General features: G+C 39.1%; 16 protein-coding genes and 1 long non-coding RNA gene across 39 annotated transcripts; 8 read left to right on the top strand and 9 right to left on the bottom strand.

Moving 5' to 3' along the window:
- Positions 1–269: 269 nt before the first annotated feature.
- On the bottom strand, positions 270–16,947 carry ago2 (argonaute RISC catalytic component 2). The gene is made up of 20 exons (XM_084739295.1): positions 16,709–16,947; positions 14,794–14,841; positions 12,821–13,001; positions 12,617–12,737; positions 12,305–12,486; positions 11,632–11,768; positions 11,407–11,541; positions 10,935–11,022; positions 10,361–10,508; positions 10,124–10,243; positions 7,753–7,875; positions 7,469–7,602; positions 6,560–6,744; positions 5,709–5,868; positions 5,505–5,595; positions 4,778–4,972; positions 4,524–4,658; positions 4,082–4,183; positions 3,663–3,862; positions 270–3,457 (listed from the first exon to the last, which is right to left on the bottom strand). Exons 1-20 carry the CDS (start codon positions 16,725–16,727, stop codon positions 3,349–3,351), a joined length of 2,613 nt encoding a protein of 870 aa, XP_084595421.1. The 5' UTR covers positions 16,728–16,947; the 3' UTR covers positions 270–3,348.
- Positions 16,948–19,450: 2,503 nt separating this feature from the next.
- Positions 19,451–21,717, top strand: dlx5a (distal-less homeobox 5a). The gene is made up of 3 exons (XM_084739296.1): positions 19,451–20,374; positions 20,789–20,973; positions 21,190–21,717. The coding sequence occupies exons 1-3, from the start codon at positions 20,002–20,004 to the stop codon at positions 21,502–21,504; spliced, it is 873 nt and encodes a 290-aa protein (XP_084595422.1). The 5' UTR covers positions 19,451–20,001; the 3' UTR covers positions 21,505–21,717.
- A 5,002-nt stretch (positions 21,718–26,719) lies between these two features.
- Positions 26,720–29,304, bottom strand: dlx6a (distal-less homeobox 6a). Its single transcript, XM_084738737.1, has 3 exons — positions 28,487–29,304; positions 27,669–27,862; positions 26,720–27,480 (listed from the first exon to the last, which is right to left on the bottom strand). Exons 1-3 carry the CDS (start codon positions 28,791–28,793, stop codon positions 27,241–27,243), a joined length of 741 nt encoding a protein of 246 aa, XP_084594863.1. The 5' UTR covers positions 28,794–29,304; the 3' UTR covers positions 26,720–27,240.
- Positions 29,305–77,111: 47,807 nt separating this feature from the next.
- Positions 77,112–79,961, top strand: sem1 (SEM1 26S proteasome subunit). Its single transcript, XM_084739874.1, has 3 exons — positions 77,112–77,271; positions 77,904–77,997; positions 79,759–79,961. Exons 1-3 carry the CDS (start codon positions 77,196–77,198, stop codon positions 79,799–79,801), a joined length of 213 nt encoding a protein of 70 aa, XP_084596000.1. The 5' UTR covers positions 77,112–77,195; the 3' UTR covers positions 79,802–79,961.
- A 19,646-nt stretch (positions 79,962–99,607) lies between these two features.
- On the top strand, positions 99,608–167,258 carry slc25a13 (solute carrier family 25 member 13). Its single transcript, XM_084739447.1, has 18 exons — positions 99,608–99,675; positions 101,576–101,629; positions 101,792–101,934; positions 108,260–108,375; positions 113,036–113,175; positions 120,596–120,742; positions 124,727–124,865; positions 132,363–132,456; positions 133,597–133,681; positions 138,413–138,497; positions 140,680–140,838; positions 144,090–144,142; positions 144,786–144,866; positions 151,130–151,270; positions 156,507–156,645; positions 161,401–161,559; positions 163,773–163,863; positions 165,727–167,258. Exons 1-18 carry the CDS (start codon positions 99,664–99,666, stop codon positions 165,938–165,940), a joined length of 2,052 nt encoding a protein of 683 aa, XP_084595573.1. The 5' UTR covers positions 99,608–99,663; the 3' UTR covers positions 165,941–167,258.
- A 545-nt stretch (positions 167,259–167,803) lies between these two features.
- On the bottom strand, positions 167,804–241,023 carry dync1i1a (dynein cytoplasmic 1 intermediate chain 1a). 12 transcript variants are annotated; one of them, XM_084738999.1, is made up of 18 exons: positions 240,488–241,023; positions 238,681–238,814; positions 238,306–238,420; positions 236,466–236,604; positions 234,377–234,418; positions 232,296–232,355; positions 231,873–231,988; positions 212,027–212,119; positions 208,316–208,487; positions 206,891–206,990; positions 206,107–206,232; positions 189,020–189,166; positions 186,627–186,740; positions 186,288–186,421; positions 183,992–184,136; positions 176,810–176,950; positions 173,230–173,355; positions 167,804–168,623 (listed from the first exon to the last, which is right to left on the bottom strand). In XM_084738999.1, the coding sequence occupies exons 2-18, from the start codon at positions 238,798–238,800 to the stop codon at positions 168,513–168,515; spliced, it is 2,001 nt and encodes a 666-aa protein (XP_084595125.1). In that variant the 5' UTR covers positions 238,801–238,814; positions 240,488–241,023; the 3' UTR covers positions 167,804–168,512. The 12 variants fall into 12 exon arrangements, with proteins under 12 accessions (XP_084595125.1, XP_084595126.1, XP_084595124.1 ...); XM_084739000.1 differs by having other exon boundaries at positions 212,027–212,122; positions 238,693–238,814; positions 240,488–241,022; XM_084738998.1 differs by having other exon boundaries at positions 212,027–212,122; positions 240,488–241,022.
- A 5,952-nt stretch (positions 241,024–246,975) lies between these two features.
- On the top strand, positions 246,976–260,563 carry pdk4 (pyruvate dehydrogenase kinase, isozyme 4). 2 transcript variants are annotated; one of them, XM_084738471.1, is made up of 12 exons: positions 246,976–247,337; positions 248,699–248,840; positions 252,190–252,261; positions 252,771–252,955; positions 253,223–253,312; positions 253,662–253,739; positions 255,774–255,850; positions 255,948–256,046; positions 256,239–256,352; positions 256,714–256,827; positions 257,277–257,397; positions 260,070–260,563. In XM_084738471.1, exons 1-12 carry the CDS (start codon positions 247,220–247,222, stop codon positions 260,105–260,107), a joined length of 1,248 nt encoding a protein of 415 aa, XP_084594597.1. In that variant the 5' UTR covers positions 246,976–247,219; the 3' UTR covers positions 260,108–260,563. The 2 variants fall into 2 exon arrangements, with proteins under 2 accessions (XP_084594597.1, XP_084594598.1); XM_084738472.1 differs by lacking the exon at positions 260,070–260,563 and having other exon boundaries at positions 257,277–257,577.
- A 4,359-nt stretch (positions 260,564–264,922) lies between these two features.
- On the bottom strand, positions 264,923–269,291 carry asb4 (ankyrin repeat and SOCS box containing 4). Its single transcript, XM_084739063.1, has 6 exons — positions 268,563–269,291; positions 266,979–267,278; positions 266,645–266,887; positions 266,300–266,547; positions 266,036–266,149; positions 264,923–265,363 (listed from the first exon to the last, which is right to left on the bottom strand). The coding sequence occupies exons 1-6, from the start codon at positions 268,873–268,875 to the stop codon at positions 265,175–265,177; spliced, it is 1,407 nt and encodes a 468-aa protein (XP_084595189.1). The 5' UTR covers positions 268,876–269,291; the 3' UTR covers positions 264,923–265,174.
- A 1,240-nt stretch (positions 269,292–270,531) lies between these two features.
- ppp1r9a (protein phosphatase 1, regulatory subunit 9A) lies at positions 270,532–345,830 on the bottom strand. Of its 6 annotated transcripts, XM_084739962.1 has the most exons (21): positions 337,756–338,213; positions 334,832–336,341; positions 314,567–314,699; positions 311,808–311,928; positions 306,592–306,696; positions 299,743–299,878; positions 293,502–293,654; positions 289,350–289,403; positions 287,864–288,093; positions 285,700–285,796; positions 284,041–284,176; positions 281,168–281,247; positions 279,829–279,991; positions 278,714–278,765; positions 277,811–277,858; positions 277,623–277,671; positions 277,392–277,436; positions 275,470–275,589; positions 274,811–274,834; positions 274,346–274,528; positions 270,532–273,622 (listed from the first exon to the last, which is right to left on the bottom strand). In XM_084739962.1, the coding sequence occupies exons 2-21, from the start codon at positions 336,197–336,199 to the stop codon at positions 273,440–273,442; spliced, it is 3,480 nt and encodes a 1,159-aa protein (XP_084596088.1). In that variant the 5' UTR covers positions 336,200–336,341; positions 337,756–338,213; the 3' UTR covers positions 270,532–273,439. The 6 variants fall into 6 exon arrangements, with proteins under 6 accessions (XP_084596088.1, XP_084596083.1, XP_084596082.1 ...); XM_084739957.1 differs by lacking the exons at positions 277,392–277,436; positions 337,756–338,213 and adding an exon at positions 345,341–345,830 and having other exon boundaries at positions 277,614–277,671; XM_084739956.1 differs by lacking the exon at positions 277,392–277,436 and having other exon boundaries at positions 277,614–277,671.
- sgce (sarcoglycan, epsilon) lies at positions 343,046–361,339 on the top strand. 6 transcript variants are annotated; one of them, XM_084739968.1, is made up of 12 exons: positions 343,046–343,265; positions 350,450–350,572; positions 351,566–351,735; positions 352,255–352,327; positions 353,461–353,659; positions 355,062–355,224; positions 355,854–356,068; positions 356,539–356,565; positions 357,015–357,203; positions 358,251–358,294; positions 359,553–359,590; positions 359,731–361,339. In XM_084739968.1, exons 1-12 carry the CDS (start codon positions 343,217–343,219, stop codon positions 359,779–359,781), a joined length of 1,341 nt encoding a protein of 446 aa, XP_084596094.1. In that variant the 5' UTR covers positions 343,046–343,216; the 3' UTR covers positions 359,782–361,339. The 6 variants fall into 6 exon arrangements, with proteins under 6 accessions (XP_084596094.1, XP_084596091.1, XP_084596089.1 ...); XM_084739967.1 differs by having other exon boundaries at positions 343,058–343,265; positions 351,578–351,735; XM_084739963.1 differs by lacking the exon at positions 359,553–359,590 and having other exon boundaries at positions 343,056–343,265.
- Positions 361,340–363,079: 1,740 nt separating this feature from the next.
- Positions 363,080–376,658, bottom strand: casd1 (CAS1 domain sialic acid O acetyltransferase 1). Its single transcript, XM_084739969.1, has 18 exons — positions 376,302–376,658; positions 374,033–374,129; positions 373,103–373,223; positions 372,132–372,176; positions 371,983–372,045; positions 371,847–371,891; positions 371,606–371,729; positions 370,861–371,075; positions 370,295–370,714; positions 369,485–369,574; positions 369,262–369,381; positions 368,566–368,722; positions 367,861–367,940; positions 367,271–367,372; positions 366,964–367,104; positions 366,380–366,457; positions 365,227–365,319; positions 363,080–363,551 (listed from the first exon to the last, which is right to left on the bottom strand). Exons 1-18 carry the CDS (start codon positions 376,543–376,545, stop codon positions 363,282–363,284), a joined length of 2,505 nt encoding a protein of 834 aa, XP_084596095.1. The 5' UTR covers positions 376,546–376,658; the 3' UTR covers positions 363,080–363,281.
- Positions 376,659–380,612: 3,954 nt separating this feature from the next.
- Positions 380,613–403,621, bottom strand: col1a2 (collagen, type I, alpha 2). The gene is made up of 50 exons (XM_084739970.1): positions 403,423–403,621; positions 402,020–402,031; positions 400,213–400,253; positions 399,702–399,785; positions 398,973–399,029; positions 398,546–398,590; positions 398,365–398,418; positions 398,144–398,197; positions 397,958–398,011; positions 397,791–397,844; positions 397,197–397,250; positions 396,679–396,723; positions 396,403–396,501; positions 396,047–396,100; positions 395,661–395,759; positions 395,359–395,403; positions 395,031–395,129; positions 394,846–394,899; positions 394,646–394,753; positions 394,473–394,526; positions 394,232–394,330; positions 393,597–393,650; positions 393,371–393,469; positions 393,200–393,253; positions 393,046–393,099; positions 392,855–392,908; positions 392,172–392,225; positions 391,860–391,904; positions 390,740–390,838; positions 390,514–390,621; positions 390,358–390,411; positions 390,216–390,269; positions 388,741–388,794; positions 388,554–388,607; positions 388,297–388,404; positions 388,041–388,094; positions 386,847–386,900; positions 386,545–386,706; positions 386,275–386,382; positions 385,678–385,785; positions 385,040–385,093; positions 384,839–384,946; positions 384,654–384,707; positions 384,223–384,330; positions 383,701–383,754; positions 383,312–383,419; positions 382,693–382,936; positions 382,315–382,499; positions 381,972–382,214; positions 380,613–381,683 (listed from the first exon to the last, which is right to left on the bottom strand). Exons 1-50 carry the CDS (start codon positions 403,490–403,492, stop codon positions 381,537–381,539), a joined length of 4,071 nt encoding a protein of 1,356 aa, XP_084596096.1. The 5' UTR covers positions 403,493–403,621; the 3' UTR covers positions 380,613–381,536.
- Positions 401,439–410,062, top strand: LOC146312886 (uncharacterized). Its single transcript, XR_014772123.1, has 4 exons — positions 401,439–401,540; positions 402,536–402,673; positions 407,217–407,410; positions 409,159–410,062. It is a non-coding gene; the product is annotated as an uncharacterized LOC146312886 (long non-coding RNA).
- A 62,717-nt stretch (positions 410,063–472,779) lies between these two features.
- Positions 472,780–476,329, top strand: bet1 (Bet1 golgi vesicular membrane trafficking protein). The gene is made up of 4 exons (XM_084738535.1): positions 472,780–472,953; positions 473,155–473,261; positions 473,499–473,555; positions 475,810–476,329. The coding sequence occupies exons 1-4, from the start codon at positions 472,935–472,937 to the stop codon at positions 475,963–475,965; spliced, it is 339 nt and encodes a 112-aa protein (XP_084594661.1). The 5' UTR covers positions 472,780–472,934; the 3' UTR covers positions 475,966–476,329.
- A 752-nt stretch (positions 476,330–477,081) lies between these two features.
- LOC146312888 (putative acyl-CoA dehydrogenase 6) lies at positions 477,082–499,731 on the bottom strand. Its single transcript, XM_084738537.1, has 9 exons — positions 499,499–499,731; positions 490,864–490,984; positions 484,402–484,531; positions 482,491–482,597; positions 481,725–481,892; positions 481,262–481,435; positions 480,196–480,357; positions 478,285–478,435; positions 477,082–477,223 (listed from the first exon to the last, which is right to left on the bottom strand). Exons 1-9 carry the CDS (start codon positions 499,697–499,699, stop codon positions 477,133–477,135), a joined length of 1,305 nt encoding a protein of 434 aa, XP_084594663.1. The 5' UTR covers positions 499,700–499,731; the 3' UTR covers positions 477,082–477,132.
- Positions 499,732–501,214: 1,483 nt separating this feature from the next.
- On the bottom strand, positions 501,215–502,953 carry gngt1 (guanine nucleotide binding protein (G protein), gamma transducing activity polypeptide 1). Its single transcript, XM_084738880.1, has 3 exons — positions 502,808–502,953; positions 501,903–502,001; positions 501,215–501,673 (listed from the first exon to the last, which is right to left on the bottom strand). Exons 2-3 carry the CDS (start codon positions 501,996–501,998, stop codon positions 501,548–501,550), a joined length of 222 nt encoding a protein of 73 aa, XP_084595006.1. The 5' UTR covers positions 501,999–502,001; positions 502,808–502,953; the 3' UTR covers positions 501,215–501,547.
- A 1,377-nt stretch (positions 502,954–504,330) lies between these two features.
- On the top strand, positions 504,331–507,594 carry tfpi2 (tissue factor pathway inhibitor 2). Its single transcript, XM_084738536.1, has 5 exons — positions 504,331–504,767; positions 504,880–505,050; positions 505,859–506,038; positions 506,588–506,761; positions 507,151–507,594. Exons 1-5 carry the CDS (start codon positions 504,650–504,652, stop codon positions 507,231–507,233), a joined length of 726 nt encoding a protein of 241 aa, XP_084594662.1. The 5' UTR covers positions 504,331–504,649; the 3' UTR covers positions 507,234–507,594.
- Positions 507,595–539,273: the final 31,679 nt, after the last annotated feature.

Below are 539,273 nucleotides of genomic sequence, written 5' to 3' on the forward strand. Positions count from 1 at the left end.
GAAAATTTAAATGACATAAAACCAATAAACTGTTTTTTTTTTTGTTTTTTTTTACAAATCAGGACTTGATAGTCAAACAATGGCATGGCAAATTTTGTCAAATATGGTTTAAAATAAAAAAGCTGAATTGAATCGTGATCAAAAGTTTAAAATCGTGGATTTGGAGAATCGCGGCACCCCTAATTTCAATGCATGATGACATAGGAATACAAATGACAATGTTCTGTAGTGAAATGTAACTGATTAAAGGCCTTGCTGAATTAGAAATCTTATGATTTTAATGTGTGCTTATTTTTTTTCTTTTTGTACTGTTTTTAACTTGCAAGCAACTATAACAGTCTGACAGACAGCAACACTCAGGTGCATTTACAATTTCTCAGATCGAATCAAGGATATGCACTGAACACATCTGATGTGGGCTTTGCATTTGTTGTTAAACTGCTAAGGTGGAAAATCAAGGTGTCAAAATAAAGGTCTGTCATTTCACTGGTGCATAGAATAAAAAGGAAATAAACAAGGGAAAGCTGTGTGTGAATACAAAACACACTTCAAGAATTTGGTCATACAGCTCAATGCTCAAAACCACTGAAAGAAAAAAAAAACACATTCTCTCTTATCAGTTTGAGTAAAACTCTAAAAAAAAATTTAAAAAAATCACACAACTACATAGACTGAGAAAGCGCGTTCACCATCATGCACACCAAGCGTTTAAAAACCCTACTGTCAATGCAAAGACTCAAACAATGCCAATTAGATAGATAGCAGGGGTAATTATACAGAAATGGCCAGCAGTGTGATGTTACCATAACACTTTAAACAGGTAACAAGAGGTAGAACACACGGCCATTTCCATACAATTACACCAGTGTCGCGCAAATATGGCCAAGCCTCCTGCTTCGATTGAGGAACAAACATCTTAAACAAGTCATACCAACGCTCTGCTATCAAAAGTGCATCCAAATTTACATGTTGTGAGACCAGCACCGATAAGAACAATATTGACATCATAACAGTAAATATCAAGTACATGATTTTTCAGAATGCCCCACAAACACAGTCAGTCGGATTTCTAGTTGCTTTACAGGTAAATGAGTAAAAAGGGTTAACACAGAGAGGTCGTCATAGGGAAAGAGAAAAGATCTTATTAAAATACAAGTAAAAAGCCTTATTGACCAGTCCAGTGAGGAATTAAGGTGGTTTACAGTGAAAACTTCTAGCACCTAGATTCAAAGATGTCCTTTTGTGCTTCTTTTACGCTTATGTCTTTTGAATATTATTCATCATGTAAAAGTTTGTAATCTTGTTTGGCTAAGAAAGATTGTGTGTTTACAAAGGATACACCCAATTTTCAGGCTATAAAATCTACAATGTTACTTACAAATGACCACATAAATACTTCATCCCCTTAAAAAAGGCATGAAGATGTTGATAAGCACTAAGAAACGCTACTAAATGCGACATGCTAAAAAACAATAACAAAAAAAGAACCAAAAGCCCTGATTATCTACCTCTAGAAATGACCCAAATTCATGTGAGATACTCCCACTGCTAAATCTCTTGGTTAAAAATGATGCATAGTTAGAAAACGTAGACTACGTGCCTCCAATCAAGACTATGAGAACATTCGCCAGCGTAACTTAGTAGTAAAACTCAGGTGGGATGTTAGGAAATGTCTAGAATTATTATTAGTAAGACTGTAACAGTCTTAGAAGGCAAGAGAATATTTGCAGTTTAAAATCTGTATACAAATAGACAGTGTTAATTTAGACTACATGTGGGCCGGTTATTTTTTAAAAAACAATCTCTAGAATATTATCAGCAGCCTCCACTGAAAGCTTATTCAAAATATACCTTATTACCAACATTACTATATAGTATAAAGACTCAAAAAGTCATTTGCATAAAACCCAAGCTTTTGTGCGACGACTTGCTCCCAATTCCTGGAGCAAACACTAGATTTTTTTTTTAGGGAATTTCAATCAGTTAAACTCTAAAAATGTTGCAGCTTTCACTCCACTGTACCGAATGCCTGGATATTGAGACACCACAGAAATATCCCGCTCTGACAAAGACGCGGCAGAAAAAACTATCCTGCTGCTATATACATTAAAAACATAGAAGTAGGGTTATGGTGTATAAAGGAAGCAATAAAACAAGTATCTCAAATGCCTAAATGTCTAAAACATGAGTCAGCTACATGCATATTCATTACAAAAATGATTGAAATTAAATTAGACTATAAAAACTGAAGGGTCAAAAAGATTTCATCAAGTTCCCCTCTATGTTGATTTCTACATCATGTGTCTTTTATCAACACGGCTCAGAGTACATAAGAAAGGTGTCCTTGTTGGGAACCAGTCCCAATACAATATTTCTTAGCTTGGGAATTAGGTTACTGGTGCAGCTCTTTCAGAGAGGCAGAGGAGGATAAAACTGCTGTTCTTTCAATCTCTATTTGAACACTAAAAGCTCTCATCTAGAATAAACTAAGTGTTGGTTCAAGGGTTGGTAACAAATCTGATGCACACAAAGAATCCTTTAGTAAGCTGTCACCAGATTTGGCATAAAACGGTCATCAGTGTTAATCAAGGACAAATACTGAACATCCAGCAGATGTGGGCCTAATGATTCATAGTTTTACACAGAAATGACAACAGAAAGGTGGTCTCAAATGGCACTTTTTCATCACATAGTGCCCTATGTGAAAAATCACACGCAACCCCTTAATATATTAAGTACTTTTGTCCTGATTGAAGTACCCTTTCTGGTCAGTGCACTTTGCTTTGATTGGCTGATAAATAATGTTTGTCAGAGGAGCAAATCTTTAGGCATATAAACAGTGAACAGGCCCCCTCATCTTTTGATGAATTTGATCCTTCTCCCTTCAAGCACCAAGACCCTAACAAACAATAGAAACAGGAGAAGGAGGGTGAACAGCTTCTTCGAAATTATATAAATCACCCCAATGTGTAATTATACTGCCCACTAGTTTAGAAATGGTGGATTTCATCTGTCAGTGTACAAACATCTTCTCATACTTTGCAATATATTCCCCTACAACATATACAAACACACACTAATGTACAACATGTAAATAAAACCTCTTCCAGCTCAAACCCCAACAAAGAGGGATTCTTTAGCACGTTACAGTCTAATAGCTGGCTTGGTTTGGGGGGGTCGAGGGCTGAAGTACAATTGTAGACATGTGGGTAACTGACAGGCCTGTTAGGTAGGGAGATCACGGCGTGAAACCACTGTGATGCTATCTACAGCTGACAGTGAGACAGCGAGGGGTTGTGTGTTTCATCAGTGGGGTCTCACCCACCCCCAGCCTGGGGTTGTGTGCTCTCAGGCAAAGTACATGGTGCGCAGGGTGTCCTGGTGGATCTGAACAGCCTTGGCCAAGGCCTGTTGGTCACGCCCGTTACTCTGGCCTGATGTGTGACTGCCCTCCGCACTGAAAAGACAACATCAGAGAATTACATGGGGGTTTTCATAAACATTTCATTAAGACTACAGAAATCACTGCAGAAATCATGTGAAGTGGACACTTTGCTGCAATATATAATACATATGTGGAATCTAGATTTAAAGAGGAATTAAGATTAAGATTGGTGGAATATAGTAAAATATAACAGGTACACATGGCTCTGAGCCCTTACCTGTCATGCTCTTTGTCCACTAAGTGATAGCGAGCCCGGAAAGCCACCAAATGGGCGTAGTAAGCTGGTGCTGGGATGGAAACTGACCGGGTGCAGCGCACATAGGTGTGGCATAGCTGGTAGGTGAGGACCTGCAGTTCGTCTGAAGAGAAGTGGTTGTCGTCCCAGAGCACGTGGTAATGAGACGGCCTGCTGGTACCCTGCAAGAAGGGTTAATAGAGGAGGACAGGTGATGCTTTTGTCTCCACAGGGTGTGTGTGTGTGTGTGTGTGTGTGTGTGTGATGACACTTTCTTCACCATCAACAGTGCATGCATAGTCAAATTTCAAAAAATCTGCCTCTAAATAGTTTATTCCCTTTTCTATAGTACTTGTTTAACTTGACAGTTAAATTCCAGTTGATCCTAGTTCAGCTCTTACCTGAATGCCAGCGTGACTGCAAAGGTAGAAGTCAAATTCTGATGGGTGAGTGATTTTGGTGTCCACTGTGGTGCCTGCAGGAATGTTGCCACTCTTTCCAACCTGCAAAAATCATCACCAAAATGCTTTAGTGAGAGAGGATGGCTGTTATATGTTTGGTCAGTCTAAGTAAAAGTAAAAATTACCAACTGACAAAATGACTGAAGTTAAGTCAATCAACACTTGTAGCAGCTGAATTGGTGTCTGTGCATTTCTTTCGCTTTGCTGCATCCCAAACACATTTTCCTACTGGGGTTTTTCTTTAAGACGGTAACGACAATTAAGTATAGAAATTTTTATTTCAACATTTTATCCAAAACTCATGTATTCTTTCTCATTTTCTAGTGAAGTTGGTTACAAAACCAACAAAATTCCCACCTCATACCAATGACACAATACTGACCCTCTCGTTTCTGTCCATACAGAACAATCTTGTGTGGTGTCTCTTCTGCACAACGACAAAGGTAATACCAGGCTGGTAGTCCTTCTCTAGTTTTATGCAGGCCTCACGGATCGCCAGCAGCTCATGCTGAAGGACCTGCATGGATTCCAGTTGAAAGATATTTACGGTTAAGGGGTAAAAAGTCTTGTCTTGTCTTGTATTGACTTGTCTACATGTAATAGTTTATCCTGTATTATCCCTGATGTATTTATCACCTGGTTAAATTGGCCCTCAGAGATGCCATCACGGTAGTAGATGATTCTTGTGGGCTTGAAGCGGGTGGACTTGTAGAACTGGATAAGCAGCTCCCTCACCATGGTGGCCAGGTCCTGGATGATGTCCTGACGGTGCTGCTGCACCCGCACTGTGGCACAGTATCTGCTGGGATGGGCATCCATACTACCAACAACCTAAAAAAAGACAATTTTCAATATGAAATGTCATAAATGACCTATAATACAATATTAACAATGGGTGGATTTTCTTTTTGCCTTAAAAACAAAAAAAGTCTTAATGTACACTTTAAGGACCAATGCATTCTCAATGGAGAATGTTTATGATTATTCTTTGTTAGACTAGAACAAATATTTCATTTAAAATTTTATCTCACTGTAGAATTATTTGTATTACTGCATTAATTGATTTTGGGCTACTAGGAAGCTACTATCATATCACAAACTCAAAGTCTGTCTATATGCAGCTTTGCAATAAGTAGGTTTTTTGCTAGGAGCTGCTGCCTGTGGGGGATGCTGGGAGCAAGTGAGACTCAGCCATACAATAAATGTGCCACCCATAAAACCAAAACAATGAGTTGAAAGAGGCTTAACGGCTGCAGAGATGGTTGATGAGTTTCTGTGATTTTGGCACTTTCATTACACCCCATTCAAGTATTTCTTAAAGAGTAGACACTCATGCTGTGTTGTGTGGTGTGATGTTACTCACAGCAGCAATGGAAGGCTTTTTTCCATCTCCTGCAGGCGGATGAGTCACATCTGCACCAAGGAAGATCACTGGCTGCTGGAACACCAATGGCCTGCAGTGTAGACACAGGAGAAATTCATCTCAAAATGTGATATTTTCCAGTTTTGATATGTGTCACATTTGAAAGATATACACACTAATTTATTTCAGGATTCCATCACTAACCTGCCCTGTGGGAGGAGGATGTTATTGACACCACCCAGCTTGACGTTGATCTTCAGACAGAGGTTGGAGAGGGTCTGAGGCGTTGTCTTTTGAACATTCTTCACCTGCACACACTGCGTGGCCATGCCAAGTACCGTGTCCCCGACACGTTTCACCTCAGCTACAACACACAGCCAGACAATAAGGAAACATCAATCAATTAAACAGGATAAGGTGCAACACATCAAGTGTAAATAGGTACACTGACCAATCACAGCCACCCAGGACTGAAAGCATGATTTGTAATATAAATGCATTTTACATACAGGGGTAAAATTCTTTAATTTGGTTGTTATCTTGAAATAGATGGGATAACAGTTTGACTGTCTGTATTCTGGTTCTTCCTAGCCACTTTCCCATTTGCTTCCCAACTCACTATGTAGCTTAAAAACTTAAACTTACATTTCAAAATCTGTATACAAATAGACTTACTCAGCAGGCAATGAAGCAGCAGGCATGTTAAGATACACCAGACCAACTGCCAGAGCTTCAAATATAACACTCTCTAATCACATAAATCCTCACTGATTTGAAGACGTGTTTGTTGCCATGGTAAAAACATTTGCTTTAAACAACTAGAGTTTGTGATGTCAATTAGTGCAACACATCCGTCTTAAAAACTAATCTGTCAAACCCTAGTTGCATGCTGTCGTGGAATTATTACATGGTCAAATGTTATTTATTTTTGGCTTGACAAAAATGCACTGATGTCATGCAGAGAAAGTCAAACGTATGTACAAAAAAGATAAATGTAAATATTTTTCCTCACTAACTGACACTAGAACAGCAGATTGCATGAGTGGATCCCTCACCGTAAACGGGCGTCTTCCCCGGTAGGATGACAACCACCAGCTGGAGGCCCTGGTAGGTGTACTTGAGGTGCCTGAACATGGGCTCCACGCTGTCCGCTCCCTGGGCATACTTACAGAAGCAAGGCTGACCCTGGATGGGCATGCCTGCGTCCCTAGAGATCTTCCTCAGCTGATCTGTGAAAGCTCTGAGAAACATAAGGAACACAGTTTCACAGCTCAGTGAGGTTTAGCAGTTTGGCTTGCCCAAGAAAATGATGACAAATGACAGAGCAAAATCAAGAACAAGTCTAGCAGTTACAAAAAATGTTACAAAAATTTCGGACATAATGACCAGTGTAATATTGCCCCTGAGCTAGCTTTTGTATCTTGACTCAAACCAATAAATTCTACTTACATTTTTTTTTACAAATTTGAAAACAATATGTTTATGGTGAACCACAACAAAATCTTGAACATGCTATCCTTCATATCAAACACATATCAACACTAACATAAAGCTTATAAGCACACAAACAACAAAATCTAACAAAAATGAATGGCACAGCCGTACATACTCAAAATGCACTCCTACACCCCTGTAGAGCTAAAATACCTCAGTCCTCAGGGGGGCAACAGAGCAAAAGACTCGGGGAAAGTGGGCTGTCATGACAGTTGTGAAAGACCCAACAGAGGCACGAATCAAATAAGACAGCTTTGTGCTGTTCTGTGACTGCAACATTAGAAACTGCAGCTCACAGCTCAGTGTATCCTTGTGTCTGTGTACTGCTGTGGGGTGTGTTTAAGGCCCTATGCTATACTCACAAATTTTGAATACCAGCCCCTTCATTAAGGGCTGCCTGCCATCAACTCAACAAAAGGCTCACAATGACATGAAAATAAATTTGCAGCATGCTGAAGCACTTCACTTACTTGAGCAGGAGTTCAGTGCACTGCCTCTGTGGTGCAAAGCAGGCAATGGCCCAGACTTTGATCTCAATGCCAGTGTGGAACTGCTTGTTCCTCATGTCCCATACTCCCTGGATTGGTGTGGCTATTGCTTTGTTCTGCAAACATTAAGGAGGGATACCTATTAGTGCTAGTCACTGCACAAAAGACAAAGTTATTCCAATAAAACTCAATATCAGTTAATGAATTGTGTTGCAGCTGCATGCATGAAAAGTGTAATGACTCCAGAGAACTGCTGATCAACATACCCTGCCTCCATACAGAATGGAAGGTGCTTGTAGGACACGGCCATTCACTTCTGTCATCTCGTCCCTCACCATGACTCCAAATTCACGAACGTAAGGGTCAGTGTTGAAGTTGGCACTTCTCATCTGAAAAACAAAACACAGAAGTTGAATTAGATGCAAGTATCTCAGCCTGTCACTTAACCCAAATGCCTGCAAGATTTCGGTGAAGATTTTCAAACCGTTCTTCATATGTAGCCATGATAAACCCACGACTGCAGCCCCTGACATGGGGAGAACTCTATTGTGAAGCTTGTGGATGACACCACCATCAGCTGAATTTCAAACAACAATGAGGCTTCATATCAGGAGGAAATCAACAGTTTGAAAGAATGGTGCACAAAAAACAATCTACTGCTCAGTGTCAGCAAAACCAAGGAGGTGGTTGTTGATTTTAGGAAAAAGGAGGTCTAGATCAGTGGAGCTGAGGGGGGCAAGTGAACAGATTTAGGTTCCTGGGAATCAACATCACAGAGAACCTGTCACAGACATCACTCATCTCCAATCTAAGATGCTCAGAAATGGCTCTGTTTCTTTAAGAAACTTAAGAAGGCAACACTCCCATGCCACAGCCTTGTCAACTTTTACAGCAGAGCAATAGAAAGCATCCTGACAGGAAACATCACAGACTGGCATGGGATGTGCACAGAACAGAACTGGCAGACTTTTCAGAAGGTGATAAAAAATCTCCCAGAGCATCACTGGTGCCAATCTACCCAGCATCTGCCTTACCACCAGACTGAAGAGCAGCTTCTTCCCTTGGACTGTGAGACTGCTCAATTCATCCTCAGCACTCCTCCATGTAAACAGTTTGTTTTATTTTTACCTCTTCAGCCAATCAACTGTATATAATGTTAACATGTTTTTAATTGATTAGCAAAGAGGGAACTATATTTAAATCTAGCTATGCAACCCTGTTGTATAATGACACATAAATCTATGATGTATCTTGATATGTACAGAAAATATAACAATTTGCACACTGTGTGTTTACAGCTTCTAATAAATCATGAATTAAAAACATATATAAATTAACCTACTTATAATATGAACCATCTGTATATTACTAGCAAAGACTGACTCAATAATGACCGAAATTACACCAGCACTCTATGGTAAAAAAGTCATATTGTGACTATTTAACTGAAACTGTAATTGTGTTATGATTAGTGAGAATGATCATTTTTCCTGAAAAAATAAGCTAAAATAAAATCATGATGATGTGATATTTCTTCGAGTCTGTACAAAACAAACATGTTTCTTTCATCTCAAGAACAAGATTTGTAGGCCAGGGCATTGCTATGTCCCCGTCCTATTTGTTGAAATATGAATCTACTTCAGACTCCGTAAGGTGGGACAAGTGCAATGTGCATGAACATCTAAGCTATCTTAGGGTCTTTGCAAGGGTGACCGTGTAGCTGAGAGACTGGCTGCCACAGCAGCTCCCTGCTATTTCTCCAGAGTTTTAAACCTTAGATTCATGGCTCACACATCCGACTCCCAGTTTCTCATCTCCATCTCCCTTATGCGCAAAGTTAAGTGACACAATGACAATCAACAAAAGAAAGAACAGATGAGCCTACAGCACTTCATTCAGTACTACATATTGCAATAAATCGTGCAGCCCTGATCAAAATCATGAACCCTCGTCTCCAGTAGCCAATCAGCAAATACTACTGAGCCAGTTCTTGGTGTCAAACTGAAAACTTGGCCTCAAGGGCAGACACTTTTTCTTATATCATCTCTACAGTCATCTAAAACTGAGAATAAGTCAAGAAAACAGGCCACACAGCCACTAAATCTTGTTACATTTTTAAACCACATTTTTCTTCTTTTCTTTTGTCGCTACCAATTTAATTTTTCTTGAATCCTGACTCTTGCCTGATTATTGGAGAACAGTGTATGTGATGGTGACATGACTAAAAATAAGACTACCAACAACTGGTTGGTAAGAGAATTTGTTGGCTGGAGTTGCTGGCATGTGTGCCACGTTCCAAAGTTTCCTGTTGCGGGGAGTCACATGTCAGGGGCCAGCTACAACCATCAATGTTACAAGCTTTTGTTCTTTGTTTGTTTCTTTGTAGCATTTCCAGCTTTGGCCTGACCGGAGCAGTGAGTTCCTGAGTTCAAAATCTTTGCAGGGCATGCTTTTGGCATTATTGATAAATCCTGTCATGTTGAGACTTAACATTTTTATTGTTTATCATCTTCCACTGTTGCAGTGTCAAGCTTGTGGAAATGGTTTTGACAACTGGTTTAAGGTTTTTCCTTTTTTTCAGGCACAGGTATAACTTCAGCTTTGTATTCAGTTAATATTTATCTCACAATGACTTACCAATTTACTTATTTCATCCTGACGGTCTGGTGCCGATCGGGCTGTGGCACGGATCATAGTGGAGGTCTGATTGTCTGTCAGCTTTTTAATGCAGCGCTGTCCTGCCACTATGTTACACACCTTGACCAGACACAAATAAAACAACAACAGGATTAGAGGAAAATCAATAGTGGATCTGTTGACTTTTCAAAATAAATAAATAAATAAAAATAAAAACATTAGGCTGGTGATGCTTACCTCTAGAGGTAGGTAGGTGTGCTTCTGCTCCTGTCCCACCTGTAGACACGGGAGGTGGGGGTATCTCAGGATGAGCTTGTACTTGTCTTTGAAGTACTGTGCTACTGTGCATTCAATAGTTTGGCCATTCTCCTGCTGCAGGGGGAACCTGAGAGAAGTGCACACCAGAACAAAAAAAAGGAAGAAAAATACATAGGTTTGATAAAGTCTTTCACACCATCTGCATGTACAAGTTTTATGAAACAACTCTTTTATTATTGCTGGCCTGCAGATGATGTACATCAGCAACAGTGCAATTAGCACAGACTGGGGTGCAACGATTTTCCAAATCCATGACTGATTTAAACATTATTTCAGCACTGATGGCTACATAGTCTTGATTTGTAAAGATCAACAGATTATTAGTTGTATGCCCTGATAACTGTCATTTATATTTTTAAATCATTGATTCTGTTTCTTTTCAGCTACTGAAATTGAAAACTCATTTCAATCGATTTTCAATTTGATATTGATATTGTGACACCCCTAACAAGGATACAAGATGAACAAAGATGAGATAGAAGAGCTCTCTTACGTTTGGTGGCTGGCTGGTCTTCTGGTCACATTGCACACTCTGTACTTCCTCTTCATCTGCCCACAGTGGGTGATCTCCACTTTCAAGCCTTGATGGACACATCATGATAAAGAACAGAATTTAAAAAATACCCAAAAACTAAACTAAAACAAAGAGGCGAGGCCATGGATAACAACTTCTTACATGATGGAGAAAAAAAATAAGAGGAACAAACAAATCTTTAAAATTGTTCCAACTATAAGATCTGGGAGACTTTAGAATAAAAGGTTCTTCTATGACTCTAAAATAAACACTGAATCAGGTCTAAAATTAGAATCATGAATATAGAAACTGAATTTAATCTTTGCATTTCCAGCCTCATTATAAATACATTTCAAGAAATAACTCACTATAATCTAAAATAAAATCTTGTCTCACTGACAAACTAAGACATCAACAGCCACTACTGAATGAGCTCCTGAGCTTCACTTACCTTTGATTTCCTTTGTAAACTTCACTCGTTGAGAGTCTGTTAAGGGCTTCTGTTGTTCTTCAATGCTTTTGAAATCCAAGACCTCACACATGAACTCAATTACAGGCTGAGCTTTGTAGAATGCAGTGGCTGAAACTGCAAACAAAACCAGTACACGGAGATGAGATTCGTAGAAACAACTAGCTTTACTTCATAAAACTTGTGCACAATTGATGTGAAAATTACCATCAATGTTGAGCATCATTTTCCAGAGGGAAGGCCTGACAGACTGGTGGAAGCCAAACCACACCTCTCTGCCACCACCGAGGGGATTCGAACATCCTTCTGAGGGAGTGAAGAAAGAGCGGCCCACTGGGGTATACCTGTAACAGATGACAGTCGGATTAACGTGTTCTGAGAATCAGAAGTGATTCAATGAACTGGTCAACAGACGCTTAATAAAGAAACAGACAGAAAAAAGATCTGAGATACAGGGAACATGAAGACACTTTGGATCATAACAAGGTTTCTATTCACCAAGAATATCATGACAGATGACCCATTTCATTTAAGTTTCAAGCCTCTACCAGTTTATTATCACACCATACTGAAAGAAATGCAACTCAATCTCTGCTTGCATGTGTGATATACAGGTTGTGTGACGCTTTTCTATCATGTTATGTTTATTCCTTTTGGCTTGTTTGCCTTTATCAGTTTGGTACCTGAATTTGTTGTTGAATGCTTTAGAAGAATAAAAGTATATGCAATTAGTGCTAACACATGCAAAACCGCCTTGGTGATCGTTTGACAACAATAATCATAAAGTTCTTTTTATGAAACATTTAAAGGAAAGCACAACCTATAAAGTGTCTATGTCTATCATCCATAAATGATTCAATGTCCAGCAATAAAAACCCACCTCATAGAGGGCAAATGTCTCATGACCACATCCAAGGCTTGGACGGTCTCGAAGGGGACGCTGGGTAGCCGTCCTGATAGTGCCTCATGCAGAGCTTGTAGGCTGACACACGACACCCACTTGATGGATACTTTGAAGCTGCGGTCTTTGCCTTCACCAGGAATGGTGACCTCAAGCTCCACCTGTGTGGCAGACAGGCAAGAAAAGAAAAAGACCATGATAATGATGTGATATTCATGCATTTTTTTAAAAAATGTATGTGCAATAAAAGTAAAGATCTTATTGTTGCAGGATGTCCTGAAAAACACATACTTTGTCTCTGCCTATAGGCAAGGGCATGGCAGTGTAGAGATTCTTCCTCCCGTCATACACAGGCTTTCGATCACCAAAGATTTGTGTTTTAAAGTGCTGGACCATGTGCTCCACAATTTCACTGAGAACAAAATGAGAACAAATAAATAACCCAATGCTCAGGACATTCCAACAACTACTGATAGAGCATAAACGTGTACACACCGATTGACCCTCCTGGGACATTTCTCAGGCTTGATGTCAATGTCATAATGGTAGACCTCCAATTTGGGGATTTCCATCTCGAAGAAGTTGGCCTGGAGCTTGATTGTCCTGCCCATGGTGCCAAAGTCTGGCCGTGATGGTGGCTTGAACACATATTCTGGCACTGGGGATGATGGGGGTTCTAAAACAGGCAAAGTAGCAAAGTCAATAATTAGGATCACAATACACAGACATCAGACTTTACCCACAATCCAGATCCAAAGCCAAATTTTTTGACCCAAAAAGGAATATTCACACATATGATTACAGTGTCACTAAAGAGTTAAAAATAAAGTACTGTGTGTTTCTTATCTTCTCAAATTCAGAAAACATTAGAAATAATTAATATAAGAATAAGCGAAGAATTTTCATATGTTGTATGCCAGATTAGAGATGTAAAAAGCCTCAAAAGAGAAAAAAACAGGGGGGTCTTTTCTGTCTTTATTCACAGGACAGCTGAAAATATGAAAGGAAAGGGGAAGAAAGAGTGGGAGAATGACATGCAGCAATGGGCCATAGATGAACCACAGCCGCTGCAGACTCACATAAAGTACATGGGGTGAACGCTCTACCAACTAAGCAACAAGGCCACCACAAAACAGAGGCTCTTTCTTTTTTACCTCTTTTACCTTTGTTACCTTAGCAAATATTATTTGGGACGTTTAATATGACATGTCTCAACCAGTTCTGAACAACATGCTAAGCCATATCGATTAGTAAGTCTCCATGTGCTGGGTCATTAAAACTGTGATGATGAAACGAGCTCAGATGAGATCTATTTAACACACACACTATTTTGGGATACCATAACCTATAATTTTTAAGGCAGTCATCATCCTAGATTTGATGGGCAAGTTATTATATCAAAAGGGTCATTTTGTTTAAGCTTTGTACAACAAATGTGTGATCATGGTCAACAGCTTTTTACAATTTTATTTCATGGCAGGTGTTTGCTCTTTTCTACTGAGGCTTTATCATAAACCGATAATCTTTATCATTTAATAAAGGACAAATGACACCTGTAGAATAAATCTATTTTGTAAGGAATCTGAGGTTAAACATGAATGCATTGTTTTAGAGTTTAGTCTCCTTTTACATCTGCAGCACCAAGCCTGAAGTGGTTGTTCACAGGTTATGGAAATATTAAGATGCAGTGAGTCAAGTCATCATTCAACACCATTGTTTAATTCACTGATTGTTTTGGCTTCCAGCTGGTGCACTCATTTGATTCTTTGAATATATATATTACAGATTAACATCATCTTGTGAGTATTAAGCTTGTGAGTTGGCTGACATCAATGTGGCTGCCAAAACTCAAACTGTCAGCTACTGATAAGCTATTTGAGCATCTGGACCTTATTCTTATACCCTGAAAGTTTTTTTTTGAGGTGTCATCTTCTCTTTTTAATATCCTGGAGAAGATCCACCAAGCTTTCATCATCTGTAGACCTGAACCAAAAAAAAAAAAAAAAACATATCTGCAACTTCAGATATTACACTGAGACTGTCAGGGCACACTCTCCATTCCCCTCAGTGCCTTATCTTTGTGCTGCAGCTCTGTTCATTTGAACAAAATAACACCCATAAAACCTAGTTATATATGGTGGGCACTATTAAATAACCTTTAGAGAGTATGAGTGCAGTGCCATTCAGAGCACAAAATGAGGTGCATTTAGAGGAAATTGACTATCTAGAACAACACTGTCTTCCTTAGAATCTCACCTATAGCACCAAAGCACCTGTGTCCTATTTCCCAGACAATTTCATTATTCTGTCAGAAAGTTATATTGTACTTCAGATGAGTACATACTGTGATGTCTGAAGGATGTTAAAAAAAAAAAAAAAAACAGCATAATGTTGCCGTTTACACTGGACCAATGCTCAATGCTGGGGCCAGTCCAAAGCTCTAAAGGCCAAATATGGGAAAATCTTACCAGAGCTTGCTGAACCAGAGGAACGGGGTCCCTCAAGCATCTCAGAAGCTAAAGAGGACAAAAATGACATGTTATGAAAGCTCAACAATGCATTTGATCTGTTACATACAGAAAACATGTGTGTCCCTTAACACAGGACAGAAATCTAGGTTTATTGTTTAACAATTTAACATCAACTATTTCTTTGTGTAGCAGGAGACAAGAAGAGGCAAAGTACAGATCTTTACTTGTATATTTCCTTTGCAAACACCCACTTCTTGCCCTCTTATCACTTCCACAACGCCATCGTCAACAATCAAGGAGAACTTTTTCAAAACTCTTATCAACATGCACACAGAAGGAATCAAGCAAGCTGGCAATCTAGCTCTGCTGAAGCCGCCCATTCACCTGGAAATAGCCTAATGCTACAAGCCAACTCATATTTTAGTACTACAAAGATGCCTCCTATAACTAAATCTGAGACGGGGTTTGTACACCATTTCCAAAACTAAACTGAAGGACTTTAAGAATTTTCAAGGTGCATTTTCAAGCTTTCTCAGCACTTTATAGCAGTGGTAAATTACATGTTTATATCGCAAAAGGAGACTACTTCACTTCCTTATCAAATGAAAAAAGGAGTTATAGTGCTATAAACAACCAAAATTATGCTTCATGATGGCATTCTACAGGAAGGTGACGGATTAAAGGAAAACACAACAAAGTTTCAGGTTTCAAAATGTGTCATCTGTCTGTAAGTAGACTTGGCAACCTGGCTGAGCAATATCTGTCTTATTTTGTTACATTATCTAAAATGTGAAGTATTCAACCAAGTATCAAATTATTATGAAAATAATGGTGTTACAATTATGGATCAGTTTCAAGCACTTTCTCCAAAACCCAAGCACTTTTTAAAATTTTAAAAGACCACATTATAATTCAAGTGTTTCAGGATTTGCAGCACCTGCAGGAGCTCCATTGAGGGAAATACATTATAGAGCTGTTTTGCTGTTTGAGGCTTAAGTTAAACATACCAATGAAAGACAGACGAGACACACACCATGTATCTCAGGGTGCAAAATAAACTTTTTCTCTATGGATCACAGGGCTTTTGACTGCTAAAATTTAGCCATTGGTTTTTTTTGGCTGATGAATGAAGCAAATCTACCAGCCACTTGCACTTTCTACCAGCATTTGTCTGGTTTTTATTTAGGCCCTGCAACAAATGCTACAATACTACCAACATTATACAATAATAGACTATATACTTGCCAAATGACTGTCAACTGTATCTACTATCAGTCAAATTTCACATGCACAATTCCCATTTAACCTTTATATGGTCAATGTCATAAAATACATGTGACATTGAGTATCTGAAAATATATCTCGCTGACAAAAAACATGTAATATAAGTAAATGTAACCTACCAAATTCAAATTGGAGAGTTAGCTAACCATAGCTAAGATTGGGGATGAGATTAAATAGCATGGTCGGCCGCTAAATATTGCTTAAACTCTGTACTTGGTGTTATGGGGTCCGAGACACCCAAAACGATTATCTATATGTTTATAAACACATAATTTATTAAGTAAAATACACGACAACCCATCCTACGTCGCGAAATTGCATTGGGAAGCTAACTAACAACAACTTCGGGAGCGAGTTACCGTTGAAGCTAACTTGGCTAACAGCAAGCAGCTTCTTGTTGTTGCACGCTAGCTAAGCTACTACTAATGCGTCCACTTAAGGCTGGGACGACATGTTCTTCATCAAAGCATTTGTTCAGTTTTATCACAAATCGCTAAATGAAACACAAATCGAGGCTGTCTTTCAGCAATAGCTCGATGCAATGTAGCAGAAAAATGCTGCAACTACTGTGTTAATTTCTGGCTAGCTGCATCACTTAGCCGATGCTAACGTTAGCTGTACCACTTACCTCCAGCAGAGGAATACATTTTGTCGACTTTTTAAGCGTGTGTCGTGGACGTACAGATACTCCACTTTATTTGGGCCAAATTCCACCCAAACTCATGCGTGGTCGAAAGGTTTTTATATCTACAAGAGCAACGGAGGAAGCCCAGTTAGGAAATAAAGATATTTAGTTAGCCAAGTGGTAAATATTTGGAGTGTCTCATCCTCGGCACGGCCCCATCCCCCCAACACACAAAACGGGAGACGAGAGAAAAGATAGCACAGAAAAGACCCATGCAGGCCAAGATGGTTCACTCCCATCTACTTCCGTCCCTGGTCACTTCCCATTAAGCAGTCTAAACCTTTATATTTCTACATTTTTGTTGTAGTTTTATTTCGCAGTAGATACATTTATCCATCCAGCGAAATAATTTCAGTTGTTGAACTGCTAATATCCGTATCTATCGAAGCGTGACACTTCTGTAAAAAAAAAAGTAAAAAATAAAATATTACAACCGGTACAACATGTACCATTTCTTGTATGAATTATTACGATAGCCTAACCTTTTATATACATTCGTGCTATTAACTTGCGAATCATTTTTGTAGCCTTAAACTATTTTGTGTCTTAAGACCGACAGTTGACCAACGGTTGACATAGATGTGAATAGGAGGGGAACTATCTTGCTATTAGAACTCTTCAGTGACGTCAGACGCACGCTGCGCGCTCTCAGCCTTGACCCGAATTCAAACTGAAGAACCGCAGCAAAGGTAGTTTTCTTCTTTTAAAAACAAAAAAGCACGGCCCTATATCGTGCGGGTAAAAATACAGACCAGGCTTAAGAAAATATTATTTAAGGACCACAAACCGAGTGAGTGAAAACTTGTCAACAAGCAAGATACCACACAGGAAGAAATTCGTGGCCTCGGTGGAGGAAGTGTTTCCGGGGTACCACAGTCAGGTAAGCCATGTGATACCAAACAAGATGTAAACACCTAAGCTTAAATTTACTTATTTGGTTCTGCTACTGCTTTAAGAAAAAAAATATAACAGTGAGTACAGAAGATTCAGCAATACTGGGTAGCCTATTTTTAGGTTACATGACGGCCTGAAGCTAAGCTTAACAAAAACACATAAGTTCAAGTATATTTTAAGACTTTTTTTTTCCCCCAACAGCCATTTTGACATGAAATAGTATGGTCACAGGTGCTACCAGTGATACAAATTAATGTTCAGTTTCACTGAGGTCAAACAGAACCATTATGCTGCTATTGTGCGTGGTGGCTCAATGGAAAGACTCTCCTACATAAATATGGAATGGGACCCCATCATTGGTAAAAACCTGTTTTCACTCTACTTGGCCACTATGGAAAATGGTCGCTAGTAGGTCCACCTTTGAAGAAAATCATTGGGCTTGAAGGCATATATTTAAAAACAAATCTTCAATTATGTGGAAACAATGTAGTAACAAAACAGCAATGAAAATATGTAGTAAAATAAGTAATTATTATAGTTATAAGTAGCCTATACACCATACAGGCTAGTTTGTTTGTGTGAATATTTTTAATTTTTAATTGTTTGTTTATCCAAGTTATTGTCCATGCATACATGTGTATTATCAATATTATTATCTGTACAATACATTATCAATCAATCTATCTAGCTAGCTATCTAGCTAGCTAGCTAGCTAGCTAGCTTCCTCCACCGAGGCCCAGTTGAAGCACAGGGCCTGACTTGACCATTAGTGGATTTTTGGGACAGATGTTGTTACTTATATCTTAAACCTGGATTAAGAAAAAAAAGGACAACATATATGCCGATGCTAATATAGCTTTGATAGGCCAATATGTGGCCAATAATATTGGTGGAGTTCTACTGGATAAAGAAAACATTACGCATGTTGCAAATGTAAACTGAATACAGTTTAAAAAGCGTTATCTGGTCTACTCAGTGCAGTATCGCTTCCTTTTACTATAAACTGTGTGTATGATACTGGATACACTGTATCCAGTGTGATTATGGCATTGGATACAGTGTAATACTAAATGCAATGTATCCAATATTGGTGATTTCTATCCTCACACTTGTTGCGATATAATGCTTTTTGAACAGTTTGGTCTGTTTATTTCAGTTTACGTTTAAAAGCTTTGCTTTTGATTCACTGCATGCTACGTGTCTTTTTTAGTGGCCCAATACCTGTTTTGGGTGTGACTAAATTTATCATTTATTTGGTCAAAATATTTCTTTGTGCGTTTTTCCACTAAGGCTGATCTTGGCATGTAGTTCCTGAGTTCATCCACTGGTCGGCGCTGTTCACCACTTAATGTGTAGACTGGAAGGCTGAGTGTTCATTTAGCATGCTCAGCTCGGGTGCAGTTTTAAGATGAGATGAGATAAGGTGAATCTTAAATGACCCCTTGCTGGAAGGTGGTCAATTTTGGCATTATTATTATACATGCCAATCAAAGAGCTGTTTGACTGATCTGAAAAATTGCTTATGTGGGAGAGTAGCTATTTTTAGTTCTGGAATATTTTTATATAGTGCATTAAATATATTGGATATGATGACAAAATACTGTATAAATTGGACATTTAACAGTCTGTCAGGTGTTAAACTATATTTATTTGGAATGGTCTACATAGAATATTTAGGTTAAGCCAAAGTGACTGTTTAAAATAGATAATAACCAATGAGCTCAATGATAAAATTAAATAATTCTATTTGATGTATTATTTCTCTTTAATGTGGTATGATTAAAACATTTGATTCCATGCTGTCATTTTGAGGTTGTTTGGGTTTATAAAGTTAATAGAGTTACACTGAGTCTGTTTTAATAAAATGGACAAATAGAGAATAATGAAGACAGTCGTAATAATCGGCCAGTCTTACAGCAGGAGGCCTTTTTGGTAATGAGGTTTTGTCCCTCTAATTTCTCCTTCTGAAAACGTCGATTGGCCACATGGCCAACACTTTAATTGCTCCCATTGATTGATAGTATAAAAACACAACAATGCAGCCACATAGCCCGGGTGGTTTCCCCCCCTATAAGAAAGCTGGCGGAGTGAATTGGGTGTAGCTGTGTCTGTGTGCGCCTTGGCCAATGGAACCAGATCCTCCCTGCAGTGCGTAAGAGCGCGATTTAGGATTTAACCAAGTCTTTGCTGCGGGGCTGGCTGCAGTCTTCACCAGAGCCCGACGGCCTGAGAGCCTTTCAACAATGCCAGTGTAGCTTTCTCACCACTTTGGACTCAAGACTGCCTCGTTTTTTTTATTTGCTAATTAAATAAAAACAAACCCACGCGTTATTTCTCGAAGTATGACTGGAGTATTCGACCGGAGGATCCCGAGTGTGAAACCCGCAGACTTCCAGAGTTCCTTTCAACTCTCCACCATGCACCATCCGTCTCAGGAATCTCCTACTTTACCCGAGTCCACCGCCACGGATTCTGGCTATTACAGTCCCGCCGCCGCTGCTGCAGCAGCTGGAGTCACTCACGGCTATTGCTCGCCCAGCTCCACCTCGTACGGGAAGCCGCTCAATGCCTACCAGTACCAGTACCCGGGTGTCAATGGATCCGCTGGAAATTACTCGACAAAATCCTACACTGATTACAGCTCGTACACGACCCCCGCCTACCACCAGTATGCAGGGACTTACAGCAGAGTGCAAGCCCAGCCGAGTCCACAAGGTACGGCACACATTTTTTTTGCATTATGATAACAGCAGGTTATGTTTGGATGTCACCTTAACTTATTAAATAATTTAACTCAGATTTTCATGCTATTTTATCATTTTCTTTCCATTTTTCCTGGCTGTTCTTTGTGCGTAAAATTTAGAAAAATGTGCAATCTGATGCTAAATGAATAAATGAGGAAAAATACTTTTTTATTTGAAACCATGTGATTCACTATGATTTCAATCATTATGGGACTACATATACTTTCCTTTTATTGCAAGCCTGGAATTAATTTGGTTTATGAAATTGGATTTTCTTGAAATTTAAGGGACATAGGCGACGAAACTCCATCAAAAACGATATTAGAAAGACTGTGCAGTTTGTAATAAGTACATGTGCTTATTTTTATAATGATTACGTCCACAGAAAAAGAGATAAGCGAGCCTGAGGTGAGGATGGTGAACGGCAAGCCGAAGAAAGTGAGGAAACCCCGAACGATCTACTCCAGCTTTCAGCTGGCCGCCCTGCAGAGGCGGTTTCAGAACACACAGTACCTGGCGTTGCCGGAGAGAGCCGAGCTGGCTGCCTCGCTGGGACTCACACAAACACAGGTGTGATTTTAGATTTAAATTCATTCTTACCTCAATTTCGTTGTTTTAAATGTTTTAATGTCTCTTTGTCGAAAAAAATAATATAGTAAAATAATGACAGTTTTGGTAACATTTTGGTCGTTTCTGTGCGCCTTTACGCACAGCGCCTCCTCTAAATCTATTGTTTATATAGTTATAAGATATTAATGCTCCTGTCTTTCGTTTTTTTTTTTTCAGGTCAAAATTTGGTTCCAGAACAGGAGATCAAAATTGAAGAAGATCATGAAAAACGGCGAGCTTCCACCCGAACACAGCCCCAGCTCCAGCGACCCAATGGCGTGCAACTCTCCACAGTCCCCGGCCGTCTGGGACACACAGGGCCCCTCCAGGCCGCACAGCCTACAGCCACAAAACATCAACACGACGGCGTCTAACTTTTTGGAAACCTCGGGGTCATGGTACACCTCAGCTGGCAGCTCCATGCCCTCCCACCTGCAGACCCCCAACTCAATACAGCACTCGTTGGCTCTTGGAGCGGGGACGTTATATTGAAAAAAAAACAAACAAAAAAAAAACCCTGTTGTTCATTTCAAATCTTTTTTCATCTCCTCCTTCTATGGGACTCGTGTTCAAATTTCAGAGGAATATGCAATGTATTTGATGACAGTCATAGAAGAAACGTGTAAAATGTGTAAATGTGTGCATGTAATTTATTGCATTTTTGGAAGACTATTAAACGTTTAAATGGACAATGGATCTTTGAAACTTCCGGCCTCACTGAAGTCTCTTTTTGTTATTTTAAACCCTCTGTTATTTAAACACTGAAAATCACGACAAAGACTCACACACATAAATAATGGTGTGAGCCTCAGGTGACGTTTCAACATCGGGTTGTAAATCACGGCTGCTTAGTGCTGAGATAGAAAATATCGTAAATCTAACCTTCAGACGTTTTAATTTGCCATAAATCTGTTTAATCCGTGATTTTTGATTTTTATTTTTATTGAGGACATTACGCAGACAAACTCATACTCGTCTTGCAAATGGGAATGAAAAAATGCCTTTTGTGAGAAATTCGCCTTAATTTTTCTTTGTCATCAGGCTCATTTAACCTTCATTTACAATGATAGGAAATAAGTGCAAATTTGTGACTTTATTAAACAGACAGACAGCAAAAAATCTGTTATTGTAAATATATTTTTAAGGAAAACTGTCTACCGTGTATCACGATGAGCTTTAACGTATCATAATAATTATACTTATCATAATTGAATGACATTTTCTTAACTGGATTGATTTGTCCTATAATAGTTTATCATCATCATAATAGTCTTAAAGATTTTATGGAGACTAATATTGTGTCTGTGGAAGTCAGTGGCAAATTTATTTGATAGTACACTAATTTCAGTGATTTATGCTTATGTTATAGGCTTTCTATCCTGTTATAGGCTTTCTATCATTTCTAATAATCCATATTTTTTAAATAATCCAAATTGTAACTGGGCTAATTTATCCTATAAGATTACTGTTGTGAATACCATTATAATAGTCTTACAATATTTTATGGAAAACAACTTTGTGTCTTTGGAAGTCATAGTGGATTGTTTCTTTGATAATATGTTTGATTTAGTCTGATTTTGTGGTGATATTATATGGTTTGTATCCTGTTATTTTTATTATAATCCATTTGTTATATTCCAAATTATAATAGTATTTTGTTAGTATTTTGTTAGTATTTAATATTCTGAAATGTTGGAATTATTATTATTATTATTGTTATTATTATTATTATTATTATTATTATTATTATTATTATTATTATTATTATTATATTCACTAGTGTCTCTGATCACCTTTTTATCCATCATATTGCACTTTAGAGGTAGAACCTGATTGAGCCTCTCTGTATAGAGAGAATGCCTGCCTGCTCCTCTCTGCAGCAGCAGACAGTCTGCAGTCGCTCTCGCTTTGTGTCCCCTACAATTAGCTGCTTTGAATGGCAGAGAGGAGGCGAGGGGGGCGGCACGAAGATCTGAGACAATCCGCATTCCTGTGGGGGTAGACCGGCTCCAGAGCTCTGCCACTCCCGGCCGCAGCAGCCCACCTTCCGGGTAAAATAAAAAAGTAAGAAAAAAAAAAAGGAAAAAGAAAAGAAAAATCCTCCACAGTTTCACCATGTTATTAGCAGGCAGTAATACCAGCGCTGCCGCTGCAAAACCACTAAACAAACCGCCGCCACTGGTGGGAGAAACACTGAGGATATGAAAATTGATCTAATTGAATTTGTCCAACCATATGCACCAAGATCATACAAGTAAGTTTTTATTAAAAAAAAAAAAAAATGTCGCACACATACGCACTGCTGCATCTGACCCACACATTGACCCATGCATGTCACATCTCCACCTTACACTGAATCCACTTCTTACTCCTGATTGCAGCCTATACTTCACATATGCTGCAGAAAACATACGGCCCGCGAGCCAAAACCGGCCTACCAAAGGATCAAGTCCGGCCTACTGGATGACTGGCAGAAAAATGGCAGAAATGTCATTCAAATTTTCAAATAACATGCACTGCTATTCCTGATTTATATGTTGAAATTGCACTTACTTTTCTTAAAGATAGAATCAGTATGATTTATAAATGCACCAGAAAGATAGTTGACTGTTGAGTCTCATTCCCAGGACATCAAATGCTGACGTTTTGTGTTACAAAATAATGAGAAAATAAGGAAATAAAGGTAGAGGGCAGTGTCTCTGCAGAAACAGCCAACACCACACACTTCTAGTGGATCATAAGTGATGATTGAAAGGAATAATATTTACATGAGTCTGTAGTCCATTTTTAATGTTGCATATTTTGCCTTTAAGACATGTTAGACTGTTTATCGTCTGTTTTGTCAAGCATGTCCCCATATTTACAGATTGTTTTACTTCTTTTGGAAGGGACACTTTGGAGGTATTATTTGTATAATGCAATAGTTTTACTGGTCCAAATCAGCCTGTATGTGGCTCATGAACTAAAGTGAGTTTGACATCCTTGTGTGTTTCTTCGTGTTGTTGTTTTCAGCCCTAATAGTGTAAACTGCAGTCCCATAATTACAATTTGTGCACAGGTCACTCAAGAAATTTGGGATTTTGTCACACCGTTTCGTGCACGGACGCACACACAGGCCTTTATATTCTCTCTCTCTCTCTCTCTCTCTCTCTCTCTCTCTCTCTCTCTCTCTCTCTCTCTCTCTCTCTCTACCTCTCTCTCTACCTCTCTCTCCCTCTCTCTCTCACACACACACACACACCACAACTGTATGTCCCCCACTACCATCTCTCTCACTCTCTCTCCCCCTCTGTCCCTACACACACACACTCATACACACACACACACACACTAGTGGGTGCCATTATATCGAGAGCCCCCGTTTATTTCCAACCGAACATTTTCCACTCAGCTAGTTTCCCCCCGTTTTGCAAATCGAGTCTAAATAATGACAGTTAGCTTTACTGGACAGCTTCAACTGTAACACTCCACAATAATTATTCTCCAGGATTAGGGCCTCCATTATCATAATCTGGACATTGACAATTACCTATAATTTACAAAGATGCGCTTGGTTCTTGATTGCAGAGGGCTTTTTTTCAAGCTCGCCATCACTAAACAGTGACAGTAATAACAGCTAATTTTGCAGGCAATATATAAGAGCTTACCGGGGTGTGCAAACACTTTCCCACCTGGATTTGCTTATTCAACCAGCAGCAGTAAAACCGTGCAGCGCGTTTTTTGGTTAGTCTGAGTTATAGAGAAGCGGAGGAAGGTAAGGATGAGTCTTCTATTTTATGTCCTGTGGTTATTCCGGATCTTAGAGAAGGCTGTGACATTCCTGACTGAGAATTACCCTTCAGGGAGCTCTAAGATTAATAGCTCAGTCCGAACTATAAGAGGTAAATGGAAGAAATGATGCTTTTTCCTAAAATCTGATTTATTTGCTTTTATTGTGTTTGTTGGACTGGATGTTTAGATCGTGGATGTCTTTATGAGGGGTGGTTCAGGCGCTGTAATGTGGTGGTGTCGTGTGGAATCTTGTCAGGTGCTGTAGGAGCTTTTATATGAGAAGCCTGTTGTATAGTGTATCAGCTAGAGAGCAAGAAGTGACACATCCCTCCCTGCATCCCCCACCCCCATATCTGTCAATCTGCTGCACTTAACCTTATCTATCTATCTATCTATCTATCTATCTATCTATCTATCAAATAATGTCTCAACATTTTTAGGCTTTTCTCTGCTTTTCTATAGGATATATATCTCGATATACACATTTTCTCTAAGTTAACACCTTAAATATATGAGGATCTTGTAGAAGATGATGCATTGCTGTTGCTTAAATTACCCAACAGTGCATGAAGTAGTAAAATTAGCTCAGCTTTAAGCATCTACAGTTGTAAAATGCAACATGAACATTATTGCAGCACTAATATTAATCCAAAAACATAATATATAATATTAGAACATGCTGGACATGTGGATAAAATCAAATATCGTAATATTTTTTGACGAAATACCTTGATATCGATTTTCAGCAGTATTGTAGGGATTACTATTTGTGCTTTGCTAAAATACTAACACATTGAGATTTTTAATAAATAATCCCCAGTAATGTAGATATTGTCTATCTATCTATCTATCTATCTATCTATCTATCTATCTATCTATCTATCTATCTATCTATCTATCTATCTATCAGTGATTTCCCTCATCAAAGCCTTTCACCTCATTTGAAAGCATGATGAAACGTGTCACTTCTCGCAGCTGAATAACACAGTTGTGCATTGTGTATTTCAGAGCTTTGTTGATGTTTACTCTGCCTGCTGCTGCTTCAGGCTCCCTGCAGCCTGCAGATCAGGGTGCACATGGCCCCAGGAGCAGCAGCGGCACAGATAGGCCCCCAGTCATCCAGTTGGGGCCCAGGTATATAGGCTGAATGTGCGCCAGTGGGACATCCGCAGACTTGACAGCTGCATGAAGCTTTTCAGCGTTGTAATTTCAGATAATATCCCGAGCGCTCACTCTTCTCGGCAATTTGTATATGAATAACCGAATAATTTTCCCTTTTGTTCCATCTGTGCTACCTCAAATCCAAATAAAGATGCCTTTTAGTATTAAAAGTGGTAGAAAATTACAGGTAATTATCTTTGACGGTAAAAACGCTGTAATCAGCGGGCTACATCAAAAATTACCCTAATTATGCCTGCATTTATGAGAATGGAAAAAAAGCCTCACTTGGATAAAAACCCACAAATTGTCCCAAATATCTCCTTCATATTGAACGCCGCTGCAGCTGGCTGCTTTGTTCAACATCGATCCCGCGGAGCTTGGCATTTAACGGCCTGCATTAGGACGGAGAGAAGGGAGAAAACATTTTGTCAATACTTCTAATAATTGAGGGTGAAAATGACAAGATAAGCTGGACCTGGAGCAAATGTCTTTTTCGAGGTGAATGTAGACAGCAGCGGGGCAGGGTAAGTTAATTTCCTCCGGTGTTGAGTGCATTTGATAAATCTATATACTGTCTTCATCAGCCTACTGAGAAGCTTTTTGGATTTATTTAAAATGTTTACTCTGATGAAATGGGCTTTTCACTGAGCACTGTGTCATTAACTTATGTTCTGTGTGGCTTGTGCGCACCAGGGTGACGGGAAATAGGGCCTGTTAGGATGTGATGTTGGCCCAATATGAAGCTTTTTTTTTTAAAATCATGCAACAGCAGGCATCTGTTTTGAGTCACGGTTTACTCAATCTGACAAAACATAAAAAGTGTATGTACAACTAAAATCGCAGATTATATTTACAGACAGACAATTTGCTTGGTTTTGCATGTTGGAAAAACAACCAAAAAGAAAAGAACAGGAGTTCAGTCCACCATGGCTAAAAGGTTCTGGGCGCCGCAGCGCGTAAAGTGTGTGCGCAGTCTTTTGCCCCCAAAAGTGGCCAAAATGTCACTGATAATATTTGGTATATTGACGTTCAGATTCAGATGTTGACATGAATGAAAGCATAACAAATATGCGAGCCCACTGAACAGCCATGTAACGCTTTAAAAAATGGTTAGTTCCCTTGTTTGTGTCATCACACCGAGGCTTGGCTGCAGGTTTATCCTTCAGCTGAGGAGGAGCAGCGGAGGGGTTTTTCTCCTCTCTGCGCTGACACAAATTGTAGGCTACGTTGGAAACTGCGTGGCGGAGATCCGGAGGCCTCCAGACATACAGACAGCTCGCTGACCCTTTCTTCAGTCTATCTCTGCATTGAGTCTTGATGTGGGGAGGAATACCAGTGAGAGTAGCCGGGCATGTAGCTGTTGGCCGGCATGTTTACTCCTTTGGAAGAGGCCGAGACGTCCCAAATCGGAGGGATGGTCGGGGAGCGTGGGGAGAGTGACATGGAGCCCGGGATGGGGTCGCTTTCGTGCGGGTTGCCGCCTTGCTTCAGCAGCTTCTTGAACTTTGACCTCTTGTTCTGGAACCAGATCTTTACCTGCAGGGGAGAGGACAAGACGCGTGCATGAAATAGATAAAGAGCTTGAATTTCTGCAGGAAAAAATCCCAATCATAACAAAAACAAAATCAAATAATAGTAATTCTAATATTCTAATAGTTATTAGAATTGTAAAAATGATTATCTGGAATTTAAAAGACAAATGCAGGGTAAATTCTTCCTCATACCTGTGTTTGTGTCAGTCCTAGAGAGGCAGCCAGCTCGGCGCGCTCCGGTAAAGCGAGGTACTGTGTCTGCTGGAAACGGTGGTTCAGCGCTTGAAGCTGCAAACTGGAATAAATTGTCCGAGGTTTGCGAATCTTCTTGCCTTTCCCATTAAAACGAATTTCCCCGTTTTCAATCACCGTCGTCTTCTGCTGCTCTGCAACAAAAACAGTCAATGTTATTATTCAAAACCACACACACAACCCCGCGTGTCCTCTATCATTTCAGACTGAAATGTGGAGATAAATATCTGGAGATAAATTCCGAATGAAATCTGTGTATAAATGGTAAAAAAAAAATCAGCTTGGTAAACGTTTACATCTCGCATTGCCTTTAAGCGCCGCGGCAGCCACAATCCTCATACTACCGCTGTCATATTTAGGATATTGCTGGTAATGACATGTCAATTAAATGCTAATTACAACATTCAAGGCGTGCGGGCTGCCTAATTTTCACGAGTAGTTGGTGAGGATTGCGCGGCCGTGATGATCACACCCCGGGCATTAAAACAGGTTTTGTGGGATTGGAGGGGAAACGGGACAGCAGAAGGTAATAAGAGGCTGGATCTCAGTACCATTTTACGCATGATTTTTCGTCTTGAAATCGCCCTCCTACAATTGAAAGATCACCGAAGTTGGAGCGGTCGTGCGCGGCGACTTTGGGCATGACACCAACAAACACCGGCAGGGAGAAATCCCCCACCTGAGGGCCACCCAGATTTAAAAAAAAGAAGAGACGCGTTTAAAGGCACGGTGAGGGCGCCGGGGACGGGGTGTCTTACCTGTGCCGTCTAACCTTGTCTGTCCTCCGGTGTTGTTGTGATAGGATGGCAGGTACGGGCTGTGGTGCGCGTGGCTCACGTAGGGGTAGGGTAACGACCTGTTGTAGGTGTTGCTCCCGGTGTACGGGGTGTTGTCGTGCTGGTGGTGAGCGTGTGAGCCGGAGTGGAGACAGTGCAGCGGGTAGTGGCCGCCGGCCATCGACGGGGAGCTCTGCTGTGAGTGCGACTGCTGCCCAAACTCCATGAACGCAGACTTGGACGAGTCCTGAGCCTCCAGACCGTCAGCCATCGTAGTCATGGTCATCATCGAATTTTCTGCCTTGAGAGCACTCACCCCCCTCTCTCTCAAGACCAAATCGCTTTTTCTCTCTCCTCTCGCTGCGCTGCTGTTGTCTCTCCCCCCCTTCGCTCTCCGAGCAGATATTGTCCTATTAACACCCGAAATTTTCCACAAGCGTCTTTATTTCCCCCCCTTCGTCCTGTGATATTCTCACTCAAAGAAGTGTCGGAAAGGTAGGCATAAGTTAAGGGAGAGATTTTTAGGTGGATTCTGTTAAAATTGAGCCCTTGCTTCCAGACTTGATGCAGACACTACAAGTAAAATGGTTTGTCTCCAAAGGGCAGCGCCTCCCGATTGGTCATCCAACCCAACGTCATCAGTGCTCCGCGCTTCACGGAGACTTGAGCTGGAGTTAACCCACCTTACCAGCTCCCACCACCACCACAACTACGAAGAGGAAATAATATATGGTGGGAAAAAGACGCATAATTCCTACAGACAATCTTCACACGCAAAACCAGCGGGTCGATTTTGTTTTTTAACCCAAACCCCCAAATTACGCACGACGCGCCAATATATAGTGCGCACTTTGATTTTAAAGCCTGATGAGTCTATATGTGCCTCTTTTTCTCTCTCAGCGTTTAACTCCTCCTCTCCACAGGCATTAATTACTTATAGAAAAGCATCACAAACATCCTTTTAAAGAATTTTAAATTGATTTTAAAACAAAAACATATTTACAAGATGGAAAAATATCCATCTAAACATGTCATATATCATCGTTTGGAATAATTAAATGTCTTTTAAAATCTAATTTATAAATATTTACAAATGAGTGTGGTCGTTTTAAGATTTTTTAAGATTTTTTCTTATTTATACAGGAGAAGTGATCTGTTTTATGTCAAGGAAACCCCTGAAACAGATGGAACAGCCTTGGAAATAAGAAAAAGAAATAGGCCTTCAGCTCTCCTGATATTTTTTTAACTTACAAATTAGAACTTTTCCATTTATTCCCCACAAAGAAGACCTGATTATTAAATAACTTATTCTCAGTGTAGCTACTACCTGCTTTGGTGTCGCCCTAATGAGCAGCCCCCTCTTTAAGCCCCCCTCCGCTCTAGAAAGTAACATATATTATAACTGTTCGTTCCTCCTGGGGGCTACTGACCATATGATTAAGGATCTTCAGACAATTCAAAATACAGCACATGTGACACATCAAATAACAATATGCCTGAGGTACAATAGGTTATTTTGCAGATAGAAGGGTGGATACCGAGATAAACTGACAGTGTCTTTTATCCCTGTTGTAATATGAGGCCTGATAGGGTCCTCAATATATGTAAATTATACAGTTTCAGCCTCTGAGGGCTGCGATGTTCCGAATAAAATTCTGTCTCCGCTTATAGGTATTCAAATCATGTTTTTGCACAACATTTCTTTGCCGCAATGTTCAGCGATTTCACCCAAAAAAGAAGAGGAAAAAAAGGAGATGAAAAATAATTATGGTTGCAATCAAGTTACTACGAAAACCTATTTGATTAGCGGCCACACTTTACTCAAATTGCAGCTATAAAATTAAGAACAATTCGCCTGTAATGATTATGGACTGGATTTATTTTGGGAGGGTGGAATAAAAGTGGATATAGCATAAATTATCCCCTAATTATACGCCAGTGTCGCCTCAATTATCCTCTTATCAAAAATGGTTGTCTAAATGCAGCGTTTAGTTTCAATTTTCTCCTTTTCTGTAACAAGAACTTGGTACCTTGCTATTATCGTCAAGCTACGGTTGTTATTTACTTTGTGGGGATTTAAAAAGTGCACAACCCAGCCCGGATAATCATTTTACAGCAGCGGACCAAGAGAGGAGCACTGAGGCAGGAGATGAGAGCCACACGGATTGGTTTTATTCCTCCACACTCTGATAGATTAATTTAAAAAATTTCTTTAAAATTCAGAGAGCTTCTTTTATCGCCAGGAAGGCTGCAGGTAAGAGCTTCTTTGGTGCTCACTGACACTGATGAATGATTTTATTGCCTCTGATAATTCAGTGTTTTACGCACAGGAGCCAGCAGCACACCTTGGTCACCCCTCAGTGATCTAACATAGTGGCCAATTCCCCTGCATGCCCGTGTTCCACTTGGACACGCAGAAGAGAAACCAGATCCTATACCTTTTCTAATCGCCTTTGAGAGCCACTACAAAGACATACATGCTCTGTCTGCTTGCAGCGATGTTGCTTAGTCGCTTCCACGCGGTTTAAAAAAAAAAATCTCTAGACTGGATGAGATGTCTTCATTCTTGTGCAGCATCATCAGACCGCGTGCCACCGCAGGATTATTAAGTTGCGGGGTGATGTCAAAGTCCTGGTGTCCCGCAAGGCGTGTTGGGGGGGGGCTTTTCTAGGCACACTGAGATTAAGTGAAGTGGTGAAAGAGCGGATTTGTTTGAATAGAGAGAACATGACACACTCGACCTTGCTGCTTTTGAGATATTTAAGATGCTGACAACCGTGTCTGATTGCAAGAAGGCATGCGAAGAAGAAGCTACCGGCCTGTATAGGATGCATTTACAAACGATCAGTTAGTTTTGTTTAAAATCACTTTGTGCGAAACGTTTTAAAGGTAGAATCAGTAGAATTTGTCCGAGCTGTTCGTAAACGCACGAGAAAGATAATTAATTGTCGATTCTCGATTCCAGGACGTTAAATACTGACGTTTTGGTGTGGTAAAGAGTCCTGAGCACAGCACAATAATGAGAAAATAAGGAAATACAGACACCACCACACACTTGTAGTGGGTCATCTGTGATGATTGAAAAGGATTATGTTTATATGAGTCTACACATTATTTTATTTTATTTTTTTTTTAGGAAAATGATGCACATTATGCCTTTAACATTCCAGAAATGAGACCCCACGCCTTTAACAGCACCTGCTGCATCATACCTCCGTCCTATTAGGAGTTCATAGCCTCATTCTGGAGTGAAATTATTTTATATTTCACTTCGTCCAAATGTCAATCACAAAATGAACAGCGAAATCACTTTGTCCCTAAGTAGATGATTGACCTTCAGCACAATCAATGGCCGTGGTGGTTTAACAGAAGTGGTCTTTATTTCCAGCTGTCTTATAAACGCTGATGAATGACTCTCTAAAATCACTCCAGGCCTGGGATTTCCCTGACATCCACTGTCTGATACATCACGGGAAACTGAGAATATTTTTACACCGCGTTTGTAAAGGTGTAACCTGGCGTTATTTCATGGTTAACACAGTCACTGTCTGTTTAAATATTATTAAGGCGGGAGAGGCTGGGATTTTAATTGTATATCAGTACGCGCTTGGGTGAGGTCCTTTTGTGCACATAATTTTTAAAAACTATGTGTTTTTAAACACGATATTTCTTGGTACTGTCCCATAGATAGAAGTGATGATGAAAGGGTGGATGGCAGTGCTGGAGGATAAAAGATGAAGCTGTGGGTGAAAGTAGCATGCAACATACTGCAAAGCTGCAATGATTAACCGATTATCAATTAATTATTAAATTACTCGCCATCTATTTTATAATTGATTAATTGGTTTGAGTATTTTTTTTAAAGAAATATTGTCAAAATTCTCTTATTACAGCTTCTTAAATGTGAATATTTTCTATACTCTTTTATGACAATAAACTGAATATCAGGATGTGGCCAAAACAAGACATTTGAGGACGTCACCTTGAGCTTTGGGAAACAGAGAACATATTTTTTCACCATTTTCTTGCATGTTATAGATGGAACGACTAATTGAGAAAATTATCCACAGATTATTAAACAATGAAAGTAATCGTTAGTTGCAGCCCTAACTTACTGGCAGGAGAGGGACAGGAAAGTAAAGGGAATCTATACAGGTGACAACATTTGGATGTATATTTAAAGCTACTACAAAGTGTTTTTAACTGGTTATGAAACAGCCTCAATTTAATACTGATGCCTCTATATGACGTACATTAGCAAACGAGACCACCAACAAGAGGACGGGATATTTCAGTTATTCTTAATGTCTGCCATCTAGTCAGATTCTCCTTGAAATCAGATTAAATGATTTATGGCATGAAAACAGGAAGTGCCTTTGTTTACATTTACCCAGGGAAAGTTCCTTGAGCCAGTTTAAAAGAAGCAGGAGGAGATTTTTCTTTAGATAATTTTTATTTTAGACATTATATTTTGTGGTTATTACGGTGGAAACACTACCTCTTTTGTCCACAGGAGTATCCAAAGTCAACCTAATATGAAAGTAGTTTTAAAAGAATTTAAGAGAAATATTTTAACAGCTTGACTGTGTGTTTGTTGAACTTGGCCCAATAAACAAAGTAAAAAAAAAAAGAAAACATAGCGTAAGGTTGAGTGCCACTAGATCACTTAAAGCTACTACTAGGAACTTTAATATTTTGTTGATTTTGGAGGCCCCATGCACAAAACCCAGAGCGTTCCCACCTTAATAACCACATCCATAACTTCAAAAATAAAATGATCTAATCTCAGCATAAATTTGTCCTGGGGAAAATGTAAACAGGCTTCTTCCATCTGGTTTCAAGACTCCTACCCGGTGGCAGGCATTAAGAATAACTATATCGAAATAGCCAATCTTCTCTCTGATGTTGTTCATTGCTTATACAGACCCTATAAGGCATCAGTATTAATTAGAGACTGTTCCACAATCAGTTAAAAAGTCCTTGTAGTATCTTTAAATAAAGATGCAAACTGTTCCCTCGCCTCTCCTCTCTGAATGTGGCTGCTTTAACACCACCCGTCTCTTCTGGTCTATCTGGCCACATGTGTTAATCATATCTGAGCGTTAACACGGACTTCCAGAGACACACAGGTCATAATTGTAGCGAGCGGCTGGGCGTTTTGCGGTCGGTCCCTCTAACAGCTATTGACTGGCTCGCATGGAAAGAAGCCACCTCCTTGGCTTGGTTGGATGGGGACGCTGCTGAGGCTTGTGTCGCTGCAGAGAAAGAGACAAGGGAGGCACTTAAAAACATGTCTCCCTTCTTCTTCTTCTTCTTCTCCACAACGCAAAGCCACTGGCGCTGCACAGACAGCCAGCCAGGCGTCGACGGCCTCTCCATCTCTGCGGCGCGAAGGGCGGGAATGCAGATGCATGCTACACACAGCTGTCAGTATAACACGGTTCATTGTAACTAGATTCAGCGGGAGCAACCCCCCTCAGCTCCAAACTATCACCCATCAGCCTTTAATGCTCCAGTCGAATTCATTCGTGCCCGCTTTTACGCACATAAATTGCGCACGGCGTCCTAATGCAAACCCACTTATGCAAAAGCTTTGATGTGTTTTGTAACAGCGTGCAACTACACCAAGAAAAATTAGTGCGGTTTTGTCATAAAGCAAACCACGCTGCTCCCCAGGCAGGCAGACACACGACTGTTTACAATAAGTTTTGCATCATAAATTAGGATTGCATTATCTCTCGAGTAAATAGCAAAATTGGCATATGCATGGCCCCAGGTGCTGGCGAGGAGGGCCTTCAGACGGACCCAGTGTAGCGTGATGCTATAGTGGAGCTGCTAAATGACCACAAATAAGCAAAAGGCCCTGCACCGACGAGTCTTCACTGCAGCCTCTCACAGGCTAATGGATTTAATTTGGCACGGCTGAAGCTGCACTGGTCCCACTCAGGGCCCGGCTCCTAATTAAGACTGCTTGTTTCTCTTGTCGCCTTCTCTCGCTGCATATTTAGCTCCACCTGAGTGATTGCACTGCGCCACGCATATGGTTTTTATATTTTTCTCGTTTGTTTCTGAAATGGTTAAAAGAAAGGAGGCCAAAAAAACTGGAATTCAGTCATTTTTTGTTAAGTATGACAGTGGAATATGGATGAAAACAGCAGGGTTCTATGAAAATGGCCACAGTGTCATTAAAGGCATAATATGCAACATTTTCCAATTTAAAGAAACAAAACAAACTGTTTGTATAATATATGATGACATATATAATTTGTGACCCACTAGAGGTGATGTCTGTATCTGCAGAGACCCTGCCCTCTACTTAAATATTGTCTCATCATCTTGCTGTTTTTGGATGACTTTAACCACCCAGAAAGGTCATATTTGGCGTCCTAGTAAAGAGACTCAACAAATCAACTATCTTTTTGCTGCGTTTATGAACAGCTCATACAAATCCTTGTGGTTTTACCTTTAAATTTCTGGCCATGCTACCAATATTATTGAGACAACACTAGAGCCTGACCGATATATTGGTCAACCGATTATCAGCCCAATATTAAGGACCCAATATTGACCAATCACATCTATACTGATGTGTACTGATATCAGCACTGTCTGATATACACCTATACGAAAACCTTTTTTTCAATACAACATAATGCAGATTGATTTGATACTTTTTCTTGATGCAGTTTTAATATATACGTATACTTTACTCTAGTTGTGTTTTTATTTATACTTATTCATAATTGTCAAAAACACTGCTCAAAGTTTCCTGTTTCAGGCCCTGATATTATTTTGAACAATGAAGCTCATTGTCGAACTGCAAAATATCCTGCCTCGATTAGATATTTTTGCCACATTGGATAACCACTCTTGAGCGATCACTGTAAAAAAAAAAATATGTTTTTATATATATTCTATATTCTGTATGTTCTGTATGTTCTAAAGAATACCCCGAAATATATCAATATCATGATTTTTTTTTACTTCCTAATATTGGCAGAACTGTAATATCTTTATTGTCATTGCACAAGTACAATTATATTACGTATGGGACTTCCTTTCTATGTTATGACAACAATAAATGAATAAAACAGTATGAGAATAAAATAGATAAAATAAAATAGCAATAAAGTGACAAAGTATGAGTGGTATGCACAGTATAAACAGTGACTGGCATTAGTCAACAGTGCAACAACTCAGGTCAGCTCCTTAATACCAGTAACAGCATGGGCCTCAAAAATCCAGTATCACTAGGACCCCAACTATTTTCATTTGCTGAAGTGTATTGAGCAAAAACAGCAGAAGTGTATGGAAACAGCCAGTGTGTGATTAAATTTCTGGCCCTTATATTAATATTATAACAGTAGAAGGAGAAACAGCTGAGGAGGAATACATATGGATTTTAATGGTAGAATCAGTAGGATTTGTTCGAGTTGTCCATAAATGCACCAGAAAGATAATTGATTGTTGAGTCTCTTTCCCAGTATGTCAAATACTGACATTGTAGATTGATAAAAGGATCCAAGCATAGTAACATAATGAGGAAATAAGGAAATACAGGCAAAGAAGATAGGACTGCAACGATTAGTCGATTAATTGATTAGTCAGCTGAAACAAAATTAATTGCCTACTATTTAGATAATTGATTAATCATCTCAGTCATTTTTTTTAAAAAAAAGCAAAAATGTCAAATATTTGCTGCTTCCAGCTTCTTAAATGTAAAGATTTGCTGCTTTTCATTGTAATTTATTGAGGTAAATTTTGGTTTGGGACTGTTGGTTAGACCAAAGAAGCAATCTGAAGATGTTACTTTGGACTCAATCAATCGTGAAAATAATCAACAGATTAATTGTTAGTGAAAATAGTCATGAATTGTAGCCTTAACCACCACACACTTCTAATGGGATTGAAAGAGATTATGTTGATATGAGTCTATACATAGTTTTTAAGGAAAACATTGCATAGTATGCCTTTAAGCACAATTATATCCATATTGCTCATTTTTAGCTGTTTACGCTCAGGACATGGCAAGTCTAACTCTATGATCCTGGATACCAAGTCAGTAACAAAGGAGCTATATCCAAAAAGTTGATCTGAATTTTATGTTGGTGACAAATAAGACCAGGGTCGGGCATTGGTGCCCCCTTTTTTCCCTCTCTCGACTTAATACGCGACATTATTAGGTCTGACAGCACAGTGGTCGGTCTTGAAGGAGAGGATTTGGTCGATAGATGACAGACAGGAAGGCCAGCAATCATGGGCTCTTTTTTTTTATCAGAATGTACTGTTCGATGCCGTTTATCCTTGATGATAGAAAATTGCTCTGTTGCCAGGACGCAGCCGCTGAAATAGAGGGCAGGAGCAACATTTCCATTTTCCAGTTTGAAAGCCATTGAAATGAATTAGTAAAAAATGGAAAAAAGAGGAAAAATGAGAAAGAATCCCCTGGTAAACAAAGGGGAGCAAACAAAGATACCATTTTCTTTTGCCGAGAATCCACCCTCCTCATTTCCTCCGTGTTTTATTTTTTTCATTTCTGTCCTGCAGCAGCAGCAGCAGCAGAGTGAGGGGTTTTTACTTCAACAGTTGCAAATCACATGGTTGGCTTCTAATGTAGTCCGAGGCCCGGGCCTACTTCAAAGACAATCATTTATTTCCCAACCTCCTGGAATAATTAGAGCGCCTTTTCATCTGTCGTGACAGAGAGGGGGGAAAAGAGACAGAAAGAGGGAGAAATTAAGAAAGAATAGTTGACAACGAACTCAGGAAATATTTAACCATTAAGCAAACGAACAGTAACCTGTCACAGTGGGGTAAAAGCGTCATATTGAGGGAAGAAAACTGGTTTAATGACAATATAGGATACTTGTGTAAAAGGTTAATCACATAAAACATCGCCGATTATTGTACGTAGTTGCTTTTAATACGTGTTATCCTCACCGATTTTGCGCATTACTAACATTATTATTATTATTATCATTATTATGATTATTATTATTATTAGTAGTAGTAGTAGTGTTATTATTATTATTATTATTATTATTATTATTATTATTATTATTATTATTATTGTTGGGCTATTATTCTTGTTTGTGTTTCGATGTTCTCGCCATAATCATCATATTTGTTGTTTAAAGTATTTAAATCTTGTATTTGATATCGTGCTGCACAATCTCATCAAAACACCCTAATTTAACTTATTAAGTATTTAAAATAAAATAAAACTAAATATAACAGAAATATCACTGTAGGAGGTTTAAAAAAAAAACAAGCGTAATGTCTATATGGCGTATATATTGAGGCCTCTTGCGGGCATTTTTCGTTAAGGGAACATAATTAGCTGTAATCTGGGGATTATTTATCAGTGACACAGACAGATCCTGTGGCGAGGCCATCATCAGTATACTGCAGGAAGAGGAGGGTGGGCTGGGGGGGTGGGGTTGGGGTGGCTTACTGTCTGTGTCCGAGCAGGCAGGTGGTTTAAAAACCCTCTTACAGGCTCTGAGCGCGCCTCCAGTGCGCGCCACACGCTGCATGGAGCCTGATAGAGGCAGTGGATTATAGCGAAGCCTTAAGAACGGATATAATAAATTGTGGAAGGATACTAAAATGTCACCGATACCTGTGTCAGTCCTTGCAGGAGCCATGCTGTTAGAGTGATAACATTATTACTGGAACAATGTCGTTTTTCGGTTGAGAACTAATTAAAATGATTGGATTCTTAATGCAGTTTGGTGTTGAGGGAACCTACAGTGATAAAGGGATATTTTTTTTACTGAATAACTGAGAAATGAATGAGACCTAGTAGATCAACACAGGTCTTTGTTTCATACCACACATGTATCCTGTAATACTGTAGGAAAACATCACACCTTATAAATTGAGTTGTGAGGCCTGCATGGACTGATGTGTGAGTAATCACACACGTAGAGCTAATCTTTATTGGTTAATAATGACAGTGGGACTTAAAATGTGGAGCATGTGCAGGATAAATAAAGCCATAACTGACCAATTGAAAGGCTCAATTAAGAGGATCATCTGCAAATGGAACCAGATGAACCTCGTAAAAAAGAAATAAACACACAGAAAGAGTACTAAACTTTCCATTAAGTGCTTCAAAGAGAAACTACAGAAAATAAACTGCTTTTGACATAAACATTTGATCTTATACATGATTAAGAAAAATCCTGTTAGTGGGTAGGGGTGGGCAATATGGGCAAAATGAAATATCACAATATTTTTGACCAAATACATTCATACCGATATTGTTATAGTTTTGTAAGGACTATCAGTGCTTTCGGTATTAACACAATGACAAATAATCATCATTATATAGCACCAAATCATAACAGAAGTCATCTCAGGGCACTTTTCACATAGAGCAGGTTAAGATTTATCTTATTATTTACAGATACAATGACTAAGCGGGTAAAATCAAATAATAGAAGCGCTAGAACAGTTTGTTAAGTTCAGAAAATGACGTCACTTTACTGTAAGGCAGCCTTTAAAACCAGGAAAAGGAACCACTTATGCCATATCATGATGTAACAATATTCAAAATCTAAGACAATATCTAGTGTTATATCTTGATATCGATTTATTTTGTTAGTGGGAATAGTTTGTAGATGTATTTCTCACAATAAAATACCTAAACACAGAGAAATGTCCTCCATGAACACAACAGTAAAAAAACAAATCATAACAAAGTGTGTGTGCTCCAACAGGGAAGTCCTGACTCTCATATAGGAATGAATGCCCCACTGGAGGAAGTGTTGCACACAATGGCCCAACACTGACTGCAAAATAAAAGAGCTTGAAATTTAAGAGCACGATGTGAACTGAAGTGGAAAGAAAGTGAAGAGAAAAAGGAGTCACACCTGGTGAAATATGGTGTGGTGGGCGAGCGCGTCTCGTTCTCAGAGAGCTGTGGGATGAAGGAGTTTGTCAGGTGATAGCTGTGGACCTTTGTCTGCTGCACCTCAAGACACTCCTACCTGAAACTGCATTTCACATCAGGCTGGGTTTTGGTTTGTGCTCTGCCCTCTTAAGTCATCGTCTCTCACACACAGTAAAGTTGTAGTAAGTGAGTAAATGAGGTGTGTGAAAAGCTGCATTTTCACCAAGAATGGGCCTGAAATCCAAAGTTCAAATTCAGAGACTCCACGTTCATTTCTGGTTTGTTTGCACTGAAAAAAACAAGCAAACATTCCTCCTCAGGCTGGCAAATATCTAGTGCAAAGGTGCAAAGACCTAATAAATGATATGATTCAAAACATATCTTCTTTAAGACACATCTAATCACATTGTAAAATGGTTTTATTTGTTCCACAATTTAATTCTACCCTGCAAAAAGATGTTAAAGCTATTATATAAGCTTTTGTGCACACTTATTGCTGTTTACCTGCATTTAACATATATTTTATACATAAAAACAATTAAATAACTTATTTCTTCTCACAGCTCCTCCTGCATTATATCACCGCCATCATTATTGTAGTACTATCATTACTATTATTATTATTATTAGATGACTCTTGATGTTTATTTTGGTGCTTCTCTTCTTGCTCTTGCCGCTATTATCATCATAATCATCATTATCATTACATTAATATAATGCCAGTTCATTTAAATCTCGTATTTGCTATTATACTGCAGCTAATCTTTAAAACAATTTTTCAATAATGGCAAACGATAGAGAAGGAAAATCAAAAATATGAGCAACAGAGGTATTATTGGAGGAGGTTAAAAAAAATTGTATAATATCAAAAAATACTCATTGCTGAGTACATTTAAAATACCTTAAATAATGTTACAGGACTATATAGAAAACTGTGTTGGCTATACTGTGCTGCACATATAATACAGAGAAATATGACTTCTTTTCAGGAACTTTGAATCATAGTCTCATAGCTGGAATACCTTATAATAAAATGATCATTCTTCTTACAAATGCTCAGAACAACCTTGTGATCATTTGTGGAGGAAATAAACAATGCAAATTATTGAGAAACAGCAGGGGAAAATGCATCTGTTCAGTGGCTTTTCAGGTTTAGTGAAATGCAGCATTATGACAAATGTTTAATTCTTGAAATTAAAAAGGCTGCATTTATGAATCAAACCATATAAACATCACTTTGGCCTTGAAAATTAAAACATGATCTTTCTGTTAGTAGGACAGTCCAGGGTCCACTGAGTTAGCACAGAAAAGATCACAGATCATCTTAATGATTTGGCCAAAAGATCATGTCTATAGCCAGCCTCATAATATCATAGTTATTAATTTGTTGCCTGGAAAGCCCTCAGAGCCTTTATTTTCATTTTGCTCTGAACTGTCAGACTCAAGTGGAGGGATTTTTTAGGACTTTGTCCATTTTGGTGAAGTGAAGGTAGCCAATTATTGTCATCATTGCCCTTGAAAATGCATTACGCCTCACCTGAGGGCTCACTCAATCAAAGAGACTGAAGGGGCGATTAACAGATGACTTCTGACCTTAATCCATCGCAAAATCACCCAAAAGAGCCAGACAGCAATCAACGTTTCTCACTCAACTTTCATGTTGCAAACTTTCTTACTGTTGACATCTCACCTTGGGCATCATAGTGGCATTTCTGGGTTTGGACCTTGAACGTTGTTTTTCATTTTTGTTTGGATGGATTTGTGAGCGAATCAAACAGAACAATTTCAGGTTGTCAATCTCTTTGCTTAATTTTGATGAAAAATGTGTAAATTTGAGATTTAATTGGTAACACTTTACTTGAAGTCCCAATATTTAGCATTTATTATTTACTATAAACATGTAATAAATGGTGTATAACAAACATTTCTGACATCTTGTGGAACAAACAGCAAAGTGATTAATTAAGAAGATAATCTGCAGATTAATTGAGAATGAAAATTATCATTAGTTGTAGCCCTGCTTTCTTTTTTGTTTTGAGTCAGTACATCAATTTTATGTGAAATTTTACAGAATGAATGCAAAAGGCTGTATTTCATGGTGTTAAATATAAATATTGTAGAGGGAAAAAAGGCTTATGACAGTATCATGTAGTTGTAAGCATATATAAAGACATTTTTAAGTGTTGATTAATAAAATGAAAAATAAAGTTGAGCTTGAACTTTGTTTTTGCTGCAGTCATATGAGTGCAGTTATAGTTAATAAAAAATATATTAACAAGCACAAATATATCTCTCTCCTTAAAACTACATTATACTGCATTTATAAACCATTTATTAAATGTTTACATCGTGGTTATGAATGCTAAATGGAAGAACTTAGAGTAATGTGTTTCTGCTTAAGGTTAGTTCAGATTATTTAAAATAAGCTTAATTAAATAAAGTTGAAAACTTGCAATAGCCATAATACGGATAATTTTTGCTGCATCACAATTTTCATTTCAACTGAAAAAAGAATTATTTGAAATCATGATGATGTGACATTTGTTGGGGTCTGCACCAGACCAACATGTTTTTCTTTTTTAACATCTGGAGAACAACAGGCCAGGAGAGCATCTCTACAGCACTGCGGTGCTTTATTATAATGCTGTTTTGACCCACATTTGACCTTTATCAAAAAATTGCAACTTCTGCGATTTGGATATTGCACTTGGCCATACTGCGATAATATTTTGTTTAATTGTGCAGCCCAATTTCTAATTCAATTTAAACAAGCTCATTGTGCCTTCTGTCAAGCTCTCTCTGGTGTATTGGGGGCCTGGTATTAGCTTCCTCACCTGGGGAACTTGAACGATGAAGATGAGTCAGGCATCATGTCCTGGTGATTGCCTTTTCACTGATTTCTTTCCCCCCACCTGAATAATTAAAATGAGCACTAAGCCAGTGAATATACTGTGTAATTTTTAATTTAAGCAAAAGGTGAAATTGAATTTTTTCAGAAAATGCTTATGAATAACTTTTTTTTCCCTCTTTGTCTCCCTGTTTCCCCCTCTCCAATATCTCTCCCTGGCTTTTCCATCACGCCCACCTTCCTCTCATGTTCTCCAACCCCACCCCCACCCCCCCATGCATGTCCAGCCACTGGTCTCCAACTCTCCTCCATCCCGTCCCCTTCTCTCCTCTCCATATTCCTCTTCATACCCACTCTACCCCTCTCTTCCTCTCCCCTCAACCTCACTCCCTCTCCCTAACCCCCGCACTTCTCTACCTCTCCCCCTTCTCCTTCTCTCACCCCCCCCATAGGTACGCCTCCATCCCCTCTTGGCAGCTCCATCTCCTCCTCGCCTGCCTCCCCCCCTCTCCGTCTCTCCTCCCTCTCCCTGGTTGGTTTCCACAGCTGTGGTGAGTGAGGGGCAGATGACCGGAGAATTGGCCCCTGGGAGAGCGCTGAGCCATCCTGGTGCTATTAGGCTCGTGGCTAATAATAGGTGTTTCAGACCAGGGGAAGATCAATCAGGGGGAATCATGGGGAATGTTCGGAGCAGCGCTTTTTACACATCGGCCCAGATGGATGAAATTACACTTGTCAGTTTTTAGTTGCATTACTCCCAAATTGGTTGTCTACTCTTTTTTTTTTTCTCCCTGCCTCCCTCCCTCTCTCCTCTCCTTTCTCTCTCTTTGCCCTCATTCATGTGTCAGTGGCCCGCTAAAGGGATTCGATGGTGAAATCCCTGTCATTTTTGTCTTTTCCCTGTTTAGCCCTCAGCCAGCAACTCTGCTGCCTGCATATGCACTTAGGAGAAATCAGTTTAAGATGTTGTCTTATGGCTTGGGCAATTTCCATGTTAAAGGCAAGTGTGCAGCTGACATCCTGTATGTGTTCTGCATGTGTAATAAAACATTTTCATTGACTCAAGCATGCAGGACAGAGAATTAGAATGCACCTATTTTGATAATCCATTAATTGTTTCACTGATTTTTCAAGCCAAAATGCCACATGTTCACTGGTTTGCAGCTTTTCCAGTGTGAGTATTTGCTGCTTTTGTCTGTTTTATATAAGTGTAAATTTAATATTTCGGTGTTTCAAGACATTTGAGAATGTAACCCTGGGCTCTGCTTTTTTATTTTTTATTTTTATTTATTAATTTTTTTGATTGAGTTTACTAAACATTCAATTAGACAATAATCTGTCCTAGTCCTTGTTCTGAGTGTAAAATAAAGGCTTTGAATTATAATGCATTTCTAATATTAAGTTGATTTACACAAATTTGTACTTAAATTAATAAATGTATTAATAATTTTATTGTGACTGCAGAAAAATCTTGTCTGTTATTAAATGCAAATGACTCTTTCAGGCTGTATCTCAGTGTTTGAAACTGAATAAAATCCACCTCACAATACTGACTCTCTCTGGTGTTTATTTTAAAGTCCCCCAGACGTATTTTAAAGTATGTAAAAAATAAATACTCTGCTATGATTAATATTTTGTTTAACATGGTTATTTCACACTCTGAAATATGGCTGGAAGCACATCTACTCCCTCACTGAGTGCCACAGGAGTAAGTCCTGAAACCCACAAATGAGTTTACTAGCACCTTTGGTTCCCATGTCTAGAAGTCAGTGGGTTTTTTTGAATGGATTATGGGTTACTTGAGATGTTTGCAGTTTGTTCTATGACATAAAATACTGCAATAAATACCACATATGTTTTTTGCAGCTTTTACATGCCTTAAAAAGTCATGTTGCAGTTGCTTACAAGTGGTTAAATGAGAGAATATAGGTTGTCAGGAATATCATCACCCCGAACACCAGTCATTTAGTGCTGGTGATGTTAAAGTCGTGCAGCCATGGTGTGGTTCATTTGTAGCCGTTATCTTCAGAAATGATAATAGTGGTCTTTATTTGTGAAGATTAAGTCTAAGTCTAAGTCTTGTGAACTTTTAAGAGTTTATTTTCTGCACTAATCCAAAATTCAATGCAGAAATGAAACTGGCTTTTTGTGGAGGGAACCAGAGCCATGTGAACTCCCATACTGGCCCACAAAAATGCATCATCTCTGCAGCGCTCTATTGAGTCAATGTGGCCTTGTGCCCCGCCCCCCTCCACTGCTTGCACTATAGGTGACAGAGTTTGAGCCTCAGTCAAACTCGGAGTGAGGAGTCTGTTGTGCACCAAAATCAGTGAATAGCAAACAAATCATAATGGGAAATGCAGTTAGCATCTTGTATTGGTTTTTGTTGTTTGTTAGCTTGTTAGCTTGTAACTGGCAGTGGCTAACACAGCTAATGCTAACTCTAACTTTCTGTACTAACAAATCCGCTATGGACTGGGCTAAGACTAGGGATGTGGTCAATTAAACATTGCTACCCTCGCTAATATGCAACAGAAATATTAGTCAGTAAAATTAATTATTAATATTTTACCAATGTACAATGCTGGTTAACTGTTGCATTTGTGTACTCAACTACCCATTACTTTTCGATGAGTGAACTACTCCAAATTTAAATGTCTGTTTAATTGTCAGGGAAATCAGTTGTTAGGAACATATCCTAGCACAGACGTCTTCAGTAGTAGTGACAAAATTTGCATAGATAGAAGTTAGTATAGTCAAGGTCAGACATTTTATGCAACATAAATATAAGAAAAACATTTCTGAGTGGAGGCGATCTTTAAATATATGACGCCCTACACCCGAAGTTGTTACAGACATATTTAAATGAAGCACATGAACAAAGATTTTCAGGTGAACAAGAAGAACGATGAAATGTTTCTGCAGGAGGTTTACATCAGGCATGAATCAAGGATTTAAGCAGTACAATGCTTCTTCACTAGGCCCTCTCTAATACTAGGAACTCCTCTTGTGACTGATTGATTTAGACTCAAAAAATGTGAAAAAGTTTCACCAATGAGGCAGCTCAGAATATGACAGCGGAGCCGGAGATAATTGAATGACCTGAGCTGCAGTTTCTGTGCAGTGTGTAGGGACACATCGAGCTCAGTAAGGTGAAAGAGGTTTACGCCTGGCAGTGCACGCAAGCCATACAGCATATCATCTAAACCCCCTTAAGCTCCTGATGTGTTACATTATAACTAGCACAGCGTGTCAGTCGGAAAGGTGACTATGGAGGCTGAGAGGGATCATTTTGTGGCAGCCACACAACAGCTATTTGTTTCAGTGATTTCCCCTCCTGACTAGGCGTTGACAGACTAAAATGTTCAGTGTTTACAATGCTTTCCTTGCAGCTTGTCCTCGCATTAGCAATTTCCCTTTGATGTGGCTACCAGCTAAGCCTCCAACTCAAAGAGGGGGGTATGGTATTGATATATTAAAGTGCTTGCTTGTGTTACTCCGGTGTAAGACAAGCGGCTACTACACCCTGCCATCAAAACACTGGCATGACAATCACAGCAGAAGATTGGCTCCGTGCTAAAGTAGCTGCTCTGAATAGCTCGCTGGGGAGACACCCCCCCCCCCCCCCATACAACTGGAAATCAATACAGCCCCCAGATGTTGCGGGTCTCCCGGTCCACGGAGCAGCCTGATGCGGAGATGTTCCTCAATGTCTGATTGCACGACGGAGAAGACTGGAAACAGAAAGGCTTCTTTGACTGAAAGCGCGGTGACCATGGGGGAGGGAACCAGGGCCTCTGCGAGAGAGAGTCTCCTTAGCAACGGGAAGAAAATTAACATTGACATCCTGACTTCCCAGCAAAACTCGTCCCAGGGCTTCTGCTGGATATTTCCATGGGGCGCGCAAAAAAAAAAAAAAGAAGAGATGTTCAAAAGCTGATATAAAGACACACACTCCCTGCTTGTCATCCATTTATATTGAAATGAGTTTTCCCCCTCAGCTCAGCTTGTGTGTAGTGAATACAGAGAGTCCTAATGTATGTATTTTGCTCATTTTACTGTGTCTGGCGTTTCCGCGCCTCTCCACTGTGACTCTGTGTTTGCCTCCTGCTGTGGTAAACACAACATTGCTATGATAGCACATGCATTTCAGAAAGCTCAAAACACCGCAGAGGAGCCGAAACATTCATTCTCTCTCTCCCCTCTCAATCTCTTTCCCCCTCCATCGGTCCTCTCCCTCACTTCCAGCCAAGGTATTCAGCTCCCATGATTGCAAACACGCATAATGACAGCATCTCCCGGGGGCCAGCGGAGGTACCCCACTGATGCTGAGAGACTCTATCCTGTCGTCACATTGCAGGAAATTTGTCGGCAGTGCACATTGGAGCCTGGTGAGCTTTGGCAAGGCACCGCCAGAAGCTGGGCTGGCTGTTTTTTGTTAATAAAATGAAGTGCAAATTGTGCCGGGCTCGTATGCATTGGAACAGCTCACTGCTTCCTCCCATTACGAGGCCAGGGCGAGCGCCATGGAAGCATAAGCGTGAATACATTATAAAGTAATGAGGAAACATCCAGGAGAGGGTCACGGGGGGCGTCAAGCGGCTCCAGAGGCCTCACCAAGAGCTTTCAGTGTGCTCCGTGATGGATTAGTCATTCGCGTTTGAAGAGCGAGCGAGAGGTGGAGTTCAACAATGTTACACATAGCAACAGTTGCTAAGAGTTGCAGCAAGCGAGGCCTATTCAGTTTGTGAATATGTACAGTCGCCACTGAGCAGGAATATAGGTGAATAGAGATAGAGCTGTTTTGTGTATCAATGATGATGATGGTGACATTTGCAACAATGCCAACTAATATTCATGAACATGGAAACTCTGCAAGGAACCATGTAGTAGTGGAGGGCATAATAACGTAAACCATTCATACCATGGCAGCAGGAGAGTGGCTGGGACTAAATGTCACCGATATCTGGGATCTGAAGCACATCAGGCTTTGTGGATGTAAAAATTAAATCCTGTTTCTTGACATGGCTACAGCTGGAGCACATGAGGCAAAATCATGGATGTACAAATGAGAATTGGTAGCAGCATGAGAGCTCCTTAGTGCTACATAAAGCCAACTTCCAAGTTGGAGCTTTTGCATTAACTTCCGCATTGCCCATGGAGCAAGAGCAGTGGAGACTTCTTTCGGTCACGTGGCTAACCTCGAGTTTAGCCCTCTGTTAACTTGAATGAGGTTAAAATGATTTAACTGTATGACTCTTTGAGACTTTCCAAATGTTACTGGACTGAATGAGCCAAATACTGATACTGAAATGAGTTATTTTGCAGCAGGTGTCACACTCCAAAGCATGTATCCACTATAGAGCATCACATGCCATTGTCATTACACAATTTAGTGTCAGAAGCAAAGAACAAGCAAGACATGTTGCTTGTATGACTACATCCTGGTATGAAAACAGATAGACATCATAGCATCAGTGGCTAACATTAGCTATTAGTGTCATGATGTTACTTACACAACTTCTGTGTGTATAGTATTTATAATTATATATGTTCACAGTCTTATACTTAAACAGTTTTATAGCCTGACTCACCGCATATAGTCTGTGGGTATCAGCCTGCCATTAAATGACTTTTTCAGGCAGCATTGTGGCATCACCCTCAGCGCATATTAACATACATACATGTAAACAAGCTAGCACCAGTTACCATTTCCTTTGTGGTGGTTTAGATATTTTAATGCCGGGGCTTCCCTCCTAATGTGCAAATGTTTCACCATAACAAATTACCCTCCAACATTATTTTGCAGAGACACTGCTTTGCACCACCCAAGATGATTGTGATTGGTTTAGAGAAATACGAACAAGCTGGAGTGTTTTTCCTCTGTAGCAGAATGATACTGTGTGGACTTTCTTGACTTGTACAGTTATCTCTTAAATTGACAAATATCATGTGTATTTATGGCGCTACTCAAAGAGCATCAAAAAATGATTTGTCTCTCGCTGTTAACTACAGTTCTAGTTTTTTTTTTCCTGAAATAAGGTGTTGGTCCATCGGAAGGGGAGGGATTTTGCCTTTATATATCATCCTGAAGGACCCCCCCCCCCCCTCCTATGATTCTTGTAATGCCCAGAATTGGATGCATTAAAAGAAAACATGCAAATCCCTCTGCTCACCAGCAAATCATCCACCTAACAGGAATTATGAGGCTGTATTTTAAACCCAACTCTCTGCAATATTGCATAGAAAACGTTGAATTTGCAGTGACACACTTAACCGACAAAGCCAGCCTTGAGTGCATTATATATGGACTCTCCCTGTCAATCACGCATCACACAAACAGGTCACATTCTATACATTCCCGTAGGCTGGGGTGGGTGGCAGCCAGGAGAAGGCGGAGGGGAGGAGGGGGTGGAGGCTGGTTTGAGCCCAGTGCTTTAGAGCCACTTTCGGTTTCTCCGCGGCACAAACGCCCTCCCATTGGCATTCAGTCTCTGATGAGCCCGCCGAGCCGCAATGGAGTCGCCTGATGGAACGCCATGGCAACGGCCGACACCTGGCAAGAGTTCATCCCACCTCCTCTCGCTCTCTCCTCCATCATCCCCCTTTCCCTCCCTCTCCTCCCCCCAGATGCTGGAACATATTTCCCTCAGACTGACTGAAAGCCCCTGTGAACAAATAATGGGTGCACGCCAGTCTAAATAAAGTGCGGTTTATGAGTTGTGGTCAGAAACGTCTCCCTCTGCCCCTCTCTCTCTTGCTCTCTTTTTAATGTTCTGCACAAAAAACAGTTGCCAACATTTTTTTTCCTTTTTTTGGGGCCATATGGCTGGTTGGTGATTATACAAAGCCATTTTTTCCTTTCTCACAGTGAGGCACATAGTCAAATAAAAGAGAGCGGCTCCACACCAGTAGTCTGCAAACCCATTTCGTAGAATGGAACAAGGCTCCCAAGCCAAAACAAACCAATGTGTCCCTTTGCCATTTTTCAGCCTCAGCTTTCAATAATATGTTAGACCTTAGTGTTGAATAAATCTTCCGCAGCGTGCCTCAACTTGGCTGTGTTATCAATTAATCAAATTAATCAAGACTGGGGGGAATTTCGCAAGTCCCTTGCATTTCATTGAGAGGTTGCGTAAATATTCGAGTAAACCACTGTTTGATGGAAACCCCAGAAGTATTAATCACATAAACCAAACTCACTGATGATGGAAGATCCTGTAATGTTGTTTCAGAGTTCTTCACACAAAGTCAAGTTTAAGTCTTTGTAATGGGCGGTTCAGCATTTGGCAGCTACACTTATCTTTCCGAGAGTGACCTGAGAAGACAGATATGAATTTCAGGTCTTCTATGGAGCTGGAGTCAAAACATGTTTAGCCAAGCTGGAGACAGCTAGCTTGGCTCTCTCCAAAGTGAAAAATAAGTCTACCAAGAACTCAAAAGCTGACTAATGAACACATTGTATCATTGTACATTTAACCTGTAAATAAAATTAAAGAATGACAATTTGTGGTTTCAGGGGAGAGTTATACGCTGAAGGTTTGCTAACAACAACAGAGAAAACTAGCAATTTTTGTTAAATGGATAATCATAACATCAAATCATCTGAGAAGTAATGTGTGGAAGAAATTTGAATTTTACACCACAAGCAGAACAATTCACCATATTCACACGATGGCCAGGCATCATGGTCAGGATGGGAAGCTTGAACACTATCAAGTACAATTGATAAATGGCTGAATGAATTTGCCGGGATTCCCAAAAAGATTTTTTAAAAAAGGACACAGCAACTGGACTGAAACTTATATTCACAATGTTGAAGGTGAGACCTGTTGAATGTAAGGGTACTGGAAACACTGTAATGTTAGGCTAGCAGGCATGAAGCTCACAGTTAACATCCATATTAGCGCACCTGGAAGCAAGTGACATACTACAAAGAACAGTAAACAGTCTAAGCTAATTGGTTATGTTGTTTAACCTTGAAATATGTCCCAGTGTCCCACCAATCATCTTTTAGCTGCTGATCAATCAGGAAGTGTTGCAAGGATAATCTTTGTCAGACTCCCTATTTTACGACTTGCAACCTTGAACACAGCTGGGCGAAATTATCCTTTTGCTAACAGCATTTGAGTGTCTCACCCTGAGGCTGTGTGGAAAAGTTTGCCCTCAGGGCTTTCTGCCAGAAATCTATCTGTATCATGGTTTGGGTCAGCAAGATTTCTGCCAAGAGGTCCAACTTCTTATTATCTGTCTGCTATTTATCTATCTCTATCTGCTGTCTGTTGAGTTTGTAAAACTCACAATAACACATTAGCTGAACAGAACTTCATTAGCAGTGCAGTGGTGAAACTTAGTAGCATGCTAAGTCAAAAAGCAGGTGGGGCACGGCAGAGTAACAGCATGGACACTAGAGTTGTAAGAAAACTGCAATATCTTTTGTCTTTACCCTCCATTAATAATGTTTTTACTCACTGCTGTGAAGTTGCACAAATTCAGATTCAATCCTGCTTTATCTTTTGAATAGTTGACAGCCCCAGTTACCAAAAAGAGACCAAAACCTTTGCTGACTGAGAGGATCTGGCCTCTTAGACTATAGCCAAAAAAATATGAAATTTCTCAGAGCTATACTGGCAGATAAACTGTTGTTTTGTAAAAACCTGACTCTCCCTAAAATCACAAACCATTTCTGTTCATGTACAGATTTAAAAAAAAAAACAAGACACCATTCAAATAAGACACCTTTAGAGTTCTTGGTGGTTATATTGTTCCAAGTTTGGACAGTGCCAGGCTAACTGTTTCTTCTGCTTCCAGTTATGCTGAACTAGGTAAACACGGTGTAGCTCCATACCTAAAACAAAGACAGAAGACTGATATCAACTTTCTCATCTCAATCTTGGAAAGAAAGCAAAGAAGCACATATCCTTAAATGTTTAACTATTCCCTTCAGATGGAAATCTTCATGGTTTTGAAGAATGCTGAGCTCTCAAATTAATTGAGAACACTACCACTCTTATTTTTGATATCATGTAACATGGGTGATGCGTCACAAGGTACACCTGATACACCATCAAACATAAAGCATCACTGACAACTGACACGATGAATCTCTGTGTTACATCATAAAAAATGGGCAGAGGAGGTAGATGGTAACTGACTATTTTCACTTATAGCCCCCTGGTGATTTTTCGCGTTCATAAATACACCAGCTATCAAGACTTGGTTTAGTAACCTGTGATTAGGGTCTGGGTCAGTGCTCTGATTTGGTGAAACCCTCATAGTCTCAGTTTCTTAGGGTCTGGCATCAGTTACAGGCCTCATTCTGTACTCCAAACCCAGTCTGTGAAGGCCAAATCATGCCAGTAGAAAAACCAAGATGGCTACTGCTATAAAATCAAGGGGAAAAAAAAGGTCTGAGGTTTTAGCAAGGAGAATGGCATGAAGAATCATAAATGTAACACGTCAACCAGAAATTATGTCCTCTGTTTCAACAACTCCCCGTTAGAGTTAGTGACCAGCATATAGAGCTTTCTTTCCATCTTTCTAATGTTTCTGCAGTGAAGCATGTGGCCATCACTAAATTATTTATGCTAAATTGCCAGAGCCAAGGAGGTATGAAGTTAAAGTGGAACGGAGAAACCAGGAGAAAAACATTGAATGGTGGCTCATAAAATTATGAGACAGAGTAATAATTTTAAATAGTGTAATAGAGCTATGTTTAATTCTACTAGGTGATCATGCTGCTCTCACCATAATCACATTTATTCATGCACGCAAGGTGGAAAATACCTATTAGTAAGTCTATTACGACAGTACTGTACTAACTATCACTGCATGAGCCTAACAACAGTGATATTTTTCTCAAATCCCAGTAATAACAAGCTATTGTAGCTTTGGAAAGTGTGGTAAACTTAATAGAACAAAAAGAAATATTTTAACAGCTCTTAATGAAGCTCTGCTTTCAGTCTGTCTGTGAAAAATTGTGCTTAATGTGTAATGTAATGTGTTTTGAGTATTTAAATCCTTTATATATATGGCAGTAGCAACACGCTAACTCCATGTTTATGGAGGCTTAAAAGGCTCTGGATAATATCTAAATATTGTGGCACTCAGTTGTGTCACAATGATACAAACACTTACTTATGTGTCAAAAGATTTCATGTAAAAAATAACACCGTTTTGGAATTTATCTTTCTGATGCACGTTTTTTTCTGGAATGCACACTGTTCTAATCTCTTATATTTCGGGTACTGAGAGGAGCCAAAACTGTTAACGAGCATTAAAAAGCTCTTAAAGTGTAATCATCACCGTGGTCCCTTGCTCTGAGGTAATACCTATCACATGGCCTCTGTTGGCACCCTCGCTCCTAACCACAACCCGTTCTTCTCCAGGCCAAGAATCATGAAACTAGAACCCTTGAAACCACCAGATCACACTACGATGGTGCAAGAGCTTTCACAGACGTGCAGTTCTCTACTTGCTCACTGTAGTGTAACGTACATCCGTTTTAAGAGCCGCATGTTTCTATACTTTCTGTCAATGCTATAGTAATGTTAGCTTCACCTACAAACAGTGACTTTCGTCCTTAAGTTAGTCACTCAAGTTTTCACAGTTAGCTTTTGGAAATAGTTTTTTGAGTTTTTGGTGGGCCTAATCACCTCAGTTTCTTAGTTCCGCGGTTCTCAACCTGGGGGTCGAGACCCACAAAATGGTTGTGAGATTTTTTCTTGGGGTCGCCAGATGGTTGTGAGATTAATGTGTAAATAATAAATGTAACAGCCACCTTACTAATGGTTAAAAATATAAACAGTGCAAGAATTAGCAACATATAGTACCATGTTCTGAACAGGCACAAACATTGTTTTCTGAGGAATCGTTTGTCATTTCCTTTCCTGTACCGGTGATACAGTTTGCCTTAGAATACATTTTATTTACCTTGTTTGTGACAGTCAGTGTATTTGTGCATATGAGTTCTGACTGGACACGCGCAAAACAATTTTTTCATTTTGGCACTTTTGTGACACAATAATAAGAAGCCTGTTTTGGTAGCTATCATATGTCCACCATCAACTGGGAAATGCAAGACTCCGGCATTTCCAACAGAGCCCTGAGCGTCGCAATTCTAAAAGGTTGAGAACCACTGTGTGAACTAAATAACTTAAAGCTACTACAAGGAACATTCACATTTTGTTGATTTTGAAGGCACCTGTGGACAAAAATGAGTGTTTCCGCCGCAATAACGACAAGATATGACAACAAAAATAAAATTATCTCAATAGAAATGTCCTCCTACTTCTTTTTAATTTGCTAGCATTCTACTCACTGTGACTTTGCCTTTGAAAATGTAAATAGTCTCGTTTCATCCGATTTCAAGGAGAATCTGACCCAGTGGCAGGTGTGAAAAATACCTGTAGAGAAATCCTCTTGTGGATGTTCTTGTTAACTTATGTAGGTCATATTCAGGCATCAGTAATCAATTGAGACTGTGTTATAACCAGTTAAAAATGATTTGTAGTAGCTTTAAATATGTAAAATCACTAAGCTTGGAGATGAAGCTATCTTTACTACACGTTGACAGATACTAAACAGACATGCAGCTCTCACTACACATCACACTACATTGTACAAGTAGAGAACATGGTGGGAAAAATCAAAATGGACCTAGAATATTATTAGTTTGTTTTGATTCTATTGATACTATTTAGCACAAAAATCTATTCTCAGGTATGCTCAGATGTGAGAATTCAGCTTAACGTCAAAGTCATTCATGGGAAGAACACATCTGGATTGTTCATGAATCTGTCTTTGTGGGAACAATTATTAGGTAGTTGGTCTTTTGTATAAATTGGACAATCACGTATTTGTCCATTCACTGGGAAAATGAGTGCAGTTCACAGAAAAAAATGACCCTCCCTTCACGCTGTTGAATGGACAGGCTGGGATAGATGTGAATGACAGGTGTGAAGTGGCCAAAATACGCCACACACATCCAAAAACAATAGTCTTTGTGTTTGCTGAAGGAAGACAAACAGGTGACAAAGAGTTTGTGTGAGACATGCTACATCAATGTCACATTGAAGGGTCTGAAAAAAGTGGCGGATGTTTGTTTTTCCTCGGATGGACTACCTCTTTCTGGAGTTCCACTTAGGAGGGAAAGAAAATGAAAAGTGAATACTCTTGTGTTTTACATGAGCCAAACGGCCATCAAAAAGAGACTGAAAAAGAATCATTTCCATCAAAATAGTGGGGCTTGGTTATTTTTTTTATAGGAAATGTTCTGTGCTCTGCACTTGAGGCTTGTTTACGAAGGAAACCTGTTCACATGAAATTAGCTTGTTAATAGTTAGCTTACATTAGCTGGTCAGTAAGTCTCATTCAATATTTTGGCACATTATATGGGACACATAATGTTAGCATGACTGGATATAGTGCAAAGTAAAAGTAGTGACGTACATTACTTGTACAAAAATAAAATGTTATGTCTTACAGAACCACACCATCACAGTGAAATACCAAGTTTTTAGGGAGTTGTGTCCATATATATATATATATATATGCTATGGCATTGTGGCAATATACTTGTCACTCCTCTGCTGTGTGCATATGATTGCAAACAGGAAACCTGTCTATACTGTGGCCAATCACTCTACATACCTCCTCTGCTGAAATAAATATATGAAGTGGAATATATAATTTCAGCACACACTGATACTAAATGTCTTTCACTTGTAAATTGTATCAACACCTACTGGGTGTAACAAATTTTTGTCACTACAAACAGTAACACTAACTCACACTACCTCTGGGATTTATTAGCTTTCAGTGCAAAATTAAACAAGTCTGCTTTACATAACCACCTCAAAATGGGCATCGTAAATTATCACATGCTAACAGGCGCTTCTGGTGTGTAACAGTTTTGTACCTCTGCTGTAAGAGGAGTAATGTACAGCAAGCACTAGGGGACAAACATTGCTCTGTCCGCTTGATTACAACAAATAAATACTACTAGGAGAGGGATACATCTTCCATGAGAGTTTATATGGAGCACAGCACCGGGACGTATTTATGAATCGGAGCAAAGAAACTTGAAATGTCAATCTCTCCATGAGCAGCAGGGTAGCGATGGTTGGTTACAGAACATTTTCTGACTCACTCATTCAAATTTTGTTTTACAGCGCCGACACGCACTCATGACAAGCAGCTAAAATGCTGCCTAATAAATATCGCCTCCGTTTTTATGCCTGCTTTGAGGTAGCCCTAATTAACCAGGCACTACACGCGCTCCCCGGTGACATATGTCCCAGCCCGAGCCAAAAATAACACTGCCCCGAGGGAGGACGGAGGATGACGGAGGAGAAGGCGAGTGCTTTGTTGGGCGTCTAAGTTGCGTGCGTAGGTATCTGTGTTACATACTGTGTGTGTGAGTCTGTTGTGTGAAAAAAAAAAATAAAAATGTTCCAACGGCCACAGTCTCTCAGATTTTCAACTCAAGTGTGGCTGCACATTTGCATTAAGAGTGCAGGACTGGATCTCTGGTGGAATCTCCCAGAGGAGTGCTTCAGAGGCCGAGGCCCCGGGCGATGAGAAGAGCCTGCTTCCATGTGAGCGAGGCCGGGCACCAGCCACCTGCGAGAAGGTTGAGGAGGAGGAGGAGGAGGGAGGAAGGGAAAGGAGAAGTGGAGAGAGGAAGATATATAAATACAATAAAGACAGAGCAGGAAAGAAAAATAATTTCCTCTGTGTTATATTTGTCAGCTCATCTATACATATGGATGTCCGTCACTGTGTTTGCAGAGGTGTAGGTGAAGCTGTGTGATCATAGACAGCAGAGGAGGGCTGAGGGGGTCCTATGAACCCTTATGACTGTGCAGTGAGCTGAGGAAACAAGCAATAAGTTATCACAGGGGTTTCAGCACATAAAGAGCGGTGTGTGTGTGTGTGTCTGCACACCTGTAACAACCTTTCTGCTAAATAGTTGTTTGCTTTGCATCTTCTCTTCAACCTTCTCACTCTACTTTCCACTTTCAGTCACCTTAATTTTCTTATTTAAATATGTTAGCCTGCTTGCCTCACACTCAGTTTTTTACCTTGTGCATTCATAAATTTCCAAAGAAATTACAGAAAACGCAATCGGAAAATTGCAAATATTACACATTGTACATACAGTTAAGTGTCCAATAGTGAAACAAATGTAACTCTGTCTCTAAGTGGACACACAGAGTTGACATCATGCAGAAAATAATTAACATTTCTGAGCTCTGGTAAGTTTTTCCAAACCTTCATGGTTAGAAAAATTGTGTAACACAAAGAGAAATAATTAACGTTGTGTGATGTTAAAGGTGTCCTTTTAACATTTTTCCACCTGTCTTTTACAATCTGTAAAGAAAATGCCTTTCTTCTGATATTCATCTCTTAATACGTTGTTCCTAAAAAGATTTCTTGCAATAGAATCTCCATAAAGATTATGCCCACAATGCCTAAAGTTACTACTAACAAATAAAGAAATAATGCAAAGTAGAATTAAATAGATTTTAAAGCTGCTGTAATTCATTTTTGGCTACTGGGACAACACAGTTACAGTGACATATTTGCACCCCATTAAATTGATATGATGAACACATTAGCAAACAGTTTTCTGTTTACCCAGTTACAGAACAGCATTAGCATTCATAGTTGTTTCTGTACACCTTGCAAATACAAGTCCAGTATTCACTCTGATTTAACCTCTGTTTTGGTCACTACCAGTCAGAGTCCATTGGCTATCATCTAACAACAACACGATTGTGGAGATGAGACTGTGCAGGGTTTTTTGTAGTCTGAGGGGAAGGCAGGATTTCCCCTGTCTGCAACAGTCTTGTTGACCTTAACAGGTGTATTGAAAAAGTTTCCTCAGGTTAGTTATACTTGTTGGTACCAGAACACTTTAGATAACAAAAACGTGTCTCTTGCCCACAGATTCTGAGATATCTGAGCATTTTTTCTGAAAACAGCTGCCTGCTAGCAGCTGGAAATATGGCCGATGGAAGCAGTGAGACTGAAACCTGGAAAGAAAAAACAAAACACAGAGCTGAAAGATGTTAAAATGCTGAGTAGAGCTAAGGGGAACTGACAAATCGGCTGACAATTCTCTGTTTTTTCATCAGTGTAAGCAACACCTTTAATGGCAGACTCCTCCTCCATTAATTATACATAAAATGGGCCTATACATTACTGTAGCTTCAACAGTAGCTGTGCTAGTGCTGCTGTCATGTTTTTCAGGGTTTAATACAATTTGTTTCATAAAACTACTGTTTTCAATCCATTTGACAGTAATGACAGAGAACTTTATTGGAAAAATGGTTGAAATATAGACTCCATAAATTCAAATGTACCCGATTCCTCAAACTAATTGTAACTGTGCACTGTTAGATTAATATGGCACTGTGCTGCTGAATCCAAACCCCGACAACAAGAGCCAAGATTTGAAGAGCTGATCCCTTTAATCCAAGAGTGATAATTGTTTGCATCAAGTCTGGATACAAAAGTGTGGTTTCAAGAAACAGCTGTTTCTTATACATCAACGACCCAAAAAAAAATTTAACATTTGCACCTATATGTGCCCCTTAATGTTCTCTAAGAGCCAGAACCTCAGATCCAAAACGTAAACTGCATTTTTGTAGCCAAGAGCTAATTGATCTTTTTCCACAAACAGCATCCAGTAAAGTTCTCTAATGGCCTTAAATCTTAATCATTGCAGTTGCTGTAGACTAGACATGACATCATGGCAACAGGTAGCCCAGTTTGTTCCACGGGTCTTTAATCATCTAGATTGCCATCATAATGGCTGAGTGGGCCACTGGTTCACAAAAGAAGGCCTCTCTGTGTGTTAGGAGGAGTCACGTAAGGTATGTCTCTGCTTTAAACAGCCTGGAAACAGAACAGAGGAGAACAGTGTTGCCTTTATTTTGATGATCAGATGATAAGATGATACTCCAAAATGGTTCCGTTTATGAATACCTGGAAGTTACAATAATCAGCCAAAATGGAAGTGAACATAACATAATTTCATAGAGGAATGAAGATGCTTTCTAAACATAGTGCAGTGGATTAAACAACCACAGATGGCTCTCGGATTTTGGATAATCAGATTCAAACCATCACCAATGATAACCAGACCCTTGCCAAAACACAATCAACTCCCTGTCAACACATTCACTGCAGTCTTTCCTCTTTTCTCTCTTCTCTTCCCATCTCTTCTCCTTTGCTCTGCACACTTAAAGATAAAGGGTGCAAAGGGCTTCTTCCTGAGGGGCTGAAGTTCTACCCAGAACCATTTGCTTCTGAAGAACCTTTTTTGGAGAAAGGGTTCATCAAGGGTACTCTAAGGATTCTGGTAAGAACCCTCTTCATCTAGAATACCCTTTTTTAAAGAAAAAGTTCTTCAAGAATTGTTGATTTTTCTTTTGATGAACTCTTTGGTTTCCCAAGGGTTCTTTGTACCATAATATGTTCTTGGTAAAGCCCAATGGAAGAGTTCTAGATAAAAACCCTTACAATCTGTATAGAACCTTCAGATAGGCCTTTTTCCACCAACATGGAATTGACTGTGTTCCAGTTTAGACACTCTTTTTGAACCATTTGGAGCAGTTATCCCAAAAACTAAGTGGCTCAGACCCTGAAAAGTTGGTTCCCAGCTAGAACCAAAAATATAGCAGTTAGTTGTTAATGACATCCTTGATTACAGTGGTTCCACACAAAACTGGAAACGTGGGTTGGTCCATTTGATAGAACTTACATTCTAAGGATCTTGATTGGAACCAGTTCAAGAACCAGAGCTAATTGGGTGGAAAAGGACCCTAAAAGGGTTCCAAGAGGAACATTTAGAAAAGGTTGTACCAGGAACCAATGAGGGTTATCCTCTGGGGACAAGCCAAAGAACCCTTTATGGTTCTAGTTAGCACCTTTATTTCTAAGAGCATGCATGTTGGATGCCTCAGTGTCAGCCACACCAGTTATTCCCCTAATCCTAAACAGATTGGCTTCCGCCACAGAAGAAAACCCTCAGTCTGGCCGTCTCCTCGGCGCTCGCTCCGCAGAAACCCCATTAATCGGCAGCACATGGCGATAGGTTATGGAATGGATTATGGGCCTTGCAACGTATGTGGTCCGCTGGCTGCTCCGATGGTTGCACGGCGGTGTTCGGGGACACCCTCCCTAACGAGGAGACAGAATTGATCGGCGCTGTTCTCACTTTTACAGCCTCCACGACCGAAGGGGGTGGGGGACAGTTGTCAGTCATTCCTAATAGTTGCTCCCCTCAACAGCGGAGTCAATGGCTTTCTCCCTGATGTGAACACTGCATAGAAACTCATGCGGCGGGCTGAACGTGTAATTATCAAACTTGGAGCTGCTTATTAAGATGAGAAAGAGGACAAGGCGATTGTGTTTCTTTTATTTTTTGTTTCTCGGCACAATGGAGTAAGTGGAGGTCTGTGAAATCATGGCGAGGAAGAGGGATCTGAGAGGAGGAGGACAAGAGCGGGAGAGGGAGGGGGCAGCGAGAGGGAGAGAAAGACATGGGGAGAACGAGATAAAGGAGAAAGAGACAATCAAACACACACATACATGAACACACATGTACACACACACGCACAATAGTCACAGAACATAATAGTGAGGTAACCGCAGTTCTCTTTTTTTCTACTGCTGTGCCAGTAGGTGGTATGTGTGAACAATGTGTGTGTGTGTGTGTGTGCGTGTGTGTATAGATGTGTACCTCTTTAGGGGGTGGGTGAGGTCTCAGAAACACAGCTGCAAGGCCTGCTCTGCCTCTGTCATTTGTACAGCACTAGTCTGCCAAGGGTGAAAAGTGACCAAAATTATCCAAGAATCCAGGGTGAGCGGTGTGTGTGTGTGTGTGTGTGTGTGTGTGTAGTAGGGGGTGTCCTAATTCAGGAGGAAAGGGTGAAAATTACACCTCTGCACACATGTCCAGAGAGTGGATCATACACCGGGTGGTTCGCAAAGCCTTCTGAGAGAGGGAGGACAGTGTGAAAGTGTTTGTGTGTGTGTGAGTGTGTGGGTTGCACGATGGATCAGATCGTGTCACTTTATTCATTTGTTGGTTTGTCAACATGATACCTCAGATTTTGGCCTAATATGAGAGTGAGACTCTCATAAAGTGCTTTGAGTTCCCAAAACATAAAAATCTTAATCATGCTTCAGTTACTGGAGTGATTACTGTGGGCAATGGAAATGAAATATAGTGACTGAACTTTGTGCAGACGTATTCAGTATGAACATCTCGTGAACAGTTTGCACATACATTCAAAATAATCAGTTCCTCATCATGTTGACAAGAGCAAATATAATTACATGTATTTTATTTCTTATTTCTTGTTGCAGGTCATTTACATTTCACGTTTCATGTAGCTTACTGTGTTGGGCATTAATACATAGGGTACCATACAGTACAATATGACACGATATGAATGATATCATATAATACTATACAATACGAAATAAGACAAAGCAATACAGAAAGTGACGACTTGTCAGTATACACTGAAATTCATTGCATCCTTGGCCATCTCCATTCAAGAGATTATTCAGTAATGTGTTACATTGAAGTCATAATTTACCAATTTAATATAATTTAAGATTCTTGGATGCACAAGTTACTATTTAGAAAATTAACATTAATACATCACTTATGGGATACAACATTTATGGGAGTCAGTTCTTGTCCTAGCAGGCCTGTGTGGGAGGTTGACTTTAAAGGTGACCGGTGGAGTTGCTGACCACAGGTAGTAGGGCTGGATGATATGGACAGAATCAAGTATTATATCATATTATATAATATTTTTGAAAAAAGACCTCAACGTCTTTATTTTTTTGGTATGGCACCACTATCGTAGGGATGACTATTGGTGCTTTCACAACATATTAACAATGAGCAATAAGATTTTTTGATAGTGGGTGGCACGGTATACATCACTGCCAGTGTTTTTTTTTGCTATTCAAGTGCGTAGACATGAGTTTGATGTCACTGTTTTGCGCTGTGTAAGAAAAATATGCAGGCATCTATAAAAGGAACAGATAAGCTTGGAGGCATACAATACCGATGGATCGGGCAATTACCACCCCATTCTTGATTCCCCTCCTATTCCCTTTACAGGCCATCTTTAATTCAACTAGCTTCTACCAAAAGAGGAGATATGTGTAACAAGTAAACTCAAAGTTGTCTTGGTAAAGCCACATCCATGAATCACCTGTTATTTTCAGAGCTGGTGGGTGTGTGAAGCTGTAGCTTAAACTAGCTGTTGATGGTAAGTAAATACCCTCAAACTGTCAGCTGGATACTTGTAAATTGACAATGTGTCCCTTTCTGTGTCTATGCATGGTGGTGCAAAAAAATTTGATGTGTGGGTGTGGAGACTTTGGAGTTCGGATACTTAAGTCATCTGTGATGGATCCATGCAGAGTAACAGAATGTAACTTACTTACTTTTGTAAATTATTTATTCATTCGAACCTATATTTAAACCATTGATGTTTCCCTCATTTGCAGTTATGTTGAGATACAAAGAAATATGCTGAGTCTAAAAGGAAATCATTAAAAACAACTGCAACACTGAGGTTATTTGAGACCACCATCTTGAACACTTCAAAGCGACATAGTGTGTTAATCTTGAGAATATGTTGTAGATAATTTCACATGTTTGGAGCACAAAAACCAAAGATTGGACAGATTTTCCAAGTTCTGAATAAAGCCGCAAGACTAAAACAGTACGACGAGTCTTTGAGGGTCCTGTGGTCCAGTCCAATAGGTGTTATATGGGCTGGTGAATGCCCATTAAGGGATTTACTGATGAAAAGATCCCAGAATGCAATGATGAGTGTCAGAGCAGTCTCTAGTAACGAAAGTAATGTCTTTATCTTTTTTTTTAAATGAGTATGAAGACATGGACAATTGATTCGATGTGCAAGTAACTTGAACACACTGCTTACATACATTTAGTTCAGAATTATATTTCACTGAATTGAATTTGTGTGTAGACTTGGTGCCAAGCTGTATGTGCAAGCACACGTGACTGGCCATTATGTGTGTCCCTGTGTGTGTGTGTGTGTATGTGTGTGTGTGTGTAGGCCTATGTCTGCGCATGTAAAGCTGTAAACAATGGGACCGGTTCATAGACGCCACTGCAAGCGGCCCAAGGCCAGAAGGACGTCGGCTCAACAACAGCTCATACAGACGACTCCTTGGCTTCTCGCCCATTATCTTCCCCCAACCGGCCAGCCAGAACCACTCTGTGTTCTCTGGCCTTTTACAAAGGCTAATGAATAGAAAAACTTGAGGATGATCACAAAGATATCATCACGCTCAGAGTCTGAAATTGACAGCCTACCCTGCAAGTGAAAATACTTGGTGCTATAAACCCCTCTTTGTAGATGATAGCCCACTTTTATTTTAAAGTTATTCACTGTTCTGGCCCACTCAAAGAAAGATGAACAGGTCAACATTTGACAGATAAACATGCAAAGTCTCTATCAAAGCTCAGTGACGTTGTTAGCCTTTATGGCCTTTATTGTGAAGTAATCAGGCATGATTCAGGTTGCTGTAGTTTTTAATTTCATATGATGTTATTACAATCCAGAATCAGCTGTGTTTTATTTCATTAGAGCCTGGAGCTAACCTCTTCACACTGCTTCTGTGTACAGCATGCAGTTTTACTGGTGATATTACCTGGTACATGTTTTTTATGCTTATTATTCTGAGCTGTGGATGTTCACATAATGGAAGAGAAGAGGTGTTTCACTGAACAGGTCAACTCAAAGTTAAATCGTTTTAAACTCTTTATCGTCTCTTCACAGAGTTAAAAGCATTTAAAAAGTGTGCACTTTATTGCATGAGAGGATTTTTTGGGAAACGCTGGAAAACACCTGCATGCACATGGCTGTGTGGTTGTGTGTTGTGGGAAAATTGATTCTGCAGCCTTTTAAAAGAAACTGCAACAAAAAATGTCAAAATGTCAATGATTGTGGATTTTTTTAGGCATGTCAACATACTCAGTTAAAATTTAACACAACAACACACATTAAATGTTTATTTATCTCCAAATTTGTTGTGTTTGTGAGCACTTCTCCTTTGCCAAGATAATCCATCCACCTGATGGATGAGGCGTATAGAAATGCTGATTGTTGCACAGGTGTGGACTGGACCTTGGACTGATTACAACCCAAAAATGTGCCATTTGATCTGTATGCAGTGAACTATGGCTATTACAAATTGGGCTACCAAATTTTTCTAGCCAGGAGGGCTAGCCAACCACTTCTCAGGCCTAAATCTAACCAGCCCAACCTAGGAAGACAAAGAGTACTAGACAATCAGAGGCAGAGTAGGGTGGGTCCTGCTGGAAAAGAAGACATCTGTAGCTCTATGTGAGATGGGACTCCCTAAAAACCTGCCTTACATCCTGCATCAGAGTGTTGTGTGTCTGATGTGCATTCTTGTCAGCTTGCTATGGGTTGTCTTCTCATTGTTTGGACAAACCAGCATAACCATAACATAAAAGTTGTCTTTTAAATATCACGTTCTTAGGGAGTCCCTATGTGAAATGCACATTTTAGAGTGGCCTTTCACAAACACCAGTCCAAGGCACATCTGTGCAGTAATCATCTCTATGTCCTACCTGTCAAATGGCAGTGGAGAGTTGCTCACAACACAGATTTTAACAAATTTGTGAACAACATTTGAGAGAAATAAAACTTTTTTTGTGAACAGAACAAGTCTTAGATCTTTTATTTCAACTCATGAACGTGGGACCAACAACAAAAGTGTGGTGTTTATGTTTGCTGAGTGCATATTCTCTGAAACTAGTGGCTACAAATGTTTTTTGCACAAAAATGTTTCTCACTGGAAATTAGTTGGAATGTTTAGCTGCAGAACAAATATGTTGATGTTGATTAATTGACTCATTTTGGATCAAAAGACCACGTTATCCTCTCCAACCATCTTTTCTAGGCAGGTGGGTGGGTCCCATTAACTTCTTTGCTAATAATGAGCTGTAATCTTACTCTAAAATTACTTCAGCACAAATTGAACTTTTAGGAAAATCTCATTATCTTCTGCAATGACGGTGGAAAGGATCCAGTGCAACCCTGAACTGCCCTGCGTTTCCCCTTTGCGTGCGTTTGGATCTGAGAACCTCCCACACAATGCTGGACTGCCTTGTTCCTGATCAAAGGTACAGTGTGTTATTCAGAGAGCATGAAACTATATGATAAAGGGGCTCCTGTTCCAATTAGTGGGAAGTTGTACATTTTTCTCCTCCCCTGTCCACGTCTTGTGGACGTGTTGGTTGGACGATTGTAGATATGAGAGCATCAGCTCTGACCTCTGTTTGACTGTAATGATCGCGTCATGACCCCAAAGCTTTTTTGTCTAAGTGATGATGACCCTGCTGTACGTTGCTGAGGCATGACTAAGGAAGACCCAAGGCAGATGTTGGCGTGATATGGTATACAACACACCATTTGTATGACTACTAACTGGATGGCTAAACAGTTATGGAGTTGATGGAGTTTTACTAACCCTAACCCATGCTGATCAACAAATAACTATTTGTCATGACTAGAAATTTATGTCCGTGTTGACTGAAGAAGAATTGAGAAGAAATTTTCAAATAAAAATAATTTGGATTTTCTTGATATTTATCCAGTTGTACATAACCATACATGCTCAATATGCTGACAATATTAATTTGAACCAACAGCTCCTCAGTACCACTGACGAATATTTAGAACGTTTAACATTTAATATAATTTATCAAATTTTAACTGATGATGGTGGGAGATGGTGTGGACTAAATTCACTAACCTTTTCTTCATGTTTAACTTTTTTACTGTATTTAAAATGTGGGTAATCCACTAAAAATAAGTGATTGACCCTTTTTCTACTGCCGGTAGACCCCTTTCTGATTTTTTTGTTGTTGTTTTTTTTGTTCCTGATGTGCGCGGGAAACCTGAGACTCAACTCATGTCATGTCATGAGATTTTTAAGTGTCTTCGGTGCTCATTATGTCTGTAGCCTCTACCTGAATCTCTGTATCTCTCTCTCGCTTTCAGCTGATAAGAGTCATGTTAAGTTACTGCTGATGAAACCCCAACATTTCCTGATTTTGCAGCTCCACAATGAAACATTTTAGATAGCAAAATAATGGGAGACTTTTATTGGAAGTAAAATACTTACCCACTGTTCAGCTGCTGGAGTAAAGACAAATGCTCCATCATTACACACAAGTCAAATCAAAGTCAAGCAGCACTTGAGCATGAAAAAGGAGCAAAAGAGTTGCAGAAGTTACTGATGGAGGCCACAAGCCTTTATTGCCTCCACGAAAAGGAGTGAAATTCATTGTATCGACCCAGTTATCGTGTTTCCATCATTGGTGATCAAAACAAACAAGTTTTCATCATATTTTTTTTCTTCAGACTGTACAAATGAAGGGTTTCGGAAGAATTTCAAACAATGCATGCTGGGAAGTCTGCTAATACACTGATAATGTGTCTTTAAAAACTTAATTTAATGAGTTGATTGAACTCTGTACAGTAGAATCATTCAACTCATCATTTCAAGTCAAAAGGCTGCCAATGAGAAGAATTCATGTTTATACGGTCTGGAGTGTTCTGAAAATAAATGCTAGACATTTTAAGTTTAATTAACTTGAATAAATAAAACTTCCATTCCAACTTCAATTCCACTAAATTCCTGTAGGATTTTCTTTTACAGTGTAGAGTGTGTTCACCTTCTCAACTTTACCTACGTGGACTAAAGGACTCTTTAAACTAGCAGCTGCAGTTCAAATCTCATATGCCGGTGCATGCATGGGAACTTGTCCTTTTTCCCCTGCAGTCCCCCCTCCTTGCACCCCCCCCCATCCACTTCCTGCTATCTCCAGGGCCAATCTAAAGCTGCGCTATTACGATTCCTGTACTCGGTGTGTTGGCGGCCGATTTAGAACATCAACACCATCAATCAACCCGCCGATGGGGCCAACCAGCTGGCTGAACCGTCCTGTCCCACTGCCGGACAATTTGTCATCCGACGAGGCCAAGTTGCGTTCATGTAACTACACCCAAACCTTTCTCCTCTCTGTCTCTCCCCTTGCTAAAAACCTCTTCTGATGACTTTTTGACTCGCCCTTTCAACTACATCTCAACTCACAGCAGCCTCTTTACCAAAAGCTTTGCAACTGTTTTCTTTCTGTCCCTCCACATGAGGATAATTATAAAGACTTACACACATCCATGGGACAAAGCTCACTTTGGTTTCTCTTGACTGATGGTTTTGTTTCTGCAGCAGCCTGTTTTATTCACTGTTTTGGCGATTACGTTTGCTGGAAAAATAAGCTGAGCAGTGGCCATTACAAATGTTTCCCCTTTTGCTTTATGTGGTTCACTGCGGTGGGTCATTATCCAGCAAAATATATGGTCAACAAATAAACAAACAAATAAACATGCAATGGAGAAACCGTGAGTCATACTTCTATAAAACCTTGTATATGGCCATCCTGCTCACATAAACTACACAAATATTTGATTTTTATGCATGCTTCCTGTATACTGTAGCGATAATAACAGAGTAGACCAGACTTTATACGTCCATAAAAGTCATAGACAGTCGATAAAAAGGAAGGTTTTCCCAAACTAATAAACCAGAAGCAAGATTTATCTTCTAAATTCATCAATTAATATGCAAAAACAACTTTGTCGGATTGAATTGCTGCTCATTATTTGGTAAATTCCAATTAAAAATCTGAAATGCTGCAGCTATACATGACAAATGGCTTTTATAAACTCCCTGTAACAATGATGTCATAGATTCCCCATCGCCCCATAGCTCACAACACACACACTTGCAGACACACACACACACACACACACACACACACACACACACACACACTTCCCCTCTTAATTGCTCAGTGTTCACTGCTTTGCCTTATTTCTTGGTTGCTCTCACTCTCCAGGCCAGCTGAGAGGCCCCTGGGGGCACTGTGGAGGCCTTAGAGTTGTCCAAACACCCCAAATGAAGGTCTGGGGAAGTTCCTTGCTCTTTTGTCTCTGCCGTCTCTGCCAGGGAAACAAGTGCAGCACAGTGTGCAGACTTGGGAGTGTGTCTGCTGGGGTCATGATATGGCTGCTCAGTGGTCCCTCACAGTCACGCTACCATTTCTCCCCTTAGCTCCCCACTGCCCTGGCCAGGCGAGACAGCGGGCCGCAGCTGCACAACTGGCTGCCCTTTACCAGTTCAATCAGCCAAGGTCACCAACAATCAACCAGTGATGATGCACATCTGTGTGTCTGACTGTGTGTGTGCGGGCTGGAAGGTATCAAGCAGTGTGCCTCCTTTAAATTCTTTAAATAAAATGTATCTCCAGCACTTTTACACACAAACAAGAAAGTGCATACGCACAAAAAATCGTGTTGTTGCTGTCTGCAGAGGGTGAGAGCTGTGTTAAATTAGATGATCAACTTTCAAGTGTGTGCAAGGGATTAACAAGAGTCTGCAGCAAATCACAGTCGACGCTTCCAAATTTGGGAGTGAAAATGATTTCTGCTAAACAGAACCATACACCGAAAACTGGGCGGCTTTTTACATGGTCGCACGCAACTTTTATTTGCCTGTAAATAATTTTCCAACATCCCATTCAAGAATTGGAGCGTTTGATTTCGTTTTTATGAGAGCATGTTTTACAAATGCTACACGAGCCAAGAGAAACTGTACCTGGCAGTCACAGTGAAAAAGGCTTTCCTCACCTTCTCTTGGTATTAATGAGCCCAGAAACAGCTTGGACTCAAAGCCAAAGTAGATTACATACAGTGTGAGGCAGTTGCTAAACACACTGCATGACAGAGATCAGTGCAAATGCTGCTGAAAAGATGTTGAGCTAGACTCCAACTGGCTATAAACTATTAGACTAGGTTGCACACACCATCGAAGATAAATAAATAGCAAAACTAGATTTAAAATGTGTAAATTAAGATTTAAAATTAAGTGTCAAATCACAGAAAGATGTGTTATTATCCACCCAGGCAAATTGAAATTATTTTTAAAAAATCACTAAGTATAGAAATTTGTTTTCAAAATCATGAAAAAATTTGTAATTTGTGTCCACTCTGCTGTCTCAGTGACAAACACCACTATGAACAGAAAATAGTCTAGAACACGATGCCTAGCAGCTATATTGGAGGATCATTGCTCCGCCACATTACCAAGCCATATTTCTCCAAATAAAACACCTGAACACAGAAATTGTGAACAACAGTTTAACGGTCAAACTCCAGTATTCAGATCTACATAGTTCCCAGTGTTTCACATGTTTCTAGCAAACATGTTCTTACATGTAGAACGTGTTTAGCAGAAAAACTCTTTTTCTTTTACATGGATTTTTAAATAAAGAAAGAATAAATCTGACTGCTGTTTTGACCTAGTAAATATAAAATGGGGGCACCATTAACTTTCAGCTGGTCTGCATTGTTAACAAATCTTTACATTCTTTTCTAGAGAGCTAAAAGATTAACTAAACGTTACATTGTTTGTTAGCTAGCTAAGAAGTTAGTTAGCCTACTCATGATGGCAAGGCAGAGAATCTCTAATTTCTCCTCCTTTGAGAAAAACTTCTTTTTTCCTTTGGTGCAACATAATTTACTGTTTAACCATGATTTAATCAGGTTTAAAAGTCAGTCCTTGTTGTTAAAAAAAAGTAGAAAATTTATAGCAACATTATAAAAACATTTCTGGTGTTGTGAGAAATGTGATATTTTAGCATTTAATCAAATACTTCCAGTTGTAACGTGTGTGGCGTGCTTTGGATACCTGAAAGAAGAAAAATGTTTTTCAGTGCATGGGGGAGCGACTGGGTGAAATTATAACAAGCATAAATTGGACCCTTGGCGTTGGCCTTTCTTTGAAAAGTCTTAATGACAAATCACCACTTTCCCTTTCACCTCCTAGAGTTTCATCTGGGCCCTACCCAGGGTGCTCTGCTCCCATCCAGAGCGCCACATCATTGGCTGAGCCACTTAAGCCTCGCCCATGGCCATATTCTCAAGCAAACATTTCTGGTTTTATGCCTGCCTGGACTTCTGCTAAACTAACTTTTACTGTTACCATGGGCTGTTACCACAGTTTGAAAATGCAGACTAGCAAAGTATGTGGGAACTGTGGTGTTTTGTTGTGGTGCAAGGATTGATTCAGTCTCATTAATGCTACTTGCACATAATCTGCACGTCTTTATCATTTTATACCTTCTCTAAATTTGGAATATATGAATGAGAACAAAAGTAAGCCTTTTCTCTCTGCTTAATTTAAGATGTTTATTTTTTCTTTTTCTGCCTGAAACTTGTAAAAGTGATGATGAAAAGGCACACTGTGCATCTTTGTTTAAAATTCATTCAAGGAGAAGAAACAATTAAGAAACAATAATGACTACACCAAAGGGGTGCCTACTCTTGCATATCTGTCTCTCTGTTTTATCATTAACTCCCTCAATACAAATAACAATATGAAGATGCTTAATTAAAAATTTAGACTTCATATTGTCCTGTTTTGTAGATAAATTGTTATCATCCAAATTAAAAAACCAGAGAGCATGGATTCTTGGTTGTTTTGGTAAAGTGTTAGTAATTACATCTTCTTACCTGACCATGCTGAACCAACTCACAACCCTTGACCTCGATGCAGAAGAGAGGATTGTGTCCCATTCATAACATGAAACCACAGTCAGACCTCCAGACCTGACTGATGGCTGAAGGATGCCAAAGCTAAATCCAAACCCAGGTGACCACCAGCGGTCCCTGTCTGTAGCCTCGTCTTGAGGGTCTAACTACTTAATAAGTGGCTGTCCCAGGTTTCCTGGACATAGTCCAGACCCGCAGAGGCCCCCTTCGAACGGACGCCCAAAAGCATAAGGAGGGCTTCATTTATCAATCAGACCAATCACAGACTTTTCCGGGACTAGGGACGGCCACATGTTGGGGATTAAGCGCACGGAATTCAGTACAACCAAATTGTGGAGAGTTAGTCAGTTAGAGATTATAGCAAATCAACATTGAAAAGAGTTGGATTACACTACAGTTGCAGCTGGATCAATGTGGTCTGAGTCTCACCTATCAATGTAAATACGATTCTTTAAAATTAACTATGTCATTTTTGCTAAATAGCAACCACTGTGACCACAAATGACAATACAGCATAATGATTAACTCATGTTTAACCTTAGGCTAAAATGCTCTGCTATTGTTACAGTAGTATAGAAAAGTAGAAATGAGTCATAAAGTCAGAGAACTGGTCAAACATGGACCACAGTGGCTGCATATACCTGTGCGTGAAGGCTGCCTCACTGAACTGCTGCAGCAGGCATACCTGTGGTGTTCACACAGACAGCGTTGCTGCTGCGGTGCTGCTGTTGCCAGCCCTATCTTCATCTATCTACACTGAATTTACAGGGGAAAAACTGAAACAATCTCATGTTTGCTAATTCACATTGCTTACAGTAAAGAAGTGGTGTTACAATACAATACTTGTATCAACATTCCTACCATGAGCCTCGGTTCATAACAGAGCAAATAATATATGGCTGCAACAGCAAATCCCCTGAGTGTACTGAATTGAGCACTGGTGCATTTCATTAAAGACGGCTTTTAATTTGTAAGAGGAAAAGTTATTTCTTCACTCAAAAGTCACATATACTGGTTTTATACATCTATAGGCTTGAATTATATATCTGGCAGCATACATTGCAGCAATATAGTTGCAGTTACGATGATCAAACATCTGCAGACAGACAGTTCGTGTTTCTAACATCCACAGCATTGCAACTCAAGTGTCTAAGTGGTGTGACATCACTGCATTACAAATAAGGTTCATCTGAAAGCTCAGAGTAGATAATTATTGTGACCCAGCACACGAGCTGTGAGCTGTGCAGCTGATTTAGAAGCTGGCGGAGAAAGACAAGCCGTCACCGTCACCTCTGGCATGTTGTGTCACTCCTGCTCATTTCCATCCCTGCACACAGATGACAAACGACGCTCTGACAGGTGTCAGGGAAGAGCAGAGCAGGTCCTGTCACTCATGCACCAAACCCCCCACCGTGTGGGTCACGCACACTTCGATATAGCATGACTATAACTAGAGAGAGAAGGAGGTGTGTCTGTTTCAGTGTGATAGATAGAAAAATAGAAAATGACTGGGCAGATGAGAAGTGGCAGAAGAAGAGATACATGGGTGATGATAGATATGGATGCAACAAACAATATGTAATGATCCTCTTAAAATATCTAGCAGACAAAAAAAAAAACTGAAGGAGTATATAAAGTCTGGATGAGGAAAGACGTATTTGTTTGGCACACAAAGATGTTTTTAAGCAAAAATCCAGGTCGCCAGGATTTCCTCATGGACATGTGACATGTGTCGTCTCTCACAAAGCCTTTTTGTGGCACCGATCTTGGGACACGTCACAGCACAATAGATCCACCTCAGGCCTAAATTAGTAAAGGCTCAATAAGTATGAAGGAGAGTGAACATGTACACTGTAAAAGATCAATCCAGGAATTTAGTGGACTGAACTAATTATTTCATATTAACTTGACGTAAATGTACAAAATCTATTTGTTCAAGTTAATTAAGCTTGAAATTTCTAGTATTTATTTTCACAGAACTTCAGCACAACACAAGTTCTTCTAACTTGAAGTCTTTTGACCTGAGTTGAATGAATGTACTGTACAAAGTTCAATCAACCCATTCAATTAAGTTCCCGAAGAAACATTATCAACATATTAGCAGACTTCCCAGCATGCACTGTTTGACAATAAAAACTCTCTGGACCCCCTGCTTCTGTGTTTGAGGAAAATATATGGGATGGAAACTTGTTGTGTGTCTCTAATGTACTTTAAGATAAGTCATGGTAGTTTGCTTTTGCAGTAATGGAAAAAACTGCGACCCATGATTAAGGATAGCATTGAATTTAATGCTGTTTGCACCTCCTTCGCTCTTGCAGCTGACCTGAGCCTCCTCACATCTGGGAAGGAGGGGGTGGGGGAAACAACTCGCTTCAACCATAGACTGTATATTTAACAGGATTTCAACCTATTTATACCTAAATTATTACTATATTGTCATTAAAGTGTTTTATTTTTTCAACAAAAAACCCAAACATTTTTCAAGTGGAATTCTGAAACATCAGAGAGCTGAGTAATTAGAATATATGCATACTTGTATATGCCTTGTGCAGCATATATGTGTAATCTATTATATCTGTGGGTTCCACTACTTCATTTCTCTATAATTCATTTGCAGCAGTCAATGAAAATATGTGTCAATTCACCATGCACCACTGCCAAAGAAATTAACAGTGATTTTACACAGAGGACAGCTTAAGCTAATGACTTAGTGTCAGCATGAGGATAGACTTTTGCAGATAATGGGTACTTCCAATAAGAGTGCTTTTCACAGAGGGGGTTATCACCTATGGTAAGAGTGTATAAGTGCTTTTCACGTACAGTATAGGTCCATGGCATTGGACCATGGACACAGAGGTAGTACACTATTAGCGCACATTACTGGAAATAAATTAGCATGTAATTTTATGATTTTATTAAATGATATTTTGGAGGTCTAAAAGTACAGCAGCCGTAATTGTGATTGAAAAGCGTTTTGAGCCGCAGGATTATCATGCATTTATGCAAAGAAATTTAAAAACTATGTGGAATTTGTACCCCTTCAGTGCTGGCAATGATATTAAATAGGATAAGCAAAGAACTGTTATTAGTATTTTGAGTAATATGCTGTTTATTCCAACCCTATACACGGTCTGGCTCCACCAATAGAGGTGTCATTGTTCCTCAACTCTAGATTTGAACTAGGGGGCTCAGGCAGAATGGAGCTGGACCCCCCATATTTCATTTCTCCCTCGCTGATAGCATTTATCAGCAGTGTCCTGATAAAAACAAAATATGCAACTTAAGCCCGAGCAGGGCTAAGCCGCCGAGGTGGACAGGATTACCTGGAGGCTAGCCGGGACAGGCATCAGATTGTACTGTCATAAAGGGCCATTAGCCTCTTGGCAAACTGTACCTCAAGCCCAAGATGACAGAGTTTTTCAAGACGGACAGGGAGGAAAATATGAAACTTAAATTCGTCATGACAGACGTCTCAATGAATGAGACCCCCGGAAAAATGACTCTGTAAAGCAAAACAAACAGAACAGTCCTTTCTTTTTTTCATTTTTATGTTCATCTGACACCTATGGGAATTTAACCGATTGTATTTTCTGCATGAATTAATCAATTTACACTGTTCTCCACTGAATCTTAGAATTTATATGAGGGATTTGGTTTTCCACACAACACACAATGGAGTAGACTTACTGACTGGCTGGGATTAAATTTAATACAGCATCTTGACAGACATATCCTGGAAGCAGATCGCTCTCTCTGCAGATTTCCGAGGAGCAAAGCTTACATGTTTTTTTCTTGGATTTGCCTCATTAATTGGCTAGTTAAGTCCCCTTAATCCATGATGATCACTTTCTTGTATGTCTTAGGGCATTTCTTTAAGCTCATATATCCCGCTGATTTTCTCGTCTTGATGCTCCACAGCTTTGACAGCAAGATGAAGCTCAAACTTTCCGAGGCATGTGGACTCTCAGTTCTGAGTGGCACCATAGGAAGCCTCCATTTTGAGGCAGGGAAAATGACAATTCAAAGTATAATTATTGGGAGGGGGGTGTCTAGACAAAGCGTCCGCAGGTAGAGCGAGTACACGGCTAGACGACACAGCAGACAGCCAGTCTTCCTATGCACTGTCACTTTCTCTGACATGTGGAAGAAGAGGTCTTGTCTGTTATCTTTGGGAGGTGATCTAGATTATTCGGTGACACACACACAATTCTCCACCCATTTTCATCCATCTGCCTCTCACTGTGCACCGCCTCTAGGCCATATCATGAGCCGGCCTGTGATAAAAGGCCAGGCAATGGTGGCGGGGGTGGAGGGGAGGGGGCGCAGACCGTCAGACTGGCCAGGCAGGCTTCAGCTGGAGTCTTCCCCTGTCTGCCCTGTCTGTCTCTTTCAGTGTACTTATAGCGGCTGCCGACCTGTCCTTTCCCAGAGGGCTTTGTGAAAGGACAGAAATGTGATGCTGCTACTCAGACGCAAGTTATGGTGGAGTCTGTCTGCAGTGGCCATGCTGCATCCCCCCCCCCTCCACCTCCTCCTATTTTACCTGAGCAGAGAGACTCCAGGCGCCAGGCGCGGTGTAACTACAGTCTCAGGTATGCTGGGCGGACGGAGCAGCAACTTCCCAGGGCTTCACCTGCACATGAGACTGAGTGACGTGGGCTATACATCAGGGAGGACAGCTCAAAGGAAAACGGTTTATTATTCACAAATCAAATTCTCCAACTGAAGATGTGAATGACATTTCCTTTCAGTTGTCATTTCATGGCTTACAACAGTAGCTCTTAAACTTATTTCAATAATGTACCTCCTGACCAGCACAAAACAACACACAACAATTTTTTAAAAAGCCTATATAAGAACGTACAATACAGCACTGTGCCATCAGTGTCAGCTTGTTGAGGTAAATCCTACTAAACATATAGAGCTCGACAGTCAGGATCTGGAAGTGAGAATCTCATTCATATTCTGAATACAGGATTCACGTTATCAGCCATTATGTCATAACCATCCAAGGCAGACTAACTAAAAGCTATGAGATTGTTTATCTTAACACCCTGTTTTAACACTTACTCCTTGTTTAATAAAGCTCACAACAAATGAAAACAGTAATCTTTAGATATGTATGTACATTTATTCTAATTTGTGTTCAGATATAATCATCTGTTTTAAATGTCCTTTAAAAACTAAAACCTTTGGTTTTAAGTATGCGTGGAATGAGGCTATTTAAACACAGTGGCATTTACTTCCTGCACTTTCTCTCCATGTCTTGTTCCTCCTTCCTCCAATTGCTGTGGCATTGTCATGTGCAAAGGCTTAGGATGATTACAAAATAATTTGAAAATAGAATAAGTACGTTGAGCCTAAGTTGAGGTTTGCTCCATCTGTCAACATATGACAGCTGTAGAGCAATTTTCATTGTGGTCCAAGTGGTTTTGTGGTAAATGTGCGCTCTCATTTATCTAAAATACATCCTAAGCTGTGGCTGCCGCTTCATTATTTGAGCAGGCCACACGGGTTACAATGTGCATTTGTTCCTAAATGAAAAATCTTTGCTGAAATTTGACTGACTTGTGTGCATATGTTTTGAGGGAAGAGGACTGCTTTGTGGTGCTGTGGAAGAGTCTGTGTGTGTGTGTGTGTGTGTGTGTGTGTGTATGTGTATGTGTGTGTGTGTGTATGTGTGTCTGGGAAGAGAGAGAAGCATACAGGGAGAAATTCAGAGGAGCGGAGAGAAAGACTTCTGTTTTCCCAAATATTCCCAAGTATTTTCTAAGCTTTGCTCCACCCTTTCAATGTCGAACCACTGTTATTCAAAACCATTCATGCTGAAAACACGGAAACAAGGAAACAGATGCTTTACAATAGCCCTGGCTTTAAATGCAGGGAGCAACACTGATGAAGGTTTGCATGCTTTTTAAAATGCCTTTATCCAGGTACCATTCTTTGTCACGCTCGTAGAGTTTGACAGTAAAATGGTGAAATTAGAATTTGGAGACTGTCCATTCAGATTTATGATTTCAGCTTGAATGATTAGCAAAATAATTATGCAAGACATGTTCACTTCAGCACAACACACCACAAGACACAACATCACATCAACTACATTAATCTGCACATTTTAGTATCCACTTTGCTATTGCTGAAACTCAAAATGGGTGCGAAGACAGTGAAAAAAATAGGTTTTCCTTTTATAAAAATCTTTTTATGAAATTAATTGATGGATAGTTTACAACATGAGCCTTTCAAAATTACATGAAACCACAACCATGTGGACTGGGGTATGGATTAGTTTTGTATATTGTTGTATCTGCTGATTTTGAGAAGCCTGTTCACACTCTGTTAACCCGGATGCCATCAGGCAAGAGATACAGAGGTAACCACTGCCATACCAACAGACTGCACCACAGCTTCTTCCTACAGCCGATGAAACCGCTTAATTCATCCTGCAGTTATCCATGTAAATTATTTAGTTTTATTTTTTAACTCTTAAGCCAAATTTACCTATGTTGTTTTTAAGCAGCAGAGAGGAAGAGAGTACTACAGCAAAATCTCATGATACAACCCAGTAATGGTGAATAAATCTATTGTATCTATTTTGCATCTTGATTCTTCTCTTTTATTGTTACTTCTACAGTTTGACAAGCCAGTAAACTGCATTGGCGAATATCAGCTATTGGATGTTCAATACTATTTTACCATTAAAGATACTTGTAGTCATACAGATGAATGATGTATTCACACTTAAAAGTCATTTTGTCTCTGGAATATAATTTACACATTGTGCAAGTCAGGAACCTCAGTTATTTTGGACCCAGTAACACCTGGGGCAGCTTTATAACTTGAAACATATATAAAAGAGTATTTAAATCCCAATCTGATTCTGAGAAAAATGCTGGGTTTTGCGAGGCCCTCTTTGAAAACCTTTCTATTTTATTAAGCTTATAATTAGTTACTATATTATTTACTGATTCTGTCTGTTTGTGTCAGTGCTGTCTGACCTGTAAATGTGGGTTTATTGTCCCTGGGTGAGTGAATATGTATAATATAAAGTTATGTTGAACTGGTCGTAAAGCCGTATGCTTTGCCGTGTCATGCAGAGCATGGCGACTGCTGCGCTTCCCTGCGCAGTTTACGCAATCTTTACCCGCACGAACAGCATCAGCGTCTCAGCAGTCCTGCGCTGAGGAGCCATTCATTTAGAAACAGCAACACAGCGGCAGCACAGCCAACATGTCAGACAAGAAACAGACTGTGGATCTGGGCTTACTGGAGGAGGATGATGAGTTTGAAGAATTCCCAGCCGAGGGTAAATAATAATACAGCTAATATTTAAAGTCAAATTGTTCTCGTTTTCTTTTTATTGTCCATCGGTAACTGTTGGGGCTTTTCTGTGTCGGGCCCTGCAACAGTGACTCAGCTAGCCTACGTCAAGTAGCGTTAGCATTAGCCAGCGAATTTACTCGTAACACACCACAACCAGCTATACTATGTAATTTCAACAAATCAGTCAACTAATAGAGCTCTCTGTCTTCTCGTTTCACACTCAGAGTGCATTAGTTAACATTTCCTTTTTAGTTATTATTCTAGCGTGTATACTGTAGCTTCTAAGCTAACGCTTGCTTGCTCGCTATAATACGGTCGTGTCTAGAAGGGAACCCCTTATTTGCAAACGTCACGCGAGAATTTTGCGCGCGTTGTCATGGTTTAGGTCAATATAATAACTCTCGCGAGATTTGTCACGGGTCTAGGGTTCCCTTGTAGACACGACCTTAGATAACCAAATGCGAGCCGAGTCACAAAGTGTTAGCCGTTCAGGTGAACCGTGAACTACAGCGTTGTTTGTGTTTTACTGGTTTATTTTGCCTGACAGTTTGAGTCAAAGCTGTTGTGGAAGACTTGTTTTCTAACGTTGGTGATATCCCACTGTTTGAATCCTAGACTGGACGGGCCTGGATGAAGATGAGGATGCTCATGTTTGGGAAGACAACTGGGATGATGACAACGTAGAAGATGATTTCTCAAATCAGCTGAGGTAAACGGAACATTAAACTAATTTGACCATGGTTAGCTACACTCCCTTATACCCTATCAATGTGTCTAGTCCAGCAGGTCAAGGTAAGATGCTGGGCACAGTTGGATTGACTGATTTTTTTCAAATGCCACGACTTTATCAGGGCACTAAGTTACTGGAGTCATTCTTGATGCAAAGTTCTTATATTTGATTACATACTTAATCTTAGGTGAAATACAGTACAGAGACACACCTCTTGATTAATGGTCGTCTTGGTATTACCTATAGATAAACCCGCCTTTCCTCCAATAATATGCTCTATATTGTAAGTATGTATGATTAACTACTTTGGATACTTGTGTTAACTATTATTTTTGTTGACCTATATGCATTGTGAAGCAGGGCCTGCACAATATTCTAAAGAAAAATTTCATTTGCAGTTATTGTGACAGGTATTGTGATTTCATTCTGATTCACAGTTAGTGGGAATTGTGATTTTTGCATCATAATTTTTATTTTCACTGAAAACATTATTTAAGTCATGATGATACGACATTTGTTGGGGACTGTATCAAACAAACTTGTTTTCTTACATCTGAAGGAAAAGATTTGTAGACAGAGACATTTCTGAGATTTAAATATTGCACTAATTGCCATATTGCAGTATCGATAATATTTAAATTAATTTAGCAGCCCTTCTGTGATGGATTACTGTATTACAAACTAAGGGGACATGCTTGATTAGTCTTCAGATCTCATTGAAATGTGTGTTATAACGAAATTTGGTATGGCAACATTTAGGCCTATATTTATGCAAATTCTACAAATTAAATTGCTTAAAATAGAATTAAAAATTCTGGCAGGACCAGTGATCCTGTGGTTTGTTAAAACCAGGCCTGAGCTCTTTGTTTTACAGCACCAAAACTGTTTTATTCTTTTATTCAAGGTGTATATCATTTTTGTTTTTACATGCATAGGAGTTAAAGGCATACTAAACCAAATGTTTATCTTGGAATATACAAAGTTCTTGCAATACACTCCAAGTGAAACTGGAAACTTAAAATTCAGTACACAGCTTATAATCATTGTAAGATGAAGAAAATGTTTCTCTAATGTAGCTTGAATTATAGGTCAAGAACTTGCAGCACCAAATGTCTTTTAGTGAGCTGCTTATTTTCAGATTGCTTTTTGATCAATATTAATCTCTTTGTTTGTTATTTTGCAACCATCGTGCAGCTCCTCTTCAAATAGCTTAGGTTGTTGTTAATTACATTATTCTGCTGCATGTCGCACTGATGAAATTGTGCCTTAAACACCTTGAAAACAAACAACCTCTTTAACTATGGTGAGTTTTACAATGTTACTCTTTTAACAAAGTTGTGGATTACACATCAAAGTTATAAGATCAGTCCTTCTTTCATTCATGGCTTACACTCACACGTATTGAATAATCAATAACAGTTGGTAGATAAGTGGCTGGTCTGTTTTTATATGAGTACACTTTAGACAGTAATATGCTATTGTTTTATTTGGGCCAATTATGATAGCCATGCTATTAAGTCGTTTCTTAAAGATATCATTATTGTTAAAGGGCACAGCTGCCATATATATGTAATCATCAAATCCATAGCTGCACGCATTATGCAATATTTATATATTTTTTCACTCCCATCTCTTAATGGTTCTTACAATCAATAGCAGAGGGTACTTATGTCTCAGCCACCCACCTGTAATCATCTCTACTGACTTGATCTTTCTGTTTTTCCTTTTCCCTCTCAACAGAGCTGAGCTGGAAAAGCATGGTTACAAGATGGAGACGTCATAACGGCTGACACGGCCTCTCAGTGTTTGATGACATTGAACATGGACATTTATATTTGAATATTACCGGTTAACCACACACCGCTGGAGGATATTTGAGGATGTTAAATTTGTTTCTTTTTTTGTAAGAAATATTGATGGAAGTAAAATGTTTAGAGAAAACAGTTCCTTTGAGTGTTGTTACTGACCAACAATACTGCAAATGTTTATACAATGACATTTATGTGCATTTTGAAATTATTTACACACTACAAACCTCAATTCCAAAAAAGTTAGGGAACCGTGTAAAATTATTGAATACAGTACATAGACACAATATTTAATATTTTTTTATTTTTAAACCACTAAACCATATATGTTCCCAAAAAGTTGGTACAGAGGCATGTTTATTACTGTATTCCATCACCTTTTCTTCCAACAACAGTCAGTAAGCATTTGGGAACTGAGGACACTAAATATTGAAGTTTTGAAAGCGAAATTCTTTCTGATTTTTGCTTGATACACTATTTAAAGTGCTCAGTAGTCCAGGGTCTGTGTCACGTTTTGCACTTCACAAGCCTCACACATTTTCAAGGGGAGACAGGCCTGGACTGCAGGCAGGACAAGTCTAGTACCCAAACTCTTTTACTATGATTTTCTTGCTGAAATAAGTAGAGGTGCCTGTGAAAAAGACATCTGGATGGCAGCATATGTTGCTCCAAAACTTGGATATAACTCTCAGTGTTAATGGTGCCTTCACAGATGTGACATTACCAGAAATCAAGCCTGTGTCCTTCAGTTTCGCCTACTACTTTTATTCTTTGTTACATCACCTAAAACTACCCTTGAAGTTTGTAGTTTTTGTATGGAAGATGACTCAGGGTTTAGCTAAAATATCCACAAATTACAGTCTTTGTAAGAGCTGTTGATCTCCTCAGAGACACACCTGCCAAGTCAACCCAATCTACCTGTAATGGACGGCTTGTTATTGCCCTCTGACACATTCTGCATTTATTTTGGACTAACATGAATTTTGAATGATATTACTCAAGTTCAAGTGCTCAACAGAATTCATCTGAGATATTCGTGATCATTTTGTGGCAGCCGTACTTTTATCTAAGGCTCTGTTTATTGAAACTGTCAAAGTGATGAGAGAGGAAGAGAGGAAAAAGTGTACACGGGGAAATGGAGATGTACATAAGCAGTGCACTGTGGAAGTACACACAATGCAAACAAGTGTGTGTAAGTGTGTCTGTGGTGCATGCTGCACACATACAGAGGCAGTTCCTCTGCACTGTGCTGTATAACAGCCCCCTTCCCTCTCAGCCCCACAGCGCTGGGCCGAGTCCCTGAAGGAGAGATTATCCACTGCCGTGTTTGTCAGAGGCAGGGAGGGGGTCTCAGCATGGGGCCTCCCAGCCTGCCTTGCCTGGGCCTGCCCCTACTGCCAGCCAGGCCCTTCTCTTCCGCTTGGCACAGCGGGGACTCTCGTACTGAACCAGAGGCCAATTTATCCCCGCCACACTCCCCCGGCAAAATGATTTCTCTCAGTGTTTTGTCGACTCTCAGTCCCAGGGTCCTAATGAGGTGAAATGGATGCCAGTAAGACCAAGGCTGCAAGAGCAGCTTTCATCCTGAAAAACATCCATCCTCTGCCTCTAGAAGTGGAAAGTAACCTAACTACATTTACTCAAGTACTGTATTTATGTATAATTTTACACTAGTATTTTCTTTTTGTGGAACTTTTACTAATTTGAGATGAATATGTGTTTTTAATCCACTATGTCCAATTTATGTCACTGCTTGTTCCTTTAAATAATCTGATTTTATTTATAAAACATTCAGTAAGCTCCCTGTGTTGTGCAACAGGAATGTTGGCTTCACTTATGTGTTCATACACAACTTGAAGTCCTGAAAATCTATTTCCCCCCCTAAATTAAGTGTAAAAATATGCAAATACAGTGAGATATTTCAGATCTGTTCAATACAACCAACTGAGCATGAAGACACCAGAAAAGTCTTTCTGTAGATCACATACAGGTGCTTTTTTGATACTTCAGGTGAACTATACTATATACTGTTACATCTTATGAAGGGCTCATTTCATGGGTGAAACATCATCTCAGTAACAAATTTACAATGCAGGTCTCCTTCCAAAACAGTCCAAGACACACAATAGGGTTTATGCAAAATTTAAATGCCTTTAGACGAAAATAAAACAAACAATGTGTTGGCATATCCACAAATTAATATAGGATTTTTAAATTTGTGACTTGGATCTTTCCTCAATGCCATTACTTTAATTATTACTAATTATTGGCCCTATCCTTGATGAGCACCTTACTTTTTTTTTTTTTTTTACATTTTTTACAGTTCCAACGGTACTCATTTTTACCAGTGCAGCACTCCCTATATGTCCTCATTTTATATGCCTTTATCTTACATGGCAATATGCATTTAAAATGACTAACACAGGTCTTTATCAGGTTCATCAACAGCAGTTTATCTTTACTGGTCATTGTAAATACCAAACTACCATGTAAAAGAAAGACATTTCTGGATATTTTATTGAGGCTGTATTTCACGTCTAGCACCTGTTTAAGAATTAGCGCTAGAATCGTGAAAAATGAAACTTGATTTAGCAAAATACCTGAAAAAAGTAAAGTAAGTAAACGGTATTAATTTAATGAATAATAAAATAATATTTAGGATACTATTTGTTTAGGCTGTAATGATTGTTGTGAGAAAGGTTAGTGTAACTGCTGCATGTAATATTGTAGGGTGAACCGATAATCAGTTTCACGATAAACCGTGAAAAAATTCCCAACAATTATTATTATTGTTTCAAATTTTAATTATTAATACCCATGTTTGATAACCACACTTTGAAAAACTCACCAGGAGACACCAGTCTCCTACACACAGGTGCAGCAGGAACCTGGGTTTGGCTCACAGAGGGCATGATGACATTTCAAAACGCTGATGTCAAAATAAGACTTGGGGAAATGTTTCCGGTGTGTGTGCGTATTAGTACTTATTGAACATTTTAAGCACATCTCTGTGTGTCCTTTCGCATTACGTTCTGCTTCCAAAGGATACAGAAAGTGCTTCTATCAAGTGATTAGACCAGTTAGGAAATTACAAGTCAGTTGTTAATGCGAGTGTAAGACTGATTCGGAATGAGTTATGACATTTTCTAATATTAAATTCTTGTAAACTTTAAATCAATTAAAACTTGAATGCAGCGGGGCTTTTTAGTAAGTATTGTTCCATTGTGATATTGATCGTTTCTGCCACATTTATAATATTTTTTCCACCACTGCCATCTGTCTATGGGTGGTCATTCCTCTGAGCTTTTGTTAGTTTCCTCTTGTGGATCTGATTTAACGGCACTCTTTGCTGTTTATACGTGGAAAGAGTCAATCTGCACTTCAAAGTGTTACACTCAGATTTTGGCACTAAAGGCTGGAAAAGGTGGAAGTGGAAATCTGTTAGCTCAGGTCAAGCGTTTAAATGTTGGCAACTGAAAGCATGCTGACAAGCATCTGACAGTCTCTTGTTCTCTTCTGGGAAAATACGAAATCCCTGTTTACTACCAGTTATTATCCCAATCAGCTGCATATCACAGTCGAACAGCCCTCCTGAGTACGCACTCCATATTGTGATTGAAAGACAACGCTCCTGCTGCTACTGATATACATGTCAATAAAGAAAATAAATATTTTGGTGGCACGTACTGCAGGAAATAAAGCAAGGTCACATGTTCATGAAGTGAACTCGAAGAGCTCTGATTCATATATGCGTGATACTCCGATCTGTTTATGCCCTTGAAACTAAGGGCCCTGGGCCTGATGATTATTCTAAGGGTTGGGAAGTCAGTGAAGTGAGAGAATCGGTAAGTGAGAGCAACAGAGGAGGACCTGTGACCATTTTGTTTGTGCTGAGAGCATGAGATTGGTCCCTTGTGTTTGACGCCATGAGGGCCTCGATGGGCCCTCAATATTCAACCTCACGCAGGCTTTTCAGTGTCTCTGCTCTGGTTCTTGTTTGATCCCATTTATCCTGACTTTAATTTGTGCAAGCATTTTTGTTGTTCCTTTGTGACCCACATGATTCACCTTGACATGTATGAGAAGGCTCACTGTCGCTGAGATTGACTAGAGAGACTTCAGTAACTATCTGCCGGGTGAATATTTGCATTTTAAAGGAGAAATCTCTAATATATTTACTATACTAAATCATACAATGATAAGTCATCAGAGATTAAAGAAACATGCTAAATTGAAATACTGACGTCTCTGACAATGATGCTACAGCCACCTGAGTTCTCCTTTGAAGTTTCCATTTTTGTTTGCCTGTTTCACAGTAATTAGAGTTAAAATTAATGCTGAATATTTGCAGAATGAGTTAGTATTAGTAAATGTTTCTAACGGTTAAACTACATAATATGTTACTGGAGTTTGGCAGACAGTAAAGCAGGCAGTCACTGTACACAAACTCCAGAGTGTGTATTTTCAGAGCAGTGGGCTTTTGCTTTCAGGATGATTCAGGACAATTGACAGTTATAAATCAAGTTGATCAAGTTACAGTGTAGTACTCGTTGCCTGTCATCGTCAAAGTATAATGTTGCAGTCATCTTCTACTTAATGAAGGTTCATGTCCTTGCAGCCTGCAGGCAGCCTGCCTGAGCTTTGAGTCTGTGGAGGAGGTGGCAGTGGGAAACCAGTCCTTCAGTCAAAGCTCAGATACTAAATAGGGGATCGACCTATCTAATATATCTGACTCATTGGATATACACTGTGGGTATAAGCCTGCCACTGGCCACTTGTTTCACACAGCATCCACTACCTGCACTTTTAGAGTCGCCAGGACACAATAACATCCGAAACAGCAACCTACACACTGAAAATGTCAAATTAATACCTGGATCGGTTACAGTACGAACTCCAGGCATTTAAACATTTTAATGCCAGGGGTCACCTCCTGACGTGCAATGTTCCACCAAAACAAGCTCCCCCCAACATTATTTTGCAGGGGCACCATCTGTCGCTGCATCCTGGCCATAGCACCAAAGACGATTGTGATTTATTTAGATAAATACAAAGCCAGAACGTTTTCTCCCCTGTAGCAGAATGATAATGTGTGGAGCCGGACCTTTCTCCAGCGCTGAGGTCTAGCTATGCAAGACTAATGAACCAACTCACTATTTGGACTGCAGTACTCATTTTTGAACGCGAGGGTTTTACTTATTGCTCCTCTGAATCTTGTAAACAATGGATAACTTATTTAAAAGGGCAGCTCTCTATCCTTGATTTAGTGGTGGCAAAGTTTAGTCTGCATACAGAAATTCGAGCCGTGTGTAATACTTTCACTAGATTACATTCTGGACCGCTCTATGGGAACTACTGAATGCTGCAAATTCTGTAAACTGAATCTTAAAGACTAGAATCTTCAAAACAGTATTTTCTTATTTGCAAATCGTTTTCCCTCGGCCCACGCAGTTCTGAGACCACATGACTTCATGCGAGAGAGCAGCCAATGGAACTGTGGCGAGGACTATTTCATAACACTTCATGTTGGGAGATGGCAGATCCATTGTTCTCAAGGCCCACAAGCCTGTGGGCGAGAGTCCCTGCTGTGTCTACACTGAGGAAACACACCAGCCTCCCAGGCTATATTTTCCTCTCTTTTCTGCAGACACTGGAGGCTACTGTGACCATTCCAGCTCTCTCCCCACCGCTGCAGCAGGCCCTGCTCTTCTCCCCTCTCCAATCCCCTCGCCACTGAGCCAGGGAGAAGACGGAGCTGTCGCTGCACAGCTAGGAAGCATGCAGCTGCTACTATAATAGCCCTAATTGCACGTTTCTTTTGTTGAGCTGAAATTAGCGGCGGGGCTACAATACTACTACTAAAACCCCCAAAAACCTCCAAGTAAAGATGGAGGGGAGACAGTTAAAAAAAAAAAGACACTCGGGGTGCGTTCACCAGTGAAACTGCCAACCCACTGTCGAATGGCCCACACCTGCACGCTCGCACCCCCGCTAAAGTAAACACAGATAATAAGGTATAATTACTTTAGAAAATAATAACGAGGAGCAACCCTTCAGACCCCCCTACTCCCAGTGACAAAGGGCCGCCTGTTTATTGTGGGGGGTGAAGCAGCCCCAAAGGACGCTGGCGAATGCCCTATCAAAAGACCTGAGGGCCCTACTGAGGGTCCCTTATAGGACAGCCATCAGTGTCAAGGAGGACTGGGGCTTTTAAGTCGCTTCTACCCTAACTGCCCCAATTAACCAGTATGGATTGACCACAGGCTACTTTTTCAGCTCCATTCATTCTCATCAAAACAATCCTGTCTTGTCTTGAATTTTTCCCCTTTCTATGGGATCAGAGGAAATATAGAATATGATTCATCTAAAAAAATACCATTCATTTCATGTGCAAACTAACATTTGATTCATTGTAAAGGTGCGAATATATGTATGTGGTATATGACAAAGACAAGAATGTCAGAATATAAAGACAGGATTTACTGCATATATGTATGCAAATGTACAAAATGAGAATTATGCAATGCATGTAGCACTACAAAGGGCCCATTCTTATGAAAAGAAAATAATGCATATATGTGCAATGGGTTCTAGCTCATTTCTGATCATATATAATCTCTCAGATGTCTTAAAATACAGAAAACAGCCTTTCAAAGGGGGTTAGAATGTAAGGATGACTGTACCTTAAGCCAGAAATCCTTGATATAAGGTGCAGTACTGTGTACAGTTTTATTGATGATGCCACAGGAAACGTAGTCTAGTAGGAGGAATAGGTTCCGATTAAAGCCAGAACAATTCTGGGTTTTCAGGGCCGATGCTGATACCGATATTGAGGAGTAAATAAATTCTGACATAAATATATCAGCTGATATTCTTTATATTGAATATAATAAACAGTATATTGAGTAAACTAGAGCTGGACAGTATGGCTTAAAATTAATATCATAATATTTTTCAGGTACACCACATTATATGATGTATATCTTGATATATGCATTTTTTCTAAAATAACATACACAACAGTAATATAGTGATGACTATTGGTGCTTTCACAAAATATTAACACAATGGGATTTTTCATAAATAATCATCGGTAATGAAAATATAATGACCAAGTGGGTTAAAAGCAAATAATAGAACTGCTACAATCTGGAAGTTCATTAAATTATATTACTTTACTGTAACGCAGTCTTAAAAATCAGGAAAAGACAACACCTGTGCCATATCATGATATAACAATATCCAAAATATAAGATGATATTTAGCTCCATATCATGAATCAATATAATATCAATAAATTGACCAGCTCTAGAATAAACACACATTTTTTTTACACTGATCCCTCAAATGTAGTTATTTACTCTTGTGACAAATATATGTAATTGAGGCAGTTCAACAATAATTTTTACTGTCATATTATTTTTTTCTATTTTAAAAAGAAGTTTTCATATCAGACAACATATGTGGTGATACCAGTATGGGCTAATATAGTTGTGATAGGTCAATATCGGGCCAATCATATTGGTCGACTGATATATAATTCGGTTTCTATGCAACTAAATGTAATTTTTCGTACCCTTTTTTCTTTGGGACCCTAACAGAGTTAGGAATAATTGATTTTGCCATGGTCAACTAATGTACCGTGGGGTTTGTTTGTGACCATCTTATATTATATATACTACACTATTTCTTTATATATATATATATATATATATATATATATATATATATATATATATATATATATATATATATATATATATATATATATACAAATATAGTGAAAATCACAGATTTTCAGAACTCCACAACCAGACGACATACAAAGATAAATGAACCCAGTTTTTAATATAATATTTGCACAAGGACTCACAAGCACTCATTGTGCTAAACTAAGCTAACTGGCGGATGGCTGAAGCTTTACATATATATATATAAAAAACAGCTTGTATTAATCTTCTGTAAATAACTGCAGTTCCTAGAATGCCAAAATATTCCAAACTACCTTTCTGTAGTGTGTGGTATAATGTCCTTCCTCTCACAATGTAAAATGAACTAATACAGTATTATAAACATGGCTGCAACACAAATCCAGCTCTGTCAGTGCAGATTCAGCATCATTCCAAACTTAAGCCACAAAAAGCATGAAATTGCCTTTTAATCTAAGAAATAGCATATGTTGACACTACTATTACTTTGATCTTTAGAAAGCTAAGTCTTCACTACAGTGAGTATCAAGCATACTCTGACCCAAAATTTCATACTTGTGGTTATGGGGAACATAAATATCTAAAATGGAAATATTTTACCCCACCTAGTTACACATACAACTAACAGATACAATATCTGGATTATATTTCATGCTTTGCTCCAAAACCTCGCTGTGTTTTATGAGAGTCATCACAGCTCAACTGAAAATGTGGATAAACTCATTCGAGCATGTGAACATGACACTGGATAGTTGAGACAGTATGGGATCACGCCACGGCCTCACTGTCACTTAAACCCGTCCGGATTTTAACCCGATCTGACGTGTTGGCACACAGAAAGAAACAGATGGGTATGTTTCAGTTTAACGCTATCCCTGGTGGTTGGATCACTATGAAAACACAAGACTTTGGTTTGATGTCAGGGCGGATTATGAGAGCCCTGTTTCAGACGTGCAGTTTATGACATGATCCATCTTGCAGGTCTTTGACAGATATATGTATAATTTCACAAATGCAAAGAGCAGAGCACAGAGAATGTATGTAGAGGTCCATTCATACATAGGTTCTACATTTTTCTCAAGAGATAGAAATAGAACTAAATAGATTTCTCTCTCTGTTTGGGACATCTAAATTTGGAATAACTACAAAACAGAGATAAAAAAACAGACTGCCCTAGTTACGGCTAGCAGCTAAGCTAGCTGTAGCTAAAGCTAATTTGCTCACTTTTTTCTTGTTTCTCTCATTTCCTGTGATTGAAAAATCAATTTTGATGCTCTGGCATCTTAGTAATCGAGTTTGTCACACTGCATACATAAAGCCATGGCAAAATCTAATCATACCGGAGTAAAAAAAGAACATGAGTTAAATGAGTGTTGCTAAAAGTGAACTAGCCTAGCTGAGCAGAGTAACAGTGATTGCTGTCTTTTCTGCCTCTGACACCAGTGAAATTCACATGACTTGAGGTGGTTGGGGTTACCTGTAAATCACATAAAAGTTTTGTTTTTCAGATTTTATGTATGTGACAATGATTAAATACACAATATATAAATTCTGCTGCTAGGAGTCTCTCTCACCTCAAAACAATAACAAAAGAGGTAGTCTGATGACACGAAGTGGTGAGGGATCATGGGAGCTGTTTTCTTTATTCTTTAACAACTACCAAAAGCTGATAAAAATTGATCTAACATGACTTTGGCAGAAATCATGTTCATGGAAGAAGTTTTGTTCATGTAACATTTAGTCACACTGCAGACTTCCTTCCTCACTCTGTTAAGTATCCAATACACCCTGTTTTCTTGGAAGTTATAGCAACTAGCAGCTAGCTAGTAACGGCTAGCATGAAACGCACCGCTACCTCAAATAAATTATAGATTTCTTTGCATTTGGACATTACTGGAAACATCTGGAATAATGAAAGTACACAAATCAATAAAATATATAACAAATGACAAGTGTTTTTAGACACTTTAAATGTTAGGTATTGTAGCTTTAATAAGCAGTGCAAAATGCAGCAAACTACAGTTTCCAAACTTTTATATCTGTTACACAATTTGGCTTTGAGCCTTCAAAATCTTTAACATTTTTTCTTAAATTCACTGTTTCCATAGTTACTGCTCTCTGGTTTTGTAAGGCTGTAAATGTATGAGTTATGTGATCAGCATCTGTGAAATATGACACATTATGGACTTTGGTAATATCCCAAAAACCAATATTGCTTATTTCCAGGCTGATAGTAGCCCACAGCCTGCCTACGCTGTGAAATAACACACATCACTGAAGTAGAAATTCTCACTGTGTAAATGTTTTGCATCAATTTAACACAAGTCTTAGTGGAGTCCAGTACTTTTTATCAACACAAAGGGGAGATAATAGCTGCTGTGATTAAGAGTTTAATGTAAAGTGAATCAGTGTTGCATGTGAGTCATCCTCATGCCATCATTAAACCACAATGTGCAACCGAGCCAAATGGCCCTGCGAGGATGGCAGCGTGTTTTTAACTGTGACGTCCGTGGCAACAACACCCCCTGCTGCGTATCCTTCCCGTATGCCCATGATACCTGGCAATTAGGGAGTTTGTTTTCTATTTTTGCTCCCGGTTTTTTACCCCCATCCCCTCCCAAACCTCCAATATTTGAACACACCGGATCAGCCAATCCACCTGTCCTGCTGCACTTAAAAGCATTGGACAGTGAAGGAAGAGAAATTAACAGGGGGGACAATTTAGACACCGGAGAGGCTTTTTCCGCCAGAGCAATAAAGCACACTTGATGTTATTATCATCTCTGGTGAATTATCAGGCCTCTGATAATTGTAATTAATCAATCATCAGGCTCACTCATGCACTCCCATGAAACCCGGCATCACCGTAGATCAACCTGAGCAGTGTTGACCTATGAGAAATCAATGTGCAGCCATGATTCGAGGCAACAGCTAGCGCATCTTTCAGTTGGATCAAGTAATTAGTGCATGGTTAATTACATGTCACAGTATCTGCATCACAACCAACTGCACAAGGGAGGGAAACAATCACAGGAAAAAGTCCATTAAAGACCTTTAACATTGCACAATCTAGTTCGAGTGAACATAAAAAGGTTGCAGGACAAATCGGCCCCTGAATTCACATCGATCATTTTCACCACATTTGACCAAAAAACCCTCACCACTTCACTGTGTGGCCACGTTCAAAACAATAGCACATGTTTAAAAAGGGAATTCAATGACAGACAAACTCATAAAAGAGGACATAACATTCTCTCTCCGTCTTTTACTGACTTTGCCTTTCATCACTCTCTTTCGTTCTCTCTCTCTCTCACACACACACACAACACCCACGTCTGGTAAGACTGGGTGGGAGGCCTTGGCCCAGCCACAGTCAACTGGTCCCAGTCCCAACAAGGAAACAATTAATCATGTGTGAGCGGCTGTCTGAGTGTCTGCTCTCTGGACAACAACAACACTCAGCCATTTATCTCCCCTCAAGGCAGGACAGCCAGCCAGCACACCACGCAGGCATGCACTCTCTCATCCTCTCTCTCTCACACACACACACACACACACACACACGCTCACAGATGTTGAAGAAGAACACATACTTCCAAATATACTCAAATCTACAACAATGTACAAAAAACAGATTAATACAAGCACATGGACACATTCTGCAGCAGATGAGAATGACATTTGATGATGCACGACACACACACACAAACACACACACACTCCTCCACAGGTGCTTGCTGTTTTGTCATCCTAATCAGATAGATGTCAGCACTTCCTAATGGTCATGATGACATATACAGGAGCTACACATTGCTGGCTCGCTACAAATCTCCGAGATCAAAGACAGACTAAAACAACTCAACTTTCTCTCATAATTCATTCAAGAGCGATGCCTTTTACCACACTTGCCTTTGATATTTCAAACTATGTTTGCTGTTCATTACCCCGAAAAACAGAATGGAAGGACTGGGGTACTTTTCTTGCACTCTTCTGAGATGATGGAGCAAAGTTGAGCTGACAGTCATTTCATTTCAGGAAATTTAGTCCTCTCTAATTTAACTCTTGGTCTTCCGACGTGGCAAGGCAAGTTAGGAGTGAGCTAAAACAGGCGAGACTTAGTGCAGTGAAAAAGGAAATTTGTCGTTTATTCCTCATTGCTGCATCTACCTCAGACAGGGGGTGGTTTGTGAGAGTGGGTGTGTGCACTTGAGTGACCATGTTGGTTTCAAAGTGTGTATTTGCTCTTGTGAATTGGTATACACTGTAAAAAAAAAAAAAAAAAAAAGTGAGAAAACATAATTTCAAGGCAACTGTCTTCATTAGCTTTTCGAGTTTTTGAAACAAATTCTTTTTCTTGGCAACCTGTAATAACTTATTTGTTTGTTTCTTTGTTATAATTTACTTTTCTTCCTTAGATAAACTTGAATCTTTGAGTTTTGGAAACCTAAAAACATCTGTATTTCAGAAATTGTTGACAATGAGCTGTGAACCTGATTTGTCATTATATGGGTCATTGAAAATATGAAAATACGAACCATTATTCACTTTCACTTCAATAAGTTTACTCGACAGATTTCTTTAATTAACATAATATTTTTGGGGTTTCTAAAGCTCAAAGATTTAAGTTAATCTAAAGAAGAAAAATATAATATGTTAACAAAGCGTTATTAGGTTGGTAAAACTAAGACTTTGAACTTGGCTCAAAACTCAAAAAATCAATCCAGCTGAGTTAACCGTAGGGCTTTTCACACTGTATATTCTTAGCCCTGGGCTATCTTTAACCGTGGACTAAGAGATAACCTTGGGCTAACTTAGCCCCTTTCACACACATATTGTTAAACTGGGGTTAATTTAAGCACAGAACTATATGATTCACACTGCACTTCTACTAGTCCTGCAGGATTACATGTCGGTTAGTACAATGTTCCATGACTATTCCTTTGTTTTAGCTCTGTTTCACACTGACATTTTCTAGTCCTGGGTTTGGTAGATTTTTGGGGGATAGCCCCACAAACTAAGGGCTAACCCTGCTCTGGAGCAGGGCCAGCATGGCCCAGGCTAAAGTTGGGATTAGCCCACTTTGGAATGGGCCAGAATTGTGGTAGTGTGAAAGCTCTCTTAGCCCCAGGTTCAGAGAGTTCTTGGCCAGGGGCTAACAGCTCTCTTAGCCTGGGGCTACGTGCAATGTGAAAAGTCCTCTTGAAATTTAGAGTATTCTTAACTTTTTTGTTTTTACAGTGTAAGCGTGTGCGCATCTGTATATGTGTTAGTGCATGTCCAACGTGGTGAAAAAAAAGGACCCTAAACCTCAAGTGGAGCAAACAAAGAGGCCGGTGTGTGTTTCAGGATGGGGCATCTGGATGGCATCAGGGGAGCCTGGCAGATTGGTAGTGACACAGGTTACTCCTGAGGTCCCTGGTGAGAAACACATCGCTGCCGTCTGCAGTGGAAAAGGAGCTTTGAAGCGCCACCGAAGAACGCATCTGCATTCCAATGTTTTTGTGCAGCTAGTTTGTTTTTTATTACGCCACCCACCTCTGGTTGAAGATAAGGTTGCGTTTTGCAGGTGGACCACTGGCAAGAGTTAGATTGCAAATGACAAACAAGTTAAAATCAGTCAAGAAAAGAAAGCGAAGACGTGTATACAGTGAATTCCATGCCACAAACACTGAATGAAAATCCCCACTGTTGTATTATATGGGAAGTCATATATTTACCTCCTACAAGGATGCTATCTGTGCTGTCTGTTTGTCTGTTTGTCTGCTTGTCCACTTGTCCACAGAAATCTGGAAAAAAAATACTGGCCTGATTTTCATGGTGGAAGGGTGCACCTTGGGCCAAGGAGAAACCTATTATGGTGGGAGGTCTGTGCTGTCTGAGAACCCTTCCAGTTTTTAGGTGTATGCATGATTAATCAATTATATGTGTTGTATTTTGTGTATAGCATGAAGGAGCAGAAATCTAAGTTTGCTGCACAGCGCTGTGTTGTATAATGATAGTAAATGACCTTCAATCCTTGATTCAGTGCTGTTGAGAGACGAAACGGCACTTTGAGAACATGTGTGATAGTTGAGAGAACTGATACCACTCTTATGTTTGTATGGTGAAACCAACACTAGCAGGTGGCTGGCTCATAAAGAGTATAGTCAAGACCTGCTCTATATGAAAAGTGCCCTGAGATAACTTCTGTTATGATTTGGTGCTGTACAAATAAATTTGACTTGACTTGATCTTGATAAAGAGCCTGGATCTACTCAAGGTTTTTGTCTGTTAAAAGGAAGTATTCTTAGGTGGCAACCTTCAGCAGACTGACACCTTAGTGTCGTGGTTAATGTGACAAACAGCTAACCCACATCTATAAAAGAAATGTACTCTTCAAATGATACATTGTAAAACTTCCTGCACCAACTTGAATTCAGTGAAGTCATTTAGACAAATGCCACCATCATTCACTGCCTCCTTTCTTCTCTCTCAGTCCAGGTGGCAGCTTGACAGGAAGAGGAACAGGAAAGGACTTAAAGATTTGCCGCTGCTCTCGTTCTCCTTCAAAGACAAATGCCCCTCTGATAATTTACCACAATGCTCCTTGCACGGAGGCCTCTGTGATCAGCGGTTATGAGAAATCACAGGAATCTGACAGATAACTGCCTCAACCAGGGGCAGAAGAAAAAAAAGAGGTATGCCTCCTCTTTTTCTGTCTCTACCACCTACACCCCCGCCCTCGTTCCCTCAGCCTGGTCGGTCTGCCTTTGCGGGAAGCATCTGGGTTCATTTATCCCAGCACAGGCAGGCTGGAGGACCCCTGTGCCCTCTCGGGTTGCAGGGTCTGAGCGTGCTTCAGTGTGGGTCCTTGTTGTTGTGGAAGAGAGGAGCTCACTAGCCTGTCTGGACCATCTCAAAGCTCCCATCCACCCCTTCCCTTACTTCGCCAGGCCCCCGGCCTATCCCAGATGCCCTGAAGCATGGTTAGTGTAGCGCTTCATCTGAACTGAAAGATGCTAAACAGATTCATCCAGAAGCTACGGTGAAGACAGCCCGACTTAGGAGAGTTTCATGGCAGATGGAAAAGAGTCTGCGGCGGAAGCAACGCTGGTGCTTCAAATAAATGTGCATGCGTGGGTGAGGTTGATGTTAACTTTACGTGTCTCACATGTTTATGAATGCACACGTCAACATTTGCATAATGAGACAAGCGGATGTACACTACATCCGCAATGCGTGTGCAGGAAATGCGCTCCCATGTCTCAAGAAGACCGCAGGTGAAATGACTGAGAGGTCCATTCAGCCCTTCTGTTTGGTATAATCCGCAGTCCAGTCCGTGCCAGACGTCAGTGTGGGTTATCAGGCTGCACAGCTGAATGGAAGCAGAGTGAGTCTGGCTGGTTACTTAAAGTCATTGAGAAGTTATTCAAACACCCAGTTATTATGGTGTAAACAAAGGCGGCTTGTCACACGCTATTACAGATATGGTGTTTACAAGAATGCCACTTTAATGCAGTGCATGTTATGTATGATGATTAAGGATAGTGTTTGACAACCGACTGATTGGAGAAATGAAAGTAGATCATAAGAGGCATTGTTTTGTTGTTAGACAGACAGCAGAGACTATGCAAACAGACTCAACTCTATTATTTTGCTAATAGGCTCCCTATATGACTGATAAAGAAAGGACATAATAGCTTTTATGTGTTAGAACAAATACTGTTTTTCTTATGGAAGAAGCAGTACAACATAAAGAAGCTTGAAACATGTCAAAATGTACGAGAAGCACTTCTTAGTCTTGTGCACAGAGCATATTAGATGGATTAGAAGGCTGGTTTCTCCTATCATTTCTCTTCTCACCACCTTCTCATCCTTTATGCACAACAGATTTGTCTGAGTCGTCCTACACTATCTGAGCAGGCGGTCTGCTGTGCGGTTCTGGTGACACTTCTAAGTCATATAAAATCCCCACTTTGGCAAATGTGAAGTTTGCAATGGTTTGTCATTGCACAATGGGTGTTTTCATCTCTGAATGTGCATTTTTCAAATGCTGAGCACAACTAGACCGACTCTGGCATCAATCTTGGTTAAGATTGATTAATATTATCAGCTGAAGTTGTACAAAACAAAAAAAGTGACTCTCGGAAGATTTAAAATGTGGTTATATTAGGGACACCAAATTGGGGACATAAAATTTGTTTTTCCCAATGTGATGGGAGAAAAACCCATTTATCTCTATTTTTTACTATTTCTTTTTTTTACTTTAGTTAAATAAATCAAAGTACCAGACAAGAAGTCATAATCCTTTCTGTTCAGCACATTAAATGACCAATAAACATAATTGTTCCTGTTTGCCTGAAGCTAAATTTAACACAGCTGTGCATGCCAGGGCATTTATATGAACAACCTTTACATTTTTGACTACACCTGCCATTTTTCACTGATACTTAAAAAGATAAATATGATATTATTTAACAGTATTCCTGTTGCAAACCAATCCCTTGAAAAATTAAAAATATGTTTGTATTATTATTATTATTATTATTATTATTATTATTATTATTATTATTAGTAGTAGTAGTAGTAGTAGTAGTAGTATTAATATTATTAGTTGTAGTAGTAAAATCTACAGTAGCATGTGAGGTGTACTCTCAAAAATAGATAAACTCTTCCACCTTAAACATTTACAGTAGGGCAATGCATTGCAACAATATAATATAGTGCAACTTGCCATCGATCCATGCTCTTGATCAACCCTTGGAAACGCTGTTTTGGCAGTAAGTGACAGATCAATATATTCCTGAGATGTTTCCACATTTTAACTCTTTTTTGGCTTTGTGTCTTCACCTCATATATTTAAAAAAGACACTGGGAATAGTGAGTGACTGTGAAACAGTATTCTTGAGTTGTGGAAAACAGGACAAAGCCATTGCCACGAGCGGCCTCTTTTTTCAGGTCAGAAATGTCTTACAAATTTGAATCTCATTACCATGTCATGAATACGTCTTTGGGAATCCATTAGGCATTTCCTGCCTAAAAACTACAATGAGAATTCACATTCAAGCAAAAAAAAAAAAAAAAAAAAAAAAGAAAAAGAAAAGAAAGAATGGGGGAATGAGAATAAAGCCCCAGCGAGAACATTACTATAAAGCTGTTTTAGCTCTTTCAGTCCACTTAAGAAGAGGCAGAACAAAAAAAGAGAAAAAGATGTGAGTGACTGACAGATGATAGCAATAAAAGTAAGAACAAACTGGCCATTTTACTGCGGTAGGGACATTTGAGAAGGGATTATTAACTTGTCAGCATTTCAAACTGAGACACAACTTTTTCTCCTCCAAAACACATCCCCATGTCTCTGTTACTTTTATTAGAAAGTCTTTAAACCTTTTGACCCCAGAGGGCCTCCGTTATTGGCTGTTAATAGGGACGTGCTGGTCAGTGGGGAGACCCTAAGTGCCCTATTAATCATTTGTTTAGAACTATTTTGGAGGCTCTGTGTTTAGTCGTGGGTTAAAAATAGGAGGAGGCGGATCGAGACAGCCGTCCGCCGCTCATTGCTCAAGCTGTCAGGACGCGTGGGCCCTTGGGGACATGGGCAGGAGACCCCTCAAGCCACTGAAGTTCAAAGGTCGCAAGTTTTATCATTATTACCCACTCACTCTGTGGCACTTGACAGCATCATTGTTGGTTTGATCACTAAAAATAGAGGCTGTTCTAAAAAAAACGCTGCTCTAAAAAAGCAAAATCATCTCCCCGCAGGTAATTTTTAAAGAATTTTGTCACATAAACAGTCAAGAGTTTCATGTCAACGCTGCTAGACGCTGTAGTTTACATGTCTCAAATAAATTTTGCAGTTCATGAATAATACACGAGCAAAGCAAAATGCTGCTACATGCTTCCTACACCAAATGCCACAAGTAAGTGAGTTGTTTGCTGGCAGATTGACAGTGATGGGAAATAAAATGTCATGGGATCAAATCATTAATCTTGTCAAATATTGTCATATGACAGGGGAAAATACAGGTGTGGAGATTGCATCGGCTGATAAAACATTACTTACAGCCATTTTTCCAATAAGCAATGGACTCAGTGCTGTCAATATTTGGAGGGGATGTGAGGTATGCCCTAGCGAAGGCCATTTTGCGAGGAGCAGAGAGCCTGCTGGGAAAAATACAGTGGTTCATGCTGGGTCTCCGGGAAGCTGAAAAGCCACCGGCAAAAAGCTATGAATTATTTTGAGCGCAAAATACATTTTCTTTGAAGACTGTCGGGCCATTAGAGCCCTTTTGCTCCCTTTTAAATTGTTTTTATGCTGTGAGTAATGTTAACCTTTGCTTTTGTAGTCATGAAATTCTCTCTGCACCTTTTTCCCTCCTGGCACAAAGCACAGATGGGCTGGAAAAGCTGGAAATAAAGTATAGGAACCATTTACTGCGAGGAAAGAATAGGTGTGAGGAAGGAACTATGGCTTTTATTTTGACGTCTACAGACCTCTGTTCCTTAGTACAGTCAAGATTCAATGTGCATAGGAATAAACCCACACAGTTATTTCTGTGTTTTCGTGCTTAATATGTAATAAAGCAGGAGTGAATATCACAGCAGAAACTTTTAAATACTTTGCTGCTACTGGAGGCAAAAAATCATATCACCGTAATACCACTGGAAGTAAGCTTCATAAGATATGAACTGGTGAGAGTGAGGAAGGAAGTGGTCCAGTTGTTTACATCATCACTGTGGCTGGATTATGACCTAATGGGCCCCAGGGCACAGACATGTAAAAGACCCCATCTCTTAATGCCAGTGTAATCCCCCACATTGTTAGCGGTCGCTTTGCATGTCCTCCGCAATATTTGACAAGTCAAATGTTAAGGGTATAGTTCACCCTAAAATCAGAAATATATGTTTCCTCTGCCTGTCATGCTGTTTATCCATCTAAATTGTTTTGGTGTGAGTTGCCGAGTTTTAGAGATATCGGTCATAGAGATGTCTGTCTTCTCTTGAATACGCAGGAACTTGAAGGCGCTCTGCTTGTGGTGCTTAAAGTGCCAAAACTCTCCATGAGTAGGTGCATGCTTCTTTCTGCATGGTCATACAGCTGGCAAGTGTAGTTTGGTAGAAAGAAAATACTTTGTACATGAAACTGCTCAAACAATACCTGTGGATTATTTTGAGCAACCGGGTCATGATTTCTGTAAAGACACATTGCTGTTGAATTTCTCAGATGTCCTTTTTGAGCACCACAAGTCATTATATTTAAGAGACAACTGACTCTCTATGACTGCTACCACCAAAACTTGTAAACTCACACCAAAACAATCTAGATGGATAAATAGCACTACAAGTGAGATATCTTGGTCACAAATCACAGGTGATATTGATCAAATAGCAGGTGATTGTCATTAAATAACAACCACGGCCAATGAGCTGTGGTATGATATTATTTGACAGTATTCATTCAGTAAACATAATGCTGGTTGTTTTTATTTACTAGCTTTATAGGCTGCATTTTATGTATATATGATAATTTCTTAGATTTTTTATTTTAAATTTGTCAGTGTTTGACTAGCACATTTGAGGGATAATTGCAGAAAAATGTGTGTATATGTGTATATATTCCATAATGTTTTCTGTAGAAAGAATATTGCCAATATATTGATAATCTAATTCTTTAACTCCCTGATAATGGACCCAAGAATCAAGTATAAGTCAGACCCTAACTAGACTACTGTGAGTATGTGATTTGCAGTTAACTACTTACATGATTCAAAGCAGTTAACTACTGAAAAAAAGCTCTTGAGATCTGAATGTACTCAAACCACAAACTGCATTGCAAGACTGTATAAATCTTTCCCTCAGTAGGATAGATTATGTGGCATTCTAATTGAATTAGTCAAGTTTAATACTGGGCACGTGGGCAGGAAAAGAAATTCTGTCTCTCACTCAAAGACACATACATATTAGCGGATCAATGAATCTATGTGGCAAGCAGAAGCCACTGACCAGGTGACCTCTCGTATCCCTGCACCACGTGCACAGCTGATCCTCTTTCATCCTGCTCTCACTGCACCGGCGCGTGATGATCTCCATGGCAACGTCGTCACGCAGGAGGAAGTGAACGGGACTGTTTGACAGTGAGCTTGTTTAGCATGGCAGGAAAGGTAAGCTGGACACTTTTAACCGTCACTTTCTCCTCTCTCTGGGCAGCTGTCGGTGATGTGCTCTGTCCCGGGAGCGTCTCCTCCGGACGAGTCCGCCTCACAGGGTGTCTTTCTGCCCGGAGGGCTCGTTAACTGCCCGTTAGCCTGCTAAGAGGATGTGCTAGAGGTGAACACTGGCCATACGGCAATGACATTGAGGCTTTACTGTAGCCGGTTAGCGTTAGCTAGTTAAAGCTAACTTAATGTACACTTGGCTAACGGTTCCTCAGCCAAAGTGACTGAGGTGTCGTTTCAACAATGATGTAACACTCAGTAATGATACTGCTGCTGCTTTTTAATCCACTCTGCTCCTTTCAGGCCCCGTCTCCGGCTTACTGGTCTGTTTCTGCTAAAATGCCTGCTGTAGTCACTTTTAACCTTGATTAGCATCACGCTAGATGTTGTGGAAACACTGTCATGAACTACTTACAGGTGCCAGAAGTTTCTACAGACTTGATGAGAGGTTTCAACACGTTTGCACTGTCATAGTTTGTATACAACCAGCTTCTACAGAAAATGGTGTGATTTGCACGTGACACCAGCTTCCAATCTGCATAATAAAACTTTTTCATGGCAGACATTTTTTTACATATTATAGCAAGAAAAGCACAAGTGTATTCAATAACATTAATGATGTCTGCATTCCACTCAGGGGACGTCCTGGTTTCATGCATGCTGGGTCACTGGAATAGCTTACAGGGAAACTTAATGGAACAGAGCTATCATTAATGTTATTAAGTCCACCTGTGGTTTTCCTGCTATGACAAGTCAAAAACTCTGAGAAAAAGGCTTATTGAATCGTTCTTTGCTGTACTTTTTAAAATATCCCACCAGCAAGATCATCATTACACAGTGGTTCCCAACCAGGTTTTTGTGACCCTCCAAGCAGTCGCAATATAACTGTGGTTTGTTTTTGGATAATTTAAATACAGATGAAAAAGAAAATTGTTTTAACCCTTTTAGATCAGTTCTCTTGTCATATTGTGCACATCTTTAAAGGTTCAGTATGTAAGATTTATGGAGATCTATTGGAAGAGCATGGGAAAAAATGGAATATAATATCCATAAGTATGTTTTCATTAGTGTATAATCACCTGAAAATACGAATTGTGTCTTTATTATCTTAGAGGGGTACATTTACATGTTTTTACAGATGCCCTGAATGGATAAATCTAACTAACTAAAAGAAATTTGTTTCTTTTAGTGGCAGCACAGTGACATGTCCACTTTTAAACATTTAAATCAAATTTCTCCCAATGTTATTTCCCATCTTCCTATCCTAATTCACTTGGTAATACATGATACAGAAGCTAGATACTCTTGAAATGCTGTTTCATCTAGAGTTTGAGGACAGGATGGCATTACAAGAAAACAAACATACTACTACTTTCTGATAAAATGTTCAACAAGTCAAAGTTCACTAACTGATTCTTCCTAGCACCTTTTAAATCTACTGCCCTTTTCTATGAACTTGCTCAGGTGTCATCGCATGACCCAAAAACGGACATTTACGTGATTACACCTGGGCAAGTTCTACAAAGGGATACAGTCAAAAGCTTCATAAAAAGCTGGTAAATGAACCTTGAATTTAGAACGTAGACGAGATGGGCATTCTCAAGGTAGAGAATGAATCTTGTGGCTCAAAATTATGTTTAATCTGTCTGCGTTTTTTGTAATCTTTCTCTTTGATTGTGAATTACAGGACATGTTTACATCTTCAGGCCACTAAAAGTATTCAAATCAAACAATCTGAACCACAGCTTTACAACGTTGCTCAGACGATGCGCAATGCAAAGTGGGCCATTGTGTTCACTTGGTGTGTATGAAAGTTGTATTCATAAATGTTCACATTGTCTTGCAGGCAGTTCTGCCTAGGAGGGCCGACCCCGCTGAGTTGAAAGCCATTTTTGAAAAGGTAGGATTTTTACCTATGTATTTTTTTGTTTTTATCCTTTGTGTTTACCTCTTATGAAAGAAGCTTTTTCAGTTATCATTCGATTTATGTTGGTTTCTTTTTGATCAAATTCTAAAGCTCAGCGTGCGTCCTTGTGTCTTGCATCTGTTTTTCTCTTTACAGTACGCCACCGTCAAGAAGAATGACGAGTGCTTCATGTCACCGCAGGACTTTGTAAGCCGTTTCCTGCATGCCCACACAGACATCCGGCTGTCGGATGAGGCCACAAAGCTGCTGGCTGGAGTGGTGGATCAGAAGAAAGATGGGTTGGTGTTCTGAGGTTTCTCTTTTAACATGAAATGATCTGATGTTTCATTAAATTAAGGTGCTCAGAATTCATTAGATAATAGTTGCACCTTGGTGGGTATTACTTATGGAATAACTGCTATTGGAAGTGGAATGATGTGTGATACAAAATGCAACAACTAGAGGGCAAATACAGCTACAGATTTTTTACAAAGTGATGAAAATAGAGGATCAACAACAGAGTGTCTCATGAGGATTGGCATCATTACTATTTTAAAATATCTGTGGCAGAACTTGCTGATTTGACTGTGAAACTGCTGTGCTGAGTCTCTCTTTAAGCCACAAATTTATCTCCTCTCATTAATATCGAGCCAACTGCTAAGTAGTAAGCTTATGAAAGACTCTTATCAAAGCTATCAGTGCATGTATTATGTATCCCTTTGATCTTGTGTGACTACCTCTCTAGTGTTATTTTGCATTTTATAAACAAACCTATGACTGAATCCTTTGGTGTAAAAAATTCACAGAGGGATGTTCATACTTGAATTATATAGCAAAGAGACATCAAACCACCAAAGGCCCCTTTCAGGTGTTTCCTTCTTTGTAGATATACCCCCAATTTCACACTTACTCCTCCCCCTATCCCCATCACCCCTGTTTTTTACATTAATATGTATGTATTTAATGATACATAATGATGGGTAATAAAATGTTAGGGTAAGTCAAAAAAAAGATAAAAAAAGCCACATTGCCATGGTAACCACCTGGGCTTCTACAAAGAGCAAAGTGCACATGGCTGCGTAGTTTCATGTTATTACATCTGCTTTAAGGTGTGTGTGACTGTGTGTGTGTGTGTGTGTGTGTGTGCACAGAGGACGGTGAGATGGAGTAGTGGGGGTTTTGGAATTGGAAAAAAGAGAGAGCAAGGCACCCACACGCGCACACACACATAGACATAAAAAACACACTCATGCACTGTAATTGCCCATGCTATTCAGGAGCACTCCGTTGCATTGTGCGGCTTTGGAGCAGGATAAATGGTGGCCGTGGCATCAGGGTAAATCTATTAGGAACCCATGGCCCAGGCTTTGTATCTAAACCTCATTTTGGTTTTGTGGAGGGGAATGGAAATGATATGGGGGCAAAACAGGGGGGAAAAAAGTCTGTTTAGACCTTGGTTCAGATGTGATTCATTTTTTTACAGTTGACATTGTAAAGGCCTTATGATGCTCATACTTTGTGATGTGTTATTTTCCTCCTGAACTTTGATAGAGAAATGATTTGATGAGACACAGTCTAGATGATTATTCTGCAGACCTGTGTCTCATGAACACAAAACAAATGGATATAGAAAAGTAGATGCGGCAGCGTCAACGCTAGCTGGGAACACAAATACATTGTTTTTCAAGCGCTCATCTGCTCAAACCTTATGAAAAGAACACGCACAAGACAAAACAAACCACTTTAGTGGCTGTATTTCATCCGGCTTGCCCGATCTCATGCAAATGTGTTTGTGAACAATAAGTTTTGGTTGGTATATGAGTGTAGTATATTTGAAGCTAGTGCGCCTGCTGCTGTTTTCGCCAGGTAGGACTCCATTTCAACAAGATGAGTCAGGGGTAATAGATTTCGCAGGGGGTCGGATGGCAGGCAGCATGCTCGCTTACTTTTCTGTTGGAGTGTGTCTGTGTGAGAGAAATTTTACTTAGATGCCAGTGTGTATTTGAGTGTGTCTGTGAGTGTGTGTGTGGGGATGTAAACAGTGAAAATGCATTTGTCTGCCTCCCCCTCTGCGACTGTGTAAATCAGGGGATATAGTGACAGTCGTAACAATCTGTTATGTGGAAATCACTTTTCTCCCTCTTATTCTCGCTGCTCCCAGTGAGACAGAGAGACAGATGGATAGATAGATAAAGAGAGAAAGAAAGAGAGACAGGGCTTTGGCAGCGTGGAAATGTCTCAATTTTCAGGAATCAAATGTTTTGTGTGTGTCTGCACTGACATAGAGAACTACAAGGTGCTTTGAAGATGCACCCGACTTATTTATGTCCCCTTTTCTTGGACTTTCTTTGCATTCCTCTGCTAGTCTCATCATCCCTTTCTTTACACTCTTGCACATACCATAATGCAGTCTGAGGTACCTCCATTTCATTTTGGCTCTCTCTGACTCCCTACCTATTCCTTTTCCCTCTGATATTTTGACAGAAGCCTCTGTTCAAGTGTGAAAAACCCCCACTTCCCCCATAGACTCTTTGAGGTTTAAAAAAAAAAGAGGGGGAGAAAAAAAAAACTTTGTTAAGGGAGCGTGCTGGGAAAATAGCAGTCTGCCAGCTGCTGTGGACATTCTGGACTTGGACTGGTGGGTGTCCACTCTTAGAAACCGAACAGATACTGGCAGCTAGCACTCACCTGGGTGTGTGTGTGTGTGTGTGTTTTTGGGTTGTGTCTGTGCAAGCACGCTCTCGGTGGGTGGAAGGCTGTCAGTAACAATGCCAAGATGCCAGGGACAGGGGATTATTGAAGCCCCTCTAGGCCCCTCTCTCCCACTACTATCAACGAAGGAGAGCTGTCTTTCTATCAGCCGGGCCTAACCAACACCATGCATTTATGTTACTTGTAAACAATGTTTCCAAGCCTGGTTTTTGGTTCAGAGGAGTGTATTTAGATGCCCGCTGAGAGGAGACAGAGATAAAAGCTGGGTGACGAAGATAAGATAAAAAACAAACAAAAATATATGGAATATGGCGTGGAGTTTTCATGCCGGACAGATGTATTGCAGACAGTTTAAATTGCATTGTATCGGCACCCTAACAAAAACATCATTCAGCTGTCATCTACATGCTAGAATCAAGTCTTTGTTTATATCTTGTGCGTTACATCTCTCGTCTGATACATGTCACGGATATGTCTGTGCCTGTTTAAAGATTTAACAAAATCCTGCGGAGTAAAGTAAGTACACAGCACACTGGGAAGATGCCATGCTACAGTATCACATTAGCCCTGTCTCCGAAGTTCATCCAGGGCTGCCTACATGGATCGGGCAGCTCTGGACACATGCCACAGTAGTTGATGGTTGGGAGATGCTGTCGGTTGATTTGATTATTGAGTGTCTCGTTGGGGATGGGTCTGCATAGGGAAAGACGATGGCCTCCCCCTCTCGTGGTAATCATTTTGCAGCCGTCATGGCGCTGCTAATCAACCATCATAAGCTTCATCCCCAGCTACAGAGCTGTGTGTAAATGCTTACGAGTATGTGGAATGTGTGTTATGGAGATGCCCCCTGGATCTTGTCCTGACTCCCTGGTCTAAACCATGGTCCAATCCCTTCATGATCAACAGCCCTCTCAGTTACACTAATATGCTGATTATCCACGTCTGGGAAAACACAGACAGGACGGCCGGCGTGCATGTAAACTGATGCGTGTGAAAAAGAAGAGATCAGGCTTTTTCCCTCGGTTTTGCTTGGGAACAGTGGTGCTCTCAGAGTCTTTGCTCTGCAGCCTGTTATAAACCTCCTTAAACTCCTTTATTCACCTCTCCGAGGTAATTTCAGAGTGTACTATACATCTGTCACAAAAGAATGATCATTATTGGGGAGTTTGATAATATTCCAGCAGCGTCTGCAGCGATGGTATTGGCTTTGTTTTTAACAGTGGATCCACGGTCGCAGCAGTGTGCTTTTGTGCCCCCTTCCACCTACTTGCCATCAGCAGGGCCCAGCTCTTAAGAACTACCTGCTTAGTTAATAAAACAATTTGTCTTGCCTTTGAAACAATGACAGCTGATTTGATTTGCCGCTGAGGAGAGCTGTATGCTCAATTTTATTCCCTCTCCATACTTCTCATAGTTCCTCTGTAATTCTCTCTTCAACTCCAAACCTGTGTATGGGCAAGAATCTGGCAATATGAAACATATCACGACACAGGGTTTACAATTCAGTATATTACGATATATTGCAATACTGTAACCAAGGTGATATATTGCCATTTTTTAAATCTTATTTTAGAAAGATAAACAGACAGAAGAAGAGAGTACACAGCAACATATGCATAAAATTTGAGTTTGAAAAGTGTATGTTTTTAGAGCCATGAAGATAGACACAACAGCACTGCTATCTAGCAGTTGTGGATCTAAACATAACAAAATGGACCACTACCATAAGTATTTGCACATAGGATGCAGTATACAGGATTTTGGGCCAATGCTGATACCAATACTAGGGAGGAAAAAATATATATCAGCCGATATTCTTTAGAGTGGTTACATTTGTGACAAAGATATATAATGGAGACAGAATAGTCTAACAATAAATATTGTCAAAATTTATATCAGGACACAGAAACAGGAAACTTGAACATTAATCTTTAATAATTATATGTAATAAACTATAAATAAAAACAACACTAATAGAGCAAAATGATGGAAAAAATACAGAAAATGATGACTATAAAGCTCACAAATAAAAGCAATCTGTATTATGTTCTGTCTAAAAAAACAAAGTTTTCATAATGGCAAATATCGGACAGTATATATGCTGAAACCAATATAGAGCGATAAAGCTGTGAGCTGCCAGTATCAGGCCAATAATATAGGTCGACTGATAATATTGGTTGGGCTCTAATCAGTGTCACAGTATAGTGTTTTGAGAATTGATACAGTATCACAAAACAATGGGATACTTTATTGCTATTTTTTTACACCCCTATTTGTCACACTCTCTTCTTTTCTTGTATTAGGGCTGGGTGATATGGCTTATAAATAATGTCTTGATATTTATAGGCTATGCTGCGCCTGCAATATAAAATATATATCTTGATATACACTTAATTTGTCTAAAATAATATACTGGAAATTCAAAAATAGTGCAAACATAGAACATCTTTCACAATATGATGCATTGCTGTAGATTAGGGCTTTCTTAGGGTTTTCTTTTGCATGGACGGTTGGAAGACTACATTTTTGCAGACTCCATTCAAAAGAAGCCAGTAATCTAAACATCTTTTTCACCCTCTATCTCTGGCACACACCAGTTTTAAGAATATTTCCCTATTCCTGCTTTTTAGTTTCATAACCAATACTTTTGTCAGTGCACACCTCTTCTCCTTCTCAGTGTATGTTATCTATCTAGTATTTTTTCTACATACAAGGTTGCACATAAATAAGTAAATATAAGGATGCACATAAGCACCCACATGCAAACCTAAAACACTCTGAGTCCAAACAAACACTTCTAAATTTCATCAGTACCATAATTAATTACAGCAAACAGGAAAATGTAATCATTGCAGCCCCCCCCCCCATCCTTCTCCATACTCCCTCTTTGGAAATTGAAATAGGTTTAATAGATGGATGCTCGGGGACGGCTCATTAGCACTGACCCCTCCTGTAATTATCAGAGCCATTTGTGAAATTCATAATGGACTTGTGGCAACTGTGAACCAGGGCCTAAATAAAGGCTAGACTGCGTGGTCCAGTTCCCCACAGCAGGATTCTCCCATGGGGGCTCTCAGTGGGTCCACACAATATTGGTGTTTATATTTTTTTATTTCTTCTTGATGCTGCATTTGGGCATTTGTGTTACAATGCAGAGATATGAGATAAACTAGTATTTAAACTGGGAAAGAGGGGAAGTGATATAAAGGGAAAACTAATCTGATGCAGACAAATCAATTTCCATCACTGAATTTTTTTTTCCACCTTGGCTCCTCTTGATTTTCACTCTAAACCGCATATTGTCTGACGTTTATATTGAGTGTAATTATATTTCCTTAACTGGCTCCTAGCTCTCTCCTTGCCTGTCTACTTGTTTAAAATGGCACACTAAAATATAAAACTTCATATTTAATACTTTCTTCTTTTTTCTGTTGGTGTAAAAGTTGGCCCTCCCTATGCCAGCTGCCAGCTCAGACTGAGAACACACACTGAGCTTTTTAAAATGTTTTATTTTCTCACTGTCACACTCGATGAGTTTATGACATTACATATGGAATAACAGACTACTGGATAAAAGGCCGCTTGAATTACGCACAGCAGAGATTGATAGGTTGTCTAAGTGTGCTGGTTTGCCACTGTGTGGCAGTAATTACAATGGAGTTTGTAGTTTAATGCAGTGTTAAAAAAGCTTGTTTTTTTAATTTAATATTTCATCTTATTAGTGTAACTTAGTTTAAGCCTTTATTAAGTATTGTATGACCAAAGAGACTCAGTGTCTCACATGTGTAGCTGATTAAGTATGTATGCAGGGAACTTGAAAGATGAATACCACATTAATAAATGAACTCAAATGACAGCATGTACCAGTCTTTTATAGTCTTACCTGTCCTCTTTTCTTCTGTTCTCTCTCAGGTTGATCTCCTTCCCAGAGTTTGTAGCGTTTGAGTCGGTGCTGTGTGCTCCAGACTCCCTCTTCATGGTTGCCTTCCTGCTGTTTGATAAAGAAGGCAATGGAGTGACCACTTTTGGTAAGAAACTCTGCCCCTGATTTACAGGTTATATAAAATACTAATTTAGTCAAGTTTGAACAGCTACTCACTCAACCATTAGCATGCACAGTGTACAGCAAGTGCTATAGTGTGCTTTACAAGAGACCTGAAATTATGCATTGACCCTTGAAAAGTACAAAGAAACATGGCGGTTCAACATAGTGGGCTTTGTGGAAGAGGACACGCACCTTCTATAGATATAAACAGCTCATTGAAAGATAACAAAAACACAACAGTTCTTATCTTCAGGTGATTATACACAAATGACATCAGTCTTATGAGTATTATATTAAATATTTACAATATTCTACCAATAAATCCTTGTAAGTCTTACACACTGTACCTTTAAATAGATTAAAAGTGGTTAAAAAAGGGTTTTTCATTTCATCTGGACTTAAATCATCTTGCAACCCCTCAGTTTCATAATGTGAACACTTGGAGGGTCCCAAGCCCCTGTTTGGGAACCAACATGTTTAAATATTGATTATGAATATTATAATAAATTTCTGCCATATTCTGTCAATAAATGCCCCTAAATCTTATATACTGGTCCTTTAAAAAGAAAGTTGTTAGTCGTGAAGGTTTATAAAGATTAATAACTGTAATGTAAATTATGTAACTTGAAATAAAAGTTCAAGCCTCAACACTTTACATTTGACATTTAGCAAAGACTTAGTCAGCCAGTCCTAACAGAGAGCATGTTGCTCTTAAATGGACCACTGAGGAAGTTTTCATACAAACTCCTCTTTTATTTATGTGAGGTCTGACCTCCAGTCGTCTTTTCTTTGTTATGGCCACATCCACAAACAAAAATACTGTCCGTGGTCCTGTATCTTGTCTGTAAAGCAGATAAGGTTAGGTTTGGAGGTGGAGAGGGCTGGTGGCAACTAAAGGATGGAGATGAAGATGGGAGGAGGGGGTGAGTAGCTCTCTCCTGTGTGTGTGTATGTGTGTATGATTGGCACCATTACTCTGATGCCTGGAAGCTCCGAGGTGAAAAGGGAAGACATTTGTACTCGTTGCTTATTTCACATTTGCCTAATTGATTTAAACAAGTCTAATGCCAGCCTTCTGTAGGTGTGCGAGGCGTTAGCGCATTAGGCTTGATTTGAAATGCAGTGCACACATCCCCACTCGCAAAACAGGGAAGAGTAAGTGAATTTCATTTTAATTGTTGCTGTCGACAGGGTGCAAGATCATTGCGGGTGATTATATATGCACATATGTAAATTTTCATATTTAAAAGGATCAATTAGAGTGACGTTGTCTTGGTGGCAATTAAAAGGTCTGCTGTTTTTCTGCGTCTCCCAAAGGTTAATGAATATCCCAATGCCTGTGAGTTATGAGACTCACATACAAGTGGAAAATTGCATGAAAAACATAACACACATCACGCCATGCACAAACACTGACTGCAGTGTCTGCCACTTGCATCGGGCTAACATTTCACCAAAAGCAAATAACTTGTGACTCAGATTATAGACTTGTCAAAGTTGCTTTATTGTGATGCATTACAGAATTCTCCCTTTTTTTCTCCACTGCTCTCCTTTTTCTCTTTGCCGTTCATTAGATTAAAGAGGCACCAAATAAAGAACTCCCTTCTTTATTACCTATTAAAAACATTAATAGTTGCAGCTTACATAGCATTAAAGGCCCGTTTGTTTTGCCATGCAATAAACGTCTGTGCTCTGATTTCTTTTTATTTCATTTTTCTATAAACCCATTTTTATTTGATAATAACCTGAGTAATTTCTGTTAAGTACAGGCGGCGCAGTGCTCTGAATTTTTAGCACTTGAAAAATAAATGCGTAATTTGGTGGAATGTCGAGTTCATAAACGTAACACAGCATATGAAATGCAGTTGTGCCTCAGCCAGAAAAGACAAAAAAAAGAGAGAACTAAAGAGGACTGAGTGTTGACAGGTCTATAAAAGCTGATAATATAAACGTCGGGCTGTGAGGCGGCCTCTCCTTTAAAGAGTTAAAGGCTGTATATTTATTGCCTCATTAAAGTGTAAAAAAAACAATGCACAAGCTGTCTTCCTTCAGAAGGTAAGGCTGAGCTGAAGTAAATATCACCTTTCTCTCCTCTTTTTCCCTCCCTTTCTGTCTTTATAAAAAAAAATTGTTTCTTTCCTCCTTTTCCTTTCTCCACTCGTTCAGCGCGGCTTGTTTGGTAATAAGAAACAGGTCGCTCTATTGGTTTGTTTTTGTTTCTTTAGTAAGGCTGTAATTTAGGACTCATGTTCAGTGTCTCTCCACTCCACTGGCTGTAGAGGCTTAGAGGGTTCAGGCAGAGGAACACAAGTGAGAAGAAAAGGCTTTCCTTCTGAATACAGAGCCTACACAGCTCAAACAAGTTCTGCCATGTGTCATTCAAGACTGATTTAGAGTCGACAAACTTAAATCTCAATCAGAGCAGAATTGTGTTCTGGAGATTGACGTTGACATTTTGTCACAAACAGTCACAGACGCTTTTTTTCTCCCCCCCAAAATCAAATAATTACTAATGTTAACCACAAAATAGGAAACAGATGCTATTTGTTAAGAGCTGACTCATAAGACTTTGTAGCAACAGATTTTATGCCGTTATTAGAGTAAACTAAAAACTTAAGACGGAAGAAGAATTTGATAATTGTTTGTTATGAAAACATGAATATACAGAACAGAGAATATGGAGATGATTTTGATGGTGTGAGGGCCTCGTACAGTACATGGTTAATGTGTGGTCATTAGCCTTAAAAGTGGTGTGTAATCTGTAAAACCTAAACACATCTGTTATTCTATCATTGTAACGGATTTGAAGACAAACTGTTTTGCGTTAGCCTCATTGCTTACTGATTTTTGTTTAAATTGTGTATATTTTACATATGTCAACACAGGAAGTAGTGGAACGTACAGTAAGTAAGTATAGCATTATAGCATTTACTCAAGTGGTTAAATACAATTTTGACATACTTGTATTTTACTTGAGTGCTTCCATTTCTTGTTCGTTTATACATTCTAGTCCACTGTGTTTCAAGAGGAAATATTTAACTTTTTACTCCTACATTTATTTGAGAGGTGTAGTTGCTTTGTAATTAAACTTTTACACAGAACACATTTGATTGGCTTATAAAATATGCCACATTGTTGTACTTATATTCTATTTTGGGTTATTATACTTTGTATCCCTTTTTATTTATAAAGGTGCATGTCTTGTATCCTTTTTTTTCTTTTAAGACTGTTTAGTATCAAGATCCGTTTCGTTATGTTAGCTTTGTCAAATTTTCTTCATTGACTTACTTTGTTGTATTATGCTGCATTATGCTGTTTATAAAATGCTAAACATAATAAAATACACATTATGACCACTTAGGCTACTGAAGAGTATATAATATGGTCAAAATTAGCTCCAGCTAGGGCAGCTGGGTAAAATGTTACTTACCTGTTGATGTAAAAAGGCCCCCTTAGTAATAATAATTGATGGTATAATAATCACTCAGGCTGTTTCTGGATAACAAATACATTTAATTTTGATACTCATATACTATATTTAGCTAATAATACTTCTGTTCGTTTGCTTTTTTGAATGCAGGAGTTTTACTAGTGTGGTAATATTTTTTACACTACTAAGGTTGTCCTGATACCAATACCAGTGTTGGAAAATACCTCAGGGGTATAATGTAGAAAATGTTCTTCTATCATTCCATCATCATAAAGGATTTAAAGATAAAATGCTTTGCTTTTGCCTCAAGACATGGAATCAGTGGTGGAATATACAGTTATTATTCAAGAAGTTCCATAAAATTATACAAATATTTGGTTAATACAGATATACAGTCAATATAGTTAAGTAGTTAAGTACAATTTTGAGACTTGTATTTTACTTGAGTACTTTACACACAATCATAGTTTAAACTACCCGAGAGTGTATAATGTATTTAAAATTAGCTCCATCTTGACTGGCAGTTAAATGTTACTTACACAATGGTATCAAAGTGTAAAGTAATCCAATGGTATAATATATAATAATGACATGGGTTGTTTGTCTGTATAATAAATGCATTTATTTTGATATATTTTTAGTACATTTTGTCAATAATATGCTGTTCATTTAGTTTTTGAATCCAAGACTTTTACTTGTGATGGAGTTTATTTAGTAGGGTTTGATCGGATACTGATAGTAGTAAATATGGTATTGGTGACTGAGAGTCTACGCACTGATCCAATAACGTGTAATTTATTAACCTCAAAACAGGACCTTGCAACTTCCCAGGAGTGTCCCATATGCTTTTTTTCCCCCAGGGTGTCAATATGGCATTAATTCTCTGTATGTATTTGTTTTACAAAGGGTTCAACCTGATTCTGACTATGCAACAGTGTTAACAATCATATCACATCCATACAGGAATTAGGAGTATACAGCAGTTAAAAATAATGTTAATGTATTAAGACAGAAAAAAATTGCATCAGAAAATTTCTAATTTTTACACTGTTGTGTACTTAAACTAAGTAAAATACTTCCTCCACCACTGCAGACAATGCTGGTACACTTTCGTACTGAGTTGTTGCATCTTGTTATTAGGCTGTCAACAGCAACTTGTCATCATTCATTCATAATTAAAGCAGCTTGTCTGTTTTTTTTGTCTCTGTTGCAGAGGATGTGAAGCAGGTCTTCAACCAGACCACCATTCACCAACACATCCCCTTCAACTGGGACTGCGAGTTCATACGGCTGCACTTTGGCACACAGAGGGACAAGAAGCTCAGCTATGGAGAGTTCACCCAGTTTCTCCTGGTAGGTTATTGTGTAGATCTCCTGGTCTCCCTCCATTTCCACCGTCCAGTGACCATCAGTGGCAGTCATTCAATCTTTATCATATCCTTATTCTCACTTATTGTTTACGTGCTGTTCATACAGTCCTGCCAGATACTTCTCTCAGCTTGGCCAGATGAATGTGTTCATATACAGACACGCAGGTTTTGTTTTGTTCTGTTCCTTCCCCGCTCAAACACAGCCCGCCATATTGACCAGATTAGTCATTAATGAAACACTGAGGTTATATATTTGGGACATTTTCTGCATTTGTTTTCCATTAGCTGACGTACACATAGCATAACTCCGCTCCACCTTCTCTGAAGCAGGTAGAGACGCGGTTCTACCTCCATAAATAGTATAGCTGGAATATTCCTAGTGTATTTGTGGTGTGTGAGCCATTTTCCAATATGATGTCTAGACTTAAATCAGGCCTAAGCAGGGAGAGGTGGTGGAGGGGGTGGGAGAGAGGGCCTGAGTCGTGCCAAGTTTGCATCCACACTCACCATGTATCTGAATGAGCTTTTTATATTACACTTAACTTAGACCAGATGGCTTACACGCAGTGGGCAGCAGCACATGGATATTGGGACATTGTTATATGCGCGTCTGTGTATGTGTTTTGTACAGTATGTGTGTCTATACATATGCATGCTCTATGTGTGTGTGTGTGTTTATCTTACCTATCTGCTTTACTGTACGTGTAAGCAGTGGCATGCGAGCTTTGTGCATCTGTATTTATGTCTGTGTTTGTGCTTGTTTTTGTCCGTGTGTGTGTCTGTGGCGTTGTGGCCGGTGGACGCTGTACTTTTGCATTGACAGTGTGCCCGGTTCTCTCCCAGTCAGTCACTCAGTGGTTTCCAGCTCCTCACAGCAGCAGGCCAGCAGCCAGCCGCACTCATTGCTCAATATGAAATGCACATTTCCTGCTTATGCTCTCTGTATGTGATCATTTCTCATAGCTTTTGATTCATGCCTTAACAAATGACAAGGGAGAGCAAACTTCACATTACTGCAGGATGCCTCTCTGTGTAGGTAAGGGTGAGGGATGTTCAACAGAGGATTTATTTTACATGTTGTAAATATCTCTCCATTTCATCCTTTAGCACTTGCTTCACTGGTCTACTGATACTCATAAAATAAAAATATTGTAAAGAATGTTCTAAATATTTTAACACCAGAGGTCCAATGGTATTGAAGGATGTCAGAAGTATCGATACCTAAATACTTTTCTGACTTTTCTGACTGACTCTTTAAAAAATATTTATTTGCACAATAAAACAAGGCAGCAGAAAGAGAAAGACAAGAAACAAATTGTGCAGGTGAGATTTTAAAAAACCCTAGAGGCTTATAGAAGGAATTACACCTCATTAAGCATTGTACAACATTGTAAAAATACAAAAGTGATTTAATTGTTATGTTCAGCACACTCCTTAAGAAACGTCAGATAGGCCCTAAGCCTGTATTTGAAATTCCTGAGTAAATTAAACTGAGATACAATATGAATACAGTGTTCCATAGTTGAGCCCCACTATGTCTAACAGAGAACTGCCAGAGCCCAGTATGAAACACTGGGAGGTGTAACCAGTTGGTTACAAAATTACAAAATTCTACAAACAAAAACACAAGTTTGGGATTTATTTATGTTAAAGATTGATAGAATATTGAACATGTTTAACATGGTTAAAACACTACATTACCTGTTTATTTTAGTATCAAAAGTGCTGAAGGTTTAGGTAAATGATCTACATGCTCATTCAGCACCTCAGCTCAGTTTAGGTTTTTATTGCCCTGAAATTTTGGTAGTAAATAAATAAGAAAATAAAATGTCATTTTTGTATGCCAAAGACTTTTTTTTACCCTTGAAAGAGGTATTGAGTATCGTGATGTGTGCTGCAACTAATGATTATTTTCATTATCGATAAATCTGCCGGTTATTTTCTCAATTAATTGATTGGTTGCTTGGTCTGTAAAATTTTGGAAAAATATTGATCAGTATTTCCCAGAGCTCAAGGTGATATCCTCAAATGTTTTGTTTTGCCCACAGCACAATGATAATTAGTTTCTGGTCATAAAGGAGTATAGGAACTAGAAAATATCATGTTTAAAAATTAATTTAATAATATTCATAATTGATTCATTGATTAGTCCTTGCAGCCCTAACTAGTATTGTAATTTTGGTATTGTGACAACTCAGATGTATCATGGGTTCTATTAAACAGAGTTTCTGCCGGTGCATTAAGAAATCTTCAGAAGTATGAAGTCCAATAATCTGAATATTAGGCCTTAAAATGCCTTAAATACAATTTTGAAAGGTCTTAAAAATTGATTGAATTGTGAAGTTAACTTTTAACTTCAGTCTTGCTTTCAAATGTGTTTTTGGGAATTTCTTTTTATTTATCACGCTGAAATAACTACAAGACAAAACTAACATTGAACCAGTAAACACAAATGCAAATTGTGCATGTACTTTTGCTGGTATGGATGTGAAATAGTTTTTAAATTACATACATAATCATCTTAAAGGTCTTAAATTTAACTTGTTTAAACCTGCAGAAACCTTGATTCATGTGTGGCACAATAATAAGACACATTAATATCACTGAGGTACAGGTACAATTCAGGTATTCACAGTGTGTTATCAGCTGCTCCAGTGATTGATGAAAGGGCAATTAGAACAGGTACAGCAACATTTCCTGAATCAGAATTTAAACCTGTGTAATTACCAACCACTTTGTGATTGCACTGCTACCCAACACTGTTATGATACTTTTATTAACACACAGAGCATTCGTAAATGTCAGCCACTCCGCTGCTATAAAAGTTCTCAGAGTTGTGAAAAGCAACACACACACTCACACTCACAAACACCATTTTCTAAATATTTTTCAGTTATTTTTATAATTCCCTACCACCCAGCGTTCCCTCCTGAAGAATGTTCCCATCCTTTATTTCCCCCTCTTCCTGCCATACATGCATGTGTTTATTGTGTTTTTCTGCCATTGTAACCACGCCGCTGCCAGATGCTCACAAGATGGGATTATCGGGGAAAACGTTTGCACCGCATATTTCTCACAAGGGCTCTCTCTGGCCAATTACTGTCTTGATGGAAGCCAGAGATTCTCACCAATTACATGCATTTTTCCCGTCTCACGCGTGGACGCCGGCCAAGGCTCGGCTCGCACTGTCAGTGTGGTGTTGTCTCTGGCAATGGTATTACCGGTGTCCAGAGAAGTGGCACATAGTGGCACATAGTAGCCCATATTATAAATCCTGGCAAGTAAAGGGCCTGAATTACATGGAGGGGGACACCACATGTCCCACTTCTTTCCTGAAAGTGAATTGTTGGCATTGCTCAGATTTTAAAAGTCCCAATTATATGTTTGACTCTCCCAAGAATCAGTGGGCAGCCCTTAACGTCACTGTGTAGAGGGCTCACTGGCACACATGTAAATAGCAGTTGTGCTTAGGCTTCTCCTTGTAATAGCTTTAGCCCTGTGCTGATGAGAAGCAGAGATTTGGGGAAAAGAGAAAAAATCCTGCTCCCCTCATATCTCTTGTTTAAGTTTTGAAGAGAGGAGGGGAATCACAGCCGTTGAAAACAAACAGAGGTGGCTCATCATGTGTTTTTATTCTCGTCCAAGGACAATTAAAGTGACTGCAAATGCCTTGGTGGTTGTTGGCTGTCTTAAGCCCCCAGCTTTATGTCTCCTGCCTCCTTCACTCCCCTCCCAAATAAAAACCATGTCCCTGCAACGCTCATACAGTTGCAACAAGTTAAGGTTTTAAGAGGCTGAGACTATAAACTGCTCCATCCCTTTGGACCACAGTTGTTTTGTTGCTCTGTGTGGTTGGTGTGTGTGGCTTTTCAGAGAATCTAATGTTCTTTTCTTCATTTCAGAGGTGGGAAGTAATGAAGTACAAATATGTCTTTGCTGTACTTAAGTAGAGTTTTCAGGTATCTGTACTTTCAGTATTTTTGGAAAGCTTTTTACTTTTACTCCCTATATTTTAACTCATGTATCTGTACTTTTTACTCCTTACATTTTCAAAACAGTCTCAATACCTTAGTTTTAATGCATTTCAGCAGAATTATTGATTATTTTTATTTTGCATCATTGTGCCAAGTCATCCCAAAATCAAGACTGATTTCAACTTAAATGAATGGGACAATAATACGTAGAAAAGATCATTCCTTGGTGTATCCACCAGCATATCACACAAAACAGATGTAACGAAACCAATACAAAAGACATAACAAGATGAAAAAGAAAAAAAAGATGTAAAAGATGTAACAAGACTGAACTGGTGTAACAAGATGTAGCAAGACATAATAAGACGAAAACTATGTAAAAGACGTAACAAGACAAAAAACGACTTAAAAGATGTAAATGCAGTAAAAGATTTAACAAGACAAATGTGTAGTAAGATGTAATGAGATGAAATTGACATAAAAGACATAACAAGACAAAACTGGCATAACAAGACGAATCAAAGTGTAATAAAATGAAAACTGCGTAAAAGTTGTAACAAGACAGAGGCAATGTAACAAGATGAAAACAACATAAAAGACAAAAGAATACAAAAATGATGTAAAAAGACAAAAATGACATAATAAGATGAAAACAGCATAAAAGACAAAAGAATACAAAAGTGATGTAAAAGATATATGGTGAGGTTCAGTTAGCTGTGCACAGAAAACTGGTAGAAATGTACTTCAGAGGGCTACTTTTTACTTTAATAGTTTCCCTTGTATTTGAGTAAAGAAGTTGAATCAGTGCTTTTCCTTTTACTGGAGTCTTTTTTACAGAAGTACCTGTACTTTTGCCCCCTCTGCTTCATTTACAGATGGACACACACTGATAAGTGCTTACACATATTTTTGAGCATGCACACAGTCACGCTTGCAAAACATCATCTTCTTCTTTTTTGTTTTGACTTTAAAATATTCATGCTCTCCTCCTCCCTCCTGTCCTCTTCCCAGTTTATTTCACACCAAAGTGTTTTGACCTACTCACAACCGACCGGAGAAGTGAGTCACGACACTCAGGATGCTGACACCAAAATATCTCACCTTATTTACTTTGGGAGTGTTTACGTGTGTCAATCTCTCTCCGTTTCCTCGCCTTCCTTTCACTTATACACTCTCCGGAGCCCCTGCTGTGCTCATAGGTGATACTGACACATTGGCTGCTACATTTGCTGTTTTTGCAAATCTGGCTCTTTTGTTGCAATGTCTATTCTTACTCCCCTCCGGTCTCCACTCAGCTTTGTGTAAATGTCACTCTTCCCCAGTCGTTTCTCTTGGGCGCCGCAAATTTAGAGTTCGATCAGTTATGCTGTCAGTGAAATATCACTCAAATTCAACACAACAATAAGTCATAGCCTCATAGGGTTTTGTGTTGTGGTAATACCACTTTTTTGAGTTCCATTTAACATCTGAATCAATCAATTGAATAATGCCATGCATGTTCAAGATTTAATCATTCCCCCTTCAGCATTTTTTTTTGTCCGACGTGTGTGGCTTGAAAAAGAATGTCCATTCTTCTTGAACAAATTGATAATAATTTATTTTGAACAGAATTGCTAACTTTCTTATTGTACTAAAACAACTAGCCAGTACATATTTTAAGAAACGTCATTTACAAACATTTTCCTTGACACGATTCTGCTTTTACACAAATTTTGACACGTTTAATTGTTTAGACTAGTATTATTATTATTCTTTAAGTGAACTATTTTGATAGTCGATTAATCATTTTTCAAGGAAAATGTCAGTTGGTTCCAGCTTCTTAAATGTAAGGATTTGCTGTTTTTCCCTGTTATTTATGTTGGTAAATGAAGAGTCTTTGGGTTTTAGACAGCTGTCTGGAAAAAAGAAACAATTTGAAGAAATCAAAATGGGCTTTGGAAATTGTGATTAGCAATTTAATTTACTTTTTTTTTTTTTGACATTTTGTAGACAAAAAACTGATTAATGTTGAAATTAATCTCCGGATTCAGCAATAATGTAATTTATCGTTAATTGCAGCCTTTTTAATATGTCTTCCTATTGAATATAATCTTTTTTTAGTTTTAGGATATTTATGGGATTATGTAAAAAGAAATGTATATCATATTCAAATTAAATGGTGCCTTTTGAAATAGAAAAATATTTCATAGACTAACACAACATGCATGTAGGGCTACAACAATTACTGTCATTATCAATAAACTGCTAATAATTTTTCCAATCAATTGATTAATCGTTTGTTTTTTTAAATATCAGAAAACAGCGCAAAATTCCCTTTACAATTACTCATCATGCAAGTTGAGTTATTTGATTGCCCTGTTTTATCCAACCAACAGTCCAAAACTCAAATATATTCAGTTTACTATCACAGAATCCAAAGAAAAGCAACAAAGAGAATTTAGTCATGTTTGTTAGATGAATCAAAAATAGACATTGTTTCAGATTAAATCCATTAAATGACTGACTGTTTCAGCCCACTGAATTGCAGAATTCAGAAAAGCTCTTAAAAATTCTTGCATGAGTGTTTCAGTGGGGTAAACACATTGATATGTACGTAAAAGTAACTAAGCTTGAATTGGTCACCGAGGTTGATGGTTTTGTGTTACCATATGCAAGAAACCTTGTGAATAAAAACACATTTTTGACCTATAAAGGGTATGATACACTGCAAGTGAGTCAGCAGCCAAGCCAACTAGTTCTAGCTCACCGTCTTCAAGCTTATATTTCACAGTGACTCTTTGTGGATGATTATTGTTCTGATATCCCTGGCTTTGGCTGTAACTGAGTTTCTTGTCATAAGACACAGGAAGCACCGGTGGCAGCGGTTTGTTTACAGCCACCCTCTGAAGACTTGTGGTTACAGGTACCGATAATGGCTGCTAATTTCAAAGGCCTTGTGGGATCTGTCCCCACCACAGCCTGCTCACGTCCCTGCGGACCTTTTGTGTGTACGTGTGCGCAAGAAGAGAGACAAAGTGAGCAGTTGGATGATTAGCCGCCTTGCCTGTGTGTGCATGTCAGTGTGCGTGTGTGTGTGTATGTTTGTATGTTTCTCCCTCAAGTGGGTTTAATGGGGATTTGGGGAGGGTGTGAAAAGCCCAAGCGACGCCTCGCAGTAGGCAAGCTGCTGTTGGGAGAGGAGGTGAGAGTAAAGCCTGGCCAAAAACGAGCTCCCCTGTAACCGAGAGGGGGAGACGGCACCAGGGGGCCCATCAAAGCAACGCTGTGTTTTTATGCACATGTGTTTATATGAGTGACTTTATGTGGATTTTAATTTACGAAGGCAACTTAAGGAGGTGTATGACCCACATATGTGCACAATAATATGCATTTACTGTATGATTTAACACCTAAACTTCCCTCTTCTCTCCTCTCCAATCCCTTCCACAGGAGATGCAGCTGGAACATGCACGGCAGGCTTTCATCCAGCGGGACCAAGCCCACACCGGCTCTGTGTCAGCCCTGGACTTCAGGGACATCATGGTCACCATCCGGCCGCACATGCTCACACCCTTCGTGGAGGAATGCCTCGTGGCGGTGGGTTTCTGTTTGACTCTAAGGTTTTCTCTTCCATTTGTTTTACTGTCAGCCACAAGAACCAAGTCACTCTGGTTAAAAAAATAGCAAGATGGGTCACCGCTGTGCACCTGGGAGTTATTGTGCTTTGTCAGAATATTATATGTTAAGAAACTTTTGTGGTACAAATTTGGTGTTCTTTATTTAGCAGCACCCAAATGATAAATTAGGTCAGTGCAAGATTTAATTTCATGCCTTTTTCATAATGTTGAATGTACATCTATGTTGATCATGTGTTTGCAATGTTTCATATCTCAGTCATAGTGACCAAAATTGTCATGGTTATCATAATTATTGGGTATTTCTAAAATGTGCTGAAAATATTTAAAAAGCACTGATACACACACTGAAATCGTTTGACCAACTGAAAACCTCTAAATGATTTGAAATGGCATCATGCCATTTGTGATGTCAGTGTTTTCATTGACACAAAATAAACCCATATTGCTGCTGTGCCTGCATCTAGGAGGCTGTTGCTAACTCTGATGAACAGTGAGATTTTCATAGCACATTAATCAACCGTGGTTATCACAATAATTAAAGCTACTACAATGAGTTTTTAAGCAGTTATGAAACAGTGTCATTGTAATAGTCATGCCTCTATATGACTAACATTAGTGAACATAAGTTAACAAGACCATCAGCTAAAAGATTTTGACATTCCTGTATGGTTATTCTCAATGCCTGCCACCGGGTCGGACTCTCCCTTAAATCCGATGAAACAAGTCTGTTGTCTATCAGTTTCACGATAAACCATGATAAAATTCCTGTTGATTAGTATTACCATTTCATGTTTTAATTATTATAATAAAAAACCATCTTTGATTACAGTACTTTGAAAAACTTCCTGTAAATACTCTCCAGCATCAACCAAAATCAGTAAAAGTTTCTCAGACACAGGTGCAGTGGCTACAAAGGACATGATGCCATTTAAGATCTTTGAGATGTTTTCAATATAAAACTTGTTTCACTGTGTGTATCAGTACCTTTTGAACATTTTCAGCACATTATAATTGGGGCCCAACCAATACTGGATTTTTAGGGCAATATCGCCGTTATGGAGGAAAACAATTCCAATATTGATATATGGGCCGATATTCTTTGTACGAAATATACAGATTATATATAAAATATATAAAGATTATACATAAATGCACATTTTTTGCACTGATATCTCAAAAGTGGTTGACACTTTTACACACTCAGTTTAATGATGAACTTTATTGTCCAAAATAATGTCAAGCACTGAAACAGTACTCTCACTGGTATTTTTAATCATTCTAAACAACTAAAAAAACAGCAACACACAAACAGAGCAAAATATATGTATATATTAAACCTGAATTAAAACAAGGATCAAATATACATAAAATGATGCCTATAAAGCTAGCAAATGCTAGCTAGCAGTGTATATATAATAAGCAATGGTTGCCACTATTTCAGTTGCTAATGCCAGCTAGAAATGCTAGCAGCCTAATGTTATTCTGTTCTCCATAAAAGAGTTAAAAGCAACAGTTTTCTTTATTTTCTTGTCGTTTCTCCTCTCTGTGTTCACTTCTTTCTCTCACACCCCCACAACAAACACCGTGGCTTTCTCGTTCCCTCCAGCTGTCCATCTCTCCTTCTTTTTTCTTCCTCTTTACTTCTTGTCACCTCTCATCGTCCTCTCTCTCTCTCTCTCTCTCTCTCTCTCTCTCTCTGTGCCTCCCTTCATTTTTTTTCTCCCTCCCTCTCTCTTCTCCCTTAGCCTCCCCTCCCTCGCTTCGTCCCTCCCTCCCCCGTGTCTCTGTCTCTCTCCCAACATGTCATTAAGTCTAACCTCTCTGGCAGTGTCAAAGCCAAGCAGGCCAGCTGAATGGGGAGATAGAGACAGAGATAGATGGCGACTGGAGCTTTACAGTCCATCATCTTTGCCTGCGTGTGTGTGTTTGTGTGTGAGCAGCTGTGCGCGTGTGCTCTTATTTGTTTTGAACTCTGGGATGTTTGTCTTTTTTGTGTCCTGTCTTTTCTTTATGTGTGTCAGTGTTTTTGTTGCGCGTGTGTGCGCCTTGTGTCTGTGTCCATGTCTTGCCCCATTTCATAAACACCTTGTAGACTCTGTCATTTTCTCCGCTGTGTTTACCTCACCAACCAGACATCTTGGTGTGCTGTTAGTAAACTCTCTCACACACACATGCACGCTTGTGCAAACACACACACAAACATATCAAAACCCCCATAAACACCACAGACACATTAAAGGCAGTATTGTGCCAGAAAACAGTGAAACAACAACCTTTAATTCACTCACCACACATGGTAAATGATCAGCGCCACACTCTTTTCACCCCAATATTGTTCTCCTCTCCCCTTCTGTGAAAGACCCTGTGTTGGTTGTGGTGGGAAGATCCATGTCTATAGACTCATAGATATGAACAGATACAAAAGTGTCTCTCTGTTAGGACAGTTTCACCCAAGCCAGAGCTTCCACACCTTGCTGCAAACACAGTGAGCTGCAAGCAGCCTTCCCGAATGTGTCTGTAAAGCAAACAGTGCCATCTAGTGAAAGCAATGAATGTCTCAACCCTCAGTGCTGTTAAGAGCTACAAACCCTCAAGGCTCATCTGACACTCTGGCCTAAGCTACCCCAAAACAGGCAACAGCATTTATGAAAGGTACTCGAGCACACATTTGTAAACAGACAGCAGTTAGAGCTGCTCCTCTAAGAGCTTTGAGAGCCTGATGTGATAAAGATGGGACACTGGTTCACATAAAAGAGTTTGTATGCTGGCTGGAATGTCCTCAAGAGGCCAGCATCTATTTTTAATCCATTACCTTTTTTTCTATTTTCTGTTCCTTTACCACTTCCTCCACCTCATAAAGAAAGTTAATTAAACTCCCTGAGAGTGTTGCTTGTGTGATGGAAAAAGTAGTGGTCGAAATAGGTTTACTTCTCCCCGTAGAGCGATGATAAAGAGGAAAGTTGATGATTAACCTCTAGTGTTTGTCAAGATTTCCTCTTGACGCATGATATTTTAGCATGTCTCTCCTGGGTGTACTTTAGAGCTGTAACAATTAGTCGGGAAATTGATTAGTTCATCGAAAGCAAATGTATCATTTGCTGGTTCCAGCCTTTGAAATGGAATGATTTGCTGCTTTTCTTTGTCATTTATAATAGTGAATGAAGAGTCTTTAGGTTTTAGAGTCTTGGTTGGATAAATTGAGCAATTTAAAAATGTCACTCCTGAGAAATTATTTTTCTCCTTTTGACATTTTATAGACTAAGCAATTAATTAGTTAATCTACAAAATAATCAGCTGATTAATCGATAAGGACAAATTGTTAGCCATAGCTAGGGCTGTCACAATTTTGACATGAAATTTAAAATCGATCGATATGAGCTTTCCATTTCAGTAATCAAAATCAGGAAAAGCAGAATTGTTTTTACACTCCCCCTGCCATGTCTGGTGCATGTTGGAAGGAAAAAAAAGAACACTTTTGACTGTCCCCCGCTGTCCATCATTGCTACAGTTGTCTAGCAGCTAGCTGAGCGTTTCAGCTGGTGACATTTGTCAGTGCTAAAAAGCATTTCACACATCTTTGCTGTGAAGCATGTAGGAGGATGCTGTCGTAAAATTGCATGAATGGGGACTTTTTATTTCTCTTCTGTGACGGCAAACATGATACATGGCCATTCAGTAACTATTATATACTTATCCAGCAATGTTACGGCTAACTTAAGTAACTCTGTAGACCAAAACCAAGACAAGACAGTCTCATAATGGCATAGCTGTCAGTGCTAAAAAAAGTCAAATTGTCAAATTGTGTACTTACACATGATCATTATATCTAGATGCATCTTTCAAGCATTTATTCAGCTTGGAGGGTTGTGTGATTGTCTGTGTATAAGTGAGTTGTTGTAAGATTTTATTGCATGTCAAAATACATGTCTCCATCCTTTTCCAGGTTGCGGGTGGCAGCACATCTCACCAGGTCAGCTTCTCGTACTTCAATGGCTTCAACTCGCTCCTCAACAACATGGAGCTGATCAGAAAGATCTTCAGCACCCTGGCTGGCCACCGCCGAGATGTGGAAGCCACCAAAGGTAATCAACTTGGGAAAAAAAATCCACATGAGCATACACCTAAACAATATTAAATTAACACTCACTCACTCAAGGCAATCACAATTACAGTACAGTGCTGCAGGGATGATGTATTTTTGTAGGCTGACCTAGACGTTAGCTTCGCTATGCTTCCCTCCACAAAAACCCAAATGGATTTTTCTATTGCAGTGCAGAAAATAAGCTCTGTAGCAAAGAGAAGTTTATGATCCTTTTGTTCAACATGACAATCTTCACAAATGAACTAACGCAACTGCTTTTTTAAGACATGTAAAAGCTTCAATACTCACATGCAATGTCCTCTACATGTATGCAGTGCAAGACGACAGATAGCACACACAGCACACTCACAGAACAAATGTGAGCATGCACTGTATGTGTGCACTGATACAATCCTTTCACTACAGGCAGCATTGAATGTGTTTTCCAGATAATGTATTTACGTCTGTGTGTGTTGAGGGGAGGGTTGAAACTTGTTTTGTTTGGTTTTCTTCCTTCCCGGTGGCATTTAAATGGGCATGCTGGATCCGACCCAGCACACGTACTGCATACCCACAATCCCTGATGGAGCCTGTCTTGTCTATTAGACATCCTGGCACTGATCTGAGGATCACTTTATTTGTCCTGGGGAGTTTCTGGTTGATAATGAGATTTTTAATTCCTCAGAAAAACAGACAAAAAAGAGGAACGCTTGCTTTGTCAAAATCATGTACTCCTTTTGCAGATGAGGCCTGTAGTGTCATTAGATAGTTAAAACCATTTTATAAGCTTGTTCTTAACTCTTAAATCATATAAATTGTCTAAATTACTGTAAGAGCAAACATGAAAAAGCTACAAGGTGATGAAAATGACATATTTTTATCTATTGATCCAACAGCCTCTCTCTTTTTCAGACATTTTCTCTATGTCTCTCTCTCTTGCCCATGGTTAGTTTCTCTCAATCCTTGTCTGTCTCACTTGCTTGCCCCACTTGCTGTCTCTCATTCCTTTCCTCAGTACTTGGCAGGAAGCCTAGTTTGCTTTCTCTTTCTTTCTTTCTTTCTTTCTTTCTTTCTTTCTTTCTTTCTTTCTCTGTCTCTTTCTTTCTGACTCCTTCTCTCTTGCTCTGGTCGTTTTTAAAAAAACAATTCTGACCTCCACATTGCCCAGGGCCACTTGTGCAGTCGTATGATGCTATCTGAAGCCTTATCAGGGGTGTGGGCCATAGCCGACCCAGACCAAGAGCCCATGCGCTCCCCAGGCTGTTCCCACCATGGGTACACCGAGGCTGGGCTTTGCTCGACCAGGGGTGGCTTGTAGCCAGCCAGATCTCCACAGCCACCACCCATCCACCCTCCACCCCCTGAGTCATTAAGGCCTCCTTAGGGAGTACTACTGGCTGGCTGACAAATACATACTGTACACACACACACACACACGAATGTATCATTTGTGTGTGTATTTTGCAAGACACTATTTCGAACATTTCTCACGTACACACAAGCATTCAGATACATTAACACAGCCAAGCGTGCACACATGCGTAATAATCTTGATTGATTCCGTATGTGCAACAAGGCCACTGTTTTGCCTCGGGGACGCCATTACAGAACTTAACGCCTACACAAAAGGGAGTGCACACGTGTGTGTGTGTGAGCGTTGGTGCATGTACATGTGCAGGAGACCTTTTATTGAGCCAGCAGTGTGCACCACCATGCAAATCATGACTGTGCATGTTTGTGAACAGGTTAAAATCAGCTGGGTGATAATGGGTGTATGTTAACACATAATGCTGTGAATGCATCTTTTGTAGACAGATCCAGAACTGATGATATATGAGCCTTGGGCTCATCACCAGTGATTGTTCTAAAACGTAAATTGCAGTGATCAGGTTTTTGGTAACAGAGTTTTTTGACCATGTCACAATTGCTGTTTATTTTTTGTATGGTATTTTTAAGTGGTATAGCTCTATGGATGGCTGATGATGAAGGCTGCAGACAGCGATGCTCTGTCTTTTTGTCTAGCACCACCATGACATTTAGGGTTTTGAATCAAATTTCTGAACAACTATTAGATTGATTACTGAAATGTTCATGTTTCCCTGAGGATAAATTTTTACATTTTTCATGGTCCCCTCACTTGTCATTTAGCATCATCATCAGATCAAAAGTTTGATAAGTCCAATGCTTTGGTTTAAGTTCACAGTGTTGAGCAAGTTTACACTTCAAAAGAGCTAGTTCAAAGTTCAGTTGACAGAAATTAAAATTAAGTAGTTCACCTTCATATTTCATAATTTTGAATTTTTAACTAAAGTCATGGTCCCAAAAATGAGCTAGTTCAAATTCATTTCTTCCATTTCTTCTTAAATTTAAAGTAGTAATACTTAGCAATTTTGCATGCAAAAATAGATTGAAATCCTGTTTCATATACTATCTCGGGGAAGCTCAGGCAGGATGAGTGCCACAATACAAAGAAGAGGCCTATACTGTAAGTTGATCAGCTGTTTGTAGCTGTCAATTATCTGTCAATTTCAAGTTAAGCTCATTAACCTGAAAACAAAAACCCGCTACTATGGATATACACTCTGAACTTTGAATTAACTATTCTACAAGATTATTAATGATTTCTTACAACCCATAAACAGACACTTGCTCATTTGGTGAACATCAAAGAAAGTTTTTGGCATTTCTGTCCATATCCATTTTGATATCTCTGTCTCTCATACTCTCTGCTACAAGTTCATATCAGACCTTTTTTTGACAGGATGTGAGCGTTGTTAACTCTCTCAGGAGTAAACAAAAGATCATGTTCATTAGTTGCAAGCTGTTGAGTTCACATTCACCAAAACATGATCATGTCAAATGAATGACACCCTTTTAGCATGCCCATATATATGTATATCCAAGTATCTGCAAAACTAATGAAAATTCAATTCATCATCAGCTGTACTTTGTGTTTGGTGCCAATTAGCAAATGTTAGCATGCCAACATGCTAAACTAAGACAGTGAACATGATTATATATTATATCTGCTAACATACAGCATGTTAACAGCCTCACAGATCTGATAGCATGGTTGTAGACTGATAAAGTGTTTTTGATTTCTTCTCTCTTTTTTAAAAAATCCATTTGCAATGCGCTTCGTGATTGTTTTCAGAAGTGCTGTATAAATAAAAAATTATTATAATACTTTGAAGAGACCTCCATTAAGCACTCATTAACAACAGAGCCCCAATTGCCTTAACAAAGGAGGGTAAGAAGAGTTTAATTTGAATAATTCTGTAATATTTAGCTGTTTAAATGCTCGTAATCTCAGTTGTGTCATTACGTAAGTAAGTGCCAGTCTGGAAATGTTAGCAGCTTTGTCAAGCTGGCCCAGTGCTCAATGACGTAGGCTCCTTCGCAAAAAGGCAGGTGATTATAGAATGTGTAAGAGGCCAGTCAAGTCTGTGTGTTTGTGTGTGCATGCATGTGTGTGCTTGTGACTATAGGCTGTAGACAGGCTATCAGTATTGTGATCTCTGATCTCTCCACACAGAAGTCTGTCTTTGCCTGACTGTGTATGTGAGTCTGTGTGTGTGAGGGGGAGAGAGAGAGAGAATTTATTTGTGTGTAAGTATGCTTACCTGCATGAACCCATGGATATGAGTGTGTGTGTGTGTGTGTGTGTGTGTGTGTGTGTGTGTGTGTGTGTGTGTGTGTGTGTGTGTGTGTGTGTGTGTGTGTGTGTGTGTGTGAGACCGAGAGAAAGAAAGAGAGCATGCCTCAGAGGTAAGCTGAGACTTGGCGGGGTGAATGGCTCCAGTGTAGGACGACTTTGTCACAACCCCAGCCTGCTGCTCTTTGAATAAACGGGTCAAACAATGCTGACTCCTCCACTGTAAGCCAGCCTACAGTCAACCTGTTCTTTATTCCACCAACAATAGACCAGGTCTTAAGTTACAGCATACTAAAGCTGCCTCAGAAGAACTCTTGAAGTCTATAACGCTCCATGGCCATATTTTCTATTCTATGTTCTTATGATGAATTCAACATGCTTTGACAATTCTCATTTGTAAGTTATAACCAAATCACAGAAGGTAACAGGTGTGAGTGACAGAACTTTAGGAGAAATTCACAATAAATCAGTGTGACATTTAAAACAGGTACTGGCAATAGGTCTTGCATGCTGAGGCAGGGTCATTTTATCAATCGAATTTTACATGCCTTTATGCATAATAAATACTACTCTATACTGACTGGAGCAAAATGAAAGAGTTGTGGTGAAAAGCTTAGTTATATTGTGAACATTGATGAAAACCGTTGCAGGCTAATTATACCTGATAAATCTTACTGATATTTGGCATTTTGTGGCATCAATAACAAGCCTCCAACATGAACAGCAATGGAGAGTGGGGTTCTAAAATTATAATATAGCTCAATAGCTATAAAGTGAAAACAGAAGTATGACAGAATTTACATCACAGTGTAAAGCCCTTTGCCCTGGCTCCCCAATAGAATGATCACATCATTTCTCCTTGGCCTATTAACACATCTGTTTAAGGTGTTTCTCATATGACACTGCATACCACTGTTCTTCTTTCTATTATCACTGACAACATAATCCTTATATCCAAATATTTTTTTGGACTAGCCCCCTCCATGATATCTATCTTGTGTTGGCTCTGCTGATCTGCCTAGAAAAATGCAAAATGTCATTTTGCCTCTCGGTCATCTGTCTCAGTCTAAGTCAAGTCCAGTCTTGTATCAGTGTTAGCCAAGCAAGTCTCAAGTGCTCAAATTTGTGACTTAGTCCCTCGCCCCTTTTGAATGCAGAAACAGTGCCTCTCACTTTGTACTTATTCCACATGATAAGAGCAGGAAATGTGCAAATGAACATTTTATCATATTATGGGAGTCCATTGTATGTAACAATATCAATTGGTGATACTGAGTCTATGATGCAGTATCATAAAAGCTTAATAAAATAATAATAGAGACGTCAATCTCCGTTGTCAGTCACAGAAAACTCTTGAACAGATTTTGGCTTAAGGTGATTCATTCAGCACAGTACTCATATTTTGAGTCATTTTCATGTTGGCAATTAGCCTGGTATCACCAGACTAATTGACAAATACAAATTAGTCTTGATTCTCTCAGTTCATTTTTAATTTCTAAGGGGCATTATCAACAGATGCAAAACAAAATTGGGTAGACCTACAACCAATCAGAGCAACAAAACGTGTGATGTCAGTGTTAGCGACACATGCAAGTTAGGGTGGAGCTTGGTCTATATTCAAGCAGGAAAGAAGAAACTTTATCAAATTTTAGCTAAACAATACACCAAAATGTGTTTTTCAAAACACGAGGTGAGCAATAAGTAATGCAGGAAAAAGAATCTTCATTCATAGTTAATAAGCGCTGCCTACTTGATAGTTTTAAGTTAGTTTCGTGAGCCTGATGTGTTGTGCTTCAAACAAGTAACATCATGGATATGTGACCTTTCAAATCTGAACTGGTGATGCTCCTCCCCATTGTATCAAACAATGGCTCAAAGAGATCCAGGAAATGGATGGAAATCTCTGCGAATGGGAGAGTGGCCAGACGTATCTGCCAGAGCAAATGAAGCATGAGCTTGCAGATCTGTCTGGTTCCCAGGCTATGTTACAATGGCTGTGTGTAAAATATCACACATTAATGAAGATATATCAGCACAAAATGAACATATTGACCACAGACAGGCATTAAAAATTATGTGTGCCTACACTTTTCTGACAAGTTGCTGTTTATGAACTGACAAAATATTTAAACATTTATGTTTACTTCAGGTCAGATTTTTGCTGTTTTATACCAAAACCCTGACCCAACTAAAGTGGATGAATGCATTGTCAAGTTCCTTTACCATGGAAAAAATAAATAAATAAAAATAAATGAATTATTATGAATAATTTTAAGGTACAGAAATCTGTTGAACTTAAACTGAAAAAATACTGAATTAAAGCATCTTTTATTATGGAGCCTTAGATTTAGGAGGAGCATTGCATATTCTTTCCTGGTTGTGAAACAGTGGAACAGCTTTCCACCCTTGCATGGAAACTGCTGCTACAGAATGTGGTGCCAGTCCTTGTGTAACTGCACTGAGAGTGTGTCTGCACTCTCTGCAGTAGGTCAGACATGCTCTCAGTGGGCTTTGGGATCCATCAGGCTGTTCCTCGTCACCTATTCTGTTTGTAATTCCCATGGACAGAATTTCAAACCACAGCCAAGGAGTTAAGGGGATCCAGTTTGGTGACACTGCAATTGCATCACTATTTGCTGATGATGTAGTTCTGTTGGCTCCATCGGGGCATGACCTCCAGCATGCACTGGGGCAGCCAGTGCATGCAGCCAGCCATGTACAGCTGCTAGGATCATTGTCAGCACCTCCAAATTTTAGGCTGGAAAAAGACAAATTGCCCAGTTTGAGTTAAGTCATAGTTGTTGCCTTGAATTAAGGAGTTGGAGATATGAAATTGCAAGCAAGGGCATGTATAAAGGAAATGAACAGCCAGATTGGTGCCCAGTCCACAGTCTTGTGGCTGTTGTTCCCTTGTACTCTCATGGTAACATGGGAACTGAGCCAGAAAGCAAGGTTCTTGAGATAACTGTCGACCTGTGTTCCTATACTAGTGGTCTTGAGCATTGAGTTGGGATCTTAGATTGTGGCTCCTTTTTATTGAAAGGAGGCCTACCCTAAGGAAAAGTTCCCACCACTTAATGAACTTGTGACAACACCAGTGCTACCAGTTACACCAGACATTTTATGAGAAAAGATATTCACTGATTATGCTCAAAATCTGTAGAGCACTTATTTTGATCTTTCTTTTTTCTTAAAGATGCTTTGTTGGGCTTATGTGAAATCCGACTCCTGCTACTCTGTGTTGCACCTCTGCTTTAATTTATAATTGTAGCGTCCATTAAGCATCAAGAGTCGAGAGGTTTTTTTTGAAGAACATGGACGTTGATATACAAAAATGAAGTAAATGGGTTTTCTTTCGTTCTTTTTTTAAATTAAGTGATGGTGGGGGAGGAGGGCAAGTCCTGTAATTGAAGTATCAGTTGGTGTATGCCCAAACACTATGCAACAACGGTAACACTGACTACCACGGCAAATACCCGTCAAATCTGATGATGCTCCCTGGCTTGTCGTGGAGGTCCGCAGACCCCGAACATGCTGGAGGAATTATATATCCCATCTGGCCAGGGAATACCTCAGAATCCTCCACATCGAGGTAGAGGCTGAAGATGTAAAGAGAAAAACATCTCAACTCAGTTCTGTTTGTACAGTTTTCTGCCACCATGACCTGGAAAACAGCAGTGGAAATGGATGATCTGAAACTGAGATATTCTATGATGACATATTATTGTGCTTCCCCAGTTTTAAATCTATGTGCATATTTGTTGGCTAGATAATGGTTATATCTTAAGGAGTGGTGCTCATCATTTTAGTAAAAGCTAAATGAAAATCTCTCATGTTTTGTAGAGGAGTTCATTATGGCAGCACAGAGGTTTGGTCAGGTGACACCCATGGAGGTCGACATCCTTTTTCAGCTGGCTGACCTGTCAGAGCCCCGCGGGTAAGACAAACACAAACACACACACACAGACAAAAACATCCTTAAAGCTTTAAATGAATAAATAAATAAAAGCCGCACAAATATCCTGCTAATTTTGATTTAATACCTCAGTTTTGATCATATACCAGTGTTTTGGGTATAACTTTCTATTGGGGTACATAATATGATCTCTGAGGGAATAATCATTAGTAATGCTTATTGCATGTTTCGCTGATAACAGTAAAGCAGGCAGTAATGGAGGAATACCATCTTACAAATGAATCCATACCCAAGTCATTTCACATTTTCCTCAGTCAGGGAGTTATACAGAGTAAGTCTATCCCACACTTGCCCCCCAAAGCGCACCTTTAGCCCCGGGGTCCATACCTCAGAGAGACGAATGCTTTCTTCCCTCTCAAACTTCTCTGCAAAGGATCAAAAGAATCAGACATTACTACATCAGTGCCAGAGAATCCTCTTTCAGTCCAAACCCAATCCAAACTCCCATTCATCTTAAAAAAGGGCAATTCCAGTCCCTATGATCCGTGGCACACAACAACTGTATGCGTCTCACATTCCCCCACTTCCTTTGCGTCTGCCTCGCGGCCCGACCAGTGCACTCATAATTTCTAACCCCGGCCTGAGACACCACCTGATTATTATTTCTGAGCAATGGGATACTTTAATAGCTCTCTCTACTCCCCTTGATTGGAGATGCGGGAGATAATAGCCCCAATATTCAGAGGAAAGGGGTGGAGGGGGGATTTGGCGTTCCCTCTTCCCTCAGCCTGGGAATCTGGGACCGTCATAGATGCAATGGAAAAGACTCAGAGAGGCAGTAGTTTTACATCCAAAGGTTAAACATCTTTGTTATACTTGGATGAAGGGATCAAGGAGTGGGAGTTGTCAGCTCCTATAGATCGGTTGTGTTACTCAATTAATGCCAAGCATAGGTCTGGAGTTTTGAATGCTGCAGTATTTTCACATGGAACGATGGCAAAGTATCCGTAAACTTTGAGTAACTTCAGACTGACTGACGGTGCTTCCAAAGGTCACAGACTCTGTGATTCATTGATGAAATATTATAATCCTCTGAGAGTTTTTACAAGAGTTGAAAGTTACTTGAAACCTCTCACACTCTTTATTCTCCCTCCTCATCAGACGTGTTGGTTTAGTGGACATTGAGAACATCGCTCCACTGGAGGAAGGCGCCCTGCCCTACAACTTGGCTGAGGTCCAGAGACAGGTACAGAATATGAAGACTTGTTGATGTGTTTGGTTTCCTCTTCCACACTGGCAGCACTTTTTTGTCTCAGCACATTCTCCAGGGCTAGATGTCACCATGGAGATGACTAAGATTAATAATATAATTAAGGATAATGATATCTCCTGTTCACAAGTAATTAATCCTTCAAAACAAAGCATCTGTTTGATTTGTGATTCGGTTAAGAATTACACAATTAATTAATTCATTGAGACATTGTCTCAGAGTCAGATGTAAGCTTGGGCACAGATCCTTGGGGTGATACACGGGATGAGTGAAAAACATGAAGTTGTCTATAAATAATTTCCACATAAATTATTAGCTGCGACCAGCAGTTCTATAGGTTGCTTGCTCGGTCAGACAGACAAAATTTGGACTTTTTGGCAGTCAAAGTTTTTACCATAGGAGGCTGAAATGGAAATTACATGGATGGCAAGTGTGTGTGTGTGTGTGTGTGTGTGTGTGTCTGTGTCTGTGTGTGTGTGTGTGTGTGTGTGAGAGAGAGTGTATGAAGGCTAAAAGGGGGCGTGGTGTTGACAGTGACCTATCGCAAAAAAACACATAACTTCCAATTGAATTCACAGATTAACACAAAATTTTGCTCATGAATCAAAGGAAATCTGATTAACTGTTTGTGCCAACTGGCAAAAAAGGGCCTTTCATAACTTATGAACTGTTTGTCACAGAGCCTTGCAGCAGGCATTGTTGAATTTAGCGAGTTTTCGAGAGTTTTTTTCCACTTCTTATACTTTACTCATGGAGGGCAGGTGGTTCTGTATGTGTGAATGCATCCACATATGGATGCATGTGCATACATACGTAGCAATAGCCGGTTGCAGCTATTTAAAGCTATCTAGAAAACATCACCTTCAAACTGTGAAACAAATATTCTACACCCATGAAGGAAGAAATACATAGGCCACAACATGACTTAGTTATACCACTGTTTCTTTTTATTTTAATTTTTTTCACGCAGAGAACTTTTAGCAGCTTTTTTGAGTGGTCAGGACCATTCAAACTAATACATTTTGCTCAATGTTTAGTTAAGCATATATAATATAGGATAATGGATCGTATTGGATTATACTTTTACTTTTATTTTCCTGATATCCGATCCAGTTATTTTGGCTGATATTGGACCAATACGATACATCCCTATTTAGGTCCTCCCAATTTGTCCTCCTCAGTGGTTTGAACGGTATACGTCACTTTCATGGAGTGAAATTAAGTGTTGTAAACATAGTGGGCCAGTCAGTACATGTACGTCTGTGGTGAACACATCGACACAGTTTAGTTAATAATATTACTGAATAAATCTGTGCAGATTGTGCCTGTAGATTCTAGTGGATCACAAAACAGTCTTAGTGATGGTGTAACTAAAGTTTTTACTGTGAAAAATGCAGCCGTTCCATAAAACACTTGCTTTCAGAATGGATTTTGATTTAACAGTCTGTCCACCGTGAAGACCACCAGGAGCAGACGGTTTTTAACGTTCATAATTCACAAAAATTGAGCTGATCCACCTTTTAATAAGTCTTGCAAAACAGCATAAACTAACATTGGAAAACAGACCTGTTTTCTACTTGTGTCACTCGTACTAGCCTGAAAGATCGCGTAATAAGCACAAATGGCTATCAAAATAGAGACAGCGGTTCTACAATGCCCCCCCCCCCAGTTTGAAAGGGATCTGTGCCCTTGGGGGAAACGAGTTTTGTCTGATATAAAGTGGAAAGTTTGCCCCCAAAATGCCAGTTGGCCAGTAATCAGCAGTCCTGCTCATTTTCAAAAGTTCATACCAAGGTTCAGACCAAAGTTGTGTCCAAGTAACTTCCCATCACAGACTTAAACTTCAAGGAACTTTCTTGAGAGAAAACACCACTAGACCTCTCCGTGACATGTGGCTGATGTCTTAAAAAAACATACACACCAATCTTACAAATCCAGAGAAATAAAGACAAGCAGAGCTATCCCCAAGACGTGATGAACCTCAAACATGCTTCAAGTTGCAAATAATAGTTGTGAAGAGACATTGCAGCGGCAAACAAGAGCAATTTGTAATGAAGAAGAGGAAGACGAACGTATGGGCAGCCAGACAGATGAGCAGAGGACTGTTTTCCTTCCCGAGCCTGTTTGGTCAGAGCTGTGTTGCCTGGTGGGTTCCAGCGCTACAGTGAAGGCTTGGCCAGGCCATACTGGAGCAGGCGGGGGCCAAAGGGGAGAAAGCAAAGGGGCCCAGCACTACACAGACGCCAGTCCCACCACAATGAGCCACTTTAGGCCCTTGTGGTTTGGCCTCTGGGGCTGGCCGCCAGCTAGCTGGAGCTCTCTCTCATCTTTTGCTAGTTCTCTTCTATTTCCTTTTTTGATCTACTTCTCTCTGTCTCTCTCTCTCATGCTTGTCGGTTCGATTTTCTCCCTTTATATCCTGTTAACTTGTTCCCTCTTTCTCTCCCTCAAACATCCTGACAGTATGTATTGCCAGGTTTTACCAGTCCTCAGGCAGACAGAGCTGAGGAGGGTGGTAGAAGTGGAGGAGGTTGTGTTTAAAGGAGACATTTGGGCTGGAGGAAAGCTCTGGGGATGAATTGTACAAAGTCTGAGAGTTTTCTCTGACAGGTGGACCTGTTCTAGAGACTCCCATCCCCCTCATACAGATGCATACATACATACTTACAACACTCCACCCCCTCCCCCTCTCCCCAGGGTTGAGAGGCCAGGACTGGGCAGACCAAACAAGGCAACAGGTACCTCAGGTGGAGGGGCGAGCGGGGCTAATGTTACTGTGTGGCTGCTGCTGGCTACTAACACTTTTCTGCTCTTTGCATAGTCTGGAGATAATCACATGGGTGTACTAAGATAACTGATTCCAGATGTATTTGACAAACACACTGGTGTAGATCTGATGTGGTGTGAGGCATGATGAGGCAAAGAGAAAGATAATCAAATATGTCAACAGGTGATATGAACTGCTTTGTGTACATCTTTAGTTAATCATAAATTAAATGTGAAGGAGACAGTTTAATGTTAAAGCTATAATATGTTACATTGTGCATTAAAATGTATGAAAAAAGCGAGACGTGTTATATATTTTGTTGAGATGAGTACTTACATTATCCCAAATGTTTCCAACAATGTTCAAACGCAGAGAAATCCAAAATGTATTCAGGGTAAATGTGTTTCCTGCTAGCTGTTGCTAGCTAGTTGCAAGTTGCTATACCTTCTGGGAAAACACAGGATCTGTTGGATACATGAGAGAGTGAGGAAGGAAGTCGGTGAACATGACTCGACTGATGATGATTTCACGTCAGATACATTTTCGTCAACTATGGTGGTTGTTTAAAAGTAAAGGTAAAAACTCCCACAATCCCATGCTACTTCACAAGGTCATCAAACTACGTCTCCTGGTATTGTTTAAGAATTAGACTAGAAATGTAAAAAAAATGAAGGTGTAATTACATCTGAGATTAACTTGTACATGAACATGTACATTCAAATATAACATTATCACTTAAAGCAATAAGACAGGATAGGAGAGTGAAAGGTAATCCAATTGTTTTATAAGCTCAGTGCAATGAAAGAGCCATAGATATTAGTTTGTAGTTAATAGTTTAACAGTGTTAGATGCAATAGTCTTTTGCTGATTTCATAACCTAGATAATGCTTGATATCTTGATATCTTCTGTATTTCTAACCATAATTCAAGGGACATTACGCTTCTCCTGCTGTAGACACCTAGATTGAAATTTCATTAATAGTTGCTTCATTAATAGTTTCAAGCTAACCTCCAAAAAATTTAACTCACTTTTGCAGGGCTTTGCGTTGTTTTCACCAGCTATTTTTTATTTAGTGCTGAAATGATGAATGAATCTGTTAAACAAACAGAAAAAAATCATTTAAACTTTAATTGGTAAAGGAGATCATCCTTAATTGCCCATGATTTTATCTGCATATATTACAGATCTAATCAAATACTGAATGTCTTGAATGCATATTAAGACATTTTTGTATTCTATGACTCTCATGAATTGAAAACATTTACTTACTCTTTTATTCAAGTTTCTTCCGATGCCCCTTCTAATTAACAGAATTTTATTAAATTATACTGTATACCAAGTAGAGCCAGACTGATATATTGGTTGGCCCTTATTATCTGAACCTAGCTATCTATATCAGTAATGGGGTATATGTTGTACGATATTTTTTTTTTTTGTCTATTTTTTTTACGGAACATAATGGAGATTATTTTAATTTAGCATTTTAGTTTTAGTCTTGTTTAAATGCATTCCTTTTTAATTTGCATTTATAGTTATGTGTAATAAACATAACAGTGAAAATGTGCTTTTTCAGTGTCCTGGTTTGATTTTGGATTTTTCTATATGTAATTAAAGAATATTGGTTGTTATGTTTTTTTTACTCCCTACTATTGGTATTGGCATCGGTCCTAAAAATCCAATATCTTCTCTAATACCAATGTCCGTCATATAATTAGGATTTGCTGTCAAGCACCACAGAGGCAGGTGTGACAATGATTGATATAATAACCTGTAATTGAGCTTGCAGGGTGGTGGAATTAGATGTGTGGCATGCAACATTTAATGAGAAACAGTATTGATCAAGGTCTGTAACATGAGTCATGTCTGTCTCAGTTTTAATTTGTTGCGTCTCACTTCCGCACTAATGCCTTCATTGTCTCTTTGTCCATTGTGCGAACAGCAGTCGGGAAGTGACGGCTCCCGCCCCATCCTCATCCAGGTGGCAGAGTCGGCCTACAGGTTCACCCTTGGCTCAGTGGCAGGGGGTAAGAGTCATGCCCCATTGGCTCCCTGCATACCTTCACCCCACCACCCACCTACCTGCTTATGTGCCTACCTGCCCCCCATCCCCCCCGCCCTGAGCTGTCCTCATAAGAAAAGGGTGAGAGACAGAGAGGACAATGCCCCCTCTATTGCCCTCTCCCTTGCTTACAAGAGCAACAGTCGCTCCCCTGCTTAAAAAGAATTGCTCCCTCTCTGTCTCGCTCAATCTCTCTATCTCTATCTCTTTCCCGCTGCTCGCCGTCCCTCTGTCTCGCTCTGTCCTGTCTCTCGCCTCTCTGCGTGCCATGGGAAAACCCTCCTGTGTGTGATTCTTTTGTACCTATGTGACTGATCAGAAGAGGGAGGATGAGAGTGGGGGTGAAGGGCGGTGCCTGGGCCTTATGTTTGGCTTCAGACACCCCACTGTTTTTCCTACTCCTCCTCCTGCTCCCTTCCTTCATTCCTCCCTTCTCCTCCTCCTTCTGTCCCAAGGGAGACAGCTTAATAAGGAGGTATGGGTCTGCTGTCCCTTCTTCTCTCCCGGTTCCTCTCTAATTAAGTCTGTCGCCTTGGGTCGGTTCGTTTTGTTTGTGTCCGTCTGACGGGCCGAAGACACTAGGACTCAAAACACTTCAACGTATTTTTTAACATTACCCCCACAAACTTCCCCTTCCTCCTCCGCCTTTTTTTCTCCTCTACCTTTTAAATGGTCACTACACCACTATCATAAAGACATAATTTGTCACCTATCTGCAGCGCTATTTAGGAAAGTAGTGTTAGTTTTCCACAGTATAATGGAGGTAAATGGAATTTCTTCTCCTCCGTACTTCATTCTGTGATGTTTGTTTGCTCCATTTTGCATTACTAAACTCTCTTAAAGGAATAGTATGTTCACTGCTACTGTTCCCATCAGACAGCCTTTTACGACAGGAATCCACTGTCATATAAGCCAAATATTGCTCTCCTCAAACCAGCCAGACTCAGTTTGTGAAATCAGTAATTTTACCTCGCAGAACATGGGATTTGCTGGGCTACCACATTTTGCTGTTGACCTTGTACATAGCAGTACATTGCGTAGCTTCCATGTTTGTACTCCTCTCTGCCTCTCCAAACTGGGAGATATACAGAATATCAATCAAATACAGACCCTCCCCAGGTAATCCAAATCATCTCTGTAACTGCACAAACTTGTCACAAATTGCAAATTTCAATCTGATGAATGCTACCTGCTCATGAGTGTTGTGAACAGGTAGCAGGTTATGTTACCGAAAAATGAGGAGAAAAAATTCCTGCTGTTGTAAACCAGCAGATGAAAACAGAACAGATTTAGCAGTGTCAGTTGAAACAGCCTTCAATGACTTGTTATCAGAGCAGCGCTGTGACAAGAATAAAGAGAGAGTGGTGTGACATGAAGTCACAGAGTTGGAGAGAGAACTGCAAACAGTAGGTGATGTTACTGTCAGGTTTGGAGACTTTTTGCTTTTGGAGTGAGAGAATTTTCAAACAACCACTTAACTGTATAAGATTTCAAAGATGATTTTAGCATCACATAAAAACTCCAAATTCATTAAGATTAAGGCATTACAATTCTTAAGCCGAGCAAGTGTTTGTTTTCTGTACGTGACACTTAAGTCAGGCCTGGAACACTCGTGAATTGATTCATACCAAAGAAAAAATTTCCGAGTGCAAGAAAATAGATCAGGTCCCTTAAATCATTATAAGAATCTATTGGTATGATTGGTTCTTGCATAGCTGATAGTCTCTCTTAACCTAACAATGTCTGCAGTGTTTTTCTACTCAAGAATTACTGTAATCCCTTTGAAACTCGTTGTTATCAAACCGAGCACTTAATCTACACGTCTAGCTGCACTTCACACACATCATTCCTAGTAGTTTCAAAAGTAACTTAACCTTAACAACAAAGTTTTTCTCTTTATTCCTACTCATCTATGACTGTAGTGTTTTGCACCATTTTTTATTACTGTTGTCTTTACTCACAAAACACAAATATGTACTATAGACCGAGGATGGGATTCAGATGCTGGTTAAGGCAAAGGGAGGACAATGGTGGTGCAGTCATAACAGTAAATCACTTAAGTCAATATATGTATTAAAATAAACAAACAGTACCCTCATAGCATGTGACCAGTATCTAAATAAGTGTTTTTTTTTCTTTCCCTGTAGCTGTGGGTGCTACAGCAGTGTACCCCATTGATCTGGTGAAGACGCGCATGCAAAACCAGCGGAGCAGTGGCTCCCTGGTGGGAGAGCTCATGTACAAGAACAGCTTCGACTGCTTCAAGAAGGTGGTGCGCTATGAGGGCTTCTTTGGCCTTTACCGAGGTCAGTAAGCATGAATACAGATTTAAAGCTGTATTTAATAGTGGAATGTCAAATATACAAATAATGTTAATTCTGCAAATGTATAGCAGTTGCAATGGTATTTTTAATTTATAATAATGAAGCATGTAATGTTTTTAACAAACTTTCTGAAGTACTACAAATGACACAATTGTCTTTTATTCTCATAGCGACCTCTCTGACATCCCTGAAGTTCTCAATCAGGAACTCATTAAAGGGATAGTTCAACCAAAATTCAGTTATCATCTACTCACCCTTGTGCTGATTGAAGGTTGGGTTTAGTTTTTTTTGTCTACAAAACACTGCTGGAGTTTCACAGGAAAACAGCATTGCAGAATCTCCAGGAATCTTCACTGTAGATCCTTAGCTTGGAGCCACGTCCACATGCATGTGCACACTGTCTGAACTGGGTGTGTGTGAAGTGTGCAAGTGTCAGGGCTTTAGGAAACTTGGATTATACCAGACAAGTATGGAGGCATTTTATGTTTTGTTTTATTTATTTATTTTATTGGTTGTTTTTTTACATTTGAAAACAGGTCAGCATGCACCATTCTCAGTACATAGAAAACTCTCTAACAACAGTACTTCCAAGATCATGGTGGTTACCACGGTTATGCTAAAGAGCAATGCAGGTTTAACATACAATACATGTCATTAAGTCAAAACTAAAATAAAATGGCCAGACATACATCCTCAAATTTGTATTTACAGACAGCTTTCAGGAAATAAAACTTAGAGGAAGTCAAATCCACAAAACATGTTTTGGAGGAAAAAAAGGAGCTGAATGGAGAGAGAAGAAAGAAGAAGCGAGTTCTAGGGACAATAAAAGAGAAGGGAGAGGAGACGAGAGGAGAAGAAAAGTGTAGGGTGGACGGAGGGCGGTGTGAGGTCACCTCTCTGTTGACCTGTCTCCTTTGAAGTGATTACCGGCTGGCTTGGGACTTTCAGAGCAGGACAATGAACATCACACGCAAGGCCACATACCTTTAAGCCTGTGTCATGATGTGGTGATGTCGCACGTCTGGACCTACACACTCATACAAACACATACATAGACACTGAGCAGACCCACAAGTATGTAGGCATGCAAGCGACTTTGTGGGCATGCAGGTAGACACATACCAGGGCATGACATCCCTAATGACTACCTGCCCTGTCTTCAGAAACTGGGGTTAGGGTGTCTCTGTCGCTATTGTTGAGGTCAGATTGAAAAAAAAAGGTGCCCTGGAATGGTGGCAGGGGCCTTTTTAAAATCCCATGATTTTGATTGACAGCACTGGTCTCCTGAGAGGAAACTTGAATGCTTGAATTTCAGTGAAAAACACAAAGGCCATCAAGAGTGGAATGGCTTCCCAGACAGAGGCAGAAGGGTCCGGCTCCAGATAGATGGCCAGACAGGTACCCTGACAGCCACACTATAGTTATGTAATATAAGTTGAAAGTGCCTTTGTTGGAAAGCTTGCAAAAATCTGCTTAAGAATGTGGAATCAGCAAATTGCCGCTATCACTAATGTAGTATGATGCTGGGGTCTCTTGTAAACAAAACAGCACAAGAGAAACAGGATTGTCTTTCCAGGGTTTTTCTATGGGGATGGTTTTATCAAAATAAGATAGATATATTTTCTAGGGCTGCCTCCTGAATTCGAATGATCAAAGAATCAAATCACCAGTCAGAGACCCCTCAGTCAACTGAGATTCCAGCAGTCTTCTTTTTCAGTTAGTATGTATTTCAGTAACGGGATAAAACAGACAGAAGCTTACAAAATTGCAAAGGGATAACATTTCAATATAGACTTGAATAATAAATAAGGGGAATCAAATATATATTTTTAGATTTTTTTATATGGTGCAATTATTAAAAAAAATAACTTGTGACAACATGTGTCAGTGATTAACTGATGAGAATGGGTAAGAAGTGGCACACAGGTGATGTGCTGTCAGCCTCTACATCCTACTGCAATGCAGAGTGTGCAGGGCAGGTGACGCTTGCTCGTTTGCTTGTGCTTGTTTTTGCGACCGACAGGCTCAGATTGTTATTATAATTATCTGACAGCATTATGGAAAGGATCACTGTAGTGAGAGACCTTCCTTTTTTGACCAGAAACAGCTGTTTTATTGCTCTTACCAAACTCACCAGACTCCCTTTGCAAAACTGTAATTTTAACATCATCATCAGCTTCGTTCAAACTCAACAGAAACAAAATAAAAACATACTTGTTTGTCTTTCTACTGCTCCGAAAGTCCGAGTGTGCATGGCAGGTGACACTGGACAACTGCTGCTTTAGCTCTGCAACCAAGGAGAGATGCTATGAGATGCACTGACTTTATAACTGAACTATAGGAGGCTGCACACTTTTACTTTCTCTATCTGTGATATAGAAATGTTGTTTTGTTTTCACATCACATATTATGAAAAAAAGGCATGACATGTAGGCTCATGTAGGCTGACATTGGAATTTGGTGTGGCACACCAAACAAATTGTTGAATATTTGTATTAAACAGCCAAATCTGATTCGACTGAAAAAATCAGGTACAGCCCTAGTATTTTTTTGGTATCATGTCCTTTTGTGTCATTAACTGTATGGACATATATTGTGCACTGAAGAGTGTCAGCATTTGAAAAAAAACGTTCAAAAATGATCAGATTTTCTTTTTTCTTCCAGGCAGGTTCTTTTGCCAAGCTCCAAATTGGGTGTATGATTACTTGTGTGTGGCCTTGTTACACACAAACTACTGTAGATTATTAACCGTGTTTGTTACTTTGAAGAAATGTGTGTGTTTTTGTGTATGTGCGTGTGTGTGTGCTTCTTGCCTAGGGGCTGGGTAGGGGGCCAAGTTTCATTGTGCTCTGTTGTGATTATTTTGTTTATTTTTATCCTGCTCTGGGTTGTAATTGAGGTCTGCGTAAACTTTTGGTTGGTTTGTTTTATACTCTGCCCTTTTTCCTATTCTGGGAAGCAGTTTCTCTTTCTTCATCCTCTCTTTACCCCTCTCTTACTCTCTCTCTTGCTACTCTGATGTCCCCACACTCCACATCAATAGATTTCATTAGTGTCTGGAGGATCTAGCAGGGTCGGACGCATGCGGCGGAAAGCCACACATCATGTGGCGTGTGTGGAAGTGGTATATGTATATGCATGCGTGTGTGTGTGTGTTTGTATGTGTGTGTGAGTGAGTAGGGGTACCACAGCACTCGTTTTTTTCTAATCATCTCGTCGTTTTCTAATGATAGGTCTTGTACCACAGCTACTGGGTGTGGCGCCCGAGAAAGCCATAAAGCTCACAGTAAGTCACTGCGTTAAGGAAGCACACAGACCCATGCATGCTTATTCACACACACACACGCACGCACGCACGCACACACACACACACACACACACACACACACACACACACGCACACACACACACACAGATCCACAAGCTTCTTCTATCACTTCAGTCTTTTGGATTGATTTTATATTATTTGGTACTATACACATAAAGCACAGTATAGTGGACTTACTGTACTGTACAGTTCTACATGCACATGATTTGCTTAATCTACCTGTATTCTTGGATTTGTTAACTGTCAGTCAAGAATCTTTGTAAATAACATTTGTAGCATTTAATATTTGAGGTACAAACAGCAGCATTACTTTTACAAGATATATCTGCTATGCATCAGCTGATTCGTGCCATATGTTTGTCAATACCACATATGTAAAGTTATAAACTCTAGTTGTGGATTAAAACAAAGTTATCCCACAGTGAAAACATTGCCAATATTAACACATGGTGTAATATGTGTTGTATCAATTTTCTACATTTTCAGGCCCCACATAAAATATTATATTCTGTATATTTACTGTATATTCATATTGTGTTCCACCATACCAGCCTCAGAAATCCTCAGTCTTTGCCTGATATTATAACCTCTGTGTTTCCAGGTGAATGACTTCGTACGAGGAAAGACCAGACAGAAAGATGGCACAGTCCCACTAGCAGCTGAGATCCTGGCTGGTGGATGTGTAAGTCTCAAGTCAGCTGTTACTTTGTTACATTTCATTTTTAGAACGTATTTGCTCATTTGCAAAGAAAGTGTAGGACTAGGTCAGTGTTAACAACCTGGACCAAATTTAAGACATCCAGGTCATTTTTTCTAGCCCAGACACATTTAAATTGTGCATTTATCAGTGTACAATACCATATTGTTCAGTGTGATCAAAAATGTGCCTGAATGTTGTGACTGATTTATGTCATGACTGCATACAGCAGCAGCAAGTTTGACTGAAAGTGAAAGAAATAGGGAGAAATATGTGGAATGTATAGAGGTGAAATAAAAAACGATATTGAGAAGCCTAAATGTTTCTAAATTATTTTGTCAAAGCATTAGGTTGCTCTCAGTATTTATTAAAGATTTGAAAATACTTGACAGAGACTATATATAATTATAGTGTCTGGTTCTATATGTGAATTCTGAATGAGTAAAGCAGCAATGCTGAGGATTTTTCTTGATCAAGTGAGTGTCTAATCATATGTAACAGTCACACCTCTTCACCAAGGTGAAGGTTCCTCTCAGCTCATCACTCACAGGCACTCTGAGAACCCAAATCTCTCCAATGAGTTCTATGAGAGTGTTATCTGTGTGAATATGGCCACAGATATTCAGCCTGTTTGCAGGTACTTTGTTCAAACACAGTCAGCATTACATATTTCACTGTTCACCTTTTTTTTTTCCATCACTCTCTCCCCCTTCATCATCCTGCCTCTTCAAAGTGCACTGTGCTGAAATGATGCTGTACAGTACACACACACAGTGTATACAGTACTAAGGCAGCATACATCTCATAACTATGTTTACCTGTTTTCTGAGTGCAGCCCCTCTGACAGTTGAGCAGACAGACACGAACCTGTTTGGATGCCAGAAGTCGGCGTTCGTTGATAGAACGTGTAATAATCACACATGAAAGAGCAAATGTCCATACTGTACATGCTAGCAGGCGTGTGTGCACTGTAAAAAAAAGAAAAAGAAAAAGAAAACTCACAATTTCAAGGCAACTGTTTTAAGGTTTAAATTGAACTGATGCTCTTAAGTTTTTAAATAAACTTGGCAAACTTGACACGACAAATTGGGTTCAGTTTTCTAAATACAGAATTTTTTGGGTTTCCAAGTAAAGAAGAAAAGTAAATTAAAAGTAAATTGTCTGAACAAAAGAATATTGGTTGGCAAAGCTTGTTTTAATTTCTATCAAAATTTAAGAGTTTGAATTTTGCTTAGAACTCAGAAATTTTGTGAAGCCAGTGGCCTTGAAATTATGAGCCTTATCAAAAATATTGTTTTACAGTGTGCATACATGACAAACAGAAGAGCATACAGGTGCGCGCACACACACACACACACACACACGCACACACGCACGCACAGAGACGAAGATTGACAGCGGCTGCTACCTGAGCCTCCCCTCCACCACCACCGCCAGTCTGTTACCTGCTCCCTTCCCATCATAGGTTTTGATCACTGAGCTGTCACAGTCTACCCCCAATGTATGTGCACACACAAACACACACACACACACACACACACACACACACACACACACACACACTGCGCGTCCACCAAGGCTAGTAGCTGTAGCCGGAGCAAATGAAAGAAGGTCTTTCACTCAACCCTCTTTTGATGCTGATCACTAAAGCAAAGTATTTCAGGATACACAAGTCATTATGGGTTTAGCTCCAGTCAGGCATATTCAATTGACCTATTAGTTCTAGGAATATGTTTAAGAAATGTTTCAGCATGGCACATTTGCTGCACCTTCAATTTAGCGTTTCATTTTGGATAGCAATTTTGAGAAAAATAAAAAAAAGTATAGCATCTACAAGAGAGCAAATGTACTGAAGAAATGTTCTGGGTGTGAAAAGTAGTGGTTGCCATTTCTTTATACAACCCATATGGATTGAGAAGCAGAACCATAACAGACGCACAGGGAGAGGAGAGGATAAATGTAGAGGAGAGGAGCGTGGATGGATGGATTTTTCCTCTTTTCCTCCGCGAGCCGTCGTGACAGCTCCTTTCATCCTGGCTGAGGCCCCGGTGTTAGTGCTGGCACTGCACTCTGCCTGCCACTTTATCTTACACACGCACACACACACACACACACACACACACACACACACACACACAGAAGTCGAACCCTCCTGAACCCTGTTTTAGTGAGGCTCCAGCCGCAGCACATGAAATCTGTTTATATCATTTGGTAGCTGTGAAAGTGTTGGTTTGGACCACAGTGTTAGCCTCAGGTCCACAGTCTATAAAGCAAAATACAGAAAGAGACAGGGTTTCTGCAGGTCCTTAAAAAGTCTAAAATCCAGTAATCTGAATTTTAGGCCCTAAAATGTCTTAAAGGGACATTTCCTCAAGTTGTGGAGATATCAGCCATAGAGATGTCTGCCTTCCCTTAACATATAATGGGACTAAATGGCACTCGGCTTGTGCTAAAAGCGCCCACAAAATACATTTGAAAAACTGCAATATAGAAGCATCAGTTTTAAACTGAGACTGTTTTATAACCAGTTAAAAACTCCTTGTAGTAGCTTTAAGTTGGATAATATTAGCAAATGCTAGCTATAAAGCTAGCTTGTCTACATCCATCATTAGATAACTACTTAGCTAATGTTTTGCTAATATGAGCTAGCTAGTTAGCTAGTGTTTGTTCGTTAGTTAAATTAAGATGTGACTTTATATTTCCCTTTTACAGGAAAAGGAGAATGTTGACCGTGGTATCAAAATGTTATTGGAGAACAAAGTAAAAAGGGGCGGGACTTAGAAAGGGTCAGTTGGATTCATAATGGTCTTGAAGGCATCTTTAATAGTCATAAATGTAACTTGTTGAGACCTGCAGAAACCCTAAAAGAAAAAGAGAACAGGGGAGTAATCCAAAACATATCTATAGCAATTTCTTTATCTCCTCTAATGTGCTGTTTTGCCTTTGTTTCTTTCCTCTTCTCACCTCCTCCTTTTGCTCCCTCCTCTAAACCCTGTGGCTCAGCACCATTAAGCTCCAGTGCAGGCTGCCAGTTTCTAATGATTATTTGCTAAGAATGGCATGCTCCGTTGACTGAGCTGGCTGGATGCTTATCTGGCAGTTACTGGCCTGCATTTTAGGACTTAAGTTACACAAAATACTTACTGGGTCATTGCTGAGAGGAGGACTTAAAATACAGTAATACTTTGTTTGTGTTCTCTGTGAATGTATCACAGTTTGCATGGCTGCTTTATGTCTTTGTAACGGGTTTCTTATTCAGGCCTGATGTGAATTATGAAATCATTATCAGATAATCTAATAGGCCTGCACATGTAGCATGAAGGGTGTTAAGTGCAAATGAAAGTGTGCTTGTTATTTATGGATAGTGGCAAATGTTTTCAGTGGGTGTTAATCTGTTGTATGGCCATAATTGAGTGGTTGGTGGGTATATTTGTGTTGCAGGTGAAGGGGGGGGGGGTTCCTCAAACTTTACTAAGCTTTTTCTGCAGCACTCACACACATACACATAGCCAGGAGCTGCGATGCGTGCATAAGGTGCTGACGTCCCAGGTTTCTAAGGATCACCTTGCCTTGTAATTACCTGGGAATCATGAGAGAGCCGCCGACGCTGTCACTCCATAATCACAACCCTGAACCTCTCTCCGCCTCAACCTCGACCTTCCTTCACTTCTCTTGTTTTGACTACTCCTCTTTCTGTTTCTGTCTCCCCGTCTTTGTCTCTCTCATTAGCTCACTCTGTTTATTTGTCCGATTCGCTCTTTCCTACTCTCTTAGAAGTAAAGGCTTCAAAAGGGCTCTTCCTGGTGGGCTTAGGTTCTACCCATGAGCATTTACTTCTGAATAAACCCTTTTTGAGAGAAAAGGTTCGTCAAGGGTTCCTTGTAAGACTAAGGCTCCTATTTAGAAACATTTTTTGGAAGAAAGAGGTTTTCAAAGGTTGTTGAAATCCTTTAAGAACTCTATCAGTAAGGGTTCTGTGTACCATAATATAAAAGGGTTCTCGGTAGGGTGTTTTCTACATAAAACCCATGAAATATAAAAGTGCTCTTGGTGTATTCTTGGAGTATAAAAAGATTAGGTTCTAGATAAAACCCTTGGAATTTAAAGGGTTTCTTGAAAGAACCTCCTGGGTGGTTTCCAGATAAAACCCTCTGTTCTCGGTAGAACCCCTTTGGTGGTTTCTTGTTAGTACCCTTTGAAGATGTAAAGGTCGAATCCTCAGAGAGGGTCTTGGGTGGAACATTACACCATAGAGGGTTCTTTGTAAAACCTCTCATTGGGGGTTTTGTGTGAAACCTTTCACAGATGGTTCTAGGTATAACCCTTTATGTTGAGTACTATGTAGAACTCACTGAAAGTGTTCCAAGTTGAACCTTTATGAAAGGTCCTACCAATAAGGGTTCTCATATGGGGACAAACATAAGAACCCTTTATGGTTCTCATTAATGTATTTATTTCCAAGAGTGTACTTGTCTTCCCCTCCTCTATCCGGGATGTTCAAAGTTTTCGAGTGATTTGCCTCAGTTAAGTATGGATGTGGGACGGCAGAGCGAGACAAAAAGCTCTGCGTTGTCACTCCTTTTATCTCATGTTGTCACGTCTAATTGTCAGCTCGTCTCTCTGAACAATGTTGTTGTTTACTCTCCTTTAGTAAACAACATCTCCATCTCCTCCATCTCCAGTCTCATTAGGATCCAATTGAAGCAGCCAACACTGCTAGGGGCCGGAGCCAATAGCCTCTTAATGCTTGCGCTATTAGCCAGCATGTAATCAACTAGGTTATTTCCATAAAACAAGTCATAAAGAGTTAGCTGTGAGATGTAGCAGCTTCGGAGCAGCAGCCCTCCTGCTATTCACAGCCTCTCGTTGGGTCTGGAAGGGAAGCAGTAGCCACTATAGCGGCTGCACACACCTTCAATGAGACTATTATGATCTCTGTCTCTCCCTCCTCTCCCCTCGTCTCTTCTCTTAGGCAGTATATGCTAACACTTAAAACTGAGGAACATTTAGCAAAAAAAAAGGGAAAGAAATGCCCATGTTGCAGATTGGAGCTTGATGCTTTCCTGTAAGGCAGGAGGCGACAAGCACAATCCATCATTCATAACGAAGGGAATGAAGGAGGGGGAGACGAGGAGAGAAACGACAACAAACAGACCAGGCCTATTTAAGACAGAAACGGCACCATGGCAACCGATTGCTATCTAATTGCGATGTACCACCCTTTTGCGTGTAGCTACAGTAACCACTGGCAACCGTAGCGAGAGTGAGACAATATTAGAGAAGATGAGAGAGATCGTTTGAGAGGAGGTCAGAGAGAGACAATACTGGTACAGAGAGTGAGAGAAACAATTCAAGGAAAAAGGAAGAAACAGAAGTCAGAAAAAGCAACACTTTCCAGATTAAAAAAAAAAAAAAAGTGGTGTAAACATTTCTCAGCACCAAGAAGCATTTTGGAAACGCCGTCATGTTCCTTGACAAGACACAGTTAACCATTTGTCTTGCCACAGCTCTACCACAGCAGCTACATTTTATACTTAAAAAGCCCAGCCGACCTGAAAGGCACAGAGGCCAGTCTGGACTTGCTGCAGTATTGTTGCCCTCCCCTCACAAGTACAGGTTTGGAGAATGGTGTGAAGTGAGAGGTTAGAGAGCAAAGGAGAAGTCAGAGTCCCCGCAGGGTCTGCGTGATGAAGACAAACAGCTGACAGACTCGGCTGCATCAGCTGGATTTCCCGGTACTCTCCTGGACTCTCCTCCTCTCCTCATGTTTGTTTTGCAGCTGGTTGCTGAGGCAGCACTTTTGTTGAGTTGCATCAGTTGCTGCAATTGGTCCCAAGCAAGATAATAATTACATTTTCAACCCTGATTATATTACAATGGTTTTCTTTATTTTATGCAGTCAGTGTGTTATGTTGAAATTAACACAGCATCTCTAGTGGAATCAAGTCACTCAGTCTTAAAGTAACCATTGGTACAACTAATGTTGAAATTGGTGTCATGTTTATCTTAAGTTTCTACTTCTGTAACGAATGTCTTTTTTTACATTCAAAGCTATTTATGACTTCATCAACCTAAATTAAAGAAAAAAAAATTATTAGCTAAATCCTCAGTTTGAATAAAGTGATTCTTCACACTAAGTGAGTTAGCCTTTTTTTTTTTTAAATCAACTGTCTTTTATGAATTAAACTCATCAGTTTTGTCAAAATTAATGTAATTCTAATGATTTGTCTGTCTTTCTGTTCCTCCAGGCTGGTGGTTCCCAGGTGATCTTCACCAACCCTCTGGAAATCGTAAAGATCCGTCTGCAGGTGGCGGGAGAGATCACCACGGGGCCGAGGGTCAGTGCCCTGTCCGTCATCAGGGACCTCGGCTTCTTTGGACTTTACAAGGTGAGAAATGTCGTTGGGGTCAGAGGTGCATGTATAGAGGAATACCCATGATGCAAATAGACACTAAAAGCTCTTGTCTAGCTGTTGTAGTTCAGTTCGTATTGCACAAACGTCTTAATTTGCAGATCCGGTCAAAAGTTTGGAAGTCATGGTACTCAGGGTTAGGACCTGATTTAAGAAAAAAGCAATTCAGATCAACATTTCCTAATTACACAACTATCCTAATTTCTGAAATCTGAATAAACTCTCTTAACTTTAAGATAACCGTTAAACTAACTTTCAGTTTTCCACGAGGCAGTGTTAGCTAACAGTAGGTAACAGGACTATTGGCCTGTTAAAAAAAAACAACACTTACAACATTGTGTAGCCAGATGAGATGAGAAAAATATATGGGTAACAAGCATGTTGTATTGAGTATTTAGGACTTCATAACCTGAGATAAATAGGATTCCTTTAGTTGTTTAGGATTTGCTTCTATAACACCATATTTTAGACTCATCCTGTCTCAAATTAAGACTTGAGATAAGAAGCCTCTGTAATATGACCATTTCAAAAAAGACAATATTCTCTGTCCTCTGATATTTTCTTCCTTCTTGCTCAAATGCCAGTATGATCAGTGTGCATTGTAGTGTGAAATAATTCTAGGATGCTTATGCATAAAATTCACTTTTTGTCATTCTGTTCTACAGTAAAATTGTCATCATCACAACTTCTCACCTACCCTCAATGCCAACATCTCATGGAAATGTGTTGTGGTTTTCAGCGTATTTGGGGTCATGGTATAATTTGTTGATGAGAACGTCTGGCAACCTCTTGGTCTCCTGCCCTGACACACACAAACCCACTTTTTCATTTTGTCTCATTCTCAACTAATTTGTAATACAACATTACACAAGAAAGGGTTTTCCCTCCTGTCCCATCCCAATCCCATGACAGAGTAAAAAAAAAAATCCTGTCCTGCCCTATCCAGTTCACAAACTTGTAACCAACCAACAACTGGGCACAAGGGGAAAGGACAAAAATAGTTCTCATTCTTTTCAGAATTGTATATTTATATAGACAACAGTCACATGATAAATAATGAAATTGAATCCTATCCCAAAGGAATCCCACAGGACCCACAGGATTCCACATGTAAGCCTCTAACGTATAAGTGTGTAGCTCACTAATTGTTCACTTGTTCCAGGAGTGACAGTGTTTCACTTTTCATTTTGAAATAATCAAGTCATGCTTCTGAAAAGGCTGAAGAAATGAACTTTGAGACGTTAAACATCAGTTTACTACACATCAGTGAGAGGATATTGACTGCTTTGATGACAGAACTCTTGGAATGAAAACAAAACTTCATACAAATTGATTTCCAGTTTGATTGCATTTATCTTTAAATGAGAGGTAAAGTAAAGTAAAGTAAGCCTGAAGCCAATTTTATTTAACAATAAATCCAAGTAAGATTTATTACTACTACATTAATTGGAAAATAGTTGCCACACATCCAGTATCCATTCTATTGTGTTTTCATCAGCCTCACAGTTTCATAACAGTCTATTATTCTTCATTACTGTTATGACTAAATCACGTGTGATTTTTCTATTAACTGTTGCACAACTATACATATTACCTCAGCCCTTATCAGCTATCATTTAAATCAACAATTCCATGTGGTCCTCCGTTCAAGAACAAGAAAAGGCACAATTTATGCTAAAAGCTGTATTTAACCTTAATTGCCATAATTGGTATTTTTCAGTGGCATGGGGCTAAAAATTACAGTGCACTGTTTGAACATATTGGAGTTGTATGATATTATGTCCCCAACACATTGTAAAGCAAGAGTAGAAAGATTACAGTGTCAGAGGAAGGTGATAAAATGCTTGTGTTAGTGTGTTTCAAGGATATTTTCTGTATTTTCATAATCATTATTCTTACAAATATTATGACTTCTCACATCATTCTGATGGTACCAGTGAGTTGCATTGACATAGAGTAGAATAGGAATCAGTGGATGAGCTGTGGCTATTACTAACACGAGCAGCTTAACTGTTTGGGTGAGGACATTAGTCCTCAAGGTAAAACAGAGAATGCCTAATTAAATTACATAAATAAGTCCTAATGGAGCTTGGCAGGGGAGATTCTGCTTCAACTGTAAACACAATCAACTGAAAATGTCAATCTCATACCTGTGGTTGTATTAATTTGCAAGTAAGATGATGGCACTTGTTCCAAGTAGTAAACTAATTTTCAATGAAAATCTAACCTTCTTTTTACTGGACTTTACTTTTTAAAAAATCTTAATTTAGCAGGCAGTCTCGTTGAGATTAAGAGCTAACGGGAACAACACAAACACACAGTAAATGAGGAATTAATAAAAAAAACAGTTACGAGAATCACAGAAAACATCAGATAATAAAGTTTTAAAATCTCCAAGGGGAATGTAAGCCTCTGGTTTGAGGGAAGTTTGCAGTTCATTCCGTTTAAAAGGCAAACTAAAGTTATGTGGTTACTGGATCTAGTACTGTAGCCAGTAGATTTAAATGAGAAAAGAGATGTGAGGTGGTTTGTAAGCTTTATAAATGAATAACATGAGATGGCTGTTTCTTCTTGACTGTAAGGGTCTGTCTAACTGTGTGATGCAGAGAACAATGATGGGCACAAAACTGGTCATTTGTAATCAGTGTTGGGACGGTTACTTTTAAAATCTATTCCACTACAGATGACTGAATACATACCCTGCAAATGTAATTTGTAGAGCAGACAAGCAGCAGATTACACAATTTAAGTAACCAGGTCTAAATAGATTTAGATTTAGATTACTTTTGGAACACTTGAAACTCGTCTTGCTGAGCCCATTAGTCTGAGTCACTCTGAAAGTAATTAACACTTGCTTCTGGGAACGGCCTCACTGGAGACATCCCTTAACTGTTCTCATTAGGTCACATAGAGCACTAATGTTACTAAATAAAGGCAGGCACTGCTAGCCACAAACAGCAACAGTAGAGAAGCTTAAGTCAAAACGTCAAACTTCAAGTGTCAAACGAATACAACGTACATTGTGTTGAATAAACTAACACTCTCTGTCCTTAACATTAGACCATCATAAGCGTGACAGAGCACACTAGCATGACAAAAAAAATTCCTGAAGTTACCGTGTGGAGGTGCTTCCTCAAGTTAGATGTGGAGACTTTTGATGCACTGTAACATTAAGATGATTAGTTTGTTGGGGTTTTTTTTTGTTGTTAGTTTGGCTGGTAAAAAGACAGATGAATATTTGGTTGATGAATGTCCATTATCACACATAGAAGTACATACAAGTTGCCAGTAACATCTGACCAAAAGTGCTTAAGAAGGAGAGAGTTGTAGTGATAGCCTTTGCGAAGTGGTATGTGACAGATGCTTACATAAATTGTTTTACTTTATTTTTTGAATCTGTTGAAGGGAAATGCGTTTCTCATATTAATTTTAGAGCAAACAAATAATCTGTTCAAGTAATCTATTTTTAAAGACAGTAACTGTATTCAGAATTCCACCAATTTACACTTTAATGGAATACAGTTACTCATAATTTGTATTTTATATATGTAACAGCATTACTTACATTTTTTTAGTCAAAAAGTGACTTGACTGCTAGTCTGCTGGTTATTTACTACACCGGACGTCATCTCACCACACGTTTCCCAGTTTTGTCTGTGCTGTTTTCTCTCTGTCTGCTGATGTGACCACCTGTCAGCACAGACAATTCAGTTCATGTAAACCTTTTACTTCTGTTAACAAGGCTGTAACAGACTGTGGAGCCTCATCTTGTCTCTGTCTACCTGCCCTGATTTATGACTCTGTGAGTGTGGTTGTCCACGTAGCTGCTGTCTCCATTCAACTGTCTGTGGAAATGCTGCATTCCCTTAAATGAGTGCATGTAACTGTGTGCATGCTCGTGCACATGCGTCATTGTGTCCTGGTCTGCGCATAGAGAGGAGACAAAGTGCACAGAGAAAGCAGTAGCGGTGTTGTTGGTGGTGGTGGTGGTGGAGGGGAAGGTTGGGAGGAGGAGACGAGCTCCAGCCTGCAAGCCCCAGACGGGCTGGCTCCGGAGGGGCTGCACCCAGGCACAGAGCTGCCTTTGTCAGGGTAATTATCCTGACGCTCACCCTCTGCTGGTGGAGCTACCGGTTGGTAGGGTGGCTAACGCACTAGCGCCACCAGTCATCACTGGAGGAAAGTTGTCAGTGTTGGAAAACCCAGACGATGTTTCATGTTTATGGACTTGGCATTGTTTTTAAGTTTTTTTTTTTTTTTAATTGTATGCTGGCATTTTCCTACTCAACTTTAATCGCATTTCATCTTGGTGTTTTCTAAGTTTTCTATACACACACACTTTCTCGGCTGCTGCTCAGCCAGTGCATTACCCAGCGTTCACTGCCCTAATATTAAGGCTTCTTGTCCCAGTCCCTGTGACGCTGCCTGTCTGTCCTGCCTCGATAGAATCTCCCAGCTTTCAGCAGCTGCTCGGGCCCCAGCCAGCCAGCAGGAGGGACAGGCAGACAAGAAGTGCCAGAGGAAAGAGAGGGAAAGAGATAGCCCAGGTATCTGCCGATCCTCTCTCTGTTTGTGTGTGTGTGTGTGTGCGTGTGTCTGTGTAGGAACCAAAGGATTATCCCATAGGAGTTAAATGAAGCCTGTCCAAAACCGGGAGCCTCAGCTCAGCTCTTTAAACGCCTTCTGTTGACTGTACTTGCTGTATCAAGAAGGTGGCAGCGGGCCAATAGGCTTGAAATACAGCAGGAAACTCAATAGGCTTGATGATATAGTGTTGTTTACAGTGGCAGACAAGGAGTCATCTTTGTCAGCCAGTCTGTCTTTCTCTGCTTTTCCCACTCTTTTTTTTTCTGTCAGCTTTGCTTGTGAAGCTGCCTCCCTCACCTGCTGCCCAGATCGTTTGCATATGGAGAGACATTTGTCTGACATCTTGTGGTCTGCCATAAGGAGTCTTTTGGAAGTAGTTTCTTTGGCGGTAATAGCTTATGCTTGAATAGCTGGTTTGCGAACAGACAGTTGATGTTACATATCGTGGCTGCGTAAAAACACTATCCATCTATACAGACCTGAGCCAGAAGTCAAGGCTTGGAGCCCCATCACTCTGTCTCTGCTCTCCTTTCTGTTCATCCTTGTCTTTGTTTGCTCTTTCTGAGAGTTTAACGCTTAACCCAATATTATGAGCTAAGCCATCCCTCTGACTGTCTTTCTCCAGGGTGCCAAGGCCTGTTTCCTGCGGGACATCCCCTTCTCAGCCATCTACTTCCCCTGTTACGCCCATACCAAGGCTTACCTCTCTGAGGAGGACGGGCAGATAGGGCCAGGGAAGATGCTGTTTGCTGGAGCGCTTGCAGGTAAAATTCTGTCATCCCTCTACTTATACTCATAACAGAAAAAAAAGAGAACAGTATCAAGAGTAGAGGCAAAAGTTAGTTAACTTACCAGGTAACACTAATAAAACAGTTTCTGCAAGAGTCATACCTGCAGGGTTCTGTGTTAACGGTCAGAAGCACCATGAGCGCTCTCCAGGCTGCTGGTCTTAATGTCACGAACACACTGTATATGTTCACATGAGTATGTGATTGTAATTTGCCTCTTATTTTGTCTGTGGTAAAAATGATTTTTATTCTGAATTGGTGGTGTAACTCATCTGGTAGGCAGCAAAAACAAGCCGTAAACCACTGATCTATTATCACTGATATATTACCACTTTATGAAGTTGACATGGTGGACTTGAGCAAACACGTGGTTACACATCAAAGTAGTTACAGAGCAACATTACGATTCATTTTGGCCACATTCAAACACAATCAGGCACCTGGGGAAAACAGCAGCTACCTCCTTCATTTTGAAGAGTTGTGTGTTTTCATGTGGTGGAAAAGTTGGAATAGAGTCAACTTTTGGAAAAATACAACCCGATGTCATGCTGCGATGGCCAACCACAAGCTGACTGTCCGACTGCCCTACAGCCGACCTGAAGTATCACTGAACCTGGGTGCAAACCAGGGCAGAGTTCATGGACCAAACAGTAATCTCTCAGTTGTGTCCTTGCTTTGCTTACTTTGTGTAACTAGCTTTGACATTTGGGTTTGCAAAATGGCATTATCAAGAAGCTTCCTTTGGTTTGTGTAGATTTTTTTGAGAGAGAAAGAGAGAGAGAGAGCATGCAGCTGTGGTCATACTGAGCTGGTCGCACACAGTGAATTTGTAGAGCTTTTGCTGAGGTCAAAACAACACTAATGAACGAAAATGAATGAAAACAGTAAGCTAAAAGTAGAGCCTGATCGATATTTGTTTTTTGGGGCTGATGTTGATACTGATATTAAAAATAGTACAAAAAAAATTCTCAAATGGATATATTGGCTGTTCTTTTTACAGAATATAATATACAGAATATGCACATAAACATTTTTGTACTTGTGACAGATATATCTAATGGAGGCAGGATATTTTATAGTTTAAGAATAAAATTCATGGTTCAAAATGATATCAAGCAAGTCAAAACAGTAAACTGTCATCAGTATTTGTCATAATTATAAATGACTAAAAATAAAAAGATCAAATATACATTAAATGCTGCCTCTACAGCTAAGAAATAAATATATGGCTTCATATTAGCACATTTCGGACACCAGCATGCAAATAACAATTTAAACTGACAGAGCTGTAAAAGAGCAATATCAGCCTGATAATATTGGTTGGCTGTAGCAGAAAGACATTAAAATGCATTTTAGAACTAAAAGAAACAGCAGAGTCGGGTTATAATCCTTTGGTGGGTTCATCACTACAAGCAAACTCCTTTCACATACAAGCAGTTACATTATCCATTAATATAAAAATATCAATTGCAGCAGTTTTAAAATAGAATTCTATTTTGGGATCAGCCCTGGTGAGACTTTGTCAACTAATGGAAAAAGTCACTTAAATCTGTTAGAATACAACATTTTATTAGCTGTCATCATTGTTACTATGAGTGGATCTCATGATGCCTGGTGTAATCATCTATTACGTGGTTTCTTTGGCATTCATTTGTCTGGACTCTACAATCCCATGTTTTAATAGCTTAGCCTTTTCGAGTGTGTCTTTAACTCTAAAAACAATTTTGTGTTGTAAAAATGTGACCCAGAGCCAGAGGGCTAAAAAGCTGACCCCGAGGCAACACATAGAGCATTAAAGTTTATGAAATGAAATCTTCGGTCAGGTCCAGTTTTGAACAAACTGTGTGAGCAGGTCTCACTCTGCTCTCGCCTCAGTAACAGTAGCAGAGCTCAGAGTTTGGAAGCCAGGCAGCCTCTGACCGCAGGCTCCATGGCGGTAGCTGCTAATTAGAGCGCTGCTCAGTGATTGGGGACTGGGGTTTTGGAGCTCTGCAGCAGGGAAGCGCCTCAGATGCCTGCCAACCAGGCCGGCAAGGAGGCTTTCCAATCCTAATAACATTGTACATGCACACACACACGTGAAGGCAAACATGCCTGTGCATACTTTATGCGTGTTCACCCTGCAAGAATGCATCCAGTTCAGTCTGTAGGTTAGTCATAACAGTGAGGCACCAACATCCACTGATGACTTAACAACTTTATCCTCCGCATGAAAATATGATCTACCCAGAGCAGAGTTTTAATATTGGATTCATCCCTAAAGAAAACAGTAATAACAGACCAGCACTCCCCTGCCAAGTTAAAAGCCTTTACATTTGCATAAAAGACTTAATATTTGTTTTGAATCCTCCGAGATGTGTCAGCAGCACTCTCGTTTTGACGCAGAGGCACAGCACAACACGGAAAAATCATAAATCCTGCCTCGCTCCTCCATTTTTACTCTGGTTTCTCACCACAAGACTGGCAGCCACGGCCCACAGACTCCGAGCTGAAACGAGCCTCATGATTTCTTTATTTTTTTCGTTACTCCGACACATTTATCATCCTTCTTTCACATATATTTATCAGCGGTCGCAGCATTCTGGCAATTAGTGTTTTACAGTCAGCACAGGAAATTGAATTACACGCTCAGTTTGCACAGCATTATTTAGCTAGGCATTACTCTGGTCTGTGAAGAACATGGTGTTGGCCATCTCTAACTCGCATTAGCTCTGCATGTAAGGAAGAGTTATTGAGGGAGTTTTTGGCTTTATTCACTGAGGGGATGTAAGGAATATCCATGTTGTTCAATCCGACTGTTCGTCAATATCCAGACAACTACTGGCCAGATCAGCATGAGATCTGGCATTAATATTAATCGCCTCCAGAGAATGATTGATTTTTGATGAACCATTTACTCCAGCCCAGGGGCCAGGTTAAATATTTTTGTCCATGACAGAGTTAAGACTCATTTACATGTTTCAACTGTACATAGTCGTGTTTAGTTGGAACAGATCTATTAATGATAAACTGATTGGCAGAAAATGAATCTGCAACTATTCTGATACTCAATGTAGGTGTTAAATGTGCACTGGGAGTTTTTGACCACTAGTCTCACAATTGAGTAATGTTTTTTATGAATGTGGGCGACAAGATTCACATCCTGCCTTTGCTTTTAAGCTGTTGCAATGTGTGACAGCTGGTCGCAGTAAGGCCAGAGGTATACTTACTTTTTAACCACACATTTGCGTCGACAATTGGCTGCGTCGTGAATGAAATTGTGCACATACTCGTCAATGTATTACATGTGTTACTGAAGGATTCCACTAGAGGGCACACCAGAGAACTGGGAGTGTATAAGCTAGATGTAAAACATTTACTGTATTATTTTGTGGAAAACTGGTGTCAGTGGACTGGTATTGATAACATTTCTTTAGTAGCTCAGGCATCTGATGGCTGGTGGATTAAAGATGTCATTGGCATGGTCCCCAGTGGTTTTTCCATAATGGTCTATAGACTGGTTTCCATTTAGCTTGTCTTCAAAATCTTCCCCCATTGTTGTTGCTGCTGACATGTCTACTGACCCCTGACAACATCACATCCTCATACTGCCTCTATACTGCCCCTACTGTTAATGTGAGTATTGCATCTTGCAGACATGTATTTATTTGTGAGGATGTGCACAACCAACGCTCCAAACTGATGCAGAATATGGATGCAGCCATCATGTGCACACGAACATGTAGTTCAAAGAGAGTTTATCTCTGGCCTAATGCATCAAGAAATGCAGCACTGCACCAATACTGGAAATGATGAAGGAGGCTACTGGTGAGAAAACAGGAATAAAACATGATATAAAATACTTTTGGATTTGTGATACTGGGCTTTATAGAAAAAAATGACATTATATTCACAAAACAATCTACTGATTAAGAAATGTTTTTGGGGGGTCAGAGTTTCTACATCATCTCTACCTTGTTTCCCTTGTTCTTAAACTTTCCTTTGAAGACCTCTCCTCTCCTCTCCTCTCCTCTCCTCTCCTCTCCTCTCCTCTCCTCTCCTCTCCTCTCCTCTCCTCTCCTCAGTTCAGTGCAGGTGGTCAGTCTCCACCGGGTGCCAGTCTGCTACCTAATGCTGAGTTGATTAGGCTTGCTGAATAGCTCGTTTGGCCGTTACAAAAACCAAGAAGTCAGAGTAAATCGTCAAGAGGGCAGTTGATGGTAATGACCGAGCCATCAATGATTGAGTTCATTCATGGCTGAAGTGGCTGGAGAGGGGGTTCTGCAGTCCCTCCCCTCAGTCAGCCAGTCACTCTCACCGGCACACGGGGCACAGTGTGCATTGCTCTCATTACCGTCCATTGTCTGGCCCTTTTCAAATGGCTGTAAGGAAAGTGGGAGCGAGAGGAAAGGAAGAAAAAGGGTAGAGATTAAATAATGGCCTCGCTGGCGGTATGGATTGGTTGATGGTGAAGTGATAGGAACTGGCCCCTACTTGTGTGCAGTGTATGTATGCGGCAGACTTTGCTGCAGGATGGTCAAGATCCAAAGATGACGTGTTTTAGAGGAGGGAACAAAGAACACTAAAACCACTCGATCATGGTGACACAAGATTTCACTGGCCTGCTGATGGCTGCTTTCTACAATCTCATCTCATTTGTTTGGAACTGATTTTTAAATTTGTGCTTATTTAGAATCAAACACATCTGACGGCGTCATGTGACTAAACAGCTCTTGCGTTTTTTCCCCCCAGGTATGCCAGCGGCCTCTCTGGTGACCCCAGCTGACGTGATCAAGACCAGGCTACAGGTGGCTGCACGCGCCGGTCAGACCACCTACAGCGGCCTGATGGACTGTTTCTGGAAAATTCTCAGAGAAGAAGGACCCCGGGCGTTCTGGAAAGGAGCTGGAGGTAAATGATCACTAAGGCCAACATCATGGGTATCTAGAGCCAGCAATAAACTGGCACCGGCTCTTCATTGGTCACTGCTGAAATACAGATAAACTCCTGGATAAAAAATATCGGTATACGTGTTAATGATAACTTGCATAAACAGCTGACTGAGCTGTGTGTGGACTCACTTGACTACATTTTAAGAAAATGCAGCTAAATACAATAACCCAGGAAAGAAGTTAATTTGTTATTTCTATAAACAATTAATAAGATAACAGTTGAATCTTTCCACATCATTTCTTGTCACATCTTATTATGTCATGCATTTCACCTCTCAGGCTACATACTGGTTTCCTTGCCTTACTGGTGGAGGTTATTGTCCCATATGAAGAGAAAGATCACATAAACTGAAAAAACTGTTAAAAAAATAAGATTTCCAGCATCTCTTCAAAGTTTTTGGAGAAACAAAAAATTCAACACCAATCAAAGACAAGGCAGCAAATGACTGCACTCTTTGTTTTAACATAATTTGGTAAAAATTAATTTGGTAACAGAGAGAGTGTCAGTGTGGAGGAGAAAAAACAGATTTATTCAATGTGCATCTCACTGATAAAGAAAAAGGATTGTATTTTGTTTTTTTATGTTCTTTTTTACTGGGAGCTATGTAATACTCACATATGTTTTCACACCTGTAGTTCAGTTCATTTGGTTCAGACCAAGGAAAAGAATGATACATTATTGCATTTTAATTCTGGTCCGGTTCCTGTTCACACTGGACATTTTACAAACAAACCAAGAGGAGTAAACATGAATTTATACAAACTAACGGGTAACTCGTCGACTGAACAGTTTTGACAGTTGACATCGTGCATCATCATCAGGACTTAGGTGTGGAGGTCAAATTCCAGAGGCTGACAGAAGTTTGTGCAGCACTTTATTGCATCTAATGTGTTTATGTTCTTCATGAAGAAATAACTGCTTACAAGCATTATCAGTATTATTAGACTGCAAATCAACCGCATGTTATGAATACTGTAATGACTAACAGGTAGAGGCGGGACGAAAGGAGGTGTCTTGTACAGTAATGATTCAGGGCTTATTACTGTAGCATCTCTGTCTCACACTTTATAATTGACTTAATGAAATGATACAGTACGAAGAATAGGATACAAGAACAGCAATTTGAACAGCTTTTGACCTGTTAGTCTTAATGATTTGCATAAATATATACATGGCTTATAGTACAGATCAATTCTAAGGTTGCTTGCTGAACAGATTTCATGATCATCAGATGGGTTCATTTGTCGTTAAGCTTTTGAAACCAGGCTAAAATCACATACCTGCTATCATAAAATCCTGTGGTCGGTTCGTTAACACTACGTGCACCAGAGTCCGCTCGGAAGCGTACCGAGTCCTAAACGATCTTGGTCCAGTTGTTTTGTCTGCACTTGGATTCAAATGTCAGCTTTCACACGAATGAACTGCACCTACCTGGTAAACACACCGGAGTTCATATTAACCAAACCAAACAGGTTAGGTGCAAAGGCACTCTTAATTAGATAAAGAGATGAGGACAAAATCTCTTTATCAGGATACGCTTTAGCCGTGTAGCATTTCTTTTCATTCTGTGTTTCAGTGCACAATTTATTCAAATGAAGTATGTAGAAGTACAAAGTGTTATTTTAATTTGCTTATGTATGTGTGTAACTTGATGTTGCATGTCATCGTTCTGTGTTATGCTTAAAAAATAGCAGTGTATTGTAATCCCAAGTGGGATGAGCCAAATTTTTGATTTTATTTTATATAGGTTCAAAAGTCAGTAACTAAATGCTTCACGCAACAGAGACTGAGGACAGCTGAAGTCTGTAGCGTGGCCCTTTATATTGGGGCTGTGCAGAAGTCGTGCTTATTACTGAGGAGAATGGAGGTGAGAGCATCATATCCTGTAAGCCGCGTCCTTGAAAAATATAAAGGATGTACGTTTGTAAGTGACTGGACTTAAGTGACGACCTTGCAGTCAGAAATCCTCAGACGATCTGTAGGCAGTGACATCTCTGGTTGTCTGGTATCGTTAGACTAAGATTCATGTAAACATACAGACATTAACTTCATTAACTGTTTTGTTGGTGCCTCTGACTTGACGTCTCCTCTGGAATTAAAGTTTGATTATACATTTTTGTAGATTAGCGTCCATATAAATCTAAGTAAACACATTTGTTCCCTTCCTGCAGCTCGTGTGTTCAGATCCTCGCCTCAGTTTGGAGTGACCTTGGTGACCTATGAACTCCTGCAGCGCTGGTTCTACATCGACTTTGGAGGACAGTAAGTCTCATTCTTTCTTACCAACCTTCCAACAAGAGTAGTTACCTCTTTTACTTTGTTTTTACAGTCATTACAAAACTCTACACCGCCTCTCCCCCCAATCTACCAGTGAAACAATACAAAACACATATTTCTTCTTGCTGCTTTGTTTTTTTTAAAGAATACTGCAGCTAGTTCATCCTATTATCATCCTGTGTCTCCTTCTAGAACAATAGGGTTAATTTCATTTAGCTGCTGCTGGTGCGTGTCCTCCCTCCTCTACTGGAGTGAAAGAAATGCCACAAGACCAAAAATAATTTCTGTGCACATTAGACTGAAGCCCTCACTCGAAGCTCTGGATGTGCCAATTTTCTCAAACTCGAGAGTTTTCCTGCACGGTGATAAGGGCAGGCAGCAGCACCCATTTGACTTGTACATGTACTTTCATATGTACTTTTACATTTTTCACTTCTGGGAGTGAAACGGCTCATTTTCCTCCTCAAAATAGGTCACTCTCAGGAATAATTCAGTCCTTTTTCTGAAGTTAAAAAGGTCCAGTGGGTAAAGAGAGGTGATGAACCTCTCCAAATGACTGAGAAAAAGGCTTCTTTTAATGGACAGCTGCGTTGCACATGCATGTTTTCACTGGATGGCTCACGACTTTTACATGAAGCTGCTTCTCTCCCAAAGACTGGTACTGAAACAAAATCAACTGCAGATCCCGTGAAGATATGTTGTGGTTTAAAGTGAGTTGATCTGTCCGTGTTGGCAGTGAATCAGAAATCAACAAGGGATTTGATTTAGTTCTGCTCTATTGTACCAATGTTTAACTTTAGATTCTTTAGATTTTAATAAAATAATAAAACTTGTGTCTGTGCACGCTCCCTTTCTCTTCGGTTTGGTTGAATATTTTGTTCTGTGTTTATGTTGTTTAACTTTTCTAAACCGCACCAACAAAGATAAATTTAATCTAAGATTAGTTCTACTCAGAGTTTAGCAGAACTAAAAGTAAAAGTATTAAAACTTAAAAACTTTAAAACTAAGCACTAACTGAGCTCTGTTGCACTAAACTCAGTTTGGATCCAAGTTTATTAAACCAAAATTAAATAGAGTTTAATCAACATGCAGATGATTGTTTATCCAAATTAAAATAAATAAATAACTGAATATTTGAGTACTGTTGGAAACTAGTAATTATAGAAGAGCTGGGAAAACAGTTAACTTTTGGCTGCTCTGTATTCCTCAACGAAACATTCAATTGTAATGTTAACTAAGAAGTTAACAAAATGTTACCTTATTTGCTAGCTAACATTAGCAAAAAAGTTAACACTATGTAATTGATTGTTAGCTAACATTAGCTAAAAGTTAAGAAAATAATAACGTTGTTAATTGTTAAATGTTAAAAATTGTTGAGCTCGCTAATAAGATAGTTAGCCTGGTTAGCCTACTCATGATGGCTCGGCAGAGAAGCTCTAGTGTCTCCTCTGTTGAGAAAAACATTTTAAACTTTGAACTTAAAGGAGTAACTTGATTATTTTGTCCATCCATTGCAAAAAGGAAGCTATTTTAAAAGTTAAACCTCCTGGATCTCATTTTAAATTGGAGTTTAAAGTTTTGGTGCAACAGAATTAAATCTAATCTAGATTTAGAGTCAAAACAAAACTGAGGTTTAAATCCCATCTTTCTTAATTTTAAGCTAGTTTAAAAGTTGGTGCAACATAATTTAAAGTTAAATCAAGAGGGTTTAAAAATGAGTTCTTTATAGTGTAACCCAGTCTTAATCTGCCACTCTCACCTTTCTCTCCCTCTTTCCCTCCTCTCTCTCTCTCTCTCTGCCTCTGGCTTCCTCCCCCGTCTTTCTTTCTCTCTCACTCCACACCGCAGAAAGCCGGCTGGCTCGGAGCCCACCCCCAAGTCTCGGATCAGCCTGCCGGCGCCCAACCCCGACCACATCGGAGGCTTCAGGTTGGCCGTGGCCACGTTCGCTGGCATCGAGAGCAAGTTTGGACTCCATCTCCCACGCTACACGGTGGCGGCGGCGGCGGCAGCAGCAGCAGCAACAGAAGTGGCAGGCCCCTCCAAAGTGAGCACCCCCTGAACCTCCACATGTGTGTGGAGGGGAAAGTTAAGAGAGGGCTTGAATGTTTTCCATCAAGTCATTGTTTGTAGTATTTTAAGTTAAAATTTTTCTTCTTATAATCATATATATGGTAGTCGATATGCAGCCATATGGATTAGTGAGCCAATTAGCACGGGTACTCGTGCACTATTTATTTTACCTTTGACGTTGTATAGAGTTGTATTATAATGTGGTTTTGTTTCATACAGTTCAGCTGGTACAGTATATGCACACAGGCAGCAGGAGAGCTGGCAGTAGTTTAAAGGAATAGTTCAGATTTTCTGAGACGGGGTTCAGTGGGATACCTACTGAAACATAAGAGTATTACCTACAATAGACAGGGGATGGCACGCTCCCAGTTTGGAGAATCAGTGGGAGTACTGGTGCAGGAAGCAAAGCATTGAACTGCTGTGGACAGAGTCAACATCAGTTTAAGAGTTTGCAATACTTAGAATGTTTCCACTGTTTTATTTTGCCATCAGACATCCTTCCCTGATGGGAAACTGCTGTTATATAAGCTAAATATCACTTTCTCCAAAACAACCAGACTCCTTTGGCAAAAGCAGTCATTTTACCTTGTAGAACCAAGAGTTGCTGGTGTACCGCTGCCTCGATCTGTTTGTTCTGTCTGTAGTTAGTGTTATTGTGTAATTTTACTGGAAGTTTTAAGCCACACAGTAATACAAACAAACTAACTGGTAGAGACAGCACTTATATGCAAAATAACACAGTGAAAATATTGAAACCCCACTTCAAATAATCTGAACTGTTTATTTAGCTGCTTACTGTTTTGGGGGAAAAAACTACACAAATTTGCAGCTTTTTCCAGTGTCTTCCTTTTGTTGCTTTACAATCGAAAGCACATTCCTCATATGATCACATAGCTGGCTAAAAAAAACAAACTAATTATAAATGTTGCACTTCTGTATATATGAGAAATCCAGATACATATTTTCATATATATATGGCTATTTTTGTCCTGAGTTGCAATAGTGTGCTGATTTGATTGTCCACAAGAATATGACCAAAAAGTACTTGAATGTAAAGACACTGACTGTACACGATGTTTACTGTTGTAAGATGTTTGGTTTCAGGTTTAAATGTAAGCAGATGTGTAAATATGTGAGGGACAGCTGGCACCAGCTGCACCTCTGCGGCGTGTCACGACTGAGTATTTAAGTCTGTACAGAGCAGAGAATGTAGGCATTACATATGGTGTGTAATAACGTGCCTTACTGTACGTATGGCAGCAACATGTGTTCTGAGAGTAAAAATAAACTTATATTAGTAAACTGAGCGTGTGCTGGAGTTTTTATTTTCATTTCCATTTGAACAGAGGTGACACACGTACACACATTCTTTACTCAAGTAGTAGTAGCGATACTAAAGTAGAAGCACTGATTCAACTTACTTACTCAAGTACAAGTCAAAGTGGCCCTGTGAAGGACATTTCTACTTGCTGTTTTTGTTTGTGTTGTCGTTTTCATTTTGTTAAGCCTTTTAGGTTGTTTTCGTCATTTTTTTGGCTCAAGTCCATCAGTTTACATCGTTACATCAGTTTTGTTTTGTTACATATTTTACGTTGTTTTTGTTTTGCTACACCTTATACGCTGTTTTTATGTCATTTGCGTAGTTTTTGTTATGTCTGTCCTGGCAAATACACCAAGGAATCATCTTTTCTCTGCGTTATTGTCCCAGGCTGAAACCAGTTTTGATATTGAGAAAGTGGCGTGTAATAGATACAGACTTTGAGTTAAAATATAGGTTGTGAAAGAAAAAAACTTGTCAAAAAAAGTTCCATCTCTGCAGTTGAATGCTGCCAGGAAAAAAGCAAAACAAGAGTTCATCAGCTACGCTTTAATAGCAAACATAGCCAGTTTGACAGCGAGCAGTCTGCAGTACAATATACCTCTTGATAATTGTTACAGTTCATTAAAGAATATACAGTTGTTGCTCTCGTTCAGAACAAATAACAAAGTGCCAATACCACACTGGATTCAGTTTCTGACACCCTGAAACACTGACATAAAGCAGCCACAAAGCCCCACGTGTGAAAACGTCACCATAACAACTCCCATGTTTTTATGCATCTGGAATATTTCAGTAATGTGTCGCATGCAGGCATAATACAGAGAAAAGAAGCACAACATAAAGTGAACATGACGTTTTGTAAACAATACATGACTAGTCTATGGACCCTGCTTTCATTTTACGGTAGTGCAAAGCATCGTTACAGTACACATATCTTCATAAGGCTATAAGACTGCCACTTTGTATATACTGTAGGCTCACGAGTCGCAAGCAACACATCACCGTAAACCTTTAAACAAATAAATAAGGGCGGACAAATCAGTAGAGGTCAACAGTTTACCCATTAATAGACAGTTTGCATTTACAGGAGAGCAAATGCAAAAAATACAGTTTGGACCAGACAGGAGCTGTACATGAAGGTGAAGAAACGAAACAAAACTGAGTGCACATGCTGCTACAGTGACACCGATAAAAGCACACCAGGTCTTTGATCCCCTCCACTTTGGTTTGGAGTCCTGCTCTATGAAGCCAGCTCCATAGGCCCCTCCTCCTCGCCGTCCGCCCGGTTAGCACGGATCTCCATCAGGGTACGAGCGAAGCGTCCCCAGTCATCGGTGTGAGCCACCGACAGCTGCAACAAACATCAGAGAAACACGGGTACATCAAGAGCTGGGTGGACACATCTGCATGTATATAATCGCCACATCTGGATGTCTGTTTGGTAAGTTGGAATTTGAGCGTTCCAGTCTGAAATTTCAGCTGAAATGCGCCCTCAATTTGATTTTCGAATTGAGGAAAGTAAGAAGAACCTCGTCAACCCTGAACTCAAGATCTACTCTGAGCATCAACAGTATGTGAAAACTGAAGTAATACACTGTTTTTGGCACTTCTGTCTTTTGTGTCTCACTAAATCAGTCACACACACAGTACTGTACATTTCTATCTGCAAACATGCTGCTATGGTGTACATCTGCGCAAAATACCGTAAGGTTAATAGAATGTATTGCCAAGTGTGTTAACCAAATTTCATGGAAATTTATCTATTAGTTGTCAATACATTTCACTCCAAAACAGAAAAGTTGGGTTTCCTGTCTACTGTATATCAAATTTACTACCGTTGTGCAGTTATTACGTGCTGACTCATCAGGATAAGCAGTAGGTGGTGCCAGTTCTCAGTCAGAAAACTATCATACCATCGCAGAGGAAGAGGACACAACAGGACGACATGATTAAAAGAGCGCCATTCAAACGTCAAATGGTGAAAAACAATGTCTAAATCATGATGGAAATGTGACATGCTCTGTTTGACTCATGTATTAATGTGAGTAAGGTTTCATCAGATCTGTGTGGATGCGATGAGGAAACAGCTGATCAGTCACATGAGTCATGAGTTAAAAATTCACTAAGTCAGAAAAAGCATCTCGATCGCCCTCTGTTGGCCGTCTTCAGTATAAATCATAAACACAGCCCCCTCTATTTTAACAGATAGGATGTGGGCTAAACCAAAACATCAAAGTACACGTCAAATAAATTTCTCTCAAGATCGTCTCTGTCATTTCACATAGTTCATTTCACACTGACGTATACTTAAGTATACATTTTTCTGGTCAGTTTGGTTTTAATTAGTTATTTGATACTATAAAAGTGCGCAAAACTACCGCGCAGACTCCAAATGACGTCACCAGAGCAAGATGACAGCGCTTGTATCTGGAATATTTTGATTTCAGTGGGAGGAGTCGGAGCTGCATCATCATCCATCTTTATTTGCAGTCAGTGGCTGCCAACAATGTGACCCAGCATCCTGGGTTCATCTAACTGGGCAGGTTTGATAAGAAAATAACAAACAGGATATGGAGACGTAACGTAACAGCTTCTGTTTTTTTTTTCCCTCCTACATGTCAAAAATGGAATTCTGCCAACACCTCCTGTCTTACAGAAACTCAGGACACACCACACTACACACTTACGATGGTAGAGGCCTCAGTGATCGATGACTGTCAGCCATCAGACGAGGCAAAAAATTCCTTTGAACTGCACTATAATGGGGCTGTTCTAATACAGCGTGACTGAAGTGAACATAGTTCCCCTTTAAAAGTCGAGTTCGAGTCGTGCACTGTGGGAGTCACAATGAGTGGGACAGAATCCGCGGCCGCCACCCAAGCTGTCTGCAACCGCTTTGCATGACCAGGCTGTAATTAAACAGGAACCAGGAGGAGGGAAGCAACCATTTTGAACCCCCTTCACCACCCCCAAACCCCCCACAGAGCTGGGCTGGCCGCAGCGGGGGGCTCTGCCACAGCATCATGTATATGGTGCCTGAGTGACTTCAGCATAAGCAGCGTTTTAACAGACGACAAGAGGCTCGAGTGTCAGTGGAACGCTGTTGGACTTTTGTATTGTCAGGCTTTTAAAAGCAGCGGGAACAAAACATTAAGCCACTGACCCTGATCTGCTCAAGTTTTGTCTCATGGACGCCATCTGAGAGTCTTTTTGTTTTATGATTTGGACTTTCCACTCAGAGCAACACCAGTAGACGACGAATCAAAACAGTCCTAATCCCTGCTGATAAATTACACAAAACCAATTTGTAGTGAGTAAAATAATACTGAAATATAAGTATTTTGCTTTCCTGGAAACGTCTCAAGGGTCTCTGTTGGTTTGGAACTGCTGGCATGTCTTTTTTTTTTTTTCATATGCTGTTCCTAGTTTTAGCGATGTGGGGGGAGTTCCTCGTGAAGTAAATACCCGCATCACCACCACCACACACACATACACACACTCGTCTTTGGAGTCGTAAAAACCTTTTCAACCCGGCTCATTTTTATTGATGACTCTTCGTTACCATCAACCCAGCGCGGAGGCCACCAGCTCAGCCCGAGCCTCCATCCAACTCACCACACAACAAAAAGACACTAAAATTAGCCGCGCGGCTAGGCTAACGCGCCCTCACATGGGGATCCTAACCAGAGCCCTCCAAACATGAGAGAACATAACGGGCTCAGGCAGGGGTGGTTGGCCGCTTTGTGGTGATGGCAGAGTCATGTGGAGGCCGTTTTACAGGGACACGAAAGAGGGAGGGGAGAATAAAAAAAAAAAAAATCACACACACACATCCATGCCAACGCTGACAGTTGGGTAAACATACAGGCTCAAAAGACCTAAAATGGTTGGCTGTGGTGTTTATGGAGGTTTGACTGTGAAAAAATGCACTTTTTTCAGCTCTTATAGTACATACCTTGCACCAAAGTCAATTTATAGTTTGTATATATTTGTAGAGTCGTGATTCAGTGACAGTGATTTCACTATTTGCAGCAGTTCTTCCCACCACATGACTTTGGTACAAGCAGTCAAGAGGGAGGCAATACTGATGTTTCAGTTAGCAATGTCAGTAACTCAGATTTCAGGCACTAAAATCTCTCAATCTACTGTAGTACAACTTAATTGCAATGGTGCAATAAATTTTGGTCATTGTAGTTCACTCATGCTTTTGGCACCTAGGGTGTAATTAAATCTTGATTGTCTGAAAACGAAACCCATGAGAACCAGCAGCTGCATGCATCACAACGCTCAAAGTGAATCCAACAACAATGTGCTCGAAAGATTTTTTTTTTTTAAACCAGAGCAGGCTGCCAAAATATTAACATTATATGAGAAACACCCGAGTACAACACTGTTTAAAATGTCACAGTTATTAATTCTCTAATGATTAAGATTATAACTGGAAAAATAAGTGAGTGCTCACTCTGCCTTTATTTCTGAGTACCAAAGAAACAGATTCTGCTCAGTCATGTTTTTGCTTTACAGCATTTTACTTTTAATAGTTTCTACACATTTTCCATTTCAAAATTCCACACTTTTCCAGACTCAGATTTTCAGACTACATTTGACATATCTGAGTACAAACAGCTAATTTATTCAGTTCCTCCAGGATTTTGCAGGATTTTGTGTCCTACAATGTTTGGTTCACAGTAGTTGTGATGCATATTTTGAGGTTGTCAGATTGAGATTATAGTATCGTGAAAAATGCAAAAAAAAAAACAAAAAAAACAAAAAAACAAAAAGCAGTGATTTTTTTTTGTTTTGATTTTTTTTGTTTGTTTGTTTGTTTTTTTGAGTGTTCTAAATTACCTTTGCAAAAAGCCTCAGGATTACAAAAATCCAAACAAAATATGCTGTATTTCTAAATGAAGAAGTGCACCAGAGAAGCAAAATCTCTTTTTTTGGCTCAAACTGAGTCAAAACAGCAAAACAATACAAACTAGAAGTGCATGGATATAGTTATAGTTATAGATACAGACACAGACAGATGTCCATAATAAGGACAAACCTTGTGTTATTTTCAGTGCCTATAATTCAATAAAAAATAAACAGTGTGTTCATTGAGACTTGCATGTATGAGGTTTGCATGGGGGACTGCTAAGGTTAGTGCAACTCAGGAAACTATGATGACTGGTTAAATTTTAGCAAAAGTTGCAGTGATTGGACAAAATTGCTTGGTCACAGAATTCACAGGGATTAGCTGACTTTGCCTTAACTGTTGCGATCACAACTTCCTGTAAGGATTGTTATGTAAATGCATAGTTTTGAAAACCTACTGTTAACATGTATGTTACATTCTGACACCATATGCTATTTTGTTGTTAAATAATTGCCAGAAGATTGTAGCTCACACAAATTAATTACCCCTACATAAAAGCTGTACGACAACCCACTGTCAAACATCTCTGCCCAAAGAGGAAGTCAACTAACCAGTGCTACCTATACTCATATTGTTTTCGTATAACATGATAAATAAGAACCAAAAATGAGTTGAACAAAATGAAATAATTAAATCTTTATGGCGCCTGTGCAGCCTCATTTATTCACTGTGTCCCTGGAAATGACGATGACCTATAAAGGTACAGTTTCCTTACGCAGAAATCTACTTACTGTTAAGACAAGCTTAATATTTGGTCATTTGTGATGCTTGGTATAAATGTAATTCAGATATTGGGGCATTTTCTTTCAAACTGACTTTTGGATGTCTGGATTTAGTACATTTTAAGGCAATGATCAATGTATTTTTAGAAGCTCTGAATTTTATGTTTTAGAAAACAGAATAAGGGCAACAGTCTGTAAACATAAATATTTTTCTCACACTCATACACATAAATACGCATAAACTGCTAAAAATCAAATTCCATACTTTTCCATACTGCACAGGAAGTCTGTTTGAAATACATGATCATCATGGGTACCTCTCCAGTGTCGTAGATCCAGACTCTGCCCTCCGAGTCGCCCACGGCCACCTCCTTCCCTCCTGACGACCAGCGGACCCTGTTGAGGGCCGACGCGCCCTCAATGGTCACACTGGCGGTCGGTACCTGGCGGACATCCATAAAGTATTCAAGCATTTAGTATTAGTATCCAAATGTTATTATGTGATACTGTAAACTTCTCATCTACCACAAACACATTTCAGTTTCAATCCAGTTCAGTTTAAATTTATTCTCAAAGCAGTTAATGTACATTTCGTTATCAAGATTTGAAAAAAAAAACTGACCATGAACACTACTTCATGGTCGGAAGACCAGCGTAAACACTGGTTAAATAAACTTATAGTCATGCAAATAAGACGTCTACATGTAAACTGTGATGTTTAGTAAACAACATATTGAGACAAGGAGCTGGCAGCTCCAGAGGACCTACAGCACACTGGACAGTGTGGGAAAGAAGTTAAATACTATGTGAGCCTCTAAAGAGGCACATAAACCTTTAATACATCCATCCAAATCACAATACCTCCAGTCTGCCGCCTTCAGGCAACTGGTGATAAAACTATTTTTTTCAATCAGTTAGTTGCAGCTATTTGTGTTTGAATTTGAAATTTTATATTTTCCTTTCATTGATGAATACAACCTGCTGAATGTAAATGAGTGAGTTTATAAGTTCCTCACCAGCTTCCTGGATACTAAATTTCTTCTATTTCTGAATAAAACTCACTGAAATAAAGATTTACATTTACACCACGTCTCTTGAGTCCTCATTTCTTTTTATTTCATGACCCTAATTGCAGCTCAACTTATTCCTCTTAATGTTTATTGTAAAATGGGAGCATTATACCATTACAGTCTAATTTACAGAACAAGTTGACTACATTAAACACAACTTTATCCAAATACTCTGGAGGTTAGACAAACATAGCTGTCAAATTTACAGCTTCTCATTCAAATGTGGACACACACGAGGCTATTTACTGTATAATAACAGCATTCATGTTTGCTGTTGTGGGCGAACCAACAATCTTTTTCAGTAAACAGCAGCGCTCGCGTTGCACCTTTAAAAACCTAAAACCATCTGCAGTGTTTCCATAAACTGTTCCTGACATGTGGCAGGCGAGTCTGACACATGTCACCAGTGGAGACAGAGGCCTTGGCATCATGTCGCCTCACACACCGAGCTGCTGCGTATTTAAAGCAGCGCTAACCACAGACTGACTGCCATTAGCCTGCTAGCTTCCACCGCTCCGCCCGAGTAGATCTGAACTGAGCGCTTTAAATTGGCTGTATGTGTGTGTCTGTGTGTGTGTGTGTGTGTGTGTGTGCTGGAAATGAGAACCAGGCGTGCTCCACTGCTCCGTTAGTGTTGTTATGACTGTGTGTTTTTAATATGACGGCAACAATGGAAGTCTGTTGCTATTAGACTGACTGTGTATGAGTGAGTGTGTGTCCATGTGTTTGGTACATCCGTCCATGTGTTTGTGTGTGTGTGTGTGTGAGTAAATGTTTCTCATAAAGCACATTGTTAGCCGAGTCAGGCCGTCAATAATGAACTCTTCCTCTGTCGGTGAAAAGGCTGCTGTTGGGGGAACCATGGGAAACATGTCATCTGTGCAGCAGAGGGAGAAGACGGCGGCGAGTGTTGGGGTTAAAAGACGAGACGTGATGACGGAGTTGTAACATAAAATCCTGAGGGATGAGTTGTGAATTTTATATATGGACTGCGAGGTAGAAGAAGAGTGAAAGATTATCATGAAAGAGGGAGGAGAGTATCTGTAGAGACTTGTATTAAGGTTGAAGGCACTGTGGGTGTTGTCTCCATGGAAACCAAGAGTGAAGGAGAATGGAGGATCCTTTTATCACTACTTTTACCTGAGTGATCAAAGGCTTGGTCCCCACTATCAGAGTTGTAAAAAAGTATGGTTTTCAGACTCACGGCTCAAGATGTTTTTTCCCCATAATGCAACTTTTTCTTCCTTAAAGGAGTAGTTGAATGTTTTGGAAAATACGCTTTCTTGTCGCATGAGAACTAAATGTGAAGCTACAGCCAGAAGATGGTTAGCTTAGTTTAGTATGTCTCTATCTGAAGTTAAAATATACGTCTACCAACAACTCTGATTGTTTCCATTATTTAAAAGACCAGTTTGTGGGATTCAGTGGCATCTAGCGGTGAGCTTGCAAACTGCAAACACCTCGCCTCACCCTCCCCTTCCAAGCGAGTAAGAGAACCTCTTATGAGTGCAATACTTGTGCAAAACATGAGAGGCCGTATTTACAGCCTTGTTGGATTTGTCTAGTCTGGACTACTGTAGAAACATGGCGGTGCAACATGGCAGTGTCCATGGAAGAGGACCCGCACCATTCTACGGTAACAAAAAAGATTCTTATTTTCAGGTGACTATACACTAATAAAAACACACTTCTGAATATTATATTCTGTTTCTGATGTACTTTGCCAACAGATCCCTGCAAGGCTTTCACACTGGACCTTTAAAAGAATAGGTAAACATTAACCTGTTATTATTAATTTGTTTAATCCATACAAAGGTGTAAAAACTTTAGAGGTGCCAGTATGTGGATTTTGTTTCCTTTTTTTTTTCCTTTTTTAACACTATTTATATTGTGCTATTAACAGTTGAAACTTGTAAAACTCAACCCTCCACATGACATACCATACAAAGTATTAGATTTAGAATTATACATTTAACAACATGTCTTAAAATACAAATGTACAGTACACAGTCTTACTAACAAAGAAAATAAAATCTGGTATCAATCTTCTTATCTAATTTTTAGCAGGAAAGCTTCACTTATTTCTCAAAATGTCAAACTATTCCTCTAATCAATAAGAAAATATGCATGATAATTCAGTTGAGATTTCTAATCTTTTGGGAAAATGTGTGTAATTTATTTTGTTTCACACTGTATATTTATTAGACTTTATTCAATATTTCATAACTTTAATTGAACAATAAGATGACGTTTCCCTCACTGGCCTCAAATGCTCTCCTCTGAAAATAAATGTCACCCCACAGCAGTGAGAAACTCAACCCCTGAACTTTCTCCTTTTTACGACTTTCATCTCCAGCATGGGACTGTGGACTGAGGGCTCGCGGTCTCCTGCACATCTGTGTACTTCACTGATGGGACAGCGTGTGGGAGGCAGATGAGAGGAGGCGGTGGGGTCCTGAGGTTGCCTCAACGTTGGACAGAGGTTGCAGGAATGTTCGTGGGACGTCTGGGTGGGAGCCGCGGATGAGGAGATGACACTAAAATCTGATTTAAAGCGAGGGCTGTGGGAAACGCCCACAGGGGAATCTTGAATTTTGTGTCTGTGTGTGTGTGTGTAGGGAGGGATGTGGAGGGGTTGGTGGTGGTGGTGGTGGGGGGGGGGGGGGGGGGGGGGGGGGTTGATGGGAGGGAAAAGGCTTGGGTGTTTGGTTGTGCGGTTCGGGCTCTGACCCAGGAACAGGCCCTGAGGACACCAAACACACACGCACATCAACACACAAAGAGACGAGCAGAAAACACGCCCAGAATGACCTATATTCACACACACCTCAGTGTCGTTGTTGAGGTTCCACAGGTCCAAGCGACCCATGCCATCCACAGCGGCGAAGATCGCGGGGTGCACAGGCGACCACATGACGTCATACACATAGTCGGCGTTGTCCTCAAATGAGTACAGAGGTTTGTTGTGCTGCAAGAGAGAAAGAGGATAGTTATATAAGAGTGTACGTCTGAGATGGTGTGAACAAGAGAAAAAGACAGAGTGCGTTAGGGATTACAGTAGATGACACACCAGAGATAGAAAGAAAGGAAAGACAGAGAGAGAAGGAATGGAGAGAGGGAGTGTGTGAGCTTCAGACAGAGTGGCGCTGCCTCAGCCTTGGGGCCTGTCTGGGTGCAGAGCCTAATTAAAAAGCCTCGCACATTCACACAGCACCATAAAAACCGCTGGGAGAGATGAAAGGGAGGGCCCCTCCACAAGGTGTACTGTAACCTCAACACAACAGCTGTCTGAGGCAGAGACACAGGGAGAGATGGGAAGAGATGGAAATGGGAGAAAAAGAAGGGGCGGACAATGGACGGAGAGAGGAAGGGGTGCTAGAAGTGGGATTTGTGCGTGTGTGTGTGTGTTTGTGCTGAGCTCAATCGACAGTGGGTGATTTTTAGGCCTATACTGATATCAATATTTCAGAGTAAAAAAGGAAATCTGGCGATATATGAGTGGATATTTACAATGGGGTATTATAGCCACATGAAGGGTAAAAAAAAAGAGAGACCAAGAGAAAGACTTAACTTTTAGTGTTAAACAATAATCAGAGGAGGAATATATATATATTTTTTTTTTTTTGCATCATGAGAATGAAGTGGAAATGTTGAGAATAAAGTTGAACATATTAGTTGAATTTAATCTGAAGAGGAAGATGTTTGTTTTAATTTTGCATTATGAGAATGCTGAAAAGTTGAGAGTTAGTTAAATACATTGTCACGAATTAAGTCAAAATAGTATTTTAATTTTATTTTCAACGTTCGTGAATTTCTCTCTGGGGATTACATTACAAGGTTTATCTTATTTTGACTTTATTTTCCAACATTGTGACCTTATTTTGAAAATTCTAAATAATAAAACAATCATTTTTTTTCCCCTCCTGACAGGCCCTAGTACTCTTCTGAAGATATTCACCTTATAATATAAACAAACATCCTTTCAAATTTGATTTTAAGATATGTATTAAGCAGGATGTTTGATTGCTCTAGTGGACAAATTATTTAAAGATGATCTAATTCATGTTTTTGGCATTTTTTTTTATTGCAGTTTCAGTTATTTACAGACCAAAATATACATCAGATACCAATATATCTGTGATAATCTAATACTAAACAGTTTGTGCTATGTCTTTGTTTTGTATTTCTATAGTTCCACCTCTTTTTGTTAAGTATGTTTTATTGAAGAAGGGTTTAGTGATATAAGACAAAAGAAGTTCATCCCAAGTTTTGCTAAAAACAAATAAAAACAAAATGTGAAAAGTAATAATGGACAGTCGAGTTCCTACTTATGTAAAAGACAAGGAGCAGCCGGATCTTATTAAATTATGACTCTTCTTCAGAGAGAACCTTATTTTTATTTTTCAAGGTAGGGAGTACAAATGTCCTCAAAAGCAGCGCAGGATTATAAAAACTCATAAAAGTGGTTAAAGCATTCAAATTATTAATTCTTCAGACATTTTAGATTATGGTCAGAGGTTAGGGAACACATGGCCTTCTGAAGTACACCAAAAATGTGCATGTTACTGTAAAAATACAGCTTTTGCACCCAAACTCGCCATTATTGTGTATGTGGCCTGATTGTTTTTACTTGGTGATATCTGAGCCACACTGATTTGGCTGAAGACTACGTCTAGTACTGTGATAAAAGATGGAGGATTAATTAAATAGGGCTGCAACTAATGATTATTTTCCTTATCGAGTCCAAAGTGACATCTTGAAATTTCTTCTTTTGTTCAACCAACAGTCCAAAACCCAAAGACTTTTCATTTACTGTGTGTGTTTGTGTTTGTCTCAGTCTCTCAGACCGGCTGCTTGGATTCCAGAGGCTTACAAACTGCATTCCTGACAGGTAGAGTGGGAGGAGTGGAGGAGAGGAGACAGGTTGGCTGGAAGAACAAATGAAAGAATGTAGTCCCCCCTCTCTCTCTCTCTCTCTCTCTCTCTATCTTTCTCCTCCTCCTCCTCTCATTCTTTCTCTTTTTCTCCATCACCTTTACTCTTTCACTCCACGGTTGTTCTGAAAGGCTGTGAGACCTGCAGATAGATAGTAGCTCACACATACACACAAACACAAACAAACAGAGCCGAGCCAATTTCAAGCCTCGATTGAACCTGTTTTCCAGCCGGCGGGGTGACAGCAGAGGTCATTTTACTCCATCTCACAGTTTCAGTATTCGATCAGCTGAGCGATTCCTGTTTATATGTTGTATCTCTCTCTTAACCTCTCCTTGTTTTAGTCCATGTCGCCATCACTTTGTAACTATAGTCCTTTTCTCATCTAAGTCTTGGGTATTTCACATCACCAAACTGCATTTAATACATCATTTTATTTTCACGTACGCCTTTGCTGAATAATGTGTCTCACTGCAACTTCAAGCCATCTTTCTTAAACACGTCCTTGATGATGTATTTGGCCATATACACATCACATTACAGAGATGAGTAAAGTCTTCCTTGTATCTACTGACTATTCAAGATGTAAACTACTATTTTACTGTAGTCTGTCCATAATCTTCCTATCTTAAATAAGGCGATTTGGAGCAACAAGTCTTAAAACTAATCTTTAAATGAAGCTTAATCCTTGTGGCGCCGCACATGAAGCAACCGCTTGTCATTATCTTTCCTTTGCTGAGAAGCTAAGGAGCTTCTAGCACGTTTCAACTGGAAAACTATCACTGAAACACTGGATACTGACAGTTTATATCACAATGTGATCCCAGTTTATTGACATAATGCAGTTTAGAAAAAGACTGGATGCAAGTTGAGTATTTAATACTTTACATGTTGATGTGTCTTCTAACCTTGGCTTTGATATCCGTACTGATAAAAATCCACCTAAAATTAAACAATCAGTGAGGTGACTTTTCTACAGTGGAGTAATAAGGTCAGGTATAAGGTAGACAAAATAAGAGGAAGAGGATTTTTTTTAATTTTAAGTTTTGAGAATAAGGTGGAAATGTCATGAAGAAAGTTGAAATTTCCAGAATAAAGCTGAATAGTCAAAAATAAAGTTGGATGTCGAGAGTAATTCCGAAATGTTGAGAATAAAGTCGACATATCAAGAATGAAGTTGAAATATCGAGAATGAAATTAAATAGTCAAGAATAAATCTCAAATGCTGAGAAGACAGTTGCAATGTCCAGAATAAGTCAAGAATAAAGTCGAAATGTTGAGACTAAATTTGAAATGTCCAGAATGAAGTTGTATAGTCAAAAATGTCCAGGATAACAAAATGTCATGAATAAAGTTAAAATGTTGAGAATAACCTTGAAATGTTGAGAATAAAGTTGAAATACTATTTTGACTTCATTCTCAAAATATTATTTTAATTTTATTCTACAAAAATCTTCCTTCTCAGATTTAATTTTTGGTCTGCCTAGGACTATTTCCACCTTTATTCTGTCAACATTTTGACTTAATTCCTGACATTTCAACTTTATTCCTTAGGTGCAAAATTTTAAAAAAAACTTCCTCCTCTCTCTCTTTTCCCCTTATGCCTGGGCTTAATACTCATCTGTACTTCTTACAATCACTCACACTCACTATGACAGAGTCTTTCAGAAAACCTTTCATCACTTGGACTTCCAGAGGGATCCAAACCATCTCGTCTCTGTAGTAGTCATATAATTTCGCCGGTTCCATCCTGACTGCACATGCATCACACTAGCTTGGCAGCTTCACACCAGATTTAATGCCTGCACACTGAGGGCACTGAGATGTTGTCCTCAAATTAGAAAATATTTCGCAAACGGCAATAAAACAGAAAACCGCAACACAATCTTTGACCGAAGATCAAGATCTCATTTTCACTTCATAGACTCTTGTTAACAATCAACCTGAACTGACAGAGATGTGGGCCTTTAATTAACTTCTTCAGAGAGCAAAAGTGGAATGATTATGCTACATCCAATCACTTGGTAGGTGCTGGTTTTGGGGTCAAGAGAGCAAGAAGGGTTCAAGTTATGCACAGTCACAAACCCACTCCCAGCTGTCGCAACGTCTTCACACTCTGGCCGGCTAAATGCTTTCACTAACCACAATATTTGCACCGCTGAGTGTAAAAACATCAGCAGACTTCTGTGCGACAGCCTTTTTGAACCATGAGGGCAAACATACGTGTGAATGCAAAGAGAATTCGCTGTGAATATATGTATGTGTGTGTGTTATAACAGTTGGGTTGAAGGCGAACCCCGAGGGGATTTTAGGTAAGCAAAGGCAGCTTGCTTAAGGTGCACGTGAGGCGCGAGTGGTGCGTCTATATTTGCACACACACACAAACTCAGGTATTCTGTCTGCCCACACACAAATATGGGTTATGTGGGATAAGAGACAGACGCACATTCCTGCGGTGCCCCTCAAAGGAAAGGGAATTCCCAAATCCTGAAAAATAACACACTCTTCTGATGAAAATCCACAGAAATGTTTTAATATGTGTCACGGGACCCTTCGCATAAGACTTATGGACTGGCTGCATGCAAACATGAGCTAAAATTCATCAGAGTGCTTTACTGCCTGTCACAGCCAAGTATGAAAGCTGTAACTGGATCTTGCATAAAGCTGAAGGAATTATGCAATATGCATTATGTATTTTTCCTCATATTGAATAGGTCTCTCTTTGATTCCTGGCTGTGTTTGCTGTTTGACGCCCTGCTCATGTTGATCCCTCTGTCCCTCCATGTTAGCGTCACCTCCGCTATTAAATATTAAATTTTTTTGTCTTTAAAGTGCCTCCTGGCTCTTTTCCCCTCACTCTTTCCTGCTGACTGTTCTGTTCAGTTTCCTCTTTCGCACCATTTTCTTTCTTTCTATATTCCTGTGTGCATTCTGCATCACCTGTACTGCTACATCTATATGCTTTCCATCTTGGTCAGACGTCATTCTTAATTTCTGACCATCTTCAATCTCTCATTTGCTTCTTTATTCTAACAAATCCTTCCTCATTTCCACTCCACTCATTTGTGTGAATTTAACAATGAAATCTTATCCTGTAATTCTGTTTTCATCACAGAATTTCCACTGTCTGTACCTCTGTGTCTCTCCACCAACCCCCACAGAAGTGCCTTTGAATGTATTAGCTAACTTTTCTATTCTCCAACACTCACTCTGACAGAAACAGTGACAGTTTGCTTTTTACTGCCACTGAAATGGAATTCGTCACATTGGTTTGAAAGGAGAACAAATGCCCTTAGTGGACGAGGTCACTCAAAAACCAGCGAGAGGAGGAGTGCCCACCTCTGGAGTGTGCCTGAGTTACATCAACTGAGTGCACGTCAGTGAATCGAACACTCACTGAGGCGCACAGTGTTTAAAGCTGGGGTAGGCAGCTTATTTTTGGTGTCATTGGGCAAATCTGCCACAAAAACCTTTAAGCATAATGAAATTCAAGTGTTCTGTGAGAAAAATAGACTTCTGTTCCTCCTAGTTTTCAGTTTTTTTTCGGTAAAACAGTTGATTTCTGAATCTCAATCCCAAAAGTCAGTATTTCACAAATCAACACAACTGGAAGACTCAACAATCAACTAACTTCAAGCCACCAGTCCAAAGCTTCCATAATCTGATGACCTGGAAATGAGACTCAACCATTAACTAGCTCTCTCCTTTACAGGAACTATATGTTAGATTAACACGAATAAGATGTTGTCTCAAATTTCTATATCTACGTCAGTTAGCATGCTAACCAGCTAGCCCTGGGCCATCCTGTTTCATAACACTACTTTGTACCTCAAGGAGGTAATAGTGAGTCACTGTAGCATCCAGTCTGTACTTAAGAGGATGCAGAAGTAGCACTGCGCCGGCGGCACAAAAATTACATTTGGTCACAAAGACAGAATCGATAGAAACAGAATCAAAACAGGAGTTAACATTGGGATTACTTTCCACAACTGTAGACAGCTCTTGGTGAGTCTGATGATGAACTCACAACATTGCTTCAGGACCGGTAAGCATAATGTAACTGACAGTGTTAATATGTTTGCAAAGGTTGTTGAAAGACAGACCTGCGGGAGGCACTGTGCATTTCTTTGTTTCATACAATAAGGGTGAACACCTCAACTTTTTAGCAATATGATGCCACCAATTTCTCTGAAGTTTGTTTCGTCTTTACTAATGTCCTCTTTGATGGTTGCCAGGATACTATAATATTGACTCTTGCAGAGTGAATGAACACGATTTGTCTTCAAAAGATGACAACTCTTGTTACAGAGTGCTGGATTTTCTTAACTCCTTTTGACTTGTTGAAGTTTGCGAACAGCAGTAGCAAGTCATCAATATCCATTTTCCCAAGCTGCTGGCACAGAGTAAGCGTGCAGCATGTTCCTGGCAACACTGTTTACAGAGCGTTATTGTTCATCGGTGTGGATGTTCATATCATTATTGTCACATTCATTGTTCTGGGTGTGGAGTTTTTAGGCCTTACAGGCAAACCTTCTTCTGGTGTTGCAAAGACATTCACCCTGCTTCTGTCATATTGTCTGTACACCTGTTCTGTTCCAGCTATAAAAGTACAGCATTTCATTAATTGATCTTTCAGGGGGGCAGCGCACAGCCTGGGAGGAAACTTCCTGACAGGCTAAATTCAGGTCAAAATAATCAGGGTACCAAAACAATTTGTGGCGCAATAGGAGCAGCTTGTCAAAGACCCTAATTGTGTCACTCTACTATTGAATACTTTCACTACACACCCACACAGTATCCATACAGCCAGTAACACAACTTATCCAGCGTATTATCACACACATACACACAGAAGTAGTGAAAGAAAGACTGATTTTCAAAGAAGTTGCTCCCCTACAGGACTCAGCTTCTCCCCCTCACTAACTGGTTCATTCTCCCACACACACACATTTTCTCTCTACAATCTCTACAATCAACCCCCCACACATCTTCTCTCTCTCCTGCTCTCTTGTGCACACGCACACATGCACATGCAGGCACACACACGTGTACACACACACACACACACGCATACCTTGGTGCTCCAGAGTTTGACGGTCCAGTCAAAGGAGGACGTGATGAAGAGGTGGGAAAAGTCGACGGCGCCCACTGCGCTGTGGCAGCTGATGCCCGTCACGGGCCCCTGGTGGCCCTCGAACATCTCACAGATACCGGCCTTACTGAGGAGGGGATACACAGGTGGTTCAGGTACGTGAGGTTTTAGTGGCCTGAACTTGTTTAAATTTAAAGCTGTGAAGTTGTTGGCGCCTTACTGAGGACGCTGATGTTCAAAATATATTTGCAGCACAGTAAGGGAGCTTTGATTAAAAGTGAAACAATTACCTCCTTAAATTGAGAGAAAATAATCAATTTATTTTTTCTAAAACAATTCTAGCCCAACTTCTAATTTAAGAAGTTCCACTTGTTTCATTACTTCCAAGGCAACAAGCAAAAACACAAAACCTCAGTGTTTTTTGATTATCAAAATGTATATTTTTTCCAGAATTATTTTACTCTGATCTAAAATAATTCTAACTGTATTAAGGCTGGGCAATATATTATATCAATATTGTGATATGAGACAAGAAATTGTTGTTACATTGTGATATGACATAAATCTTTTCCTGGTTTTAAAGGCTGCAGTACAGTAATGTGATGTAATTTCTGAACATAAGAGGCTGTTCTAGCCGTTCTATTATTTGTCTTTACCCACCTGGTCATTATAGCCACAATGCTGATGATTATTTATCAAAAATCGCATTGTGTTCATACACTGCCTGGCCGAAAAAAGACACACTTGAACATTTCGTTGGACTGCCTGTAGCTTTGATTACAGCACACATTCACCATGGCATCATTTCAATAAGCTAAGTCGCAACATTTATTTCTGTCCAGAGTTGCATCAATTTTTCACCAAGATCTTGTATTGATGATGGGAGAGTCGGGCAACTGCGTTAAGTCTTCTCCAGCACATCCCAAAGACTCTCAGTGGGGTTAAGGTCTGGACTTTGTGGTGGCCAATCCATGTGTGAAAATGATGTCTCATGCTCCCTGAACCATTCTTTCACTATTTGACCTCATGAATCCTGGCACTGTCATCTTGGAATATGCCCATGCAATCTGGGAAAAAAAATCCATTGATGGAAAAACCTGCTCATTCAGTATATTCAGATGAGCTGACCTCATTTTTTTGGCCACATAACTTCGCTGAACCTCGACCTGAGCAACTGAAGCGACCCCAGATCATAACACTGCCCCCACAGGCTTGTATGTTAGGCACTAGGCATGATGGGAGCATCACTTCATCCGCCTCTCTTCTTACCCTGATGTACCCATCACTCTGGAACAGGGTAAATCTGGACTCATCAGACCACATGACCTTCTTCCATCGCTCCAGAGTCCAATCTTTATGCTCTCTAGCAAACTGAAGCCTTTTTTTCTGATTAGCCTCACTGATAAGTGGTTTTCTTAAGGCTACACAGCTGCTTAGTTCCAAGCCCTTGAGTTCTCTTCACATTGTGGGCGTGGAAATGCTCTTCCTTTCACTAATAAATATAGCGAGTGAGTTCTACTGTTGATTTTTTACGATTTGATTTCACCAAAAGTTTAAGTGATCCCCAATCACGATCATTCAACATTTTTTTCCAACCACATTTCTTCCTCAAAGATAATGGTTCACCACTATCCTTCCAGGTTTTAATAATGCGTTGGACAGTTTTTAACCCAGTTTTAGTAGTTTCATCAATCTCCTTAGCTGTTTTCTTTGCTTGATGCAGGCCAATAATTTGACCCTTCTGAAACAGAGTAACATCTTTTAAACGACCACAAGATATGTCCTCTGACATGGTCGTTTAAGAAATGAGCAGCTACTCACTGCATTAGTTAGGCTTAAATAACTTGTTATTGTTATACTTGTGAGAGCACAAGCATGTTCATAGTTGATACTGAGGTATTTGGGCAAAAATATTGTGATATGTGATTTGGTCAATATTGCCCAGCACTAGCTCCACTACAAAGCATTATAGCTGCAGTGTTTAATTATTATATATGTGATGTTTTTGAATTAATTTTATGTCTAGGTAAGCATTTACTGCCGTAGATGTTTAGGGTTGAGTTTATTTTAACTACTTTACATGCATGTCAGGCAGTTTAATCTACAGCACTGTATCATATCCTATAATATCCTCATATGCTTTAAAAATTTATGGTATGTTATTTTCGAGAAAATGTGTATCGAGATACACATAAGAACTGCATTAAGACTTAAACAAAACATGTTGGATCACTTATGTTTGCTTTGACTGGTGCATTGCGTGTGTGTGTCCACGAACCTGCCATGTCTGGATGCAGTGTACACAGTGCCCTCCTCACTCCCGACCACATAGTTGTTAACATCTCCTGTGGGAAAAGCCATGCCTGTCACCGCCACAGGTTTGGATTTATTGTACACCAGCTCCATGGTCTCCTACAGACACACGCAGAGTGAAGCATTAATGTGAGCCTATATACACACATCAGAACAGTGACAGAAATAACATTCCACTCTCCGTTTTAACAAATCATTTTATCTAGCATTGAGTCACAAAATCCGCTTCAACTCAACACTTGACTCGCTTAGTATTTTCGAGCTGTCAGCAGGTTGTGTGGACTGTGTGCGGATGTGTGTGTACCTGTGGCTGGGAGAGCATGTCCAGACTCCAGGAGCACATCCTGCCGTCTGTGGACACAGTGATCAGGTTGTTGGCATTCTGGGTGCCGACCACGTTCACGCAGTACACTGGGTGCTACACACACACAAAGAGATAAAGACACACAGGGATGCAAAATGGATCAGATGGGCGGAGATACACATTTGCACAATACAAGAGACAACATTTTCAATATCTCATAATTTACCTCAACTCTATGATGCTCATCTAATTCTCTACACATTTTGCATCTTGTATATTTGGATAATTTCTGACTCTAGTAGATTGTCAGGGACATATTTCAAAAATTTGATACGCTAATATTATAAAATTAGATTTTAAAGTGGTCCTGAAATGCTAATGTAATTTAACCCTTAAACACATGACATCATCAGATACTGTGTGGACCAGTGCGCTCACAGACAGCTCACATGCCAGTGAGCAGTCGTTCCTTCCGTTTGGGACGTGCGCTCCTGCTGCAAATCCACAGCAGTGAAGGCATTATGTCATTACTGGGCAGTAATTGATTTGTGTGTCTGCAGTACAAAGAACCCATTCAGCAATCAGCACCAAGCTAGCTGGCTGGACACACTGACTGGAGAGGACGAGAGCAACGGCCTCATAATTGGGGTTTAAACCTAGTGCATTGCATGAAGTGCAATGCTCCAGGGTGGGGGTACGTGTACATGTCTTCTGTGTCAGTGATTATGTGCAGCCCCTTGAGATATTGCTGGTGTATATTGGTCAGTAATTTGTTAGGGTCCTTGAGCTCACTGGAGCATCTAAACTGAGCGGTTACTGATGTCTAGAGTGAGTGTGTGTGTGTGTGTGTGTGTGTGTGTGTGTGTGTGTGTGTGTGTGTTTGTGTGTGTGTGTGTGTGTGCGTGTGTGTACGTGTGTTTCAACTGTGGAAAAATAATCAGTCTCAAAGCTACAAGGACATGTCATTATCATGTGAAAAATGTAATGCTGCCCTACCAACAACAGTATGATGTGATATAATTTCGTATCTGTACATCAGGATGTTTATATGGCATGTTTTTAAACCTTTAACTCTCTGCTGGAATGTTCCTACTGAATATATTTTTTTTTTTAATAATTGTTTTATGTAACAATCAAAGCACAACAGGGGGCTGTTTCATTTAGGTCAGAGCTTATTTCACCAGGGCTGCAACTAACAGTTGTTTTCATTATTGAATAAACATGTGAGGATTATTTCATAAATCAATTAATAGTTCAGTCTATAAAAAATGTCAGAAAATGTTGAAAAATGTCACATTATAATTTCCCATAGCCCATGGTGACTGTCCAGAATCAACTTATCAACAAAAACTAAATGTATTCATAGAAAACCAGGAAAATTAGGATAGCTTCAGATTTTAAGAGCTGGCACTAGCACATAATTGGCATTTCTGCTTATTGATTGACTTAACAGATTAACTTATTATCAAAATGTGATATTTTGTCTTGAAAATATTTTATATGTTTTTTGTAAATGTGTCAAAACTGAAAATATTAGCTGTTTACTGCAACTCAGACTAGGCATACAAGTTCATACTAGGCTTTTTATTTGGTGGTCAATAAGGCTGCTAATATTACAGACTTTTGACTGTGTAAAACAACTACCGGGCAGTTTTAAACTTAATTTCTTTGTCCTTTCCTCATCTAATCATATATAATAAAACAAAAGGTTAAATGTTAATTTAACATGCTAGATTTATATTCCCAGATTGCCAATTACTGTCAATCTTGTAAGACACTGTTTAATTCAGCTGTACATATGTGCAGAGAGCAACAAACTTCAACACTGAATAGAAAATAACCACAAATAATTTACTTTAAATATTTTAAATCTTTAATAGGGTCTAGTTCGCCTCTTTTAGAGCTGCATGATTTAATAGATCAACTGATTGTTAATTGCTTATTAAATTAATTGTCAACTATTTTGAAAACTGATTTGAGTCATTTTTTTTTAAGAAAAAAGTCAAAATATATTTAGCTTTCTCTACTCCGTTATGACAGTAAATTGAATATCTTTGGGTTGTGGACAAAACAAAACTAAACTAAACAGGACATTTTATAGACCAAACAACTATTAATCAATTAATTGAGAAAATAATCAACTGATTAATCAACTATAAAAATAATCCTTAGTCGCGGCCCTAGCATGTTTTCTATTGTATATTTTGTCTGTTGATATTTTCAACTGGTGGACAACTACACGTGATACTGTCAAAAAAACGACATATGCAGGCTTACGTAAACCCTGCTGCAGCTTTACCGATGAGTGTTGCAAGTTCACAGTCGAGTCCCTGCTCAGAATTGTTGTACTGGACTTTAACTGTATGTCATATTGATACCGGAGCCAGCCTTACAGTGTGTGCAGCAGCGGACAGGGGAGTCCTCTGGACAGGGGTTCGACGGTGACTGCGGTTGTCCCACAGGACGATCTGTCCCGAGTAAGTCCCCCCCACCACCAGGTTGGGATGGAACCTGGCGAAGCCCACAGACACTACAGGAGACTGAGAAAACAGAAAGAGAGAGAAGAGGGTAAGATAGCAGAAGCATAATATATATTATTCTGGTGTGAAGTTTTATGGGAAAAAGACATATTATCATGAACCAACAATGAACATGTTGGGAATCGAAATGGTTGGTCAGATGAAATGTGGAGATTAAACAGCAGACGGTGAGAAAAGAGCAGACTAAGAAAGATATGAAGTGAAAACTGTAACGCTAGACGAAGCATGAGTGAGAATGAGTGATCAAGGCGGCGTGATGGGTGGCAGACGTGGGGAGATAGACGGCGAGGGAGATGATGAGTCTGGCTACGGTGAGGGTCCGCCGAGGAGACTAGAGAGGGGTGACGCTGGGGCGGAGACCAGACAAAGAGGGGAATTGTAGTCCTCTTTGCCCCAGCCGTTTCACATTACAGCATCAAAACCCCAGCAGCCACTGGAGCGCTCACTGTAGCCTCCATCATGACAAGCGCACCCTTGAACTCCCTCCCTCCCCAGTGCCGTGTTTATTGAGTTTTGGTTCCTCTTCAGTGCTTGTCCCATATGGGCTTCTGCATGCAGCAGCTAGCCTCCCTTGACCCTGAGCCAATGGAGCATCTGTGCCATGGAGTTATGAGAAAATGTTTCAGCATCGTGGTGCTACAGGCGAGTAAGTGGTGTCACAAATTCATCCCTCCATCCATCCATCTAGTAAAGCAGCATGATCATGTTGAGGGGAACGATAATTTACAGGCAAGACGGGGCCAAGAGAGCATTAAACAAGAAGCTCAGAGACACGCAGCACAATTAAAAACAGTCAAACTATAACAACATGCAGGGTGCATTTCGCAAAAACATTGTTGCCTAATATGGTTGTAAATTTTGTCAGAAGAACTGTCAGTGACAGTTTTAGTGTTCCTGAAAACAGTACGTCAGACGTTTTATTGTTGAAACAACAGCTCTGAGACCATGTTTAGGAGCAAAGCTTGTTATTAATTATCAGAATTCCCCCAAATAAATCACTGTATTAACAAGGCAATAAGATTTATGCTAATATATTCACAGTACATACACAGTACAAATGTTTTAAATGGTTGGTGGTCTAAAGCCCAATGATACTACTACTGTAAAGACAGTAAAACTATAATGAATATGATTCTAAGAAATTAAGGGAAATTCCAAATTAATTAATGACCACTATAACAGTCCTTCTAGTAAACAGCTTTAGCTTACATGAATCCCCTCATGGGAATGACCTCTTTTAAAACACAGATATTATCCAATTTATAATAGAGTACCACAAACAACAAACACTGTGGTGTATTAATAAACTACTGAGGCTGTAGGGTGCCACTTGTCTAACTGTAGATAAGCATAGCTATACAGTTATTCCAGAGTAATTACATCATTGTAAAGTTTTGTTTTGTAAGTTTTACATCACACGCACATTCAACGTAGTCATGGCAGTACTGGGGCGGAGACATTACTACATAGGTAGGAAAATTAGTTTCTATTTAAGAAAAGTACCTCAGGTTGCCAATAATCCAAAAAATAGACATTGCCTACAAACAGTAGCACCTTTTAACTGGTGACTTTAATGTTCACCACCACTGACATATTGCTCAAAAAGAGAGACTATGCAACCTTTCCTGAACAGCAGAGATTCTGACCCACTAGCTGTATAAAGACGGACAACACATCTACACTTCCTCCTGCTGTTCAAAAATTAAGCCAAAATTTGTGGATACGAGTGCTGCCATCCTGTGCTGATGCTGATGATGTCATTGTCTGCACAGTCGCAGTCAGATGAGGAGCCGTGCTTTCCAGTTTCTGCCCAAACAGGCTCACCTTTCAATCATGACATGGCACCTTCTTTTTATAGAGTCAAATAACTAATTAAAACCAAACTCATAAGAAAAATGAACAGTGGTGGCTGGTCAACTGAAGTCCTAGAAGTTCGGTGAATAAGATTGAATTACTTTGAAATATTTACTGTGTACTATTTTACATGAGCAAAGATGATATTGTGTAGTTGGTGAGTAAAATGTCTAATCTTGAATCTAAAATGATTTACATTGTTTTTTGCCTACTGACTCTTGTTATAAGTTGCATATGCGCAGTTCGATCCTCTTAACACAAGAGATAGGAGCTTGGTGGAGCGCACATTAGCTGCGCCCTCAGCATTCAGTTTAACACTGTTGATTTACACACAATCACCCTCTGGGTGGCTCAATCTACATCAAGCATTAAATATGACAAAGTGAGATGTGTGATAATCGGAGGAGTCATGAGCATCAGCTGCTAGAATGACATAAAAATTATGTGAAATCACTATAAATAAGGTGTTTTGAGAGGAGAACATTACAGGAGAAGCTTGGAATTAAAGAAGCTGGACCTGATCAGCACAAAATCATGAACCAACAACAATCAGCGGAAGATGATAAACTCTGTGGAGAGCATAGTTACAGTGTAACTCAGCAGCAGCTGAACAACACACACCTCAAACTGGGACCATATGATCTTCAGAGAGGTGACCTGTGCCGGATGAACTATTCTGATCCTTTACTTCAGTAAAAGCACTAATACCATGCTGTGAAAATACTCCACTACAACTAATAGCCCTGTATTCAAAACCTTATTTGAGTAAAATTATGTAAGTATCATCAGCTGTTATCAGCATGAAAAGTAAAAGTAACCACTGTGCAGAAAAATGCTCCATGTCAGTAACTTGTGAGTAAACCTGTCAGGCAAATGTAGTAGAGAAAAAAGTTGAGCAGAACTATAAAGAAACATAAAATTGATGTAATTTGAAATTCTACTTAAGTACAGTACTTGAGTAAATGTACTTAGTAACATTCCTCCACCAGACCTGTCAAACACATTTAACCACAGAGTCACTCAGAAATTTACATTTCTCAGGGAGAATTTATGTACAAAAAGTAAATTCTGCCACATGATGGCAATTTTCAATTTTCAAACTAAAATTTTCTTAAATTTTAATATTGTTTAATAGGTTTTAGAGAGTTCATGAGTTCATTTTGTGGTATTGGATTTCTTTCATTCTTATTGAGGTATTTTTGTTTACCTTTTAGCATAACAAATTATATCACAAAAGCTGATTTCAATACAGGATTTGCACCAACTGATATACTTTAACTTAGCAAGCTCCATTAGGCTAAAAAATGTTCATTCAGCTCAGCAAATACAAATTAAGGCCTTTTAGTATATTCAAATACACCATACAGCTATTGCTGCTACATTCTAGATAAAGCTTGCTAATATTAGTCAACATTAACCAGCAACATCTACTGGCCATACCAGTAAGGCTGCAGTACAAAAACCCCTAACTGGATTGAATTAAGCATCTGTGAGTTTTTTTGCTTACAAATTGTGGTATTTATTTGTAAGATTGTGTAACTTCTGAAATTAGAAATGACAACAGTCTTGGTTTAATACCATAAAGGTCAAATGACTGCTGTATTGAATTTCACATTTGGAAAGTCTCAGCCATCATGACTTTCTTTCACAAGTTTCTTATAAATCAAAATGTATTAAATGTGATGGAGGAAATATTACCGAACAACAGCAAATCAATTCATTGGAAACACTGAAATGTAACAGTGCAAAGGTAGCATCAAACAAAGAGTTCACTTATAGTCACAACATTTGTTCTTGCTTACAGTAGCTCAATAAGAAGATCCTACTGAACTGACTTAACCTACAAGTCTTCAATAGTATAACATTTGTCTTGTTTTTCATGTCTCTCCCTTGTGATCCCCTCTCTTTCTCTCCGTCTCCACCACCACACCATGTGCAAAGCAGCCAACTCCAAACCCCAGTTCATTTTGAAAGGAGACTGGAAAACAAACCAGAGGGAAAGAAAACACTGCACACTCTTTCTCCTTCTTTTTTGTTTCTTCTGAGGCGTCACGGCCTCCAGACGAAAGGCTTGGGAGTCGCTTCAGATGTCAAGACTCAAAATAAACTGAACTTTGGTGGTTAAAAATAAAGTCGCTCGTCAGCCGGCAAGGAGGCACGCTCCGAAAAGGTCATCTACACAGTCAAGATTAAAAAAAGATAAAAGGTTTTTTAGCAGGCATTAGCACACAAGATTTGATTGTCATAGGCAATTTGCACATTAAAATGTGCGTAAATTGCAAGTGTTGCACCATCTAATTTAATTTGGACAAAATATTCCTAACTTGGCCTATGTGTTTAAGTACTAAAACAAGGTTTTTTAACAGGAAACTTCAGCTGGAATGTTAGGACTAAAGCACTCATACTCAAAGCACTCAAATACGCATGGACAAGACTGCCTTCAACTAGATCACTTTTAATATCCTACAGTTTTGAGATGACCTTTACACTCCGTGGTCGTCTGACAGGCTGCTGTCTGAGGTTTGCTCCCCCTCCATCACTGGGCTAATGAACCCAAGCCCTACCCTGTCATCTCTGTACACAAACATACACATCCAATAAGAAGTATGCACACACGCACACGTGATTCCACCACCACAGCCATTTATCAGCCTCTTTAAAAAGTCGGGAAACTACAAATTATGTTAAACCTCTGGAAGAAACAGGAAAGCAGAGAGAAGGAAGTATAAACAACATCTAAAAGTTATATTTCTATTAAACTTTGATTTAATAGAAAGCAAGATTTGCTTTCTTGCTGATTGTTAGGTGATAAGTCAATACAAGTCTCACATGATGTCAATTAAATCTAAGACTACTGGCAACAGCTTAGCTTAGCATGAAGACTGGAAACATGGGGGAAACAGCTAACTCAGCTAATTCACCTACAAGAATGTACAAAATGTGCTATATCTTGTTTGTTGAAAAAAAGTGTAAAAACAGCAGTAAAGCGTCATCAAGTCATCAAGGCAGGCGAGCATTATCCGGGAACTGTTATTCCTTTACACTGAGCTAAAATTAATAAAGAATTGTTGAATTTAACAAGGCAATGAGCCCCGAATCCCCACAGAACTTTGAGCTAGACTAAATGAAATTTAGTCCTAAAAGGAAATCAATAAGCATGTAATCAAATCAATCAACGTACACAACCAATATTCACCTTGGCAGCCAGACATTACAGGATGGTGTATTTTCAGGTGTCTTTTCAAATTGGTTGTGTTTTTTCCTGCACATCTTTAATCCACAAGTCGATCTTTCAGTTTGAAAACAAGAGAAAATTGTCAACAGACAGGTTGTCTCTCCTCCTTCGTTTCTGTTCTTTCATTTCTTCCGACCTGACAAGCCGCCGGCAAAGACAAGGTATGCACATTTCAAGCTATCTAGATTAATAAGTGTCTTGATATGTCTGATTACTGGTGATCTAATTAGGTTGTCCTAAACCAAGTATTTCATCTCATCTTTCCTCATCAGGGCAAAACGAACAGAGATTATTTCTTTCACTTATGTCCTCACAATTTAGTCACGAAATTAAAGAAAATTTTCAGTGGTAATCCTCTCATCAAACTCAAAAATTGCTTGAAATTTTTGGAGACACAATTCAGTTTTCCTCCATCTTTATTTTTAAATAGATAGAAACCATGAGACTGCTATAAAGTGCCATTTACCATTAGAATTTTAAATATCTTTGTTAAATTGGAGCAATCTGGAGTACAACATAGGCTGTATACCACCTCAGAATATTAATAAGATTATCTTTAAACTTATTACAGAGCCTTCATCTCTTTGATCTTTCCAGTAAAGACCAACATATGACCCTACTTTTACGATTAACACCATCAAAAATGAAAAATAAACACACAAATCCACAAGCAAATAGAAAACATCCCTGCTCTCTACTCTTTCTTGTCGTTCTCCCACCAGTTATCACTCTAAGTAAACATCTCTACCCCACATGTGTAATGACAAAGAAGCCAAATCAAATCAAGAGCCCCCTCTATTTGCTCCATATGTTAGTTTAACTCCTAAGCCCTATCAGTGTCCCCATCTTAAGAGGAAAAATCCTGACTAAACTCTGAATCCCCTCTTTCAGAAACCACAGGTTATGCCATCATTCCCCTCATGTACTGTCAGGCTTAGTGAAAGAGCTACTGAAAATTAGCCCGACTTTGTCCCGAAAGTGCACTTTGAGGCGCCTGCCAGCAGCGACTTGGACTTAACATGAAAGCCATCCTCCCTAAATGCTTCTAATCAAATGTCACATCAGCACATATGTTTTAGAGTTATATGCCTTTTGAATGTACTGTATGTTATTTGGTGCTGAAATAGGATCAATTTGTCCCACACTATAAGGAAGTTTATGATTTAAGCTCAAGGGGAATTGCTTGACACTCTAAAGCAGATTCTCAATTTGGATGTCATGTAGGAAATTAATTATGAATTATGGAGAGCTTGATTTTGTTTCAGCTGTATTTCTGTAGTCTTGTCTACTTTTTATTCATTCATAAGCCTTTGCCATCAATGACTAAAATACTGCTTTTTCATAAATTAGAGGAAACACATTTCACAGTCTATAAACTGTATAAAAAATTTGTGTGTAAAGCTAATGTTCTGAATTAAAGGAGAAGTTTGCTGCATATTCGCTTTCTGGCTGAGACTTAAAGGCAAAGATTGATACAGCTCTCACGCCTGTATGGTAAATATGAAGCTGCTGCCAATTATATAAAAATTCACCCCCCACGCAGTTGTCATGAATGGGTAAATTAGCTGTAAAGACCAAAACCATTTTATGCACCAGGCTGTAAACATGTTTATTTCTGCTGTAATGTTGGGCACTTTAATATGAGAGCCTATGGGGACTGTAGCCTCAAACAAGTAGGTCTATCTTTGGATTCAGAGTACCTACAAGACATGCCTATTATACAATACACACCACAAAACAAATAAGTTTTCTCTCGTCTCCAGTCTTTGTGCTGCACTAAGTTAGCCTGTTGCTGGCAAAATGATTTATTGGCATCTGTTGGTAGAAAATTAAATATTATATCATGAGTGTATTTTACATGTGCATAATCACATGAAAATAAGAACAGTTGTGTTTTTGTTATCTTGGAATGAGCTGTTTCTATCTACAGAGGGTGTGGGTCCTCCTCAGAGTCTGACATGTTGCACTACCATTACTATTTTTCCCCTAGTCCTCCGCGTCCTGCCTGCAGTGGCTCTGCGACCCCCAGGGGAGCCCGCCATCCAGTTTGAGAACCAATGTTCCAAACTCTTGGAAGAGGAGAATGAGACAAGGTGTTTGCAATCTGCACACTCACTGCTAGATGCCACTATATCCTACACACTGGTCCTTTAATTGCTTTATGGGGCTTTTTCATTGAAAAAAATAACAGGACTTTTATTGTGAAGCGCTTATAGGAAATTAAGATCACTGTTTTCTTTACAGTCACTCAACTTGAGCTAAGCTAGTCTTCAGTTAAAAGACACACCAAGAAAATCTGCTGTAGTGGAAATGAAAATCCCTGCCGTGCTTGGCTGATGTGCAAGTCAAACCAAGTCAAGCCAGGCCAGCACATGTGTATGAAAAAGGGGTATCAGAGGTACAGTTAGCTCCGTGTCTTTGGTCAAAGTGAGGCTAGCAGTTATCCCCCCGTTTCAAATCTTTTTGCTTAGCTAAGTAAGCCTGTTGCTGGCTGTAGACTGGCATTCAGACTCATCTAACTCCCGGTAAAGCAAATAAGCACATTTTCCCAAAAAGTCGAACTTTTCCTTTTAAATCAAATGCAGCCACACTCCACCCATCCCCTGCCACTCTTCTTCATTTCAGATTCATAAGTCTGGACATACCAGTCACATGAGCACCACATCTGTCTAAATAACACCTCAACAACTCTCGTGTCGGCAATACTCCCGCTATGATTGCATCTCCATATCAGGGCTGACTGGATACCGAGCCTGACATTTCATTTCCAAATGCAGAGTGGCTGTGTGGATGGTTCTCATCTCACATGCAGCGCGGGTCAGACACCTGCCAAGTCATCTCCTGCCAGCCCAGACGGAGAGGATGTAGGGAGTGACAGCTCCCGGAAGAAAAAGCAGCAGAGAGAGTCACTTTGGTATATTGGGCCTGAGATGAATTGTGGAAGTTTTACAGGGAGACACTCTCGCAGTCAGAACAGCGGGTTTCATTTCTCTCCTCGGGCAAGGTCTGTTGTGTGTTTCTGTGTGTATGTGCATGAGGGAGAAACTCACTCACACACACACAAAGTATCATCTACCGTATCTCACACAGGCTCACAAGGCTAAGTGCTTCTGGCAGCCCTTATTATATTAATGGGAAGTGTTCTGTAGAGGATAATACACACATGGTAGGCCGTGATGAAAGATGGCACCCAGCAAGGGATTAGGGAGGTTCGGAGGAATGACAGAAAGAGAAAGAAAGCTAGAGAGAGGCGAACACTCCCCCCTTTGTTGCCTCCTCCTCTCTTTCGTTCTTTCCTCGGGCAACAAACTGTTGCTTAAGTCGGCTTGGGAAGGCAGAAATGGAGCAAGAGTGCCATGGTGAGAAGAAAAAGGGAAGTGGGGGGGCTGATAGGGCAAGCCAGACAGTATATCCTCCCAAGTAGATCCACGCTCCATGCCCCCACACACCCCCCCAGCCTTCCCTCGCTCACCGCACTCATCTGTTTTCCACTCTGCCTTATCAGGACCAGATGGATCCGACTGTCTCCTCTCGCATCCTCGCTTCTCAACCTCCCCCCTTCTCCCGACCACCTTTCTCCTCCCTTTCTCCCCCTGGCTTTGCTCGTTTATGACACCCCACGGATTTTGTCACTCTGTGGTTTCTGGCGAGGAGAGAGAAATACCAAGCCGAGTCTCAATTTCACCAGGCAAAGAATGAGGGTTTGACGGAGTAAGAGCACAAGGAGGCTCCGGGAACATAAGCAGGCCTTTCTCTGCCTCCTACAGCTCCTTTCCCTTTATTTTTCATATCTTGTTTGTGGCTTTAATGTTGGGATTCCTGTTGTAAATATAATGTATCTGTTCTATCCTGATATATAGCATATAGATGCTATAAGTTCCTCCTCAGGTCTGTTGTATGATTTACAGCAATTGCAGTTTAAGAATAATATAGCCATGTTCGCCAAACTTAACCGTAACTGAATAGTTTTAAAGGATGTTAATTACATAAAATAACATGAAATGTAGCTGTCTTGGACTTTTTTAATTCCTGTTGTACACTTACTGTAATTGTATGGCTGGGTATTGACATTTGTTAATATGGGTGATTCTGTATTGATACCAGAAAAAATACTTATTTTAATATGGAGAGTGTCTTTTAAAAGGAACAGGAAATATACTAATTTACTTTCTTGCCAAGAGTTACAGGGACTCTGCAACTCTGGTTGTGGTAGTTGCCTGGCAACACCAGAAGACACCAGGACGAAACTGTCACGTGTTAATTATTGAGCTTAAGAGGAGCTGGTATGTAGATTTTGGATAGCTGTTTCGTCATTTCCAGATGTCCAAGCACTTTTTTGTCATTTACAAAATATGCAAAACTACTGAATGCATGTGCATTAAATAAACAACACAACAACAATTCCTTGTTTCTTGAACCAAAAGAAATTGATTCATAACTTGAAGCTACATTATGATACTGAATAGTTTTCCATACTTGTGGATACTTTTCATGTGGTACTTAAAATATTTTCTTAGTTCTTTGTTCTTCTCACACAACGAGTAACACTTGACAGGTTGACTGTCTTTAGTTTCCCCATATAACACCACTAATAATCCCTAAGAGACGATCAAACTGTTCATTGACAAGAAGAGTTTTTGTCAGTGGATCCAATGACGAGTATCTGTCCAGGGAAAACAAAGACATGGCAGGTTAGAAGACTGGAGAGCGTGAAAGTTTGTATGAGTTAATTTGTCACCCATCATGGTGATAAGTAATGTGTTTTTGTGAAGGTGGAAGTTATTTATTCCTGTTTTTAATAGGAGTGTGAGGCTATACTGTGTTAAAATAAATTCACAAACTTCTCTGTCTCCTTGCTGGTTGTTCCAATACATCCGCCATTGTTGTGGACCTGCAGCTCACTTCATGCAACTGCTAGTGGACTAATAGCCTGAACTAATAACAACCAGTCAACTAGCCTAGGAAAATCTTAAGTCGGGGGCAGCACTTAAAACAACCTCTGATTAGCAAAGTCAAAATTACAAAAAAAAATCCAACTCTTTTTGCCAGCCAGGAGCTTCATCTGTTTAGTGTGCCACACATCAAATACAGTCACTCTGTCTAAACTCATGGTCTGAAAGCACTTAGAAGATTTCTCTGCTAAGATTTCTGAACACAATGCAGCTTCATCCTCCAGTGAAATTTCACGAGTTCCAACATAGACAATGTATTTGCATAATCCTGTTGCACTGTTCTGTCTCTCTAACTCTCTCAACCTTCTCTCTCACTCCAGCTCTCTTCTCCTCCTGCTCTGCTTCTCTTACTCAACCTTCCTGGAAGTGCCAAATACCCAGGGACCGATGCAAGGCAGCAAGATATTAATAAAAATATGACTGAGTCCAATGGGATTTGACAGTAGCGGCGGGGGTTGTTACAGGGAGGCATGTGGTTTGGGGGGTTCAGCAGAGGTTTTAAGTCAAACGGGCCCTTTAATGTGGTGTGACTTTGCCCACTTGAGAGGCTGGTGTGAAGTTACAAGATTGGACCCAACTGGGACGAGGCGATGATGGGTCCGACTGCTTGGACGCCCGTGATGAGGGGAGGCACGCTCAACTGGTACCAGAATCCACAGCGGTGGCAGCCCCTTTCCTAAAGTACAGATCCAACCCACGCACTGATGGATCACACACTTCCTCCACTATATTACAGATCAATGGCTCCTCAAGTGGGGTCATGAAACTGCCACAGGCCATTAGGGGGAACGTAAAACTCTCAGTAGTATACAGAGGTACTGACTGATTTCAGATATAGTTATTCACTAAAATTAAGCAGAATTACAGACCATTGGTATGTTTCACTTGTACGGTGCAGTACACAATAATAAAAGACATGCTATATAAACCAAAAGTACATAATAACACGACAATAACTGAATGAAAGAAAAACAAAATTAATCAGATGTAATGTATAAATATGTGCTAATATAAAACTGGATCTATGTATGAAAACTATTAATAAAACAGACAGTTCTAGTGCTTGATTATGACTGGCTAAGCTGCGTTCAAAGCCATAAACACACATTTGTGACTGCATCACATCAGTATTCTTTCAAAATGTTTGTTGTAAATTTTGATTTACTTGGTGGGCTAAGCATGAATGAGTGGAAAGAGGTGGATAGGGTAGAGGAGGAAGATAAAGGAATGAGACAAGCTCAGATAAATGATAGAGAAACTGAGAAATTCCACTGACTGGAGAAGTAAAGAAATGAAGCCAGGACCATTAAACAGACTATATGATGTGTTCACTGTTCAGATGTGTGCTGAGAAAGATCGGAGTGCTGAACGGACCTAAACCAGGGTGTCTGTCAGTTTTATTCCATTTTGAAAAATAGGAAAAGTGAGCTCTACGATTTCAGCAGTTATATTGGCCTATGTGTGGGGCTGAAACTAAACCAATGATGGTAAGTTAATAATGTAACTTCAGTTAGCTTGAACTTTTTATTTATAGCCTATTAGTGCATAACAATGCCTATAAAATGACATTGTGCATTCAATTGCTTTTAATAGCTTAGTTTTAATCCTGAGAGCTAAACAAACTCAAATTTCAATATAAAACTTATAAGCATCTAACCAAGCAACCAATGACAACAAGCTTAAGGGCCCAAGTATTCCTGTGAGTGTTTGTGATAAAGAGGTGTGAGGTAAATAAATAAAAGCTTTAAGACTGAAGGAAAGCATAGAGAAGAGAAAGAGGTGGAACATTGACTATAGAGCCTGACCGATTTTATCAGCTGATACTGACCTATCACAGATATATCAGTATTGACATACATGTTGCCAAATATGTGCCAGAACATAATAGAGAAAAGATGGTTGGATGGTTATTTATAGTTATTTTCAGGTGTGTAAATTCCCAGTGAAGTTTACTGTTTCTATGCATTGCTTTAATTTTAGACAATAAAGTTTATTATTAAACTATAAAATATCTCACCTTCATTACTTTTTTTGTCAAAAGTGTTGAGAGATCATTGCAAAAAAAGGATTTATTAGTATAGGCCCCAAAAATCCAGTATCGGTTGGGTTCTAACTGAATACATAACTGTCAGATTTGTTTAGTCCACAAGGGAACATCGTTTGTCAAACCAGGACAGGTCTGTCTAACTATTGCATTACAATAGAATGCAATATTACAACACTGGTGCATATTGCCAAAAATGTTAGTGCACAATCCCCACATTGCACTTGTCAGACTAAAACTGAAACTCCTCCCAGAAACAAACCAACACCAGCTCTTCAACAACACTACTGCAAAGCAAATCTGTAGCTAACTGAAAAAATAAAAAGATCATTATAACAATGGATAATTTGTATCAAAATACTACTATAAAAAGCACAGAGTCAATTAAAACTGCAAAAACAACAAGAAATGTTTCCCTTGTTAAGGCAAAAACACTGAATCCCAGAATATGAGGTAAAACGTTGTTAAGAAAGAACAGTTTTTACGTTGCTAAGCCAGACAAGAAATATAGGAGCCTGACCTCACCAAAACCCCATCTGAAACATGAAGCCGTCTATAAGCCATGGCCTTATACAATAAAGCTCCTGCTGAACCAGACCTCAACCACAAACCCCAACCCTCCGATAGTGATCCAGCACTGTCATTCTTTTGTATCCTCCACACACACACACACAGCCTTTACACATGTGCACAATACTCACATATGCAACATGTGCATACACACACATAGTATTCAGCCATCTACCTATCCATCTGCTGCTTCTGTGGGAAACAAAAATGGCTGAAATTCAGTTAAACCATCTGCCAGCAGTAGCAGTGAAGACCAACCCATGTATATGAGTGTGTGTATGCGTGTAAACAGTGAGTGTATATGATTACAGATCCAAGGAGAAAGCATATGAACAGCTTGTCGCTCTACTCCTTTAGGTAAGGATGGGAGATGGAAGGTGAAAAGAAAAGTTGGAGAAAGTAGAGACAGAGAGGGGAAGAGGCACCCAGCCCTGTGGTTTTGGGGGGTTAAACGGCAGAACATGCTCGCACATTAAGAGCCACCTGATCCGCGTCTAACTAGAGAATTGCAACGCTGTTTGCAAAAGGCCCCGTAGAAAGAAAGAAAGAGCTGGAAAAAATAACGTCTCTCACTCTTGACCAACTGCTACTGTGCTCCTTTCATCTGAATCCAAAAGAGACAGGAGAAGTCATGGCCTGGCCCTAAAAGACTTGCAACCTCTTCCTTCCTTCTCTCTCCACTCCATTTTATCTTCTACTGTTTATATGTGCACTCCATTTCTCAGTCCTCACTCATTTGTTCACAATTCAATCTTTCTTTCTATAGCCCCTTTCACACATGCACTCCAACTCTGCACTTATCCAGACATTACCCAGAGGAGCTGCTTATGTGAATGCAAATGTCTGTGAAATGTGCCTCTCAATGAAGAATGACAGACAAGATCTCCTAAAAAATCCAGCTGAAATCTCAAATCAAGTGAGCAAGTCCTTTGTTAGGGTTTTGCTTTTTAACTATGCATGATCACTGACTTCATTAGACCAACTACATCAAACATACTGTCTCATTTTAATATCATGACTCTGACAACACTAAACAGCTTGCTTTAACAAATTTTGTTTGTTCATAACATGAAAAATTGTGAAACATCACTTCCCAAGATTGACAGAACAGAAAAATTCTAATTATCTGGAAAAATATTAATCCCTAGTTAGAGCATGAATGGGCATGTTGATGACATTGCACAGTCTGTGGATGCTTCATACTCTTTTTGGGTTATTGCTCATTGATCATTTCATTTTCATAAAAGACTATCTGCAAATCATTATCAGCCTACATTAGCCTCATTTTTTCCCCCTACATTTTAATGCATTTCTTCACCATCTGTGATGTGAAAACATCAGATTTCCACACAGTCAGAGAAAGTAAAAGTGTCTTCCCTGTCGAGCAGGCAGACTGGAGTCACACAGTCTTCTGTTTCTATCACTCCTCTCTGCTTCCATCACAGATAATTCTGAGACTCCGTTTGTATGTATATCAACAGAAAAACAGTCATCCCTCTAGATGAATCCTCCTCCTCCTACTGCAAGCTTGGCAGGCATAATGCATAATGCCTCACCTAAACCTTACAGAGTATTTCCAACATGTGAGAGTATGTCTTATGCAGGCAATCTCCTGTTGTGTCATACAAGTGTGAAAGGGAAAATTTGAACAATGGGCCTCATGCAAGAACCACTCGTACAAACAGATTTGTTCTTAAGTGGTGCGCACAAATGATTATTTATACGGTTTTCTGAAGTAACAAGTGTTGAATCTGACGTTGCGTGTTCACACGAGCCTTTCGTGTGAAAAAACATACGAGAAATTTAAGATAAGAATACGAAAATGTTCTTGCATGAGGCCCAATGTCCCAAAACAAATCTCATCACATTGTTTGGAGCTCATATATAAAAACGGCTTATGTTTCTCTGTGTATCTTATCTTATTCCCCTCATGAAAAGACCATGGCACAGTCCCAGGCCATCACTAACTCACTGACTAATATTGGGGGGGGGTAGGTTAGGAAAGTGGGGCACTTGGGAGTTTCTGTTCTCTCTCAGCTTTTCTTCTGTCTTCTCTCCATCTGATATCACTTCATTTAATGCACATCTTTCCAGTAAACACCCACTTAAAACAAATCTCATGCATGTGAACAAATCTGTGTTTGTAGAAGTGGTTTGTACAGTACGTGGCGGACAATCAAAGACAATGGCAAAACTTTGTTACATTACAGATAACAATTTCTCACAATTTCATTTCAGTGATCACATTTCCATTTCAGCTTGAATACGTTTCACTTCTGCTGCATACATTTGCAGCTGATTGCCCTCTTTTGATAAACTGAACATTTTATCAGCTGCTTACACAAATATCCTTGTTCCCAAATGTCTAATAATCAAACACTGATGATTCACAGATCAGCATGCTCAAAAAACCACACTGTTCATAAAGTCAGATGTACTGAACATATTTCCTGAGAGAGCCACATGGAAAAACTACTGAATCCTACAGCTACAAGATGCATAGCTGTAATCTATCCGTAAGACCACATGGATTTCAGCAGCAGCATAAATTATGGTGCAGTGAAAGAATGGAGTGCTTTAAAAATCCATTATGGAGCTGGTCTTATATGGCAAGCTTCATATCGAAATATTTGCACGCAGCGTGCGGTCTGCAGGAATATGTGGTTCTGTGTGAGAGAGAAAATCTATTTCCCTTGTCTGAATGGAGCTTGAGATTATGTGTGTGCATTTTTGACATTATTTCTAAGCAGCAGTGAGGTGAATGTCTGTGACATTAATACCATCACAGGTGTATTTCCACGTTTCCAGTGATGTGTATGAGGAAGACTTGTCAATTATTGGGAAACACAGCACTGCTGACATTAGACGCAGCATCAATGTGGGTGGGCTAACACACACATGTGGCAGCGACGGATTAGGAAGTGGTAGGCCACATCATATTACTACCAAGACGTCTCTATATGGCCTCTCCTGTCTCGTGGGAGCCATGAAGCACTCACACCCAATCCTTCCATCCCTCCTCTCCCCCCTCCCTTCTTCCACCGTTTTCTCAGTGTCATTTGCTATTAGCATCACACCCATCAGTGGGTTTCTTTCCCACCGAAACCTAAGTTTCTTGCATTAAAACTAGCCTCCAGCGGCAGCCTTCAGCTATAATCCAATCTAGAGGGTCAAATGAATGCATGTGGAGCTGCCTTTCATTTCCCTTTCCTTCACTCACTCATTTTCCAGTCACAACAGTGCTGCCATTATAGAGTAGGAAAAAGGAAGAAGCTGTAGATCACTAGGGGTGATCAAATGATCTGAACTGATGCATCAATTCAGTGATCAACAATAAAAAAAATCATTGCAAAGGAAAAAACATCAGTCCACATCATTGCCCTAAGGTGCGCCTTTATTTTGAAATTCCCACAGTATGTCTGCATCACCATTTCTTTCCAAGTGCACCTCCTTCCTAAACATTAAAACAGTCCTAGGGCCAAGCAGATAATGGCGAGCAGCCAAGAAAAAGATAATATCCCGTCTTGGTAATAAATCAAGTATTATGGAAATATACAGAAACAAAAGATAAAATAATATGATGAGCCTGGCTGGACATCCATTCTGCTAACTTGTTCCAATTACTGTGGCAATATTAGCTGCTCTGTTTCATCCGTGTTAGGCTGAAAAACATGCATGTTGGCTGCAATTCATCCATGGTTTTCTGTTGGAAGATGCAGTGACTTAAAACAGCAGTGAAATCCCTAACCTAAACCTAATCATGATGCCCAGCAAAAACAACTATTTTGGCAATGAACCTTGATAGTTATTACTGAGCCTAGTTTAATACTTATGTTAAATGTTCTTGTTAAACCATGTTTCTCATATTGTCTCATATCGACTGCAGGCACCTGAATCAAATCAAAATTGTATTGTGGCAGATGTTGTGAAATCACCTGTCTAAAGAATCAATACAATATTGTATTGTGATGAAGCTTATGATTTACACCCCTACAGATTACTAGACTAACCGATAGTTGGGTTGCCAGATAAGGCGTGATACATAAAGCAGAAGAACGTTGAATTCTAAGAGACAAACAAGAAGATGAGAGGAAGATGGAAGATGTGTGCTTTTTTCAGCATGTAGCTCTGTGGCAGTTGTTCATTCTTGTAAATAACCACTCACAGAGCAAAAAACAACAAAAAGAGCTAAACTAACTTCCTCCCTACAGCAACCTGCAATCATGACTCACATCATATTCTATAGTTGTGGAAATAAGTGTGAGGTTTGATAAGTACAAAGTACCTGACAGTGAAAGATGTACTCTGGTGTGGCCTTCTTAAATTTGATGTTCCATACTAGAGCAACGCCGTCTGGTTCATGAGGAGCATCTTCATTATTGTTATAGGAGGCAACCAGCAGCTCGGGATACTGAGAAACAGAGAGGAAAGGAGAAGGACAAAAGGAGGAGAGAGGGATGTCCATGAAACACAAAAACAATACAACAATGAGGAGAAAAAGCTGATCCCAAACATTAATTCCAAACTTTAAAAAGCATCTGACAATAGTGATACTTAACACCTGCATAATTGGTGTTAAGACTTCAAATTTGGGTTTCTTCAGGGTTAATACAGATTTTCAAGCACTGTCACAGTCATCACATCTAAGTTGTTAATATAGAATAAAGTAAAAATTATTTTATACCCAATGTAATCATATCATATTGTCACTATATTTACTAGCTGTTCATATTAGCTTTAAATTAGCTTTGAATGTTTTGATCATGAATATTTTAATGCTTGCTAATTTCCACAGTAAGGTATCAACTGAGGATTTATCTAATTATGAATGACAAATATGATGAAGGGACTGTTTCATTTCAAATATTAAAATATTTAGGTTTACAAAAGTGATTGTGTAAATGCAATAACAGATTGTGTTAAAACTCAAGCATTTTTAAAGACCATATTCAATTTCAAGCATATTCCTAACCTTGAAAACATAACAGTTAAAATTAAGCATTTTTAAAACTTTCAAGACTTTATATGAAACCTGAAAATACACAAATACACAAGTCTGCAGGCCTCACCTGAGGGGACCAGTCAAGGCAGGTGATTACACGATGTTTTGACCAGTGTTCATCATAGAAGAGTCTACTGAAGGACAGGCTGGAGCCGCTACCCAAGTCTCTGAGAAAAGACAGCAGAGATAACGGTCAGAGGTTATTTTGTGATCAAACCTGAAGACAACGGTTTTGTTGCAGTTGTAAAAGAAGTACTTCAAACATAACTGGTACCTGCCAAGAAAAAAATGGCTTCTTTCTACAGGGGTCATTTATGATCACGGCTAAGGTAACTTCAACCCGGATGTTCACAAACTGTAGTAGAAATAGCAAGAATAGAGGAAATGCAGGAACTTTTTAACCTTAAAGCATAATAGATAGGATCTTTAAAGGGGTAGCGCTCCCAAAACTGAATATTCAGTCATCATCTGCTCACCATCGCGTCGACTTCACAAAACATTGCTGGAGTTTCACAGGAAAATATCCTTGCAGAACCTCCCAAACAATGGAAGTGAATGGTGACCGGTTTTAATGTTGACAACTGGCTGTCTATGTTGCCTAAAGTTTTTGAGACGTGTTTTTCATCTCTAGCTTGATTCAGCATATTGACTTGACATCGTAGGAATTTAGTGAGAGAACTGTCTGAACCCTGTTCACCCTTGTTGGGTCAGTAATTTCAGCCAACATGTCGCCTGTGGCCAAACGTCCTATGCTGAATGTTATGTAATTAGCCACTTCAGAAAGTTGAATCACCAGTTTCCAGACTTCAGCTGTAGGTAGAATCCTGTTTGAGTGGTAATTACAACAAATTCTACACAACACTAATGAGTGTAAATGACCCACTTTGTCTGCAATACTATGTATGAATGAATAGTGATGAAAAAAAGAGTGAAATGTATATTATGTTGTTACAACTTCACAAACAGCACCTCCATGGAAAAATAAAAGACGACTGATGTTAGCACTGGGCCATGGCCTGTTTTAGACATAATCTCTATTTGACCACAGGCTCGATGCTCCTCTGAGGCTGCAGTGGTCAAAGTTGAAGTGAGCTGGTAAAAGCAGCATTCTTCTATAATAGCACAGCAGTATACTAAAACAGCTTTGCACTCATGACTCTTATAACTTCAACCAACACTTTGATAACCTCCATTTGGAGGCAACCCTTCAGATGGCAATACAATGCTGTTTAAGACATGATGGTTCTCAGTTCAGAGGAGCATTTAACCCCCTGAGAGTGTGACATCAGCAGGAAGACATGTATTTTGAAGAACAAAGCAGCTTCCAGGCCCCTGGAGTGACACAGTGGGCATGAGTCAGTCTGAGCACATTTCTTAGATTGAGGCATGCAAGTAAACACTCACATGTGCTCTCTAACATCCAAACACAGACTCTTTTCCTCCCTCCCTCCCCTCTCCTGCTGCTTTTCGCTCTCGCCTCCTCCCCACTCACCCCTCTTTGTCCTCCAGGTCCCGGCCACTGTAGTCGAAGAAGATGTCGCTGTCTTCGGCCAGAGCTCTCTCCATCACCCGGATGCTGCAGTCAAAGAAGCTCTGAAACTCAGAGGAGTGCAGGATCTGCTGCCTCTCCTCCTCTGTCAGCTCCCGCAGCACTGGAAATGAGCCTGGTGGAAGGAGCATTATCATTGATAAAGATATGAGCACACACTGTGCACAAGTTTACAACAACTGTGTTAATTATTCTAACATTTTAATATTTTCTCCCCTACTTTTTGTTCTATAAAATGACAGTGAATAACGACCATCACACTTTCCTAAAGCCCAAGGCGATGTCTTAAAATTTCTTCTAATGTCCAAATCCCGGTGACGTTACAATATAATTATAATTGTCCTGGGGACAATAAAAATAGCATGTGAGACACAAAGACACATTGTCTGGGACAATTCTGGGACAGAGGAGAAACTTATCATAACAAATTAAATTATTAGATTTATGTGTTATATACTATAATTTATTTCAATTGCTACAAGATCGAATTTGAGAAAAGAGAGAAAAGAAAAAGCTGCTACATCACATGCAGGCTTATATACTGCTGCAGTGTTTAAAATAAAACTAAGGAGTTTATTACACAGGGTTTTCTGCAAATCAAATCAAATTTAAGACTTTAAGACTTCTAAAGACCACTATGAATGTATTTTAAGATCTATTTCACATCAACACCGGCAAAAAAAATAACAAGTAAACTTTGCATTAGTGGTTACTGAGTAAATGTTGGTTTCGTTTTGTAGTTGAAACAGGTTTGTAGTTGCTCTACAGTTTGATGTAATGCATTTATTGATCAAACACATAAAAAAGACAGTATCAGTGACTAAAAGAATTATGAAAACTGTTTGTGCCCAAACAGGGTGATTTAAATTTTTTAGCAAAATAAGGTGGAAATCATGAATGAATGTGAAAAAAAATTTTTTTTAGGCTGATCTGTCCAGTAGTAATCATGTGATTAACAGCAGACATGATGAAGGTCCATTGATCATGTACGCACATGTGCACACACATAAATGATCCCACGATCCCCTAGTGGGGATAATAATAATGATGAACCAAAAAAAAAAAAACTTCAGTCAGCAACAATGGTTGTTAGGTTTAGGATATTTGAAACTAGAATGTGGGATAGAAGGTTAACTGCTTAGATGGCTAACCTGCAAAAGTTTCTTATATATAATGAATAATACAACAAACAGTAATAGACATACTCTAAGCTGTTATTTATTCTTTTGAGTGGCATCTTTATCCTTTTCCTATTTTTAATTTAAAATATACAGTATATTATACTATACTAATACATATTGTACAGTACTACACTATTACATTGCACACCATGTACCCTATCTTTATTATTTATCCATATTAACAAATAATCAATAATGCATTTATTCTCTAATCAATATGGCCACAGATCATTTTAGAAAATATCTTTCCGGCTACAAAGTGTAATAAATTTAGATTCAATGAAATTACAAGATATCTATTATTTTTAGGCATTTGTGACAATTAAATATGGCATCTAAAATCGAGAGCCTCAAACTGAGAAATGTCTATTTATTCTATTCACCTGATGTCGTGACGTTCTACTTTTAATTACTGACAATGCTACAGATACCTTACTGTGTCTGATTGGACGCAGGACTGTCATGTCTGTTGCGGTAAAAACTATAAAGAGTACATGGTGTGCTTCGGCTGTCAGATTAACATTCACTTCATCTCTCTATCAAAACCAGAATCACATCCAGAACATAATAAACTACAAACAGCTCCTAATGCATCTTTTCTAATAAAACCCTACAGTAAGAACTTCATAAACAAGAGAAAAACAAAGCCCTCTGAGCGACCCGCCTCCCTTTGAACGTAATGGCTGCACAGCACGGCGTCCGGTTTTTGAAGTCACTGTCCCCAAGCACACACGTGATTTTTACACACACAAGCACGCACAGACACACATGTATCGACCTTTACCCTGCCTCTTGACTTTGATCCCCCACATCCCTTTGTATTTCTTACGAGTTGTCAGAAAAGACCCAGTGAATCGAGTGGCAGAGATCAAAGGCCAGACCTTCTAATAGGCCAGGATGGAGAGGAGACAGATGACTGTGTGTTTATGAGTGCGTGTGTGCATGTATCTGTCTGTGTGTGTCTATTTGACTCACACTCAGTGCAGTCAGGATTGTGTGTGCAAGTGAATATGAATGTCTATCCATGTACGGTTCCATCATGTGTTGAGTTTTGATCCACTCAAGGCCTTCTCCCTATTTTACTACATGAAGCCTCCACACACACACACATACACACACACTTCTCCATTCCTCTCCACTTTGAAGTGTGGTCAGGGGGTCAAGTGACAGGTTTTTAATCAGCGCTGACCCCCACATGCCATGGAGCTGATACGCTGGACGCGCCTCAACCCCGACCATAACCCATCCCCACCCTTCCATCTGATACACCCACCGCCTGGATATGGGTGTCACACGCAAAGTGACCATGTTTCGTGACAGTTTGACCAACAACATGTGAGAAGTCAAGAGAAGAAGGAGATCGGAGGATAAAGACTGGGAAGTTTTATGTTTGTGGTAAATGGGGGTAGAACTGCTACATAAATTAAGTTAAAGGATCAGTGTGTGAGATTTAGTGGGATCTACTGGCAGAATATGGTAGGAATGGAATCTAATATTTGCCAACGCATTTTCATTAGTGTATAATCACCTGAAAAAAAAAACTGTTAGAATGAGCCCTTTGTAGATACAGTACAGAAAATATTGTGATTGAAATCACCAAGTGACATCAGCACTGTATAACTTTATGGACAATAATGCAGCCTTAAATGCACAAAATATTAATTTTGTCTCTCTTACATTAAAACAATAACAAAAGACGTAGTTTGATGATGTTGTGAAGTGATGTATGATCATGGGAGTTGTTATCTTCGCTTGTAAACAATGACCATAGCTGATGAAAATCTTGACTAAAGTAGAAATCATGTTTATGGACGAAGTAAAAGTTTTTTTCATGTTATGTTCAGCCATATTCGCCAACTTCCTTACTCACTGACTGATATATCCGACGTAACACTTGTTTTCCCAGAGGTTATAGCAGCTAGCTAGCAACTACCAGCGGGAAACACCTTGAATAAACTACAGATTTTTCTGTGTTGAACTTTGTTGGAACAATCTGGGATAATGTAAGAACAACAAAATATATTCAACAAAATATATGCCTAGGATTTTTAGGCACTTTATGTGGAAATGTCATATATTGTAGCTTTAAAAAGCAAATAATACAGTAAACTTTATTATTACTCAAACTAATGGCCTCTTTGCAGTTGTATGTTTCAGGGTTATGTTTTTATTTTACTTGTGTATATATAAAGAAAAGAAAAACTAAAGTGATTTAAAAAAGAGAGATTGAGCACTTTATATTTGCAGAATCTTTAAGACCTGTCAAATCAGATTTAGAGACATTTTAAGGCATTTCAAGGCCTGAAATTCAGATTGATGGATTTTAGACTAAGACTTTTTGAGACCCCAAGGGAAATTTACTGACTCCAAGAGAACTTCAATTAATGAGTCGGTTGTGGATCATTAAAACGATAAGATTTCTTTTTTTTTTCTTTACATTTTTACTCTTCCATCATCCATCCAGCCTGTGTACCTTCTTTGGTTTCCCTGTTGTCGTCTTCATCCTGCTGCTCTGACTCTGGGCCCGGCTTTGCCTCCATCATCTCCTCATCTTCCTCTTCTTCCTCTACTGAGAGAGCGTAAAAAAAAAAGAGAGAAAGAAAGAGAGAGAGCACTCATGTTAATCAACAGCTGTTCCAATTTTCCTCGACCTCCCGCTGAGCGCTGCCTACCCCCCTTCTTACCAAAGTAATCATTCCCAGACATGCACCGGTACACCTGACTAACTAACATTTGGTCCAAATGGGTTTCATTTACAAACACACGCACTCATATTTGCATTTTTTTTTTTTTCAGAAAACAGAAAAATGTGAAGCATAAATGCTGCAGAATCTCCATTACTGTTGCACATATATATTAAGTATACATTGTCTTGGGAAAGGGATTATGACAGGAAACAAGCCTGCGCCCATTTCCGTGTTGTAGCTGTAGCTGAGCTCACATGGTCCACATGTGTGGACATACTGGTCACTGTGCACGCAAATCACACTTACACACACGCAGACAGCAGGAAATGTCAGAGTTGTATGCGCTCTCCTCTTTTTCTCTCACCTTTGACCCCAAACAAAAAGATCCAGTGATGTGTGTGTGCGTGTGTGTGTGTAAAAGGGGATTCCCTCTGCATTCCCTCCAATCAGGCTCCGCAATTACGCTCGACTCCTCAGGATTTATTGTAAGTGTGTGCAGTGTGAGTGTGTTTAGGAGGAGGTGGGGTTCAAGTATGAGGGGTTACTGTCAACATAGGCACCTGCTTGTCAGCTACTGACCCCCCCTTACAGGGCCCCCACACCCCTCAGGGTATGTGTTGGTAACCCTCGCCAACCTCTCCTCCTCTTTTATGCCGCTCCCTCCCTCCAAAAACAGATGCTGACAGTTGTGGGGAGGGGGGGGGGCTCTCAGAAGACCTCTTAACACCCTGACACCGTGACCAGACACCTGTGGTCTGCCAACACACACGCTACACACACACAATCTGTCTTTTCTCTCTTTCTCAAACACACGCACCCAGGGCCCTTGCCTGCGGTGCCAGGGGTGGCGAGGGGTTAACTGGCGCAGGGTCAAGCTGACAACAGTCGCTCAGTCCAGTGGGAGGAAGTGACTACATCACACCCTAAGACGTGTCATGTCTCTCGCTCTCGCACACACACACACACACGGAAACACACACACATACACGTCAGGGTATGTTTAACTCAGCTGGAGTATGGCCTGGGGCACTGTTAAAACCACTTGCTCAAGGGCCACTCTTGCATCGGATGAACTGTCCATTTATCACTTGGACTCGCCTGAGCTTTTGATGAACTCACTGCCGCTCTTCAAAAAGGTACAAATGTTATTATAATTGGTGGAACACTTCAGTGATTTTATTATGATTACAATCATTTCTGGGCTTATTTTATTCATTCAAACACAAGGCACTGAGTGAAAGACAAGGTACTGTGTGAACGGCAATATGGTTTGGGATATGGTGAAGGACATAAAAAGCAATAGAAAATGAAGAATATGCAGTGGGTGTATTCCTTAACTGTTAAAAAAGCATTTGCAGTTAACCATAACTTATTACTAAAGAAATTACAAAAGTTTGGCATTAGAGGGTTAGCATTTTGTTGCAGTACCTTGAAGAAAAAGTTTCAATATATCCAAATAAATAACTGTGATTCACATCTACTGAAGATTACTTGTGGGGTTCTCCAAGGCTTAGTGTTGGGCCCATTGCTGTTTATTTTGTGTATTAATAATATATGTGGGGTTTCCAAAACATTAAAAAATATATGATTTGCAGATGAGACACATTTATTTTACTGTTTTAAGAATTTAAAACAACTTTTGGATACAGTGGTAAAACAACTGTAAATCTGAAAAGATGGTATGGTTGTTATATAAAATTTAATTTTTTTCTTTCAAATCATGCCTCATTGTATACTTTATAGTGGTCCTCTGTAGTCCAGTACATAATTTACAGTGTGTAAGCGTGGGAAATACATGCAAAACAAATTCTAATCTAATCTTCATATTTCAAAAGACAGCCATAAGAATTGTTAACAAAACTACTAACAGGTACTTTTATGTTAAAAAAAAAACATTCATAAGAACCAATGCAAAATTATGTTGTATCTTAAGTAGGCTTAAAAAAATAAAATAAATAAATAAATAAAAAAAAATATATATATATTTATTTATTTTATTTATTTATTTTTCTGAAAAAATATGAAAATGGAAGATCAAATAGTAACACAGTATACAGGAACTTACAGGAAGTTTCTTTTTACAAGTTTCTTGTTTTTTGTGTCACGCTGTTTGGTCTTTGTCATTGTTTATTTGCCTGCTTTTTGTGTATTTTGTTGTTTGATCTCCCCCTGTTAAATATGCAGTGTGAAAATATGATGTGGCTTCATAATCTGCAGCATCAGCCTGTACCTTTTTCGGACTGCAGAAGCATTTAAATTATGTGAAATTATTTTAATCTGATGTTTTTTACTTCATTATTTACATATCTGCCATTTTTAAGAGGCTATATATTTATGAATATGAAGAAAAGATTTACACATAAATTCATTTGTATTTGCTGACTGAAAAGAAATTTAAAAAAAAAATACTGAAAAATTATACTCGTGGTGCATCCTTCTCTCAGCCTTTGTGTATTCTTTTCCTTTTTAGTCCCAAGTTAAAGTTTTTGATATATGACTTTAATTTTCATAGTGTGTGTGTGTATATAATAAATGACTAAGCTAAATCAAACACATGGCGGTGAGGCCCAGTCCAAGTCGGTGGTTAACAGCCAGCTGTAGTGATCCAAACACCAGTGACCCACCAGTATGGAGGAGAGACCAGAGAGGACGAGACAGGCAGACTGCCAGACGAGCTTCGTGTCTAAGCTGCCAAAACAGGCGAGCTTCAGGTCCTTTTGTCTCTCCCTCAACGCTTTCTCTCTCTCTGATGTTTTTGTCATCCATCAGTCATTCATCTGCGCGGGATTCAGGTTTTAAACAGCAAATGGGGTTCTGCTAACCAGCATTGGAAAAGATGCATTAACCATAACTTTTATTCTATCCTCTTCTATTTTATTCTATTTTCTTGACCTTACGTGACCGGTCCGGTGGTTGGAATGTGTGGCGATGGGGACGGGAGGAGCGTGAGTGGAGGAGAGAGACCACATTGAGGAGCGGTCATACTGTCAACCCCCGGGACCACAGGACTCTGGAGCAAGGCAGTGTGATTCATGGCCTATGGGTTACCTCACTGAGAGGAGACGGTCCAATTCCCGCATGAAGATACTGCTGATGTTCTTGCCAGTGGCCATGCATCAAGTTGTTCTGTCAAAGCCATGCACCAAAAATATCCCAGATATTTCCTCTGAATGGAAATTTTCAGAGATACATTTCTGTGTGTGCTCGAAGCAAAGCAAAAGCTATATTGCGGTAAATGATACTGGAAAGTAAGACTCATGGGTTTGAAATGATAATATAAAACTTTATGTAAAACGTACATGGAAAGGCACACAGGGGCACTACAGGGTTTCCCGTTGAGTTGCAAAAGAAGCAGGAAAGGGAAATCAAAAGAGACAATCTTCCACAGTTTGAGCATGCCTGCCTGCTACCCTGTAAGTATCCGCACACTTTCTTGTTTCCACCTCATTCTAGTCACGGGATGCTTTCTCTTTCCACCTGCCGCTTAATACCGCTCCTCGCTGCAGGACAACAGGTTAACTGGTATCCTCCCCCTCGCCACAGATGGGGGTCCACCTTGATGAAACTCCGCTTGGGGGCTCCCGTTTTGGCCGGCTACACACCCGGGGTAATGATATCCTCGGTAGCCCGGGGCCGCCGCATCTGGCTGCCTCAATCTTCCCCCGGCTGCTTACTCATGCTGACCGGGCCCAGTCAATTCAGTACAGCCCAGCAGGTATGTAGACACACAGATGCGCAGTGTGGAGATACAAACACAAGTACACACAAACGTGTAAAGGTGTTTGTAAATGCATATGCACACACACGCACACACACACAGGCATATACACACGTATCTGAATTTGTGAAATTGTTTGGAAGCAGAAAAATATTACACTCTGCAAACAAGAATGAAAGTAACAACACAATCTAACATAGCCTTTGGTATGCTTTGTCAGACTCTTCATACTGTAAGTATGATGACAAACATGAGTCCAGAACCCTTATATATCTGGAATCCACCGATCCATATCAGCGACTCTCAGCCACAATCTTTCTTTGTCAATAACACTATAAAATTCACTGTTGTATTTGGTCAAAAAGCCAACTCAGATTTCAGGTTACTTAACAGCCACCTCAATTATTGAGTGGTTTTTTTGTATATCATTTTGTAGCTTCCCAGTAATGTTCCTCATGCATTTAAATCAATCAAATTTTGGTTGAAGTACGTATGTTTTAGCGTCAAAATGCTATTCTCCAACTGTCACATTCCAACTAACTATTACTATCATAGAGGACTAAGAAAAACAGTAAATATTCACATTACAGAAGCTGGATGCAGTGAATCTTTCTCAGATTCATGTTTACTTTAATAACTGCGTGATTATAAAAATAGTTGTGGATGTTCTTTCGATCAAGTAATGAATTAAGTGCTTTACAATATTGTGCATAACAGTGGAACACGGGTAACTGTCATTCTGCTGTGTCTTGAAAAATATACTTATTTTTTAACAATATCTACTGTGAAAACTATAGTAATGTAGTCTGACTTCTCTTTTCTCCTCCGTTTCACTTCTCCATTCTTACATCATTTTTGTATCGCAAATATCCTTTAAGGTTAAACACTGTTCTCTTTTGTTATTTATGTAACTCAATAATATTTGCTCCGAAGCAAAATATTAAAAAAAATAATAAATTATAATCTAACATGATCTTAAGCTTTGACAGGACTTGTTTCTGCACCACAGATCGTGCTGAACCCTCTCAAACACCCAAGAACGATAGCTAGTAATTTTAATCCAACTAACTGCTGTATTAGGGCTAATTAACACTTTATTATCATGAATTGTGTGCATGAGGCTCTTGTTAGCCAGTATGAGTATCATTATTGCTTTTATGGACTTACAAAAGAGTGAAATAGTTCAGGTGAGAGTAATGAGCTGATCTGTTTGTGGAATAAAGAAAACATAGTCTTAATGAAGCCTGATACACCGCTGAGAGTTTCATTAGCTTAAACATCTTGTATTATTTCACAGTAGGCAGCTACTATCGCACATGTGGAGAAAAGAGATTTAAAGATACTGACAGCATATAAAAGATGTCTTCTGTACTGTCCCCTTCAGCTAGTACATAAAGCACAATGGCATGGTGTGTCATGGCAATAATGTGCTAGCATGTGTTCCGTTTGGTAAGGATCAAAGCGTCAGCTAACCTTTTATTCTGAACCCAATCCACAGTAAGTGCTAGTGTGCTGAAATGTGTTAGCGCATGCTTGGAGCGATTGGCATAGTTATCAAAGAGAGCTGTGGGTGTGTGTGTGTGGAGGGGAGGATGAGACCGGGCCCCAAGTTTGTCATCGACTGCATTATGGGAGTGGGGCTGCAGACTTATCATAGCAGTATGGAGGTGAGTCACACACAATCAAAGTTGACAGTACTCATAATTTTTATGGATTTCTATTGTATTAATCACAAAGAAAGAGAGGCACTGATGTGAAAGAAAAGAGTTGTCGGAAATGCAAGACAAATACAGCAGGATTTTGGGGGATCCCACGCACTTGGAATAACCCCACAACATTATATACACATTCATACGGGCACACACAGACACAGAGTTCGCAGGGGTTCTGGGAGGTTGGCTGCTGAGCAGACCACAACACAAGCGCTATGCAGAGGAGGGGTAGGAGGAGACCGACATGACTTGAAAGGCCCCTCTAATGTGGCCCTGGCACGACACACACAAGGAGACACACACACACACACACTCACATGCATTAACTTCACTGAGAACAACTCTTATTGTTAGAGAAAGACTCAACACACTCACACACACACACACACACACACACACACACACACACACACACACACACACACACACACACACACACACACTAGATCCACTTCACCTCTACATAAATTACAAATGACCTGAGGCATCAGGGGAATTTTCTCACTTGTATTTGTCCCACCTCCAGTCATATAATCCATGTTATCTAAAGTATAAAAGAGACAAGATAAATAAAATGTGATACGCCAGGCCTACAGGAAATATTTCTTGCCAGTCAAAATATTGTTTTGGCACCGACCATGAACATTTTGTAAGAGATACAAATCTATAGGATAATTCTACACAAAACGTGTCATCAGTGTTGCATGTACCTGACAAACTCAACTGTCTGTATTACAGTCTACATTATCCGACTTAAACTAATGTAAATGTCTGTGGACAACTGTACTATTACAGGTATTTTGAACAATACAACTTGTATAAAAACCTTATGTAGCCCCTTCTGCAGAAAAAACAACTCAGCACTATTGGACTGCAAAAGCAATTAATCTCATTACTCTACAAAGGTTTAATTAGTAATTGCAATATGAAAAAAAAAAAAAAAAATATATATATATATATATATATATATATATATATATATACAATTGGTAAAGATTACAGATCAGTACTTAGCATCCGTGTACCAATACAATATTGCCACATGACCTATGGCAATACTGTGCTATATCACCCTTGCTGCTCAACCTTTTTTTCATGCTCTTGACAGTGAGACCAGTCGAGGTCTTTGAAAGCCATGTACCCATTCACACACGTCCTGGTGAGCTAAGGCAGAGCATGAGGTTTTGTTAATACTCAGCTGCTGGGCTTGCTCAAAACTCTCATTTCTGAACACGGCGAAACACTGCTAACGTTTTAGGGGCCTCAGTTTTAGTCAGGTTGGACAGCAAATTGATGGTTTAGAGCCAGCCACGCAGTAAAGTCGAACAGATCTTTTGCTGAGAGGTGAGAGGGCGGTGCAACCCCGCTGAAGAATCTCACTGATCTGTAGATGGTCAAGACAGACAGGACACACTGTAGAGAGAAGTGCAAGTGTGAGTCCATAGTCGCAACTTCTTTCAACTAAATTGTTTTCCTGCAAAGTAAGATTGTCCAGAGTATTGAAGTACTGATACTTTTTTAATACTACATGTTTAAAACAATATGATATCCCTTAATTATAATATCAAAATTCCAGTAAGCTATAAAAACATGATCCAAGTGCTCATTCAAGACCACAGTTCAGTTTTGTCTTTATTGTCCAAACATGCACCAGCATTGTGTACAGGATGTTAATAATAACAATAATAACAATAATAACAATAACAAGAAGAAGAAGAAGAAGAAGAAGAAGAAGAATGATTTGGGTACTATTTTTCATGCTAGTATTGTACTGAAATCTAAAATTCTGGTATCATGTCAACTCCACTATAATGTCAATCAAATGTTGAGTAATTGCTTGTGAAATACTTAGCCCAAGATTTTATTTAAATTAAGGACAAAGTGAAAATGCATAAAATGTCGGGCAATGATAATCCTCTAAACCCTTTCACTCCAGTTTGTTAATTTTATTCTGGGCATTTTTTGTTTTAATAGAAAATAATGTTTAAAATTCATCATGGTTCATCAAGTCATGATTACCACAGTAGGGGTAAAAGTATTCACCACATACACACACACACACATTAGCAGCAGGTCTGATGTAAAACTGGTGAGGCTAAAACCCGCAAGATGATTTAGATTAATTCATTTCTTCACCACACTTCCACACACTGATCAAACATTGTGCACGTGTGTGTGTGTGTGTGTGTGTGTGTCTGTGTGTATGTGTGGGTATGCAAGTCTATGTTCACTCAAGTCTACACAGTATGCACACATGCATGCCCACACATAATCAGCTTTCGTTAATGCAGCCCATTCAGGCCTTTGGGGGTCTGCGGCCAGCTCTGCTGTGTGCTTTGGGTGCAGTCTGAGTAGATTCTCTCCCCATCTCTTTCAGTTGCCCCCCACCCCCCCTCCTTCTAGCAGTGCCACCCAGGCTTGGCCCAGACCCAGACCCACATCTTTAAACTGAGCCATCATGCCACGCCACGCCATACTCTGAGCCCGGCCGCAAGGCCCTGATTAAAACCCATGACTTCAAACTTTCCAAACTGTCAAAAACCCAGTCAGAGAGAGAGAGAGAGAGAGAGAGAGAGAGAGAAAGAGAGAGAGAGAGAAAGACCAAGAGAAAGAAAAAGTCTTACATAAAATCACCGCTGTGGCATCGACTCAATTTTCAACGCGTCATCTGAGCTGGGATTTGTGTCACTCAGAAACACGGCTGTGTGCATCTGTGTGTGGCTCAGATGGCGATTGGAGGTCTGTGTTTGCCACTTTGATGATGATGGTGTTTCATTTTGTTTTAATGAGGGATGGATGGATGGACAGATGGGACAAACAGTTTTTATAGGCCAGCTAAATGTTGATTCTTGGGGTTGCATCCTTCTGAATTGCACTAAAATAGATAAAATTATTCACAGCACCTCAGCAACACTGTTGAATAAATATACAAACCCTTATTCTCCACTAGTGGGGTTTAGTCAAACAAATTAAGACTTTAAGAGCCACGACATGTTTGATATTAATTGTAAAACTATTATTTTAAAATACCATTATTTAATTTCATCTGATAAAAATCTCTTCCATTGTTGGTTGGTGAGACTTTGAGGGAGCCCTTGAGTATATGTGCCAAGAGTGCTCCCTGCTGGAGAGTTGTAGAATAGCATACTATTGCAGCCAAACAGAAAACCAGCAGGGTTGTCAAATCTCACTTCAATCAGCTGTCAAGCCGTAAACTGTGATAATGATCTGGAAATTTAAGATTTGAATAGGCTGCAACAAGAAAAAAACTGAGCTGATTTGAAACACTGTTGAATATGATTGCTTCAGGGCTGACTGAAGAATAAATGAAAACAAACTTATTTAGTTTAAACTAAGATTTATTTTGACTTGAGAAATAATGTTTGGGGTTTATGTGGTTAACTGGCTGCCTGTCTTAAACTGTTTGGTCTGTTAAAAGCAGCGGTGGCAAAAAGTATTCTCATTCTTTACTCAAGGAAAAAAAAAAACAAATACGAAGGACATTTCTACCAGCTGTCCAATAATTCCCCTAAAATGCATTAAAACTAAAATAATGATCCTGTTTTGAAACTGTAAGGATTAGAAAGTACAGATATTTGTGTTAAAATAAAGGGAGTACCAGTAATTTGTCATGAAAGTAAATACTCAAGTAAAGTACAGACACCTGAAAACTCAACTTAAGTACAGTAACTGATAATTTGTACTACATTACTTCCCACCTCTGCTTATGAGGTACCATTTTTTTTAAACACAGAGAATAAACCAGTCAAGAGGCACAAACATGACAAAGGGTTAACAAACATCAAACTGAAACAACTATAGTCAAGCAGGGCTATGAGCTGCAGGCTAGCTGTGGCAGTGAACCGCTACCCTCTCAAATGAAAATCCCTGGAGAGGCAAAGGGATCTCAGCGTACAAGGGAGACCACCCAGGCAACGTTCAGGACCCACTGTTGTTTTACACACGTATAAAAAATGCAACAGGGAGGGGGGGAAGGGTGGGGCACAAATGTCAAAAAGTCAAGTTCAACAAAATGCGAAGAGCGAAAAAGGAGAAAAAAGAAAACAGTTGAAAAGAGAAAAAGGGGACACATGTAACTGTATTCCTACTCATCTCAAGCACTCATCAGATGGCAAATATTATTTTGGATGATGGCCATTTTGCCAAAGAGAGACAGAAAGCCGGAGGGAGGGAGATGAAGAAGGGGTTCATGTACCTTATTATACGGTGGTCATAGGGGAAAATTGCAATCATCTGTGACTCACTTGGAATACCTTACGCACTGTGAAAGACATTATTTTTCTCTAATATCAAGGGTTTTCGCTGGGTTTTGACTGCCGTGGCCATTTTGACAGAAACCGCTTGGGACCCCGCATCAATTTTGGGAGTGAAACAGGAGTGAAGGCTGCGCCCTTTTGAGGGCGATGATGATGAAAGCCAAACTCAGAGTTGTTTTATGAAGAGAGAAAGTGAGAAGCGTTGGCCGATTATGTGCGTCTGCAGGGAAAAGACGAGGGGAGATCAAAATGGCAAAGCCCGAGTCTGATCCGAAGTGTGAGTTTGTGTGTGAACATGCACGTACAGCACATTCATACTTGGTTTAAATAGTATCTCTAGAAGCTGATACCTCGAGGCAATCAATCTTCCAAATGTCCAGAAGTCACAAAACATAAAAAGACAATTTTGAAATGCACTTTCAATGGAACAAATTCAAAGTAAAACAACTGAGTACATTTTGTTCAGAGTCCTCTGGGTACACTCACTGTGGTTATTCTTTATTTGCCTTGAATTTTGCCTTTAGAAAACACACACAATCACACACACATACCCATACACCCTCTGGTCTGCTCAGTCTGTTGTAGCCGCCTGGCTGGAACAACAACAATGTATGAGACAAGCACTTCCATATGTGGCTTCATACACATATATACGCAGACACATACAGAAACATATAAGTGCCTAACCACGCAAAACACACACTCATGCAACCACATTCCTGCCTCCAGGACCTTGAGGACTGCCCACAAAACCCCTCAGTCATGTCAGCTTCGTATAGACTGGGAGTGTGTTACAGTTACTGTTTTTATTTGAATGCATCAGTGCTTCACCGGATTGTAAAAAATGCCAAAGACAGAAACAAGATAAACTGGCTGAGGGAACTTAAAGGACCTCAAACTCATGAGTTATGAGTGTTTTGCTGTGAGCCTCAGACTGCTGTCCAACACCATGAGACTTTCCCTCCTCATGATGCGCTGCAGGAGAAACAAGACCAAACAGCTACAATTAAGTATTATGTTACATGAGTAGAACTATGTGACAACGTCCAATAAAAAAAACCCAAAACATGTCACTTAGGAGTGCGCAATATTGTATTGCTCCCAATACATAAATATAAGTTTTTACACAATAAATAAAAACTCATATTGTGATAATGACAATATTTCAACTTGCTGATATAATAATGTCATACTGTTACACACAGCCTCAACAACCATGGCTCAGAGTAAAAGTAACATTGCTACCGGCTCCATGGTGGAGAAGTTAGATTCAAAATGGGGACATCTGTGTGGAAGTGGTTTGGTTACAAAAGATCAGATCAGATGTAAAACAAACTACAGCAAAATGGAGCAATACAACAAGCTAATTTCATAACCTCAAGGAAAAGCACACCTGAGGAGAGCTCAACAGCTACTGTAAGCTCTAAAGTAAAAATTATTTTTCTTGTATATTTTCATATAGTCAAGAACATCATTATCGCAGAACACCCTGAAATACTGTAATTTATTTAGGGCCATGTCGCCCACTCTGTCATTATGCTGTTTACAAAACATTAAACTTTATATGTGGTTACTACATTTACTGTTGGTGAACACTCACAACTTCAACACACAAATTCTTTGACAGTTTACAGCATATGTTCTGTGACTTGTTTATCAATTAAACTTAAATAGACCACACTAGGGCTGTGCCATATCAAACTGTCCATAATAACACTGGTATAAAATTTTACGTGATAAAATACGTGTCATTTCGTGATATCAATGATATAGAGTCGCGTTCCCTAGCGCACACAACAAAAACACAAGCCCAAAAGTGTCTACATCTTGACGCTTGCAGTCCGAACTTGTTTCGATTTTGGAGCGTAAAATGAGGACCAGAGCTTTTATACTGCAGCTGTAGTTCGTGTTTGGGGAGAGCTAAATGAAATAATCAAGGCGTGGATGTGAGGAGCGAGTGCTGATGGAGCTGCAGCTCCACCTGTAACCAGGTAAAAGAAAAAAAAATGACCTGCAGCAATACGAACAGATGCGCCAACTTGATATAAAAACTTTTTATGACCATGAATCATAATATTATTGTACACTTCTGTGGTGTGTGATTTTTCTTTTACTCCAAGTCCAAATTGTGTACTTTTAAACACTTAAGTACTTCATGCCAATTAATCAGAACTGCGAGGGAGGAGAGAGAGACAGCAGAGAGGAAGAGAGAGTGTGTTTATGAAGTGCCGACGAATATCAAAACTTTTTTTGATGTTAAATCCTGATGTTACTGTGCAATTCTGTGACTAAAATAACTGTGTCAGTAACAGACAAACGCTCGTCCCCACCATGAAACGTCTGTCACTTCGTTGCATTATTGTAAATCATGATGAAGTGTCCAGACGCTGTCTCTCCCTCTTCATCTCCTCGGTGTGTTGGTGTTCAGTTTACTGTCTGCTGTGATCTAAAACATCCTCACTGATATAAACTGAGTGACACTGATGTAAATTATCCTGCTTCCTTAATACAAAAACAGGAATATCGTGCACGGTTTACTCATTATATAGAATAACCGGAAAAAAAATTGAGGATTGTTTTCCCCTGAGAGGACAATATTTGATTAAGGTAATAAACTATTATTAACAATAATAATACTAAAGAACTAAAAAGACACATATAAATAGCGACCTTTTCCTAAAATACTGCTGGTTCTATGGTGTTGAAATTTAAAATCTGAAGCCTGCAGTGCGTCACAGAGTGCGGTTTGGATTTTAAATGTTTACTTGCACAGCTCCAGCACTGACATTCTAACTAACCTCATTGCTTGGTATATCCATTTCATGTTTACAAATGAAATTAGCGGCAATTCCACAGATTCTGCACTGATATTCTACCTCATTTGATAGTAATCCAAAAATAAGATAGTGTTATTTAAGTTTTGACAGCTTTTTTATTTTATTTTTATAAGCATTGAGTGTTTACATTTTGACTGAAGGTTTGTATGGATTGCTGCTGTAAAATCTGAGGTCAGTTTTATTAGGTGACAACATTGTGCAGGCGCCTGAAGAGTTACAAGGTTAAGCTACTGTCATCAATGACAGTAATGAAATATCGTGATATAATTTTGAGTCTATATCACTCACCCCTGGTCCACATATGTGATTGAGGACTGGGTAGCGTTTCAATTTGGTGCTATTAGCGCCAATACAATGTACAATCGTTTTTTAGGCTATAATATGAAAAATTAACCTTTGACCTTTCGGATATGAAATGTCATCACGTCATCATTTTATCCTATTAGACATTTGTGTGAAATGTTGCCATGAGTAGCATATCAATTCTTGAGTTATGGCCAAAGACGTTTTGTGTGGTAACAGTGACCTTCACCTTTGATGACAAAATTCTATTGATTTCAGCCTCGACTTCAAGTTGGTGTTTGTATTGAATCTGATCCCCCATCATGTATGCCTCCACACCACAGCCGTTACTGGTGCAGAAGAGATTTTATGGTCCGTTAAGTGTAACCAGGACTGGCAATATGGTTGAAATCAATATCTCAATGTTAATATGAAATTTTCCCTGATGTTGATATATACCAGAGCAAAATCAGATTAAAGAGTAAACTGACGTTCAATCCAGTGAACCGTGTTCCTCTGTTACTCAGCACATCAGAGGAACTCATCACATGTGTGGTACAAAAACTTCAATAACTTAGTGCTATAAACTATTAAACTCATGTAGTAATGAGTTTCAGACAGACTCTGATACTTTTGATGCCAATTTAAAATCATGATTAAATCCTGGCGGACATTTTTTTTACAACTGTTAATAAATATCTACCAGGTCAAGACCTCTTGAACCATATTAAATATATTTAGAAGTTTGTAGAAAAATATACAAAAGTAAACACTCTAATTGGACCAATGTGCTGCCAATAGTCAGGATCACTTCATAAATTTGCAGTTTGGTTTCTTAACTGCCCCATTATGGGATTATGTAGAGCTCAGGTGACATTATGTACGTGCACGTGCATGTGTGTGTGTGTGTGTGTGCCTGTGCGTGTGTGGCCACTTTGCTCGTATGCTGCTTTGTATATTTCCGCTGGTGTGTGTGCATGCTTGTTTATTCTCATGTATGTTAGTCTGCACTAGTGTGTTTACATTTATGAATCTGTGTGCTCATGTGCATGTGTGTGAGTACCTTCACAAAAATGTGAGTGGGTCTTTTCAGATTAGTGCTTGGAAACAGGGTTTCTCTTGCAATTAGAGGCCATTACCAGTCCACCACATGTCAAAAGAAAGCCTCTTATTGCAGTAAATATACTTAAGGAGTGAATTACTGACCAACTATATACTCAGGCTGTACAGACGCTGAAAACTAATGGGCCAGAAAATACACGAGGGGGGGAGTCATGCACAGACTTTTGCATACGGATGCACAAACATTAACACACACTCTTGACCCTGTGAACTTTTAACCCAAAAAATGGGGTTTTCCAAAGTTGCAACATTAAATTATACACAAACACACACGGAGCTGTATTTTTGAAGGTCTATTTGCGGTTCACTGCAAACAATTACTGCTGTAATATCATAACTGCTGCAATATCCCTCAGTGGCCTCCGCTGCTTCCCCTCCAGTTGTTTCTCTCTTGTTCTTTATCCTACATCACTCTGTTTAGTCTGCGATATCCAAAGATACCTCTTCAACTTTTACGTTCTCTTTCTCCCTCCCCTCCGTTTTCTTTCTATTTCTTGGGCTAAGTTTCCACTGTGGCCTATTATGGATCTTTTAAGGCTCCACTGAGCGAAACCAATTTATTACAAACTGGGTCAAGCTTACACTACACCCCATGCCAACCTGCACACATGTATACGAGCACAAGCACACGCACAAAATGCCTTGACCTTTCCTGTTCTTGCCAACATCTCAAGTAAGCACACACACACATACACACTGATAGTTATCTTCAGATTGGGATCAGTAAAGTAAAAAGAGTGGGTTTGTCAGAGTACTGGCATTCACTCTGTTCATGGTCAAGTGGGATTGGCCGGTCCAGAGGAGGGATGCAGGGTGAAACAAAGAGAGGGACAGAAAGGTTGCCCAAATTTTCCTGAAACTATGTGCAATCTCACCCCCTCCTCCCATGTAGTGTATTTAAAACTTGGCTCTATGTAATATTTTCAGACCTGAGGAAAACAAAGGTAGAACATTTTAAATGCTGTGGTAGACATGAGACAGGGTTCAAGAATAATAATTACACTTTTTAAGAAGGTAAGAACAAAATGCAGCACAATTTTCAATGAGCAATTCAGAGTTAAGCCTAAAAACTGGCAAGATGGTAAGGCTCAAGACAGAGGTATGAAACACCAGCGACCCAACACACACTTCGTTTGACCTCAGTAGGTTAGGTTAGTATCACACACCACATTAGGCCTCACTTTATTTCCCTGCTATGTCGTTAGACAAAGCGTCCATCCCTCACGACAAGCATGTCCATTCATACCCATTAGGCAGTAAATAGCCGGAGCCAACCGTGACTGGGGCTAATCCGATTGCCTGACACAATGGACACTCAGGACAGACAGATCAGTGAGCAGCCAATGGGAAAAGGAGCATACATAGACCAGCTACACACCATGATTATAGGAAAGTAATTGGTCACGGAAATGAAAAGCCATATCATTCACTGGTTTAAATGAGAGTCACACACACACACAAACTCCATGGGAGCTTTAAAACACAAACTCTTGTGTAGAAGATGAACACACACAGAGTCAGATCAAATCAATGAGTCCAATTTGATAAAGCTGTATTCAGCCTCCAACTCACGCACTCCTATAAAGCATATTCGCGTCATACACACACAGCCAGCCTCCCTGGGCATAAGGGCAGATGTGAGGACTGGGGAGGTCAGAAGTTCATGAGGAAAAGGAGCCATGAGAGAATCCCTGAGTCATCCATCAACAATTTAAAGTGATTATGATGAGACTACACTCATCCTTCCTTTCACACACACTTGATATTAATATCACAGTTTTAATGTGAAACCATCTCTTACATTAAGAGTCATTAAGTAAATTTAGACCATAATAAGATTTGATAAAGATAACAATGAATCTAGTCATAGAGATGATATCTGGAACATAAAAAGCACCCACTGTTGTGTTATGTGTCATGTATTACAGGAAGAAAACATGATTGAATTTTGTTCTAAAAATACAAAGAAATAGATTTTTTTTTTTGCATATATTTGTTAAATAGGTGCACAAAGAGAATGGGAATGTGACTTCAACAACGGCATGCTGGACCTTTTTGACCTGCAACATTACTGCAAGACAATGAATGGTTTGGGTGTCAGCTGCAAGCCGGGGATAACGCGTGCTCTAACCATAGTTTTACTGATCAAGTATTTAACACAACTTTACTGACTGTCAGGGCACAAAATTAGCACCTAGCACCAGCCAAATACTAGTAAAATGCATGTGCCTGGTGCCTGGTTACTCATCAGTCAAAAAAAAAAAGTAATCCTTTGATCATATGTCACTGACACAGCACTGTGGAAACAACTTTAGGTCTAGCTATGCCAGACTATGTCTACCAATTAGTAAGGATTAATATCATTAACTTGTAATATAGAGCTTCCCTTTATGTGAGCATTTGCCTTTAGAGCATACTTCATTCACTTCTGTTGATAAATGATTGACAGATGACAGATGACAAATCTTCAATGACAGTGACAAATAATAACAGCTACTAAAACTATCCTTCAAAAATGGCGGCACCGCCACAGAATGCGATTCTCATTCTTATATGACAGGGGACGTGATCTCAAATGGTTAATATGCATTTTTAATATAATCTAAACTTCAACATGTTTTTAGCTACGTGCATTATTTAGGTTTAACTATTAGATAAATCATTTCAAATGTGATAATGAAAAAAAAAAAGTAGAGTTAGCCTGTTTATCTGACAAAAAGAAGAAAAAATCAAGCATATCAAATCCCAAACTAAAACTTACTATCTTTGGTTCAGAGTTACTGCAGTGTTACAGTCGAAAGCTAATGGAAACACTAAACATCTGCATGTGAAAATCAGCAAGAGCTTCAAGGTGGGCTCACTGGATCACTTAGCCTAAAGCTACATAGACACCATTGACCTGCAGAGATGTACAGAGGGAGCAAACACACACAAATACACACTGAACACACACCAGCTTTTCATATGTTATATCTAATCCTACAGAGGGCCCAGGTTGCAACCTTACAGTTGGTTTCAATAATCATTTATTATGTGTGACTCGTTTTGCATTCCTTAACAAATCCACTGAGGATTAGCATTATTTTAAGTACTTGGGATACAGTTATAAATAAATTAATATTAAACAATGAACAGTCCAAGATCCAACAGAAAGCAGTAACGAGCTTTGATTGGCTGGTCCAGGCCTAAATAATTATCTACACAACCTGTAGCTGCAACCTGAAAATGAGCTGCATGTTGTGTGCGTGTTCAGTTCAGTAATCAACAAAAGGAACTGGCCTGAACAAACATACAGCCAGAAGTGCAGGCAGGTGCTACCATCGGCCTCTTTCCCTCGTTCTCCAGACACACAAGCTTTGTAGTAGTCTGCAAAGGAAGGGTCTCCTAAGGCCAGGGTCACCTCCCTGTAGACCACCACACAGCTCTGCTCTGGCTCCCAGATGTTCTCACACACACACACACACACACACACACACACACACACACACACACACATACACACATACACGCCTCTACAGGGACCTCTAGAAAATGCTGTTGGAAGCTGAAAATAAACAAACTTAAATGGACCGACATATAGCATCGCTACAGGCGATAACCAGCCACAGAGTGTGTATTTGTTTGCATGTATACACAGACTGCTTGACCTGTATGTAAAAGCAAAGGCAAGTTTATTTATATAGCACCATTCAGACACAAGGCAATTCAAGGTGCTTTACAAGAACTTTGAAATACATTAAAATAAAACATTAAAAGAACATTAAATTGTGTTTGAAGTCACTAAAACAAAACCAAAAAAGCAAGACAAAAAATAGATGAAAAACATTACAGAAAAATGCATTTAAAAAGCAAACATAAAGCAAAAGCAACAGCAGACAAATATAAAAACAATAGCTATAGATTATCCTAACAGAAGTTTACATATCTACTTCACTGGTAAGCTGCAGGAAACAGTAGTGTTTTAAGCCGTGCTTTAAATGAACTGACAGTTTCAGCCGACCTCAGATATTCTGGAAGTTTGTTCCACAGGTGGGGAGCATAGAAACTAAGGGCTGCTTCACCTTGCTTGGTTTTGATCCTGGGAACACTGGATAAACCAGTTCCAGATGATCAGAGGGGTCTTGGTGCTTCATAACATACAAGTAAATCAGAGATGAATTTAGGCCCGAGACCATTTAGTACTTTAAAGACAAGTAACAAGATTTTAAATCTATCCTTTGACACACAGGAAGCCGGTGCAGTAACTCCTGCATGTTTATTTGTTTGGATGTTTAATTGTTAGTCTTTATCTCTCTACCTAATTGGTCTGTCCAATTTATACCAGTTGTGTGTGTGTTTTGGCACTCCACGTAGGCACACTGACGGCCTTTGACAACACGAATGCTTGTATGTAGGAGCAGAACTGGCCAAAAAACCTGATTCTGGTGTGTGTGTGCGTGTGTGTGTGCGTGTTTGAATAAGCATGTGTATGGCTCCAAGTGCACATGTGTGAGTCAGTGCCTGTGCACTTGTTGAATAAATGATCTATTCCTGGGTCTGTCAAGGAAATAGGGGGAGTTGAGGCGGGCCGTTTGGATGCTGATCAGTAAAGACGTGTGTGTGTGTGTTTGTGTGTGTGTGTGTGTGTATCTGCGTAGTGGTGGTGGTTGCTGGTGGAGGAGGGCAGTGGAATCCACACCAGACCATCTATTATAATGACAGGAAGCAGGAAGTACAACCCCTTCACAGTCACATGGCTGCCAGCTGTCTTGGCAGCTAAAAGAAGGAAGATAGAGAAGATGATAGAGAGCATGTGTGTGTGTGCGCGTGTGTTTATTATATATACACACATATATGTCTGACAGTCGGTTTGCATGGAGAGTGTGTAGGCGTAGTAGTATTTGTACATTCCTACATGTGAAGATGACAAACTTTATATCTGCAATTGCAATAAGAACAAAAACAGAAATCTCATTTTAGTGAAGCAACTGCAGCTGGCATCCATCCAAATGTCCACTGTCTTTCTCCTCCAATAGAAAAATAATTAATTGTAAATGCCTTAAGTATACAAATGCCAACACCGTGCCAAATCCAGTGCAGGACTAACCATCATTTTCACCATATGGATGTGTTTAGTGACTGCAGCTCAGTCTACATGTGCACGCCCACTTACAGAAACACATGTATGCACATTCATACACACACACACGCACAAAAACACACTTTTCTCTGAATGACAGCTCTTCCTATTCAGGAATACTAAGCAGTCAGGTAAATAAGATATGCAAGCAAAAGCTAAAAACCTAATCATTTAGAGAATATGTAAACACACACAAATATATATATTTGAGTGCACACAGCACATATACATACAGTGATGCTCTAAGAACCATATGGAATCATCTTGGCTAACTTTCATCTGTCAGCCTTTAAATCACTCCAGGTCTATGGGTTGTGAACTGGCTAACCAAAGGAGTATCACATTCAACCGCACAACGATGCCAGTCACTGCATCATGAAACCTTTTGTTTTTTCTTGTGACCTTTGTTGCCCCATTAACCCTAAAATCTGCTTGAATCTCAGACTATGGATAATATGGCATGTCAGGCGGAGTCACTCATGCGCACACACACACACACACACACACACACACACACACACACACACACACACACACACACACACACACACACACATAAACTCACCTTCAGACAGGTGGGCGTTGACCGGCGTCTGTGTCTCCTTGCTATAAGAGACCACCTCTTTGGGAAGGAAGTCTACCTGTGTGATCTTGGAGGCCCCCAGCCTCTGCATCCTGCGCCTGGGTAACAGAGGCAAGATGTTCCTATTAGCACAGTCATATTGTATATAAACCCACACTGTCCCTCATACTGTACAACATATTTCTATTTGTTTCAAAGTTTAAAGCAATAGATAACATGTAGAGCTACTTGTCTGTAGCTCAATACTCAAAAGACTTTAAGTGAACAACTAAATTAAACTAGGCCTATTTGATTACATTTTTAAAAAGGCCAGATTCGAAAAAACACAGTATTTTACTGAAATAAGGTGTACCACAGTGTCATTTTTTTGTCAGACAGTGAAGAAGGAAGGTAAGAGAGATGTACCCGAGCTCAGAATCTGCCTGCAGCTGCAGCACAGAGGGGTCTGTGTCCCACTGCAGCGTCCTGATGCCACCAACAGGGGGGGAAAGAGAGGACATGCATGTTTACAAACACACACATTACAACAAACACCTAAACACTGGCCCACATGTATGCACACACCCACAGACCACTTATCTAGAAAATAGCTTAACAAGGGAATTCCCACTGAATTTCATGCAGGCATTGTTAATAGAAACATGTTTAGATAAGTGGATATAGCGTGGGCAGGCTATACATTAGGGTGACATTATACTTTATTATACTTCAAAGTCATCTATATAACCTATCTATTACTATATATACTATACTATACTACTATACTTATTTTAGGATTTCTGCTCATCTCGTGTAATAGATCTCTTAGGCTTCTGCCAGGAATATACAAGTTGAAAAAAACATACATTTCTGAACAAAAAAATGTCCAACAGATTTGATTGCTTTCAGTGCAAAAACAATTTGACAAGACAATTTTAAATGCAGGAAAGTTCTGCAGAAATATATATTTGGATTTTTGGGTTGCACTAACAAAGGTTAATTTAATCTAAGGTATGTTCTAATCAGAGTTTAGCAAAACTAAGTTTAAAATGAATAAATCTACTTTTAAAGAGCTCTGTTGCACAATTAAAAACTTATCTCTGTTTAGTGAATCCAAGTATATGGATATACACCAAAATTAAATGATATTTAATCAATATGAACATGTTTACTTATAACAATAATAATAATAATAATAATAATAATAATAATAATAATAATAATAATAATAATAATAATAACACATTTGAATGCGGTTGATGTTTATATGTTTGCAAGCTTGCTAAAAAGTTAAGTTAGTGAAAAGAAGGAATAGCCGCATCAGAAAACTCAATAGGATTGAGTTTGTCCCTTAACTTTCTTTGAGGATCTTAAATCATCTCAAAAAGACAGCAATTTTATCACATCACATTTTAAATTGCAGTTTAAAGTTTCAGTGCAACAGAAATACATTTGATCTAGGTTTGAAGACAGAGGTTTAAATTAAATATTTCCTAATTTTAATATAGCTTACAGGTTTAGCTAAACCATGAATTAACTGGGTTTAAAAAATAATCCTTGTTGGTGCAACCCAGACTTAATTATCTAGAGCAACTAATTTGAGCAACATGTATGACATTCATCTTTTCACTTTACTTTTGTGTGACATTCTGTGTCTTGATGTTTCATATTCAAGTTTGTGCCAAATCATGTGTAAAAGCCATGAGCCATGTATCCAGCAAGATGATTTCCATCTCAGACACACAGCACAACATACATCATCTAAGTACTCACTCACTAACATTCAGCATAAAAAAATCAATTAAAAAAATAAATAAATAAATAATAACATTTGTAAATATTTAGCTTGCTCGACATACATGACAAGATACTTGTCATGTATGATCAATGGGTTTGACAAACCATGAGGAACTTTCTGAGCTCATTCAGTGCATTTGTTTGGTTATATTGGGGAGGTAGGAATCACTTGCCTACATAGAAATCAAACGGCAAGTGAAACCTAGAGAGTTTTATGGCAACTTGGTTGAAATCTACCGGCTGTGAAAGGATAATGCTTCCAGCATCACTACACTTTTTGATGATACCTTTTAGGGCCAGCGAACACGCCCATTAGACCTTCAGCTCGTGCCACACGGCACCAGGTGAGAGTGGCAAGGCATTCCTTTAGCCTGACAGACCGGCTGTTTTACAGTAACGGCGATGACACTTTAAGCAGCAGATTGTCAACTCTGTGAAGGCTGAAATGACTTCTGTGGCTCAACTCATGCGAGCAGAAATCTTTCGAGGGAGACAGTAGGGCTTCAGACAGGAAGTCACAAGGGGGAGAGCCGAGGAACGAAGGGAAGAGGGGCACTGCGCTGTTTTGATCTTGTAAATCATGATGGGAACACATTGCTAAGACCACTGACAACACTTTGGGTGGCTCTCTGTTCACATGAGGGCAAACTCAACTAAAGAAAAGAGGAGTGGGGGGGGGGGATTCCTGGGTTTGACGTGAAAATGCTTACCTTGAGCTCTGTGCTTGGGACTTGTTTTTAGAGAAACCTGACCTATGAGGGGACACACATACACAGCCACAAATGGAGAAGCTCAAAATGGCATGCCATCATCCAGGGTGGATTTGGGGGAAAAAAAATACTCCATTCCAGGCACTAACTCACCAATTTGTAAAATCCAATTTGTAAAAGCTAAAAAGAAACGAAAAGTCTTACACACTATAAGAGAATTTAATTCAGCTAGGAACTTTAATGAGTTCTCAGACATTCTTCATCCCCAATTCCACCCCTGGCCATACCACAACAACACATCACTAATGACCCCTGAGGGCATCACTCACACCGGACCTCTATAGTCAGCTGCCATTAAAAAGCAAATGGAAAGCGCTTGATGACCACTCTCTTCTCAACTGCAGGTTTAATTCACCAGAACAGCCATGTGCAGAACTTAGAAGTGCTCCACTGGTCTGGTGTGACATGGATATATAAGCACATAAATAAATGCTGCAGTGGCAGGAGCGTGTATGACAGATGAGCTAGGAAGCACTGTGAATACACCCTTACAGAATGGTGAGAAACAAGGAGTTTACATTTTGTCACTTGTTCTCAAATCAGCTACTTGCCTTACAGCAAATTTAAGGTTTGTGCTTATAGGCTCCATATTCAAAATAGCCTATATTCTATATATTATATTTTTAACTAATTGACAACCAAGAAATATTCAATTCAAACCTATCTTAAAAGTTAAAAGAAAAGATTTGTATTTAAAATGTGACCCATATTAGGTTTAACCTTACACTTGAGGAGGTTTTGCTTTTAAAATAGCTGCCAATTTGAGATGGACTGAGCAAAATAATCCTCAAGTATTATGATGTGTCTCTTTTTCCTTTCACTCTAGTTGATCCATTTAAACAGTCAGTTGTTGCCAGGTGGTTTCTGTTTTCCTTATTATAATGTCTATAATCCTCTGTAATTTGGCCAAAACCTCCATTGACCTGGCAAACAAATTTTTCTCAAAGGAGGAGAAATTTCGAGCCATCATGAGTAGGCTTACTAACTTAACTAACAAAATATTAGCTAGCTCACAAACAGCGCAATGTTTTGTCAATCTTTAACCTAGCTAGCAAACTGTGAGAAGGGTTGGTAACTTTTATATAGCAGTTTAACATTAGCTAACAAACAATGCAATGTCTTAACTTTTGAGCTAGCTAGCAAACAATGTACCCTTTATTTTTTTATTTATTCATTTACTTTAATTTGGATTTAGTATCTCCACATTGATTAAACTTTAATATCAGTTTCCATCAATTTACAAACTTGGATTTACTAAACTGAGATTCGTTTTTCATTGCACAACAGAGCTACACTTAATTTCAAATCTGGACTTACTCAGAACTAATCGGAGTTTCACAAAACTAGGTTTAGTCTTTGTTGGTACAACTGAGTCGAAGGCTGCTTTCTTAAAGTTGCCCAAAAATAGATAATATCTTTACATTTGCATCTGTCAGTATTTTCAACCTAACAACTAACAGACATGCCTAAAGATCCTGCTAAACTTCTCAGACTGAGAAACAACAAACTGTACAGTGGTCATCAAAACACCAGATGCCATGACAAGTGACAGATACCACACTCAAAACCTAACAAGGCACCACAACCTAACAATTAGTGACACTCATCCTTACCTAAACCTGTTGTGCCATTGACAAGAAAAGAGACAGAATATATGTCAAAAGTATCAAATGTCCACAGCCCAAAGCAACTTCACATTTTCATTGTTTTTAGGCCACATGAATCTTTCAAGTTTACACTCGGGGATGACATACAATTTATTGGTAAGCTCTTGAAGAGTGAGCCTGGTAAAAACGAGTAAAACCTTCTGGAACAAAATTTAAAAACAGTGACATTTCTTTCACATGAGCATTTAGCAGGTTTTTAGATGAACTTAAAGTAAATATTTACTGCCGTATTTTATATGAGCTTTGGAAATTTTAAAAGGATCTTTCTATACACAAGCCCCTTGAAATAGATATGAAAAGAGACTCATGAATCTAGGAAAACTCACTGAACTTTGGTATGAAGTGCATGATTTTTGCCCTACCTGCTTGCCGCTCCTCCATCAGCTGAGTCCTGACTCCCCGTCTCACTGGGCGTGCTCACTGATTTGGAGGGGGACACAGGGGTCGGGACTAAATAATGAAAATAACATGAATCTAACATTAAAGGCTGCAACGAATGGACTGCTCAAAGAAATTGGGATGAAAAGCAAGTAGTAAAATAAGTGATGGACAAAGAAAATAAGTGATTAAAAGAAAGGAGAGGGAAGGCAGGGCATCAAATGCATTGCTGATTTTGTATTTATGATTTATTTGTACTCTGCTTCATTTGAAGATGCATTATAAATGACTTAAGCTAATAATAACAGGCATAGCAATGACCCACGTTTGAGGTGGTGAGAGTGTTGTTACAATTTCAGACCACTAGAGAACAGTGCTTTCAAACGCTTGCCGAAGTGACAGAGATGCTTGAGATTCCATCAATCAGGTTTGCGCACAAGTGGAAGATATTTTTTTGAGCAGCATGTTTTCCTAAATTCATGTGGGCTAATTACAGATAATTACATGATTTCTAATCTTTTTTTTTGCTTTATATTCTTAATTTGACAGGATAGCTGTGGAGAGACAGTAGATGGGGGAGACACACCCCCAAGAGCCACAGGTTGTAATCGAACCTAAATCGCTGGAGGACTCAACCCCAGTACATGGGGCGCATACTCCAACAGGTCAGCTACCAGGTCACCCCGTAATCAATTATTTCAATCTCATTTCAGATTAGAAATGGCATTTATGTGCAAATATGATATTATTTATACTTATCTACACATAAAACACTCAAGGTACACGGCACAACAGTCAAAGATGATAAAAGGGAGCTGTTATAAAGTGACACATCAAACTAATGAAAAAATGTTCAGCACAGTTCAAACACAACATGCATAACGAATCATGGACTGAACTTACATTTAAAAAATAAATAAATAAAAAGACGGTGTTATCTAACTGAAACCTAAATGTTACTATTTTTGTAGAAAAGAAGCAAAGCAACTAAAAGCAAAAGCAAAAAAGAAAATGACAACAACAAAAAATAAACAGACAGAATCATGCAGAATCATGACAACACAGATAATCCTATTTTAGTTATTTGAGGAGTTCATTATCAGTTAGGTATGACTGGCCTGACAATATTCAGCATATTACCATTACAGTAAATTGCTGTGTGTCTGGTGTAAGTCTAGAACCATTTAGGTAGGTTTTACTGTATCAGGCTGTCCCTGTGTATTATCTCTTCTAAGTAAATACATATATGACAAAATGACAATAACTGGCTGAGTTAAAGAACATTTGTCAAAATGTATTTGTCCGTAAGGATAGTAATAACTACTATATCCAACAAGCACAGTCTGAAATGAGACTATATCAAGGTAGAATTCCCAGTTCGTATCCTAAAAGTCATTTAAGACCACTGAATTAATATTGTAGTTGTGTTTTAAAGTTTATACACAGCTTTTAAATGAAGAGGTACATATGACCCTGTCTCATTTAGCCCACAGACAGAAATATTAGTGGAGTTGTACATTTTCTCCGTAATGTTTCCTACACATTATTCAACTAATATTGAATTTATATTCTGAATAAGGAATGTGCAAGGTACCGAGCAATACGAATCACCAATTCATTTTGCGCTTGGAGTGAATTTTGGACCATGGTTACAGCATTTATTAAAAAAATATTTAAGAATTTCCCAATCAGAATTTAAGACATTTTACGAAACAGTCGTCACCATGTGAATGTGTTGTAACATTTTGCAGCACAATCACAAGAGAACAGTGAAAGAACATTTGAGGTTTCATTCATTGTTTAGGGTGTAAGAGTAAAACGCACCTAGAGGAGGCTCTGGTGAGATGCCAATACTCTGTAGCAGGGCCTCCGTCTCCCTGCGCTTACGGTCTAAGTCTGAATCCTCTGGGGTCATCTCCCTCTTCTGCTGGCTCTCTGACTGCTCAGGATACAGAGAGAGAAATGTCAGCTCATCAATCATGAGTAAAAGTACAAGTTTAAACACGCACGTGCATGCACATTTTGATCAAAAATTCCAACACCAACCTTCTGCACACACATAGATGTTTGTATGCACGCATGGACACACACAACCTCAGCCTTTAATGTGTCACGGCCTGACGAAAAGCAATCGAACACACAAACAATACACACTAGAGTGTGATACGGTATGAGTGTCAGTTGTGCGACTTTACTCACTTTTTTCCTTACCTCTTTCTTCTTCCTCTCCTCCTCCTTTCTCTTTTTTTCTTCCCTGATTTGGGCGAGGCGCTGCTTCTTGCGCTCCAGCTCTGCTTTTAAGTCGCTTTTGTCCGACATGGTGTCCTACAGGGCTTCAAGGAGGGAAGAGGAATCGAACAGGAATGAGCTACATATGGCACTGTCACAATATGCTCTGGTTTCATTGTTACATGATATAGGACAGAGGAGTATAGGTTTATCCAGTGAGCCTTCAGTGATGCTTCAAAAAACCCTCTGGGTGTGGCAGCTACAAGGACATGATATTGGTGAAACAGCTGGCGATACTAGGTCAAACTGAGCTGAGAGGGATTTTAACATTGGTGCAACACTTGTGCCTTTTCCTGCAGAATGAGTCCAGAGTATGAAAGCTATATTTAGGCAGCCACTTCTTCTGTTCAGTTCCTTAGCCAAATTAACATAGTTATGTCTGCATAATATGAAATAAACTAAATAGACAGAAATAAAAAGTAAAAATCATATTGCAATTGTTTTGACAAACATTGCGTGATTAGTGACAATGATCATTTTCATACCAATTTTCATTTTCACTTTCACTTAAAAGAACCATTAAAATCATGATGTCTCACTTTCTGATGGCACTGCTGTCCCTTCTCCATGGTTCTGACTCTGATCATAGGAATGCTCTCACTGACTTTATTTCTTGGTGTAATGACAACGTCTCGGATTTAAATGCATCAAAAACCAAGAAAGTAATTACTGATCTTGGCTGTAACAGGGATGCAGCTAAAGAAGTGCATCATACAGGATGAGAAAATGGTGGAAATTGTTACATCATACCAATACCTGGGTACTATTTCTGATGACGACCTCAAATTTGTTGTGAACCCAAAGGCTATTGCGAAGAGGAGGTAACAGAAAATTCACCTTCTCCGTAAACTAAACTGTTCTTCTTTGTCATTCTTATTCATCCTCTATTGAGAGTCTGAGTGAAAACAAAGAAATTTAAGTTCTTTTTGCAATCAACAAATTCTCAGAATAGCAGCAAGGATATTGGCTGCTTCTGGACATGCAAGTGAGTATTTTACCCGCCAGTAAAAGTAATCACCATTTCAATCCGTCTACAAAATGCCCCATGGGTCTTTTTAACCATTATGCTTTAGCAACTTTAATTATTGGTATTATTTATATATTCCATTTCACCTTTAGCTTCCTGATGATTTGTCAGTCTGTATGTTATTGTGTGCTTTTTATCTATGGCAGGACGCCACAGATATAATCCCCTTGTGGAATTAATAAAGTTGTATTTAACTGAATATAAGATCTTGTTTCATGCTCACTGACAGTGCTTTGAGTTATTTCATACCTAGACTACCTAGTTATAGCAGTCTACACCCTGATCACTAATTTGCTGGGTATCAGGCCAGTATCACATCCCCCAGACATGGCAAATGAATAGAGGACATGAATAGAAAAGAGAGGTATATATCATATAACATAAAAATAACGGAGCAAATAAAAACACAGTGTTAGCATGACAAAAGACACAAGTCACAAAGATAAATATGCATACAGGGAGGTGAAAATTAATCCATTCATGTGCTCTTTAACTATGTGAGGTTAGCAGGGCATAAATGTATTAGCAGCTAGCTAATCACACATTTGACATCATTTGCACTCACGTCGATGCGTTTAAGGCCTTGTCATAATCACTACTGTGAATTATGGCTACGAGTAGCTGACAACAAGGGGAATATTTTGTCATATTTAACCGTGTAATGCAGCAATGTTATTGTTTCACTCGTACCTTGTCCACTCGTACTGATAATGATGTGTCACCCGGCAAAGCAAAGATGCTGTCTCACTGCTGCACCCCGAAAGCAGACAATCAATCGAGGCCTCTCGGGTACCACCGAACAGGTCGTCTCAACCTTATCGTGTGGCTATTGATGACACTGGTTAAAACAGAGCATTTCAGCGGTCGATGACCCAAATAATACATAAAACAGGTGCACGGCACGCCGATACATTCCTGGGAGGAGTAGAATGATGCTGAGCAGGAGGAGGAGAGGAAATCCCACCTCCTTTGACTCGCACCGTCATCGTCTCACGGCTTCTGCAACGCCGCCATCTTCTGGCTGTTTGGAGAAGTGCGTCGAATAAACCAAAACTGAGCAATAAACAAATGTTGTTGTTGTTGTTGTTGTTGTTGTTGCATTTTTCAGGACAGATAAAAAGGCTTTAACTCGGTTGAACGTCCGGTGAGTTTTAGTCGGCAGTCCATTAATATTTAGCCAGGTTAGCTAAACAAGTGAAGCAGCTGCTGGTGAAACGGTTGATTGAATACGATGCAACGTCAGTTTCAAGTATCTCTAATGAAGATCCGGGTTGTATCAGAAATCTCCGTCTGTTAGCTGGTTAATAACGGCAAGTGTTTAAAAATTAAAATAATGTAATCAGGGTTTGTTGTAAAATAGGAATCGCTTGTTAGACGACTCCATGGATGTAATCTTGGGTCGTATCTAGAAGGGAACCCTAGACCCGCGAAAGATCTCGCGTGAGTGCTCATTTCAACCCAAATCGTGATCTGTTACGAACCATAACCAAATATATAAAATTTCCCTAAATATACCAACATCTTATTAAGAACGATGTCACATCATAAAACGTAATTAGTTTTGACAATGTGCACAGTGCAGGAGCGATACGTACAAGCCTCGCGAGAGTTTCGCAAATCAAGGCTTCCCTTCCAGTATTTGGATCTTCACATATACATTATGGTAAAAAAAAAAAAAAAGTCAGATATTGCAAGTGCAGTATGGTTCACAGTTAATGTGAATGATAATTTTTGCACCACAATTTTCACTTTCAGTGGAAAAAAATCATGTTGATGTGACATTGGTTGGAGTCTGTACCAAACAAAACATCTGGAAAACAAGATCTGTAGGCCAAGACATCTCTGCAGCACTACAGTACTTAATGCTGTTCTGTCACACATTTTACCTTAAACAAAAATGTTGCTTTATTGTTATTTCAATAACATTTTTGTTTAATTCCACATCCCTACTCTGTAGCCTATATTTACATCCCTTATAATGTTAAAACTCACCCACTAAATCTGCACTTTTATTTCTTGTCTTAATTTTAAGTAACTCCAAATCTACCACTACCACTATCCAGAGTTTCTAGTAACAACACAGAGATTATAGGCCATATTTACACATACATTTTTGGTTGGGTGTCTATTTCAACGACCTTTCAGATTCATCCAGTACACTATAGCAAATTTCAATCTTTTTCACAACATTGTTACTGTAAAATAAAGAAAGCCTTACCGCCTAATATTTAAAAAGAAATATCTGTAGTTTTTACAACATGATTGCAGTAAAATGAAGACATGCTTTCTGTATAAGATTTATACAGTAAGTTCCTGTATACTTATAATTGGTGGCAGAATTTTAAATTTAAAACACAAACAGTTTCTAATTTTGTTATCAAGAAGGCAGAAGAGGACTTGAATTTCCTTCAGTCCAGATAAGTGTCACAAATGATGGGAATATACGGTTTTGTGTTGGCCACCTGCTTTTCTCCATGTAATTTTATTGCAAGAGTGTCTGAATTCATCACTTTCTTCAGCCTTTGACTCCACCAAGGTAACATAAATCATTATTTTTTAAGTGTATGTTAGTTTAGCACAGCTCTCATAACGTTATCAGGTTGGTGTAGGAGTAACAACACAGGATTTAAGTTACATCAGAATCATGTGTTTGTGCTAATGTTTGATTTGGACCCACAGATGTTTCTAGCTTTACTTAAAATAAATATATAGAGCGACAAGATATAAGTTGTTACTTATGCTGTTTTATTTTTGTCATCTGTCTTGTCCAATAGAGGCAAAAGCCTCTAAATCTGAACAACTCTTTAAATAGGATCCCTAATTATTAATTATTTTTCAGAATCTGAGCAGACAGTTAGAGCGACTCTTTGCACAGGAAGTTAAGGGAACTTGGGATCTTAGTATCATTTTGTGCCTTAACTATACAATGCATTATGTGTGTCCTTTTGGCTCATGGCTCAACATTAAGTTTCAGTTTTGGCTTTTGAAGGTAAAAAGAGCAGTGAGCACAAGTTAAACCTGCCTGTTTTAAGTCCAACAGCAGCTCTAATCCTCCATCTTGCAACCGAGAACAGGGTAAATATGATAATTATAAGATAAAACTGTGCAATTCACTTTGAATTAAGACACTTTAAAAAGGTACTAGTTATGGCACTAGTTCTGGGCCCTGTAATGTTTATTAATTTTATGTGATATTATTAGTGCTTGTTTATTAACTGACCCCTGACATCCTATTATTTTACAAACTGGCCCTCAGGCAAAACAAACTGAGTGTCCCTGGTTTACAAACTGTTAAGACTGTCTCAAAAAATGAGTCAAAACGATTGAGAAAAGCTGGAAATAATTAGCTATTATTTTGTAGTTGTTCATCATGAAGATGAATGAGTCATTAGTCAGCTAAAATATGGAAGTAAAAGATTTATAAGTGAAAAAGAATAATAAAGAATAAAATAATAAAATAGAATGTTTAAAAAGAAATAAAGGAGAATAAAAAATAATAAAATAAATATAAAATGATAAAGAAATTAAGATATTTAATATCTGGTATTTGCTTTATTTAAATTCTTTATGCAGAAATATAATGACGTTTTATTTCTTATGAATTACATATATTTTCTTAGCTTTCTTTAGCTCTATTTTCTAGTCATTTCCTTGTAATGCTTCTGAAAAGTTGGTGATATTGAACTTGGCATGTGGCACACAAAGGCCTTTTTGAGCAGCATCCAGATTTCAAAGTGACCTGTTCCAGATGATCAATTTCAGGCAGATTTCTTTTGATTTGATTAATTCTTAATTTTTACATTGATTTTAGGTTGCCAAATTTACATCCGGTCAATAAAAAACTAGCCTTTTGGCTAATTCTGACATATTTGCAGTACTGTTTATTAATATGCACTGTCCCTGGGAATTAATTTGAATCAATTAACCCCACGCCCCTGTCACCTGTCCATCCTGACAACCAATCACTTTTCGAGTAGTCCGCCCACCTTATTTCCTTTAAAGTGAAGGTAAAAGTCACGTAATGGCGTCTGAACGCCTGCGGGTGAAGTCAAGTCAGTCCCCCGAAAAGTGCAAATATCTAGGGATGCACCGATACCGAAACCAGCATCGGGTATCGGTCCGATACTGTCCTCACGAAAAGTAGCTGCTCGATACAAGTGAACATATAAAGAACCAACATGATGCAGAGTTCAAGATGTTTATTGATCCTTACCCTCTTTTTGGACGCGCCGTCATCATCAGGGAGATACTTGCTGTCCTCAACGTCATCCACTAATGACCACAGCGACTGGACACTGTCCGTAAAACTCCATGTAAGTTCATGTAAAACTGAAATAAATGTACAGAGTCCACCTGCAGACCGCAGCCAGCTACTGTCCAATCAGTCCTGGCGGGTGGAAACTAGCCGATGCCTCGTCAAATTAATCCAAAGACGAAGAAAAAACACCGCCGCCACCAGTCTGCAACCGTCCTTTCTTCATAATAAGCTGCTACAACTTCTCTTTGTTTACTTATTCTTCACCAAAACAGCCTGACAGCTCAGGACACGCACCTTCACTCTTTGAGGTTCACAGCAGGGTCAATAAAACTGTTGCACACATGGCACCACACTCATACCTGTCCCCCCCTAAACAATGACAGGTAGGAACTAATTAGCTCTCAGACAAGAGGGACATGAAGAAGAAACTTAAATACTACACATGTAAATGTGAGAATTAAATAATTATCATATATAACACCATTTATAATAGTAAACTTAATAATGTTGTGAAATTATTATCACATACACAGAAAACTGCTCAGCTTAATAAGGAACACAAAATCAGTGAAGTAACTTACCACAAATAACCTAAAAATGTAATGTGTATAGTAACTATGGTTACGCTTGTAGCAGGAAACAGCAACAATGATTTTGTTATATTTAGAAAGTGAGCATCTAATGAATATAAAACATGTTTTAAAAGTTATTGTAAGAACTTCAATGGCATTACTAAGTACTTGTATCGTATTCGGTATTGGCAAGTACCCAAATGTAAGTGCTGGTACTTGTACTCGGTCTGAAAAAAAGTGGTATCAGTGCATCCCTGCGAATATCAGAACCAGCCGATCAGTAAACTCCCTCCACGACACGGTGAGTCGTCACTTTCCCCTTTATTGCTGTTTATTCTCTTCTTTCACAAAATTCTAGGGTTTGTTTTTCTGTTTGAGAGAGAACTGAACTATTATCAAATCTAGAAGGGAAATTGCAAAATTATGAGCAGGGGTGGAAATGATGACTGACAACCATTCACACTACCATGATCACATCTTTTCATAGATGAGGATTCATGACTTTTTAACCACAATGTCAAATGTAGTTACCCACATCCATCTTTTCAGACATGTTTTCTTACATTATCTAGGTCTACTGACCTACATTTTCTTTTCTCTCGGTTGATCTGTGCTGCAGAGTGTCAGTTCATCACTCCTGAATCTTTTGGGCCTCTTCTTCTTCAGCAGTCATCACAGGTAGTTTTTAATAGTATGAACCAGGGTTATGAGACATTTCTGAAAATAATTACTATTATTGTGATTAGCATCATTTTCAAACCCTTATGTGCAATCTGTGTAGTCAATCCTTATTTATTTTTTTTACTTCAGTAGTAGTTCACTCAGTAGTTCAGTAGTAGTTTTGCTTTTTTAATGCATAGTTATTTATAATTATTAAAAAAAAAAATAATTATGGTTTCATTGCCCTGATATCATTTGGAACAATAAAGTAAAATATAATGCCTCCATTACTGGACATGACTGTTAACTACTTTTGAGGAACCATTGCAAAAAATGTGTTTATGTATATATGCTTTTCAAAGAATATCAGCTGAGACATTGCTATAATTGTAGAAGACATGAAATAATGATATGGAGGGCAGGATGAATTGATTAGAACTGTATTATGTGTGCTATTACAGTGGATGTATACATATATTTCCTGTGACTATTATTTAACTTTTAAACTTTTAAATTCCATACTGCTCGTCTAGTGTAACCCAAGTCTCCTACAGCCCCAACATGCCAAGTTGAATAAAAAAAAAAGTTACTTACACCATGTTTTTAGCCTGAATCTTAGCTGTAGATCCTTAGCTTGGAGGCACATTCATGAGCACATGCACACTGTCTGAACTCTGTGTGTGTGGCATGACGGTGTGCACTTTATGTGACATTTAGATTACACTAGATGAGCTGCATGGAGGCATTTTATATTGTTTTGCCACTTGTTTTTTCTGTTTGAAAACTGGTCACCATTCACTTAGATTGTTTGGGAGATTGTGCAAAACTGTTTTCCTGTGAAACTCCAGCAGTGTTTTGTGGGCTAACAAAATAATGATGTCCTACGATGAATGATATTATCCTCTTTACTGTTAAAGGTGGGTCTCTTTGCTGTTGTTTTAATACCTTCTCTAACAATAAAATAAGATTAATGATGAGGATTAAGAATTTATGTGGTCATAATACCATTAATCTGATTCAGCTACTTATCATTGTCTTCCATAGTTTTCCCACCCCTGTCCACCTTAGTCATTGATGCATGAATGCTTTTTTTATTATTATTATTTATTTTATTTTTTTTATTATTTATTATTTAGATAAGACTGGATAATGGCTCCTATGGTTCCTTCTTGGTATATGCTCCCCCAACTTTGTTCTTGTATTCTTCAAGAATGGTCAGTTATATTGTCTTGCAAGGATAATAATTACTATCAATAACCACATTTGAGAGGCTGTAACCATGACATAGTTTTTAGCATGATTGATTATAAAAAAAAAAAAAAAGTTTCCAATTAATTTTCTTTCAATAATTATTTCAGCTGTACTTGTAGACCTTTATACTGTTGGGCAGTTTGATATATAAAGCATCATATTTAACTAAATAAACTCTTTGGATTTTGTTTGCCAGAATATTGATGTGGAAAGTAACTAAAGCTGTCAGATAATTGTAGCAAAGTACAAGAAAATATATAAAGTACTTTTGTCAAATTTGCATCACTTTTTGAGTAAATATTCTTAGTTACAGTCTCAGTTCTCACTTCCACCACATACGCCAGTGTCAGGAAACTCTCGGCTGTCATTGGTTGATTTTACCGTCAATCCCTCCTCCTCCCCGCCCAACAACAACAACACTCGGTTCTGCGCTGGAAGTTGCATTTGAAGGACAGACAGCAACAACTTGGCAACATGGAAGAAAACTGCTCCAGAAAAAACAATGATGGGGAACTCGTAACCAGCATCCTTTAATATGTTAATTTAACGGTTTTTTTTATTATACGACGCCGAGCTGCAGCCCTGCTAGCTTAACAGTGGTCAAACTGGAGCGTGCCGAAGACAGAAAGGACAGTTTGTCCCTGGTCCACTGACAGTTTTGGTCTGTAGAGGACAGGAATAATGAAGTTCGCCCAGTTTCTGCTGAAAAATGGCTCCGTTGCTGGGATACCGAAGCAAGTGGAGAGGTTTTCTAAGTTTTCTCCTTCTCCCCTGTCCATGAAGCAGTTCATTGACTTTGGTAAGTGTTAAGAAGTAGGATCGACTGTCTCGGACGTTTGTCTTTACCACACTCACATGGCAGTTGCACAACTCACGTTAATCCCTTTGTGTTCGCTGACAGCTGACTTTGCCGTACAGAGATCACTGACAGTAATACAGACGCAGACAGATGTTAACGCAGCTTCAGGTGTTTCTCACATGTTTGGCTGCGTATTTTACTGAACATGACTGTGAAATTACCACATTGAAAAAACGCAAAACCTTTTTGGCTTTGAAGACAAACCTGATATCATGTAATAATTATAAAATATATTGAACTATTATAATGTAGTAATTATATAATGACATTAGGGCTGCAACTAATGATTATTTTTAGTTATTTATTAATCAGCCAATTTTTTTGTAAGTAATCAATTAATCATTTTGTCTGTAAAATGGCAAAAGTTGTGAAAAATGCTCATCAGTTTCCCAGAAACCAAACTGATGTTTTCAAATTGTTTCTTTTGTCCAACCAACAGTCCAAAACACAAAGAGAACCAGCAATTGTAATAATTAATCAATAACAAATTGTCAAAATAGTTGGCAACTAATTTTCTGTCAGGTGATTAATTGACTAATCATTAAAGCTCTAAAGTTGTGAGTACAGCTGAACCCTCTAGGAACCAACAGGAGAAACACTAAACACCTGATGTGGTTTATCTCTGCATTGACATTAGAGCTGCAACAATAAGTTGATGAATCTATTGTAAACTATTAAATTAATTGCCCACTGTTTTGATAATCCATGAATCGTTTTGAGTCAGTTTTCAATAGGAAATTGTCTAGTTTCAGCTTCTCAAATGTGAATATATTTTGCTTTCTTTGGTCCTCTCAAGTAATCAATTAATCCAGAAAATGATTGTCAGATAATGAAAATAATTATTAGCTGCAGCCCTATTTGATATACTCAATCTTCCATGTTTTTGGTACCTCAGCAAAAAATTATAAATAGTTAAATTAAAAATCCAGATATTTTCAATCAGTCTGAAATTCTTTGATGATCCCCTGGGAAATTAGTCACATTACAGATGCTACCCTTCAAGATAGAAAAATATATTAGCATCGAAAAAATGATAAGGAAGTGAAAACAGTTTGAAGTATGAAAAAATATGTCCTGTACTGCAATGTATAACCAAATAACATAACAATAGTATAACAGACATGTATACAAACAAGATAATATGGGCTTTATTCTTCAATATGTAACAGCAATATGTATGATTTATGGAAAGACTGTTGCCGTTTTTTACCGTCACTGTTACTGTCTGACAGGACTGGGTCAAAGTTGCATGGTAGATCTGTCATTTTTTTCCCCCGTCTGTGTCCCTCATGTGACTACAGGCTCGGCCAATGCGTGTGAGAAGACCTCCTTTGTGTTCCTGCGACAGGAGCTTCCTGTCAGGCTGGCCAACATCATGAAGGAAATTGATTTCCTCCCTGACAAGCTCCTCGGCACTCCATCCTTAAAGCTCCTCACCAGCTGGTAGGATCCATAGACTACACTACATGCTAAAAAATATGTTGTAGCAAAATCATTGTTACTATTAGCTTAAATGTATAGAATAATGAATATGCAGAGTTTGACACAAGGAGGATGTTTTCACATTTGTCTGCTGAAAGTGGAACGTTTCTCTGTGCTTTATGGAAATAACATCGGAGGCACATTATTCTTCCAAGCATACTATTTGAATTTATGTCAAAGTACATGTCTTGAGGGGATCTTTAGGTCAAGTTGTCCTGCACCTCTGTGGAACAGTACTGAAGCAATAATGAGGAGAGGAACACTAAGGTTTCTAAAAGGAGAAGAGTGAGCGTCTTACTGTATGTGTGTTGTCATTGTTTTCTGGTTCCCCAGGTACAAGGTCATGCAGGGACTGGTTCTCATGTCAGCAGGGGATGGTTATGAAACTGCAGTGTCTGGGCCATTTAAGTCCTTCCCTCTTTATCTCTCAAAGCGTGTATTCAAGCCTTCTGATATTTAGCTTCAAATATAAAACAGATCCACTCTATATGCACTTTGTCTCCTGTAGTTTTGGTTCATCTGGCTTAAAGCTACGAACTAATGAAAACATGGCTGTTGGTGTTGCCAGGGGTCGTGTGAGGTTTTGTCACTTCCCTCCAGCCTCAGCCAGCTGTTCTCTGTACTCTCGCTGGTCATTGATCTCGGAAGGGATACGCTTTATGATCTTCGTCATTCTTATGTAACAGACCTTAATAGATTATGTACAGTATTTTATATAGTACCATAAAGATGCAGCACAGATTTTTGAATTGTGAGGAATGCATGCTACTTTCCACCATAATCACCTTTTTATGTTTGTGGTCACAACTCTCATACAGGTAGAGGTATACCAGCATGAAACTGTGCCCACACATTCATTTCAATGTACAACGTGTGCATGTTCCTAAGAGTGAAAGGTTGTAAACCTTGAGGGTTCACCCAAGTACAGGTGTGTATATGTAATGATAATCATGCAATAGGTCGTGTATGTGATAAATGGGACTGGTGCTACTGTCCGCAGCTAAATCTCACATTTTACTAGACCTGTCAGCCTAATATTTCTTCTGCACATTTATGACTGTATGCTTTTTTATTGACTGCCCTGTTTTATACCGATTGCTGACCCGTCAGTCCCCTTAACTGGCCAGTGGGAGCCACAAGTCTTCAACAACTGCTAGGGTAAAAACAAGGTTTACCTGCTGCTAGTTGCAGGTCATGTTATGGCCTTTGTTGTAGCTCAAAAACTGACATGCATGGACACGTTTTATTTCATCTTAAACCAGAGCATCTGCAGATTGATTTCATTCCTTATATGTTATAATCCACTAAAGTGAGGCACGATACGAGATGAATAAATTCCCATTTTGTTAGCTTCACCAGCATCTCCACGGTGCGTTTGCACGGTTGCCATATTGGTGTGTTCAAGGTCCGCTAGTAAACAAATGAGGAATGCAGACCTCTTATAAAAATCAACTGTAACTCTAATTCTGCACCGATTTTCATGAAATTTTGTTATTAACCTGAAGATAGTGGTTATATGTTGGAATTAAATTCAGTTAGTGGGGGTAATCTAATCAGCTCTATGCCAAAACAGTAACCTTCTGAATAGCCACAACTTGCATTGGGACATGCAGGCTCCAACCAACATCAAGTGTAAATTATTTAGAATTTCAGCTTTTGTGACTCAAACACTTGCAGAAAACTTTGCACACATTAATATATAACACAAAAAACTTCAGAACTTGAGAACTTTGCAGATTTCAGCTGGTTGCATGTGGCAGTTGAGGTGACATTGCAGTAGGTGCTTCACTATCTGTTACCTGGTGGAGATCTACTGAATGCACTCTTCTGTCTGTTTTAGGTTTTCAGATGTTCTGTCTGGATGCATGTGAGTGAATGATGGGCTGTACCACATTCCTCTGCCTCTTATCCCCAGTTTGTTACTGTACAGTAAACAGCTACAGCAAATGATAAGTGCTAAAGATACAGGCTAGTTGTAGGAGAACTCCCAGTCCTGTCTCTGGGTTATCTTGTTTTCCACTACAGCTGCTACTTCCTGTTAGCATCATGTTAACTCGATTGATATACAAGTCACATTCATACATGTTATCAACAAGTTCATTACCCCACCCCCAACTTTTCTTATAGGAGCCATGCTAATGTCAATATTTGGTCATGCACCTCCCAGACTGCGGCTTTCTCTTCCTGCTACTGCAGAGCACTTTGGATTGTCAGCAGAAGAGTTGATCTATCACATGGAAATGTTGTTGACCAGGGGGAGAGAGTTGATGCCTTGATATTTCCTGGCAAGCTTGCGCAAATGCAAGCTGCAGAATGGTCTATTTCAAGATGTACATCTGTTTGCATGACGGGACCCGATCCAAAATTAAAGAGCTGAAGGTCAGCTGAGGGACAAACCGAGCATGTACATAGAAATCACAGTGCTGTCACACTGTTGTTCACCTTTCACCCAGTTTTTCCTACTGTGAGACTGCGCCAGAGAGGGTATGACTCAGTGAGCTCAGTACTCAAGTCTTCTTCATCCTCTGGCCTATAGATAAAGTCTGTGATAAAACAGACCACTGTTATTTAAAGTCTCTACGCCTAATTACGTTTAAATCCACCGTTTGACCTAAGTGTAATTGTGAGATAGAAGTTTTTCTTTCCATTACATTGGAGTTTCTTTGTCATTCTTTTATACAGTAAATCAACTAGAATGTAGTGTAATTTCGGCCTGCACCAACAGATTAATTTAATCCAAGATTACTTCTAATCAGAGTTGCATGGTTTGCTAGCTGGCTAAAAAGTTAGAAAAAACAGTATATTGATTGCAATTTACCTAAAAAGTTAACAAAATGTTACATTGTTTAGTAGCTAGCTAAAAAGTAAAAAAAACAACAAAAGTTTTATTGTTAGATTGCTAAAAACTTAGTTAGCCTACTCATGATGGTTCAGCAGTAAAGCTCTAGTTTCTCCTCCTTTGAGGAAAGCCGTTCACTGAATTATCAACTGAACTGAAAGAAAGAAGAGAAGCAGTATAAAGCTCAATTAGGATGAGTCTGTCCCTTAACTTTTTTCAAGGAAATTGGTTATTTTGCTGAGTCCACCTCAAAAAGACAGCCATTTGCAACCCTAACCTCCTTAAGTGTAGGTTTAAGTTTAATACTGGATCACATTTCAGATTGGAGTTTAAGTTTTGTTGCAACAGAATTCAATTTAATCTAGGTTTAGAGTAAAACACTGAGGTTAAATGACCGGTTTGAATTTAATGTTAAATCTGAACATAGTGAGTGAATTTTCTTTTCATACCTTTCCTTTTGTTGTTCACCAGGTATTCACAGAGTTTGTTGGAGCTTGTAGATTTTTTAGAAAAAGATCCAGACAATCGGGATGTCCTGACAAGGTAAGTCATTTACAGACACTTTCCAGCTTTTATGTATTTCTTGTTCAGGTATAATGTCTCTGTCTGGTTTAATCAGACAGTGTTGGTCAACAGGCTCCTTTACGTTAATGCCCCACACTCCTCTTAGTGCTGTGCTTCATCGAAATCCAACGTGTTCCAGGACAGAGGAGACTTTAATACACTTCAATGACTGCAATAATTCCTTTTGAGCAATTTATCCTGTGTATTCAGGACACATCTCAACATTTGCTACTTGAATGTGGACTTTCTTTCAGGTTTCATCTGTTAGAAGTTGTTTTCGTGCTTTCTTCAAATTGATGATGATGGAATTATGAGATGTCAAATATCAGCAGATAGGCCTGTGGTCACTGTTATAGTCATGTTGTCATTTGAATGTGCAACAATGTGCTATGTTTAGCAGGCATGTGTGACCTATGCCAGTATGCGAGTAAACATGATGCAACAGCTGACCTCTCATACTAACATGTCCATCACGGCTTTACCCTCAGCTTCACACAGACTCTAGTGAACGTCCGTAATCGGCACAACAACGTGGTGCCCACCATGGCTCAGGGAGTCGTGGAGTACAAAGAGGCCTTTGGCGTGGATCCCGTCACCAACCAGAACGTTCAGTACTTCCTGGACCGCTTCTACATGAGCCGCATCTCCACACGCATGCTCATGAACCAGCACAGTCAGTATAGCACTCGGTGACTGACTGTGAGTTAATCAACACAGTTGCTCACACACAATGCTCATGTCATTAAATTCAACTCAAGGTGCTGTTAATGACTGAGAGCTAGCATTTAGCTGTTAGCGCTATATGTTTTCAACTGCAAAGAACTCCTTCAGCTTTTACTTTATTTTTGATTAAATATTCACACATTTACATCCATTGACAGTGAATTGTGTGCACACACTTGTGTTGGGTCACCCACATTTGTTGCTTTGTGTCCTGCAGCATTAATCTTCAATGGCAGTGTGAACCCAGCCCACCCCAAACATATTGGGAGCATCGACCCCAGCTGTGATGTTGTGGAGGTGGTAAAAGGTAATGAATGATCTTCCTCAGCTCCAGTAATGATGTCTGTACACACATACACACATGCTGGATGTGTTATCTATTTTACACCAGTGTCTGTTTGTACAGACTCATGGACTGTTTGACCTTTTATTATCTGATAGTTCTAGGGTCAGTCTAGGAGTGGGAAGGGAAAACCTCAGTCATGATATGCATGGCTGGAATACACCCAGCTTTGAATCTCGTGCGAACTGTTAACTAAAGCAGAGAAAGCGTGATGTCTTCTAGTGTTGTTCTCTGTTGCAGCAAGAGTTTTCAGTCTCTGTGGTTTTCTGTCAGAAAAGTAACCACAGATGTTTTTCTTTGTTTCACTTTGTAGATGCCTTTGAGACTTCAAAGATGCTCTGTGAGCAGTATTACCTGACCTCTCCTGATATGGAGATCACGGAAGTCAACTGTAAGTCATACAAAAACAACCATAATGTTTGTATGTGGAGATATTTTTATGAGTTCTTCTCCCTTTTTTAACAGCTGCCTATACTGTAGACTGTAAAAATCATACAGGAATTTAGTGGACTCAACTAATCTTTTCTCAATAACCTAATGTAAATGTACATGTTAATTTATTCAATTCAATTAAACTTTAAATTTCTAGCTTTTATTTGCAGAACACTTATTACCTTTAGAAACATGAGCTCTTGTAAGTTGAAGTCTTTTGACTTGAAATGATTGGTTGAATGATCAATTCATTAAATTAAGTTGCTAAAGAAACATGATCAGCATATTAGCAGAATTCCCAGCATGCATTTTTGAGAATTAAAACTTTACTGAGACCTTTCTTTTTTTATAGTTTGAAGAAAACATGATGGAAACTTGCAGTGTGTCACTAATAAACTTTAAGATGAGTCATGGTTGCTTGTTTTCACAATAATGAAAACACTGTGAACTATGATGATGATTAGTATTGAATTCAATTCCTACACCCTTACATACATTTTAATCTGAATAAATTCACTGGAAGGTGTTTCACATATTGTGTTTGTGCCGATGTGGAACAAAGAAGCTTCAACAGGGGTAGATACAGCTCTACAGTTCTTCAAGAGAACTTAGAAACTGAGAAACAACAAACTCAAGTTTGTTCTTAATGTTTGTCAGTATGACTGAAGAGTCATTGGTTAATATTTTAAGCTCTCTGAACATCTTTTCTCAAGTGCAGCTGAATTAATATAAAGTTAATTTGACTATAAAAGTTTGTTTCTTTTGAATAATTACAAAATTACCTCAAAAGCCTAGACACTAACTTTATAAGTTAAAACAAATATTTTATATTTTCATTGCATGTTTATTGTTTCTCCTGGATATTTTCTGCTGTTTTCTCCTGAACTTCAGCTGGACCCTGCAGAGTGAATCTTTGTTGGTTTAAGTGAGGCCCTGTGTGTCTGGTCTTGCCAGCTGGGCCTGCCAAGAGCTAGCGTCACCATGAGACACTCCTCCATTAAGAATGTTTGAGAAACCTAAACAGAAATAAACCAGGAGCCCCACAAACAAAAGAGAAATGTGAGGCTGAAATGAACACGGACATATCACTAGACACCAGGAGGGAACTTTGTAGGGAGGCATATTTAATGACCAAATCTAATACTTGGAGGAGTTTAAATGAAAAGTTATAACAAGATACTTCCAGACCCCACAAATAGACTCTCATCTAGTGCAGACAAGTGCTGGAGAAAATGTGGACCATAAACTGGAAACCACACTCATTTTTTTTGCCTTTCTCCCCTGCTTTTATTTTATTTATTTAGTTTTTCATTCTTTTTTATGTATATGTACTGGTATGAATACATAGATTTTTACTACTTTTTGTTTTTGCCTCCTTGGATTTTTTGTACTTCCCATTGTATCTGAACATTTTGTTTTTCTAAAGCTGGATACATATCAAGGCAGCTGGAAATGTTGGACAGACAATGATGGACAGTGAAATGAGGTCAAAATTGTACTGAGTGTTTGGAATGCTTGGGTTAAAACAAAAAATAAGTTAAAAATCAAAGACATAGACATAGAAAAAGACTGATTACACAGTATAAATAGGCCTAATACGCCATATACATTAAGAAAATATGTAGTTTATTCAAAAAATGTGGTAGTTATTACTACAATATGCTCTTAAATTGAATCCATACACCGATTCCTGTTGCAGTACATCAATCAGAACATGTACTAAGGCTTTAAACATGACCTGTTTGTACTTCGCCAGCTTGTTCTTGCCAGATAATGTCTTGATAATATAAATCAAAATGATGAATGTCTCATTCCTTGCATAATTTGGCCGCAGTGACTCTAATCTTTTTCCAGGGTCAGAGTTAATACGCAGTTTTGCAAAGCACGCAGTTGTCCCAGAGGTCTGCATGCACAGCTTACAGCTGCACACTCACGTGTGTTCTTTTCAGTCAGAGGTTTTCCATGTGATCAATTTGATTATACTTTTTCTCAGCCAAAAACCCTGGCCAGCCCCTCCACATTGTCTATGTGCCATCCCATCTCTACCATATGCTGTTTGAGCTTTTCAAGGTACAGTGCCCAACAAACCTGAAAATCATATGTATATTATTCTTCACTACATTTTAACTTGCTTATTTTGTTGTTCACTGTGTGTGTCCTTTCTCAGAATGCCATGAGAGCTACAGTAGAGACCCATGAGACAAGCCCCACGTTGCCACCGATCAAAGTGCGAGTTTCACTGGGCAGTGAGGACCTTACTATCAAGGTAGATGAGGACACAGAGAGTTAAGATAGACCGCCGCTTTTGTAGGAAATCATGCAGAAACCAGTGTTAAGATTATACTAACAAAGAAGTGACGATAATGACGAAGAGCTGATGAGTTCACTGGACTTCGGCCTACTGCCAGAACAATGAGAGGACCCTGGAGAGTCTAACACACCTCTGCTTTATTTTTAGATGTCTGACAGAGGAGGTGGAGTCCCTCTGAGGAAGATTGAGCGTCTGTTCAGCTACATGTACTCCACGGCTCCCAGTCCAGTCCATGTAGACAACTCTCGCAACGCACCTCTGGTGAGACTGAACCTGCTGAACTTTATTATTGGTGCTGAGGAATGTCTTAGTCAGGGCACAGTGGACTACAAGCTTGTGTTTGCATTTTAAACAGAAGATACAGATTAACAAAAGCTCCCAGTTCTTTTTTTTTTTAAACTGGGATTAAAAATAAACTAAATTATGACTCCCTGTGCTAAACTGAGTCTGGCACAGCTGAGCATGGTTGCAAATTAGCTTGTTGCAAAGAGGAAATTGGGGGGGGGCTGCTACAGAGCAAAGCCTCTACAGTGTTAATGTTGTTATATTTTAGCAACTGGCCTACATAGGCTAATCTGTACTGTAATCCTTTTATTTCTCTTGCTGCCCCTCCTTCCTTCAGGCTGGTTTTGGTTATGGCCTGCCAATATCCCGTCTGTATGCCAAGTACTTCCAGGGAGACCTGCAGCTCTACTCTATGGAGGGTTACGGCACCTCAGCTGTCATATACTTGAAGGTGAGACCAGCACTACATCCTCACGCTGACTATGAACTTAAAAGCCAAGTTGGTGTTCGGTTAGATGGTGGCTAAAAACATGTTTTGGCAATAATCTAAAATCCAAGCAGTTCATTCTTGTATCCAAGTGGATGTTTGTACCGAAAAATCCCCTCAAGCCTTCCGGAGATTGCAGTGATCTTTGACCACCAAAATTTAATCAGTTCAGTCTTGTGCTAAGTTTGAGCAGCATCTCTCACTTGTGCAGACCATTACATTAGCAAAATAAAATGACAAAAAAACGTCCCCAAAAAACAACCAACGGGCGATGGACTCACCCAGTCACTAGTAGGCAGTTTATTCGTCCAGTCGTCCAACTGTAGTCGGTGTCAATTTTGCAGGAAAGCCTGAAGAGAAAAAAACCTGGATGTGACCCCAGGCTAATGAGTTCCTTCTGTTGTGTATCACAGGCCCTGTCCTCAGAGTCAGTGGAGAGACTTCCTGTTTTCAACAAGTCAGCCTTGCGGCATTACCAGGCAACCTCAGAGGCCGATGACTGGTGCATGCCGAGCAAGGACCCAAAGAAACTGGGCAAGTATGACGAGAGGACTCGGTGATGGTGGGCCGAGGGAGGAAGTGGAGGACACTTGGAAATAAATAGAATAAAAGAATAATAGGATTAAGGAGAAGAGGGTCCACATTGGAAGAAATGGATAAATGTTCACTGTAAGCGGGAGAAAATACTTTCAGATGTTGCTGGACCTGGACTTGTGTGATGGGGATTCCTTTTCTCTCAAAAGAGAGAATTGTAGATGGAGAAAAACATCAAAAATCAGATAAATGCAACTGAACTAATACCTTCCAGCATCCATGCAATTTTACCCTCGCTACATTTAATTTTATTATATGTTAATTACAGGCTGCTAACAGTAACGGAACAAGTCACTCAACCATTACACTCACTTTTTTTTTAGTTATTCAGCTGCATGATAACTGTTTGTGTTTGTGCCACCTTTATTCCTTTAAAACATATAATTTTACAATCTAAAGACAAATGCTCTTTGGTTAATTAGATAAACAGGGAAGCATTTTGTTTTTGCATTAAACGTCTCTGTGCCTCAAAAACCCTCGCCAGAGCCAGTGACAGTGACAGTGACAGTGACAGTGGGGTCAACAGGGGTAAACGAAATGGAAACATGTTCCGTGACTCCAGGGAGCAAAGTTCCTCCACTTTTGTTCATGTAGGCATTTTTTCAGTCCCTGCAGCAGCATTGCTTCATACACACAACTTCTGCATTTCATGGCAGTTCTCATACAATTACAGCTATAAGAATTTGTTCTGGTTATGCATGTTATGAAATTACATTATTTTATTATTGTTCTATTTTTAGTCTTTTAGCTTCTTTAATATAAGATGTAAACAAAATATGATCCTTTTTAATGGAGGATTCTGCTTGTCGATGAACTGCCTATTTTGTGCCTTAGCATTTAACACATGCAGACTGATGTAATTTTAAATGTTTTGAGTGAACAATGTATTAAGACGTGTGTGCATGCTACCATAGAGCTTTGGCGAAGTGGAATTGATGACACATAGCATTGCAGCATATTTAAAGTTAATATGTATGGTTAAACTGTAAATAATTGTAATGACTGCCAAGATAACCTCAACCTTGAGTATAATTTTCCTCTACTGAACCTGGTATGAAGTTATTTAGCAGTAGGAGCCAAAATGCACACCTCTTAAACCTTTTCCAGGAGAACATTTCAGTGTTTGTCAGTGTTTCGTAATGGTGGGTGTGAAATGTTAAATATTGCATTGCAGAAAATTGTACCTCAGCTTTCTGTTGCGTGATATACTGTAACCCATTGTGGTCAGATTAGTGTAGCACATTCGGATGATACACACAAGCAGCAGGGTTGGGTAATAACAGATGACATGTAATTGGGATTATGTAATCAGATTACAAAATAAAAACTTTTTGAAAAAAAATTTCATGAGAACCAACACTCTTTTAACTCAAAAGTGAGTCTGACACACGGGGTTAGTTAGACAAATGTTCCACAAAAAAGAACCCTATGCAAAAATGCACTTTATTTGCACTGGAAATCTTTTGAGATGTTTTAAAAGAAAATGAATACTGTGGAGCTCAAATTTTTCAGTTTTTAAATACAAGCTGCAGTATTTTCAGTAGTAATCCAATGGATTACGTTACTAATGACAAAAATTGCCATGCAATTAGCATTCAGTAACTGACAACTTTCAAAGCAATCTGGCCCAACCCTGACAAGCAGACACATAGGAACACCACAGGTGCTAAGACAGTACAAGCTGTATTGATTGTAATAGTTATTGGCTCATCTGTGTGTAATCATTTCACGGATTTTGTGTTCTCATCGCATGCCAGGCTTACACTGTTCAGTCTTTGCCAGTTTTTTTTTGATTGATATATTAATTCACTCATTTTAGATTTTTATGACTTTACATTGTATAAGTTTCTCTCTCAAAGGCCAAGTGTTACTGCACTGAAACTGTGTGTTGTCACTAAAAGGACCAGTGAATGTAGCAAATAAAACTCTCATCTAACTCCTTAATACATAATTTTTCATGTTTTTTCATGTTTTCATGTTATGAACTCAACCCTGTGTTTCTATTTGTCCTCAGTTACTTGTCAGTCTTTCCAGGGTTTAATTTTTTCTGATTGTTCCCACCTAAAATGCCAGATGCCTGATCACGGCAGCTTGTCTAAAAAAATTGTGATGCATGTTGCGATGTCTTTAGGCTTTTATTTTCCAATTAAAATGCAGGAAGTATAATAATAATTTTGTATACTTCATTAAAGATCAAAGACAGCTTTTTCCTGGGAGAATAAAATCACACTCTGTTCAGAGTGTTCTAATTAACCTTAATAAAAAAGGCTCTGCATTACCAAAATTCCACAAAGAAGCATTGTATTCTTCTCAGTGCCTATGACTAAAAGATAAAAATAAATAATAATAATAAAACATTGAGTCGGTTCTTTGAGATGTACATATCTGCTTTTGTGGCAGACTGCTGTGTTGTGGTAAGCTGCGGTGATTGGTCAAAACTGCAAGGTCATGCAGATTTCAGAGGGATGATTTTGCACGAATTATTTTCTTCCTGGAGGGACTGACTTGTTAGGACCGCAAGGAGTAAGAAATTAAACTTTTTCTAGCTGATTCCCTGTCAGTCCACAGCTTGTTTTAGGAAACTTTACTCTGTTTTTCTGTCACCCTCACAGACACAGTCCAGTGGCTTTTCGTGGACAGCTGCCAATAGGGGTTGAGAACAGGCTGTGCTGCTCTTGTTTTGCCCCTTCATTAGTGTGCCCACATGTCGTGCTCTATTCTGCTTGTGTTACTTCTCTCTGTCTCTTTCAATTCTGTTTTCCAGTTCATTGGTGCATTATTGGCACGGCAGCAATAAAAATGCAGTATTATGTAGGCTCAGTCTGAAAGATGAGAGAATTAAAAAGTAAAAAGTTCATTGCGATTTCAGAATCACTGCATCAGAAAAGTTCAACTAAATGTGAAACCCTTCATAATGCATGGTTTAAGATTGTAATCTCCTTCTGTCAGACATTAACTGGTTTATTTGAAGAGTGCAGGGAGTCCAGTCTGACCCTTTAGTCATCCAGACAGTGTTCCCTCTACAGAAGACAGAAGATGACAAGTTCAAAGACACAACAGATTTGGATCCATGTTCTTTGTTCCAGGCTTTCATTAAATTATAAAAACAGTTAATCTGCTGCTTTCTCTCTCTTGTGCTAATATAAATAAAATATTGTAGATATGTTTTAGTAAATATTTAAACTACAGCTTACCCATGTGTTGTTTTATGCTAAGTAAACCCTTGTCAGTTTGCTGTCTAGGCTCGTGGGTATTATTGCGCTCTGTTGCACCTGCAGGGCTTTCCAGAGAGTTCATTTAAGGCCTCCAAAGACCTGATCGTGTCACTGCGCTGCACCAACTTACCAGATTAGTTCATGCATGTTTACATACAGTAGAACTGCAGCAGGAGGAGAGCCATTTTTATCACCACAATAAATTTGTCATGGCCGCAAAACATATTTGAGCCTAAATGAAGTGAACACAGCCTTAAGTCTGAATGAGCCTGTCAACATTACTAATAGGTCTAAATGAGCATTCATTAATGATTCTCCACCGTCGTCTATTTATGATTATTTGGTACTTTAACTTTCCATTACAAAAATATTATGTTTTGCTGCATTTATGAAATTAAAGATAGAACCACTGTGAAAAAAAATAACTGTTTACATGATTTATTATTTTAATTGGGGGAATGCTATTACCAACAAAGCACAAAACTAAACATTTGTGGAGAAGAAATACAAGTATGGCATGTGTAGCTTTACTTTGAAATAAAAAAGCTATAAAGAGCTGTGCAGGCCTGCTTTGAATCCTCCCTGTATTTGTGCAAAAAAAGAATACAATAAAAAAACTACTTTGATAATAAACAAAATATATGAACATAGTAATTTTTTGTCAGAGCCAGAGGGGGTCACTGGAGCTGCTCTGGAGCCGTGGGTCACTGACCCCTGAGCTACACAAACATAGCAACAACTATCAGAGTCAAAATGACTGTAGTACTGACACACACCGTATGTTCACTTATTAGATTAAGGGCATGTTTGCTTTCAGACCCGTGACAGTAGGACTTAAAGCTGCAGTATGAATCTGCTTTCAAATGTATAAAGTTTAATATAAGCAACAAAAATCCACTGATAAATACAATAACTAAGTCTTTAAGCCTCGACTCTGTCACAGCACAGACACACCTGTGACCTTTGGACTGCCATAAGGTTTCTAATGATAACACCAACAGTACAACACAGTTACTAACAACTATTGTAAGACAATTTAAAGTTCAACTTTATTGTCATGTGTATAAAAAAATACAATAAAAGTCTTGTGCTCTGGCTCTCCCTGCCTTGACATAACGCACAGCGTGAACATAAACGCACAATGACCATAAACACAACAATGTGAGTGAGCATGTGCGCAAGATTAGCTCATGAAGGGACATTTAATTATTTTGTATGAATAGGTATGATGCTGTATTTGCAGCAGTGCAGACCCTCATATTTATACTGGGGTTCAAAGATTGGGACCTGAAAATATTTCAGCTAAAACTCAAAAGAGACATGTCCTTAGTCATTCTTTGAAATGTTCACTGGAAAAAACTACGATCATTTGTCATCGTCATACCTTTTTACTGATACTTAAACATCCATGTTTGCCATTAGAGTTGTTGTAATATCTCGCCATTGACGATAACCATTGTAAGTAAAAAATGAAATGCTGATGTCATGTTCATTATACACATAATATAATATGGTTTAAATAATCCAGTGCTTCTTGTATGCCCTTAAATAACTGCTTCTTTCCCTTCTCACTTTGTCACAAATGTCCTTTAACTATCCATTAAGCGTAGTTGCTGTTTTTGTATGTTTTTACACAACTGTAGTAGCCTTGTTTTCAGCCTTGCTGATGTTTTCAATTCATTGTCTTCTCTTTCTCCTCTTTTACAGAGACACTAATAGTTCAGCAGCGCCTCTGTCTCTCTCCAGGCAGCAGCCTCAGTCTCATGAGTGCTTCTCTCTATAGTACACTGACATTATCTCCCCGTGTTAAATCAGACTTAACGCCTGGATAAAATAGACCGACATGCTCACACCATTAGTGCATGTTGGTGTGACTGGGATGATCGGCCCGGGTCGCGCTCTGTTCACAATTAAAGGTCCACGTGAGACTTTTCAAAGTGGTTTAGTGGTCTTCTTCCTTTAGGTGCGAATCTGCAATCTTACTGCTGAGAGTAACTTTAAAAGAAGACCTCAGGATGGAAAGCAGTTCAAATATAACATCTGCTCTTCATATGATATATTCTTTTCATGTCACTGTCTACATCCACTCCAATAAATTTCAGAGGTAAATATTGTACTTTTTATTTACATTACTGTTTATCTGTTTTATCTGATTTTGCACACGAGATAACTTAAAAATATGTTTTCTTATAAATTAAATTATCCAACAGTTTGTACAAGAAATGCTGAAATGATTGGTCGATTGACAGAAAATTAATCAGCTATTATTTTAAATAATTTTTTCACACAAAAACATTTCATAGCTTCAGCTTCTCAAATGTGAGATTTGTTTTTCTTTTGAATTATTTTAATATTAATAATATAACAATTCTTTTAGTTGGACGAAACAAACATGATGAAGTTTAACTCTGTGCTGTAGTTGTGATGGTATTTATCACATTTTGATTAATGGAAAATCAGTACATGAATCCAAAATGATAATAATCAAAAAAAAAAAAAAAGCCCAGATATTTACACCGATCAGGCATAACATTATGACCACCTGCCTAATATTGTCTTGCTGCCTAAACAGCCCTGACCCATCGAGGCATGGACTCCACTAGACCCCTGAAGGTGTGCTGTGGTATCTGGCACCAAGATGTTAGCAGCAGGTCCTTTAAGTCCTGTAAGTTGCGAGGTGGGGCCTCCATGGATCGGACTTGTTTGTCCAGCACATCCCACAGATGCTCGATTGGATTGAGATCTGGGGAATCAGGAGGCCAAGTCAACACCTCAAACTCGTTGTGCTCCTCAAACCATTCCTGAATGCATTATCCTGCTGAAAGAGGCCACAGCCATCAGGGAATACTGTTTCCTTGAAGGGGTGTACATGGTCTGCAACAATGCTTAGGTAGGTGGTTTGTGTCAAAGTAACATCCACATGGATGGCAGGACCCAAGGTTTCCCAGCAGAACATTACCCAAAGCATCACATTGCCTCAGCCAGCTTGCCTTCTTCCCATAGTGCATCCTGGTGCCATGTGTTCCCCAGGTAAGTGACGCACACGCACACGGCCATCCACGTTATGTAAAAGAAAACGTGATTCATCAGACCAGGCTACCTTCTTCCATTGCTCCGTGGTCCAGTTCTGATGCTCATGTACCCATTGTTGGCGCTTTTCGCGGTGCACAGGGGTCAGCATGAGCACCCTGACTGGTCCCATACACAACAAACTGTGATACACTGTGTATTGTGACACCTTTCTATCAGAACCAGCATTAACTTCTTCAGCAATTTGAGCAACAGTAGCTCGTCTGTTGGATCGGATCACACGGGCCAGCCTTCGCTCCCCACGTCCAACAATGAGCCTTGGCTGCCAATGACCCTGGCGCCAGTTCACCACTGATCCTTTCTTGGACTACTTTTGATAGATACTGACCACTGCAGACCGGGAACACCCACAAGAGCTGCAGTTTTGAAGATGCTCTGACCCAGTCGTCTAGCCATCACAATTTGGCCCTTGTCAAACTCACTCAAATCCTCACGCTTGTCCATTTTTCCTGCTTCTAATGTTCACTTGCTGCCTAATATATCCCACCCACTAACAGGTGCCATGATGAAGAGATAATCAGTGTTATTCACTTCACCTGTCAGTGGTCATAATGTTATGCCTGATCGGTGTATAGGGGTCAACAAACTCAATCCAACGCCATCAAGGTGGTTAATAGAGAGGAAAAGAACCTTAATATTACTGAATGTTTTTACAGTGTAGCATAAGTATTAGTGTTAGATCAGAATACTATGTAAACAAAAACTTGGTCCATGAACTTGGCTTCATGTGCAGTCCACTGGAAAATCAAACACTTGTTGTGGAGTGCTTTGTCAAGTGTTTGTTCTGCAAATAGTGTCATAAGAGCATGAGCTTGAGAGTGAACGTTGAGGCAGGTTGCCGGGTAGATTTGGAGTATGAGGCTGCACTGTAAGTGAGAGACGTGTTGGTGGAAAATAACTCCAGAAAAGATAAATGACACTTACTGACACTCATGTCACTTTGAATGAGACAAATAGGGTGTCTGTGGAAGGCGAAAGATATAAATAATACAAGGATTGCAGAAAGAGAGGTTGTGGGGAGAAGATGGTGGCTCCATATGACCCAGGAGACAAAAATCCTCAGTAAATCATCAGTGAATTGCTGTTTTGTCACCTGTCCCTCAAACCTCTGCATATTGATGGTTGGACAGCTGTAATGAGTTGGATGACATGAGCCTTAATCCACCTTCATAAAAAAGTTTTATAGTAGTCAAAGACAACTTGAATGTGGTTTCGTCTGTACTGTCAAAAGAAAGAGAGGGTTATCTTATGTTCCAGACAAAAGCCTCTGGGAATGGTGTGTATGGCTAAAATATAAAAGCACTTTCACTCTGCACAGTCTGCAGACATGCAGTGAAATCGTCAAGTATTAGCCTACATATTAGTGTATTGTCCTGCACAGTAGTTGGATTTTATGAACAACAGTCTCTTCATCAGTACAGTATCCCCTCAGGTTCCAGTAATAGATATGTCTTCAGGCGGGATGGCAGAGGCAGCTTTCTTACACCTCTGTGACAGAAGCCGCCCAGGCTGGATCTGACGGCACATCTGGTCAGGTGAAACAGGCTGCGAGGTGTGTTGGTGCAAACAGCAAACAAAGAGTCGTAGAAGTCTTTATGTCGCTGAGGAAGCAAAGAAAAACAGACCATTGTAGTATAAATTGTAATAACAAGACAAGGAGAGTATTTTTTTTTACCATTTACATTTATTTAAACTGTTTTTTAGTGGCACTCTTTACTATTTAGTTGATGCTACGCTGAACACAAGACACACGTCATACTGTTCACAGGTTAGGTTGCATCAGTATTAGTTTTTAAATCCAGTTAAATAATGCTTTAAATTGCACAAAACTTTTAAACTTAAAATGAAGCGGGATTAAATTTAAACCTGTATGCCTATACCTCAGTTTAGTTTTTACTCCAGATCTTGATTAAATTTAATTCTGTTGCATCAAAACTTTAAACTCCAATTTAAGATGTGATCCAGTATTAACTTTAAAATTGCACTTGAGGAGTTTTCACTTTGAATATGTTACATTTTTGGGATGGATTGAACACTTTTAAATCACATTTCTTTTAACATTACATTTTATGAAGAAATGCATATTACATTTTTTGTATTATATTTTATTATAATCTTGTATCTCACATATAAACTGACTTTTAAAAGTCATTTGAAGTACTTTTTCTAAGTAGCTTAAATTTCTCCGTAGTGTAGCTTTGCTGTTCAGCTCGCAAAGCTATTCTTTCATAGCTTCCCCAACACTGACTTTGTACATTATGTCATTTTACTACCTTGTAGCAGTCATCAGGAATTGCTGTTCTCCACTTCTTTGTGGGCTTTAAACGTTCGTAGGAGTTGACCAGAACTTCTACTGCTCTGGGGTAATCATGGCAGGACTGCAACACCTGCACAAAACAACACATAGCAGCCATTATACAGCACAAGAATCTTGTAAGGACCTCTTGCTACAGCATCATCATATACAGTAATTTGTCATAGATAGTGTTGTTAAAGGGTAAAATATTATCTAATAACGTCAGTCCACATCACTGTACCTTGTGGAACTGTGGCGGGTAGATCCGTGCCGCGTTACAGTTGAGCAGCAGCTGATAGCAGCGCTCAGGTATGGCCAGGGGCCTGATATCAGTCACTTTGAGGACATACTGAATGGGGGCACAGCCGTTGATGTCCATTGCTCGTGTATTTGCTCCAGCCTCCAGCAGCATCTCCATCAGGACGTGATCACAGTTCCAGGCTGCCTTGTGAAGAGCTGTTTTGTGGTCCTCTTCTTGAAGGTTTGGATCTGGAACAGAAAGACAATGATGTAGTCTCAATGGCACACAACAATGACAATGTGAGTAAAAATGTTAAAGTCATGTATAGGCAGTCCAAAAACTCACCTGCCTGGTGGTCCAGTAGGAGGCGACAGACCAAATGGTGGTCTGGGCTGTACGTTTGCTCTTTAGTGTCAAAAGCCCAGAAGGCTGCAGTCATCAGGGGCGTCTCCTGCGCAGAGTTGACTGCATCCACAGACGCTCCATGGGCCAAATAGAGAGCCAACAGCTCCGGGACACCAAATCTGGCTGCTATGTGTAAAGGTGTTTCCTCATCATGGCTGTGGCTGGCCGTGTTGATATTAGCACCTTTATAAGGGAAAAACACAAGAGCGATTTAGCTGTTTTGAATGTTTTGCCTGTATATGCACTTTTCATCCATCTAGTGATGTTTTCCGACCTTTGAGGATGAGCTGCTTGGCACAGTCCACGGACTCCCTGGTGGTGCAGTAGTGCAGTGGTGTGTGTCCGCTCAGTGACAGGCTGTTGACCTTTGCCCCGTGAGCCAAAAGCAAGGCAACACAGTCGCTATTGGAGACCACACAGGCCACGTGCAGTGGCGTCTTCCCATTGGGCATCCGGTTGATGGCTGCACCTTCCTGAATGAGCACCAGTGCTGTTTCCAGAGCGTTGTACATCACACACACATGAATACCCATTGCCCAGGACTTCTCCAGTTTATATTCTGGCAGCCAATAACCTGTAGCAGATAAGATAAGGTTTTTGATGAAATTATGAAGGCAAATGATATGGTAGTGCAAAATGTAAAACTAGACTTTGCTGTTTCATTTTTAACTACTTAAGATTTCATAAAACTCATTTTTACAAAATGAACCAAAGCACTGGTTTGAAGTTTGAGTTAGAATCAAACACTATTTCTGTGTTTATTTACCAGATATTGATAGATGTTGATCCATAGAGGAAACCATAAAGTGCATCTTTGGATGGAAAAGCATCACTAATATTTCGTCAAATTTGAACAGTTGCGGTTATTTCATGTGACACACTGTAAAAATAAAGCATTTGTTTTAAATTTAAAATGTTAGATTGAAGACTGCCTTAAAATTTTAAGTTGAGTCGATTTGAAAAGACAAAGCTGAGGTAATTTTGTAATGATTCAAAACAAATAACCCGTTTTATTCAAATAAACTTGATATTACTGCAGTTGTACTTGAGAAAACATGTTCAGCAAGTTTTAAGATATTAAGTTTAGTAAACAACTCAAAGTGAAACTGCAGAACATTTAATATCTATTATGTTTTTTTTTATTACTGGTTTGTGGTTCAGGGTCTCAGAAGATTTTTATCTCTCACACAATGCATGCTGCAAAGAAATTTAATAAATTATTTCAATAAATAAAGCTTGTATATTTATGTGAAGTTAATGACAAAAGATTAGTTGATTAAACTAAATTCCTCTATGATGTTTTACAGTGCAAATCTCTGTTTGTGCTGTTTCTTTCTGGTTTGAAATGAGTAGGGCCGAGTTAAAAAAAAAAAAAAAGAGGCCATAGAGAAACATTTGAAACCAAGTTTTCAGTGAAAATATAAAAGTAAAAATATAAAATGTGTTTGTATCATTTCTGACTAACAGTAGATTTACATCTCATAATGGCTTTGTTCATATATTGCAGTATACTTATGCATTATTTATGAGTATGTTATTGTCACTCACTGTCTGCCTTAACCAGACAGTGTTTCTTTTCATATCCAACTTCAGAAATCATGGGGCTTTAACACCATCTAGTGGACAAACTACAGAACTAATACCATAACCATGACATTTGGGATTTTTTAACCTTCTATTTTGAATCATTTTTCAAATCATCCTATTTATACATGCATTGTGGAAACATATGATCTAATTGTAATCATGTGATATTTCATACTTCTGGGCCTAATTTCTTGAGATATGATGACAAACAGTAAAGCACAATTCAGTTTATTGCTGCTGGTGAAATGTGGATCAGTCCCTTCTTCTTTACCTTGTTTGTATGAGGCCAGCACCATGCCGGGGTCTTCCACCTCCAGCACAGTGTCAATGTCTAGTCTCCCGTTGTGCAGAATCCGCAGGACCTCCTGAGCGTTGTTGGCCTCCAGGGCCTCCAGAAACTGGTGCTTCAGCTGTTTGACAGCCTGTTGTCTGGGGCTCAACTCCTCCATGAACTCCCTAAAGGAAGGACCTTGCTCCCTGTATGGCACTGCCAAACCAGCTTGCACGGACGCTAATGTTTTCCACACAGCATGGAGGAGATTGTAAATAAAAGCACAAATGCTGATAAAGATGGTGTCAATCATACCCACGGTGGAAGGCCTCCATGAGCCCAGTCATCAGATACGGGGGGTGTATGAGGAAGGAGGACGGAAATGAAGTAGAATAAGAGGGGCAACAAGTGACAGGAGAGAGTTGTCAGAGGGTAAAAATAGCCCTGGAGTGAAATTAGGCTGAATATAAATAGAAAGGAGAGACTAACTGTGGGTGACTCTGGGTCAGTCTGCTCAGATGTCCACTGAGAGAGGCCATCGTGCAAAATAACCATCATAGCCATCTGAATGTGGCATGAGGAGGACTGTTTGGAGAGAAAGCTATTTATTCTCTTCCGTTCTATTCTTCTGTCTTAATATGACTGAATTGAATCCATATTTATTTGATTTTTACTTCTAACTTTGGACTGCATAGGACACAGATTTCTGTCTTTGGCACCAAATGACCATCAAACCCCAACAAATTTAATCTAATATGAGTTAAGCAAAACGGTTTAAAATGAGTCATTCCAGAATTCAAATTAAGCAGAGCTCTGCTACATAAGTTAAAACTACCATCAGTTTAGTAAATCCAAGTTTGCAGACTGTTGCTATGAAGAACAGACCGTTGCTTTGGACACAAAATATATTTTGTGTTAAACTGCAGATTTTTTTTATAACCATGCAATATGTGGCATAATGTACAGTGAGCAGGTCACTATTCAAGACTCCTGACGGGGTTTATTTCACAATAATGACCTACTCACTGTACATTATTATTTACTTAAACTAGTTTAAAACATTGGTGTAACATAGTAACCCAATCAGGTCAAAAGTGGTGAAAAAAGAAGAAACAAAAGCAAACTACGGACAGTGACTGCACATTTTATTCAGTGTGACAGGTAGCTGCCCTTTCAAACTTTTCAGAATGCGAAAAAAGAGAGCAAGGTTATGACAAAAAAGGAGGAGGAGGGGGAGAATAAGCACAGCTTTTTAAAAGAGTGAAAGCATGGCTAGCAGTTTGTGGTGATTATCTTTTGCTGTTCATTACGTACATGACAAGACAAACCCTTCCAGACATGACTTAGTGTTTTTCGCCTGCCAGGAGCACCAGGGTCTCATCATCCATACGTTGGTTTCATCATGCCAGGCAGGCAAGCTCAGTCGAGCACATAGAAAAGATCAGGAGTCACAATTTTGGCCTCAGGTCTGACCTTTTTTTTTTAGCCTCCTCAGCCCTCAGACAAACTGTGCACACACACTGACACAATAGAAAACAAGGCTTCTTTAGGATTCTTACAGCGTATTGCTCTCAGTGTTTTACTATACATACAAAAGAGTCAAAAGAGTGCAGTCGGCTGACTGTCTTGACAGGGGAGGGGGGAGGTATTCACAGAAAGGTTCAAGTGTTACAAAATATTTCATAAGAACACATCATGAGCAGTTTATTGGAGTAGCACTGGAGCAGCACTATGGTTGTATCGGAGGAAAACCACAAGCACGATGGGAGAGTATTACTGTGTTTTTGGAAACACTTTCTGTGAATATCATATCTATAACGCATTATAAGCATATTTATAAGCATTATAATGAAAACTCTTATCAAGCAGGACAACTTATAACAAGGTATTAGAAGTGCTGGACATAATAAATCATACGTTCAGCATTCATAATGCTTTATAACAACATACCAAAGAAAAAACAGTGTTACACAGCACATTATTACCACCATGACTTTTAACAGTTATAAAGACACATTGAGAACAATTCTAATGTGTTATAACAGATTAGAAAGTCAAAGTATCTGAAAAGGAAAAGTGTCATACAAACATCATAAAATTGCTTATAGCCTGATACAGTTCTGTCACTTTACTTAAAGATCACATCGAGTCATTCTGTGGCGTATTATTGATGTTTATAAGACACTATTCCATTTCAGAATTTATAATTTGTTATTATATGTTATAACAGTTCTCTATGTGTCTTTTTAACAGGCTTAAATTATGAACGTTACAATGTGCTGTGTAACCCAGGACTTGAAGACCATTCATAGTATGTGGGAGCATTCACAGTGAATTCTACTCCACTCATAATGCTTTATGACTGCACTTTAAAACACATATACTGCTTTCTGATGCATTATATAAAACATTATGGATGTGACTTAAATTAATTATAAATGTATATGTGTCTTTTGGATGCCCTTGATTAGTTATAAACTAGATGTTGACTGATTGGGCTTATAATGCATTATGAGTACCTATACTCACCTATGCACACCTAAATGATCACCTGTAGTAAGAACTCATAGTATAGTATGTAGTGTCATAAGTTATCATTATATGTGTTAGGTAAAGTGAAGAACATATTGATGCATCTATAATAATACATGCTTCATGTGTTTTTGAGTGTAGTCACAAATCTTACACAATTCAATTTCATTCCATTTATAATGCATTATGAATGCTTATAATACACTATAACTGTCCACATAATGCACTATAGATGTGGTCTTCATAGAGTGTATGTAGATTATGTTTCAAACTGTTGTCACTTTGGCACAGAGCTATAAAATACTATAAAAGCCGAGCTTATATAATGAATTATGTCCACTAGTTTTAATACTCTATAAACCTTGTTATAATTTCTCATGCATGATTATCACCATTTATAAAAGAGTTTCATAAAGCCTTATGAATGTGCTTATCATGCATTATAGACATGAAACTCATAGAGAGTGTTGCCATATTTTCTTTAAATCCTTCATTTGACAACCATTTGAATCTAAATCATTTTTAACGAACAGTTTTAATTACGTTTTGGCAAAAGGAAGTAATCATACAATTCTGGATAAATCATTATTAGGTGTTAATAATACTCTTATTTTGTATAAGTTATCATAAACAGTAGTCAGTTGCTTCATTAAATACAGAAATAAATAAATAATAACATCAACAGAGATCAGTGATACCTGTATTACTGTGGCATTACTTGGAGGTATCTGTAACTCCTACTATTCTTCTTGTTCTTAACCTGCTATCAGTGCACCAGGCAGGGCCCTTAAGACAAAAAGGGAATCATAATAACCAGAGCTGCCTTCATTTCTATCACGGTGACACTGGCGTCTCTATATTTAATGTAAACCTACGGAATGATTCTCGGGAATGATACAGAAGTAACACAGGGAACATGTCTCTCAGTGAGCTTCGTAATCCTAAAACAAAGAATTGCATAAAATACATATGTCAAAATAATTTCAAAGGTATATAGTTTTTAATCTAACAAGTAAATCAAAATGTTTCTTACAGAACCAGTTTCATAAGAAAAATTAAAACTATATTGCATCTATCAGGTGCAATTTCCAGTGTATCAGGTACGATGATCTGGACTCACTGCATCTGTCCTTCCTTATGGCAGCATTCCTAAATATTATTCCAAAGTCATTTGCACGGTGATCTTTGACCTGTAATTCTTATGAAAGAACGTTAGAAATGTTAAGTCTACTGTATGTGTTTGGACACTCACACAGAAGCGGGTAGAGTTCAGAAAAATTCTACTAGTCTAGAATTTCTAAAGGCAGCGGCGGGGTATTACTTTGTTATCGAGAGAGAATATAAAAAGAGGTCAAAAGCAGGTTACAAGCGGAGTCAAAGCAACATTATGCATATAAGCAGGAAGTTTCATTTGAACTTTTTTTTTTTTTTTTTGCTTTTGTGGTACGGGTTTGGTAAGTTACAAATTTGATGGTTATATTGTACCTGAAGTCTCCATTAGGACCAGTCCAGTGAGTACAGTATGTCCTCGTCATTCATACTTTAGTATGGTACATGTATACTGTAAGGAGCATTGGACGAGCCAGTACGGAGGTTAAATTTACAGTGTTTGCACTTCCAGTCTTTTTGCAAGTACTGAGAAAGTTTGTTGCTTCCAATGGAACGTGGTTGCCACTTCAGCTCCAGTGTTGCCTTCTTCTGCAGTAGTGAAAGTAAGCAGCATGGGGACACCCAGTGGTGGGAGATGAACACTGCCTCATATATTCCACCACACAGGCCTAACCTGCGTGTGCTTCATCAAAGCAATAGGGCGATTCCACTGATCTATTCATCTCGACAGGATATACACAAGTCTATCAAAATGGCACGTCAGACATATTTTCATCTGTATTTATCACTGTACACGTACATGGTCATCATGTCTAAAAGGTGCTGTGGTGGGTAACACAGATGGCTCTGGAGATGATATGGGATGAGAATGAGGTGCACTTTTCACAGACTTACTCCGGGATATGAATAAATAATCCAATTTACAGCAATAAAAAGCAAAATAAATAGAACTGAGTAAATTCTTGAATGGCTAAAAACACAGGGTGGGTGTAAATGAGGCAAATGAACGGGGCAGCATCCTATTATCCAACCGCTCGTTTTGGTTTAATCTGCTTGGTGAAAAAGCCACTCGACAATCTCCAACAGTTGGACGTGTAGCTCCACCACTGAGAACTATTGAACTACGGAGTAGGCGTCCCTCAGGGTTCACGTGTGGGGCCTACTGACGCTCTGTTCCTCGAGATGCTACTTGGTGTGGTGCTACAGTAAAGTGGGAGGTGATCCGACAATTCGCTTCACTCCGCAGCGCTTTCTTTGCGCGCCTCCTTCTGCTGCTGCTCCAGCTCTCTCTTCCGTAGCTTCTCGCGCTGTTTCTCCACTTTCTCTCGGTTCCTCTTGGCCTTCTCCATCAGAACTTTAAGGTCTTTGATCTTTTTCTTGATCAGGGCGCGGTCCTGGGAAGAAGTAACTCCAAGGGCCTGAAGAAAGTTTTAAAAAATCTGTTTTATGCAACAGCATATTAGGGCGATTGGAAACTTAGAAAAAACAGAGCCAAGGAGGCAAAGTCATAAAAACAGTATACTAAGAAAAACTGAAAAAAAAAAAAATGTCAAGCAGTGGTGTCAGTGGTGTGATGAAGTTGATCCAACCTCATAAAATGAAGTGATGTGGTTCCTCAACAAAAACACTATTTGTCCGATTTTTTTTCCAGCAAATTTAGGTTCTCATGATCTCTCTTTTTTCTTGTAAATTTGCCACTTTAATCTCAGAGAATATTGAAGCGATAGTTCACCCAAAATTGAAATTTCACTCAATATCTACTCATCCCTGTGCTGATGTGAGGATGGGTGAAGATCTCCAGTTCACAAAACACTCCGGGAGTTTCAGCGGAAAACAGTGTCGCAGCCAAATCCCGTACAATTTAAGTGAATGGTGACCAGTTTTAAAATGTAAAAAAAAAGAGAACACAAAATGTCTCCATACTGCTCATGTGCTGTAATCCAAGTGTCTGTAAGACGCAACATTAAAACTTGACCCAAAAAGACGTCAGGGAGTGTTTTGTGAACTGAAGATCTTCACCCATCCTCACATCAGCACAGGGGTGAGAATGTTCAAGTTCATCAACACATACATTAAAAAAAACATTTTAAAAAGAATCCCATCCCTTACATTTGTTTTTATTAAAGAATTTTTTTTCTGACCTTGAGCTCGGGGCTCTCCAGCTTTAGCAGCTGTTCTCCATCGATGTTTTGGGCAGTGAATTCTGGGATGTGGTGTTCTAAGTTGAGGCCCATGAGCCAGCGGGCAACTTGCTGGGGGGTCCACTCTGTGATGCTACGGTTCTGCCACTGATACTGCTTCAAAGTCTGTCCCTCGTCTAGGATCTGGACAACAGGGAGAGAGACAGGGACAAAGAGAAAGAGGCTGATAAAAAGCAAAACTCTAACATGCGGTATTTAATCATACAATAAAAGTGTGCAGAGTGCTGGATGATAATGCTTAATGAGTTCAGATGAAATTAACAACACATTCAAAACATTGCCTGAGTGACAGCAATATTCTGCAGCAACAGATGACTCTGTGGAACATGCAGCAATGAGACACAGACACAAAGACATGCATGCAGTAAGACACAAGCCTCTGGAGGCTGGCGGCCTCAGTCTCACCTCATCATCTATCATATCCAGACTCTGAATGTGGTAGCATAGAAAACAAAAGAAGATGACTGGCTTGTTAAAAGAGGAAAAAAAAACAACATGGCTTCTACTACAGCAGCATTTGAAAACAATGAGCCTGAATTGGTTCATTGAGTAACAGCTTGTTGCTTTCTGCCAGAGAAACAGAGGAATGTAAAAGAAGCTGCTCCCTGTCAGAGATATCCACAATGATAATAAATGGGCACACAAATGAAAAAGAATAAAAAGGTGCATTCTGGGAGGAAATTTTGTTGTTGTGTTTGACTTGTTTGCATATAAATGCATACTTAAAAAAAAAAAAAAAACTAAAAGATGAGCCGACATTTTTACAAAGCCGGAGTCTGTTAGCTTAAAGCTGTGAATGAAAAAAGAGAATTTTGATCAAAGTTTCTGGATGTCTTGTAAATGGGTGTAGAGCAGGGATTGAAGACCCTGTCAACTGAAATGCTTTTAATTTGAAATGGATACAAGCAGTGTTGACTTTGTATTAACAGGATAATGCACTAACTTTGACAGGGCAAATGGGAGGACCAGAATAGTGTAATACCGTCCCACACCAGCCCTCTTTACCCTTTTTGATTGTATTTCATCTATTAAAAGATTACTATATTTGAAGTTTGCATGTGTACCTCGTCTGAGGACAGCATCAGCGTATGTGAGTGTCCCGACATCTTGGCCTCGCTCAGCAGCCCGCTGATCTCCACTGAGCTGCTGCTGCTGGCACTCAGATCATCGTTCAAAGTGGGTCCCTGAGGAATCAACAACACACTTATAAGACTGGTGACGAGAGCCAACTGGCTCTGAGGTTGAATTTAGCTGATTAGATGGAGTGCTTCTCCATAGCGATTTCTTAAAACAGAGAGACTTAACGAGGAGTGAATGAATCAAGAAAATGAAAGTTTTTCCTCTGAGCATGGACCAGAATGATTGATGTGCTTCTTCCTAATATTTGACAGTCAATAAAAAGTACATTAGACTAACATATCTAAGATGTTTGATAGACTGGAAGAAGGCAGGGCTGTGCACATCTCTGTGAATGTGATTAGTGGTTAGAAATGATGGAGCTGGATGCTAGCCAACTCCAAATCTCTCTCTCTCTCTCTCTCTCTCTCTCTCTCTTATTCTCTCTGTGTCCCTGTCAGTGTGTGAGAGCATGGACATCTATGTAACTATTAACATCCGGGATCTTTCTTCAAATGTCCAGTGACAAGCTGCTGCTGAGAAATGTATGAAGGTCAAAACATCCCGTTATAACCAATAAATAGAGCAATAGTTTTTACAGAGCCATACTTTTGTCAGTATTTCAGTATTTCCATTAGTTCTGAGTAAATGAAGTTCACTGACTGGGTTGCACCAACAAAGATTAATTTAGTCCAAGATTAGTTCAAATCAGAGTTCATCAAAACACCGTTTAAAATGAGTAAATCCTTATTTACAAGTAAGTAGACCTCTGTTTCACATTGAAAAACTAATCTCAGTTCAGTACATCCAAGTTTAAGGATATAAACCGAAATTAAACAGTTTAATATGGAGATGCTTGCCTACCTGATTTAAAGCAAATAAATAAATAAAAATAGACAAAATGTAAAAACAAACAAACAAACCCTGTTGTTTGTTTGCTCGCTGGCTAAAAGGTTCTTTTAAAAAGCTATATTACTAACATGAAACTGAAGTTTAAAGAGAAGTTTATGTTCAATCTTTCTGAATTAAGTTTTGGTACAACATAATTTAAAGTTAAACCATTTTAATCAGATTTAAAAGTTAATCCTTGTTGGTGCAACCCATCCATTGAGTGTAAAATATTACATTTGTATAAGACTTTGAGTTAAAAGTGAGAGTTTTGTCTTACATTTAGCTCTATATTGTGACTAGAAGGAGTTCTTTAAATCTCGGTGTTGTCTGAGGTAAAAACAAGACTAATCTTCCAGGTCCAGACTTTCAGCTCTTTGGGCTGAATTACTTAAATTCCTTACTTAAAAGCTCCACATAACTATTAATGCGCATATATTCTGCAGCGATTTATCCTCTGATGTGCACTCATCTTAGGCTAAGAGCGTGTCCTTGGAGAGAGAAAACGGGACTGGTGCAGAATCAAAAATAATCTTCTTTTCAGTCCGGCGGTGACCACATCTGATGTTACACAGGATCAGGAACAGTGTTCATGCAAGTTCCTACACTGCAACAAATGCCCACATTAGCAGCTGTAATCCTATTGTATCAGTAGATTCATGATGAAGCAAACTGATTTGAATACTCTGGAACACATTTTTCCATCAGATTGGAATTTAATACTTAAAACAGATCACATGATTGCTAAAATGGACATTTTCGCAGTGTTGCTGAAGACAAGGTTAAGATTATAAGAGATATTTAGGATTATGTAGGTCTACTCATTGATTTACTTCAAATTAATATGCAATTATGCCTTTCTGTGATTGCAGTACATGATTTCCCTTTGTTACCAAACCCTCTTTACCTCTTAGAGTTACCAGTTCATTTTCATTTCAGTGGATTGAGGTGTAATTGAACAAAACACAAAATAATACGATACCAAGTAATACGAATAGGAGAAGAAGTGGGGCCATGTGAGGGAAGTCTGTTCCAACAGAAATAGCACAATTCATTATAGCATAAAAACTTACAGTGTGTTAGTATATGTTTGTACTGTGGGTCTGGCAAAAAGCCTTATAGTGACATTATAGAGGGCAAAACAAAGTGTCCCTGAATGTCCTCACTGTAATGTATCAGTAAAATGAATCTTCATTTGCCAAACCTCCTGTACCTTGGCCTTGAGTTTCTCTGGACTGTCCTCTGCTGACGGCTCTGTGGAACTGAGAGAGAGAGAAAAATGGACAGAGGGAGAGATTAAATGGAGGTCATACCTTCATAAATAGTTTCTGGAGCTGGACTCATTTAGGAATAGCGGCAGGAAAATAACAGTGGAACTCTGATGCAGTTATTATTATTTACCTGTTTCCAGGTGAGGCTCTGGGATCTTTAGTTTTCCTGAGGGAGGACCTGAACAGAACAAAAAGCTGAGTGAGAAAATGTAGCTGCTTTCTTTCACTATGGACTTAAAACTGAATTACTGATATGTTGTATCTATGTGTAATTTATAATTACATTTAGGAGAAGTTACTTAGTACTGATGCACTAAATACTTAATGTGTATTCTGCTTAGGGCTGAATGTAATTATGTCACCCATACTGTCTAGTTTGCCTCATCATTAGTACCACTCTGACTGCATCTGTCCTGTAAAACAATTTTCAAAGTGGGAGGTGGGCCTCCCCAGGGAATGGAAATAAAAAAATATATTACATAACATAGCTAAAGGGGTTATGAGATTTGGTTACAAAGAGACTTCATACATATAGTGATTTTGGAGAATTTGACTGTTTTCCCCCCACTTTTCCAGAGTCAGAAACTAATAAATGCCTTTTGACAGACCTTTTTGAGTACTTGGTGTAGTCTGAAGTTATGTCAGATGGCAATATTAGGCTATCTTGGCTCAACTCATGAGAGTCTATGGGATGAAATAACACCATCATCCAGGAATTGAACAGACCATTTTTCCAAGCTTTGTCTGAGGGGAGGCCTATAGCCCTGCTTTAAAATATTACATTCTCAATTCTGACATTTTTTTTAGAACAAATATCAAATATGTAGAGACAAAAACTGAAGTTGTTTACAAATGCTTTTATAGACAAAAATAATGCATTTAGTCCCAAATAATCACAAAAAAAAGACAAATTGATCAGCTCTTTCCTTCTACAGGTACATTTTCCCATATGCAGTGCATTTTTTGATATGGTGCAGCTGGTATGTGTAGAACTCAAAATGAAAACATGACATTCCACTACTTAGCGTCTTACCCGGGGTCCAGGGCTTGTCTGTGTTCCTCCAGACTGAGAGAGGGACTTGATCCTGCATGAGAGTAAGAAGCTGTGATCTCATACATTCCACCTGCATGCGTGTCTTTTGATGTGTCAGACTGATTTAATTTTATTTAAAACACTGTGCATACTTTTCTGTCCGTGCATCTGCTTTACATGTTTTAGTTAGTGTCTTATCATCTAGCATAATGGTGTATTTAGTCCATGTTTCTATTAAGATTAATATCCATCATTTATTTGTTTTGCATGTGTTGTCCAATGAGTCTCTTTGTTGCATGTTTTAAACAGTACTTCTGCATACTTATAAATGACACATGATGAATAACTTTGTCATTTTAATCTTATATTCCTTTTTAGGGAAAGTCTGTATCATCTGCCCAGAGACTTCAGCTGAAAAATAGCCTCTTGGCTACTAAACACTGAGATTACTCCTACTTCAACTGATGAGCTTACATAGTTAGACATAAATATTACAATAAAAGAAATTTGCGTAATGCTTCATTAGAGGAACTGTGCATATGAAGGAGTCTATGAAGCTTGACTGTTGTCTTCAAGTGTCATTCAGTCAATAATGCCATTTTTAATACAAAAAATTAACATTGTTTGAAGTGTTATTAACTTGACATTAATCAAGACATAACGTGTCATAAACATACAGTCGTATGTGGCTGCTTTTGACGTTGGCTGTCGTGAGAGCATTAGCAATTGTGCCATGAATATTTTCATTGATCTCACCTTCAGTAATACATTGTAGAGTTCTCATACAGATGTCATTAATTGTTATTACACCTGATTAATATCAAGTTGTCACAACAAAGACATCTCAAATATTGTTACCTTTACATTAAAAATGAAAAATAACCAAATGATACTTAATTACAACAGCCATAAACATTCATTAAGACTCCTCCATGTTCGTGACAGGTGTCATGCCGTGATTATGACAGTGTCATGTCAGTCCTATGCACACCACTACAAATATCACCAAAATTGGACAGTTACAGGAAAATTCTATCAGTAGATGTAGTTGCAGATGCACTGGTGACCATTTGATCTTCCATTATGGGATGTAATGAGGGTGCAGGTTTACTAACCATCCTGGAGGGCTCCTGTGGTGGACGGCGGGTGCAGCGTTCGTCTGGGGGAGCTTTCTGCACTGCCGGGGGCCCTGAGGACCGCAGCTCCTCCATCACAAGAGGCCACGCTACGAATCGACCCGGAACGGCTGTGTGCTGGACTGCCATGTCCCTCTGAGACCTGAAGACAGACAAAAAAAGTACAAAATGAGAAAGACGAAACAAATAGAAGTGAAGGAAGAAGGCAGTGCGCGAGAGATTGTGAGAAAATGAGAGAGAAAGCAAAGGCTCAGAAGCGATCATAGAAAAAAAAAGGAAAGAATAAAGTGCAATCAAAGAAAACCTGATGTGAACAGCCTGTGCCAGAGTCTAATCTGACAGAAGTCACTTGACATACTTTCACCAATTCTAATTCCTCGCCCTCTTTTCCCCTGGAAGCCTCACACTGTCTGGTTTCTGTGTTCCTGCCAATTCTGATCCACTTTCTCGAGTTGTTTATCCAGTCTGAACTCATTCCTGCTCTGGCCGACTTAAGTGACAGCATTAGCCAGACGAGAGCCTTTCATCCAGAAAGAGACCCTGGCTGTTATTATCACACTGGGAGACACAATAAGTTGTGACAGACTCAATTAGTGCCGCAGAGCAACACACAGCAATTAATTTATTAAAGGAATAAAGTGGAATGGACAGGGGTTAAAGACACACAAACAGGATGGTAGACACACACACACACACACACACACATTCACTAATCAAACACCCTGTGGTGAAATTATATTAAACATGAGAGCAGTCTAATGAGAATGATGGAGCTTGTTTTTATTAAAAATCACATCTGTCAGCCTAACATCTGGTTGATGTTTTAACAGATGCTGTTAAATAACATATCTGTTAGTCAAGACCTGAGTATCTCTTTGGATTTCTTTGAGAAACCCTAATTTAAAAGCTTCTAAGATCGGAGGGAGAGTTTCATTTACAGAGCTTACAGAGCAGACACAAGTCTCAGAGCTATTTCTAAACCACACACAGGCCTTTAAAAGATAAGAGGGGTGAATACATCCTAAATAATAGAAAGTGAGGGACACTGTGCAATGTCAGTGAAGGAGTGGAAAAATGTAGAAGATAAGTAATGGAAATCAAACAGTTCATTGAGCATCATGCAAGAACCACTTGTACAAACAGATTTGGTCTTATGTGTGATTCTTGCATTCAGTTTTCTTGTATTTAGAATTTTCTTTACAAACACAATTTCCACATATATACATACATATATATACACACAACAAAATTTCAAAAAAAGTATAATCTGTTGGTTATTTGTGTGTGTCTGTGTCTGTTTGTGTGTTTCAATACAAACCTCTCCCTCAGTAGAGCTGATGCTGTCTCGGGCGACTCCTCTGAAGCTCTTCTTTTTACTGGGTGAGCCCTCCCTCAAGTCTAAAGTCACACACAGAGAAAAGAGAGAATAAAAAAAAATGGTATCCTCTTTTAATTTGCCAAGGAGTGCACAGTCAGCTCCAGTTTCATATAGAATGAAAACAAATACTCTGTAGGGTAACTTTGAAAATTTAAGAAAAACCTGGGAAAGAGATCTCAACCCAAACATGGAAGAAGGTACATGGAAAATCATGGTGGCTGATGCGGGGCGTTCAGGTGTGCAGGTGTATTATGGTTGCATAAATCATTGCCAGAATCTCTCCAGCTGCTTTTATTAGGAGACAGGTCTCTTCTACCACCAGGTATATTCAAACAAAAAATTTGGACTTGTGTTGACAGGCATTTTTTGTGTTTCCTTGAAGCAGCAAAAAAGCCTGCCAAACCTGATGATGCAAGTTCATCATCAGACGAGTCAGACGAAGCCTGTTTTTGATGAATGGCTGGTATCTTTTGAATGGTTGATCACAAAAATAATAATTAACAAGGCAGGTTTTAGGAAGTCTGGTCTATTTTCTTATGTATTTAAAGAAAGTAAAGTAAATAAGTAAGTAAAGTATGCTACTTAATTTGTAAAAGTGTTATGTTCCCTCTTTTTTCTCTCTTTTCTTCTTTTGACTGTCTAGTGCCAAGATCTGTTTTGTTTTGTTACGTTTGCTTTGTGACTTCCTGTAACGCATAATGCAGCGTAACAGATAAAATGGAAACTTAAACTTGAATTACAAAAAAGAAAAGAGAGAAGGCAAATTCCTGTGATTTAGCTTGTCATGGCAAAAATCGACAGTATAATGCATTTGTTCATCAAAGGTATTTGTCTTCTGTTTCAGTCAGGAAACTTGAGTTGACCTCAGCCCATGTGTTGACATCTTCAATAAATCAACTCAGTCCAAATATTAAGTCTTCCCCCAAAAGTAACCCGATTAATTAGGCAGGCAATTATCATTTCTCTGTTCATTCCCTGAGTGCACTGTCAGATGAGACAAACGCTGGAATCATGTAAATTTGAAAGATAATTTCAGCAGATTTTGTCTTCTCCTCCCACAGTCTCTCTCTGCCTCTCCTTTATATTCTGTTCCAGCCGTCTCCCTCAGCCCGTAGTCTTTTTTTTTAATATTGCATAATGGGCTGTGTTATTCGGATCAGTGCAGATCCAATCACTCTGTTATCCCGTCTGCACCGCACAGTATCAGATATGGCACTTCTCTGTGCATGCTCCCTTCTGACAGATGCAGCCACTGAAATAAAGCCAGCGGAGCTTAAAAAGACTCAAGGAGAACAAAGCCGGACAGATGTGCTCAAAAGGGATTACGTGTTTGTTTTTTTTTGTTTATGGAGGTCCAAAGTGGAGTACAGTCTGTATGAGAGTGCGCGTGTGGGTGAAGATGGCGGAAGAGAGGAGGATTTGTACCTCACTCTGTGTGTGTACTGCATTTTGCGTGTGTGTGTTTACAACAAACATAAACTCTTAGTCCAATGTTTTCAATGTCCTTCACAGGGCAGGAAGGGTCGATAAACTGCAGGGGCTAAAAAAGGTAGAGACAACACTGTTGAGTTGCATCAGGGGTCATTCTGAGGACAAAAAAAATCTAGGTACTTAGTCAGTACTTAATTTAAACAAGAAATGCAGTAGGGAAACTTTAAAAGGTTATTTAAGATCATATATCAGACACGAATATGGGAAGATGCAGACTCTCCTATCTGAGCTGTCACTGCCCTCACTAAATAAATAATTTGACATTTTGGGAAACGTGCTTGTTTTGTTTTCTTGCAGAGTTGATGGAAAAATCAGTACTACTCTCATGTCTGTGTGTTCAATACGAAGCTGGAGCCAGGAGATTGTTAGCTTAGCTTAGCTTAACACAAAGGCTGAGGACAAGGGGAAACAGTCTGCATGGCTACATCAGTATGTTAGAAAAATATCAGCGGCGGTGGAACCAAGTCATTATTTTATTTTTTTTTTGTTAGTCTCAAGTCTTTGTACTCCAGTCCCAAGTCAGCTCCTGAGTCATGACTAACAAGTCCCAAGTCTGAAGAGTTTCCTTAACAAGTCATACTGTGTTCTTCACCAAATGTAATGCTACTTATCAGCAGAGCCTGGGGCGACCCCGTAGCTCAGTTGGTAGAGCATACGTCCCATGTACTGAGGCGATCAGTCCTCGGGAGGGACGCCAATTTGACTCCTGTCTACGGTCCATTTCTGCATGTCATTCAGTCTCTCTCTACCCCCCCATTTCCTGTTATATCTTCAGCCATCCCCATCAAATAAAGGCAAGAAGCCAAAAAAACAGAACCTGTAACTTAAAATATCAAAGAAAGTTGGACCTTGTTTTGTCTATGTCTGTAATTTTTGACCTACATACTGCAGCTAAGTCATCATAGTTTTTGTACTCAAACAAATGATCTTTGCCTGCTTTGCCTACCAACTCCACAGCTCACTAATTAAAACATAGTTTGTTTAATCTATAAAAATAAAAGTGTAAAAACAACAAATTGTGGCTGAATCCAGTGGAGACTGCACCCTTAAACTTTATCTTTTGTATGGCTTAAACAAATGAGATTGAAGATGTTAATTAGTGAGTTTCAGAGGTGTTGGTTGTCTGGTTTTATTAGAGGTAGGCTAGTTATTTCCCTCTGGGTTTTTTTTGGCCTTTATGCTAAGTTAGCCAGGTGCTTGCTCGAGCTTTACATTTACTGGACAGACATGAGAGTGGTAATGATTTTTCTGTAACTCTCAGCAAGAAAGTGAATAACTATTCCTTCCATTGAGAAATATCATGACAATAAACCCTCACAAACCTCTGACTTGTGTCGAAGCTCTTTTCGGGCTGTGCTGCTGGGCGCTCAGCCTCTCGGCACTGTTGCTGTTGTTGTTGTTGACCTGGATGCCGTTCTGCTTCATCAGCTGCATCAGCTCGGACTCTAATGTTGCAATCTGTAGAGGGACAGGAACCGATCAATGTTAATCAGCCGCAGGCATTTACCTGTCAAAACAGCTGCTTTAAAACACCAAAATAAATGACCTACATGACGAGGAGCTCATAATCCATCTTTTGATTCCATTAGGAAATACTTAACAGAAGTTGGCCAAGCGTACACGAAAAGCACAAGTGACGTATTGAATCTGCAGCACATTTGATCCAGGTTGTCAGTTTAGTTAAAGCACAACTCTCCTGTCTTGCTGTTGGCTTAAATTCCAGATTATTATACTATTTTCCCACCACTCTTACTTGGCTCACACTTTGCCGTTCACCCTTAACAATGCAGTGCAGTAGTAGAATGAATGCTCAGTGTGCAGAATAATAGCAGGGGACAGTTGGATTGACTGTCCATTCAACTGTGGGGCATGGCCTGAGACTTGAGCAGAAAAAAAACACAACTGTCATGTTTTAAGACTAGGAAAGCAGAAAATCAATACTGAGTTTGACAATAGAGTGACCACAGGCCCCTGGACACTGAGTAAAAGTCACTGTCCAAGGAGGAGGACACCTTTCTCTGTGTGGCACTAATATTTCAGCTGCTCACGATAATGCTGTTTACTGGATTTTTTGCACATTTACAGCCTATGCTATTAAAGAATAATTTCTGTGTAACATATAACATGTACAAAACCCAACAATCTTGATCATTAAAGGGATAATTGAAATACTTTGAAATGGGGTGGCATGATCCACAGTTAGTGTATCACCTACAGCAGAAGTAGTAGGAGTCATGGTGTAGAAAGCTTAGCAATGAACTGGTCCACCAAAAAAATCAATGTCATTTTAAGAGTATGCTATATTTAGAATATTTTCATCACTTTACCTTTACACTAGATAGCCTTTTATCAACGGGAAACAGTTGTTATGTTGGCCAAATATTGCTGTCTCCAACCAACCAACTACTCATATAAGTTGATCAATTATTGTGTGTGACTTTGGCATTTAAAAGGTTAGTTTGTATTCACAGAAGTTACAAAATAACACAAAACAAACTAACCAAGCTGAGGTGGCACTTTCCAGCAACTCCTGTATTCTGTGAGGTAAAATTACTGATTTTGCAGATGGTGTTTGGTTGGTTTGGAGCGATATTTGGCTTTAATAACAGCAGTTTTCTGTAGAAAAAACTGTCTGACAGCAAGATAAATTGGTGAAAATGTCCTAAATATAGTCTACACTTGAACTGACATTTATTTAGTTGGACTTTTTTTTTGGCGGCTAAAATATGTTTTGCTTCGGACCCTGTCCACAGCAGTTCGCCATCCACTGTAGGTAATACACTGAATATAAATAACTACCTCATAATCCGAACTATACCTTTAAGCACAGATAAGAACTGCAGTGCTCATATATTTATTTTCTTTAAACGCCAATATGCTGAATCCTGCAGACACAGACATAACACCTAAACACAGACAGCTATGCAGAGATGGATGGAGGTGAGAGACGGACACAGTAAACTTCAGAACATCTGGTTTACCCTGACTTGCAGTCCCTGGATCTCAGCCAGGTGAGCTTTCTCAGCCTCCTCCAGCCGCCTCCTCTCCGCATCCTCCTTCTGGATAAACTCCACCTCTCTGGAGAGACAAGAGGGAGGGAGGGGAGATGGTAATGTGCTGAGTCGGTATGTGTTAACACAGGAAAACAAGATACACTTTCAGTATGCGTGTGTGTGTGTGTGTTTCGTGTGTGACGGTGCCTGCCTCTCGCATGGCTGTGGCGATAAAGAAGCCAAGGCCATTTCAGGATTTTACTGTGACTCATTTCTGTCTGACCCTGTTGTTCACACGCACATATCTACACCTAAAAAAAAAACACATAAATTTACATCCCCAAAAATGCTAAATCCAGTCGTGTCCTCATGCCTGCTTTGCCCTTGGTCTGTGTCTCTCCTCTGCAGCTCGGTTCAGCTACAGTTTGTTTCATCAGTTAGCCTCCATTTGGCCTGCAGGGCCAGAGCCAATTAAAGCCAGTCAGACTGGAGCTGAGCAGGAGAGGTTGTGATGGGACTGACCAAAGAGATCAATGCACCGAAAAGCAAGGGGGGCTGCGCTGCATTAGAATGGAGACTCAGCTCTTACTGTTGAAATGGGATAAGACTTGGGGGAGGGGGGGACTATAAAAAGAGCCGCTCTGCCTCACAGATGGAAATACAGGAGATATTGTCTTTTCTGCTCATTGAGGCAAGTGAGGCCGTAAAAAGAATAATGAAGGAATTTATCTAAAATTATTTTTGAAAGTACACGTTTAATGGCAGGATTGATGGAATGACCTCATTTAAGAAATGGTTCAAGTGCGTGAGTTATACTATACATGTAGATTTCAAGCTGGCGAGTGCCTCTCTCAGCAAGTCAAGTAGGTGATTAAGAATAGAAAGTTTTCTGAGCACATTATAATACATTAAACTATGTCAACTAATGTAACAGACTGGTCTAAACTGGAACAGAAAAGGAGCCTAGGCTAAAGAGGGGCTCATAACAGGTCAAAGAGGAGATCAAGGAGGCTGTCAACAATCCCACCTTGCAATACCACCTCTTTTCACCATGAACAAAGTTCCCCGCTGACATCTCCATTAGAAATGACTCTATCTGCTGATCAAGAACTAGATGTGACCGAAAGCTCTAGAAAAAGCTTGCGAGTGGACCTTAAGTTAAGAAGCTTTAGCCTTGTCCTGTCTAAGGTGCTTAACACTGAAGCTGAAGGGATAGTTTGGATCATTTGAAGTAGGGTTGACTGAGGTACTTGCAACATTGGTAGTTAGTGTATTACCTACAGTAGACAGCGGTTTGCAAGCCTACTGCTAAGAGGACTACTAGCACAGAAACTAAGTAATGAACTGCTGTGAGCAGGCTCAACAGCAAAATGTATTTTAGCCACCTGAAAAAGAGGTCCATCTAAAAAAATAATGATGATAATTAAAAAAACATCCGTTTAAGTGCAGGCTATGTTCACAATAATTTCACGGGTTCATTTTGCCATCAGACAGTCTTTTCTAATGGGAAACTGCCTTTATACAAGCCAAGTACTGCTCTCTTTCACTCAAATACACTCAATAGACAAAATAACTGATTTTACCTTGCAGAATATGGGAGTCACTGGTGTATCACTGCCTTGATCAGTTTTTTTGTTTGTGTTATTGTGTGACTTTTGTGTTTTAAAAGGTTAGTTTGGATTCACCAAAGTCACTGAGCTGCAGACTAGCAACTCCTGTGTTCTGCAAGGTGACTCTACTGATTTTGCCTATGGAGTTTGGTTGGTTTGGAGAGAGTGAAATCTGGCTTATATAAAGGCAGTACTCTGGCAAGGTACAGTGGTGAAATTTAGCTAAATATAGCGTACAATTAAACTGACATCGATTTTTTTAGATGAACCTTTTTAATTGACTAAAATTGGCTTTGTCCTCAGCAATACATCGCTCAATACACTGACTATCAATGAATACCTCATACAACCCTGCATCAAATAATCTGAACCATCCCTTTAACACTAAGGTTAATGGGCTACACATAAACCACACGCATTCTCACTGGAGTTACCTAATTTTTTCTACAAACAAAATGTCATCAGAATAATCAGAAACATTATTACTGCATAAATTCCTCATTCCCCAATCACAGATTATCAATGTAATCAGGCCGACTCACTTCTGCTGGAAGTCTTTGATGAGTTTCTTGGCTTTGTTGTACTTCTTCTCCAGAGCTTGGTACTGCGCCTGGGCCTCCTTCAGGTGTTCGTTGACCGTGTGGCAGAGGGTCTGCGCTTCGATCCAGTAGCTCTCCAGCTTCAGCATCCTCTCCTTGTTCTCCTCAATGCTGGCCTTCAGCTGGCTCTTCTCCTTCTCCCACCGCTGCTTCTCCCTCTCCACCGACGCCAACTGGACAGGGACAAAAACTTTACTGATATTGCACGAGGAGACCAGCAAATGTCAGCTGATAAAGGCCATTGTTAATATATGTACATACTGTACTGTTGCTTCTTAATACTCTCTGTATCATTTATTTACCTCTGGAGATAAATATGGAGTTGTAGGTGGATCCATGTGTGTTCATACTATAAAAATGTCCTATGAAATGCTAGACACAAATATAAACAAACCAACAAAAACAAAACACACTAATACTGAGTAAGGAATCCTTGGAATTAAAGCGCTGAGGTGATGAAACAATTGCAATATGTATCAGCAATAGACCCACAGTCAATAGCAATAAAAAATGCAAAAGTAAAATCAATAGTTTTACTTAAATACATTAAATGCAAACTGCCATGAAAGTACATAAAATAATGCCTCTGGCTCATAAACTGCCTGTCATATTCCTTGATAATGGAGTGTGCTACATGTGACGTGCTAATGGTTAATCATTAATCAATTAATCACCGTGAAGAATTTAACCAATTAAAAACATCTAATTCAACGCAGTTTTGTCTGTCATGGGCATTTGCTGAATAAGGAAACTTAAAATGAGAAAAAGAAAACAAGGAAAAAAGATTGTTTTGTATCTTATGAATGATTAATCGATTGTTGATGTCTGTCCAGTATATATATATATTATATTAATGTATAATAATAATAATAATAATAATAATAATAATAATAATAATAATAATAATAATAATTATTATTATTATTATTATTATTATTATATACAATTATTATATACAACATAATAATAATAATAATAATAATTATTATTATTATTATTATTATTATTATTATTATTATTATTATTATTATTATTATTATTGGTAGTAGTAGTAGTAGTAGTAGTAGTAAAATAAATTTTGTAGGACATGGTGGGGCACACTATTGAAATATAAATACAGACTTTTTATATTAAGTACAACTACAAAAGCGACTAGTGCAGCCTCTTGCAATAAGCTCGATTATTTTGAAATATTTCTCAGATTTGTAGGTACTTTTTTCAACACAAACAGATTCCTTATTAGCAGCAGTTTTAGTAAAATAATCTGCTAAGATAAAAAAAAAATCCATTCCTGGAGCTTTCCCACCAAACATGAAGCCCTGCCCCTCGTTGTCCTGTCAACCGTTTACAAATTGTTTGAACTGAGCCAAACTCCTGTCATTTGCACCCACAACCAGCAACCTGCACACCGACACTTTGAATCTCTTACCTTGTTTTTGAGCTTCTGGATCTCGGCCTCGGTCACTGTGTGTTTGATCTGGAGCTGTTGGGAGCAGAGGCGGAGGGAGAAGACAGGAGAGAAAAGAGAGGGCGGTCAGATAATCAAATGCATGGCTGCGCAGTCTCTCTCTGCTGTCGATATAGTGTGACGGACGGAGGCAGCCGACCCTGTCCTCCCCCTGACAGCATCCCAGCTCCGGCACTGACACACACTCTCAGAGGAGAGGCATGGACAGGCAAGAGATAGTATACTAGATGGTGCAAAAGTCTTTAAACACAGCATTAAATGAAGAAAAAACAGGAAAAATGTGTTCGTGAGAAGATTTCACTTCTATTTTAATGCAACGTGAACTGTTAACTGTAACTTAAGACAAAAAGTCATGTATATTTTCTGAAGTGTAACATGTTGGATGGATGGAGTTGGAAATGGAAAGACAGCAACAGGATTTATGGATGGAAGTTGAAGAAGAGCAGTCATCTAGAGGCAGACAAAGAGGGAGATAATGACAAAGCAGACATAAAAATGGAGATGAGAGCAAGAACTGGATATGGAACAAGAGATGAGGAAATGGGAGCGAATGAGAGCTCGAGTAAGTGAGGCAGAAATAGAGAAGAAGGGAAGGAGTGACACTGGGAGCCATGGGAGGGTCTTAAGTGTAACAATGACCATATTCCTCCTACTTTTTGATGTTTTTTGTAACATTAAAGGAAAAGTTCTCAGTGTTTCACATCTGTCCTAGAACAATAGGCCATTTGAAAATTATGTGCAAAAGTTTTTGCTTGTTCTTATCGGTGGTTGTTAAGGGATCCCCTCCTAACTTGTCTCCTGGTGGACAGAATCCACAGTCCTCGTCTGTGCAAAAATACACTCCAAAGTTATTATGAGGCTTCAGCACTCTGCGTTAGAAAAATCAAAGTGGTATCATCTAAAGTTAGAGTCTTTTTAGTAGCAAAGTCCCTCTGTGCCATGCCTCAATGGAAAACAAGACTCTAACTTTGCTCTTGTACATTGCATATGTTGTTTATACGTCGTAGTGTGAACTTTTGCACATTCCCTGGTCAATACTTTGCACATTCATGCACAAACTGTGTAACTCTTTCATTTAAATAACAGTTGTATTGTACATTTTTACATTATTCTAATAATAATTTCTATCTTTTATATTACATAATTACTCTCTTGACCAACAGTACTTGCTTTAATGTTTATATACATTTTGATATTATCCTTGTTGTTATGCACCAAGACACTATAGCAAAGTCCTTGTATGTGAAAACCCTCTTGATGTGATCGTCACTGGGACAAATAAGGGAGTCCTGCACAAGCTTGAAGGAGAAGTGCATGTTGTGGAGGAAACACAATTCCTGAAGAACTTTTTTGGATTTTGAACTTTGGAGGATACCCATTTTATTTAAGTTCATATTAAGTTCAGACAAACTTTAAAAAGTATTTTTTCATAGTACGAGGACTGTGGAGTTGTCCCCTATCACCCCCTGGAATCCAGTACCCCCAAAAAATGCATTGTTAACTGTTAATCAGTACAAGGTTAACTTCTTATGAATGCATAATGAAGTATGTAGAAATCAACAAAAATTTAGTAAAGGATTAAAGATGACATAGTAGGTTAAACTCAATAAATGCATTTGTAATGCTAGTATAAACAATTATAAGAAACCCATAAGGCTTTTATTAACATTCTACAGCAGTATATAAACTATTAACACATTTCTTATAAGACTGCTTATAAATGTCTTATAATATAATGATGAACATGTTTATTATGCTATTAATAACATTTATATGGTCTTATTAACATATCACTATTAATAAAGATGTTATTACTTGTCACCTATTAACTAACACTTATTACAAGCACCTATATACAAAACCCTGCACTTCATTGAACCTTAATAATGCTTAGAACTGAGTTCTATGTTTATCATGTTATTTTAAGTGTATTTCCTCACGGCTCAGCAGGCGGGTATTTGGTATTTTTTACATCTTGATTAAAATGTATGTTCTATTTTCCTGAAAGTGCTTAAAATATGAATTTGAAATTTGAGATCTTGTGAGATTTGTGAACAAAATTTAAGTACAACAAACTAAAAGAGGCTTTTCAAAACATCGGTCAGCAACTCTGTCCCAGTAATGTGTCAGTATTGAATGAATGTCAGTAAAAAAAAGTTGATGTATTGAGTGTTCTAATGGAAAGTGTGGTGGGTTCTCGTGTGAGCATTTAGTGGTGCGTGTTTGTGTGTGTATGTGTCTAGAAAAGTGTGAATACATCAGTCAATACTGGGTCTGTGTTGACAGAGGCACTGGTAAATACTCTTGGCTCAAAAACATCCCACTGAGCATCAAACAGGATTTCAACATTGATTTGCAGCTGAAAATTGGTTAATATTCCATGTGAAACTCTTTCCATCCTCCTTTTAAACAGCTAAAACGCAGTTACAACATCAATGTGTCACAAAACATAAATTTGTTTAATTATTTTTAATTAATTAATATATTCTAAAAGAGTTGTTTCATGGTCAGGCCATTTTTTTCACAGTAAAAACTTAAGTTACATTATCACTAAGACTCTGCCCTCATTTGCTTTAATCTACAGACACAATCAGTTCGCAGGACATTTACTCGCCACATGATCAACTAACCCGAAGAAGTGTTTGTCACAGACACACACGCCGACTGGCTGTTCTCAACCATATTATCAAGAGCAAGGAAGATGCATAAATGGACAAGAAAATGTGGTGGATGAGCAGATAAAAAGCAGGACTTTCATCCAAGCAACTGCATGTGTGGCTATATTTTTGTTTCTGTTTTTTTCAGCTGAGCGATGTAGTTTTTTAGCAAGTGCTGAAAGTGACAATAGGCTATTATTTGCACATTGTAGAAGATGAAAAATGTCACCGTTGCCAATCCTGGTGAAATATGATCTAAACGTGAATATTCAATGTCTTCAAATAGTCAGTGAAAAAACTTTCACTTTTTAACCTATTCTGAATGTCTTTTCACTAGTGGCCATAGTCGTTTTTTAAACATCTTTTTAATGGAAAAATGCTCACTGGGGTTTTTCAAAACATCATCAAAAAGGAAATGGACTTGAACAGCCTTGTAGGGAGTAATATTTCTTTAAAAGGACATTAAGAAGATAAAAAGGTTTAAGAGAGATTTGTTCTCTCTTGAACTGAGAGAACATTTTTGCTATTATATCTTCTTTATAATTTTTTCAAAAGGCTTATTTCCTGTCTGCCTGCCTTCTTCTTCCCATGGGTGTGTAAAGGGCAGCATATAGAGACACGGAAGAAGTGGGAAATGGAGCCCTTTAAACGAAAAAAGGTAAAAGCTGCATGACAGAAGAGAGAGGTCACGATCCTGAGAAAATGGAACAAATGTATACATCCTGTGACCACGGATTACATTATGGTTTCACTCGATATCCCCAGCGGTGCCTGCAGTGCAGCTGAAGCCATTTGTTAAATGTGTCATACGGCCATCGCGGCCGTGTACGGAAAGGCTGAAGTGTTACGGTGCCAAAAACAGCGGTGGGGTGTTCAATCAATACCAGCAGCTTCTCAGCAGCCTGAAAAGCATAAACGAGTTAACAGCCAGTGATTTCAGTTTCCATTTTATAGCTGTAGTTTTTAAGGCGCGCTCACTGTTAGCAACGGCAGCAGAAGTTCGACAAACTGTGTTTCTATTCTCAGAGGCTGTTGGTTGTGTGAAAAGCTGCCAAGATCAGGATACAACTCGATTCAAATGCAGGTTTAAAGTGTTATCTCTTTCTCCTCGTCTGTGGGTTTTAAGCAAACGTGGGTAATTAGAGATGAAATGAGCATAGGTCTTACATTCACGCCTCTAATCATCTAGATTAGGAATTAGGGAGCGTAAGCGGATCTTAGATCTCCATAAAAGAACAGGACTGTCAAGTAAAGCAGTGGTGCTGGACTCCATTGTGTTGCTATCTTTTGTTGGTTTAATTGAATTATCTATTTTTTCCTCTGTTATTCTTTTAAATTTAGTTTTCAAAGCACTTACGGAGAAAAATGTGGTGGGCTCCCATCAGCTGTGTGATCTTCACACTGGGATATTCAAGAGGAGGGACTGAACTACAGATGAGACATTATCTGAGTTTACCTCTCTGAACTTCTGGTAGAGTTTATTGGCGTCCAGCTCCGAGGGAGACAAGATGTCCTCCGTCTCTGGCAAGTCAAACACCTCGATGCTCTTCTCCCCGCCCGCCACTGTTGTCCCAGTGTCCTCCTCATCTGTGGCGTACTCTCCTGTCTGCTGTAAGAGGGAAAACAAAGTCAGTCAAGTACATGTAGTCCAATGTAATGTAATGTAACAGTAATATATTACTGTTAGCAATACTGGAGTAAATAACATGTTTTTAATAGGATTTTGGGAATATTATTATTACATTTACTTCATCACATAACATGTTATTAAAGGCACTGGATTAATTTTAGAAATGTACATATGTGAAACTGTAACAGCTGTAATCACCTCACTAATGGTTAAAAGTATCAAACAGTACAATAATAACAGTAACCAACATAAACCACCATGTTCTGAACAGACACATTACAAATACTAACAAAAAGTTACCACTGGCATTTCATAGATAAAACAGCAAACTAATACTCAGTCTAGACTTGGCATGATGAGAGATATGGGCCGTTACTACACCATGATTATGTATGTATGTATATATGTATGTGTATATGTATATGTGTTATATATACATATATACACACACACACAGACACACACACACATATATGTATATACTCCAGCAAGAGAGCAGCACCCTCTGCTCCGACTAGGGTTGCCAAATGTGAATAAATATATTATTCAGCACCTTTTTATTGGCCATCAACCTTTTACTAACGCACATATTGGCGATAAAACAGACTTGAATAGTAAATAAAGACCTCAGGCTTCGGTTATAAGACACAGCTGAGACATGAGTCTGCAGTCTATGGCCTGCACAGGTCAGTGGCTGGTGCATACAAGAGGAGGACAGGAATGATTGAAACGTGAGTCGTAATGCCTTGTAGTACTTCTGCAGTTATTTTTGTGAAAATAATGCAAAACCATTATAATGCATTACTCTACACAAACAGTAATATTGTAAATAACTTTCAAATGACAGTAACTTAATTTATAATATATTACACTAAATTTTGAAAGTAACTTGCTGAACAGAAAACAAATGAGAACTGTATTTCCTTATCCAGGCAGCTGCAAATGACATGGTTTATTGCTATGCTTTATTGGTTTGGGCTAAAATTTCTGGCTACAATCTTTGTATAAGTTTGGTAAAAGTTGTGCAACTTGGGGAACAGATTAAAACATGAATACAGGAATACTTTAGGGATTCTGGAAATAACTTCAGAACAACAACAGTATTATTAAACAACCCTCTGGTTTTGCAAAGATTGTGGGGCATTTACTTTTTGGACGATCATATCTGTGACTCAAATGTAATTTTAATAAATGAGAGGCACAAACTGGGGCTAGCTTTAGCTTAGCACAATGCCACACACAGAGCCAATGCATTGTTTTAAAATAAATTGTCTGAAAACATTTAAAAGTTAGCCAACTTTTAAAGTTAGCTGCCATCAGCTTAATTCACTACCTGCTAACTAGATACAGCTGATAGAATCTGCAAAGGACAGTTGTCCTTTGAGTCGGCAGAATCGATGGGCACCGACTAGAAATGAAAAGCCTGCTTTCAGCTGTCCAACTGAAGCATGCGTTTGTCATCTGTCTCTCTCTTCATCTCTGTCTTCTCTCATCCGTCGATCTCCCATCTCTCCTCACAGCTACACCCGTCAGGCTGCATTACGTTGCTCCACCTGCTGCACATTGCGTGTCCAGCACTACCACAAACTCCTGTCCATTTTCCTCATGCCATCCCCACTTTCTATTTTGCATAAGTAATGCTATTTTAATGCCACCAGTTATATAAGATTCAGGTTAACCCACTTAGTTGGCCAGAACTTTGTCAAAAATAAATTGGTTTGACAGCCTGGTCAGCCATGAGTGTCATATCTACAAAAAATAAGCCACATGATAAGTTGTACTGGACAAATTTATGTCACTTTTTATTATTTTTAAGCATTAGTCACCATCTTGCCTCAAGTGTGAAGAGGTTACACAAACTAGTGAGGTTTGAGCCCCTAACAGTGTCTAATTCTAGATGTGAGCAATCCAGGATTTATAAACTGACTTAATTACAGCTTTAAAATGTTTATGCAGGAGTGAAACATTGAACATTTCGTGGCTTGATATTAATGTAGGCCATTATGCTGTACGTATTCCAGGCCGTTTTTCTTTCCTCCAATTCTCAGAATACTGTATAATGATGAATGTTGGCACTGGTCACTCGGCATGGCATCTAAATGGATCGGCTGATTCACTCTTTGGCTGATGACCAACAGAGCCGGATATTTCCAGTGGAGCTGCTCTGAGAACATCTCTGTCTCCCTCTTAATATCACACAAATATCCTATCTAATGTTTTTTTTCCATCTGTACATTTTGTACTAAATATTCATAATTTGATATTTAATATAAACTTACATGATTTCTTAGCCTCACGTTACTTTATCTTTTGTTCTGTTTTGTTTGGTCAATCTAAAATCCATCTTTCTGTAGTTACTTGTCATTCTGTCTTGATCGTTCACACACATACGTATGCACACACACACACACACTCGCCCACACACACACGCCCAGTCACATCTCCTCTCTCATCATCTTGGCCTATATCTTCTCCTCATCTATTTCCCTGCACTTCCCTCCATCTATCTCCCGCCCAGATAACAGCGCTCAGGCCTGATTTGTTTGCATGCATGGCCGACACACAGTTCTATTTCCATAATAGGCTTGCTTGTTGCCATGGTACCAGCATCCTACATTAAAGCCCCATTTACTGAAGGTGGAGTTAACCACTGAACACATCGGAGGGCAATCAAACACCAATTTGCATATGATAAATGCATCACCTCCTATCTCAGAGAGGAAGGGACGATCTGAGGAGAAATCTTGTTGTTCAGAGGGCGCTCAGCGTGCGATGATCTGCGCTATGAATGTCTAATATGACCGTGATGTCGGCATAATGACTGTTACTCAGTGGAGGAGAGGTCGCTGACTGCCACTTTGTGCAGCTTTGACTTAGAGTGTGTGTTTGTGTGCGTTTACTCTGACATTTTTATGCCCAATAGTGTCGCAAATTTATGCATTTTTCTTAACCCATAGTTAAAAATTCTTGCAATCAAGTAACTGATTATTCATTAATGATTAATAATAAGACACAAAATGCATGTGTTTTTTTTATCTTGTTTTTAGTTTAAGTTTCCTTAAATTAGGTGCAATTACTGCTATGTCAAGACTATTGATTAGTTATCAATTAATTAATTCTTGGCAGTGAATAAGCGATTAAAGATTATTCATTAAGATCCCTCAGTGTAATATTGTTTGATTGGACCTAATGTATTTATTTAATTACACAAAGTTGCATTTTAAAATTTAAGTCAATGAACTCATACGTCATGTAATATGACCATCATCATGGTTAGAAACTGTATATGGCGAGGAAATCTGGTGTCCACATTTATTTCAGAAAAAAATATTGTGTTTGTCACCACAAAATGCTTCCTGTTAAGTGTAATTGGGTGTAATTGGGTTTGCTGATCAACTCAGCCAATCACTGGATGTTTTTGGGGGATGATATTTGCCATATTATTTTGCTAAATTTATTTTGTTTATTTCGCAAATTTTGAAGTCATAAAACTGTCCTGAGAAATGTAATTCCTTCCCATCACTACCATCCATCCCACATGTTGTAAACGTTGCGTGTGTGTCAGTGTGTTTCCATGTTGGTGCTCACACGAGAGAACAGATCCGTCAGTACAGTAATGCCAATCATCTATTCATTCTTGATTGACATGTTACATTTTGTTGACTTTAGTAGAACAATATGCCTTTTATTCCTCATCTACACATTTACATAATTTGTAAAACATGCAAAATCATGTCTTAGTCTAAGGCTGCAACTACTGATTATTTTTATGAATGATTTTTTTTTCCTATAGATTAAAAAAAAACAAAAAAAAAAAACAGATTAATTTAATTTCCAATCAATTAAAACTAAGAAAAGTAGCAATAAAAGTGAATACTTAAGCTTACATATTCTGTATGTGTGTCTACATGTTTTTCCTGTGTGTGTGTTCACATGAAATTGCTGACAGATGGGCATACACGTGTGTTAGATTACATGTAATCAAACACATAAATGGACTGACATGTGGGTGTGATGTCTTTTACTAACTGGAGGATCATTCCTTCCTCTTGGGACAGGAGCCCCAGCGTCAATAAAGAACTGTCTGTCACATCTACACTGGCAGCACTCAGAGTGAGAAATAACCTCCCTCCTCGCCCACCCGCTGAGAACTCGTTCTAATATTTATAGAGATATTAATATTGATGAGATCCTTTTATTGCCCCATAGATCTTTGTAATGGTTTCGTAACTGTTTACCCTATCGGCAGTTACGTAGGGACTGGGGGTTATGGATGGTTTGGTGCTCGAATGTGGCAGATTTCAGATTTGTTTTTACAGCAGTGTGTAATCTATGTATGGATTAACACTTTTAATACAATCACCACTCTCACGTTTATGTATCCTTCAGGGGATCTGTGGTAGAGGTGCACAGATACATGATTATCTGTATCTGTATTTGTTAAACCAACAAACTTTTCTGTCTCTGTATCTGTATTCAGATAGAAGACTGGACATGGGTGCGGTTTATACCGAAAGTCATGTTAAATTGTGCAAATGTTGCTTTGTCTAGCCTTACAGCCACTGCCAATGCAATTGATGTGTCCTCAAAATATAAAGCTGATTTAATATTTGCATACAATTAATTATGAAATATATTTCCACATCATCATACTGCAATTTACACTCTCTTTTTCTCTATTTTTAGAGCGCACATGTCGTTTTAAGTAAAATTAATCTGCTGGTTAAGATAACATTGCTGCGATTGCAATGCTGATTTCTGAATTCTCAGTGAATGTAAGCATCAAGCTAATGGACTAAGTGTTAGTGAATTATATATTTTAAAAAAAGATTCCGTGATCAAAAAATTGATTCAAGTATTGTAAAAAGAGAAGCAAATACATTTTTGTCTTCCACCCCTGTACAAATTTAAATATATATGAATATTCTAACATATTCTAACACTATTATTCAAATGAAATACTTTTGTAAAAATGCTCTTAATGTTACAGTGTTAAAATTATTTTTTCCAAAATAATAATAAGCAACTTCAGCTTGTTTTCATTGCACTACTTGTGCTTTCCTGAATGACATATTCGGATTTGGGTGCATCCCTGATCTGTAGCACAGGGTGTTCATTCAAATAAAAAAGTCTCAAGTTGTAATTTTATTTAGTCTGTCATTACATACACTAGATGTGAAATGATGACAGACTGCAGGAAGAAAGTGGATGGAGGGAGGTTTCTTGCAGCTCAACTCTATACTCTTTACTATAGGAGCTTTAATAAGAGCCGACAGTATTACATGTGTATAGGAGTGTGATGATGGGAGTGCTGGGATCATCTCCTGGGCCCTGGTGAGGAGTTTCTTATGCATGAAGGCTCTCAATCCACCATCGAGCAGAAAATGAGAGACTTCAAACAACACTGATGAAGAGAGCGCATGGAGAGACGCCTGAGTGTGTGTCTGCATGTAAATCTACGCTTGGATGCAGCTGCTCCTGTGTGTATACTTTGCATTGATTTACATTACTGTGGTGTGAGATTTCATGTGTACATACAGTGTGTCTACATGCATGTGTGTCTCTAGGGCATGCACACACGCACATGCACACACACACACGGATAGCATGAGTTGCAGGGCCATGAGCTCAGTGTCTGGTGGATTAAACGCCCTGTGAGTAAGCAGCGGAATCAGAGGGAGAAACGCTGAGTGATGCTTTCTAGGACTGAAGCTCACATGGCATCCTCTTAGTGTGTGTGTGTGTCTGTGTGAGAGAGTGTGTTGTGTGCCGGAATCAAAGCCTGCTGTCAGTCAGTTTTATGGAGTTAATAAGCTAAAACTTCAAGTCAACTGTCATGAGAAGCAGCTGATTTACATTTAAGTGACAACTAGAAGCCAAATTTTTCTGATGTAGTGTCATGTGTAAGAAGTGTGTACTGATAGCAGATGAAGTTCAAATAAATACAGATATAATGAGCTTTATTAATATAAGATTATGTTCCTCTCGCATCTTCTTCTGTTTGCACACTGGTAATACTTTAACCACAGCATCCTGCACAGTGTCCAGGGTCATGTGCAGTGCTTACCTCGTCATCATCAGCGTCATAGTGGGCGTACTGCTGCTCCAGCAGTTCTCTCTGCCTCCTCTCTTGCTCCAGGGTCTGCTGGATGAGCGTGGCCACCTCGCTCTGCTGGCCTGGACGTTCTCGGCCAATCACAAACCTGTAACAACACGCACTGTTAGAGACAGCCCTGACAACACGCACACACAGTCAGCCATTAACATTACCACAACCACAATACAGCAGTTTACTGCACATTAGGCCTGCCATGACTTACTGTATGATATATGGACATGACCCTGATCATTTTTGCTGGCCTCAATTATTTCCTTTGTTTGTTTCAATAAGAAAATCACAGAGATTTTACACAACATCAGGCCAGAATAAACATAATGGTTTTCCATATAAGACTACGTGTTTTTTATAGTCCCTAAAAGCCAAATAACCTAAAATAAAATATGCTGAGACATGTTGGCAGCATATTTCTGGTCACGCTGCTTCTACCCTCTCGTCCTCTCATGCACATGTCGACACTTACATGAGCATTTGGCTTCATGAATAAATAATTTATGTAGTAAATATAGCTGTTAAAATCAACATTATTGTACAAACCTCCAGACTGCATTTTACATCAAGTGTCATCAGTTTGTCTTTCACCCCCCAACATACACGTTTCATGTTCTCTTTAAAGTCATTTTTCATGTAAAAGTGACAGAAAATGCTGTTTTCAGCCTCTCAAGTCTAAAATATGGATCTTCCTGCTTTTCTCTGTTTTATATTATATTAAACCAAATATAATTGGGTTTTGCACTGACAACAAAAGACAGTTAAAGACATAGCCTTGGACCTTTGCAAAACTGGGTTGGGCATTTTTCAATATATTCTTTTTAGAGACCTAAAATTAATCAATTAACCCAAAAAATATTTGACAGATTAATTGATAATGACAATAATCATTAGTTGCAGCCCTAACACATATTTCTGCCCCAGTTTCTTGCCTCCCTCTAATAGCATGTGTGTGTGTGTGTGTGTTTGTGTGTCTGTGTGTGTGTGTGTGTGTGTGTGTGTGTGTGTGTGTGTTTGTACAGTGAAATGACCACAGCCGTCACTATGTGAGAGCAGCCAGGGCCCACAGCCACATAGCACTGACAGCGATATCTGCTGACGTATCAGGGCAGGGCTGGGAGACGGGACACACATAATAATGTGAAAAGGCAGTCAGCTCGGGCAGGCAGCCTGTTATTAGCCTGGCACGCAACTAAATGGAGAAAGCCACAGGCTGCGCCTCCGAGCTACTGACTGCTAACTACTGCAGACACACATGGGACCTACATACAATAAATATCACATTAAAATGTTGGAACTGAAAAATCTGCAGTCACTACAACCAATGTTTTTTTTTTAATCTAGAACCTACCAGGGAGGTTCAACCAATAACCCTATTTATACTCAAATGGTTTCATCTAGAACACACCCGATTTTTATTCCATGAGATATGTCTAGAACCCCCTCAGGGCTTTCTACAGAAAATCATTCTTATTCAAGGGGTTTTATCTAGAACCTGCCCAGGATTTTCTACTGAGAACCCGTTTATATTCCAAGAGTTTTGTCTAGAACCCACTCAGGGTGTTCTACAGAGAATCATTTTTATTCCAGGGGTTTTATCTAGAACCCTGCCTGGGGGTTTTACTGTGAACCCTTTATTGTACAAAGAACCCTTGACAAAAGAGTTCTTCAACAATCCTTAAAGAACTCTTTCTTTGAACCTTTTTGAAAGAATCCTTTTGGAACCCCTATTTCCAAGAGCGTACCGCTACTCAAATGAAAATTTATATCATTCTCTCCAGTTTATTCTTGCCATAACTCTGACAAAAGCAAGCAATGATGAATGAGAACTACTCAGACCTAGAACCAGCAGGGACTCTATCACTGTGTTCGAGTGTGTGAGTATGTTTTTTTCTACTGTATGTGCACAAATAAGCGTGTTGGAGTGAGACAGCGAGAGAGACAGGGAAAAAAAGACAGGGAGAGAGGATTCAAGATAGGGCCTAATCAAGTGAATTCAGTTCCCGAGAGCTCTTTCAAATATTTCTAAAGGCAATGTGGAAAAGGCCTTACGCTCCAGCAGAGAGGCGTATTTGATCTACATGTGAAGGAACAACTGAAAGGCACGACAGAGATGGAAAGTAAGAAAAAAAAAAGAAAAGAGAGAAGGCCCCGGCTAAGCTATAAGTGTTGTACTGTAACAAGCCTTTGGACAACATGGAGGTCTGAGGAGCAGATGACCTGGAAACAGCCTCTCTCCTCACGCATGGGGAGTCTGTCTTCAGTTCCTCTCTGCCTCCCACTGTTGTGGGGCTGCCACACACAGCGCTGCCTCAGAAACCTTCACTTCTGATCTCATTACTCAAATTTGTACAGACACGGCTCTTAAAGTGAAATATACAGTATGGTTCGGGAACCTGAAGGGACAACATTTTTAATTTTTGCTTGAATATTGAAAAAGAAAGCTCAAAGTGATGCTCAGAGAAGCGCTACAGGACATGTGTCTTCTCCATTAGGTGGCACTTGGGTGATTTGAGGATGTCATACAGGGTCACAAATATCAGATATGACAGGTTGGAGATGTGTTATATATTATATTTCAGGATACGTAGCAATTTCCTCTTTTTGTTCAACTTTTTTTCTGTAGGTTGTGAACATCTGGTGCATGATAATAGACTTAGCGAAAAGATGAAAATGGTGTTGGTCTATTTAAAAAAACATATTTTCATTTTTTTAAAAGTTCAAAGTAGTTTCTTAAAACAGCTGGGCTAGTTTCTAGTTAATAATCCAACAGAAGAATGTGGACTAATACACATTGACTCAATGCATATTTACAGGAACAGAATGGTATATTATCATCATAAAGAAGGAACATGTCCATCAGTGCAGCAGTGTGGCTCATTGCTGTGTTTTTATAGTTTCTGGACAACAGTGGCACAACAAACTATATCAGGTTTTGGCTCCACAGCAAATTCTTAGTTAGAAAGATTCATTGTTGAGCCGTTGTTGTTTTTTGGCTTTTCATCGGATTTGAAGACAACAAAATGAATAAAGAATAGTGGACGATCAAAGGAAGAAGGTGGATATTAGGATCGGGCGGACTAGTAGAGACCGTCAGCAATACCATTTCCACTGTAGGAGATCTTCTCGTGTGAGCTCGCAAATCCAGCCGCTACATGATTTGGCCAGTTGGACTGCTTACAGAAGTGTCACGTGATGTGAGAGTTACGGTTGGTGGCTGTAATGTGCCTCTAAGCTGGTCTGCAAACCACCTCAGACGAAGAGACAGGAAATATCCCACCATCGCTGGTATTTATTTGCATTGATCAACTAAAAAAAACGGTTACATTTGAAATTCTTTTTCTTGTTTTGAACCTTGAAGCTTCCACTTTAAAAGAACGTTAGTTTGACTGTTTTTAAGTCTTAAATGTTGTCTCACGTGTGGAAGTTGTTTTAGTTTGTATCGAAGTTGTTGTTGTCACATGGGACTCTCTCTCTTCTGTGGTTGGCAAACCGGCTCAGATGTGTATTACCACCACCAACTGTCACTCTCTTGTCACATGAGAATGTGGTAAGCAGTCCTGCTGCCAAAATCATGTTACCCTGCGAGGCAGCTCGATTTGCAAGAATCTAGCCCTCATTTGCTACACAGCCTCTCGCAATAGCAGAGACACTGAGGGACAGCGCTCATGGTGGAAACAGTATTGCCAAATTTCTACCAGTGGACATATTTCTACAGTTGCAGGATACATACCTTCACTTCACATTGTAGACTTTCTAGAAAGTCTAGAAACAGCACAGAGTGAAGCCAGAGACTCCCTTACCTTCAAAAAAGTGTAATTTTATTTAAGAAAATCAGAACAAGATGAATTATATTGGACACAAGTAAAAAATGTTGATACTTCACCATCAGATGAAGCTTAAAACACAAAATAAGATGTTAAGATTAGAAGATAATAAGATGTTAGGATTTGGTGCTTGATTAAATGTATTTTTTTTACACACATAAGGTTTGTATGTTTTCACTCCCTCATGAGGATTACCATAAGATTATATAAGCCGAAGTGTGTCAAGCAGCTATCAGCCCCAAGATCCCGTCTACCATTGTACAGTATCAGACATAATTACAGTCAATCTGAAGCCTCTGATCTGAAGTGTCCTTAAAATTCAGCAATGATCAGTGACGTCTGTGCAGAAAGAAAAAAAAAACAAAACAAGGACAGTCTTCGCTTGTCATGACCACTGCGTGTTGTAATTCTGAATACTGTCCGTCCTGCTGTCATGGTGCAAAAGTTGCAAAAACACAGCCGCTTAAGCAGCCATGCTCAGTGAGATTTTGTTTGGCAGGCATTATTACCATATCTGAGATGAGTGACGATGTGGGAGCACAATATGTGACAAAAGTCTTGTGTGTTTGACAGTTGAGCGGTTTTTGGCAGGGGTCCACGCAGAGCAGTGGGGAGCAGACAGCACACACACACACACATACACACACATTCACAGACACACTCACACAGCATGGCAGGAAGGCTTTGATTTGGAAAGCCAGATCTCTCCTCGACACTGTTGTGAGCCTGCCATCTCTGCTTTCTGTTATTTCTTGTTCTTGTCTTTCCTTTTTCTTGGTATGGTTCACTTTTATGTTGTCTTTTCTCTCGTTGCTTTGCCACAATTGCTGCTGTTGTGCACTCCCCATCCTGTCTTTCTTTTTACTCTTCCTCTGTGCCTCTATCCCACCTTCCCCTCTTCCTACGCCTCGTATTCTGTTTTCACACCTCTTTAAATCCTTGGGAAGCCTCATATTCTTCTACTCACGCTTCTTTTTGTCTTAATTCATTGATCCATCCATCCACAGACACACTATGGTGAGACAGCTGTTATATTGGTGTTAAATAATCCAAGGCCTCAGTGTGGTTTTCAGCCTCAGTCCTGTTCTGGTCAGCTTGTTCCCTGTGGGACTGTGGAAAGATAGATGTGTGTGTGTGGAGAGTACAGTGCCCGGGGAAAAGCTGCTGGCTGAACAAAGACATGTCCAACACTATCAGAGCAGACTGTTGTCTGGACAGATGCTGTTTGCTGAACTAATATTGACAATGGGGGTTTTCCACATACCAGGATGAGGCACTATAGCTGAAGTAGCCTTGAAAAGGTTCCATCTATCACCTGTCCATCTATCCAGCAAGTATAAATAGATTCATATGAGCAGTGCAGAAAAGTCTAGTCCAGTCTGTCTATTACAGATTTAGAATGACAATGAATTACATATGATGGTATAAGACATCTTAAAGGAACAATATGTAACAATTGTGCATCCAGAAATGAGTACTGCAGCCCAAATAGTGATTTGGAGCCACAGACGCTATATTAAATGTGTCAAATCTGATTTTATATACAATCTGTGGTTGAAGCGTGTTGTTGTCCCCCACACCCTCCTCCCCAGACTCGAGGAGACTCAGGCAGACTGCAGGAACACTGCACGAACTCCAGACAAGGAAAAGATTGTAATGTATGACAATAACAAGCGACAACTGTGAGTTGATCAGCTGTTTATAACCGTCAGTTGTGTGTCCATGTAAAGTTCAGTCTGTTATCCTGAAAACAAAAGCCCACTGCTCTGAAAATACACACTCTGGAGTTGGAGTTCAGTGACCTCCTGTCTTACTGCCTGCCAGACTCACATATTACTTACTTTAACTGTTATAAACGTTTACCTCTTCTAAAATTATATTAATGATTTTTTATGATTCATAAACACCCACTCATTCGGCAAACATTCAGCATTAATTTGAACTGTAATCAACATGAAACTGGCAAACACTAACACAAGTTATGTGCCGGTATACGAATTTCAAAAGAGGGCACTGTGGCTGTAGCGCTGTTGTAAGAGAAACCTGTATTTCAACCTGGCAAGTTTCCTTAATCACTGATGACATATCATGGTCATTTACTCATTTATTAAAGAAAACATATTACAGATTTCTCCTTTAAATTCAAATCCAGCACATGAAGTATACAAAACTGTGACAATCTCAGAACAAGTTGTAACAGAATCACCAGACCTAATTTCACTCTCCTCTCTCTCTCTCTGCTCTCTCTCACTATTTCAGTCTTCCTCCATCATGTCTCACCCACTCACTCCTCCTCCTCCTCCTCCTCCTCCTCCTCCTCCTCCTCCTCCTCCTCCTCCTTGGTAAATCCTTCCCTCTCTCTGTCTGATCACCAGAGGTTTTATGGCCAACTGTCCTAGATTTGCCATTTTAGCTATATTTAACCCTGACTTCCAGTAGCAAATCATCCAGGTTTTAGTCAGAAGTTCCCCAACCCACCCCCCCGAAAGTACAAAACCCAGTGTAGTAAAGGACCTGTCTCATATATCACTTGTGGGGAAACACAAGAGAAATGTACACTTGGTAACATACAGCAATATGAAAAATCGAATGCATGACTTTGTCTCACTTATGGAAGACATTAATTTAGATTTAATTTTAGACCAACATGGTTTGATGCACCTTGCAGCTATAAAGGTACAGGACTAAATGTGTGAAAATAATAATCTGCATTAACATAATGTTAATGTTTACATCACTCATCCTTTACAAAATACACTATTGACTGTGTCCTTGTATCACAAATAAGCATTAATTCTAATAATATGCACTAGAGGTGGGCGATGTGGTAAGAATCTTCACAGTACATATAATTTTACATCACAGTATATATTTGATTGACTGTTCAGGCCCAACTATTACCATTATATAAAATTACATACACTGTGAAAAAAGATTTTGCTTTGCTTTTTTTTTATGCTTGTGTTTTTACAGGTCTTACCTGACCACTCCTGATGTGTTCCTGAGGACCGAGGCAGCGAAGCTCTGCGTGACGCCCACCAGACTGGTCCCATCCACCTCCACGATCTGGTCGTTCACCTTGATCCTGACGCACACACACAAATGAAAACATCATTCAACGCTTTGTGCAACAACCCTCTGTGCAAGTCTGTGATTTAGTCCACAAAAAAAAAAGTCAAAATTACATTATGCAGCAATACTACAACAAGAGGGACAAACAAACTGGCCTATCATGCGTATTCACATCATTTTCCAAATTACGACAGTGCCAGACTCTCTTGCGGTCACAGATTTCCACTGCAACAGCTCCAGACTATTGCCTAACAAAGAGACAGAAAATATGAGGCTCAAAACAAACTGGGAGGGCTAACAAGGACATGGAGGCCAGTGAGCCATTCCCTAGGCCACAACACAGTCGACATTTCCGCTCTGCTTTGCTCTCTGAGGTCGGCTAAGTTCCTGACCTGAAATGAAAATCCTGATGATCCACTATTCATTAGGGGAATTGTGAAAAAAATCACTTAAAAGAGATGTTCTTGCTAAATTTTCAATTTAAACCCACTTGGAAATCTGCATAAAAACCAGACTACGAAGGATTCTGAATAATTTCTTTGACATATGAATAAAGCAAAAACCAATCCCTCATTATTTTTCAACACAACAGCATATTGTTCCAACACTTTACTGCTAAAAGGCACAATACATGCATCATCATCTTTTACAACAAATCACTTCAGTCTACACTGTAAAACCCCGGCAGCTATTTGGTCCGAGTAATAACAACATGCAAGAAGCCTGCAGAAATGTAGGACCAGTCTCTTCAATATCTATGAACACAGACAATTCAATTATACTTTAATCTCGTCCAATTATCACATTTTTATGATATGAAATGCTCCAGTCAAACTAGCACAACTACTCTGGAGACTGAAGAGTGACTGAGAGGATAATGAGAGACTGTTTCATGAGAATTTTGTCCAGAGATCACTTCATATGCACCATTACAGCTTCCATTTATCCTGAACGTTCAAACAAAGTCATTCTGCCTTACGCACAATTTCTAAATATAATGCAAGCAGTGTAATGCTAAGGAGTGTAATGATTCCCATCAAATCTACTGTTCATTCGGATGTATTGTGGCTTCAGTCTCGCTATGAGTATTTGGTATAAATGTTTATGAATGCTGGAATATGACCACCACCACTGACAGATGAAAGCCTCTTATCTCCTTATTTTCTTCTTTGGATGATGGAATTCGATTGTGGGGCCCAGTTTTTAGAAAATAAAATCATATTTTAAGGACATTTATGATTAATTAAAGAGCATTCATGTGATTTAAATTAAATTTCCATAAACCCGAAGGACTCACAAGAGACAGATAAATTAAAGAGTCGTTAAAGTCAGTGCAGCAGATGCACGGCTATTGTTTGTTTGGCTCCACAAACATCAGTGCCCAGTTGCATAAAACCAGTTCATCTAAGGATGATAAAATCACCAACCAATCAATCAGCATAAAGATTTCTTTGAGCTGTTATTAGGGAAAACCCTTTAATGTCTTTAGTGTGATGCATTCCTACAACTCTCTTAGTGACAGCTGTCAATAATGCTGTCTAGTAACATCAAAAAGAATGATTGGAGTGAAGCATAAGCATGGAAAATGAACCTAAGAGACTTTATGCAACACTCATAAGTATAGTTTAGGGAAATTATATTCTTAAGAGACAACAGTGCTTCTTTACTGCAAAAGCTCTGCAGGTTGCAGCTGAAATTTCTTGCAAAGTCAAGATCAACATCAAAACAATGTTCTCTGATGACTGCAGCCACAACTGCAGTGACCAGTGTCCTTTCCACTCCCGTCTGTTTGTCACAACACAAAGCAGCTGCACAGCAGGATTTAATATGAGCACGACACCCAGCACATCAACCAGAACTGTCATATAGATGCGCAGCGTCTGAGAGGTGGACAGAGAGCGAGCTGGTTGTCTGTCAATCAGCAGCTCAGACGCTTCTCCGACTTTCACGCCATCTAATGTCTCAGTTTGGCTTTGTGTGGCCGATGGCTGGTCGACATACAGCTGCTGGGCGAAGGTAGCAGGAAAGAAAATAAAAAACTGAAACCAACAACAAAAGGAGGACGACAGCTCATACAAATAAACCAAAACACATATACTCATCTCATAACCTCCATCTCACCCTGGTACACACACACACACCTAGGGTCATCTGCATCAGACAATACAGTGAGCCACAGCCAAGCCCATCTATCTGTCTGCCTGCGAGTGTGTGTGTGTGTGTGTGTGCGTCAGACCATTACATCCGACTCAGCAAGAGAGAGAAAATCCTATAGCTGGAAAGGGTAATGATGGAAGAAAATTACATTCTGTGTGTGTGCATGTGAGTGAGATAGCACTTACAGAGTGAATGATATCCTGTATTTATTACTGATATGTGAAGTCTTCAGTTAATATATGTCATATTGTGATGAAGGTTTATTATGAAATCCATTATGTGAACACAGGCATAGCTGCAGGTTCACAAAAAGGATGAATCTGTTTCCATCATCTACAGTAATAGAGGTACTAATCGAGCACTGAAATGTTTGAACACCGCATTACAAAACATTTTAAAGATGTCAGAAAGAAGTGTTTATTCAGCAGCTCCTGCACTGTTTGTGGAAAGGTCAGCGGCAAATGGGATCAAAGCTGAAACAGGGTGAACTGTAAATGGAGTGTTTTCAAGTCTGAATACTGAACATCACTGAGGGCAATGCAAGGACAGCAACACTACTGTGTACATCAGAAGGGTTGTACTGTGTGTCCACCCTACCTGCAGTATTTCACACACTGCAAAGCTGTTATGGTCATGTATACACTTGAGTCCAGCGTTTCATTTTATTTTAAGTATTTTAAGTATGACTGAGTAAGTGGGTTAAAGAACAATATATTATGCAGGAGGCTATATATTATGTCAATATCTCAATAAATAAATAAATAAATAAATGAAAGACTATGGGAGAAATTCTGCAATTTTAAGATTTATATCTGTAGTCCAACTTTAATAAAGCATTAAAAATGTGGATATTTTTATTGATGAAAAAAATGAAAGCTTTTTAATTCCGCCTAAATGCACTTATTTCTTCTCATTTGTGAACTAGGCTAAAATGTTCTATATTGTTTTCTTGATGAGTCGAAAATAAAACGAGATGGCCTGTTAATTAATGCATTTTTTGGCAGTAAAAACAGTCAGGAATGTGAATTTATGCAAAATTAACTGATATGACAAATTAGTCTCTCTTATTCCCAAGATTTATTGGTAAGGCCTATTGTGAAGTGGGTCGCAAAGATTTGTCATTTTTACCCATTTTTAAGTTTATGTATTTAGTCATTATTTGACATAAATCATTAAATGGTGAGTTTTATCTTTTTGCCTTTTTTAGATAGCTCACAGTATAGAAACAGAACGTACTGGGTTGTAAGGTGTATGACATTCAACAAAGGTCTCCAGCTGAAACTGCACCAGAGATGTTGCAGCTATATTGCATAATCCTGTTAACCCCTAGGCCACTGAGAAATCCCTAAAATAAATCTGTAGCTTTGAAAAAATATTTTAAATATACTACAAATGTAAAAGAAACCATTTCAATTTAATGAAGTAAAGCATTTTGTAGATTAAAGGGACATTTCTACAGTTTTCATGTGGATGTCCAACAAAAAAAACAACAGATTTTGCAGCAGAAGAACTCAGCTTTCTTGGTCAGTGTGACTGGTCATATGAAAAGTGTCGAATTTCTCTTTGATCTGGTTGTATGCTTAAAAAAGTAAAACTAAAACAAACCGCGAGACTATATGGGCTGTATTTAAGCACAACATAGCTTTGAGAAAAATGCTAATGTCAGCATGTAACATACTAACTTGCTTATGCAGGCAAAATGTTTGCTATGTTCACCACCTTATTGTACCATGTTAGCATGCTAACAATTGCTAATAAGCACTGAACATAAAGGAGACTTCATCCTCTGGACAACATGGATGTCATTATGAACATTATGAGGAGAACAGAGAAGCAATAATATTTAAAACTTTGTTAAGTTTAAATAAAAGTGAAAAATGCTTAAATCTACTCTCATAAATGGATTGAATTTGAGCTTTAGCACAGCCTTCCTCTGATCTTTTCGACTTTTCACACTCACTTCTCCCACTCACTGAAGGAAATGAGGCTTCTTGGAGTCGGTGCGACTGTCATCTTAGAACAGGATCAACTTTTGTCACTTTTGAACAAGCTGTTTCTTTCCCTCGCTCGCTGCTCCTCTCCCCCCGTCTCCCTGCTCTCTGCTACATTTTAACTAATCTCACTCTCGTGTGTTCCTGAAAATACAGCTCAGGCTGCTACATAAAAGACAAAATTAATCCCCAAAGGAAACACACCTACCGCAAACAGCCCCAGTGTAACAGGGTTCCCAGAGTGTATATGGAGCTTACAGTACTTACTGTTCTCATGCTGCAGGAATGGAAGAACCTATCTGCTTTTTAATCTGTTTATGGGGAACCTGAACCACACAGACGCAGTAATAGGTAGAAGCTGGTGGTTTGGAGGCAGAAAACCCACAGCTCAACTGCTGGGAAGCTGTCATCTCCTCCTCTACCCCTGACTGAGTGCTTACTCTGCACTGTTCACACTTTATGATGCACAAAGACACACAACGCACACACAGCTTCCCCCTCGCAACAACATACACACATCATCCAGAGAAATACTATATATAGAGACATAATGTGAATTTTTTTCTATAGACTAACTTTTGAAAACTGAAATAGAACATAAGAGACATAATACACTCTAGTATAATGCCTCTGTCTCTCTCACATGCACACCTACACACTGTACAGTCCTGTGTGAGACTTCATGTCCCAGACTCTCCCATCTAATCCAAACCCCTGCTGCTAAATCTGACAGGGACAGAGTGTGATGCGTGTGTGTGTTTGTGTTTGTGTGTGTGAGAGGGAAAGAAGGTGTTGATGGGTAGACAGAAACAAAATAGCTGATGAATTGCGGCGTGTGTTTTTGTACACTAAGCGACAAGTGCATCTTTGGTCCTGCACATGCTGCGCTTTCCTGCGCTCTTATCTTCTTTAATGAGTCTACAGACTCACTAATCACTGAGTCATGTGTGATAGCCAATAGGAAAGCGGCTCTCACCTGCCGTCTCTCTCTGCAGCTCCGCCCTCTATGACCGTCTTAACGAAGATGCCCAGTTTTTCCAGGCCTGCGTCAGCACCAACACCCATCCCGATGATACTTATCCCCAGGCCGTCGTCATCTGGAAATATACAGACAACATAGTTAGTGTGTGTTTGTGGTGTTTCTAAAGGAGCAATATGCAAGACCATTCAAAAATGAGTACTGCAATCCACATAGCAAGTTGGAGCCATAGACAGTATATTAAATAGGTTGAACTGCAATTCAATATATAATTTAAGGTTGTTTCCCTCATCACCTCCTCCTACGACTCAAAGCTCAGGCAGGTTAGCTACACAAGCACAAGATTAATGCAACATCAGGCTATACAATGATCAGTTGGATCAGCTGTTTATAACTGACGACTGTCTGTCAAAGCAAAGACAAGCCCCTTATCCCAAAAAGAAAAGCCCACTGCTCTGAAAATACACACTGGGGTTGGAGCTCATTGCCTGCATGGCTCACTGCCTGTCAGACTCTATTAACATATTACTAAATTTAACCGTTATAAACATCTACTCCTTCTAAAAGATTATTAATGATTTCTGAAGACTCATCAATGGACGCATACTCACATGGCGGACGTTCTGCATGTATTTTTAACTCTAATAAATGTGAAACGGGCAATCAAAAAGTTATTCTAGACCAGAACAGAAACTTCAATGGAGAACATGCTGGCTATGGCATTACTGTTGGAGAAGCCAGTATTTCAACTTAGCATGTTTCCTTAATCTCTGAAGGTCATTTTAGGATATTGTCCGTAGACATGTTTCCCTTCTTCCACTATAATGGAACTAGATGGCACTCGGCACATTTGAAACTAAACAGCGATGTGTTTTTCCAGAAATCATGACCCAGTTGGCCATGATAATCCACAGACATTGTTGTGAGCATTATCAGTTCTGGTTATCAGTCCAATTCTTTATTGATTCCTTTATTGATTCCTGATCAATTTTCTCTGTGGAAAAAGTGGGCCTACACACGTTTTCAGTGTAAAGTCAACTGTTTTATTATCTGAGTCTGAACACAGTGTGGAAACAGAGTAGAAAAAGGAAAGATGTTTCAGATTATTGCTGATGTTTCCACCCGTCCTTTAAATTAAAATTTTACAGGCGTTACAAGCACTTCTGACTTATTTGTTAGTGAGAAGAGGACACCATTGTTTCCCACGCTGTCACAAGCACAAGTCTCTCGTCCATGAGTAGATGCACACCTCTTTCCGCACAGTGATTCAGAAATTCAGAAAGAAAACAGCTCCTACTAAAGTTGTATTAATGCATGGATACTTATATACTTTTTCAAACCATGTTTAAAAATGATACAATGCTAACAGTCAATAATATCAAAAATACCAAAGCTACAAAAGAAGAAGCGATCTAAGTGCTCATTCAAGTTAAATTCAGTCTTTATTGTCCTGTTCCAGTGCTCACAACAAGGTGTTTGGATTATCTTGAGAGAAGTGGGTCATTATGTCTGAAAAAAGACGTTGCTGTTGAGTTTCTAAAATAGACTTTTTGGCACTTTTAGCACCAGAAGCCAAATGTCATCTAGGTCCATTATGTTTGAGAGAAGTGTCACGACTCCTGCTAGGGGTCAGCAGTGTCTCTTAATTGAAGTTCTTTGTGGGGTGGACTGGTAATTAGAGTCCAACTGGTAGCACCTGGTTCTGGTTTACCAGAATATAAAACAAACTCTGTTGCTTTTGTACATATATATATATATATATATATATATATATATATATATATATATATATACACATATATATATGTACAGAGAGAGAGAGAGAGATAGATAAGATAGATAGATAGATAGATAGATAGATAGATAGATAGATAGATAGATAGATAGATATCTTCAGAGCTTGGAAACTCATTCCAAAGCTATCTATATGGATAAACAGCACTGCAGGTAAAAGGAATAATTATTTATTTTTATTTTGGAGTTGCCTCTGCAGGTATGTCATGGGGCACAGCAGGGTTAAGAGCCTCCATTTCCTAACTTTCCAATGAGCTCAGATAAAAACCCAAAATGGCTCCTAGTGATCAGGTGAACTGACGGATACATGGAAAAATGGATGGACGAATGCACTCAAATAGAAAAACAGCTGATTTATTAATGGAGAAGAGGCACAGACATTTACTATATTCATGGTGGCCTTCACATAAATAGGAAATGTGCTGGTTGGGAAATTCCCTTCCAGTGTACCATCAATCCACCTCCAGCCTGCAGCATTAATTATTCACAAGTTGTTAGGGTTACATAACGGCGAGTGGATGGTGAAATCCTACGATGTGAAGCCTATTTTAGGTCTTTGACAATACTGGATTTCAACACAGGAAAAGACAAATGAGGAAGATGAAATATCACCTCTTTGTAGCTCCTGCTGGGGAATTAGAGCAAACTGTGTACTACAATGGATTTTGAATGTGATCTAAGGAGATTTGTAGCAAACTGTTGCATTGAAAAAGATGGGTTTTTTTATGGTTTTGAAAATAATGCAACCTTTTCATTAATGAGTTCTAAACTTTAAGTCATAATAGGGGGGGCAGGATTAAAAAATTAAATGAAGAACCTGGATAGAAAGAAGAAAAATAGAAATATCACACCTTTAAATTAAATGAAACATCCAATATGTGGGTGATTCTGTCTACAGGGTATAGTAATGTGTAACTGGATCCACCTCCTCATATACGATGTTCGTAAATGTTCTTTCCCACCTTTCTCCAGCTCCACAGGGAAGAGCTCCAGTTTTTCCACCCTCTTCTCCAGCTCGTACTCTGCGGAGGAGGCCACAGGATCCACCTCTTCGTTACGCCGATCGTAGTCCTCATTGGAGTACGTGTTGAACACCTGGAGAGGGAAGCACAAGGAGTGCACAAAATCAAATATAGAGAGACAGAAATGTTCCACCAGCTCAGCAGCATTATTCTGGATCTTCAAAGAAGTCTCATAAAGGAGATCTTGGACCTAACAGCTTAAATAAAACATGTTTTAGTCAAAAATAAGTTTACAAAGCTACACTTACCAACAATTTTGTGTTCCCAGCCAATGCAATATCAACACAACAAAGCCAACAACAAGATGGTAAATAAAGGCTCTTATAGTAAAGCCAAAAGCCACAACTCAACTCATTAACCAACAGGGAACTGTAGTGTAGAGAAACATATTGTGGTGATGGGGGGGACCGCTCTCCTCTCCTGAACTGTGTGGTCCACAGCAAGAGTCAACCGTCACTTCACATCTCATCCCAGCCAAGAGCTCCCACTGTTCTCTGCACCGAAGAGGAAGAGGAGGAGGAGGAGGTGACAGAGCTGTGCACAAGCGGGCCTAAACGTGCATGCTGTTGTCACTTCTGTAGTGCGGCGTTCTGCAGAACGATGGCTGCGGCCAGTGAATAGTGGGGTGCACAGGGATGCGAAGTGTTAGGGCGAGGCAATATTATCTATATTCTATTACGACTATGATATGAGACTAGATATTGACTTAGATTTTGGATATTGTTATATCATGATTGGCATTTTTAGAGGCCGACTGATGTATCAATGTATCGGCTGATGGTGTATATGTCTTGTTTTTCTATTCTTATTTTATTTTATTGTTATTTTTTAATATTATTTTCCTGTATAGCTGTGACAGACCAATGTCCAGCTGATATATCCGTCCGGCTCTAGTAATTTTCTGAACTCACCAGACTGTTCTATTATTTTCCTTTTACCCACTTAGTCATTATATCCACATTGCTGATGACTATTTGTGAAAAATGTCATTGCGGCAGTATTTTCTGAAAGCACCAATAGTCACCAATAGTTGTCTGATGATCTGCTGACGACATAAGTGTCATTCCAGCTGTCAGTCAGACACCTACAGACACATGCAGCTACTATTATTAAAATCTGATAAAATAGCGACATTCCCCACATGGTGTTGTCTCCTAGGAGCATGGAGTTCAACAGAAGGATATCACACATTTAGCAAGGTGACGTCAATCATTATGCATGCTGATCATCTGTGACCACATGAGTCAGAACTGCAGAAGATGAGGGAAATAAACATACTATTCAGTCCTACAGAGTTTCATCACATCCACTCTGTGGTGGTGTCACAGAGCCAGTCACTCACTTCCTGTTAAAGTGCCCTGACCTCTCCGACTTGGGTGAAAGAGGAAATATATTCTCAGTGGAGATCAATAAGGCGTCACATCACATCACATGTATTGATTAAAGCCGAAAGCCAGATTTATGTTTGTCACTTAGCATTTATGTGTACAGATACAGATCTCAGCTGTGTAAGGACAAATACAATAAGGGGCAAACAAGTTCAAAACATAAAAAATGCATGAAAGATGTCTGTCAAGATTTTTGTGCTTTTAGTTGCACATTTTTTTTTACGCTGCAGCGGATGTAGTGTGGGTTTGACTAATATCTTACCACATGATAAAGACAAAACAAACTACAGTAAATAAATAAATAAATAAACGGCTGTGTGTTTCAGAGACACTGAGCCGGCTGTACGCACAGCTTGGGTACATTGATGTAGCGTGATGCTGCCAGGGTTGGTTTTATTCTTCCCTCTGTGTGAGCCTGCGTGAGCTTTATCCATGACCTCGCTGTCATCAATCATTCAGTGTGATCAACAGCCCTGCATTATTCACACTAGCACGTACACACACACACACACACACACACACACACACACACACACACACACACACACACACACACAGAAATGCATGCACTCACCCACACAAACACATTGTTACACACTCACATACATACTTAATGTTGTGCATAGCAATAAAAAATATAATTGGTCAATATGTCGACCGATATTTTCAGCCCAATTTCTGCCTCTAACAGCTACATCAGTCTACACTGGTATCTGAATACTGTATATGTGTGCTTATATGAAAACTTTTTTTTAACAGAACACAATGCAGATTGTTTTAATTTGTTAGCTTTATCGGCAGCATTTTATGTATATTGGATCCTTTTTCTTAATATGTTTTGCTCTATTCGTGTTTTATTTAATGTATAATTATTTCAAATATTAGTTAAGGTTTACTGTTTCTGTGCACTGTAAAAAGAAAAGTTGAGAAAACTCAGAATTTCTGCCTGTGCAAGTTTAACTAACCCAAGTTTTGACCTGTGATCTTTTGTTGAGATAATTTATTTTTCCTCTTTAGATAAACTTGAATCATTTGTGTGATTAAAAATGAAATGGGTCCAATTGAAAATATCAAATCATTAATCATTAGTCACTTTCACTTCAGTGAGTTTACACAACAACTTCTGAAAAACAAAAATTTGGAGGTTTCTAAAACCCAAAGATTCAAGTGTACCCGAAGAAGTAAATTATCTCAAAACAAAAAACACATACACATGAAATAAATAAAGAAAAAACAAGCAAAAACAAAACGTCATTAGTTGGTAAAGCTTTTTCAGAACTTCAGAATTTGAGTTGGGCTCAAAACTAAAAAATCTACCAGAGAAAGTTGCCATGAGATTTCTCAACTTTTTCATTTTTACAGTGTGATATTATTTTGGACGATAATGTTTAATTTTAAACAATAAAGTATCCTGCCTCTATTACAAATCTTTGTCCACTTTTAAGGGCTCACTGCAAATGTAGGTTTATGCAAATGTTCTATATTCCGTATAATAGATTTTGTTTTAAGAATATTGGAAAACTTCACCCTCAAACAGCCCTTTGAAGGACCGAGGACTGGCCAAAATGTCCTCACACCGAAGTCTAAAACTAAAATCAGTTCTCACAAAGCTGGATTTAGACACACACACACACTAAATACCAATGCACAAACACACACACTGCTGATGAATGCTAACACCAGCACTTGCACCGTCCTGGATGTTCCGGACACATTGCTACCATTGGCAGCCAGTACGCTCTCTAATGGCTTCTCTCTGTCACTGTGTGCTATCTACCAACACATTAGCATGTGGCCAGTCAAAGAGTGAGGGAGGGGAGGGGGAGGTCATGAGGAGAGATGAGGACAGATGAGGGTGGATCCGTGAGAGAAGGCCAGAGAAGAAGAAGAGAAAGAGGCAGTGCAGTGATGGAGATAGATAAGAAAAGGGCAGGAGAGGGAATTCAAAAAACGATGAACTGAGAAGGAGAAGGATGGACGGGAGAGCAACGGTGACTGAGAGAGGGACTGACGAGATAAATGAAAGACCGTGCACAGGGGAAATAAGAATAGGTAGGCAGAAAGAGAGTGAAAGAGAAACAGAGAGACAGACTGCACCATCAAATGGAAAGCATTTACCCACAAGATAGAGAAACCTGATGGCTGTCTGGCTCTAAACAGAAACTACCAGTATATATCTTTAGATTGTCCGAACACCATTTGGTTTTCCAATGAGAAAAGGCTACTTTCAGTCAATTTGGTAAATATTAAGAGACCCAAAGAAAGAACGCAGCTGATATCTTCTTTAATTTTACTGTAAGTCAAACAACATTTTCACTTATCTCCTAGATAGACTGCACATTTCTTGTTCTCTGACTATAATTGGATTTTTGCAGTCAAATAAACACTTTTAGACTTGAAGTAACAGAAGAAAGATAAGACAAAAACAGATAAAGCGGCAGAGATCGTGAGATGGTACAGTAATGTGTGCAATTGTGTTTAACCTTGACAGTGTGGTAGGACACTGCTGTCTGCTGCTTATTTTACTATAGGGCGCTGGACCAGGCCTGCAGCTGGCAAACACAAGTCTGACAGCTGTGAAGCAGACAGTCTGGGCTGCAGCTACCCTAACATGTAATATATAATGACTATGCTCAAACAACATTGAACTATTAGCTATATATACATATTAAGTTGTCTTTCATGAAAGTTTTTTAACCAGCGGCTCTGGGGATGGCAACATCGGTTCACTACTTCAGTCAAGACTGAAATATTTCAACAACTACAGATGGCTTGCCATGGAATTTTGTATATTTTGTATATACAACAACTATGTCTTTATTGCTATATTCCTAACTAATAAGGGTATAAAGATCGATCTGGATCGATTTCATGATCAATGTTCTAATATACTGGTGCAACGTAGGGTTGGGTGACTGGACAAATATGTATATCGGCGATTGACTGAGTCGATTGCTGTTGTTTTTTTAGGTGATTTTTATCGGCCATTTTTGTCTGGACAACTATGTGATTGATTGTGATGAGATTTGGTACATATATTTAGGATGAATCAAACCGACTTTCCTTTAGCTCCACCATTTGGTTGACATTTTTGGTTGTCACTGAAACATCTCAACAGCTATTGGATTGAATTCTGTCAAGGTTTTTTTATTATTTATTTTTATTTTGCAGATATTGCTATTCCTCAGAAGATAAATTTTAATTATCTTGATCCCCTGACTCAAGCACAGAGGTGTCAAACTCATTTTAGTTCATGGGTCACATACAGCCCAATTTGCTCCCAGGTGGGCTGGACCTTTAAAACCATTACATAATAACCTATAAATAACACCACCACCAAATATTTCCCTTTTGTGGTGTGAAGAAGAACAAATACATTATGAAAATGTTCACAATTAATGAACCTTGCATTTACAAAGCAGATGATGAAGGAAAAATAAGTGCTATTTCAACAATGTCTCAGTTTTTCCACATTCAGTTAGTATTCTGTAATTGCATGTTATGTACATTACAAAATACAGACCACAGTGGATCTAAAAATGAAAAAAACATTTATATATTTTGACAATATTTAGCAAAATCTTTAAAAGCGACCACAATAAATATTTATTGTTTTTCCAAAGAAATGTTTTCTCGTCTGGAATTAATGACTGTTCTGCAGTTTTTCTGCGTCCAGTGGGCAGGATTGGACCCCTTCTGACCCACCTGCCATACATTTGACACCCCTGCTCTAGCACCACCATCACATCAAAAGCCCAGTTTGTGCAAACTGAGTCATGACCAAATAGTTGCACAACTAATGAAATTCCCATTAACTTCAGCTGTCGTTTGTGTTTAGTGCTAATTAGCAAATGATAGCATGCATTATTAGCATGCATGTTAGCATTATCACTCAAAAATAAGTGACCATGGAAAAGATTAAATATGTTAGCACTGCAGTGCACGCATGTTTAGAAAGTTTATCACTGGAGGCAAACAAACATGGTGCAAAACATGATCAAGCTGATACGACCCAACATTGTCTGCATACAAGGAATGACTCAAGAGATAATCAATGAGATAAAATAAATCTTGACAGCTCCATCAAACCTAATATGACTCATCAACGTATCAATACGTTGACCCACATAATCCAATAAACTGATCCCCTGGAAACAGCAATGTCAGAGCGTTCACCCTTATCTGCTTTAATAACTGTGTGAAATCTATATCCCCATCACATCGAGACAACGAACACCTACAAATTTCCACTTTCAAGTACAGTTGGTGTTTTCTGACTATACACAGGGACAACCACTAAATGTGAAAGCAGACTTAAGTATAATGGGCCATCTCCCCCCGTGTTGCCCCTCTGGGATTAAATTGGAACAGTCTTTTGGAGGATTAAACACAACACACAACCATTTACATGTAAATATATTCCTCTACAGTACACTGCCTACACTTTCGTTCAAGCTGAATGCACTACTTTGGATGAAAAAGGCTTTTGCCAACAAAAAGTCAGATTTTTAGGATTGATAAAAAAGTGCTTTATATTCCAATGGAAGGTCACATATATTCAAAATGATAAAAATTGGGTTTTAAATAGTTTTATGGACTCTAGGGTAATGGTGCTTGGAGCAAACTAATTTTAATTTGGAAAACTAAATCTAAAATCTCAGTACGTGGATTAGATAATAATAATACATGTAGGAATCAGAACATCCTCCTTAAGACCAGAGCCAGTAAATACACTCAACGTCTTACAGCAACTCGTTTTAAAGTAGCATCACTTCTGATCCACCCACACACTCATACACAGACATACTGTGCTCATGCAGGAACACATCTATCCCTGACATCTAACATACACACTGTAGACTCTGATAACGACTAAATTTCTCACTATATCAGCCAATATCTCTCCTCTTCCTCTGCATATCCTCATCTTTCATCCAAACAACACACTGATCGATGCCTCCAACACCAAATACACACACACACACACACACACACACACACACACACACACACACACACACACACACACACTTTTTTGTTTTGTCTGTAATCAAACCCCTTACAATGGAGTTACTGGCACTGTGGTGCAGACAGCAGTTCTGCTTGGGCATCCGCAGATTGGCAGTCTTGTTATCTGATCTCTAGGCCTCGCAGGTGAATTGCAGGAGTTTGGTTTGGACTGTTGAAAAGAAATTTGGTTTTACTGTGGATGCTGTGGCAGCAGCTGTGACTCTGCAGATGCCTGCAGACGCCCCCAGCCACTGACTTGATTAAAGCTGAGCCCTCTCACTCAGTGTCTCCCCGCAGCCTATTTGTATATGGGTGCTTGAGTATGTATGATAAAAGTGCACTTCAGGTATTTGAGTCATAACAATGCAAGTATGCAGGCAGGCTTTGTGTTTTTGTGTGCACAGCTGGTTGGACTTTCATGGCAGGTACATGTCTGCACAAGCACACATGCATACATCTACATGTTTTTTTTCACTAGCCCAGTTGGGCAAGTGGGTCAGAAATCTACTTGCCTGAAATAAATTTTTACTTGCATCTCTCCAAATTGTTTTTATCAAAGACAAACAAAGGTTTAATTTAACTGTCGTTTAATCTAGGGCTGCAACATCTATAAAATGTCTGAAAATAGTGAAAAATGTCCATCCCACCTTTTCTAAGTGGGATGGATGAAGTTGGGATGAAGTTGATGTCCTTAAATGTCTTGCTTTGTCAGCCTAAAACCCAAATATATCAGTTTGATATGACAATAAGCAAAGTGTTTAATCTCCACATCTGAGAGGCTGGAAAACAGCATGACGATGAATCAATTATCAAAATAGTTTGATACTTTAATTCTTATTTAGCACTTGGCCAGTTAGACAAGTGCATTACAAGATTTACTAGCCCAATATGGCATTTTACTTGCCCTGGGCAAGCAGGCAATCTTCATTGTTGAGCCCCGGATACTGTATTTACTCTCAAAAACTCTGTATCATGATATTATGATGCACACATACATACACATGGCAGTGGTACATTTTGTGTTGTGTTAAACCTCTCAACCAATCAGTTTTCCTAAACTTTGACTAAAAAACAGAAATATATATATGTAATACCTTGCTTTCAATATTGCAATATGTATCACAATATACTGAATCATAACCCTTGTATCGTGATACGTATCATGATGCCAGAGTCTTGCAATACACAGCCCTACTGCGTATGGTTATACATGACAACCCCTAAATAATGGCTGTCAGTCTGTCCGCATAGCTGCTGGGACAGCCTGATGGCTCCCCTTTGGGACAGTATGCCTTAACTATGGGTCCACTAAGCCACAGGGGAGGAGAGAGGAAGAGGGGTAAGGCTGGGCAAAAAAACAAAGGTTAAAAAAAGAGAAAAAAAATAGAAAAAACATCTGAATGGGGAAGAGAGGATGGGGGAGCCAAACGAGACATGGGAATGTTGGATGGGGATAAAAAAAGAGGACAAATGCAGGAACACAAGAAGGGATGCAGGAAGCTTTAAGATGATGAGAAAATGGAGGAGTAGTAAATGAAAAGGAAGAATCAAGTTTACTGAGGATGGGAGGCAATATCCACTGAGAGAGCAAAACACAGTGACTCATATGATTCATGGGCTACAGCAGCAGCAGACAGTGAGGCTATTGAGGAGTGAAACAGGCAATAAGAGAGAAATAAAGAAAAGAAAATGAAAAAAAGGAAAGCTGGGGAGCAGTCGAGGCTAGGGGTAATTTGCTCCAGGGTTGTTTGAGTCCCTGCCTAAGATGTCACGGCATGGCGCCCATGCCCGGCCAACCGCCTCTGATGGTATTAAACCGGGTCTTCGGTGTGTGGGTGCCAGTGCCGTCGCCCGCCCTGCGCCTTCCAGACAGCGGCTGCTGCCCAGGGCAATAAGAGGCTGGAAAACCCAGGAGAAATGTTCCTACTGCTGTGGCATGAGCCCAGCAAACCCTGCAGTGGATTAACTACAGCCTGGCACACACATACACACACACACACACACACACACACACACATGCACGCACACACACACACATACACACACACAGTCTGCTCTGCTGCGACAATTCAGCACATTTGCATTCCATTACTTGTACCTGTGGCCACCCACCCACTCACACAACACCGTGTGTCGGAGAGCTGACAGGTGCTGAAGAAAGTGTCTGGATGCTGAGGGGACGAGACAGTCGCTGATGATGGAAATAAATTCATGTCTTGCACGAACAGACTGAGACTGACAGATTATAAAGAGGTGGAGATGGGAACGGGTGAGAGTGAGAAAAGAGCGAAACAAACAGAGATGTTCAATATACTGCTCTATGTAAAGAGAAGAGAGAGAACATACACGATTTTACAGTTAATTCAAGGCCAACCTTTCCGGCAACTTGACTTGCATCACCCCTCATCGTCTGAGGAAGCGACACTGACTTTTGACATGTTGGGGGATGCCAAGTCAGCGCTTCTTTTTTTTTTAACTTCAGATGGAGCTTCTGCATACAGAGTAGACACACATACTGTTTGTACAAGTGGAGATCTTCGAGAGAAATAAGCCGTGTTTCCTTTGCAAGAACTTTCCCCAGAGGCTGGGAAGCTTTGGTGTTTCCACTGCAAGGACCAGGGTCTAATGGTATTCAAGAGTTTTTTGTTTCCTGCAGAACTATTGGAAATTTTTGATGACATATCCTGCACTCAGAAGCATACACTTTTTTTTTGCATCCAATGAAAGGCATTCTCACTTATGACACAGCGAAGCATGGAAGGCGAATACGTCCATTCACAGCTGTAAGACTAACTGCTGTTAGTGGGCTGTCACTGGGACAAAGACAACCTCAGAGACTGGCAGTACAGTACAGAGGTCATTTACAAAGTTTCCTGAGGGAAGGATAGCTTTACTTATTGCTTAAATAAGTTAGCTTACCGCTAACTGCTGTTTTGGTCCCCACCCAGTTGTGTTCGCTAGTAGCTCCCAGCCTGGGAAGATTCAGCTAATAAGACTGCTCTCCCTTGTAGCATTACACCACAGACTTTAGCTGCATGGTGGCCAGGGGCATAATGCACTGTGCTTTTGGCTACTGTAAATGCCAATCAATGTCTGCAACAAGTCCCTCCTAGCTGCATGTTTTACAGGAACCATTTCATGAGAATTTTATTTCCCCCAAAGAATTCCCTGCTAAGGTGATAGTACTTTCCAAAAGTACAGGAACTTTGGGGGTATGGAGGAAGAAAGTCCAAAATAATGAGAAAGAAGACACAGCAAAAAGGCTAGAGTGTGTGCCCAAATAAGACAAAGATGAACTGGCAACTAAGGAGGGAAAGACAAGACTTAATAGACTAGTGAGAGGAAGGCTAACAACACACAGGTGAGGCCAGTCAGAAACATGTGAAAACAATCTGTAATCAAAAAAGAGGGAAAATACAGGAAGTGAAACAAAAGAAAAGACAAGAGCTTAAAATAAAACAGGAAACTACTAAAGTAAAACCCAAAACCATAACAGAAGTAGTTCCTGCCTGGGACTAAAAGTTTGGGGTACTTGGGATGTGAAAATGCAGCTACCCATTTTCCAGGGTGTAGTCTTTTGAAAATGTAAATAAGATTTGTGTTTTCAGTTGTCAGCTCAGCTTTTTTCAGCTGCAGTTTCTGTAGCAGGTTCATTTTTTTGCCCTCAAGAATGAACTTTAGTCCACACAATACCACTGGGTGCCATGACTCCCACCAACAAACGCTCAGGACTATAGGATGAGAGACACAATCAGGGAGGGAGGGAGGGAGGGAGAGAGAGAGAGAGAGAGAGACAGAGAGAGAGAGAGAGAGAGAAAGAGAGGGGCCAGCTTTAAACAGAGGGCAGAGCATAGTAAACAACTGCGACTGAATGGCTGCAGACAATGCCTGGCTTTATTTCATGTCTTGGTCATATACAGTGAGTGGGAGGCTGGGATCAGAAGTAACACAACAACAACATGTTGCTTGTTACTGTACTGATGCTCTAATGCCCACTCGCTATGCTATGTAATTCATTATGCTGCAACAATGACTTGGCAGAGTTTGGGACCACACTCACCCAGTATTCATATTTATACACAGAATAATAGCCACTCTGTGTGATCCAGAATAATTCTGCTTTTGGCACAGATCTCCACAAATGTGAGACAGTATTAGCAGCGGTTGGATTTTACAACAGAAATCAATCCAACTGTTGGAATTTCAGGGTTCAACTAAATTTAAATTCAGACAGTTCAGCAAGGACACAGTGACTGTGCAGCAGTCTGAACCTTCCTCAGCAAACACTGAGAACATTGTGTCAGTGAGACACTTTGTTCTCCTGTGCAGTTTTTTACTGCAATAAAAAACTGGCAGCGCACTGATGATATCATTAGCGAGGGACCAGATTGGGTAGGTGGGGGTTGGAGTTCATTGTGTGGCAACTGACCAGCCTCAAAAACCGCAGGGCACATCTTGCATATCCCGGATCATTAAAAATGCATCCCCCAGGGAGGATCGGGTGGCACCGAAACAAGCAAACAAAAACACCACTGCATTAATAATGGAGAGAGTAAGCTACAGGCACGCACAAATACATACAAACCCCACACCCCAGTCTGAAGGAGTTGTACCTGTCAGAGATAAGACAGGGAGGAAAAATCTTTGGAGTCATGATGATCTGCTTTTCCATTCACAGCTTAAGTACAGTATAAAAACACAAAATTCCACATAATATATAATACTTAGGTAAGAGGTGGTGTTAAATAAACTTAGAAAATGTGTTCTCTTGACAGTAACAGGTTAAGTTATCATTTGCTAAGAGCTAGTGTTAAGTAGTAAGCTCAGAAAAGTGTGAATGATCTCTGAACAGCTACTTAAGGTAACATTATCTAAGAGCTAGTATTAACTAGCAGCTGAGGCAAGTGTGACTGTTAGCTTAAGCTAATATTATCTAGTGTCAGTGTTAATTTTTAAGTCACAGCAATTGTTGACATTCTCAATAATGGTCACACATGCAGATGTTGCAGTCGCTGGCTCCTTCAAACTTCTCTACTTTTTTTTTTAAATCTTTTTTTGGCTTTATTGCTTAAACACGACAGACATGACAGAAATATATTCATTGAGGTTTGGATTAAAGAGCAGTGAACCTTGAGACTATACACAATGCTCATGCCATCTTTTCAGATCAGCCGGATGCACCATCACAGACCACCCCAGCAGGAGTGGAAGTGAGTGGTGATAATAGGCCCTTTCCACGTGACGTCGGTCAACGTCTGTTCTGACTCGAGCTGTGTTATCCTCACTTCTGCTCGCATTGTGGGACACTTGCACCAGCAGCAGTTCAATCAGTCCCTTAAACTTCTGCTGCAGATTCGGCTGGACGGTGTGCAACGACTGGCAGACAAACTGTCGCTAACAACACGCTTCAAACTTAATAAAGGTTACAAATTCTTAACTGAACAGTTCCTGTTTGATAATGAAGGTAAGTGTTTTTGTTTTCTCTAGCTCTTAGGGCATAACGTTAGCTGAAATTAGCAATCTATTAGCTTTCTGTTTGGCAGTCTTTTGGTCCTAATCTTGTTTAGGTTACTATATTAAAGACTGCAAACCGATGTTGCAACTACTTTTACACAAAATCACTGTTTGCCACAGAATCTGAATTGTATGATAAAATCCAGTAACGTATTAATTGCTAATTTTTATTTATTGTGCCTTTATTATTTACAGGCAGCATTTAGACTAACAACACCTGGTGTAGGAAGATTGAAGGAGCATGACAGCTGACTGATCAACATTTAATTTATTAAGATATCGCAAATGCTCAGGGTCATTGGTGTGTATAGGATTTCCGGTTTTCTTTCTCCCAGAAGAGGGCACAGCCGGACATTTTGGTGAAGTACACAACAAGCAAAACTCTGGCATGACGCGGGGAGGCGTAATCTTAATACTGATGATGCTTCGTGCTCAAACACAGTAAAAGGTGATGCACACTGTTTCCCAGATGTTGAAGAGAACATTGTGTATACGTCTATATGTGTATATGTAAATAACTGTGTATATTTTTTTATTTTGTTTTATATTTTATCCTTTTCTACTCTGACTTTAATTAATTATCTGTATATGTTGTATGTATGTGCAACCCTTGTGTTGTATAATGAGAATAAATGACCTTGATACCTTGATACATTGATAATGTATGAATTTTAATGTGCTGGATTGTTCACACTGACCTTAGCTCTCATATCGTGACAATATAAAAGGCCATTACACAAGTTTCTACCAGATGATTTGTAATGAGTCCAGCTTTTAGTCAAGATTTTTGATTTAGCCTCCCTGAAAGAGGCTTAACCAAAATACCCGACTGTCGTTCTGCCTGAGCTCAGCCGCTGTTTTTGCTGGTCTAACCAAAACGTCAGCTGTTGTATAGCTGCTGTAGCAGAGTGTTGGAGCTCTCTCCCAACAAAACCCTGTTCTCTCCCATTATGCCCTGCCACAGATTGCATAATTAGGAAGTTGACAGCCAGCTTCAGTCAGCTCATGGAGGGAAAACACTAGAAATCAGAACAGAAGAGAGATGGATTGAGTGCTAAAGAATGTAGCAAGAGATATACATAGAAAGTTCTGTTATGCAAATTGGCAAAATAACTGTCATGTTGTTTCTGCTGTTTGGAGGGAAGATTAGGGATGTGTGCTGCAATAAAGCCAGATTTTTTCTCTGTGGTATTAGGTGATGTTTCAAAGACAAACAGTTATATTATTACTTTGATTATTTTATTAAGGAAAAGATTTATTATCAAAGTTTACTCTGAAACGATATATTTTGCAAAAAGAAATGATAAGGTCATCATTTCCAGAAAAGGGTATTAATCAATAATTAATCAACAGTCTAGAAATATAATTTGATATTGTTTACTCTGGTGGTGGCATTTGTAGAAGAGAACTGAGAAAAAAAATGAAACTTAGAAAAAAAAATTAGCTTAAATGTGAGGTTCGGAAAATGCACAAAATTTGCAACTCTAATGGCTAAAATTTATTGAAGCTGAAGACTGGTAAAAAAAAAAAACTAAAAGAGCATCAAGGGTAGAATTCAATGCATTTTTTTTTTCTTTTCTATATAAGAATGGAATTATGTTTAATTTAATTTTGTTGCTTACTCAGGTTGTGAAGCCTGTTGATATATTGTGATGTGATGACATGTTGTGTGTTTGTGTATGTTTAGGTTTGATTGTATATTTCAGTTTGGTCTAGTGTGATTCTGGTGTTGTGTTTGCTGTTTTTAATCCTCTTTTAATCCTATTTTGTTATTGAATAAAAGAAAATATAGGGCAAAATACCATTTAAAAGCAGTTTTTCTGTGACTTTGACTCACTCTGAGAATTACCGGAACATCAAGGACTTGCATGGCTGTAAAATGTTTTTGCTTTTTTTTCAATCTCAGAAGGCATCCACTGCAACACTAGACTATACTGAAGGAGGCTAAGCTTTTGCGATGCCATGCAGACCTAAATACTATTTAAAAATGACATTGCCAAAGTCCATGTCAGTATTGGTTCCAAAATTCGAGCAATGCTGTTACACATATACCGTCAGCCAGAGAGACAGCCTGCCCTAAAGTAGAGCAATCCTTTCCATCAGAAAACACGGTCAGAAAGCAAAGTTCCTGGCTGGAGGCCATCTCATTTGAGCTTGTGAAGCACAAGACTGTATTAGGTGGTGCTCCAGATAAGGATGATGGTAGAATTATACAGATGGTTACAGTTGTTGCTGCACGTATGTAACAACATAGTAGGATTTGATCAGTTGTGTACAGCAGGCGGGACAAGCCAGAGGTTACATCCTGACAAAAAGCTCAGAGTCTCTGTTGTCGTGTACTGAATTAAGGGCAGTCAAATGAGCTCCGAAATGTTCAAAAGAAATAACTGTCCCTAGATGCCTGGCAAGTCTGTGGAACTGCACTGGGAGGGTTCTAGTCGGCATTTTCTCTGTTTCCAAGCATCGGCGACTTTGTCTTTATGTTCTTTCATGCTCCAGTAAAGTACGAGATGAGTCTCTGAATTGTTTTGATGTACTGCAGCCTGAGATGCAAACCCGCATACGGCAAGGAAGTCCAAGGAAAGGAATGTGTGTAGGTTGTCTTTGCAACCCAGTATTTGTTGTGGAAATCTGCAAGCATGAAGATATCAGTCTGAGGCAGGAAACTTTTGAATGGGATGGTTTAACTACAGACACAGTAAAATGAGCCAAAGCCTGTCAAGACTAAGAATATGTATTGCCTTGGTTCTTAGCAATAATACACAGTACATGAATAATGTTCAGTGTAATAAACTTTAACTATTTTGATATGAAATAACATAAGTAAATAGCTGGTATTATTAACTTTTATCTTAACTTATGAGCTGCAGATATGTAGATATGTATCTATACTATATTTTGCATTTATGTGGTTGTTTTGCATTACATTTTTGTGGTGACTTTATGTTTCTTTATAATACTTTTGTGTCATGTTTACCTCTTACTGATCATTTTGCATCTCTTTGCTGTTGTTTTTTGTGCCTTTGTGTTTGTTTTGCTTGTCTTTATGGTTGTTTTTTTGTCCATTTAGGATCATTTTGCATCTCTTCATAGTCATTCTGTGTTTCCTTGTGTTTTCTTATCTTTTTTTTCTGATAATTTTGCATCTCTTTGTGGTTGTTTTGTATGTCTTTACAGTTGTTTTTGCACGTCTTTCTTGTCATTTCAGGTTCTTTGTGGTAGTTTGACTTTTCAACAAGAAATGTTAACATTCACTGTGGTTCAAGGCCTGGTGAGTAATCCAGTCATAATGCTAACAAGCCAACTACCTATCACCTTTTCACTCTGGTAGCAGGACCAATCAAATTCCTGAGGGGCCCATCCCAACCTTTGCCACTGCTTTGCCCCAGTCCCTGGTCTGACGCAAAAATGAGTCACATAAGCGCCTCATATTTAACTATGTTGATCTCACAACATACAGGTAACTAAATCTCCAAATACAGGTAAAGAAGTCCCCAAAAACAAGAAGAATGAGCATCGACATCCTTTTCTGAGTTGCAGAGCAACACACCAGTCATAACATGTAGTAAAACACATCCATAAAAGCAAAATTAACGAAGTCTTGCAGCTATAAAACCACAGAGCGGAGGACTGACACACATCCATCATATTGATTATGACTCCCAGCTCAGATCCATGCTACTCAGCATTCTGGTGACGGTGCAGCAGCAGAACCTAATGGACAAAACGTCAGTCTCTTTGATCTGGTAACAGACATCATGCCGAGTGGAAAGGCTGATTACAGAGCCACTTCACTGGCCATTTAACCGGTGCTCCACTCATCACGTCTGCTTAATTCCATTAAGATATCACGGTGTCTCTGATGAAAATGCAGTTGCTCTACAGGCACAAAAAGTATCATTAAAAAGATGATATAAATGCCATTCACGTAGAGATAGAGAGAGGAAAACAAGAGGAGACTGACACAGCAGACTGCATGCAGAGGGAGAAGATTTCTCCTGTCAAACTCCTGGGGTGCAGTTCAACAAAAAGAGAAAGAAAACAAACTGCATGGAAAGAAAATTGCAACAAGTGTGAGATGCTTAAAAGCTTTTGGGATTTGTTTGGGATCAAGGCTGAAATTTTTAAAACCCTGAAAACCACACAGGGGAACTAAGCACCGGCTGAGATGTGTGCGATACCTTCAGATCAAACTTTGTATTCTCAATGTCATATCAGCTGCACAGAAGATACGTTGACAACAAGACACCAAAAGTGAAGACAGAAGACTGAAACTACTTCAGTGCCACTACATCAATCTATAGCCTCAGACTGAACAACTAAACTGGATTTCAAGGATAAAACCAGTTGCTTGAATGAACATGAGATCTGATTCTCTTCTGTAGGTCAGCGCCTCGGGGAGGGCAGGCTGGCTGTCTTTGCCTCGGGTAGCTCAAAGCAGTCACTTCTCACTGGGTCAGTCAGGATGTTACAGCTCAGTGAAAGGATGTGGAAGTAATCATTAAAGTCCAGATGAAACAGCACGTCGAGAGAATCTAGCTTCTGAATCATGACATATTTCAGAGTGAAATGGAATAGTCAGGTGGGACATAATGTTGGGAGGAATATGGGATTTGCTGGTTGAAAAGTGGTCGCGTCGTAACCTGACGCATGATGCTGTTGTTAGCTAGCTAACTAATGAGTCTCTGGTAGCTCTGTGCTGCTGAAAGTTGAAGACTGATTAATGGGTGAATATTATTGGTTGAAATTGGTTGGTTCAAGCCTACATAAGCACACATCTAGATTGTTAATAATAATAATAATAAAATCCAAATTTCTGCAAAGATCACAACAGTATCTCTTGTAACTCTTTGAATGTTGTAAACAGTGATTACCAACTTCTGCCCTCCAATTGACAATTCAATTCAGAGTCCACAGAGAACCGCAACAGACTGTAGACTTCTTTTATACACCAGTCTATCCAATTGCTAAACCAAAATTTGACTAATGTGATTCAGTATATATCTGTCTTGACTGTTCGTTGTGTTTATATTTTTTGGAAAGTGAAATTTGTGTACTGTATGTTGAATGAATTTCAGTATACTGACAATGTTGTATCGCATCGCCATATTTTGTTTTACAGAAAGAAAACAGGATTAGATTTTATCATAACAAAGCAAAGAAATTGTTTTCTTTTTCTATTGTTAAGCAATTGCAAAATATGACCAGGAACGTGATCGAAAGTGGTTACAAAGGCCTTCTTCTTTTTATCTTGACCTTAATTTAAAAAAAAAAAACAAAACAAAAAAAAACTTGGATGTGCATTAGCAACACACTCACATCTCTGTGAGGCTCTACTTAAGGCAGTTTGAGCTAAATGCTGATGTCAGCATGCTAACATGCTTACATTGGCAATTCTAAGTCACATATACCACTTTCACTATATGAGTTTGTTACCATGCTAATATTTGCTGATTAGACAATGGACAAATACAAATTTTGCTGATGATTAAAAGTTTAGGGGAACACCAAAGTTATTACAGTTTATCCCAAGAGGAGCATAAATATTTGACAATCTATACAATAGTTGAGACATTTCACTGAAGCCCACAAGTGTGAACCTCATGGTGGTGCCAGGGGAAAGACAGGCGATCACCAAAGTCATGACGAATTAATCATCTGAGAACAATGGATGTCTGTTAAAAATTCTGTGACAATCCAGATCCACAATCAAGATGTTGAGATGTTTTACAGCAAAAGAAAACATTTCACCTACTGGTGGCACCGGGGGAAATCACCAAATTGTTTAGGATTTATGTGATGGAACCATAAATGTATGAAACAAACTTTATGGGAATCTCACTAGAGGAAAGCTCAGAGGATCACCAGTCAGATTCATCCTTTAGGATCATTAATGTCTGTACAATATTTCACTGTAAAGGCAATCCATCCAACAGTTGCTGAGATATTTCAATTTTGGACTGAAGTTGTGGACCGCCAGACCAAACGCCACTGCCAGCCACAGGCCTGTGCTGCTAGCATAGCTAAAAACTAGATTTATAAACTCAATACTAGTGAAGTCAACACAATAAGAGTCTTATTTGGGCATCTGGACCTGTTTTTCATCTTTTCAAACAGAAGTCAGCATGCATGTTTACAAAATGTTGCCAAAAGCTGGTTGTGTGTCATCTTCTCCCTGTGGCTGCCACGATGATTTCTAAATTAATTGAGCTTTCAAAGCTGGGATGTTGAAATTATTTATCCGCTTTATAAGGCAGGACTAAGAAATATTACACGAAGGGGAGGGAACATGAAATATTAGATTATAAGACTGCAGTTTTTTTTTTCAAGGTCTTCTCTGCTATCTCCTCCCACTGGGGTCAAGCTGGACTCGTGCGGGGCCGAGGGCTGAGAAAATAGCTTTGTCTCTTTCACTATATAGACGAACAAAAGACAGAAGTCTGTTTGTTCCTCGTGTGCTGCGAGGAGGGGCGCGTATGATGGAGAAGTGGGAGGGGTGCATGTCTAATTGTGCATGTGCGTCTGTGTGAAGGGGGGCAGTGCCTCTCCTGAATATTCCATATGATAAACGAGCGTCGGCCCTTTTCATACAAAACAGAGGCCTTAAATCAACAGACAACAACAGAGGAACATATTCCCCGTCTGTTCGATCACTTTCAGTGTGTAATCAAAATAAAATTTGCTAAATTGAGCTATAAAAACCCAGTTTTCTTAAAATGATCAAAAATAGGTATCTTCACTGAAATATAAAATGTTATTTGCTAATTCCAATACCAAAAACACACATTTCTTTTACATTTGATGCTGTGTTTAGGCCAGATAACGTGGGTGTTTTCGTGCACGTGTGGTGAGTCCTGAGAGGATGGAAGAGAAAGAAGCAAAAGGACACACATTGCAGAGACAGTGCAGGGTAATTAGCGAGCCAACATCACGTTTTCTCCTCAGAATAACTGGGCTAATTGTTCTGGTTCATTACAGCATGTTAATAGGATTGATCTTCAACCTGTGGAATGTTTGTGTTAGCTACAAATCTTTTATACATAACCCGCGTTCTCTCAATCACCACCGTGTTGCCGTCACATGCTACATTATCTACCCACACACAAATCGTTTGTCTGTCAACAGGCTGAACTTCTCAAAAATAAAAGATAGATTTCACAGATTGAAATAAGAATGATATAAATGAAAAGGTCAACTTAAAACATGGTGTTTGCTACTACAAATGTTAAGCTTATTGATTCGAAATGCAGCATGCTTGAGGATAAAGAAAAATATTTCCCATAATCTTCCAAATCCATCTTTCCAATCCACAAACAACACTGGCTGCATTGTGTCCACCTCAGCACTGAAAACAGTATCAAAATACTTCAAGGAAGATGATGCAACCAGCACCATGGTAAATCTATTTCTGTTTATTGGAGAAAAAAAAAAGAAAAAGAAGAAATGGCTTGTTACCAGGACCGTGAAAGTTGGAAGCAAGCATTTTGGCTGCATTTTCACCAGAAAAAAAATGACCTTTTTTTCATAAGAAAAAACCCTATTGTGGCGTAATTAACACCTTTCCAGCCCCTGCGAAATCCCTGTGGGACGGAAGATGAAATGCACGTAATCTCTAGCCACAAGTCAACTAATATCACTGAGCATAACAGACACAACAAGGTCAGACACTATTCAGTACATACTACCACCAAAATGTATAAATTATCCTCATCATGTAGCTCAATAAATGGCTCCCAAAGACTGAGATGGGACAGCTGAGAAAAACAAACACAATATCTTGTGTGAAAACTGTGTGGGTGCAGAACCAGCATGACTAACACATGCACAGATGTTCTGCTCATGAACACGTCAATTTCCCAGAGGGCAATGCTTTGACCCTGAAGCTCTGCATCACAAAATAGCTACAACTTCTGCCAGCAACAGCTACAATATAAGATAAATTGCTATTTTATCGACAAGATAGTGGACCATGTTAAAGGAAGAAAATGTGAAATGAAACCACTCTACAAAAGGTCTTACAAGGTTAAAGATTACTGAAGTCAGATCATTTAATCACGATCATATGATCTTGTAAAAATTAATGTTAAGACAACAAAGCTAACCACAATGAGTAGTTCAACAGTAACTATAAACACGAGCCCGTAAAAAGGAAGCTCTGAATACAATATTAGCTCTCTGTTGTTTTAACCTACTTTTGATAAGAGCTGCACAAGAGCTTTTATGTTGGATTGTGTTCACTGTGTTTACAGAATTAAGGCTTCCACAACAGTTTTGTTCAGCAGGACCAACTTACTGTGATTGGAGCAGTGCTGAAGCGAATCTTCCTCTTTGGAGGGATGTCCTCTTTGTTTTCTTGTGGCAGGCCAGGAATCTCTGTCAGATCAGAGCCTGGGTCGTAGACAATATCCTCATCGTCTCCGTAGAGGTCATCCTCGGGATCCGTGCAGCTTTCCCCCCAACCCTGGTAACAGGCGTCCCCGTCTGCGTTAAAAATCACCCGCTCATTCCCAGTGTATTCCTCATCCGGTTCATCCACCTGGTCCTTGGGAGATTCAGAGGACTTGTCTTCTCTTGAACCATCACCATCCTCTTGGCTGTCCCCAGCTGGTGTAGTTGGGGTCGGCAAAGGCTCAGGGGTTGCATCTTCAAAAGCTTTGTCATCTGTAGGTTTTAAAACTTTGGACACCCCTAAATCCTCAATATGTTTTCTTGTTTCTGAAGGTTTCTCCTCTTCGTCACAAGAACCATTGACCTGACTTCCGTTGGTGGTGACCCCTGGAAGACGGCGTCTATCTCGACTCGTCGTCTCAACCTTGTCTGCTTTGTCTTCGACTTCTTCTGATTTCACCTCTGAGGTCTCTGTCCCAGGACTGGGGCTCAGAAGGTCTTCAGAAGACGAGGATGTGGGAAACCTTCCCCCTACCTTGCTCCGATAGCTTCCACGAACCGGAGATTGTCGTGAATCATCCTCGCTGACGTCGCCTCCATGGCGTTGGAATCCATCTGGTGAGTAGAGGGCTCGTCTGCTGACTCCTCTGTAGGGCACACCTTGGTTGTGGTGGTCAGCGTTTTCAAAAACAGCACTGAGCTGACTAACAGTTGGCGAGGATGCCTCAGTCCTCGAGCAAAGTGAGTCCAAGGAGTCTGTGCTGCCTCGATTAGATCTTGCACCTCGCCAGTCATCAAGGTGCTCATGGGAACCTCTTTTATCACGTCCGTATGGAAAGACTGGTGATTGGGACTGGTCACGTGACTGCTGCTCAAACAGCTTCCTGGTTTCAGAGAACTTAGCTCCAGCACCTCCGACCCTGTCGGCTGACGAGGAATGCTGGAGTTTGATCACCGTTCCATCTGCCTTGTTGATGAAGTTAGTGGGCTTGACCAGCTTTTGTGGCGAGGAATCATCACAACCCCTGGCCTTGGCTCTGGTATTTTCTGAGCCCATCTGCATGAACATGTCCTTAATGCGGCTGACATGGCTGCCATATTGGCGGCCCCTCGGTTGTTTAACTCGTTCGAGGTCTTTGGGCTTGGAGTCCCCATCGATCCGAGGCTGGTCAAAGGCCTTTTTGAGCGCCTGAAACTCGGCTCGGTAGGCATTACGGTGGGGGGAGGCACTCCGGAGGCTGGTCCTCTCCCCCGAAGCCTCCGTCTTCAGCATGATGATGTCTTTGGATTCAGACGGGATGTCAGCATCGCCGTGGCCTCATTAGAATGTGGGAGTGAGGAGGATAGTTTGACCAAAAGCAGAGCTGAATAATCTGATCCAGCTGATGTTATAGCTCCTTTAGGCTCATTCACACCTGCAGAGATAAAAAGAGACATTAATAGAGACAGAAACATTTCATAACACTGCATGATTAAGGGTTCAAAAGAGGTAACTATTTAAACATGAACACAATAACATCACATAAGTGGCACTTTCATCAAAATGTTGATTACATGACTTGACGAGAGATAATTTTAACTTCCGTCAACAACACTATTCAGGCTCATGGGGGGGGGGGGGGGGGGGGCGGGGGGTGAATTACAGAGGATGATATATGGCATAAAAGCTTTTAGTACAAGAGAACTAGTTACGAAAGCATATTGGACTCTAAAAGCACTCTGATGATGTTGTCTTTTCAGCACTGCTGCACTGTTTACCTTCTCAAATCAATACTTCCTGTAGACAACAGTGTAAAGATTTGAGCTCTTCATGTTTAAACTGGTGCTATGTTGTAAGAAATATTGCTGTTTTCCTTTCCTTTTCTTCTTCTCACTCCCATTCCCTCTGTTTTCTATAGTAGGCTGTGACCCTTGTATATTGCCACATCCCACAGCTCTCTAAACCATCACTGACATTATGGTGGTTCCTCCTAAATGTCAGCCCTCAAACAAAAGCAATGTATGCTTTACTGCACATAGAAAATGCTGTTGAATGCACCAAAAAATGTCTTGAGAGCATCCCAGGGACAAAAATAGAAGACATTTAATGAGCTGAAAGACTTGTGGTTTAAATGTTGAGAATATTCCTACAATAATACTGGTTTAAAGCAGTGTAGCAGGCTAGTACTGACTTAAATATTCCATACATACAGCCATTAATGTTTAATCCTGTTTGGAAATGCATCCCATAAACAGGGAGATGAAATATGACACAATAAAGCTGAGTTTAAAAAAAAAGAAAAATCATCTGGGACACAGAGAATCCATTAATCTAAGTTGTACTGCCTGGATGGTATGGGTGCATCAGCAACAGCAGCAGCAGCAGTAGCTGAAACCTACATGTCCTGGTTCAATATTCATTATTCACCATCCTGCTGGACTCTTGCTGGTCCATCATAATCCTTGAAATCTTTATGCAAAAATAAATAAACTTGAGGAGAACACCCTATGCTGCTGATTCGAAGGATATCGCAAACAAAGTTAGAGGTGAAAGATGAAAGATGAAATCGGGGCTTTAACATTGTGTCAGTGGGATCAGACAAACAGGCAGCAGAGCCGCACATCATCAGCCACACCGCACACAACATGACAGCTCAGGTTTCCACGCTTCCGACACTGTTAAAAATCTATTTATCCACATTTTATCCGCCCGTGCAGATCCACTCAGGACCGAAAAACATGAATGACTGACCTTTCCGTGCGATTACCTAAAGAGTAAGTTAACTGTGTGACCACAAACCACACAGCGATGTTGCTCCAATGTTACAAAAACAAAAGAGTCAGACTTACATTCATGGCTCCGGCTTCGTTTTGACGCGTGATGTGAATAAACTGTAATCCCGAGGGCGAAGCGGTGGTAAATACGGATGCTCTCGATGCAAAACCTTTCGAAAATAACATGTCTATCCCACGCTGGTGAATAGTCCCGGACGGAATCGCCGCTACAGAGACGCTTGGACACACTGGAGCCGCTACAACGCCATTGCAGGCAGTGGATGATGCTGCCAGTCGCACTATAGGGGTGTCGGTGCAGTTTGGCAGCTCATCTCACTGAGAGCTGCACGGCGGCTGCATTTGCAGGACAGCAGCCTCCGATTAACGTCTGCAGTAATAGAGAAGTAGACACACTTAGCTGCGATGATAGCTTTTGGTTTTGCGGATGTAAAGCCTCATGTGACAGGTGCTAAAACCTGAACTGCGGCAATGGTTTGGTCCGATAATCTGCTGCGCGGCGGAGGGGGTGTCAGTGAGCTGCAGTGTGGCATAAATACCAGCACACAGTAACTGTAACTTCACTGGCTCACTGCTTATTGTTCATCAGTGGGGTTTGGGTGGGGTAGCTGGGGTCAAGGTCCACTCAGGGTATGTGATGGGGGTTCAAATTAGGGGGTCTCAACATGTGGAGCGAGGATCACTGGGGGACCTTAATGAGTTTATGGGAGTGGGAGGTAAAGTTTGATTTCTCTGTTAATTCACTCACTCAAAGTCAGTGTACTAAGAGAAATAAGAATAACTGATAGGACTAGAGCTTGGCTGATGTGCATGTTGACCCATATCGGACTGATATTAGCCCCTCGCAACTATATCAGTCTATTTTGGTATCATATGTCATCCGACATGCACCTACATGAAAACATAAATGTTTTTTATTTGTTAGCCACATAGCATTCTGATACTTTTTTCTTAACATACACATATATTTTGTTCTGTCTGTGTTGTTTTATTTATAGTTCTTTAATTTATATTTCTTTATTATCGACCCATCCCAAGTTCCAGTAACAGTTGCGGATCAATCAACTTTGTCCTTTCCTATTTCTTGTACAAGAAAACCAAATTTTGAAGATGGCTGAAAGATGTAAAGATGTAAAAGCGAACATTTATTTTAGCTAGGTTAGCTTGTGTTTTGCTAAAATTAACTCACTTAAAGGGATAGTGCACCAAAAAATGAAAATTCAGTCATTATCTACTCACCCTCATGCCAAATGAAGGATGGGTTTAACTTTTTAGCCTATAAAGCGCTGCTGGAGTTTCACAGGAAAACAGCGTTGCAGAATCTCCCAAACAATATAACTGATTTGGGAGAACACTGTTTTCCTGTGAAACTCCAGCAGTGTTTTGCAGACTAACAAAATAAACCCGAGCTTCAATTGGCATGAGGGTGACAAAATAATGAACAAATTTTCTTTTTGGGTGAACTATCCCTTGAAGATGTGCCTCTATATGTTGCAACGTCTTTTATTAAAATTTGTCTTTCTTTTCAACATAACCCATATAGCGCATAGCATATCTAAGTACAGGAACCACAGAAAAAGAAAGTTGAGTCTTTAGTGTGAAAGTTGAGTTTTCTCATCTGTTACTGCACAGCACAAGGAGGGGCACGACTTAAGAAGGGTCAGTCATTAAAAGTACTGGTGAAAGTTTGCTGTTTCAATGCTTCAGTATAATTATGGACAATGCTGTAAAATATCCTGCCTCCATTACCTTTTTTTGACATAAGTGTTAACCACTGTTAAGGGATCATTACAAAATGTGTTTGTAGATATATTCTATATTCTACACTGTATAAAGAACATTGGTCGATATCAGAACATTTTTACTGCATAATATTGGTATCGACATCAGCCCCAAAAATCAATTACTGGCCGGGCCTTGTTACAACATGTACTACTTCCTCCATCAGTCTATACAGGTGCATTAATTGCCATTAATTCAGTCTGTTGAGTAAGAAATGTTTAAGGTGACTAAATTTAGCCCCTAAATTAGGATTGGACGATATGGCTTATAAATAGCTCAGTATTTTTAGGACATTTCCTGATATACAATCTCCAATAGTGCAAACATATGATGATCTTATAGTGGGGCTGCGTGATATGGACAAAATCCAATATGATTTTTTTTCTGTAACCAAATACATCTATCAATATTCATCAGTATTGCAACAATATTGTAGCATTGTCTATTAGTGCTTTCACAAAATATTAATTGCAATTTTTCATAAAGAATCAGAAGTAATGTGGATATAATGATTAACTGGGTGAAGGAAGAATTTTGCAATATTACCGCAAAATCTATAGAAACCTTGAAAAAAAAGCTGTCAGTCATATTGATCTCATCTTAGTTTATTTAATGTTTTGTCTCTTTTTTGCCACTCTGGTCAGAAAATTACGTCACTTTACTGTAATACAGCCTTTAAATGCAGGAAAAGAAACACTTAAGCTATTTCACAATGTAATGAAATCCAAAATCTAGGGCGATATCAAATCCCATATCATGATATCGATATAATATTGATACATTGTCCATCCCTACCCTGGATGTCAGTGATGGCTACAGAACACACAAAACACTATCTCATAAAATTAACATGGCTAAATGTATATTTAAGAATACTATGGTTTCTAAAGTTTGCAGTCTCTTTCCATGATCAATCTGTAGCCATTAATATTTTCTCAATATAATATTAATATTCCTAACTTAATATTTTCAGTCTTATACAAGATCAGAGTGTAAAAATTGTAGTTGGTTGGGTTACACAAGAGGCATCAGAAATCGGCCAAAGCACGGGACTGAATTCATGTGATAAAGTACTAGAAAGGAAGCTTTGTCAACAACATCTAAATATGTGTTTATTTTAATAAACCGCACAGTCATATAATCAGTTTTGATGTGTTATAATACACAACATTGTTGCTTTCATGTTTATTATATAAACATAAATTACAAGCTATAAATTACCTTTTTAAACAAAGTTTAGCCACAATTCATTAAAGTGTGATTCATCAGATTAAAAATTAAAGCATGCACATGCTACATGATTTCAATTAGATATTTATTCACAAATCCCATAATGTAAATCTCATTTCTAAATGAATGGAGTCATATAATCTGCAAAAATATGTGATTTACATTTTTATGTAACCTTTTCACGCCATACTGAGCTTGCTTAAAGCAGAGGCGGTTTGCATATTCATTCATTCTCATACAATATGCTGTTGTTGTTCCATTTTTTTCTGTGCCAGCATCTTGAATTTAGAGAGCAAATTATTATATGAAAATGTGTTTTTGCCATAAGGTCTACAGCTACAGTTTGTCCCTTCTATACATTAAACAACAGCCCTCACTGCTTAGGAGAGTAGGGATGTTGCATTTTGCCTCACTGCTCCAAACAAGCAAATTCAGGACAATTACCGTGTAAACTGAAACTTACTGCAGACTATGCTGAAACAGAATTGGGCTCAAATCCATCCAAATCAGCATTAAATTAGACTCATTTGGCCACTGTTGCCAAGTTGGAAATGCTGTGTTTTTCTAGTCTTCTTATGCGTCTTAGTGCATGCATTGACCTATAGTGATTGTTGTGATACATTCATACCCATTCTAAACGCTGGCTATGCGAAGATGTTGCTAAGCAACCTAAAAATAATCTTAAGGGGATAAAAGGGAGGGTGAGAGAAGAACAGAACAGCCTCGCACTGCAGAGCACAGAGGATGGATGGCATCGTGTTTATCAGCACAGAGGAAGCCATGAATCCAGTTTCAAATATGCTTTTATCAAACAAGAACCACGCTGGGACCAACTGTCAGCATGTTAGCCTGAATTAGGATCCTTTTCTGCAGGATTAAAGTCCTCTCTTAGTGGTGACTGACATCAAGGGGGCATGAGGGGTGAATTAAGGGTCCCACAGCCCTTTAGCAGGCCTGACTTGGAGCCAAGGGGCCAAAACATGACCATCTGTCTGCTAGGACTGTCTCTGCAGGGGGTCTGGACAGATTGGAGCAGACTTCTTTAAACATGCCAGTGCCCTCTTACAGCTGGGCTGTGGTCAAGCCCTCGTGGGGTGATGGTGTGTGTTTATTTATATGCATGTGAGTCTTTATCCATTTTTTTTAAACATTTCATTATCTGGAAATCAACAAGCTAATAAATGAGAGGGTAATCACAGGGGCCACAAAGAAATGGGAATTTAGCAAAAAAATGAAATGCTTTTAGTGAGGTAACACTTCATTCAGAGGTGTGTGCATAAAACTGTCATTACACTGTTGTAACCAAGTCATGATCCCTGTCTTTTTTAATGTTTATGACTGTTCTTGTTAAGTGTCATTCAGTCAAGTTTCTTTGCTGGGTTTGACTCCTTAACTCCTTAAAAGCTGAATGGCTAACTAAGCTAAGTAGCTAACCAGCTGCAGTTTTCAGCAAATAGCAGTTAGCCTATGAAGCAACAAGTAAACTAGCAAACTGCTATCTGTCCATCAGGTAACTTTGTGACCTAATTAATTTTGGTACTATACTCTTCATCAGACTAACCTTATAACATTTATCTTCATGACAAGTTCAAATGGTACCACTTAAGTTCACATCCAGGACAGTCCAAAAGTACCACTTAAGTTGAGTTCAAAGGAAATATTCATGGTCTCATGAAATCCAACAACATATGTCAGTTTAATTCAATGCAAAAAGATAAAGCTAAACAGTTTTTTTTTAAAGTTTGATAATGCGAAGTTTCACAACAAAGACATTATCAGGTTATGTTGTCTTGGTTAATGTCAAGTTGCCATGAGAAATACTTGACTTGAATAATGTCAAGCTGTCATAACAAAGACATTGTTGTCTTGGTTAATGTCAAGTTGTCATGAGAAAGACTTAACTGACTTGAATAATGTCAAGCTGTCATAACAAAGACATTGTTGTCTTGGTTAATGTCAAGTTGGCATAACAAAGACATTCAAACAATCTCAACTTTGAATTAATTGTGTAATTAACTGTGTAATTAACAGTCATAAACATTAATAAAGACTCCCTGATGTTCATGACATGGTTATGACAGTGTAATGATCCCCTTAAAATAAAGTGTTACCCATAGCGACAATGAGATAACATCTGTCTGTTGTTGTTGATCACATGGAGACAGATCGACAGAAGATCAGACACACTACAGCAGCCACTCTTTATATTTGATATGAAGGCAGACAACTAAAACTCTCATCCAACTCGAACATCCCACAGAAACATCTGCTGCAGGCGTGTCGCTTCTATTCTCATTCACATCGTGTTTTTGCTCTTTATTTTTACGAGACAACCATCTTTTTCCATCCAGATGTTCAGCCAATGAGGAGCAACCGTGCTGCTTCCAGTGAAGGAAGAGGGAGGAGGAGGAAGGAGGAATGCTGCAGGATGCTTATTATTATGGCTGTCCAACCCAGCGGCGATTATGTTAGATAAAACATCCGTTTTGATGTAAGATTGACGAGGATGATGAGCACTATGTCCGCTGCAGCTGTCGCAGTATGGCTTGTTACGGGTACGTATCGATTAACAGGGAAATATCTTCTCTGCGTTTGTCTTTTGATGCAGCGGTATCCATGCTAACGGTAGCTAGCTAGCTAGTTAGCCTGCTGCTGATTAGCTGCTCTGTTCATTTTTTCCAGGAGGTTGAGACAGGAGGAGACTTGGAAAAATGGCTAACTATAGACAGCTATACCGTTATACTGTGGGAGTATCCCGATATTCAACCTGAAAACTGTGTTTTGTACAATACCTGACATCTCCAACGAGGTTAACGTTGTATGTTGTCTTGCTAATGTCCTGTCATTGATGCAGTTTTAATTACCTTTGGGGAAAAAAAAATCTAATGTCTCCTGGCGCAGGCCTGTGTTTATATGTAGACCAGGTGTGTTATGAATGCCTAATTAAGTAGCTAGTAGCTCAGATTATCATTAATTACATGTGTGGGGAATAGATGAGATAATATTAATACTCTGCTTCATTATGTGAAGTAAAATACAGTGACAGCAGCCTGTTTGTTACAGATGCTTATCACTGCTACTCACATTGCTTCTGTTAGGAAAAAACTCAGTTGTCAGCTTAGTAAGTACACATAACTAAAATTAATGCAGTCTAATACAACAGTCCTGCAATAAATCCTACGTTTATGAAGGTCATAATAGATCAGCCTACTATCACTGTAAAATAAAAACCTAAAGGCCTCATGCTTTAGGAAGATTCATATAAATGTGGTAATGCTTTTGTATAGGAATACAACTAATAATTACTTTCATTATTAGCTGACAATTTTCTTCTTCTTCTTCTTCTTTTTTTAAATTATTGATTTTGAATGAGTTGGTACATGACTAACAAGACATTGTATCCCTGACATGATTAATAGACATTTGTCACAGCAGCCATGTGACAGTTGGGTAAACACAGGTGTTACCAATGATACTAATTAAAGTCTTCACTTTAGGTTTGACAGACATGAAACTTCATATAAACTTGAAGTATTTTTTCAAATACTGTAGAATTCAGTACTGTAAATAAGCAAATGTACATGGTATGATAACTACAGTATAGGTATCAGTTTCACGGTGAATTCCAAATTATCAGTTACTCTGCTGACTATTTTATTGACGTATCAAATATTGTTTTGGTTAATTAAACGTGAGAAAAAGTAGGGATTCTAAGCTTAAATAATGTTGAATCTGCATCTTGAAAACAGAAAGAAGTGAACATTATAATCTCCATGAAGGATGCATTTATTGGACAGTTTTATATGGACTTTCATGACAGTCATGTTGACATGAAATTTAGTAAACACACGTGTTACTAGTCATACTAATTAAAGTCCGGTTCCATTTACTGTAGCAGAGCCTTTCTATTGAGCCAACATGTTTAATAGTAGCACCCTGACTCTGTTTGACCTAAATGGAACTGAAGCCTAATTTGTATCATTGGTAACACCTATGTTTTCCCTCTGATTTTATGTCAAAATATCTGCTGTTAAAAAGGTCAATTATACTGTGTTAGTTTTAGTTAGTGTACCTACCAAACTGGCAACAAACTCAATATAGATCAGATCAGCCTTGCAAGACCCACTTGTTCCATTCATGCTTTTATTCATTGATCCAGTAGTTTACATTGTGCATGCCTATGACGCCAAAGACCCCGCTTTACATGAGAGAAATATCCACATGCAGCGATCCGTGGGCTTGACGCTGAGAACGGCCCTGTACAGAGATGGTGAGTGGGTGTGTGCAGTGGTGCACTTCATGTGTTGACCTGCTGTCCCCTCCCCCCTCTCATAACACAGTGACACGCTCAACTGGTTTCCCATTAATACTGGCATTATTGTTTTCAGTTGTCTGCTGTCCCACAGACTTGGCCCAACGTTTGCTGTAACAACAGTTTGGTGAATTTAAATTCTGTCTAAACCTCATCCTTGCTAGAAGTAGAACTGATTCTAAATCATTAACTATGAAACAATTATTTTTTCCTCTGTTTAATGTATGTAGTAGTGGTACTTAATCACACTGATTCAACACTGTGATGAAACAAACAAGTTTTTAACAATCGTTTTAGACAAATCAGTGATTTACTTACCTCTGTAGAGCTCTAGAAGAGTGAACCGGCTGTTCTATATGCACTCTTGTCCTTTGCCATCGTCTTCTGCTTGTTGTGACACCAGTTACTTTCACTTCCAGGTCTGAGTTTAGAGCAACAAGGCTTAAACACGTCACAGGCAGAATACCAAAACTGCGGTCCAAACAAACAGAAGCAATCCTTGTTGTCTGTGCTTCCCCTCTAAACACCAAAGAAGCACATGCATTCCTCCTGACCTGGACGACGTGCACAACACATACAAAGCTGATTCAACAGAACTAAAGGACATCCCTCCCTTGTCTCTATCTCAGGTTGCTTGAGGCCGCAGTTAGCTAGAGCCATTAAAGGGAAAAGGGTGGTTTAACTAAGGCATCACTTCTGAGACTTCAGCCAGTCCAAGGTCAGACCAGGGAGGCATAAAATCTGGTTAGCCATTTCCACCACCCCCAGGACCTTTTGGTGATCTACTGTGGCATTTATGGGCAAGTCTGTCAGTGTATTACAATTACTTGCAGTTTGTTCAAAGTACTTGAATGCCAGTATGTATGTGAGCCCAGTTACCAGAATATGTAGCTTGTTGTGTGTATTATCATGGACTGGTCTGTCTCTACATATGTCCTGTAGCAGGAGCCAACAGGTTAGTCTTCAGCGGATGGTTTAGCATTAACCTTTAATTGGTAATGTATTATGTACAGCAGGAGAGCTGCAGTCCATCATCTCGAGACGGCCTGGCAGAAAGTCAGCCTGCCACAAATAAGCAGATCTGATGCTATTAGCAGAGCCTCGGTGTAGCTTAGTCAATGATCTTTACTTACACGGCTGCTCTGTAATGGAAGAGACTGACGGGACAGGGTTAAACACAGTCTGGTACAGTGATCACAACCCGCGGCTCCTGAGCTGCATGTGACTCTTTTGCCCCTCTCCAGTGGGTCCCCGTGCCTTTGACAAAAAAAGACAACAAAATGAATAATGTTACAGATGCAACTAAATGCTGTTTTCACACTGATTAATCTGTCGATCAGTCTCAATTAATCGATTAGTTGTTTGATCTATAAAATGTCAGAAAATAATGAAAAACATTGGATTAGTGTTCCCATAGCCTAAGATGACATCCTCAAAAGTCTTGTTTTGACTGCAAACTACAGATATTTAGTGTAAAGTCACAGAGGAGTAAAGACATATGAAGGTACAAGTGATTTATTTATCATTTACAGCAAGATTGCAAAATAAGATTTTGTTGTTGTTCCCACTTTGATTTATTGATTGGAATTGATTGTAAAGATAAATATATTAAAAAACAAAACAAAAAAACAGACAATAATCACATTTTAAAGCTGAAATCAGAAAGTGTTTAGATTTTTTCTTTGGTTTGAAAGTGAAGATAACAATTTCACCATACCACGTCTTTTGTTATTATTTTAATGTGAGAGAGCTCTGGTGGCAGAATTCAAATACTGTGTGTTTAAATCTCCCAAGACCAACTATTAAATTGAGAACGTAATAGTTAAGACACCAGACAGATTTTTTTGGGGGTGTGGAGGTGGTAAAAATAGCCCTTTGTGATTAAAGGTTGAAGACCCTTGGTGTTGTAAGAACCTGTTAGCTAGACTGGCTAACTGCCATGGGTGTGTGTTCAGCCTAAATGTTTGACCACTGAATTGGAGCTTGAATGGTGAGAGGCTAAAACACTCTTCAAATCCCATAGGTCATTTCCTATTCCTCAGAGCATTAAGTGAGACCAGGCCATCTGGGCTCGCCTGTATGTCCTGCCTGTCTCATCTGTGGACGTGTCGCAACTGTTTACACCACGTCCAGTCAGTCTGTGAGCATAACAGAATAGCCAGTGCTTGACCTTGACCGGTAGCGTGTGACTGCGGTCCTTTGTGTGGTGAAGAATTGATGAGGCCCAACGGGTTGGGTAATAGAATCCGAGCGTGCGCATTCAGAGTGGGATTTGCAGATCGACTCAAGTCATCAGCGACGGCGCCACTGGTGTGCGGAGACTGAATGAGGTTTTATTCTTGGTCTCTGAATAACCTAGATCCTAATGTCACGGGTGCAGTAGTAGCAGTGAGAGGAGCCATCACCTGGATTAGTCGTGCTCAGGTGGTTCCCTCAATCTGTCCTTGGAAAGAGATGTGGTGGATATAACCTCAAGTTTCTATAAGTAACACCACATTCAGTGGCCGCTAAATGCTATTGATTGTATCAAGCTGTGATGAAGCCCTTGGGGACATCAGACATATGGCCAGTCCAGCGTCTCTGTTTGTGGCCACAGATGCAGCCCAGTTTAGCATACATATGGGGCTGTTTTATAACTTCACACTCCCAGCAGCAGCTCATCAGCGCTCTTAGATTGCAGTTAGGCAATTAAGCCTCAAAGATGTGTTCTTCCTTAATAATCTACAGCTTACTGTGCCACCTAATCTTCTTTAACCCCTTTGTGCACCCTGGTAATAGATAACGCTCAACAACCAAAGATCACATACTGACTTCCTCTTTCATGGACCACGGATTAAAATGTAAATCCTGCTGCTATTACTTTTTTCAGCAGACTATCCTTGGAAATCAGCTTCTGTTCTGTTCAAGGAGCGTGTTCACAGCACAGCAGTGGAGATCCACTTCATGTTATGATGATTTGATGCTTATGAAAAGATGAAGCAGGAGATAAACAGTGGTGAAAATTAGAGATGGGACTCATCCAATTCAATATCAGTATTGGGAGCCAATATTGTTTAAAGAATTCATCAGGTATCGGACTTGTGGCACTGATCCGCAGTCTGATCTACATTGTACAACTATACATATTTTTTTTATAAACACGTTACAATTGAGAGCTCAATAGCACTTTTCACGTCTGCTCTGCATTTGCATGTTGTACAAAGGTAATGAATTTGAAGCTATTATACTATGATTCAGCTGGTATGAAGAGCAGTACTCGCAATAAACCAGCACAAAAATGACCCATACCAACATAATACCCCCAGCGCTGCAGAAATGCACCTCTTGGGGAATTACGAGTGATAATTAATTATTAAGCAATTATTAAATTAATTGCCAACTATTTGTTATAATTTATGAATTGTTTTTAGTCATGTTTTAATAAAAAATGTCCAAATTCTCTGATTTCAGCCTCACAAATGTGAATATTTTCTAGTTTCTTTTGTCTTCTTATGACAGTAAACTGAATATCTTTGTGTTTTTGACATAACAAGATTTGAGGACGTCACCTTGGGCCTTGTAAAACAGTTATCAACATGTTTCACCATTTTCTAACATTTTACGGCCCAAACCACTAGCCGATTAATAATTGATTAATCGAGAAAATAATCAACGGATTAATCGATGATGAAAATAATTATTAGTTGCAGGCGTAAATCCCCCATAAACCACCATGTTCTCAACAAACACATTACAACGTATGACAGCCACATTACATACATTAATTAACAATAACATTTGCATTTTGGAGCATAAAAATGCAAACCTGAAATGCATCATGGGATAATTATGCAAATGAAGGCTCTCTCCCAGCTGCGTGTGTGATTGCCATAAGCCAGAATCAAAAATGTTCCCCACAATGGTTGACGGACATCATTACACAAACTACAGAAGCTTTTCAGACTAAAATTCAGTATCAACCTACTACTACTACTATTAATAATAATAATAATAATAATAATGATAATGATAATGATAATAATGATAGTAGGAATCAGATCTGAACTGGGAAAAAAATGGTATATCTCTAGTCAAAAAACATTTTGCTAGCTGGAAGGCACACGGCTTTCCCATGCTTTCCTGTAGCTGCTTAATGTGTCTGGAGTTTTGTCTGCAGACGCGAACAGTTCAAACTCTCCTTTTCTTGCACTCCATAGCACAGTTCTCCAGTTTTCCCTCCCTCCCTCGCTGTTTCTCTCCCCCCTCCTCTTTCTCCTCTTCTTCCTTGTACACTCAGTCTCCCATGGTGATTAAAAATGGAGTGCCCACCCACTGAGGGAGAGAGAAGGGAGGGAAAAAAGAGTGAGAGGAGAAATGCACTGCACAGAAATGCTGAGAGGTTTAAAGGAGGCAAGTGAGCAAAAGAAATGAAAGAGAAAGATGCAGAGAGCTTGGCAAATCACCTCAAGTCTTACATTGTGTAAACTTCTGTTAAGAGGCTGCCATTTTCCTTGCGATGCCCTTCACAAATAAAGACTAAATGTTTGTGTTTGAAATGGAGTGGGGCTAAACAGAGGGCATAATGGAGACAGAGTGGGGGGAGGGCATTAAAACAACTCTGTACAGTCTGAATGACTCTCATTACTGCTGCTTCTACCTACAGTACCTCAGCTCCTTGCCCCCGAAAGTCATTGTTGTGGTTTAGTAGCTTGCTCTTTTTATAAACAAGTCATAATCTTTCTGGCAGCGAATAATTCCGCCTTCACTAAGTCCGCCTTTTGTATTTCTGGTTCTTCTATAATGATTGTGTTAGCAGTTTGAGTAGGCTCAATAAACCCATGCTTCAGTTGCCCCGCCATATTGGTAGCTAGCTGGCAATGAGTACTGTTCACTATTTTCATAGAATGCTAAACTAAAAGGGACACAAGGATCAGGATGTTTGTGGACCTGCTGCATACTGTTGGCGAAAGCTTGCAGTATGGGGATAAAACTTGGTGGCCACAGGGGGCCATTTACATAGATTATTTGGTGGCCACAGGATAACATGGTTAATCTCGAACTTTGAGGTTAGCAGGTAATAATAACCCAAACCAGGAAATACACTAATACCTTTAAGCACTGGCCATACAGGCAACCAGGCCCCTATAATCTTTGGTCAAAGTACATTTTTGGTGTCCCAAATATAAAATTATGTAAAAATAATAGAGAAAAGATAATTTAACAGAACTCAACACAGCCTTCCTTAAGCTTTGTTTCTTGACGGTGTTATTTCTGATGGCATAATGAGGTAGACGTTTTGGCTAGTTGAGGAAACTGATGCCTCTATTAACACATCTTTTCTAATTAGTGCTGTTGAGAGGTCATTAATGATCAAAAATCAAGACAAAAAGGAACAAACATCCTGCTTTCAGAAGCTAATTTCCTTTTTGTTTGAAATCTTTGTTTCAGTGGTCACCATCTTGTCAAGATCGCATGCAGACCGTAATGTTTACCCATCTGCAGGAGTGCTGTTCGTCCATGTTCTGGAGCGAGAGTACTTCAAAGGAGAGTTTCCTCCCTACCCAAAGTCAGGTACAACACCATCACATGCACATCTTCTGCACTTTGTTATAGTGCTTGAAAAGATAATTTAGGAATATTTTATGTAGGGTTGTATGAGGTGCTTATGGATAGTCAATGTATTTCCGACAGTGGTTGGCATACCCCCAGTCTGGAGAAGCAGAGAGGAGAACCAGCACAGAACCCAAGCAATGTACAGCACTGGACAGGGTCAGCAACAAAATGTATTTTAGCCTCTTAAAAAAGGTCCAGCTAAAAAAATCTATATCATTATATATAATATGTAACATTTTCACAGTTTTATTTGCTGTCAGACAACCTTTTCTAAAGGGAAACAAGTTATACAAAACAAATATCCCTCTTTCCAAACCAACCAAACTCCATAGGTGAAATCAGTAATTTTACCCCACACATGGAAGTTAGTGGTCTGTTGCTGCCTTGATTTGTTAGTATGTTTGTGTTTTTGTGTGACCTTTGTGTTTGAAAGCACAGACTGACTGAAGTGACACAATAACACAAACAAGCTAACAGATCGAGGCAGCAGTAGACCAGGAATTCCTGTGTTGTGCAAATATTGTGATTTTGTCTGTAGAGTTTGGTTGGTTTGGAGAGAACAGTATTTGGCTTATTTAACAGAAAAAGCTGTCTGACAGCAAGTTAAATATTCTAAACATGAAAATATTCTAAACACCTCTCTGCCTCCCCAAACTGGGGCATGCCGACTGGCATCCACTGTGGGTACACACTGACTATCAATACAGTAAGTACCTCATACAATCCCACTTCCAAAAATGCAAACTATCTCTTTAATAGTGGTCAGACACAGTTGTTAGCTCAGTTTTTGTATAAATGAAGCAGTGAGTTGTCCATTCATCATATTTCACTCGTACTAAATGCTTAGCTGCTGCTGGCAGCATGTCCACAATTCAGCTAATGGGTCTAAATGTACATTACTGAATTGGTTCTGACCCGTAACAGATCATTGGGTCACCCCTCATTAAACAGCTCTGCCTACAGGAGATGCCAGCAATGACCCAATCACTTTCAACACCAACCTCATGGGCTACCCCGACAGGCCGGGCTGGCTGCGCTACATCCAGAGGACTCCACACAGTGATGGCGTGCTCTATGGCTCCCCCACTGCAGAGCATGTTGGCAAGGCCACCGTCATAGAGGTGGGTGGCTGGACCACTTTCAGCGTGAAATGAGGGATGATGAAGTGTGCTTCTTTATGTCAAAGAAGGAAAAGGAATTCTGATTTTGTGCTAAAGGTGTAGAAATAAATGAAAGCATTATATTAAAAGAATCAGACATTTAAATCATTTAAAGGCAAGATAGTATCAGATATTTGGTAGTCTTTGCTAAGGCACGCACATAAAGGCAATCGAGTATTTACACATTGGAATTGATTTTACTCATCACAGCAGATTTGTATGCATTTAGTAGTGTTACACTCTGAGTCTTTAGACTTAAATTCCGTTATGTTTGTTATGCTTTCTTTGTCCCCCATAAGCTACTGTAGAAATTCTTTTCCCAAAAGGCTTAGTGTTCCCAGCACGGCACATGTGCCTCTATACGGCGTCTCATTTGGGTACAGAGCCTGCTTCATGTATCTAGCTCAGCCTTGTCCAGAGGGCTGCTGCCATATAAGCCGCACTGATCTGGGTTTAAACTTTCACCCCTGTGTGTTGCAGATTACTGCCTATAACAGACGTACTTTCGAGACGGCACGGCACAACTTGGTCATAAACATCATGGCTTCAGAAGGTAAGGGGTGCCAGTATGAGAGCTTAGAGCAAACAGAGATCAGACTGTGCAACTTCTCTGATTAAATCCCTAGGGCACCGTCAGCACCCAAAGAGAAAATGTTGTCTTTGATTACTTTTTTCAATGAGAACTAATCAATCATTTATAAAGAATAACAACATATTTTGTTTATCTACTCACGTGTTTTTATATGTTCAGTTAGACAATATCCACACTCTGTGAGTATCTGTATCTTCTGATGATACTCACTTATTATTAGTCTTTAAAAAAATGAATGTGCCATGATAGACAGCTCTATTACACTAACTATTAATGTATTCAGATGACACTATTGTTATGATTGTAACAAAAAAAGGACTTTGAGAAGCGCTTAATCAAATATGTTGTTTTTGAAGAAAATGGCAACTGTGCATAAATAGTAGTAAAATTAAAGTTACAGTATTTTTCAACCATTTAGCAATTTCAGTTGAGATGAGGTTTAAAGTAAAACCCGACCAATACTGGATTTTTGGGGCCAAACTTGGCTTATCAAATGGGGGTGTGTGGTCTAATTTGTGTCTGTTTAAGGGTCCTTGACTTGACAGAACCACTGATATAGAGTAAATAAAAGTTGTTACAGGCACTCAGTATCACAGGTTAGTTGTCATAAATCAGCATGATACGCCATGGCTGCTGCAAAGAACCAGTCCTGTGTTGGTACAGTATGTCACAGTTAGAAATTTTGACTGTAAACCTATAGGAAGCAGCCGTTTCTTTTCATCTGTGTGACTACACCTCGCATCTGTGTGTTGGAAATTTGCAGTGGCTTGTTGACCAGTCATGGTACACGCAGTACAATATGAACTGAGTTGGTTGAACACTCAGCAGATGTTCGCAACGCTAACATGACATCATTCTTCCTGCTGTGATGTCATCTGCCATCTGGCCCCAGAAGGAGGCCAAGTCATAACAGAGCAGAGCAGACACACCAGCGTCTGCTGGACAGACTGGTGAAGTCAGCGTCATCTATGCAGCAGTAATCAAGTATTAATGGTGTCTTAGTCAGCAGAGCTCGACTATAGCTGCCCTCCTGTCTTCTCTCTCCCTCATCTTCTTCACATTTTCTCATTTTCCTGTGACTCTCTCTTCTTCAGAGTTCCCTCTGCCCTACCAGGCGGAGTTCTACATTAAAAACATGAACGTAGAGGAGATGCTGGCCAGCGAGGTGCTGGGGGACTTCTTGGGTGCTGTGAAGAATGTGTGGCAGCCTGAGCGCCTCAACGCCATCAACATCACCTCAGCACTGGACCGTGGCGGCCGTGTGCCCCTGCCCATCAACAACCTCAAGGAAGGGTAAGGGTGCTTTTCATTTTTCATACTGAAGTAAAGATGATCCAATTACAGCCAAATTAGGGTTTTCTTTTCTTTCATTTTATAGCACTTTGCATAGATTTCTTTTTAGATAAGGTACTTATCAATAGTCAATTTATTACCTGCATTAGATGGTGGTTGGCTCTTCCAGTCAGGAGAAGCAGAGAAGGACACCAGCATGGAAACTAAGCAATGAATTGCTGTGGGCAGGGGGTCTACCTAAAAAAAACAACAACAATAAAACTGAATCAAATCTCTTTAAAAGTACATTGTATTTAGAATATTTCTAATGCTTCAACTTGCCATCACACACCATTTTCTGATGAGAAACCACTGTTATATAAGTCAAAATGTCAAACTCCATTTGCAGAACATGGGAGCTGCAGGTCTATTGCTGCCTCAATCTGATGGATTGTTTGTGGTATTGTGTGACCTCGGTGAATCGGAACGATCCTTTTAAAACACCAGTTTCACAAAACAACACAAACAAATCAACAGATCGAGGCAGTCCTGTGTTCTGCAAGGTAAAATGAGAGATTTCACCTGTGGAATTTGGTTGGTTTGGCGAGAGTGATATTTGGCTCGTATAACAATGTTTTCCTATCAGAAAAGGCTGTCTGATGGAAAAGTAAAGTGGTATAAATATTATAAATATAGCGCACACTTAAACGAATATTGATTTTTTGAGGTGGACCTTTTTTTAAGTGGCCAAAGTTCCTGTCCCTGTCCACAGAAGTTCATTGCTCAGCCTCCATGCTGGTGCCCCTCTCTGCTTTCCCAAACTGTGAGTGTCCTGACCATCATAAGTACATCAACACCACAAATAATCATAACTATCCCTTCAAAAACCAAACTAAGTGCTGATTTAGGTACAATTCTTCTAGATAACTGGTTCACAATGAACATGAGCTTTAACAGCCTTATAGATTCTCTCCATGAGCGACCTCCTCACCTCTCTCAATCAAACAAATTGCTTATTTTTTCAGCTTCACTCACATCATGCTGACATTTTGTTTAATTGGGGCCTCAGGGATCCACAGCTCGCTGTGAATTAGAAGAATACACTTGGCCGTCAGCACTGACAGACACTGTCAGTTGGTCTAATTCAGAGGGGAATAGCCCACATGAACTACCATAAGTTGTGCATCAAAGATTCATGCTGATGTTTTGGAAGATGAAAGCGTCGAGGAGAACGCTCAGTGGAGGAGAAATGCTTTGACTGTAACAAGCCTCAGCATAAACATGTACGATGAGGCTCCATCTTCTCTTCTCTTCTCTTCTCTTCTCTTCTCTTCTCTTCTCTTCTCTTCTCTTCTCTTCTCTTCTCTTCTCTTCTCTTCTCTTCTCTTGTGCTTTGTGTTTCACTGTTCCCTCCTCTCTCCAGAGTGTATGTGATGGTTGGTGCTGATGTTCCCTTCTCGTCGTGCCTGCGGGAGGTGGAGAGCCCACATAACCAGCTGCGCTGCAGTCAGGAGATGGAGCCCGTCATCAGCTGTGACAAGAAGTTCAGAGCTCAGTTTCACATTGATTGGTGTAAAATTTCTCTGGTGAGGACTGTCCTGGAACAGATTTCTCTCAACTGTGAAATATTCTTTAATACTGAGGGGAACAAGTACATTAGTCTTTTTTAGGTTTTTTGAAGTGGGGTTGTATGAGGTACTTATTATCAACAGTAGATGGTGGTCAGCATGCTGAGAGAAGCAGCAGGAGTGCCCGTGTAGGAAGCGGACAGGGTCAGCAGCAAAATGTATTTTAGCCACCTAAAAATCAATATCAGTCTAAGTGTGCACTATATTTAGAATGTTTTAACCACTTTACCTTGGTGTCAGACAGCCTTTTCTGTCAGGAAACTGGTATTTAAGCCACATGTTGCTGTCTCCAAAGCAATAGGGATGTACAAGATCAAACTTTAAAAATTTGATATAGATACTGTTATAATTTTGCAGATAACAATATAAATATAGATAATGATCATTTTTAAAATTAGTATACATACTGGGGGCACGCTAACCGCCATCTACTGCAACAAATACACTGACTATGGATAAGTATCTCATACAACCTCACATCTAAAAACCCAAACCACCTCTGTAAGCAACTTAGACACTTTTTTTCAGGTTATGCAAACTACTGTATCTTTCATAAATGCTGAATTAACTCCTACTTATTTCTGTAGGTCGACATCAACAAAGTGGTCCCAGTATATATTACCCGTCCCGACCCAGGCACCGGCATCCTGCCTGAATTCGGGGAATACAACCCCCCTGCCGAGTCCCTGAAGGCACGGGACTACTTTTCAGACTTCCTTATCACACTGGCCGTTCCCTCCGCTGTGGCACTAGTCCTCTTCTTCATCCTCGGATACACTATGTGCTGCAGACGTGAAGGGGTGTAAGTGTGCTTGGTCTTATATTGTTATGCAAATATTGCACCAAACACCCCAACGGGGTGAAAGCTCAGAAACTGTTAATTAAGTGTGTGAGAACCAAAAAGATAAAATGATAGGCTGGATAGTGCAGGATATTTTAGATAGGAGCAACAATCTGGACTGGCATTGCAGCTTGTCATTACCATCCAGTCGTATGGTCCATTTACATTAAGTTCCCCATGAATATCTGTCACAGCTTTTTGTTAATTTTGTCATGTACTGTGTACATCTTGGTGTTTTGAAGTGTAGCCGTGACATCAATAGCCATCCATCATCCTCCATCATTTACAGGCTGGGAGAGACGTGCCCCCTCGATCACTCAGTGTTCCACACATCCAATCGCCATTCCCACTCCAATCCTTTCACTTGTGTGTAGATGTCTGTTTAACTATTAATATTAGTATTTAATTCATCCATTTTGTTTTGTTTCTAGGGAAAAAAGAAACATGCAAACACCAGAGTAAGTGTTTTACCTCTCCTGTGTTTTTTTTCTTTATTTTGGGTCTGTTTCTGTCCCCTCCCCCCTCTCTCTCTCTCTTTGCTTTGCAGTTTTGTCATCCATGTTGTCATTGACCGCTTTCTCATTGCCATTCATATGCCCATTTGTGTGTTCATCCATTCATCCAATGGGCTGCTCAAAAATTCAATGACCAGATGCAGGTGATTAATGCTGTAGCAGTAACAGTTTGCTTAGAAAGTGCTTAAAACTTGAAGAACCTTGCAAGTCAGATGACGTGACAGTGATAGGTAAGAGTGGATGTTATATTTCTGTTGTGCATGCATGAATTGAGATCGCATATTCAAATATTTTACATGTGTGTCACGGGATGATGACAAATTAACGCCGCCAACCATGACAACAACGTGAGCTCATGCGTGTTAATGCCGCCGCCTCTCCCCTCTCTCCAGCATCCAGCTGGTTCACCACAGCTCCATCCAGAAGTCCACCAAGGAGCTGCGGAGTATGTCTAAGAACCGGGAGATCTCGTGGCCCCTGTCCACCCTGCCTGTCTTCAACCCTGTCAGCGGCGAGGTGGTGCCGCCCATCCACCCTGACAACTACGAGACCACCAGCATGCCACTCATGCAGACACAGACGTAAGTTGTGAAAGGTGACACAGTACCAGAAGTATTACGGTTTTGTATTTTTCATTACCTTTTGTTTTTTAATTAAACTTTAAGGTTTGTTTTCAATTCAGTTTAGTCTTAGTGTATAGAGCTAATTTGCACATTTCATGTTGGTTTTTATGTTTAGTTTTTATTAGTTTCAGTATTAGTTTCAGTTTTTTTATTATAAGGGACAAGATTTAAGAGGTGCAGACAAGGTATTATATAGAAAGCGTATTGCATTTTTTAGTATGAAAAATGATCTTATACATTCAGAAAAACAAAGTTGTTTTTACATTTAAAATTATCTCATAAATTTAATAAATGAATAAATAAATGAATGCAGTGAGCTTCCGTAGTATTACAATACAATCATTTGACTCAGTCATGAAGACTCAATAAACATTCACCATTTGTGCTTGTTGTGTTGTGTTCTGACAAATTTGACCAAACTGACAAAGACTAAAATTAACACATTTCCTGTTGCAATACTCTTTTTTTTAATTTTTGTTTTGTAAGTATGAAATATTGTTTCACTTAGTTTTTGGATTTGTTTTGAAAGCCTGTTTACTTTTATTTCAGTAAACTAAAATGTTTTTTTTCTTCCCACCTAGTTTTAGTTTTAGTTGACTAAAATGATCTTGCAATAGCTCATGAGTGAGTGAACAGACATTCACAGGCTCATTTGTCTGAACATGAAATGCACACATGCACTTGTGCTCATTAGCAGGCACGCAGATGTATGGCTTATAGGCGTCATTATGGGGATATATGGGTAGAAACAACACCATTATAGTTTAATCTTGTTTTCAGTGCTCTCGACATGCCATGTTTACAGCTAAAGCTGCAGCAAGCAAGTCGAGCCTTTGCAAAATGCGACTGCAGCTTAAGAGGTTCAAGCTGTCCCATGATTTTTCCTAATGGGCTTGAAAGTTAGAAAAGTTTGCTATTAGAAGTACAATACGCTTTCACATGATACTAAAGACTCTTGTAATGTATGTGAATGCCTGTTTAACATAATATTATTTGTAATCACAGGAATCTGCAAAACCAGATTACGATACCACAGCAACGACCCTCAGGTTAGTATTTCCTTCAGCCTCCAGTTAGTCTGGCTTTACTCCATCTGCATGTGTGATATGTGATGTGATTGTTTTCTTTAACATATGAGTAACAAATAACAGGGTTCCCACAGGTCATTAAAGGTCTCAAAATGCTTAAAATACAGGTCTTGATCACACTAACAAAACTACAGAACAAAAAACATGTTGTGAAAGGTTTTGGTCCACTCTGTGAATTAGTGTTTTTAAAATTAACAAAACAATGTTTCATGGAAATTTCTTATCAGATTTTATTATTAGCTTTATTAGCTGCAACCATTAATGTTAATCAGTTCATACAGTTCTTTAGTTGTTTTAGCTCTCACTTGGTTAGCATCACTGGTTAATTCTGGACTGAATGGAGATAAACATTTAACATAAATACTTATGCATTTGTAAAATAAGTCTAAAATTACATTCATAGTGGTCTTAAAAACATCTTTTTAAGTCTTCAAATTGTCAGTTGTGCGTCCGTAAAGTACATACCGCAGTCCATAGAGTGAGTTGGAGACATAGACACCCTCTTCTCTCCAGACTCAAGGAAGCTCAGCCAGGCTGCTGGAACACTGCAGGAGGGCAAGATGAGCATAACATTGTAATTTGAAAATAATAATCAGTAAGAACGAGTTCTTGCAGCTCATAAACAGATACTAACTTGTGGCAAACATTTGGCATTAATTATAACTGATTAACCTGAAACAGGTGCACTTTAACAATAGTTACAGAGGACACCTTAATCCGTAATCTCTGATGACATATCATGGTTGTTTTGTGATTTGTTACAGTAAATGTAATACAGATTTCACCTTTAAATTGATCTTATTGAAACCTGCAGAAACCCTGAAATAAACATGCTTGCACAGGCTTTAGTTTAGAGAAGTAGATGTCAGAGCAACATCTAAGCTTTGACTAGTTACTGAGGTGGATATTCTTACATCTTTCCATATTGGAGTCATAGTTATTTTCTTGCTGCATTGGTCACAAACTCAGCTGACCTTAGATTATCATTCTGTAGCTTCACTGTAATAATACAAACATCTTTATTCAGTTAGTCACAGTCACATTGAGAGCGAATCATTTTGATATGGCGCTGCATGAAATAAGGCCCGAGAGCTTCACCTCTTGTCTGGCTGTGTCTCAACCCCTGTGACTCTGGTGTTGGTGCATGAGTGCCCTCCTGTGTGCATGGTGTTCAGCTGCACTAAACTAACCTGCTGCTCTCTGTTCACTGCTAACAAAGGAGATAATTATGTCATGTCAACTTTTCGAAGGCTGGAGGTAGGTGCTGCAGTCTGTATATGCATTAATGCAAACATAATGAATTTATTTCTGCTCATCTCTTCTGCTAGCACATCAAAACTTCAATGTGAGTACTTGGCAGTTAAGTTTAATATTCTTTTTTTTCATATTTCTCCTAGGTAAATGGTATTCCTGAGGAGAGAAAGGTGGCCGAAGCACTTAATTTGTGACCAGAGACACCAGTGTCAGAGCTGGCTTTGATTCAATATCTTATATTTTTGTTTTTTTTCTAACATTTGTGCCAATCTGCATGCCTCAGAAGTGTCTTTACAGAAGATTTATCGTCCATATGCACTTACACCTTAAAGAGTGAGAGTGTGGAAGAACAAAAGAGCTTAGCTGATTATGAAGATATATTAGAATATTTTGAAATATTTGTGCAAGTGTTCAAACTATGTTTTTCACTATGGACCTCGTAGAGGAAAAGGGAGTTTTACATGGAAATGCTTTAGTTGTCATGTGTTATTAATTATATGTAATGTGCCACATGATAACAATAAACCCTTTCAAAAATAATTTGCTTTTAATGTGTGTACCTCTACTAATGTCTGACTGGAATGAAAGGTGTGTTTTTGTTCAAAAAAGAAGCCAAACCAGCACATTTTATGAAGGTATTATTAACAATGTACAACAGAATAAAGGCATTTATAAATAATATGGATACATTTCACATTTTTTAAGACATCACAAAAAATTTACATGTAACATATTTCAAAGAGGCCCTGCACAGGGGTATAAATAGTTGTTGCTTTTACACGACCAAAAAGATCTATTAAGGCCTGAAACAATTACCAAATTTATAGCTGTTGATCAGTAATAAGACGAGAGAACGGATCAGTAAACTTCACACATCAATCGCAAATTGCAACATGGAAATGCCATTCTCATCTATACAATGAGGTGATGACCGGTTATAGAAATTTACTTGGCTCTTGTTCAGTTTGAGAACTGCACATCATCAGATAAATGACAGGAGAAGCCTTGAAAGCTGTAGATAAATTGTTCCACCGTAAAGAAAAATGACACATTGTTCCACTGTAAAGAAAAGTCTTGTGGACCCATGTTTTTTTCTTTTTAAAAAATAGGCTACATAAATGTGTTGAAACAATCGACACCACAATCTTTTACTACCCCATGACGGTAGATGAAATATGCAACTCAAAGTTCTTATGCAATACTGATGTGATCTCACAATATTATACTTTTTTGTATCTGTGAAATTACCTTAACCGAAACATTTTACCAAATACAAATGTGCTTAAGTACAGAGAGCATCTGCACCGTCTGATACCATGTTAAACATCATGTTTAACATCGTATTTCACTGCAAAGATGAAACAAAAATGCAGGTTTTTACAATAAAAGTGCTAATCTCTCTTTAATGTCTGAGGATATATAGGCAAAGAGACATCACCCATTCGTCAAGAGACAAAATATACAATATTTTCCTTTAACCAACAGTAATATGTCTTTTCAGGTCAGTCAGTGCATTACCTAGTAATTGTTTTCAATGTTGATGTGGCTCTGATGCAAAGTGCCTGACAGACGGGAGATCCCAGGCGAAGTCACAGAGGATGTTCTGTTTTTATAATAAGCCACTGAGAAAAGCTGTATGTTCAAAGGCATTCAGTCTTAAGAAATCACTCACTCATCGACCAAAAGGTTCACTGGCTGTGACGGCAAAGGGAGTATGAACTGTACACTGCAAAAAAAAAAAAAAAAGAACAACTCATTTCAATGCAACATAGTTAAATAGATTTTTGAGTTTTGAATCAAAGTCAAGCTTTCAATTTTTAAATTAACTAAACAAAGTTTTGCCAACCTTTTATCTTTTGCTGAAACAATTTACTTCTTCAGATAAACTTAAATCTTTGAGTTTGTCAAACCACCAAAAAAAATCAAAGATTGTTCAGTGACCTGTGAGCCTAGTTTGTCCATATTTGGATGCATGTGAATTAACTGGTTATAACTGAAAATGTTTAATTATTATTATCCATTACTAACTTGTTTTGAAAGTTTTGAAAAAATTGTACCAAATAGGTTTTGTTGAGATAATACACTTTTCTTCCTTAGATAAACTTGAATCTTGTTGTGGAAACAAAAAAAAAAGTATTTTAAAAATTGCTGAGTAAACTCACTTAAGTAAAAGTGACTGATTAAAAATAATAATAATAATAATTAAATATTTTACATTCAATGCAAAAAACAATGGGAGGTTTCTAAATCTCAAAGATTCAAGTTTATCCAAAGAAGAAAAGCAAATTATCTCAACAAAACATTATTGTTTTTATTGTTTGGGAAAACTTCTAGTGAAGGTAGTTGCCTTGAAATTGTGTTTTCTTACCTTTTTTTTTTTTTTTTTTTTTTTTACAGTATATATTTAGCTGTTAGTCCTATTGTACAATAATATGTGCAAGCTGGTGCATTTTCCACCAGAGCTATGAGGCATGTTTTCAACAACGATGGAAGGATAACAGACTAAAAACACTGCTGAAGCATTGCTGTATAAAATAAAGTCTCACACTCTATCATACAAATGTACACCGACTATGAACTGAGCTTTTAGGACAGACGGGCATCAGACTGTAAGAGCTCGACCTTTGCAATGTGTCTCTGAGGCAGGTAAATCATCTATGAGACGCTGGGATGGGTACAAAACTATCTATGTAATACTTCCTTCACAAACAGCAGTCATGAGCGCGCCACATACAAAATAAAACAAAGCCAAAAAAAAAAAACTGTATAAAATATAAGCTTAATTTAAATCATTAAATACTGTACATATCACATAGAATTTCAGAGCTACAGCAGGTGACCACGGTACCTTTCAGCACAAGGCGAACATTTCTAAAAGTACTCACAAAAACATTAGCAAAAATATGTTGAGGGATAACATTTTAACAATTGCACTCCAAATTTTTACTTGAATTGTTGACAGTTTTGATTTTGATCACCCAAGCTGGTTGTTGGTCCATATTTTGCATATTTAGATATCTCAAGTTATCAGAAATACTGTACAAAGTGATGTTGACAATAAAATGCAGCACAATTGGAACATTTTTTGTAGATATCTGAATATGTAGGTCATGGATCCACCTGAGTGAAAACACCTTCAGCTGCTACTGCCATGTGGACGGAGTGTGTGCCTAGTGATCCCTTCCAGAGTGAAGTAATGACAGGAAGTACTGTAATGTGACAAAATAAACTTCTTATATTTGTGTTTGGCTAAATAGAAGCGACGCTGCAAAAATTCACACAGCAAGCATTAAGTCTTGAAATGAGAGGACCTCTTTTTGTTTAAAATACGATTCTACATTTCCAAATTTTCTTCGGCGCTCTTCTGTTGAATCCAGATACTGTAAACGTTTTGTTCTTTTTTTCGATTTGCACTTTGCCCCGAAAGGAGCGTCCCTCCTTTGTTTTGGGCATTTTTCTTTTCTTCAGTGTGCGACTTTCACAGCAGTCAAAAAAAAAAGTTCAGCCTGCTCAAACATCGTCAGCAGAGAGACACTGTTCTCACACGCGTCCCTGTGGTGAGGTCGTCTCCCGCGGCCACCGGTAGGCTACAACACCGGGCCTGCTCCTGGCTTGGCTCTGTTACCTCACTTCAAACGCAGCAGGGAATTTGGCGAGTCTGCTGTGCCCCTCCCACCCAGTCAAGAGGTGTCCTTCAGGCACCGGGTGTGGGTTGGCTGCCCCTGGTTAGCAGCAACACAAGCAGACTGAAGAGCCCCACAGCCCCCAGTCTCTTGAGCAGGGCCACGCTGTCTTTGGGGATGACCACCTGGGCCAGGTCGTTGGTGATCAGGGAGATCTCATGAGCCACACAGACGAAGATGAAGGTGCTGACCATAATGTTCAAAGAAGGGTTTCCTGGGATCAGGACCAAAATTCCCTTGGTGTCTGCCGCCAGCCAGATGTGATACTGGCATATGAACAGCTGGGGGAGACAAAGCATGTTCAGTAGGATGTAATGTAATGTTTGCCAACTCCCTTTTACAACCCTGATTGCTGAAAAACTGTGACGCTGTTTAAAACATAAATAAAAGCAGACTGCAACCATCTGAAAATGCTTTTTGACCTATACTCAATTGAAGTTCTAAAAAAAGTTGGGACAGGGGCAACAAAGTACTGGAAAAGTTTTAGAATGCCCAGAAAAAACATTTGGAACATTTCACAAGTAAAGTGGTTAATTAATAACAGGGCAGTAACATGATTAGGTATAAAAGGGGCATCTCCGAAAGGCTCAGTTGTTCATAAGCAAGGACAGGGTGAGGGTCACCATTTGTAAAAAAGTTTGTGGGCGAATAGTCCAACAATTTAAGAACAATATTTCTCAATGCACAATTGAAAGGAATTCACATCTATGATCCACAATATCATTAAATGATTCAGAGAACCCAGAGAAATCCCTGCATTCAAAAAGACAAGGACAAAAAACAACAAAATGTTTGTTACCTCTGACCCCTCAGGTGGCACAATATTAAAAACCCACATAACTCAATGAATTATTATATTATTATATGGGCTCAGGAACACTTCGGAAACCCATTGTTGGTAAACAGATTGTTTCTGTATCTACAAATGCAAGTTACAACTCTACCATGCAAAGCCATATATCAGCATCAATCCAGGACTGACAGAATGTGAAAAAGTGTTCACGTTTCAGACTGTTTTTGGAAACCATGGACATCTGTGTCCTCCAGGCTAAAGAGGAAAAGGACCATCCAAACTGTTACCAACACAAAGTTCAAAAGCCAGAATCTGTGATGGTACAGGGGTGTGTTAGTGCCATTGGCATAATAGCTAAGTTGTATATTTGTAAATAATGCTGAAAAGGCCAATACAGGTTTTGAAAGAACACACGCTGGCATCCAGACAGCGTCTTTTTCGGAAACGTCTCTACTTATTTCAGCAAGACAAGCCAAGATGCATTCTGCGTGCGCTACAACAGTGTGGTTTGGTAGTCAAAGTTTGCAGTCGCTAGACTGGCTTTCTTGTAGTCCAGACCTGTCTCCCATTGAAAATGTGTGGTGCATTATAAAACACAAAATACAACAATGGAGACCCCACATCAAACAAGTGTGAGAAAGAAAAGGTGATGTAACACACTGGTAAATACGCACCTGCCCCAAAAGTGTTGGAACATGTTGCAGGGATCAAATTCAGAATGTATATTAAAAAAATAAATAAATAACAATATAAAGGTTATCAGTTTGAACATTAAATATCTTGTCGTTGTTCTGTATTCAATGGAATACAGGTGGAAAGGATTTGCAAAGCATTGTATTCTACTTTCATTTATGTTTTACACAACATCTCAACTTTTTTTGGAATCAGGGTTGTATCTTGGTTGCCTCCAGGGGGCTACAGAACATCACATACAGAGCTGGATTATCAGAGTTTTTTAATCATTATTTGGAGTTATGTTCTTATGCTGATATTTTATTTGCGTTGTTTCCATGTTTTGTAACTGTTACCTCAGTTTTTACTAATTATTCATATTATATACCTCTTGCTTTATGGTACCCTTTGCAAAGCAATCACAGATGTTATGGAGGACTATGTAAATAACCTTTCATATTATTGTAACTCTACTGCCAGGTCCATCTTACCTCCAAAGAGATCTTTCCAAACCACGCAAAGAATGAGCTATATATAGAGCGGACATAGCCAGGAATGTTCCTGATGAGGATGAAGGCCAAAATCTGTGGGCAAAGAAAGAGTGCAGACATTTCTAAGAGTCAATGCATGAAGACACACTGAGCAGATGAAGACATTTTTATAATTTGAAGTTGCAGGTTGAAGGGAATGAGTCAAGCCAACTTAAGTTAGAGTGATAAAAAGTCAAATGAGTGGTGAAAAATGCGCAGCCCTGGCCAGTCTATGGGGAGAAATATGATGTTCATGACCATATCTATCTTCAAAGAGTTTCCAAGTAGAGATTGGCTGTACATGATACCAGTACTATCTTTAGCCATGAAAGAAGCAACTCCCTTGTTGTAACACTCATTTATCCTGCCTAGTTACTATCATGTAGCTAGGCAGGATAATGACATCTCAAGACAAACCCAAAGGAATTAGAACGATCTGAGAAATACTTTAACAAAGTTGTAGGATGAAAGTTATCCCAACTCATGTGACATGACATGACAAAGAGAGGGAAAGGAAAACAAGACTTTTTAATGCCACTGTTTAATTAAATTTACAGCCAATGTTGCTATAATAAACATCAAATGTAAAATTATAGGTATACTGTCATGTAGATTGGACTGATGACTAAATCATTTGGTTGGATTTTTATTTTTCTACATATAATTTCTCATATTTGTATTCTGAATAGGGAATGCATGAGGGGCTGTGAGATGCAAAGCACCAGTTCCAGTTGACTGCTGCAATAACGTGAAATGGATTTGAAATACTGGAGGTTAACAGCTCAACAGAAGCAAGGGGGAGAAAGGGCTTAAAATTATGGACAAAATAAACCCCCCAAAACTGGAGTGTTTGCAGAGGCATTCAAATTAAACACTTACTGATGTTGCTTAAGATTTAATGTACAGGCATTTTGTTCCTGCAGTGAATTTTAGACCATGCTTACAGCAATCAATACATACATGTTTAAGATCTTCCCAAACAGAATTTAAGATCTTTTGAGACTTTTTAAGGCATATTATTTATAAACATAAATTCTAGACATTTTGAGACTCAAGGACCTGCAGTTACACCGAAAAAGAAGGAAAAAGAGAGAAGGACTGATAAAAGTAGTACCTGGACCACAGAGATGTAAGGATGCATCTCGTTGCACTCTGTTTTGGTTTTGCAGCTGCTGGCCCATATTGAGTAGGTCTAATATGAGAGGAGGAAAAGGAGAAGTTAGGTAACAGTTTTTAAATCAGCAGCTGCAACAAAGATAAGGAGGTGGCAATCTTCACTAAAGCATTTACTATAATCTGCTTTAACTGCTTTGGGTGTGTCACCAAAGAACAGAGAGCTGCCTCAGAGCAGCACAATATGCAGATGCTTGTGATTGCCAAGGCAGCTACAAGGTGTGGCATGTATGCACAGTTAAGTATTTACACTTCCCTGTGTAACCATTCTCTCCTGAGCTGCTGCTGCTGCTGCTGCTGCTGCTGCTGCAGCAAGAGTGCATTTTGTTCATTAACTAAAATAAGCTTTGGAAAGAAACAGACCTGAAGTGATGATTGTCAAATTTGACAATAAAAGGAATTAATAGGATATAGGTAAACAGAGTAGATGGCTGCAATAAAGTAACAACTGTCTAAAATAAAGTGACAACTAAACCTCAGAACTGGCATGAGCAAAACATGTCTGAGAAGTGTGAAGAGTCTTACGATGAAGGAGACGACAGAGAGGAGGAGGAGGAGGTTGGAAATCTTGGCAGAGAAGAGGGCGTCTCCTTTGCCCTCCGAGAGCACCTGGCGCTTCTGGAGCACCAGATAGATGAAGGCAAATAACATACCGTGTATCACCGCCTGCAAACGAAGATTACAATCGCATTAAAACAATTTTGTTTGTTTGATCCAACTTGAAAAAGTTTCTGATCTACTCGGTATGAACACCTTCATTGAAATGAAATGTGTGCTAACCACTTACTGCTAAAGTGGGGTGCAATTGGAGCGAAAAACACATTTGACTTACAAATCGGTCAAGCTTCCATCTGAACCACCACTCATGGATGCTTCCGTTCAGCTCAAAGAGCTTGGAGATCGGCCACACAGAGAAGATACTCTCAAAGAAACCCTGGAGTCAACACCAAAACATAAATATTACATAAGCAGGGCTTTAAACAAGGACCAAACCATCAATCTGAGTAAAAACTACGACAGCAGAGTGTAGTAGTTCTCTAAACAGGGACTAGAAAATTGTGCCGTTTTAATTAAACTGACAATTTTAAGGCATAGTCAAAATTATTGTAAAGCATGCATTATTTATTTTGTGCTGTATAAAGACTTCTGACATGCAGACCTATATGACATTGTTCATATGGAATCAATGACACCTGTAATACAATTCATTTTAAAGGAGCAGTGTGTAGTATTTAGTGGTATCTAGTGGTGAGCTTGCAAACACCTTGTCTCACTCTCCCCTTCCAAGTGTGTAGGAGAACCTACAGTGGCAGCAAAACTCACACATAATGTGAGTCAGTGTATGGTTTGCCCGTTCTGGGCTACTGTAGAAACATGGTGGACTTATAGGCCTTAAGTTGACAGGTGTGCTATTTTACCCACTTGTGAAAAGGCAAAGAAGCAGATGAACAGCAGGAGGCCCAACAACTTCGCTAAAATCCCAAGGTGCCACATGCCACTATCTGTTCAGAAAAAAAGATGGCCATTAGATTAGCAGTATTGATTCACAGAGTCCAGGATCTTTTTAAAATGGGTATGACTCAACTGATCCTTTGCAAAGCCCCTCGTGCAAACAGCATCTGGACAATCACAGAGTAGCAACTGTAACTAGGGAGCCACAGGCCTGTCAAGCTTTACATTTCTCTACATGTGGAATTGATGTGTATTGGATTCTAAGATGAGCCATACTTTGTGTCTCATGAGTCTGAACAGCGGCATCTTTTCAAAAAGGTGAAACGCACGAGCACAAATGTGAGGAACAGATTCAACTTTGTCTTTACCTGCTCTAACATAAGTTGCAAATGTCATCATGCTGAGCTAATTAATGCTAGCTTACTAGCTGCAGAATCTTATCAGGCAGAGGTGAGAAGCTGCTTTTGTTTACTTCTTCGTGGAATCAAAGACCAAGTGCTTCAGCAATGACTCCCAATTTCCATGCTGAATGTGACAATGTTATCACTAAAAGTGGCGTTAGGTGGAGTGTGAGAATGGAAAGCTTGACAGCAGAGCAACAGTAACTAAGGAGGGCAGGGCTTAACAAAGGGTCAACTGAGTTAAACAAATAAAGTGATCAATTCTGACACCTACTGTTTGCCTTCTTTTGAAGGATCTGAGGCCACATGGCCAATGTGCCATAGATGACGACAAACCAGAAGGTGACCAACGGAACAAAGTAATAGAACTGGTAGGGTCTGTCCATCACCACACACAGCACCAAGACCAGAAAGTTTAGACGGAAAAGCACCTGAAGTGGAACATATGAAACGTACACAGATTAATCAACAATAGCATCACACTGAGAATAACACAGAGAATCCCTTACATAGTTTCACAAGATCCTTGGATGTAAGACGATATACAGTCTAGTCACATTATATCAGTGAATTCATACATTCAAAATAACAAATTCAGAGATTATATTTCTCTGCCATATTTAAAGAAAATATACGGAAAACAGTGACAATGACTTCAATCAAAACACAAGAAAATTTAAATAAAAAATGTAAATATAACAAAACAACTCTGTTTTCACCAGGAAGGAAAGCCCTTACAATACAAAAGAGAACAAAGATGACAAAATCCACTGTCCATATAACAATGAAAATAACTGACAACCAGTCATATACCAAACCATAGTTGACAGGTCATTCGCATTGTTTTTAGTTCTTAGTGGGTTTTGTTATCAGTAACCTGATAATATGTCACGCTTTAAGTATAAAATTACTGGTAAAACTTGAAACTGTAAAGAGTCACTGGTTAAAGTGTAACTGACTGTATCCTCACCTGGCACACGCGATACAGTCCAAAGTCTCCTTTGAGCCAGAAGAAGGAAAAATGTCCATAACCAGTCTGGAAAAGGTATGCTGCCACCAGCACCCGCACATGCATGTACACTGGAATGAACTGAAAGACAGAAAAAACATCATTTATGCCCTTTAAAATCAAATCGGTACGCGGTGCGTCAAAGCAGGTTACTCTGGATGTCTAGAAGCCTTTCAGGACTCACAGCGCTGGCTCCAGATATGTGATAGATGAGGATGACCAACTGCATCCAGCCTTTCCACTCATCTGTTTGCTCCCGGTTGAGTAATTTGGTCTGTTTGAAAGACAGAAAAAGAACATGCTGTATTGTACACCTGATATCACACAAACTTTAACTAAACTTGGTACAGAGTTTCCCCCAGTGAAGTTAGGCCTGGTGGTAAGTATCTTTTGACTGAGGCCAACAGCCAAGTGTCTTTCTTGAAAAGGGTGGTAGTGACGTAATCACAGTCAGAATGACAGAATTGAATTTTCATAGGTTGCTACATTGAGTCATTCCTAAAAGCTGACCGGAAATGTGAAAATATTACTATGTAAGGTGCATTTCTCTACATTACACTCATGTTTTAACCAACAGATGTCACTGGTGAGCTTTCCAACCATTATATCTTGCTTCCAACTGGGCCACACCACTGTAACTGTTGTTAAAAAAAAAACATCTTAAAAATACATGCCCTGAAAATAAAATTCCCAGATACTTTGACCCTGTGGTCTCACAAAGCTTCAATACACTGGGGGAAACTCTGTGGTACAACATTACCAACAACAAGCTTTTTGCTTCTACCGAGCATGAGAAGACTAAATAGTTTAAGTGTTTATGTTTTTGTCTGTCAGGAGTATGGACGAGGTGTTTTGATTTACAAAATGACAAAAAAAGTAACACAGACTCAGAATGTAAGGACTCAGTTTTTTGCTGAAATAAAATTATGTTGTTAAAAGCTCTAAGAATGCTTCTTCAAAATCAAACATATTGCACTGAAAAGTGCCACCTCACCTCCTTGCTGTTTTCACTGTAGAACACTCCCAGGACAAATATATAGATGAGAGGGATGAAGAATGTGGAGTGCGTGTAGAACTTCTGCTCTTTCATGAACACATCTGCTCGGTCACAAAGGTAAAAATAGCCCATGATGACGCCCATCCTGCAGAGGGCCTGGAAGGGCGCCTTTGGCCCCAGGGGGACAGCTGCAGTGGCTGGCTTCTTCTCCTCCAGGCTCTCCACGTCCGGGGGCACAGGTCGGCGGTGGCGGTTGCTGCCAAGGACGTGGAGGACCAAGAAGATGAGGGCTGAGCCCAGGAAGAAACATGCTGACAGCTTCTGGAGGAGGTTAGGGGGTGGTAACATCTGGCAGCAGGAGCCATCGATGGGCCTCAGCAGCTTGTTACACACAGAGTTCATGAGGACCATGGCGCCCTGACAGGAGGATCACACGGGGGGGGGGGGGGGGGGGGTGAACAAGAGTAAAATTCAAAGCCAAAATGCAGCAACTGTGCTGCTACCACTGAATAAAACATCTTATTGCCAACAAAAGATCTTAAAAGAACTGAAATCCTGCCTACCACGTTCCTGGTGGTCTCAGGCAGGTGCAAGCCGTCGTCTGACTGGGTGATAGTTTCCATCGCAGCCTGGCGGGTCGCGGCCAACAGCTTGACCCGGGACCTGCCGTTGCGCTTGCTGCTGTTGAGCACATCCGCTGCTGCTTCATTGTACAGCTCAAGCTGTTGGTTAGTGATCATTTTCCTGTTGTCACTCAGCACCTCCTCATTTACTGGGTCTAGAGGACAGAGGTGTGACCATATTTTGTGCAGCAGCATGAACAAAAAAAGAGATTTAGTTTAGAGGTGTATGAGAACTTGTGGTTCACAAATTTTGCATTCACATGAGTAAAACTCTAAATATCACATTTTGTGTGTGTGTGCTGTCCAGACTCTAAAAGCAATATCGATACAATCTGGGTATGCAAAAAAAACAAAAAACAAACAAACAAAATGGCCTGAAAATCTAAGATCTACAATTTTTTGTTTTTAATTGGCTGATCTGTTTGCTGAAATACAGAGTTAAACAATCACAAAGTAAATATATAAAATGTGATACACTGCAGATGATTGTGGCCGAGCAAAACATACCTAAACTCCTTTGTGGTGTTGGATTATAAATATAAAATGACTTGGAATGTGCTCTACTGGTAATCCCATTTTTTATGAATTTTGTATGAATCACTGTGGTAAAGGGGATAAATATGCAGTTATACTTTACTAACCAGACTGAGACAATGCATCATAAAAACTTTGAAGCTGAATTTACCTTGTAGGACCCAGTAGACCTCTCCATGGTCAGCCAGTCTCTCCAGGTAAACAGCGATGGCTGTCAGGTTGACTTTGTACTGCTGCAGGGTCTCGCTGCTGCCACTGTGCAACTTGATGGACCACTGTGGTAAATTAATTAATGAATATGATTAGGAATGACATTAACTAGCCACCGCCTTGTTTTTGTTTATTGTTTACTGTGCGAGCGTTGCTAAGCACTCGTTAATAATAATGCTTACTGTGGCAGCTCCGAGGATGACAACATCTGGCTTAGTTGAAGCTTCCTGCAACACACAAGAAAAGCAAATCCATGTCCAAACCACGTGATGATTTCAAATTCAGTTGTTAATAACCAAACTTAACATCTAAACTCACGTGAGTCCAAGATATCAAGCGCTCCTTCATTGAATTATTTGCCTCTGGATACCACAGGAAGTCCTACAAACAAAAAGGAAGTCTTAGTTTTTATCAGAATGTTTTTACAAATGGAGAACAGAGATAAAACACATCCAGAAATAGCTTACCACATTAACAGAGGAACTCTCATCTTCAAAGGAAATGTCCTCGTGCTTCAGACATTACATGGGGACAGACAGAGAGAAAGCCTGTTAGGCAGATAGTGCTCCTATTTTTCCCTGCTTGAGACCAGACCAAAAATAGTTACGAGAGCTGCACAACTGCATTCCAGCGCTGCACTTTTTGGAGAGGAATTTTTGTTCAAACCACTTGATTTTAATTTCAATTATTTATCGCAGAACATTTTCTTAATGATTCCTAATTCAGGGTTGGTTGGAATTTATTGTAAAGCCTGAAGGTCTCAAGATATTTACGCACTTTACTGAAATCAAATCTATGCAGACACTTAGTGGAATAAACAATCAGTGCAGCTAATTCTCAGACTGAAGTTAAGGCTTAAGTGTCAGGACTAAGAGTAGCAAGGAGCAGTAAATTAATTGATCACAAGATTTCATGTAAATTGCAGGAAGTTATTGGTCAGGCCTACATTATGCAGGTTGTCACTCTGGTGAACAATCAGAGCAGAGTATTGCAATGCCAAGGAGCAAAGCAAGTGCTTTAATATTTCCCCTGGCACACTTGAGGCAAAATCTTAAATCAACAGAGGAAGTGAGAGAAGTGTGTGAGGAAACTAATTTTCTTACAGGGAAATGCAAGTGCCCTGCCTCCAAAGCAGTTGTGGGCAACACAAGCAGCTCTACCTCTCTGTCTGTTCTTCTAAACGTGTCTTTAACTGGAACCTTGAATGGATCACTCGAAATACAGTGGCTGGCTTTATATGATTAGAGAAGGCAGAACAACATCAGCCCACTCATTTATCAGATATTTTCAGTTTCTAGACTGTTTCGGACACATGAGCAGAGGGTAAAAGGAGGAATGTCTGACATGTGAATGTCTGGGTTTTTTTGTCCCACTACTCTTGCTGAGCAGTTTCCAAAGAATAACCCTGGGTTTACATGGTGCTGTCTCTTGTAGATACCTTGTTTCCATCTTCTCTTCGCTCAGGATCAATTATTTTGATGAAGGAGTAAAATAGCTGCCTGATTCGTGAATCACCAACAAAGGCCACCCGCTTCTCAGCAAGGCAGGTTTTGGCTTCACTGTAAGACAAAAATAATGGTGATGAATCTGAATAATGTACATGTCAGTACCTGCAGATAGCAATCATGCATGTGCTGGGTGGTTCATTTTATAACCTAATCAAAAACAGATCTTATTACACATACTCTATCCCTGTCATGGTATCTGTGTTTGAAAGGCTGCATGACATGGTAAAAAAGAAAACTGATTCAAAATATGATTCATAATTAGTGGGAATAATAAGTGCATCACAATTTTCAGTTTCACTTCACAAAAAACTACATTTATTTGGTTTCTTACATCTGGACAACATGATTTGTAGGCCAAGGCATCTCTGCTGCACTACAGTTCTCAATTATCAGGGTTCACCTTTAATGTGCCTTTTCTGTTCATTTTACCAGTCAGACAAGTAGGTCAGAGATTTACTTGCAAAACTGTTTTATTAGTGGCTATGAAAATAATTGGTATGTTTAACCTAGGGCTGCAACACCCATAAAATGTCAGAAAATAGTGAAAAATGTCTATTTTTCAGAGTCTAAGACAATGTTTTTAAATAGATATAGATAGATAATCTATAGATAGATTTAGATATTTGTCACACCCTTTTCCTTCATCAAAAATTGCAGCTTCTGTTATGTGGATACTGCATTTGGCCACATTGCAGTTTTGATATTTTGATTAAATGTAAAGCCCTAGTTATCTGGCTCACAAATTTCTCATCAACCCTTACAGACAGACACACCCCCCCTCATCTGTCACTGCTACATACTCGGATCTTTATCTCAACATACTGTACATACAGTAACCTTGCACAGTTAGTGTGACTCACATGCTTTTGTATTTGTGCATCATGCAGCCATACGGCTGCCACACGTTCTCCCCCAAGTAACGTCCTCTGGACAGCAGCCATTCACATGAGTCCCCGCCTGGAGGCAAGACACAGAGAATCTACCAGTAACACCAAGCAAAATGAAAACAGTGCTCTCGCTTTCACTCATAGCTTCTCTGCGACTGTGACTGAAACCTGCTGTCTCTATAGTACCCTGCCTTTCATTCATTGCTGTCAAAAGACCTGTATACAATACAGGGCTCTGCTAGGGGCCATGGTACAAAATGAAGCCATCAGCAATTTAGCTCGACCATAAATCTCTCCAGCTATTCATTTGTGTGTGAAATGAATAGAGCCATCTGCAACTGAATCAATCCATAGAAACTGGCTAACATGAAGGGTCGGCGGGCTGGCGAGAGACGTGGGCATGTAGTGTCATCATCGCCAGCCAAAGCAGCTGCTCTCAGTGTGTACACAGAGGTCTCTGGTTCCTATCCCCTTTCATGGACAAAGTCCACTATATACAGCCCAGCTGGAAGGTGGATATATGCCATCATGATAATATTTCCTTACAGTCCAAATCTGGGCTTTGTGCCATCACTGTCGTCAGTCTTGAGATGTGGGACAAGCAAAATGTTATCCAACCCTTTAAGTTACACCTAAAAAAATGAGTATGTCAACTGCATCAATATGGCTAACTAAACTTTAAGACGTGAGACAGAAAGCAGTGTTGCCAGATTGGGTAGTTTTCCACCCAATTGGACTGTTTTGGGTTGCATTGTTGGAGTTAAAATAGGCTTGGGCAAGCGCACAGGATTTGGACTTTTTTTTTCCCCAACACACACACACAAAAAAAAGCAGTATATTAATGATGTTCATGAACTGTATTGCTTTAGTTAAGAAAAACACACCCAGTCACTCAGAACAAGTTAGACATGATGTAATATTTATCTATTCTGCTGAGAGGAGACAAGAGCTATCATCAATACCACCTGAACTTTCAACATTATAATATTATTATTTGTTTGGCTTTTTAAAAACATGGGATTGTAACATTAAGTTGACATAGTCTGTTAAGACTTTTTGAACAAGTTAGATAAACCGTACTATTTGTGTTATTTGAGCTGTCCTACTATTTTTTTTTTCCATATTCTTAAAGATAGAGTTCAGATATGGAAAAAAGTTCAATAGTTAGTAGTGCAGTTGTGAACACTTGAATTGTTGTTTAATTATTAGCTCACAATGAAAATTTATGATGACACAGCCACACTTTAGGGACACACATTAATGTATCTGCAATGTGTTTTTTTGGTTTGTTTCGTTTTCCTTATGGTCTAAAGGAAAGGTTGCCTGGTCTCCTAAGCACCTTTTTATTTTCAAACTTGGATGACTTACTGGATTGTATCCCAACATGTTAAGGCACATCTTTGTTTCTTAACCTATCCATCCTTTTTTCAGACTGTAAAATATTTATTGGAAATTTTCTAGGATGGTCATCGCTTCAGAAAAGCATAATGAGAAGTGAAGGGTGTTTATGCCATATAGTTCGTATGTTGAAGACTGTTTCTGAAGTTGGTAAAATACAGGATAAACAAATAACCACACTGCTGCTTATTAATTCATTTGGATTGTCATATTTTGTGCGGACTTTGGGTAATTATTGGGCTGGAAAGCATCAAACCAATCTGGCAACACTGTCAGAAAGTAAATTGCTGCAACACTGTTCATTAACACTTAAACTGCAGTTCATTACTTTTTAGTTGTTAGCTGTTACCACACCACATTTCTGACAAGCGTTTTTGACAGTGTAGTATTTATTCTTTTATACAAGTTACGTAAATAGTTAGGACCGACGATTTAAAGTGCAGTAACTTCCCAATCCTAACTAAATCTCGCTCTGTCAATTGTTAGCTTCATCAACTTCCACACGTCTTTCCAAGCAGTAATCAAGCGTGTCCTGACAAGAGCATGTAAACACAGCTAAATGCAGTGTTAGCTTTATCAGCTAAGCTAGCCAGCCAAATCCGATTTAAGTTCGTACAGCAAAAGTTAACACTAGCGAATTTTGTCTAGCTATACATAAAACCATCTATATGCGTTGTCAAATGTTTGCAAGCTGTATGTATCGCGCTTTAAAAGCCACACTGGATAACGGCACTGCAGCAACCCGCAGGGAGAAGTACTCACACACACACAAACAGCTAGCTAGCTAGCATTAGCATTAACTGGCTGCCTCAATAGTAACTTAATTAAACGGGAGAGCACTTACCTCCATAATACCGCGAAGCTGTGTGAAACACGAGGAGTAATATAACGACTACTAACGATATCAATTTGGCATTTTTAATGGTAAAATGCTGATTTATTTCGCGTTTGCCCAGGCTATAGGCCAGGACCGCCATCTTTGCTCCTCCATGACAACAAGCACCTGTGCAGTCTCGCGGCGGCGCTTCTCCCCCGGCTGCACCATCTGCCCGGTCTGTCCCTCCATGAGACACCGCCTCCTCCTGCATCAGCGCTGCTCGGTCAAAGCAGGTGCAGATCAAATATAAGACTGAGAGTGTCTCAAGTCTGAATTTGTTCAACAAATTATTGTCCTGAAGAGAGCATAGATATGTCAGGGTAGATCTGCGGAGGACAGTAAAAGTTCAATCCTCCCAATCAAGTTTTAGTAAACAGAACTTTAACCCCGTGGGACAAATTTACTGTGGGATTTTGTAATGATCTTGTTTAAACACCAAAAATAAGTCGTCAAACAGCTGGAAAGCATCACCAACAAAGAATGAATGCAGTTTTATTAGTCTTTATTATACCATCCAATATTATAATAAGGGCCATTCCACCAAATTAGTGCCTTTTCTGTCACCAAGACATTGCATAAATATGATACATTATATTATCAAGCAAGAGTCCTGCACTTTATCCTAATTGCAGTTTCAAGAGCTGCATTTCTCCATGAAATACAGTCTAATGATTAGAATACTCTTTTTGTATGATTGTGTGACTGTTTCCAAAGAGGACATTTGAACACATGTTGTCATCAGCAATTCATAGTATGTTGGGTAAAATGCACATTTTAAGTCGTGTCCCCAAGTTTTCACTCAGTCATGTTACCCTGACATATTCTCCACTCTAAAAGTTTAGGAGATTTCACAAGTATCATGACCAACCAAAAATAGCATCATTTGAGTCTCCTGAAAGCCACAGGAAGATTAAAAAATCTTTTCCTCCTTTTTCTGTATTTTTCATATTGTAAGTATGATGGAGTATGTCAATTTATAACACTCAATCCTGTTAACTAACTACTTCTTAGATGCTATTATGTTGGGTTTTTTTTTTTTTTAACTTTTATTAAACCAATTGCAGTGGTTGTCATGCTATTAGTATTGCGTTTGGAATTAAGTTTAATTTTGAAAATTTAAATCATGCAAATGGTGCAGATTTGATGGGATGGCCCTCAAGTGGCTGCATGCAAATTAGGCTACTAGGATGGAGCTGAACCTTTTCAGAGCTAAAAGAGCCCAAGCTGAGGACCCTGTCCTGTGAACTGTTTCCCCCCATAGTCCACTGGACAAAGTGTAGCAGTTATGTTGAATATAATTTAAATACCTTAAATATTGATGATTTCCTTAGAGTGCACCTGAATTAACTCTTGCTAAGTAAGTAGTAGACTTTTTCTATCTATTTATTTATATTTATTTTTTTAAATTAATTAACCTTGTTGATCTGAGTATGTTGGGAAAAGAGTTGTACCAAGACAATAACCACAAGTGTTTAAGTTGCGTCAATATATGTACAGTATATGCAGTTCCAAGTGCCTACCAATAGAGGCTGCTAAAGGTCAGATAACCTACTGCATTTCTGGTATTTGACTGACTTGTATAATGTGTTGAATTATGTATATCCATTGAGTTGCTTGCTGTGTTTAGTGTGTGTGTGTGTGTGTGTGTGTGTGTGTGTGTGTGTGTGTGTGTGTGTGTGTGTGTGTGTCTGTGTGTGTGTGTGTGTCTGGAGAACCACATACATTTCTTGGTTCTCAGCAGTGTTTGCAACATGGCATATTTTGACTTGTATTGCTTCATCTAGGCAGGATAGATAATGGCCTCCCTTCTCACAGCTACTATTTTATGTTCACCATTGCAAATTATGTGAGAGATGAATAGAAGTCATAATTACCACACATACAGTATACTTATGTAAAAGGCTGAAGATGCCCAAGCATCTTTGTAGGGTATGCTGTACTTTCTCAGTGGGAGCTGTAATAAATCAGCAGGTTTGGATTGAGTCACAAGTTACAGGAGAATAGAGGTTTTTAGCCCAACTTAATATCTTAGTTTTTACCAACTACTAATATTTTGTTGAGATGTTTTACTTTCCTTTTTTAGATAAACATTGAGTTTTTAGAAAGTTTCAAAACCTCTGTTTCAAAAATGATTGAGTAACCTCATTGAAGTGTGAGTGTATAATAGTTCATATTTTATATTTTCAATTAACACCATATAATTTTCAGGCACCCAAAGGTTCACAGCTCATGGTGAACAATTTTTGAAATACAATTGGTTTTGAGTTTCTGAAACTCAAAGATTCAAGTTTATCTAAAGAAAAAAAGTATATTATTCTCAGCTAAATATTATTGGTCATCAAAACCTTATTAAGTTTATTTCAAAACTTCCGAGTTTAAGTTGGGCTCACAACATAAAATCTATTGCAGTGAGGTGTCAACGTGTTGTGTTTCATTTTCTTTGTGATAGTTTACATATATTCATATATCCCAGTGGTTTGATTTTTGAAAACTAGAGCCAATCAAAATGTGAGACATCTCAATATGTGGGATGGTCGGAAAAGTATAAAAATGCTGTGCAGTACCATATATACTGGGACAACTGGTCATCCTACTAAAGTACAATATCACCAAAGGTGGGTCCTAAATTATTACTTAATTTCTGTTGCCCTGTCTTTAAGAGGGGCCCTGTGCATTTAGTTTATATTGTGCTCACACGGTGCATATCCTGATGCGTTTATGACGGTACAGAAAACCTGGGGCCGAGTATAATATTCCAGCAGAAGGGTACTGGTGGATCTGTAGGTCTTGGGCAAAGAATAAAGGACCATTAGAGAGAAGAATAGCTATTTCTTTATAGTTATTTAAGAATAAAAGTAGGATTTTCATGTTAGTTAGTCCTCCATAACATGGAGGAGAAGGCAAAAGGGCCCCTAACATTTTTGGTCAGCCATACTGGTATTTTCACTTACAATTATGCATCATGTTGTTTAAACCATTATGTGTTTAGAATGTAAAATCCTGAACCTGCAAAGCATCTTGTAACTCTAGCTGTCAGACAAATGTAGTGGAAAAGATAAAAAAAAAAAAAGGAATGAAAAGGACACTCAGAGAGCTAAGATCTCTGTCAAGGACAAATTATCACCCACTATTGCTACAGAGAAGGATTTCATAAAGCATTGACAAAATTGACGTTTTAGCTGTGCCTTTTCAATGTAAAGTGTATCTTGTGTATTTGTAGCCTAATGTCTGTAGCATCAAAGGTTCAGTCTGTGAGGTTTAATATAATTGGCTGTATCCATAAGATACTGTAAAACTATAGATGCATCTTTTGTCCAAGACATCCAAGCCTTGGCTGCTCAGTGCTCAAATATGTGTATTTTCCTGCCTCCAAGGCTAAACTAGGGATGCTAATAAAAACATGCCATACTGCCCTCTAGTGGTTTTGGAAAGTGACACACGTGACATTTGACGTCTTCAACTCCAGCTGAACAGAGCAGCTTCTACATGTATAGGTATAATTAATGGCATAATATGCAACATTTTTTTTAAAAAAACAATGTATAGACTCAAATAACCATAATATTTCTAAATCATCACTTATGAGCCAATAATGGAGGTGTCTGTATCTGCAGAGGCCCTGACCTCTGCCTGCTTTTTCTTATTTTCTCATTATTTCGCTGTGCCTGAGACGCTTTACTGACCCAAAACAGGGTATTTGACATCCTGGGAATGAGACTCAACAATCAGCTATCTTTGTGGTGCGTTTACGAACAGCTCGGAGAAATCTCACTTTTAAATCACAATTTTACAGAGAGCTTGCATATCCCAGTTACCTAAACACACTGAACTCAATCTGGTTTTCAGCCCCTGACAAAGTTAGAGAACAAGTGATTTCTGCAGGAATGGCACGTTTCCATATCGAATCTCACTAAAATTGGTGTGCATACATCACTGCAAATTCAAGCCTTGATCCAAATCACAGAAATTTATTTGGATGCAAAAGCTGTATTATGCAAGAAAAAGCAACATCAGAGGATGCATATTTACAAGAGACAATGCACGTTAGTAATCACACATTGGCATGGACAGTGTCAACAGAAATTTTACTGTACATTAAAATTGGATGTACCGTTTAAAAGCAAGAAAAAGGGGGTGGTGAATGAAGATACGGCTGTGCTTCCACAATAGGAAGATGTTTAAGTCAGTGATGATAAATCATCAGCCAAACTAGAACCAAAATACAGTGACACACCTTCAATGGTGTAATTAAAACATGAAAGCACTTAAGTCACTGAGTAGTGTGTTTTGGAACATTGGACATGCTTTATTTCAGAACTTTTCACAATTTATTTAAACATCTCACATATACAAAATAGGTACAATAGACTTTGTGGTGTCATTTTTTGAGAGAGAAGAGATAGGCGGCCGAAAACCATTCAGAATTGGATGAAATTATGTGCTGTCAGTATGAACACTCTGTGTGGGGGTTGAAGAGTAAAAAAAGCCTGAACAAAAAACCAAAACAAAAAAAAAAACCTTCTAGACAAAACAAACAAAAAAAAAAAGAACAAAACAAAACAAAACAAAAACCAGACATCAGGTTTAGGAACATTCCACCTGCTTAAAGTGGGGGAGCATCAGGGGACGAATGCAAGACTCCTCAAAGGTCAATACAAAGTAATACAGTAAAAAAGTGGTTTGCTCCACAGCTGCATATTAGCACCATAGATCTCTGCTTCAAGTAACTGAGCACCTTCCGATACGGGACAAAGCTTGAAGCATTAGAAGTCTTAACATCTCTGTTGTGGACCCAGGTTGTGTCAATAGTATTTTCTTTAGGTACAGGCATGAGGTAGTTTAAACCTTTTTTTCATGGAAATTGTGGTTTTAAACCTCCTCTTTGGAAGATATACAAAGACCACAAAGTGATGCATACTTTCAGCGTTTTTATTACACTTCTTTTATTTTTTACAAAAGGATGACATGATGTCCCACAACAAGGTGTTTTCCCGCGTCCCTTTGGGTTGCTGTATTAATTTGCATTGCACAAACGCTCCGTTCAGTCCGTTCAGTCCTCTCAGATAGTTGCCCATCTTAAGCAAGTGGATGCGCAGAGAGAAATCAGCATTCAGTATAAAAAAAACAACACAGAAAGAAGGGCAGAGATTTTGTTTTTTCGTTCTTTCTCTCTTTTTTGGTGTTAATTTATCATGAGTCTATTTATTTGAAACAGACTGGGCCAATGTCCAAACCAAACTCCTGATCAGCTCCACCAATGTCCAAAGGTGCAATGTCGAGGATGGGCAGGCGAGATGGTTTATTTGTTCTGTACTCAATCACTGTCTTGCTCCACTCACCAGTGTGTCTCTGCAGGTGTAGGGAAAGAAAAGGAGTTTTTAGAATAGTGGCAAAATAATACAACACAAAACCCCCCTAGAAATTATGAGAAAACACATTTCACTAGGCATTCACTAGGTTTTTGAATTCTGAATCAAATTCAGACTTTTAAGTTTAGAAATGAAATAGTTTTGCCAGCCTATAACCTTTTGTTGAGAACCCAATAAGAAAAGTAAATTATCTCAACAAAACATTATTATTTAGTAAGTAACTGAAGCAATGAAGGTTATAGCAGCGACCAAAGAAGAAGCAACTCACAGTGCAGCCATCCTCCAGCACGGAGAAAGTGAAGCGGCTGTTGCCCTCGGCCCTCAGCTCCACATCGTTGGAGCCCTGGAGCACCACAGCCTTCTTCAGGTTGCCACTCTCATCATCCATGTAGGCAACGCTGTTCTTGCAGTGGTAGGTGATGTTCTGGCTAGCCTGGTTGGACAGCAGGCGCATGAAGGCGAGCTGGGTGGCCATGCTCTGGGGGCTGATGGTCTCATCGTTGTAAGTGAACTGCGCAGAGGACAGAGGGACAGTCAGTATTTCGACTATAGAAAATAAAACATTATTATTTGTTAGTTCTTGGGTGCTTGTGAAGTAAAATATGTCTCACCTCGGTACCACCGTTGATGGTCTCTCCGAACCAGATGTGCTTCTTGGTCTCTGTGCTTCTGAACCAGTTCTTCTGGGCAATGCTCTCAGGGTGGGCGTAGATGCAGGTCTCGCGGGTGGAGAAGTCGCAGAAGACCTTGATGGCATCGTTGATGCAGCCCTGGTTGGGGTCAATCCAGTAGAATCCTACACAGAAAGAGAGTCAAAATTTAAAACACAGCCTGTTCACCTTGCTGTTATCTGGCAAGAAATACACAAGTATCCACAGCCATGCTATACAGCCCTGCTGTATAATGGTAAATCGAGTTTTAGGCTCCCAACCTTACTAAATGTAGAGTTATATGTGTGCCATGGGTCAATCAGGTTAAGGTGATCTTACCGCTGGTCCAGTCGGGGTGGCTGAGCTTGATGTCACGGCAGGTGCGGGCAGGGTTCTTCCTGGATCCCTCGGGGGTGAGCAGGTTCTCGATCTGAGTGTTGAGGGACTTGATGGTGGCGTCAACCTCGTAGTCCTTGGCTCTCAGAGCGGGCTGATCAGCTCTGTACTCATCGTATCCAGAGACGTCGTATCCACCACCAGCAGGGCCGGGAGGTCCAGGCAGACCGGGAGGTCCGGGGGGACCCTGATAATGAAGAAGAGAGTGGATTGAAGCATAGATCACAGGTGTAGTTCGATCCTTTGCAGAAGATCCTTTACTGTACAATGAAGCTAATGGAGTCTTGGTTACAAAATCACCATAAGAAAGATGAACACTTGAACACACATCAGCATGATAAGAACTACCTAAAATGAGAGAATCTTTGGAAAATATCCATTGATGTGTATTTTGATTTTTTAGTTTGGCCTTTGTCCCCTCTATTAATAGGGAGGGGCCGGAATTTATGATTTATACTGCAGCCAGCCACCAGGGGGCAACTGAAATGTTTTGGCTTCACTCCTGAGGAGCTGTCATGTTGGCCATCCTTATGTCAATAATAGACAAAATAGATGAACTTACAGCAGGTCCAACGTATCCAGGGGGTCCACGAGCACCAGGAGAGCCAATACCACCGTGTGAACCAGGTCTGCCATCCTTACCAGCGGGTCCATGGGGTCCAGCGGGTCCCTGAAGAGAAGATCATCACATATCACAATCACATATTTGTCCTTTTTGGGAAATATATATATATAACATATGACTGTAAATGACAGTATCTGAATGTTCTGTCAGCTTTAGAAATGTTACATGAGCTCTAAATGTGGCTCCTCATATTATTGTGAACAATCTACATACGTTCTCTGCTGTGGTATCAATATTTCTCCTATTTCTGCGGGAAATGGTGCCTCTGAATACAGGTGGAACATGAAAACTACTGGTGCATTGTGGGTTATTATGATTCCACTCACTCTGGGTCCAGCAGGTCCAGTTGGTCCAGCAGCTCCAGTGTCACCGGAGGGTCCCTGAGGGGAGAGAAAGTGGATCATTGAATGACATGATATGATGGAGTGCTTGTAACATAATAATCATTATTAATAATAATATAATAATTGTCTTGTCCCTATAGGTATAGGACAACCATTATGTGGTATATAGTTATACTATATGAAGTGCTAACTTGATTTGATGGAATAATAGCTTGATTACTTATATTAATTATTTATACTTTTAATGCTATTTATATATTTTATGTTATGAACTACTGCTGTTTTTTGTACATTTGCCTTTAATGTCATCATGTCACATGTAATGCCATTGAAATTGAAAAAAAAATTGATTAATGAGACTTTTCTTGGCATGCAGTGTTTACATCATGGTGCTATTAAAAAAGCAAACCCCGCGATGTATTTGGAGTCCATGCGTATCAGGTAGATATCTGCACATGTAGCTGTACGATTATGTGTGCATTATGATGGCGTGGCGACACTCACAGAAGGTCCGGGCATTCCCTGGAGACCAGGATGTCCACGCAGACCCTTCATGCCTCTCTCTCCCTTATCTCCAGCACCTCCCTTCTCACCACGGGCTCCAGCAGGTCCCTATAACACACACACACACACACACACACACACACACACACACACACACACACACACACACACACACACACACACACAGTCAGAAATGGCATGTTTAGAGCTGTAACGACTGGTCATTTAATTGAGTCATTGTCAATTATTGAACTAATCACTATTTTCAATTCAATTCAAGTAATCATTTTCAGTTCTTTAAGAAAAAATGCCCAAATTCTTTGATTTCAGGAATGTTCAGACACCAATGCCCTGGAACTCTGGTGTGCTTATAGTAAATGATTACTGTTCTATGTGCTATTTCTGTGACTATATGTATTTATTGTACTTACAGCGGCGCCTCTAGCTCCAGCGGCACCAACAGGTCCAGAGGGTCCTCCGGGACCCTAGAGACAAGGAAAGACAAGAATAAAAGGATGAGTGAAACAAGCAGATGGTCATACCCTACAGCTGTTGGTACTCGGAAATTCTGTGATGAAAATAATCTGTCTTTTGATGAGTTACAGTGTTTACTCACAGACTCTCCGCGGTTTCCAGGTCTTCCAGAAGCTCCAGTGGGTCCAGCAGGTCCGGGGGCACCAGCAAGTCCCATGGCACCAGAAGGTCCGGGCTCACCACGGTCTCCCTAAAGAACGGTGATAAATGCATGTCAGGCAAGAGCATGTGTGTGTGTATATTCGGTATGCAAACATCCTTAAAGTGTATTAAAGGACATTACCTTGAATCCAGCGATACCAGGGCGACCAGGGGGTCCATCGTTACCAGGGTTACCCTACAGATGGCAAAGAATATTACAGTTTACACAACCAAGCATCTGTTATACTTTTATATCAGGTGTCAGGTTGTTGTGAGTCTATGGAAAAATCTTCAAATGAGCTGTTTTTGTGCATCCACTCAACTGAGTAAAACCAAGAAATCCAAGTGAAGGTTTTTTGCAGGTCCCTTAAAAAGTATAAAATCCAATAATCTCAAATTTAGGCTCTAAAATGTCTTAAAAAGCCTTAAATAAATGGACAGGCCTTAAAAAAATGCATTGATCACACTGTAACTACAAAATGTGAGTGTGTGTGAATTAAATTGAGTTGATTATTGAGGATAGTTTAAGGTGGTGTTGTAATGGACTATATTACACTGAGAGGTGATTCTATTTTTTTGTCCTTCCCATTGACATGCATGAGGCAGAGTACTCTGAAAATAATGTAGTCGAATACAACACCATCGCTAACTATGACCTCAATGCTAAAAGAGTTGAATTAACACCTACAGCAAGTGCAATAACTCTTTCCACACTTGATCACAGGTCACTACTAACAGGTCATCACAGTGCAGTGTGTAATTGGTTTGCTCAGTCCTTACCTCACGTCCAGCCTCTCCCTGAGGTCCGGTCATACCAGGCAGACCAATGTTTCCAGAGGGACCACGGGCTCCAGGGGGACCAGCAGGTCCAAGTCTACCAGGCTCTCCCTTTGAGAGGACGCAGAGAAAATCACCGGGTCAAACACGGTCAAAGAAAGGTGCAATACTGTGTGAGATACGATGCATGTTTGACCTCTTTTGCAAGGATTCACGTGTTCATTCGAAAGAGAATTGCTAAATTGATAAAATTTAACTGCCAATATGCATGTGAGACAGTTCCATCATGTTTTATTCCTGTGCAATAATTACATCCATACTACTGCAACTATTCTTGTGACATAATACACCTATTATAGTGCAAGTTGCATTGTATTTTTTTCTTATTCTAGATTACTAGATTTATTTTAGTATTAGACACATTTGTGTCATGTTCATTGCACAGATCTGTAGTAGCACTCCTGATTTCATTATATTCTGTATAATGACAATAAAGGCTTTCTATCTATCTTCTATGTTGGAGATAAAGGGCTTTATGGGTTTGAATAAATTAAAAATGCTTCTGAGATGGCTGTACCATCAGTCTTAATTTGTACTTACCAGACCACCAACACCACCAGGTGAACCACGATCTCCTCTAGCACCAGGCAGACCAACGAATCCCTGAAGTCCGAGAGGACCGCTGGCTCCAGTAGCACCAGGAGGACCCTTAACACACACAGACCACATGTAAATACACTGAGGACAGAGATCTGTGGATCTACATGACCATAATACTGATATAAACTCAGCTGTATGTATTAATCCAACTTTTGCTGTTTTCAAAATTTCCATTTTTTTGATTTTGACTGAAAAGGGGCTTCAACTTACAGGAGGACCAGACTCTCCAGAGGGTCCCTTCTCTCCGCTTGCACCAGGGGGTCCGACCATACCCTGCTCTCCAGGAGGACCAGCGGGACCACTGTCACCACGGGGTCCACGAGGTCCATCCTTACCAGAGGGACCAGCGGCGCCAGGGGGTCCAACGATACCCTGAGATGGTGAAAAGTGGAGGAAGAGTGCGTGAGTGACGCAGCAGTGTTTGAAAAAGTTACCTATGTAATCAAGTGTATTCAGCGTGAGTTTGTATGTGTGTGTTTACTCATGATTGCAAATGTAAAATCAGGACTCACAGCGGGACCAGCAGCACCAACTCTGCCAGCAGCACCAGGGAAACCAGTCAGACCCTAGCAGACGAAACACACACAATCAAAGGTTATACAGTCATCAACAATGGAATAGAGTGGACATCAGAGATAAGATAAGGGTATTTTATGGCCATATTTCACAGACGAAAAATAGATAAAATAAAGAATACAAAATGTTCCATTTCATGAGCTTGAGATTTTGACATTTCAAAAAGATGGCTTCAGATGGTGAGGTGAGGTCAGAAGTACTGCTGCAGCCTGCAACTGCATTTATTCTCCATAACAGAGCTAAGGAAGCCACTTATGGAAGGCTAGAAGGAGAAATTAGCTCATTACTTTTTAATTGATTAGCATTAATTGATTTGAAATGGCTGAGGTGTGTGTGTAAGTGTGGCAGGTAAATGTTTATGAAACAGTGCTTAAATCTCAGTGATAGAAGTGTGACAGCCCTCTTGGCCTCCTGGTTGAGCTGTCTTTCCCTTTTAGAAGGAAAGCAGGAAGTACATCACTGATTATAACTTGTGCTGCTTCTCCTCACAAAACACTACTGATATGACAAATTTACATTCTTTAAATTGCTCTGTTTAACTCATATTTGGATTAATTATTATATTTTGTCCTTACCTCGTCTGAATCTGGAACCTCTCACACCCCTAGACCAACTAAGTACGCAAGTACACACTTAAGCACAATTTAGAAGTAGTTGTACTTTACTTAAGTATATCTGTCTTATGCTGCTTTATATTTCCACTCCATTTGACAGTTTTAGTGACTAGTTGCTACAACAGATTGTAAAAGATTAAACCAAGGCTTCTCAACCCTTTTGGCCTCTGACGTGTTATATAGAGCAGTGTATACACACATTGATTCTTCATTATTAATAATCGAATTATGTCATATATAAGAACAGATCAGTCAGAGGGACCAAACCAGTACTTTTACATTAATATTAAAAATACATTTTGCTGCTAATCCTTATGTGCTTTTACTTAGGTGGGATTTTCATGCAGGGTTATTTTTACTTTGATGTGTTTTTCTTTTACTTAAGTAAAAGACCTGAATGTGTCTTCCACCACTGTTAAGTCTGTGTTCATGTGTCTGCACTGTCATCTTTTTATGGATCTTACAGACGCATCAAGTAGAATGAGGAGGGATTACTTTTTATGTTTCAATACTCACAGAAGGTCCGGTGTCTCCACGAGCGCCAGCAGGTCCAGCAGCACCAGCAGGGCCCTAGATCAACAGACAAAGAAATCAGACACTGACCACTTCATATTCAAAAACTACAATCCTATATTTTATCCCAGAGGGTTTTAATATAATCTCAGTACAAAGCTAGTACAATTTGAAATCTGTCTGATATCTCAGTAACCTATCCCAGTCAGATTAGATTTGCCAGGGAGTAATGCAGGTGCTTGGTGTAAATGGTACTAACAGCAGGTCCAGACTGTCCAGCGGGTCCAGCAGGGCCAGCGGGGCCAACTTCTCCCTTTCCTCCACCAGGTCCACGCTCTCCTCTTGCTCCGGGCTGACCGTCAGCACCCTAGAGTAACGGGACTGGGTCAGTATCTGGGCAACTGTGTATATGTGTGTATGTATTTGTGTGTTGATATGTGTAATAATGACATCCTGGTGCTATCTTGGACAGGATTTGTGTATAATGTAATACAAGGTGATTGGCTGCTGGCTTACAGGGGGTCCAGCGAATCCAGAAGGTCCAGCAGGTCCAACCTCTCCACGCTCTCCCTGTATGTGGACAACAAGCAGTCAGTCAGAAAGACGCTTCAAACTGTATATAAAGGCTCCAGGTTGCCTTTTAAGGGTCATTTAGAGTGAATGTGGTAATACGGGTGATATTTATTATAATAAAGCGACTTACAGGGCCTCCACGAGGTCCAGCGGGTCCAGCAGGTCCGAAGGCACCGGCCTCACCCTGGAGGAGAGAACAGTGAGTGTTTCATTAACTTAATATTGTTTCATCCAACCATAAATTCATACACACGAGCAATGTTTGACAATTCTCAAAATCAGCATTATTTTAAATGTACTTTTGTACATTTATTTATAGCCGTGGAGTCTATTTTACAAATTTTGTTGTCTGATTATTCAAATTAACTTTGGTCAACAGCTAATAAATTTGAAAACTTTGAAAAATAGCTGATGTGACTGCTGAAAAATGTTTTGTAATGCCCCTGGAGTCACTGGTGCTGCATCAGGAACAGGAAGTAAAAAGAAAATGTAAAAAAATAAATAAATTCACAAAACTGACTTTTCAATCTTATTGTGCACAACAGAGTATCATCTCTGCCATTCAGAGGGGGGTGGGGTGGAGAGGGGTGCTTTCAAAAACATGTATATATTAATTTATTTTTTTAAATCTACATTTAAATGTTTGACTAAAAACATAAATGATTGTAGGTGGTAGAAAAAAAAAGATTTTTACCTAGATTTTGATTTTTGTTTGACTAAAAACAACAATATGAGTAAAAACATTTATTTGATATATTTTTAGGCAAGGATGCAGAGCTGTGCTGCAGGGAGAAAATAAACCACTTTCAGTTTTACCTTTAAAAACTTGAAAAAACAATTTCAGTGTTCTCCAATTAAAATGTATCAAAGTTGTTTTGCTGCATTTATTGTGTCATTACCAATGCCATGCTAGATCGAAGTCAAGGCTAGATACACATTAGACCTTTGACCCCAAATTTGAGAGGATTTTGACTAAAGAAATCCCTTTTGAGTATTTTTTTTTATGTTTGACGGTTAAAAAAATGTCTTTGTAGTCAATCAATGGTCAGACTAGGATCACCATAAATTACAATTAATCAAAATGGCAAAACATATTTTTTCTCATGTTACTCCAACTTCCAAAAATGTGATGAAATAAAATATTCTCTTCTATTCTTTCCCAAGGACCCTACTGGTTATCAGACCCCAGTTTTAAATCCACAGTATTAGATTATGTTATAGTGGAGCCATTGCTGTAATACTATGAAATAGCCATTAGGTGGCAGTGTTGAGGTTCTAACTCTAAATATATACTGCAATGGGGATAATTGCCATTATCTCCTACAGAGTAGGATGTCCAAAGATATGATTGATCAGTCAAGAGAGAATTTCTGACTAATTTTATTTCAACAACATGTCTTAACGGTTTTCTTTTGTGGGTCACTGATGCGAGAGTCTATCGGCCATCTTGAATAATGATGGAGGAAGCCATGTTTAGGCTATAACTCAGTTCCATAACATTAATTAACTTGTGTTACAGTGTTCGTCCTAAACACCTTCATTCTGATGGTTGGTGTCGTTATTAGTTGTTTTGTGGTAAATAATATCTATACATTAGTTACTTACCTTATCACCATTGGCTCCAGTGGGTCCGGGAGGTCCAGCGGGTCCGGGCATACCCTAGAAACACAGATGAGAGGACACTAAGTCTACTGGCTACGGTTTTTTATATGAAGTGCATCGAAAAAAATTAGAGAGCTGAACTTACACGGGCGCCATCTCTTCCAGCGTTACCGTCAGGTCCTCTGTGTCCAGACTCTCCCTACAGGTCAGAGAGAAAGAGAAGGGTGGAGGTTGGAGACATGGGTTATTTTGAGGGATAAAATCCTGCTTTATTTGCAGGTAGTAGATTTTTGGAACTTACCTTCTCTCCCTTGCCTCCAGGGGGTCCAGCAGCTCCACGCTCACCGGGCATGCCACCAGGTCCCTGGTGTCCAGGGGTACCAGCAGCTCCAGCAGCACCAGGCTCTCCCTGGAAGTAGATGATGGTTCATTATTTATTTATTTTTTTGCAGAAAACACACATGCTTCTATAAATACATGATACATATTCTGATTTTGCAGGATTCATTCTTTTTACACAATCTTACCTTGCCACCATCAGCTCCGGGGGCTCCAGCGGGTCCACGGGGTCCCATAGGTCCCTGAGGTCCAGAAGCTCCAGCAGCACCGGGGTTACCACGCTCTCCCTGGAGAATCACACAGAGGGAACCAGTGGTTTAATGTGCGTCTGTATGTGTGTTTTAGAATATATAACCTGCCACAACGTGAAAGTTTCTGTTGGGAAGAATTGACTTTGACTATATGAATGATTTGCTGCTTTTTACTAATATTGAAAAAGCTCAAAACTACAAAATAATGGGTCTGTGCAACTGTGCTATGTTCTGCTATGCACTGGCATCAATACTGCATAAACGCACATTACAGCTTTATTGTTTGGGTATATGGTTGTTATGTATTGTATGATATAGATTTTTACATATTTCTCATTTGCTATTTTTTTCTATATACAGTACCAATCAAAAGTTTGGACACACCTCACACTCACTCATTCATTATTTGTACCAACAGTGTGCAAAGCTGTCATCAAAGCATAAGCTGGCTACTGAAGAATCTGAAATATCAAAGAGCAAAAAACTTTTGCACGCTTGTAGGTCGACAGGTGTGTAAGAGAGGATTGTGGTTCGAGAATAAAGAGCGAAAAGACTCAAACACTTTCTTCTGCATTTGCAATCAAAGATTTAATAACAACAATGGTATTAAGTCTTTGATTGCAAATGCAGAGGACAGATTGCAAAAATCTCTGTTTAGATTCTTAAACATATTTTGCTTTGTTTTTACAATTTTTGCTCACTACATAATTCCATATAATTAAATATTTCATAGTTTTTGTCTGCAGTATTAATCTACAATGTAGAAAAATAATACAAAAAACATTGAATAAGAAGATGTGTCCAAATGTTTGACTGTTATTGATATTATTGTTATATATTAATATATATATATATTAATATAGTTATATAATGTTCACATTTTTACATGCTTCTTATTTATATTTTCTGGGTTTTTTTTTTCTATTTTTCTTATAATTTTCTATGCTTGTATGTATTTCTGTCCTTGCTTGGAGCAGCCGTAGCGTAACCATATTTCCCTTGGGGGGTCGAAAAGTGTTTTTCTGATCATGATTCTGATCATGATAGGTGAACTTACCTTGGCACCAGCAGGTCCAGCAGCTCCCTGGTCTCCTGGGACACCCTGTAGAGACACGAATGATCAAATTGAATTTAATTAATTCCATAATTCAATTAATTACTTATATGTATTATTTTATTTCATCCATCTATTTTATTGTGTATTTTATTCCATTAACTAATATTGACATTATCTTCATTATTGTTCTTCAGCAACACATGCAAAATGTCACGCCAGTGAACCCTATTGAACTCAATTGGACTGAACGGACATGAATGGTGGGTTACAGATGTCCTGCTTATCCTACACTTGTGTGTGTGTATTACTTACTCTGTCTCCGGGCTTGCCAGCCTCTCCAGCACCTCCAGCGGGGCCAGGCAGACCCTGAAAACATCAAGCCACAACATCAGGACCAATGCACTCAACAGACACTGTTCTCTAAAATGTACACCTGAGGTAAAGTTGTTAATAAAACCTGGAATTAGGGATGTATGATATATTTTTTTTCAGCCAATAGCAATAAGATAACTGATAAATTTACATATAACATGTAGCTTATGCACCCTTGAGGAGAAGAGGCTAAGATGCAGTGAGCAGAGACGGATGATTTAATGTTACTGACCGAACCAAATCTAACTGACTGTCACAACAAAAATAAAGCATAATTCTGACTCTTCAAATGTTCATAAATTTTTTCAGCTAAAGTGCATCAAAAAACAAATGTACTTCAGATTTTATGAAGCATTTTGCTTAATTAACATTAGAATGCTTCGACATAATCTGTCAAATCAGATATTATTATAGTCAATATTTATCAGCTATAATAATTGGAATAAAAATAAGATTTATTATCATCCCTGCTAGAAATCACCAAAAAATCACAACATTGGCTTGAAGGGCAGGAAAAACAAGGTAGTGAGTTCTGAATAACTGAAAGCAGCCCTGGACGGTGAAGTTTCCCACAGTAATTTTGCTTTTGATTGTTTCTATAGAGCCAGAAGACGGATACAAACCTGGAAGCCAGGAGCTCCAGAAGCTCCCTGCTCTCCCTTCTCTCCAGCACCACCCTGTAGGGAGAAAGAGAGGAGGTCAATGATGGTCGCAATAACAAAATCATCTCATAAATGTTGTATATATGTCTCAGAAAAAGGGACAAATAGCATGAACCATGGGCAGAATGGATACAGTAAGTGAGGATACTTACAGCAGGTCCAGCGGGGCCAGTGGCTCCATTGTTGCCATCAGGTCCAGGGGCTCCCTAAAGACAGGAACATGATGACGTGTTATAACATCTGACAAATAATGAAGATTTTATCAGTGAGCTACAGTGGAGTGCGTATTTGTATGTTTTGACTTACTCTCAGTCCAGTGGGGCCAGTGGCTCCCTTCTCTCCAGGCTTGCCAGCCTCACCCTGCAGGAGACAAAAAGCAGATTATGACTATGATAAACTGGAAAAAAAAACAATACATACATATATCTTTAAAGTTCTGAATGCTCATTTTCCAGTCTTGGCTTTATTTCTACTTACAGAAGGTCCCTTGGGTCCGGGGAAGCCAATGTTTCCGGGCTGGCCTCTGGGTCCAGTTGGGCCGGGAGGTCCAGTGCGGCCATCTAGTCCAGAGGGACCCTGGAGGAGAAAACGGGAAATGCATCAGAAAATCATCCGCATTTATTTGAGCACACATATCATAAACAGTACAGAATGAGGATGTCTGTGCCCTGAAGTAAAATGTGTAATATTCAGATTTACTTACAGCAGGTCCCTCCTTTCCTGGGGGTCCAGAGCTGCCAGGGCTTCCGGGGAGACCCTGTGGAAAATAGACACCAGTGAGTCAGCAGCTTCAAGTAACTTGTTGCAAGCTCACTTTTAGGAGAGCTACCAAATCCTGGTTAATTCAGCAACAAACCTCTTTTCATGTCTAGTTTTTAAATGTAATGTCTTCAAATGTGTGCATTAGTGTGTCTTGCTGAGCTCAGATTTTATTTCAGCTTTATCATATCTTTATCTTACCTTAATTTTACCCCCCAGTTTCGATTTCTTATTTTTATGAAAGGCCTTCTAGAGACAGGTGTTGCAAATTAACATCCGCTATAACACTGTGATACTTGCACAGTAGCCGTTTTCAGTTTGTCTATGTATACTGTGTCTGTTCCTATCAAATAAACCCTAAATAAATATATAATTGTCATTAATTTGTACTGTTATAGCTGACCACTTGGGTCATCATAGCAAAACCATTACACTACTGCTCCGAGCTACTCTAACTCACCTATTTCAGTACAGGCCTCAGGCCTGCTCTCCTTTTAAGGTGTTTCTGTGATTTATCAGACTCAGAGAACTCAGATCCCTGCATCATTGGTTAAAAACAGAACTTAACATAAGACTCACCCTGAGACCAGCTGGGCCAGGCTCACCAGCACGACCAGCATCTCCAGGGGGTCCACGGGGTCCAGCGGCACCAGAAGCACCACGAGCACCAGGCATACCCTATGAGACAGAGACAAAGAGATGGAAAAGAAATGAGGAAGAAGTTTCATCTCATGACTGAAGGTTGACTATATTTTGAAGTAGAAGAGACGTTTGTACTTAAATACAGATTTATGCTGTTAAAGTGCATGTTAACACTTACAATGGGGCCACTTCTTCCCTCAGCACCAGGCATACCACGGCTGCCAGGAGCGCCCTAAAGAGAGACACACAGGCAGGAGATTAGCAGGTGATTCATGTAACATAACCTCTGGATGTGTTTGGGTGCAACACCATCCCATCAGAGACGCGCGCTGGTCTGTTTCTGGTACTCACTCTAGCTCCACGAAGGCCAGCAGGTCCAGTAGCACCGAGCTCACCAGCAGGTCCTCTCTTGCCCTCCTCACCCTGAGGTCCGGGGGGTCCGGCAGGTCCAGCGTTACCCTGAGGAAGGCAATAGAGAAGTTAGTTGAGGGCAACAGTCGTAAGTTTGATAAGATTTTAAGCTAAAGATCAGGATAAGGATGTGAACTTACAGGCTCTCCTTTGGGACCACCGTCTCCCTTAACTCCCTGAGCACCAGGATCTCCCTAAAACAGATACACAAATGCAATTAATGACAAGATCATTTGACAGATGGATGTATGTGTCAGCAGGATGTACATTTACATGCTTTCAAGTGTTTTTTGTGGATGTTTGTGTGTGTTGGTTGAGTACTTACAGCAAGACCTCTCTGTCCAGCAGCACCCTGAGGGCCCTGGGGTCCAGGTCCTCCTCTTGGTCCAGGGAAGCCAGGAGCACCAGCAACACCAGGGGTACCCTAAACAACAGCCATGACGGACAGGTGAGCATCACTAAAATCTAACTTGAATTGCAATTGCAATGTAGTTGTAGAAAAATAAAACTGCATCTTGCTATCAGTAAACTTACATCATCACCTCATTATTTATGTGTTGTGGTTGCAGTGTGACCTAATTGTTGTGACGTCTGTGTCACCCTACATGACCTTTGACCTGTGTATGCTCTAACAGAACAACTTGAATACTTACAGCAGCTCCCTTGGCTCCAGTCAGACCGTTAGCACCAGGGTTACCCTGAAAGGAAAGGACAAGAAATGAGTGAATCTAAAGGTACTATAATATGGAATATGTGATAATATAACACAGTGTAAATAAATGACAATATAAAGAGAAATGCTAATCATTAAACAATCTGTTTAATTTAGTTTAAATGTCAATAATTGTATTTAATGGAATGCATTGATTAATCTATTCTGGAACAACACAACTTTCAATAATAAATCAGAGACAAACTCAATAAAATGTATGTTGTGGTGACCTTGTATACTTACAGAGGGACCAACGGGGCCAACAGCGCCATTGGCACCGGGCTCTCCTCTTGCTCCCTGAGGTCCAGCTGGGCCAGTAGCTCCAGCGGGTCCAATCTCTCCCTGTCAAAGAGAAAAATACAGACAAAATTTAATAATGAAATTAGACTTAATTTAAAAAAAAAAATCAAGTCACTACAACCTGCAGGCTGATAATAATATAATAAAAGCAGCCTTGGGAAACAACCTACTGGAGTTTGTATGCGTTGCAAATGCACCTATTCCCCTGGGGATAGTAGATTAGATGCCTCTATAGTATGTTGATAAGAATTGTGTCCTTTTGTGACCCTAAACGTGAACCTCTTTGAAAGGACATATTGCCAAAGTAGAGGAAGTGACATCACGCTCACCTTGGGGCCAGGACCGCCGGGGAAACCTGGGGGGCCAGCAGCACCGAGGGGACCCTGGGTAGAAGAACAACAGACAAGACATCAGGATGTGTGTCATGTAAGTTCACATTTAGGTCAAGTTTGACATTTGTTTATCTATGGTTTATGCAATTGTACATATGTAATAACTGGCATAATTGTGCCATCATTTGTTGCTGGGTCTTATATTGCACATCACTATATACACATTAAGATACCAAATCACAGTTAAGTACATTCTGGACAAGTATCTTGGTGATAGCTACCTCTTGTGTTCAATATTCACAAAATGGATTAATTTTACTATCGCAGAAGGGTTTAACGGGAAAAAAACTCACAGCAGGGCCAGCGGGTCCAACATTGCCATCAGCACCACGAGCACCAGCAGGGCCAGCAGGGCCAGCACGACCTCTCTCACCAGGAAGACCACGAGATCCCTAAAGAGAAGACACGCAAAAAGAGCAGAAGTGATGAGAAAAGTGTCTTTACAGCAATCGTGTAATGGAAAAAGATGAATTATTGCACCTTTCTGGTGAACGACAACAGAAGATAAGCATGAGTTTAGGTTTTCTGAGGTTTTGTGCATAATCGTTGAATCTTGATCAAAAACTTACAGCAAGTCCAGGACTTCCGGCAGCTCCGTGTGCACCAGGCTCTCCCTATAGGAGAGACAGGAGGAGGTAGATTAATAAGGTGAAGGTCATAGGTTAACAGGTCCAGTCAGGAAATGTATGTGACAAGTATTTGAGATACATATATCTTTGCAGAGACTACAACACATTGTCTAGCTCTGTGTCTCTCTGCTGCCATCTGGCAAGAGATACGGAAGTATCCGCTGCCGTACCACCAGATTACAGCTTCTTCCTCCAGGCTGTGAGACTGATTAATTCATCCTGAGCACTCCACCATGTATTTTTTATTTTTTATCTCCTCACTCAATCCACTGTATATAATTTTAAATGAGTAGCTAAGAGGGACCTACAACTAAATCTCGCTAAACGAACCTTGTTGTATAATGATAAATAAACTGATCTTGTTTCCTGTATCATCAAGAGCAAAGTAAGGGCTAAAATCAACCGTGTACTCGTGACAACATTTGTTGCTGCAGTCATGAGGAAGGTGCCCTTCTTACCTTGGGGCCAGCAGCACCAGGCTCTCCCTTACGTCCATCCAGACCGGTGTAACCCTGAAACACAGAAAGAAAGTGATGATGGAAGATGCTTAAAAAGTGCTACTAGAAAAAATATGATATAAGGGACAAAATTAGGAGATACATCCTTGTTAGATAATGGGACGGGACTTAATAAGTTTTCACTTCTTCCTATTACCTTTTGGATATGAGTTACTAGTTTGGAATCTAAATATAAATCGAATCTAAAATCTAAAATAGTCTCTCATGGGACATTAAGGAAGCTTTTCTATCTTCAAAGGTTGTTTCATAGGACGTTTAGCTTCTGGATCTCGTTTATATGGAAGACACTTTCCAACATTAGCCATGACATTAGGCTCCTTTTAATGTCCAGTTTTCTGTCATGAGACAGAAAAAAGTAAGTTGGGGCCATAATAACTCCAAGCAGTGCTGCTTTATGACGCTACAAAGCATTTTAGTCCACTTTTCACACGGGCGGAGCTAGTCCACTGTTTTTCTTTTGGAGAATTTTCTGCTGTTTGCTGCAGGCCAGAAGTGGGATTACCACCATGCAGGCAAAGTTCAGGTCTCACTCACTCTGTGTCCCTTCATTCCTGGAAGTCCGGGGGTTCCGGGGAATCCACGAGCACCCTGCGATTTACAAAAAGAAGATATTACTGACACGAAATCCACATTCACAGCTCAGATGTCAGATTGTGTCTGTTTGTGTTTATTTCCCCCTCTTTTGGAGAAAGTCCTCTTACCTGTGGGCCGGGGGCACCTCTGTCTCCGGGCTTGCCAGGTCTGCCGTTGTTACCCTGCAAGACAGCAGAATAGATGTTACTGCTTCAGAGAAACTCTACAGCCACTCAAAAAACTAAGTCTTTACAAAATGTTTAATGAGAAGTAGCTCTTAAAAATTGCTTGAAGAAACATAAATGTGTACATACATCATCTCCAGCTTTGCCAGGGGGTCCAGGGGGGCCACGGGCACCAACGGGGCCCTTGGGAAGGAGAAACGGAACATTTAAGAACTCAAATGCTTTTAAGATGATTGCATCACATGACATGGGTGAGTCTGACAAGGAAGTGATCCCAAAGCAGCTGCAGCTTTATGATCACATGATAATCTGAGAAATATTTATGTGAATATTCTCGAGGATGATCTTACAGTCTGTCCAGGCTCTCCGGGCTCACCAGGGTGTCCGGTGTGTCCCTGAGCACCCTGTCGAATAATAAAAGACACAGCAGTTAGTCTTCATGTAGATAATAGTGGACCAGCACGTTGCATTATGAGGTTACGGGTGTGAGTAATTGGTCGAAGTTGATCAGACTGATGTGTGTGAACTTACAGGGGGTCCAGGAGGTCCGGGAGGGCCTCTAGCACCCATCATACCCTGAAAAGGAAAAATAAGTTAATTAGTCATATCATTCATTAACATTTAATCCTGGCTAGTGCAACTTGTCAAGGTATAAGTATCCTCTTGTAGACTGTTTATGTGTAGGAAAGAATGTAAAGACACACAAAAATACCTGACATCTCAGGTGTGTAATGGCCTGAGTGTGTATTCATGTTACAGTGAATTACATTGTGTTTTAATTTTAACATTGATGTTTTTATTGTGGTTGTTTTATTTTAACTGTTTAATTTGCTTACAGTATGTTTTTTTCCCCCACATATTCTTTGTAATTGAGAAGCGCATTGCCACCATGCTAAAATTGATTGATTGATTGGTTGATGTGTGTGTGTCCATGCTGGAGAAAGAAGGAGGTCCTCACCATGGGTCCAGGGCCGGGATCAGGGGCTTTTACACCATCATACTGAGCAGCAAAGTTCTGAAAAAAACAAAACAAAACACAGATTAATTACTCATAATGGCACATTTCTAATAATATATCAGGACAAAGTGTTGAGTTTCTACGAGTTCAGATAAATATTAGTGGTAAGTGTTTCCACACATCCAATGTTGTTGGCATGATCCAGCAATCAGCTATGAAAAAATACTTTTGTGGCATAAATCGGCACTTGTTTGCACTTATAAAATGATTTAACATACAAAGCAAGTCAGCATCCTTCCTATTTTAGGGTTTGAAAACTTGAAATGTAACTAATTTAACACTAATGGTAACATATAGTGTATCACCATGTGTTATCTGTTGGCCATGATGTCAAATGGGTAAAAGACAAAAGGTAAAAGTTCATGGGGTTACGACAACATTAATACAACTCAGTACTTTATGATCATTTCAACACAGCTGATAGGAATTTGGTTTGGTGAACTCAAACTGTGACACAGCAGAAGAGGCAATGACGACCTCAAGGCCTGCAACCATGACTGAGACAAATGTGGGTCAAATTCATCCATTTAACACATTTATCTCTTAATGCTTTTTGCACGGTTGGCACTGTAAGGAATATGACAGCTAGTGCTCAATTATGACCCACTTTTGACACAAACAGTGAGCGGCCAGGCAGCTTATTTTTGTGAACATAAATAGTGGACTTACTCCTCCGAGTCCAGGGGGACCAGGGGGGCCAGGGGGGCCAGGGAGTCCGGGTTTGCCATCCTTTCCATTTGGTCCTTGAGGACCCTGTAAAACACAGTTACAGTGAATAAATACTTTTATTGAACGAGCTGCTTATATAAAAGAACATAAACATTAACACATAGATAAACAGATAAAGCTTAACCGCTGTTCTACCAAATTATAGATTAATTTCTGCAACAGTGGCGAAAAAATAAAAAACTTAAAAACAAAACTTCAACTGGCAATAAATTAATGAGGTAAATATTTTAAATAGCACCTATCACATCCATTTACGTTACTATTACTGTCTGTACACACAAGGCCTATGGGTGATGTAAACAAAGGGGTGTGGCCTACTGAGGTTATGAGGTCAAATGACGTCATCAAACACAGCACCAAACATGAGTTGAAAATATACTTCTTTAAACGTCTAAATGACATATTTGGTAACAGTTGTTTGATCAAAAGTAGCAGAGGTTCATCAGCTTACCCTGTCACCTCGAGGTCCTTTGTCTCCTCTGAGACCCTGCGAGCAGAGAAATCATTCGGTCAGACCAAAACACAGAGCAGACGGCTGCTTCAGCAACATGTCAACTCCAAACTCTTCCTCTAGCAAAGCATCATGCCTCTGCGTCTGATCTTAGCTAAATGCAACTAAAACCAAATTAAAACCCAGATTTGAATTAAATTCAAAGCATCTGGTGTATGTTAATATCAATAAAATGTGCATATAAACAAACTAGACCTTTACAGCGAGAGGACAAGTAAGTAAAAAACACATTTCAGTGATTAAGACTGACTTTTTCCAATCTTAACTAGGCTTTCTGTGTCTGATATGCCACACTGAAGGTGCTAAATGACACATGAGACAACATCACATGCTCACCTTGATTATTCTTCCCTAAATAGAAAAGAAGATAAATAAATGTAAGATTTATTTATTCAGTCTTTTCAAGGTATTCTCACGTCATTTAAAGTGTAGGCAATATCGAACAGTCGGCTTCATTATCTTAAGCACAAGTAGCCATTGTAGAAAACAGCTTAGCGTGCAAACAAAGGTAGATAAAACATGCTAATGCGAATACAGAAATTAAAATGAGAGCACAGCAGAGCAATGTGCATGTGATATAAATGATCAACATATGCACAGAGATGCCAAAAGAAGCAATATGATGAAGGAACAGACTCAACAACCTCTTAGCAATAAGAGCATGTTAGTCCATGGGACAAATACAGTTCTGAAGTTTGAGTACAGCACCTTTAAAACATTAAAATGCTGCAAACATCATGCCAACAGGTGTTTAATTTCAGGCAATCTCAATCAGGAGCAGAACCATTCATTTAATGCTGATCAGGCTCTGTTTGGTCTCTGTGTTTCAGTAGAGAGGCATCAGTTTAATAATAATTTTCTTTTTTTTTCTTTCAGTTTTATCTGATCAGTTTTCATAAAGTATCTCCTAAATCAAGGAGCAGAGGAGGACTCCAAACTGACCAAAGCCAGCTGTTAGGGGGCAAACCTCCCTCTGCTCTGCACCTCTGTGCTGTCCTCAGAAAGGATCCTTTGTACCAGGCCCCATGGGTGCCTCAGAGATGTGGTTTTAGCTTTCATTGACACAAACTTTAGCCAATAGGACCCTCACCTACTCGTGGAGCAGGAAGGGAGAAAAATTTGCAAGAAATAACTTTCAGTTCAGGGGCAGAAATGCCTGAATGAAATGCCATCATTGAGATTGCTCAAATGGTCGACACCAACCGACAGAAGTCTCCACTTAAGGAATATATCACAGCATTTAGAAGAAAAACAAGGACATGGACAAGGTAAAGTTATCTTTTGTGATTTCATGCATGTGTACTAACCGAGGCTGTGGCGTTGGAGAGATGAGGAGGAGGAAGAGGGAGAAGAGGAGGGTGGGGAGAGAAGAGGGGATACTCCGTTAGAACATGATAAGCATTTTTAGAGCAAAACAACCTGAAACAGAAACAATGTCATTTCCATCCATTTACATATATTTTAATTGTATTAAGCTCTTTCTGTAAGGCAGTGAAAAGTATGTACTATGTGTCTTTTGCATGAGAAAGAAGTCTATAAAAATCTACACACTGGATAAGGCAACTACAACTCGTAGAAACAACACTGGCTGCCTTCATGTAGGAAATTAAAATGCCCACTAACACTGTTTAAGTCTAATAATGTTCAAAGAACTGTTCAGAAGAAAGTTCAGTGTGTTTTTGTGTTCTAATGGCCTTAACAAACTAGGCCTTAAACAACGTGTCAGAGTTTTTGGGCTAACTACATTCATCACCTGTATCTCAAAATGCTTCTGTCATGCCTACAACAATTAGCCTGCTTGTACTTTTTATTTGGTAACAAACTGTTGGCTGTAGTTTAAGTCTCAGCCCAGGTTTAAAAAAAAAAGTGCAGTTGTGGTCCATATCTGTATGCTAAACTTCTTCAAACTCTGTCATGAATGTGAATTTAAGTGTTCAATAGCATTCCATATCATCAGGATCTGGCTGCTAACAGGCCTGAACAGGTAGTTCATGCCCTTGGGACAGGAATATTTGGCCTGCTACTGCAAAAACAAAGACAAGAGCTACAGCATCTGTATTGGGAAATGTTTTTTTTTTTTTTAATCTGATTTCTGCTATAGAATGTTATCAAATGATGTATTTTCTGATTTTGTATTTAAAAAGGGTTACATTTTAGCTCAGTTAGACTGAATTCTACTTTCCATAATTGTAAAATAGTTTGGACTTTGATGATCTGATGACTGTGTCCTTCTTTCACATCTCTCATCCTCACTTTGCTGCAGGTGGACATCAGCTGCCCCTTCTGAATGTGGACCAGCTGGTCATGACTGAGCTTGGCACACCTGGGACCTCCCTATGAACTCTAACGCCTCATGTCCAATCTTGGCCACAAGGGGGCGCGCTTGGACATTCAAAGTGATGTGAGGCTATTTATCTCCCAATTTAATGTACTAGAATAACGCAAAAGTTAAAAAGAAGCTTCAACTTCAATTCATATCTTGTAGTTTTTTGAATTTAAAAATGTTTCCGTGACCTAAATAAGGCTCAATGACACAGTAAACTGGTAATAAAGTTGTAAACAAGGATATTTCGTTTGGAAAAAAAAAAACTAAAACTGATGTAATATGTAAGCATTTATTCTGACTCTACTTAAAAGCTTTGATAATCACGTTTACGTCTTCAAAGAGGAGAAAATCTTATTGGTGCCAAGTAGATGTTTGCATCCACGGCCACCAGGGGGAGACATTGCAGTTTCCTATAATAATGCTTCATCCCTTGGACATCTGGATGGAACAATATGTACAACGCCCCACTAAGTTTTTCATCCGATGTCTAAAAGAAAACTCACGTTTAGCCAATTTTAATAACTCAGCATGCATTAAACATTTTGAAAAGACAATAGGGTGACTACTTTGTCTCTTTCATAACGAGAAAATCTTTTTTTTAAGGAGCGCAACATCTCCTTCTCGGAAACTAATCAAATAATCATAATTGTATCCTTGGAAAAAGAGTGAAGAATCCTCTGCATGAGCTCAATCCGTTGACTTTTATTCAGCAGCGCTCTTCAGGTTGACCTTGATGTAAGTCCCAAACAAAAGCCAAAGCGCAAGATCCTCAAGCAGTGGGAAAAAATATCCATCACAGAAAAAGAGCAGATAATCAAACTTACATTGACATGATGCTAGGTATGAAGTTACTGCAAGCAGCAACAGAATCCGGGTATCCACAAAGCTGAGCATGTCTACAAAGACATGCAGACTCCTTGTGCTGCTGAGCCCTTGTTTTTAAACCACCTTCAGGAAGGCATACAGTTGTGGTGACACGAGTAACTCCAAACTTAGCAGAAACCTGCTGCCGTGATGCTAGAATAATAAAGTTCTATCAGGCCTATTTATACGGCAGGAGGGTCCCTGGTCTGCGTGTCAAAAGTCAGCCCACCAGCCAATGAGAGACGAGAAACCCAATCTGACTCCCATCCCTCTCCAGCTCACACTCAGTCATGTGGTGCTGCATCTCCCAGCCTCCTCTCCACCAGAGCGCGTTTGGCAAAGCTTTGGCGATGATGACGAGTGCAACGTTTTAATTAGATCCATTCTTTTTGAGGACGTGGACAGCGTCGAGGTTTAAAAGGCAGAAGAAGGCCTACGTTTCCTCCCCTCCTTTACGGGTTGCAGTGAATCCGGACAGTCAGTATACTGAGATACCGGGCTTCAACCTTGCGCGCAGTTTAGGTTTGTGCGTAAAATGTGCGCATTTTGGAGAGGCGTCGGTGGGCATCAGTTGGCACCGAGAGGGGCAGAATCTTTTCCACTCTTTTTTGGATTTATGGGGAGAAATATTTTTTTTTAGAGAGAGAGTGTAGGATTATCTATTGAATCGCGCTGGAATTTATTCGGAGGTGACTTTGAGTGTGCTGCTTTTACGCACGGATTCTTTTTTTTATTCCAGCCTTACTCTTCTATTGCATTGGAAGATATTCTAGTGACTACTTTGCTGTTTTGTGTAGTGTGTTGCTCCCACCAACATACCTCTTGCTGTCAAGCAGATTTTGTGTCATAATTCATTTTTCCCAAACAAGTGCAAACCACATGCCCCAAACATTCCCTAACCAATGCCATAAAGCCATGTTTCTGTTCCTATAGCAAAAACTGGACCTCTTTAGACTCTCTTTATCAGAATAAAAAGGAGTGAAGTCTTTACTCAGCAGGATCAGTGGAATGCAGTGATTTAGTGCAGTGTTCTCTCAGCTTCAGACTGACAAAAGACAGGTGAGAAGGAGAGATCTAGTTTCAGCCTCTCTCTCTGAGCAGCTCTTACCTGCCCACATGACCAGACATGTCATCTACTCTACTGCCACTCTACAGCGTGGCCCTCATATGGCCTTATACTACACTCCTACAGTCCATTCCAGTCAGTAAAGCACAAAATGCATAAATACATTCGTAAATTACAACTTAGTCTGTAATGCATTCCATTGAAACACTTGCAATAGCAAGCACTGACCAATAAAATAAATATATGATTTTATGAAGTAAAACTCATTGTTGGCAGGAGGGATGATTACAGTACACACATTTTTATGCCCTAATGTCCTTATGTGCCCCTGACCTGACTTTTGTTGTAAGGGACACTTTAAAAATGTGAATGTCCTTTAAATGGGAGAAGGTTCCTTGCTATCATGTAATAAGTCAGTGTAATCATTTCATGATTTGGTCAAGTTCAAACAGGGATGTAAAAAAAAAAAAAAACATATTCCCACTAATCTTATTCTGCAGCTCATGAAGGAGATGTTGCACCCTGCATCCAAAAAAGAAAATTCTGGTGACCTTTTATTGGAACTTAAAATTCAAAGACATATTTGTTACCTCGTCCACATTTGTATTATAAAGATAAAATTGCCCCAATGAACACAAAATATGTAAAGGAATGGAAAAGAAAAGTGGATCTCTTCCAGAGATCCTCCTCTGTGAGCATGGATGGACACTTTACTGGGATTTAATATGTGATAAAATAGAATAGAAAATACTTTTTGTCTACTCTTTGCAGCAATGTGTCTTTGCTTGCATGTGCAGAAAAATGCTCTTAAAAAGTGATGCAGATCATAATGATAAAAATGAAATGAATGACTGTCAGCTATTATGTCTTCTAAAGGTCTGTTTTGAAGCATAATACAAGTGCAAGCAAACTACTCAAGTCACTCTAAAAGAGTATAGCTACAACACCTAAGGTTACATCCATGTTCTATTACAGTTTACTGATTTATTTCAAATAACTGCTCAGCTCTTCTGTCCTGTTCCTTTCCTCCCCCTGTGCCAGAGAAAAAGTAACTGTTGGACACTCCCCGACAACTTCACCTCAACTCTTCCCTGAGTCGAACCAGAAAGATAGAAAGACAGAGGGAAAAAAAGAAAGAGGAGGGACAACTGAGCGAGATGAAATGTGTTTTAAAGATGGCAGAGCTCCCACTCACTGCACAGTTACATTCTCATGTTTGTAGAAGAGATGAAGCCTTGAAGTAGCTGGAGAGACCAGACAGGCGGCGTAGGAAATCAAAGATGGCTGCGAAGCTCCACATCATCAGACTTTTTTCTCTTGATTCAACCACATTCCACATGAAACAGTCAATTATGTTTAGTCAAAGTGAAGAGTTACTCTTTGTAGACATTCAAAAACATGTTTTTTTTAAAAAAGGATTATAAGACAATAATATGAAAATTCAATTCAACTCTAAAACTTAAGAGACATTAACAAGGCAGCAGCTTTAACTTACTGAAACAACTTTTTAAGTAAGATAACATGGCAAATTTAACTTGAGTTTAAAATGAACCTGCTATTTATTTATTAACATATTTTCAGTAACTATTTGCAAATATTTTAACCAGCATTTTTAGTAGACCAGACCTCTTTTTCCTCAAGAAAATGGGTTGTCAGAAAGTTTATCACTGGAGGACAGCCAGGTCAACTTCAGACCCAGATCTGCTTCTTGATTAAAGATCAGCACTGAATCTTATTACTGCTACTTCTTGCAGTGTGATTGTTGATGGATCTAAGTCCTGAATTCTTTGTCTGCATTCAGACATGTTACACTGAACTCCAAGGAAACTATATTGCAAGTGGATGTAGTAGAAGTGTCGGATCAAATCACAGTTCACCTGTGGGTAAGAATCAAATGAAGTGACCAGAGAAATCCTTGCCTTTAAAGTTTTAAAGTTGTCCATGATTTTCTACAAGAAATAAGCAGTTTTAGGCCAAAAAAACAAAATAAAAGGCAACAATGTGACATCTAACCAGAATTTATTGACCTGGGGCGATGTTACTGAAACTTCCTAACTTGTAGATCCTGAATACTTGGTAACCATGGTAATTAGGGTTAGGACCATGTCATAATTACAAGTTCACAAGTTTCATTTGAACAGAGTGTTAGCTAATTTATTTAATCTACATGGCTGCTCTTTTACTGCTTTTACACACTGGATGCCAGATAAGGCAGAGACTGCGTCTGCTATCTTAGGCCATTCAGTGTCTTTCACCTCCCAAGTTCGTGTTGTAGTGAATTTCCCAAAAATACATCTTTTGATTTGTCTACGTGTTACCAACACCTCTTACTCATCCGTCTTGAAGTTAAGTCCTCTTTGTTGTTTTTGCTCCGTGTTTTTGTATGGTTAAATTTATGTTTGAGTTTGTTTTAAAAAAAAAAAAAGCTATGAATACAGAGTTGTTTAATTTGGTGAGATGAGAAAAGTAGTGTCAGTTGCTAGGTGACAGACATAAAAGTTGATGACCAACGTTGGACTTAGTACTTGGGGTTTACTAACCTGAGATAATCAGAAAAAATCCTTGACTCTTTCTGTCTTAACTTAAGACTGATGAGTTTCTGTAATACTGACACTGAACACTTTTTAAAATATCTTTCAGCCATTTTGAATCTAACATCTTACTCCTCTCCTCTGCTGTCTCCTATAGTACTGCCAGCTGGGCCCGCAGACGGATTCCTCCAGATGTGCTGCGCTCTTATTGGCTGTCTAAGTCGTTGTTTCCTCACTGGCCTCAGTCAGCGAGTCTCATATTTCCATTCTGATGCAGAAGAAAGTGCTAAGGATTATGGGAGGAGCAGATCCTCTCATGTCAGGGGTGGCTGTCCACCTGCCAGCCAGCTGGTAAGGAACGGAGCGCACAACCATCAAAGAAGAAAGATTTGCTGTATGCTGGATGGATACGTGTAACTATTGCATCCTCGACAGAAAAATGCCAGATTATATCTGATGTTATATGTCATATTGTGGTGATGGATCACAGACACGGTCAGATGGTGACACTGACATGAAGTGAGCCATGAAAAACATTTACTGAACATAAAAAATATAAGTGTGCAGAATACAATTATTCTGTACAACAATATCATATAATCTAAGAAATAAAACATGCCATAGTGAAACTTCAACAATATGTTTCAGCAATATCTATCATAACATGAGAATGTCTGGAGATCTCTTTATGTAAATATAGTCTAATTTTACCATTTGAAATGCAAACATGTACATATCAGTATGCACTGTCATTATCAATATACCTTATCCATATCCTACATTCTTCACGTAATGTATATAGACATGTATACACATATGTACTGTACATAATTATACACTCCATTAAATGTACTTAGATTTCTTTATTACATCCATTATTTATTCTTTATCTTACCTGTCTTGTTTGTGGCTGTATGTCTATGACTGTGTACATACAGTACGTTGAAAGTGACGAAAAATCCTAAAAAAAAACAACTAAATATCAAATTCAGAAGAGAAAAATGTCATACTCATTAAACCATTCAGCGATTCCTGTAGATGGGGACATTTTTGGCGTCTGGGACGGGACTTTGGGGCAGGAAAGAAATGTTTCATAAATGGGTACCTAAACCGTACCAGGAAAATTTTCTCTTCACTCATTCATACAGGCTGTTCTTTTATTTTCAACTATGTGTGCATATTATGCCACAACCTTGAGTACTGAAGCTGTATTGTTCCTGTTTTATCAGTGTGAACTCTAGACTTTTATAGCTAAACCCATCTCCACACTCCACACATGTTCACACATAACGTTGGAGAACGGTCTGGCTGAAACTATTATATTATTATACAACTACTATCATACTATCATTCTGTAATAGTGGGGAAAAAAGGCTCTGGCATGTGTGTATTTCTTTAAATACACACATGCCACACATCTTGTACAATTGACTCTTAAAGGGGATAACCTGATGTTGTTTCCTCTGGATTATTAAAGATATGTTTCTACTATAATATAGAGTGGCTGGTACGGGTCGTATGTGGCCACACACTCAGACGCCGGCAGTTGTCTGTAGAGGAAGTTGAGTGAAGAAGCAGAGAGAAAGAGAGAGTTATGTGATTAAAGAGGAGGAGCACACACACACACCTATAATTCTTCCATCGACTGAAGCAAAGAAAAAGATGACAGAAAAGATCAAAAAATGGTCGAAGGTTGATGGAAGCAGAGGGTGATGGATGTAAAGGTTCAGACACACTGCCCTCTATGAGACTTATATACATACATAGGCACTAATTAAACAGAGCACTGCATGCATTCACATACACATACACACACAGGCATACACGCAGACACACACACACACACACACACACACACACACACACACACACACATCAGCAGACATGCAGGGGCGGTTGAGGTTTTCAAATTACAGCCTATATTACAGGCAGTTTTTCTTTTTCTCTTCTCTGAAAACTTGCAATGAACTTTCCTCACAGAAATGCTGTATATATATATATATATATATATATATATATGTATTATGTATTTTTGATTTTGGGGTGAACTATCACTTTAAAGCTTAGTGAAATAACACATTCTATCTTTTTTCTTTAAGCAGGGTGGTGTGCTCAGCCCCTCCTGTCCTCTACACCCATGACTGCTGCCCCCGACATGGGGAAAACTCTGCAGATGACATCATCATCATCAAACCAATTTCAAACAATGATGAGACTTCATATTGGGACGTGGTCAACAGTCTTTCAGAGTGGTGCACAGAAAACAATCTACTGCTCAACATCAACAAAACCAAGGAGCTGTTTGTTGATTTTTGGAGAAAGGTGAACAGTTTTAGGTTCCTGGGAATCAACATCACGGAGAATCTGTCGTGGACATCATACGTCTCCACCCTGAGATGCTCATAATGGCTGAAAGGCAAAATTCCTGTGCCACATTCTTGTCAGCTTCTACAGAGAGAAGCAACAGAAAGCATCCTGACTGGAAACATAACAAATTGTCATGGGATGTGCACAGCCCAGGACAGAAAAAACTCATTAAAACCACCCAGAACATCACTGGTACCCATCTACTGAGCATCAGCGATATCTATCTAGGTGTCTGTGCAGAACCCAGAGGAAAAGACAACGCTGACACAACCTGTTGACCCTGCTGCCAGCAGGCATGAGGAACAGAAGTGCCCTCTGCTATACCACCAGAATAAAGAAGAGCTTCTTCCCTCAGGCTGCGAGACGGCGCAATTTATCCTCAGTACTTCTGCATATAAATTAGTTTGTTCTATACTTTTATTTGGCTCTACAGTCAATTCCAATCCTGTATCCTCTGTGCTAAGCTATGTTAACCATCTGCTGGTGGTAGCTTAATATTTACAGACACAAGAGTGATTGAGAGATGAATTTATGAATTTCCCAAAATGTCAAACTATTCCTTTAAGGTTGTTAAATTTAACTCCCCACTGTCTGACTGTATTAAAAATTAAACTCCATATTGATTTGTTTAAATTATTCATTGATGCTAATGTATGTGTAACTGATTAAAAATATTAAAGTGTAGCTATTTAACTTTTGCTAGCGGCCATTTCCTTTAATTTCCCAAGATCCTCTTGAGCCATTTGCTTTATGCTAAAACATACAGTGTAGCATAAAGTCATAAAGTCAGTGAATTGACACAGTAATGTGTATAAATTATGCATCACGGTCGCGGTCCGTTATTTGTCTTATTAATTGGGTGCCGAACATCAACAAGGAGGATCTTAACTAATATGAGCCACCGCCAAAAGAGAGAAAGATAAACCTCATCCCAGAGGTATTTTGCATTAGTTTCTCTCTCTCTCAAACCTAAATCATGGCTGTGACACACAACAACATCTACCTGAAGTCCACTAACATTACATTAATAATAGTAGCCATGAGCCATTACCTGTCATATCAGACCACATAAGGCTGCAGCAGCAAAATCTAACATTTGTAAGAGGAAGACTGGGTCAGTTCTTTCAAGAGTTACTTCACTATCAAAATAATGCTGGGAAGTGAGACATGAGACAAATGGGAAAGGGTTTGGACATGCTTAGGTATGCGCAGGTGACTGGATTACACAGGTGCACAGGTGGCTAATTAACAAGAAACAGGTGATTGGGGTTTGTGAACGGCACAGGCGGTTCCTGAATCTTAGTTATACAGCCTCATATAGTCAATTTAAACAAAACTGATTGATTTTGTAATGATTTGTCCACCAACAGTGCACAGTGAGCTTTGAGAAGTTCAAGGGACAGTCCTTTATCCATCTTGATAGATTTGGTGTGAGTTTTGGAGATATCAGCCGTAGTGATGTTTGTCTTCTCTCCAGTATAATGGTAGCAGATGGCACACTCTCGCTCTCTCCCTCTGTCAGACCTGGTTACTCATGATATTCCACAAACGTTGTGAGCAGTTTCATGCAGGAACTACTTTCTCACTAGGACAAAAGAAAGTCGCTCTGTTACATGCCACTGCAGAAAGAAAATAGTTCCTACATGAAACTGCTCTCAACAAGGTCTGTAGAATATCTTGAGTAACCAGGTCATGATTTTTGGAAATTTTTCAAATGTATTTTTTGGTGCTTTGAGCACTACAAGCCATGTGTCATTTAGTTCTATTGGAAGGCAGACATCTCTGTTGCTGATACCTTCAAAACTAGACAACAAAGAAATCTACATGGATAAATAGGACTACAGACCAGGGGGAATAAAATTTCGTGGTAAAGCAAACCAGGCAGCAACTTCAATACTTCTTTATTTCAACCAGGGGACAAAAAGTGAATTGCTGCTCCTTCAGGCATTCAATCATGACAGCAAGAAGTTACAGAAAGTACAAAAAGTCAGACATGAAAATGTTTCAATCTTCTCCAGAAATGTTCTTCTCTGCTCTTTAGAGGAGAACCTGGAAGCTGCCGGCAGTCTTAAAGCGCGATCAAAAAAAGTCTGGCTGAGTCAAAGAATTCAGCTCTCCTGTTGGCTCGACAGGCCCGAGCGCATATCAGCATGCCGAGGCCACTGGCACTGTTTGGCCTGCTGACTGACTCTGGAGCGCCCAGGAAGGAAGGAAGGAACTGGGGGAGAGCTAGTAAACGACAGGCCGTGCTTTTTAAGGAGCACTCATTTACTTTAAGTGCTTCAAATTATACAACACCTACGCCAAGGTTGTGATGTGTCATGTGTATGTGACGCCTTTTCTCTCTCATTCCTTTCCTTCTACCCCTTGTTTCTCATATCAATTCAGTGTCGTTTCAGTACCATCCCTTCGTCTTCCTCCCTGTCTGTCTGCCTTCTCTCCCTCAGGTCACCACATCTGCAGGCTGTTTCCACTGGAATATCTTTCTTGAACATTTAGACTTTAGCTGCAGGGAGGCGGGGTTATTGAAGACTTGGTATAGTGTCAGTTTAGGCATGGGTGCATGGAGGGAGTGAGGGGTAGGGGTAAGGGAGAGTATAAATATGTGTTAGGAAACACAAGCAAGCATGGTGGAGAAGTTGAGTCAGAGGGAATAGTTCTTCCAATGGTGATACACACGACAAGACAAAGAAAATACTTTTTTTTCCTCTATTGAACATGGTTTCTTGCATCTTTCTTCAGGGGACACACAGAATTGAAGCAAAGACAAGTCCCCAAAAAGCCTTTCTGTCAATGAAAGAGCTAAAGTGATGTGAAAGAACGTGAGAAGTGCAAAGAAGTAGAAGGCAAAAAGGGAGAAATCAAAGTAGGGAACCTCCCTTGGCTCAGACTAACACATGGTTAGATTTGCCTGTGTGTCCACATGACTCACAGTCTGGTCAGCAAACGCATAATAAACGTGACAGAAATATCCCCACACAATGTCACCAGAGTCCACGGCAGGCAGTTAATTGCTAGATAGAGCTGGGCCGTGGTTTGAGACAGGAAAAAAAAGTCCTGCTCGTATAAATGTAGAGCAAGAGAATGTCCATATATGTATTTTTTTCCTTTAATGTTTTTTTTTCCTTTTGAATGGATGCATAAATATGCAAACGAGACGTGTTGATCATTTGAGAGAGTTCAGTTAAGGTTTTGTTGGCCATATTCTCTAAAAGCAAAGATGAAAGACAAAGGGATTGTTCTCACAATGAGGAAAAGTTTACAAAATCATAAATTCAATCCAACTGTTATTCTAAATGTCTTCTATTACAGATAACACTCACTCAAGATTCAGATTCATTAACAAGGTGCAGTTGTTGATTTATTCAGAGCAGTCTCAGGTGGGTTTATTAAATCCATCCACCACGTTTTAAAACTCAACAGCAATGTCTCATTGCAGAAATCATGACCCAGTTACTCAAGATAATCCACAGACCTTGTTGTGACAAGTTTCATGTAGGAACTATTTTCTTACACAGAAACATGTAAGTCAGCACCTTTCCTTGTCATAGTCACTGGTGCGCTTCTGCTAACTATTTTGTAGCTGCCACTAACTAGTTAGCGCAACTAGCGAACCTCTTACCCTAGGATGTAGGACTCAAGAGTGATGAAGACTGTTTGATGACAGGGAATGCAGTACTGAAACGAATTAATGTTATAGCAACTCTGACCAGAACAACAATGAGTAGATCGAGTTTGTAACTATATATTTAAATAATTAAATTAATCTAATAAAAGTGCAACGACTAATCGACTGATGGCTTAAACTAATGACTATTAGTTGACCAGGAAAATCTTTAGCTAGGGGAAGCCTTGGTGGATGATCTTGAGCAATTAGATCATGATTCAGGACAAAGACGATGCTGCAGAGTTTTTCAAACGTATTTTTAGCATTTTGAGCTCCACAAGCTGTGCACCATTTAGTTCCATTATATCTGAGGAAAGGCAGACATCTCTACAGCTGATATCTTCAAAACTCTGCAACTCAGAGCAGATTAGGCAGGTATTTTTAATTTTGGGGTGAGCTGTCCCTTTAGGTGTGGTGACTTTACATTTGCATTGTCATGGCATTTATATGTCAGGAATAAATAACAAACTGTTTGTTTCTTATTACCCCTTAATCAAAGACTATATATTACATAATGATACATTACTTAAGAACTTTATCATTCCTCTTATCATTAATAATACTTCACAAGTTACATGTGTAACTGCAATTAAATGCCACTAAACCAATAATTAATTATTACTTTCTGTACTAAAATATTGTGAAGAGTGCATCACATTCACAGCATATCTACATGAATATTCACATCCATATGTCAATCCACAGTTTATTATAATGCTTCTACTCACAGGGTGCTAGAAGTTAAAGATGCTGTTGGGGTTAAATCTCAACTTCTGGTGATTCAGTTAGCACGGCTTTCATGATGTACAATTAACATCACCCAGAGGCAGTTGTTATCCAGTCATGGCTGTATGGAGGGTCAACTCAGTCTGTTGGTTGGTCCACCACTGTGGTCCAGACAGAAATAGTTCAACATTTGTTGGATGGATTGCCTTGAAATTTTGTCATGGTACCTACAGGATGAATCCTTAGTTACACAATGAATAATTTATAAGAATAAAAGAATGATAAAACAACAAGGCTCTTGCTCAAAACAGCTGGTCTTGTCCACCTGTCCTTAATGGCGCCACCTAACAAAACAAATGTCAAACTGGACACAATTACTGCCATTTTTAGTCAAACAAAGCAGACCAAACCAAACTGTGAGAAAAACTGTGAGCTCCTGTGAAATGGTACTCAAAAACTATATTACCAGAAAATTTATTGACCTTATTCTCATGAATCCTGATTAACAGCTAATCATTAATATCCCTAGTTAACAAGCAAATAACCTGACTGGATGTGGGACATGGCACTTTTGGTTTCTTTCCAGCAGTCTCAAATATTCATCAGGTGTTTTATGGAATTAATTTTCAAAGGAAATGTTGCTGTGAAACACAATTTTGCTTGCAAAACTATAAAATATTATATAAAATAGAACAGTATGGTCCACTGATATGATATATCGCTTATCTCCTTAAAAAAGAATTTCAACTTTTTTACAGTTACTTTGTACAATTACAGCTTTTTTCATGATGGAATTAAAGTTCGCAATCTGACTGTTCTGTTGCCTGTGTGAGCAAATGTTGTGGAACAGTTTGGACCTGCAGACTTCAGAGAGCAGCCTTAATCCTGTTCAGTAAAGTCAGTCTGTTCTGGCTGGTGAAGGGTTAAGCTGAGCTCAGTTCTGGTGAGCGGAGGGGAGAGCGCTGAAATCTTTTCCATATTACAGCACACATGAGGAACACATTTAAGTGAGTTCAGCTGTCTGGAGTCTCTCTCTCTCTCTCTCTCTCTCTCTGGCTGGTTAGGGGCAAGTTCAGCACAGCAGTATATCATTACACATCTGGGAAAATGCACTCAGAGCCCCGGATGACACACCAGAGAAAGAAAGACAATGCGCTCCATCCGTAACCAACCTCTGGTAAACGATGGAGAGTTTGAAAAAGAAACAAAATGGGAAAGGCACGATGATTTACCCAATTTAGATGACCAAATGTCTCTAATAGTGCAGGATACACCGTAAAAGTAACACTTTGGATCTATTTTAAGTCTTTGAGAACTATGACAGAGAATGTGACAGTTGTTATGGAGCCAAAGACATCTTTATACCCTCAAAGAAAACACAACAACACCCTGCAAAAAATGTGAACACGACAAACTGGGGCATTAATATTAACACAAATGGAAATCTGAGATATCTCCTCCCATCACTCCCCCCCTCAATAACTCCACCTCTTTGCTCAACTTGCTCTGGTTTCTGCAGTTTTATTTTGGTATGATGGACTGGCTGAGCTTTCAGGAGGCAGGAATCTTACAGTTCTTTTTTTCCAGTATGGAAACTTGTTTCCCATCAATCCCAGGTCCACATACCACAATAATATTACTTCCATGACTTCAGCTGCCCCTGAACACTTCTGTCTGTAGATACTATTCAGCAGGATAAATGTCTGCAAAGTCAGGGAAGAAGCTGCTGTCTTGTTTTTTCCCATTTCCACCCCTGTGTCTGTCTAGAGATGGCTGGGTCCCTGCAGTGACAATAATGGGTGGCAAACAAGAGTTATAGGGGTGAGGTCAAAGTTGAAGAGAAAAAAACCCCTGCACGCATCACTTAAAGGCCCACATGTGCCACCCCCTTCATGCCTGACCTCAACTCTTCCATGTCTTGTAAAGGAGGAGGAAGCATTTGAGGCAACCCCAACAAGAATCCTCCTTTTTTCACCTTCTGCTGCATTTTGTATTTTCTCTGATCTACCAGCCTGCCAACTGTGAGCTTTGCTTTCACTGTCATAAAAATCATTTAATATTGTTCTCACATAAATACCAGGGAATTCACAGACATTTTAAAGTCAACCTAATACTTGGTGCAAGTATTGTTGTGTCAAATGAAACAGACTAGAAAGTGCTGAACTGAAACTGAAACTGAGAGTCTGCACTTTTTCTTATCCTTGTGTCATTCCTGAGGGTGAGCAGTTACATTTGTTCATTTAAGTTGAAAATAATCTCCTTAAAATTCGGCTTCTCTCCTGCAATGTGTGAGAGAACTCACAGCCTCCGCCTGGCCTCTCTGGCTTTACGGCCAGTCAGTGTGACAACAAGGAAGTAAAATGACTCCTCCAGACCTCCTCCGCACTTGAATGATTTCACAGATGGGAAGGAAGAAAACAGTTGAAAAACTGTTGGATCTTGTAAAACCAGGCGAGGCTTCTGATGCAGAAGTTTTTACCTTTTTCATGTTGTTGAACAAATGTCTAGTGGGCCAAAAGACTTGAAACTGCAGAAAGGACTAAACTCCTTGAGCAATTCATGTCTGTCATGTAATCCTGAGCAAATGTAATGGAAATTTCAAGTTAGCTGATGACTGAAAGACTTGACAGGGGACAGACTACCTCTAACAGTAACACCAACCCCTAGAAAATAGACCAGAGCTTGAGGTTAGGGTTGGGAATAATGTCAATTTGGTCAATTTGTCTTAAAGACTGTGCTCACTGGCTGGTTGTGTGTAATTTCCAACGTAAATGCACCAAATCTTACATGTAGCAAGAATTTATTTCTTCATTACACAGAATAAGAAAGCACATTTTGCTGAATAGGATGCCAAATATTGGACACATTGTAGCTTTGGAAAGCCAGTCGCTCACATAAGTGTCCAGTGGTAATACCTCTTGGACATATATATTTTGTATTTTGAAATCTGCTTGAAAAAAAGCACTCACAAAGAGGTGGTTACTTCCTGAACCCTCCACAAAACAGGAGTGGATAGATATGGTAAAATGACATTTATGTTATGGAAAATTACTTTTTCTCCTCATCTTCATTAAATTCTGAACCAAATGGATCAAATATGTAAAACCCTTGTGGTCAGAGTTTGTGAAGGTACCGCATGAGAGACCCTGTAATGTTTTATTCTAGCAAACCTCATTGATTTTTGTTTTATTTTCTCAAGAATCTTGTGAAAGCATAAATGTAAAGTTACCAAGCAGCTGTGTTCATAATATGTAACGTTAGTGCTAAAAGAGGCTAAAGCTAACTTACATCTCAGCAAATACTGGTGAAAGCAGGTATATCTACATGATAGATGATAGATATACACTCATTAACATGGGAAAAGGAAGCGCAGGGATTCGATTAGTGCAGCAGACTTTGAGATGGGTCGCCCAGCCAGGCCAGCCAGACCGCGATCGCAGAAGAGTGGCAGGATAAGAGCTAAGCTAAACCAGCTTAGCAAGATGCATCATCATCAACCCAATTTGATCCTGCACTGGCCCACGTCCCTCAAACCCCTGCAGAACAAATGCAGATGCAGTGGTATCTAACAATGCTGTTTGGAGGTGAGGCTTAGCAAAGAGCTCCAATAGCTCAGAGGAAATACTCACTGCTGTAATTGATTTTTGTCCACTTGAGAGTAGCAGAAAACAAGCTGTGAACACAACAATGACATTATATCACCTTCTGAGAAATATTATAGGTGGGTTTTTACATTGTGACTGAGAATGTATTTAGTTTTACTTTGTTTTAAATGAAGCACACATTCTCTCTCAAAATACCTTTGGATAGGGGAGGGTAGGATAGGTTAGGGTTGCTGTTGCAGCCCAGTGATGAATTGGCTGAGACTAGTGTGCCAGTGACAATTCATATAGCTATCCAAATCTGCTGAAACAGTTTGAAGCTTTGTATTACAAAGTGATTGTGTCACAGACCTGTTGCTGTACCAGTACATTCCCTAAAACCACTAAAATGATGCTTCATCAGACTTGTTATCAGGATTAATGCTAATAAATAACTTTATAACTTATCTAAGTCACTCTGTGTGGACAGCAACTAACAGTTACCACCTAATACCATATTACAAATTGCATGTGAACAAAAAAATTTATATGCAATATGCGAATTAATAGTTATCAACGAAACATTTACTTTTGTCCTCCACGGGTTCAACTCTGCAAGTCGTGCATCAAAATTTGTGCTCACTTTCCATCGTGTTGTTCCGACTTGAGGCGGCGTCCACAGAAATTTTTTCCAGACGAGAACTATTTTGTCTTTTTATTCCAATGCCTCATTGATACAGGGTATAACCAACTCAATGCACTGAAATGACTTTTTTTCTAGCAAGGATTTGCTCTCTGCAGGGATTTGTCCGTGTAGTCGACCACTAAAATCAACAGCGTCGTGCCTTTACTGGGTCATGAGCCTAACTGAGTACTTGAACTGTCTGCCACCTGCTACCAATCAAACCTCCACCTGCCACATAAAACACCTGGTGGATGCTTGCTGAGGGCAATCAGCCTTTTAAACTTCCCCAAGATCGTGGTAAAAAGATGTGGCCTGGGGACACAGAGAGAACAACTGCTACAGCTGAAACCCCGCTGTCTGATATTAGACATTTAGGTCATCATTTTGGTACATGGGTCTCTTTGCTCTTCTTTCTTGATTTCATTTTTGTCTTTAAATGTCTCAGACCAATGTGTAAAAGATTTGTTATTGGTTCAAAGTCCCAAGAATTTCTGCCACAGTAGTTCTTTGTAAAAATTCCCAATTTTCTAAAACACGAAGATTCGTTATTTAGCAACAGTCATGGATAAAGACTGGTGCTAACATGGCTGACACATACAGTATAAACTGCAATCTCATCTTTTAAGAGCAGAGACTGTCTGATTGTGTTTGTGTGTGTGCGTGTGTGTGTGTGTGTGTGTGTGTCGGGGGGTTGGGAATACTAACTACATCCGTCTCCCCAGCTGAACATGTTCCATATGTTGTTGTTTGTAACTACATACTCAGTAGGTAATGGTGTGTCTAAACCTTAATTTTACACAATGATTAAAGTCACTTTTTCATGTGTCTGAAAACAGCATCCTATGTATTCTAAATAAATGCTACAATAGTAAGTGAAGTCCTGGTATCTTTTTGTCTCCATTTGTTCACTCTGTCTGGGAGCAGCGTTACCTCTCGCATTTTCGTCTGCTGCTGTGTCACTTTTTCCACCCGCTAAGCCAGAGGGAGGAGGGCTGCTGCAGTAGAAAGCTAAAGCTATGGTGGAAGACATCTCCTATTGGCAGCAGGAAAACCAGCCAGTGTTAAATCCAAGAGTCCAACAGTGGTGGGAAAAGATAACGGATTTGTTATCGATTTTTCTGAGAAGGTAGTTAAAAAGGCCAAAAATAGAGTTTAACTTTGGATGTGATGACACTGTACAGAAATGTCTGATTTCTTCCTGATTTTTACTTAAGAAACTTAGAGGATATACCAGATGTATAGTTGAAAGTGGAACTTACTGACATTTACAGTTAATATAATTAAAAAAATAATCTTCATCAGCAAAAACCAGAGCCACCAATAATATGTGCCTGTGAAAAAGCAATACTTCCTTGTCATGATGGTTGTGAATAGGATCCAAAACTTGCATGATGGTGATGCAAATTTGTTTTATATAAAGGAAACAGAAAACGTCACTAGAACTATTGCAGCAGAGGTACAGAGGTAAGAAGTCTGGACAACAGAAACAACATCAACACTAAGACTTTAACTAAGACACATGACCACGACCATAAACAGTAAAACGATAAACAGACTTGAAACATTATCTTACTTACTGTCTTTAAAACATGTTCATAGCTCCAACATGCTTCACTGTTTGTATCTTGTATTTTTTTGTATTGTCAACCTTGTCACTTCAATTTGCATACAAATACCATGACTTCACACTTTGAAACTGCATGCAATATATACAAAAGAAGCATAGTTTTGCAAGCAGGTGATACACCAATCCTTCCCATTATCTTTTGTGGAGAGCAGGTCCAAAGACTCAGAGTCAGGTGACCTTCATCATTATGTTAAACAAGGATTAACATAAGGTTACTGTGACATCGTCTCAGCTTGGTTACTTTTACGAAAAAAATGTGGTTTGGGTTAAAATATGTACTTTACTTGTAATGTAAACTTGTAATGTTACATGTAAACTTCAAATAGCATTCATTTTTTGTTTCACACAGGGCATGAAATCCGGCCTGCTGGGTCAAAGTCCTGCGTGTGTTTGACCCATCTTTAAGATCTTTAAGTCAAAGCTTGTCCATATGAGCTCTAGAGAAAAAGTGACATGGATCAACAAAGGTAGAGAGCTTAAAGAAACTATTATCTTCAAAATTTCCCCCCTCAGGTCTCCCTAACATGACTTTTATTTGACTTTTTCCTAGTATCTAGTACCAGGCTGTTCTCACATGTCACAGCTCTAACAGCTCAGATGATGATTTTGCATATATAAACATGTATGATTATGAGGAGAGCAGAAATACAGTTGGTTGAGGAAATGGTAGGAAGCAAGGAGTTTCTCTAAGACCTTCAGTGGGACCTGCATGTGGTCATAGACCCCCGTTATTTCCTGCAGGGAGGAGCTGGGATATGGAGGAATCTTCAGGGAGATAATGAGGAGGAAGATAACAGGTACCACTGGAGAAAGCAGTACATGAATCCTTTATTTAATTAACAGGGTATTAATTAAATTGACTCAATTATACTAAATTAACCAAGGATATCATGATTTAATCATTAAATCTGTGATTAATGTGAAAAACTACAATTAGACTGAGGCAAATAACTGCTGCTTTTCAAATTAGATTAAATGTGTTTGACAACAAAACTAATTAACAAATTAATCACTCTTTAAACTGCCTTCTGGCCTCCGAAAAATGCAGAAAGTTAAAATATGTTTCTGTTTTTCTTTTACTCACAGACATGAACGCACACACTTGCGCACACACAGGCATACTCATCTCTTTTTCCTCTCTCTCCTTTTCTAAAAATCCTCCTCACTCTGTCTTTATTCTAGTTTCACAAGCTCCACATCATCACTTTTCCTCCTCCTCTTTCTGTTTCTCTCCCTCAAGTCTTCCTCTCATTCTCTTTTTCTCTCTGCCTGTTGCACAGCTTGTCTGGATCCATGGTTTTGGATCACAGTCCAAATGTTAGGGTTTGCTGTCCAGAGAAAACACTGCGCAGAGCCAAACAAAAGGAGAACGAGGGAGGAACTCGAGTTGCTGCAAGGAACAGTTTTCTGTATCCTGTGATACTGTTAAGAGATACACATTTAAAGCACCACTGTTTGTGTTTGATACGGATCCCCACTGCTTAGTTTCAAAGCTCAGAAAAAGCCAGTTTTGTGTGCAATAGATCTCTCAAATGACATGGAGGGAGAGCAATCTGGTGCTGCAGCATGAAGTCCCTCCTCCTTGCTGCCCGTTAAACCTGTCTGTGACGGAAAACAAATGTTGCACTTATAACCCTCACTAATACTGTGTGTGAAAGAGCCTCAGTTGTTTTACTGATAAAGGTAAGTTTGTGCAAATACTCACACTGAGCCTTTTAACTCTGAAAGAGAAATACAGATTAAAATATTGCTTATTGCCCCATCTGATTTACATCTGCAGTCTGGGCAGCAGTTACATCTAAACACACAATTATTACTAGATATTAAATTAGCAGTATGTAGGAATTTTAGTTTACAACATTCAAAAAATAACTAACATTATCAACAGAATAGAGTTATGATGTTATGTCAAAGATGTCTGTGTATTGTGTTGCAAAGATACCTACTGTTGTTGGTATGCTAACCAGAGTTAGCCTCTATGTAACATACTCATTTTTGGCCTTTTGCACTCATGCAGTACTTAATTATCATCCTTAATTATAGTGCAGTACACTACACAAATATCACTACACTCTGTGACACATTCATTCCTGAAAGCTGTTCCACAGTCATACTGTACCATGTTGCCTGCAGATAAAGAAACTTATGAAAACTTGTTCGTTTTTAACGTTTTTTATTTTCAAATGGCAGAATTTTTAAACTGGCGAGGCAACTGGATATTTTTCATTACTATTACAATGCATTCTCTTTAAATTTTAAACAATAACTCTTTTTTTATTCCTTACCATTATGGTACTGTGTTGCATTAAGGTAACGCAACCTAAAGCGTACCTGAAAAAAAAAATCTCTTGAAAATTTCCTCAGATTATGTTAACTTGGTTTATTTTATCACAAAAAACATCACAGAAGATTTTTTTTATCAACTGACATCATAATGTACACTACAGAGTGCTAGCTAGTACCTGCCTGTCCTATCTCCTAATACCACTTTGTTAATTTGACATGCCAGATGGTTTGTTACACAGGACCATCTGGGATGCCATCCATAGAAACTGTTTGGAAAATGGTCTGCACTTTCACAAAAACACCTGGCAGGTGATGAACCACCTGCACATCTAACATGGGCTAAATTCAAACAATCAGATCAACTCTTCAAACCGGCTGGAAGAACAGCAAAAACATTTTTTCAGTGCTGTTCTTTGCTCTCCTTTCAATGAAGAAATACTCTCCAGTTCTGATATAACTGATGATATCACAGTATCTATGCTAACCTCGGGAGCTACCATTGTTTTTTCAAGACGAGTCCTTTCCATGGACTCTTCTCGCTGTCGGTGCACCTGAAACCATCCCCACAGCTGCTAATAGTGCCTCTGAGGATGCTGATTGGCTTGCACTATTTCTGGTGCACATACAAACGGATAGCTTTGAGCCTGGCAAGATGGATTCTCACATGATCTCACGATTTTGCAAATCCAGCTGCCTCACTACGTAACCACTTTGTACCTCAAGAGGTGATTTGTCTGATAGTCCAATAATAGGCTCCCCTTGTAGCTGGGAGATGTTTGCAAGCAGTGAGTGTCTTTATCGTCTCTGGAGTCAGAGTCCTGCCTGGAACAGCTGAAAATCATCCGCTTCTGTATTCCCTGTTGTCAAACTGGCCTGCGGCAGGTTCAGTAGGAGGCTGCTGAGCTGAGATCCAGTGCCCGCTTGCTCTGGTACCTGTTCGAAAAAGCTCAAAAGCTGGCAGTGCGCTAAGCTCCTTTTCCAGACTAGCATGAGGCAGCTTCATTTAGCAGCCGTTATCACTCACTTTGGTGATATGCTGTCCTCTATTTGCTTGAAGTGTGCATTTGACAGGTGCTGGATTCTTACATGTTAACTTTAAACAAACAGTACAATACTAAAATACTAATGAATTCAATTCATACTGTACCTGAAGGTAAAAAACAAAACATATTGTATATGCATGAGCATCTAACATAACAATAATGTCAAATTACTACTGATATAAGTGTTATATATAATATATAAGTGTTATCAAAGTTGTGTGTTCTTCAGTGACAGTCCATTTATTACAGTGGCTTTGAGCATCAGGGAGACTTAATTTAGGAAAGTGGAGTGCACTAATTGGTGAAAATGTGGCTTGCTTCAGGAAAACCCCAGGTGAGTTCCTGCTGAGCAGCAGTAAGCACAGGTTTGGAAGTTGGTGGCTGACCAAGTATGTTTATTACAGCCCTCACAGACAAGCAGGGCTCTCGGTGGCTTGTAGTTTGTGCAGGTGAGGACAGCTACAGTACACATCACTATGGCTCCAGTGCAGTTCTTTAAATCTGCACAGGTTGATGTGAAAAAGAAGCGGGCGCTTTATTGCTAATGTAAACATGAGAGAACCACAAACCTCACAGACAGTACAGTATTAAATGTTAAGCCTTTAATTATTTCCTTTATGGGCTCAATTCATTCATAATCTCCCTCTGTGTCAACAATAGACTTGTTTCAGGTAAGTCTCTATGAAATTTAGGCATCAGGACCAGCAGGATTTCCATAGAAAGGAGTCATGTTTAACTTGCTAATTAGCAAATTACTTGGTTTATGCGAGTGCTTTGACTATTACAGACTGCTCAACGGGAGCTTGTAGCTCGGCTTGAAATGCTTTATATTTCCTGTATGTTGCTTCACATAGCTGTGGAAAATAACAGGGTTTGTCTGTGAGAAAAAATGAGATCATAGGGTGAAGACGGCCATGTTAAATGACAAACACTAGCATAATATGTGGCTGTATGTCATGAGGCATATGAAGCTGTGCTGCTGGTCATTGTTGATATATACATCAAGGTTGTGAAACTCCCTCCAACACTTATGCAATTTCTATATGCAAGATAATTTTGGTGTGTTCAGAACTTTTGAGATCATTAATTCAGGCTTCTGTTTGTTTGTGGGGTATATATACACATGTGTGTACCTGAGAGAGTGACTTCATGTTTGTGTGTAGGCTACTGTACGTCCCCAGCATGGTAAAAAAAACCCAGCCTCCTGCACATGGTATACATTACATCCTAATGGAGCCATGTGGCGGGCACATGAGTCTTAAAGTGGCAGGGGCAGTCTTTCCCACATTATAGTCATTAGTAAAGTCTGCACCCCCTGCCGGCCCGGCCGTTTGGACTGGCCCGATGACATCATCACAAGCTGTGTGAGGTGGACCCACGTTGTCTTTTTAAGGCAACATAATACTTTCAGCTACCTTTTCTACCTGCAAATGTCATCTGAGGCTGGTTATTTTGTTATTTGGTTAATTAGCTCATTATTTATTTTTTTGTTGTTTTAAATTTTTGTTTTCAGGTTAGTTGAACTTAGTGTCCAGAGCTGGTTCGCTTGTTTCAGTTTAGTTTTTTTATTGTTTTAAAATGTTTCAATATAACTTTTAATTTTTTTTTATTATTATAATACAACACTTTGTGAAGGTAATTGACTCACAGTCATGTAGACATCCCAGTCTCAAATATGCACCAACTGACAAAAATTAAAGCTAAAGACATTCCCTGTATATTTTTTTTTATTTTATTTGAGTTATTTTTGTAAGTATACAATATTGTTTCAGTTAGTTTTTGTTTTTGTTTTTATTTCACCTAACTACATTTTTTTCCCACACTGGTTTTAGTTTTTAGTTTAATTTTAGTTAATAACCAAGATAAGAGGGTGATTTTATAGTGAAAATCACCCAAAAGTCAAACATACTCTTTGACCTGTACTGTTATTTATCCATCTAAATTGTTAGGTGTAAACTGCCAAGAATTGGGGATACGGCCTATAGAGATGTCTGCCATCTTTTAAATTGGCACTTGACTTGTAGTTCTCAAAGGGACCCGGTTACTGAAGATAATCCACAGATCTTGTTGTGAGCAGCTTCATGTTGGAACTACATGATAAATGTTCATGGATAAATAGCTCAACAGGCCAGAGGAAAAATTTGTATTTTTGATTTTGGGGTGAACTGTCCCTTTAATTTATACAACATAAGGTTAAGACTTGTTGGTTTGAGTTATTGTCCAGGTCTCTTTGGTGGAGAGCAGGTTTATTTTCAGGATAAGAGGCTTAATTTTACATTGACAGACAACTGTCAGTTATAAACTGCTGATTAACTCTTTTTCACTTATTATTGTCAAAATATAATGTTGTGCTTGTCTGGCACTCCTGCAGTGTTCCTGCAGTCTGCCTGAGCTTCCTGGGGAGGAGGGGGTGGGACGAAACAACTTGCTTTAATCATAGACTAAATAGGATTTCAACCTATTTAATCTACAGTCCATTGCTCTAACTTGCTATTTGGCCTGCAGCATTTCTAGATATGTGATTGTTACATATTGCCCCTTTAATGTATCAGAAATTTCATCATCAAAATCTGCATTTAGTGTGATTTTGTTGTTCTGTTCTGTACACGTGACGTCTCTTACATGCCTGTCTGACTTGGGAAGGGGATGCCTTCTCTGCTCTAAGTGAAGTTTTTTCCCAGTTGAAAGATTTTTTGGGGGGGAGGGGCTCCCTTACTTGATCGAGGGTCTAAAGAGGAAAGAGGTGTCACACAGTGTACAAGATTGTAAAGCTCCCTGCGGCACATTGCGATGTGTGATATTGGATTATATAAATATAATTTGACTGAACTTTTTGAAGGACATTTTTCTACTCATGAGAGGGTGCAGACTTTCTTCTCTGATGCACATCAAATCTAGCCATCCCCAGAATTAGCTCACGTAGTTTTGGTTTTGGGAAGTCTTCCTGATTTAACTATAGGAGGGGCTATGTGTTGATCGACAGTGTATGTAGACCACTAGATCCACCAGACTTACTGTGTGTGTGTGCGTGCTCATGTGTGTTAACCTCCTCTGCTGGTTACATTCGGAGGTTTGGCTGATGATGGAAGAAATTCCATTTGAGAATTACAGATGTTTTTTTTTTTTTTTTCCAGTTTCTTTTGTCTGGTCCCTCCCACTCTCCTCTACTCATTCTGGATGTCTTTCCCTCTCTGTCTTCCTTTCTCATTTCTTGAGCTCTAAATGGAAAATCACCATCATACCGTAGCAAAAGCTAGTCTGTTCAACCTCACTCACTCAGACAAAAATCGTAGACTGTAGCTGGATTTCGTGGAGCCAGTTGTTGAATTTCAAAGCCATGTCCTTTAACTTTGCCACCCCACTTATTACAAAGACTAGACGAAATTCACGACCAGTATTTATCACGACAATCCACGTTGCTCCTTTTGTCAGACGTCTGTTTATATATGGATGAGTCAGAGGAGGCAGACGTGGGGGGGTAACGAGAGAGACTGGGTTTAGAGGGGTAAGTGAGAGAGAGAGAGAGAGGTTAAAAGAAATATAGAGAGCGAGGGGGAGGAGGTTTTAGGGTAGCGCAGGCGGCCCATGACATAGCTAAAGCATGAGTACATGCCTGTTGGCTGACGTCCACTGTGAACGTTCTGCATCTGGTTAAAATCTACTGCCTCTGCTTTCCTCCCTCTACTTCCCAGCTTCTTCTTCTTCTTTATTTTTCATGTTAATCTCACCTCTTCCTAAATTCTGCTTTTTCTTATTTGCACTTTATTCCACTCTCTATCTCCTTTTAATTGCTTTGTTTCTTTTTTTACTTTCTCTTTGTGTCCACAAAGACAAACACAGACGGGTGGAATGAGAAACAGGAGGAGGCATCTCAACCTATTTTCCCCTCCTTGATCTTTCAGTGCTGTTTGAAGGGAAGAGCTTCGCCATTTTGCCATTTGCCAACGTGTTTTCTTATTCTACGGTTCTGTTGCTCCCTCTCTCAGTTTTAACCCTCTTTGTAACTGAAATGTTCACATATAGAAAGTACAGTAGAAGGTGAATTTTCACTATTAACAGTCATTTATTGAATTATTTAGGCTGTATTTAGGCAAGCAGGTGCAAATTAAAGCTGGAACAGTTCTCAGACATTTTGGAAAATACTCTTTATTTTCTTGCTGAGACTTGGACTGATACCACTCTTGTCTTAATGCTAAATATGTTACAAATACTACAAACAGGGAAACAGCCTGGCCCTGTCTAAAAAGCTCACTGATGAATACTTATCCTATTTATCTCAGCATGTATCTTAAAGGAAAAGTTCACCACTTTATGTCTATCTATGTCCAATCAGATTTAGTGGTAAATTTAGTTAATTGAACTGAAACTATCAAGCTATACTGATTGAGAAAGCTGAATTCTGCTGCAAAATCTATGGATGGCATTAGGAGAACTGCATACAGTGTTGGAGCAGGCCTCTGCCGACTCTTATGAAGGCTGCTCAGGAACTGCAGGTACACATGAAAATTTATAATATATTTCATCATAATTACATGTATCATCCGCGTATGGTTCTGCATAGTGCGACCAGTAGAGCAAGTGCACCAGAGACCTCTGCCAGCTGACTTTCACTTTAGCTGCCTGATAACTTGAATGGAGATAAAATGATTTAATCACACTGCTCTTCTTTACAAATGCAATTGGGTCAAATCCAGATGATTTGGCTACCATGTCAAATTTGCTTCAAAGCATGGTGCACTTCCTGGAGGACTGGCTCTGCTCTTCCTCCTGCATTCAGAGATGTCACAGTGATGTCAGTGGTGTAAGGAAGAACTTGTTTATTTCAGTTTGGATTTCCTTGGTTTTGAATTCTTAATGCTGTTCTGGCCGACAAAGAGCTGGTAATGCCAAGCAATATGGGCATAAGAAGCTTGCATGCAATGCATTCTGGTACATATAGGCACAGTAGAATGGTGAATTTTCTGTTTAATCTGTACAAAACCCGAGGAGTAAAAACAAGTTACAGGACTAATCAACTTGTTTGCTACCTTTGGACAAAGCCAGGCAAGCTCTTTCCCTTGTTTCTAGTCTTTATGCTTCCATGCAAGTTTTGTCTCTTTTGCATTATATGTCTCTGAAGAGATAATTTAACAGGAAATGAACAAATGAATTCTGCTTTGAGGTTTGCAAGTTAGCACAAAAATCAACTTGTGTTCACCACAGCTGACCAAACTAGCATGAATTTTGTGGAAGAGTGAAGTTTTTAAATCAATCAGTCTTCCCATTGCGTTAGTGTCACACAGATTAATCTAAGGTGGCCATGACAATGATGAACCATTTCTAAGCAGCTCAGTAATGAATGATGAATTAATGATATTCAGATTTTCCTGGATTAATGCAGCTAAAGCATGCTAATGTGTTTAATTACTTTCCACTGTGATTATTTTGCCCTTTGCATTGACTAAGCAAATACCATAAGAGGGAGGTCCGACAGCTGAGTGTTGGTTTTATAACATCAGTAAAGACTAATGGATGAGACCACGTGTTGAAACACAGAGGTGGGCTAGACTCATATTGACTCCCAGTCATTCCAGGGTTTACAGAGGGCAGTGGAACAAGTAGGAGCTTGTCACACACACTCTCTTTTTTTCACACACATGCACACACTTTCTCCATAGGCTGAATGCAGCTTCCATTTTTGGTGGTTTCATGCTTTAAATGCTTAGTTGAAAATAACGTTTTTTCCTTTTTCTGTGTCTTATACTATTATTCCCTCTTTGTCATCTCTCTTTTGTGTTAATCTTCTCGTGTCTTTCTCTTTGCTGTGAAATAAACACACACACCACACACACTCCATAGCTTCAGGGCGTGTCCACACTTCCACTCTTCACCCAGTTCACTTGGTTGACCAGATGATCTCCTGCAGCCACTCATAATGGCGGGGTGGAGTTTGACTTTAAAAGAAAAAAAAAATCTTTTCTTTTCCTCCTCTACAGTCCTACTTTCTACTTTTCTCTTTTTTCCTGCTGAACCCAAAACTTCATGATGACCAGAAAATTCTTCCACGTGTCCACTGCTGGAGTTGGATGGAGGAGGGGAGGACATGTCTGCTTTTCCTGCAGTTTTTTTTTTTTAATTTCTCCTCTCTTAAATAAAAGTTCTGATATATTAACAGTTGTTTTTGGTGCTCAGTACTGGATATCACTGTAGATGGGATGTACTGCAGCCCCCTCACGCACATGCACACACTGCAGCATGCAGGAAGGCAGATAACAGTGTGCTTGCCAAGAAACAGCTGATATGATTTAGGTGAATCTTTTTGTATAGAACAAAATGTCGTTCAGGGGTTCACGAAATCCATTAGAATAAAAGTACTTGGGTGAAAATAAGGTTTAGTTTATGATAGGAAACTAAACTGTAGGAAAGTTTGAAGGGTAGAGAAAGGGTTTCATTATAGCTGTGCGAAAAAAGTACACAGTAAAGGGTGTATTCAGAGTAGGAAAGAGCAGAAGCAGAATACTCAGAGACAAAGAAGAAAAATAATAAACGTGCATATATCGCTCATGTGCAAATAAAACCAGTGTGAAAAGAACATTTGCTCAACAAACAATTGTGTTTGTTCCCAGTAGATGCTTTTATATACAACCAATACTTGGCTGTCATTCTTTGGTCTTTTCCTTGTTTTCTGCAAATCCTTCTCTAAATCCGCTATTTTAAACAGGTGTCATGTAAAACATGCTACAATAGATCCTAGCTTCAGCACAGTGCTGTTGTGACCTGAGTAACCCATACAGGCTCTGAGAGGAGAGAGTGGAAGCAGTCCGCCTGGGGGGGTTGAGAATGGAAAGAGACGCCCGGGTGAGGAGGACAGGCCCCAACTGGTGTGTGTGTGTGTGAGAGAGAGAGAGAGTGAGCGAGAGAGAGAGAGACAGAGACAGGGTGAGATGTTCCTGCTATGCTCTCTTTCTATATCTATTATCTATTAGTCATGTTCAACTATGTATTAAAGATCTATTAATAATCTGGAATCTTAAAGATTTGTTTCACTTTTGGTGATGTTCATGTTTTCACTTGAACCAAAGGGATCTGTGAGTTATTTTTGGTGACTGCTTCTATGACAAAATGGTGTTATGATTGGATTTCATCTTGCCGGTGGACAGACTACTGTTCTCGCCACTAATGAGGTCAAGTTTTGACCCCTTTTAATGCATGCATCATCGTTGTGTTTGTCCACCTGAAGCGCCATCACAAACTGTTAGAAATTGATCATTTTTTTCATTTGTTATTCATAATTGTACACCTTGCTTTAAATCCTGATTTTTTTTTACTGATACGTTTTAACAAGGTAAAATATTTCAGCCACTGGACATTTGAATGTTAAAATCTTAAGTTTGTTGTCAGATGGATGTGGTCTGCTGGACTGTCAGGACATTTTTGCTGAGGATTTTAAGCTTTTGGCACTTTCACAGACTAACTGTAAGTGCGATGGCAGAGTGAGGATCTAAGTTTAAGAAAATCATATTTAAGTCCTGTCATATTTGTGATTTGTAGGGTAATTGAAGTGAATCCACTGAACCTGACATGAGCAGTGCGCTTCAGTGGCATAATGCATTAGCAAAACTTCACTGATCTACATTATGAATTAAAGGGTGATGAATTAACAAGTCAAATCAGTTTATATTAGATTAAAGACAAGATGAAACATGATTTGTAATGTTTATAAAGCTTAGAACTTAAAATGTTCACAAAACAAACCAAAAAGAACAAGTTTTCAAAGATGAGATGTACATTTTTACTCACTGTTGATGACTGTCTGGTTCACATGTGGCCAAATCTGAAGTAATGTGCTGATTATATGCAGCCTTTCTTAATGGCAAAAATTTTTGGTTAAAGAATAAATCATAGTTAGCACACTGTACAATTAATAGAACAATGTCTGAGCTTTTTGGATAAATACAAATTGAGTAATGAGTTTATTCTATACCTTTATTTCGACACTCACAGTTTTGTGATTAATCAGTATCCTTCTGCTAAACAAATTCACCTCATCACATCCATGAAACTTTGACTTTACAGTGTGGGAAGTTTGAATGTGAAACTTCCTTTTAAAGACTAAAGCCAGTAAGAAGCAGAGTAATGTGTCTTTGAAATGAAACTGCCATTATTTATCAAAAGGTTTTTACCTGTCTATAATCAGAAGCAGCCCCGGGCTCTATTTTCATTTTATCTTCCTGTTGGATTAAAAGGCAGAGGAGAGGACTTTGAAGCTCAGGTGGTTTTAAAAACTGTATCTCAAAAAGGATGGGACCATATTTAATCTAAATAAGGAAATAATAACAGTCACTATAACTATTGGTGGACTTTGATCCTAAACATTTCTGTTTCCTCTCATAAAAACAAAACTCAGAGGATCACTCTGAGAGATGTGAGCAACATATCTGTTCAGATTCTGACTGAAAATCTTTTCTCATTTTGAGATGCAGAGCAACCTTGGTAAAACTTTTTTTTTATATTAAGGGATTTGCACATTTTTGACCGAAACCTTCATTTTATTTTTGTAAATCACCTTCATCCACCAGCTTCATCTGTCAGCTGGGATGGGCTCTCTCGCGACCCATCAAGGATACGCGGTCACGGACAGTGGATGGATGGATGGACCTTCCTCTCCCATTAATCTCAGACCACCGTCTATCTCGTCATCATTTCTTCTTCTGTTACTGTGATGGTTTTCATCAATGGACATCTGAGACTGGCTACTCAGCCTGTCAGTCCTGACCAGGTTAAGATTATAGATGTGTTGGGACTTGCTATTTGCTATGTGAAATATGACCCCTTTCCCACCCTCACCGACAAAGGCACAAAAAAGGCCCAGCCATACTCTCCCTTGCAAAACATACAGATGTCATTTGACCATATTTTGACAGCAACATAAAACTTGTTTTTCCAGAGAAGAAGATTTGTTGGCATGTCATAAATGGAATATAATATTCATAAGTATGTTTTCATTGGCGTATAAACATCTGAAAATAAGAATTATTGTGTTGTTGTTATCTTAGAACGAGCTGTTTGTATCTACAGAGGGCATGGGACCTCACAGAGGCCCCCATGTCATGTTTCTACAGGAGTCCAGAACGGACAAACCAAACACCAGCATGCAGGGAAGGGGAGAGACGAGGTGTTTGCAATCTGCAAGCTCACTGCTAGATACCACTAAATCCTTCACATTGGTCCTTTAAGGTGATGAGTATGAATTGTATGTTTATCCAACTTGAACACCACTTGATTTTTTTTTCTATTTATGTGTCTAATTTTCAAAGACATATTGGACATACTGATACTGAATAAATAAGTATAATCTTATATATTCTACACTAATTGCTCTTCTTTTTGCATGTGAGACGCTGAACTGTGTCACTCTCATGTACTCACATGTTGAGTCTTGAGTGTAAAAGTATGTTATCAGTACAGCAAAGGCAGAACCATTACACAGCAGTGACACATCTTCGTCTGAAATGAATGAAACAAAGCATTCAGTACACTGATTTCTGAGGCCTCTGTGGACAAAAGTGGCAGTGTTTCCACTGTCATAACCACAAAATATAACATCAACATAAAATTATCTAAAGAAAAATCAGCTCCTGCTTCTTTTAAACTGGTTACCATGCTCCTCATTGTAGATTTGCCTGGGAAAATGTAAACAAAGGCTCTTTGGTCTGCATGTAGTTAATCATTTGATCTGAATTCAACGACAATCCGACTCAGTGGCAGGTATTAAGAATAACTATATAGAAATAACCACACACTCAGGTGAGCATGTCTGGTGGTGAGGGGGTCATGTTGCTGTATTTTCTTAGCCTGTGTCAGACAGGATGACCACACTGAGCAGGAATCAGGCGTGTTTCCTCTAACTGCTCCCTGGGGTCTTTAAAACACACACACACACTCTCTCTCTCTCCTTCACATACTGCTCTTTGATATCCAAATGTGTGTTTTTGGTGCCTGTTATTACTTATCAATGTGTGCATGTGTGTGAGAGAGAGATTATTTATTCGTGGCATCAGAAAAACTCTCCCTAGACTTTTTTTTGTCTTCTCTCTCTTTATCAAGGGTCAGTGCTTAGTATATTAAGATTATGCTGATTTAAACATCTGAATAATTTTTGGTGTTGCTGAAACCTTATCTTGGCTTTTTTTTTTTTTTTTAAGGGAAATGTTCTCAGTGATGCAACAAACTGTAGGAGGGGGGAAGGAGGGGTTACCACAGTCCAAGTGACACACTTTTCTTTATAGAGCTGTACAGAGACTTTGTTTAAGTTGTTTAAGTTTGTTTAAGAGTACTGCAAGATTTAAGCTTTTCAAAAAATGCTGAGAAAGAAATCAGAGGAGAGAGAGAGAGAGAGAGAGAGAGAGAGAGAGAGAGAGAGAGAGAGAGAGAGAGAGAGAGAGAGAGTTTTCCAGCATGTAGTCTGAGCTCTAAATCTGCAGCCTTCAGCTTCACAGATCTGGTCTTTATCCAACATGGCTGAAATTCTCTCCCTTTTTTTCCTTCTATTCCCTCTGTCTTCTTTCCTCTTCCACGTCTGTTGGCCACTCCCTCTGTGACAATTATTGTATTTGAAACAAAAAGCATAATAATTCAATGTGTTTTCTGTGCACTCAAGAAGACTGTCTTTGCTACTTTTCTCATCCTGCCAAGCTTAAAAAATTGCAACTTTTGGCTTTTAAACATATTGAAACATAATGAAACATACAAAAATGGAGCAAAAACAACAATGGGCACCTAACTTCAAGACAGATAAGTTAGCAGCTTTGATAGAGACATTCAAAGATGTTCTTTTTGGGAAATTTACAACAATGCTAACTCAGAGTCCGCTCAGATAGCAAACACAGTCTCCACTGTATTCGCCATGTATTATGTAAAAATAATCCAGCCATATGGATTAAACAAATGATCTAAAACTACTGTTAGTTAGCTAACACTAACATTACCTAGAAGTGAGGAAAGCTCAACAGTTACCATATAAAGGTAGGAGAGTTTATTTAAGATTTTAGTAAGTTAGAATGCTTGTGGTTCCCGATCTTTTTCTGTCATGGCCCCCTTTCAGAAGCCGAAAAAGTTGATTCAAGTTGAATTTTATTAAAATAAAGCTTAGTATGATAGAATCAGCAAACTCTTATTTATTTACCTTCATAAATCATATTCATTTAACTTTGTTTCACTCTATAATCCTCCCCTGGTCATCCACACACCCCCTGCATTGGCTGTCTGCCCCCATAGAGAGGTCAACCCCCAGTTTGGGAACCACTGGATTAGGAAATGAATAATGAGTGAGGAACTGTTCATCTCCCGTGGCTTTTTGCCTAAATCAGGTCCGAACCCTAATTACCATAATTACCAAACAGTTAAGACAGGATTTGCAATTTAGAAGTTTCTGCAGTTTCTGGCCCCTGAAGTTTCAAAAGATACCAAGTCTGCTTGATGAATTTTGGAGACACGTGCTCAAAATAATGCACATATATATATATATATATATATATATATATATATATATATATATATATATATACATACATATATATTTCCAACTGATGGAAGAGTGCAGTCATAAACATGTTGACTCTTTGGTTTGAAAAGATTATTTTAAAAGAGAAATTTGTCTGTTAAGGAGTTAAAAGAGTCTCACAGTACGATGGAATGTAGATCCTTTCAAACCTTTGATATAATGACTTCTTATAATGATGTGATGCACAGTGATCGTTTCCCTTCACACAGACATGTAGATGACGTGGCTGGGTCAGGCTCCTGAGACAGACTCTGCTGCTCGTGGCTCAGACCAATTTCTAAAAGAGAACCGAAAAAAAAAAAATCTTAATGACAAGCCCTAGTGGCCAAAGGGAATCGAGAGCTGGCACCGTTGCATTTCCCTGCGTCTGCCCGCCTATTGTGGAGAACAGTCAGTGTTTAGGGAGGGACGTCTCCAGCTTAGAATAACATGGCATTAGACTTAAAGATTACAGTTCACACACATACTGTATATTTGCTGCTCCCTTTTTTCTTTATTTATCTCAGTTTCTTTTTTTTTATTACTGCTTTATTCTCATAAGCCCCATGATGTCTAACTTTGAGAAATGTTTCCAGCAAACCCTATATTCCTTTTAATTGTCCTACAGATAATGCATTTTCTGCTCTCTCTCTCAGTCCTATTCTTTTCTTCTTTTCTTCCTAACCAGATGTGTTTCTCCTCTGGATCTCCCCCTGTGCAGGCCCCCATGATTCATTTTCCACAGCCATCTTAAAAGGGCCAAACCTCTCCCCTCCCCCATGCCTTTTTCCCTCTACTCTTTCTCTCTTTCCCTGAGCTCAGACTCCCACTGCTGGATTGTCTCAGCCTTGTCAGCAACAGTGGAACGAAAACGCAACACAGGGAAGGAATGAAGCTTATGTGGAATCTCCATATAGCCAAAGGGTTGGTGTTAGCAGACTGTCTCTCTCTCTCTCTCTCTCCTCCCCTGGTGGTCAGACCAGAGGGGGAGGTGGGATGAGCAGCTTGCCCAGGTGCTGTTATGGGTGTTGGTGGGTGGGTGCACTGGATGACACCCTCAGGGAAGTGAACACACCTCCAGAATGAGGGGAAGTGATAAAGTAGGCGGAACGCTTCTCTTATGGGCTGCATTACTTTCACTGATGGAAGTTTAAAAAAACAACTCCTCGTCCTCCTCCTCATTCTCACCTCCCTTTGCTGCCCTGCGACATTCCCACCCTTCCCCACTCCTCCCTGTCCCACCCAGACACACTCCTTTCTTCTTAGCTCTTCTTCCCCCTTTGCTATTTCCTATGATGTGCCAAGGAGGATGACGCTTCCTTGTGACTGGTGGAAGGAGTTCGCGGCTGGAATCTGATAGGTTTAACAGCCGTTACGTCGTCATCTGGTGGTTAATGCACTAATGCAAGGCAATATTTGACATTTTGGGAAATAGCATGCTACTTATTTGCTTCCTAGCTGAGAGTTAAATGAGATGACTGATGTGACTCCAAGCAGCAACCTCCAGGACTGAAAAATTAATCCAATAAGGAAGTGACAAAAACTGCAGTTCCTTGAGTGGCCATTTGAGGCTGGCTCCAAAAGTGAGTCAGTCCCTATAGACCAACATATTAAAATGTGTTTATGGCCTGGCAGAAAAACAAAAACAACAACAACAAAAAAAACAAACAAACAAACAAACAAACCAAAAAAATGGTTTTGGTCTCTATTGCTAATTCCCCATTCATCACAGCTGTACATGGTGATTTTTTTTAACATAAGCCACCTGTTTAAATTATATTAAGGCTTAAAGTTCCATAATTAAGGTTGTGCCTGCTTTGAGTGACAGATGCATACTGTCACAGGTGGCTAGCCACTATAGCCGCTTCATTCTGCCCACCTCTTTGCCCATTTTTGTATAAGCTGGGAGTTTGATAGAGTCAGGCACTGCCAAGACGGCAACATCCAGAGTCACCTCACTATGAGCTTCAAACAGCTCCTAATCAGGAGATCGTTAGCTTAGCTTAGCATAAAGAGTGGAATAAGTGGGAAGGGGTTTTCTGAGGTGGCTGCCTGTTAACCTCATAGTGATGTCAACAATAACAAATATAGGCTGCATAATGAGATTTAACATGTTAGTGAACCTTAGAGGTGCTGGTAGGTGTAGTTTTTACCTGTTTTTACCTGTTTTTACCTGTTTTTACCTGATTTACCTGTTTTTTATGTATTTCCTACTCGTATGGTGATATGCTGTATTTACTACTGACCCAGTAAAAATGTTTTTTAAAAAAGATCTTTCATTGCACAGAGGAGAAAGCAATTGTACACACATAAACCTGTAAATCCTGTGTCTGGTTGCATGAAATGAAGTGTGTGAAGTGAGTGGGTGTGCCAGCCATACCTTGTCTTTACAGGCACGTGGTCTGTGATTGCACGTTGAGAGAATCCCCCTATTTCAGCTGCAATAAAGTGCAAAATTGAAAGGTGGGCCAAGGAGGGGTGGAACCCACAATTACCTGTCGCCTGCTCTGCAGTGTGTATACATCTATATTCCCTCAGTGTAAGAAACTTTCACATGGAGTCACAAAGAAACCTAAAAGCCCCTTCTCATTTAAATGTGTTCAATTGCACTTAACACAGCATGAAGCAGAGTTTTTACACATTTTATAAACTATCAAGTCTTCCCTGCACTCTTAGAAATACAAGTGCTAACTAGAACCATAAATTGTTCTTCAGCTTGTCCTTATAAGAGAACACTTTTTGGCTCCTGATAGAACATTTTATAAAGGTTCCACTTGGAACCCTTTCTTCAGGCCCTTTTCCACCAACTTAGCCCTAGTTCTTGAACCAGTTCCATTCTGAACTTCTGTGATCAAGGATGTCATCAACAGAGGGCATTGCATAATACACATCCTGTAGATACACCACGTTCTCAACGAAAAACTGCTATTTTTAAAACTTTTCAGGTTCCAAACCAGTTTACTTTTGGTGGAAATGCTCCGACTGGTTAAAAATTAGGTACTTGAAATGGGCAGTTTGACATTGGTGGAAAAGGCCTACAGTTTAACCTAGAACACAATAGAAAGGGTTATACCAAGAACCATGTGTGAAAGGTTTCACCAAGAACCCCTTACAAGAGGTTCTACAGTGAACCCTTTATGACCTTTCCACCAACATGGAACCAGGTCCAAGAACCAAGGGTTCTTAATGTAACCCTTACAAAGGACCCTTGACAAACCCTTCAAAAAGAAAAAAAGAGTTCTGAAGAAAGCAGATGGTTCTGGGTAGAACCTCAGCCCTTCAGGAAGAACTCTTTTGGCACCCTTATTTCCACATCAGCAGCCAGGTGCCCAAAGCATGTAGACATTTAGACTTTACTCCCTGAAAAAAATTAACTTACTCTGATTTCTGTTCTTAGCAGAAGCATTTAACCTCCAAGTGTTAATGTCAGTGTGGATGAAAAGTCAGAAACACTCCTTTTGAAACCCTGAGCCACAAAGATAACAAGAGCTCAAACATACTGCAAAGGTCAAACTGCTTAAATCAAAGTTTTTCACTGTTTTACAAAGAGTTGATATATTCAGCAATCTTCTTCAGCATCCAGTGACCTTACAAAGACTCCTGATTTATTCATCAAGTTGTCCTTTTTGGGTATAAACAGAAAGTTTTAATAGATCAGTCTGATCACTTTGATAAAGTTTGTCTGCAAGGAGAAAATACAAAGACAAGAGAGGATTGTGCTTTGAAAACACAAAATATTCAATCAAACCCTTATAATACTAATGCATTGCATACTTATGCATGAAGTGCTGCTATCACATGAGACTATGTTCATTTATGGATTTATTTATAAAAAAAATTACCTATATTAAGCTGCATTTAATGCAGTGGGGTGTGGCATCAGATAGTGAAAACTAAATTGCATGATGCAAAAAGCCCCATTAGCCAGAGTGCAAACAGCAGTTAAAGGGGCTTGAAAGTTAATTACTGTTTAGTTGCAGCACACTCATGACTGGTTACACAGAGCTTTTCCTCCAGCACTCATCCTCAGATGAACCCAGAGTCCTCTCGTCCCATCCAAGGTCTACGTCGGACGAAACCTCCTGCCACGTTGTCTCTCCTGTTTATATTCCCCTCCCTGTCTCTCTCTCAGTCTCTCTGTCTCTTCCTCATTCCCTCACTCCACATTTCTCACTGTGATTTTTTTGACCATAGTCTGCTTCTCTGTTTTTTACTGTCTCTTGCTGTAGCCTTTGATAATACCTTTCTTTCTTTCTTTCGTTCTTTCTTTCTTTCTGTCTTGCTGTCTGCCTGTCTGTCTTCATATGATGTGGTTCTTGCAGAGATGGAGGGAGGGCCAGTCCAGTCAGTTTGCTTCCTGTGCTCTGTGCAGTCTAAATGCCAGCTTGGTGACCACACAGTGGTGCATGTAGGGCAGGGTGATGGTTCAGCTGCTGAACCTCGGTCACAGGCCATTTTCAACGAGCTGTGCTCTTTCATTTTGTCAAGACTCTGAGACAGACACATTGTTGGGTCCCATGAGCCTCGCACACATAAATTGCATCTTGCAAACTAAGACTGAGCTTGTGCAGTTGAATTGGGAGTATAGTGATCAATCGTTTTCAATTTGTTTGATTCAAGAATCAAACTTTATTTACTCTCAGCAATCTGCAGCAGATTTTTATATGGAACTTTAGAAAATTATTCTACAACTCTGTGATGTGTGATAGTTATTTGATTGAGAGTGAACAGGCTGAAACCTTGCTGTGAAAAGTATACTGGACTTTTACTGTCTACTCTAGCTATGCACTGTCTGGATTGTGCATTTCATTTTGTATTTTACTGTAGTTGCAATAAAATCTATTCTGAAGCACAAGTCTGTAAAGTAGACATCACCGTTCCATCCTCTTTTCTCCATTTTTCCCATTTTCATTTATCTTCAGGTATAAATCTGTTGACATTTTTCAAAGCAAACAGGAATGTAAGTCACCAGATTAGCAGCTTTCTTGATGCCAGTTTTAGATAGCAGAGAAAGACATGAAACATGGGAAGAGAGAGGGGGATTACATACAACTTAGGTCACTGGTCAGAAACAAACCAGGGCTGTTGTAATTATATGATGAGTCTTAACCACTAGACTGCCAGGATACCTGCATGCTTCATCATTACTGAGGCTTAACAGGGAAATATTCAGCAATATTCTTCTGTATCAATATTTTAATATTTCTGCTAGGAATGCACCGTGATTGGATTGATAATCAATCATTGCCTGGTCTATAGCTGAATCCCAGTTTAAGGGCTGGGTTCGTGAAGGTTGCTCCATCAGAGGACCTCAAGGCCAGACTGAGCCTGAGGTCCTCCTTCACAGATGAGCTGGTGCAGCCTACAGACCAAACCTCGTGGTTAACTTGGGCGCTCCACTTTGACTCATAAAGTCAAACAATTTCCAGGTTTATCACCAGGAATGTTGCCTTTAAAATAGACAAAAAACCCCCCAAAAAAACAGAGAATCCGATTCAGCTTTAATGAGTGTATATGATTTAGTGGCATCTAGTGGTGAGATTTAAGATTATAAGGTTTGTTGCCTCACCCTTCCCTTCCAAGCACTTGGAGATCCTATGGTGCCTGCAAAACTTGAAAAAAAATGTGAAAGGCCCCATCTAGCATTTGGTTTGTCCATTCTGGGCTACTATAGAAACATGGCAGTTCAACATAGTCTCCATGAAAAAGACCTGCACCCTCTGCAGTTATAAAGGGTTCATTTGAAGGTAACACAAGCACAGCAATTCTTATTATCAGATGTTTACTGAAAATAAATATTAGATTTCATTTCTGCTATATTCTGCCAATAAATTCCCCTAAATCTTACGCACTGGTCCTTTAACATATGATGGACAACTGGCAAAAAATACATTGTATTGATGATACAATAAACTTACATTTGCACATCTGTTTACAGACGATTATAAGTTATATGTATGTTTATGTTTAGCTTTCTTTACTTATATTGCAGTGTCTTTTTCAGCAATGCTTTATTAACTAGTAATCAATTTCTCAGTTAATTTATTAACTTGACAGGTATGTATTCTCCTCTTGCCTTCATGTACCATTAAAAAGTGTACTGTGGCCTTGTTATCCTGTCACAACATATTCAGTCTGGAAATGCAGACTTTGGAGGATCAAGCTTCTGAATTCAAACGCAGCTACAATGAATGTGCTGATAATCCAGACAAGTATACACAATTAATTATAAGCATCTCAAGCAGAGTAACCATAATCACAGTGCAACTTGCAGAAAAATGTACAAACACTCTCCTGCCATGGCAGTAAATGCATATGCCTCACATTCACATACACACTGTTGATCACACTGTTGGTTTCCACTGTCTAGACTGCCGTCTCTTACTAAAGCTCCAAGAGGCAACTGCGATCTAAACTGTAGTTCCTTCTACCTGCTCATTACTACATTTAAACATATTTTAGAGAATCACACCAGCATTTCACCTCAAATGCCTCTGGCAACAATGTGAGAAACGTGCGGCGTCTAAACGCCTCCCACAATCCTTTTTATGCACCGCCCCAACCATCTGCAGACAAAAAAAAGAGAGAGAGAAAAAAGAGAGGAAAAATTAACCCGCTTGTTCCAAAATAAAAAGCAAGAACGGTGCAAAGAAAACAAAATAAATGAAAACAAGAGACAGTCATTTGTATAATTCATCCAAGGTTTTTGCATCCATATTTGTCAGCTTTTCTAATGTTTAATGTTTATGTCAAACAACTATTTTTCTTTTTAGTTAAATTAAATGTGTATGTTCAAACTGTGTATCATCACTTTCTCTTCTTGCTGCTTTGTTTCTGTTACTGTCAGACAAACATGATCTGACCACACAAACTGTATTCTCCTCTCTTAACTCCAGACGTGGACTACTGCAACTTTTTTCTTCATGAGTGAGAGAGCAGCATCCTCTTCTGGTTAAAACGCTCAATAAACAAGACACTCCCTGTGCTGGATTTCTTACTCCTTTCTTTCCCTGGTGTTTCTGTGGAGCAAATCTGCATTTTCAGGGGGGAAGAAACTACTGTAATCTGTACAGATAATATTCTGCATATATTGCAATTAAATTTATGCATATATGTGTACATATTTCTCACAGGAAGTATTGGATTATTAGTGTCTCACAAACTAACTGTACAGAGCACTGTCACATTGTCCACTGGAGGGTGCCACTGCCTCATGTACAGTATCATCAGCTTGTGATTCCTCCTTGAAATGCAAAAGGCATCAGCAGTTTCTTGCTGATTTGTGAAGCATTCTGTAAAAACAACGTTTGTCCAACTTGTCAATTACTGCAGCTGTCACTGACAAGCTGTGATTCTCTTGTTATTGGGCGGGGTAAACGTACCTTCTGCTCTGAACTCTCTCTCTCAGACACATTCACACCTGCCCAGTTGGCCAACATCCACAGTCTGATCTGATGGTCACTATATCCACACAGGGTCACACAGAGATAAAACTTTTGTTTTTTTGTTTTTTTTTTTTAAGTGGGGTTGTGTGAGGTATTTAGAAAGTTAACCCTAGGCCCTAAGCAATGTTCTGTAAGAAGGGGCTGAAGGCAAACACAGGCATGAAACCCTCCACATCCAGCCCTTTTGAATCATTGAATAAATAATATAAAAATAAACTTAATTTAAAAAAAAAACTAAATTTATGGTGGAGTGCTGAGGATGAATTTAGGAGTTTCACAACCTCAGGAAAGAAACTACTCTGTATTATGGTGATACAACAGCAGATACTTCTGTATCTCTTACCAGACATCAGCAGGGTGCATGGCTGTGGCTGTGTGTGTCTTTAAGTCTCCTCCTGTTTCCTCTTCTCTCAGCACTGCTGGGGTAACTTCACTTCATTTTTCAACAGTGTGCACAACACTCTGAGCCAGTTGTTTACACAAGTTGGCTACTGACTTCCTGAATCATTTCCCTACATGAGCAGTAAGATGACAGAATAGCCCAAGTTGGTGGGGAGACCCTGAGACAGTCATGAATTAAGCATTTTGATGCCATTTTAGCATATGGATTTTTAGAATAATTAGCAAAGAGTAAAAAAACACTTTCTAAATCATAAATTTTATGGGGCCCTAGCTTGGGGCTTGAAGCAACTGCCAACCTTTGCCTAATAGTAAGTCCTCCCCTCGGTGTACTGCTTTGAACTGGGTCAGCAATAAAACATATTTTAGAAACCTTTGGTGAATCTGAGCTACCCTTTTAAATTACCAAAGTCACACAAGCACACATACAAAATAACTGAACAAAGCAGCCATAGACCTGACATTCCTGTGTTCTGCATGGTAAAATTTTTTTTTTTTTTTGCCAAAAAGAGTCTGGTTGATTTGGAGAGAGCAATATTTAGCTAATGTAACAGCAGTTTCCTGTTTGAAAAGACTGTCTGACGGCAAGGTAAAATTGTGAAAACATTGTAAATATAGTGTAAACTTAAACTGATATAGATTGCTTTATGTGTGCCCAAGATACATTTTGCTGCTGATCCTGTCCACAGCAGCTCATTGGTTAGCTTCCTACACTGGTACTGTTGTTTTTCTGAACTGGGGGTGTGCTGACTGCCACCTACTGTAGGTAATACACTTACTATGAATAAGTATCTCATACACCTCAAAAAAACCAAACTATCCCTTTAAGGATGCTTCTGTGCCCAGATTTATTCTGCCAATTCAAAGATAGGACTTCATCTTTCATGAGAAAATCTACAGTGATCACATAATAACCTGTATCCATCCATGTGTTTTCCAAGATCCTTTTATGTGTAATGTCTTGTGTTCAGTAGAGTGCAGTTATTTTGTTCAAAGACAAATACAAACAACAAAAAAGTCTCTGCCAAGAGTGGTTGATTCATCTCGTCTTTCCACTTTCGACTCAAACAACCCCAGAATGTTCAAAAAAAAGCATTATTATAATAATTTTCCAGGATGACACAATTAAGACCTTTTGTCATGTTGTATTCACACCTACCTTACACAAACTCTGGTGTATTTTCCTATTTATTCTGATACTGGGGACAACACTGTAATTTGTGGACCAGGCAAGTATCTAAGTCTTGTCAGCTGATCGTGGCACCCGTCCCAGCATCAGTCTTATCTCGTGCTACAAGACGCATCATTTCCTCTCTGTTGGATAGTTGGACAGAATCTTTTTTTCTGTCTCCATTAAGAGCCACATTCAAATATTGCTTTGTGAACTCTTTGTGACCACCACAGAAAATAAATCAAATGTTCAAGTGCAGTGTGACCTGGCTGTCAGTCAGCACAATGAATTTTGTTTTGATTTTCTCCTGCGGCTGAGTATGGCTCTGATGACGCAGGACAACAGACGCGTCACCAAAACGGCCCAATGAATTTGTGGTCTGTCAGTCCACATTTATAAGTTATATATGGCCATAATAAATCATTTTCTGGTTTTGGTTGGACAAAACCAGAACCAAATATAAAGCAGTTTGAGATTACTTGAGCATACGGTCGCTGTAGGGATTTACATGCTCAGTGTATCACATCAGTTTAAATCATTATGATGAATCGATCAATTGACCAATTAAAGCCATCTGTAGGGGACAGATGGCTGATACTGGTACTAACACACACATCAACGGTAGTATAAGTATTCAGGTTATTTACTTAATTGTTTCTTAAGTAACACTTGGAAGACTGCAGTGTAAACATACGTCATTGCAAATAACAATCCTGTGTTCAAAATGCAACGTTACTTTTTCAACATCATGGCCTGTATTATATTCATTATCATTTGGAATATTATTTTTATATTACTACTATTGAGGTCATGTTGTAATTCCATGTGCAACTTCACTTTCAATATCATGTGGAATATTACTTTTACTTTTTATCTTGTACAATTACATTTAATATCATGTGCTACTTTCACATTTATTATCTGGTGTAATATAACTTCTTTATTACCTTTCAAAATCACTTCCAGTATTACTTTCAATGTAATTTCCATTGCTAATTTTCCTATTTAGCTTAACGTCTCTCACTTCTATTGTTATTCTCTGAGGCATAATAATAATATTATCACAAATTCCAAGCTTAAGTACAAAGTGCTTTCCATATTAAAAGATTCACAGAACAAGAATAAAAAAAAATATATAAAAAAAAACAGATCAAAACCTCTGTTTTTTGCTGTTGAATTGCTCTATTGTTGTCATTCTTATGTTACTGTTATTTTGGAACAACATGGCACAAGAATTTCACTTGGGATCAATAAAGTTCTATCCTATCCTAAGTAACGTCTCCTTACGCTTTGAAGAACGCCACATTGTTCCACCTGGGAACATTCCGGGAACGTTACAAGGCGACATCCTTTAGACCGGCAGGGATGTTATTAAAATGTTCTGGGAATGTACAACTTCTAGCTGGGATCTTAATATGATGTATAAATTCTATGAAACAGATGTTACCACGACCCCTGATGAATACCACAAATACTGGCAGTACTTGTCAGGGACATGTTGTTTTTACACCAAGCTCAGAATACGTTATACTACAGCTCTCCTTTCATTACAGTACAGTGTGCACCTAACACATAACTCTGTCATTCTTTCATTCATGGTTTCCACTATATAGCATGACAGTGATTGACGCTGGTGTAATGACGTCTTCACTGTAGCCATGCCTCAGTGGCTTCTCTACTATTTCAATAAGCTTTTCTTACTGGGTGCCACATTCTCACCCAACATCATCCCATGACCTGCTCGAATTCTCCTGATCTACTGGTTTTGTTGGAGCCGAACAACTCTATCAGTATGGGAATAGTGGGATATCAGTCTATTGGTGCTGATATACAAAAAGAAGCCACAGTCTGTGATGTCGCCTGAAAACAGAGTGTACTGTGTCCGATCTAATCTCATTCTGATTCACTCCTCCCGAGGAAGAAGTCCTCAATAAATCTAGTCTGACTTACGATTCGACGAGAAACACCCTGCCATGTTTGCTTCCCCTCTCCCTCCTTAGCTGTATTTACCAAAGGTCCCGTTCAGTCACTCAAGAGTCTCCAGGAGACTCAATAAGGGAATGAAAGCTCCATCTGCATGCATTAGAATTGTAAATGCAGTCAGATGCTCGCGACAGCAGCCATACATAAAGATCAGTTTCAAAAAGTGTCAGAACTTCATAGACAAGCTGAAGGGAGGAGAGAGGCACAGATCAGCGGACTGGAGACAGATGGGCCACCAGGACTCCTGGATAATCATGCATATGATAATTGACTCTGTTAACTGAAATGTGCCCTTGAGGAGAAATAAAGTATTTTTGGGGCTCTAAAGATTTAATTTCAGTTGCTGGGTCATGAACAGCTTAGTGGATATTTTGCCTAATTAACAAGCAGAGAAACAGCAATGCAGCATGGTTTGAAATCATTTACAATCAATTTTTTTTTTTTTTTCTATCCTTCCTGACAACCAAAGCTTTCTCTAGAGTCTTTTCCTTTTCTGGTCCTAGTTCAGTTACTTTTTAAAATATATAATGAATAGATTGTGGTGGTTAGTATGGTTGTTTCAATGGTGGTTTGTAACTCCACCAAATATTTAATTGTCAAATTTGGAGGCTGTGGCTTTGAAATTGAGGAATATGAATACACTTTCCAATCTAATACCCACTACACTGTATTCGGTAAAAATACAGTGACACTACAGCTTATAATATATAACGGTTTGTTTGATTTACAGCTCACCTCTCAGTTGGAGAGTGGAAACTGGATTAATGTAGATTTTACACAGGCATGAATCTACCTGTTTCTGCATTTAACTCTGTGTCCATGAGTTTTATTTATTTATTTATTTATTTTAAATTAAAATATGTCTGAAAAAACACAATAACATGAATCCAACACATCATTAGTACAGTGAACTAGCTCCACATTTGACTGTATTATTATTAAAGTAGTGCATGGACAGTCTTGTGAGCCACACTAGATTACTTTTTAATTTCACGAGCAAGAGACCGTGACACACCATCCATTTCAACAACCACTGGGGACTGTACAGAGAGTGAGGCTAACATACCTAACATCAGCCGTACTACAACAGCTATAAGTGAGCACAAATGAGAGAAGACCCAGGGATATTCAATGTAACATATGGAGTAGCGGGTTCCTGCTTCGTATCTCCGTACGTGGCCTGATAAAAGTTGAAGACCCCCTGCTTTTAAGGAAAGTTTTAATGCTAGTAAATAAACTTACTCTCTGCCTTGAAGCCAGATAGCACCTAGTAGTTCTTACTAAATATTTGCACATACTAACTGACAGGTGAAACGTTTGGGTAGCAAACTGAACCAACAGACAAAGCTGACATTATATTGTGACTCATTAAAATTGAAGAGTAAAAGAGTTCTCCCATAAAGCACTAGTTTAATCAGCTAGCAATTAGTTAAAGGAGCAATACGTAGCCTTTGCACTTCAAAACATGAAACTGTGTATTAAATAGGTTGTAACCATGTTTCATATATGATCTACCAGACACGGCAGAGACAGGCAGGCTGTAAGAGACAAAAACTGGCAATAACAAGCGATGATGAATCCTCCACTGTAAGTTGATCAGCGTCAGTTGTCTGTCAATGTAAAGTTAAGTCTGATATCCTGGAAACAAAAGCCCACTGTTCTGAAATAACACACTCACTGCCTGCCATACTTCTTCAAGATTATTGATGATTTCTTTTTACTCATAGACAGACATTTAAAAAATGCAGCATTAATATGAACTCTGATTAATGTCAAACAAACACAACAAGTGAAGCATGTATTTCACCTGAACGTGTTTTCTTGATCTCTGATGACACATCGTAGTCATTTTATGATGTGTTACAGTAAATATTTTACAGATTTCTCCTTTAAGAGCTTAAAAAGAACTTTACAAACAAACTCGGTAATTTCTGAATTAACTTAGCTGTTACAATCCATGTACCCACCATTTATCCACTGCTATTATTAACCACTCACTGATTCTTTTCAAATTGGCAATTTCCTGCTCATAGATCTGCTCAGTTCTGAACCTCTGTATTTTCAGTAATCAGGGTCCACCACAGGTAGCAGACAAGACTCATCTATAGATTTCTTTATCTTTCTCCATCTAAATTCTCACCCAACAGGAAGACATGAGTAACTGTGTGTCCTGTAGCGTCATACTGAGTCTTGTGCTTTGTGCAGACGATGCACTTCATCATCAGTCATGGGTCCAGACCATCAGGAGGTCGTCTCTCTCCTCCTCCCCTCTCATCACCCTGAGTGGAAGTGTGCAAACACTTGATTAGCCTGCTGTGAGTCCATGGCACATCCAGGACCCAGGTGATTAGGGTTGATTTGACATGAAGACGTCGTGTTCTCAACACAGTGTGGGGTTAGAAAACACATACATAAGTGTGTTTTTGACGCAGACTCTCAAGTAAACTTGTTAGATTACAATTAAGCTGTGAAAGTGTCAGGATTTTTCTCAGTGAGATTGTGTTGCTTTTCAGTAATATTAATTAACATTGAATATTTACTCAATGTCATGCATTTTTTATTGTTATTATTCAATAAAAAGATGTGCTGAGGACACAAAACCTCTGCCACTGCTAAACAATTTTCATGCTAATTCAACTTTATTATTGAAAGAGGCGCAAAAAAAATAAAAAGGGCACCAGTTGTATGCTGAGGGGCACTTTTGCAGTATTTTTTTCCCCAATACAACCTAATTCCACCAGTGAAATTACACAATAACAGCTTAAAGTTCCCATGAAAGCGCAGAGCTTTATACCTATGTGTTTCCTCCCAAACTGAGAGCTCCAAGTGAACACAGTCAGATTAGGACCAAAACAGCTTCCGAGAAATTGTACCAAGGTGGTCTTCTTGCAGCAGTTAGTAGTCAGCTAACTTATGCTGGCTTATTGACTGCAGTATTGGCTTCTTATCTTTTATCTTCTCTTTAATTTTGATTCTGATTTTTTACAGAGGCTTATGTTTTGGTAATAAAATATTTTCCCAAAAAAAAAAAAAAAAGGTCACTTCCCACATGCACTCATCCCCTCTGCATTGATTTATTTGAAAAGTGCTGACGTCTCGTCACAAGGACCTTTGTCAAGATGCAGCAATAACAACATGACATAATCCTTAAATACAGCCCATGTATGATTGCTGTGGTCACATGCAGCAGCTCTTTCAGTCAACATCCTCAACTGTAGCATCAGTAGCATCCACAAATACCACTTAAAAAAATCTTTATTCATTCATTTTTAATTTATTTCTCTCAATTTAGTGGTATTACTAGGTTTGTGGATGCTATATAGTATTTTGACAGCTGAGTATTTTGACGGAGTTGGCTGTTGCATGTGACTTTAGACACACACACACACACACACACTCCTGCGCAGCTGTGTGTGTACTGTCATGCAACTATGTGCTGTATTTAGTCAATGTCACTTTCTAATTGTTATACGTCTTGAGAAAGGTCCTTGTGACCAAAACATCAGCACTTTTTTAATAAATCAATGCAGAGGGGATAAGCAGTGCTGCAGGATGTACTTTTTTTTAAAATATGCTTTGGGGAGGCTTTGATCCCTGCAGCACAAAGGAGACCAAGCAGGTGGTGCGCATGTTGCCCTCTACTCATTTTCTAGAACTGATAAAAAAGAAAACTAGATAAACTGGTTGCATAAAATCAATTATATCAAATATAAATAAATAAAAATAAAAGCAAGGGGAGAACAAATGATCTCTTTTTCGCTCCCTGAAATTTCGGCACCTGTTGCTCCAGCACATATTTGCACAGCATTACATTTCCTTCCAATGAACAGCTGACAGTACTGAATCAATCATGAGATTTTCCAACATATTTTCACCACAAAGCTGCCCCATACTGCAGATTTCATGGATGTGCTATTACAGTAGCAAGCTTGGTTCCATCCCCACCAGCAGCGAGCAATCTCAGCCTTGTTTGACATGCAGCACTGACCTAAATACATACAACCTGTATGGTGAAGATAAGCAGCTGGTAAATTACCTTCCAAGCAGAACAGGAATAAAGACTTCATCAGGATTCACACCTACAGGGCAGTTGCTGGGGGGAAATTAAAATTGAAATTAATTTTCCTAATAAACAATTACCACTAGACCTTTATATCATCACTGGGTTAGGATCGGAGCTCCTTTTAATGTCAGCAAACACTATTTCTCTTGATTTGGCTGGAGAAGTTGACTGTCGAGAATGCCTGACAGATTTGCACAAGCCCACAGAAGTTTCACTAATGACTGTAAAATCTCTGTCTCTCCGTTTCATTGACAGCACAGCATAATCCTGTCAGTCAGAAGCAGCTATATTGATTTTTCCTTTGCCTAAACACAAAAGATGTAATCGCTCCTGATGTCGTATTGTGTTTGTATAATGGTCTGTATCTTTCTAAGGATCTTTTTGTGTGTTATGTGTGTGTGTGTTTTGCTGTTGCTGTTATTCTTTGTGTGCATTGTGTTTTTCTGCTGCCTTGTGTCCAAGATTTGACATCAAAGCAGGGATTTTGTACACATTTGAATGAGAATCCAGTTACTGAATCCCAGGACATATAGTAAAATTAGATACAGTGGCTTTTAGTGGCAATATATGGAAAAGGCCTTGAATTGAACTGTTCAACTTTCTCTCACACTATGGCCATCTGCCAGCACCTTGTTTTTTAATGTTACCATCAGCCTCGCTCTGACTCATCTGACCAGAGCCTCACCTCCACTGTGCCATCCGGTCCTTCTATATTTAAACATAAATTCTCCTGGGAAGCGATTCCGTCCCTGAGCCTGCAGATCAGAAGTTGTTGTGTTTGTGCAAGAGAACGTAAGGGTGGCACTGAAGTCGAGGCACATTTCGACTGCAGGAGGAGGACAGTGTCGCTGGAATGAGGGGAAAAATAAAAGCCAATTGGAAGCCACAAGCATGAGGATATAAACACCTGAATTCAAAGCTTGTGTTTGCAGTTCAACATCTAAAAGAGACAGTGAACAAAAAGAAATGTTCCCTTATGACCAGAAACCCCTGCTGCTGGCTGATATTCTCCAACAAGCAGCCTTGCAGATCTCATCCAAAAATATTTTTTTAAAATGCTTTTCATTTTAAAGCTCCTGGCGCACAGTATTTTCCTCAAATTATCACTGTGAGTCTAGATATCACAGGTCAGCGCTGTGAAGGAAGATTTGTTCTTTCTGCTTAACGTTCAGTTGAGTGAGTCATACGAGAGACATCTCACTAATCTGTTAATCAATAAAAATCTCCTTCCTAGTCATCAACTGGGAATTTAAATCACTCTGACTTTTGCATAAGCAGATGATTAATTTGGATTTGTTTGGGTATCTTCAGGATCCACATTAATGCTGTTTAGTTTGCCTGAGAGTCATTAAAAGCTGAAAAATGGGCTGGGACTCAGATGGTCTCCATCTCATTAAAAGTCCAGTGTGTACGATTTACAGGAATTTATTGGTGAAATTCAGCAAAAATAAAAAAATGTATACATATATTATCCGCTGTGCACCTTTGTATAAAGCATTTAAAATGTGTATATTATTTTACTGATGAGAGGGAAAAAATGAGAGCCTGTGAAGTCCATCTAAATGCACTTATTTTGTCTCATTTGTGAATATTTAACATGAGTATACGTTTTCACGGAAACTTTCATTTTGGCACAAATAAACTCTTCCAAATATTTATTGATAAAGACTATTTGGAACAGAGTCGTGATGGCTTGACATTTTTAAAAAGTGGGTCCTCAGAGAAAAAAACTTTGTGACGAACTGCTGTAAATGTGATGTTTAGTAAAATGTCCCTTTCTTGGGCACACGCTGTTCAGGCACTTGTTCGTTGAAGTATTGTGAAAATCAAATGTTTTCCTCAGTCAAGTCCTCCTTGTGAACTAACTGAAAGAAAAATGTTTGGAGTTCAAACACTGATTCCTCAGAGTGCTTTCAAATGTGCATTAATATTACATTTTCAATGTTGGCAGAAAGAAGCTCTCAAGAAGAGAGGAGAGAGCAGAATATCCTCTAAAGTGCAATGATTGTCAAAGATGATGCTCTTGGCTGAAATAACACCTAATAAAAATTATTTTATTTGGAAATATTTCCCATTTCCCCGGACTGCCTTCCAACAAACTGAATGGGTGCTATCCATGTGGGCTTAACATCCTCTTATCTTAATATGTCTTTTATTCTGCCTGAGCCACTTCAGAAAAAAACTGAATGTCCTTTTTCAGTCAAGAGATGCACTGTCACACTCAAAGCACATTTTTCAGTTCATATTTTTTGCTACCTTTCACACTTTTATCTATATGTCTCAGATACACCATAAAATAAGCTTATTATTGACAAAGCAGAGCAACTAACTTAGCAAATAAGTCATTTATCGCTGTGTTATCTCAAAGTGCCAGAGGTGCTGACTTGAGTTTCATGACTTCAGACTTGACAAAATGTAAAAAAGATCTGCAAGTCAATAATTTGAGTTTAACACATGTAAGTTATGACCTATTATACATAAACAATGAAAACTGATGTATAGAATACTGTAACTGACCAATCAGAACCCAGTATTTAACAAATCTGTGTAATAAAAATCAACTATTCACTCTTCAATTCTCCATTTCTTCAACATGTTTGTGTCAGTGCAGAGCAGCAGACAGACAACACAGGAATATTTTGCATTTAACATACAGTGTCCTTGAATAAACAAACTTTTTAAAAAGGCACTCAATCGTTTATCTGAATTTTCTATGCTAACTATGACTCTGTTTGAATATTGAAGACAGTATTACATTTGAAACATTTAGGATTAGGACGTGATTTGAACTTGGTCTTTACTTAAAGCTGGCCTGGTTGGACTTTCAGTTGACTTTGAACTTGCTGGTCTTGACTTGGAACAATGACTTTGACCCACGTCTGCAGAGTGAAGTACAGTGGATACTTACAGTGATCACATTAACAGTGATCACATTAACAGTGATCAATCGCTCATATGGAACAAGAAGCTTGGGATAAAATATGTATATAAAAAACTCAACTGTAGCTCTATATTCTCTAAAACTTTTCAACAAAAAGATTACAATTTGTTTGTGTTTGTTTACTATCTAATAAAGAACATATTTCTACTTTTTGTCTGATTTAATACAAAGTGAACTTGTCATATCTCACTAGTGTGCTGTAAAATGACAGTGATCAACTTGACCTGCACAGACTTTAAGTGGTTTGTCCTTATAATGTATAAATATTGTTTGCAGCCGAGTTCATACGATTTGGTCTTGACTTGGGATGGTTTTGCAAAACGGTGACTCTGACCTACCTCTGAGGTCCGAACACTGCTATCCCTGCTGTCTTCACAGGAGACCCCAACATGCCTGAAATACCCAGCACTGACACAACTCTGGCCTGCTTGCGATTTAAAAAACAGTCAGGAATTATTCGAGCATTTAAATTGGCCTTGGGGCACCTTTAAACAGATAAAAGGAAGAAAACAAATGCATCCGTCTGAAAATGTGCCATTTGATGCAGAAAAAAAAGCATTAAAATACCCTCATTTAACCAGGTTGACTTGCGTTTGTCTTGAATCACTATGACAGACACAATAAAGGGTGTGATTATTTTTTAGTTTTTCTCCCCTGATAGTGCTGTGATGACTCATTGTCTGAGCCGTGCAGGGGATGTTGGGAAGTTGTCATTTGCATAATGTTATCTGAGGAATTAACAACACTGTGAAGAGCTGACCTAAGACTAATTAGAATGTGTCTGTCTAAATAAAGTCTTTTCATATGTGTGTGTGTGTGTGTGTGTGTGTGTGTGTGCGCAACGCTTTCCACAAGTATCAGCAAAGACATGTCAGGGAAGGTCATGCCTAATGTATTCCTGACAGGCGGCAGTATGTTGATGTGATCTTCTCTGCACTGACACAGCAGGAGCAGACAGACTGCGCCCATCATTCATCATGTCAGTCAGTCTTTATACAGACTAATTACCAGCCTCGCTATTAAGGGTGAATGTTCCTTCAGATGTTGGACAGAGAAGAGGACCGCTCTCATACAGACATGTACATGTCCGTGTTGAGCTTTAAACTAGGGGGCACTGTTGCTCTTCCATCAGTCTTGAGAGAAAAAGTGCCACTGAAAGAAGTACAACATTGTGATCGACGTGATCACTGACATCTTTGGGACGCAAAATCAATGATGGAAGCGTGGTCAGGATATCAATAATGATTTTAAAGAGCCGTTATCTTTACAATAAAAGGAATGAGTGATTAAACCCATTGATCCCACAGTCTGCTGTACAATAATAGTGCTGTTGTGATGATGATACACATGCCGCATTAGTTAAATGATAAATTCTGCCACATGGCCTCCGGCTTTAGATTTCCGTTAACTGAAGTATGACAGAGTCACGGTCGCTCTTTTTGTAATACGCTGCCGCACTAATACCTGTGCTGGCTTTTATAATCAGATTACAGTTCATATAGTCAAATTGTACTTTCCAGAGTGGAAAGTGGGTCAGGATGTAATAGAGTGAGAAAAGCAGCATGGGATCTAACAGCCCCTCCCACACTTTATTTTCTCTTTTTTTTTGAAGACACCGGGTGTCTTCAGAGGGTGGTGGTGTGAACTCAAAGTCACTGTGTAATTTTCGTGAAACTTCAGAAAACAACAGCTTCACCCTCAGTGTTATGAAAGCTACTACAGTACTTAGATAACAGGCTAAGATATGATATGCTGCATATAGTAATTACAAAGAAATCAAGGCTTCATTGAGGGCTATAATTAACTGGAATACCAGTGATTAAGTTGTTTCACTGTCTAAGTGATTATATCTGTCCGTCAGCTGATAAATCAGTAACTCTGTTCCTTATGTGCAAAATGATTTACCATGCTTTGTTGTATCTCCTCCTTGTGTATCACCCTTGACCTCAACGAAGTAAGAAAACATGGTTTAACTGAGACTGCTGCTATTTTCATATTATTCAATACTATTCAATTTAGGCTGGGTTTCACCAAGTTTTACATTTTTAAACCTGATTGAATCATGGTTTAACTTTGTTTAAAATTATGTTGCACCAAACATTGAAACTATCTTAAAATTAAATAACATTAATTAGGAACTTAAGTGAAGTTTAAAGAGAGATCTAAATTTAAACTAGATTAAATTTTGTTCTGTAGCACCAAAACTGTATTTTCAATGGATTCAGTATTAACTTTACACTTACACTTTGGGAGCACTATTATACCTCTAAAGGCAGCATTTTTGAGATGGACAGGGCAAAATCACATGTTGAAATCGTCTGCCAGTTACTGCCAAACAACACAACACTGTATATTAATTCAGCCAACAAGTTTTCCCTTTACCGAGCCAGCATGAGTAGTAGACTAACTAACTTTTTAGTTAGCTAGTCAGCAAACAGTGTAACCCCTTACACTCAAATTTATTTCCATTTAATGTATTTTTTCTCCATACTGATTAAAATCTACTTAGTTATATCCATAAACAAAGATTACAGAAAAAGAGTTCTGTTTAATTTTTACATCTGAATCTGCTCATTTTCAAACTTGTTTTGCTAAACTCTGATTAGAACTAATCTTTGTGTGTCTATTCTGCAGCACACCTCCACTCTATTGAACATTGATGAACATTAAAATAGCCATTAATATGCATGTTATATCGTTTGTGAAAATGTAAATACACAACTGAACAAATGTCTCCAACAATAGTCAAACCCAGAGTTAATTTATTCAAGATAATGGTGTTTCCTTGGTAACTGCTAGTTGCTAATGTATAACTTCTGAGAAACACAGAGATATGTCAGATACAGAGTCAGACAGAAAGTCATTAAATGTGACTAAACACAACATGTTGAAAAAGTAATGGGTAATTGTTGTGCTTGGCCAAAGATAATCTTTTAATGCAAGTTTTAAAAGTAAGCCCTCTAGATATCTTGTGTTTGTTGACCTCCAGTTGTTTAAGTGGAGTGATGCACAGGTGTGCTCAGGACCCTGTGACATCACTGCTGGGTGTGCGATGAAGCACACATCTGACCACGCCTACTGTAACTGCACTCATCCATGATTCTGGCTGTGGTCAGAGGGTGAAACACACTTGAAACTTTCAGCCAGAGAGGGCAGCAAAACACAAAACACTATGTTTCAGCATAATGCTCAGATAAGTCTTTAAAGGACCAGTGTGTAAGATTTAGTGTATAATCACATGAAAATACTGATTATCCTGCTATCATTTTGAGCCCTTTATATCTACAGAAGGTGTGAATCTTTCTGCATGGAGGCCACCACGTCGCATGATGTTTTTCTGTGAGTTTCGTGGCCACCAGTTTTTCCTGTAAACTTGGAGGAGAAGCAGGAGGTGAGGCGTTTGTGGCATTCAGTGATTAGGTTGCAGACTGCAAACATCCTACACACTAGTCATTTAAATACCTAGTATGTTACTGAATTTTATCAGTTTCATGTTATATACTGGTTATGAAGTCCATAGCTGTTGTTGTCAATTTCACTAAAAGCCTTATATTTCATGATTTCATTTTGACACCTTCGGAATTTGATTATGTATCTGAATTTCCTGGTTGGACCAAAGTTGTGCATACAGATACGGATATAGATATCTATATCTCATTATAAATCTTACGCAACTATTCGCATCAAATATTTCTTAATTTTGGAATAGCCTGGCTTATTCGGCTATGCATAAAGAAAATATGCATATCCAGATTTGAAGCTAGTAAGAGTAGGATGTAGGACAAAATGACAAGATAAAACTATTAATCCAAGAGAAAGTAAAGAAATAAAACTGATGCAGGAAATATCTAGGCCACCTTGGCTTTGGCTCAGCTGTTTTTTTTTTTTTGCCTTTAGACTAAAATGGACATTAACTACAGAACAGCACAGCAGTATCTGCAGTGTGTTAACAAGCAGATCATCTATGCCGGCCGCAGAGCACCAGGAGATCACTGCCACTTGTGTTGCAAGAATGATGTATCGCAACTAACAACTAATGCAACAGCAAACATTGCCAAATTTAGCAGATTGCTGTGCTTTTCCCTGTGTGAAATTTGTAAACAAGCCTCATTATGACCACCATATGGTTCCTTCACCGTTACGCACATCTGCCACCGCAGCGCTTCAGAGGGAATTCACTCTGCAAATACTGCTCCAACCCACTCCTGCCCGGACATAAATACATTAACTATACCTGCGCCGGGCCGTCTTCAGTCACAATGTGTATTCGACAAAACAGGAGCTTTGACATTATGCCACGTCCCTGGGGGGGGGGATCACCGTAAAGCAATTCATGGCACTACTCAGCAAACTATGAATTACTTGTCAAAGCTTGTCATGCAGAGCGCCGCGGCTGTAAGAGGGCGCTGAAATTGAGCCCTGGTGATACTCAATTATAGCAGGACAAAAGCAAGCAGTGCTGTGACATATTGTAGGGAGGAGAAGTGCAGCAGACCAAAGCTTTGGCGACACGAGAGACACAGCAGTGCGTAAAATTGTGATTCTGTTTTTGGTGTGTTTTGTAAGCCTTTCAAATGGGATTCACATCAGGGTAGGCTTTTTCTGGTTTGCTCTTTTGCTGAGAGAAAAAAAAAAACAGTCCTATTCATGACAGTTAATAGAGAGCCGTCATGCCTGTGGCAGCAGCGAATGATTCAGCGGTGTATCAGCACGTCCCTGTGGTCACTTCCCCAACTTTCAGCACCATTAAAATTTGAAAGTGCATAAGGAATTGGGGCCAGAGCGAAAGCAGCTTGCACATTAATGCTCTTGTCTTACCGCACTGGAATGAAAGAGCCCTGCTGCTGGCTGCAGGAATTAAAAGATACGACAAAAATGTTTTCTCAATATGATCAAAGACAACAAGCTCAATCTGCTCCTGGCTGGCTTATGACTCACTCTGCTGCTAGAGAGCGTCTCTTCGGCTTAAAAACTTCTCCTTCAAGTGGACATACAGGAAAAGCTAAATGGTGCTTTTAAGTAATATTGTGCATGTGTTTTCAAAAGACACGCATAATAATAGAGGACGGATCACAGATAGTAGAAAAAGTGGACGGAGCAACCGTGACGTCACAATGAGACTGGCATTATGGGGGTCACCATCTTGGTTTTTCTGCAACCAGAGCATGCACAATAACAACAAGAGCATGGAGCTGCTGAGGGATGCTTGATTTAGGTTCAACTGTTTATCAGGAAATAATGGTAGCCTGTCTGGTCCCAATTGGATCAGCAATGTCTAATCAAATGATTGACAGAATTTTTAAAAAACTGAATCTATATAGTTTACATATGATATTTTGTCTGCATCATATTTGATATGTAAGGCATTTATGAAATGATCACAGTAATTCTTAGTTATGAAACAAAAACAACTACTGTTCATTACTGTAGGAAAAACTGGCACTTTTTCATTGGTTAAGTTGTTTTTTTTTTCCAAACAGGCACCTTTTTATTTCACCATGTGGTCAGTGAAAACTGCTTGGTCAATATAATATGAAGTGGCTAATATCACATACAGAAGTGAAAATCAGTTAAAAAGACAATTATTAGTAAGTGATCTGTTGCTTATAATTGTTTACAACATCCAGTTGATTATAATGAGAGCATTTTAACAATGGAAGTGTTATTCTTAAGGTAATTTTTTTTATAATTAGCAAAGATTTCCCTGCCAAAGACGTGCGAGTCACTACATCAAGGCGATATTAGATTTTGCACTCACAGGTTGTCTGCCGTCTGCAGTGTACTGACAATCCACCAGAGGGCAGAAGACACATGTAACAGCTTTTTCAGTAAAGTGTCTACCATTATGATGTCGTAGAGATCTCAGAAAGTCATGTATCATCTATGATACAAATAATGTTACAGTGTTAAACATCATACATGATCCTGGAGACAGAGCAATCACTTCTATTGATGTGGTCCACACTGGAGCCAGCAGCATAGTTAAGGTTGCATACTGTGCTTGTGCCATGACTCCAACTAAAATAAGTGGGAACAATAAAAGAAAGAAGAAAACAGGATATACTGTAAAAAGTAAACAAACACACAGGCATTGCATGAAAGGGGCCTTCGTGGGGAAAATTCTGCATTTCTTACAAAACTTGTAACTTTGTCTTTTTTTTAAATAAAGAATAAATAAAACTTGAAATTATGTCTGCACAACAAGCATGTTTCAAAGTTCCCAAACAGATAAAAAAAAACAAAAGAGCTGTGAAAACAAATGTGGTTCAAGGTTTCTGAAAAAGAGAAAAGCAGCAAATATCTCAGCCCCCTGAGATAGAGTGCACTGTTGTAGCAAACATTTGTTACCAATAAGTTCCCATTGCTGTTCGATTTGTGTGAATTGATTTTTAAAGAAACCAGGCTCTGCTGCTGCTGCAGTACTATTCTAGCAAACCAATTCCTCTCTCTGTGTTCTATTAAATATATTGTATATGGATGTTTTGGGACATTTTACTAGCAAATCTCTGATTTCAGTGTAGCTTCCTCTTTGTGTTTGAGGTAATGCACCAAAATAATTCCTGGACATGAAATTTGTTATGTCTATAAATGTTTGCCGGTGACAGCAAGTGTTTCCCAAAACAGGTTGTGATATGTTCACATCCTGACATGTTTGACTGAATCAAGGAAATAACAGACTTAGTTAAAAAAAAAAAAATGTTAGGCATCTCGACTCCCTCACATCATACCAATGAACACACAATACAAGATGAGGACCAATGGTGGAATGTCATTAAATACTCTTTTTAATTAATGAAGTGCAGTTTTTAGGTATACTTTATTTGAGAACTTTATTTTACACTACTTTACACATATACTTCACACTATTGCTGAGGGAAATACTGAAATACTTTATGTGCATGCCTTATGCCTTTATTGCAATAGGGACAGCTGATGATATAACAGGAAAGGGGGTAGAGGTTGGGGGGGTATGACATGCAGTAAATGGGCAACAGGCAGGAACCGAACCAGCAACTGTCTGAAAAATTAAAGGTAAATTGTGGGAAATTAATGATATACAGTAACAAATAATTTTGTGTGCATCTGATGTGATATTAACAAGGCATATAAGTTACCTAATCATAGAGCAGTCTACATGCTGGGACTGCAACACAGCGGGACAAACTAACACAACATTTATTTTATACAAAAAGGAAAAACTTAATGTATTGAATTTGGAGGATTTACAAGAGGGGACAAGGGGTTAAGAATTTATAATAGAAAGTATTTCAAAGTTTTGAAAGTTTCCCCTAACTCATTAACTCACAAAACTGATTTTTTTTAAGGGAGTCTGGGCTTAATTTGCTGCCACTGCTAATTACTCATGCAGGTTTTGCTGTGGGACAAAGATTCAATCTCAGTGACGATAACAAAAATGCATTAAAAATACCTGGTGTGAATGCAAAGGCAAGATCACATTGTTAATCACTGAGGATACTTTCAATTTTTTTAATATGCGTATTTCTTAAACGTAGGGCAACCTTAATTGTATGATGTGTTGTTAAAGAAAAGTTGGCCTGCATCATCTGTGCGCACAAGTTGTCACCAGAGCTGGTCCTGACCTCCATGGGGTCCTAAGCAAAATTCTGCTAAGGGGCCCTCCAAACTGACCAGAGAGCCACATAAACTATTTGCCACACAGTCACACCTCAATGCCTCCAATACAGTCCCTCCCTCCCTCCCTCCTTTCAAACAGTTTACTCGATCTGCAAAGTAAAAAGTAAAAAGTAAGGATTGACTACACAGAATGCACATTAGGGTTTGAAAATAAAGCCGACCACAATAATTGTAATTATTTTCGGAAATGCCTGTTTCTTCCTATTAAAAACAGCCTACTTACATTTGAAATTGTGCTTAAAAAGTCATGAATCCTCATCTATGAAGAGATGTTTAGATCATGGTAGTTTGAGTAGTTGTCAGTCATCACTTCCACCCCTGCTTACAATGCATCAATACTCTGACATAGACCCCCTTTTCATAAAAATGAACAACCAGACCAACAGGACACAAATAATCACAGCAAATAATCAGAATGACAATGCAGCACCAGTCAGTTCAGTGTAAATTTTTCACAACAAACAAATTTGTGAAACAAAAATTAAATCCTCTGCCAACAAACCCACACCGTCACTTTAAAAGTTCAAATATTATATTAAAGAACACAAAATCAGGTCAGTCCAGTTCCATGTAATTTAGTTCAGTTCATAATGTAACACAAAAATGCAACTTCGAGATTTCCCGCAAATGCAAACCAGAGTCAGAACACCGAAGTAGAACCAATAAGAGAAACCCAGACCCACGAAAGGTCTCGCGAGAGTGATCATTTTTAACTCAAATCACGATTTTTCCACTACCCTAACCGAGTGTTTTCTGTCCTCAAACATAACAAATTTATTTAACCATAGCGTTCCCACATTTAAAACAAAATTTAGTTGTACAGAGTGCTGAATGAAGAAACAAACGTACAGACCTCGCGAGAGTTCCACAAATCAAGGGTTACCTTCTAGATTCGACAGTAGCTCAGTTCAGTTCTCTCTCAAACAGAAAAACAAACCCCAAAAGATCGTGAAAGAAAAACGGCAAAAAGGAAAAGAAGACCTGGCTGTCGCCGACTCACCGTGTCATGGAGGGAGTTTAGACTGCTGATCGAGTGGTTCAGACGCCATTACGTGACTTTTACCTGCATTTTAAAGGAAGTAAGGTGGGCGGACTACTCGAAAACTGGGAAGTGATTGGTTGTCAGGATGGACAGGTGACAGGGGCGTGGGGTTAATTGATTCAAATTAATTAATGAATTCATTTCCCAGGGACAGTGCATATTAATAAACAGTACTGCAAATATGTCAGAATTAGCCAAAAGGCTAGTTTTTTATTGACCTGATGTAAATTTGGCAACCTAAAAAAGATGTAAAAATTAAGAATTAATCAAATTAATTAAAGAAATCTGCTTGAAATTGATCATCTGGGACAGGTCACTTTGAAATCTGGACACTGCTTTGTGTGCCACATGCCAAGTTCAGTATCATCAACTTTTCAGAAGCATTATGAAGAAATGACAAGAAAATAAAGCTGAATATGAAAATATATATAATTCATGAGAAATAGCACATTTGGGCCAACATAAGAACTTGATTGAGGCTCAGAAAGTTTAAAAACGGCTACAGAAAAAATACATTATGGATCTCCACACAGACTGACAAAGTGCAGGTAACCACAGTGACTGGGCCACACTGAGGAAAGAGTGTTTTTCTGTACAACAAGCATCTAAAATGGCTTTACTGTACACTCAGTTAAAAATGGCGTGTATACAGTGGTTATATGTATGGATATAATGGCATCCAGTGTTGTACAGTGGCCTTCGGCAACTTGTGGCTCGTGTTTCCGGCAAGGTGGCAGACCAGACAATGCCTTCATAAGTGGCCACTGCAAAGTGAATTAAGTCGGAGAGTAAAGGTCAGATCTGATCAAGACTGAATACTGACAAAAACACGCTCTTACATATTAAAAATTCCCCAGACTGAAAACGTGATGTCAGTGTATAAGGAATTTGGTGACGTGTTTAGAACGAAGCAGTAGTTGGAAATAGTCTGCGGCAAGAAAGTCCTCCTGTAGTTGCCTTTTCACCTCTGCACCAGAACAATCAGCTTCATACTGAGTGATGCAAATGAGAAGATATTTCAGCATGATTGCTATAATGCAAGGTAATTTCCACCAGGTGTAGATTCACTTACACTCTGTTACATCATACCTTGAGGTAAACAGCCTGCAGTGGGCTTGATTGAAACTATTTATCTGCATAGCTAATGGGTATGAGAGTGTGTTCAGCAAAGCATCCTCGGTCAGACGAGTGCAGGCGGTGACCACCACACATACCAGATGACCAGAAGTAAAGATGTGCTGTAAAAACAAAGATGGAGGTAAATGGGATGCATTGTTAAACACTGTGAGCCTCTTCTGAAAGCAAATGCTGGCCTCTGTGTCAATGTACTAAAATGATTTTGTTCCATAGTGTATTTCAACACAGTTACTTGTGTAGATAAAGATTCTCTGCTGATGTTTTAATTACATGATCTTTAAAATTCTTATTTTGTCCACTCAACAGCTCAAAATCCAAAATATTCAGTTTATAACCATTTAAATTAAAGAAAGGCAGCAGCTGAGGCCAGTTTTGCTCTTGTCTACTGTTTGGTGGAGCACATGAAAACATTTTCCACCAAGCGGTTCATTTATCCTTTGATGGAAAGGGTAGAGAAGGTGACCATAATGTAAATGAAATTGCCATTTGGTAAGAGATTTAAAATTCAGTTTTGATAATATGGTACATTTAATGTCATTCCATTGTATATATGCTGAAATAATTAAATCACTGTGATATTTTACTGTCTAAAATGATGCTCTGTCAAACAGGTTGTTCATCACTTTATGGTGAAGTAGTGAAGCTAATCCAAATTTGACTACAAAATAGAAAAATAAATCAGATCATCCATTGTTTATAATGAATTTAATATCAAAAGACTGATTTATTACTGTCTAAAATCCTGCTATATGAAACAGCTGAATTGCCGCTGAGTGGTAATGTAGTAATGCTAATATAATAAATTTATATTTTTTAAATTAAATAATCAAATGCCCCCAAACAGATGAACAAGTCAGATTTATTTTGTCATCAAATTATCTTTAAATGTATTTTCAACTGTTTGGTAGTGATCTATATATAAAAAAGTGGTTGCCCCAAGGAAATTAAAAAATGCAAAGACATTTTTTCCACTGTTTTTTTTTCCGTGGTGAGTGCATTAAGTCATTAAATGATAAATTGAGAAATTTATCAGAGTGATTTTGTGTCCAATCATTGCAGCTGTATTAAAGATGATGACATTAACGCCACAACAACATGAGTGAATTTCATGATGGTTTTATTCCATAGTGAACCATAACAATACCCATGGCACAATATCAGTGGACACACAGCTCATGTATCTTCACTTTTTCTCACCCCCGGTGTTCATTCAAAACACTGATGATATAATTACTGAAAATTAGAGAAGAAAGGATTGAATATAAGAGGTGTGTGTGTGTGTGTGTGTGTGTGTGTGTGTGTGTGTGTGTGTGTGTGTGTGTGTGTGTGTGTGTGTGTGTCTGAAAGAGAGCGACATAAATCAAGGATAAACGCTCAAGCCTGGGAGTTAGGTGATGTCACATCAAATTCAGATAAGAAAACAGTGATATAATTTACAGTCAGAAGCACTTTGATTGACATTCATTGATTTAAAAAAAAGTCATGTGTTAGAAAGGACTTAAGAGTCTTGTGAACATCATAATCAGAACCCAAACAAAGCCATTCAAGTCCAGCTACCTGTGGGGCGAACAGCACTAAAGACAATCAATATTTCAATTCAGTTGTAAATGCTGTTGCATCTCTTTTGTCAAGGGACTTGGCGTTAGTGTCAACCCACGAATCAAAGCTCAATTTGAACCAGAGAAAGAAAGAAAAGAAGCTTATAGATGTTCAGGGTTTTTAAATGGGGAATTTTTATGCATTTCAATGGGATTCAGGGGGCCTCATCACACACACACACACACACACACAGAGACACACACGCGCACACTGACGCACAGATGAGTGAATAATAATATGGATCCAACAGGGTGACACTTTATTTTAGTTTGAGTAATAGTCTTGTTCATTAGGAGTGACGGGGGATCCCCTGAAGGAATTCAGCGATATGCAGTAGCTGTGAAGCTAAATCGTGAGCTTTTAAATAGATGAATTTGAAAAAGGAACGTCTCTACTCTCTTCCTCACCCAACCTCTCTCTGTCCATGTCAATTTTCAGCTTCAGTTATGTTTTGTTTGCATGAACGGTTGGCGGCCATTCCTGCAAATTCAAGAAGATGACAACTTGTGATTAAACAGAAAAGATGACAGTACATAAGGTTTTGATTGATTTAAATGAAAACGTCATAATAACAAAATCAGGAGCCAGGAGGAACACATTATATATAACACTATATACACACAGTATAAAGTACATACAGTATATACACTCCTGCATCTCCTCATAAAATATTGTATATAGCTGAGATCAGTAGTCAACACAGAGAGCTGTGTTTTCTGGCATGATGGTTGATGTCATTCTGTGTTTTGAGGCAGCTTCTCCTTAAGCGTTTGTTTTCATTTTGAAAGTTAAAAAGTCTGGTATTTATGGTGCTGCAGGAGAATATTCTGTTTAATGTGCTTATTTCACAGATTCCTCCATAGTTTTGGGGCTCCCAGTGGTAACTAGTTTCAGAAAAGTCAATAAATCCTGCTCTCATCACTGTACTGCTCAAGAGTTAGGATAGCTTCTCTCAGCTTAGAGCCATGTGGTGTCATCTCTGCCTCTGTGTGCTCGAACCCACGTGATTTCTTCTGACAGACCCTGTTTTTATATTTGACTCATTTACTACGAAGCCCTGGAGTGTTCAGTATTAAATAAATAAACAAGTACAACATGTGAAATAATCATAACTGAACCACTAAATGGTTTTCTTTATTTTATCATTTTTATTTATTTTATGCATTTGAACTGGCAAATACACTGGTTTTTTTTTATTGTCAGCTCATCAGATGAGCTCCACATGATGTGAGCAACACAAGATAGCAGCACTCTTTTCCAGGACGTTTTGGTTTCATAGTGATATCACATTATAAAGCATCTTTTTTACTAATCAAGGGTTACAGTCTAGACGCGACCTTTGTTCCATGTCCCAAATGGATGTGTTAAGTTCACTGTGACGTCATAATAAGATGTAGTCAGTTCACCATAATGGTTGTGTCAAGAAGGGAATCCTTGATTTCTGAAACTTCTGTGCACTCCCACTTGATTCATCACAGTAGCACATGACTCAGCAATGGTGGATAATCTTCCCACAAGGCATACTGGGTAGGCATGTCCATAGCAACAACACTGCCAAAGTAATCCTGGAACAACCAATTAGATGTTGCTGCTGTAAATTAACATAGTGCACAGTTATAGTACTGAACAACAACTAGCTTCTTGCTTTTATATAGCTTGACCACTATCTAGAAAGATACAATAATTAGCTTGTTTGGGATTTGGTTAGCATGTAGGTAGGTGGTTAGCCTGCTGGGAGGCTGAGGTGCTTGCTGATTGGCTAAAAGGTGAGGAGGCGGGAACAACCTGAAACTAGAAGAGTGCAGATTCCCACCAGGCAACAGATGGTGAAGCACCTACTGCAATACCACCACAAATGCCTGATGACGCCAGCAGAATTTTTTTTGATACTATGCTTTGATAATAGCTGTGTTTAGTACAATACTGCTGGAACTAGCATGGACAGACTCCAACCCTCCACTGACATCACAGTTTTCAGTCTATAGTTCAATCATCCAGAAGCTTCAGTCCTGAATCCTGCAGGTTGTTTTCTCTCAGCCACATTTGTGTCAGCTGGGAGGGGTTGGACTTAAGACCTGAGGCGAGAAAAGATCACAGCTGATCTCTGTTAAACTGCAGCGACTCAAGCTGAATAAAGATGATGAAACTAGAAAATAAGGTTCCTACTTGAAATCATTCAATGAATGGAGGAATTCTGCTTTATCTTTGTTTATTGTGTGTTTTGTCTCTTTTCTGGCAAATGATTTACACTCAAAATACAAGTGAATCCATTATCATGAGAGCGTTTCCTCCAATAAAAGAAAAAGAAAATCCTCAATCCTCTGAAATGAAAAGCCATAATTTTTATCTAATGATTTTGACTTATCTCATTAATTTTTACTTTTTATCTCATAGTAACGACTTAGCATGTGGATATTTTTTCTTTTACTGGCAGAAATGGGCTTCTACAGTACACACTATGGTTAAGAGGTGCTGGATTATTTACAAAATAATATATATCTATTACTAAGAAGAAGAAGCTGCAGAATGTATAAATTTAGACAATGGAAATCCATCACAGGGTTCAATATTAATGCCTGCCTGCTTGCCTGGGGCAAGTAAACTATGAGTTTGGGCAAATGGAAGGCCTTATGCACTTGTGAAAAATAAATACGATGATGTCTTTATCTTTTTTTTTTTCCATGTTTCAGGCTGTTTGGCAGCTCTGATCTTGAGCACACTGTGTAAGGGAATAACAACAACTTTGTTTTTGACTTACAATTTCATTATCTGACTGAAATGAACTAATGAACTAGGAATCATTTGGAACGTTTTCTGTCACAGCATATGACTTAACATGAAAGACCAAAGGTCAGATTTTCCATCTACAGTACATGTAACACACTGCTACAAATAAAATTACTTTATACTACAGCTTGAGATCTGTGGTCAGGTCTGGTCTTATTTCTCACATATTTCACAGGCTCAAGTTGGGTTCGGGCTGTACTGTATTTATTTATTTAGCAATTTATTTAGCAATTTTCATTTTTCTGCCCAATTTAGTCATTGCCTATTCCAATGCCCTGCATGTATTGTCCCTGTCACTGAAAACTCCTATTGTTCGTTGCATAGAAAGAGGCTTGTTAAGAAAACTGTCGGGCTGTAATCAGGTTCGGGTTGGGCTGCATTTACTTGTCTGTTTGTCTTTAATTTTATCCTCCATCCTCTCTCTCCCTCCCCCTCTCTCACCTTGTCCATTAGATTTCTTTCACTGTGTTCCACCTCACCAAGATATCACAGTTTTATTCTTCTCCACACCTAATTAAAACCCATTTGCTGATGAATGAAAGGATTTAGGTCCATTCTGAAAAACACAACCATCTATTCAGGATCCAAATCCTCATATAATAACAATTTACAAGCCTGAGAATTTCAAGCATGGCCAAAGGGCCAGCAGAATTCCTTTAACTGCGGTTCAAAGCACTGTTAAGTGTGGGAATCAAAATCCTTTCTCCTGAGACTAATAGTAGGAAGTACAATAGTCTCCTTTTGATCTTTCCTCTGGCGTGTATTCCTCTACTCTTCTCCTCCTCCGTCATCTGACTCATTCATTGCTCCATTCTCTGGAGAAATTATGCTAATCAGGGTGAGCCAGATATTGTTAAGCATCAGCAGTATGCAGTGAGAGGTGCAGTGCGGAGATAGGTGAGCAGTTCTCGTTTTCACCTAATTAAGGTCCTGTCTCACCAGATGGAAGCACACTTTACAGACTGGGAACTATCTCTTTTATCCTGATCCATCACAGATAGGTTATAGAGCACTATTTTCCTATCTTTAGCAGCCAGTGCATAATTCGTCCAGCGAGCACTTATGTTTTTCTGACATTTTTCCCTAATACTCGATAATATGAATGAATGATTCTTAATAATAACAACAGCAATTTAAGGAATCATTATTTGCCATTTCAGAAAATACACTTATTAGTTTCTTGTGGAGAATTAGATGAGAAAATTAATACCACTCCAATGTACTGTAAAAAAGGAAATAGGTATTTCTCAAAATGTCAAATTATTCCTTTAATTATATTCCTGATATTACAGGCAATGTCAATGAGAGGCATCTGCAAAATTGTGTGTCTGGTCAGTGTCAGATAGAATTATCCTCACTGCAGAAAATAACAGATGGTTCTGATCACATCACATTTAAAAACATGGTGCAGACATTTCAAACAGCGTTTCAAAACTCTTAGACTGTGTCTAGAATCACTCACTACTCACTATATAATCCACTGTGGTGAGTTTGTCATTTTGCAGTGCTGTCCGAATGTATAGTTATGTTGGATATGCATCATGAAAAGTGTAAAATCAGTGGTATATAGTAGCAAGCCCTATATACCATCATGCAGAAAGAAAAACATCGGCAAAGATGTAGATAACAGCACAGGGAGTAATGTCTGAAACTGGTTTTATTCACAATATAATAAGCTGACTATACAGTCCTCTAGAAAGAAATTCCTGAATAGTGAATAAGTGATTGCTTTCAGAAAAATAAACTTACTTTAATCTAAGATTAGTTCTGATCAGAGTGAGAATGAGCTAATCCAGTTTTAAAATTAAGCTGAGCTCTGTTGAACAATTATAAACTAATTTCAGATTAAATCCAAGTTTAGTGATGTAAGCAGAAATTAAATGTTGTCACAATCTAGTAAATAGCCTATAATAGAAGGAGGAAAGCTGCTAACTAATGGCTGCTCTCCTTAACAAATTGTATTGCTAGCTGGCAAAAAACTTAGTTAGCCTAGTTAGCAGACTTGTGATAGCTCAGCAAAGATGGTCTAATTTCTCCTCCTTTGAGAAAAACTTGTGGGCCAAATTAGTTTTGAATGTCTGGTGCAACATAATTTAAAATTACACAACTATTTAATCAGGTTTAAAATCAATCCTTGCTGGTGCGGCCCAGCCTCGTGGTATATTATGTACATAAATAGAATATCTCAAGAGACTGAAACAAGCTGGCTGTACTGTGTATGCAGGACTGCTCAGGCATGTGTATTCAAGCCAAAGTGTGTGCATTCATCATTGCACTGGGGGTATACTGGATCCACCGAGTTTCAGTGAGGATTAAGACCAGTTTCCAGACGTCAAAAAAAGCCTTTCTCTTCTCTAAAGACCTGTCTGATAAGCCCAGTCCTCTTAGCTCCACAAAGGCTGAGATACGCACACAATTCAATCAATATCAATATATCCTTGTGTCAAGGTCATGCATACAGCAAAGCCTTTGGGTGATACATAAAAAGATGAGTGCTGGGACATTGAAATGCATTATGGCAGATAGGAGCTTAAAGTTGTATTTATTTATAAGGTATTGGATTGGAATAAATTAACATCATAAAAGCCATTTTAATCTCTTATATCATATTAGCCGTCTCCTGTAGTATTGGCACAAGGATAGGTGAGGGATGATGTATGAGGGGATAAAGAAAGCTAATCACTGCTAAACAGCACCTCTAGGATTTTGGAAATATTGAGAAAGTCTTTTCTATCCCATGCAGCACAGATGGATGTGTCCGTAAGCCCCGTTATTAAATCCACAAAGGATATTTGTCTCCATTTTATGGTGGTCACATTTCAAAATGTCCAAAGGAAACAATCTGTCTGTGTCTAAAAGGAACATCACAGCAAGTTTTATTCTTATAATAATATGTTTCTCCCAACAAAGGGAAATTAACCCATTGATGTTTGTCACTGTGGGACCTATACTGTGCTTCAAAGATGGGTTACATGCAAGGAAAAATTAAGTTTTCTTCTTAATTACAGTGCTTTGTTTTGATAATTATATTTCTTTTATATGCAAATCACGCATTACACCATAGACAGTTTGAAATAACTTGACATGTATTTTGTGTTGAGCTTGACATTAAAAGTATGAATTATTCAGCTTTTTTTTGCCCAGATAATAGATTGGGTATCCTTTCACATGTACGCAAAAGTGACACAAAACATATTACACGATTCAGATTTAAATTTAAATATTCTCATCTCAATATGAGGAAACAATGGAATATTTATTTTATTGAGAGAACAGAAAACCAGCGGTGGAAGAAGACACTGAAAATAACTATGACTTAATGCAAATAGAACAAAACACATGTATATAATAAACCTAAATTACAGAATAAGGATTGACTGCACACAGAATGCATTAGAAGGTTTGAAAATAATGCCAGCCACAATAATTGTAATTATTTCAGAAATGTTTAATGACCCCATGTTTCACAGTATTAAAAATAGCCTACCTGTGACAGCTGCTGACAAAGAGAAGAGGCCAGAGTCGGGCTGTTTAAGTCAGTGACGACAGTCTGCAGCACAGATCAACTGAAAGAATAGAAAATGTTGGTCAGTAGACTGAAAGAATATAAGAAAACATGTCTAAAAAAAGATGAATGTGGGTAACTACATTTATGATTGTAGGAAAAACTGTTCAATGAGGCGTCGTCTATGAAAAGATTTTTAGATCATGGTAGTTTGAGTAGTTGTCACTCATTACTTCCACCCCTGATCACAGTTTTCAAGTCAGTTCAGTTAAAATCAGTGAATTGACGGAAGAATGGAAAATCACTTTTAACCAGAGAGAGAAAGTCATTTTCAATCAAGTCCAAAATAAATATTCTCTGAAACTCTTCAGAGTTCAACATAAAAAAAAACACGTTTCAGGTCTTCAGCAATAAATAGCAAAAAGAATTCAGTTTGTTCAGCATCTCAAAATTTGGCCCCGGTAAACCCTCTTCACCGAAACACAATCAAATTAGGATCTGTGGGAAAGTTTTAGTGGTTCAGTTTGTTTTACCCCAAAGAGAAAATCACCACCACAACAAAGTTAAAACACTCTCTAGTCGGGTTTTAGTTGTTTGGTTCATTTTTAAAGGACAACAGTATGTTTGATCTTTTTGTCATTTTCTTTTTAACCATGAAGCACTTAATAATTTACTTTGATTAGCTATAACATGTAGAACTGAGAACTAAGGCTTTTGAAATAGTTTTAACTGGGATAATTTTCTTTACCCATGAAGGAACACGTTATTCTTCAGTTCATTAGAAAAATCAAAATCATCTAGAGATACAAAATTAAAAAGTAGAAAAATAGAAAACTCAAATTTCATGGCATCTTGCTGCAATAGATTTTTGAATTTTGAGCCCGACTCAAACTCTTGGGTTTTACCGACTGATTTTTGGTTGAGATAATGACTTTAGGCCAGCAAACATTTTTAAAGTGCATTTCAAAACTCAAGATCAACTTTGAGTTGAGCTTAAAACTCAAAACTTCATTGCGGTAAATTGCCTTGAAATGTTGAGTTGTCAGCTTTTTTTCCACTGTGTAAGATGTAGTGGAGTAGGCATATTAAGTAAAAAAAACAAATGTAAACAATAGAGTAAAATACAAGTACCTCAATTTCTTCACAAGTTCAGTACTTGAGTAAAATGTACTTTAATTTTTAACATTGTGGGATTTTTAAGATTTTGCCTTTGCATCAGAAATTCAACCACAAATGATAAGAAATTATGATGTTTGCATTCTTGTGAGAACTTCTTCTGTAACACAAAATCTATAACAGCTCATATAGAGGAGAAAAGCTTTTCATTTGTCAAAAATGTGACATTAACCTGAAAGGATCATGCCATGTTTACTGTCGCCTGATAATGATTAATATTAAACTTCTTCCTTAAGCCAGAGATAAATGTTGTCAATCCAAAATGCAGATATGAGGTGCAGCCAGTAAAGACGGTGCTGATGGGTTTACTGATGAGTACAGTTTGTCTTTGTTAGTGGCTTTGTCACCTCACATGCTAATATCTGTTGATTTCAAGGTGAGTCACATGACTTTTAAAATAGATTTCCCAAGAGGCAAAGAGGCTCAATCATACACACAGAGGCACACATGCAAGCATCACACACACACACACACACACACACACACACACACACACACACACACACACACACAAGAGAACACACAGTTTATTTCTGTACATTTGAAATAATTAGCTGTGGAAATAACACAAATTGTCCAAAGTAGTTTTTTTCTCTAAAATTCTTTTATTCAATTATCATAAAAGGATATAAACAACATGAATAACAACAAAGGAATAAGAAGTTAAGGGGTACATACATATTTAAATTAAAAAGAGACTGTGGTGACCAAAGTCCTGATGGCTTTCTGATTTGCCAGCCCTTTTAGTGTTTCAAAGTACACTTTAAGTTCATGCTTGAAATGGTGAATATTGGGTTTCTTTCCAGTCAAGTTGCATTTATTGCTATAAAACTTACCAAATAAAATTAGGAAATTTAAAATAAATTCATGATGCCTGCCCAGAATATTTTCCAATAAATAACATCTCTTTTCTATAAATTAATCTAATTAATCCCCCATATGAAAACATGTTCAACATCAATCCACAATAATTAACCATAAATTAATTCATAAAATTGAAATGCAGTGATTTCTGTGCCAGTTATAGACTACAAAAAAGTGGTACTAGTTTTTCAACAGTAACTTTAATAAAATCAAACTATTACAGTAAATAAATCTACAGATGTCAGTGGGAAATAAGTTGTAAAAACAGAGGATACAATAAAAATAGACTCAGATAAATATCTGTCAAATATTATATAATATATATGCATATGCAGAGGAAATGTATTACTTGACATAGTCAGTCATCTCTGAAAAGTTTGAATTATTGCATGAATTTGTTCTCTTATTGCATCGCATTACGTCAGAGAAGGATTGTCCTAGTCGGCCACCGTATGATGTCGTGGCGCTTGGTGACGTGCACAAACTTCCCACAGTTATCAGTTACCTGATTACCGACAACTATCATTTCTGTATTATTTAGTGTGAATAGGTTTTGTTACAGCTCACACACACCGGCAGACAGGGTTACCTTCAGTGGTTCAAGATGAGGCGCGCTGGTCTTGGTGAGAGACAGACGGACACCTGGATTTTAAACTCCTACTTAGTTAGCTTGTCAGCTAGTTAGCTAGCTAACGTTAGCTAATGTTGTTAACATATGAATGAATGCTCGGAGTTGTTTTTTCGCAGGCCTGAATTCAACATTATATTAGACGATTATAATAGCGAACTGACGGTGTTTTAATTGTCATTGTCGTTTCATAAAGGTGAAGGAGGCTCTGGGAATTATGTAGCGAGTGGATACAGTGTTTACGAAGAGGAAAATGAACACCTACAGGAGGGACTGAGAGCTAAAGTCAACGCTTTGAAAAGTGTAAGTAGCTCTTCATAAAATGTATTAGTTAAATGTTTTTTAAATGCCATAGTAAGAGCTGTACATCACAGTAGAGGCGACGTCTGTGCTGTCGTCCACTTAGAAAATACATATGGTTGTTTTATATGTATGCTATGTATGTAGTCATTTTTCTCATATGCACTATGAGTATGAAATGTTGTAAACGAATGGCTTTATTGTGTTGTACATATTTTTGATATTCATGTTATCTTACAGCTGTCTATCGATATTGGAACGGAAGTCAAATACCAAAATAACATGCTGAATGACATGGTGAGTTTCACTTTCTTCTTACTGACTAAACACTATAAAAACAGTAGTAATACAGCTGTTTAGTAAAGTCAGACCACAATTTAAAAATACAATACTCCTTAGAAGTAACAGACCTGCACTCAAATTACCTACAGAAACTTACTTAAGTATTATCAGCAAAATATACTTTAAAAATAATCAGTAAAAGCACTTATTATGAGTGGTGTGTAATTATTTATCATATTGTTTAATTATTGATAGTTAAATAGTAGGGGTGTCACAATTTAAACTCCAAATATAAAGTAGGTCAAAATGAGTTTTCGGTTCTGATAGTCAATTTCAAAAGCAGGATCAGCAATTTTCCCAGTATGTTTTTTTTGTATGCTGACCTGGTGGCAAATATTTAAAATAGCTATGTTGAAACAGCCAGTTTTCTCACTGATGATCTCATTTCCTTATGTAGGTCATACAGCGACATCAGTATTTAATGAGACTGTTATAAACTCCTTGTAGTACGTCTAACTACCCCTTATAGCAGGGATGTTTAACTTGCATCCCACAGACCAAATCTGGTCCCCGATAGGGCGCCATGTGGATCTCTGACCATTTTTAACTAACTAATAAATTGATTGAAACTGCTTTTCCCAAGAAGGGAGATCCAGACCCCCATGCCCCAGTAACTTCCGCTGACAGTAACACTTGATTTCTGCATACAGCTGACCTGCACAGAGGTGCTGCGATTGGATCTGTTGCTTGGCTAAGATGAGTGAAGATGGCAAACGTGGCTTCAGTGCAGTATTCCCTAGTACCACTGCAAGTTTTTTATTTATGATTTTAGCTGATTTGCAAAAATGCCCCCCAGGCAACGTGAGTTGAGTATCTCTGCTTTATAGTGTGCACTTCTCCTTGACTGCTGTAACATGCTGCCACCGGGAAGGACTCACATTAAACAACAAACCCACTAGACTACGTCACATATCAGGGTTCAGATTATCCTTAAAGTGGGACTGGTGGTTTTTTCCAGGAGAGAACTTGATATGGCATAGCAATTAGTGCTTAACTGTGACCAAAGTCCAAAGTCAATTCAAGTTATGGATTGGAGAATTGTGACATCACTGTTAACTAGGCGTCAGCTGATACGTTTTTCTTTTCAGGGCTGATACTGATACAGATTATTGGTAATGAAGGAAAACAATAACTAATATTAGGAACCAATATACATTTGTAGTAAAAATGAAGACCTCAGAATGGTGACTGCAGACAGAGAGAGGCAGCTGCATTAGAGCCAGTGTAGCATGTTTTTAAGGTAATTTATCATATGCATTTGGATAAAAATGCTACCTATTCTGATAATCGTAACAGTGGTGAATAGGGGATCCGATAATTGGCCACGGTGACACTTGATTGATCCCTCTCATAAACACGTAGGCAACATTTTACTGTTGCAGCTGGTGGAGAGGCTACTACTTTTAATCAGGCCTACTATACACTGTTGGGTAGTTTAATATAATAAATCATATTTTAGAGTGGTAGAGTTTAGAGTGGTTTCCAGCCTTTTCTTCTTGAAGCCCCCTCAAAAGCTGAGCCCCCCTCAGCCACACGCACCAAAAGAATAAGTGATTTATTCCAAAGCTTTTCCAAAATTTGCCCCAATTATAATTGCTTTCATTCTTTAAACCTTTACCTTTGGTAAATGTCTCTTTTCTAGTACAAGCTTAGCATTTTTTCTTGAACAATCCAACAGAGTAGATTTATACACTCTCATCCTCAGCAAAAAAGTCATAATTATTCATCATCAGAAAGCCAGAGGTCACAGTTGTAGCCTAATAAGTAACCTACTAGTTTTGAGTAAGAACAACAATTGTCTTTTTTTAAATAGTTTTGTAGACAGGTTATTACATAAACTGTGATTTTAGTTAACATGATCAAATCTAATTTTGACAACCTCAGAGCAGACAAAGCCTTGGAGATCCCCTGTGAGTTTTGCTGTCTCCCTAAGGTGGGCACAGACCCCAGGTGGGGCCCAAAGTTTTAGAGGCTGATCATATATTTTATAGGTAAAATCATTACTATAACAAATAAATGCAGCAGATTGCAAAGTATATTTCCCTCTGAAATGTAGTTGAATCAAAGTATTAAATAACAGTTACTGTGCTTAAGCAGAGTATTTGAGTAAATGCATTTGGTTACGCCACTTAGAATCTGAGTGTTACAGTATGTTTGTTTGTGCGCCTGCCTGGACTTAAAACTTTTTAATCTCTCTTTCCCACACTAGGACACAGACTTTGACTCAACAGGCGGCCTGCTCGGTGCCACGATTGGCAGAGTGAAGCAGCTGTCGAGAGGCAGTCAGACCAAGCTGTTGTGCTACATGCTGCTCTTCTGCTTCTTCGTCTTCTTCGTCCTGTACTGGTTCATCAAGCTGAGGTGATAAGAGGACTCTGTTGGACTCAGTCCTTTACCTCCACATCTTCCTCCCCAGTCCGTGCCACACTGATGCATCTCAAAAATATACCAACCTAATGGTGATGAGGAAAGGCATATGTCTGCTTTACAGGTGCCCAAGTGTCTGAATATTTCATAGAATGACCCAAAATTGACTCAAGGTCTCCTACTGATGCCATTTGTTGGAGTTGCAAAAAGTAAAACAGGGTCTGAGATGGTTAATGACAATGTGAAGTAAGAATAATGTATATCTGAAGTAGACCCTGCCAGTATATGTATGTACCTGATATCAGCCCAGTGGACATGGACTGAGAAGATGAGACATAGAGTAAGAGTAAACAACTGCAGAAGATGCTACTGTTCTAAAACCTTATTGCAGCAGTAGTACACTGTGCACTACACAGTAGTACACTGTATGTATGTCAGTGATGAAATGACAAATAGGTTGATAAAGCAAGGTTATGTTAAATGTGATTAAGTTATAGAATCATACCTGAAACAAATAATCTAGTGTATTTGCTTTAAAGAATGAGTGGATATATTACAGCATTTGACATCCATACCCCAAGTAATAACAGTGTTCATGATTGTTTGTTGTAAAAATGTTTTTTTTTTAATGTAAATAAACAAATTTTATGCTATGAATTGACCAGTATAGAATGAGTGTGTAGTACTTGAAGAGAATTTTACTTTTATACATTTGTTAATGACACAAAGTCAGAATCTTTACTGGATATTTATTTTACACAACAGTCATTTTTACATATTATTTTGCTCCATTCTAAAAAAATAAGCTTAGTCTTTACAGGATAATTAAATGTTAAATGAACTAATTACAGGGCCATTTGCTGCATGCTCTCTGCCCCCTTTCCTGTCATATCTTCAGCTGTCACTATCCGCAAAAAGGCAAAAGCCCAAAAAATAACCTTAAAAAAAAAAAATTACTTATTACATAATTGGTTGAATGCAATTCACATCTATAAGGTCATTAAAAACAAGGACAGTATGTTAATCATCTGTGTGTTTGATCAGATATCAGTACATACAGTACAGTTAAAAACAATCAAAGGCAAAGGGCCGGATAATCCAACATCCTTGTATGACAGAACTGCACTTCGGTGATCTCTGCTTGGCAATCAGGTGTGTTGTGACATCACTTCCGCGGTAGTGTGTCCATGTACTTCGCGATGATTCCCAGCATGACTTCATCAGCCCCTCCACCAATCGACATTAACCTGGAATCCCTGTGGAAAGGACAAATACATTTTCTCTGTAACAATCATCTGAATTTCCTTAAACATCTGAGTCCCATAAATAATAGCAGCAATGATTTTTTTTTCTCTCACTTAAAGCAACACTGAATGCCTCATTCAGCTGCATTATTCACCCCATCAGTAGATGTCAGCACAGTGTAAAATAAGGGCTTACACTGAATCAGTTTGACACTGAATCAAACACTTGATTCATCATACACTGAATTAACAAATGAGGCCAACACTTCACAACAGGAGACTGAAACTAATTACATGTTTTCAAGGATTATTATTACTTGATCACATGCTGGGTTTCTGTAAAAGCCATCAATCAATCTGATTGTGAGTTTGCAATTGAGGAATCATGTTTAACATCCTTGTAAAATACACAAGCTTTATCACACTCCTGCCAATTACTGTTACCATAGAAACGTTAAACCCTCACATGATTGACAGCCAAATCTAACAATATTTAGCAACCTGTGTTAGTGCCTGGTGCTCTCATGCCACGGTTTTGCAGCTAAATATTCTAAGTATTTTGGGGGGGATGAGATAAAGTACACATAGGTGAAAATAATTAAAAATCATTTTACTGTATGGTTCAAGCAGTACAAAGTAATTTTAAAACCAGATCACTGACAAAATACAACTGGAATTCAAAACAGTCGGGACACTGTAAAATGGAAATAAAAACAGAATGCAATGATTTCCAAATCTTTTATTTAACCTGTATTCAGTTGAATACAGTACAAAGACCAGATATTTAATTTTCAAACTGATAAAGTTTATTGTGATTTGTGAATATACGCTCATTCTGAATTTGATGCCTGCAACATGTTTCAATAAAGTGGTGACTGAGGCATGTTTACCACTGTGGTACATCTCATTTTGTTTTAGCAACAATCAGTAGGCGCTTGGAAAGTGAGGACATTAATTGTAGAAGATTTTAAAGTGAAATTCCTTCCTTCTACACAGTGCTAACTTTTTTGGAATTGGGTCTATAATTATACTTTATTATAAAGTTATGTTGCCATTTAACTGACCAGTCTCACCTGTAAAATCTGCTGACCAGCACATCACTGGTGAAGCCCATTCCTCCCCAGTACTGGAGACAGCTGTCGCTCAGTTCTCGGGCCAGGCGGCCCCCCTTTAATTTGGCCATGGATGCCAGCTTGGTGACATCATTGCCTTTAACATACAATGCTGCAGGGAATAAAGGGAGGACAGAAGTAGTAAGTGGGAAAATTTCCTTGAGGATAAAAAGGTAGGTAAGACAAAAAAAACATGTGATTCAGTTTCAGAGCCACCTGTGGCTGTCTCTGATTCAGGGTGTTTCTCATTCAGTTTTCCACTGCATCTGATCAATGTCTGTATTGTAGGAAGCCTCCAGAGGAACATTTGTGAGTGGCATGATTTTTCCTGTTTCTGTGTGTAAAAAAAGCTTTGTTTGTGTGTTTCTTTACCTGTGCCAAACAGATGCGACTGCTTTGATCTATTCCTGGGCAAGCAAATTGGACTACCAGCTAGATGAATTAATTCAAGGCTGCTAGCCACTGGAGTGGCTACAAACACAATGAGAAAATAACAAGACCTTGGGCAACCTGCCCGACAGATGCACCCACGTATTCATATCATAAACACTGCAGTGTAAAGCCACACTTGGGTTGTATTTTGGGATAGGTGGATATGTGCCAGTTTTTCAGGAGGCCAGACCTGTGGGTTTTGAAATTATGCCAGTACACACAAAAACAACAGTAGGTTGGTAGAAAATGTTAATCATTAATCATAGTTAAACCCCTCTTTACATATACAAGTGTCCTCCAGCACTCATCTCCAAATTGCTCCATAGCAATCTGAAGTACAAAAAATGTGATCTTAGAGTTATTTTGTTAGAATAGCTCTTGAAAGCCTGTGAAATATGGATTCAAAAATCAAATAACTTAAGAATTTGAGTGTCATCTTTTATTCATTTCAATATAATGTTTGCTATTTTTTATACTGTTGTTTGTCCTAATGTCCTTTTTTGTGTTTAGTCCATTTTTTGAAATTTACCTTTGTTATATGTCACTATGATGCTTCATATCTTGAAAAAATAGCTATAAAAAGTAATAATAATCTTTATTTATAGAGCACTGAGCTCTAACCCCAAGCTACAAAGTGCTTTACACAAGGCAGCAACTCCACAACAAGCAGAACATAAAAACAATTCCCAAGTAAATACATAAAACTTGCAAAATGACAGTCAATACAGTGATAATATATAGTAAGACAGAATTTAATTCCAGCCTGAACATGGAGTAAAAATCAAGACATCAGTTTCAGGCAACTCATCCATGAAATTCTTCTTTGTGCTGCTTTGACAGTCTAACAGCTGACAGTTTTGATGCTAAAGCTACAGTTACTGTTCACTGTTAAGCTACCACATCATCCTCCAGCCTGCTCTATGTGCTCTTTGTCTTTTAAACTAAGCTGCTGCATCACACATGGACAAATTTTCCACTCAAGGGTAGTTTGTCATTCACATCATTCTTGCAGAGCTGAGTCAACTGTGGCCTTTGTTACTGAGGCCTTAGTCTTATCTGGGGTATTAAGTGTCATGAGGACAGCTGCATGCATTCATTTGGTATGAATTTTATCAAAATACTGTACATCCAAATCAAAGCATGTGTATAATGGTATTTTGGGTATGTAGTATCTGGAGGTGAAATAACCTTATCTATCTTAAGATTAATCTAGAAAACATGAATATTGCAGATCTATGTATATACTGAAAATAAATGTTATTTATACAGATGAACATGTTCTGTGATGATGCAAACCACATCCTAACACTACACTCATTCTGCTCTGAGCTGAACATGGGAGACACTGAGAGGAAACAAGAGTCATTCAGATGCAGCCAAAACTACCAAACTAAAACTGATCTTTAATTCTTGTCGCGTCTGTCTATAAAGTGAACCCACCTGTAGCGCGGTGGAGGAGGGAGCGGAGCAGCTCGACCTCCGTCTGCAGCTCAGCCAGCCTGAAGTAAACTGCCTGGTGGTAGAGGACAGGCTGCTTGAAGATCTTCCTCTGTCGCGTGTACTTGATTGTCTCTTGAATGACGTTGTCCATCGTGGTCACAGCTGGAGGCATTCATAAAGAGAGATGGAGCTGTGATCTCACTGCTGTCTGTGTGTGCTGTGTTCTGGTTAGGATTATGCAAGCTGTCACCTTTTCTTTTAACTTAAATGGCAGTAATAAAGGGTGCCTGCGGCAAGTAAAATGCCATGTGGGGCAAGTAAATCTGCCTTTCCTGGTCAAACAATTAAACTATTTGTTAAAGTAATTTTTCATGCAAAATGGCAGAAAATACTGTTCTCAACCTCTAAAATATGGAGATTGACCCACTTCTCTTCAATTATTATCATCTTTAACTGAATATCTTTATGGTTTAGACTGAGAAAACAAGATATTTAAAGACATCAGCTTGGACAGCTTGGATCTGCTGAGATATGGATATTTTTCAGTATTTTATAGACATTGCAGCTGTTCATCCAAATTTAACATTTAACTTGATTTTTTTATTGTTATTTGATAACTCCTAATAAATACAACAATACTATGTACAGGGGCAAGCATTAAAAAGAATTAAAGGTGAACCATGTAATAGTGTCTTTGATTTTTGACATGATGTCCAAGTTTACACATCAATGTCAGATCTAGTAAAAGCGTGAGACAGTTTCACTTCTGAACTGTTTCTCACAACTTCTACCCAAGAAAATATTCACTTTCACTTCCTAGTCAAAATCAAAAGCAAACACAGAGGATTAATGGCTTAAACTACTTGACCTGAACTCCATAACTTTTGGAAAGCGAAAATGATAACCTGCTCAACTTCCAGTAAGATCTGTAGGAGGCAGATGAGATGTCGGGAAAGACAGAGCTGAGAGTAAGAGTTAGAGATGAAGTGAAAAAGTAAATATAATTAGGAGACATAACGTCTCATGTCTGGATATGGCCGAAGATTTATGAGAAAGGCTCACTCACTATTGGCCACTGCCCAGAGCCTCTCTTCCTGGAACTGAAGCATCTGATAGGTGAAGCCCATGCCTTCCTGACCAATGATGTTCTTGCAGGGCACACGAACATCATCGAAGAACACTTCGGCTGTGTCTGATGACCACATGCCGATTTTATCAATCTTGCGGGCCACTTGTACTCCTACAGAGGGAAGGAAAGGAAGTAAGAGTCATTATGCATCTTGGCAAAGGCTGGCTAATGATAACAAATTCTATTGACAGAACAGTTAGAGAAAATCCGCAGAAAGTGTGTTTAAGAGTTCAGGCAAATGATGTGGGAATATTGCAGTAAATCATAGCACTGAAAAATGGAAAATCTTAAATTAGAGGGCTGTTTCTAGATGCACATGAATACCACATTATGAAAATTGAGTTAATTTTCAGGTTTGTCGAACTGAAAATAATTAAATAAATAACTAACTGATTCCTACCTGGCAGGTCCATGGGCAAACAAATGAGAGATTTATTCCTGTGTGGCGGCCCGTCGCTGGTGTTGGCGAGGAGACACATCCAGTCAGCCTGGGTACCGTTAGTCGTCCACATCTTCCCCCCGTTGATAACATATTCATCCCCTTGCCTCACTGCCTTGGTCTTGATACCTGAATCGATGTGTGGTGGAGTGTGTAAATGGATGGAACAACACAGAAAATTGGCAAAGATGAGCGTGAGGACAGAAGGTTAAACGAAAAGTTTCAATGCATGCAAAATCACAAAATACAATCTTCACCCTTAAAGTGATAGTTTGGATTATTTCAAGAGGGAGATACTTATGGATAGTCTGTGTTTAGCCTACAGTAGATGGCTGTCGACACACCACCAGTTCGAAGAAGTAGAGAGGAGTACCAGTACAGAAGCTATCCACTGTGGGTAAAACACTTACTAATCCAAACTATCCCTCAAAAGTATTGAGTCTGAAGCTGATGTATTACTCTAGATGTCAAGCATAAAACATTTCACCCAATGCAGAAAGAAAAATAGCCAAAAAGTAGTGAAGTCTGATGACAGTGAACCGTATACTGTACGTCGCATTCAGAACGCCATCAGTCCCTCATGAGAGAATATCAGTGCCAAACTGTTTGCATAGCACTTTAGTTTTTGGCTCCTCGATCATTTTTGTAGCACTAATGGGCCTTCAGGAGCTAAAAAATGAAATCACATGATAATAAATGACCAGATGATGATGAAGGATTGACGTACTTGACACATCTGAGCCGGCTCCGACTTCACTAACTCCAAGACAGGCCACTTTGTCCCCTGTGATGGAGGGAACGAGGAACTCTTTCTTTAGCTCAGCTGAACCAAACCTGCGCACACACACACACACACACACACACACACACACACACACACACACACACACACACACACACACACACACACACACACAGTCACTTTTTGACACAAAGGGGGAATCCAAGACCACCCCAGACTCTTCAAAAATTTTCTCTATCTAAAGGTTGTATGAAACTCTTAACTGTATGGTCCAACTGTGGCAAGAGAGCAGCAGATTGTGTGCTTTAAAGGCCATGTTTGAGGCAATTACAGTTCCAGTGGGGCAGAGGAGGGAGTCTTATCCTGAAACTCCCACGTTTTTTTTTCTCTTTCACTTATAACTCATTGCAGACTACTGTAGATCCCCTAATTAAGCTCCTGAGACTCCCACTGTCTACTTCACTGAATTCTGTCTCGTGTCACCAGCAGCTGTTTCATAGCAGGAGGATATCACACAATAAGACAAGGCCCTATGTGGGTGAGACAAACAATTACCAAATATATACCCTCCAGGGAGTGTAACTTTGATAAAGGGCTGTACAACAGACAATACTACAACAACTAAGATACAGAACTTGATGGCACAGTTAAAGAACGCCTGAATGATACAAGATTTTACTTGACGCTTACAGTGGGGACGTCCCAATCACGTTTTTTTGCCATTGATTACAATTGCCAATCATCTAAAAGCCATATGGGCCGATACAATCATTTCTTGATTAACAGTATCCCGGTTGCTATTTAGTCAAACTGGACCAGTAATACCGAATTTTACCACAAGGTGATGCAGGTTACTCAGCCCCATCCATGTGCGCCATAACAGCCAATGATTGAGAGTGGAGTTGCAAGTTCCTGCAGAAGTGTCGCAATAAAAGCCTTACTAAGACATGAAGTTTTTTTTTTGCACTGAAATGATAGAAGCTTTTAATTTGAAACAGATACAGGGGGTGTTGAGTTTGTATCAAGAGTGCTGTACAGTAACTTTCAGAGGGCAGTTGGGAGTGGATCAAAACAAGGCCTCGTGGTTCTGCTACTGAAAAACTGTCTGGCTGACTAACTCGATAACATAGCAAACAGATGTGATAGGCATGAGTGACATGATAGGTATCAGGGACATGGATATATTAGAGTTATATTTAAAATGATGGGGTGTGTTTATTAACGTTCCAGCAACATAGGAAATAGTCTGTACCTGTGCCTACTGTACCTGTTAACATGGTTTTCCGTGACAGACTAATGAAAATACAGAAAAATAAACACAAGCTAAGAAAGGACAGGTGAAAAAAGGAGACAGACATCACAGCAGAGCTGGGCTGAATAATGAAGAAAATAAAGGCGCTTCTGTCATAATTTGGACATGGTTTTGTGTTAAAAACTCATACACCAAACACAATATAATATTGGCAGGCTAAACAGGGCATCAGTTGTTGCCAGTGGCAGCAATACGTGCAACCTTTTTATCTCCTCAAAATGAAACACTTTCCTGCAGGACGAATGTTTGAAAATGTACTCCAGCTCTGACACAAGTGGTTCTCATGGTCGTGTAAAAAGGGGAAAAACACAAAGCAGACATTGTTGCATGAGTCACTGGCTAGTTTTTGTCCCTCTGATAAGAAGAGGCTGTGACAGAGGGAGATCTGTGCCAAAGGAAAAATGTACATTCACACAAAGAAAAGCTGGAAACCCAAACTGTTGGGAGCTGATTTAAAGGGAACAGTGAAAACACTGGATTTATGTCACATTAAGCTGCAAACTTTTCACTTAAGACAAAAGCCATCAGATATATCCAAGCATTCAACATCCCTCATGCTCTGTCATAAGTGTGTGGGATTGTACCTGGTCAGTGCTGGAGTAGCCATATCAGTCTGAACGCCGATGGCCATGGGGATGCCTCCACAGCGGATGTGGCCCAGCTCCTCTGCCACCGCCATGCTGTAGCTGAAGTCGAGACCGAAACCTCCATACTCTGCACAGGAAAAAACAACACACTCACACTCAACTCACGCCTTGACTACAGCTGACAGTGAGTTCAGATAAGATGTGGACCAGAGCTACAACGATTTATTGATTATTAATGGACTGTTAAATGAATCCCCAACTAATATGATAATCAATTAATTTTTTATTTCAGTCAATTTTAACTTATCAAATGTGAACATTTCATGGTTTCTTACATTCTCTACGACAATAAACTGGATATCTTTGGGTTGTGAGCAAAACATGATAATTTTCTGACATTTTATGGACCAGAAAATCAAGAATTAACAGATTAATCGATGATGAAAATAATTGTTAGTTGCAGCCCTAATAATGACCTCCCTCCTTTTTCTCCCTAATATCGACATCAACATTGGCCCCAAAAATCCAGTATCAGTTGGGCTTTATTCACTATCATAAATGGCACAGAAAACCAACAAATCCTTATATTCAAGGAGCTGAAACCAGCAAATGTCTGACAGTTTGCTTGAAAAATGATTGAAATGATTAATCAATTATCCATGTAGTTTTTTTTTTTTAATGATTAGTCAACTAATCATTGCAGCTCTAATATACACCACCATTACGTCACCTTAAACTAGACTTGCACCCTTCCCACCATCTTTCCTGTTACCTCTGTCATAAAATCCTTCCTAGCAAGTTTCTGCACACACACACATAGACACAATACACTCTGGTATCCGTTCACAATACTCTGAACTGATCCATTGGCACCAGAGCATTATGTGTAAAAAGCACTGCAGTGAGAGCAGCGGCATGCTGCAGGTAAGGGTCGCTGTTATCTCAGTGTCATCTCATCTGTTCTGCTTAGTATTTCAAACTTGATTCTGATCTCTTAAACAAGCCATTTACTGAATAAGTAAAAAAAATGGATGTCTTTTTCCTCCACTCTGGCTATAGAGACATTTACGAAGACCTTAGGTCCTTAATGGAGTTGAATGGTGCATTACCATGTTTAAAACACCACTTTCTGTCAGTTATCCTCATGAAGACCCATCTCTTTTCTGTTCCTTTCTTTTGCCTTTTATCATCAGTTACAGCATTTATTGTGAAATGAAGAACATGGTTTTTATACTAATATGCTTAATGCTAAAGGCCAATTTTCTTTCTGCTACTCACTGTATTAGCAAGCTAAGGCAATCACTTTTATAAGGTTTCCTTTTCAGAAGTCTTAAGCACTTTTCAAGCATTTTCAAGGTGCATTTTCAAGCTTTTTCAGCACTTTACAACTGTGGTAAATTAAATATTTATAGGCCTATGCATACATAGAATATCTTCCAAATGATTACTGTATTTCACTTCTTCATCAAATTAAATCATGTTATTGCGCTATAAAAAAAAAAAAAATTGAAAATGAAACAATATGAAAATGAATGGTCTGTCTGCAGAACTAAAAATTCGACATCATCATCTCAAGCTGGTCCAACAAATGTAATCTGACAGAAATTCATTTAGGACAAATCTCTTGATGATAATGTCCAGTCAGCCAAAAGTAAAAAGACTGAGCATTTGTGAAATGCTCTGAGCACCGTTTTCCCATGACTAAATACAGTATGCTAGCCACTGTATGATGGATACCAGCAGTGACTGACAATGAATTATCATCAGTGAATTTATTATAAGGATGACTGCAATTCCAGCAAAGTGGTTTAATATCACCCGTCAGACTAGTTATCGAATAATGGAAAACACTGTCTGACAGACTGTCAGAGAGAGACAGGATGAAAAGAATGAGAGCAGAATAAATGAGGACAGAGAAAGAGGGAGATATGGTGGGACAAGCAAACAAGGGAGCAGGGGAAACAAAAAAAGAGGAAACAGGTGCAGATGTGCAGCTATAAGTCGCTGAGCACTGGAAACCCTGTGGTGGATAATGTGGACAAAGGGAAGCACTGAGGTTTATCCCACTTCAAGCGTAACAGCAGGCTGTCTGGCTGAGCAAGCAAGCAGAAGAAAAACAAACAAAAATCTGCCACAAATGTCAATCCTATGCACATATGTTTCTTCTGAACACCAGATGTTCCTTAGTATAGGTTCTCATCGGGTGGAGCTCCATATGAGACACATATTGAAGACTGGGAGGAGGGAATTTAAAGGTGCAGCAGAAGCAGACACACTGACGATGGTTTTCTATACTATTCTCTTCCTGTACTGAAATGTTGTACAATTACAACAACGGACACAGGTGTAATTAGGGCTGTGTCAACAACTGCATTACCACTTTCATGAGATACCTAATATGGTGTTGAGCTCATTACTGTCATGTTGATATCAGGGCATGGATCTATTAATATATATATGTATGTCGCACACAAGTTAGGAACACAGCCTCTGACTGGATGACAGACTCAACCCACGGCATCTTGGGATTGCTAGTGGGTGGCTAACAACATGCTAACAACAACAACAACTGTTTTCAAGACCTACAGTGATGAATTTATCATTATTAGTTTAATTTACCGCATCTCCAAGAAGACACTGCAGTTCAGGGCTGTAATACCAAGCATCTGAAAGTGATAAGACTGCACTGGACCCAATGTTTTAAAGGTACAACACTTTGCATATTGTTAGCCTTTTCTGCACAGCTTGCTTTGTGGCTAACACCCGCCACTTTTCCAGCAGTCGCGAAACAACAGACAAGACTTGATGTTGAGAAGCTGGAGCGTTCATTAACTGACACACTGCACACTAGCATTACTTGAGTAAAAATTATGAGAAAGAAAATAGCCTGAACACACAAGTTTCCCCTAGATGTGAGTCACCTAAACATTAGTATAAAAAAAATATTCAGTTTTAAAGGGAAAACTGTGCAGGCTGCCAGGTTTTATCTGCCAGGCAGGAGACAGGAGGCCATTGCCATGGCGTGAAGTACAGATATTTCTCTGTCACAGCAGAGGAAAACAGGCAGGGAGCCAGGGGTTGTCCCTGTCTTCTCCCTGAATGTGGCTGCCTTGACAAAACTTCCTGTTCTCATGTTTTGAAAGGTAATACTGCCTTCCCTTCTACATGGAAGAGTGAGAAAAAGTGTTGAGTTTTCTTGTCAGTGAATTAAATAAAGGGATATGTTGCTTGGCACCAAAGGATGTAAACAGGGGCATTAACTTCATGGCCAGGTCCGGATATACGCCCATTTAAGGTTTAAATCTGTCATAAATCTGTCAAGTTCACTCCCAGGGCTCTGTTTTACTGGATTTTAAGTCATCGATGCCCACAGAGGAGCACTATCATTAAACTCCTAGAAACAGGAAAGAAAATAGGTCTGAATCACAATTTTGAATTCACTGGTTCAGCCAAATCTCTGATTTGCTTCATTTCTTTATTCTTCTAGTTGTTTTAGGAGCATTCTTTGCCTTTATCAGGTAACAACAGAAGAGAGGAAGAGATGGGGAATGACATGCAACAGGTCCTCTGCCAGATTCAAACTGGGCACGGTGCTTTCAGGGATGGCATCTTAACCCCCAAACCACAAGATTAGAGGCACATAAGCTGTGTTTTTTGTAAGAATTGATGGCATCTAGATGGATGGTTGTAGACTGCAACCAACTCCATATCACTCGCCACACCCTACCCTTCCAAGTGGGTAGGAGAACGTATCATGGCAGTTCAACATGGAAGATGACCTGCACCCTCTGTACATATAAATGGTTCTTTTTAAGGTAATGAAAACACAACTGTCCTTGTTTTCAGATAATTATACAATACTTATAAATGATATATCCCTTTTCTGCCAAATACTGCCAATAGATCCCCCTAAATCTTACGCACTATCTGGTTTTGTCATACATTAAGCAATTTAGATCTACTTTCCATTGAACAATTGATAATTTAATGAATAAAATACAAGGTAAGATAATTTTACTAAGTCCACATGTATTCCTTCAATTAGAACTTTCTATAATTTAGTGTCTGTAACTTAAAACAAGACAGAATAAAGGAGTTGGTGATTTATTATTTAATCAAGGGTGACCACCTCTTTCATTCCACCTGATGAATCATTTCTCCATTAAACAGACTCCTAAATCCCTATTCCCACTCCTGTAATCCGAGCCTCTAAATCAATTAACCCGACACAGAATTCTTTGAGAGTCTGCTTCATTAGTCAGCAGTTCAGCAAAGGGACATGTTTAGTTGTAGTTACTCCATCTGCACACTTTCCTAAAGTAGTGTTGCAAGTTCTGTGCGTTTTCCTTAGCCGACAGTTGAAAACCAACGACCTGTTTATCGATTAATCATTGATAATTAATATTATGTCAACTCTGAGTTTCCTTTTTAACAAATGCCTCCTCCAGACAAAGCAATATGAATTAAGATGCAATTACTGCCATTTCTAGACTACTGATCATTAATATATTTTTAATGGTTAAATTCTTAATTGATTAATGATTAATCATCAGCATCCCTATCCTAGAGACATATCATAGCAACTTTTGTTATTCCTAATATTATCAACAAAGGCAAGTCAAACGCAGCATTAATTCCACAGTATGATAACTTTTTGGGGTTTATTTATTTATTTATTTTTTTAACATGGTACAATTTTTACCTAAAATTTCAAAATGTTTATTTTAGAAGAGGCTTTTACATTTTAAGTTTTAATGGCTGTAATTAGTGACTACATATTGTACTGCAGGGACATGAGTTCATGTGAAATCAACACCCTGGCAGCTGTTTCTGAATTACAGGGTACACTTGGCCCTCTTTTTCAGAATTATTTTACAAATGATATCTCTTAAGGATGTTTCTTGAGCTGTACATGATAGCAGGTAATCTACCACGTGATAATACAGCATGTCTCCTCTCTAATCCGGTCCACTAATGCTTGAGGCTTGTGTACTCAGCACATTTTAATTCCCCTCGCCCTCCCTCTTCTTTGACCTACAGACCCGCTGTGAAATCTTCTTCGCAGAGCTCAATGTCCAACATTACTGTTACCAGATTTCTTCCTTCCAGCATCAAATGTCAGAACTTTATGTTGTCTCAGAAAGATTAAATGCAGAAAAACTTAAGATCTCTGCTGCCTGTTTGTCAAACACTTTCCACAAATCTTCTTAAATATTCAGAATGAATTACACATCACAACCACAACTATTCATGTGGTCCTACACTGTAAAGAACTTCTCCCTCTCTTTCCTCCTCCTCAGCGGTGGCACAGCTGCATACACATCTGGAAATGGGTCATACTGTAGCAGACAGCTGTTGTGGGATGTTACTGTGACACCAGCGCCCATCATCACAGTAGGAACGTTTCTAAACCAGACTGACTGTAATGTATGGCTGTCAGACAGAAAGAAAATGAATGGAAAGTGAATTCAGCTGTGAAGAAAACACGCCAAATGCAGTCTGAAGCGGTGACGGTAAAATTGCACACACAGTGAAGCATTCCTCACTTTCTTGTCTGCTGTGGGACACATTTTGATTAGGGGGTGTGAATCACAATCACAATACAATTTTGGTCCGATTCAGTTCAGGAGTCTGAGATTCATATCAGACAATATCATCATGTACATTTAACATGTTCAGTTATCTTTATCTTAACTCCCAAAAAGCAACTAAATTATGATTTTACAATTATATGACTGAACTCTTACAGACAGGTGTGACACAGACAGGCCATGGGATTTTCAAAATAATGGTGTATATTAAAGATGATGATATAGATCCATATTTTCACTTTGAATCAAAGTTGTTAAAAACTTTTTTTCATTTTTATTTGTCAGAATTAACACTGTCAGTGAGACACAATCAGGCAATATGAAAGATGCACCGAGTTTGGCACCTTCATGTGACTGTTATTATCATTTCCCGGCAGGCTTATTATCTTCTTAGATACTTTTGCAGAAAACAAGCCTCCTCCAAAATAAAAAGGCTTCTGGGGCTTTAATTCAAACAGACCTTTTCTCCCTTTTGCTCCGCTCCAGATAATGCACAAAACCCCACTAGATTAATTAAACCCTCATCATTTTTCACGACGAGTTGTTAAAAAACAAAACCATTCACATCGAGGAAATCCTAAATTAGTTTTAAGAGACACAGGAGCTGGAGCCCATCCCAGCATACACTGCTACTCAATTACAGATTAAGTAAAGATACAGGTTTACAAAGAAACTTTCATTCCTGTGAGGCAATTTCATGACAAACTCCACAACAACAGGATTGGAGAACTACATCTTGAGATTGTTGTCATGAGACACTAATCTCCAAGCCATTGTATCAAAATTGTTGGTGCCAAAAGCGTGTTTATGAATATGAATGTTGGTTTTTGAATACTAATCTATTAAGTTAGCAGTCTAACACTCTTACCAATGGGTTTGTTGACTCCTAGAAAGCCAGCATTTCCTAAGATTTTGAAGACTTTATGGGCTGGAAACATCCCTTCTGCCTCCCACTGATCCACATAGGGGTTGATTTCCTGGTCGATGATCTATAACACAAAAACAGCAGGGAAGAAATGATATGTTTGTGCATTCTTCTAATAGTGTGCATGGAATCATCTTTAACTTTTTTCCTAGTGAATTCAAAGCATAAATGTGCATATGTTTGCCTGTTTCTGTGCAAACATGCGCAGAATTTCTTTGCTATATAAAACCTTAATATGATTCTTATGACAAATGACAGTCCTGCTATTCCATCTCCTGTCTCATAGCAAACACCACACGAATATATACACATTATGAGTGAAAGAAAAAGAGATTGTTACACATACATGAGTTTCCTGCTGTGTGGTGCACATCTCGATTTAAGTCTATGTAATCTATCTCTCACAGACAGCGAGATAAGGTATTACATATCAATGAATAGAAAGCAGGCTGGAAAAATGTAACACAGGGTGACTACAGTGACAGTAAGCATTGCATGCTATATCCTTTACGTACATGTTATCAGCCCCCCACTGATAACCAAGACTTGGCTAGTGACATACAATAAGACAAGCTGCAGGCTCATAAAACAATGACACAGGTTTGGGCCCATTCCTTGTCTGTGTCATTTTAAAGCAGAAAAATTGTACTAAAAACAAAACCGTAACAGAATTCAGTGACAATGTTGGTAACATTTGTCACTGAATGGACATTTTTGTTTTCAGGGAATACTTTTGAAGGTGTTTATAAAAAACAATTACAGTAGGGGGCTCAGTTGGAAAAATGGATATAAGGGTCTGAAAGCTCACCAGCAACGTCTGTTGGTTAAAACATGAATGCACCATAGAGAAGCAAAGTCCCTCTCCTTCCAGTGTCTCTATAGGCCCCCTGTGATTCAGTGATTTACTTTCATAAATAAAAACATTTCACAAACGTTTTCTGGGCACATTAATATTTATAGTGATGAGCACACTGTGATGTCATGCTGATTTGAGCACATTCTAAATATCTAATCGACCAATGAAAAGGCTTGGTCAGACTATCTGCAGCATAAATTTTAAAATGTGTGTTGAATAAATAACTTATTCATAATAACGCTTAGACTGATTAATTCTAATCAGAGTTAAGCAAAAATAGGTTTACAATGAGATCTAAAATTAAGCACAGCTCTGTTGAACAACAAAAGACTTTAATCAATATGGATTACCTAAATTAAAACAAATAAATAAAAAGTATGTGTGCTATTGAGACCTAGTAAGTAGCCTAGTAAGGGGGAGAGCTGCTGACTTAGGTATGTCTCCATAACAAAAAGTTAGCCCACATTGTTTGCTAGCTAACTAAAAAGTTAAAACATTACATTAGCTGCTCGCTAGTTAAAATGTCAACAAAACGTTGCGGTTTGCTAGCTAGCTTAAAAGTAAGTTTGCCTAGCTCGCCTACTCATGATGGCTCAGCAGAGAAGGTCTAAATTCTCCTCTTCTAAGAAAAACTTGTTGGCCAAATTAATGGAGAAATATGGCCAAATAATAGGAGATTTAAAAATGGACAACAGCGGTTCAAATTTAATATTTTGTAAATTTTAAGTACGTTTAAAAGTTTGATGCAGCATTATTTAAAGTTGAAGCTTAATTTAATCTGGTTTAAATTTAATCCTTATTGGTGCTACCCAGCCATAATGTAGTAATATTTTCAAATCTACAGTCAGCTTTTAGCACTGACTTAATGTGGGGCCCTATGAAACCTGTGTTATGGCTTTTTTAAAATGCTCAGTTACATGATTCCAGCCTTGACTATGTTCTTGCAGAAACTATAGGGCCCCACATTAATGCTGCCATCAGTCTGTCGCTGGACTAAGCTGGGCCGCCATCAAGAAAGACGCACGCCGACGCTGCCCCCGTCAAAAGACACTTGCCAGCAGGCCTAACAACTGTGCTGGAAGAAACCCTGTGTCCAATACAACTTAAAGTGCAAATTACACTGAGGGTTTTGTGTTTCTGAGGGATGATACTGATACTTTCATGAAGCTGTTGGTAACCAATGTGCTGATATCTTTCCATTCAACCATTTGAATGCCAATATTTTAATGGATTTGTGTTTCCTCCACCATTTTATTCCTGGCAGGATTAGAAAAACCTCTGAAGTAACATTTAGCACAGCATGCAAAAATAAAGCTCGGTACTGAAACCCATACTGATGACATTCCTTCTGGGTTAGCAGCCGATCCATCTATTCAGCCACAAAGCCCAGGATGTACAACTGCCTAAGAATGAAGGATGACTATATTATATGTTTTAAGAGTGGAGCGAAAATCAGTGCAGCTGTGGTTATGGAATAACTTTCACTATATAAGAGGTGGATTATATTAACTGTCTGACACAGTATCTGATTTTAATAACAGGCTTATACTATACATCTACAGCTCTGGGCTAATTTCTACCAGAATGAAATAAAAAATAATGCATTCATAAAGGGAGGAACAAATGGATTTTGGTAATCTCGTCATTGAATTTTACGTAATATTCTTCAACAGAGTGATCAGCTCTTGTTTTGTCTCTTGAATCCAAACTCAAGCTGCATTGTGTTTTATCAGTGTACATCACTAGTGCCTGTTTAGTGAGTCATGGGCAAAATGTCTGCAGGGAGTGAAGAGTAGGACGCAACTTGACTTTGCAGTAGACTTTAGAATGAGCAAACCTATGTGCCGTGACTCATTTTGAACACCTGGAAGTTGTCCACAGCTGGAGAAGCACTTATGAATGACCGGCCTATTGAGACACTCATACCGCTGTGCTATTTTTGCTGCGGACTCAAGCCGCCTCGCAGAAAATAGGCACCTAGAGTGTGGGTTACAGTTCATGTGGTCTTTTGTTGTTGTTGTTGTTGTTTGTCACACAGCAGGCTTTGTCGACAGGACGTTTTACAGGACACCGACAATCTTTCCTGCAAAATAATGTTGGTTTTAAGTGCTGTTTCTGCCATTTAAAGCAAATCAATTAAGAAATAAATATATAAATAAACATTTATGGACTGTGACTTTCCTTGTCTGTTTCTTGTTGAATGCTTTTCAAATTAAAATGTCCTCCAACAAATGGATCTGCACTTGTCAGCCAAAACATTATAAATTATAAGGTTTGCTATTGGTGTGTTTCTGACTTTAATGCATAAACATTTTAATGGGCCATGGTTTGAGCAGACCCATGACAATCTGCTCCATAAATGTGTTTCCTACTCAGAACAATATGCTTTAAATGGTGGGCAAAGCCAATGAAAAGTAATGATTAAAATAAAAGAGGTATTTATTGGAAATAGAAACACAGACACTCCAAGCCTCAACTCCTCGTGAAAGGAGTTAAAGGAGTTAAATGACCCATGTGCAATAATGTGGATTTCAGAAAATAGACCCCATTTAATTATTCTTTCATGTAGCTTTGGTTAAATCTCTGTTTTAGAGTGAAAGTACAATCAGCAAAGAGCTAGACTAGGCCTGTGTTTCACCGTTCAAATTATAAAAACTAGTACTGAAATACTGAGGAAGAAATCAGTTTTTTCCCCAGGATTGCAAAAAGTGATGCACACTCATTTTCTGCTTCCAAAACACACAAACCAAAATCAGCCAACCACTTAACCTGCCAAGAAAAACGTACTGCCTGAGAAAACATCTGAATACAAGGCAGACAGAAAACATGGTCATCATGTTTTTACCATTCAAAACAGAAAGCAGACACTACTTTCAACAGATATATGGGCCACCTGCCTGGGCCTAAAATCAGGGTAGCCTAACTTATATAACATTTAACACAAGAACATGCAGTAAAAAGACATGTACAGGTCCCCTTTAACCTGCACTAAAGTCATCCATGCTCAAAGTTCAAATCCTGTGGAGGGAAAAGGAGGGACAATTAGCTGCTGGGGAGCAGACAGGTCATCAGGGAGTGATCCTATATCTCTTCACAAAGGTTATTGTGGGCTAATTGTGTTGCATACCAGAAAAATTTCACATCACCAAACAGTCAAGCAGTGAGACAGACTCAAGAACGTTGCTTTATATCGGGTCTTACAAAATGTCCAGTCTGGATTGACTGTGCTTTTCCTCTCTGGCACCCAGGGTATTCTGGAAAACTACAAAAAGACTGGGCTTCTCTGTCCGACCTAAATGGTTAAGGTAAAGTCGAGCTGAAATAAAAAAATGTAAAAAAAAAAATAAATAAATAAATTTTAGATCACCTCTTTTAGATCACATCTTCAACACAACACCGTGGTCACGGGACCGATTTTATGTATAAACCTTTTCAAAGGTGAATATGAGGTAATTGACTACATCACAGTATACATTAATACGATGACATAACAGCAGACGAACTGTGATATTAAATATTAAATACAGCCCTACTGACAATTAATTGCAGCACTACCAAGCAAGCACATGGTGCAATACAGGCTACAACATGACAGTCAGTTATACCATGTTTTCACTACATGGTACAACTCAGCTGAGCTGAATGTGCCTCTGGTACCGAGTACTTTTCTCAATTTCATTTTCCTCTGCAAACAGTGACCCCTAAATGTAGGCAAGATTCCTTAGATGACGATCATAGAGAAATTGGGCGAAACTGCAATGACATCATCTTCAATGCAACCCAAACACACAGCAACAATGGAGGAGATCTTTTTGAGATCTTTTCTGCATTTTGTGACCTGACCATAGTATTGTTTTGCTGACTGCCATTTTTTTCACAGCTGGGTTGAGTAAATTTAAAAAAAAAATTGCGGCTGCTATTTGCGATTGGTATGCAGGATGTCCATGTTGCGCAAGTGAGATTTCTCCTATCAATTCTCTGACCAATCAGTGGTCTGCAATGCTTTCACTCCACCAGCTCGCTTGGAACCTTACCAAAAAAAAACAGGTATCCAAATTTTTGACAATGAAGAACCAAAAAGTTGAGAGTTGATTCAAGTCACACCAAGCCATGCAGTGAAAACGAAGCATTAGAAGAAGAAACAAGACTCAAACTTATACATTAAATCATATGACAACAGCTTTACACTTGCAAATGGTTAGCACTTGAACCACTTTATAATTATATACTATGACATTGATCATTTGTACCACCTCGACTTGACAAAAACAGCATCTTAAATAGCTAGCGACACCAGAAGTCAGCTAATTCTGAAAATCACCACATGCCAAAGAGGCCCTGCTGATGTTTCATTCTAGTCAAAGACTGGTAAGAAGACAAGAGAAAACAAGGCAAGGATGAAAGTTATATTAAACGCCTTAATTTGCTTGATTTAAAAAACCCACCAATTTTGCAGGATGAAAACATAAAAAGGTGATTTGTTAGTCATAACACATAACTGGCCAGCAGTGTTCTGAAACCACCAACAATGGCTTTGTAGAGTGTGTGTGTGTGTGGGGGGGATCCCAGTCTGAATTCATGGGAGGCTGCACATGAGTCTCTTCCTAGAAGAAGGGAAATGTGTTTTGGCTTATTGTCCTCATTAATGACCTTCCAGTTGACACACCAGCCTTGGACGGTTTGGTGGTTTGCTCATGAGGGAGACTGGAATGACTAATTTCTTAGCATGGGAAGTTGTTTGTCTCTTCTGCAAATGAGCACTTGAATACCACACACAATGAAACACAGACAGCTACACTGACAACAGTGCAACATACACCCTCTCCACCCACTAACAGAAAACCTGTAGTGGAAACATTGGCACTATTTAGCAACAACTGACCCTGAACAGTCACTGAAGGATTTCCTATAACCCCATTTGTATACCACCTATAAACACACACAATCCTACAGTGAATTCTTTTAATAAACCACGCTGCCTCAAGTTCCCTTTCCTGCACTGCTAACATATTGTTCTGCATTTCCTTTTCACATTTTCATCCTTCCCATTATTCCCAGTGCCGGGTTATTTTCAACCCCCTGGCATCCTTTTGAGGGTTTAGTCACACAACAAGTTTCCCTCCGTTTACCGCAATATCTTTGCTCCCTGCCTTAAATTAGGACTTGTTGTTATTTTTTGCAGGCTCTGTCTCCAATGTCTGTCTAGTAATATACATTTAAAATGAGTCAGGCTAATCAGACTGGTCGGTGACTAATGCTTGCTTTGTTTTATTAAACCCATAATTTGCAGCTACAGACAAAAGCTCTTCGCGTAAGAAATCATTAACTGTAACAGAAAAAGGCCCAGCAGACTGAGATTGAAGCTACAAAATGTAACATTTCCACATTAAAATGTCTTAAAACGCTACATTACGTATTTTGTTGAGTCATTTATTTACATTATCCCAAATGTTTCCAACAATGTTCAAAAGCAAAGAAATTTATTCAAGGTAACAGTGCGTTTCCTGCTCGCCACTACTAGTTGCTAAAGCACGGGATACATCGGACATTTCAGAGTGAGGAAGGCAAGTCAGCAAAATGTGACTAAGCATTACATGAATAAAACTTTGATATTACTTTGTCAAAGGATGATGATGAAGCATGATTTCTGCCTGCGCCTTGTCAGGGAGATTTTCATCAGCTATGGCGGTTGTTTAGCTAAATGACGAAAACGACTCCCATGACCCCGTGCTGCTTCACAACTTCATCAAACTTGTCTTTTGTTATTGTGGCAGAATTTACATAATTTAAGTTTAAGTGGAAGGAGCTGGGAAAAAGAAACCAATTTCTGAAAGAGTAAAACTTCCATTGTTGAATGAAACATTTCAATGTGTCTGCATGGGCTGAGGGTGTTTAAATTATCTCATGTCTGCTAGTTTCCATTAACTTCACATAAAATATAATTAAACTGTCTTTGAAATCCACCTAGTTGGTCAGAGTAAACAGTCCACATTGTCTTCTCTTCAAGTCTTTTGAGACAAGATGAGCAAACTCATTCTTTCTCAACATTCTTTCTAGTTTTGATAATATGTAACCTTGAATATTTCAGGGTTTAATTCATCAATTTTGTGGAAAGCTGACATTTACATCGCCATACTGGTAGTATGTGCTGCACAAAAGAAAATGGGACTCACTTTCCACTGTTCCCATATCACACAGTCTGTTCTCCTCCTGGGCATGTTTGAATCTGCCAAAACCAATGGCCAGAGGAAGAATACCAGTTCTCAAGAGTGCAACTAAAGATCTTTGGCTTTTTTGATAAGGGGGATATAACATATGATTCAGGGCCAAATATTTGTGTGTGTTGTGTGTCAACAGTATATCTGCTTTGGCTAAACTACACTGGCTCGCCCCACTGGCTTCATAGGCGGTTTCATGTGAAAGCCATGGCCGTCTCAGTTGTCCAGCCACTCTCAGTGTTTATCTAGTTTCACTGCTGCTACAAATAATCACCAATTAGCAAATCCTTCAGTATCACAAACTTCTCCGCACATAAATTACATCCACTCATCTGTCGGTTTTCAAATGGAGCTGATTGCAATAAGAGTGCCAACAAGTTGACAGGGTCTTCACACACTCAGCACCATCCTCCAAAGTCGAACCCTGTGCTGTGCTGTTTTCTTAATCCCGCTCCCACTGATTTTCTCACCATTACCATCCGCAATAATTTTTTTTCCCAGGATGATAAAGTCAAGTGACGTTGTTCCTCCAATAAACCCTCTTGATGTTAACTGAATGAACAACAAGAGAACATTTGCTCGCTATGACTGGTAGAAAAATGTTTGGCACTTATTAATTATTCATGACTTGACTTTGCCATCCACAGAGCTATGTTGCAGTTGCTAATGTTTGCATGTATCATATCACATGATGCTGCACAAGTTGGCAGCAAGAGGATTGACATGGATCAAGTGCAGCGTGAGAGTGTAGGATGGGCCCTGAAAACACACAAGCCTTAAGCTGTGTTTGCTGTTGTAACCAGTGTAGCCTCAGCAAATCTGGAACTATGGAACAACCTAGAGTTACAGCAAACAAATGTAGGCTTGCACAATCATCTGAGGACACAGACAGATAAATTGACATTCTTTCAAACAGCAGAAGCAAGGTCAATACAATGTTTATCTTAAAAGTGGTGATTTGTTTGTTTCTTATTGCTGAAGCTATTATACAGAGCTGTGACTGCAGGCATCAACGCAGTTCAGTGGCCGTGCCTAAAGGGGAACTCCACATCCGCGAAAAGATCTCGCGAGAGTTATCATTTTAACCCCAATCATGATTTTTCCTAAAATAACCATCTGTTTTTGTTGTTCCTTAACCCAGCAGATCGTAACCATACCGTTGTCACATTCTAAATTATAACAAGCTGTCCATCATGCACAATTCAAACAAAAACGCGTAGCAATCTCGTGAGAGTCGCAAATCACGGGTTGCCTTCTAAACAAGACCAGGTCAGTTAAAGGTAACTACATAACAAGCCACCGTTTGCACAGTGACCTCTCACCCAATTGTATCATACTGCCCCTCCGCTGCTTCTGACACGTACGGTAAGCGGGATAATTGTTGTTTTCCAGCAACACACATGTGTATTAAAATATCCAGGTGTCAACATATAAACAAAGCTAAATCTAGCCTTGTTTTCATGGTAACAGCAAAGCTTGCTACAATGCTAGCAGTCCTGCATACCTTTCTGAGGGATTCCTTTAATGCAAAGTGATCTTGTGTGAAGATCAAATGATCGACCGTGGTCTCTGGGTCACTGGACGAGACGGGTTTAGATGACACATTTTCAGACAGCTGTCGGACGGCATTACATGAGGCGAATTTGTAGAAATTACGGCTGTTGACAAGCAGATTTAAACACAGGGATCTTCCGCGCAGCGCCATTTCTACGGACTTCCTTGAGTGCACATGCGCATGCGTATTCTGTGACTGTCACTGTTACCCAGTTGGAAGAAAACAGGTATCGTTTCTCTTGGGATGAAACATTATCCTCAGTTGGGTTCCGTCATGTGGGGAAATTTACATAAAGAGAAAAGGTAGTTTTCAAAACAGCTTTCACCACCTCCAGTGGGCTATCACAACATCCCAGCATTTTTATTTTCACTGTTGTTTGTATTATGGACTTAAAAAAAACAAACAAAAAAACAAAACAAAACCATATATATAAAAAAACTAAACATTTATTTATCTTATTTTGTTATGTTTCTGTGTTCTTTCTTTTTCTATATATTATTGTTGTTATATATTGTAGTAGCACAGTCCATATGATGCACATACTTCCATTTCCTCATCATTTCTTTCTATATATTTCTATTCATTTCTGTTATGGGGACTAACATAGTCTAATTTCCTCCTCAGTGATAAAAAAAAAAAATCTCATTCTGATTAAAGCTGTGGTTAGCTTAGCTTGGGCTAAGGGTCAATACCCTTCAAGGAGTCACAGGATGAATCTGTCTTCTCCACACGATTATTTATTTGTTTTCTTTTTCACTTATTTGCTACTTAATTGTGAAATACTGGACAGTTTTACCTTTCCAGCCCTCTAAAAATAGATGAATTCATTGACTGACTCATTGTTCAATGAAGCAATCTGCGAAGGGAAATTCACTCTTTGGTGTAAGTCCTGAGACATGCATTGTGTGACAAGGGGTCATCCATGGACAAAGACACAAGCTTGTACTATTTGAAATGGAGTTGTGTGAGGTACCACCACGGACGCAAAGCAATGAACTGCTGTGGACGGGGTCACGGTCAAAAGGTATTTTGCCCACTTTAGGTAACTCAATAAATCAATATCAGTTTAAATGAACACAATATTTAGAATATTTACACAGCTTTACTTTGCCGTCAGACAGCCTTTTCTGATGGGACACCTCTGTTTAAAAGCCAAATCTTGTTTTCTCTAAATCAACCAAACTCCTTAAGGAGAATCAGGTTAGTTTATGTTCACTGTAGTGTCCGAATCCAAACCATCTTTTTAAGGGCTCCTAAGATTTGCATGTTTTAGCCCATTTTCAACATTTAAAGTAATTTTTCTTCTATTCCAGGCATCTAATGCATTATATTAATTACCATATGATATATTCATTGCCCAAGAGATTGTCTCTTACTTGATTTTCATAAAGATATGAATGAAAACAAATGGCTGCCTGAAATAAGAATAATGCATCAAAACAAACCTAAAACTGTACACAAAAGAGCAGAAAAGGAGCTCAAACACATTCTGATCCTTTCAGTCTTCTCCATGATGTATGCCACAAAATGTTAATGATCTCATAAAAATGTATGAGAAAAAGTTGGGTAAACTCTAAATGTATGCAAACTGAGTTATGAAGATGTATGTGTTTCTCTTCCCCGCCATAAAACCTTCCCACAGCGCAGTGAAAGATGGAGACTGTCTGAGTTATAAACAAGCACATTTAATGACAGTTGCTTCTGTGTATGAAACCACACATGATGGGCCCATTTGCTCAGACTAGACACCACATGAGAGAGAAGCATTATATAACCATTGCCAAACAAAAGTCTTATTTATTGCATAATTTCAACAATTATGAGGTTACAAATCTGACCAGAAGATGGGGAATCATTTACACGGGAGCTTGTGAAGCTTTACAGATTCTTTCTTTATTATGTCCTTCTAGTCTTCTCAGTCTGCAAATCCGTTTTATGAGGGGAGGGAGAGAGTCCTTGGGTGCTAATCTGAGATATGAAAAGCTCCTCAGGTCCCGTCTAGCAGATGACACAGCCACCTTTCTCCTTGAAGGGGTTCTTCTCCTCTGGAATACCTTTGACGAGGATGTCCTCCTCCACTCCAGCCTGAATGTAATCCTTGATTTCCTCGCAGCATTTTGATGTCTAAAGTGATCAGGCAAAAAGGTGTTGAGACAGTCTTATCTGGTAATTTATTTCAGTTTTAAATGCCATTCCCGGTAGATTTAATTGCACTTCGTATAATTACACTCAAGCAGCTTGACAAATTGCATGTCACAGGTAAAAGTCTGGAAAGCTAATTTATTCACTGGTATCTTTAAAAACTACAAAGGCAATGACATATTCATCGCCTCAGCGCTTAAAAACAACTTACCAACCACCTCTCGAGTTTCACTTCAATTTTAAGTTGGTTTACTTCCATTACAGCCTTGTCCTTGTCTGTCAGGTCCTCTACGTTTATGACCGGCATTCTCTGTTGAAAAAGGAAATATTCAGCATTTTTTTTGCAAAATGTTTACTGTCATATGACAGAATATGACAGTCAGCTGATGTACAGCTGATGGTGGCTGGCACGCTCCCAGTAAGGAGAAGCAGAAAGGAGCACCAGCCCAGAGGCAAAACAATGTACTGCTGTGGAGTCAGAAACAAAGTGTATTTCATCCATTTTAAAAAGGTCCTCCCAAATAAATCAATATCACTTTAAGTGTACGCTATATTTAGAATTTTTTCACCACTTTACTTTGCCATCAGACAGACTTTGACAGGAAACTGCACTTATATAAGCAAGAGAGCTGCTGGAGTAACACTGACTCAGTCTGTTAGTTTATGTTATTGTGTGACTTATGTGAATCTTAACTATCCTATTAAAACCCCAAAGTTACTCAACAACACAAACAAAGTAAGAAATCGAGGCAGCAGTAGAACAGAAACTTCCATGTTCTACAAGATAAAATGACTGATTTTGCCTGTGGAGTTGGTTTGGAGAGAGTGATATTTGGCTCATATAAAAACTGTTTCCCATCAGAAAAAGCTGTCTGACATCACAGTAAAGTGATGCAAATACTCCAAATATAACAAACACATAAAATTATTTTTTTAGGTGGACCTTTTTTAAAGTGGCTAAAATGCCTTTTGTTGCTGACCTTGTCCACAGCAGCGCATCATTTAGTGTAACTGGTGGCCAAACGGTATCTACTGTAGGTAATATCCTGAAATAATCAAATTATCATCAAATAATCTGAACTATCCCTTTAATTGAAAGACTAGAAATGTACTTACGAATGCTTACAGCAAGCAGTCCTTCACACCCAAAGTCCTGCTGAAGAATCCCTCTCCTCTCCTTCAATCTGGGTTATAAAGTAATCTGCATAAACAATCCTAATCCACTAATCTGATTAAAACGAGGCCCCGTATGATCACGCCAGAGCCTGAAGTATGCTATCAAACACTGACGGTGAATCACACAGGTGTCTGTTTGGCTTCTTTTGAATTATATTAAAACAAAGAGCCATATTTACTGTATATTGTAGATTAAATTTGGATTCATGCAGTTTTGACTCTGTTTTTCTCATAATCAGAAATGGGTTAAGGGGTGGTGCCTCGTTTATCAGGTCACTTTGATAAGACGGCTAATCTGTATTTAGCCTCCACCTGTCAAGGTAGAGACACATCATTGTTCTAAACATGGCTGCATGGCAAATTTCCATTAACATCACCAGTAATAGATGGAGCAAATCAGTGGGGTAGAATTATGCAAACAAAAAGTTGTGCATTTCTACTTAAGTTTTCAGATAATGTTGTTTTCAGGTCTAAAGAATGGAGACCTTGTGCATTTGGTGGAGACTGTTTCCTTGAAAGAATGATGGAGGCAGCTGCAATCATTAAACAAAACAAAAGATAACAGTCCACAAGGTTGGAGACGTAGGCGACAGTGCTTTGAGGCTCAGAGTGAAAGTGTGTGTGTGTGTGTGGGAAGGAATTCAGATCCAGTCAGACGGGTGTGTGATGGGAACTTGGCATGATCGATCAGACTGTAAATGTTTCACAATGTGTCCGCTATAGAGATGACACAACACTGGCTGTGTTGATAAGTTACAGGGATGCTGTCAGGTCACTCGATCACTGTCCATCATCATCGTCATCATCATCATCATCATCATCATCATCATCATCATCTCCCTGGTGAAAAACTTAGCATACTTGAGTCTTATCATCCATATACTTCAACTGTGTTAATGATAAGTTAACTTGAAGTTAGTAATTTTGTATTAAATATATTTTGGTTGTAATTAAAGCACATTTTTAAGTGTATTTAGTGGACTTTCATGTACTTAAGTAGAACAACTTAAAGGGCTAAGGCCTAATAGGCTAAGTATAATAGATTTTAGCATACTTGAGTGTGTTTACAGTCAGACTAGTCATCAGTATAATTAAAGTGTGTTAATGATTAAGTGTATTTAGTGTACTGTTATGTCCTAAAACGGAGCAAATTCAAGTATACAATTGAAGTATATGTTAAGTTTATTCAGTACTACACATACTTACACTGAAGTTTTCCTTCTTTGTAATACCAAGTACAGCTTTATATTTTAGTGCACTTTTTGTGAGCATACACATTAATTTCTTCTTGTAAGTGCAATTATAGTACACTTGAAAAGTACTACTGTACAATTTACAATACACTTACACTAAAGTGCACCTTTTTTTAATTCATTGAAGTTGAACTCGATGAAATCTATTTTGTAGTACTAAAAATACACCTGACATATACTAAATTAAGTACAAGTACACTTGTAATAACTTAAGTTATGCTTCTAATACACAAGAGTATTTTACTTTTTATCATCATCATCGTCAGTGTGTAGTGATGGCAGTAATTTAACTGACCTAAAGCAGGGAGAATTCAACTCTCCTTCGTCATGATAGTTGGCTTGAATATTTCTTTAGTCACAGCATTGACAGTCCTTATTACAACATAAAAACGACGCTCTCTGATGTCAGTAAAGTATTCATCACCACTTTCATGTAGTTACACTGAAGTATGGAAATGAGTCACATCTCCGCCCCTAAAATCTTTCCTGGGAAACTTTTCAGTCAACTATAAAACTGGATGTGGCTGGGATGGTCGGCAAAGCGGAAAAAGACGTCGGACCAAAAGTTTCAACAATGGAGTTTTGCATCTTGGCGCTGTTTGCACTTTTTTCCTCGTTTAACAGCGTTTTGGCGCTTCCACCTAAAGGTAAGACATGTTGGCAGTACAGATCGCCAGTTTGCTGGGTGTTTACATCTGAATTGCTGCATTTGTCTGCGGTGGGTTCGTGTTTCACTAACAGTGTCTTTCCTGCTTCCAGGCGCGTGTCTCCTTCAAGTGGACGAAGGACCCTGCAGAGCAGATATTGAGCGCTATTATTACAACACTGTCACCCAGAAGTGCGAGATCTTCTACTATGGAGGCTGCCAAGGAAATGCCAATAACTTCAGGAGTTATCAGGAGTGCCAGAAAACATGTTTCAGAATCCCAAGTAAGTCCTCAGTGTGATGAGCAGAATACACTTCATCTGAAAGTTATTGAAAGTGTTTTCACTCTTTGTGGTTTTTATTTAATAATGTATCTCGAGAACACACATATTTGAATATAGACTTGTTAAAGTGTGTTTTTTGTGCACAAGATGCACAATATTGCTGCAGCTATCAATTACTACTTAGTGATTTGCTTCTCAATAAATCAGTCAGTTGTTTGGTCTATAGATTGTCAGAAAATGGTGGAAAATGTCAATCAGTGTTTCTCAAAGTCCAAGATGAGGTCCTCAAATGTCATATTTTGTTAACAAACCAAAGATATTCACTTTACTGTCATAGAGCACTAAAGAAAACAGAAAACACTGACATCTAACAAGCTGGAATCAGAGACTTAAAAGTTACTCAGACTGAACAATCAATTATCAAAATAGTGCCGATTAATTTCACAATTGATTCATAATTGATTAATAATTATTTTCACAATAAAATAATAATTTTGTCCATAAAATGTAAAAAAAAAAAATGCTTCTTTTGTCGAATCAGCAGTCCAAAACACAAAAGCTCTTCATTTACCATCATAAATGACAAAAAAGCAGCAAATCCTTACATTTACAAAGCTGGAACCAACAAATATTTGACATTTTTTTCTTGAAAAATGTCTGGTATGATCAATCGTTTAAGGGAATATTTGGAAATTAATTTTCTTTCCATTGTCCAATTGATTAATTGACTAAGTGTCGCAGCTCTAGTACACAAGCACCTTAGGATGATGTTTGTTTTAACCTCAAATCATTTTGTTTCTCTCCCCAGAGATTCCCCAAATCTGCAGGTTTTCCAGAGACGAGGGACCCTGCCGTGCGCTCCTTCGTCGTTACTTCTTCAACATGACCACCATGCAGTGTGAGCCTTTCTACTACGGCGGCTGCCAGGGGAACTCCAATCGTTTCCAAGACCTCACCTCCTGCACTGAGTACTGCAGTCCAAAAAAAAGTGAGTATAACATATTTACACTGTGTGGTCCAGAAGTGATGCTGACTAGCATCTCTGTTCTGTCTAGAATCTCTCCACCTTTTAAGGGTGCTAACATGAACCCACCCAGGGGTTCTAGGCAGAACCTTTTTATTTTCCAGGGGTTTTATCTAGAGTCAACCCAAGGGGTTCTTTTTATAATCCAAGGGTTTTATCTAGGAAAGAAGGATTTCAGCAATCCTTGAAGAACTCTTTTCTTCTAAAAAGGGTCCTTTGGACAAAAAGTGTTCTTAATGACATGTCTAGTCTTACAAAGAACCCTTGATGAGCCCTTTCTTCGAGAAAGGGTTTTTCAGAAGAACTTCAGCCCTTCAGAAAGAACCGTTTTACTTATTTGTAAGAGTGTACCTAGTAGAAATACTATTGCTAAACACCGAAATGTCAGTCCTGATTTGACTTCAAAAGTCTGAATACTATTGTTAGAAACAAAGGAAGCATTTCAGGTGTTATTTAGTGGGACTACAAAGAAACAATGCTTTTATTTATTGTGGACTGTGTCTTATTTTCCAGATGTCCCTGTGCTCTGCCTGGACCCCCTGGACAAGGGGAAGTGTTCGGCCTCCATTCCCCGTTATTACTACAACAAAGCCACCAAGATGTGCGAGGAGTTCATCTACTCGGGCTGCGGAGGGAGCAGCAACAACTTCGTTTCAAGGCAGAGCTGCATGGACGTGTGTGTTAAAGGTGTGTGAGTGATGAATACATGTGAGCACAATGAATCCTGCAACTAAGGATGATAATTTGAGGAGAATTTGCAGAATGTTTAACTCAATGATGATTTGTATTTTGATTGCCAGTTAGAGCCATTTGTTGGTTTGGTTTGGTTTGGTTTGGAGAGAGTTCAGGATGTCACAGGGGAACTGGGAGGAACCCAAATAATGCTCAGCTGATTTTATTATCAGGCTTAAAAATTTCTAGAAGCCATTACTATACACTCAAGGGGTTGGTGGCCTCCAAATCAAGAAAGCAAGAAAAGTCTGACTCTAAAAAGTTCTATTTGCTCAGTAATAGAAAGTATTAGACTTAAAAACTATCATACTAATCAGTTGCTATACACTTTTTTTTTGTTCCAGGAGGGAAAAAGTACACAAGCCGAAGAAAAGGCCGACGCATGAGACGAAATAGATATAATCACATCACTTTTTTGCAGGCGTAGACGTCTGGCTGGTGTTCTCAGGGACTCTTGGACAAGTTCCTTAATGGATACTAACATTTATTAAACTGACTTTGTTTATGCCAAAAATGATGACCCAAGGTCTTCTTTGTTGTTATACTGGAAGAGTTTTAGAGATACATTTCTACTGTATATGTATGTATTAATGCTTTATGAGCAAATTCAAATGTGATTTCACTGTATGCTGTTGATGAAGTTTCTTACTACTGCACTAATGGTTCAGACTGTGTATTTTTATACTGTATGTATGTAATGTATGTTTTATATAACATTATTATAGTCAAGGTTTTGACTTGCTTATTGGTTTTATAAGTGCATTTTTTAATAAAATATACAGAAGTCTTTGAAGTCTTGTTTTGTACATTTATGCTGCTGTTGTCTGTAAATGACTGTACTGAGTGTTATCTGAATATTAGACCTTTGTCACAGCATCTATATTGATATGAAATATTTGGGGAAGCACAGGGATTTTAATTACGGTCCTGTCCCATTTAGTGTAGCAGAGCCTCTCCAGTGAGCCAACATAGATAATAGAGGCAGCCTGACTAATAGTTTGTGATCACAAATGGTACAAAAATAACATATTAAGGTAAAAATAAAAACTACATTTCCTGAAACCATACAATTAGGTTGTGCAGCAGCAGCATTTTACTTCTGGGTAGAGCAAAGAAATGAGTTGGAACATTAAGAATTTTTAAGATGACTTCTATTAAATCTGCATTGCAGTTGCGTCACGGCAAATGTTGATTTGAATGCCATCAGATTATTAAATGCATCTGATTTAAAGCTACTTTGTCATGTCAAAATGGCTGCTGCTATAAAGGTCTATCAACCAACTCAAAATGTGTTCTTCAACAACCGCAATACATGCATGTAACCTTCAACAGTGTTACTAAGCACAACAACACTGCAGCCAACAGCAACAACAACAAAAAAAACAAAGCAAGGTCAGCTGGTTTCATCACTTCTTTTAAGCACTTTCACTTTATCTCCAGGCCTCTTTTATTCCTCGCAAATGCTGCTGTCTTCTGTCCTTATCTGGTAATACTTTGTGAAGCACTCGAGCCTATCTCGGTCGCTTCAGTTCAGCACAGTCTTGATTCAGGAAGGAAGCAATCATGGAGCAGCAAAAAGCTGCCGTGGCAGAGTCATTAGATGCCGCATGTTTAGAAGACGAGAAACTGCAGCTTTACAAAATGTGAATCACAAGCATCCAACTATGTTTTCAGCAATTCTAATGTAATTATAGTGAAAAATGCACAGTTATAAGTAAAAACCAGGATGCATCCATGCACAAAGCATGTGTAGGCTAATTTCTACACATACATATTTTCTCCTAAGCTCAGTTAATGAATGGGACTTTGTTTTTGTCAATACTACTTAGTTTTCTCAGATTATACTCTTTATGTACGACAGGAGAAATCGAATAACTCTGCAACCCCATTAAGGGAAAGAGGCTATTAATTGAAAGTATACTGGTTTTCCAAAACGTTCTGAATGTCCTAAATCTCTGCTTTCTTCCATCTCTTATAATAGAAGAGCTGAAGCGGCATGTGATTCTTCAGACAATAAATATTTATGGAAGATATCAAAGGAAATTGCTCACCCAATGCGACTCAGCTATAAATAGCAATAAAAGGTAATACATCTGGCTGGCTAGGCCCTTTGCTATTAAGAACCAAAGCTAAATCATCTGCCAGATAGCAGTATGAGAGAGGATGTCATCCTAACAGTCTACGCTCAGCTTCTCAAAAGACACATAATCTTGGATTTGTCGCTACTGCCGGTTCTCAATTGAGAAAACAAGTAAGAGTATATTTTAAAAGTGTAGAAAGCTGCAAAAAAAAAAAAAAAAAAAAACGCTTGTGGACACTTGAAGAAGAAAGGAGATCAGGGATGGTAGTAACACTTGTTTGAGCATCAGTAGTTCAGTGGTTGTTTGTACCCATATTTGTCGACTGCAAATAAATGGATGGATGTCTATAATGCATAGTGAATGTGACTTAATGTCAAATACCAGAGTTCCTTTGTTTCATGTACCTCACACTTGTAACAGTAGCTGAGGATATATGTAAGAATGAGAGGTAATTCACTGATTTAAGATCTGCATTATCCATTTTATGAAATAACTATATTTAAGAATAAAGAATAAACAATATGTAATAAAGCGAAAGATTTTAAGTGGCAAAAAACACTTTGTGAATGTGTGTGTGTGTGTGTGTGGACTGTAGTCCTGAATGTGCATGTGTCAGATTAGGGATGCAGGCTTTGCAGGCCTGAGACTGAAAACACACACACTTGACCCACATTTCTTTTTTGTCTTGAGTTAACAAAGTGTTCCATGCCAATAATGCAGAAATTCTTTATCTTATTATTATCTTATAATGAATTGGGAGCTTACAGCTATCTCTAACCCAAGCAGCCATTGCTTAGCTTCCTTAGCAGCTTACGTTTTTAGCCTGTGCTTGAAGGTAGTGTGAATGAGAGAAACTGCAACTATATCTAAGTCAAACTATTGTATCTACAGCACCATGAATGCTAGGCAAAATCAGTTTTTGGTCATAAAATTCACAATGTTGGAAAATGGCGATGGACCATATTGATGACATCACTGCACCACTTTTCTAATTGGTAAAACTGACAGCGTTACAACTAACCCAGTTTTAAAATACACTCTGGTCTCCCCTGCAGCATATTTTAAGCTGTTTTCTTTTTTTCTGTTTGCAGATGATACTAAAAGTGACCATTATTGTGACTAATCTTCTATTTTGAGTTCAATTACACCTTGTGAACACCCATGAGAATATGTTGCTAACATATTCTCATGGGCTATATTTTAACCACAGAAAGACATGATAGATGTTTGAGATATATCAACGGACACAGTGGTTAATTTTTAATTATAACAAAGCTCTGTATCGGACCATTAATGGGCAACAATATAATACTGACTGCAGAATATTCGGCGTAGTTCAGAGGGCTTGAGATGAATTGATCCTGCTCTGGTTATTTCATTAGCTGCAGTACATTAGGCAGGGCAATTTTGTCCCTCATTCTCAATGGTGATTAATGAGTGTTTACATTGAAACATGCGTCTCATTTAAAATTAGATTAATTCCATGTAGGACGCTACCTTTGGCCACTTGTCAGACTGCCCTACAAAGCCACAAACGCAGTAACTACATGTTTAGTCAAAGACCAAAATCAGACATTTATTTTGGCAGACATTTTTATGCCACAGAAATCCACAAATCCAAAGACAGCAGAATGCTAGATGTGCAGTTAACACAGAACATGAAAACAAGCAAGAACTGAGCAAGAACAAGCAACAAAACAAAACAATTCCTGCTAAAGCTAGCTAGAGATAGCCACAAAGCTAACCTTGACCGAAGCCCCCCTGTCTGAAATTCATAAATATATCAATTCAGTGAACTAACATCTTGGTAATTTAGTTTATTACCCACATAAATATGTCAGAGCGCTAAACCCAGTCATGGTAAATAAAGACCGCTAACCTAGTCCTGCTAAAAAGCTAGCTGACATTAGCTTTGCAGAGTAGCATTAACTGCCAGATCAGTTTTTGACCAAAGTGGAATACAGAATTTGGCGTGGTCAAGCTACTTTTCAATAATTAAGTAAGTCAATAAGTAAGTATGTTAAGGTGTAAACTAATTCACTATATCAATATCAAGGTGCTTCATATTATTTAAAAATGGTGGATCGAAAGCTGAAAGAACTATTTTAATTTTAATTTTTTCATTTTTTTGTAGTAGTAGTTCCTGATGTTTTCCCAAAGTTTACATGAATTACTTTTTTTTTTTTTTTACCCTGCTAGATGAAAACTTCAACTTCATCTTTTCTGGAGTTCGTCTGCTCTCTGACTTTGTTATGTAGGACATAATAGAGTTTTGTATTTGTGACTTGAATAAAAGCTGTAATCAAATTAAAGTACTGATTTTAAAGGAGGTACACGTATAATGTCTGTGTACTGTCTTTAATTCACTGTAACATACTTATTACTTGCTTATTTAAAATGCTAATTTAACATTTAACCTGATACAAAATTAATTTATACTGCTTTTAAGATGCCTCACTGTAGGGGGGTAGGTGAATGGGGAGTATCTTAGATGCCCCCTGGTGGCAGATTAACATAACAACAACAGCCAAAAAAAAGCATCTTTGACACTTTTACTCTGGGGTACAAGTACATATAAATAACCTCCATTCGTTTGAAATAAAAACTGCCACGTAACGTAAAACCTGGAAGTCAATCAGCTACTTTTCTGCTTTAAACTGCAGAAACAACAAATTTTGGAGTCACTTGTAGTTACTATATGTTTCAGAAATTTTGAGCAAACCCACGCCATATGGCTCAGGTGTTGACTCAGCAGCATTTATTCTACTACAGTCTGTTTCTGTAGGTGGATGTTGTTTACTGGAACGAGCACTACTGCTTTCAGAGTGCTCTCACAGCTTTGGCAGGCAGCACGGGAGTCTAAAAACCACCGGGTGGAGATCCAGCTACATGGTTTGCACAAATTTCTTCTCTCTTTTTATGGCACAGATCCAATTCATCTTGTGTTTCTCATCTCAGAAAAGTGGCATTGGTAGATGTTGAAGCTTGAATTGAATATTTAAAAGCCACAGTTCCTCAGAAGAAAAATATATCCTAAGCTTATGTATTGTTTTTTGCTTTAGACAAATCAATCTTGTTCAATGTGCAAGTATCCCCAAAGCCAGAAAGAAGAAATCCATTATGTGATATTAACAACAAACAAAACGGCCTGACTTTGATGGGTAACTTTGTTGTTGCTCATTGAATCCCTTGAGCTAATATAACAGTGAGTGAACAGAAAGGTTTACAAATGTTGGTGCTGAATGAAAACAAACCTCATTGAGTGTAAAATTTCCCTTCTATGCTCTATGAGTCCACAAAATCAGTGGCTCCCACCATTTTTTATGTATGACATGTTGCAAACTGCCAGTTTAAATGAGAGACTTAAGATTTTTTTCCCCTCCACAGACTTTTTAAATCAGTAAAATAATTAAGGGCAAAATTCACAATATTTTTTATGTGAAACGGGCAAATATTAGAGCAACTCCAAAAAAAATTTGTCTGACAGAGATATGTTTTTCTGTTTTTCTGTTCTGTTAATTACCATGTTAGATTTATCTTTCTAACTCTTTGAGGCTGAGAACTGCTGTATTAAATCACAGCATTATAAACCTGTGTTGTTGGTGTTCCAATAAACACTTCGGGCATAGTGCCCTTGAAATCTGTAGCTTAACAATCAGTGTATTAAAGGTCTAGTGTGTAAGATTTGCAGGGGTTTATTGGCAGAATATGTCCTAAAAGGAATATAATGTTATAAGTGTAATTAATTAATAATTACTTTAAAATAAGAATTGTGTGTTTTATGTTTTTTTGTCAGCTGACATTTCTTGGTGCAAGTTATATTTTTCAGTACATGCAGACCATGAATGAGTTTAGAGGTATATTTTATGGGTGTGCGTGATGGTTTAAATATTGGTGTTTGTTATTGTTTATATTATTTAGGCTTTTGTGTGATCATGTTGACGAGGGAATAAGTAGGTCACATGGATATGCGTGGGGATGTTAGGTTAATATAGGCACCTGCTCACCTTTTTTTGTTTTGTGGCCAGAGAGAGAGAGAGAGAGAGGGTGAGCGAGGTTGCCATATTTTTTGTTGACCACTATTTTCTTTGATCACTGTGATCACTTTGATTGTGACTTTGTGCACGGTATCATGAGTTGATTGTTCTTTTTCATTAATAAAAAGGTTCAACGTATTTTTCGTATCTCAGTTATTTTTTCATTAAGTGCGTCAGATTAAGTGAAAGGCCCGGCCTCAGCCTCTCAGTGACTCTTTGTTCTCACTACAGTACGTTTTTTAACAAATTATGCCTTTAAGAAGTGACAGGGATCAGCTGGGACATTTCAAAATTACACGTCTCCAGTGTGTCCAGAGTAAATGACACCTATGATTGGAAGGTGAGAGAGTGAGACAGTCACACTGATGTGGATGCCACTGTCTCGGCTTGCTTGGAAACCAAAGTGGGGAGACAAAAAAAATGGGACGGAACAGAATGGTTCTGCTGTCCATAACAAGAGAAATGCAAAAACAACAGGTCTAATGTGTAACCAGCTGAACTGAACTGCTTGGTGGTGCTTTGTTTAGTTATTTTAGTGCTCAGGACAGAAACTCTGGCCCCAGGAGAATCATACTGCATACACATTATTCTAAGATGCATCACTTCTGGACTGTGAGAGTTTGGTCTGTTTAAACTGTAGACCAAACATGTCAGGGGGGATTCCTCACCACAACATGGCATCACAGTTTCCCCAACATCCATCACCTTCTGTCGGGTAAAGTGGAACATCTCAGCTTCATCCCCTCCTCCCTCTCCTCACACACCTACAGGAAGATTGATGCGTCTGGTGATGAGAATCTGGGCTCTTCTTCATTCTCCATCTGGCTGCCAAACACATGTAGCCACTGTATAATTAAACAAGTCAGAGAAGTCCGTACTCCTGCTCCTCAGATGTTTTGGGGGTCTTCACAGAGAAATGCCAATGGGGGAGATTCATTTGTGTGTTAACAGTGCACATGCATGTAGTGGAGATTAACAGTCAGATCAAGTAGTGGTAGTAATTGATTTTTGAGGTGAATACTAATTTCTTTAGTTTCTATGACAAAGGTTTGGCACTAGAGAGGCTCTTCAAAAGCACAGCCCACCCAGAAATTAAAATCTGCGCTGTTGTCCTGTGAAATACCAGCAGTGTTTTTTGGACGAAAAACCTAAACCTGACCTTTAGTCAGCATGAAGTTGAATAGATAATGACTGAATTTCAGTTTCTGGGTGAACAATCTCTAACAAAATATTGACCAAATCCTACCCACTGGCCAAGTCTTTTTTTTTTTAAAGACAGGTCTTTAACAATCATATGCAGTGCTTTAGTTTTTAGAGAATATCTTTTTCAAAGAGGATGAGTCATTGTCGTAAATAAATCTACTGCTTTCAGCCTCCTGCAAGTGTGCCAGCATCCTTTTTCATCAAGGTTGGGAAGATTAAAAACGATTTGAGCAGAACGAGCAAATACAGATGCCTATTTTTCCCTTAAGCCAGACGATGATTTTTTTTTTTCTTCTTCTGGCATGGTTGAAAAGTTCTAAAATAAAATAAAGATTTCAATCTGAGCTGGAGCTTCTGCCTCTTCTTCTTTACCTGTACGCTTCAATTACCAGCTTCCCAGAGGTTGAAGATTTGATATTGAGCTCGTGTTCAGCAGTTCTCTGCAGACTCAGCAGCTCAACACGTTGGCACAATTGAATTTGCTGCTTAATGACGGATTTTTAATACATATTACATTTAGGAAAGCTGACCCACCACATGCTCCCCACGAGAGGGTTGAACAGGAGAGCTGAACATTCCCTGAATAAGCAGGTTGTGTGCAAGCTGGAGGTGAGGAACAATCTGCCTTTTGTGATACCTGCTGCAAGAGAAACTGGATATACTGTTGGTGACTGTGCAAAGATATCAGCAGACACTTACTTTACCTATTGCAATACAGATTTATGAGTATAAATCAAGTATTTTCACTTCAGTGTCACCACATCCACAGACATACTGACTTGTCAAAAGTGCAGATGTTGCTAATAACATCAATGACAGCTCTGTTCTGTTCAGGTGTCCCAGTAAACCACGACAGTGAGCGTATGGACAATACCAGGACCCTGAAACTGTAGCAGCTAAATGGAATTCAGCCATGAAAAATTTTACTACCTCTACCTGTGCGTCCAACAGTGACATGTGTGAATGTCGTCTGTGAAAAACAGAGTGCCAGAGGCGTTCTTACAGCGTGTGCTTTCAATTCAGCTGTGCAATACATACAGCATTACTATTCATACTATTATATACTGTGGCATGATGCACATATTTGTACATTTCTTATTTCGTTATTTTCTATTTTTTTTCTCTATATATATTGCTTTATTAAATATGGGTGTTGTATTATTCTTTAGGCCTATATTGTAATAGAATTTACATATTTTAAATACGTCTTGTTTTCTGTTTTCATATAATTTCTCTATACCTATATTCTCTCTCCATTGAAAGGGAGCATCTGTAATGTTCCCCCCATAAAGTATTTCTGATCTTGATTCTTATGGATGAGCTTTTTATAAAATTAAAATGAAAAGAAACACTTACACTTACTGACAGTAGGATGAGACTCTAATGTGGAAATCAGTCAACTGATCAAACTCACAGATCACAGATTATAGATACGTGTTATGGGAATATGGTATTCAAGGAGAGGTTCCAATATTTCAAGAATGTTTGCTGAAAGAGTTTAAGTCACAGCAATCACTCCCTCTGTCCAAACCGTCCAAAATATGATCATTTCATAGAGCTACAGAGATGGGGACAAAATCCTTGTCCTGTTAGGAAAACTATCCTTTTGCTCAACTGCAGCTAATAAAAGACTCCACCAATGTAACTTTGATATTTTTAAATCAGTCGAAAAAAAAAAAAAAAAAAAAAAAAAAAATCTCTTTGAATGAACTAGTTTATCTACATCATGCAACGTTAATTTCCATTAACATAATTTATTAGGGTTAATTCAACTTCAAAGTGGTAAAACTACACTAATTTAAATTTCTGTTCATTTCTGGTCTCCCAAGCTTTCTTTTTAACATGCATGTAACTTGGCAGTGTAACTTCTCACCGTCTCACTCAGATCCCTACAAAACTCTGGAAACCAAACCTAAAGAACAGAATGTTAAACAACATGATTCACACACAAAACACACAGAAACTGACAGGAAAAAGTTGTCATTTGACAGCGTCACCCTCCTAAACCTGATTATTTTGGTCACTTGAGGGCAGTGGAAACAAGACAACCCTGCTTATTACTTTTAAGTTCAAATAGCGAGCATGTCAGTAAACATCTGCACAGTGAAACATGCAGCAGATACAGAACAATTATCATTCATTTGTAAATCTGTTGAATGTAATTACATTATTCACACTTATCTGTTTTTGGGCTCCACCAACTCCTGAGGGAAATATCAAAATACCCCCCTTCCTGTAATTTCTTCAGCTGTCCTATCTAAATAAAGGCAAAAAGTCCCAAAAAGACAACCTTTAAAAATAAAAAAAAAAATTAGCTGGCTGGATAGCAACTTTAATTAACTATTATTGGAGAACAAAGCAAAATGGGGCAGGAGTTACGGAAGTTGAATTTACAATGTTAGGTGTGGTTTATACCTGATTGATTTAATATCTTTTCAACAATTATTATTTAATGTCTGAATAGAAACTAAACTTGCTGGAAACAAACAAACAAACAAACAAACAAACAAAAAACCATTGTATATTTCTATTCATTTTGTGCAAACACAACTCTTTGATGTCTCAGTGGGATATAACTTAATTGAGCAATGTCATCATGTGACCCTTTTAAGAGTTTAATTTTTGACTCTGGGGGTTCATCGAGTGTTTATTTGTGATATTTAATTCATGAATGTCTGATTTTAATGGAGGCTTCCTGCTGTGAATCAGGAAATGTGTCCATATCCAGCCATGGTGGTTGTTTTCAGCTTTCTATGAAGCAGCTCCATCATCTCTCTCTGCTGTTTAGCTTCAGGAAAGACTGAGAAAAAACATTTATGAATTGTGTTTCAGTGTAATCTTTTTGAAAATTAAAGCAGCTATAGTCAATATTTTTTGTTAACAGTGTATCAAAAGATTGCCATGATGTGCAAGCGTTTTGCTAACATTAACTAACATAAGATGTGACCCTTTATGTCGCTTTTGAAAGAAAAGGAGAAAGTTAACTGGGGTACTAAGTTTGCTCAACTGTTACTAGAGCATTGACCAAAAATGGGCGGGACTTAAGAAGTTTAAATTTTATAGATATGCATGTTTACAAGTTGTGACTCAAGTTGGGTGATAGTTTTCTGAGTATATGTGACCACTTTCACATCATGCTAATCTTTTGATACAAAAATATTGACCATGGCAGCTCATGTTTCCAAGAGAAATTACACTGAAACAGAATTCATAAACATTTTTTTCCATTAATATTGCACAGCTAAATCTTTCCTGAAGCTAAACAGCAGAGAATGACAAAAGTGATTATGCTGTCTAGAGAGAAATCATTGAGCTGCTTCATAGAACACTGAAGAACACAGCAACCATGCTGATTTTACTGGGATGTGGGCGCATTTCCTGATTCACAGCTGGAAGCTGACATTCAGATAAGACATTTCTGAATGAAATATCACGGATAAACACTCGATGAACCCACAGAGTCAAACAAAAAAAAAAAAAAATCCATTCTCAAAGTGTCACACGATGACATTCAAGTTCCCTGCTTCTCCTGCCGAGACATCAAAGAGTTGCATTTTGCACAAAATCAATGATTTTTAAATTTACATCAGTTTTTTTAATTCAGATTTTCAGTAATCTCTGATATTAAATCAATTGAACCTAATCTAACATGCTTCTGATCTCATTTATCGAGCATCATTAGCAGAAACCCACCACAGTCTTTAATCTTTAGTGCAAATAATCATTCCAGACTCATATGTTGTTCCTGCTGTACATTTTCTGTAAAATCACATTCCTTCATGCCAGTGTGATGCCGTGACGTCCTATTAAATTCAAACTGTGACTCACACTGCCTTTTCTCCAGCATCATTATCCCTCCAGATTCACATCACAGCATGTCCCACAAAACAGGCGTCTCTCCAGCTCCATTTTTCCTCACTCACCCACCACCTTCCATCATCGCCACAACTGACCATAATGAGGGGCTTCGGTGAAGAGGACTTGTTTTTTCGTGGAAGTGTCCTCTAACCACAATACCATCTGCAGCACAACGTCAAAGGTGATCAGTCGAAGTGGGGGCCGTGCCAGGAGGGATTTATAGGATGCTACTTTGGTGCTGCATGTTCAGAGTGACTTTTTCCCGGTGTAAGAAAAGAAAAAAAGACAGACGGTCACTGACAACCTGTGATTTAGGGTTAATCTAATTAATGTATGTGTGCAGAGGTACATGTCATACGTAGCTGAATAAGGGCGGTGTTGTTTTCAGCTTTTGAAGATGACTAATGTTCCAGACTAGATTGTGTTTGTCCACTGTCCTCCTCCTGGGTGTCTTTTCTGCTGTTCTGAAGGCAGCCCTGCTTGTAGGCAGATCTCCTGGCCTTAGAGATGACAGCCTCATCATGTCTTTCGCTGTTACAACGTGTTATAAATATGCTTCTACATGTCCACCACTGACTTGTCATCGTGTGTCTGTGTGTGCGTGAGCACACATGCGTGAGGTGAAGGGAGGTGAGTGGTAAATTTATGATGCACAAACAGCTGATTGTGTTGTAAATAAGGAGGTGGTTGGTTCCACAGATGTTTGCTGTTTTATACAACAGCAGTTATCTAGATGTTAAGTCTGACAGGCATCAAATTTCCAAGAAATCATCTTAGGCGATTGATTTATGCTCTCAGTGAATTTTTATTTTCCTCGTCAAACAACACTTTAAAATACTTCAAAAACAGATCAATAATAATATCCCCACTTCAAGACTAAAAAGATCTGCCATTCTCAAACAGTGGGCTGTGGCTGGTGGCCCTCAGAGCGCCGTCTAGTGGCCCACAGAGAAAACTGTACTGTGAAAAGAAAATATTTTTGGTAACTTACAAATAGTTATTTTTATATCTCTATGTTTTCAAGAATATACATAAAAAATAATTAAAAAAATGCAGATTTTTAAAGACCAGTTAGGTTTCACCACATCAATCACAATGCATCTTCAGGTAGAGACCAATGTGTGTGTTTTGCACTGTTAACTAGCTAATTTAGGAGGAGGAAGGAGGAACACAAAATGGATCAGTTTTTGAAATGAAAAAGTGAAGTAGGAGAAAAGATGACTCTGATTTTGGATTCACGACAACATAAACCCTTTTTTACCTCCCTCCCTTTTTTTTTTTTTTTTTTTTTTTTTTTTTGCCATTTCATGTTTTTCCCCATTTATTTGTAAAGGTGACCCTCAGAAGTGTTTTAACAATTGGAGGTGGGTCTTGAAGGGACTGCACAATCAAAATATGCACTTTTCCCCAGTCTTGCAGTGTTATTTATCCATCTTGATTTTTTTGGTGTGAGTTGCTAAGTTTTGGAGATATCCGCTGTAGAGATGTCTGCCTTCTCTCCAGTATAATGGGACTAAGTGGCACTTGGCTTGTGGTGCTCAAAGCACACACAAAAAAGACAGAGCAGCAGTTGAAAGCATCCTGATTGGAAACATCACAAACTGGCATGGGACGTGAAGAGGGGACATTTCTCCATGCTCACTTTAAAGAAGCCCTGTGGAATTTTCTTTTAAACAAACAAAAGTTATGTAAACATAAACATTAACATAACTTACCAAATGCATAATGTGCATCCTTGTGGCTTAACAAATGTGTGAAGTGCAAGTGCAATGTTTTTAAAGAAGGGTATTTTGAAGTACATGGTTTACATTCATTCTTCCTAGCTAAAAGTCTTATTATTGACTGTATTTGCAGGCATATTTCAACATATATTTATATGTTATTGCCACCTATTGATCAGTTTGTGTATTATGTCATCTACACGCATGAAAGAAAAACAGCTCCACAGTACCACTAGAGGTCAACAACTCCATAACTAACCTTTAAATCTGAGTTTAAAGGGAAAATTCAGCAAGTTTACATGTCCAGTCAGTGTTGATGGTAATTGTAGCCAACTGAAACAATAGATTCCTCAGTGTGTGCTGCATTGACAGAGAAAGCTGAGTTCTCCTGCTGCAAAATCTGATGTTCTTCCTGCTTCAAGTGATGTCACAGTGATGTCGTTGGTGTGAACGAGGAACTACAGACTATTTCAGCTTGGATATCTACTCTCCACCTCTGGGTTGCCAGGGAGCCTGATAACTCTGTATTTGTCCAACAACATAAAAGCAAGAAGCTATTGTGGTGATACACAACAACATGGGGGCAGGCGTCAGCGGCTCGCTGGCAATGCATCCTGGTACATGTAGGCACTGTGAGCAGGAGAACTCATCTTTGTTGGTGAGTATCAACATCCATAATACCATCAACGCTGACTGAACAGCCACATAAAAAGTGCAGAATTCTTCCACAGGGGTCTCTCTCGAATTAAAACAACAACATAAGATGTCCTTTGATGACGTGAAATGGTGTGGGCTCATGGGAGATGCTTTCTTCACTTTTAAAAAAAAATCTTCACAGCTGATGAATGTCTGACATGATTCAGGCAGAAATCATGTTCATGGACAAAGTGATGTTAAAGTTTAATTCACCCTATGTTTAATCACATGCACCAGCTCCCTCCCTCACTCTCTGATGCATTTGACGTATCCTGTGTTTTCCTGGAAGTTATAGCAACCAGCTAGCAAAAGCTAGCATGAAACCTTGAATCAATTATGGTTTTCTGTGTTTGAACATGGCTTTGGGACAACACAAGTGGAAATCAGTCAAGGTTCAATACACAACTTTTACAAGCAGCTGATGTGGAGGATAGACTTTTCAGTGAAGCCATCTTGTGTCCAACAGTTAAAATTCTAAAATTTCAAAAGCTGAAATATTTACAGATTTAGTTTCATAGAGTTATGTATTATTTATTGATTTTAAGAATTCTTAACTAGATAATTTAACTTTTTTAGTGAATCAAAAACTTTTATCACACAGAAATTATTATTCCAAGCACGTGTCTTAAAACATGTCTTGAGAGGGTCTTTAAGATGATCTGCAGAGTATCTTATGTTTATCACCTGATAGTGACTGTTGAACTGTAGATGATTAATAATCACACAAATTATGTGATTTATCACAAATCCATTGACCAATAATCGTAGCCTTGTATATTAGTGACATGAGATTTAGAAAAGAAAAACCTAAAAAAGGACACTTACTATCTTTAATAATGAGAATTAGATGCAATGACAGGACAAAGTCATTGTAAAATACCACAGGCGCACTGAGTATCACATAACTATAATCTCTCATTATAGTGTTTGTTTTAAAAGCCTCCCGGTGTCCAAACGGAGCGCGCACACACACACACACACACACACACACTCGGAGGAGAGGCAGCCTCCGCTCTATGTGTGTGTGTGTGTGTGTGTGTGTGTGTGTTTGTGCAGCACACAGACAGACAGGCAGAGATAAGGCGAGGAGGAGCTCCACCACCACACGCTCGTCCGCGTAAACGGGAGGCTGTTAGACGCACTTGGATTACCGGGCAGTCAACTGTCACCGCTCATAACGTCTGCAGCCCGGCGCCCTGCCCTGCTGCGATCCTCTCCCTGCCATTAATCCATCTCATAAAGAGGCACACACCTGGGCAAAGCCGCGGCGGTAGCAGCAGTTGATTGATTTTTATTGTGGGTTTTATCTCAGTGGATGCAAAAAAAAAAAAAAAAAAAGTTTTTTATTATTGACGCGGCGTTAAATAGGAGCGCAGAAGCTGGGAGACAGTCTCCGAGGAAGGACAGCACCGGGCTTCAGCATCTGTTCCTTCTCTCACTGGGGCTGCAGTTTGTAAAAATCTGCTCAAGTAAGGTAAGTTTTCTTCTTAACTCATTTAAGTCCCTACTGGAAAATATTTTATTTCCAGTCTAAGTCACTTTAAATGCAAAATTGTCCTTATTTTATGTCACATTTTTTTGCACTGAAGGAGACGCCGCTTCTCTTCGCATGTGATGACCGTGACTGTTGACGCATTATGAATTGGATTTTCATTTTCTTGTGTTTATGCTGTAAATGGATTATATAGCGTGTAGATGGATGTGGTGTTTAAATTTAAATATCACTTTAGCTCAAGATTATTTTAGGCAGAGGAAACAGAAAATGCAGAATGTGACTCATACCCATGTTGAGCCATACAGTTGTGTGTGATGCTCTATTTATATGGCTGGAAACTGAAGTAAAGGCTGAAAAGAGTCTTCATTTGATTTGAAATTCAAATGCTTTCATGAATGATACATGCAGCGGATTTTATTAAGTGTTTTGGACATTTTCTGGAGGAATTATAGCAAATGCAATGATCCAGACAGACATTTAGGTTGCATTTGGTATTTTGTGTTTTATTCTTGTGCCATTATGTGCTCCTATCTGCTGTTTTATCTTTGTTGCTTTTTTTGGATTCTATTTGATTTTATTTCTTCGACAGTGAGGAAGTTTATAACTGGTGTCTGTGAAAGGTGCTATATAAATTACCTTTGCATGCTATTTTATGTATAACAGGGCTGCAACTAATAATTATTTTCATTGTTGATTAATCTGATGGTCATTTTTTCAACCAATAATTTGTTGTTTGGTCAATAAAGTGTTAGAAAATGGTGTTCAGTGTTTTCCAAAGCCCAAGATGACGCCCACAACCCAACTATATTCAGTTTACTATAAAAGCTGACTTAAAAAACAGAGAATAAAAACATTTAAGAAGCTGAAATCTGAGAATATTGATTTTTTTTCATAGAAAATTACTAAAACCAATTTATCTATTATCAAAATTGCTGTCAATCAATATAATAGTTGACAACTAATCAATTAATTAATCTCAGGAGCAACTTCTGCAGACAAGATAGTTCTTGGTGAGTCAATGCAAATTTATAGCGGGATTTCCAATAGTGGAGCACAAACTGCGCAGATAATGCAGCTTGGAGACACTTCTAAACCTGTTTGTAGCCAAAGAGATGTGAAGGAGTGTGTTACGCATGCACACACTCACGATTCACACATCTGCACACACATGCCTGATTGCGTTGCATCCATACAGGCTCCTGCTTTTCTTCAGACAAATTAACAGAACAAAAACGGAGAGAGGCATCTGTTACGTTCCCAGTAATAAATATCATTTTACAGGCTAATAAACACACACTGACAAACACACACATACACACACATAAAAGGAGCAAACACACAGCACACAATGCACAAAAGCAGACACAGATTAAAGGTCAATGCATGCAACCTTTTCTGCACTTGCTGTATTAATCATTGTGCCACACTCGCAGCACACACAAAGCTGTGTGGAAGGTGAGTCTAAAAGCTGCTTTTTGCTTTGCTCTCAGAAAGAGCTGTTGACTTTGTATGAGTTTTATTTTCATGAGTCAAATCCACCCTCTCTTCTCTTCTGCGTGAGAATTTTTGACACTGCTTTAAACCACCCTCATGCATTTACACTCATATTGATTATATCAGCAAATTTAAAGGAAGGGAAAATAAGCATTCCTTCATGGACCTACCAGCCCACAAGCCGGAAACAAAATAAGCCAAAATCCTCGCCGAATGCTGCCTGCCTGCCTGCCTGCCTGCCTGCCTGCCTGCCTGCCTGCCTCAGTCAGTTCAGAGCAGAAACTGAAGTGCCTGCCTTGAAGATGTCTGAGGCGGCTAAATTGGGATTCTTCTTTTGGGGATTCCTTTGTGTTTACGTAACCGTGTTCGGAGTAATGGCTTGTGTCATCTGGGGTTTGATTAGAGGCAATCGTGAGTGAAGTGGCTTCAGTGAGCTGATATGACCGCGAGAGTTTCCCTGCACCTTCAGAAAACTGATATACATGTCGCTGTGCAGTACAAACGAAGACAAGAATAGCAACAGACACGCAGTCGGGCTGTCAAAGACGCAGACAGAGGCAGAAACAGCAGGGAATGAGAAAGACAGAAGTGAGTAGATATGTGCAGACAGTACCCTGCAGTGGATTGGGCTCGGTTGGCAACATGTCTGGCTGCTTTCTGAGTCTCACAGATAAGTTCGTCATTCATCATCTCACACGCTCCCTGTCTGTCCTTCTCTGCCCGTCTGTCTGGTCAGAGGCGACCGAGCGAGCAAGCGGCAAATTTGCTCCCAGTTTGAAGGGACAGGAGGGAGAAGACTGAGAAAGAGAGAGGGCTGAGGAGAAGATGACAAAGCAAAGACAGGCCTGTTGGAGGAAACACGTCCGCTGTGTGTTAGATCAGTGGTTGTCAACCTTATTGAGTTGTGACCCCCCTGAAAAATAAGGTGATCGTGACCCATCTGAAACCTGAACACAGACTCTACTTTGACTCTCACAAACACACTCTATAAAATCTATTTAAGGCAAATGATCTTACTGGTACAGGCAATGTAATCTCAAAGCCATTCACCATTTTTAAATAAGTAAAAATTCAATTTGGAACCCTTTCAGAGAGTTCTACCAAGAGCCCAGCATAAATTGTTGTACCTATAACCATCTGAGAAAGGTTTCAGAACCTCCTATGAGAGGTTCTACAGTGAACTATTCTATGGTGCACTTGCTTCACCCAGAATCCTGTCTGGGAGTTGTCTCCAGAACCTTTCCACCCTCGAAGGGTGCTAACAAGAACCCACCCAGGAAGGTCTACTGAGAAACCTTTTTATGTTACAAGGTCTTTGTTTGATCCCCAGGGGGTTCTACCAAGAAAACTATATACTCCAAGAGTAAAATATAGAACCCACCCATGGGATTCTACCAAGAACCCTCTTATATTCCAAGAGTTTTATCTAGAACCAAGGTTCTACTGAGAACCCTTTTATATTACAAGGGTTTAATGTAGGACCCACCCAGGTTTATATTCTAGTACAAAGAACCCTTGATGAAAGAGCTCTTCAAGGATCTCAACAATCCCTGAAGAACCATTTCTTCCAAAAATGGATATTTGGAGGAAAAGAGTTCTTAAAGGAACCCCTAGACTTACAAAGAATCCCTGATGAACCCTACATAAGCAAATAGCTCTGAGTAGAACCTCAGCTCTTTAGGAAGAAGCCTTTTTGAAACCTTTATTTCAAAGAATGTAGTGCTGGACTGCATAGTTTGTTAAGTTTGCTATTTTACAGTACGTTTTATGGTGGTTTATGTTGGTAATTGACTTTTGTTTTTTGACGTTTCATGTTCATGTTATTTAAGTTTTTTGACCACAGCCATCTGCTGACCCCACAGAAATGGTCTTCCGACCCCCTTGGGGGTCCCGACCCCCAGGTTGAGCACGGCTGTGTTAGATATCAATGGTCACTAAGTATTTAAGCAGCAGCTTTTAAAACTTTACACCCAAAAAACACTTATGCAGCTTGTTTGTGTTTTGGTATCTTATTTGGGGTTTTGTTCTGTTTTGGACAATAGTGCTGTAATCATCATGGGAAAACAGCATTTAGACACTGCATGAATGCATGAATGCAAATACACTTGCACACTCAGCTTCTCTCTCTCTCTTTCTCTTTCTCTCACTCACTCACACACACACACACACACAGCATCATGTAATTGAGACCTATCACTCAGGGAAGGTCAGCAGACTATCTACTGCCTGTTGTTATTCCTCAATATTAATCAAGCTAATGCCCCATGTTTTATTCAGAGGTACATGCAATGACCCACAATGTCACTCCGTCTCTCTCTGTCTGGGCATCGTAATCGACATGTTCACGAACAAGACAACGCTCAATTTACTCCTAAGGACTAACAGCGATACTTATCCTGCTGCGTAGTAGCACTCCCTCGGCAGAACAAATCAGAGAGAATCAAAGGAAATTAAAGGGATAGTTCAGAATTTTTATAGTGTGAGTTTTGTGAGATATTCCTTCGTAGTCAGCGTGTTACCTAAAGTAGATGGCAGCCCCCAGTATGCAGCTGTAGCAGGATAAGCAATGTACTGTTATGGACACGGTCAGCAGCAAAATGTATTTTAGCCAACTAAAAATGATGGTATCAGTTCTTTACCTACCTGTCAGACAGCCTTTTCCAACAGGAAACCACTGCAATATAAGCAAAATATTGCTCTCTCCAAAGGCACCAGAATCCTTTGGCAAAATCAGTAATTTTACCTCACAGGACACAGGACAACTGATTGAAGGTAGACCAGCAACTCCTGAGGTCTGCAAGGTAAAATGACTGTTTTAGCCAAAGGAACTTGGTGGCTATTGAAAGATTGATTTAAAAAGCAATATAACATTAGTTCCCCATCAGAAAAGGCTGTTTGATGGCAAGATAAAGTGGAAAAAATATTCTAAATATAGCTTACACTTAAACAGATATTGTTTTCTTCAGGTGTGTCTTTTTTAGGTGGTTTTGCTGCTGTTCCCTGTCCACAGTGGGACACTGTGTAGCTTCCTACACTGGTACTCCTGCTGCTTCTCCAAACTGGGGGTGTGTTGACTGCCATCTACTGTAGGTAATTCACTGACTGTCGATAAGCACTTCATTAAATCTCAACTATCCCTTTAACATGATTCTAGCCCAGAGCTGCCAATGTGAAAACACCCTCTTCTTTGACCTCCATGCTGCTGGATGATGTGGATATCTATATAATCTTGCCATCACACAATTAACTACTTACATTGGCTTTGTTGCAAACCTTGAAATAGGAGCCAGACAGAAATGTTCTGAGAAACTGCACAAATTGGACAAATGCTGAAATGTCACACATTAAGGTTTAAAGTTCCCATGTTAGCAAGCCATACATCAGGATTGGACAGATCCAAGGGAAGGGTGCGGTTTAACCTTTTCCGTAAAAGGACTGTGTAGTCAGAGCCAGAGGTCAGGATTTACATCTTCATTTCATGCTACTATCGACAGCTGCCTAAAATGATAAAGACAGTTAGAGAGTAGCAGCAAGAGACACTGAAGTTGACTTAACCGAAACTTTTAAGCGAGCTGGATGCTGTTATAGGATGTGATTAAAGTTAAGTATTGCAATATGTGCAGTACAACTGTAGCCACTCTGTGTGCGTCTTTATTAAGCTCTTAGCTCTCTGTGTGAGTCAGACACGAACTTTATTCAGGCAAATGCTCTTGTTCATGACTTTCCATGAAGACAAGGGGCTCTGCTGTTGTAAAATTCAATTTCACAGTCATCTGTTGCAGTTATCTCTGCCCTGTTTACCAAGTGCAGGTGGCAGGATGAGCAGTTTACAGAGGAAGAGACGGCTGCAACATTTGCATGTGATTTGTGACTGAACACACTGAAGACTTTGGGAAAGAGACGCACATGATATTAATAAACAGAAAGTTCTTTATTTCAGCATGGTTATTTAATACAAATGGAGCTGTGTGTTTTATGGAGTGACATATCATGTGAATAGTGCTGCACCCACAGTGCTTCATATAGTGAGCAGCACTATCAATAGGTGGTGCTAGAATCGAGTGAATGGCGGATGGCTCAGTGCACAGAGATCTATACAACAGATGAGTAGTGTGTCTCTGTGTGTGTGAAAGAGATAAAGATATATCATATATCTGATGGTTTAACATTTTCATAGAAATATCATTGTGTCTGCTCTGATCTGTCATGTCTTCCCCTCCTCTGATACCTGAATTCAATTTGCAGCGCTGCTACTCAAGACGTCGCTACAGCTGCACAGCTTAATGGCAAAACGTGCTCCCTTACTTCCTTGATCGATCGAATGTTCCCTGTCTGAAATCATGAAGATTTGTTAGCAGGGCGATGAAGGAACATGTGGTTCCACATCGTCTTTTTATTATTTCTACAGTGTTCATCTTATGAGGTCACCTTAAAAATTGCATTGCAGGTCTTGAATCAAAAAGAGCAATTTGTTGAAAGGCTGAAAATATTTTTGCTAGGTTTATCATAAAGAGGGCTGGGCAATATAACCAATATGGTATCGATATTGCGATATGACAGTGATATCATCTTATATTTTTTAATATTTTTATATTAAGTTATGGCAGAACTGTTGTCTTTTCCTGGTTTTAAGTACTGCATTACAGTAAAGGGATGAAATTTTCTAAACTTACCAGACTGTTCTAGCTGTCCTTAGTTCTTATATCCACATTAGTGATGATATTGTTAATATTTTATTTTAAATATCCCTGTCACCCAGCCCTTACTACTGTACATACTAATGTTTAATGTAATGCATCATATTCTTATCATCAGATCATCATTTGCCCTTTTTGAGAATTTATGCTATTTTAGAGAAAATGTGTAAATTGTAGGTTACATCACGGAACAGCCCAAAAATATCAAGATATTATTGATAAGCCACCAATCTCTGATTTTTAGTTAATAGACTGCTATTTTAAATCATAAGGTCTGCAATGTAAAAATATTGTTTGTTTTAAAACTTTAAAAATTTTAAAAATGTCCATGTAACTTTTAAAATTTAAGTTGACTGAAATTAAAAATAAAGTTGAGATGATGATGATTCAAATTAAATACATTTTTCTAGTCAATTAAACTTGATATGAATTCACTTATACTTGAGAAAACATGCTCACAGTGTTTTCACTTTTGTAAAACAACCAAGCATGACTTTGATTTATCTTAAAGTGTAGTGACACACAACAAGTTTTCATCATGGATATTTTCTTCAAACTATAAAAAAGAAGGATCCAAGAGAGTTTTAATTCTCAAAAAATGCATGCTGGGAAGTCTGTTAACATTTAATTCAGTGAGTTAATTGAACTGTACAGTACATTCATTCAACTCATCATTTCTCATCAGAAGACTTTAATTAAGTAGAACTTTTAACTTCTGAAGGTAAATACTAAAAAAAATTAAGTTTAATTAACCTGAATAAATAACATTTATAATTTACATTAAATTGATGAGAAAAGATTAGTTGATTTGACTAAATTCCTGTAGCCTATTATTTTTTACAGTGCTCATCGAAGAGCCCTTAGTCTGTGCGAACGACTGATTAGAGCCTATTTACAGCTGTTAAATGTGGGCTTTCAATGCAAATTCAATTCTCCAAGATGTTTTCTAAATTTCCACCAGGCTAAGAAAAGCTGTTAACCCTCTCAAGCATCTCAAAATCCTTTATTTGGGGCCGCCTTTAACAAGTGGCACCTTGCGAACAACTATTAACAACAACCCTGATAAGTGTTTAATGCTAATAACAAACTCATTTGGTCTAGAAATTACTGTTATTAATCCAAAATGAAGTCTTTATTAAGTATGAAAGCAGTAAGATCATCAATAGACTGTATATTTATATATTAAAGCAGAAATTCTCTGGTGAAGGCAGTGAACCCATCTTTATCCTGCTGGATGACTTTGACAGTAAATGGAACAAACACGTCTGTGTAAAGGATCCAATTAGCATGCTAATGTCCGTACACTTCTATTTTCTGCTGTCAGCGGAGCAAGAAATGACACACTGTCTAATTTTTTTTTCTCTTTATCTTGCTGTTATTTGCCGTCCATTCACAGCACTTCCTCTTTGCTTTTATTCTCCTTTTCATCCAGTACAATATTGACTTTACTTGTCTCTGTACTGTACGTGCTAACCTTTTTTCTATGTGCTTCATTTCATCTTCAGAGTGTCCTCACCTCACACTGCTCCTGTCTCATTCCTTTGTTCTTTTTTTTTTTTGCTTGAGTTTGACACACCAGTTCATCTCCTCGCACTTTATTTCATTTCCTCTGTTTCTTGTCTGTCTTCTCTCCTCATGTCTGTCCTCTGTGCGTTCACTCTTTGTCCTTCGGTTAATTTCATTCTGAGTCTCTCCTGTCTTTTGCCCGTCTTTCTCCTCCTTCAATCATCCCAACTCTGCTCTGAATCTTTTCGCCTTCTCCTCTCCTGTGTTTGGTTGGAAGAACACATCCTGGGGGTTTTCTGCACCAAAGTGTCAACCCCTGATAGCTTTCTGTCGCTTGGGGTGACACACAGTCACAGGGTGCACACAATTCAGGGTCACTGATGCAGACGGTGGGACTGATGGTTCGCCTTGAAAAGATCCTTATTATTATAGCTAAAATACTTTCTCTTTTCCAGTGTTTCAGTTCAGTCTGAGGTCCTAATTTTAGAGCAACAAAAAAAAAGAGGATTCAACTTGTCATAATGGGATCACTCTCCATTAAAATAAGTTGTTGTTTTCTTGCCTTCCTGTCTGTTCACCTGCAGTCTTCCCTGCTGTTCACCAGCCAGGTGTCCTGATTATCACTCCAGATATGCTTGTCCTTTTTTCATAAACACTGACATTTAGAGTGACGCGCTGGAATATTTTTGGCACCCATTCTCAGGATTTGGCGCTCTCACACAGCACTGATGCATCTGTCTGTGTATGTGCCTGCAATCTGTGCAAGACAATGGTGTAGATGTGATCTTTTTATTAATGAGGACTCGTGTTTTGCACTGCATCGAAGACGTTTCAAAGAAAACATGAAAAGGTCATTAAAGACATAGCTCAACATTTCTTAGAAATTCACTTATTTGCTTTGCTGATGGAGCTAGATGAGAAGATCAATGCCACTTTCATGCCTGCATGAAGCTACATATTTAGCTTAGCATGAGGACTGGAAACAGGAGAAACAGCTAGCCATGCTCTGTCCAAAGATAACAAAATTTACTTACTAGTCCTACAAAAGCTAAGGCGACAGTGTTGTAATCAAGACCTCTTAAACTGGTACCAAGTCAGAGAGCAAGACAAAAACCAAGACTGTGAGGGGTTGAGACCAAGTTAAGACCAAGTGCTGTCACAGCTCCAGTGACAGTAGCTAATGCTTACTTTCCTTTATGCACCCTTTCTAAGTGCCGATTAAAGGTTGGCTTTGTTATCTTTGATCAAAGCCAGGCTAGCTGTTTCATTTGGTTTCCATTTTTTATGCTAAGCCAAGCTAACACATTGCTGGCTACAACTTCAAATTTACCATACAGACATGTTATAGTGCTATCAACTCAAGATGAACAAGCCCATTTCCCATAATGTCAAACGATTCCTGCAAAACTTAAAATTCAGCATTGCATAAATAAAGAGAAAGAGCTTATTCAAATTAATGTTTTGGTTTTAAATGACAGGCAAATGGATGAGGTGGTGTTTCAGCCTGAGCTGTAATGATTACACAACATCAACACAAGTCTAGAGTAAGCCATGAGGCACTTTGATTAAAAAAAAAAAAAAAAAGTTTTGACAAGGAAATAACATCCAGTCCATTTGAACACAAGACAGTAGATGATTCATAAATTGCTCTGAGGCCCAAAGAAATATCCAGCTAGAGCAAGAATGACACATCAGGACCCTCTTAAAGACCCCTGCTGTTCAACATTGAAGCTTCACTCTCAGGGGGTTTGAAAGCTCGATGTGGCTGGCAGTAATTAATGTAGCTTGCTTTTTTCCTGCAAGGGCAGCTCTGTGTGTGCTGTGAGACATTGTTAATTCTGACTTATTACAATATCCTTAGACTACCAGACCACTCATTGATTTCCTTTGCCATTCAGCTCTTTTTCATCCCCATTTTGGCTCGCGCTTAAAGTCTCCCTATGACTCACGGGGTCGGCTGTAATACCGGGTGTAATCACCCCCAATTAAGGTTTCCGTGATTGATTGGTGGCACCCGGGGAAGGCTGTTACGCTGACTGTAGAGACTGTGGCCAATAATTTTTTTCCTGTCTCTAACACAATCAGTTTCTTTTTGTTAGTTGGTCTCCATGTTAGGCAATTTTCTCTGGAAAGTTTGAGGTGTGTTTTCAAGTTGGATACAACCTTGATGCTTTTAAAAAAGCTGAAAGATGTTACTATTTATTTCTGTATCATTTGTCATCACACAGGTAGTATTTGTACAAACATACTCTCTGCATAATGTCTGTGAAACTTCAAACACTGCCTTTTTTCAGCCTCAGCAACGATGTCTATCTTGGTTATTACACACTGGTGTCATCTCCCTCTCTTGATCTACTATACACTGTAAATCATGCAGGAATTTAGTGGGAACAACCAATCTTTTTTCATAAACTTCACATAAACACAACTTTTATTGTAGTTTATAAAATTAAAAATTTCTTAAATTTTTCAGAACACTTCTGAACTTATAAACATGAGTTCTTCTAGCTTGAAGTCTTTTAAATTGAAATGAGCTGAATGAATGCCCTGTACAATTAAATTAAGTTTCTAAAAAAAACATGATCAGTGTATCAGGAGACTTCCCAGCACAAATTGTTTGAGCGTTAAAACTCTCCTGAGAGTCTTTTATTATAGTCTGAAGAAAACACGGGCAGAGCCGACACTAACTTTATATTATTATTATTATTCATTTACAGTGTACTGAATTTTTCTTAAGTATTATAAAGACAGGGTTACAGATCTGACCTCCACAAACTTTAGCACAACGTTTGAAATAAAACTCTTGCTGTTTACCATAAAGGCCCCTCTCTGTGTGGCAAATATGTTTTTCGCTGTTACAGCAACAGCAAGTCAGAGTAGCAGAAAGGTCCGGGCTGACTCTTTCTGAGGGTCTCAGAGGGCTTTGGGGGCTTCAGAATGAGGATTCAGGCGCTTGTTGTGCAAAGAGAGAGTGATTTCTTGAAAAGCTCTCTGCTCTCACTTACTGCTTTACTCTTTTTCCCCTTTGGTTACTGGTTTCTTTTCTAATTGTCTCTGTTCACAATTTGTCTCTTATCGTTCCTAATGTTAATTGAATGTTTATTGTAATGTTTGCACATTGTCTCTCCCTCAGCTTCTCTCATTACTCCCCACATTTCTGCTTCTTTTAATTTATCTGCACTTTTAGAAATAAAGGTACTAATTAGAACCATAAAGGGTTCTTCAGCTTGTCCACACTAGAAAACCTTTTTTGGTTCATATTTTTAAAGGTTCTACTATTAAAGGTTCTACTGAGAACCTTTTCATGGCGTAATGATTCCACCCCAAACCCTCTCTCCATGTTCTATCCAGAACCTGTCCACCTTCTGGGTGCTAATAAGTACCCATTCAGGTACTTGTTAGGTTTTTATCTAGAACCTACCCAGGGGATTCTGTCAAGAACTTTTCAATATTCCAAGGGTTTCATCTAGAACCCACTCTGGGTGTTAAATTGAGAACTTATTTTTTTTTATTTTCCAAAGGTTTTATCTAGAACCAACTCAGGGAGTTTTACCAAGAGCCTTTCATTATTCCAAGGTTTTTTTTTCTACCAAAATCTTTTTATATTCCATTCCTTGAAGAACTCTTTCTTCCAAAGGGGTTTCTTTGGATGAAAAGGGTTCTTTACAGAACCTTTAGTCTTACAAAGAATGCTTGACAACTCCTTTGTTCAAAAAAGGGTTCTTCAGAAGCAAATGGTTCTGGGTAGAATCTCAGCCTTTCAGGAAGAACCTTTTGCAGAGCGCTTGTTTCTGAGAGTATACATTTGTCTCCTCTGGTCACAATATTTTAAAGGACTGTAAGTATTTTAATTATCCAGTCGGCCACCGCGGCGTTCTTGTGATAACGGCGCCCATCTCTCTCACTCCACCTGTCTCCCTCTCTGTCTGTTCATGGCGTGTAGCACCCAGACACAGCCCACTCACTGACCCAACAGAGCGTACTAGGAACACTGTGCCCAGAAGGGAATTGTAGTTAATGCCTTTCGGCTGAAGTCCAGCGGCAAAATACTTTTTTAATTGCTTTCCCATAGCCCTCAGCTGCAGTGTGCTTCCTCTCTGATTGCACATCGATGCAAGTGGGAGTTGGCGATGCAGGGCAAAAGGCGTATCCTAACAGGATCTGTGTTGCATGCAGATAGCCATCTCTGCATAAAAGTTTGTTTACAAGGCAATTTATTGATCTTGGCAAATTCTGTCCAGGTCCGTAAATATAACCCCCCCATGCTGATTTTTATCTCAATTAAAATAATATTTAAATTTTTACGAGCTTTAAGCAGACTTATGAAAAAGAAAACCCAAAATGCCAAAATCTGCGATTTCCAGTTTGATAAAGGATGTTGTGGCTTATGTGCCTGCGTGTTTGTAGATATGTTGATGCCAGCTGCCTTCATTTCTCTCATTTTTTCCGCCAGATCTGCTCAGTGACTGATAGAAGATTCAGATTCTTTTGAAAAACATGTTTAATGTGGAAAGAAGAGCAAAGGTTGAGAGGGGGAGGCCTCCTGAGAAAGGGTCCTCCCTCACAGTGATAATTGAGACCATACTGAAGAGGAATGTGCACACTATTTTCTTCTTTCTTTTATTTCAGTGGAATTGAAAAAGCAAGGTTATCTTTAAGATGTGAATTATGATCTGCAGATGGAGAGGGGGGATGGAGAGCGCCTTAAAGTAAGTCACCTAGATGACAGTGCAGGCCTCGGCTCAGCCCGTCTGTCATCATCTCTTCTTTGCTCTGAAGATCTCAAGGGGGATGTTTTCCTGTTTATGCAAATTTCAACTTCAAATGTTTGAAATTTTATTTTAAAATGACACATAAAAATGAGTTTACAGAAAGAAGTTTGGATAGAAGTTATATTAAACAACAATTACATTCACAAAATACCCAAAGATTAGAAATTATAAATGCTATTATTTCAGGCTCAGTTTCAGTATAATTAAGACATAAAAATTACACATATATTACACTTTAAATATGTTTATCAAGTCATAATAAAAATGCAGTAAAATGCAATAAATGCAGTTTTTACCACAGCTAAAGATGTTTTTTTAAAACCTCAATTAATTTATTACAGTGATCATACAGTATACTGGTTATTAAGACAGGAGTTGAAATTAATTTGCATTTTAGATGACAATTAATAACTAAATCATCATCATCATCATCAACAACAACAACAACAACACTAACACTAACAACAACAACAACAACAACAACAAAAGCAACAACAACAGCAACAATAATAATAATGACAGAAATTGTTAAATTAGTTATAACTAATTATAAATCAATAATAAATCAAGTGATAAGTAATTACAACTCTGTAGTATATAATTTGGTGAACAGTGCAAGCATAATTTAAGTTAAATGTTTGCCATATAATAATAATGATAATAATGATACTACTACTACTACCTCTACTACTACTACTACTACTACTACTACTAATAATAATAATAAGAATAATAATAATAACAATAATAACAATAATAATAATAATAAAATTGTTGTAAAATAATTGTACTTATTACCTATTATTACTTATACAATTGAAAATTGTACTTTATTTGCATAGTTTGTGTCACAAAATAAATATTTTTACAAAAATATTTAGCAACATTAGAAACACTTCCCATTTAACTGTATAGACTGTATTTACACAACATATTGCATTTTCCATAAATGCACAAAATTTTAGTTAAAAAACAAATCTGAACCTGTTGAAAAACTGTGGCCAGTCAAAGTTTTTAACATATTATTTACTCAGCTACAGCAAAAGTGAATAAGTTGATAATATTTTTTGTAATTAACAATAGTGTAGAAAATGTCATAACCCTGAGAAAGCATGGCACCGATAGTTTAACAGTTATCTGTAAGACGAAAATTAATTTTAAAGAGTTAAAAGAACTTGTACTTCAATAAAATGAATCATACTGCTATGTATAACATAAAAAAGGAATAAAAAAAAATCATGTGCCATGTTTTCAATGAGTTGATTACTAAATTACTAAATTCATTTTGATCATAGTGAAATTTCTGTACATTAAGCAAAGTGATTTTGGAGCCACTTTGTAGAAATTCGTCTTCACGCTGAAACTTAGTTTTGATAGCACTAATGGGTCATTATGAGGCTGACTGTGAGAGAAACAGTGCAAAACATCAGGCACATCAGTGTACATCTATCCACTGATTAGTTAATAGTGGGGCAATTTGCAGTGTACTTTGCTGGACAGGCTCTTCCTGGGCTCTAAATGGTCGCCACAAGCATGGCACAGATAATGGTAATGGTATCAGACAGAGAGGAAATGGGAGACTCTTCACCTCTGTGAATATGTGACACTTTGTGCGTGTGTGTCTGTTGTGTGAGGGTTAATACGGGAGTATGTGGACCGGCATTAATCCAGCAGCACACATTTCCTCTCTAGCCAACCCACATGTGCAGAAGAATACCTTCAGCCGCGGCTGATAAGGACTTGCATTGTGATAAACCACTTTGAACTCATCGACCAAACAAATGCACAGGAAGATCAAGACATCCAGTGAAAGAGGGAAAGTTATTAAACCGATCCCTGCTTTCTATCTCATTTTAATGGTCTGGAATCGAACATTCAAAGACAGAATATTGAAACTGGGCCTGAAATAAGGAGTGATTGTCTCATTTGGAGATATTTTTAGAGCAGTGACATCAAGTTACCCTGAGCAGATGTTTTAGTTAATTTTAGTTAATATCTTTGCATGATACTGCTCATATGCTAACCTTTACAGCATGACAATGAGTTCTGATGAAGTTCGTACAGTACTGTTTTTCCAAACAGTCCTTACATCCATCACTTTTCCTCATAGCCACATGATTGATATAATTGGATTGTAAAGGGCATGCCTGCACGCTTCTGTGTCCTCTGTCTTTCACCACTGTAGAAATCAGAGGAATCAAAGCTTTGCATGTATTGAAGGTCACCATAGCTACCACACCATCATCAAAATACATGTAATGTGCTTCTTTATGTTTGGAGTCTTAAGTTTCATGTTGCTATTTAAAGAAGATTGTCTAAATTGAATTTAAATTAATACTGAGCAGTTAACCTGACATAATGACAACTTAAATGTTAATGTTACTTTCATAGTAATTTATATTTTGTTTTATTCATCTCTTTTACTTTTCTTGACTAGGTTTCTCAAACTGTAATGTTCACTGTTACTTCAGCCATTTTTTCTGACAGTAATTGCACTTTTACTTGAAAATAGATTTTCAGTCTCTAACCAGATGATTAGCTTAGCTTTACAGACTGGTCGCAGGGGTTGTGGGGTGGTTATGCGGTCTAAAACTGTCATATGTACACTTTCTGTATTAAACAAACAATATTTAATACTTTAATGTACTTATAAGACAATTTTTTTAGCTTTAGACTGAGCCAGCCAAGCATTCAGACATCAGCTAACCTTTGCCAAGAAAGTAAATGAGCAAGTATCCCAACATGTCCTGCCCACAGCATTTGATCGGATGAATGGTTGTCAAGAAAATCGAGGATATACATACAGACATACAGACATAAATTCCTTCCTTTATAGTTAGACACACTGACTATGTTTCCAGAACATTTTGAAATTGGGGGTAGATGAGTGTGGGAACGATAAGGAGCCGGCTACTTGCTCATGAAACAAGTTTTGTTATCACCACTGCTGTGAACTGCACTCAATAATCCACACTCTGCTAAAGCCAGTTTAATGGGGTTTCACTGTAGGTGCCAGGGCATGACCGATCACAGGGTGAGAAGGAATTACTCCCTATTTTACATTACATTTAGCAGCAGCCGCTTGTGAATTAGAATTGAAAATGCAGAGGGAAAATATTGCACCAGATACAATGTGAGGCATAATTTAGAAAATGCATTTAATCAGTGTTCTAGAGGCAATAATCTTTGCAACTTTGCATGTGTATTCTGCATCATCTCACTCAAAGGTGTGTCAGATTAAAACTGTATCATATTGATATTTAAATACACTAAGCTGCTTTCAACAAGTAGATTTGATATAAATTAAAACCCAGCACAAGGCTACAGCTACTGGAGCGGATAATCTTTTCAGTGAGGAAATGCGTGCCACTGTGTAGGAGAGCTGCATCCTTTCCATCCTCAATGATGTAATTAGATCCATTATTCAGGGACAATAAAAAAAATCTGCTTGTCCATGTCTGTTAATGATTTGGGAACCTTATCAACGTGGGCTTGGTTTCTTTCCAGGCAATTCCACTCCGGCAGCGGCGCTCAAGCCTGTCATTATCTGCTGCCTCAAATCAAGGATGAAATTCTGAAAACTTCAAGTATTGTTTTTGGATTTTTTTTTTCCTCGTCTACATGCCAGAAAATAACATTCTGACAAATAAAGTTAGAAATGTGTCACAGAAATGGTTGTAATTATTGGAGGTATTTATACTGAGTTGAACAGTTGGCTAAAGGCAGCAAAGTCATTGGAAGTGGTGTGTGTGTGTGTGTGTGTGTGTGTGTGTGTGTGTGTGTGTGTGTGTGTGTGTGTGTGTGTGTGTGTGTGTGTGTGCGGCTCGGGTTGGTGCTTCTCTGTCTTCACTGAACAATATGCAGAAGAAGAATAGTTAAGAGATCTGCTCTGGTCCTCAACAGATTATTATTCTTTGGCTAAAAATAACTCATGGTCTACTGCAAGAGGAAGATAGAGTGTGTGTGTGTGTGTGTGTGTGTGTGTGTGTGTGTGTGTGTGTGTGTGTATGTGTGTGTGTGTGTGTGTGTGTAAAAGCGATAGAAGACAAGTGAATGATTGCCCTCTTTACCTCCAGGGCTCCTAATGTTCCCAAACAGGACATCAAAGCCTCATTCTGATGTTAATCAGTTTGCATCTGTTAAGGTTCTGTGCATCAATCATGACATAATGTGCTGTTCGAGATTTAATAATTATACTAAACATTATATTTACTGAAATATAATGGTAAATAATTCCCTATTCTCTGTCATGAATGTTTTTCTGTCACGATGACACTTCTAGTTGATACGTTTCCGAGTGGTTATTTTCCTCCTCTTTGTGTTCAATAATAAGACTCAACATTTCATAATGACACTTTCATAACAGTGTTGTTCTTTTCCACATCAATACGAGCTTGATGTGACTGGCCATCGACATTGGTTACACATTTATTCAGAACAGAATAAAGCAGCAATCAGAGTTTTCGGTTAAAGCTGAACTGAGAGCTTCACCTCTTTCACGACCATCCCACAAAAGTATTTGTTGATTTTGCAGTGAGTGTTAATTATCATGTGATCACTTGTACGTGTGCATCTGACCTATGGACCGGGAGCTTGTCCACAGCTAATTTCCAATGCTACTGGCCCAGTTTTCTTTGTGAAGGACCTCTGTGATTCAGATTTTTTAATAACCTTAAACAACCTTTTTGGTCATCCCATTCTGATGAATGCAATATTTCAAAAACACCAAGCACGCTGAGAGTTTGGTCTTCAAAGGACACCTCATCTGTGTCCCATTCCTGTGTACGTGATAACACCTTGAAAGAATTTCTTCAAACTTGGCACACAGGTCTTCTTGGATTCAAGAATGAACTGAAATAGGTTTTGGTGGTCAAAGGTCACTGTGACCTTGCAAAACATGTTTTTTT

The sequence above is a fragment of the Lutjanus erythropterus genome, chromosome 16, assembly GCF_056507025.1.
Source record: "Lutjanus erythropterus isolate fLutEry1 chromosome 16, fLutEry1.hap2, whole genome shotgun sequence".
Classification (NCBI taxonomy): domain Eukaryota; kingdom Metazoa; phylum Chordata; class Actinopteri; order Lutjaniformes; family Lutjanidae; genus Lutjanus; species Lutjanus erythropterus.

Excerpts from the sequence above, each read along its gene's own strand:
- ago2 (XM_084739295.1), bottom strand. Across the intron at positions 13,002-14,793 it reads CTCTGGTTCAGCAAGCTCTG|AACCCCCATCATCCCCAGTG; the intron begins GTAAGATTTTCC and ends TGCCTGTTTTAG. Across the intron at positions 5,869-6,559 it reads GGGGAAGACGCCCGTTTACG|CTGAGGTGAAACGTGTCGGG; the intron begins GTGAGGGATCCA and ends TGTGTGTTGTAG.
- dlx5a (XM_084739296.1), top strand. The coding sequence starts at position 20,002 with ATGACTGGAGTATTCGACCGGAGGATCCCGAGTGTGAAACCCGCAGAC. Across the intron at positions 20,375-20,788 it reads AGCCCAGCCGAGTCCACAAG|AAAAAGAGATAAGCGAGCCT; the intron begins GTACGGCACACA and ends TTACGTCCACAG. Across the intron at positions 20,974-21,189 it reads TGGGACTCACACAAACACAG|GTCAAAATTTGGTTCCAGAA; the intron begins GTGTGATTTTAG and ends TTTTTTTTTCAG.
- dlx6a (XM_084738737.1), bottom strand. The coding sequence starts at position 28,793 with ATGATGACCATGACTACGATGGCTGACGGTCTGGAGGCTCAGGACTCG. Across the intron at positions 27,863-28,486 it reads GACAAGGTTAGACGGCACAG|AGCAGCAGAAGACGACGGTG; the intron begins GTAAGACACCCC and ends TTTTTGTTGCAG. Across the intron at positions 27,481-27,668 it reads TAGGACTGACACAAACACAG|GTAAAGATCTGGTTCCAGAA; the intron begins GTATGAGGAAGA and ends TCTCCCCTGCAG.
- sem1 (XM_084739874.1), top strand. The coding sequence starts at position 77,196 with ATGTCAGACAAGAAACAGACTGTGGATCTGGGCTTACTGGAGGAGGAT. Across the intron at positions 77,272-77,903 it reads TGAAGAATTCCCAGCCGAGG|ACTGGACGGGCCTGGATGAA; the intron begins GTAAATAATAAT and ends TTTGAATCCTAG. Across the intron at positions 77,998-79,758 it reads GATTTCTCAAATCAGCTGAG|AGCTGAGCTGGAAAAGCATG; the intron begins GTAAACGGAACA and ends CCCTCTCAACAG.
- slc25a13 (XM_084739447.1), top strand. Across the intron at positions 138,498-140,679 it reads CCTTGGCTCAGTGGCAGGGG|CTGTGGGTGCTACAGCAGTG; the intron begins GTAAGAGTCATG and ends CTTTCCCTGTAG. Across the intron at positions 144,143-144,785 it reads AGAAAGCCATAAAGCTCACA|GTGAATGACTTCGTACGAGG; the intron begins GTAAGTCACTGC and ends CTGTGTTTCCAG.
- dync1i1a (XM_084738998.1), bottom strand. The coding sequence starts at position 238,800 with ATGTCGGACAAAAGCGACTTAAAAGCAGAGCTGGAGCGCAAGAAGCAG. Across the intron at positions 238,421-238,680 it reads AGAAAGAGGTAAGGAAAAAA|TCAGAGAGCCAGCAGAAGAG; the intron begins GTGAGTAAAGTC and ends TATCCTGAGCAG. Across the intron at positions 234,419-236,465 it reads GATGGAGGAGCGGCAAGCAG|GTCAGGTTTCTCTAAAAACA; the intron begins GTAGGGCAAAAA and ends GTCCCCTCATAG.
- pdk4 (XM_084738471.1), top strand. The coding sequence starts at position 247,220 with ATGAAGTTCGCCCAGTTTCTGCTGAAAAATGGCTCCGTTGCTGGGATA. Across the intron at positions 247,338-248,698 it reads GAAGCAGTTCATTGACTTTG|GCTCGGCCAATGCGTGTGAG; the intron begins GTAAGTGTTAAG and ends ATGTGACTACAG. Across the intron at positions 253,740-255,773 it reads GGAGATCACGGAAGTCAACT|CCAAAAACCCTGGCCAGCCC; the intron begins GTAAGTCATACA and ends ACTTTTTCTCAG.
- asb4 (XM_084739063.1), bottom strand. The coding sequence starts at position 268,875 with ATGATTGACACCATCTTTATCAGCATTTGTGCTTTTATTTACAATCTC. Across the intron at positions 267,279-268,562 it reads GCTGGCCTCATACAAACAAG|GTTATTGGCTGCCAGAATAT; the intron begins GTAAAGAAGAAG and ends TATCTGCTACAG. Across the intron at positions 265,364-266,035 it reads TTCCTGATGACTGCTACAAG|CGACATAAAGACTTCTACGA; the intron begins GTAGTAAAATGA and ends TTGCTTCCTCAG.
- ppp1r9a (XM_084739962.1), bottom strand. The coding sequence starts at position 336,199 with ATGCTGAAGACGGAGGCTTCGGGGGAGAGGACCAGCCTCCGGAGTGCC. Across the intron at positions 281,248-284,040 it reads AGCTTCGACACAAGTCAGAG|ACTTGAGGGAGGGCTCACCC; the intron begins GTTTGTGAGGGT and ends GTGTGACTTTAG. Across the intron at positions 278,766-279,828 it reads CACAGGAGCCCTCCAGGATG|GATCAAGTCCCTCTCTCAGT; the intron begins GTTAGTAAACCT and ends ACTCTCATGCAG.
- sgce (XM_084739968.1), top strand. The coding sequence starts at position 343,217 with ATGATGAGCACTATGTCCGCTGCAGCTGTCGCAGTATGGCTTGTTACG. Across the intron at positions 355,225-355,853 it reads ATTGGTGTAAAATTTCTCTG|GTCGACATCAACAAAGTGGT; the intron begins GTGAGGACTGTC and ends TTATTTCTGTAG. Across the intron at positions 356,069-356,538 it reads TGCTGCAGACGTGAAGGGGT|GGAAAAAAGAAACATGCAAA; the intron begins GTAAGTGTGCTT and ends TTTTGTTTCTAG.
- casd1 (XM_084739969.1), bottom strand. The coding sequence starts at position 376,545 with ATGCAGGAGGAGGCGGTGTCTCATGGAGGGACAGACCGGGCAGATGGT. Across the intron at positions 371,730-371,846 it reads TCATCCTCGGAGCTGCCACA|TGGTCCATCAAGTTGCACAG; the intron begins GTAAGCATTATT and ends AATTTACCACAG. Across the intron at positions 367,941-368,565 it reads CCTTCAAAAGAAGGCAAACA|ATAGTGGCATGTGGCACCTT; the intron begins GTAGGTGTCAGA and ends TTTTCTGAACAG.
- col1a2 (XM_084739970.1), bottom strand. The coding sequence starts at position 403,492 with ATGCTCAGCTTTGTGGATACCCGGATTCTGTTGCTGCTTGCAGTAACT. Across the intron at positions 390,270-390,357 it reads CTGGAAGAGATGGCGCCCGT|GGTATGCCCGGACCCGCTGG; the intron begins GTAAGTTCAGCT and ends CTGTGTTTCTAG. Across the intron at positions 384,331-384,653 it reads CTGGAGCTAGAGGCGCCGCT|GGACCTGCTGGAGCCCGTGG; the intron begins GTAAGTACAATA and ends TGTGTGTTATAG.
- bet1 (XM_084738535.1), top strand. Across the intron at positions 473,262-473,498 it reads AAGTCAACGCTTTGAAAAGT|CTGTCTATCGATATTGGAAC; the intron begins GTAAGTAGCTCT and ends GTTATCTTACAG. Across the intron at positions 473,556-475,809 it reads ATAACATGCTGAATGACATG|GACACAGACTTTGACTCAAC; the intron begins GTGAGTTTCACT and ends TTCCCACACTAG.
- LOC146312888 (XM_084738537.1), bottom strand. The coding sequence starts at position 499,699 with ATGGCGCTGCGCGGAAGATCCCTGTGTTTAAATCTGCTTGTCAACAGC. Across the intron at positions 484,532-490,863 it reads AGGAGTCAACAAACCCATTG|AGTATGGAGGTTTCGGTCTC; the intron begins GTAAGAGTGTTA and ends TTTCCTGTGCAG. Across the intron at positions 478,436-480,195 it reads CCTCCTCCACCGCGCTACAG|CATTGTATGTTAAAGGCAAT; the intron begins GTGGGTTCACTT and ends TATTCCCTGCAG.
- gngt1 (XM_084738880.1), bottom strand. The coding sequence starts at position 501,998 with ATGCCGGTCATAAACGTAGAGGACCTGACAGACAAGGACAAGGCTGTA. Across the intron at positions 501,674-501,902 it reads TGAAACTCGAGAGGTGGTTG|ACATCAAAATGCTGCGAGGA; the intron begins GTAAGTTGTTTT and ends TGATCACTTTAG.
- tfpi2 (XM_084738536.1), top strand. The coding sequence starts at position 504,650 with ATGGTCGGCAAAGCGGAAAAAGACGTCGGACCAAAAGTTTCAACAATG. Across the intron at positions 504,768-504,879 it reads TTTGGCGCTTCCACCTAAAG|GCGCGTGTCTCCTTCAAGTG; the intron begins GTAAGACATGTT and ends TCCTGCTTCCAG. Across the intron at positions 506,762-507,150 it reads CATGGACGTGTGTGTTAAAG|GAGGGAAAAAGTACACAAGC; the intron begins GTGTGTGAGTGA and ends TTTTTGTTCCAG.